This window comes from Bos javanicus, chromosome 14 (genome assembly GCF_032452875.1).
Source record: "Bos javanicus breed banteng chromosome 14, ARS-OSU_banteng_1.0, whole genome shotgun sequence".
Lineage (NCBI taxonomy): Eukaryota > Metazoa > Chordata > Mammalia > Artiodactyla > Bovidae > Bos > Bos javanicus.
The window spans coordinates 9,955,102-10,442,688 of NC_083881.1; the positions used below are offsets into that span (position 1 = coordinate 9,955,102).

A 487,587-nucleotide genomic window follows, 5' to 3' on the forward strand; every position below is an offset into this window, starting at 1 on the left:
AAAGGTAAAATCCGTCATTTCACAGCAAAACCAAAACAGAATGTAGTCACTTAATTGACCTCTAGGCTCCGACTTTTGTCCCTGCCCCAAGCACTGCCCCTCTTCAATAACCTCCCCGCAACCTCCCAGGTCTGCCCAGGCTCCTCCCTCTTTGGGGAAAGAGCCTGAGGTAGTCATCAGTTAACCTGGTGTGAGTCCCACACATGCCCACATGCTTGTACAAGTACTAAAACATCTACTGTGCTTCTCTTTTCATTTTTTTTTACCACCCATTGGATTGATCAGACACCATATCCAATCAAACTTAAGCAGAAGAATAGACATTTTCAAACATCTGAGTTGAGTCTATAGATGCACAAGCCCAGTAGCCATTTCTTACATCTCTTTACCATTCTTTCCTGTGAGTTATGAGATACTAAGCCTAAAAAGTCGAAAGAAATGGTTTTGAGTCTCGGACACGTGGCCTTGGACAAAACACTTCCCCTGCCTGTGAGCTTCAGTTCTCTGATCTTTAATCTAGAACCTCATTTAAGATGATTTCAGAGACCCTTCCTTTCCTGACAATCCATTCTCACAACCCCAAAGCCTTCCTCCATCCTCTGCGGAGGAGGATTGGGGCGTGTGGCTGATGAAGACTAAGGGACAGTTGTGGTGACCTTTCCACTTCCCCCACTGGCCTCCTGAGGCCCCTGCCAGAGAGACGTGGGCAGGAAGGAGCATCTCCAGCGTACATCAGTCCCCCAGGGGACCTGCTGGGATTAGCTGAGTCACTGTCTCAGCTGACGAATATTGTCATGAACTGTGAGAACTGCTAGGGAGCTGAGAGCAGAGAAAGATGGTGGTAAACAGCATGAAGCCTCCCTTGGTAGAGGTTTTGGCAATCCTGATCCCAAGCCTTTGGAGCTAGAAATGTAGCCTTGCTGCCTGGCCCCATGGCACCCTAAGGCTCCAGCCCCTACCACCAGCCCAAGTCCTCACCCCACAGGCCTGAGAGTCCGCCAGAAAGGGGGCTGCCTGCAGCCAGGAGAGGGTTTTCTCTACCAGCCCACCTGAACTTCGCTTGGCTGTTATCCTCTTTGAGCTTTTCAGAAGTTTTCACTTCTGAGACAGTGACTCAGCTAATCCCAGCAGGTCCCCTGGGGGACTGATGTACGCTGGAGATGCTCCTTCCTGCCCACGTCTCTCTGACAGGGGCCTCGGGAGGCCAGTGGGGGAAGTGGAAAGGTCACCACAACTGTCCCCTAGTCTTCATCAGCCACACGCCCCAATCCTCCTCAGCAGGGGATGGAGGAAGGCTTTGGGGTTGTGAGAATGGATTGTCAGGAAAGGAAGGGCCTCTGAAATCATCTTAAAAAAGAGATAGGGCCAAGGGGGACTTGGCGGGCTCTGGAACCCTCTGTTTCCTCAGGGGCGTCAAAGGAGGTTCAAGATGACTTTGGGTTTGAAAGTGAAGTGCCAGCTCCAAGCTGGATTCCTGACGAATGTGGCCCAGATGTTTCTGAGCGATTTATTTGTGTTAATGGAAAGTGGCTGAACTAATAACCTCGCAAGGCATTCCTGTAGGGAGAGCTGAGGTCTGCTTTGCTTCTCTGCTCCTTGTATTTCCTTGTGGCTTTCTTTTAGGGAAGAAAAGAAAGAAACTGGATGTAGGACAAAACCCAAGTAACAACTTTGTCCATTTGACAACTAATGCCCAGATTCTAAGCCTAGATTTTTTTGGACCTGATTTCTATCCATTACTGAACTTTCACTGAGGTCCAACCACTTCTCATTTAATCATTATGTCCTTTAATCCTCTAAGGAGAAGACCAAGGCTCAGAGAGTTAATATGTCTGCCTGGAGTCACACAGCCAGTGAAACTGCAGGGCTGAAGAATCAAACCCCAAGTATGAGCCTCTGGATCAAAATCTTTCCACTTGGACTTCCACTTTTCAGTTGGACTTCCCTGGTGGTCCAGTGAGTAAGAATCTGCGGCGAATGCAAGGGACACGGGTTCAATCCCTGGTCTCGGAAGATTCTACCTGCCATGGAGCAGCTACACCTGAGAGCCACAACTACTGAGCCTGCTCGCTGTAGAGCCCATTCTCTGCAACAAGTGAAGTCACTGCAATGAGAAGGCTGCACCCCACAACTAGAGAGTAACCCCAGCTAGCCACAACCAGAGAAAGCCCGAGTACAGCAACGAAGACCCAGCACAGCCAAAAGTAAACAATAAATAAACAAATAAATAGAAATAAAACTCTTCCCACTATAGTACTTTGGGGAAATGACAAGGGCACCCAAGAATTAAAAGGGATCTTGGGTTGGGGGAAGGAAGAAGTTTTCTGATTGATCCATCTGCTTTTTGCAAGGACCCAAATTGTGCCCTAAACTCAGAGGTTCTAGCAAGTTTCCTTTTCCATAAAGGAAAAGCATTGCTCTTTAACATTCTGGCTCCCCAACACCTCCTGGGTAATGAGTAATTGCACTGTAGTTCAACGCCAAACTCATGACAACGTGCAAAGAGCTTTGAAGCAGACAGAACTGGGTCCAAATCTAAGCATCACCCCTGACAATCTGAGGGACTTTGAGCTAGCAAGTTATTTAAGCTCTTACTTCATTGTCAGCCAGGAGACTCTCTCCAGCTCTGTCCCTGTAACTGTAGTCGCAGCCTGTTGAAGGGGTGCTGTGAGGACAGTTTCAGCCCAGCATTTGGCACAGGATCTCAGTGGATGGTGGTTATTATAGTTTAACTATGTAAATGAGTAGCGAATGTACACCCCACCCCTCCCTGCTGCTAAGAGAGACTCGGTGATCACCAAGTTTAAATATGAAGCACATAAGGGACCTCCCTAGTGGCCCAGGGGCTAAGATTCTGAGCTCCCAATGCAGGTTCAATCCCCGGTCAGGGAACTAGGTCCCACGTGCTGCACTGAGACTTTGCATGCTGCAACTCAGACCAGGCACAGTCAAATATGTAAATATTTTTAAAGAAAAGAAAAGGCACAGACATCTCCTCCCTGGTGGGGCCTGTCCCTGGTGTGCTTGTCCTGTGCAAGGGAACTGGGCTCCTTGTACTTGGAGGAATAAGCAAATAACCTGATGGGAATTGGAAAATGGCTTGAGAGGAAGCATGCTTGCCATGACTTTCATATTCTCCTGTTTCCACATGATGAGATCACAGGACTAGCTGGGATCCAGTAAGATCCTCTTGTTTAGAATCTATGTCCAAGGAGAGACCTAAACCATCTCTAATGACCAATTATTACATATCTGCCATGTGCCAGGCCCTGGGCTGAGAGAGAATCTCAAACCCTCAGGATGAGGAAAAGAACATGTGCTTTGGCGTCAGGGGGAGATTGATTGAAATCCTGGGTCAATATTTTCTCTCTGTGTGATCTTGGGCAAGTCGTTCTTCCTCTCAGAATTTCTGTAGCAGGAAAATGACATCCTATGAACTATCTCAATCAGATCAAATACATACAGCACCAAGGACACTCTTTGGCACAGATGAGAGTCACAAGGAGTGTTAATTCTCCTTTTTATTCACTCTGCAAAGCTGTTATCCTCCTACTTTGCAGGTGAGAATGTTGAGAACTCTGAGGACTTGCCCAAAATCACAGAGAGAAGGTGCAGAAACCTTCTCTTCTTGTTAATTCTCAAGAATTAACCCGCTTCTCTTGCATCCAGTCTATTTCTGTTCCAAGGTGCAATAAAGCTTCGGAAAACATCTAGTTCTGCTCTATTGACTATGCCAAAGCCTTTGACTGTGTGAATCATAATAGACTGTGGAAAATTCTGAAAGAGAATGGGAAGACCAGACCACCTGACCTGCCTCTTGAGAAATCTGTATGCAGGTCAGGAAGCAACAGTTAGAACTGGACATGGAACAACAGACTGGTTCCAAATAGGAAAAGGAGTACGTCAAGGCTGTATATTGTCACCCTGCTTATTTAACTTATATGCAGAGTACATCATGAGAAACACTGGGCTGGAAGAAGCACAAGCTGGAATCAAGATTGCAGGGAGAAATATCAATAACCTCAGATATGCAGATGACACCACCCTTATGGCAGAAAGTGAAGAGGAACTAAAAAACCTCTTGATGAAAGTGAAAGAGGAGAGTAAAAAAGTTGGCTTAAAGCTCAACATTCAGAAAACGAAGATCATGGCATCTGGTCCCATCACTTCATGGGAAATAGTTGCGGAAACAGTGGAAACAGTGTCAGACTATTTTGGGGGGCTCCAAAATCACGGCAGATGGTGATTGCAGCCATGAAATTAAAAGACATTTACTCCTTGGAAGGAAAGTTATGACCAACCTAGATAGCATATTGAAAAGCAGAGACATTACTTTGCCAACAAAGGTCCGTCTAGTCAAGGCTACGGTTTTTCCAGTGGTCATGTATGGATGTGAGAGTTGGACTGTGAAGAAAGCTGAGCACCAAAGAATTGATGCTTTTGAACTGTGGTGTTGGAGAAGACTCTTGAGAGTCCCTTGCACTGCAAGGAGATCCAACCAATCCATTCTAAAGGAGATCAGCCCTGGGTGTCTTTTGGAAGGACTGATGCTGAAGCTGAAACTCCAGTACTTTGGCCACCTCATATGACGAGTTGACTCATTGGAAAAGACTCTGATGCTGGGAGGGCTTGGGGGCAGGAGGAGAAGGGGACGACAGAGGATGAGATGGCTGGATGGCATCACCGACTCGATGGACCTGAATTTGAGTGAACTCCGGGAGTTGGTGATGGACAGGGAGGCCTGGCGTGCTGCAGTTCATGGGGTCGCAAAGAGTCGGACATGACTGAGTGACTGAACTGAATTGAAGCACTTAATTGGGGCTTCCCAGGTGGCACTAGTGGTAAAGAACCTGCCTGCCAATGCAAGAGACTTATATTTCACGCAGTAGGGGAGAGGCTGGACACTTCTAGAAGATCCAGGATCCCAAGGAGCTCACGTTTCAGTAGGAGGAACATTTACATGGCAGATATTCATCTACACTGCATTTTTAGAACTATGGTTAGATGGTAGAAATGCAGTGGTGGACCTGAGAAGCATGGCTTTGTCCTCACGGAGCACAGAGTATCGAGGACAGACATGACACATGTAATGAATGGAAGGTGATAAGTGTCTCTGTAAGGTTTCTATCCTGCAGCACAAGGACTCACAAAGGACACAGCACCTCAGTATTGCTGAGGCTTCTGGAATGGAGCAGAGTCGGTCAGGGACTCTGCTCAGGGTCAGTCGGAGCAGGAATTTCCAGGACTGAGCTCAAAGCTAGAGGAGAGAGACCGTGGAGCCTCTGAAGAACTGGAAGAAGTTAACTGTGGATAGAGTAGCAGGTGGAAGGGGGCAGTGGTCTTAGGTAAGACAGGACAATTAGTGCTGGGTCAGAAAGAGTCTTGCAGGACTGGTTGAAGAGTCTGGATGATTTCCTAGGTGGCGCTAATGGTAAAGAATCCACCTGCCAATGCAGGAGATGCAAGAGACGCAGGTTTGATCCCTGGGTTAGGAAGATCCCCTGGAATAGGAAATGGCAACCTACTCCGATACTCTTGCCTGGAAAATTCCACAGACAGAGGAGCCTGGCGGGCTGCAGTCCATGGGGCTACAAAGTGTCAGACATGCCTAAGTGATTAAACCACCACCACCAGTGCAAAAACTTCAAAGTATTTTAAGCAAAGGAGTGAGATTCACATTTCAGAAAGATTACTCGGTTGCAGTTTGGAAAAAGGATTTGGATGAGAGACACAAAAGCAATCACTGGTAAAGTAAGGCAATTGATGTGATTGCCTTGGAGGTGGGAGGCTGTTCAAAATATTTAGCAATAAATATCAAATGGCCATCAACCAAATAGAATGGAAGGTCAGTGAAGAAAGTCATGCCATGTCCAGCACCATCTCTAAGGATCCTAGTAAAGGTCTGGGCTGCTGGGTGTCAAGAAGGGAGCATTCATGGGACAGGCCTTGGTGATGAGGACATTGGCTCCTGACCCATTAACCTAGATTTTTTTCATTATTTCAGCCATTGTGGATGTCGGCTGGGGTGAGGATGACAGCCAAGTGTTTCCAGAACCTGGAAGACTCAACAGGGTCCACACATTTCACCTGTTAGCTGGTAACCAAGGAAAGGACTTTCCCATGCTCCTGATCTGAACATCTTGAATCTGGGAATTCCCAGTGAGAAAAGTATGAGTTTGGAGAAGGAATGTCATATAGAAGAATGGGGACACTGCCACTTTAAGAGATGGGGTCTCATTGAGAACGGATGGCAACCACAGCTGGAGAGCCTGTTCAAAACCACCCGCTGTGGCCAACCAGACTTTGTCTTGGATTCACCTGGACAGCTCCCCTTCATGAGATCTTGGCGTCCTGCCCTTTGTCCTGACCCTAATGAGGTTCTCTGTGAACATGACCATGCTATTAATTTTTTGATTCTTCTTGATTCTTCTGTTCTTGTTTTGTATTCTCTGCAAACACCAGACCTTCCCAGCTCCTTTTCGATCTCTGTTTCTTGTAGCTCCTTCTGCTTAACCATCCAGCTCTGTGCCTACCCGTCAGTCCCCGCTGGTACCCTGGCTTTATGTTGGGAGAAGCCGTGCTCCAAGGAGATACCAGAATTGAGTGTGGTGTTTGCTGCTTTGCAAACTAAGACAGTCACTTCAGCAAAGCAATGCACTTCCTCATTCACTCAACCATTCAAGTTTTCTTACTCTGCCAGGGCAGAGTAAATGCATGTGGGGTTCATCACCTTGTCCATAGCCCCAAGACACTGCCTGGACCTACTGTGCACTTAGGAATGACTGATGAATGGCTGATTGTGTGAATTCCTTGAGCAGCTGCTACATGCCTGTACTGAGCTAAGAGTGCTGAGGATTCAAGAATGAGAGAAATACGGTCCTACTCTCAGTGACTTTTGGAGAAGGCAATGGCACCCCACTCCAGCACTCTTGCCTGGAAAATCCCATGAACGGAGGAGCCTGATGGGCTGCAGTCCATGGGGTCGCTAAGAGTCGGACACGACTAAGCGACTTCACTTCCACTTCTCACTTTCCACTTTCATGCATTGGAAAAGGAAATGGCAACCCACTCCAGTGTTCTTGCCTGGAGAATCCCAGGGACGGGGGAGCCTGGTGGGCTTCCGTCTATGGGGTCGCACAGAGTCGGACATGACTGAAGCGACTTAGCAGCAGCAGCAGCAGCAGCTCAGTTACTTTTAACCTATTAATTCATTTATTAGCAGGCATTTAGGAGCACCCACTTTGCGGAGCAGTTTCTGAATTCAAGCAAATCACGGTTAAAAGGGGGAAATGGCTGGGGGGAACAACTAAGTGAGAGAGGTATCTTTAACTGAAAGACTGTGTCACCCGTGAAAAATGAAGTTGGGAAATAAAACCAAAGTTCCTGATGCTCTTTTGGAATTAAGTATTGACTTTGGCAAGAGGATGGGGAGTGGGTGGTCCTATTTGAATGATGAGGCCCTAAATTGTATGCAAGGGTTTTCCAAATCCACCTCACCTCAAAGATTTAAGTCTAACGGGGGGAAAATGCACTTGGACAGCTCACTGCGAGCTGAGCTCAACTTCATATGTGAGACTCACGCTCCATAAAGGGAGTGGCCAGACCCTTGGTGGTTTACTGCATCAGTGCTCTTCTCTGGAGAAACACAAAACTCCGAACAAGAGAATGTTTTCGCCCAGCACGGTCCTGCCTGAACAAGCAAAAGGATGAAGCATTAGCTCTCAGTAAGCATGAATGAGCATCAAGCCTCTGCATTCCTCTTTCATTCCAGAAATATTTATTAAACACCTGTGAGCACCAAGTGCTGTGTTAGAAGCTTGATGCATGGTCGTGAGATCAGTCCCCGCTGCCACAGACTTCACAGATGGATGGGCATCTCAGAATGTGCCAGGCAGTGTCCTGAACAAATCATTTACAGGTGCATGGAAACTGAGGCCTGCGTGTGTGTGTGCATGCGTGCTCAATTGCTTCAGTCCTGTCTGACTCTTTGTGACCCTATGGACTGTAGCCCACCAGGCTCCTCTGTCCATGGAGTTCTCCAGGCAAGAAAACTGGAATGGGATGCCATGCTGTTCTCCAAGGGATCTTCCCAACCCCAGGATTGAACCCACATCTCCTGTGTCTCCTGCATTGCAGGAGGATTCTTTACTCACTGAGTCACCCGGAAAGCCAAGGAAACTGAGGCACAGACAATTAAATAGCTTGCTGTGAAAAAATAAAGAATAGATACTGGTCTCAGCCCCCTGGTTCCTGGCACAGAGCTCCTTGTCATTTCCTAAGTGATAAGAACGCTGGGAGCATCTTCTGTCCTGATGAGGTGACTCTGGGTGCGATGCAAGCTGGTCATCAGAAAGACCAAGCCTTGATTAGGAGCTTGGAAGTTTCGGCCCCACATCACCCCCATCCTCCAGAGAGGGAAGGGCTGAAGGTGGGGTTAATGACTGATCATGCCTTTGTGAGAACACCTCCATAAAATCCCAAAAGCATTGGGGTTTGGAGAGTTTCCAGAAGGTTGATTACTTCCACATTGGGAGGGTGACGCACCCCAACTCCATGAGGACAGAAGATCCTGTACTCAGGACCCTCCCAGACCACAGCCTACCTACGCTGCTCTTCATCTGGCTGCTCATCTGTATCCTTCATCACATCCTTTAAAGAACTGGTGAATGTGTTTCCCTGAGCACTGTGAGCCTCTCTAGCATATGAATCAGATCCAAGGAATCTGATTGGAATCTCTGATCGATAGTCGGTTGGTCAGAAGCACAGGTGATAACCTGGGCTTGTTAGTGGCATCTGAAGGGGGCCGGGTCCTGTAGGACCGGACCCCTCACCTGTGGGCTCTGACACTAGCTCTGGGTAGATTGCTGAGCAGAACTGTAGAACAGACAGCTGGTGAATTGCTTGGTGTGGGGGAAAGCCTCCACACACCTGTTGACATGAAGGGTCAGAAGTCAAGGGTTTTGAGTGAGCCGAAGAGGAGACACAGCGGGAGGAAAGAGAGACCCAAGGTGGCGAACGGTGTTTCCTTTATGCTGGCTCAGCGGGGCATTATCAGGAAAGGAAGAGCTAGGACTTGAGAGCGCACGTGCGACAAGAGAGCAGAGGAGTCTTCACCAGGTGCCAAGAGCCACAGGCGAACAAAACTGGGAGGATGACCGTGGCGGGACAGCAAGGAAGAGGAACGCTGAGAGCGGCCGGGCAGCCGGCTCCAGAAGGGAAACGGGGTCTGGGGTAGGCAGTCAGCCACACTCCGAGCTGAGGGAGTGCTCCCTCCGCGGAGACGGGAAAGGTGAGGGCGGAGGCTTCGAGGGTGAAAAACGGCATCGGGAACCGAAGGACAGGCGCAGAGCATGGGAGAAGTGATGCGAAAGGGCGCTGTCGATGGAGGCAGGGGCAGGTCCCCAGGGCCTTGGACGTGAAACCAGGAGCCTGGAGTTTGGATGAAGAGAAGACGTTCAAGGCTGACCGGACCTAACTTGTAACTGAGAATACAGCGAAGACACGGACAGGTTGAGGATCAGAAGCACAGAGCCGCCTGTGTTCACACCTGGACTCCCCCCACCGTGAGCACGTGATTTATCCTCCCCAAGTCTCAGTTTCCTCCATGGATGAGAAAAAGACCACAACACCTTCCCCAAAAGACTGAATGGAGGATATAAGGAGAAATTAAACGTGAATTCTTAAAACAGCACCAGCCACCTAGTCAGCAGTCTGTAAGTGTTAGCTTTTATCTCTCGGTCCCCCGCAACCTTCGCTTCCTGCTAAATATGGCTTATGGGGAGAGCCTTCCGGCAGGCCCTGTAATTAAAGGTAATACGTGCTCAGTACAGGGAACTGTAATCAATATCCCGTGACAAGCCATAATGGAAAAGAATGTGTATGTACAACTGAATCACTTTGCCGTACAGCAGGAATTAACATACCACTGTAAATTAACTACACTTCAGGAACATTGTTTTTTTAAGTAATATATGTTCAAAGCAGGAAACTCAGCATAGAAAAGCACAGAAATACAAATATTCATATTTTCACCGCCAGGAGAAAGTCATCGCTTATACTCTGTGGCTTCATCCTGTCGCTTTTTCCACAGAGCCTCACATAAAAGAAGGGAATACTGAGACAGCTTTGGCGGGTGGGGAGGATGTTTATCAAGGATCCGCAGGTGTGGTGGGGGTGCGGGGATAGGAAGCAGAGGAGGGCAAACTTTAATACAGGTGCTAAGTTTATATATATATATACACACACAACATACAAACATGAATGCATATATTAGTAGATGGATATTGACGTAGAACGCAGATGTATAGAGAGAGATTCTAGTAGGAAACATGGAATGTCTGGTTGAGAGAACAGACTGCTTTTTAAAAAAATGGAAGTACAGTGGATTTACAATATTCCGTTAGTTTTAGGTGTACAGCAAAGTGATTCTATTATATATATATTTTTTTTATTCAATTCTTTTCCATTATAGTTTAAGATATCGAGTATAGTTCTCTGTGCTATACAGTGAATCCTTGTGGCTTATTTATTTTATATATAGTCATGTGCATCTATTAGTCCTATACTCCCCATTTATCCCTACCCCTTCTTCCCCTTTGGTAACTATAAGTTTATTTTCTATGTCTATGAACCTGTTTCCGTTTTGTAGATAAATTATTTTGTACTATATTTTAGGTTCCACATATGAGTGATATTGTATGTGTGTCTTTCTCTGTCCGACTTATTTTGCTCAGTATGACATTCTCTGGGTCCATCCATGTTGCTGTAAATGGCATTATTTCATTCTTTTTTTTGCAGCTAAGTAATATTCTATTGTGAGTGTGTGCATATATGTGTGTGTGTGTGTGTGTATCACACTTTATCCATCATCTGTGGATAGGCACTTACATTGCATCCATGTATTAGCTACTGTAAACAGAGCTACTATGAATGTAGGAGTATATGAATCTTTTCAAATTAGAGTTTTTGCTTTTTCCAGATATATGCCCAGGAGTGGGATTGCTGGATCATTCGGCAGCTCTAATTTTAGTATTTTAGGCACTTCCATGCTGTCCTCTGTAGTAGCTGCACCAACTGACATTCCCACCAACAGTGTAGGTTCTCTTTTCTCTATACCCTTGCCAGCATTTATTACTTGTAGAATTTCTGATGACACTCATTCTGACTGGTAAGAGGTGGTCCCTCACTGTAGTTTGATTGGCGTTTCTCTAACAATCAGCGGTGAAGAGCATCCTCTTACGGGCCTGAGAAAGACTGCTTTACAGTCACAGAGCGTATTAGCACCAGTTTCCCACACCCAGTCCCCACAGGACAGAGCAGTGAGGGCCAGACGTTACTCAGTGCATTCATCAGGACGGAACCATAGGTTGCGACTCCAAAATTATGAAACTAGAGCTTATATAGGGTGGCCAGCCCATCTGCCCATCCTCTCCTCTGGAGAAAAGGAGATCTTTACTCTAGAATATAAATATATATTACGGCAGGAGAAAGGAAAGCATCTCTAAGCTTTTTACCCTAGAATGTAAGAACATGGCTTTAGGAAGCTCAAACTCTAGATCACATTGGAGCAACACACTATCTCTAACTTGCAGGGCACGTTAGCAATTCTTGGTTAAAAGTCATCTTTAACCAATTTTGCCAGCACTCTTTGCTGAAAAATCTTAGACTAAGCAGAAAATATGAAAATATTTATGGAGAATTATTTCCCAACAGCAGGTTTCCCTGGTAGTGCAGTGATGAAGAATCCCCCTGCCAAAGCAGGAGAGGCAGGTTTGACCCCTGGGTCAGGAAGATCCCCTGGAGGAGGAAATGGCAACCCACTCCACTTTCTTGCCTGAAAAATCCCATGGACAGAGGAGCCTGGTAGGCTAAAGTCCATGGGGTCACAGAGAGTCAGACACAACTGAGCCACCAAGTGTGTATGCATCTCCTAACAGCAGCCTTGACACAACCGGGGCCAACCTCATGGGGGGCTCTGGAGCATAAATGGGGTACCATGATGTTCTGTGCTGGGTGGAAATGGGGTTTATACCCCTGCTCCAAACAGTCACTGGAGGTGGGCCAGCTGAGAAGGATGTGTCTTTGGCTCTCCAAAGGAGACACATACCCTGAAGGAGCTAACGTGGGAGCAAGCCCTTTTTGGACTCTTGGACCTAAGGATTCCGTCTCCCTGTGCGCCATAGCAACACACTGGGAATGTTCCCTCCCATCAGTGATTCCCAACAGTTACAAGGATTTCATCATTTTGATTTATAAATACCCCATGGTTGAACACTGGATTGTTATGAACTTTCTTCTCTTCTAAATCATGTTGTTGTGAATTGTTGTTGCTAAGTCTTGTCCTACTCTTTTGTGACCCCATGGACTGTAGCCCGCCAGACTTCTCAGCCCACAGGATTTCCCAGGCAAGAATACTGGAGTGGGTTGCCATTTATTTCCTCCTCCAGGGGATCTTCCTGACCCAGGGATCAAACCCGAATCTCCTCCATTGGCAGGCAGATTCTTTACCACTGAGCCACCTGGGAAGCTCTTATGCCCTGGTATACATCTTTGACTTCCTCCCTGACTTTTCTCTTCTTAGGATAAATTCTTTAAAGTGGAGTCCCAGGGCAAGGTATTTGGATATTTTTCAGACTTTTTATACATACTACTAATCTGGCCTCCGTTAAGTCTGTCCTGATTAATACTCCACTGCATTGGCTGAGCCTGTGTGCTTCTCCTGAGGCCTCCTGACACTATCTATCACTGGTCCTTTAAATCACTGTTAATCTGGTAGGTGCAAAAAAAGTATTCCACTTTTATTTTTATTTGCATTTTTTAAATACTGTGGGTAAACATTTTTTCACATGCTCTCTGACCATTTTGATTTCTTATTTTCTTAACTTCCTGTTTACATTCATTCTTCATCTTTTGAGTGGAGCATTTTTCTTCTCCTTAACGATTTGAAAGATCTCTTAAACATATCAACTCGCTTCCACGATCATATATGTTGTCATTATTTTTCCCAGTTTACTGTGTGCCTTTTCATCTTGTTTATAGTGTTTTTGGCATCACGTGTTTTATAGTTTGTTGGAGCCAATTAGTTAATCTTTTCCATCTTAGATTCTGTCTTTGTCACTGTGTTTGCAAAAACTTGATTCTTTTTATAATCTAGATGCAGGACCCTGATTTTTCCTATTAAATTTGACCCAGTTAATTTCAATTCATTGTTCCTTCCTGCCTAGATCTTTCAGAATCTTGATTATGTCACCCAGCATTTCACCTCGCTCTCCCAGCTTCAAGTGAGAGGCAAATTTGATCAGCGCTCTTTCTGTGACTTCATCCAAGTCGCCCATCACCCCTTTTACATTTCTCTAATGATGTTCATTCAACTTGTCTGAAAGGGAGCCAAATGGAGCTTTCTCTGTCACCAACACGCAGCCAACTGGCACCAGGCACTGACGTGGGAGAGGAGACAGTTTCTGCCAACTGGACGCCTGGCCTGGTCCAAGATGGGTGTTTGCATCAGTGTTCTCCCAGCACCTGTCACCCTTAGAACCATCACTTCAGGGTCACAGTCATTTATTTATATTTTCTCCTCCCTTCAGCATATCTTTTTCTTTGTGGGATGACAAGGGACATAAACATATGGAAAATCATCATCAAGTGTTAGATGAACATGATGAGGCATGGTTGGCAGTGCAAACTGTCCAGGGTCACATCAGAAGTTCAATTCATGTCCTTGGAATCTTGGAAAAGACATTAAAGACTATCTGGTTCCCATCTTCTCACCTGAACCCACCTGATGCTAAGATCCTTTATGTATCATTAGGGTTAATTAGAGCCATCATTTATAAAAAACATGTTTTTGTTTTTTTGGTTTTTATTGGCCACACCTCACAGCATGTGGGATCTTGGTTCCCTGACCAGGGATTGAACCTGCCCCCTTGCAGTGGAAGCAGGGACTGTTAACCACTGGACTTCCAGGGAAGTTCCTATAAAATCTATCTTGAAATACTCGGTTTCATTACATGGTCTCTAATTCTAAAAACAAAACAAAAAAAAACTTGCAATACAGATGTTCTCTCTTTTAAAACAGGAGGAAATAGACACTCAAAGAACTCAAGACATTAGTCCAAAATCACAGTTTGTAAATGTTGCAGATGAACTTATCCACCAAACAGAAAAAGATTCACAGGCATAGAAAAGAGACTTGTGATTGTCAAGGGGAGTGGGGGCAGGGGAAAGTTGGATTGAGAGTTTGGGACTAGCAGATGCAAAATATTGTATATAAAGAATGGATAAACAACAAGGTCCTACTGTTGTTTAGCACAGGGAACCATATTCAGCACCCTGTAATAAGCCATAATAAGTCATATTAAACCACAATGGAATAGAATACAAAAAAGAATATGTTTGTGCTTAGATATGTGTGCTTATGTCCTTAGTTGCTCAGTCACATCCAACTCTTTGCAACACACTGGGCTGTAGCCCACCAGGCTCTTCTGTACTTGGGTTTTTCAAGCAAGCAGACTGGAGTGGCTTGCCATTTCCTCCTCCAGGAGTTTTTTCCCAACCCAGTGATCAAACTCCTGTCTCCTATGTCTCTTGCATTTCAGGTGGATTCTTTGCCCATTGACCCATTGGGAAAGCCCTATATATATATATGCATAACTGAGTCACTTTGCTGTACACCAGAAACTAACACAACATTGTAAATCAACTATACTTCAGTTTTTAAAAAGAAAGGAAATGCTGCAGCCTGGATGTGAACTTGTATTGATGTGGATACAAACCAGTTGCCTCCGAAGCTGATGTTGATCATCCCTCATTCTCTGAACACCATCAGATCAGTTGCTCAGTCGTGTCCGACTCTTTGCAACCCCATGAACTGCAGCACGCCAGGCCTCCCTGTCCATCACCAACTCCCGGAGTTCACTCAGACTCATGTCCATCGAGTCAGCGATGCCATCCAGCCATCTCATCCTCTGTCATCCCCTCCTCCTCCTGCCCCAATCCCTCCCAGCATCAGAGTCTTTTCCAATGAGTCAACTCTTCACATGAGGTGGCCAAAGTACTGGAGTTTCAGCTTTAGCATCATTCCTTCCAAAGAAATCCCAGGGCTGATCTCCTTCAGAATGGACTGGTTGGATCTCCTTGCAGTCCAAGGGACTCTCAAGAGTCTTCTCCAACACCACAGTTCAAAAGCATCAATTCTTCGGCACTCAGCCTTCTTCACAGTCCAACTCTCACATCCATACATGAGCACAGAAAAACCATAGCCTTGACTAGACGAACCTTTGTTGGCAAAGTAATGTCTCTGCTTTTGAATATGCTATCTAGGTTGGTCATAACTTTCCTTCCAAGGAGTAAGCATCTTTTAATTTCATGGCTGCAGTCACCATCTGTAGTGATTTTGGAGCCCAGAAAAATAAAGTCTGACACTGTTTCCACTGTTTCCCCATCTATTTCCCATGAAGTGGTGGGACCCGATGCCATGATCTTCATTTTCTGTATGTTGAGCTTTAAGCCAACTTTCTCACTCTCCACTTTCACTTTCATCAAGAGGCTTTTGAGTTCCTCTTCACTTTCTGCCATAAGGGTGGTGTCATCTGCATATCTGAGGTTATTGATATTTCTCCCGGCAATCTTGATTCCAGTTTGTGTTTCTTCCAGTCCAGCGTTTCTCATGATGTACTCTGCATATAAGTTAAATAAACAGGGTGACACCCCACTCTAGTACTCTTGCTTGGAAAATCCCATGGATGGAGGAGCCTGGTCGGCTGCAGTCCATGGGATCACTAAGACTCAGACACGACTGAGCGACTTCACTTTCACTTTTCACTTCCATGCATTGGAGAAGGAAATGGCAACCCACTCCAGTGTTCTTGCCTGGAGAATCCCAGGGACAGGGGAGCCTGGTGGGCTGCCGTCTATGGGGTCGCACAGAGTCGGACACAACTGAAGCAACTTAGCAGCAGCAGCAGCAGGAGGAGAAGATACAGAAAGGGAAATTTCAGTCAGTAGCCCTCAGAGCATTCCCGGTATCATCTTTGGGAGGGAGTTACCATCCCCTATGGTGTTCAGCCTTGGTGTTCAGTTCGTCAAGGCTGAACACCATAGAGGGTGTTCAGTTTGTCCAGGCAAGAGTACTGGAGTGGGGTGCCATTGCCTTCTCCGTCTTCTCCTAGAAGACACAAAAAACTGATCTTCTCACTGTTCCTCAAGACAGGTCTTCTTAAGGTCCTATTCTCCATCTCCTCTCTCTCCTCAGATCTGTCCCCAGCCCCTCAAATGACAGAGCTGGGAGACCCTTCATCTGACCCTGCCCCAGGGTGGCCCCATCACCCATGTTGCACAACTGACCTCCATGCTCCAGATGGGCTCTGATGACAGCAGGACTTGACTCCCTGTGGGCCCACTGGGTTCATTCCTCCCCCTTCCAGGAAGCCAGGGAAAGAGGAAAGGCCTTTTTCTCCCACTGCTTACTCGCTACTTTCTTCAACTCCATTCCCAAGCGGGGAGGTTGGGAGCCGACGTCTGCCTCTTCTGTTCATGCTGGCCTGGCCACTGAACCCCCTTTCCCACTGGCTGACTTTTGAATCATCCCTGCTTTTGAATCGAGCCCCTGCCCTTCCCTGACCACTCTCTCCCCTTTAGTATTTACTTATCTGGCTGCACTATGTCTTAGCTGCAGCCACATAGGATCTTCATTGCTCCATGTGGGATCCTTCAGTTTCGGCATGTGGGATCTATTCTAGTTCCCAGTCCAGGGATCGAACCCAGGCCCCCTGCAAGTGGAAGCGTGGAGTCTTAACCACTGGACCACCAGGGGAGTCACTCCCTAATCATTCTTTTCTCACCTTCTACTCTTAGCTTTGTCATTCCTTCCGGCTTTCCTTGAACTTTTACTTATGGAGATGCAGTCTCTGGCCTTTGGAGCCTCAAAGGATACAGGGAGAGACAAGTGAGCAGAAGAGGGAAGCCCACTTCCCGATCAGGGCTCCAAAGGTGAGGAGTCATTCAGCATAGAACCAAGAAGAGCTCTTTGAAGAGTGGCCGACCTCTTTTCTATTGGTGCATAGTGGATGGAGTCAGGATAGTGAGGTTGGGAAGGTGACACCCAAAAAAGGTAGTAGGAGTAGGGAAAGGCTCTTCAGAGTCCTTCCATGGTTCTGTCTCAGCACCTCACCACTGAATTACATCTTCTTTTTGTGTTCTGAGCCCCACAGGCTTATATTCCTCATTCCTAACATGAGGATAATAATATTACCCTCCTCATGGGCTTGCTGTGAGAATTAAGTGATAATAACTGTAAAGTGCTTACAATAATGTATCCTACAAATGGTGGCTATGATTATTTTTAGCCTAGTCCTAGATTTAATTATCTTAATTAACAGAGAACCAGACAGCATGAGAGAATAACATCCTCACTTCGTCACCTCTTGACTTTGTTGCTGTTCAGTAGCTCAGTCCTGTTTGACTCTCTGTGACCCCATGGACTACAACACACCAGGCTTCCCTGTCCTTCACCATCTCCCAGAGCTTGCTCAAACTCATGTCTATCGAGTCGGTGATGCCATCTAACCATCTTGTCCTCTGTCAGCTCCTTCTTCTCCTGCCTTCAATCTTTTCCAGCATCAGGGTCTTTTCCAATGAGTCAGCTCTTCACATCAGGTGGCCAAAGTATTGGAGCTTCAGTTTCAGCATCAGTTCTTCTAATGAATATTCAGGATTGAGTTATTTTAGGATTGACTGGTTTGATCTCCAGTCCAAGGGACTCTCAAGAGTCTCCAACACCACAATTCAGAAGTGTTGATTCTTCAGTACTCAGCCTTCTTTGGAGAAGGCAGTGGCACCCCACTCCAGTACTCTTGCCTGGAAAATCCCATGGACGGAGGAGCCTGGTAGGCTGCAGTCCATGGGGTCGCTGAGGGTCGGACACGACTGAGTGACTTCACTTTCACTTTTCACTTTCATGCATTGGAGAATGAAATGGCAACCCACTCCATTGATCTTGCCTGGAGAATCCCAGGGATGGGGGAGCCTGGTGGGCTGCCGTCTATGGGGTCGCACAGAGTTGAACACTACTGAAGCGACTTAGCAGCAGCAGCAGCAGCCTTCTTTATGGTCCAACTCTCACATCTGTACATGACTATGGGAAAAACCATAGCTTTGACTATAAGACCTCTTGACTTTAGCCCTTTATCATATATCGAATCCTCTGACCCTTGCTGTAGCCCTGAACAAGCGTGCACAATAGGCCTTTACTGATCTTCGCGTAGTGAGGATGCAGTGAAGACTAGCTGAGTAGAGAAACAGTACCACAGTTTATCTGTCACTCTGCATCACCATATTTCCCCCACCGTACTGTTTTGGTTTTAATATAGGTTGTTAACCAGCAATAAGAACTGACCGAATTGAGTCTTTAACTTTTGTCTGGCAGCCCCTACCTCCATTTTATTCTTCCTTTGTTTCCTTAGGGCTTCCCTGGTGGCTCAGTTGGTAAAGAATCTGCTTGTAATGCAGAAGATGTGAGTTCAATCCCTGGGTCAGGAAGATCTCCTGGAGAAGGGAATGGCAACCCACTCCAGTATTTTTGCCTGGAGAATCCCGTAGATGGAGGAGCCTTGCAGGCTACAGTCCATGTGGTCGCAAAGAGTCAGACAGGACTGAGTGACTAACATGCACGTTTGTCTCCCTCTGGCCCTTATAGCAGGACTCAGCAATGACCACTAGTTTGAAGCTGAAGTTTATCCCAGTGCCTGTATGCTAAGGAAAATGGCAGGAAGTTACTCAGCCCTGAAGGTTGTGTCATTGTTTTGACCTTCACTAGAAATTCTCACAGAGAAGGCAGTGGTAACCCACTCTAGTACTCTCGCCTGGAAAATCCCATGGATGGAGGAGTCTGGTGGGCTGCAGTCCATGGGGTCGCTAAGAGTTGGACATGACTGAGCGACTTCACTCTCACTTTTCACTTTCTTGCATTGGAAAAGGAAATGGCAACCCACTCCAGTGTTCTTGCCTGGAGAATCTCAGGGACGGGGGAGCCTGGTGGGTGGGCTGCCGTCTATGGGGTCACACAGAGTCAGACATGACTGAAGTGATTTAGCAGCAGCAGCAACAGCAGCAGCAATTCTGAATTCAGCCCAGCCCTCAGCTCTGGACTCCCACCTTGCAATAAGAACTGTGCAAGGTCTACAGACATCGGAAACAGACTTGTGGTTACCAAGGTGGCGGGGTGGCGGATAGCATTCAGGAAGGATGTATTGGGAGTTCGGGATTAGCAAATGCAAACTATTATATGTAGAATGGATGAACAAGATTCTACTGTACAGCTTCCCTGGTGGCTCAGCAGTTAGGAATCCACCTCACAATGCAAGGGACACCAGTTCTATCTGTGGTCTGGGAAGATCCCACATGCCATGGAACAATTAAACCCGTGTGCTACAACTACTGAGCCTGACAATAGAGCCCAAGAGCTGCAACTACTTAAGCCTGAACATTTAGAGTCCATGCTCCACAACAAGAGAAACCACTGCAATGAGAAGCCCACACACCACAATGAAGAGTAGCCCCCACTCACTGCAACTAGAGAAAGTCAGCATGCAGCAACAAAGACCTACCACAGCCAAAAAATAAAATAAAATAAATCTTAAAAAAAAAAACAAAGCTAGCTGATTCTCTTATATATATACAAGAGAATATATATATTCTCTTGCATAGCACAGGGAACTACATTCAATATCCTTTGATAAGTGAAAATAGAAAAGAATATGAAAAAGAATGTGTATATATATATATATATATATATATGTATGTGTGACTGAATCACTTTGCTGTACAACAGAAATTAAATCAACATTATAAATCAACTATACTTCAATAAAATAAAAAAAAAATAACTGTGAGGGGTCTGGAATTTTAACATACTTGAAATCTAATGAGTTACCCTACCAAAATTCATGGATGTTGGCAGAAGACAGAAAACTCCGGGTCAGAGACCAAAGACAGCTTATAACTCATAGTAGCCACAATATGATCACTGGTACTGACTCCGATGCCCAGTTCCCACCAGACAATGCAGGGAAGGGCAGGCAACTCTTGCAAACATAGTGGGTTGTGTTACAGGAGAGGAATCATGACCTGAAGAAAGTCAAATCTTTTAAAGAGGCTATAAGCAAACCTGCCTAATATTGGCCCTGGAGACAGACATGAAATGTCAGCAAACAAACCTGTTTTCTGCTCCAGAGACAGACACCAGCTCTGTGCCCCAGGGCTATTTGCTTTACCAACATCTTTGGAAATACAACTGCAAAATGAGCCCTCTGTGACTCTGTTCACAAGATGTGCAGAAATTTGAAAGACTCTTGGGTAATTGATTCCCAAGACCTTCTTTCCCTATTCTGTGGTCTGTCCAGTTATTCGGCTCATGGGTTCTGGGACACTGTTAACAGCCATGACCTTCCTGGGCCCATCAAATCAAAGTGATGCTGTAATGTCAAAAGCCAGGAGATTTTCAGAACCTTAATGTTCTTTGTGCTACATGCTGGCATCTTGGATACATCTTGAGGAAAGATGAAGTTTGATCCAGGGTTTCAAAACCAGTGTGGATATGAGTATGAAATCAGATAAATGAGGGGAGACTCTGATATGAATCTATAACGAAGTCATCACCCCTTTCTCTAATGATGAAGGTAATTAACTGCTTGTGATTATTTAACCAACATGGATTCTCTTGATGGTTGTGGTTTTCACTTGAAGTTTATTAAGACAGGTGAACAAACACAGAGCTGGCTCAAATCCAGAGAAGTTCACACCAGTTGAGCTGACCTCTGGCTTCTGTGGCTCATCTAAACATTCTTTCATCCTTTTATCCCTTAGACAAAGATTTATTGTAGTGCTGCCCGTGGGCTGGGTTTTGAAGCTTACACACTGGATGCCAAGGTGTGGACTGTACAACACTGTTAGTCTGGCTGCTCTGAAATTACCTGGCATGAAGTTTCTATTTGTCTGCCAAAGCTTTGCAAACATGTACACCCTTTTCTCTATCAATTTCATGTCTAGGGATTTATCCTAAAGAGAGAATCAGAGATTAACAAACTGGCTTTTCTGAGGGTTAAATAACAAAATGCTAAGAACAGTATCTTGTTCAATATACTCCATGCTCAGTTTTACTTAACAGCGAATAGAATTTGTGTGTTAGTTGCTCAGTCGAGTCTAACTCTTTGCAACCCCATAGACTGTAGCCTGCCAAGCTCCTCCATCCATGGAATTCTCCAGGCAAGAATACTGGAGTGGGTAGCCATTCCTTCTCTAAATAACCAAAATTCCCAACAGTAAGAGATTCTTTAAGTAAATTATAAAGTCACCTACAACGAATTGCATAGCATGTTAAAACAATATTGCATTTGGGTTCTGCTTATATTTAGGATGTAGAAGTTAATGAAAAATGAGTGTACTAGTTATAACAATAAGAAAACACTGATAAACTAAAAAATATGACGAATATCTAGAAATAAATTAATAACAGATGTGAAGGCTGCTAAACTGAAAACTATGAAACATTGCTAAGATAAATGAAAGAAGGTAACAAAGAGATTTTAAAAAGAAAGACATACTGTATTAAAAGACCCAAGTATTTAATTTTGTTAAATTAATTATAGATCCCCAAATCGATCCATAGATTATATGACATTCCAGTCAAAATCTTGAAAGACTTTCTCTGTAAATATTAGTAAACTGACCTAAGATATATACGGAAATGGAAATAACCTAGAATAGCTAAAATAATTTTAAGAAGAACAAAGCTGGAGGATGTTCATTAACATATTTCAAACTTTACTATAAAGCTGTAGTAATTAAATAATGGTTAATTACAAGTAGACAAAGAAATCAATGGAAATGAATGGAGTCTAGAAATGGGTATATATACACATATATATATATATATCACCATACATATATACATCATATATATGTATATATATGATGATGTGTGTTTTGACAAAGATACCAGTACAAGTCAAAGGGGAAAAGAAAGCCTTTTTAGTAAATGGTGGTAGAATAACTGAATATACACATGTAAAAAATAAACCTTGATCTCTGTCTTATACCATAAAAAAACATCAATTAAAAATGAATCATAGACCTAGATGTGAAACCTACACTGTAAATCTTCTTAACGAAAACATAAGAAAATATCTTAGACTTGTGGAAGGCAGGTGTGTACACACACACACACACACACACACACAGGAATATTATTCAGCCTTCAAAAAGGGAATTCTGCCATTTGCATCAACATGGTACTATCTTAAGTGAAATAAGCCAGGCAGAGAAAGACAAATAATGCATGCTATCACTTACATGTGGATTTTTTTTAAGTCAAATTTTTAGAAACAGAGCAGGAAAAAAAAAGGTTTACTAGGGTTGGAAGGTAGGGGAAATAGAGGTTGGTGAAAGGGTACAAACTTTCAGCTATGGAATGAATAAGGTCTGAGGATCTAATGTAAAGCATGGTGACTATAGATGGTAACACTGTATCATATAATTGAAATTTGCTAAGAGAGTAGAAAGTGTATTCTCACACATACACAAAAAAAAGGTTAATGTGTGAGATGATGTGCCTATTAACTAAGTGGATGGTGGGAACATTTCCACCCTCTATTCATATATCAAGTCATTACCTTGTACACTTAATATGTTATAATTTTATTTGCCAGTTATATCTCAATAAAGCTAAAAAATAACATAAATGAAGTGAGCAAGTCACTTCAAGAAAAACAACATTTGTTGTCGATTATAAAATTCAGTTTTCAAAGTGAAAATTAGAATTTCAAACAACTTCCTAATGCTGGGAATAATCATGAATGTGATGCTTTGATATTATATTATAAAAAATGTCAATAATTGGGAGATCTGTATAACTCATGGAGACAGTATTTTTCAAATGACCAGTGTGTGTTGTTTAAAACCACAGATGGCTAAAAGATCTATTCGAGGTGCAAGACTGACCCAAAGATTTAAAGGGAAGAGAATACAAAAAAACTTAACAGTGAGGTAGCTGAGTTTTCTATGTTTTGACCACCGGTGAGAATCTGACTTTAAATCGTTAAATCCTGGCAGTGCTAAATTAACTGTCCCAAATTTTATACTTTGTTCAAGACCAAGATAGCAATTTTGGAGGGGCTAAATTTGGATTCATGCAACTTGTTCAAACTCAAGTCATGCTCTGTGATGTGGCCCCAAGTTGAATCCAGACTGTTTAAATACATATGAGGGATAAACCATTACTGAGTTTCTTGGGCCGAAGTAACTCTACATCAAGATTCCACTGAAACAGTCACTGGGGAGAAGGACCCGATGGTCAGCTGGTTCTTATCGGGATGGCATACTGGTTGTTTATGGTGAGCATCTGTTCCAGTTGGTTTAAGAATCACACAAGTTAGTTACTCAGTCATGTCCGACTCATTGCAATCCCGTGGACTATATAGTCCATGGAATTCTCTAGGCCAGAATACTGGAGTGGGTAGCGGTTTCCTTCTCCAGGGGATCTTCCCAACCCAGGGATCAAACCCAGGCCTCCCATGTTGCAGTGGATTCTTTACCAGCTGAGCCACAAGGGAAACCCATTTCATTCATTCAACAAACATTTATTGAGCTTCCTACCAGTTGCCAGGCAAGGGCAGATTTACTATGAACTAATCAAGCAAACCTTCAGGATCTATGTGTATATGTGTATGTGTGTGCTCAGTCATGTCCAACTCTTTGTGACACCACAGACTATAGCCTGACAGGCTCCTCTGCTCAGGGAATTTTCCAAGTAAGAATGCTGGAGTGGGGTGCCATTTCCTACTTCAGGGGATCTTCCTAACCTAGAATCAAACCCATATTTCTTGTGTCTCCTGCAGTGGCAGGCATATTCTTTACCACTAGCACCACCTGGGAAGCCCAAGGATCTATATAGTCATGGGCTTCTATGAAGTGTACCAAGTAAGATGTTTTACCCATAATTGATTGGGGCCACTGTCTGACACCACCCTTATCGCAGAAAGTGAAGAGGAACTAAAAAGCCTCTTGATGAAAGTGAAAGTAGAGAGTGAAAATGTTGGCTTAAAGCTCAACATTCAGAAAACGAAGATCATGGCATCTGGTCCCATCATTTCATGGGAAATAGATGGGGAAACAGTGTCAGACTTTATTTTTGGGGGCTCCAAAATCACTACAGATGGTGACTGCAGCCATGAAATTAAAAGATGCTTACTCCTTGGAAGGAAAGTTATGACCAACCTAGATAGCATATTCAAAAGCAGAGACATTACTTTGCCAACAAAGGTCTGTCTAGTCAAGGCTATGGTTTTTCCAGTGGTCATGTATGGATGTAAGAGTTGGACTGTGAAGAAGGCTGAGCGCCGAAGAATTGATGCTTTTGAACTGTGGTGTTGGAGAAGACTCTTGAGAGTTCCTTGGACTGCAAGGAGATCCAATCAGTCCATCCTGAAGGAGATCAGCCCTGGGATTTCTTTGGAAGGAATGATGCTAAAGCTGAAACTCCAGTACTTTGGCCACCTCATGTGAAGAGTTGACTCATTGGGAAAAGACTTTGATGCTGGGAGGGATTGGGGGCAGGAGGGAAAGGGGACGACAGAGGATGAGATGGCTGGATGGCATCACTGACCCAATGGATGTGAGTCTGAGTGAACTCCAGGAGTTGGTGATGGACAGGGAGGCCTGGCGTGCTGCGATTCATGGGGTTGGAAAGAGTCGGACATGACTGAGTGACTGAACTGAACTGAACTGTCTGTTTATACTCTAGCCTTCTCTCTGTCATACTTTCCTTCATGTTGATTGACGTGTGAGTAGTTGCATCATTTGGGGAATTCAACTTAAGAAGTAGATTTATTAGATGGAGAAATATACCATGTTCATGGATCGGAAGAATCAATATAGTGAAAATGAGTATACTACCCAAAGCAATCTATAGATTCAATGCAGTCCCTATCAAGCTACCAACGGTATTTTTCACAGAGCTAGAACAAATGAGTTCACAATTTGTATGGAAACACAAAAAAACCTCGAATAGCCAAAGCAATCTTGAGAAAGAAGAATGGCACTGGAGGAATCAACCTGCCTGACTTTAGATTATACTACAAAGCTACAGTCATCAAGACAGTATGGTACTGGCACAAAGACAGAAAAATAGATCAATGGAACAAAATAGAAAGCCCAGAGATAAATCCTTGCACCTATGGACAACTTATCTTTGACAAAGGAGGCAAGAATATACAATGGATAAAAGACAATCTCTTTAACAAGTGGTGCTGGGAAAACTGGTCAACTGCTTGTAAAAGAATGAAACTGGAACACCTTCTAACACCATACACAAAAATAAACTCAAAATGGATTAAAGATCTAAATGTAAGACCAGAAACTATAAAACTCCTAGGGGAGAATATAGGCAAAACACTCTCTGACATAAATCACAGCAGAATCCTCTATGACCCACCTCCCAGAGTAATGGAAATAAAAGAAAAAATTTAAAAAATGGGACCTAATTAAACTTAAAAGCTTTTGCACAACAAAGGAAACTATAATCAAGGTGAAAAGACAGCCTTCAGAATGGGATAAAATAATAGCAGATGAAGCAACTGACAAAGACTTAACCTCAAAAATATACAAGCAGCTCCTGCAGCTCAATTCCAGAAAACTAAATGACCCAATCAAAAAATGGGCCAAAGAACTAAATAGACATTTCTCCAAAGAAGACATACAGATGGCTAACAAACATATGAAAAGATGCTCAGCATCACTCATTATCAGAGAAATGCAAATCAAAACCACAATGAGGTACCATCTCATGCCGGTCAGAATGGCTGCTATCAAAAAGTCTACAAACAATAAATGCTAGAGAGGGTACAGAGAAAAGGGAACCCTCTTATACTGTTGGTTGGAATTCCAACTAGTACAGCCACTATGGAGAACAGTGTGGAGATTCCTTAAAAAACTGGAAATAGAACTGCCATACAACCCAGCAATCCCACTGCTGGGCATACACACTGAGGAAACCAGAATTGAAAGAGACACATGTACCCCAATATTCATCGCAGCACTGTCTACAATAGCCAGGACATGAAAGCAACCTAGATGTCCATCAGCAGATGAATGGATAAGAAAGCTGTGGTACATATACACAATGGAATATTACTCAGCTATTGAAAAGAATGCATTTGAATCAGTTCTAATGAGGTGGATGAAACTGGAACCTATTATACAAAGTGAAGTAAGTCAGAAAGAAAAACACCAATACAGTATATTAACACATATATATGGAATTTAGGAAGATGGTAACAATGACCCTATATGCAAGTTAGCAAAAGAGACACAGATGTAAAGAATAGACTTTTGGACTCTGGGAGAAGGCGAGGGTGGGATGATTTGAAAAAATAGCATTGAAACATGTATATTGTCATATGTGAAATAGATCACCAGTCCAGGGTTGATGCATGAGACAGGGTGCTCAGGGATGGTGCACTGGGATGACCCTCAGGGATGGGATGGGGAGGGAGGTGGGAGGGGGTTCAGGATAGGGAACACATGTACACCCATGGCTGATTCATGTCAATGTATGGCAAAAACCATTACAATGTTGTAAAGTAATTAGCCTTCAATTAAAATAAATAATTTTTTTTTAAAAAGAGGTAGATTTATCCAGTGTAAGTTTAGTGGGATATGTTTGTGTGGCTCTAATCACTTCCATGTACAGTGACATTATTGTTAGCTCAGGCAGAAAGGAACGACTTACAGAAATACTCTTCCTGCCTACTATGGCAACCCACCTAGAGTCAGGATGCAAATAATACCCAGGGTCAGCCATTGCTTATCAAGATATGACTGGTTTCCATAGAGTCTGGCAAAAAAATACAGGGTAGTGGAGAAAAAATGAGGTGCAAAAGCAAGTCTGTGGAAATCCTTCCTAATTTTATAACTCATACATGAAAGAAGTTTGATAGAGATCTTCCCAACTCTGACATTACCAAGAGTGGGCTGCAAAGTTGAAAGAAATCTTCCTGAAATATCATCAGTTAAAAAATCAAATTTCAATCAACCACATTAGAGAAAAGACTGAGTTGTCTTCATATTCTCTCTACAGAAAATATTATAATTTTTCTATTTATTATTAGTTACTGAGAAATATGTTGAAGTCTCTCACTCTGGCAGCAAATTCATGTATTTTTCCTTGCAGGTCCATCAAATTTAACTTTTTATTTATTTGAGACTATCTTATTAAGCATACAGAAATTTAGAACTGTTATATCTTCCTGGCAAAAGGAACCTATTTTTATTGCAAAGTGTCCTTTTTTGTATCTTGTGATTCTTGGCCCTTAAGCTTGTTTGGTGTGATATATATATATATATATATATATATATATATATATATATATATATGACATACCACCTTTCTTCTCATTTACCATTCTTTTGTTATAATTGTTTTTCTGTCTTATGTTTTAGGTGTGACTCATATGCCAGAATTTTTGAAAATCCATTCTAACAATCTATGTTTTTTACAGGACATTTATTCTATTAACATTTAATGTGATTACTGATGCTTTGGGTTTTAATTACCATCTTACTAAGTACATTCTATTCATTTACCTATTTTATTCTTTTTATTTCTCTCTTGACTTCATCAAGATTGATAGAATTTTTTTTATTATCTCATATCCTTCATATCTTCATGTATTTGCATGGACATTATATACCGTTTTATAGGTATTTCAGTAGTTATTCTAGTGATCACAATATGCACCCTTGATTTATCTAACTCTAATATTACCCATTTCCTAGCCAATGCAAAATCCTTAGAACACTGTAACATCTTCCTAACTTATGAGTCATTGCTACTGTGTATTTGATTTTATTATTTATTTATGGCTGTGCTGGGTCTCTGCTGTGGCACATGGACTTTCTCAGGTTGCAGTGACCAGAGTTACTGTCTAGTTGCGATGTTCAGGGTTCTCTGTGCAGTGGCTTCTCTTACTGTGGAACACGGGCTCAAGAGCATAGGCTTAGTAGTTGCGGTGAATGGGCTTAGCTGACATGCATCATGTGGGATCTTAGTCCCTCTGAGCTGGCAGACAGACTCTCAACCAATGGACCACCAGGGAAGTCCCTGTTATTGTTTATTTTAAATATGTATGTGTGTGTGTATAATTTTAATTAATCATAGTAGGGGTAATTTTCCTTCTATCTGAAGAATACTCTTTCATATTTTAGTATGAGTATTACATTCTCTCAATTTTTCTGAAAATGTCTCTATTTTGCCTCCATCATTACAAGCTATTTTCCACGGGTATAGTACTTTGGTTGGAAGATTGATTTTTATATTTTCAGCACTTTAAAACTATTGTTCCTTAGTGTCTAGCATCCAGTGTTTCTGTTTTGTCTAGCTTCCTTTGATTTAATCTTTGATTTTATTGTTATCAGCATTAATACAAGATATCTAGGTATATTTTTCTTTATAGCTATCCTCTTTACATTTTGTAGGGTTTCTTGATTTTGTGGTTTGATGTCTCATAAATTTTGAAATATCTGTCATTTTTTCTTCAAATATCACTCCCCATTCTTTGGTTCTATTTAGGCTGTAATTTATTATAAATGAAGCCTTCACACAGTTTGATGTATAGCTCTTAATCTTAATCTTTTCATCCTTTGCTTCCCCTTGTTTCATTCAATATTTTATTCTGAGGTACCTTCAAGTTTACTATTTCTCTTACTGTCTGAGCTACCAGGGAAGCCCCAAAATACTGGAGTGGGTAGCCTATCTCTTCCCCAGGGGAACTTTCTGACCCAGGAATCAAACCAGGGTCTCCTGCATTGTAGGCAGATTCTTTACCAGCTGACCTACCAGGGAAGCATTTCTTTGTCTCTTTAGTTGTCCAAATTCCTTCCATGTAGTTCTTAATTTTATTTGTTGAATTTTTCAGTTTTGGAATTTTCAGTTTGGTTCCTTCTTGATCTCTGCGTTTCATAATTATCTTTGTATCAGCAACACAGGACTAAGCCTAGTACCCAAGTGCCAATGAATATATGCTACATGACTGTCTGAACGATGCCTGACACAAAAATGTTAAATCCTTTCCTTGCTCTTATAAAAGTTGTTTTTTTATCCTAATGGCTTGTTTAATCACCATAATCTCCCCAGCCTTAAGCAATCCCTGCTCCATAAAAGATGACATCCGGTGAAGTTGGGAATCCCTGAGGAAATGTCCATGTTCCCTTTGGGTTTCCTAGATAGCTCAATTATGAAGATGTTAGTAATTAAGTTAAGGAGGATTTGTGGGGTGGGGGTTGTTTGGGGTTTTTTTGGTTTTGGCCTTTTTCCTTCCTTTTGTTACAATGTCTCCATAAGAATTTACAGGGGTCCTCTGTAGGCATTCCCAGACTTGAAGCTGTAATTATAGTTTTAGAAGGAAAACTCTCACACCAAAAAACGGAACTGATGAAAGCTGCAACTAGAAAATATTTCTTAAGTAAGAAAGTTACTTTCTCAAAATGGGGGGTTGATTAGTGCCACTAACGCTCACAGGGCTATGCAGTCGTTGGTATATAGAGTTGGAGAGCGGAAGAGGACAGCCTTCAACCCTGATCTGCTTGCTCCAGGTTCATGGAATGAAACACCATAACTTAATGCATCTATGTGGTTCTACCTAACTTGGCCTTTAATCACCAAGTACCTTGTGCTTTTGCGGATGGTAAGCTGGCATGGGCAGATGTGCCAGGACTGACATTGCTTTTGCGTCCGTTGCTACTAACTAGCACAGCGCTGCCATCTATCAATGTGTCCCTTCCTCTATGTCCATCTATCCATCCAGTTCATCCATCAGTTGCTTTAACCTGCCACTCTATTTAATTAATCATTTCAGTGACATCTACTATTTGTTAAGCATTGAAGATAGAATATTGAAAAAGATTTGGGAAGCTCTTAGTAGAGCATTTTATTTTGTGTGTGTGCTCAGTCATGTGTGACTCTTTGTGACTCCATGGACTATAGACCACCAGGCTCCTCTGCCCATGGGGTTCCCCAGGCAAGAATACTGGAGTGGGTTGCCATTTCCTGCTCCAGGGAATCTTACCAACCCAGGGATTAAACCCAGTCTCTTGAGTCTCCTGCATTGGCAAGTAGATTCTTTACCCTGTGAGCCATCTGGGAATCCCTTAGTAGGGCACAGCAGACTCCAAATTTTCTTGTTTGCATACAGGAAAAAATATGTATGTTTGAACAGGCAGCTTCAATACATGTATTTTTATTTCTATTATATATAAGTATATAAGCTATGAATAAGTTAGCTTTACTTCTTATTAGGGCTTCCCTGGTGGCTCGGGAAGATTCCCTGGAAAAGGAAATGGGGCTGCCATTTCCAGTATTCTTGCCCGGAGAACCCCATGGACAGAGAAACCTAGTAGGCTACAGTCCACAGGGTCGCAAAGTTTTGGACACGACTGAGCAACTTCACTTTCACTTCTTATTAATGATACAAAGATTTCAATCTCACCAAAATAAGGAATAATAATAATGATGCATTTTTAGTTAGAGGAATGTGATTGAACATACTTTCTTGCTTTTAAAATGCTGCTTCCGTTTTGTAGCGTGGCACATATTGGTTTTAAGTTCAAAGATTTCAATACTTGGTTTCAATAACCCTTACAGCTAACCAAGATAGCTCCTGAAGACTCATTAGTCCAATTAACGGACTACAATGTTTTCTATGCTGGCTACATTATGATATTCGTTTTCAATTCTGCCTCCCATTTTGCAAAGATTTTTGAGCTAGTAAAATTTGACTAGTAAAATTTCATCTTTCTTGATCAACCAGTGGTTCCTGCAGCAAACTAACTAGAAGATGTTCTATTAATATCATCATTTTATATTTGAGGGCAAAAATTGATTTAAAAGTCCATGTGGCTCAGCAGTAAAGAATCCACCTGCAGTGCAGGAGACCTGGGTTAGATCCCTGGGTTGGGAAGATCCTTTTCTAGAGAAGGAAATGGCACCCCACTTTAGTATTCTTGCCTTGGAAATCCTATGGATAGAGGAGCCTGGCAGGCTACAGTCCATGGGGTTGCAAAGAGTCGTACACAACTTAGTGACTAAATCAACACCACCACCAAACCTCTTTATATTTAAGATTATTAAACAGATTATGAAATATTGTTTCTAAGCGTAAGTACATAGATAAAGGGTTTTTAAAAATAAGTATCACACTTTATACACAGTGACCAAAAATATCAAGTACTGATGGCATTGTCTCTAAATACCATTTTCAAAATATTTCCCCCCAGAGCATGAGTTCTTTTGAAAATGGGAGTTATTTTCTCAATCATTGTTAACTCTTCCCCCCTTTTATTTAATAAAGTTTTATTTTTCAAAATGTACAGCTGGTGGGACCTGTTCATGCATCTCCACCCTTGGTGTGTCTGGTGTAAATTACTTAAGCTCCGTGCTTTGAAACTAGTTAATAAATCCTTTACTAAGGAGTTCCTGAAGGGCTGCCCTAGCCAGGGAACCATGGATCTCCAGTCTCTCAGAGATGAAAGCTGGAGGTATAAGCTTATAGTTGGGAACCTCTTTACAGAGTTTGTAATATGTTGCTTTGTTAAGCAACACTAGATTATGGAGTTTGTCCCGAACTCTGCCTTTGGACCACTTCTTCATTTTGGCCTTGCCCCCAGATTTGCTTACTGGATATTTGTCTTTCTTGGCTGACTTTCCAGCATCTTTCTTCTTGTCATTCTTGGGCGGCATAGCGAAGCTAGGATAAGATCTGCAACCAATGCCACCTCACTAAGATGCTGGACAAAAAGGCAAATTTCCCCCTTTTAATCAAAGGGTAGACTGAACAGCTTTTGGTTTTTGTTTTTTAATATTGGATGAGCAGTATGTTGCTGACAGACATGTTATCCCAGGAACATCAGTAAACACAGAACACTTGCTTTTCATAAAGGAAAAACACAAAATTCTTCTTTGCTTTTGACTGTTCATGATTTCCCATCAGATGACTGGTGAACCACCATGTCACTGTCACACTATGAAACATTGGAGAGATTCTCATTCTAGTTTAATATAATCTATAGAGCCAGTTAAGGAAACCAAACCAGTCAATCCTAAAGGAAATCAATCCTGAATATTCATTGGAAGGACTGATTCTGAAGCTGGAGCTCCAATACTTTGGCCACCAGATGCAAAGAGCCTACTCATTGGAAAAGACCCTGATGTGGGGGAATATTTAAGGCAAAAGGAAAAGAGGGTGACATAGGATGAGATGGCTGGATGGCATCACCCATTCAATGGACATGAACTTGGGCAAACTCTAGGAGACGGTGAGGGACAAAGAGGCCTATTGTGCTGCAGTTCACAGGGTCACAAAGAGTTAGACACAACTAGAGTTATTTACCTGGGCACATATTCATAGCAAAAGGTCCCAGGATGCTAAAAGTGAAAAAGCACCAATCTACTTTGGCAACTCCCATTCTCCAGATATAAACATATAAATAGAAGTTCTAATTTATCCTTTGGTCTCCAGTAGGTTACTGTGTACATTACCTGAGGTACATACCTTCTACTTGGGGAAACCTTAGTCTAGTGGGTAAAGCAATTCAGGATCAATACCCATGGAGACAGTGATGACAACACATGGGACAAAAGGCCAATGTTGTTTCCAGAGTTCTCAGCCAACCTCATGGGGAAATCTGCAGTCAGGAAAGACCATGAGAGCTACCCCAAGTGGAGGCCATGGAGCCAGGCCTCTATGCTCCTACTTTACAACACTTGCAACGACCAGTCACTGGGAATGAGTTGCCCCACCCCAGGGAGGGGGAATAGGTTTGAGCAGCTCTCTTCAGCTGAGGGTAATGCGGGGGGAGGAACCCAGCTGTGAGCCATCAGCAGACAATATCAGCACCCCCTGGAGCAATGAATGCATTGGTCCCAAAGGGAGATGAGGCAACACCCCAGAATACCCACCATATACACTCAACCTCCAATTCAAGTTGCACTGTAAACACCAGCAGGTATTTCTACACTTTGGTGAAAGGAGGAATTCCATAAATGCAGCCCTTTAAGAAAGTAAATAGGTTACGTTGGTGGGACTCTTTTTCCGCCCCGCCCCCTGAGGTATCAAAGAATACGACATTAATACTTGATGGGTGACTTCCCTGCTGGCTCAGTGGGTAAAAACCTGCCTAACTATGTAAAACACGCCATTTTGATCCTTGGTCCGAGAAAATTCCACATGACACAGAGCAACCAAGCCGGTGTACCACAAACACTGAGCCCGAGCTCCAGAGCCCACAGGCCACAACTACGAAGCCTGCATGCTACATCTACTGAAGCCCGCACGCCCAAAGCCATGCTCCACTTCAAGAGAAGCCACCATAACGAGAAGCCCGCACGCTGCAAAAAGGAGCAGCCCCCACTCACTGCAACTAGAGGAGGACCCAGCGCAGCCAAAAATAAATAAATTATTAAAAAAAAATACTTGATGGGAGATTTCTCCTAAATGGGTTTTAGCTAAAAGTCACAGACCCTGGGCAGCTTACACGGACTGACAAGCATGCGCATTATCTTGACACTCAGGCTTTCTAGAGTCCCTGTTATCCTCTTTGTCAATTAACTACTGGGATAAAATTTATCCTGGATTTAAAAAAAATTGCAGGGTAAACAGACAGATACTCACAAGAGAGATATGTGATAGTTGGATCTGCTTCCTATAACCAAAACCTAAAAATATGTTGAATCAGGAAAGGGTATCGCCATTTTGGTTCTGAGCATCTTTGAGCTGGAAGGCATCTCGGAGGTTCTGGAACTCACCCTCCTCATTTTCACAAATGAGGAAACTGAAGTCAATTCACTCGTGTAGTCAACTTACTTTCCCAGGGTCACAGACACGTTCTGCGGCTCTGGTAGCGCCAGATTCAGAAGTTTGCTCTTTTGACTCATAATTCATCGCATGACTCCAGCCCTGCATTTATTTGGCAGGCATCTGTGGCTGGCAGGATATTATGCAAAAGTCATATAATCTATATTTATGATGTCTTAAATAATTCTGAAAAAGTACTCTCAAGAGTCTCTTAGTTGTCAAGACTTTCACATATACATTTTCCATTAGCATAATTGATTAAACTATAAATGTCTCTATAAAATTATACATACTCTTTTGTTATCCAAGTGTATTTAAGCCCCTGACAACAGAGAGATCAGAAATTTATGCAACCCAACATTTGTTCACTTCCAAGGAAGATAACTAGTTCTAATAAAAGCTTCATCTGGGTAATCCATTTATGTTCATTAATACATCATAATCTCATAGCTACAGCTTCTGAACATTATCTCATTTAATCTTCCCAGAAAGTGTGACATGTCAGTTCAGTCGCTCAGTTGTGTCCGACTCTTTCCAACCTGGACTGCAGCATGCCAGGCCTCCCTGTCCATCACCAACTCCCAGAGCCTACTCAAACTCATGTCCCTCACCTCAGTGATGCCATCCAACCATCTCATCAGCTGTCATCCCCTTCTCCTCCCACCTTCAATCTTTCCCAGCATCAGGGTCTTTTCACATGAGTCAGTTCTTCACATCAGGTGGCCAAAGTATTGGAGTTTCAGCTTCAATGTCAGTCCTTCCAATGAACACCCAGGACTGATCTTCTTTAGGATGGACTGGTTGGATCTCCTTGCAGTCCAAGGGACTCTCAAGAGTCTTCTCCCACACCACAGTTCAAAAGCATCACCTTTCTTTATAGTCCAACTCTCACATCCATACATGACTACTGGAAAACCATAGCTTTGACCAGACAGACCTTTGTTGGCAAGGTAATGTCCCTGCTTTTTAATATGCTGTCTAGGTTGGTCATAGCTTTTCTTCCAAGGAGCAAGCATCTTTTAATTTCATGGCTGCAATCGCCATCTACAGTGATTTTGGAGCCCAGAAAAATAAAATCTCTCACTGTTTCCATTGTTTCCCCATCTATTTGCCATGAAGTGATGGAACTGGATGCCATGATCTTAGTTTTCTGAATGTTGAGTTTTAAGCCAACTTTTTCACTCTCCTCTTTCATTTTCATCAAGAGGCTCTTTAGTTCTTCACTTTCTGCCATAACGGCGGTGTCATCTGCATATCTGAGGTTATTGATATTTCTCCCAGCATTCTTGATTCAAGCTTGTGCTTCATCCAGCCCAGCATTTCTCATGATGCACTCTGCATGTAAGTTAAATAAGCAGGGTGACAATATACAGCCTTGATGTACTCCTTTCCCGATTTGGAACCAGTCTGTTGTTCCATGTCCAGTTCTAACTGTTGCTTCCTGACCTGCATACAGATTTCTCAGGAGGCAGGTCAGGTGGGCTGGTATTCCCATCTCTTTCAGAATTTTCCACAGCTTGTTGACAGTTTGTCACGGTTTGTCACAGTTTGTTGACAGTGTGACATGAGCAGGGAGCAAATGATTAGCTCCAATTCAAAGATGAAATGAAATATCAAGCAAAGTGAAATGGCTCACTGAAAGATACACATCCAGTAAACCATGGAGTCATAGAGAAATTCAGGTTTGTTGTTGTTCAGTTGCTCAGTCGTGTCCAACTGTTTGCAACCCCATGAACGGCAGCATGCCCCACTTCCTGTCCTTCACTATCTCCCAGAGTTTGCTTAAACTCATGCCCATTGAATCAGTGATGCCATCCAACCATCTGATCCTCTGTCGCCCCCTTCTCCTCCTGCCATCAATCTTTCCTGGCATCAGGGTCTTTTCCAATGAGCCAGCTCTTTATCATCTCATAACCCAGTATGGTAAATATGCCCTAAGGTGACAATCCCCTCCCCCTTGAGTTCTTGTACAATCTCCTCCCTTATGACTTGCTTAAAACATGGCAAAGAGGATGAGAGGTGATGATCTTTTATTTATTTTTGGCTGCACTGGGTCTTCCTTGTGGCACACGGGCTCTTCATTGCTGTGTGGGCTTTCTCTAGTTGTGGCAAGCAGGGGCTACTCTCAAATGGCGATGCACAGGCTTCTCATCAGAGCACAGGCTCTAGAGTGTGGGCTCAGTAAATGTGACCCATGGGCTTAGTTGCTCCGAGGCATGTGGGATCTCAGTTCCTGGACCAGGGATCAAACCCATGTCACCCTGCACTGGCAGGCAGATTCTTAACCACTGGGCCACCAGGGAAGTCCCATAACTATCTTTATTTAAATTTTACTTTATTGAAATACAGTTGATCTACCACATTGTGTTAATTTCTGCTGTGAGCATTCACTTGTGAGCCAGTTCCTTATTCAGAAGTCCTTCATGTACATCATCTCCTGGCTGGAGGCCTGGGTTGGTATTGAGTCCAGTGTGGTCTTGGCAGCTCACGCTCAGGATGAAAAGGAATTGGAATAGACATGTGTCTTGGACAAAGACAGTAATACGTCCTCCAAGGGTTGGAGCCATCACAAGCTGTCCCCTGATGGTGTCATCTGGTTTGCAGCCCCATAGTCCTTTGAATTGTAGCCCTCATAATCATCCTGACACTTGGAAGGGCCCCAGGCCGCTTGAGGCCTGTTTCGTTGTTGCAGTTGACTTCACCTACTAATAGAGATGTGGAACAGAGCAAGCTGCCGAGATTCTTGCTTGTGACCTTCTTTATAAATGTTAGTATCATTTCTTCTTCTTTTTTTGGCTGCACCGCACAGCATATGAGATCTTAGTCCCCCAGTGTTTGAACCCATATCCTCAACTGTGAGAGCACAGAGTCCTAGCTACTAAATCACCAGGGAATCTCCATAAGTGTTAATATATCATTTCTTCCATAACTTCAGCAGGAGAGCAATCAGTTAGCCCACATTCTTGGGGGGATCACTGTGTGTGTGTGTGTGTGTGTGTGTGTGTTAGTCGCTCATCTGTGTCCAACTTCATGACCCCATGGATTGTAGCCCACCAGGCTCCTCTGTCCATGGAATTTTCCAGGCAAGAATGCTGGAGTGGGTTGCCATTCCCTTCTCCAGAGGATCACCCTGACCCAGGGACTGAACCCATGTCTCCTGCATTGCAGGCAGATTCTTTACCATCTGAGTCACCATTACCTAATTCTTTTACTACAAAAGTATGAGGCTCCACTATAGTAGATAACCTCCCCAATGTACAGATGTCTTTCTTCCTACAGACTAAGATTTTTTTTAATCAGTGATTGTTTTGATCTGAATATTTGTGTACCCCCCAAATCCATAAGCTGAATGCCTAATGCCCAACGTGACAGGGCAGGCCAGTGTATTAGGAGGCAGACCTTTGGGAGATGATTAGGTCATGAGGGCAAGTCCCTGATGGCTGGGATTAGTGCTCTTATTAAGAGAAGCCGGAGGACTCCCTCACCCCTTCCACCATGTAAAGATATAACAAGAAGTCTGCAACCCTCACCCAACAATGCTGGAACCCTGATCTTGGACTTCCAACCACTAGAACTGTACGAAATAAACATCTGTTGTTTAAAAGTGACTCAGAGGGACTGCCCTGGCTGTCCAGTGGTTGAGACTTCGCCTTCCAATGCAGGGGTTGTGGGTTCAATCCCATTTGGTGAGCTCAGATCCCATGTGCCTTGTGGCCAAAAACCAAAATGTAGAACAGAATTTGTTACAATACTGTAACAAATTCAACAGACTTTAGAAATGGTCCACATCAAAAAAACCTTTTTAAAAAAGTGACCCAGATATTTTTTTATGGCTGCCCAAATGATAGCCTAAGAAATGTAATTTCTAAAACTTTGAGATTGGATGGAATTTTTCATTCTTTTGTATTCTTAGGAATATAACTCTTAGAAGATACTTGATATTACACTCAATTGAGTTTTTGATGTTTTATGTGGATTCATAAAACTTGTACCCTCAATGCACAGAGTCCTTCTTATATATATCTTGTGCCAAACAAAAAATGCTTTCAAATCCATGATTTCCACATCCAGGTACATCATAAACTGCCCAAAGAAAAGTCTTGAAAAATGACAGCCAGAGAAAAATGACACATTACTTATATGTCTGTTTTTCTCTTCTTAGGTTCTTTAAAATATGTATGATAGTTAAAAGCAAAAATGATAAAATTGTCTGGCAGGATTTTCAGACTGTGTACTTGAAATACATACAACAACTACAAAATAAAGTTGTTGTTGTTCAGTCATCAGGGTAAAAGACAACGTTCCAGCTCGGCTCTGCCCAGGCCCCCAAATCCACCCTCTTCGGACAGTCTAAGCTTCAAAAGTCTCACCACACCTCCAAGAAGTCATAAGCCACTGGCCTCAGCATGAAAGGCAATGTACCCTTAATCAGAAGGCAGGGGCAGAAACCAGATTGCCAACAGACTTACTGCTCCCAACACCCAAACCCCTGGGCTTCTGTACCCTAGCTCACAGCCCAGTTCTTAAATGGGAAGAAAAACACCCCTAAAGGCTAGCCTTTGGAAGGGAGAGAGGGCAGACTCAGTCCAAGAAGCATGTTGTAGATAGAGCAGCCCCTAAAAGTCTCAGGCCAGAGCCAAAACGCCATCAGCTCAGCAGCTGAGCCGCCTGGCAGTTCGAATGCTTGTCATCAAGGTTTGTCTGCAAGGTCTCAATAGAACTTCACAGACATGGTGTTTTCCAAGTACAAAGGTTTCTTTTAAACACTCTCACTCCATCCCTTGCAACTCCAAATGCTGTCCTGGGCGGTCTTTGCATCCCTTTGAGCTTCCAGAAGAAAAGATCCCCAAGCTCCTGCATAAGGGTTTCTGCAGAGCACCATGCTGTGCTTTGCCCAAAAGAAGCGAGCTGCCCCAAGAATGTTCCTAACCTTTAAAGGGCTCCCTTTCAACGCTCTGCCTCTCCTAGGTGGCACATCAGTATAAAGAACCCACCTGCCAATGCAGGAGACTCAGGAGACATGGCTTCAATCATGGGTCGTGAAGATCCCCTGGAGTAGGAAGTCAACCCACTCCAGTATTCTTGCTGGGATAACCCCATGAACAGAGGAGCCTGGTGGGCTACAGTCTGTGGGGTTGCAAAGAGCTGGACATGGCTGAGCAACTGAGCAGACATGCACAATTTCAATGCTCTCCCAGGCTGAGTCCAACCAGAACTGTCCACTTTAATGTCTCCCAGCAGAAAACCCAAGAAAGAACCTTCCCAGCAACAGCTCCCGCTTCCCTGAATCCTCAGAGAGCAGCTTCTAGCCAACCCCTCCCAGAGTCATCAGAATAAAACCACAAGCATTCCTTCATCATAATAGTAATATTAATACAGCTTCCATCTGTCAAGCATCTCATTGCCAATCAAGGCAGTTTTTACTATCCTCGTGGTAATGCTAATAATGGCTGCTGCTGCTAAGTTGCTTCAGTCGTGTCCGACTCTGTGCGACCCCACAGACGGCAGGCCACCAGGCTCCCCCATCCCTGGGATTCTCCAGGCAAGAACACCGGACTGGGTTGCCATTTCCTTCTCCAATGCATGAAAGTGAAAAGTGAAAGTGAAGTCGCTCAGCCGTGTCCGACTCTTCACGACCCCATGGACTGCAGCCTACCAGGCTCCACTGCCCATGGGATTTTCCAGGCAAGAGTACTGGAGTGGGGTGCCATTAATAATGGCTAACATTTAGAAAATACTTATTTTGTGCCAGGTCTTACACTAAGTCCTTTTATTACATTATTTCATTCTCTCCTCAAATTAAGCCTGTGAGCAGAAAATATTATTCCCATTTCCCAGAACTTGAGACTCAAAGAGGATCATCATTACAGTCAGGATGGAGAGTAGCCTGCACTGGAAACTATTTCTGTCTCACTCCAAAGATCAACATTCTTCTAGGGATAAAAATTTAAAAGAGCAATAATATGTTGTAAAAATTTCTTCAGTATTTAAAAAAAATTGAGGGGGGGAGGGCCATGCCACACAGCATGTTGGGTCTTAGCTCCCCAACCAGGGGTGGATTCCTAACCACTGCTGACCACCAGGGAAGTCTTGTAATGTTTAACATTAGTAAATAACATTGTAACATTGTCGCTGGGATCTCCCTGTAAAGTCCGGTTATAAGGAGGACCAACCACGGTGAGGAAATTCTATCTTCTAGTAATACAGATATTCAAAAGCAGAGACATTACTTTGCCAACAAAGGTTCGTCTAGTCAAGGCTATGGTTTTTCCTGTGGTCATGTACGGATGTGAGAGTTGGACTGTGAAGAAGGCTGAGTGCCGAAGAATTGATGCTTTTGAACTGTGGTGTTGGAGAAGACTCTTGAGAGTCCCTTGGACTGCAAGGAGATCCAACCGGTCCATTCTGAAGGAGATCAGCCCTGGGATTTCTTTGGAGGGAACGATGCTGAAGCTGAAACTCCAGTACTTTGACCACCTCGTGAGAAGAGTTGACTCATTGGAAAAGACTCTGATGCTGGGAGGGATTGGGGGCAGGAGGAGAAGGAGACGACAGAGGATGAGATGGCTGGATGGCATCACTGACTCGATGGACGTGAGTCTGAGTGAACTCCAGGAGTTGGTGACGGACAGGGAGGCCTGGCATGCTGTGATTCATGGGGTCGCGAAGAGTCGGACACGACTGAGCGACTGAACTGAACTGAGTAATACGGATATCCTAGTCAAGTTACATCATCTGCAGTCATTAGGATACTGTGTTGGACACAGTTTTCATTTTCCACTCCTGTATTAAGCAAGCATCTATTGTCTCAGGTATTAGTAACTAGCACAATGAGTAAAACAAGTTCCACACCCTTGCAATCTAGTGGCAGAAACAAATAAAGGGATAATAACTTAAGAGCTGAGGATGATAATTAATGAGATAAAGGATGTATACACCTGAGACAGACCTGGAGGGTGTGGGAGAGAGGATTTCCTAGAATGAGCAATGCCTAGGTCAAGATCTAAGATTTGCTGAAAAGCCCGACAGATGTCAAGAAGAACAGTCTCAGCAAAGAGGAAAGCACATGGGATGGCCCAGCAGCAAGAGAGAACGTGGTACTTTTGAGAAACAAAGAGGAGTTCGCAGAGCACAGCGTCTGGTGGGTAGAGCAGTGAGAAATGAGGGGAACAGGGACCAGCTTGTGGAGGGCTTTGTTAAGGATTCTGGCCTCCATCCTGTGAGCAGTGGGGAGCCATCAAAGGCATTTGGTATGACCTTTCAACTCTGCCCCTTATCAGCTCTGTGGCTGTGATCATGTCAGGCGTCACAGCGGGGCTAGATCTGTTCAGGGGCAGAGCCAAGATGGAGATGTATCACCTTTGTCAGGACTTTGGCTCCAGGATGGAGATGTGGGGAGCAAGGCAAGGTCGCCAGGACCCGGTAGACGGGGCAAGAACAAAATAAGGGACAGACCCAGATGGCAGATCTTGAGCACGTCAGCCAACCCTGCAAGTCTGGGCAGAGGAGACTGTCGGCACAGGAGTCTGAGAACCCCAGGGGCACAGAAAGACAGAGATAAGAGGCTCGACACAAGGAAGTGAAAGTGTTTAGCCACTCAGTTGTGTCCGACTCTTTGCGACCCCACGGACTGTAGCCCACCAGGCTCTTCTGTCCATGGGATTTCTCGGGCAAGAATACTGGAGCAGGCTGTCAGTTCCTCCTCCAGGGGATCTTCCCAGCCCAGGGATCAAACCCAGGTCTCCTGCATTGCTGGCAGATTCTTTACCATCTGAGCCACCAGGAAGCCCAGAGCTAAGGAGGAGCCTGTGAAAACAGGAAGGAAGGCAGAACAGCGTTAGAGGCCGACCTGTTACAAGGTTTGAGGAACTAAATATGGACAGCCTGGGGAAAGGTGGTTAATCCAAAAACGGCTCCAAGGCACAAGAACTTTCTGCGGCCAAGCCACCAACACCTCTCTCTTGCATTCTGTATTTTTATAACACCTTTATTGAGACACGATTCACATACCATACAGTTCACCCACTTAAGAGTATACAACTCAATATGTTTGGTATATTCACAGAGTTGCGTAATAACCATTACAGTAAATGGAGGAATATTTTTTCAACTCCCCAAAATAAAGGCCATACCTCAAGCCCCCATCTCACCCAGTCCCAGGCAACTACTAATCTACCCTCTGTGTCTGTGGAAGACTCACCTGTTGTGGACATCTCATATAAACGGAATCACAGTACGCGGCCATGTGCGACTGGCTTCTTTCACTCAGCATGTTTTCAAGGTTCACCCATGTCGTAACATGGACCAGTAAGCCCTTTCTTTTTACTGACAAATAATATTCCCACCTGCCAATGCAGGAGGTGAAGGGGACACAGGTTCTATCCCTGGATGGGGAAGAGTCCCTGGACAAGGAAATGGCAACCCACTCCAGTATTCCTGCCTGGAAAATCCCGAGGGCAGAGGAGCCTGGTGGGCCACAGTCCATGGGGTCGCAAAGAGTCAGACACGCGGAGCAACTGAGCACACACGTACATGTACACGTTCATGGACAGGTCACATCTTGTCAGGCAGCCTAAGCTTTCCAAGAAAACAGAAGCAACTGAAGAGCAACCAAATATTCCAAATATCTCTGAGGGTGTCTCTAGGGCTTTCAGACACAGCCACAGACAGTCACGACATGGACCCTGGTGGTGGCTCTAGTGGCGGGCACCTGGGCTCCTCAAGACTGGGACGAGCCAGCCCCAAACATGCCTGGTCGCCACGTACCCAGGGAAGCTGCCGCCCACGCATCCTTTGTCTTTTTCCGTCCTCAGCTTGGGCCCTCGGACCGCATTCACTCTCCAGTTTGAGGGGCTGGCACACAAGCCAAAAGGGATGGCAGGCAGGCCAGCCTCTGAGCTGCTCCCCAGAACCCAGAAGAACCAAAGTCCCTCCTCCCGACCTCAGGTCTGTTCCGTGTTCCTGCTGGTAGCACAAGGGCAAAGCAGGGGCCTGGGTGTGTAAGACAGATACAGTCAGGCAAAGGCTAATAATGGTAAGAGGGGAGGCTCATAGCAGAGGTGGGGGCGGGCAGGCGGGCAGGGAGCATGCAGTGGGAGGAACCAGAAGGCTTTTCTCCTGACTTAACCTGGATTTCTGGAAAGCAGATTTTAATATCTCATTGGATTCAAATCCAGATTGCATGACTTCACCTGACCAAGTCTGGGTTTCCTTATGCGTAATGTGAGGACAAGGGCTCCTCCCTTGCTGGATTGCTGGGAGAACTAAATTAGGTATTGTAGATAGGGTGCTTGACAGAGCAGCAGGCACGTAGTAACCTACCAAAGCACAGTAGCTATTATTGGTTATTGTTGCCTGTTTTTTGCGAGTGTGTGCCAGCAGAGATAATTACAATGATCTTCCATATTGGAGTAGTATTTTATAATTTCCATCCCAGGTCATACACATTTTCTCCCTAAGTTCTGAGCCCTCTGAGGGAGATTTTATTGCTATTACTGTTTCCACTTTATTAAAGAAAAAACTGAGAGGAGAGACAGGCAGGGGTGAGAAAAGGGATGGGATGAAATGGCTAATTGGTTGTTAGCTCCTCAGGGATGGGCCAGGGAGAGTGAACCACATCCTCAAAGCATTCAGGCTGTGGGTGCCGACGTCTGTCTTATCATAGGATAAACAAGCCAGAAAAACATACCCAGAGAGGGTAGGCTGTGAAAAAGGAATAACAGACACTGGAATCAGAAGCTCTAGACTCACATACCAGTTTTGCTTCTTTTTCTTCAGACCTCAGTTTTCTCATCTGCAAAATGGGAAGAATATTCATACCTAACAGATAGTAGTTTTCTGAAGATCAAATGGGACACTAGAGGTGAAAGGACCTTGTATGTATTTTTATTATTATTGAAACTTCTTTCCAGCTTCTATTCCCATCTTGCAAATACCCAGATCACGGATTTCTCTGTTCTTATAATTTCCACAGTATTCCATACTTCTAACAAACAGCTGAACACATTGCACTATTATTATCTATTTACATAACAGCTTTAATCCCCAGATTGGAAAGATCTCCTAGAGAAGGAAATGGCAACCCACTCCAGTATTCTTGCCTGGAGAATCCCATGGACAGAGGAGACTGGTGGGTTACAGTCCTCGGGGTCACAAATAGTCAGACATGACTAAGCACTAACACTTTCACTTCAGGGGTCCTAATTGCTTAATGCAAACTCTGAATTGCCAGCAGGATAATATTCCACAGTTTCCAAAATTATTTGACCATGAAAGCCTTTCCATGGGGATTGACACAGGACTAGAGTTCATCCAAGAGTTTTGAAGATATGCAGAACCGGGCTGGAGGCCCCACCCCATCCTAGCTAGGAGACTAGGGCAAGCTCCTTTCATCTGCAAGAAATGGGGGAAACAAGAATTCTCAGTGGCGTGGAGCAGGTTACATGAGACCACACCAGGCGCCTTCTTCATTTTTCCCTTTCTCCTCTCTCTGATCACCCTCTCTTTCCCTCCCTCCTTTCCTCCAACACTCCCATCTTCTCCCTTGCTGCAGCCAGCTTCCAAAATGAGCCCCAGTTAGGACTCTGTGGAGAGAACAAATGAGCAGGCCAGCCCGCCTGAAAGCAATTAGCTTTGCGGAACTCTGTGGCCTTTTCTTTCCTCCTGAAACCGGTTCTGTCTGGGCCCAGCACCTGGGTGACAAGTTGGGTTTGATTTTAAGAAGCCAAAAGAAAAGGAAAAAAAGAAACAAGAAAGAAGTGGAAAGCAACTAGCTTGAAGAAAATGATAAGCTCTTGCTCTGATCTTAAGAAGGTAGGCGACGTGGCAGGAGCACGCGCCTCTCCCTGACGCTGTTTCCCTCTCTGGGGCAAAAAGCGTCTCTCTCTTGGTTGAACTTAGATTCAGCTGGAGGGATTTGGGTCAGACTAAGCAGGTGGCTCAGATTAGTTGGAAAACCCCCAACCAATTTGAAATGAATTTAAAGTGAGTCAGACCCAGAGGAGCCCGTGCATTCTGAGAGGTGGTGGCATAGTTGGAGAAGGGAGGGTGGGCATGAGTCCACTGTGATTTCTGATCATTTTATGGCCCCGCCTGCAAGCTCAGGCTCCAAGGCCAGGGATTTCCCATGTGCGGATGAGAAATCACTGGTTGGTCCCTTGGCAGCAGGACAAACGGAAAAGGAACAAATTCACCCAAGGGGCCAGGAAGAGCAGTTTTCATGACGAAGGACGATTCCATCAGCCCTCCCACAAGCTATTCCTCACAATGGTAATTATAAGTATAATAATGGATAATAATGCTAATAGCAAGTAATAATGGTAATAATAAATAATAATGGTAGAAACAAGGGCGACCATCTGCTGGTGCCTTCTGTATGTCGGACACTGCTCTGAGAACTACTGTGTACTGATATATACTTATTATATTGTCCCATTTTAATCCACATAACAACCATGCAAAAAAAAATTCATTTACTTAACAAGTATTTAACCTATCAAATGCACTCTGTGTACCACAAACTGTGCTATAAGTGCTGGCAATATAATAATGAATTTATAACTGTGGAGGAGTTTCTGCCCCATTCTATAGATCAGGAAACTGAGGCTTAGAGAGGTAAAGTAAGTATGCTCCCATAAACAGTGGCAGTTACTGAGGGCACAGCACAGATCCCCTCCCCACACCTTAAGGCCACCTACTGAAAAGTGGAAACGTTCAATAGCAAACAGACTGCAAATCTGAGCCTTTACAGGAAGTTCTCTTCTTTCAGCAAGAAATTCAATGTCTTTTCTATCTTCAGGATATGTTCTCTTGTTAAACAAACAACGATGTGTCTTGTTACCTCATGAGTAAGCTGGTCTGCAGGTTTTTTGAGCAAGAGTTTTATAGAGCAAATGCAAGCAGTCCACCTCAGCACCGAGGGGAAGCCCAGCAGATGTGGGAAGAAAAGACAAGCAGAGGCACAAACGCATTAAGTAATTATCCTCTTTGATCAGAATCACGTCTAGGATTTCATCCATCCAGAATCACAAAGTGTTAGAACCAGAAAGGGAACCATACACCCCTAAAGTGCACCGTACGGGTGCCTCGCCCGCATTCACTGCTTCTTTTGTTAAGAAACCTCTTGAGACTTTCCTGGGGGTCCAGTGGTTAAGACTGTGCTCCTGATGCAGGGGGCATGGGTTCAAGCCCTGGTCAGAGAACTAGATCCCACATGCTGCAACTAAAGATCCCATATGCCACACCTAAGACCTGGCACAGCCAAATAAATAAATAATTTTTTTTCATTTTATAGAAATCTCTGCTTTCAAATGGATGGCCACTCCTCCCTCTCACAGCCCCTTTACTACAGAAAAGCTGCTGCTGTGCCAGCTCCAATCAGGCATTCCATTCCCTGGCCCCAGGTACCAGTGCAGAGATGGGATGTTGTTGATGGACCAGTGCTGTTCAATGAGGGGCAGGCAGAGATTCCTTGAGCTTCTGGGAAAAAAGCATCTTCACTCTTCAGCGACAGCATCTGCCCTCTGCTTTGAAGCTGAAGCTCTGCAGAAGGTAAAGCAGATAGCCTGGAAGAAACTGAGTCTCAGGCCCATCCCTGAGCCACTGAGTCACACCAACCTGGAAGTCTACACTGACTTTGGATTTTCCAATAAATCTGCCCACTCTGTTATGAATTAATTCTACGTGAGTGAGGCTAACGCCACAGAGGAACAGTGGCCAATAGGAAGCAAAACGTGTCCTCTCACAGGTAGAGAAACTGAAGCCCAGAGAGGTCCAATGATATGCTCAAGGTCACACTTCCAGGGGAAAGAAGGGGTCAAACTCTTTCTGGAAGTCTCCAGAAGAAAGACTAAGAAGATTCCAGTTTGGAATTCCTAGTTTGAAAATGGACTTCAATCCCTGATTTTCTACAGGGAATGAAGTTCCCCGATAGAAGCTACTAAAGTTACTAAAGTGTTAGTCGCTCAGTCGTGTCTGACTCTTTGTGACCCCATGGACTACAGCCTGCCACGCTCCTCTGTCCATGGGATTTCCCCGACAAGAACACTGGAGTGGGTTGCCATTTCCTTCTCCAGGGGATCTTCCCACTGAAGCTATCCAGTAACAAAATAGAGTGCCTGCGAGGAAGCTGGGCTCCCTATCAGGAAGTATTCAAGCAGAAAGACACAAAGATTCAGTGGCAGATTGCAGAGACTGGGTCTCCTGGATGGTGGATCTAGACATCCCCAGCTGCACAGCTGGAAGAGCCACCGTGTTAGTGCCTAAGAGTCTTTTCATTCTGGAGACTTTTCAGAATGAGGATCCGAACCCTCAAACTGGTCCAGAGCTCTGCCTACCACGTCACCCTCATTCCCCTGAGGAAGCCTGGTGTAGGGGTGCCAAGGTAACGGGAGGCAGCCTGGTATCACGGCTAAGAGAACCGGCATGGGAAAAGGGATTGAACCTTAAACACATGAAAAGATGCTCAATCTCAGGCATAAGAAGAAAAATGCATATTGAAACTGCAGTTAGATACCACTTAAAAAAATCTATCAGATAAGGAAAACCCTGAAGTTGACAAGCTGTTCAGCTGATGAGGCTGAGTAGAAAGAGACACTCTAAAGCTTGCTGGTGGAATGTCTTATTGGTATAAGCCTCGTGGAAGATGGTTCAACAGCATCTGTCAAAATTACAACCGCATATAGCCTATAATTTAGCAATCCCGCTTTATCCTACAGATGTACTTGCATGTGTATAAAATGAGGTATATACAAATATAATCAATGTATTGGAGTAACAAAAGATACAACAATTCTCAATATCCACAATAGAGGACTGGGAAAATCATCAATATGATGGAATACTATGCAAACATGAGGGGAAAAAATGAGGACACTCTATGAATAACTCTGGAGAGAATTTATGTCGTTAAGGTGAGAAATTCCTGGAGAAGAGAAAAATGCATAATAGCATGTAACATATATTAGCTTTCAGTATTAAAAAATAAGGTACAAAAGAACTTATCTACAAAACAAAAATAGTTTCCACAGATTTAGAAAACGAACTTATGGTTACCAAGGCTAAGGGCAAGGGGAGGGATACATGGGGAGATTGGACTGATATATACACTACTGTACATAAAGTGGGCTTCCCGGGTGGCTCAGTGGTAAAGACCCACCTGCCAATGCAGGAGCCACAGGCACGATCCCTGGGTCCGGAAGATCCCCTGGACAAGGAAATGGCAACCCTCCCCCCCTCCAGTATTCTTGCCTGAGAAATCCCATGGACAGAGGAGCCTGGCGGGGCTACAGTGCATAGGGTCACAAAAGAGTCAGACGTGACTGAACGACTAAATCAACAATATATAAAGTAGATACATAATAAGGACCTATGGTATAGCACAGGGAACTCTACTCAGTACTCTGTAATGGCCTATATGGGAAAAGAATCTAAAAAAGAGTGGATATATGGATAAGTATAATCGAGTCACATTGCTATACAGAAGAAATTAACACAACATTATAAATCAACTATACTTCAATAAACACTTTAATAAATATATTAATTAAACATATTAGCTTTTAGTAAAAGGGAAGAAAATATTATACATTAATAATTCTTATATTTGCATAAACTTTAAAAGGAAACCAATAAAAATGATGATGGCTGTTCAGAGATGGGCCTGCTGGGTGGCTAGGGGATGGGGTGGGTGGGCATAAAATTTTACACTATTTACTCTTTCATATTGTTTGAAAATAAATTCAAAAAGGAAAATCTGTAGTGCTTGAAGTCTGAAGGACCTAGATTTAAGTTCTAACAACACAAACTGTTACATGTAAGGTTCAGTTCAGTTCAGTTCAGTCGCTCAGTTGTTTTCGACTCTTTATGACCCCATGAATCTCAGCACGCCAGGCCTCCCTGTCCATCACCAACTCTTGGAGTTTACCCAAACTCATGTCCATCGAGTCAGTGATGCAATCCAGCCATCTCATCCTCTGTCATCCCCTTCTGCTCCTGCCCCCAATTCCTCCCAGCATCAGAGTCTTTTCCAATGAGTCAACTCTTCGAATGAGGTGGCCAAAGTATTGGAGTTTCAGCTTCAGCATCAGTCCTTCCAATGAACACCCAGGACTGATCTCCTTTAGAACAGACTGGTTGGATCTCCTTGCAGTCCAAGGGACTCTCAAGAGTCTTCTCCAACACCACAGTTCAAAAGCATCAATTCTTCGGTGCTCAGCTTTCTTCACACTCCAACTCTCACATCCATACATGACCACTGGAAAAACCATAACCTTGACTAGATGGACCTTTGTTGGCAAAGTAATGTCTCTGCTTTTGAATATGCTATCTAGGTTGGACATAACTTTCCTTCCAAAGAGTAAGCGTCTTTTAATTTCATGGCTGCAGTCACCATCTGCAGTGATTTTGGAGCCCAAAAAAATAAAGTCTGACACTGTTACCACTGTTTCCCCATCTATTTGCCATGAAGTGATGGGACCAGATGCCATGATCTTCGTTTTCTGTATGTTGAGCTTTAAGCCAACTTTTTCACTCTCCTCTTTCATTCTCATCAAGAGGCTTTTTACTTCCTCTTCACTTTCTGCCATAAGGGTGGTGTCATCTGCATATCTGAGGTTATTGATATTTCTCCTGGCAATCTTGATTTCAGTTTGTGCTTCTTCCAGTCCAGCGTTTCTCATGTTGTACTCTGCATATAAGTTAAATAAGCAGGGTGATAATATACAGCCTTGACGTACTCCTTTTCCTATTTGGAACCAGTCTGTTGTTCCATGTCCAGTTCTAACTGTTGTTTCCTGACCTGCATACAGGTTTCTCAAGAGGCAGGTCAGGTGGTCTGGTATTCCCATCTCTTTCAGAATTTTCCACAGTTTATTGTGATTCACATAGTCAAAGGCTTTGGCATAGTCAATAAAGCAGAAATAGATGTTTTTCTGGAACTCTCTTGCTTTTTCCATGATCCATCGGATGTTGGCAATTTGACCTCTGGCCTTTTCTAAAACCAGTTTGAACATCTGGAAGTTCACGGTTCACGTACTACTGAAAGCCTGGCTTGGAGAATTTTGAGCATTACTTTACTAGCATGTGAGATGATTGCAATTGTGTGGTAATTTGAGCATTCTTTGGCATTGCCTTTCTTTGGGATTGGAATGAAAACTGACCTTTTCCAGTCCTGTGGCCACTGCTGAGTTTTCCAAATTTGCTGGCATATTGAGTGCAGCACTTTCACAGCATCATCTTTCAGGATTTGAAGTAGCTCAACTGGAATTCCATCACCTCCACTAGCTTTGTTCGTACTGATGCTTTCTAAGGCCCACTTGACTTCACATTCCAGGATGTCTGGCTCTAGGTGAGTGATCACACCATCATGATTCCCTGGGTTGTGAAGATCTTTTTGTACAGTTCTTCTGTATATTCTGGCTACCTTTTCTTATTATCTTCTGCTTCTGTTAGGTCCATACCATTTCTGTCCTTTATCGAGCCCATCATTGCATGAAATGTCCCCTTGGTATCTCTAATTTTCTTGAAGAGATCTCTAGTCTTCCCCATTCTGTTGTTTTCCTCTATTTCTTTGCATTGATCACTGAGGAAGTCTTTCTTCTCTCTCCTTGCTATTCTTTTGGAACTCTGCATTCAGATGCTTATATCTTTCCTTTTCTCCTTTGCTTTTCGCTTCTCTTCTTTTCACAGCTATTTGTAAGGCCTCCCCAGACAGCCATTTTGCTTTTTTGCATTTCTTTTCCATGGGGATGGTCTTGATCCCTGTCTCCTGTACAATGTCACAAACCTCAGTCTATAGTTCATCAGGCACTCTATCTATCAGCTCTAGTTCCTTAAATCTATTTCTCACTTCCACTGTATAATCATAAGGGATTTGATTTAGGTCATACCTGAATGGTCTAGAGGTTTTCCCTACTTTCTTCAATTTAAGTCTGAATTTGGCAATGAGGAGTTCATAATCTGAGCCATAGTCAGCTCCTGGTCTTGTTTTTGCTGACTGTATAAGACTTCTCCACCTTTGGCTGCAAAGAATATAATCAATCTGATTTCAGTGTTGACCATCTGGTGATGTCCATGTGTAGAGTCTTCTCTTGTGTTGTTGGAAGAGGGTGTTTGCTATGACCAGTGCATTTTCTTGGCAAAACTATATTAGCCTTTGCCCTGCTTCATTCTGTACTCCAAGGCCAAATTTGCCTGTTACTCCAGGTGTTTCCGGACTTCCTACTTTTGCATTCCAGTCCCCTATAATGAAAAGGACATCTTTTTTGGGTGTTAGTTCTAAAAGGTCTTATAGGTCTTCATAGAACCATTCAACTTCAGCTTCTTCAGTGTTACTGGTTGGGGCATAGGCTTGGATTACTGTGATATTGAATGGTTTGCCTTGCAAATGAACAGAGATCATTCTGTCATTTTTGAGATTGCATCCAAGTACTGCATTTCGGACTCTTTTGTTGACCACGATGGCTACTCCATTTCTTCTAAGGGATTCCTGCCCACAGTAGTAGATATAATGGTCATCTGAGTTAAATTCACCCATTCCAGTCCATTTTAGTTTGCTGATTCCTAGAATGTCGACGTTCACTCTTGCCATCTCCTGTTTGACCACTTCCAATTTGCCTTGATTCATGGACCTAACATTCCAGGTTCCTATGCAATATTGCTCTTTACAGCATCAGACCTTGCTTCCATCATCAGTCACATCCACAGCTGGGTATTGTTTTTGCTTTGACTCCATCCCTTCATTCTTTCTGGAGTTACTTCTCTGCTGATCTCAAGTAGCATATTGGGCACTTACCAACTGGGGAGTTCCTCTTTCAGTATCCTATCATTTTGCCTTTTCATACTGTTCATGGGGTTCTCAAGGCAAGAGTACTGAAGTGGTTTGCCATTCCCTTCTCCAGTGGACCACATTCTGTCAGACCTCTCCACCATGACCTGTCTGTTTTGGGTGGCCCCACAGGGCATGGCTTGGTTTCATTGAGTTAGACAAGGCTGTGGTCCATGTGATCAGATTGGCTAGTTTTCTGTGATCATGGTTTCAGTGTGTCTGCCCTCTGATGCCCTCTCGCAACACCTATTGTCTTACTTGGGTTTCTCTTACCTTGGACGTGGGGCATGTAATGCTTGTTTCATATATTTTCCCTAAATTATGAATAAAAGTTTTCATTTTAAAAGGTCACATATAAACCATATGAGGGTCACCAAGATTTTTTTTTAATGTAGTGGCAAAAATAGAGGTGAATCTTGGCTCGACTTATTCCTCTAAATGTCAGTTTTCTTAAAGGAACATAATGAGACCATTTGGAAGATGTTGGGAAAGTTAAGTGAGGTAATGCTGAAAGCACTTAGCACAGGACCTGGTGCATATAAACAGTTAATAAATGCAGATTTTAATACTCCTAAAATAGACAACTTTTAAACAAATCCATAGAGGAAAGCATTTTGAGACTAAATAATAATGGCACTGTATCTGCCTCCATCTGTCAGGTATACCCAATGGCACAAGCAAACCACACAGGAAGAAGGAACAGCTTACTAAGGTAAGAAATATCATTAATGATATTCTCCTCCTTACATGAGTAGATCAGGAAGGATGGACTAACAAAGACCCAGTGCAACCAAAAATAAAAAATAAATGAATAAAATTATATATGTATAAGACATGATTTTTGCCTGCTCATCACTTCCTTGGGAAACTACTTCCCCCAGCCTTCAGTCCCTGGATCCAGGGAGACATCTGATCTACACCTGTCTATCAGATAATTTTAATTCCCTGGCCAAAGGGATTATTCAGGGTGGGTATAAGACCCAAACATGGACAGTTCAGTTCAGTTCAGTCGCTCAGTCATGTCTGACTCTTTGTGACCCCATGAATCACAGTACGCCAGGCCTCCCTGTCCATCACCAACTCCCGGAGTTCACTCAAACTCACGTCCATCGAGTCGGTGATGCCATCCAGCCATCTCATCCTCTGTCGTCCCCTTCTCCTCCTGCCCCCAATCCCTCCCAGCATCAGAGTCTTTTCCAATGAGTCAACTCTTCACATGAGGTGGCCAAAGTACTGGAGTTTCAGCTTTAGTATCATTCCTTCCAAAGAACACCCAGGGCTGATCTCCTTTAGAAGGGACTGGTTGGACAAGAAGAGGCAATTCTGGGATCCAGGCCCAAGTTACCAGAAAGTCAACAATCTATTCCCAATGAGTTTATCTCACTGGAAACTATAAGTTTGGAATGGCTAGTAGTCATCACCACCACTTTGTGGGGAAGGCTGTGCTGGATGGTTTCATGAGGGCTCTGCTGCAGCCCAAAGCATTGGTCCCCAGAGCTTCTCTGATGCGAATAAACACCAATGGGAACCTTCTCATCAAACTTGCACAACAGCTCAGAATGCCAAGGAGGCAACACTCCCAGGTGCAGCCTCAACCTGGGGGCTAAAGCCAGGGATAAATGTCAATACTTCTGGGGTAAATTCTCAGCAGACAAATGTGAGAGGCTTTCTGATGATGAGCCAGAGTTGCCTACAGCAGTGACTTCAACAGCATGCCTGTATTAGTCAGGGTTCCCTAGAGAAACAGAACCAACAGAATATATACAAAAGGAGGTTTCACTTAAGGAATTGGCTCCTGCAGTTGTAGGGGCTGGCAAGTCCAAAATCTAAAGAGCAAGCCAGCAGGGTAGAGATTGCGATAAGAGCTGACGTTGCAGTCTTGAGTCTGAAATTCACAGACTGAAACCCAGCCAGGGGTTCTGTGTTGCATTCTGGAGGCAGAGTTGCTCCTGCTTTGGAAAACTTCAGTCTTTATTCTTAAGACCTTATTCTTAAGGTCTTCAACTGATTGCATGAGGCCCACTCACATGGAGGGTAATCTGTTTTACTGATTTAAATGATAATCACATCTAAAGAATACTTTTACAGCAACATCTAGACTGGTGTTTGAACAAGCAATTGGGCATTGTAGCCTAGCCAAGTTGATTAGTAAAACTAACCATCACAATGCTCTTAAATCAGCTTTTCCTCCTTCATTCTCCATACTCCCTCACTCCTACTCTGTGAAAGTGAAGTTGCTCCGTCGTGTCCGACTCTTCACGACCCCATGGACTGTAGCTTACAAGGCTCCTCCGTCCATGGGATTTTCCAGGCAAGAATACTGGAATGGGTTGCCATTTCCTTCTCCAGGGGATCTTTCCCACCCAGGGATTGAAACCAGGTCTCCGGCATTGTAGGCAGACGCATTTACTGTCTAAGCCACCAGGGGAGTCCACTGGTGAAACCACTTCCCAAATAAACAAGCTGCCTTTTAGCAGGCTCTGCTTTCAGGGGAGCCCAGCATCCACCCTGTAGAACATAAGCAGTCATTTCCCCCATCCCCAACTCCTCATAGATCTCACTATTTTAATCATTTCGTATCTCTTTCCAATGGCTTTCAAAAGCATTTTGGTTATATACATGTAGCATAACTATTTGTAATATACAATACAAGTTAGTATTAAATGAGTGCTACATTTAATAGTCAATGTACTTTGTACACGGAGAAGGCGATGGCACCCCACTCCAGTACTCTTGCCTGGAAATCCCATGGATGGAGGAGCCTGGTTGGCTGCAGTCCATGGGGTCGTGAAGAGTCGGACATGACTGAGTGACTGCACTTTCACTTTTCACTTTCATGCACTGGAGAAGGAAATGGCAACCCACTCCAGTGTTCTTGCCTGGAGAATCCCAGGGACGGGGGAGCCTGGTGGGCTGCCATCAATGGGGTTACACAGAGTCGGACACGACTGAAGTGACTTAGCAGCAGCAGCAGCAGTACTATGTACATAGTCAAAATACTATGACTGTTTCAAGAAGAGGATGGTCGGAAAAGGTTTTAATAAGAAGAGAAATTTCCATCTGGGACTTATAAGACGTGGACAACTCAGGCAGGTAGAGAAGAGAAGGCACATGCTTCCAGGAGGAGAGGGGCCACATAGCTGACATTTAGTGAACACCTACTACATACCAACCATTCTTCTAAACCCTGTATGTGGATTAACTCATTTAATACAACAACTTTGTGAAATATGTATATTATATATACTTTACAGACAAGGAAACAGACATAGAGAAGTTTAAGGAACTTGGCCAAGCTTCCATGGAGCTGGCATTAAATCTCAGCAATGCAACACCAGGTCCCAGGTAAGCACTCCACTCCACCCGTCTCCCTAAGCTAGGGTGTGTCTCTTTTGAGCTGCTGAGATCAGAAGCCAGGGTTTTGATTGGCTGGTTGGGTTTTGCTTTGGGTTTGGTTTTTTTTGGGGGGGGAGTGGTGGGGGTTGCCGCACATGCAACATGTGGCATCTTAGTTCCCCAACCAGGGAGTGAGACCTCACCCCCTTCAGTGGAAGCACAGAGTCTTAACCACTGGACTGCCAAGGAAGTCCCTTCTTTCCTTCATAAGGCTGAATGATATTATGTTGTACACATACACTACAATTTATTTATCCTTCATCAGCCAATGGACATTTGAATTGCTTCCACCTTTTGACTATTGTTAATAACCCTGCAATGAATATGGTTGTGCAAATATCTCTTCAAGACCCTCTTTCAACTCTTGTGGATGTATGCCCAGATGTGGAATTGCTGCATCATATGGTAACTCTATTTTTAATTCTTTGAGGAACTGTCACATTCTTTGCCATAGCTAAGCTAAGCTAAGCTAAGTCACTTCAGTCATGTCCGACTCTGTGCGACCCCATAGACGGCAGCCCACCAGGCTCCCCCGTCCCTGGGATTCTCCAGGCAAAAAACCCCACTAGAGTGGGTTGCCATTTCCCTCTCCAATGCATGGAAGTGAAAAGTGAAAGTGAAGTCACTCAGTCGTGTCTGACCCTGAGCGACCCCATGGACTGCAGCCTACCAGGCTCCTCCGTCCATGGGATTTTCCAGGCAAGAGTACTGGAGTGGGGTGCCATTGCCTTCTCCCACTCTTTGCCATAGTAGCTGCAATATTCTACATTTCCATCAAAAACACACCAGTGTTACCATTTCTCTACATCCTCAAAGGAGCTTACCTTTCTGAATTTGATGTGAAGTTGGGACATTGAGTGGAACGCTCCAAGAAACAGTCAAAGATACTGACCAGGACTCAGGTGACAGGATAGTATTACAAACAGATTTGGAATTTATCCAACAAAAAATGGGAGAAGCCATGAAAGATAAATGCATTTGCTGATGACAGAGCAGGAGGAGAAAAGGAGGTAAGGACTAAGCCTGGGGGAATAGCGCAGTTGGGTGGCACATTAATTCACAAATGGCAGCTGCTAACTGTTTTTCAAAAGCTCATTCTCTGAGTTAAATATTCCCCTGCAGTCCCTACATTTGCTTAGCAAACCCTTTTGCATATTAAAATAAATACTAACTTCTCTCTGATGGAGTTACCCCAAATCAAAATTAGAGACGGCAGTGATGGTTAACATCTGGAGAGGTTTCTAGTTTTCACATATGTAATCCTTAACACAACCCTGCAGGGTCAACTTGTCATTCTACTATAGCCTTATAATGAGGAGGCCAAGCAATGAATGGCCCTGAGACAAGAACAAACTCTCCTGACCTTACTTTGCATTCTCACCCAGGGTGGGAGGCTTAAAAGCAAAAAGTCAGATTTCCAGCATCCAAAACAATGCATTTGCTAGTTGGCAGGGATGTTGTACACTTAAAAGTGTACGCATGGGACTGTGCTGGTGGTCGAGTGGTTAAGAATCTGCCTGCCAGTGCAAAGGATGCGGGTGTGATCCCTGGTTCAGGAAGATCCCACATGCCTTGGAGCACCTAAGCCCCCTGCACCACAACCACTGAGCCCTTGCTCCAGAGCCCGTGCTCTGCAACAGGAGAACCCATCACAATGAGGTGCCCTTGCACCTCCACTGGAAAGTAGCCCCCATTTGCTGTAGCTACCAAAAGCCCTCACACAGCAATGAAGACCCAGTGCAACCAAAAATAAATAAATAAATAAATTTGTTCAAAGTGTATGCACAAAGATCAGAGATTGTCAGGGGTTTGCAGGAGAGATGGGGATGAACAGGTGGAGAATCGGTGGTTTTTAGGGCAGAGTAATTATTCTGTGTGATACTGTGTTGGTCAATACAAGTCATTACACATTTGTCAAAACCCACAGAACACACAACACAAAAAGTCAACGCTCATGTAAACAATTCATTTTAGCTAGTAAGTAATAACTAACTCCAGAGAAGGCAATGGCACCCCACTCCAGTACTCTTGCCTGGAAAATCTCATGGATGGAGGAGCCTGGTGGGCTGCAGTCCATGGGGTCGCTAAGAGTCAGACACGACTGAGCGACTTCACTTTCACCTTTCACTTTCATGCATTGGAGAAGGAAATGGCAACCCACTCCAGTGTTCTTGCTTAGAGAATCCCAGGGATGGCGGAGCCTGGCAGGCTGCCATCTATGGGGTCGCACAGAGTCGGACACAACTGAAGCGACTTTAGCAGCAGTAGCAGCAGCAGCAGCAATAACTAACTCACACTTCTAAGTAGTGGAGCCTGGACCCAAACTCAGATTTTCTGATGCTAGTCTGTATTCCTTCTATTACTCTACCCCACTTCTCTAGAAGAATAAGGTTTTCTTTGATATTTAAATGTTTTTCTACCATCTATGGGCTTCCCTGGTAGCGCTAGTGGTAAAGAACTCACCTGCCAATGCAGGACACATAAGAGACACGGGTTCGATCCGTGGGTTGGGAAGATCCTCTGGAGAAGGAAATGGCAACCCGCTCCAGTATTCTTGCCTGAAGAACTCCATGGACAGAGGAGCCTGGTGGGATATACAGTCCATGGGGTTGCAAAGAGTCGGACACGACTGAGCCTCTAACACTTTCACTAGCTTCTAAAGCTTCTAGATCTCTCACCGTTACACAGAAGTTGATTACAATGCACACAGCACAGGCACCTGCATGCGTGATAACATCTGAGTTTCCTTCATCCAGATTCTGTGACTTTTCAGCTCCTCAGGTCATTTTTTCAAGGTGGGGAAGGACCCTCTGCCTAGGGCGAGCCCTACCCAGAATCATCCCAAGAAACATACCCAGAAAATCAAGGCAAGGATGAGGACAGGGATATTAAATCACAAAGGGATACCAGGGCTTTATATCCTTCCAGAGAATGATCTTTTTGTTTGTGGAGGAAAAATAAGATGGATTCAGTCATTCAATGAACATTTACTGGAGCCTTGGGAAACACAGATGAGAAAGAAACAGTTTTTGCCCTCAAAGAGATCATTGTCACAGGGGTGGGGTGAGTAAGGGGAGTTAGCATATAATTACATGCAGGGGTAATATTCAAAATATTTTATACCTGGAAGAGCTTGGAGCCAACGAATCAGAATTGATGCTCAACTATTCGGAACACACCCCAAGTTATTAATAAGCCACCTGGACATACCCATGTGTATTAGTCAGCTCTGGCTGCCATAACAAAATACCATAGATTGAGTGGCTTAAACAACAGCAATTCAGAGAGAGAACCGGGTAGGAGATACAGATTATGAGAAAATAGAGAACTTAATCGTAAGAACAGGAGCTCTGTAGACTGACTGCCTGACTTTAAATCCCAGCTCCCACCTGCTTCTTATAAAGAGTTTAAGAGGTTTTTTCAGTTGAAGTATATTTGATATACGATTTTATGTAACTTACAGGTGTACAATATGGTGATTGACAATATTTAAAGATTATGCTCATTTACAGTTATAAAATATTGGCTAGGTTCCTTCTGTTGTACAATATATCCTTGTAGCTTATTTTATTTTTTTCTCTTTCTTATTTTTTTAAATTATGAAAGTATGATAACACATTTACGGACTTGGAAAATACAGAGCAAAGTTACCTATAGTTCTACTATATATTAAAATTATTTTTTAAGTAGATAAATTAATATATTTAGTTGGAGTTTCAATACCAAACTCTCAAAAATTAATAGAATGAATATACAGAAAAGTGAAGGATAGAGTAGACCTGAAAAGCACCATGAACCAATGCAACATAATTAAGATTTATACAATTTTCACACAACTCCGTAGCTTATTTGATACATCATAGTTTGCACCTCTTACTCGCCTACCTCTATATCGCCCCCTCACTCCTTCCCTTTCCCCACTGGTAATGACATAATGACCATTATGTCCTCTGTATCTGTGAATCTGCTTCTTTTCTGTTATGTTCACTAGTTCATTGTATTTTTCAGATTCCTCGTGTGCTATCATACAGTATTTGTCTTTCTATGTCTGATTTATTTCATCTAGCATAATGCCCTCCAAGTTCAATCATGTTGCTGCAAATGACAAAATTTCGTTCTTTTTTTATGGCTGAGTAGTACTCCGTTTTGGAGAAGGCAATGGCACCCCACTCCAGTACTCTTGCCTGGTAAATCCCATGGACGGAGGAGCCTGGAAGGCTGCAGTCCATGGGGTCACTGAGGGCCGGACACAACTGAGCGACTTCACTTTCACTTTTCACTTTCATGCATTGGAGAAGGAAATGGCAACCCACTCCAGTGTTCTTGCCTGGAGAATCCCAGGGATGGAGGAGCCTGGTGGGCTGCCGTCTATGGGGTCGTACAGAGTCGGACACAACTGAAGCGACTTAGCAGCAGCAGTACTCCGTTTTATATATAGGGGGTGCACATATCTTTTCAAATTATAGTGAGTTTGGTTTTTTTTTTTCAGATATATACCCAACAGTGAAATTGCTGGGTCATACGGTAGCTCTACTTTTAGTTTTTTGAGAAACCTCCATACTGTTTTCCATAGTGACTGCACTAATTTATATTCCGACCAACAGAGTATGAGCGTTCCCTTTACTCCACACCCTTTCCAGCATTTGTTATTTGTCTTCTTTTTGATGATGGCCATTCTGACAAGTGTGAGGCAATATCTCATTGTTGTTTTGATTTGCATTTGCCTGATGATTAGTGATGCTGAGCATCTTTACATGTGCCTGTTGGTCATCTGCATTTCTTTGGAAAAGATGTCTGTTCCAGGCTTCTGGCCATTTTTAAAATCAGGGGGTTTTTTGACATTGAGTTGTATGTCCTGGCTCCTACTTTCAAGCTATGTGACTCGGAGCAAGAGACCTAATCAAGCTGTGCCTCAGTTTCCTCGTATGTAAAAGAGGGTAATGGAAGTGGAAGTATTAGTCACTCAGTCGTGTCTGACTCTTCACAACCCCATGGACTGTAGCCTAGCAGGCTCCTCTGCCCACTGGGTTTTCCAGACAAGAATATTGGAGTGGGTTGCTACTCCCTTCTCCAGGGGATCTTCCTGACCCAGGAGAGAACACACATCTCTTGTATCTCCTGCATTGGCAGGTGGATTCTTTACTGTCTGAGCTACCGGGGAAGCCCAAAAGAGGGTAATAATGATACCAAATTCATTGGAAAAAACAGGATGAAAAGACAAAGAGGCAGAAGCCAAAAAGAAACAGACAAAATCACATTTCATTATTCTATCTAGAGCAATGATTTCTACCACTATGTCTTCCAGCTCACTTATTCGTTCCTCTATCTCATTTACTTTGGCTTAAAGCTCAACATTTATTTTGGGGGGGCTCCAAAATCATGGCAGATGGTGACTGCAGCCATGAAATTAAAAGACGCTTACTCCTTGGAAGAAAAGTTATGACCAACCTAGATAGCATATTCAAAAGCAGAGACATTACTTTTCCAACAAAGGTCCGTCTAGTCAAGGCTATGGTTTTTCCAGTGGTCATGTATGGATGTGAGAGTTGGACTGTGAAGAAAGCTGAGTGCCGAAGAATGATGCTTTTGAACTGTAGTGTTGGAGAAGACTCTTGAGAGTCCCTTGGACTGCAAGGAGATCCAACCAGTCCATTCTGAAGGAGATCAGCCCTGGGATTTCTTTGGAGGGAATGATGCCAAAGCTGAAACTCCAGTACTTTGGCCACCTCATGCGAAGAGTTGACTCATTGGAAAAGACTCTGATGCTGGGAGGGATTGGGGGCAGGAGGAGAAGGGGACAACAGAGGATGAGATGGCTGGATGGCATCACTGACTCGATGGACGTGAGTCTGAGTGAACTCCGGGAGTTGGTGATGGACAGGGAGGTCTGGCGTGCTGCGATTCATGGGGTCGCAGAGTCGGACACGACTGAGCGACTGAACTGAACTCATTTTTCACTTCAATTATTGTATTGTTCATCTCTCTATGTTCATTCTTTAAGTCTTCCAGTTCTTTGTTAAATATTCCTTGTATCTTCTCCACCTGTGCCTCCATTCTTTTTCCAAGATCTTGTATCCTCTTTATCAAAATTACTCTGAGTTCTTTTTCAGGCAGATTGCCTGTCTCCGCTTCACCTAGGTGTTCTTCTGGGAGTTTATCTTGTTCCTTCGTCTGGAACACATTTCTCTGCTGTCTCGTCTTGTCTAACTTTCCGTGTTTGTGGTCTCTGTTTGTCAGGCTGCAGGTGTGCAGTCGCTCTTGCTTCTAGTGTCTGTGCCCTGGTGGGTGAGGTTGGTCCAGGGTTTGTGCAGACTTCCTGGTGGAGAGACTGGTGCCTGCCCACTGGTGGGTGGAGCTGAGTCTTACCCCAGTGGTGGGCAGAGCCATGTCATGGGGTACGTTTAGAGGCGGCTATGCACTCAGGACAACTTTAGGCAGCTGTTCTGCTGATGGGTAGGCCTGTGTTCCCACCCTGCTGGCTGTCTGGTCTGAGGCATTCCAGCGCTGGAGGCTGCAGACTATTGGGTGAGACCAGGTCTGAATGCTAAGATGGCAACCTCTGGAAGAGCTCACACCAATGAATATTCTCTGGGGCCTCCACCAGCAATGTCCTTGCCCCCACAGTGAGCCACAACTGATCCCCACCTCCCCAGAAGACCCTCCAAGGTCTGCAGGTATGTCTGGCCCAGGTCCTATGGAGTCACTAGGTCCCAGCGCACACAAAACCTTGTGTGTGCATCCAAGAGTGGAGTCTCTGTTTCCTCTGTAGCTCCTGCACTCAAGCCGTTCTGGCCTTCAAAATTAAATGCTCTGGGGCTCCTCCTCCCAATGCCAAACCCTCAGGCTGAAGAGCCTGATGTGGGGCTCAGAACTCTGACTCCTGTGGGAGAACTTCTGCAATAAAATTATTTTCTAGTTTGTGGGTCACGTACCTGGTGGGTATGGGATTTGATTATATCGCAGAAGCACCCCTCCTACTGTTTCACTGTGGCTTCTATGTCTTTGGATGTGGAGTATCTTTTTCAGCAGGTTCCAGTCTATTTAGTCAATGGTTGCTCAGAAGTTAGTTGTGATTTTTGCTGTATTCAGGAGAGGATGTGAACTCAAGTCCTTCTACTCCACCACCTTGTCTCTAAGGGCAAGAAACCACATTTCAAAAGAAGGCAGTGCTCAGAGATATCTATGCACCCATGTCCATAGTAGCGGCATTCACAATAGCCAAAAAGAGGAAGCAACCCAAGCATAATCCATCAATGGACAGAGGGATAAACAAAATCCAATGTATACACACATAGGAATAATATTTAGTGTTACAAAGGAAGGAAATTCTGACACAGGCTGCTACATAGATGATCCTTGAGGATATTATGCTCAGTGAAATAAGCCAGTCACAAAAAGATGACCATTACATGATTCCACTTATATGAGGTTGCTAGAGTAGCAGTCAAATTCTAGAGAGATCAAAAGCAGAATGATGGCTGCCTGGGCTGGTGGAGGATGAGAACGAGGAGTTGTTTCATGGGTATAGAGTTTCAGTTTTGGAAGATGAAGAAAGCTCTGGAGACTCGTTAACCAACAATGCGAATATATGTGACACTACTGAATTATACACTTGTAAATGGTTAATATGGTATATTTTGTTATGTGTATTTTACCACAATTAATTTTGCTTTGATTTTAATAATGGATAGTCAACAGTAGTGAATTCTGCTAAGTCGAGAAACCAGGACCAGAAAAGGGGCTCTGGGTCTAATCAAAAGGAAGTCGCTGGTAAGGCTTCAAGAGCAGCGATGGGGCTGAGAAACACAAGGGTGGTGGGTTTTGGAGGAAGTGGGGGATGAGGAAGAGAAAGACTCCCAAGAAGCTTGCCTGTAAAGGGACCCAAGACATGTGTCCACAGCCACATTTCAATTCAAATTCCTCTTTAAAAACTGCAACTTTAAGGCACGCTCACCAAAACCACTCACACAGCACATCGACCCACAGAGAGTCTGTGCTAACTCCGGTTAGAACTGCACTGAACTTGAGGGCACCCGGCTGGCGTCAGAGAATTGCTGGGGGTGGAAAACCCACACATCTGGTGTCAAAAGTGTCGTGAGCGTGAGAGTAATGGAGAAACATAGAGGTGGTTTTTCCTCTTCATCATGCTTCCTCTCTCGCTGGGAGTAGATGACTTAGTAGTTAAAAAAGTGCTTAAAATAGTACCTGGCAGAGGAAGCACTTTATAAATGTTAGCCATGGTTACTGCGGAGGTCAAGCTCTTAACCATCAGCTGCTGGGCCTCAGTTTTCACTTCCCATCCTGATGATGCAAACTAGCAGCACCCTCTCTTCCTTTGTTCAACCAAACTGAGAAAGCAGTGGGGTCCAATGGCAATGGACTCTGTAGCCATCAGAGGTTATTAAAAATAGTAATAATAATAATAAACATTGATATCTATAAGTTAGAAAAATCACCATATGGCAATTAATTAGAAAAAAAGGTCATATGTTATATATGCCTCAGCATACATGTGCATTGAAACGGAATGATGAAAGATGGGCCCCAAATGATGACTCTGCTTGGTAGGCCTGTGATGGCACAAAGGGTAATACTTGATTTCTTTTCTTCTTTGAGTTTTTTTTTTTAAGTTCTCCATAATGAGACTGGATTCATTTCCTAACCATAAAAGTTACTTTTTAAAGTGATATCTGGGCATAGGATCTGTAAAGCCCAAAGGAAACGGGAATGCACCTAGGTCCCTTCCTTTCGCTTTCATCTCAGGATGCGCCCCAAAACAAGAAAAGACACCAACTGTTCACTATTGTCCCAAGGTGAGATCACAGACGATGACTCAGAACCGGCTTCTGACATCGGGCTGCTCTGCTCCTGAGCGGGAAAGAACAAGAGAGTGGGCAGCAGCCAGCCAGCTCCACAGAGACTCCTCACTCTCTGAAGGAACTGGGTATGCGGGGCAGCAGGGTCACTGACAGCTTGTTTTCACCCTAAACCATACAAGGCCAGACTTGCTTAATTAATTGTGTGAATTGCAAAGAGGGAGTTTTAAGCACACAGGCAGACCCCAAACACTGTAGGATTAAAGAATATCCAAGTCCAGAAAACCCCAGGCTGGCTCCCTCCACCTGCAATAAAAACCAAAAACTCTCAGCATCAAGGCTTGTTTTGATTCAGCTCCCCATGCAGCCTTGCACTAGACCAAGACCAAGTGCTGTGCTCTGGTTATTTTAATCAGTGTCTCTTGTTTTCCCTACCCAACACCTATGGCTCCTTTTCCTGGTAAAATGTTTCCATTTGAGGAAATGTCCCTACCTCTCCCCACCTTGGTGGACCTGTCAATCAAGGAGATCTTCCTCACCCAGCCCAGGAGGTGGCCACTGAGCCCAAGCCGAGCCAGTCAGAAGCTCTCTTCCATGAATAGAGGCGGAGTGGATTCCTGCAACAAGCCTTTTGCGGTTTGCCATTCCCTTCTCCAGGGGTTCTTCCCAACCCAGGGATCGAACCCCTGTCTCCTGCATTGCAAGCAGATTCTTTACAGTCTGAGCCATCAGGGAAGCTCTGTTTCATGGTCCCAACTGTTACTCAAATCCCTGGAGCTGAGATAGTCTGTATCCTTTGAGAGACTGGTTCTGCAGCTTTTCACCACTTCTGAGAACTCCTCAGTATCCTTGCCATAAAACACTTTACTTGTGACATTAGTATGATTCTTCTATAACTTTTCATTGATGTTAAGAGGGCAAACATTCAACCCTGAAGATGATCTACTGTACATCTCTTTACAATCATTAGGAAATGCATAAAATTCCTGAGTGCTTTATAGTAAAATGTACTTACCTTTAAACTTGCTTTTGTAAATGGGAGTATTTCTCTTTCTTAATATCTAATGAGTGTACTTTCCAACCCTGGAGACAGACACCATTGTGAATGTCAGAAGTAAAGAGAACATGTTTCTTAAAAAAAAAAAAAAAATTAATTATAATAAAAAAAAAAAACACTTTTTAAATAAAGGAAGCCAGAGTTCTGTTTCTGTTGCTTGCACCCAAAGAACCCAAACTCTGCCATTCAGCATCAAGAAGAAACTAAGATAAAAAACAATAAAAATAACTAGCAGTGATCTGCTTACTATTAACAAATTATTTGCACACCCATTGTCTCTTTGGGACTCAAAGCAACCGGTAGCTCAGAGAGGGTTAATGTCTTCTTCTAGGCCACACAGCTGGCAAGTGACCGAAATATAGCCTCAGCCCAGCTCGTTAGCTTCCTGGACCAGGAGCACTGCGGCCTGGATGGGAACCTCTGTTGCATCACCCCTCCCACCCGAGTCAGTCCCCCTCTAGCTTTGAATTTTTCTCTACTTGCATGTTGCTTGTGTGTAGCTAGTTTACAAGTTCCTTCCATGGGATGGGAAGAAGCTCTTTCTCCTGTTCCTCCTTTTCAGGGCCAGGCCTCCACAAGGAATCTAAGTGTCCAGGCCCCAGGCACGTTTTCCATCCCAGGACCTCCAATGAAAAATGGGGTCAGCAAATGAGCAAACCTCAGACCTTGGCAGTGTTCATGCAAGAAATATCTATTCTAAGTCCTCAGGGCACAGTGGTGCAGAACGCGGAACAAAAGCTTCTATTCTAGTGAAAAAGATATTCAATGGAGGAAGAAACAATATAATAATTACTATAACTATATAAATACATATGTATTTATATATCCAGTTGACCCTCAAACAACATGGGCTTGAACTGCACAGGGCACTTATACACGGATTTTTTCTCAATAAATAAAGTTGGCCTTCTGTATCTGCTGATGCCAAATCTACCAATTCAGAGGGCGAACGATGGGACTTCAGAATCTTGTGGATTTCAGTGTCTGCAACTTATCCTGGAATCCATCCCCAATGATACCTAAAATCGATGGTAACATAATACCAGGTTGTGATAGATGCTCTGAAGAGATAAAGCAGAATAAAGAACTGGAGGGAGAGTTTTATAATACATGGTAGGTGGGGACATGCATTTTAGTAGAAATTGGAGCAGGGGAATATCTGGGGAAGAGTGTAAACCAAGCAAGCACGAAGGTGCAGAAGGGGCTTCTGGTGTGCACAAGGAGCTTCCCAGAGGCCAGTGCTGCCCTGATGGGGGCGGCAGGGATCGGGAGGGGGGCAGGCAGGGGGAGGCAAGCAGAGGCCAGATGTGGATTTGGTCACAAGTATGATCAGGAGCTGTGGGGAGCTGAGAAGACAATAACATCCTCTGATAAGTCATTCTGGCTGTGGCAACCACCCAAATGTCCATCACAGCATGATGGAGAAACAAAATGGCATATCCATGCAATGGAGCGCTGTTTGTCCGTAAACAGGCAAGAAGTACTGATACACGCATGACACACACCAAAAAACACACAGTGAGTGATTTCATTTGTAGGAAAGACCTTGAACAGGCAAGTCCATAGAGACAGGAACCAGGTTAGTGGTTGCCAGGGGAGTGGGGAGCGGGAGTGACTGGGGATTCAGGGCTTCCTTTTAGGCTGATGGAAGTATTCTGGGACTCTAGAGTGAAGATGGTCGCATAACACTGTGAATGGACTAAATGCCCCTAAATGAGACACTTTCAAATTAGTATGGGGGAGAGGTGGGTGGGAGGGAGGCTCAAGAGGGAGGGGATATATATATATTTACACATTCACAGCTAATTTGTATAGTTGTACAGCAGAAACCAACACAATACTGTAAAGCAATTATTCTCCAGTTAAAATCTTTTTTAAAATAAAATTATTAAAATGAAGGCTTTCACATTCTATCCATTTAAACAATTTAAGCAATCTAAAAATCATTTAAAGGGACTTCTCTGGTGGTCCAGTGGTGAAGATTTCATGCTCCCAATGCAGGGGGCCTGGGTTCAATCGTTGGTCAGGGAATGAGATCCCACATATCACAACTATGAGTTCACATGCCGCAACAAAAACCCGGTGAAGCCAAATAAATGAATGTTATTTAAAAATAAAAATCTCCTTCTCACTCATGTATGCAGAGAAGGGATGGGGAAAGAAGGAAACAGACCAGTAGGAAAGTTCACCCAGCTCGGCCCCAGGCTTCAGCACATTTCTTCCCTTCTACAAGCCTCAAATCCTCCATCCATGAAAATGGAAATGCTCACAGGCCCCAACTCTTGGGTTTACTGAAAAGACTAGAATACTTTTGAAGGGACCCAGGGTGCAGCCCATGGATCTTTCCTCTTTCTGACTCAGACTCACACCCTGGAGATCTATCTCACCAAGGCTCATGGCTTTGAATTCTGTCTCCCAACTTAACTCCAGCCAGATATCTCATGTATACTCCCACTCAGTATCTCTACCTGAGTTTCTAACAGGCATCTCCAAACTTACTGCATCCAAAACAGACTGTTGAGCTCTGCCTCTCCCCTAATGTTCAACCAGGCTCCCTATCTCTGTGCATAAAAACTCCATCCTTAGGTGGAGGGTAAATATCTTGGAGTCCTGGACTTACCTCTCTCATTTCTATCCAATCAGTAAACGCACCCAACTCTGCCTTCAAAATACATCCAGAATCCAGCCCCTTCTGGTCCAAGCCACCATCACTTCTAGCCTGGATTAGTGCAACAGCTTGTGCTGTTGGCCCCTTCAATCCATCCCCAATGTGGCAGCTCTGAGATCCTGTTCAAGTACAAATGACATCAAGTCAATCCTCTGCTCAACCAAAAATGTTCACACTGAAGACCCTTGCATTTGTCCCTTCCACCTGCTCTCCCAGATACCCATGTGACTCACACCCTCACCTCCCCCAGGTCTACATTCAAAGAGACCTTCTCAGTGAAGTCTCTGCTGGCCACCTATTTAGACACACCCAGTTAAACGTGCATCTCAGATAAACAAGGAATAACTTGTTAGTAAAAGAATGCCTCTGCAACATTTGGGACATTTTTGCCAGGGCAGACTTACACTTTAAAATGTTCTGTTGCTAGATGAACAGATAAAGAAGATGTGGTAGGGACTTCCCTGGTGGTCCAGTGGTTAAGATTCTGCCTTCCAAGGCAGGGGTCATGGGTTCGATCCCTGGTGGGAGAGCTAAGATCCCCTCTACTGCAGAGTATGGCCAAAAAATTAAGTAAAACTTGTTTTTAAAAAAAGATGTGGTGTGTGTGTGTGTGTGTGTGTGTGTAATGGAATATCACTCAGCCATAAAAAAGAATGTTATTTTGCCATTTACAACAACATGGATGAGTCTGGAGGGTATTTACACTTAGCGAAGTAAGTCAGATAGAGAAGGACAAATACTATATGTTATCACTTACATGTGGAATCTAAAGAAATAAAACTAGTGAGTATAAAAAACAGAAACAAACTCAGATACAGAGAACAAACTAGTGGCTACCAGTGAGGACACGAGAGGGGGAGAAGCAATATAGGAGTAGGGAATTAAAAAGGTATGAACCACCATGTATAAAATAAATAAGCTACAAGGACGTATTGTAAAGCATGGGGAATAGAGCCATTACTTTATAATACTTTACTTTAAATGGATTATAATTTATAAAAATATTGAATCAATATGTTGTACACCTGAAAATAATATAATAGTTTAAATCAACTATACTTCAATTAAAAATAATAATAAAATATTATCTGAAATGCTAATCTAATCATATGTCCTGTATTTTTATTTGCTAAGTCTGACAACCCTAACTAAAGATGGTAACCATCACTCCAATACTAGTAATCACCCTTCCCAGAATTTATTTTTCTCCCTAGCACTTATCACTAAATCATGTGTTACTCATTTATTTTGTTTATTGCCTGTCTATATAGTAGCCACATGTAGCCACTGAGCATTTAAAATGAGGTTAGTACTACTGAGGATCTGAATATTTTATTTCAGTCAACTTCAATTTAGAAATGGAAACTTGATTTAGTTATTGGAAAACTTTGTGTATTTAGAAAAACTTGCGTAAGGGAAATACTTTTCAACTATAAATTTTATGAAACCAAAATACAGATCATGGATTTCCAGTGAAACTTTAGCATTCAAATTGAAATGTACCATAAGTGTAAATTACACATGGAATTTTAAAGATTTACTACAGAAAAAAAGAATGCACAGTATCTCATTAATAAATATAATTTTTATATTGTTACATATTGAAATGTATTGCTAGTATATTGGATTAAATATAATAGGCTATTAGAATCAACTTCACCTAGTTCTCTTTACCTTTACTGATGTGGCCACTAGAAGTGTTTTGATTATGCATGTGGCTCACATTGTATTTCTTTTGGACAGCACTGCCCTAGAATGTAGGCTCCTTCAGGGCTTGGTTCCCCCAAAAGCAGAGCTAAGATCAGGGTGGCAAGCCTTTTTTTTTTTTCTAGAACGTGATACCAGGAAGCAAAAGCAAGGGGCTGGGGATAAGCATAAAGAAAAATAAGTCAATATAAGCATGCATTATAGAGGTGGCTTGGTAGCAAAGACTCTACTTCACAGGGACTTCCTGAAAAATTACAAGAAGGCCTCCCAGAACCACCTCCTGAGAAACAGGAAGCTACAGATTTTATCCACCAGCTTCCACCTCACTGTTGAGGGCAGCTCCCATGGGTGTTAATACTTTTGGCTGCTTTTGTTCATGGGGACAAAGAAGCTCCCACAGCATTGGAAAAAAACAAAACAAAACAGAAAACCCCACAGTTGGAGCCATAGGAAAGACACTGGCAGTCTGAGGCAAGCCTAAACTTGCAAGAGACTGTCCACCACACATACAGCTGAAATTAGAGGTGGACCAAGGGGATGTGACGGTGCAGTTCTTCATCACATTCAGCTTTTCATCCCCAAAACCTAGAACAGTGCCTGTAACATAGATGTTCAATAAATAATTCTGAAGAAGAAAAAAAAAAAGAAAATACCTGCACTCAAAAAACACACTCAATAGCTACTATGGGCTCAGTTTACAAATGTTCAATTAAATAACAGAATCCCTGCCCTCAAATTTCACTGGTTTTCCTGATCAGAAATTGTTCTACTTAATAAACAATTGTATCAAGCACCTTCTCTTGCATGTCATGGAGACAGGTCTTTTCCAAACCTACCCGCCCCCCCCCCCCACCCCGCCCCCCGGCCACAAGACCTAAGATGGCCAACAGGGTTGAGAATGTGGAATATGGGTCTGGCAAGCAAGAAACCTGGTCTTCTCCTTCAGTCTATGGTCCTCAATGGGAGCAAGACAGCTTGGGGTGTTTATTCACAGCCCATAAAAGGCACTCCGGTAAATGTAGTTTTCTCTTTCATCCTATTTCATTGTGCACACAGCAAGGGCTAATAAATGCTTGACCAGCACGTTCCAAGCTCCATGGAAAGGCTCCAGGACTGTCCAGCGCCACCGCAGCACCCATGAAGGACCAGCCCCTGGGAAAATGCTTCCGCTGCCACGTTCCCTGAAACACCAATGCGACTGCACTTGCTTAGAGGCATAAAAAGGGTAATCTGCTACTTGTATACACAAGGTTTCCTTAATTTATCTCTCTGAGGCAATAGGTGTCCACCCATAATCAAGACCCTTAATTATCCACCCCTTACGACAGTTCACAGCATTCGTCTCTGCAAGACTGTGGTCTAGCTGTAATTTCAAAAAAGCAATTCCTTTGGTTGCATCGGGAGGCAGAACCTTTCATCTCCTGGACTTCTCAGCCCTCCAGTCTCACATCCGGGGAAACCCAAAGGTAAAGTGATTCTGACTTTCCAAACCAGAAGCAGGGGTGTAGGGAGAAGGAAAGAGGAAGGAACACGATTAAAAAAGAAAAGCAAAAACCAAGTGTGAAAAGCAAGTTCACAATGGTGACTTATAAAAGCAGAATTACCTCAGAAAATAAGGCTTGAACGCCTGGAGGCTGTGGCCGAGCCAAAGCCAAACACCCTCCCAATCCTAGCTCCTTTTCCACTTCCAAGACACGGAACTGTGGAAAGACTACAGTTCCCAGCAGCCTTTGCGGTTTAAGCGGCTGCCCGTGTGACCAGCTCAGGCCAATGGGCTGTGAGTAGAAATGATAGCTGCATCTTGCTCTCCTCCCACCCTACCCTGCGCCCCTACCGCCCCCCCTACCTACCCCCTGCCCGCATTGGAAAGCGTGGGTTGAGATGGTGGCACGCCTGGGTGGGGCAGCCTGGATCAGAGCATCACTGCAGAATGGCTGCTCTGGAGAGTGGCCAGACATGGTATGAGACCCAGACTGAGATACTGGGTCAGCAGCATAAGCCTGGCCCATCCTGAACAAAACACAGACTTTCAGTCACTTCCCCACCCATATATAAAGGGTGTCAGAAAATGTTTGACTGAGACATTTAAAAATTATATAGCCCAGGACGTCCCTGGTGCCACAGGGACCTGGATAAGAATCCGTCTGCCAATGCAGGGGACACAGGTGCAATCGCTGGTATCCCTGAGCAACAAACCCTGTGGGCCACAGCTGCTGAGTCCCTGTGTTGCAGCTACTGAAGCCTGGGGACCCTAGAGCCTGTGCACTGCGACTGGAGAGTAGACGCCCCCCCCCCCCCCCACAACTAGAGAAACCCAGGCGTGCATCAGGAAGATCCAGCATAGCCAAAATTAAATGAAGCAGTGTGTACGTGTCCAAAAAAAATCTATTAAAAAATTATATAGCCCAAATAAATGAGGAAAAGGAGATACTGAACTGGGAGCTGACTTTATTCATTTACATGCTTGAGCTAAAACCTCAGTTTTATCCTGTTAGATGGGAATAAAAATAACACGTGCTTTAGGGAATTGCCATGAGGTTTTTAAACAATAACTCATTTATACAACATTGTAAATCAACTATACATCAATTAAAAATGATAATAATAGGACTCCCTTGGCAGGCCAGTGGTTAAGACTCCACCCTTTCTACGCAGGGAGCCTGGGTTTGATCCTGAGTTCCTTGGTTGAGGAACTCAGATCCCACCTGCCGTGTAGTTTGGTCAGGAAAAAAAGAAAAATTTTTAATGATAATAAATTTTTAAAATAAAATTAAAAATAGCTTAGCAAACACATGTAATACTTGTTAAGGCCAGGCACTGTGCTAAGTCCTTTATCAATGTTAATATATTCAATTCTTGAACTGGTTTCTGAGGGTTCTATAACAAATTACCACAACTCAGGTACTTAGGACCTGAGTCTCAAGTTTCTATTCTTAAGCCAATAGAAAGGAGGGTTCAGGATGGGGAACACATGTATACCTGTGGCAGATTCATTTTGATATATGGCAAAACCAATACAATATTGTAAAGTTAAATAAAATAAAATTTAGTAAAAAAAAAAAAAAAGAAAAAAAAGAAAAATTCCAATCATAACTAAAAAAAAAAAAAGAAAGAAAGAAATTTATTCTTTCACAGTTCTATAGGCTAAAAGTCTGAAATCAAAGTGTCACCAGGGCCAGGCTCCCTCCAAAGACTCTTTAAGGAAGAATGTTGGGATTAATAAATAAGGATCTGGGCTAGGAAGGAGACTTTTTTTTCCTTGAATCCCTCTGTGCTATTTTAATTTTTTTACAAGGAACACGTATTAATTTTTTTTTAAAGCAACACTAGTTTAAAAAATAAACAAATAGTGAAAAGATAGACTATGTTTCAGGGAAAGGGAAGTTCAGGAATTAGTGAGTAGTTGGGTGGGTGTATTTATTTACTTTGCTTTCATTTAATTGAGGGAGAGGAAGCGACCAAGGCTTCCTCGCCCCTGAGTTATTACCACCTACCCAGAAGGTCATCCCAGCAAAGTCTGTCTAACTGGATGGACATCAATGGGCATTTTCTTTCTCTTCTTTTTTCTGTTTCTTTATTGTTATTGTGTTTTTACAGATTTCTATAGCCCACCAGGTTCCTCCATCCATGGGATTCTCTAGGCAAGAATACTGGAGTGGGTGGCCATTTCCTTCTCCAGGGGATCTTCTGGACCCAGGGATCAAACCCAGGTCTCCCACATTGCAGGCAGATGCTTTTAACCTCTGAGCCACCAGGGCAGACCGCATGATACATAATTAGAGATTGCTAATTATTTGTCTCCTAATCATCCCCTCTTCCTACTGTCCAGGTAGCTCACTGGCCACAAAAGACCCATGTGCTGTCACTCCTTACCCACCCATGTCAAGTTTTGTCTCCATAAAGTGCTTTGATGCATTCAAAGCAATGGCAGTGTCCTCTTGAATTGTCACTCTCCATAGTGCCTTAGGAGAAGCAAGGCCCGTCACTAAGGCAACAACTGGCCCAGTGTTTCTCTTTTCAATATGGCTCCCTGGCTGGGGAGTAGGGTGGATAAAGTGGGAGATTGGGATTGACATTTATGCACTACTACATAAAGTTCAGTTCAGTTCAATCACTCAGTCGTGTCCGACTCTTTGCAACCCCATGAACCACAGCACGCCAGGCCTCCCTGTCCATCACCAACTCCCAGAGTCCACCCAAACCCATGTCCACTGTGTCAGTGATGCCATCCAACCATCTCATCCTCTTTCGTCCCCTTCTCCTCTGTTGTCCCCTTCTCCTCCTGCCCTCAATCTTTCCCATCATCAGGGTCTTTTCAAATGAGTCAGCTCTCTGAATCAGGTGGCCAAAGCATTGGAGTTTCAGCTTCAACATGAGTCCTTCCAATGAACACCCAGGACTGATCTCCTTTAGGATGGACTGGTTGGATCTCCTTGCAGTCCAAGGGACTCTCAAGAGTCTTCTCCAACACCACAGTTCAAAAGCATCAATTCTTCGGTGCTCAGCTTTCTTCACAGTCCAACTCTCACATCCATACATGACCACTGGAAAAACCATAGCCTTGACTAGACAGACCTTTGTTGGCAAAGTAATGCCTCTGCTTTTGAATATGCTGTCTAAGTTGGTCATAACTTTCCTTCCAAGGAGCAAGTGCCTTTTAATTTCATGGCTGCAATCACCATCCACAGTGATTTTGAAGCCCAGAAAAATAAAGTCAGCCACTGTTTACACTGTTTCCCCATCTATTTGCCATGAAGTGATGGGACCAGATGCCATGATCTTCATTTTCTGAATGTTGAGCTTTAAGCCAACTTTTTCACTCTCCTCTTTCACTTTCATCAAGAGGCTGTTTAGTTCCTCTTCAGTTTCTATCATAAGGGTGGTGTCATCTGCGTATCTGAGGTTATTGGTATTTCTCCCAGCAATCTTGATTCCAGCTTCTGCTTCCTCCAGCCCAGCGTTTCTCATGATGTACTCTGCATAGAAGTTAAATAAGCAGGGTGACAATATACAGCCTTGACGTACTCCTTTTCCTATTTGGAACCAGTCTGTTGTTCCATGTCCAGTTCTAACGGTTGCTTCCTGACCTGCATACAGGTTTCTCAACAGGCAGGTCAGGTGGTCTGGTATTCCCATCTCTTTCAGAATTTCCCACAGTTTATTGTGATCCACACAGTCAAAGGCTTTGGCATAGTCAATAAAGCAAAAATAGATGTTTTTCTGGAACTCTCTTGCTTTTTCGATGATCCAGCGGATGTTGGCAATTTGATTTCTGGTTCCTCTACCTTTTCTAAAACCAGCTTGAACATCTGGAAGTTCATAGTTCATGTGTGGCTGAAGCCTGGCTTGGAGAATTTTGAGCATTACTTTACTATCATGTGAGATGAGTGCAATTGTGTGGTAGTTTGAGCTACATACAGAATAAATAACAAATAAGGACCTACTATATAGCACAGGGAACTCCACTCAATACTCTATAATGACCTATATAGGAAAAGAATCTAAAAAACAGTGTATATATATGTGTGTGTGTGTATGTGTATGTGTACACTTTGCTGTATAACAGAAACTAACACAACATTGTAAATCAGCTATACTCCAATAACAATTTTTTAATATAAATTTATTTATTTTAATTGGAGGCTAATTACTTTACAATATTGTATTGGTTTTGCCATACATCAACATGAGTCCGCCATGGGTGTACACATGTTTCCCATTCTGAACCCCCCTCCCACCTCAATAACAATTAAAAAAAAAAAAGAACAAACATGCCATTTTATGCCAGTGGCAAAACTGACACTTCGGTTCTGTCCAGTTGATGGTCAATTTCAGCAGAGGCAAAAGCAGAGCAGAAGGATAAGTGTGTGCACAGGGCTAAGAATACATTTCTCAGAGATTGTGGTGATGGTTATTACTGTAACTGCTGATGATGTTGTTTTTAAATTCCAATTAAGAGATTTCCTGAATGAGGGAGAGACCCCTCGTGGGCAGTATAAGGTGGTGAAATGAACAGCACCTGGACCCAAGCAATCCTGGGCCCAGTTCCAGATCAACGACTTGCCAGTGGGGTGACCTTGGGCAAAATTTTTACTAATTCTGAGCTTCAGTTTCCTCATCTGTAAAACAGGCATAATAATCACCAACTCATCCAACTAATTTTTCTTCTTTTTGTGGCCATGCCACATATCTTGCATATGGGGTCTTAGTTCCCCAAACCGATGCCCCCCAGAAGTGAAAGTACAGAATCTTAACAACTGGACCGCCAGGGAAGTCCTTCAGCTAATTTCTGTTACATTTTCTTAGGTGCTAGACATTGTCCTGGGGATTCAAGAACAGAGAAGTTTTATCCTCAACGAAAAAGAGCACCATCTGGAATCCTCTACTCCAGAGAACAGTGGTTGAAAGCATGGACTTTGTAATTAGACAGACCTGGGTTCAAATGTATACTACGAATTCACTAGCTTTGTGATCTTTAGCAAGTGGATCACCATTTCTGATCCTTAGTTGCCCCACCTCAAAACGGATATGGTAATAACAGCACCTACCTCTTGGATGGTTTTGAGGCCTCGGTTAAATCCTGATGTAAAGCCCCGAGTTCACTGCTGGCACCCTGTCGACACTAGCAAGGGTTAGCTGCCGTGGTGAAGAGCATTCAAGTATTGCCAGCACCATGCAGGGAGTTTGTACTGGTTCCAGTGGATAATTACAGAGGGGACCAGGGATGCAGGTGGGAGTGAGGAAAGAATTCAAGGGGACTGTGATGTTGGGACAGAGTTTTGACACGTGAGTAGATGTCTGCCAAGAAGGGAAGGGAGAGCTAAGTAATGCATTCAAGGAGCTACAGGAAGATCAGAATGGCAGGAACACGGGGTCCAAGGCTGGGTTGGTAGGGTTGGGGTTGGGGTGGCAATAGAGAGAAAAGATGGCCAGAGTCAGAGCCCAGAAAGTCTTACATAAATTCCAAGGAGCTCAGGTTTATTCAAAGGGGGCTGGGGGGCCTTGATGACCTCTTTAGAGGGGGAATGATGCTATTAGATTATCATAGAAAGAGCTATGATCTATTAATATATATCCATGGACTACAGAGTGGAGGAGAGCTTGGAGGTGAAGATGACATAGGAGATAGATGGGTTGCAGGTTAGACATTTACAACTAGCCTCCTGTTTCCATTTCCTGAGACAAGAGTTAGGTGGGCTCCAATTAAGATATTTACAGTCAGCCTCATGTTTGCCCTCTGAACTGGAAGTAACAACATAGGGTAAGTAGCCAGTCTTTGTCTCTTATAAACACCTTAAGGTAATAGTCATAGCAAGGACAAAGAGGGGAAAAAAACCTTGTTTGAGTAAAGGATTAAGGACCCCACTCCACCCCGCCATGCTTTTTGGCACTAGGGAGACACTACACATGAGCAGAAAGGCTCCTTGTGGGTCAAAAGTCAGGGGATAATGCCAGGCCATAATGAGCCTTGTTCCTCACAGACACTTTCTCTTTGATATCCATCTTGGCTGAGAGGTGCATGCCTCTCAGGGAGAGGGAGGGTCCCAGGGTAGGTCAGGTGTGGAAAAAGAAACCAGATAATTGGCTAAAGATAAACAAAGACCCAGAAGAACTGACCTATAGAAATGACTTAACTGCCTCTTTCCTCCTCACTAAGGCGGATGCCCACACTTTCTCTCTGGGTGTGAATCTTGCTTCTATCTTAACCAGTTTCTTTGTGTGCTCTCCCATTTGTTGTTAAGCTACTTCTTTAATGATAACTTTGTACCTGCATTTATAGTTTCTGCCTCCGTGATAAATGCATTTTTCACTGGGGGCAAAGATCCAGGAGGCAAAATAGCTTCGAGCCTCCCATCCTTGCCGGTCTGGTGGGCTAGGATTCCTGGTTCTCATCCAGGCTGAAAGTGAAAGAAAGTGTTAACTGTTCAGTCACGTCCTACTCTTTGCAACCCCATGGACTATAGCCTGCCAGGCTCCTCTGTCCATGAAGTTCTCTAGGCAAAAATACTGGATTAGCTTCCCTTCCCTTCTCCAGGGGATCTTCCTGACCCAGGGATTGAACCCGGGTCTCCTGCGTGCAGGCAGATTCTTTATCAGCTGAGTCACCAGGGAATCTCATTAGGCTCAGTTCAATTAAGTCAATCAGTCGTGTCCAACTCTTTGCGACCCCATGAATTGCAGCACGCCAGGCCTCCCTGTCCACCAACAACTCCCGGAGTTTACCCAAACTCATGTCCATTGAGTCGGTGATGCCATCCAGCCATCTCATCCTCTGTCGTCCCCTTCTGCTCCTGCCCCTAATCCCTCCCAGCTTCAGGGTCTTTTCCAATGAGTCAACTCTTTGCATGAGGTGGCCAAAGTATTGGAGTTTCACCTTAAGCATCAGTCTGTCCAATGAACGCCCAGGACTGACCTCCTTTAGAATGGACTGGTTGGATATCCTTGCAGTCCAAGGGACTCTCAAGAGTCTTCTCCAACACCATAGTTCAAAAACATCAATTCTTCCAGGCTCAGCTTTCTTCACAATCCAACTTTCACATCCATACATGACCACTGGAAAAATCATAGCCTTGACTATATGGACCTTCGTTGGCAAAGTAATGTCTTTGCTTTTTAATATGCTATCTAGGTTGGTTATAACCTTCCTCCCAAGGAGTAAGCGTCTTTTAATTTCATGGCTGTAGTCACCATCTGCAGTGATTTTGGAGCCCAGAAAAATAAAGTCTGACACTGTTTCCACTGTTTCCCCATCTATTTCTCATAAAGTGATGGGACCAGATGCCATGATCTTCGTTTTCTGAATGTTGAGCTTTAAGCCAACTTTTTCACTCTCCTCTTTCACTTTCATCAAGAGGCTTTTTAGTTCCTCTTCACTTTCTACCACAAGGGTGGTGTCATCTGCATATCTGAGGTTATTGATATTTCTCCCTGCAATCTTGATTCCAGCTTGTGTTTCTTCCAGACCAGCGTTTCTCATGATGTACTCTGCATAGAAGTTAAATAAGCAGGGTGACAATATACAGCCTTGACGGACTCCTTTTCCTATTTGGAACCAGTCTGTTGTTCCATGTCCAGTTCTAACTGTTGCTTCCTGACCTGCATATAGGTTTCTCAAGAGGCAGGTCAGGTGGTCTGGTATTCCCATCTCTTTCAGAATTTCCCACAGTTTATTGTGATCCACACAGTCAAAGGCTTTGGCATAGTCAATAAAGCAGAAATAGATGTTTTTCTGGAACTCTCTTGCTTTTTTGATGATCCAGCCCCAGGTTCAATTCCTGGGCAGGGAATTAAGATCTCACTTCACTCCATGGCTCACTGCTATGTGAGATCAGGGAGCCGAGTGAGTTGATGTGAGTTGATGTCCCAACATCCCCAGGAGAGGCAAGGAAGGACTTTACCAGGCAACAGCAGAGAGTGGAGAGAAGCCCTTTGGATCACCTGCCCAGTGAGCTCTGCCCCTGGAGGCGCCTGTGCTTCCTGGGTACCAGAGGGCATCGTCATCTTCCTCCCTTCTTGTCCCCTTCCAGCGCCTCCCTTTCTCCCCTCCCACACCTCCTCACCCCTTCCCTCACCACCCTATCCCTGTTTCTTTCTTCTCTCTCTCACTTGGAGCTTCACTTGGGGCAGGGAACTGAAAACCGCAGTTCTGGTTTGATCCTCATGTGCTCCATCTCAGAAAGCTGGAGCAGGAGAAAGGGAAAATAGGGGACCTGAAAATTCACTCCAGTCCCAGTACTTCTAAAATTAAAAACAAACAAACAAACAAACAACAACAACAGAAAAAACCCTTTGGCACCAGGACAAACCTCATGGGAAAGTTTAGCATCCCTCATTTCTATAGCCAAAGAGCTGATAGCTGCTAGGTCTCCATCTTCCAGCATGAGTGATTGAGTGCTAGTTACTCAGTTGTGTCCAACTCTTTGTGACCCCATGGACTGTAGCCAGCCAGGCTCTTCTGTCCCTGGGATTTTTCCCAGGCAAGAATATTGGAGTGGGTGGCCATTTTCTTCTCCAGGGGGGCTCCAGCATTGCAGGCAGATTCTTTTACCTTCTGAGCTACCAGGGAAGCCCTCTCTTCCATCATACTTCTGGCAATAAAACATAATGGTAAGCTTATAGCAGGTCAGGAACTGGGCAGACACTGGGTATAAAGAGCCAAAAATGACACTGTACTCACATGAGCATGCTCATAGCCTGTGCGTAAGCCACGTACAGAAAGAAAGCCAAGACAGTGCAATGAATCTTAGAGCAGAGGTCCATACAAAATCCTGCAGGACCACCCTTATAAAAATTGATTGAATTCTTACTACGTTCCAGGAAAAGGGCTAAGTTCCTTATGTAAATAACTGCATCAAAGCCTCAGATGTTTGCAACTGTGTCCTTGGTACTTAGCACAGCTCTTGGTACACAGAAGTATTCATCTGAGATAAAAACAGCCATGAGACAGGTCTCAGTATTGGCTCCAGAGCACTGATGAGGTGACTGAGGCTCAGAGAACTGAGGCCCTTGGTCCAAGGTCACAGAATAAGTGGCAGAGCTGGGGATTACACCAGGTCTGGCTCAGCCCATGATCTTGACTGCAGTTCCCTGGGGCTGGTCCTAGGAAGGGAAGCAATCAATTGTCTTGGGGCGGGATGCAGTTGAGGAAAGAGATAGGTGGCTCTTGAGCAAGCCCTGGAAGAATGAGCTTACCAGGTGGACCAGCAGAGCAAGAGAGTCTGGAGGGCGAGGTGGGGGATGGGGCGGCAGCTCCGTGGCTGAACATCAGATACATCTGGACGTGAGGGGGCGGGGGGGCGCAGATAAGACTGCAAACGCAGCGGGAGGCCAGATGAAGGGGGAGGGGACGGGTGGAGGGAGGCATTGAGATGTCCATCTTCCCCCTCCGCTTCCCTTCTGTGACTCTGATCTGGGAGTTTCCTCTGAACCATGCAGGCGGTTCTCACGCCTGCTTTTGATTTATTTTATAGCTGGGGTTCCGGAGCTTTTTGTGTTGGCTGCAACCTATAATACGCAATTTCTCTCCCAAGCAATTCTTCTTTGGCAACCCCCTGGAGTGTGATTTTGGCACCTAATATGACGTGGCAGGGGCCCAGCTGGTGCCAGCCTGGAACACCCCATGGTTGCCTTGCCAGCTGCTTGGCCAGAGTTCGGGGGTCCCGCCACAGGGGCCAAGTTCATCATCCTCACTCAGTGATGGGTCCTCTTCATTTCCCCCGTTTAGCTTGTGGTCTCTTCAGTGCAGAGGAGGGAGAGAGCAGTGACAGCCATGTTCCTGTGTCTCTTTTCATCATTCCTGGTGTGGCTTCATCTCCCTTGGGACCTCTACATTGAGGTCACCTATAGGTCACAAGCTTCTGAACCAAAACCCAGCTGGGATTCAGTTCCAGAGCTCACAGACTGTCTTACCGTAGGACCTTGTGGAGGGAAGCATTTTAGTGCCTCCTGAGTATCAAGTGCCTCATCCACAAAATGAAAATGGTAGTGATCCGTACCTCACAGAGACATCACAGGGGTAACAATAGCCTGTGTAAAGCGCCAGCGATAACCCCTGGGCACATAGCAGGTGCTGCAGACTGAATGTCTGTCCCCTCCAAATTCCTCTGTTGAAGCCCTAACCCCCAGTGTGATGGTATTTGGAGGTGGGGCCTTTGAGAGAGGGATTAGGGTTAGATGAGGTCATGAGGGTGGGGCCCCCAGGATAAGATTAGTACCCTTGTTAGTCCAAACACCAGAGAGCTTGCCCACTCTCTCACTCTGCCATGCAAGGACACAACAAAAAGGCAGACTTCTGCAAGTCAGGAGTGCCTTCACCAGAAACGGAATCAGCCGGCACCTTGATCTTGGGCTTCCCAGCCTCCAGAACTGTAAGAAAGGTTTCTGCTGTTTAACCACCCAGTCTGTGCAATTCTGTTACAGCAGCCTGAGCTGCCTGAGACAGTGGTGTAGTGTTAGTCGCTCAGTCTTGTCTGACTCTTTGTGACCCTGTGGACCATAGCCCACCAGGCTCCTTTGTCCACGGAATTCTCCAGGCAAGAACACTGGAATGGGTTGCCATTTCCTTCTCCAGGGCATCAGGTACTCAATAAATACCAGATCATCTTACACATGTCTTACTGTCTTACACAGGCTATCCAAGGTATACTTCACTACCATTTTCATTTTGCAGACGAGCACTTGGTACTAAGAGGTTAAAATGCTGCCCTCCCCAAGGTCTTATCAGTAAGTCAGTGTAAGTCAGGCAGTCCTTGCAGGCAAGGACCCATCTTAAACCTTTTTTGTTTCTCCCATCATGCCAAGCAGAGTGCCTTGTGCAAATTAGATGTCCCATAAATAGTTGAAGAATTAGCCAGTGATAATGTGCAGCTGAGTAAATGCATGAAAAAGTGAGTGAATGAACGAGAAGAAAAGAAGCAGCACATGGAATCCCCTGATGGAAGCAGCAGATTCTCTTTCCTCCATATCTTCTCAGAGCACAAATACGGATCTCCTGGATGGGCTCTCTGTTACAAGCCCCTCCTGGCTCTTAGAAGCCTTGCAGGATGGCCTGGCCTCAGCAGTGCCATGGTTCCTTGCCCTGGCGTCAACCACAAGGCTCTGAAACTGCCAGCCTACAGAGAGGACCCCCACCCCAGATGTGAGTAGAAGTGTATGTACCCCCAGGCTCTCACTAGAAAACAACTACTTAAAGAAAAGCCCAGAGATTTTTAGTTCTTACAAAGGCTCCCAGTTTCCCACCCCACCTCACACCCTGTCATTCAGAACAATGACAACATCAGGTTATTGAAAAGATGCCTTAACTTATAAAAGCCTTTGTTTCCCTGGCCCTAGATAGCACCTCCTTTACCCCGTCTTCCTCACCTCCCCTTCCTTGAGTGTGCACAAAAACACCATTTGGAAGAGCAAGACTCCCAATCCTGGCATGGAGCCAGAAAGTGAAGTAATTGCGCAATTAGAACTTAATTGCTGGATTTAATTTCTTTTTCCCTACCCCCACTTTTGCGTCTCAATTGTTGAAAATGTGCAGGTCCCGCCTTTGAATGGCTGATCAGTTCCCCATGTCTGCCCCAGGAAGGGATGGGGTAGGGGAGGGAGACCCAAAGACCTCTGGGTGGATTTTGAATCTCAAAGAGAATTTACAAATTTAACCTTCCCCGGTGACTGGAGGCTAAGAAGGAGGGAGAGATTTAACTCGGATATTTGGTAGCAAAAGATTTTTTCCTTGAGGACAGATTTTCAGAGACATTCAGCAAAAGCTGTGCCTGAACTTGGGAGTGTGTGACATACTAGTGCATTAACCACCATTCACAGAAACCTGTGATGTGCAAGGCATGTGACATCATCCATCTAAATCCCCTCAACAAGCCTACCGTCAAAGGGTATCTATGGTTTAAAACATTAGGAAACAGAAGCTCAGAGAGGTTCAGCAACTTGCCCAAGGTCACACAGCTAGTTAATGCTCAAGATGGAATGTGAAGGCAGGAGCTAGCTTTTCTCTCCCTCCTCTCAACAGAGGGCCTTGCAAAGTGTCCACTATCCAGGCAGTCACTCCAGAAAAGATGGTGATTTGCATGGATCTGGAAAATGAAAAGAAAGATTCTCTCTTCCTGCTTACCTGCTTAAGAGCAGGAAGACTCTTACCCACACCCTCCACACCCACCCACTCACAAGGCCACACCGCAGGCCTCTCTCATCTACCTAAACGGCACTAGGTCCCGCCTTCCCTCAGCTTCTCAACAGCTGCTGCCACCATCACTCCTTCTAGGTCGTGGGCATGTAAGACTGGGTTCTAGCACCTTCCCAGGCCATCTTCTGAGAACTGATGACATGAAGAGTTGCAGGAAGGGGGACTCCTTCCAGGGTCCGAAAGTGGACTCTTGTCTAACACTCAGAAATTAATTGTCTGAGGAGACACACATGCTGACAAAGCGAGAGACTTTACGGGAAGGGGCGCCTGAGCAGACAGCAGGGGCAGGCTAAGGGACCAGGAGAACTGCTCTGCCAGTTGTCCCGGGATTTATGGTGAAGACGCTGATTTCCGGGCTGTCTCTGGCCAATCATTCTGACCCAAGGTCCTTCTGGAACACACATTGCTCAACCAAGATGGATTCCAGCCAGAAGGATTCTGGGAGGTGGTAGGACATATGGACTGGAGTCTCTTCTCTCCTTTTGACCTTTCCCAAATTCTTCCCCTTGGTGATAGCATGTTAGCTCCATGTTCCTTACCAGGACCTCCTGTTGTAAGATAACTCATCCAAGTGGTTACTGTGGACTCTGGCCAGGGTGGGTGGTTTCAGTCAGCGCTTCTAATAAGGAGGGTGCCCCATTCTTGTCCCAGGTAGAGGCTGCATCGTGCCTTCACCAGGTGCTGCAGGTGGATACTGAGGAGGTACCGGGAACTTGGCTGCTGAGCAAAGCAGCCCCGGAAGGGGTGTTTTTGTCTATACACCTGGCCCAGGGTTGCTGAGGCAGAACTCTTTGTCTTGTCCTTTTCGTGTTTATGGGGCAATCGTGAATGCTAGAACTTCAGGAGATTCACTAGATAGAACGCCTGTCTCAGAAATCATGGTGCTATCTTTGTCCCCTTTTGCTCTCATCACTGTTTGAAATAGAAAGTTTTGAGCTCTGACCTCATTCTCTCATATCCTTAAACGGATCAGCAAACAAGCAGCAGCTGGAGTCTATCCCAGGAATGGGGGTCAGCACATCCAGCCTGCCTCCTGGTTTTGAACAGCCTCCAGACTAAGGGATGGCTTTTGCATTTTTCAAAAATGGAAAGGAGAGGGGGGAGGAAAAGAAAACAGTATTTGTGACATGTGAAAATCATATGAAATTCAAATTTCAGGGTTGATAAAGTTTTATTGAAACACAGCCTCCCTCACTGATTTGAATATTACATGAGGAATAGTTGTAATGGATTATACAAGCCCTGCCAAGCCTGAAATATTTACCATCTGGCACTGAGCAGGAAGAGTTTGTTAATCCCTGGTCTATAACATGTGATTTACCCCTTACAGCAACTGTGTATCCCATTCTACCCTTCTTTCATCATCCACTTCTCCAAACCCTCTGACGGTTAACCACTGCAATGCCAGGGAAGTCCCGGAAATAAGGTCTTTGTACATGTAATCAAGTTTCATAGGAGTTCATACTAGATTAGAGTGGCCCCTCATACAAGGACTGGGGTCCTTCTAAGAAGAAAGAAATCTGGACTCTGGGATGGAGAAGAATGCCACATGACCAAGGGGGCAGAGGCTAGAGTGATGCTGCCCCCAGCCAAGGAACACTGAGGATCGCCAGCAAACAGCTGAAGCTGGGAAGAGAAGAGGAATTCTCCTGCCCAGAGTGCTCAGTGGGAGTGCGACCCTGCTGACACCTTCATTTTCAGACTTTTAGCTTCCAGAGCTAAGAGAATAAGTATCTGTGGTCTTAAGCCACCAAGTTTGTGGTTATTCATTATGACCACCCCAGGGAGCCAGCGCACAGTACAAATGAAATCTTATGGTTAAGCCTCCCGAGCACCCACAGTGGTCACATGCTCATTTGTTCTAATAAGGCCACCTCTTTGCTGGGTTCCCCATCACACGAACCCCCAGACCACACTCTGCCATCTGTATAAGAAGTGTTAGTCACTCAGTCATGTCCAGCTCTTTGTGACCCCGTGGACTGTAGTCCACCAAACCCCTCTGTCCAGGCAAGAATACTGGAGTGGGTTTCCATTCCTTTCTCCAGGGGATCTTGCCAACCCAGAGGTCGGAACCCAGGTCTCCTGCATTGCAGGCAGATTCTTTACCATCTGAGCCACCAGGGAAGTCCCTGCCTCCTGCCCACACAAGTTGTATTTGCCTTCCACTCAGGACTGTGTCTGTCACACCAACAGGTAATCCTGCAGCCCAGGACTCATCACGGATGTGTGCAAGCACACACCAGCCACTCTCCTCTGGACACACGCCCTCTGCTCCATGCCATGCCACCATGTTCTGAGAGGAGTCGTCCATTGGAGGGTCTGCTCAGGAGAGTTTTGCCCTGGGGGTCTCATTCAAAGACGCCAAAAGAAAGAATTAGGAAAACATCTCCTGATGTAATTCCAGTGCCTAGAAGTTGTACATAGCACATGTGTGCAGTGTGTGAGAGCAAGCCAACTGTTCCTGGAACTCAGCACAGGCGGGAGGAACCTGATCCCACACACGGCTGCATGTCAGCACGCATGCAGAAGCGTGCACAAGTAACTCCTTCCAGTGTTGTATGTACGTGTCCCGTGACTCCCACCCAAATCAGTGTGATCCTTAAGGCCTGCAGAGACAGGGGATGTAACAGAGAAGATTGAAAATACACAAGATTTCCAAAGGTGAATCTGCTGGAGAACCAAAAACAGTGTAAAACAGAGCATTAGACTCCTGCTCCTGATCCACTCCCAAAACAAGTGGAACCAGGAAGTGGGTGGAAACCGTGGAGACAGGTTTCAGCTCAATCCGAGGGCAGTGATGGGACATCCAAGGAGGTGACCACACCCAGGATGCCAAAGGCTTCAGGGAGTTCTCACAGTGGAGTTTCAGGATTGAGCAGAGAAACTGGATTCTAGTGAAGTTCTATGATATCAATATGCATATCCCAGATATGTGCTAAGTCGCTCAGTCATGTCCAACTCTTTTGCGACCCTGTGGGCTGTAATCCACCAGGCTTCTCTGTCCATGGGATTGATTCTCCAGGCAAGAATACTGGAGTGGGTTGCCACTTCCTCCTCCAATAATTCAAATATACTCAGCCTTATTATATAAGTTCTATTAGTTCTTCACTTATGATAATAAATTGTTAAATATTAACAGACATCATTCACAAGGAGAATTTCTATGTACTGGGAACCAACATACACCTGTTACATATGTCACCTTGTTTAAAATTTTATCATATTCTGTAGAGTATTTTAGCCTCCTTTTTTAGATGAGACATTGAAACTTAAAGAGAATATCAATGAGAATTTTTTTGATGTAAGGAACAGGACACCCAATTCAAACTTGAAAGAAAGAGGAAATTATTGGGTTTCATAACTGAAAAGACCGGAGGTAAGGGAGAGGAGTTTCAGGCTCTCTGTGATCCAGGAGCTCATAACATGATAACATGTCATGAGGATTCTAGCTCCATTTCTCTCTGCCTTTCCAGGCCCTTCTTTCTGTGTGTTGCCTTTATCTCCAGTTGGCTCTCCTCGGGAGCCAAAATGGCCAAAGAAGTTCTCGATTGTGAATCTTCACTCCTTACTATTTTCTAGAAAACACACACACACAGTATTTTCCATGAGGCACAACAATGATCTGTCTGCATCTCATTGGACCAGACTGTGATTAAGGATCCTGAGATGAGATTTTCCTGGATTATCTGGGTGAGCCCTGCACACTATGACAAGTATTTTCATGAGAGAGAAGCAGAGAGAGATTAGGCTCACCCATAAGAGGGGCAGGCAATGTGACCAGGAGGCAGAGACTGGAGTTAAGCAGCCACAAGCCAAAGAATGCCAGCAACCACTAGCAGCTCAAAGAAGAAACAGATTCTCCCCTCAGTCAGCTCAGTCGCTCAGTCGTGTCCGACTCTTTGCAACCCCATGGACTGCAGCACGCGGTGCTTCCCTGTCCATCACCAACTCCTGGAGTTTACTCATGTCCATCCAGTCGGTAATGCCATCCAATCATCCCATCCTCTGTTGTCCCCTTCTCCTCTCACCTTCAATCTTTCTTAGCATCAGGGTCTTTTCCAATGAATCAGTTCTTCGCATCAGGTGAACAAAGTATTAGTTTCAGGTTCAGCATCAGTCCTTCCAATGAATATTCAGGACTGATCTCCTTTAGGATGGACTGGTTGGATCTCCTTGCAGTCCAAGGGACTCTCAAGAGTCTTCTCCAACACCACAGTTCAAAAGCATCAGTTCCTCGGTGCTCAGCTTTCTTTATAGTCCAACTCTCACATCCATACATGACTACTGGAAAAACCATAGCTTTGACTAGATGGACCTTTGCCAGCAATTCGGATTCTCCCCTAGAGCCTCCAAAAGAAGTTTGACCCTGCTGAGACTTTGACTTTGGCCCAATAATACTGATTTCAAACTTCTTTGCCTCCAAAATAATGAGAGAATACATTTCTGTTTTTTAAGCCACCGATATTGTGGTCCTTCGTTACAGCACCTACAGGAAACCAGGCGAGCATGTAATGCCCGCATACGACGGGGCTGGGCACCTGGGACATGCTCCTGTCACCGCTCAGCCTCTGTTTTGGCTCAGGGATGTAACGAGTCTTCATAAAGTCATGCCTACACTGAGGCATATATTTGGAAGTTACTGTGAACCACATAAATATACCCCAGCAAACAAAATGCATGCCCAGCTCATAGATGCCCAAGTCTTTGTGAGTTTCTCCAGATTCTCCCAGCCACTCCAATATTATCCATCAGGAGGAAAATGCCAGGGAAGGCAATCAAATTGGAAAGAGACAGCAATCTTAGCTAACTACTGTCGAAAGCTTGCTTTTACAGATGTTACAAAAACATACCAAGGGCTTCCCTGGGGTCTCAGTGGTAAAGTATCTGCCTATCAATGCAAGGAACACCAGTTTGATCCCTGGTCCGGAAAGATCCCTCATGCCAAGGGCAACTAAGCATGTGTGCCACAACCACTGAAGCCCACACGCCCTAGAAACTGTGCTCTGCAACAAGGGAAGCCACTGCAATGAGGCCAGTGCACCGCAATTATAATAGCCCTGCTCGCCACAACTAGAGAAAAGCCACATAGCAACAAGGACCCAGCACAGCCTAAATAAATAAGATTAAAAAAAAAAAATACCTAGCATTGAGGATGTTGCTTGGGTCCCTCCCAGAACTCTGCCTTAGGCTGTTGCAAGTGAAGGGGTCCTGAAGCTTAGTTCACAGGTCCAGGGGGGTCACCCCCACCTTATATAGCTCTTAGTGGGTCTCTCTGGCCATGTATTGAGATCAGACTATAGAGAAACAGGGCAGAAACAGGGGACCTTCAAGGACAGCCTTTAACTAACCCTGGTGAGAGGCTATGCAGTGCAGAGGGGAGTGGTCTGGTCGGGTTCTGGATGTATTCTGAAGGTCCAACCGACTAGATTTCCTGACGGATGGGGTGTGGGACGTGAAACCACGACAAAAGCCAATGAGGACCACAGAGTTTTGGTCGGAGCAGCTGGAAGGATGGTGTTGCTATGAACTGAGATGTAGAAGACTTTTTAAAGAACCAATGCCATACACTGTTCTAGCACCTGAACACAAAAAAGCCCTCTAAATTCTGCCGGCATGCTTTCCTCTGCTTCTTGTTTCCCCCAGAAACACCTGTTTCGCCTCACTCCACAAGTGATGCTCTCAACCTCCCACACGATTCCTTGGCTTGGTATCTGTGCAACCTTAAAGAACCCAGTCTTGGCTGCAAAATGTTCCCTTGTCTCCCCCGAGGAACTGCTCAGAGGAACTCGGAGGAGGCTTCCCTCGCGGAGCAGACTATGCTAATCAAGCGGCTTGGTCCCCACCCACAGCCTCGCCCCCCTCCTTCTGTGCCGCTGACAGCTGGCTCCTCCCACAGACTGTGGGGAAAGGGAGCCGAAAGCTTGCCTGAAGCCTGAAATGCCAAAATCTGTATCTCGCTGCTCTGAAGATGAGGAGCTGAAATCCTACAGTCACAGCCAAAATCCCATATGAGTACGGTGTGTGTGTGTGTGTGCGCGCGCGTGTGTGTGTGTATGTGTATGTAAGAGACCAGTGCCTTACCAATTCTAGGGTCTAAACTGTATCCTCCACTGAAAATCACAACATATAATTAACTAATCTGTTTCCCAGACTAGCTGAAAGTATCTGCTTTGCTGAAACTACTCCTGAGCTGAAGAATAATCATATCTTGACAATAATAACCACACTCCCTGCTGTTGGTAGGTATCACTGTCACCATTTTACAGACGGGAAAACTGAGTCTCAGGTTGTCTTCTCCAAGTCACCAGCTGGCTCTTTTCAATCTCTGGTCCTTTGCACTTGGCTGTTTCTTCTGCCTGGAATTGTCCTCCCCAGACTCTTCTGCAGTGAGTCCTCATCCTTCTCATCCTTCACAGCTCGGCACAAATGTCACCTCCTCCAGGAAGCTTTCCCTGACCATCCTCAACAGTAGCTTCCCCATCACTCCCTGAGTCTATCAGACCACTCTATTTTCTTCTCATAATTTGACACATTTGGCACTACTGTTTGCTCATTCATCTCCCTGATTAGAACGTGTCTTTTGCTGCCAGGAAATAAAATCTGTAAAGGCAGGGGTCTCCTCTGTCTTGTTCATTCCCACACCCCTGGGTCTAGATGAGAGCTCAGTAAATGAAGCTCTTGACCAGGTCCTCAATTTTATTCTGCTGCTCTCAGCACTTTCCATCTTCCTCTGCATCCCTGTTGATTGTGTTGGTGTGATTCTCATCTACACGTTAGGCCGTGCTGGGAATATTTGTGTAACCCTTTACTGCCATCGAGCGCCAGGTGCTTGAAGAGCCACAAGTGAGCAAAATGGTCTCTGTAAGATGGATATGAACCAGAAACTGTTAGTCACTCAGTCATGTCCGGCTTTGCGACCCCGCGGACTATAGCCCGCCAGGCTCCTCTGTCCAAGGGATTCTCCAGGCAAGAATACTGGAGTGGGTTGCCATTTCCTTCTCCACGGAATCTTCCTGAACCAGGGACGGAACCTGGGTCTCCTGCACTGCAGGCAGATTCTTTACTGTCTGAGCCACCAGGGAAATCCTATGAACCAGATGCCCCAGATAACAAATGAGACTCTCGGACCCAGTGTGTCTGCAAAGAGAAGCCATTATTTGTAAATTAATACTGTCAAATCATTGCAAAACAAAAAGAGGAAATATGCAACAGAGCAAACGATGTTGAATATAAAAAGTTCAACCTATTAACTCAATTCTCATTTTAATTCTTCAGCAATAATGATTGTTGTAGCCCTGGTACGTGCCACCATTATGTGCTGGGAATGTGTTGTGAGTGACACCAGAAACACAGAGAATCAGAAACAAAGCAAGAAGGAAACAAACACGGTTCACTGGAGGATGAAAGGAGACTGGTGGCCCCAGAGGTGATCAGCAAGGGCTTCCCTGAGGAAGGGACCTGAAGGATGAGTGGAAGTTGGGAGCAAAAGTATCCTTTGAGTGGAGGGGGTGTGGAAAAGTTATGTGGAAATGCGGCACATGCCAAGCAAGGGGGTTGCCAGGATGTGAACCTTTTTATCTTCCCAGGCAGTGACACCCTCTCTCGCCTCTTGCATGTGCCATCTGTGTGTCTGGAACACCCTGCAAAGGCAGGGAGAGGGTCACGAACAGAACTCAGGCATGAGATTAAACAAACACAGTAAACAGTTGCAAAACCAAGACTCCATCCCGTGGAACTTAATGAGGACATCCTTCAAACTGTCACCTTTCTCTGCAGTGGTCTGTAAGGACTAATTAGAGGACTGATTAATACTTTGCAGAGGCCAAATATGAGTGACTTAAACAAGACAAGAGCTTGTTTATTTATCCCTTGACAGGAGGTGTTCAGGGAAGGTGGTTTTCTCTGCTCCACGATCTGATCCAGGTAGATCACCTACCAGGTGTAAAGCTCCGTTGGATAAAACCTTTTCTAAGTCCTGCATTCGGAGAAGGCAATGGCACCCCACTCCAGTACTCTTGCTTGGAAAATCCCATGGACGGAGGAGCCTGGTGGGCTGCAGTCCATGGGGTCTCGAAGAGTCAGACACGACTGAGTGACTTCACTTTCACTTTTCACTTCCATGCATTGGAGAAGGAAATGGCAACCCACTCCAGTGTTCTTGCCTGGAGAATCCCAGGGACAGGGGAGCCTGGTGGGCTGCCGTCTATGGGGTCGCACAGAGTCGGACACGACTGAAGCGACTTAGCAGCAGCAGCAGCAGCAGCATTAAGGGGACACACCTGTTTGGGGACCCTCCATTTCTGCTCACTGCTGGATCTCAGGATCTAGCATATGGCAATCATCCTGGCAAACCCCCACACCTGGGATGTACTGTGTTTTGCACAAGTACAAGACTCAATAAATATTATTTAATTGGTTTAAATATATGCGCCTACAAATATACATGTGTGTATATATGTTGGAACGTCTTTATGTGGCTATTCCTACCAAAACAGCAGATGGGGAACTGTGTAATTTACGTAAGTATGTAAAACAAGGGAAGGGCAATAGAAAACTACTCCATTGTTAGGGTAATGCTACCTCCAATTAAACTTGGAAATTAAACTGTCCTCATCTCAAGATGATGTTAGCAGGATTTCCATTTGCAGTCACTATAGAATAGTTCTCACACTCCCCATTCTCTTCCTAGGTCTCTGATCATCTTTTTTTTTTTTTTTTTAGCCCCACTGAGTGGCTAAATGTAGGGTCTTAGTTCACCGACCAGGGATTGAACACACATTGGAACCGTGGAGTCTTAACCACTGGACCTCCAGAGAAGTCTCCCAGGAGTGTTTGTGAAGCAAACAGGGCTTATTTGCTCTGTGGCATGTGGGATCTTCCCCGACCAGGAATCAAACCCGTGTATCCTGCACTGGCAGGTGGATTCTCTTACCATTGAGCCACCAGGGAAGCTCCTAAAATTTACTCTTATTAAGTGTAAAATTTGATGTGTTTTAACAAATGCATTGTTGTGTAATCGAGTCACAATCAAGAAATATGGCATTTCTACCACCCCAGAAAGGACCCCTGTGTTTCTCTAAATTCAGTCTCTTCTCCCATCATCAGCCCTGCCAACCACTCATTTGCCTTCTGTCATGAGAGTTTTGTTTGTTTCCACATTAAACAGTTCGTGTTTTTATATATAGTTGTAAACATGATGGCAGAAATTTTTTTAATCTGTTTCACTCATTACTGTTCTTTCAATGCCTATTTCAGTGTCTGAAAATGTAGTAGTTAATATTAATAAATATTTGTTAAAAGAAAAATGTATGAACAAACAACCAGTGAATGAAAGAATAAACCAGTTTGTGATGTAAAGTATAGTTCAGGGTTGATCCTTGGGTCAGGAAGATCCCGTGGAGGAGGACTTGGCAACCCACCCCAGTATTTTTGTCTGGAGAATCCCATGGACAGAGGAGTCCGGCGGGCTGCAGTCCATGGGGTCGCAAAGAGTGGGACGTGACTGAGCAGCTAACACTTTCACTTTTCCATACCATTTTAAAGTTGTCACACAGCTTTTAAAGGCTGCAGAGTATTTCACTATAAGAGCACATGGTACTTCTTTAACTGGCCCTCTGTTGATATACGCTGCAGTTATCTCCAGTCCTTTCATACTAATAATATCCTTACACATATGTCACTAAGTGAATGTGTGCATGTCTGTGTAGGATAAGCTCTGGGACGTGATTTTGCTAGGTCAGGACTGAGGGCCTTTTTCATTTAGAGAGAAGTCTCTAAACGGTCCCACAAAGAAGTTATCTATATTATACCACCCCCCCCCACAACGCTGCAAAAACAGAGGGCTTGTTCCTTATCCTTAATGTGTGAGCAAACAATCTTCTTTTTTTTGCCAGATTAATATAATAGGTGTATAGGGTCTCTCATAGGAGTTTTAGTTTACATTTTTTTCCGCAATGAGAGTAAGCCCCTTTCTTGCGATTAAAGGCCACCGTTACCCATTTCTCCGTGAACTTAGCACTTCCTGCACACGTCCTTTGGTTTTCCTTTCGGATTGTTAGTCCTTTCCTTTTTCATCTGTGGGCATTTACACGGGCCTTAAGGAAATGAGCTGTCTGAGTCTCACACGTTGAAAACTTTTTTTTTCCAACCAAATGTGTTGCTTATCTTTTGAGTTCATAGTCATTTTTTGCAAGGCAGAAATTTGTAATTTGGTGATATCATATATGCCAATATTTTTTTCTTATATGGAGTCTGGATTTTGTGTCCTGTTTAAAAAGGCAAAGTCCTTCCCCATTTGGATATTATTTAAATAAAATCTCCATGTTTTCTTTTAATACTTTTATGGTGAGTTGTTTTCCGTTTAAATCTTTGCTCCATCTGGAATTTATTTGGGTATAGGAATCTAAGAAGGGATCTAAACTGTTTTTGATGGCTACCATTTGTCTAAACATGACACCATTTATTGAATAATCTCCTTTTCTCCCACTGATTTAAAATGTCCTTTTAATCATAAACTAAATTTCTATGAATACTTGAATTTATTTCTGTACTTTTCACACTGTTTTATTGGTCTATTCATGCACCATTACCAAACTGCTTAATTTATTTTAGAATTATAATATTAATATCTTTAAATGTCTTTCAGGACTAGACTACCTTTTATTTTTCAGAATTTGATGATTCTCATCTGTTTCTTTTTCCATATAAACTTTAACATGTTTAATTCGAGAAAAAAAAAAAAAAAACGTATTTTTCAACTGGGGTTAATGTTAAATTTAAACATTGATTTACAGACAGTTGCCCAATGTCTATATCCAGCTTCCTTTCTTATGGATGTGTTTTTCCATTTATTCATGTTTATATATATTTCTTAGTAGCATCTTCAAATTTTATTCACTGACATCTTACACGTAACCTAATAACTATTTTCCTGGATATGCAATCTCTTTTTAGCTAAATGGGCTTATTTCTTCCATTATACTTTTCTGTCTGTTTCTTATTTTGGAAGATACCAACTCTGTTACCCAGACATCTTACCAAATTCTATCGCTAGCAGCGTTCTTTAGTAGAATACCCTGGGTGTTGTAAGTATACAGTCACATCAGCCTCCTCTTTAATGTTTCCTGATCTCTTTCTCCTTTCTGGTCGCGTCAGCTGTGCCTTGTGACCGCTGTCTGCTAGTGACAGAGATCATGAACTTGTCGTGTTCTAGCTAGTGGGCCTGCTTCTGAGGTTTGGTGGTTAAGCATGTGATACGTGTGTCCCCACTCCCCCGCGTCGTCCTGTGTCTGCACCATTGTTTTTACAGCTGGGACTCAGGGAAGGGTGGCCCTAGGGAACAGAAGGGGAGCAGGAGAAGGCAATGGCACCCCACTCCAGTACTCTTGCCTGGAAAATCCCATGGACGGAGGAGCCTGGTAGGCTGCAGTCCATGGGGTCACGAACAGTCAGACACTTACTGAGCGACTTCACTTTCACTTTTCACTTTCATGCATTGAAGAAGGAAATGGCAACCCACTCCAGTGTTCTTGCCTGGGGAATCCCAGGGAAGGCGGAGCCTGGTGGGCTGCTGTCTATGGGGTCGCACAGAGTTGGACACGACAGAAGTGACTTAGTAGCAGCAGCAGCAGAAGTGATGCAGAAAATGAGCAAAGTAGGTGGAGTCCGTGTCTCCAGCCTGGGGACCCACAGAGATGCCTCTGTCTCCTCTCTCTCCTCTTCTGAGCTCTCAGATCGCCCCCGTCCCCACGCCCAAAAGGCCCCCCAGGATTTCATACCTCATCACAAAAGCTCAGTGGAACTCAGACTTTAGTCCCAGCCCTGGTGCTGTCCGGCTGAGCCTCTTCCTCATCTGCAAGGTAAACTCCTCCCTACCTATTCGGCCTACTCCCTACGGTGAGCATGAAATCAGCAAGGCAACTGTGAGGAATTTAGGCAGCTGGTAGCCCTCCAGCCGCACAAATCATCCTCATCACAACGACTGCAGCTCTCCGGCCATTGGAACCAGATGGAGTCATATGCATGGAGAGAGACGTTGCAGGACCGTTTCCTTTCAACTCCATCCAGGGCTTACACAACAGATTCCCAGGACCAGAATGAACCTCCAGGTTCTGTAGTCTTGGCTCTCAGCCCCCAAGCACAGCTCTGCCCGTCTCAGGAAAGGATAATAAATGGCAACGGCATTGCTGACTGGCTCACGGGGGTCTCCGAGGGTGAGACTGCTTTCTCCAGGTCAAGCTGATCAAGAAGAGCTTTGACAGCCCTGAGAGAACACTTGCTATGGCCAATGTCAATGTCCCTGCCAGTCAGGTGGCTCCCACACCAGAAATGGGTCTCTGCAGGGTGAGGTCCCAGTCTAGGCAACCACTTCCAACTTCCACAAACGTTTTTCAAAGTGCACTGAGAAACAACAAATTGGAAAGGGGAAAAAAAGAGATGTTGGCCACAACTGTGAGAACATGGTTCTTAAGCAAACTGATGAGAAAATCATTAAGATCATCAGTGGATAAATGGACAATTTCCAGAAGAAACAGCAGGGAAACATATGAGTTGGTTTTTTTTTTTTCCTACCTTCTTTTTCCTTACTCATACTTTCTCGGCCTTTCGTAAAGAGCATTGGTATTCCTTGGGCAATCACAAAATAATTATTTTATTAATCTGGACAGCCATTTCGAAAAAGGCCTAAGGCTTCTCACTGGCTGTCACGTTCTTCAACAAAACGGCATTTAATGTGCACTTGAACGTCAGAAGCTGGCAGATACTTGGCACATGGATGAGGACCCCCGCCCCAGGCATAGAAAGGGAGGCCGGTGAGCGGACGCCCAGAGGGAGACAGACGACCCAGATCTATGAAGGAAAACAGTAGCAGTTATGTCCCTGGGGTCTACTGCCCTAGGTGGACTTACCAGCTTGTTTACTTAGCAGCTTGGTGACCTTGACTGGCATACTGAGGCCCTCTAAGACTCATCACCCTGTCTGTAAACAGGGGGCAGTGGTATGTGCCTTTCGACCTTGTGAGAAGTCACTGAGATGATGTGTGGAAGGGACTTTAGTCCTCATCTATACTACTTAACGTGTGATTTTGGGCAAGTCACATCTCTCCTGGGTCCTGGATGATATCTGAAGCATCTTCCAACCTGGATACCCTGAATCCTGTTCCTAGACCATCCCCATTGGTCTGCCCTGGGCTCAGCGGGGTCACAGCCCACTTTCCTAGTTACTGCCCTCACCTAAATGGGATCCCAGTACCGTGGCATCTGGTGGAGATAAAGTAGTTCATAGTCGAGACTTTGATGGTGGGAATTTGGCCCTCCCTTCCCCAAGGAAGCCGACTTCTTGTTTGGGTCTGGCTGCCATTTCCATGGAGACCAGAGCAGCAGGGTATTGAAAAGTCCTTCCTTTAGGAAAAGGTTCCTCCCCTCCCCTGGGAGCCCGCTTTGCAGTGACGCACTTTCCTGCATCCACTGAAACCAAAAGGGTTTCCCATCTCACAGGCCTCCGTGCTGTTCTGGGCAAGGAGACTGGGCCAGGTGGCCCGCGGGGGTGACGCCCTGGGGAGCCAGTCCAACCCAAAGCAGCTCTGCCTGCATCTGGCGGCTTTCTTGCGATTGGCTATGATCCCTCTGCTCCTGCAGGTACCTGCTTGCCCTTTGGATACAGGAGGAATTTTCCACAATCCCTGCTCTGGGAGCCAAGGCCTCAAGAGCCAGAGGACAAAAACCCCACATAAAAGGCCTAGAACAGATGTCTCTTCTTTTGGCGGAGCTAGACTACTAGGCCTACACACCCACCTGGCAGAGGCAGGACTCACACCTGTGACAGTGTTCCCAAAGCTCCAACCTCAGAAGCAGCGCTCACCTCTTTCAGGAGACCCCCTGCCCAGGTCAGCACCATCAGCTGGTTGATGCCCTTCTCGCTTCTCCTGCCTGCACTGCTGGGCCCTCAGGTGCACAGGGTCACTGTCTTCCCCTCAGTGTGGCAGGGGCACTGGATTCTTGCTTCAAATACTAGTGCTGCCATTTACAACCTAATGGTGCTAGGCAAGTCATTTACTCATTTGAGCCTCTATTTTCTCATCTGTAAAATGGGAATAATAACGACAACATAGAGTTTTATATATGCAACAAGTGCTTCCTAAGGGCTTACTCAAGGGCTAAGCATTAGTCCAGGTGCTGGAGATACAAAAGTGATACAAAAATTACCCAAATTCTTGAGAATTAACGGAGACAACTTCCATACTGTTTTTCATAATGGCTGCACCAGTTTACATTCTCACCAACACTGTAAGAGGGTTCCCTTTTCTCCACACCCTCTCCAGTATTTTTTATTTGTAGACTTTTTAATGATGGCTGTTCTGATTAATATGAGGTGATACCTCATTATTTTGGTTTGCATTTCTCTAGTATTTAGTGATGACGAGCATCTTTTCATGTGCCTATTTGCCATCTGTATGCCTTCTTTGGGCTTCCCTGGTAGCTCAGATGGTAAAGAATCTGCCTGCAATGTGGGAGACCTGGGTTAGATCCCTGGGTTGGAAAGATCCGCTGGAGGAGGGCATGGCAATCCACTCCAGTATTCTTGCCTGGAGAATCCTCATGGACAGAGGAGCCTGGCAGGCTATAGTCCATGGGGTCACAAAGAGTTGAACACGACCGAACAACAAAGCATATGCCTTCTTTGGAGAAATATCTACTTAGATCTTCTGCCCATTTTTCAACTGGGTTGTCTGTTTTCTTATTGAATTCTGGGAGCTGCTTGTACATTTTGGAAATTAGCTGCTTGTCAGTCACATAATTTGCAAATATTTTCTTCCAGTCTATAGGTTGTCTTTTAGTTTTGTCTATGGTTTCCCCTCATCCAAGGTAAGGAGCAGCAGCTGTGCTTTGCTGGAGCAGCCGTGAAGAGATACCCCACGTCCAAGGTAAGAGAAACCTAAATAAGATGGTAGGTGTTGCAAGAGGGCATCAGAGGGCAGACACACTGAAACCATAATCACAGAAAACTAGTCAGTCTAATCACACTAGGACCACAGCCTTGTCTAACTCAAAGAACTAAGCCATGCCCGTGGGGCAACCCAAGATGGGCGGGACATGGTGGAGAGGTCTGACAGAATGTGGTCCACTGGAGAAGGGAATGGCAAACCACTTCAGTATTCTTGCCTTGAGAACCCCATGAACAGTATGAAAAGGCAAAATGATAGGATACTGAAAGAGGAACTCCCCAGGTCAGTAGGGGCCCAAAATGCTGCTGGAGATCAGTGGAGAAATAACTCCAGAAAGAATGAAGGGATGGAGTCAAAGCAAAAACAATACCCAGTTGCGGATGTGACTGGTGATAGAAGCAAGGTCCAATGGTGTAAAGAGCAATATTGCATAGGAACCTGGAATGTTAGGTCCATGAATCAAGGCAAATTGGAAGTGGTCAAACAGGAGATGGCAAGAGTGAATGTCAACATTCTAGGAATCAGCGAACTAAAATGGACTAGAATGGGTGAATTTAACTCAGATGACCATTATATCTACTACTGTGGGCAGGAATCCCTTAGAAGAAATGGAGTAGCCATCATGGTCAACAAAAGAGTCCGAAATGCAGTACTTGGATGCAATCTCAAAAACGACAGAATGATCTCTGTTCATTTCCAAGGCAAACCATTCAATATCACAGTAATCCAAGTCTATGCCCCAACCAGTAACACTGAAGAAGCTGAAGTTGAATGGTTCTATGAAGACCTACAAGACCTTTTAGAACTAACACCCAAAAAAGATGTCCTTTTCATTATAGGGGACTGGAATGCAAAAGTAGAAAGTCAAGAAACACCTGGAGTAACAGGCAAATTTGGACTTGGAATACGGAATGAAGCAGGGCAAAGACTAATAGAGTTTTGCCAAGAGAACACACTGGTCATAACAAACACCCTCTTCCAACAACACAAGAGAAGACTCTACACATGGACATCACCAGATGGTCAACAATGAAATCAGATTGATTATATTCTTTGCAGCCAAAGATGGAGAAGCTCTATACAGTCCACAAAAACAAGACCAGGAGCTGACTGTGGCTCAGATCATGAACTCCTCATTGCCAAATTCAGACTTAAATTGAAGAAAGTAGGGAAAACCTCTAGACCATTCAGGTATGACCTAAATCAAATCCATTATGATTATACAGTGGAAGTGAGAAGTAGATTTAAGGGACTAGATCTGATAGATAGAGTGCCTGATGAACTATGGACGGAGGTTTGTGACATTGTACAGGAGACAGGGATCAAGACCATCCCCGTGGAAAAGAAATGCAAAAAAGCAAAATGGCTGTCTGGGGAGGCCTTACAAATAGCTGTGAAAAGAAGAGAAGTGAAAAGCAAAGGAGAAAAGGAAAGATATAAGCATCTGAACGCAGAGTTCCAAAGAATAGCAAGGAGAGATAAGAAAGCCTTCCTCAGTGATCAATGCAAAGAAATAGAGGAAAACAACAGAATGGGAAAGACTAGAGATCTCTTCAAGAAAATTAGAGATACTAAGGGAACATTTCATGCAAAGATGGGCTCAATAAAGGACAGAAATGGTATGGATCTAACAGAAGCAGAAGGTATTAAAAAGAGGTAGCAAGAATACACAGAAGAACTGTACAAAAAGATCTTCATGACCCAGATAATCACAATGGTGTGATCACTGACCTAGAGCCAGACATCCTGGAATGTGAAGTCAAGTGGGCCTTAGAAAGCATCAGTACGAACAAAGCTAGTGGAGGTGATGGAATTCCAGTTGAGCTATTTCAAATCCTGAAAGATGATGCTGTTAAAGTGTTGCATGCAATATGCCAACAAACTTGAAAAACTCAGCATTGGCCACAGGACTGGAAAAGGTCAGTTTTCATTCCAATTCCAAAGAAAGGCAATGCCAAAGAATGCTCAAACTACCGCACAATTGCACTCATCTAACACGCTAGTAAAGTAATGCTCAAAATTCTCTAAGCCAGGCTTCAGCAATACGTGAACCGTGAAGTTCCTGATGTTCAAGCTGGTTTTAGAAAAGGCAGAGGAACCAGAGATCAAATTGCCAACATCTGCTGGATCATGGAAAAAGCAAGAGAGTTCCAGAAAAACATCTATTTCTGCTTTATTGACTATGCCAAAGCCTTTGACTGTGTGGATCACAATAAACTGTGGAAAATCCTGAAAGAGATGGAAATACCAGACCACCTGACCTGCTTCTTGAGAAATCTGTATGCACATCAGGAAGCAATAGTTAGAACTGGACATGGAACAACAGACTGGTTCCAAATAGGAAAAGGAGTCCGTCAAGGCTGTATATTGTCACCCTGCTTATTTAACTTATATGCAGAATACATCATGAGAAACACTGGGCTGGAAGAAGCACAAGCTGGAATCAAGACTGCTGGGAGAAATCTCAATCACTTCAGATATGCAGATGACACCACCCTTATGGCAGAAAGTGAAGAGGAACTAAAAAGCCTCTTGATGAAAGTGAAAGTGGAGAGTGAAAAAGTTGTCTTAAAGCTCAACATTCAGAAAACGAAGATCATGGCATCTGGTCCCATCACTTCATGGGAAATAGATGGGGAAATAGTGGAAACAGTGTCAGACTTTATTTTTGGGGGCTCCAAAATCACGGTAGATGGTGATTGCAGCCATGAAATTAAAAGACGCTTACTCCATGGAAGGAAAGTTATGACCAACCTAGATAGCATATTGAAAAGCAGAGATATTACTTTGCCAACAAAGGTTCGTCTAGTCAAGGCTATGGTTTTTCCAGTGGTCATGTATGGATGTGAGAGTTGGAATGTGAAGAAAGCTGAGCACCAAAGAATTGATGCTTTTGAACTGTGGTGTTGGAGAAAACTCTTGAGAGTCCCTTGGACTGCAAGGAGATCCAACCAGTCCATTCTAAAGGAGATCAGCCCTGGGATTTCTTTGGAAGGAATAATGCTAAAGCTGAAACTCTAATACTTTGGCCACCTCATGCAAAGAGTTGACTCACTGGAAAAGACTGATGCTGGAAAGGATTGGGGGCAGGAGGAAAAGGGGACAACAGAGGATGAGATGGCTGGATGGCATCACTGACTCGATAGACGTGAGTTTGAGTGAACGCCTCAAGTTGGTGATGGACAGGGAGGCCTGGCGTGCTGCAATTCATGGGGTCGGAAAGAGTCGGACACGACTGAGCAACTGAACTGAACTGAACTGATGGTTTCCTTTGCTATGCAAAAGCTTTTAAGTTTGATTATATCCCATTTGTTTATTTTCGCTTTTACTTCTATTGCCATAGGATTCTGACCACAGCAAACATTGGTACAATTTATGTCAGAAAATGTTTTGCCAATGTTTTCTTCTAGAAGTTTTATGGTGTCTTTTCTTTTTATATTTAAGTCTTTAAGCTATTTTGAGTTTATTTTTGTGTATGCTGTGAGGCTGTATTCTAGCTTCATTGATTTACACCTGTCTGTCCAACTTTTCCAGCACCATTTGCTTAAGAGACTGTCTTCCCCATTGTGTGTTCTTGCCCCTTTTGTCAAAGATTAATTGTAAGCATCTGCTGATTTTTAAGCCCGGTGGATCTGACAGACTCAGTATAACACAGCCGATGAGTTTTCACCAGGGTCATGGCACTTGGGAGGCAAAAAAATTGCAGTGCAGGGCGACCAAGGTAAACAGGGTTTGAGGAGCTAGTACTCTGGAGGAACAATAACTGCAGAGAGGTGGCCCCCGTATTCCAGACAACTTTTCCTTGAAGACATGTTCCAATTCCAGTTCCCTCCAACCCAGGCCACGTGCCTCTTGCCTCCTCTCTGACCCTGTTAGATCTGTGTGTGGATCCACTCACTCGGGGTTCCTATCCACAGGGGCACCACACTGGAGTACGGTGGAGTTAGTGCCCCCTCGGGTGAAACTTCAGCCAATGCAAGATTAAGCCCCTGGTTAAAGTATGGGGAGTGTGGCTCAAGAATGTCACTTCCCTGGTAGTCCAGTGGTTAAGAGTCCGCCTTGCAATACATGGGACTCAGGTTGGTTCCCTGGTCAGGAAACTGAGACCCAACATACCCTGGGGTAACTAAGCCTGGACACCACCACTACTGAGCCCTTCAACTCTGGAGCCCGTGCTCCACAGCTAGGAGAGTCCATGCGCGGCACAGAAGAGATCACAGGACTCAGCAAAGACTCCACGTGCTGCAGCTAAGACCCCAACAGAGCCAAATAAATAAATTTAAAAAAGAATAGCGTCTCCTGCCATATCAGTAAACAAAGGATGCTGTCTGTTTGTTGATGACTGTTGCAAGTCATCAAGTCATCAGCCACTGCAGCCACTCGACTGCGCACCCTGAGGGGACTCAGGATGGAGAAAAAGAGCGTTCTGGCCCAAGATCGCTAAGATGCACATCAAAGGAATGATTTCAATGAACCCTGACTCTTCCATCTTCCCATACATACAAAGTGCTAAAATCATTACATTGAGACGTCTGGTTTTCTTTAATTAACAGTAATCTTTCAATGTTCTGACCACCTAGTTTTTGTTGCAAAAACTCCTATCTATCCTGGCTCCTCCCTTACCTCCAGGTAGTCCCTCAGCTATCTGAGAGTCTGTGTCCCAGGATCAAGTCTGGATGAAAAATAACTCTCAACTCTTAGGTTGTGCATCTTTGTCCTGCAATACAGCCTGCATGGTTTCTTTGGGGGCGTTGTCCTGAATTGAGCAAATAGCTTTACTTTGCAGTGGCGAGTGCGGTATTGCCTTTTGTGTTCTGTCCATAATGCTAGCTGGTTTCTGGTGTGTTTCATGAAAAAGTGGAAGTTTTCCTCTATCACCATCAAAATTTGCCTATTTCTTGTAATAATAATAGCAAATATTTACTGACTGCTTCGTCTGTTCTAATGAATGTTCTTAGTGCTTTGCACATTTTAATCCATGGAATTTGCACAATAATTCCATAAGGTAGGCACAAGTATAAGCCCCATTTACAAATAAAGCTAAGGCACAAAGAAATTTAAGAATTCACCCAAGGGTCTTCCCCAATGGACCATCTTCCCCACTCTGGTCTAGGTCAAGAACCTGCCTTGCAGTGCAGGGGACATGGGTTCAAGCCTGACACAGGATCTGCAGAATCTAAAAAACCGATTCCTTTACGGTTCTATTTCTCAGGACCAAAGGCCAAACCGCAGTCATTCAAGAGTCTCCTTGATCTGGCTCCCAGTGTTTCTCTAAAATGGCCTCTTCACAGTTCCCAATTGTGATTGTCCCCCCGCCTAGAGGGCTTTCCAAGTAGTTCAAACAGTAAAAAATCTTCCTACAATGCGGGAGACTGGGGCTCGATCCCTGGGTTGGGAAGATCCACTAAAGGGCATGGCAACCCATTCCAGTATTCTTGCCCGGAGAATTCCATGGACACAGGAGCCTGGTGGGCTACAGTCCACGGGGTTGCAAAGAGCTGGACATGACTAAATGACTACCACATACACCCTGCCTAGAAAGAGATCCCTCTCATCTTCACAAAACTAAGCGGCCCATCCCCTGACTAAGCCCTTCCCCAGTTTCCCATCGCACTTGCAGTAAAACCCACATTCCTACTGGTAGTCAGCTTGCCTCTCCAACCTCATCTCCGCCCATCTACCTTCTCTGCCCTCCAGTCATACCCAGCACTCATCCCTGCCTCGGGGCCTTTGCACTTACAGTTTCCTCGGTAGCAACCTCTGTTCCTCCAAATCCTTGCAACGTTGACTCTTTCTGAACCTTCAGGCCTGTCCTGATCACACAATATAAAGTGGCCCCATCTGTTACAAGCATGATCTAGTGTATCCATCTGTTTGACTTTCTTTGTAGCACTCATTTTATTCAAATTTTCCTCATTCACTACTGATAGGTTGAGTTGTCTTTTTATCTGTCCCCCTTCACACTAGTAGAATGGGCTTCCCAGGTGACTCAGTAGTAAAGAAGCCGTCTGCAATGAAGAAGATGCAGGTTCAATCCTTGGGTCAGAAAGATCCCCTGGAGAAAGAAATGGCAAGCCACTTCAGTATTCTTGTCAGGAAAAATCCCATGGACAGAGGAGCCTGGCAAGCTACAGTTCACAGAGTCCCAAAGGAGTTGGACATGACTGAGCATGCATGCACACACATACCCACTACTGTAACACAAGCAACCAGGGCAGCCTTATTTCCTTATCCAGCATTAAGTGTCTCTGGCACCTGGCAGTATTCACATCCCCAGAGCAAGCACACGTTTGCTGAGTAAATGACCAACCGAGAGGCTCCGGGTAGCTGGAACCCTCCAGAAGCCTCTGATGATTCCCTGAACTGGAAACAATCTTCTTCCTCTGAACAGCAAAACCACCTTCCCTGCCTCTCTTAAGGTCCTGGGCACCATCTGCCTGTGCTGCCATGATTTATAGTTTCTCCCTCCCTTTCCAGACTTTAGGCTTCTTGATCTGACCCTGTACTTAATTCATCTTGGTGTCTCCTGCCTGCTCCCAGCCCTCAGCAAAGATCCTTGTATATTGCCGGTGCTCCGTCAGTTCCCCACCTGCACTGAGTGATGTTGACGGTCATCACCGATACATAAGAAAACTTGGAATTCCGTGTCCCTGCACGCCAAGCACCATGCTTATCACTCTGTCCTAGATGACCATGAGTGTATGAGAACATGAGTTCCAAAGATGAGTGTTGCTGGGGAGAGAGAATTGAGGAAACACAGGGCTATGCTGGCAGGTGGTTCTGGGGGTTATTTTCTCCCCTATATTCAGCATAATTGAATGGCTGCAGCCACGTTGTTTTGCACCAACCCTCTTCAAAGGAGAGTGATTAAGAGCAGAGAAACTGAAGTCACTCAGTCGTGTCTGACTCTTTGTGACCCCAGGTTCCTCCATCCATGGGATTTTCAAGGCAACAGTACTGGAGTGAGAAGGTGAAAACAAAATGCAACCATCTTATTAGGGGAATGGAAAAATGACAGATGTTGTCGCGGGGTGTCTGTAAGAAATCTATGCAGAGAGGTGATTTTTTTCAGGGCTGAAGGGAACTTGAGTTTAAGGGGCTTTAAGGACTGTGACTTTGTTTCCAGGTTTCCACCACCAGCCTCCAGGTTGTCTTAGCTGGTCTGTATTTTGCTGGAGTGTTCCACGATGCTTCCATAGGAACACAGAGGTCTCACCCGTTTTTACCTAGTGGTGGATGGGTTTGGGAGATGTTTGGGTTTTACCAGATGTTGCAAACAAATCTCCTGCTGGCAACCACTCTGAAGTCTCACTTTCCACTCTTCTGACCCTCACAGTTCCCCAAACTTTCATCTTGCTTTGCAACCGTGTGTACACGTGGCTTCTTCTGCCTGGACATGCCCTCCGCACACCACCACTTCCCTCATTTATCCACCAGGAGACTTCACCAGTAAACTCCAACCACCCCAGCTCAGCGAGAACTTTCCTGAGTGATCAATCAGTCCCTCCTGTGTGGTTCCTCTAGATCTTGTTCTTGCCTTCATCACAGCAATTTGTCACATGGAGTTGTCTGTGTTTGTCTGCCTCCTCCTTCAGACTCTGAGTTCCCAGAGGTAGGCTCTGAGCCTCAGTTATCTGAATAGTCCTTGTGCCAAGCTCAGTGCCTGGAACACAGGAGATGCTCAATAAATGTCAGTAGAACACAGGATATAGCCAATGTGTATGCATGCCCCTTTGCTTAGTCATGTCTGATTCTTTGTGACTCCATGGATTGTAGCCCACCAGGCTTCTCTGCCCATGGGATTTCCCAGGCAAGAACACTGGAGCAGGTTGCCGTTTCCTCCTCCAGGGGATCTTCCTGACTCAGGGACTGAATCCACATCTCTTGTGTCTCCTGCATTGGCAGGCAGATTCTTTTACCACTGAGCCATCTGGGAAGCCCCACAGGATATAGGACACCGGTTAAGTTTCAATTGCCGCCTGGGGGTGCAGAGTCGTTCAGTGCATGGACTCTTTCTCCAGACTTCCTGGGTTCAGATACTGGATCTTGACTTGCTAGATGTGCAACCTTGACCAAGTCCTTTCCTCCTCTGTAAATTAGAGACGGTGACAGAGATAGGTCCCTGCCTCATAGGGAGGAGATGTTAACACACCACGTGGTGCTCAGGCAGTTCCTGATCCACGGTGCCCACTGCTGTTACTGATCATAAGTCATTTGCCCAGTCTCAGTTGTTTCTACTCATCTCCTCAGTAACAAACTCACATTTGCTGAGAGGCTCCAAACAGATGGTATGTGTGACGTTGCTGGTAAGAAGGAAAATATTATACAAGTACAGCAAATCCCCACGTCCCAATAAATCACACCTGTGCTTCTCCCCATCTTCCTGCTCTCCTGCTCACCTTTATTTGTAAACTGATGTGACTAGGTTATTCTCCCCAAGTAAATAAGAGAACATGGAAACATGAGCTTATTTGAGTGAAAAATAAAATGATCATTTCTAAAGTAGACCAAGTACAACAGGAATAATTATTCATCTAATCCCTTGATATAAGGCTGGAACGATCTGCCTTTGGTACCCAGTGGTGCTATTGCTAATACTGTGCTCCATTCTCGTCCCTTTTGAACCGTCTCTCCAGGCACTGTCTTTATCACAGCAGCAAAGGAGGAGGGACTGGGGGTGTGTTCCTTCAACCTTTGAGTCAATGAACACCTGCGCAGTTGTGGCCAGATCTGCTCAAGGTTTTTCCTTTACACTGACTCACTTTTAAAATTTAAATAAATATATTGGAAAAGAGAACTTGATCCCCAAAATGGAAAGTGTTTTCCATAAATAAAAAGTAGCTCCAAAAAGGACTGTAGTGAAGACAAAACACATTGTTATCGAATTTCAGCTAAATATCATTGCCCAATCAGAGCTCTTTGCCTAATATTCTCTTAATGTGTTATTCAAGAGAAAGATTAGGGAAAATCCTAAAGGAGTTTTAACTACTAACCCTGAACTGAATCTTTCTCCATCTTATTACAAGAAGGAATGCCGTGCCGGTGGGGGAGGGGGTGGGGCGGAGGTGGGAATTATATCTTTCTCACCTTGTGTTTTAAGGTCATTTAATTCCACGTAGGTGACCATCTAAAATCAGCCTCTAAAGCACTTTAAAAGCGTGTTTTATTGATAGAATCCAGGCAGTCCTGCAGAAACACTGTCCATCTCCTGGGAAGCCATTCTCATGGACTAAATGGCAGGGAACACTGACGACAGCACAGTCCAACCTCAGCACAGACTAGACCCCAACTTCTGCACTGCTCTGCACTCATCCACATCAGGTCCTATGGAGTCCTCCCCCACCCCACATCTCTTGAATCCTCTCTCGTCTCCATCAGCACCACTATCTTCTTGGTTCAGGTCCTCATCAGCTCCCCCTGGGTTCATGCAATATCCTCCTCTACATCTCTCTTCCTCTCTGGGTCCATCCACCATGGGCCTGCCTCATAAGTGTCCTCTGAATGAATGAACCTGTATCTTTAAAGACCTCAATAATACATCATCATGCTAGGCATGGCTGGCATTTCTCAGAGCCAAGTTGGAGTGAGGTTGAGGTCTGAAAGTCCAGAGAAAGGGAGAAACGCACTGATCAGTGAGGTGAATCTGGGAGGTCTGTGGAGCTCTGTAGTTTCTAGGAAAAGGGTGGAATATTCCCTCCCAACCAGAGGAAGCCGGCCTGTCTCCTTGGCCTCCATGGTCACCCAAGGGGTCCTACCCCAGTGTCCTTGTGTGCGTTATGTTCTTCCTGGCTTTGAAGTGTATCTGTGCCTTCCCCCCACCAGACTGTAAGCTCCTTATTTTAAAAGCATTTAAAAAATTATTTTAGGGGCTTCCCTGGTGGCTCAGTAGTAAAGAATCTGTCTGCCACTGCAGGAGACATGGTTCAGTCCCGGGTCGGGAAGATCCCACATGCTGCGGAGCAGCTAAGCCCATGCGCCACAACCATTGAGCCTGTGCTCTAGAGCTGGGGGGCTGAAATTACTGAGCCCACGAGCCCTAGAGCCTGTGCTCTGCAACAAGAGAAGCCACTGCGATGAGGCCACACACCGCAACTAGAGAGAAGCCCCCACTTGCCAAACTACAGAAAAGCCCTTGCAACGACAAAGACACAGCACAGCTAAAAGAAAAATAAATTATTATTCTTATTGTGATTTTATTTTTTTATTTTTTGGCTGCACTGTGCCACATGTGGGATCTTAGCTCCCCAACCAGGGATTGAACCTGCGCCCCCTGCGTAGAAGCACGGAGTTCTAACCACTGGACCGCCAGGGAAGTCCCCATCGACTGTGAGCTCCCTGGGAGCAGGGACCATGTCATCGTCAGTCTCTACATGCCCAGTGCTTAGCGCATTGCAGAGATGCCAAGAGAAGGCTGGCTGAGCTGAATTGCTGAAGTCAGATGCCTCATAATTGCACCTCACCTGTCCCCAATCAGGGCCTTCTCTGCCAAAGCCAACAGTATCCTTGTCACACATCCAAGGCTTGAACATATCCCTGGATGGGTTGCAAGCAGAACAATTTGTTTCTTGTTGGGAGATCTTGTCAGCCTTTTTCCATGGAAGCACAGTTTGGAAAAAAAAAAAAAATCTTGGCAGTAAACAAATCCAACAGGAAAGCAACTTGTAGGAAGGTTAAGCAGGAATGTTAAAGGGATCTCTTTCCAAAATCTCTTACCTCTGTCTTGAAGAATTCAGTGTAACAATGACTGCAGGTCACTACCATCTTCTCCTGCCAACCGTAAAATTAAATCACCTTTGTCAGTGATTGCTGTCCCCTGGGGGCCTTGTCGAGGGAAAGCCTTTATTTAAAAGTAAGTTCAGCACAGGGCTTGTCTTCTGTTGCCTCCCAAGCATTTTTCACTACTATATCATGAGTACTCTGTGCCAAGGCCACAAAGTGGATGCTATAGTAATCCTCATTTTGCAGCTGCACGACTGAGGCTCAGAGAAGTCAAATAACTTGCCCAAGGTCACACAGCAATCAGTACAGCATACAAAACCAGGGTCCCTAACCGTTACACACAGTGCCCACGGTCCACCCTAGCCACCAGCCCTTTCCAGCCCCCATCCCCTTCTTCCCTGTAAGAGGTCAATATGACAACTCTCAGGCCATGGTCTTCAGAGGGAGGGGTGTTCTAACGTGTGATAGTAAAACATTTCCCAAGTCCATGAACATGTAACAGAGCAGATGCAAAGTTTTCCGATCAGACACTTCCCACAAATAATAAAAACAGGGAGGGATAATAAAAACAGGGAGCATTTATTGAATCAGGCTCTATTCTATTACCATCAATAATTCAGTGAGGCATTTTACAGATGAGGAAACTGGGACACAGAGAGGTTAAGAAGTCCCTGAAGTAATGAGTGGAGGAGCTGGGACTTCATTAATTGAGTAAACCTACACTGAGGATCTTTAATGTGCAGAGCTGTTCTGGGAGCTAGGGAGGCAGCTACAAACAAGCTAGTCAGAACCTCCTCCATCCATGTGTTTTATCTTATCTTCATCCTTTCATTTTATCCCAATGCCTGGAATGATGACAGCTATGACTTACTACTATTTACTGAGTACCTGCTATGTGCCAGCCTTCAGTCTGCTCAACTATAAAATGGAGCTACTATTGCCTACCTAATGACAGAGAGTAGCAGCATACTGTCTCATTAAATCCTTCGGAGAGGGCAATGGCACCCCACTCCAGTACTCCTGCCTGGAAAATCCCATGAACGGAGGAGCCTGGTAGGCTGCAGTCCATGGGGTCGCTAAGAGTCAGACATGTCTGAGCAACTTCACTTTCACTTTTCACTTTCATGCATTGGAGAAGGAAATGGCAACCCACTCCAATGTTCTTGCCTGGAGAATCCCAAGGGACGGGGGAGCCTGGAGGGCTGCCGTCTATGGGGTCACACAGAGTCGAACACGACTGAAGCGACTTAGCAGCAGTAGCAGCAGTCTCATTAAATCCTTAGGCAAAATTGGTAAAATATTAATAATATAACAATGCCCATTTTATAGTAGACCAAAGCGAGGCTAAGTCAAGTCCCTTACCCCTCCCTAGCCCATGAATCCAAATGCTCCCTGGTCACAGGGCCCAACTCAAATCACATTTCAGCTAAGAAGTCCTTCTTAGCCTCCCCAGCCTGGCCATCTTCGGCTTCTCTGGACTCTGACAATGACAGTTGTCTGAACAATCAGGAGATAGGCATCTGAAACTAGAGAAACACAGAAATGTATTGGGCAATTCTTAGAAATGCTGGCACAAGGTCTGGGCCAAAGCTGCGGCTCCTTATCACAGACCTTCTCACCCCCACCAACTGGAAGAAGCTTTAGGGTTTCAGACCTGCCATTGCCCTAAACTTTGGGGCCTTCATTCTTTGAAAGACAATCCTTTATCTGGGCGGGTGTGCAGAGTCTAACTCAGATAGTACTGTGTGCTGTTGTTTAATCGCTCACTTGTGTCTGATTATTTTGTGACCCCATAGTTTGTAGCCCACCAGGCTCCTCTGTCCATGGGATTCTCCAGGCAAGAGTACTGGAGTGGGTTGCCATGCCCTCCTGCAGGGGATCTTCCCAACCCAGGGACTGAAGCCTCATCTTTCATGTCTCCTACACTGGCAAACAGGTTCTTTACCACTAGCGCCACCTGGAAAGCCCACTATTCTCTAAGCATGAGCTATATGCCGGGCACAGTGCTATACCCCTTACAATACACGGTCTCATTTAGTTCTTTGAACAGCCCTGTGAGACAGACATCACAGATATCACAGACTGAAACTTCAGAGAGATTAAGTAACTTGTCCAGATCACGTAGGGTCAGAGCCAGAGTGAAGATTCAGATAGGCCCGTGGGATCCACACTGCCGTGTTCTTGGCCACAAAGATCAACAGTGTCCATCACCCAAGATTCCCAGGGCCTCTCAGACTCGTCTCCAGGTTGCTGTGAACCAGGGCGATCTTTCTGGCCCATGTTTTGCTCCCTTCTCCACCCATTGTCATCACCAGTTCCTCTACTCTCAAACACACACACACACACACACACACACACACACACACACACACACCTGGTAACGGCAGTGAGAGGGAGGTAGCTGGTGGTAAAGAACAGATGATCCACCAGCTAGTAATTAAGAAGCCACAGAGGAAAATAATTTTAAAAATTAAATAAGTGTTTTTAAATAAAGAAGCCACAGAGGGACTTATCTGGCAGTCCACTGCAGGGGACACAGCTTCGGTCTCTTAAGTTCCCACAAGCCATGCAGCATGGCCAAAAAACAATAATAATACATTTTTTTTTTAATGCAGGAAGATAGATGTGGTCTAATAGCCTCAGCACCCTGAATAGCTCCTTCCCACCCCTGGGACATCTCCGGAGCCCTGTAACCTCTGTGCCCCCAGAGCTCCAGAGTCTGGGGGCATCTCCAGCCTCCCACCCTGCCCCCACCCCTCCATTCCGAACTGGCCTGCTCTGCTCTGGTGACGTCTGCATTCTCTCCCCCCAGTTTCCACTAGCCTCTGGGCTAACGCGGCTTCTTCCACACAGCCTGCATTGGCTGTTGCTTTTGAATGCTGCCTTTCAGGCAGAGATGGATAGAAACAAGAGGGGGCCTGAGGCAGGCAAACCACTTCATGCCCCTTCCACAGATATTCATTCAGCATTTATTTAAAGGAAAGGGGCGGGATGGTTAAGAAAGCTTGCTGGTGGCCACCCCAGCCTGTCCTCTGTGATCACAGCAATCTGACAGGCAGGTCCAGCTTTGCAAACCAGAACACCTCCCCTCCACTAACCCAGGCAGAGCTCCTCGGAGGGAAGTTAGCAATCTGAGCAGCTTTTGGGAGCTCATCCCGCATGCCTGGCTGGTGGATCCCTCCTACATTAGATCTCTCGGGTCTGAACTGGGCCCCTAAGCTAACCCTGCTCCCTCTAGGCTGAGGACAGACTTTCAGACTCTCCACCCAGCTGTAGGGGATCCTGGGTTTAGCAGAAAGGGAGTTCAAACAGCCTTATTTTCCAAATGTTAATGTTTCCATAATGCATCTAATAATCGATGTGACCATTTAATGTTGCAGTACTTCAGATTGTGTACCCAAAGCTGTCATTAAATTAGAGACAATCAGTGGTGTCTTGGGAACATTCATAGCCTTAATTCACAGACACCACCCCATAACACACATACCCAAACAGAATCATTTTGTCTTTGCCATTTTCCTACAGCAATTTCTGTCTGCCTCTTTGATAACCCTTGTCATGTCCTGCAGTGGTTCGTTTCTAGTGTCTCACCCACCTAGAGGTGGCATGTCTCTCTCCATGTGTGTGCAAGCTCAGCCGCTGAATCGTGTCTGACTCTCTGTGGCCCCATGGACTGTAGCCCGCTAGGCTCCCCTGTGGATGGGATTTCCCAGGCAAGAATATTGCAGTGGGCAACCTGTTTGTTTTAATAATCATGATAATCATCAATGTGCACACCTCTTCAAAGACCCTGTCTCCAAATACAGTCACATTCTGAGGTTCTGTGGCTTAGGGCTTCAACCTGTGAATGTAGGAGGTACACAGTTCAGCCCATAAAATCATTATTATTCAGATGAAGAAACTGATCTTACAGAGGCAGGAGGAGAAGGGACGGCAGAGGATGAGATGGATGGCATCACCGACTCAATGGACACGAGTTTGGGTAAACTCCGGGAGTTGGTGATGGACAGGGAGGCCTGGCATGCTGCGGTTCATGGAGTTGCAAAGAGTTGTACACAACTGAGCGACTGAACTGAACTGAACTGAGGCAATGTAGCTTGCCAAAGCTTTGCCAAAACAGAAGCATGTCCCCATTCCAGCGATCAGGATCTCTTCTCCTTCAGCAAGCCAGGGTCTTACAGAGGCCTACAAGACCCTGTACAACCGGGTCTTTTCCCAAATGTCACTTTTTCTCTAAGGCTTTCCCTAACCTTCCTGTTTTAACAATAATGCTTCTCAACATGTCTTATCCTCACTTCCTTGATTTATCTTTCTTCATAGTTGCCACCCAGGATAATAGGTAGTTTGCTTTTGGGGGTTGTTTATTACCTTCTTCTCCCTTTTCTCCACATCTAAAGAGAGCTGAGTTTCAAAGAGCTGCACCCACAGATTAGTTTATTTGAAAATAGAACACTTTAAACACAAAAGTGGCAAATCACTGATCTACGTGAAACATGGTAAGTGTGTGGACCAAACGTGTTAGTCGCTCAGTCATGTCTGACTCTTTGCAACCTCATGGACGGCGCCCACCAGAATCCTCTGTCTGTGGAATTCTCCAGGCAAGAATACTGGAGTGGGTTGCCATTCCCTTTTTCAGGGGGTCTTCCCCACCCAGGAATCCAACTTTCATCTCCTGCTTTGCAGGAGGATTCTTTACTGTCTGAGCCACCAGGGAAGCCCACATGAAACATGACGAGACTAAATGAGATGGAGGAGGAGAAAGAGGAAGGGGAGGAGGAGAGAGATAAGGGAGACTGGGGGCTGGGGGGGAGGAGGGAGAGGAACCGCCCACAGGAAGGCAATCAACCTGTCATTGCAAGTTTCACCTGGAACGCATCTGCCTCCAAGCTCATACAGGAGCCTGTTGACAGGATTCAATTCCCTGGAGGCTGTTGAGATGAGTGTCTCATCTCCTTGCTGGTCACTGAAGGAAGCTTGCCTCAGTTTCTTGTTCCATGGGCCTCTCCATAATATGGCAGTTGGCTTCACTGGAGCAATCCAGAGAGAGAGAGAGAGAGAGAGAAGTCACAATTTGCAATTTAACCATGGCAGGGACATCCCATGACTTCTGTTCCTCGGAAGCCAGTCACTAAGTCCAGCCCACACTCAACATAAGGGGATAAAACAGAGGTGTGACTAACAAGAGGCCATGTCTTTGAGCTAAATCATCCAATTGTAGTGACAAAGCTTCAGTCTGAGTTTCTGACATGGAAGCTAGTTGGTCCTGAAGCCAAAGGCTCTTCCCATATAATTCCAGCAATTCTGTGAGCAGTGCCCACAGTGAACTGCAGATGCGACCACTCAGGAACCTCCCGGTTCAAGGGCCACCATGGGACAGAAGCCCTCTAGGAAACCCAGACCTCAGGAAGCATGAGCAGATACGGAGAACTGGAATCTCGAGTTCATGTCCCAAACGAAGAGGAGGAAGTGTTTGCAAGCATCAGGCTATCAACTAATCACCAATGGTCTGAAGATGAAACCCCAATGTCAGGGTCTCATTAAATCTCTCATTGAGAAATACCAGGGAGAGAGGCTTTGTTTGCTGTTTGAATAATTTACTGTATTTCATGTTTAAACTGAAATATCTAATTATAGAATTGTGAATCATCCTGATTCAAATAAAGTTCACCAAAATTATTTCCTTACATAACATTATCTTCCAAATACCTGCTCTCTTCATTTCATTATGTGCTTTGATTCTGCCAGAGTCTACAGATCTAACTGTATTTTTTATGTATAAATTAATTTATTTATTTTTGGCTGTGCTGGGTCTTTCATTGCTCATGGGCTTTCTCTAGATATGGCAAGCAGAGACTGCTCTCTAGACTTGGTGCACGGGCTTCTCATTGCCGTGGCTTCTCTTGTTGCAGAGCGCAGGCTACAGGGCACCTGGGCTTCAGTAGCTGCAGCACCCAGGCTCAGGAGTGTGGCTCCCAGACTCTAGAGGACAGTCTCAATAGATGTGGCGTACAGGCTTAGTTGCTCCAAGGCATGTGGGATCTTCCCGGATCAGGGATCAAACCCATGTCTCCTGCATTGGCAGGCAGATTCTTTACCACTGAGCCACCAGGGAAGCCCCCTAATTGTATTTTTAAGTGTCCCATTAAACGAAAACAACAATTGGGCTACAATAACCATCATGAGCTAGTGCGTCTTGGCTGGTATTATGTTCTGAAATGTCATGCTTTTTTTAATGGTTGTTTTCCCAGGAGAGTTTATAGCTTTTGCAATTAGGCAGCCTTGTAAAGCATGGTTTTAAATGATTCTCAGATTTCAAACTAACTGAGCATTTCAGAAACCAATTTCCTTTGCTTTAAAAAAAAATAATAATAGTAATGTCTTTCCTGTAACTTGGCGCCTTACAATTGACAAAATACAATCCTATTTAGCATTTTATTGGTTCCTCTTTTCCAGACCCAGGTTACATGCTAGGAAAGGACTCAGGCTGCCAACAAAGTGAAAGACTCGGGCTAACATGAAGGCAAAAGGCTTTATTGGCAGGAGAGCAGACTGTTCTAGGAGACACAGGCAGGCGAGGGAACCTGGCCAGAGGCAGGGACCAAGGGAGGCTGGGCAGCTGAGAACACAGCCAAGAGCCTGTCACGGCCGTCACCTAATTAGAGTGAATCTGCCAGCACTGCCAACCCTGGATGCTCCTTGGGCTACTGCAGTTTCTTTTCTTTTTAACTGAAATACAACTTAGAGTTAAAGGCACAATTTTAAAAAATTTATTTATGGTGGGGGTGGGGGATGTGGTGTGCCACATGGCATGTGGGATCTTAGTTCTCCAACCCGGGATTGAATTCCTGTGCCCCCTGTAGTGGAAGCACAAAGTCTTAACCACTGGACCACCAGGGAAGTCCCTAAATGCAAAATTTTTAAAATTTTTTTTCCTCATATATGCTTTTTAAAAATTGGAGTGCCAGTTGCTTTACAATGCTGTGATAATTTCTGCTGTACAGCAAAGTGTATCAGCTATATGTATACATGAAAAGAGAAAGTGAAAGTTGCTCAGTCACGTCCTACTCTTTGCAACCCCATGGAGTATACAGTCCATGGAATTCTCCAGGCCAGAATACTGGAGTGGGTAGCCTTTCCCTTTTCCAGAGGATCTTCCCAATCCAGGGATGGAACCCAGGTCTCCCACGTTGCAAGTGGATTCTTTACCGACTGAGCCACAAGGGAAGCCCAAGAATACTGGAGTGGGTAGCCTATCCCTTCTCCAGCAGATCTTTCCAACCCACAAATCAAACCGGGGTCTCCTGTATTGCAGGTGGATTCTTTACCAACTGAGCTATCAGGGAAGCCCATATGCATACATATACCCCCTCTTTTGTGGATTTCCTTCCCATTGAGGTCACTGCAGAGCACTGAGTTCCCTGTGCTATATAGTATGCTCTCATCAGTTATATATTTTATACACAGCAGTGTGTATATGTCAATCCCAACCTCCCCATTCATCCCCCCTTCCCTTCTTGGTATACATATGTTTGTTCTCTAATCTGTGTCTGTATTTCTGCCTTGCAAATAAGTTCATCTACACTATTTTTCTAGATTCCCCATATGCCCAAATGCACAATCTTTAACATGTATGTCCCTTGTATGTCTACACCATGTAATCACCATCTTGTTAAACACACAGAATGTTTCTAACAACTCAGAAGGCTTCCTCGTGTGCCCTTCCAACTCACCCATCGTTCCATCTAAAAGGAAATCACTTTCGTGACTTCTACAATATTACTGTAGATTAGTTGTGCCTGTTTTAGAGCTTCTCACGGGTGGAAACATGCAGTATCTACTTCTTTGTGTTTGAGGTTTTTTTTGTTTTTGTTTTTGTTTTTTGCTCCATCTCTTTATCTCAGATGTCTCCATGTGGTTTCTTGCAGTAATAGTTCTTGGGAGGTTTTTTTTTTTTTTTTGGTTTGGTTTGTTTTTTATAGTAAACACTCTGTTGAATGATTTTTCTATGTTGTTTCATCTATTCTGCTTGGTAGGTACATTTGGGTTATTTCTAGTTTGGGGCTATGATGAATGATGCCTAGATCTGTCTTTTCATGGATGCATGCACTGACTTGTTTTGGGTGTTCTGAATTGTCATGAAGTTGGTATAGACTTCACCATAGTAGATATTCACTGATGGATTTTGTGTGTGTTTCAAAGCACATCACCAGATACATGATCTGCTGGCACTTTTTTTCTTTAATTTATTTTTTATTGAAGGATAATTGCTTTATAGAATTTTGTTGTTTTCTGTCAAACATCAACATGAATCAGCCATAGGTATACATATATCCCCTCCCTTTTGAACCTCCCTCCCATCTCCCTCCCCATCCCACCTGTCTAGGTTGATACAGAGCCCCTGTTTGAGTTTCCTGAGCCATAGAGCAAATTCCCACTGACTATCTATTTCACATATGGTAATGTAAGTTTCCATGTGACTCTTTCCATACATCTCACCCTCTCCTCCCCTCTACCCATGTCCATAAGTCTATTCTCCATGTCTCTTTCTCCACTGCTGCCCTGTAAATAAGTTCCTTAGTACCATTCTTCTAGATTCCATATGTATGTGTTAGAATATGATATTTATCTTTCTCTTTCTGGCTCACTTCACTCTGTATAGTAGGTTATAGGTTCAACCACCTCATCAGAACTCACTCAAATGCATTCCTTTTTATGGCTGAATAATATTCCATTGTGTATATGTACCAAAACTTCCTTATCCATTCATCTGTCAATGGATATTTGGTTGCTTCCATGTTCTAGCTATTGTAAATAGTGCTGCATCGAACAATGGGATATATGTGTCTTTTTCAATTTTGGTTTCCTCAGGAAACCACTCCTATGCCTAGGAGTGGGATTTCTGGGTCATATGGTGGTTTTATCCCTAGTGTTTTAAGGAATCCCCATACCATCTTCGATAGTGGAGGTATCAATTTACATCCCCACCAACAGGGCAAGAGTGTTCCCTTTTCTCCACACCCTCTCTAGCATTTATTGCTTGTAGACTTTCTGATGATGGCCATTCTGACTGGTGTGAGGTGATATCTCATTGTAGTTTTGATTTGCATTTCTCTAATAATGAGCGATGTTGAGCATCTTTTCATGTGTTTGTTAGCCATCTGTATGTCTTCTTTGGAGAAATGTTTGTTTAGGTCTTTTTCCCACTTTTTGATTGGGTTATTTGTTTGTCTGGCATTGAGTTGTATGAACTTCTTGTATATTTTGGAAATTAATCCTTTGTCAATTGTTTCATTTGCTATTATTTTCTCCCATCTAAGGGTTGTCTTTTCACTTTGCTTATAGTTTCCTTTGCTGTGCAAAAGCTTTTAAGCTTAATCAGGTCCCACTTGCTTATTTTTGTTTTTATTTCCATTACTCCAGGAGGTGGGTCATAGAGGATCTTGCTTTGATTTATGTCATCAAGTGTGCTGCCTATGTTTCCCTCTAAGAGTTTTATAGTTTCTGGTCCTACATTTAGGTCTTTAATCCATTCTGAGTTTATCTTTGTGTATGGTGTAGGAAGTGTTCTCATTTCATTCTTTTACATGTAGCTGTCCAGTTTTCCCAGAACCATTTATTGAAGAAGTTGTCTTTGCCCCATTGTATATTCTTGCCTCCTTTGTCAAAAATAAGGTAATCATAGGTGCATAAGTTTATTTCCAGGCTTTCTATCTTGTTCCATTGGTCTACAGTTCTGTTTTTGTGCCAGTACCATACTGTCTTGATGACTGTAGCTTTGTAGTATAATATGAAGTCAGAAAGGTTGATTCCTCCAGGTCCATTCTTCTTTCTCAAGACTGCTTTGGGCTATTCTGGGTCTTTTGTGTTTCCATATGAGTTGTAAAATTTTTTATTCTAGTTCTGTGAAAAATGTCATTGGTGATTTGATAGGGATCTCATTGAAATTGTAGATTGCATTTGGTAGTATAGCCATTTTCACAATATTGATTCTTTCTACCCAGGAACATGGAACATCTCTCCATCTGTTTATGTCATCTTTAATTTCTCTGATTAGTGTCTAATAATTTTCTGTGTACAGTTCTTTTGTCTCCTTAGGTAAGTTTATTCCTAGATATTTAATTCTTTTTGTTGCAATGGTGAATGGGATCAACTTGTTAATTTCTCTTTCTGATTTTTCATTGTTAGTATATAGAAACACAAGTGATTTCTGTGTATTGATTTTGTATCCTGCAATTTTACTAAGTTCACTGATTAGCTCTAGTAATTTTCTGATACTATCTTTAGGGTTTTCTATATACAGTATCATGTCATCTCCAAACAGTGAGAGCTTTACTTCTTCTTTCCTGATCTGGATTCCTTTAATTTCTTTTTCTTCTCTGATTGCTGTAGCTAGGACTTCTGGAACTATCTTGAATAATAGTGGAGAAAGTGGAAACCCTTGTCTTGTTCCTGATTTTAGGGGGAATGCTTTCAGTTTTTCACCATTGAAAATAATGTTTGCTATAGGCTTATCATATATCACCTGTACTATATTGAGATTTCTTCTATGCCCATTTTTTGAAGAGTTTTAATCATAAATGGGTGCTGAATTTTGTCAAAGGCTTTTTCTGCATCTATTGAGATTATCATATGACTTTTATCTTTCAATTTGTTAGTATGATGTATCACATTGATTTGTGTATATTGAAGAATCCTTTCATTCCTGGAATAAACCCAACTTGATCATGATGTATGAGCTTTTTGATGTGTTGCTGAATTCTGTTTGCAAAATTTTGTTGAGGATTTTTGCGTCTATGTTCATCTGTGATATTGGCTTTTACGTCATCTTTGAAAACAAGATATTTTTCTTTTTTTTGTGCTGTCTTTGTCTGGTTTTGGTATCAGGGTGATGGTGGCCTCAGAGAATGAATTTGGAAGTGTTCCTTCCTCTGCAATTTTTTGAAACAGTTTTAGAAGGATAGGCATTAGCTGTTCTTTAAATGTTTGATAGAATTCTCCTGCGAAGCCATCTGATCCTGGGCTTTCGTTTTTTGGGAGATTTTAAATCACAGCTTCAATTTCAGTGCTTGTATTTGGGTTGTTCATAATTTCTATTTCTTCCTGATTCAGTCTTGGAAGATTAAACTTCCATAAGAATCTGTCCATTTCTTCCAGGTTATCCATTTTATTGCCATATAGTTGTTCATAATAGTCTCTTATAATCCTTTGTATTTCTACATCATCTGTTGTAACCTCTCCGTTTTCATTTCTAATTTTCTTGATTTGATTCTTCTCTTTTTTTTTTTCTAGATGAGTCTGGCTAAAGGTTTGTCAATTTTGTTTATCTTCTCAAAGAACCAGCTTTTAGTTTTATTAATCTTTACTAATGTTTCTTTCATTTCTTTTTCATTTATTTCTGCTTGGATCTTTATTATTTCTTTCCTTCTACTAATTTTGGGGGTTTTTTTGTTCTTCTTTTTCCAATCATTTTAGGTGTCGTTAGGTTGTCTATTCAATGTTTTTATTGTTTCTTGAGGTAGGATTGTATTGCTATAAACTTCCCTCTTAGAACTGCTTTTCCTGCATAACACAGGTTTTGAGTTGTTGGGTTTTCATTGTCATTTGTTTCAAGAAATTTTTTGATTTCCCTTTTGATTTCTTCAGTAACCTGTTGGTTATTTAGAAATGTGTTGTTTAATCTCCATGTTTTTGTGGTTCTTATGGCTTTTTCCTTGTAATTGATATCTAGTCTCATAGCATTGTGGTCAGACAAGATGCTTGATACAATTTCAATTTTCTTAAATTTACTGAGGTTTGATTTGTGACCCAAGACGTGGTCTATCCTGGAGAATGTTCCACATGCAGTTGAGAAAAAGGTATATTCTTCTGCAATTGGATGGAATGTCCTGAAGATATCAATGAAATACATCTCATCTAATGTATCATTTAAGACTTGTGTTTCCTTATTAATTTTCTGTTTTGATGATCTGTCCATTGGCATGAACAAGGTGTTAAAGTCTCCTACTATTATTGTTTTACTGTCAATTTCTCCTTTTACGTCTGTTAGTGTTTGTCTTATGTATTGAGGTGCTCCTATGTTAGGTGCATAGATATTTACAATTGTTACATCTTCCTCTTGGATTGATCCCTTGATCATTATGTAGTGTCCTTCCTTACCTCTTGTAATCTTTAAGGTCTATTTTGTCTGAATACGAAGATTGCTACTCCAGCTTTCTTTTGCTTCCCATTTGTATGGAATATATTTTTCCATGCTCTCACTTTCAGTCTGTATGTGTCTTGAGGTCTGAAGTGGGTTTCTTGTAGACAGCATATATATGGGTCTTGTTGTTTTTGTATCCATTCAGCCAGTCTGTGTCTTTTGGTTGGAGCATTCAATCCATTTATGTTTAAAGTAATTATTGGTATATATGTTCCTATTGCCATTTTCTTAGATGTTTGGGGTTGATTTTATAGATCTTTTTTTTTTCCCCTTGTATTTCTTGACTATGGACTTCCCTGGTGGCTCAGAAGGTAAAGCATCTGTCTACAATGTGAGAGACCTGGGTTCAATCCCTGGTTTGGGAAGATTCCCTGGAGAAGGAAATGGCAACCCACTCTAGTACTCTTGCCTTGAAAATCCCATGGACGGAGGAGCTTGGTGCAGGCTACTGTCCATGGGGTCGCAAAGAGTTGGGCACGACTGAGCAACTTCACTTTCTTCTTTTCTTTCTTTTCTTTTCTTGACTATATACATCCTTTTAACATGGTTTGGTGGTATTGAATTCTCTTAACTTTTGCTTGTCTGAAAAGATTTTTATTTCTCCATCAATTTTGAATGAGATCCTTGCTAGCTACAGTAAACTTGGTTGTAGATTTTTCCCTTTCAGTACTTTAAATATATCCTGCCATTCCCTTCTGGCCTGCAGAGTTTCTGCTGAAAGATCAGCTGCTAAGCATATGGGGATTGCCTTGTATGTTACTTGTTGCTTCTCCCTTGCTGCTTTTAATATTCTTTCTTTGTGTTTAGTCTTTGTTAGTTTGATTAGTATGTGACTTGGTGTGTTTCTTCTTGGGTTTATCCTGTATGGGACTTTTGTGTCTCTTGGACTTGATTGACTATTTCCTTTTCCATGTTGGGGGAATTTTCAACTATAATCTCTTCAAAAATTTTCTCATATCCTATCTTTTTCTCTTCTTCTGGGATCCCTATAATTCAAATGTTGGTGTGTTTTATATTGTCCCAGAGGTCTCTGAGACTATCCTCACTTTTTTTATCAAAAAAAAAAATAAATTCTTTTTATTTTATTCTGCTCTTCAGAAGTTATCTCCACCATTTTATCTTCCATCTCATTGATTCATTCTGCTTCAAATATTCTGCTACTGATTCCTTCTGAGTGAAGTTGCTCAGTCATGTTCGACTCTTTGCGACCCCATGGACACCAGGCTCCTCTGTCCATAGGATTTTCTAGGCAAGAGTACTGGAGTAGGTTGCCTTTTCCTTCTCCAGGGAACTTCCCGACCCAGGGATCAAACCCACGTCTCCCACATTGTAGACAGACACTTTACCTTCTGAGCCACCAGGGAAGTCTAGAGTATTTTTAATTTCAGTAATTGTGTTGTTTGTCTCAGTATGTTTATTCTTTAATTCTTTTAGGTCTTTGTTAATTGATTCTTGCATTTTCTCCATTTTGTTGTCAAGGTTTTTGATCATCTTTACTATCATTATTCTGAATTCTTTTTCAGGTAGCTTGCCTACTTCCTCTTCATTTACTTGGACTTCTGTGTTTCTAGTTTGTTCCTTCATTTGTGTAGTATTTCTCTGCCTTTTCATTACTTTTTAAAATGTATTGTGTTTGAGGTCTCCTTTTCTCAGGTTTCAAGGTTGAATTCTTTCTTCCTTTTGGTTTCTGCCAAATTAAAAGACGTCTTCTGATGTTTCTTCTGAAATTAAAAGATGCTTACTCCTTGGAAGAAAAGTTATGACCAACCTAGATAGCATATTCAAAAGCAAAGACGTTACTTTGCCAACAAAGGTCCTTCTAGTCAAGGCTATGGTTTTTCCTGTGGTCATGTATGGATGTGAGAGTTGGACTGTGAAGAAAGGTGAGCCTGGAAGAATTGATGCTTTTGAACTGTGGTGTTGGAGAAGACTCTTGAGAGTCCCTTGGACTGCAAGGAGATCCAACCAGTCCATTCTAAAGGAGATCAGCCCTGGGTGTTCTTCAGAAGGAATGATGCTAAAGCTGAAACTCCAGTACTTTAGCCACCTCATGTGAAAAGTGGACTCATTGGAAAAGACTCTGATGCTGGGAAGGACTGGGGGCAGGAGGAGAAGGGGACGACAGAGGATGAGATGAGTCGGCAGCACCAACTCAATGGATGTGAGTTTGAGTGAACTCCGGGAGATGGTGATGGACAGGGAGGCCTGGCATGCTGCGATTCATGGGGTCACAAAGAGTCAGACACGACTGAGCGACTGAACTGAACTGAACTGAGGGTTAGTTCTCTGGTAGTCTAGGGTCTTGGTGTCAGTGCTCCCCCTCCAAAGGCTCAGGGCTTGATTACTGGTCAGGAACAAAGATTCCACACATGGTTTTTTATGGCATTAAGTGAGATTAAAACAAATATCCAAAACCAAGAAACCAAAGGTGAACCCCAGACAAATGGCAGATGCAAAATCAGGCAAATAATAATTAAAATAATTGAATATACACACATACATATACACCCATGAGCAAAGTCAAAATAGCCCAACAAAAATAAAGTACAGTAGATTGACCTGGTGAACAAAAGAAAACAAAAATTAATATTTATCAGTTAAGGACAAAATTAACTAAAGCACAAACTGGAAAACAAAACTAAAGCAAGGTGCCACATGGGTAATAAAGCAATGAAAAAAAAACTAACAAATATGTTGAGAGGAAAGGAAAGAAAGAATACATATGCAAAGTTAAATAGAGATAGATGAAGATTCATATACATTAAAGATTAACTACAAATGGAAAAGAACAGTAGAAAAGGCAAACAAAGGAATAAATGTAGAAAAAATATAATAGGTTTAAAAAATTAAGAATTAAAATCATAAAAACAAGAAAAGGAAAAAAAATGGAAGAAGAAAGAAAAAGGAAAAAAAGAGGAAAACTCCACAGAACTGCAAAAGCCCAATGTAGAGGCAGAGGTTTATAACAAGAATTAAAAGGGTATTGAATTTACACATATACATATACACCCATAATCAAAATCAAAACAGTCCAACAAAAATAAAGTACAATAGATTGACCGAGGGAACGAAGGAAACCAAAAATTGTATCTACCAGAAGAAAACTAACTAAAGCACAAATTGGAAAACAAAACTAAAGCAAGGTGCCATGTGGAGAATAAAGCAATGAAAATAAAACTAACAAATATGTTAAGAGGAAAGGAAAGAAAGAAAAAAAGAAAAAAGAATAGATATGCAAAATTAAATAGAGGCAGATGAAGAAGACTTATATACATTAAAGATTAACTGCAAGGGGAAAAGAACAGTGGTAAAAGCAAACAAAAGAATAAATGTAGAAATAATAATAATAGGTTTTTAAAATTAAAATTAAAAAAAGAAGAAAGAAAAAAAGGAAAACTCCACAGAACTGCAAAAGCCCAATGTAAAGGCAGAGGTTTATAACAACAACAAAAACTGTGACTGAGAAAAAAAAAAACCTCAAAAGCTTAATTGGATTTCATAGTGCCGATAAAATCAGCAACTACAACGGGGGGTGGTGGGGGGAGGGAAAAAAATCCGAAAGAATCTACAGAACAAGTCAAAACATAAATATAGTAAATGTTTTTCTTGAGTCACTGCTGTCAGAGTCCTTTCCCCTGCTGGGAGTCACTGTCCACCTCCCTAGGATGCCCTCCAACACTGTGCTGATCTCTGGACCTGCTGTGGGAGCAGTTCAGATTCTAATCCGGTCCTGCTCCTATGTGTTCCTGCCTCCAATATACACAGCTATCAAAACTAGTGCATTTTCTTTTGTGGGAGCTCTCAATGGCCTTTTATATATTCCACTGACAAAGAGTCTGCCTAGTTGATTGTGTGAATTTAATCTGCAGTTTGTACAGCTGGTGGGAAGGTTTTGAATCTTCTTTCTTAGCCACACTGCCCCTGGGTTTCAATTGTGGTTTTATTTCCACCTCTGATTGTCCACTGGGGTTTGCTCCTGAGGCTGCCCTGGAGGACTTGGGTTTGCCCCTGTGAGGGCCAGGTGTCTCAGAGGTGGTGCTGCTGCTTAGGTCGCAGGGGTTCTGGTAGCACCAGGTACTCAGGGGAGTTGGCAGCTAGGGCAGCCGGAAATATAGTGCTCTAGAAGGGTATGGCAACTAGTATTGGCCAATACACTCCAATATTCTTGTCTGGAGACCACCCCCTCCCTGACAGAGAAGCCTGGCAGGCCACAGTCTACAGGGTCGCAGAGTCAGACACTACTGAAATGACCCTGTGTGCATAGACATAAGACTTTTTGCCTGTGGCAGCTCTGCCCCAGTGAGAGTTGAGCATGAAGGTGGTGCAGCTGCTTGGCTTGTGGGGACCCTGGTGGTGCCAACTGTGCAGGGACATGAACTGTCTCCACTGCACGAGTTATGGCCCTATCAGAGTCTTTTTCTGAACCTCTTGTAGCTGGCGATCAGAAGGCTTCTTTGGCCAGTCTTTCTCCAAAGCTCCTCCTGTTCACGCACTTAGAGGGCTCCCTTGCCTGGGGCCCTTCTCTCTTGTTCAGCGTGTCAGGCACATACAAGGACCACCCTGGCTGGGGTCCTACTCTGTAGATCAGCACATCAGGCACTTAAAGGGGCACCCTGGGTGGGGTCCTGCTCTGTAGTTTAGTGCGACAGGCGTTTGATAGGCCAGCCTCTCTATTGTTCAGCTGTGGATGCTGGCAGTGTGGGGAGAGACCTATGCTCATGGCTCCACCCACTAAGGGTGATTCAGCAGTATCGCCTTGCTTCTATGGCTGCCCAGCTTTCTTCTACAAGCATTTCCCACCACAGTCTCCTCCCTCACATCCCCTTGATCTGTCTCTCTGCAGTCAACAGCAGTCCTCACCCTGGGATTGCTCCACAATCCCTAAACTCCACCTCTTGCACCTTCCCAGGGACCTGAGTCCCCGTCTGGGGTATGTATGGCTGCGGCAAGGTCTGATTCTCATTCCACTTAGGCTGCCACAGATCAGCTGTTACACTCTCAGCCTTAAATGTTTCTCCTCTGATTCAGACAATTGCTCTGATGTGGGGATCAGACCCCTGCTTCAGTTCCCCCACCCACCGAGGGCAGGTCCAGTCCTACTAACACTCCTGTTTCCCCCTGAGTTCCTTCCTCCTACCAAGATTTGTGTGGGTCTCTATATTCTTTTCCTCTGGTCAGGCACTCCTGTCGACTCTCAGCTGGTGTTCTGCATGCACTTCTGTGTCTAAAGGTGTATTCCTGATGTATCCGTGGAGAGAGATGTACTCCACGTCCACCTACTCCTCCTCCATCTTGTTCCCTCCTCTGCTGGCACTTTAAAAAAATAATTTTAAATATTTTTTTTGGCCGCACCACACAGTATGCAGGATCTTAGCTCCCCTAACCAGGGATCGAACCTGTGCCCCCTGCAGAGGAAGCTCGGGCTGAAGGGCAGAGGCAGGCTTGGAGCCCTGAAAAGTTACCCTTCTCCCTTGCCCTTCCCACTGTGGTTCCAAAGCCACCTTATCAGAATGCAGGAAAGGCCTTTTGTAAAGGAATTTCCATTGTCATAAAGGAAGACACATATGTTTTGGAACAGGCAGCCCTCTGGCCTGGAGCAAGTAGCTTCACCTCTGAGCTTCTGTTTTCTGAATAATGAAATGTACTTATTATGAGGATACGAATGAGATCATTAAAGTACCCAGCACAATGCCCAGCCTGTCTTAGGCAAGAGGGGAAATGTTTCTTCTCTTCCATTTCTGGACTCCGGTTTGGTTAACCATCAGTTTGATGAAGCATATGTGGATAATCAGAAGCAAGGTGAGGACTTTCCTGGTGGTCCAGTGGTTAAGACTGTGCTCTCAACGTAGGGGACACAGGTTCGATCCCTGGTTGGAGAAGATTGTGCACGCTGCTTGGAGGAAAAAAACAAAAATGAGGTGGGCAGTACCAGGGAAGAAGAAGCAAGAGAAGCCTTTATCTATTCCCCATTCATGACTGAGACCAGCTGCTGAGATCTTAGGGAGTCAGGAAATAATAACCTCTTTCTTCTCTGTGGAATATAGAACCAGTAGAGAAATGAGGTACACAGAGAGAGGTAAATAAGAATATCATCTTGATGACTGATAAAACAGATGGCAGATCAGGGCTTTAGACTTCTGACCATAAAGATCTGCTAACACTATTTGCCCTTTAGACCTAAGGACAGTCCAGCCCAGGGACGGTTTGGGGTGGACTGCCAGCCAGGCACATGCTCTATGAAGCTCAACCTGACTACTCTTATTTGAAATGGCAGCATCCCACAGAATGGGAGAAAATATTTGCAAAAAACATATTTGATAAGGGATTAATTGATAATATACAAAAATCTCCTAAAACTTGTCACCACCACCAAAAACAATAGAAGCCCAATTCAAAAATGGGCAAAGGACTTGGCAAACATTCCTCCAAAGAAGTGACACTTTTAAAGAAGATCTATAGATGGCCACAGTTAGAACTGGACTTGGAACAACAGACTGGTTCCAAATAGGAAAAGGAGTACGTCAAGGCTGTATAGTGTAACCCTGCTTATTTAACTTATATGCAGAATACATCATGAGAAACGCTGGGCTGGAAGAAGCACAAGCTGGAATCAAGATTGCTGGGAGAAATATCAATAACCTCAGATATGCAGATGACACCACCCTTATGGCAGACAGTGAAGAGGAACTAAAAAGCCTCTTGATGAAAGTGAACGTGGAGAGTGAAAAAGTTGGCTTAAAGCTCAACATTCAGAAGATGAAGATCATGGCATCCGGTCCCATCACTTCATGGGAAATAGATGGGGAAACAGTGGAAACAGTGTCAGACTTTAGTTTGGGGGGGCTCCAAAATCACTGCAGATGGTGACTGCAGCCATGAAATTAAAAGACACTTACTCCTTGGAAGGAAAGTTATGTCTAACCTAGATAGCATATTCAAAAGCAGAGACATTACTTTGCCAACAAAGGTCCGTCTAGTCAAGGCTATGGTTTTTCCTGTGGTCATGTATGGATGTGAGAGTTGGACTGTGAAGAAGGCTGAGTGCCGAAGAATTGATGCTTTTGAACTGTGGTGTTGGAGAAGACTCTTGAGAGTCCCTTGGACTGCAAGGAGATCCAACCAGTCCATTCTGAAGGAGATCAGCCCTGGGATTTCTTTGGAGGGAATGATGCTAAAACTGAAACTCCAGTACTTTGGCCACCTCATGCGAAGAGTTGACTCACTGGAAAAGACTCTGATGCTGGGAGGGATTGGGGGCAGAAGGAGAAGGGGATGACAGAGGATGAGATGGCTGGATGGCATCACTGACTCGATGGATGTGAGTCTCAGTGAACTCCGGGAGTTGGTGATGGACAGGGAGGCCTGGCGTGCTGCGATTCATGGGGTTGCAAAGAGTCGGACACGACTGAGCGACTGAACTGAACTGAACTGATAGATGGCCAACATCCACGTGAGAATATAAAATCAACACACAGAAATCCCTTGCATTCCTATACACTAATAATGAGAAAATAGAAAGAGAAATTAAAGAAACAATTCCATTCACCATTGCAATGAAAAGAATAAAATGCTTAGGAATATATCTACCTAAAGAAATTAAAGACCTATATATAGAAAATTATAAAACACTGGTGAAAGAAATCAAAAGAGGACACTAATAGATGGAGAAATATACCATGTTCATGGATTGGAAGAATCCATATAGTGAAAATAAGTATACTACCCAAAGCAATCTATAGATTCAATGCAATCCCTATCAAGTTACCAACGGTATTTTTCACAGAGCTAGAACAAATAATTTCACAATTTGTATGGAAATACAAAAAACCTTGAATAGCCAAAGCAATCTTGAGAAAGAAGAATGGAACTGGAGGAATCAACCTGCCTGACTTCAGGCTCTACTACAAAGCCACAGTCATTAAGACAGTATGGTACTGGCACAAAGACAGAAATACAGATCAATGAAACAAAATAGAAAGCCTAAAGATAAATCCACACACCTATGGACAACTTATCTTTGACAAAGGAGGCAAGAATTTACAATGGAGAAAAGACAATCTCCTTAACAAGTGGTGCTGGGAAAACTGGTCAACCACTTGTAAAAGAATGAAACTAGAACACTTTGTAACACCATACACGAAAATAAACTCAAAATGGATTAAAGACCTAAATGTAAGACCAGAAACTATCAAACTCCTAGAGGAGAACATAGGCAAAACACTCTCCGACATAAATCACAGCAGGATCCTCTATGACCCACCTCCCAGAATACTGGAAATGAAAGCAAAAATAAACAAATGGGTCCTAATTAAAATTAAAAGCTTCTGCACAACAAAGGAAACTATAAGCAAGGTGAAAAGATAGCCTTCAGAATGGGAGAAAATAATAGCAAATGAAGCAACTGACAAACAACTATTATCAAAAATATACAAGCAATTCCTGCAGCTCAATTCCAGAAAAATAAGCGACCCAGTCAAAAAATGGGCCAAAGAACTAAATAGACATTTCTCCAAAGAAGACATACAGATGGCTAACAAACACATGAAAAGATGCTCAACATCACTCATTATCAGAGAAATGCAAATCAAAACCACAATGAGGTACCATTTGACGCCAGTCAGAATGGCTGTGATCCAAAAGTCTATAAGCAGTAAATGCTGGAGAGGGTGTGGAGAAAAGGGAACCGTCTTACACTGTTGGTGGGAATGCAAACTAGTACAGCCACAATGGAGAACAGTGTGGAGATTCCTTAAAAAACTGGAAATAGAACTGCCTTATGACCCAGCAATCCCACTGCTGGGCATACACACCAAGGAAACCAGAATTGAAAGAACCATGTGTATCCCAATGTTCATCGCAGCACTGTTTATAATAGCCAGGACATGGAAGCAACCTAGATGTCCATCAGCAGATGAATGGATAAGAAAGCTGTGGTACATATACACAATGGAGTATTACTCAGCAATTAAAAAGAATACATTTGAATCAGTTCTAATGAGGTAGATGAAACTGGAGCTATTATACAGTGTGAAGTAAGCCAGAAAGAAAAACACCAATACAGTATACTAACGCATATATATGGAATTTAGAAAGACGGTAACAATAGCCCTGTATGCGAGAGAGCAAAAGAGACACAGACGTATAGAACAGTCTTTTGGACTCTGTGGGAGAGGGAGAGGGTGGGATGATTTGGGAGAATGGCATTGAAACATGTATAATATCATGTAAGAAACGAATCACCCGTCCAGTTTTGATGCAGGATACAGGAAGCTTGGGGCTGGTGCACTGGGATGACCCAGAGGGATGGTACAGGGAGGGAGGTGGGAGAGGGATTCAGGATGGGGAACACGTGTACACCCATGGCGGATCCATGTTGATGTATGGCAAAACAAATACAATATTGTAAAGTAAAATAATAATAATAATGATAAATGGTTAAAAAAAAAGAAAATATGCTCATCATCTATAAACATTAGGGAAGTACAAATCATAGCCTCAATATCACTTCACACCCATTAGGATAGCTATTATAAACAACAAAACAGAAAACAGTAAGTCATGGTGAGAATATGGATAAATTGGAATCTGGTGCACTGCTGATGGGAATATAAAAAGGTGCAGTTGCTGTGGAAAAGAGTATGGTTCGTCCTCAAAAGATTAAATGTATAATTACCATATGATCCAGCAATTCCATTTCTGGGTATATACACAAAAGAATTGACAACAGGGACTCACCCAGATATTTGTACCCGTGTTCATAGCAGCATGACTCACAATAACCAAAGGTGGAAACAGTCCAAACGTCCGCTGACAGATGAATGGATAAACAAAATGTGGCATATGCACACAATGGAGTATTATTCAGCTTTAAAAAGAAATGAAATTTTGACACATGCTACAGTATGGATGAACTTTAAAGACATTTTGCTAAGTGAAATAAGTCAGTCACAAAGGAACAATTTCCATGTGATTCCACTTATATTAGTCACTAGGAGTAAATTTTAGAGATAGAAAATAGAATGGTGGTTCTCAGGGGCTGAAGATGGTGAGAAAATGGGGAGTTTTATGGCCTTCCCTAGAGGCTCAGACAGGAAAGAATCCACCTGCAATGCAGGTGGATCCCAGGTTCGATCCCAGGGTCAGGAAGATCCCTTGGAGGGGGGAATGGCTACCCACTCCAGTATTCTTGCCTGGAGAATTCCATGGACAGAGGAGCCTGGCAGGCTACAGTCCATGGAGTCACAAAGAGTTGGACATGATTGAGCAACTAACACTTTCACTTTTCAGTTTTTAATGGGTATAGAGTTCCAGTTTGTTGGGATGGAAAGTTCTGGAGATGGATGATGGTGATGGCTGCACAACAATATGAATATACTTAAATTCCAGTGAATGTACACTTAAAAATTACTAAAATGGTACATTTTGTTGTGTATGCATGCGTGCCTGCTAAGTTGCTTCAGTCATGTTCGATTGTGCAACCCTGTGGACTACAGCCTGCTAGGCTCCTCTGTCCATTTGTTGTCTATATTTTATACACACACACACACACACACACACAGATGTCAGCCTTGGTTCCACCCCATGCCACTCCTTCTGATCTCCCTTCCTCTGGCTTGTTGGTTTTTTATTTTTTATTTTTTTGCTCCATGGACCTCATTACCTATAATATATTATGTAATTTACTAATTTTCTACACTTATTTTTCCCTTTGTAAGCTTCACAAGGACAGAGACTTTTGTCTCTTCTGTTTATTTCTTTGGTTCACTGAGATAGTCTAAGCACCAAGAACAGTGCCTGCATATAGCTGGTTGCTTAGTAAACATTTGTTGAATGAATGAATCTCAATAAGTCCTTGATGAATACATGAATCAACAGAGGGTGGGAGAGACAGATGGGACAATGCTGTCACCTGACTTCCTGGTACCATTTTCCACGCAGAGGTCATTAGAGGTACCACAGAAGCCCATTCTACACTTGAGTTCAGTTAGGCACAGATGACAGCAATGACTTTTCCAGTCTAAGGAGAAGCCTGGCTCAGAGCCACAGTCAGAGAAAATAGCAAATCCGACAGGAGAGGAACCTTAGCTCACTATCTCAGAAAAATGTGAGATTCACCTGCTTTATCTTTTTTTAGTATTTGCCCTCAAGGAAAAACTTGTTCAACTTACAGTTTTAAAAAAGAAAGTCTTTGTGTTTTCTAGCAATATCACTCCTGGATTTCATCAATCTTTTCCCAACTGATACCTAGTTGTATCCAATGGGAAACAACAGTAAAATATTGAGGTGAAGAGAGGGCCATGGATTGAACGACCTATTGGATTTAACACAAAACATACCTTCTGAATCACATTTAAAGAAATATCTTGAAAATTCCAGATAAATATCATGGAGGTACTTAACTTTGTTGGGAAATTTTTTTGGATGGGGAGAGTATGATTTCCTGAGGTGGGGAAGTCTTGGGGGATCAGGATTTATTCCTAGCTTTAGCATTTTAACACTGTCTCTCTGCTAAAATAACCTTCCCTGTCAGATCTCAATTTTATCATCTGAACAGAAAGGGGACTGGGGACCCAGGAAAAGTGTTAGACTGTCTCTAGGGTTTCAGAGCTGTGTTTGCACAGTGATCACACTGTTTTTGCTTAGTGTGTGGGTTGGAGACCAGAATGGCAAAGAATTCTAAAGATGCTTCTATTTGCAGTTTACATCCTGTGTTTGGGGTTTGGATTTGGGGTGACTGATGGAAAGTGAGGGGACAGGAGTTCCCTCATAGGCACTCCTTGTGGACACCCCTGCAGAGGGGACCTTGCGAAAGCCATGCGGAGATGAAGGTGGCTCAAGTTTGCAGCACTGGGGCCTCTGGGAGATATCAGTCTGGGTGCCTGTTTTGTGCCAAGTGGGAGGGCTTCAAGGGCAGAAGACAACCACAGAGAGCTTGGAGGAGATGAAGCTGAGAGGTCTGTTCAGAGCCTGCGTGAGACCCCCTTGAAAATCCCCCAAAAATAACTGCATCAGATTCTGAGGAGAAAGAGGTGAGATTTGCTTGGACAAGTGAAGACAACCAGCCTGTGAAATCTGAGAGCTGACTGTAAATGTAAATGGGGTGAGGGCTAGAGAATTCATTTCTGGGTGCAAATTGATGAACTTTTAAACCAAACACACGAAATAATATTACAACTGTTGAAATAGCTCAATGGCCGCTCCATGTGTAGTGCATGTAGACATGTCAGGCAATAATTTGATTGAGGTTTGGGCCACGTAGGAAGTGTGTGGTTAAACAGGCTGACTTTGGGTTTATAGCTGAGTTAAAAAACATAATGGATATTTGGATTCATTTCAGGATTCTCCAAATTTGGGTCCACATCCTAGAAATAATAATCCTGTTCTCTTCTGCACTGGTCAGGTGCCACCTGGATAATTTATGTACTTCTAAGAGCCCTATTTTAAAAGGATGTGAATAAACAGCCATGGGGTCAGACAAAAGCAAAGGAGTGGAGGGAACGATCTAGAAATCTGTTATTTGTAGACTTTCCTAATGGTCCAGTGGTTAAGACTCCATGCTTCCAATGCAGGGGGTGCTGGGTTTTGTCCCTGGTTGGGGAACTAAGATCCCACATGCCCCAAGGTACAGCCAAAAAAAAGAAATCTGTTGTTCGAGAAATTGGGAATATTTGGGGATACTATGTTTGAGTGTTTAAAGAGCTGTTGGATTGTGAAAAGAGTCGGGCTTGTCCTGTATTGTTCCAGAAGGTAGAATCGAATCACAGGAAGAAAAGCTCTAAGGACGGAGACCTTGGCTGTATTTAAGGAAGAACTTTTGATCTGATTCCTTCTTCCAAGGAGGCTGGCCTGATTTGGGAGTGGAGTCCTTCAGGTCCATCTGGGGCGGGGTCTGTTAGCTGTGGGAGCTGGGGACAGAGACAGCCACAGGGGCAGAGACACCCCGATTCCAAGTCTGTGAGAGAGAGCAGTACCCAGACCACAGGCAGGAATGGAGAAGAAAAATGGGAGCGGGGCCAAGCCTCAGGAGCCAGGCGGAGATAGACGGGGAGCTAGCAGGGTTGGCGGCGCCTCAGCTGGCCGTCACCCATCAGTGGCTTTATGGAATATGTGCAGAACCATTATCTTAAAGACTCCAAGTTATAATAGAGGCCATGAGCTGGTCTCTGGCAAAGTCATCATGTCAGGAAATGCTCTGATTCCACAAGCATTCAACAGATGCCTGGTGACCGTCCATACTTTCATTGGTTCAACTCTTTTAATTTTTAATCATGGTATGAATAAAATATACATGACACACGATTTACCATCTTAAATACGGTGCCATATTAAAGTGTACATTTCAGTGGTATTAAGTGTATTCACTTTGTTGTACAATCCCCATCCATCTCAACATCATCCATCTCCAGAACTCTTTCTGTCTTGTACACTGGAGACTCTGGGCCCATTAAACAATAATTCCCCATTACCCGCTCTCCCAGTCCCTGGCAACCCCCATTTGACTTTCTGTCTCTGTGAACTTGGCTCCTCTAGGTACTTCTGTAAGTGGAATTATACAGCATTTGTTTTCACGTCACGTCTTATTTCACTTAGAATGTCCAAGGTTCTTCCATGTTGTGTAGCATATGTTAGAATTTCCTTTCTTTTTACACCTGAACAATATATGTACAAGGGCTTTCCTGGTGACTCAGATGGTAAAGAACCAGCCTGCAATGCAGGAGACCTGGGTTTGATCCCTGTCAGGAAGATCCCCTGGAGAAGGAAATGGCAACCCACTCCAATATTCTTGCCTGGAGAATCCCATCGACAGAGGAGCTTGGCGGGCTACAGTCCATGGTGTTGCAAAGAGTCAGACACGACTGAGTGACTAAGCACACATGATATATGTACCAACCATGTTTCATTTATTCATTCAGCCATCAATGTACACTTGGATCAACTGGATTGGATCAATTGATCCCAAATTGGATCGATTTTGTACCAGGCCCTCTGGTAGGCACTGAAGTTAGTTAATACAATGATGATGACTTTCAGGGACCTCACAGGATCCATGGGAGTTGGGGGGAAAGGCTGGGGAGGGGGAAAGTTGGCAGATATGTTAACCAATTTTAATTACAGTTTTTGAATAATAGTAGTATGATACATCTGAGCCACAAGGGAAGCCCAAGAATACTGGAGTGGGTAGCTGATCCCTTCTTCAGCAGATCTTCCCGAGCTAGGAATCGAAGTAGGGTCTTCCTGCATTGCAGGCAATACAAAGCCTGTATCAGATATCATGGGCACACCATGAAGGAAGACATTGGTTCCAGGGATTATGGGAAGGGAAGGGAGAAAATGTTTTTTAAAGAAGGCAGTGTCTGAGCTGATGAGATCAATATGGCTAAAGAAGCTTTGAATCTGGACAACCTTGTAGCCAGCGGCTCCTGAAAGCTGGACTGGTTGCATTTAACTCCTTGGGATAGCTTTTAAAAAATAGTGATCCTAGGTTCCAAGCCCCAGAATTCTGATTCAGGGAATCTAGAGTGGAGGGTATGAGTCTCTTTTGAACAGCCCCTCCTGGTGATTTTAATGTACCAATCATGTTGGCAGGCACTGGGCAAACACTGAGGTTATAAATTCAAGTTTACATTTTAGCTAAAACCCTCTGACCTCACTGTGGAGGGGGCAGGAACAAGAAGGTAAAAAAAAAAAAAAAAAAAAAAACCCAAGGCAGAGAAACTAGTTCCAGACCATGAGTACAATATTCCAAGGACTAGAGATGCTGATGATGATCATATTGTGTTCATCCCTCCATTCATTCAAATGATTTTTGGTACACAGCTACTTTTTGTTACCTGCCCTGGACTCTCTTTCCATTTCTAAGATCCTATATCCTATTAATCATATTTGAAGATCCTTTGGCCAATAGAATGTGGCAGAAATAAGGTTGTGTGAATTCTGAACCTAGGCCATAAGAGTTCTTGAAGCTTCTTGCAGAACCCTGCTACTCTGTTAACAAACCTGGCCTCACCTGCTAGAGAAGGAACAACTATATAAAATAGAGATGAGCCATTCATTGACCTGGAAGTTGACCACAAGGAATGAGTGAACCCAACCGAGATCAGAGGAAAACAGCCTACCTGATTCTAGCCATGTTGCCAACCCACAGAATTATTTAGCTCATTATGAGCTAAATGATGGTTTTTAAGCCACTAAGCTTCGGGGGTGTTTTATAATGCAGCAGAAGCTAACTGATACACTCTCCTGGGCCCTGGGGCCTTTATACATGCTGTTCCCTCTGTTTAGAACACACTTTCCTCTTTCTTGTCTCATTGACTCCTACCCACAACAGCTTGGCAAAATCTACCCTCATCTTGATTAGGTTAAATATCTTCATTTTAAGCTCACATTGTACTTTTTGCCTCTCTGGTAGCACGGCAATCACTCTAACTTTACATATATCTGTTTATAATATTTGATCATGGTCTTTCTTCCCTATTAGACTATAAGCTTCATGAGTCCAGGGACAATGTCCGTTTTGTTCATCATTACATTTCAGCACCTAGCATAGTTCCTAGCATAGTAAGTGCTCACTAAATATTTGTGGAATGAAACAGTGTGCTATTGGCGGGGTGGGGGGGGTCTTCTTTAAAATAACCCTCATAGCAGTCTTCTCCTCCCACTATCCCAGGAATTAAAAACTAGGCAAGTCACTGAATAAGAATGTGTCTTGTAATTTTTAAAGGACTGTACAAATGTTAGTTCTTAATTGTTAGTGTTATTATTCTGGGCTGGCAACAACTGGCTTTGGGGGAATCCTCTAGCTTTCTCATTCCCCTAAAGTGGCCCCAGGCAGTTCCCCAGCAGCTACAATTGTGGCTGGATGAGCAATTTACATGCTGAAAGTCTCGCCTAGAGTTATAACACAGATATGTAAATATCTCTGTAGCAGCAACCTAGCAAAGCATCTCCAGGCTGTTTAATTACAGAACTTGGTGGTAATGATACCAATGCTGAGTTCAATTAAGGACTATTTACAAAACCAATGAGGGAGGATTTTTCTGCCTTTTCTAAAACAGTAGGAACTGACTAGAGGGACCTGTTATTTTATAGCATAAATCTGCAGCTCAGATACACCATAAACTCCATAGATTTGGAGTCTGCAAACTCCATGCCCTATTTTGATCTGGTGGAGCTCAAAGAGCACAAGTCTAAGTAGAGAGCAGAGCAGTCAGAGCAGAGAGCACAAGTCTAATTAGTGAATCATTCCAAAGACAGATCCTCTCTGTGCAACTTCTCCAAGTCTCGGTTTCTCAGCCTTATACTGCCTGTTTATTTTGAGACTGAGATAATCATTGGAAAGCACCATTAGAATCATGAGAACAGTGCCAGGCATCCAGTAATCATTCAATATATTTTAACTATTATTGGTTATTATCATCACCATTAATCATCATTGGAAAAAACCCTGATGCTGGGAAAGATTCAGGACAGGAAGAGAAGGGGGCAATAGAAGATGAAGTGGTTGGATGGCATTATCAACTCAATGGACATGAGTTGGAGCAAATTCCAGGAGATAGTGAAGAACAGGGAATCCTGGAGTGCTGCAGTCCATGGGGGTTGCAAAGAGTCAGACACAACTGAGTGACTGAACAACAAAAAAATCACAGTTACTACTATTAACACACATAGCTGCTTCAACCTGGACAATGTATTCTACCAGCTTGAGAAGCCTGCTGGGAAATCTTCTTGACTGATTTTACTTACTTAGGAAGTGAGTGGGTTTTCTCACATAGCTGATAAGCGGCAATGTTTCGTAGAGTATTCAAGCAGTCATTCATGAGACATGGGTTGAGCACACACTATGGATGGTGTTGGGAGTGTAGAGGCGAGTAAGAGCACCCCTGGCCTAGGTCTACAGGGGAGCGGTGAGGTTCACTGCAGTAAACTCTCCTTCAACATTGATCTCCATATGCTGTGGGCATACAGAGAGAAGTCAACCCCACCCCAAAAGGTCAAGGAAGGTTTGCTCTGGGGCACCTGGGATTCTCAGGTGGAGGAGAGGGTGAAGCCCATATTGTTGTTGCTTATTCGCTAAGTCAAGTCTAACTCTTTGCAAAACAATGGACTTCCTGCAGCCCGCCAGGCTCCTCTGTCCATGGGATCATCCTGGCAAGAATAGGAGAGTGGGTTGCCATTTCCTCCTCCAGGGGATCTTCCCAACCCAGGGATCAAACCCAATTCTCCTGCATTGGCAGGAGGATTCTATACCACTGAACCACCCTGAAGCTCTGAAGCCCTTATTACCTTCACTCAAAACAGAAGAGAACATTCCTTCCTTCCTTAAGAGATTGTGGCAATGACCTATTTGTCTGAAACTTTTGTCATAAAGCTCCATTATAACTGGAAATGAAGATTTCAAAATTAATCATCTAAGGACAGAAAGCATTTCCCCCTATGTTCAGCATCTCCGGAGGGAGTGCCCTCAGGTGTTCATCTTACCAGACCCTTTCAGGTTCCGCTTCGGCAAAGAGGAGTTTTGTTAGCTGTGTAATGAAGAAGACCTCTTCACATCTCACATTCTTGTGACCCTGGAATCAAGGGGCGGCTCCAGGACTGACAAAGACTAGATACAGTACAGGGGACAGGTTTTCAGAAGAAATAGCTCCCTGGGCATCAGGAAACCTGGATTCTATCTCTGATGCTGCTGGCCGGACATATGCAACTGTGCTCCAGCCATTAACCTTTCTGCAAATTGGTGAGTCCAACTCGAGAAGATTTAACAGCTATTCCCAGCTCGGGGAGGGGACTTACTGCTCACCACATGCTTCTGTCTGTTCCTCTCTTCTGCTCTCTGCAAGAGCTCTCCCAGCTGGAAAAACAAAGAAATGAACAAAAATCCTCCCTGGAGTCCCTCTAAGCTTCATGTTAATATTCTGTCTCATTCCTTCATTACTCTGGAGCTTGAAAAATAATAATTTTTAAGACACTGATATCACAATATTAAAAAAGGAAAAAACACTGAATATTTATCATGTGCAAGAATTTGGTGTGGTTTAATCCATTTAATCTTCTTAATAACTTTATGATATGGGTACTTTTATTATCCCCATTTTATAGCCAGGAAACTGAGGCTTAACACTTGAAGCAAGTAGCAAAATCACTCTGATAGTAGGTGAGCCAGAATTTAAACCCAGGCTACTGACTGCAGTGCAGTTCTTTAAAAAAAAATTTTTTTTTTAATTATTTAAACTGTTTATTTGGGGAGTTTTTTGGTTGAGCTGAGCAGCATGTGGGATGTTAGTTCCCCTAACAGGGACTGAACCCAAGCCCTCTGCATTGGAAGTGCAGAGCCTTAACCACTGGACCTGGGAAGTCCCTGCAATGCAGTTCTTGGGCTGTATGTTCAATCGCTTCCTTCGTGTCTGACTCTTTGTGACCCTATGAATTGTAGACCGCCAGGCTCCTCTGTCCATGGGATTCTCCAGGCAATAATACTGGTGTAGGTTGCTGTGTCCTCCTCCAGGGGATCTTCCCGACCCAGGGATCGAACCCATGTCTCTTATGTCTCCTGCATTGGCAGGCGGTTCCTTACCACTAGTGCCACCTGGGAAGCCCCAGTGCAGTTCTTAAGCACTTGATTCAGCATGTCCTGAATTCCATTCTTTCCTTACCTCCTCTCTGCACATCCCCACACCCTAGAATGTTTTCTTCTCACACCAAGGATCTCCAGCTTGCCCAAAAGGGAACCTCTTGTAAGGGATATTTGTTAGATTTGGTGCATAGTGTCCATTTCCTCTTCCAAAAAGCATTTAGTTTCCTGTAGAATGACCTCCTCCCCATTGGCTGAAATCAAGACTCTTGCTTCCTCCTGCCTCAGAAACAGGGGAGTGACACAGGTTGGAATTTGACTTGTAAGCAGCAAGGTCAAGGAGCCTGGAAGACTCTGGCACTCTGTTCAGTCCATCTGGACAGGTGCCAACAAATTCAGTAATCAAGATAAAAAATATTTTAATGCAATCCTTTTTTTTTTTGTTTTTTGCAATCCTTTAAAAAAAATTAATGTAAAAATTCCAAGATGAACAACATTTCAAAATGTTACATAAAGACAAGGTCAGTAATGGCTGATTTTTTTTTCCCTTTTGCCTTGGGCTCCAGTGTGGCTGGACATGGCAGCGCTGACCATTCACCATCGTGAGGGCCCCCTGTGTCTTGCCCTCCAGCCCGTTGCACCTGCCTCACACTCAGTTTCCTGACACTGATGGATGCACGGGGTTCGTGGAGCTCTGCTTTGGCTCCCGTGGTTTTCTGCACTTGAGAGGCCCTTTCTCCTCCCCTCCTACCTTTCTGATAAATTCACCTTCCTTCACCTCCTTCTCTATATGTCAGTTTCTTCAACTAGAAAATGGGGATAATAAGTGGTACCTGTGAGCATTGTTGTTGTTCAGTTACTAAGTTGTGTCCAACTCTTTGCAACCCCATGGACTACAGCATGCCAGGCTTCCCTGTCCTTCACTATCTTCCAGAGTTTGCTCAAACTCATCTTCATTGAGTTGGTGATGTCATCCAAGCATCTCGTCCTCTGTCATCCCCTTCTCCTCCTGCCTTCAACCTTTCCCAGCATCAGAGTTTTTTCTAGTTGAGTCGGCTCTTCACTTCACATGGCCAAAGTCTTGGAGCTTCAGCTTCAGCAGCAGTCCTTCCAATGAAGGACTGAGAGCTTCAAGGGCTGAGAGCACTAAATGAGCCTTAATATCTGCATAGCACCTGACATATGAGCACTCAATGGGCACATCAACATCACTGCCATCCTCCCCAAGTACAGTAATCAGCTGTCATGCCTCTCATCACCCAAAGTTCAGGGCAGTTGCTTAACGCCGGCTGGCTGAAAAACTCACACCTCTTCCCTGTCTACATTTCTGACCACCCAAATGTGAAATACAGATGCCTTATCCTCCAGCTGCTCAGTCGGGGTTTTGGCTTTCCACTCCCTTCTTCTTCCTATCAGTCTCTCCAGGCCATTTGATAGCTGTCCATGGCTTCAAGACTGACCTCTTATCTGTGATATGGGGTTGGTCAAAAAGTGTGTGTGGGTATTTCCCTAACATGTTATGAAAAAACCCGAATGAACTTTTGGGCCAACCCAATCCATCTGTGACGTCCATTTCTCCAAGCCCAGATTTCCAAATGCTCAGTAGAGGTCTCCCCGTGCCTACACCCCACTGCGAGCATTACTAATAATAGCATGTGACCGAGTAAGCCAAGTGCTTTACCTGGATTATTTCCTTTCAATCTCTCAAAAAACTCATTCTACAGAGGAAAAATAAAATAAAACATTAAACAACAACAACAATGAAACCAGTGGGGTCTTGAGACCAGGATTTGAACCCAGACAATCTGACTTTGCAGCTGGGAATAGTGGCTTCTGCTGAAAAAGATAATCCAAAGTTGCAACTTTTTAAAGAATGAGTTTTAAGTTAACTGAGGACAAGAGCAGCGGTTCTCAATGAGGGGCAATGTTGTCCACCCTCCAGGGACATCTTGCAATGTCTGGAGGCATTTTTGGTCGTCAGAGCTGAAAGGATGCTATGCATTTGGTGGGTGCTGCTAAACACCCTATAATGCACGAGAAGCTCCCGCAGCAAAGAACTGTTGGGTCCAATGTGTTGATAGCACCAAGGATGAGAAACCCTGCTTTATGAGTAGGAAGCAAGACTGGGAGAAGCTCATAAAGAGGGTTAACTTTTTAGGAGCTTCCTCCCCAACTCACCAACTGTGCAGCGCCCTCCTCCTCCTCCTCGCTTCCCACCACTGTCAAGCCCACCCGCCTACCCACCACCTCCCAGCCCAGCAGAGCCAAACTCTGAGCACCACCCACTCAGCCTTCCCAGCACCAAGCACAAACAGGAACTCATTATCTTCCTCCTCAAAACCTTCCCTCCCCTGCTCTTTATCACGGTTAAAAATACCACCCTCCTCCTCACAGGTGAGCATCATTGTCCCCACCTTGCCGTTCTCACCACTGCCCCCCTGCCCCCCCCTCCACCATCCAACCATCAGTCACCAAGCTGTGTCTCTTCCGGCTCTCCAAAGCTCCTCCCGCGCTCCATCTCCTTTCCATCCTCACTAACCTACTTTGGGCCAAAATAGCTTCTTATGCTATTTCTTTTCCAGTTATGAGACTGAAGTCACTTTTTATTCATCTACATGGAGATGCATTCATTTCGCCCAGAGCAGGAATGTCATGTGGAATTACCTGTGTGAGCCCACCCAAGTCCTAGCCTGGGAATCCAGGAGAAGTTCCTGATGGAATCTGAGCAATCTGTTCCCTTCCCTCTGGCCGTCTACTCCAGTGGGCGAGGTGGTCCCTGGGGTCCAGGGCTCATCCCCTCCCACCTCCCACCTCCCACCCGCTTACCCTCAGGACCTGTTCCATGAGGGACCCTGCCCTTCCCCTTCAACCTCTCCCTCCTTGCTGGGACCTTCCCACCAAGCACAGATGCTCACTCACCCACTCTCCTTAAAGAATCCTCCACCCTTGCCTCCCACGAGCTAGACTGCCATGTTTCTGAAAAGAATCGTCTATACTTGCTGTCTCCCACTCACTCTTCAACCCACTGCAATCTGGCTTCCAATCCCTCTACTCCATTGAGGCAGTTCTGGCAAAAGATACCAGCCTTCTAACTGTCAAATGAAATAGGCACTTGCTTTTCTTCTTTGGATGGCATCACTGACTCGATGGACGTGAGTCTGAGTGAACTCCGGGAGTTGGTGATGGACAGGGAGGCCTGGCGTGCTGCGATTCATGGGGTCACAAAGAGTTGGACACAACTGAGCGACTGATCTGATCTGATCTGTGATATTTGAGAGGGTTGGCCATTGCTTTCTTTTAGAAGCAATTTCTTCCCTTGACCTCAGGTATTCCTTCCATTTCTGTTCCTGGACCACTCCTTCCCTCCCAGCCTCAGTCTGCTTTGTGGGTCTCCCGTCCTCTGCAGCCCATGGTGTCCGTCAGGGCTCAATCTTGATCCCAGTGCCTTCTCACTCTACATATTCCCCATGGGTGAATTCATCTGCAGCTTGCACCCATAGTTCTAACCACCAGGCAAGAAAGTAGAGGATGGTAGTTAAAGCCTGGACTCCAAAAGTCCTCTGTAAACCAAGTGTTTGACCTTGGGCCAGCTAGTCAACATTTCTGTGCCTCAGTTTCCTCAACGGTAAAATGGTGCAAAGCTTTCAAGTCTCATTGCTTTCCATGACCAAACATGCACAGTTCCCTCAGACCATGCAGAACCTTGTAGAGCTACCAGATGTATTACATGCTCCCACTCAGGCTCAGTCTTTGCTCAGACACAGACAGAAATCTTGAGATGAGGAACTGGGTGCAGCTAGCTCCAACACTGTGGCCACCTGATGCGAAGAGCTGACTCATTGGAAAAGACCCTGATGTTGGGAAAGATTGAGGGCAGGAGGAGAAGGGGATGGCAGAGGATGAGAGGGCTGGAAGGCATCATCGACTCAATGGACATGAGTTTGAGCAAACTCCGGGAGACAGTAAAGGACTGGGAAGCCTGGTGTGCTGTGGTCCACGGGGTCAGTGGCAAAGAGTTGGACACAACTTAGTGACTGAACAACAAGTTTATTTGGAAGGTGATTTATTCCCAGCAGAACAAATGAGGGAGTGAGAGAGTAAGGCTGCTGCTAAGTCGCTTCAGTCACGTCCGACTCTGTGGGACCCCATAGACGGCAGCCCACCAGGGTCCCCCGTCCCTGGGATTCTCCAGGCAAGAACACTGGAGTGGGTTGCCATTTCCTTCTCCAGTGCATGAAAGTGAAAAGTGAAAGTGAAGTCGCTCAGTCATGTCCGACTCTTAGCGACCTCATGGCCTGCAGCCCACCAGGCTCCTCCGTCCATGGGATTTTCCAGGCAAGAGCACTGGAGTGGGGTGCCATTGTCTTCTCCAAGAGTAAGGCTGGGAAGAGACAAAAGGCATAGTGAATTGATGAAAGTTATGCCTGGGGGCAGTGGGACTCAACTCTACTGGGAGTCCTCTGTTGAAAGCACTTGAGGACTGTCCCCCTTAGAGATAGAAGATGGGGACATTTATCCACTGATTGGTTGGAGGCTGCCCCAGGGCTGTTAGGCACTTCTGGTCTGGGCAAGATTCTGCAGCCTTGGAGAAAAGCCCAGGCAGAGAGGGGGAGAGAGGCAACAAAATGCAGTTGCGGGTGAACTTACAGTGGAGTCCAAGGGACTGAGAACTGAGCATCACCAGCTCTGTGCTTTTTGCTCTGGCTCCCAGGCCTGTGTTCCCTTATCTACCTAGATTAGTTCCACCTCTTCCTAGAAAGTTAGTTTACGAGAACCCACTTCTTGGAAGTGGTTTCTAACCCCCTCCAAAATTCATATGTTGAGAAACCCTAACCACCAATGTGATGCTATTTGGAGGTGGGGCCTTTAGGGAATGATTAGGTCATGAGAGCAGGTGGGGTTCTCATGAATGGGATTAGTGACCTTATAATAGAAATAGCAGAGAGACCCCTTGCCCCAGTAAGAAGATGGTCATCTGTGAACCAGGATGAGGGGTCTCACCAGACACAGAATCTGTCAGCATCAGACTTCTCAACCTCTAGAACTGTGAGAAATAAAGGTGGGCTTATAAGTCACTGAGTTTATGATATTCTGTTATAGAAGCCTGAACTAAGATACCCACTCCCTACTGATTTAGGAAGACTCCCCTGTGACACCCTGAGCATATCTCTATAAGAATAATCATTTCTCTGCTTTCTAAATAGAACTTACTTGGAGGGCAAGAACAGTGCATCTTTGCAAATCTATTGCCCAGAAGATTTTTGAGCACTTAACTGGTGATTTTTTTTTTTTTTTAAGTTGGCTGTGCTGCATGGGCTTTTTTCTCTAGTTTTCAGCGAGCTGAGGCTAGTCTCTAGCTGTGGTGCGTGGGCTTCTCATTGCGGTAGCTTCTCTTGTTTTGGCAGCAAGGGCTTTAGGGCATGCGGGCTCAGTAGCCCCGCTTAGTTACTCTGAGGCATGTGGAATCTTCCTAGATCAAACCCGTGGCTCCGGTATTGGCAGGCAGATTCTTTACCACTGAGCCACAGGGGAAGCCCTTAACTAGTGATGACTTTAATGAATTCAAATTCACCTTGCCCAGGGTCCTGCCCAAAGTATGTGGTCAATAAATGCAGGCTCCTTTCCTTTCCCTACAACTCAGAGTTTGCCTTCTAACTTGGGAGGCGACTCACTGAGCAAGTGTAGAAAGTGATACATTCTTTAAATGAATGGAAGTGCTACAGGAGCACAAAGGAGGGTGCAGTTAACTAGGACTGCCGTCTATGGGGTCACACAGAGTCGGACACGACTGAAGTGACTTAGCAGCAGCAGCAGCAGCATCAATGAGATTGCAGTTAACTTGTCCGACAGTCTTAATTACTTAGAGTTTTAACTTTCCTGAACCATTAATAGAGGTGTCTGACACTTCTTCCATTACACTGGGCTTTCCCATTTGAAAGTCTCCTGGTAGCTCAGAGGGTAAGGAATCTGCCTGCAATGCAGGAGATCTGGGTTAGATCCCTGGGTTGGGAAGGTCACCTGGAGAAGGGAATGGCTACCCACTCCAATGTTCACACCTGGAGAACTCCATGGACTGAGAAGCCTGGTGGGCTATGGTACATGAGGTTGCAAAAAGTTATACATGACTGAGCGACTAGCACGTTCACTTTTTCAAGGGCTATAAAGCAACGAAACAGGGCATGTGATGTGCAGGAGAGGTAGCGGTGGGAGAGGTGATTGTCAAAGTCAAGTAGATCCAATGGTTGGGGAAAGCTCCCTTTGAGGACTTGACTTCTGAACTATGAGCTGAGTGCCACGAACAGAGATTCTTCCAGGCAGAAGAAAAAGAAAAAGCAGGTGCAAAGGGCCAGGGGCAGGACCCTGAACTCCCAGGGCCAAACCAGGAGCTTGTCCCACTGCTTCTGGCCACTGATAAAGGAGTTGCAGAAAAGAGACAAAATGGGTCTAAAACTGATGTCTGGTCCTTACCAGGGTTCAGGAACTGATATCCAACTTCCAGTCCCTGGCAGACTCATTTCAAGTTTGGTTTTCACTCACGGGTATGTTGTTCCCTCTTCAAAGTCAGATTGGGTTTCAAAGGAATTTGAAACAGTTACAGCAAAACCACCAAGTTGCATCCTCCAGGTGGAAAAACCCCAAATGTGGCATTTCCGTGGGAAACCACAATGAATCACTCCCACTGGCCCACCTAGTCCAGGCCCGACTGCATGGAGATTTACTTTGGTTTTCTCAAACTTCCTAATACCTCTCCAGACTTTTTAACAAACCCCCACAGTGTCCTGAGTCTCAGGTTAAGAGCAAAATACCAAATTCTGTAGCGTTTACGGAGTTTCAGATTTCACCAGAAGGGATTCTGCCATAGCTGCTAACCTTTTCCTCTGCAGACAGCAGTTTCTGAAATGCTGCAAAGAAAAAAAATCACTAGGTGATAAGGATGGAAATAAAGTTTGGAGGCTTTTTAAGTAGGTATAGATAACACACAGCACACACTCCATCAATTAAAACCCTCCCCTCTCTGATGTCTCTTGTTGTAGTAAAGACAATCATGGTTATCATTTATTCAAGCATTTACAATGTGTCAGCCCGGTCTAAACATTTGGTTTCCAAATCAAACCTATGAGGGCAGTATGACCACCTCACTTCACATTTCAGTAATCGGAGGCTCAGTGAAGTTAAGTGACTTACCTGAGGTAACCCAGTTAGAAAAAAGGCAAAGGGTGGATTCCAACCAGGGTCAGAGTCCAAAGTTCATACTATGACTGTCCATACCATTGGTATACTATCCTGACCTGGAAAGGTCCTGTCCTCCTGGCACTGGGCCAAACATGAGGAAATTAGCAACGCGGAAGCAGTGAAAGGGGTGGGAGGGTGGTAGTCAGGTAAAGTCATTTATTTTATGAAAAATAGGGGAACCGGCCAGGAGATTTCAAGTTCATTCTCTGCAGGATGGGAGAGGGGCCAAGGTCCTTTCCTGGTGTTGGGGGACTTAGAAAGGCACCTCCCAAGGCCAAGGTTTTATCAGGACAAATCCGATCCCTTCTACATCTGAGCAGGGAGGAGGCAGGCCAGCGCGAGTGTGGGGCCGAAGAGGCAGGAGGCCCGACACTGGCCCTGCTCGCACGCCGGAGGCGGGGGGTCGGAGACCCCGCTGGTCCGCCGCCGGGTATCCAGCCGCGGCGCTCCGGGTAGCCACCGGCCCCCTGACTTCCCTCCTGCGTGCCGGCGGGCCAAGGGTTAAGCGAGGCGGGAGCCCCCGGCGCGGGGCGGCCCCGGGACCGGGAATGCTTAGTCAGGATTCCGATTTCCTGTCGAAGTGTTTGGATTTCCTGGAGCCCGCGCCCTCCGCCGCCGAGCGGGATCGTCCGAGCCGCGCGCGTCGCTGCGGCCTCCTCCCCTCGGCACATGGTCGCCCGCCCCTTCCTGCGCCGCGCTCGGCTCCCGCGCCTCGCTGCCGTCGCCGCCGCCGCGGGCGGGCTCTCTGCGCTCGGGCAGCCCCCGGCCCGCGCCTCCCGCCCCGCCGGCTGCTCCCGCCGCCGCCGCCGCCGCCGCCTCCCGCTTTCCGCTGCGAGAGCCGCTATCGGCCGGCCGAGGGGAGCCGGGGCGCGGGCGTCTGCGCCGCCGCCAGGGAGCCGCCGCCGAACCCGCGATGGAATAATGCCCAGCGGCCCGCCCGGTCCCGGTGAGTTGCGGGGCCCTCGGGCGGGCTCGGCGGGGCCGCACGGGGGTCTCGTCGGCGCCTCCTTGCTCGGCTCCCGCGCAGAGAGGCGCCGGCACGGGGACGCCGGGCGGCTCCCGTCTCCATTCGCGCTGGGGTACTGGCCGTGGGCTTCGCAGGGCCGGGCTCGGCCGTCTGGGGGGCTGAGGGTCTGCGCCCCCCGAGGCGCGGGGGTGGGGAGGGTGGGACCACCCGTGGGGGTTTGGCGCGCCCTCCCGGAGAGGGGTCCAGGCCCCGCCGATCGGGCGCCCTCCCGGCCGACCGCGGCATTGTCTCGGGCGCGGCGGAGGAAAGTTCCCCGCCGTTTCTGGAGCCACCGGCCCGGCCCCCGGCCGGGACTCGGCGCTGCCAGGCAGGCCCTAGACCACTTGGCTTACAGCGAACGAAACTAAAGAGAAAAATTAAAAAAAATCCATTCGGGGCTTGGGGTTTGTTCCCGGGAAGCCAGGAAAGTGGCTTGTGTTTTTCTCCTTGTACCATTTGGAGACCTGCTGCATTTTCTGAGAGCGACGTGAAGTTTCAAACAAACACACAAAAAAAACTCTCTGGCGTCTGGTATTCTGCGGTTTCATACATCCCGAGTGTTCTTCCCGGGCATTCCTAAAGCGGTTTCCTTCAATAATTAATTTTTCCACTAGCGCAGGCGGATGGAGGGCCAACTTCAGACCATCCTCAGCGTGACCTCAGCTTTACCCGCACTAATCAGAGAGAGCAAGAACTTTCTCCCGCTTTTTCCGCATAGACTCGGTCAGGTTGTCTTGGCACATTGGATCCTGGAATGACAGCCGGGCACGGATTGCTGAGTAATGTTCGGGATTGTAAAACATAGTTCAGTGTTGAGGCCAGTTTTGTCTCTCCATCAGAGTGCAGCCCAGGGCTTTCCCGTTTTGCAGTTGGAGATTCACCTTATAACAGATAGATCTTAGATGCAGATCTTCTGGAAGCGGCAAATCTCAACAGTTTAGGAAGAAACAGGACGTTTGAGAGCAGTTGTTGCTGCCCCTTCTAATTATTCCTGCAGCCAGAAGAGGTGACTGGGACCTATGGAAAGTCCAATGGCCAGGGCTCAGACTCCCTGACCAGTGCTCCTTACACCGTCAGTTTCTGGCCTATGTCAGCCATGAAACATGTCTTCTTGGCATTGTAACTTTCATCATTTTTAGTGCCTTCTCTTGTTTTGTCTTATCTGTTATTGCTGCTATTTCTGAGATATGCAGTTACCTCAAACTGCTTATTTTGAGATAAGAGTAAAAGAAGAAATTCCCTAACCCGTACTATTCAGTCACTAAATGGATTTGGAGCTTCAGTCACCAAATGGATTTTTTTTTTTCCCCCAGAAATTGGGTTTGAAATATAAAATGGGTGGCTTCTTCTATGGGGGATGACTTTTCTCTATTTTGTTCTTTTGTATGAAGTAGAAACTCCCAGGTCCAGAAAAGGGCAGTGTCTTAGCACATAATATACTCTGTGATGTTCTCTAGGATTGACTTCCAGCCCCCCTGTATCTTGTGAGCTCGGCAGCCCATCTATTTTTCTCCCTATGAGAGCTCCAAAGGGCTGGTTTTTCATTTTTAGTAGGCGATGATGTTGGAGAGAAAGGACTTTTTCGAAAGCTTGCCATTTGGTGAAGGAAATTGAAATTCTCTCCACCTCCCCACTCCTCACCAGCCACAGTGAGCCAGATTTTGCAAACGCAGTCACCGTCTTGCAGGCCCCCATGTGAATGTGTACATTCAAATAGGACCCTCCCTCGCCCTTCTTGAGGATGCACCTCCCTGCGGCGGGCCTCTCCACACTGCGCCCAGGAGGCTAAAGTCTAGAGCAGCTGTGTTTGTACCTTCCCAGGCCATGTACCTGTCCGTAGCCTGTTAGAAGCCAGGCCCCACAGCAGGAGGTGAGTTTCAGGGTAGAGGTTTTACACCTGTGTTAACAGCTGCTCGGCCTTGCTCGCATGACCACCTGAGTTCTGCCTGTCAGATCAGTAGCAACGTTAGATTCTCATAGGACCCCAGACCATCCGTATTGTGCTTGAATCATTCTGAACTCCACCCCCCGCTCTGATCCATGGAAAGATTATCTTCCATAAAACCAGTCCCTGGTGCCAAAAGGGTTGGGGACCGCAGGTCTAGAGGAAAGGCAGGAGCCTGTGTTACCTGGAAGCTCATTGTTACTGTATTTTCCCTCCAAGTTCTCAGTGTCTTGGACTGGATCCCATGTCCCCGTTCTCGTTTTTCCCTCCTGTGTATTTCCTTCCCGCTTCTCTCCCAGCCACTCTGTCCGCGTGGGCTGGAGAGCAAGTCTTTTCTGTGGGCTGTGTGACTGAGGCCCCATGTCAGCGATGGTGACAGTGTCTCTAGCATTTATTGAGCCTTTGCACTGTGTCCTGGGTCTGCCCCCTCCTAAGAAGTCCCAAGGAGGAGACGGAGTTGCTTCTTTGGGAACCTTGCCCAGAAAGGACATCACTTTTCAGATTCATCTGGAACCTGAGTCATTCTTTCATTCATTTTGTGCACATTTGCTAAGTGGCTCCCCTGTGGGAGGTGCCAGGAGCGCAGAGATGGATAGGATCCTGTGTTCAAGGCCTTCTATTTCCAGCCTCATCTCTCAGGGTCAGCCTTGTGCTTTCTCTTTTAATTAGTCCATTCAGCAAGGCTGTACTGAGTGCTTCATGCTAAGCACTGGGTGAAGTCCTGACAATACAGTGATGAATAAGATAGACCTAGCCTCGCCCTCCTGGGGCTCACATTCCAGAACAAAGGAGAAGGTAATTTCTAATGAATGAAAGATGCTAGCGCTTGTTATTAAAGAAACACCAGGGATCAAAATGATGACTGAAGTGAAGAGGGATGGGGAGTAGGGATGGCCCTAGTTTTGCCAGGGAAAGACCTCTCAGAGTCTGAAGAATCGAGAAGAAACTGGCCTGGGTGGAGAGGTTGCTGGAGAGGGGGCATTCCACACAGGGAGCTCAGAGTATGCAGGGTTCTCTGCACGAAAGAGCTCAATGTGATCCCAGAAGTGAGGAAAGTGGGGCGATGAACAGGACAGAGTGTAAGGGAGCGACAGGGAGGATGCTTGGGGGTGAGGGTGAGGTTTCAGAGGGAGGCAGGGGCATCATGCTGGGGATAATCACCCCTACCAAGTACAAAGAGGAACTGATGAATATAGGCTCAGGAGTGGGGTCTGATTGACATTTTAAGGAGATTACTTTTATAAGAGTGGATCACAGGGGGCGAAGAGCAGAAGCAGAGAGATAGGCATGTAAATAAAATTGCAGGCAGATTCTTCACCATCTGAGCCACCAGAGAAGCCCATGTTAGTGTATGCGTGTGTATGTGTTATATAATGATAAATAGTGTATTAGTTTCTTCTTGCTGCCATAACAAATTGCCACAAACTTGGTGGCTTAAAACACCACCAGTTTGTTCTCCTTTAGTGCTGGAGTTCAGAAGCCTGAAATGGGTCTGATGTCAAGGTGTGGGCAGAACTCTTTTTTTTCTGGAGGCTCTAGAGAATGATCCGTTCCCTCGTCTTTTCCAGTTTCTAGAGGCTTCCTGCATCCCTTGGCTCCTGACCCTTTCCTCCAGCTTCAAAGCCAGCAATGTTGGTCCTAGTCCTTCTCATGCTGCCATCTCTGGTTCTCTCTTCTTTTCCACTTTTGAGGACCCTTTTGATTACAGCAGCCCTCCTGTATAATCTAGAATGAAAGTGTTAGTCGCTTAGTTGCGTCTGACTCTTTGCAACCCCGAGGACTGAAGCCTACCATGCTCCTCTGTCCATAGAATTCTCCAAGCAAGAATACTGGAATGGGTTGCCATTTCCTCCTCCAGGGGATTTTCCCCACCCAGGGGTCAAACCCAGGTCTCCTGCATTGCAGGCAGATTCTTTACCCCTGAGCCACCTGAGAAGCCCTAGAATAATCTCCCTATTTTAAGGTCACCTGATTAGTGACCTTATTTCCATCTTCAGCCTTAGTTCCCTGTTGCCGGGTGACCTGTGTAGCCTAACACATTCACAATTCCTGGGGATTTGGACATGGACATCTTCGCAGGCTGGTAGGGGAAGATGTTATGGGGGCTGTGGGGCAAGGCCCCTAACCAGTGAGGGAGGGGAAGCCAGGGACATCTTCCTTGAGATAGTGGTACCTGTATGGAAGTCAGTCTCTACTTGTATCCTCACCGCCCTTCCAAGTGTTTCACTGTCTTGCTGAGATTTATTCATTCCTCCATTCAAGGTCTTGTCGATGCCCGGCTTTACGTGGGGAGTCAGAGTTGAGGATTCATTTCGCTGCACATCCTTCAGGCTGCAGGCCAGATTGTTCACTTGCAACTCAGGACACTCACTTTTTTTTTATCCCACCTCATGAATCAGTTAAACTGACCAACCTATGAACACCCTCCCCCAGCCACCCTACCCCGCATCCACGAAGGAGTGGAGACTGAGGGGGCTTGGTCCTCTCTTTAAAATTGCCTGGGGTTGATCTCCTGGGACGGCAGGAACCCCAACATGGTTGCCTTTTGTACAGATAAAACCTCGGTTCCTGAGCTATGGTTACTGTCCCCAGCCTCAGCCATTCCTGTTCCCAAAGCAGGCCATTGGCTTTAAGAGAAGTCAGGAGAGGGCGTGTGGTTTGATCAGGACAAATATATCTGAACTGAAAGGGGGAAAAGCATCCCAAGGCCTGGCCTCCTCGTGGCTTGTGGCAGGCGACCGCATCTTCCGAGAGTAAAGGAAACGCACCATGATGGGACGTGTAGCCACGTTGCTGCGAGGGGCTGATTAAGACCAGATTGCGAACATCTTCCCCGTTATTTGGAAGGGAATGGGCTCTTGTTCCAGCTACTCCCCAGAAACAGTGTCCAGAGACCTTCGTGCCAGGGGAGCCCCATCAGCTCTGCCGGCCAGTGCCATGCCAAGTGCAGGGAGACTGAGGTCCCTCACTGCCTGCTCTTCCCCTGCCGACCCCCATCCCTTTGGAAGTGCCACCAACTAGCTGGTCTTGTAGTATTTTTGGCATTTCCCCTTCCTTTACCGGTCTAAGTCAGGAAATGCAAAAAGTGCACAGCGTTAGAAAAACAGAAATGAGCAAGCAGTGTCTCTCCAACGGAGGGATACCAGGTGGAAGTCTGGTTAGACTTGGAGTAAAGAAGCGTGACTGTCAGTGCGTCCCCCAGATGTCTCGAGGCTTCCCGAGAACCAGGCCCACGCCAGGCATCCGTGGGCAGGACAAGAAGGAGAGGGTCCAGCCTGTTTGTGGTTTCTGGGGAATGGCTCGTCTTTCCCTCATCAAGACTCATCATGTGTTTTTCCAGCAAGACATCTGCCTTTATAAAACTCTTGCCTATGGGATGATACTGGGTGCCTGTTTCATTGTAGTTTTGTAATGAAATAATTATCCTTTCAAGTGGGAGGGATATCTAAACGAGAGGGAAACCTAAAAGGGAGGGGATATATATTTATAAGTGTGGCTGATTCATTTTCTTATGCAGTAGAATCTTAACATTTTAAAGCAACTGTACTGCAATAAAAATTAATAAAACAGAATAAACCATTTGTCCCTCTTACAGCTACAGTCTTCTTTTAATTGTTAAAAAGTTAAAATACAAATCATTTTTCTTATTGAAATACAGTTGCTTTAAAACGTTATGTTAATTTCTGACTCAGTTATACATATATATATATCTTTTTCATATTCTTTTCCATTTTGGTTTATCACAGGATATTAAATATCATTCCCTGTGCTATACAGTAGGACTTTATTGTTTATGCATTCTGTGTCGACCAGTTTTCATCTGCTAATTCCAACCGCCTAGTCCATCAGAAATGCAGAAAGGCACCCCAGTAAAAGACCATTATATAGGCAACTTGCCCTCAAATGGTTCAGAAAATAATTATATGTATTTTCTGAATACATAAAAATTACATCAGAGGGGAAAAAAAAGGGAAAAAAAGTAAGGGGAGTAAAATATTAACCACCAATGAAGGTAGGTAAAGGGCATGTGTGTTCTTGTACTATTCGTATTGACATTTCCAAATAGGATTTTTGCAGACTGAAGGGGGGAAATAGAACAGGGCTCAACACGAATCCCAGGGATGGGGGAGCCTGGTGGGCTGCTGTTTATGGGGTCGCACAGAGTTGGACACTACTGAAGCGACTTAGCAGCAGCAGCAGCAACATTCCATGGTGATTGTGACCTTGATTCAGGATGGCCCAGAGGAAGCCAGAAGATGCTGGGGTCTGCTACGGACCCCACCTTCCCGGCGTCCTCACACTTTTCTGTACTGAACCGAAATCATGGAGGAAAAGCATCCCGCACGAGGCATGCAGAAATGCAAGCATCATCACAGCCGTCCCGTATGGAAATGCACTTGCTGGTGTGGTTGCCTCCCCTTCAGACTGAGCATCTGGAGGGGCGCGGGTGGGGGCTCTGGCTCACTCCTCTTGCCCCCTCGTGCTGGGCACAGGCCAAGGGCAGGCACTGGGCAGGGAGGCGGAATCGAGTGCCTTGGCTTCTGCGTCGCCATGTTTCTTCCATTTTCTCATCATTGAGTTTCTATTTGACGACTCTCCATTTTACTTCTGGAAATTCCCTCTGGTTCTCTTTCCAATCCATTGGCTTTGAATCCTTGGGTCTTATTCTTCCATGAGAATTCTTCATTCTTATTTCATATCTTTACTTTAAAACGTACTGATATTCTTTTTCAGACTGCCCTGTTGTTTAATTCTGGAGGAGCCTATTTTCCCATTTCCTGCATCTTCCAATTTGAAGGGCATGGTGGTTCATACCCTGCCTTTTCTGGGTAGCAGAAGAGGATTTACAGAGCTGGTTTTGTGTTTCAGCCGAGGCTCTGAGGGTTTCCTAGGTCCTGGAAATGCTGCTGTGGTAACTGCTGAGCCCGAGACTTTTAACCCCAGTCCGTGTTTTTAACCCCAGTATCTTTGAGCTCTGCGTTCATACTTAAGGCTTCAGAGTTTGCACAGAAGCCTTTTTCTCCCCCATCCAGATCCAGAGGCAGAATGCGCTTTCTTGTCATTTCTCTGCACTGGAGAGAGGAATCGTTTTGGTCCACTTTCAAAGAAGGCTGGGATCTCTGTGGGGTTGTGGCCTTATGGAGGATTCTCAGCTGTCCTGTCCTGCAGGCACCAAGCAGAGACCAGCCAGCTTAATACACTGAGTCTTCTTTTGCAAATGAGGAAAAGAAAGAACACTTACAAAAATGTAAAAACTGCCATTTCCAGAAAAGAAAACCAGAATCCTTATCAGACCAGTAGCAAAGATGTGATTCAGAGCAGCAAGCACTTTGAACACTTTCTGCATGTTCACCCTGCAGAGGAGTGGTTTGGGGAGGCAGGAATGAGCTGGGCCTTAAAATGTCTTGTTCATCTTTGTAACTCCCAGTGCAGAGAAGACAACAGGTATTTAAGGAGAGAGGGAAAGAGAAAGGAATTGTATGTATCGAAAAAGACAAATAACTGATGTGGGCGACAGACTAATGGAAAGGAGCAATGAATTGAGGCTCAGAAGTCCAGAGTTCTAGTCTGGAAATTGACTAGATATTGACTGTGATGTGACTGTTACAAGCAGTCACTTACCTTCTTGGAAGCGCCCTTCCTTACCCCTGTCAAAAGGTGGTAATAATTCTGTCCTGACCCCGACTCCTTGCCGGATTGCATGAGGTCACGAATGTGGGAGGAGGGAGCCTCAGAGGGTATGGGGGCTTTCTTGTCCTCAAGGTGGAAGGGCCCTGTGTCCTCCAGCTGCACCTTCTTTTGAAGACTCCCCTCCCCACCTGCCTCCACCTTGTCTCCTCACCACCGTGCGCACTGGGTTTTCCAGGGAAGAGCTGCAGGCATTTCGGGTCCTCAAAGCTTGTGAGACTAAGGGGCTATTCCCTGGTGTATGGGCAGTAGTTGGGCACTGGGGTGGCTGAATGGCTCCTGTCTCTTTCCCCTGGGAGGTCCCCCCCAGATCCCATAAATGAGGGCTGAGCTGCAGCTGGGAGCCCTTGCCGGGTGGAATTTGTACATTGTGTTGCCTTCGTGCTGTTTTCTGAGATAGTCCTCTGGATAATGGAGCTCAAGATCTCTGTGGGGGTCTGTCCTTTGGTCAGGTCACTCTCATGCCTGGGTTGCTTTGGTAGATGTAAGTAGTAGCATTTGTCATGATACAATGGGAAAACCACTGGACTTGGAATCAATAACAACAGCTAATATTTACCCTATGGACTGTAGCCCGCCAGGCACCTCTGTCCATGGGGTTTCCCAGGCAAGAATACTGGAGTCGGTTGCCATTTCCTCCTCCAAGGGATCTTCCCAACCCAGGGATCAAACCCTTGTCTCTTATGTCTCCTGCATTGGCAGGCAGATTCTTTATCACTAGCGCCATCTGGAAAGCCCTTATCGTACATTAATACACATCAAACATTGCTTTAAGCAGCTTTCCTATGAGTTCGTTTAATGCTTGTAATAACCCTGTGAAACAGGTACTCTTTTTCTCCTCATTTTATGTGGGAGGAAACAGACACACAGGGACTAATTTCCCCAAGGTCATACACCTCACAAGTGGCAAGATTTTAAGCGAGGCTGTCCGTGTTCACTGCCCACACTCGACCATTGCCTCTGAAGACTTGAACTTGAATTCCATGCCCTAATTCCTCATGTGGCCTTGGGAGAGTCTGCCTTTCACTTTTCTCTTAGCTTTTCTGACCGTCAGTGTCCTCTTCTGTAAATTTTGAAAAAGCTTGCAGGTTTTTTAAAAAAAGGTGTTAAACCAAGCCATATATTAATATACATGAAGTGGTGCCAGACACATAATCGGTTCTAAACAAAAGTGAGTGGGTTCCATTTGCAGGATCAGCAGGGGAAGGAAAAATGAGTTCTCATTTGCAAGATCAACAAGGGAAGGAATAAAGTAAGGACCAATTCAGTTTAGAGATTCTTCCCTGCACACACTTTTACTGCATATCCCGCTGTGTGCTAGGCATCTGGGAGACAAAGGTGAAAACTCAGGGTCCATGGTCTAGAGCATCTTATAGCTGATTAGAAGAGAAAGATGTAGAACTGTTTGCAGTTTTGAACTGATGTTCGTCCTCACCACAGCAAAGCTACATAGGCATGGATGGCCATGAGTGTGCAGGGAAGGGAGAGTGCCCCAGTGGGGCAGAAAGGGGAACCTTTGGGGAAAACATGCTCTAAGAATTTATGAGCCAGGGTGGGTGGGCTCTTAGTGTGTGGAGGGAGTGAGGAAGGGTCTCCAAGGCTGAGAGTAGCTGGATCACAGTCCTTCTGATAGGAATGTGCTGGGTATTTTTAATTAATCAATTACTTTTTATTTATTTCTTTTTGGCTGTTCTGGGTCTTCATTGCTGTGTCGGCTTTTCCATAGCGGCAAGCAGGGGGCAACTCTCTAGCTGCGGCTCGTGGGCTTCTCTTTGCAGTGGCTCCTCTTGTCGCTGAGCACAGGCTCTAGGTGTGAGGGCGTCAGTAGTTGCCCCACGTGGGCTCAGTAGTTGTGGCACACGGGTTTAGTTGCTCCACAGCATGTGGGACCTTCCTGGACCAGGGATCAAACCCGTGACTCCTGCATTGGCAGGTGGATTCTTTACCACTGAGCCACGAGGGAAGCCTCTGTGCTGGTTATATTTTTTATTGTTGAGGCCTGTTGCTCAGTCACGCAATCGTGTCTGACTCTTTGCGACCCCATGGACTGCAGCATGCCAGGCCTCTTTGTCCCTAAGGAAAGAGAGGCCTAAGGAAAATATTTGTTCAAATATTTGTTCAAGGAGACAGGCAAAACTCTCAGGTAAAATACCACAGCATCCGGGGTCTCTATCTGGAACGCAGGCATCCCTGCTATTTCCTACCCCGACTGTCACAGAACTCTGCATCCAGAAGAGCAGACTGCAGTGTTTATAGAGCTTCCCGTCATAGCTCTGAGCCAGTTTCCTCTCCTAGGACAGTTACTTCCTCAGACCTAAAATAGAACCGCTGAAGGGTGGAGGTGCCGGATGTTTGCAGGTTGCACTCGGTTTAATGGTGTACTTCGGGGGCAGGCAGGTAAGAAGTTATAGAAGACGCTGTTGGCTATTTATCCATCTTTGCCCTTTTGCTTTGCTGACAGAACACTGATCTTCAGGAGCCCAACCTTCCAGGGACATTGAGAGAGATCAGTCCCAGCCCCAGTGGTGAACCTCTGTGGGCTTGTCCCCCTTGGCAGTGATTGGTTTAGGCATGGGCACATGACACAACTCTGGCTGTGAAATATACAGGCGAATTTTCGGGGGGGATGGAGAAAGGTTTTTCCCATCTTAAACGGAGGCATTTAGAAACAGCCTGTCTTCTGCTATTGTTGTTCAGTTGCTGAGTCATGTCCAACTCTGTGATTGCATGGACTGCAGCAGGCCAGGCTTCCCTGTCTTTCACTGTCTCCCGGAGTTTACACAAACTCATGTCCATGAGTCAGTGATACCATCCAACCATCTCATCCTCTGTCGCCCGCTTTTCCTTCTGCCCTCAATATTTCCCAGCATCAAGGTCTTCTCCAATTTTTGAATCAAGTGGCTGAAGTATTGGAGCTTCAGCTTCAGCATCAGTCCTCCCAATGAATATTCAGGGTTGATTTCCTTTAGGACCGACTGGTTTGATCTCCTTGCAGTCTAAGGGACTCTCAAGAGTCTTCTCTAGCACCACAGTTCAAAAGCATCAATTCTTTGGTGCTCGGTTTTCTTTATGGTCCAACTCTCACATCCATACATGACCACGGGAAAAACTATGGCTTTGACTACACCATGGGACCTTTGCTATGGGATGTAGTAGGGCTGACCTGTGATACTTGGCACTATGGCAGCCATCTTGGGGCCATGAGGGGGCCTTGCTTAGGGAGAACATGTTGAGTGTGTCTGAACAGAAAGATGGGAGGAACAAGACGCTGAACACCTTCCCTTGAGACTGTTTTTGAGCTGAGTTTTCTGTTAGCCCCTACACCCAATCTTAACACAAGGGTCTGGCCATGTCACATATCATTTGAGTGACTCTGGGTCTGCTATACCCTCCTCTAATAACCCTGTGCTTAGCCCAGCACCCTATTTGAAATCACCACCAACTTGTACATGTTTATACCTTGGCAGTCTTGCTATTTTTTCACCTACCAAATATACAGCTCTTTAAAGAATGGCTCAAGTGTCCCTTCTCTGTGAAGCCTTTCCTGATCCTTCCTGTTGTGATTCATCATTTTAGTCGTTGAGCACCCATAAGATTTGTTGCCCCTCCCATTGTCCCTGCCTATCCCCACTCTCATTCTTCAGTAGGTGCCTACTGTGTGCCAGCTGTGGTGGTGTACAGTGGCATTGTCCTTCATGACTGGGGGCAGACATGTGCAGTAATGTGAGCCAGCGTGGTTTGTGTGGTCCCAGGGGAAATAAGGTATCACTGAGTAGGCAATGGCACCCCACTCCAGTACTCCTGCCTGGAAAATCCCATGGACGGAGGAGCCTGGAAGGCTGCAGTCCATGGGGTCCCTGAGGGTCAGACACGACTGAGCGACTTCACTTTCTCTTTTCACTTTCATGCATTGGAGAAGGAAATGGCAACCCACTCCAGTACTCTTGCCTGGAGAATCCCAGGGATGGGGGAGCCTGGTGGGCTGCCGTCTCTGGGGTCTCACAGAGTCGGACACGACTGAAGCGACTTGGCAGCAGCAGCAGAGTACTTACGAAGGGGACGCCTGACCCCACCCTGCACAGAGGGTCAAGAAGACTTGGCTCCAGGGTGGAATCCTTGAGCTGAATCTTAAATAATGAACAAAAATTAGCCAGAAAAAGAGGGACGGGAAGAGAAGGAAGTTCCAGGCATAGGGAGCCACTTCAGAGAGGGGTGGATGGTGCAAACAGCATGGTTTGTGCTGGGAACCGAGTGACTCGGCCTTGGTGAATCCGCTGTGGCGGAGGGATGCCCTGAGCCTGCAGGGGCCAGGAGCCGCATCCAAAAGCTGGGGCTTTATCTTGGAGGCTGTTGAGGAGCCATTGAAAGCTTACGGCGGGGCAGTGAGGTGACCCTTGCTCTTTTGGGAAGCTGACTCTGGGTACCTTGGACCGAATGGACCGGGTGGGTGAGGCCCAGGACTGGAGGCGGGCAGGCCATTCAGGATGCTCTTGTAGGAGTGTGGCAGTGAGTGGCCTGGGAGGTGGAGAGGAAAGATACTAGGCAGTCGCACCGGCTGGCTTGGGGATGGATTCGGGGAGGGCAGAGGGAGAGCCATTGAGGACACCGAGCCTTCTGGCTTGTTCACCAGGCCGAGTCATGTTTGTCTCTCTCAAGACCACAGCCTCGCCGGACTCCTGGTCCTTCTGGTCTCTGCATCCCTGGATGCTCAGTGCTGGGCTTCAGTGGCGCACGGGTAAGAAAGAAGCAAGTCTGCGCCTCTCTTCTGCCTTCTTTCCCCTCCCACAACTTCAGCTCTTCGGTTTTCATTTATGTGGAAGGGGAAGGGGAGCTGTGATGTGGTTTCCTGGTGTCCCGGCTTCCCTAGATCTGAGCCTTGAGAAGAGGGAAGCGGCTCTTACTGCCCATGGCTCACTCCCTTTCCTTCTTACGCCTCCTCCAAGCCAAACAGATTCTGCAGAAGTCTGTCCCCACATCTCCAGTCCAGCCCTTCCGTGTGTCCCCACAGTTTCTGCCTCAGGCCAGGTTTCTGCGGCACCTTCACTGAGCCATCCAGCCCTTTCCCAACTCTGCCCTTCGCTTCATCTGTCTTCCAAGCTGCTGCCAGGGGAGTCTCCTCAAGACTTCACGTCGGGGTCACCTCCTGCTTAGTAGGAGATGACCTACTCCTACTAAGTAGGTCAACAGCTCCAGTCCCTGGCTCCGTTGCCTGAGCAGTCAGATGAAGAAGCAGGCAGCCTGGTCTTTTCAGCTGCTTTGACCTGGGGGGGTCAGCCCTCATTCTCACCTTATCTTATCCTCAGGGATGTTGCTGGTTTGGTTCCAGGCCACTGCCATAGGTGGTAAAGAATCCACCTGCAATGCAGGAGACCCCAGTTGGATTTCTGGGTTGTGAAGATCCCCTGGAAAAGGGATAGGCTACCTACTCCAGTATTCTGGCCTACAGAATTCCATGGACTGTATAGTCCATGGGATCACAAAGAGCTGAACATGACTGAGTAACTTTGATTCACTACCATAGAGTGAATATTGCTGTAAATCAAGTCATGCAATTTGTTTGGTTTCCCAGTTCAAATATAATGTATGTTTACACTATAGTCTATTAAGGGTGCAATGGCGTTATGTCTAAAAGAAGCCAATGTAGATACCTTAACTAAAAAATACATTATTGCTAAAAAGCTCTAACCATCATCTGAGCCTTCAGTAAGTCATAATCTTTTGCCATAGTAACATCAGAGATCACTGATCTTAGTGATGCCAGGGTTCTTGGCTTTCTTAATCAATAGAAATTGATAAGAGACCAGACAAGAAATTCAGGCAAGGCTTTATTTAGTATTTATTTATTATTATTTCTTTATTTATTCTGGCCTGGAGAATTCCATGAATTGTATATAGTCCATGGGGTCGTTAAGAGTTGACTGAGAGACTTTCACCTTCACTGCAGCGGCGGGGAGCTAGAACAGGCAATAATTTCCCCTCCTCACTTGCTCATGGTGGAGTGAGCTGGTTCCTTATATGTGGTGAGGGTAGGGTAAGTGGAATTGTACAATATGTGACCCTTTGTGTCTGGCTTTTTTCCCTTAGCATAATGTGTCTAAATTTTTATCTTCCAAAAAAAAATAAATAAATAAATTTTTATCTTCAGTTCAGTTCAGTTGCTTAGTCATGTCTGACTCTTTGCGACCCCATGGACTGCAGCATGCCAGGCTTCCCTGTCCATTGCCAATTCCCAGTGCTTGCTCAAACTCATGTCCATTGAGTCAGTGATGCCATCCAACCATCTCATCTTCTGTCATCCCTTTCTCCTCCTGCCTTCATTCTTTGCCAGCATCAGGGTCTTTTTCATAAGTCACTTCTTCGCATCAGGTGGCCAAAGTATTGGAGCTTCACCTTCCATATCAGTCCTTCCAATGAATATTCAGGACTGATTTCCTTCAGAATGGACTGGTTGGATCTCCTTGCAGTCCAAGGGACTCTCAAGAGTCTTCTCCAACACCACAATTCAAATGCATCAATTCTTCAGTGCTCAGCTTTCTTTGTGGTCCAACTGTCACATCCATATGTGACTAGTGGAAAAACCATAGCTTTGACTATACAGACCTTTGTCAGCAAAGTAATGTTTCTGCTTTTTTTTCTTAGCATAATGATTTTGAAGTTCATCCATGGCAAAGCATGTATCAGTACTTCATTCCTTTTTATGACTGAACAATATTCCAGTGTATGAACCAGCCACATTTTATTTGTCTATTCATCAGTTGATAGACATTTGGGTTATTTAAAATTTACGACTATTGTGAGTAGTGCCTCTCTGAACATTCACCTGTAAATGTTTGTTTGAAAACCTTGTTTCAACTCTGGGGAATATACCTAGAATGGGATTGATGAGGCATCTGTTAACTCTGTATTTAAATTTATTGAGGACCTGCCAAGCTTTTCCAAAGTGGCTGAATCATTTTACATCCTCCTAGCAATGTAAGAGGGTTCCATTTCTCCACATCCTTGCCAAGACTTGTTATTTATGTTTTTTGGTATGATAGCTGATCTACTGGGTATCACATGGTGTGTCACTGTGGTTTGATTTGCATTTTCTTTCTTTTTTTTTTTTTTTTAAGAAAATGTTTTATTATTTATTTACTTAGCTGCATCGGGTCTTAGTTGTGACACGCAGGACCTTCACTGCTGTCTGTGGGCTTCTCTCTAGTTGTGGCTTGTGGGTGCTGTTGCCCCATGGCATGGTATGTGGGATCCTAGTTCACCGATCAGGGATTGAGCTTGTGTCCCCTGCATTGGAAGGCAGATTCTCACCCACTGGACCACCAGAAGTCCCTGATTTGCATTTTGTAATGACTGATGCCTTTGAGCATCTTTGCTGTGCTTGTGGGTCAAGTGAAGGGATCTTTAGGAAGGTGTGAGCAGGTGCAGGGAAGCTCCAGGAATAGTGTGGTGCCCAGGTCATGTGGCCCTGGGGCTCCTGTGTCATGCCCAGTTTGAGGGGTGGGGAGGGAACAGATGCTGGGACCTGAAGACAGGGAGGGCATGAGGAGGGTTTCTGACCAGAGCTCAGACTTGGGTTGAAGGTGGCAGCCAGTTCACAGTGGCCCCCAGAGAGGGAGCAGTGGTGGGTCCAGAGAGGGGCAGAAGGGGGAGTGGATTCCTCACTCTCCCTTCCCTCCTGTCTCCTGCTGAGGGCTCCCTGTTGGCCAAAACCATCCTGCAGCAGAGGGAAGAGGGCCTTGCATTATTAGTCCCTAAAGGCCAATCTGGGACTTGGGAAAGGGGATGGTGGAGCATGAGGGATATGTAGCACAGAATTAGTGTCTGTTCCAGGAGGCCCCACTTCGTTTTCCTGTAGGTCTTCAGATCCATCCTTCATCTTGCATTGACTTCTCCTTGAGGCTGGTAATGAGACGGGCTGCCTCCACCTCGAACATCTTTATTATAACATCCAGAAGAAGGGAGGAAACACCATTTCCAAAACCTCTTCTAGGAGATGGAGAAAGAGCCTCCGACTCTAGGTCTCCTTGATCCAAGTTGGGTCACGTGCCCTTTAGAATACTCACTGGCAAAGTACTGGGAAGGTGTTCTTTTTAAGGTTTTATAGAGTCCACATTTTGTTTTATTTTTGTTTGAAAGGTGTTATTTTTCTTTAATTAATTTTTATTGCAGCAAAGTCATTTTACAGTGACCAGGAAAGTTTTGAACCAGCAGAGCCCGCTCCTGGGAGCTGCAGGAACACGCATCTCCTGGGAGAAGGGGGATCCCGAATGAAGTCAGGAATGAGGAAGGGTGCTGGGTGGAGCCCCATGGTGCCCTTACCTGGGGATTCTTTGGAACATCTGATAAGCTGGAGCCCACGATTTTCCCACTCCACCCCATACCGTGCCAGGGGCGAGACCAGAAGCTTGGACCAGGCTTCCGGGAGGGTTTACGCCCTGGCTGCTGAGTCATCTCCAGTCATACCAACCACCTCAGGCTTCAGGGTCTCCCAGGCCCGGTCATCCCTCCTCTGGTCCACATCCTTAACAGTGATTCCAGGGAGTAAGTCCAGACTCAGTTCAACTAGGAGTCCAGGAAATGGATTTTTTTTTGCAGATTTTAGGACAAAAGACAGAATTCTTAAAATCCACCCACTGGGCTTCCCTGGTGCTCAGTGGTAAAGAAACCACCTGCCAATGCCAGAGACATGGGTTCCATCCCTGGTCCAGGAACATCCCACTTGCCCTGGGGCAACTAAGCTCAGGTACCACAACTGTTGAGCCTGTGCTCTAGAGCCTGGGAGCTGCAACTGTTGAGCCCACCTGCAGCAGCTGCTGAAGCCCATGCGTGTCCTCGAGCCTGCGCTCAGCAATAAGAGAGGGCACTGCAATGAGGAGCCCGCACACTGCAACTAGGGAGCTGCTCCCACTCATTGCAACTAGCGGAAAAACTCGAGCAGCAATGAGGACCTATCACAGCCAATAAGTAAATGAAAGTATTAAAGCAAAAAGCCAAACCCCCCCCCCCTCCACCACCACCTTTTGTATGATTCTGTGTATATGAAATAGCCAGAATAGGCAAATCTATAGAAACAGATAGTTACACTGTTCTTTTGCCAGGAGTGGGTGGAGGTGGAATTGGAGGGGAGTAACTGCTGATGAGTGAGGTTTCTTTTGGGGGCAACAGAAATATTCTAAAATCGACTAGGGTGATGGTCCCACAACTCTGTGAGTTATGTTTCAGACCGTGGAAGAGTGTCCTTTAAATCGCTGTATTGTATGGTATGTGAATTATATCTCATCAAAGCTATTACAGAAGACAAGACACAAAAGCTCGGTCGGCTGCTATTCTTCTTGTTTTATTTAAAGCTGAGGTTGATTGCTGTTTTATTCCTTAATAATAGAAATTATTTGTGGCTTATACCATGTTTGTTTGTTTTTTTTTTTTTTTACATTTCATTTATTTATTTTTGGCTACTCTGGGTCTTTTTTGTCTCATGGGCTTTTCTCTAGTTTTGGCCAGCGGGGCCCACTCTCTAGTTTTGGTGTGTGGACTTCTCTTGCTGCGGAGCACGGGCTCTGGAGCACTCGGGCTTCGGTAGTTGCAGCAAGTGGGCTCAGTAGTTGAGGCTCCCGGACCGTAGAGCGCAGGCTCAGTAGTTGTGGTGCACAGGCTTGGTTGGCCCACAGCGTCTGGGGTCTTAGTTCCCTGACCAGGGATCGAACCCGTGTGCCCTGCATTGGCTCTGCCACTGAGCCACCTGTTTTCTTTATCCTCCCTCTTTCCTTCTTTATCTTTCTCTCTCTCTCCCCTACTTTCCTTCAGGTGAGTACCTACGTCCCCTTAGTCTATGTGGGTCCTGTGGACATGACCCAGCCCTTCACCTGTATGGACCTGTGAGCAACACCCAGCCCATGGAGTCTTCCAGCCCCTAGCCACAGGGCCGAGTTCAGGTCTGCATACACAGTCAGAGTCAACCCTGAGACTTTTATTAGAACCATGGGGAAAGAGATCTGGCCTTCCGCAGGGGTTGCTCAGCTCTGACTGCACATAGACCTGAAGGCCAGTGGCCCCCTGGGGGCAGAGCTGCCTGAAATACCCCCCATCACCCTTCCAGGAAGGCAGAACCAGCAGATGGAGACCAGCCTTGCCCTGACCACACGTGAGCCCCTGGATCTAGCCATGCCTGAAGTTACAGCCATTCCTGGACTTCTCAGTTTGGTCAGCCCAGCATCTCCCACTTCCCCTTTTTTTTTTTAAAGCCAGTAGGTGTTGAGTTTTCTGTCTCAAGAAATCAGTCTAGGTGTGGCTTCTGCACACGTGGGCCCTCCAGGCTTACATGATTCAGAGGCCTGCTTTCCACAACAATCCCAGAGTTGTGAGGGGGAACTGATCCTTCCGCCCATCTCTTGTATCAGAGTGGGCCAGGAGGACCGCTTCCACAGAGGAAACAGGCTGCTGCTGGAACGTCCTGTGGCCCAGCACACCGAGTCCTTTGTGAGGCCCCGGATGGTATCTGGGTCCGCCCTGCGGCCTGTTGTGCCCGAACAGGTCAGCCTGCACGCATTCCTCGGTTACAGGCCAGCGTGTGTGTGTGTGTGTGTGTGTGTCTGTGTGTGTGTGTGTGTGTCTGTGTGTGTGTCTGTGTGTGTGTGTGTGCGTGTGTGCAGCTGGGCATGGATGTGTCCTGGAGTATGGCCTTCATTCATGGCCTGTCGTCCCTTTTCTTCTCTCTCTCCTTGTTGGTTATAACTTTTAAACCATTAGAGTCACACTCACTCAAGATTTTCGGTGTGACAAGGGGGAAGGGTGCCCATGTCCACTCAGCTGCCATGTCGCCAGAGTGAGAAACGTCTGATATTCTTTCTGTTCCGTCTCCCTGGTTCCTGGGAAACACAATTGTTTTGAGACCTGGGCCTTATCCTTCTCATTTTGCTTCTGAGGCTTTGAGGAGCCAATGGACTTTCCATTAGAGGGTTTTATCTCCAAAGCAGGTAGAAGGGCCCAAATCCCCAGCTACTTTGGGCTGCAAATATTCCCGCCTCAGACTCAGGTCCTCATGGTTCTTTGTCATTTAAGGGAGTTGGGGAAGGTGAGGAGCCTTGATTCTAAGAGAAGTTGAGTTCACACAAGGCCCCAGAAGATGATACTTAAGGGTGACCTACGTTTATTGTTGTTTAGTCCCTAAAGTCGTGTCTGACTCTTTTGCGACCCCATGGCCAGTAGCCCCAGCCAGACTCTGCTGTCCATGGGATTTCCCAGGCAAGAATACTGGAGGCAAGAATTGTATTGTTCAGTTGCTAAGTCATTTCTGACTCTTTGCAACTCCATGGATTGTAGCATGTCAGGCTTCCCTGTCCTTCCCTGTCTCCTGGAGTTTGTTCAAATTCATGTCCACTGAGTCAGTGATGCTATCTAACCATCTCATCCTCTGCCACCCCCTTCGCCTATTGCCTTCAATCTTTCCCAGCATCAGGATCTTTTTCAATGAGTTGGCTCTTCACATCAGGTGGACAAAGTATTGAAGCTTCAGCATCAGGCCTTCCTATGAATATTCAGGATTTCCTTTAGGATTGACTAGTTTGATCTTCTTTCAAGAATATTGGAGTGCCTTTTCGTTCTCTAGGGGATCTTCCCCGACCCAGGGATCGAACCCACGTCTTCTGCATCATCAGGCAGAGTCTTTACCACTGAGCCACCAGAGAAGCTGAGTTATGTTTGAGACAGAGACAAAGCAGGAGGCTTGCAGGACTCCATGACACTTTTAGCTGATGTTGACCGGTTGGCAGCTGTACTCTGGTGGGAAATTAGAGTGTGCTTCCAAGTCTTGGTGTGAGGGTGTTTGTTTAGGTGGTCATTCATTCATTCAGTGAACATTGACTAAGCCAGACACTGTGCTAGCCACAGGGTCTCCTGGTTTCCCGGAAGTCTTCTCTGGGAGAGTAATGGTAGAGGTGGGACTCTTTGCTCACAGCTCTGTTGTGCCTGCCTGGGTGATTTTCCCAGGGCCTTCCAGTCTGGCAGGCATCCTGGATTCGGTGACTCCACTGGTGGGGACCTCAGGGGCGCGGGGAGTGGACTCAAGCCTGCCGTGAGTCAGTTGCATCCAGATGCAGCATCCTGCTATGTCACTTGCCATACCTCAGAGGCAAATAGCTATGAAATAGAGAAGACTTACATCCTCAGGAGAAGGAAAGAGTCTTGACTCTGGAGAAACTTCATTTTGAAATGAAGTCTTAGAGACATTGGCTGATCCTTCTAGGTTTACAGGCAGTAAAATTCCTAAGATGGATTTCCAGACAGAAGTTTGAGGATTGGGGTTTTCTTGGTCACGAGGCTTCCTCAGGGTTGGGCTGGGAGGTAGTTTCTTCTCGGGCTTCCTGTTCGACTGGAGGTGGTGGAGTGGCAGGGAAAGCTGGTGTCGGTCACATGAATACTTCCCTGTAGTTTAAGGGAACCCCTAGTTTCTCATTCTGGCAGCTCATACAGAAGTCTTTCTGATGTTTCTCCTGATTATTTCACTCTTATTCTGACCATGTGTTCGGTCAACAGGTGTCACTGAGCACCTATGAAGCATATTGTGTTATCCTGTCTTGACAGCATTACTGAGTCTTAGACACAAATCACATCTGCCTTCAAGAATGAGATGAAATCAATCAGCCAGGCCTCTCTTTGCAGTCACCCCTGCTCATCCTTTTCTCTGCCAGACTGTCCTTTGTCTCTTGCAATGCCATCTCCTTCCTGGAAGCATTCCTTGATTGAATCTGCCCTCTGTCACCATTCAGCAAATACTGCCATATGCCTAGGGGAAGGCAATGGCACCCCACTCCAGTACTCTTGCCTGGAAAATCCCATGGATGGAGGAGCCTGGTAGGCTGCAGTCCATGGTGTTGCTAGAAGTCGGACACAACTGAGCGACTTCACTTTCACTTTTCACTTTCATGCATTGGAGAAAGAAATGGCAACCCACTCCAGTGTTCTTGCCTGGAGAATCCCAGGGATGGAGGAGCCTGGTGGGCTGCCGTCTATAGGGTTGCACAGAGTTGGACATGAAGCGACTTAGCAGCAGCAGCAGCAGCAGCAGCCGCCATATGCCTGCTGCATGTCAGCCCCTGGACAATGGCTTTGGGGGTCAAGATCAGAGATTTAGAGGAGAATTTAAGTCATGGTTCCTGTCCCAGAGGATCTTCTCATATTGAACATAATCATGGGAGCAATGTTAGCCTTTGGATTGGGAGGTTTCCAGTATGTACCTGCAGTATTGTGTTAGGCTTCCCTGGTGGCTCAGTGCTAAAGAATCTGTTTGCCAATACAGGAGACACAAGTTCAATTCCTAATCCGGGAAAATCCCACATGCCACAGAATGTCTCAACCCGTGTACCACAACTACAGAGCCTGTGTTCTGGAGCCCAGGGGTGTAGCCCCCGCTCAATGAAGCTAGAGAAAAGCCTGTGTAGCAGTGAAGATGCAGCACAGCCAGAAGTAAAATAAGTGAATAAATTTTAGAAAAGTATTGTATTATTGAGGGCTTCCCTTGTGGCTCAGATGGTTAAGAATCCACCTGCAATGCAGGAGACTTGGGTTCGATCCCTGGGTCGGGAAGATCCCCTAGAAAGGCTACCCACTCCAGTATTCTGGCCTGGAGGATTCCATGGACTGTATAGTCCATGGGGTGCAAAGAGTCAGCCACGACTGAGCGACTTTAACTTCACTTCACTTCATTGTATTATTGGGACTTCCCTGGGGTCCAGTGGTTAAGATTTCATGCTGCTAATGCAGTGGGTGTGGGTTTGATCCCTGGTCAGGGAACTAAGATGCCACATGCCGTGCGGCACTGCTGAAAGATTTTTTTAAAGGTATTGTGTTATTATGCTATGTGTATTATTCATCTGGTTTTCCGGTGGTGAAGAATTCACCTGCCAATGCAGGAGGCACAGGCTTGATCCCTGGGTCAGGAAGATGCCCTGGAGAAGGAAATGACACCCCACTCCAGTATTCTCACCTGGGAAATCTCATGGACAGAGGAGCCTGGCAGGCTCCAGTCCATGCGGTCACAAGGAGTCGGACATGACTGAGTGACTGAGCACACACGCATATTATTCATTTATTAAAAGTACCACTCATTTACTCTTCAACTGTGTATCTAGTCCTAGAAATTGGAACCCTTGTGCACTGTTGGTGGGTTTGTAAGATGGTGCAGTCTCTGTGGAAAACAGCGTGGCAGTTCTTCAAAAATTAAAACTAGAATTACTGTATGACCCAGCAGATCCACCTCTGGGTGTGTATATATATATCCAAAAGAAGTGAGGTCCCAAAGAGATGCTTGAACATCCATATTCACGGCAGCCTTATTCACCCTTATTCAGCCATCAATAGCTGAATGGATAAACAAAATGTCATATGTACATATAATGGAATATTATCGAACCTTAAAAAGGAAGAAAATTCTGATACATGCTGTGACATGGATGAATCTTGAGGACGTCATGCTAAGTGAAATAAACCAGTCTCAAAAAGACAAATGCTGTATGGTTCCACTCACGTGAGGTATCTACAGTAGTCAGATTCATAGAAATAGAAAGTAGAATGGTGGTTGCCCAGGGCTGGAGGGAGGGGGTATGCAGAGTTATTGATAAATCGTGTAGTTTCATTTTTATAGAATGAGATGGTTCTGGAGATCTGCTGTTATAGCAATGTGAATATACTTAACACTGCTGAACTATGTACTTGAAGATGGCTAAAGTGGTAAATTCTATGTCATGTGTTTTTTTTTTAACCACATAAAATAATAATAAAAAAATGTATCCAGTCTTTTTTCCCTTTCTTGTATGTGCAGTTGTGTCGAACTCTTTGTGATCCTATGGACTGTAGCCCTCCAGCCTTCTCTGCCCATGGGATTTCCCAGGCAAGAATACTGGAGTTGATTGCCTTTTCCACCTCCAGGAGATCTTCCTGACCCAGGGATTGAACCCACGTCTCCTGCATTATGCTAGCTGTTGTTATTATTTTTTCAGTTATTATTTAACCTGTCAAAGCTGTTGTCTCCTTTCGAAGTTGGGGCTCATATCGCAGCTGTGCTTCTCACTGTGGGAAACTGGTGAAGCGTGAGCACAAGCGAAGGTGGAAGAGTGCCTGGTGCCCACGCAAGCCCTTCATGGTGCCCTGTGGGCACTGGGCAGTGGGGGCTTCCTGCAGGGGGATGAATACCTTTCCACGCAAAGTCCTTTCCATCCCAATTCCCTTTTCCTTGGGCAGGACGGAGCCCAGGCCTTGGTCGTGGCCCCCCTGACTGTCCCCTGCAGCAGGATGACCAGTTGCAGGAGCCACATCTACGGCACTGGCCTTGCTGAGAAGCCAGCAAGTCGGGACCCTGGGCTGCTGACGTCCTTTCTACTTGTGGGTTGTCACTGGAGGGGAGTTTATCCATCATACATCTGCTTACATCTTTGTGTGATGGCCACATCTAAAGAGTAGTAGTTCTCTGGCACTTGTCCAGTTGCTCAGTCATGTCTGACTCTTTGTGACCCTGTGGATTGCAGCATGCCGGGCTTCCATGTCCTTCAGCATCTCCTGAAGTTTGCTCAAACTCACGTCCATCGAGTTGGAATTGCCATCCAGCCATCTCATCCTCTGTCGTCCCCTTCTCTTCCTGCCTTCAGTCTTTCCCAGTGTCCAGCTTTTTCTACTGAGAGCACATTCTCCGGCAGGAGGTCCCAGTGCTGCTTGCCGTAGGATGCACTTGGACATTCATGGACTTGTGGGCACCCTCGCAGTGTGTAGGGCACCATCAGTGTCTTCTGCCATCCGCATTTTCCAGAAGAAGAAACAGTCTCACTGAAGTGAAGCTCATGGCCTGGGGTCGCACAGCAGTTAGTGGGGAGAATCAGTGCTGCAATGGAAGCTTTCCTACTCCAAAGACTGTCCTCTTTCCAGCGCTTGGGAAATTCCCCCAGCACAGGGCTGCCTGCTGCTCCTTCTCCTACGCAGCGAGCCCGGGGGGCAGCCACACAGATGGCTCTGCGCTCAGTGTGCTTGCTGATGGTAAACACGCAATTGTTTGCAGGGACCTGCATCATACTGTTTAAACAGTTGGTAGCACAACAGACCCTAGGCACCCGCAGATTTCACATACCGTGCTTGCTGTTCTTCCCAGGGGACCCCAGGAAATGTGTAAATTTTGAGGTGGCACAGACTGAGTTGGACCTGCTTCTGCGTTGTGTGGGGAGCAGGCACTGTGGTGAATGAGGCCTTCTGCACACAGTTCTGAAGCTTACTCAGTGGTTCTCTTCTCAGCTCCCTGAGCTTGTTTCCCTGGCATTCACGTATGTTAAGGTTCACACAGTTCTCAGGATGCAACATTTTAAGATTCTGAGAAGTTATTATTCACCTGCAGTGCATAGGGTCCTATGGCACCCAGCACTTTTTCTCATTGCCCAGGAGGTAGTTTGGTTAAGGTCTGATTCTCTTAACCACGGGCTCTAAGCAGAGCCTGGGTCTATTTTGCTGTGTGTGTGTGTGCGCGTGTGTGTGTGTGTGCGCGCGTGTGTGTGTGTGTGTGTGTGTGTGCACGCGCGTGCTCAGTTGCTCAGTCATGCCCAACTCTTTTGCAACCCCATGGACTTTATAGCCCACTAGGCTCCTCTGTCCATGGACTTTTCCAGGCAAGAATACTGGAGTGGGTTGGCATTTCCTCCTTCAGGAGATCGTCCCGACTTAGGGATCGTACCCTCATCTCTTTTGTCTCCTGCATTGGTAGGCGGATTCTTTACCACTGTGCCACCTTTGCTGACCATTATTACATCCTTGGCACTTAGCTTAACAAACATTTTTTCAGTAATTGAATGGAGGGATTTTCCAACAGATGACTGTCATTTACAGGAAGCTCTTGCCAATGGGACATGGCATGCAATAGGCACTTGCTCATTGTTTGTGAGGCAGGTCCTACATTTTGTTCACACCCAGATTAGGTCACTTGTGAGAGTTTATTCTGTCCTCTGTATCCCTGTCCCCCGGCACCCACTTAACTGCGGTCTTAGACTACCCAACCTGGCCTCCTGACTGTGGCCTAGTGTGCAGCCCACCCAGAAACATGGTCTAAGACATGAACACAGTCATCATGAGTTTATAATCCAGCCAGACAGTGTACTCAGTAGATTTCCCTGTGCTATACCTTCGGTTCTTAGTTATCCGTCTTATTTATAGTCTTGTGTATATGTCCATCCTAATCTCTCAGTTTACCCCTCCCTACCCTGTTAAGCCCTGGTAACCATAAGTTTGTTTTCTACATCTGTGATTCTGTTTCTGTTTTGTGGATAAGTTCATTTTACCCTTTTGTTTTTTTAGATTCCACTACAAGTGATATCATATGATAGTTGCCTTGCTCTGTCTGACTGACTTCTCTCAGTATGACAGTCTCTAGGTCCATCCGTGTTCTGCAGATAGCATTCTTTCTTTCTTTTTTATGGCTGAGTAATATTCCATTGTATATATGTACCACATCTTCTTTATCCATTCCTCTGTTGATGGACATTTAGGCTGCTTCCATGTCCTGGCTATTGTAAACAGTGCTGCTTTGAACATTGGGGGTGCACGTATCTTTTTGAACTATGGTTTTCCCCAGGTATATGCCCAGGAGTGGGAGTGCTGGTTCAGACAGTAGCTCTATTTTTAGTTTTTTAAGGAACCTCCTCAGTGTTCTCCATAGTGACTGTACCAATTTGCATGCCCACCAACAGTGTAGGAGGGTTCCCTTTTCTGGAGAAAGCTGCTTGAAGGAGAAGGCATTTTGAGTGGGGATAGACAAGCTAGGCTTCCAGTAGATAAGAGGAAGATTGGTAGAAATATGTACTCAGGCTATTTCCTTTCTGTTCCTGGTTTTCTAACTATGATTTCTACAAAACAGGAAAGAGTCTCATCAGTAAATAGGAAAAGTGTTTGCTGGATGTTATGGGAACAAAGAAAACTGTCCAAACTGTAGTCAGCTGCAGGCGACTCCAGTTCACAACATCCTCCGTGAAAGGATATGAATCTCCTCATCGGTGAAGTCACTTCTGTTGAATAAAACTCAACACCTATTTGGAGATTGGCAGTAAAGAAGGGCTGAGGTGCCCAATGACTTATGTCCCTGTTTCTGCCTGGCGTGCAGTAATCGCTGTCTGGAATGACATACTGTGGGACACAAAATAGAATTTCAATGGAAAAAGCAGAAATGTGGGTGGATAAAAATTAAGATGCTTGATGGTAATGAATTCTGGTTCACTCTGGCAGGTACTTGCTCTAAATCTTTCTTCACTGGTGGCAGGGGGAAATGAGAGGTTATGGAGAAGAGCAAGGGGGTTGATAACACACGTTCATTCACTTCTCTGGTGCGTATGTATCGAGCATCTACTTACCGATGCTGTGTGTTCCCAGCCTGTGTCCTTGAGCGCACCCTGGAAGGTCTTGCAGACAGTGCCTGTTCCATGGAACGGCTTCCATCTCTCTCTGAGGCCATTCCCTGGCTGTACTCGGCCAGGGAGGCATGGAGTTTATGCATAAATATCTCAGCTTCCTTACCCCTGGGAGGCAATTTTGAGGTGTGTTCTCATCTCTCATGGGGTCCCCAGTGGACTTGGGCTCCAGGTGCGGAAGTAGTAAGTGCCTGACCTCATGTAAAGTTCCTTAACCTGTGAGTTTCAGATTCTTGTAGGATGGTTGTGTGAATTAAACAAGATGATACTATTACTACCGCTACTACCAGTTACTGTTTGGCTTGGTGCTTGAACTTCAATTATCCCAGTTTTAAAGATGAAGAAACTGAAGTATGAAAGAATAAATAACAGAGGCACAATCTGAGTTCTAATCCAGATGCGCTTGTTCTAAGGGGCCAACTTTTAGTTATAAACCAAACTGTTAGAGTACAAGGTCTAGCAAGGAAATTGCCATTATTATTATTACTAGCAAGTGCCCAGCATATAGTTGGTGCTCCATTTATTTGTGGAGTTAAAAAAAAAAAAGAATGTCAATAAAAAAAGAAAAGGAAAAAAAGTGAGCACCAGTCTTTGAATGGAGTCAGAATTCTGGATCAAAAAGTATTTGTGAAAAAAAAAAAAAAAGTATTTGTGATTAGATGAAAAATAAAAGAGGGGGTAGGGATTCTCCAGCAGGTCAGGGATTAGGACTCAGCACTTTCCCTGCCATGGCCCAAGTTCAGTCCCTGGTTATGGAACTAAGATCTTGCAAGCTGTTCATTGTGGCCAAAAAAAAAAAAAATGAATGAATGTTAGTTCCTTGAGATTATGAATTTTTTTATTTTTGGCTTTGTCTTCCCTGCCAAAGAGTGGTAGGTCCAAAACAAATATTCCTTGAATGAATGAATATGGATTTTTTTTTTTAAGTTGCTGATATTTCCCTAGTTATTTGACTTACAAAAACCAGTCCCAGAAAGGAAACAGCCTTAAAAATATTCTTTCTCTCTAGGTGTTGGGATACTGAAATATTTTATTTTCATGCCTTATTATTTTTCATGATGGACTTGGATTACTTTATAACTGGAAAGAAATAATCTCTGTTTGAAGAAACAATCAGTCTCAAAGCATAAATGGTTTCAGAGCAGCGTGAGTGTGACACTGACCTATATGTAGATGCTAACCTAATTCGAGTGAGCTCAGAGTCGAGGAAGCAGGATGGGACCTGACTTTGGTGTCAAAGCAGTTTCACACACCATCTCTCTGGGGGTTCATGCCAGTCTAGTGACGTAGGTCAGGCCAGGATGCATGTGAGTGCTAAGGCGCTTCAGTCGTGTCTGACTCTTTGCGACCCTATGGACTGTAGCCCACCAGGCTCCTCTGTCCAGGGCATTCTGCAGGCAAGAATACTGGAGTATGCTGTCCTCCAGGGGATCTTCCTGACCCAGGTATCAAACCCACATCTCTTGTGTCTCCTTCTGCATTGCAGGTGGATTCTTTACTGCTGAACCAGGCTAGGAGAGTGACCTCATTTCACAAACAAGGGACCCGACAGCCAAAGAAGCTCACTGACCAGGACAAGGCTCTGTTTTGGGGCCTAGCTGGCTTGGGACTCAAGGCATTTAAGTTTAATTCCAGTGACCCTTCACTCTGTCCCTGCAGCCCTTTGTGAAGACACATTCAAGAAAGTGGGACAAGGACAGAGGTGGATTGGTGGACCAGCGACTCATGTGACAGTGGTCTCTGAGCATCTTTGAGTTCTTTTAAGGAGAAAAAGTCTGATTAGACTTTGTGAGTCAGACAACAACCTGGGTTGGAATCCCAGTTCTGCCAACACACTGTCCTGGACATACTGTTGCATATCTCTGAGCCTCTGTGTTTCCGTCTGTAAAGCTGGTCTGATGTCTGCCCAGCAGGATTGTTGTCAGGGTCAAATTGGCACCAAGCAGGTGTGTTTTCTTCAAGAGGTGGCTTTGCTGATTGTTATCACACCTGTGCTGTCTGTGTGCAAGGCTGTCTTTTTTTTTCCAGTCATATTGATATTCACTGGTGTCCATGAATTAGTGTTCCCATGTGTATCAGTCAGGTTTTGCTGAGTAACAAAAACCTCAGAATTGCAGTGACTTGCTTGACAGCCAGTGTTTATTTTCACACTCGTGGGTCTGTGGGTCGGTTGTGATCTGGCTGATCTAGGCTGGGCTTGGCTAGCTCAGGCTGGACTTCAGATTGGGTTCCCTGCAGGGTCAAGACTGAAAGGCAGCAGTTGAAAAGGACTAGTGAAACCACCTCCCCTCGTGGCGCATCACAGAGGGAAGGGATAGACTTGGGAGCAGTACATTGTCGCTTCCGTCCGAATTCTGTTATAAATGAGTCATCAGTGGGCCAGTCTAGAATCCAGTGAGAAAGAACATCAAGAACCACCAACCACCACGGTGGGAAGGACTGCAGAGTCACATGCTGAAGGGCAGGGATGTATAATTGAAATTCAGATTGAGAGTGAAGAATAGGAGAAATGATCCAGCCTAGACACTGCCTTAATTGTTTGCTTGAGTGGAGCAAGGAAAGCAAAGGAAAGGTAAGACAAGAGGTGGACTGGGAGAGGCTCTGATCATTTATGCCAGTACAGGGTCTTGTTTTTCATGTACATATAGCATGTTAAGTTGTGGTTGGGAGGTGAATGTTATGGAAGATCATGCCCTGTGATTCTGGAGGGCAGTATATGTTTATGCTATGCCTGTACCTCACTGCCTTAATTATTCCCGCTTTGCCGTTTTGTAGTAGGTTTTATTTAATTCCTTATTTTGGACTGTGCTAGGTCTTTGTTGATGCACATGGACTTTTTCTAGTTTCATAGCGGGGTCCACTCTCTGTTTTGGTGCTTGGGCTTCTCATTGCGGTGGATTCTCTTGTTGCAGAATACAGACTCTTGTGAGCTCAGTAGTTGTGGCTCACGGGCTTATTTGCCCTACAGCACGTGTAATCTTCCTGGACCAGGGATCGAACCCATGTCCCCTGCGTTGGCAGGGGGATTCTTAACCACTGGACCACCAGGGGAGTCCTGTAGGACACTTTGAAATTGGGAAATGTGAGTCCTCCAGATGGTTTTGGCTTTCCTGAGTTTGTTGCTTTTCCATATCAATTTTAGGATAAGACTATCAATTCCCATCCAATTTAAATGTATGACTCAAAGTTCAGGAAGTCAATCACCGTTGGCATCTAGAGTTGAAGAACGTGGTTTGATCATTTATCCAACAAATATTTATTAATACTGTGCTGGACACCACTGTGTGGTCTGGCGATACAACCAGAAAATCCAAACATTATCTTTGTGTACTCACATGACTTGCTATCAAAGCAGATGTTAATCAGTTCTCATGTGAATAACGTAGAGTTAATAACTGAGATAAATTCTGTGATCTAATCTAGAGGAGTAGGAAGAGTTTGCCTGAGGAAGTAAGATTTAAAGAAGTACAGGAGTTAACTAGGCATAGTCAATGAGGAAGCCTTACAGGCAGAGGGAACAGCAGGCACAAAAGACCTGAGGTTGGAGGACTGTGGCAAGTTGTAGGATTTGAAAGAAGGTTGGGTGGTTACAGCAGTGCGCCAGCTGCCTGGGTGGACAAGATGAGGTCAGGGAGGAGGTGGGTAGAAGTCTGAGTATGTTAAATGATATATATATATTTTTAAAATTATTTTAGGGAGCTCTTTTTGCTTTTATTTATTTTAAAACAATTTTGGCTGTACCACATGTCATGTGGGATCTTAGTTTCCCAACCAGGTATAGAACCCATGCTCCCTGCAGTAGAAGTACAGATTCTTAACCACTGGACCACCAGGGGAGTTCCTGTCGATTGATTTTTATCTGGAAGCACTGAGAAGCCACTGAAGAATGTTAAGCTGTAGATGAAGAGATGACATGATCAGATTTGTGTTTTAAATTATTTTGAATATCGTGTTAAGTTGCTTCAGTCGTGTCCAACTCTTTGCGAGCCTATGGACTGTAGCCCACCAGGCTCCTCTGCCCGTGGGATTCTCCAGGCAAGAATAATGCAGTGGGTTGCCATGCCCTCCTCCAGGGGATCTTCCCTACCCAGGGATCAAATCTGCTTCTCCAGAGTCTCCTGCATTAGCAAGGAGGTTCTTTACCACTAGCGCTCCTGGTATTAGCCAGTTGTATTCGGATCTGGGATTTTTTGCTGTTGTTGTTAAAAAACATTTTAAACATTTATGAGACTATTGGGTGGTATCAAGGAATTATCATCTTTTTAGGTGTGGTAAAGGTATTGCTGTTATATTTTTGTAAAAGACCTTATATAGCAAACATGCTGTAATGTTAATGACTGAAATAAGATGTCTAGAGCTTGCTTCTAAATAACAGTGTGGAGAACGGAGGGGTTAGAGTGTGGATGGAGTAGGATTGATTATACGTCGATGGTGATTGGGGCTGGGCAGTGGGGATCTCTACTGTTGTGTCTGTATAAAATTCTGCACAGTAAAACATAAAAAGGAAAAGATTGTCCTGGCTTTAGTGTAGGGGATCAGATTTCAGAAGGAGAAATGGTGACGAGGGGAGACCAGTTGGAGGTAGTTGTAGGTGTAGTCACCCAGGTTGAGAATGATGGAGTCTGGTCCAGGGCTGTGCGGGTGGAGACGGAGAGGCACAGGCCGAGAATATACCTAGGAAGAGACACGTGACTTAGGGCTGGGTTGGATATAGGAGTAATGGAGATGCTGCTTCCAGTGTGTCCCTGGGTTTCTGGCCCCAGATGAAGTTACCACTCTGAACTAGGGATCACTGGAGAAGAATCAAGCAGGTCCTTTGACTTCTCTTGTTTTCACACCCCCCACCTCTGTTTCCCCTCCATTCCAAAAATATTGAAGCTGTTCCCTTATGTAACACTTTTAATCCCAGACTTCCTGTGCTCTGTGCACTCAGCAATTAATTAAGCTTTGGTATGCATGAATTAATTAAAATCCTGTCTCCGGTTCAGAGGGGTTGTCCTGAAATATAGAGATTCGTGTATATATCTACCTTCTTCTTGGGGTTGATTGCCTTGGCTGGGGGAACTTTTCTACTTCCCCATGGGCACACAGCTGTGGCTGTCTGTCTGTCTGTCTGCTGTACCTGTCAGCACAATTTAATTTCATGTTTCAGAGCCCAGGTCTGGAGATGTTAATGACTTGTAAATTGCTCTCCAACGTAGAGCTAGAAATAGAATGCAAGAAGGATTCCAGAGCACTTGCGCACATTTACTGATGGAGATGTCAGCCCCAAAGTGGATTGCTGAAACAGTGGTTTCCCAGCTGTCTTCCTTCCCATTCCTGGATGGCCACTGTGGAGTGGGAATATTCCTAACAAGGGTGCTGGCCTCCAGATGAAATCACGTGTTGGTCTGAGACAGTGTCTTCTGTCTAAGCCCTGCTGTATGACTCTTGTCTCCTTTTTTCTCGTCCCCCCCATCCAGGTAATTTTCTGATGTGACGGCTGAGACATGAGATCTTCAGCCTCCAGGCTCTCCAGTTTTTCATCAAGAGATTCGCTATGGAATCGGTGAGTGGTCCAAAGAGCCCAGCCTGGGAAATGTGGAGGGATGCTTTTGGGAGGTTGAAATGCAGAATTTGACCAGACTCAAGCCCTGGAAGCTGCAAGAGACACCACGAGCGTGGATGTTAGTGGCGACCAGATCTTTGGCATTTGTAGAACTGCAGGCTTTTTGATGTGTCTCCTGTGTGCAGTGGGAAAGGTGGTGTGGCACCTGAATGAAGTCAGGAATGGTAACAGAACAGCACTGTCAACAGTAATAAGTGCTGGTGTAGCCGAGTGGCTCTTTAAAGATACTATTTCATTCAGTCCACCTGATAATCCTACCAGGAAGGGTTTACCACATTCATTTCACAGAGAGACAACTTGCCTGACTGGATTTTTCTTTTTTAATTGGAGTATAATTGCTTTACAATGTTGTGTTAGTTTCTGTTGTACAACCAAGTGAATCACTTCTATGTATACGTGTATCCCCTCCCTCTCGGCACTCCCTCCAACCCTGCTAGGTCATCGCGGAGCACTGAGCTGAGCTCTCGGTGCCATGCAGAGGTCCCACTAGCTCTCTGTTTTGCATATGGTAACGCATATCTGCCAGTGCTGCTCTCAGTTTGTCCCCCGCTCCTCGCCCTGCCTCCGACCCCCCACTCCCTCCTTTCCGTGTCCACATGTCTCTTCTCTACCCCTGCCTCTCTATTCCTGTCCCGGAAATAAGTCCATTTTTCTAGATTCCACATATATGTGTTAATATATGATATTTTTCCTCTTTCTGATTGACTTTACTCTGTATGACAGACTCTAGGTCCATTGACATCTCAGCTGATGACTCAGTTTCGTTCCTTTTTATGGCCAAGGCTCAGAGGTTAAAGCGTCTGCCTGGAATGCGGGAGACCTGGGTTCGATCCCTGGGTCCAATCCCTGGGTCGGGAAGATCCCCTAGAGAAGGAAAATGGCACCCCACTCCAGTATTCTTGCCTAGAGAATCTCATGGAGGGAGGAGCCTGGTGGGCTACAGTCCATGGGGTTGCAAAGAGTCAGACACGACTGAGCGACTTCACTTTCTTTCTTTCTTTCTTTCTTTCTAATGACTCATTGGAAAAGACTCTGATGCTGGGAGGGATTGGGGGCAGGAGGAGAAGGGGACGACAGAGGATGAGATGGCTGGATGGCATCACCGACTCGATGGACCTGAGTTTGAGTGAGCTCTGGGAGTTGGTGATGGACAGGGAGGCCTGGCGTGCTGCAGTTCATGGGGTCTCAAAGAGTCGGACATGACCGAGCGACTGAACTGAACTGAATATTCCATTGTGTATATATACCATATCCTTTCTGGTTGGATTTGAAACCAATTTTCCTGATTCCAAGTCTCTTGTCTTTTTCCTTTTGCAGTGTGCCTCTTGTAGAGGTATGATTTGCCCTGTTTTGCAGCTGGGTCTACTGGGACCTGGCATAGAGGCACATGGTAGAATCTTAAGGCGTCTGACTTCAGTGGGTGGAGGTTTGTGTTGGTGGATGATAAAAAAAATTGGACTAGACAGTCTGTGAAGAGCCATGAAGAATAAGCAGAGAAAACTGAAAGAGTCCAAGAATCTTCAGGTTGCCAGGGTGGATCAACATGGGGTCTACCTGCTATGATTGGCATATCCCAGAAATCAGCCTAGTGGTGGAAAGACTTGTGTTGGACAGGTGGTTGAATCCTTGCTCTGCCCCCATCTTGCTGTGATCTTAGGCAAGTCACGAACTTTCTCTGTTCTTTTTTCTTATCTATGAAATCTGGGTAATAATATGTATGTTTCGGGTTTTTGTGAGATTAGGAAAAAAGGTCTACAAGAAAGTATATCATATAACGTAAGGGCATAGAGCATTGTAATTATTCCAGTTTTTAAGATGGAAGTCATATTTAAGGGTAATTAGACAAGAGTGCCCTGAGTGTGGAGGAGAAGTTAGAGGCTGGAGGCAGGGAGGCCAACTTAAGAGGCTTTCATGTGACCCAGACACGAAGTAATGGGGACTGCTGTTACCATCTAGGATAAATGAGACTTTGCCTGCTGATTTTCATAGTTTGACTATTATAGAATGATGTTTTATTCTGTTTTGTTTTATAAATCAAGAATCCAACACGAAAGTGACATTAGTTTTGTAGGTATCTGTTTAGGTGATTTAATTACCAAATCAAACCTGAGTCTGCTCACCCAACACACGGCAAAGTTAAGCTGTTGACACCAGGTTGTGGCGAAGGGAAGTCCAGCTTTTATTGCAGGGCACCAAGCAAGGAGAATGGGCTTGAGATCTGAACTCGTGAGGGAGAGGGTCACGGGGTGTGTGATCAGTTTGTGCGTGGTTCTCTGATTGGCTGCTGGTGAGGTAACAGGGTGGTGTTTTGGGAATCTCATCTATTAACCTTTTGCTTCCAGCCCCAGTCTGGGGTACACATGTTAGTGGTCAGCATGCAGTTAACGTCTTCCACCTGGTGAGGGTTTCAGTATCTGCAAAACAACTCAAAGGTGTGGCTCAGGATGTTACCTGTAGCCCTTGAGGAGGAACTAAAGATCTTGACTTTGTCTTATGGCTAGATTATTATTATTTTGTCTTACTTCACTGCTTTCTTTGTGCATATTCCCATTTTCCTGATTAAATTTGCTCTTTGAATCTTGGGGAAGGCCTTGGAAGCTAAAGCCTTTATAGAAACAAGTGGTAGGGAACATGGTTGTGTGTGTGTGTGTGTGTGTCTGTCCCTGGTAACATCCTGCAGAGTCTTCTTCAGTTTCAGTATTAATTATAATTGTTATAAGAGTGCGTTATTTAAGATTAGGTTTTGTTATGAATGACGTAAAATCTAAAAGAACATTGGCTTAAATAGAAAATAGAAGTATATTTATTTCTTACCTAAAAGCTCAGTTACAGGGCTGCTACAGCAACCTGTGAAAGACCCAGACTTTTCCTTTCTTGTTTTTCTGCCACCATTGGGGGGCCTCCATTCCCCCCAAGGTCACCTCATGGCCCATTTTGACTGCTTCTGTGCCAGCCACAACATCTACCAACAGGAAGAAGGGAAGGAGAAAGGCAGGCCTTTTTTTTTTTTTAATCACAAATAATGCTTTTTAATTATTTAGCTTCTTAGAGTACTCACATAACAGAAACTGACAAACCCATGTTGGTGTTTAGTCTCTAAGTCATGTCTTGCGACCCCATGGATTGCAGCCTGCCAGACTCCTCTGTCCATGGGATTTCCCAGGTAAGAATACTGAAGTGGGCAGGCAGGCCTCTTCTTTTAAGGATGCTTCTGGGTATCACACCTACTGCTTCTACTTATATTCTGTTGGCCAGAATTTAGTCCTTCAGCTATACTTAACTGAAAGGAAGGCTGGGAAATGTGATCTTTCTTCTGCAAGACTACCTGCTTACCAAAATTGAAGATTATTATGAGACCAAAGGAAGAGAACAGATATTAGAGGACAGATCTTTCTTTGCTATGCAAGTATTTATTAAAAAGAGTGCTATTGAGAAGATAGACTCTGTGGCCAGACTGCTGGTATTAAAATCCTGGATTTAGGACATTCTCTGAGACCTTGGGAAAGCTCCTTAACTGCTGTGCTTTTATCTGTATTTATCTTCTGTGCCTCTAAGTTCAGTTTCTTTATCTGTAAAATCGTATTTTATCTGTGTTTATAAGGATTGCTTTGAGCAGTAGATGAGTTAAGGTATAGCACTTGGACCAGTATCTAGAACATCATGTGTTGTACGAGTGTTGGCTGTTACTATTACTGCTGCTTCTACTCTTAATAATACTACCTCTGTTACCACTATTACTATGTCTGTTGTTACCATTGCTGCTGCTTCTATTCTTGCAACTACGGCTTCTCCTATCACATCTGCTGTCACTGGTCCTGTTACTACTACTATTACTACTATTAAAACAGTGACTGTTGCTGCCAAGTATTGCACATACATATATGAAATGTTATACTCATGGCATGGTAAGTATTACTCACATTCCCAGTGTGAAGATAAGAGTCAGGGAGGATAATACCATGGCAGATGCATGCATCTTGCAGGATAGGGTTCACCTTTGAGGGGGTCGGTGAAGAGTGAGTGACCTGTAGGGAGCATGAGGCAGCTTCTGAGATTCTGCGAGTGCTCTGGGTGCTGGTTACATGGGTGTCAAAATTCTTCGACTGGTACTTTTATGACATAGACCATTTTATGCATTTGTTGTATATTTCAATCAACATCTCATGGAGCAGATAAGTGATAGACCGTGAGTGAAGCAATACCCCACCTGATTCCAAACCACCGCTCTTTTTTAACAATAACATAAAGCTCAACACCGTTACTTTTTTCATTTATTTGTTTGTTGGCTCCTTCATATAATATATATAGATTCTTATTACTTAGGTGCCAGGAACTGTGCTCAGTGTAAGCAGCAGTATAACTCAGCCCTATGCTCATGGGGCTTTCTGTCTAGAGGAAAAGGAAAGATGAACATTACACAGATTGGAACTTCCCTGGTGGTCCGGTAGCTAAGACTCCGTGCTCCCAGTGCAGGGGCCCAGGTTCCATCCCTAGTCCGGGAGCTAGATCCTGCGTGCCACAGCTAAGCACTGGCGCAGCCTAAATAAATAAATATTTTTTAAAAATCATTCAGATGGACAGCCACTGGCTTAGGCTCAGCGTGGGATGCCTTGGGGCCACAGGAAGGTCACATAAACTAATCCAACCACACAGTCCTGTGTCTGATAAAATAACAGTGATCTCCATCTCAACTGACTGCTTTGATAGGGTGGAAAGTCCCCATGTCTGTGCTTAAGCTGACCAAGTCGGGGCTACATCAAAACACATGAAGCAGTTCTTTGCCTTTCCTGCTAACTGGCTCTGAGAAGGGGTCAGCCTTTCTTTTCCTTGTTTGTCACTGTGACAGTCGTTGACCTACACATGGCGTCTCATGGAGCAGACAAGTGCTGGAGCTGTGGAGTTCAGTATACAGAGGGAAAATGCCCAGGAGCAGAGATTCTCTATGGGCTTCCCCAGTGACTCAGTGGTAAAAAAAAAATCTACCTGCAGTGCAGGAGCTGTAGGTTCGATCTCTGGGTCGGAAAAATCCCCTATAGGAGGGCACGGCTACCAACTCCAGTATTCTTACCTGGAGAATCCCGTGGACAGAGGAGCCTGGTGGCCTACAGCCCACGGGGTCACAAAGATGATTCATTCAGAGATGACTGAAGCGACTTAGCATGCACACATGCAGAGTTTCTCTATATGTACTGGGACATGAGTCCAAGGGCCTCTTATATATTATGAATATTCATATAGAATAAAAAATAAATGAAGTGAAACTTCCCTGGGGATCCAGTGACTAAAACTGCGCACTTCCAATACAGGGGGTCTGGGGTCCATCCCTGGTCAGGAAACTACATCCTACTGGCCGCAGCTGAGACCCAGTGTACCCAAATACATAAATAATTTAAAAAAAATAAATGAAGGAATGAATGAATAAAATCATGCTCCACATCTGAGCAGTTGTCATCCCTGGGAAAAGTCAAGTCCAGAGGAATAAAGAACAAGACGTTCCTGTTTTTCACCCCAAATAGCACCAGGAGGGCGGAGTAGCAAATGACCGTGTAATTGAATTCTGAGCCGGCAGTGGGAATCACTTGGCCTTATTTTCAGGACTTTTCTCCACGTGTAGAAATGAACTGACCTAACGTTAGACCCTTCCAAGCCAAGCCCAGGAGAAACCTCTGTGTCTCTCCCTCCCCGCCTTTGCCTTTGCAGAGGTCGAGGCAGACACCCTGTCCTCCTCAGGCCGCGGGCTGTCAGCCGGAATTGAATTTCCCTGAGCCCAGCTGATGTCCCTTTTTGGCCGCAGGGCAGGGGTCAGGCTGAATCCAGCACAGAGACGGGAAATGTGTCCTCAGAGCTGAACGCAGAAGCGCTGACCTCTCAACTCAGAGGTGCATTTCTGACATTGTTGGAAGGGTTGGGAAGCCTTATGATTTCTGGATGTGAAAGAAAAGGAAGCGCGTTTCAGAAAAACAATGTTCAAGTTTATGTGAGAGACAAAGCAATGTGTTTTAGAATAACAATATTCAAGTGTTTAGAAAAATATATTCAAGGAGGGGGAGGTGAATTATATTCAAAGGACTGTGAAAGCCCTTTCTATATAATTGAAGCTGTTTAAAATCCAACTGCTTATTTCATGACCTTGGCCATTCCTCAGTTAGATGCATGCAGGAAGGAAATTCCTACCTGGACCCAGAGTTGGGAAATTATGATCCTGGTCTGCTTTCCTTTGCTCCCATCGTTCTCTCCATTTTTTTTCTTTCCTTCCCTCCAAAATTTATTAAGGAGCTGCTGTGTTCCACACTCTATGCCGAGTCCTGGGGAAATAGAGTAGGACTCATTGCTGAGCCTTCCTGGGCTTATCATTTATTTATTTAAAGACACTTATTCATTCTTCAAACATTTATTGAGTACCTCATTTGCTTTGATGTGTTCGTAGAGATAAAAGACTTAGTTCCTCCTCCTTCTGAGTTTATACTTTATTAATTTTTTCTCTTGCTCCCTCAACAAACACTTTCTGAGTACCTTCTACTAGCTGGGGACTGTTTCCATGTTTGGGGTTCCAAGATGAACAAAGTATAGCTTTTTTAAAAAAAGATTCTTTGATGTCGACCATCAAAAAGACTTTAAAAAGTCTTTATTGACTTTGTCATGGTATTGCTTGTTTCGTGCTTTTGGTTTTTTGGCCATGAGGCACGTGGGATCTTAACTCCCTGACCAGGGATTGAACCCACACCCTCTGCTTTGGAAGGTGACGTCTTTATTTTTAAAAAGTAACTTTGTGTATTAATTTTCATTTTGGGCTCTGCTAGGTCTTTGTTGCTGCGAGAGTTTTTCTCCAGTTGCGGTGCGCGGGCTTCTCACTGTAGTGGCCTCTCGTTATGGAGCTCGGGCCCTGGGACATAAGGCTTCCGTGGTTGCAGCTCCCCAGCTCTAGAGCACGGATTCAGTAGCTGTTGCCCGTGGGCTTAGTTGCTCAGGTCCCGTGCACTGGCAGGTGGATTCTTTACCACTGAGCCACCAGGGAAGCCCTGGACGGTGAAATCTTAACTGCTGGACTGCCAGAGAAGTCCCTAGTTTCTGTCTTGATGGAGTTAACAGACCAGGCAAATTGTGTTCATTGGACTTCCATGGTGGTCCAGTGGATAAGAATCTGCCTGCCAATGCAGGGGACACCGATTCGGTCCCTGGTCTGGGAAGATCCCACATGGCACAGGGCAACTGAGCCTGTGAGCCATAACTACTGAGCCTGCGCGCCCTAGAGCCTGTGCTCCGCAAAGAGAAGAGCCACCTCAACGAGAACTGCAACTAGAGTAGTCCTGCTCACCATGAGTAGAGAAAGCCCATGTGCAGCAGGGAAGACCCAGTGCAGCCATAAATAAATGAATAAATTTAAAAAAATATTGTATTTATCTCCTAGGGCTGCCATAACAAAAGTCCCACAGACTTGGTGGCTCAAAAATAGTAGAAATGTATTATTGTCTCACACTTCCGGAGGCCAGAAGTCCAAAACCAAGGTATTGGCAGGGTATTGAAGCCTATGGGGGAGACTTCTTCCTTGCCTCTTTCTCGCTTCTGGGCTCGGCTGGCAGTCTTTGGTGTTCGTTGTCTTGCAGCTGCTTTGCTTCCGTCTCTGCCTGGGTTGTTCCATGCGCCTCTCCCTCTGTGTCTCTCTTCCTCTCTCTTACAAGGACACCAGTCGTATGGGAATAAGAGCCCGCTGTACTCTAGTATGACTTCATCTTTAATTTATTAATACATCTTAGTTACATCTCCAAAGATCCTATTTCCAAATAAACCCACATCCATTGGTTCACTGGTCTGGGACATTAGCAAATATCAATCCATAACACACACATATATATATATATAACAATGCGGCAGTCCCCAACATTTTTGGGACCAGGGACAGGTTTTGTAGGTGACAGTTTTTCCACGTGGCAGGGGTGGGGGATGGTTTGGGGATGATTCAAGCACATTACATTTAGTGTACACTTTTATTACTGTTATTATATCAGCTCCACCTGAGAGCATCAGGCTGGGGATCCCTGAATTGTAAAGCAGCTACAAGGGTTCCGAGTGGGTCCTGGACCAGGTAATTGGCCTCTTTTTTTCTACTTTCTCTCTGCATCTGAAGGGTCTACACCTTTAGGGCAGGAACCCTGTGTTGCTCTGAGTGACTGAGTGTGGATTTTTGGCCTGGGAGGTGAGACGTCTCCTGTGTGGTCGAGTTGACGGACAGGGCTCATTCCCGTCACTCTTGTTAGTTGTAGTTTCTCGGGTGGTCGTTGAGCACCTGCCTTGCCTGCGAGGCCCAGCCTGGGGGTAGGAGCTGTGGATTCCTGTCCTGGCTTTGCTTTGGCTGGTCCTGTGAGCCTGGATTCATTTCTTGGCATTTCTCTGCCTCAGGCGTTTCACTGTACCTCCCTCCAGGGTCTTGTGAGGACCAGGTGGATGAGATCTGTAAAGCGTTCACAAGCCCCTGGCCCGCAGTAAGTGTTTGGTGTGAGCTGGTAGGAGTTAGGTCAGGCATGTAACACGTCTCCGGAGAGGAGGGCCTTGACCCAGCTCATTCAGCACAATCGCCTTAATAAAGACTTTTGTTCAGTGTTTAATGCCATTTACCGTCAGAACATTCTTTCCATAATCTTTCCTAAGGAAAGTTTTGTGAAATATAGAAAATACCTTCAGCACAAAAATATCCACTGCAGTATAGTTTAAAATGTCTGACTCTTTCATGACCCCATGGACTGTAGCCCGCCAGGCTCCTCTGTCCATGGGATTCCCCCGGCAAGAGTACTGGAGTAGGTTGCCGTTTCCTTCTCCAGGAGATCTTTCCAACCCAGAGATCAAACCCGCATCTCCTGCACTGGCAATTGGATTCTTTACCACTGAGCCGTCAGGGAAGCCATTAAAATGGTAAACAGTGGCAAACAAGACAAAGACCTGCCTTACAGTGAGAAATGAGTTAATTAGGGCAAAATGATTAAGAAAAAAATAATAGGGTAAAACAATGAAAAACAGTGATATAGCCATTAAGAAGACGATACTGATCACTTTTTAAAGGTTATGAGAATGCTCATGGTGTAAATGCCATGTAAATAAAAGAAAATTTTATTTTTGAGGAAGTGGCTGAATTTCCCTGTGCCTCAGTTTCCTCATGTGTAAAATGGAGATAATAACAGTACCTTCTTCAGACATAAGATTGAGAATTAAATGGGATAATAATACCTGGGAAACAAACGAATGGCACCTGGCATATATGAGGTGCTAATTGTTATTATTGATCATGTGATCTAAATTATGTAAAAAATAGCCACAGAAAAATATTTAGAATAAGTAACAAGTAAAACACTGCAGATTTTCCCTTTTGAATGTCTTATGCAAAGGACTTGATTCTGTGAGTCACTCAGCAAAAACTGAGCCTCTCTCTGAAGCACTGTTAGCCACAGAGCAGGAGGTGTCAATGTAGAAGAATGCATCAGAGTCCGTTCTGAGAGCTTTTGGAAAATCACAAGATGTCTGGAGATGCTGATTTAATTGATGTGTGGTAGGTCCCAGGCATCCATAGTCTGGAAAAAAAAAAAAAAAATTCCACAAGTGATTTAGATTCTCACGGTAGATGTAAGGCACAGTCACTCCACTTAAGAAGTTTGCAAACCAGATGAGAAGATGGGAACAGCAGCATAATATAAGATGAATCCTACAGGAAATCAACCCTGAATATTCACTGAAAGGACTGATGCTGAAGCTGAAGCTCCAATACTTTGGCTGCTGATGTGAAGAGCTGACTTACTAGAAAAGACCCTGATGCTGGGAAAGATTGAGGGCAGGAGGAGAATGGGGTGACAGAGGACAAGATGGCTGGATGGCATCACCGACTCAATGAATGTGAGTTTGAGCAAACTCTGGGAGATAGTGAAGGACAGGGGAGCCTGGCGTGCTGCAGTCCATGGGGTTGGAAAGAGTTGGACACGACTTAGTGACTGAACAACAAGTGCTTTAGCTTGGGGCTCCTGAGTCTGGGTCCTGTTCAGAACTCTGTAATATTAAAGATCCCCTTGACTCCACCCCCGGATGTATAGACTCAGACCCTCAAGGAGGTTCTTTTTTTTTTTTTTTGACTGCACCACACATCTTGTGGGATATGGGATCTTAGTTCCCCAACCAGGGATTGAACCTATGCCCCCTACTCTGGAAGCGTGGAGTCTTAACCACTGGACTTCCAGGAAAGTCCCCCTCCAGGAGGCTCTGATGATCACCTAGATGGAGTTTCTGCAGCTCCTTCCTCCTGCCCCCGGCTGCCTTCTACTCAGTTTGCAACAGCATAGATGGAGAACCAGAGTTTTTCCAAAGCCATGAGGCTGATATATTTCCTCTGGTTGGTACCCATGAATGCTTTTTAAAACATTGTTTGTGTATTTAAAATGTTTTTAATTGTGCTGAAATACACATAAACATAAAACTTACCGTCTTAATGATTATTAAGTATATCATTCAGTGGTATTAAGTATTCTTATTGTTGTGCAGCGGTCACCACCATCCGTCTCCAGAACTCTTTTCATCTTGCAAAACAGAAACCGTACCCAGTAAACAGCAGCTCCCCCCGCCCCACCGTCCCCTGACACACACACCATTTATATTCTTCCTCCAGCCCCTGGCACCCAGCATTCTACTTTCTGTTTCTGTGACTTTGACTCTAGGTATCCCACTGAAGTAAGTCATACAGTGTTTATCATTTTGTGACTAGCTTCTTTCACTTGGTGTGATGTCCTCAAGCTTCATCTGTTTTGTACCATGTGTCAGAATTCCCTTCCTTTTAAAGGCTGCATGTATTCCATTGTATTTAACATGTGTGTAAACCCCATGTTGCTTATCCAGTCGTCCATTGCTGGGTGCTTAGACTGCTTCCGTCTTTTGACTGTTAGGAAGAATGCTGCTGTGGATGTGGCTGCACAGATGTCTTGAGACCCTGCTTGGTGTCTTTTGGTTGATGAAATTCCACCCGAAGGTGGATTTGCTGGGTCCTGTGGTGATTCTATATGTAAGTTTTCTTGAGGAGCCACCAAACCGTTTCCCACAGCAACTGTCCCATTTTATTTTTGCATCAAGAGTGCACAGGGGTTTCTGGTTCTCCATGTCTTTGCCAACACTTATGACTGATTCTCCCCAGCCTCTCAATGGTGCATTCTTGCTCCAGCCAGCCTCAGAGCGTTCGTGAAGACCATCTGTATGCTGACTGCTTCCAAATTATGCCTCCAGCTGAGCCTGTCCTCTGTCTTCCAGACTTGAGTATCCCAGATGCCGAACTTAAGTCTCCATTTGAAGATCTAGCAGGCATCTCAAACCTGGGATGTCCAACGTGGCTTATTCTCCACACACCTCCCAGATGAGAACTTACTATGCCCCTGCTTAAAACCCATCTGTGCGGCTTCCCTGGTTGCTCAGTGGTAAGGAATCCACCTGCCAATGCAGGAGTCACGGGTTTGATCCTTGATCCGGAAAGATCCCAAATACCAAGGAGCAACTCAGCCGGTGAGCCACAACTACCGCAGGCCGTGTGCCCTAGAGCCTGTGTGCCCTAGAGCCTGCGCTCTGCAGCAAGAGAAGCCACGGCACTGAGAAGCCCGTGCACCGCAACTAGAGAACAGCCCCACCCACTGCAACTACAGAGAAGCCCTGGCAGCAACGAAGACGCAACACAGCCAAAAATAAATAAATAAATAAAATTATTATAAAAAGAAAAACGCATCTGTGGTCCCACTGCGCCCCCCCCTCCCCACCCCTGTTATTTTGAATGAAATCTAGGTTCCTTACCATGGCCTGTAATGGCCAGCCTGATCCAGCCCCTGCCTAGCCTATGCGTTTCGTCTGCCCTCACCCCATCCCCTCAGCAGGCTTCAGCTGCTGACCTCTTTCTGTTCTTACACCCAGCAAGTGCTGTCCAGTCTCAGGACTCAGACTCATGCTCTCTGTCTGCCAGCAGGACCCCTCTCCCTGCACCTCCAAGCCCTCAGCTCCTCCTTCTCCAAGGGGTGACGACTTCTCATCCTGCAGTCTCAGCCCAGATGCTACTTCCTTGGACAGATCTTTCCTCACCACCCTACTCTTCTGGTTACACCTTGTAGCTTTTCTCCCCAGCACTGTAACGCTCTGGGACTATTTGTTCACTTCTGCGTGTCTGCAGTCCCCACTGGACCACAAGGCACGATGCTGATGGCTGCTTATCCACAAGTGTTACCCCAGTGCCTGGCATAAAGCCTGGTACATAGTAGATGCTCAGTAAATACATACGATTGTTTAAAAACACACTTAAAAAAATGTTTTTAAGTTTAATTTATTTAAAATTTTTGGCCGTTCTGGGTTTTAGTTGCTGCACATCAGTTTTCTCTAGTTGGGGTGAGCAGGGGCTACTCTTCGTTGCAGTGTGCAGGCTTCTCAGTGCGGTGGCTTCTCTCGTTGCAGAGCACGGGCTCTAGAATACAGGCTCAGTAGTTGTGGCTCACAGGCTTAGTTGCCTCTCGGCATGTGGGATCTTCCCAGACCAGGAATTGAACCCATGACCCCTTGGATTGGCAAGCGGATTCTCATCTAGTGTACCACCAGGGAAGTCCTGAATATATATGATTGTTGAAATCAAACCACTGGTCCCTGTTGAGCCGATCGTGAGAGACTTCCCTGGTGGTCCAGTGGTTGGGACTCCGTGCTCCCAGTGCACGGCCTAGAGGTTCAGTCCCTGCTTGGGGAGCTATTAATAGGATCCCATGTGCTGCATGGTGTGGCCAAAAGAAAAAAAACCTGATTGTGAACATAAAATACCAGTTCCAGGCCTGTTATTTGCAGAATCCTTTCACAGGCGAAGCGGTACTTGAATGTGTATACAGGTGATTGAAAGTTGGATGGGACCTGGGCTTTTCTGATGGATCTCAGTCTCTGTTTTCATGTTTCTCCTTGCTGGGCCATCCAAAATGTTAGGACTTACAAATATAATCTTTGGGGAAACAGCAGCCTCAGATACCCAGTCCATATTAAAGTTGATTTGATTTGGGTTTAAAATGGAAACTATGAGCTAATGCATTTTACAGATTTGAGTAGAGAACAATTCTCTCTGTTTAAAAAAAAAAAAAAAAGAAGTCTGAGATGTAGAACATTTTGTGTGGGTTATCGTAGTGCCAAAAGCTCCTGAGAGGGGTTCTCTGCAAATATTTGGGGTTTGATGCTCATAAACAACTACACAGGTTTTCCTCAGAATCGATAACCACGGCAACAACAGCATAGCTTCCAAAGTAAAAATGTGCTTGCCAAGCGACTGTTTCTGACTGAGCCACGAAAGTAAAGGTTTACAGAGCGACGGCAGACAGGTCATTAACAAGACTGGCTGCGGGCTACTTGCCCTGCTCTCCCTTGCCGCTGCCTCTTCATCAGCAGAAAGATAATTGACTGTTAGATTCCTGAGCCACAGACCAGGTTCTCACATTGCAGCTTTCAGAAGCACCTGACAACTACCAGTCTATCTGAGATCCGAAGCTTGTCTTCCGAGAAATGCTAGCAAAATCCCTGGCTTGGTGTCCATTGGTTCAACCTGGGTCCCTTGCCCCAATCACTGTGGACAAGGTGTTGGGATATTCGGACCATACAGGCCTGTGTCACGTGACCACCCACAAACCTGGAGAGGGGTCATCACCATGGAAACCAAAGGACAGCGCTGGATACTGGGAGGCTAGAATGCAAGGGCCACCCCACTAACCAGGTCACTGGAGGTGGGGACAGCCAGTAGCTTAAGCTCAAACCATCTCTCTTAGCAGGTGTTCTAGAGTCTTTGTTCTGCTTTGGCTTTTTAACGTGAACCTCAGGCACACTCCCAGCAGCCAGCTACATCCCGATTTGCTTCTAGGATGACTCCAGGCCATATTCATCAGCTATGTATGTGTGTGTGCACATGTGTGCTCAGTCGCTCAATAGTGTTCAACTCTTTGTAAACCTATGAACTGTAACCCACCAGGCCCCTCTGTCCGTGGGAGTCTCCAGGCCAGAATACTGAAGTGAGTTGCCATTTCCTCCTCCAGTGGATCTTTCTGGCTCAGGGATCGGACCCACATCTCTTATGTCTCATACCTTGGCAGGCGGGTTCTTTACCACTAGCCTCACTTGGGAAGCCCATAAGGGGCTCAGATTTTAGTCTCAATGCCTTGGCAAGCCATCGTTGCAACTCGTAGTCCAGCCTGGAGTTGGTGCTTTTCATTTTTGCTTCAAACACTGTGATGTCCAGTACGGTGGCCACTAGTCGTGTACTACTAGTCCAGGCTACTAAGTACTGGAAATGTGGCTGGTCTGAATTGAGATGTCCCGAAGTATGAAATATACCAGTTTTCAAAGACTTTGTAGAAAAAAAAAAAAAAGGATGCCAACTACATCATTAATAATTTCTATTGTTTACATGTTGCGGTGATATTTTGGATATATTAGGCTAAGTAACATTATTAAAATGAATTTCAAATACCCTCTTCCAACAACACAAGAGAAGACTCTATACATGGACATCACCAGATGGTCAACATCGAAATCAGACTGATTATATTCTTTGCAGCCAAAGATGGAGAAGCTCTATACAGTCAGCAAAAACAAGACCAGGAGCTGACTGTGGCTCAGATCATGAACTCCTTATTGCCAAATTCAGACTTAAATTGAAGAAAGTAGGGAAAACCACTAGACCATTCAGGTATGACCTAAATCAAATCTCTTATGATTATACAGTGGAAGTGAGAAATAGATTTAAGGGCCTAGATCTGATAGATAGAGTGCCTGATGAACTATGGAATGAGGTTCGTGACATTGTACAGGAGACAGGGATCAAGACCATCCCCGTGGAAAAGAAATGCAAAAAAGCAAAATGGCTGTCTGGGGAGGCCTTACAAATAGCTGTGAAAAGAAGAGAAGTGAAAAGCAAAGGAGAAAAGGAAAGATATAAGCATTTGAATGCAGAGTTCCAAAGAAGAGCAAGAAGAGATAAGAAAGCCTTCCTCAGCAATCAATGCAAAGAAATAGAGGAAAACAACAGAATGGGAAAGACTAGGGATCTCTTCAAGAAAATCAGAGATACCAAGGGAACATTTCATGCAAAGATGGGCTCAATAAAGGACAGAAATGGTATGGACCTAACAGAAACAGAAGATATTAAGAAGAGATGGCAAGAATACACAGAAGAACTGTACAAAAAGATCTTCAAGACCCAGATAATCACGATGGTGTGATCACTCACCTAGAGCCAGACATCCTGGAATGTGAACTCAAGTGGGCCTTAGAAAGCATCCCTATGAACAAAGCTAGTGGAGGTGATGGAATTCCAGTTGAGCTATTCCAAATCCTGAAAGATGATGCTGTGAAAGTGCTGCACTCAATATGCCAGCAAATTTGGAAAACTCAGCATTGGCCACAGGACTGGAAAAGGTCAGTTTTCATTCCAATCCCAAAGAAAGGCAATGCCAAAGAATGCTCAAACTACCGCCCAATTGCACTCATCTCACACACTAGTAAAGTAATGCTCAAAATTCTCCAAGCCAGGCTTCAGCAATACGTGAACCGTGAACTTCCTGATGTTCAAGCTGGTTTTAGAAAGGGCAGAGGAACCAGAGACCAAATTGCCAACATCCTCTGGATCATGGAAAAAGCAAGAGAGTTCCAGAAAAGCATCTATTTCTGCTTTATTGACTATGCCAAAGCCTTTGACTGTGTGGATCACAATAAACTGTGGAAAATCCTGAAAGAGATGGGAATACCAGACCACCTGACCTGCCTCTTGAGAAATTAGTATGCAGGTCAGGAAGCGACAGTTAGAACTGGACATGGAACAACAGACTGGTTCCAAATAGGAAAAGGAGTACGTCAAGGCTGTATATTGTCATCTGTTTATTTAACTTATATGCAGAGTACATCATGAGAAACGCTGGATTGGAAGAAACACAAGCTGGAATCAAGATTGCCGGGAGAAATATCAATAACCTCAGATATGCAGATGACACCACCCTTATGGCAGAAAGTGAAGAGGAACTAAAAAGCCTCTTGATGAAAGTGAACGTGGAGAGTGAAAAAGTTGGCTTAAAGCTCAACATTCAGAAAATGAAGATCATGGCATCTGGTCCTATCACTTCATGGGAAATAGATGGGGAAACAGTGGAAACAGTGTCAGACTTTATTTTGGGGGGCTCCAAAATCACGGCAGATGGTGATTGCAGCCATGAAATTAAAAGACGCTTACTCCTTGGAAGGAAAGTTATGACCAACCTAGATAGCATATTCAAAAGCAGAGACATTACTGTGCCAACAAAGGTCCGTCTAGTCAAGGCTATGGTTTTTCCTGTGGTCATGTATGGATGTGAGAGTTGGACTGTGAAGAAAGCTGAGCGCCGAAGAATTGATGCTTTTGAACTGTGGTGTTGGAGAAGACTCTTGAGAGTCCCTTGGACTGCAAGGAGATCCAACCAGTCTATTCTGAAGGAGATCATCCCTGGGATTTCTTTGGAAGGAATGATGCTAAAGCTGAAATTCCGGTACTTTGGCCACCTCATGGGAAGAGTTGACTCATTGGAAAAGACTCTGATGCTGGGAGGGATTGGGGGCAAGAGGAGAAGGGGACAACAGGATGAGATGGCTGGATGGCATCACTGACTCGATGGACGTGAGTCTCAGTGAACTCCGGGAGTTGGTGATGGACAGGGAGGCCTGGCGTGCTGCGATTCATGGGGTCGCAAAGAGTCGGACACGACTGAGCGACTGAACTGAACTGAACTGAATCTAAAATTTAAAACTTTTTTTTTTTTTGGTTGTGACATTTGACTTTCAGGATCTTAGTTCCCTGACCAGGGATGGAACTTGGGCCCCCTGTGGTAGAAGCACAGAGTCCTAACCACTGGACTGCCAGCGAAGTCCCCTAAAATTTAAAACTACATGCAGTCCTGTTGCATTCCATTATATCTCTGTTGGTCAGCGCTGCTCTAGAAGCAACTTCAGCCCTTGCTTTTACCTGCCTGGGTTGTGACTACCTCTGGCCTTGCATGCGTCCCTACTTGAGGACTGACCTCCTCTAGTTGGTGGTCTCCTCCCCCGGGCAGAGGGTACTGGAGTGGTGTTGGTGCACCTGTCCCCTGACCCCCTGGCACATACAGGTTCCCAGGGTGCTCCAGGACCTGAGGTTTCTCTGCCGGCCCAGGCTGTGTGTGGGTCAGGCCAGCAAAGCTGGGAGTTAACTTCACAGGAGCAATCCAAGTGTCAGTCGCTCAGTCATATCCGACTCTTTGCGACCCCATCGACTGTCACCTGCCACGCTCCTCTGTCCATGGGATTCTCCAGGCAAGAATACTGGAGTGGGTGGCCATGCCCTTCTCCAGGGGATCTTCCCAAACCAGGGATCGAACCCGGGTCTCCCACAGGAGAAGCCCCCTGCCAAGTAAGGAAAAGAGTTTGGGAATAATTGCCTCAGCCCCCTGGCTACGGGCGCACCATCTGAGGTGTGTTCCAGCCTCTCCCCGGCATCCCTACTGGAGCTGGAGCCCCATTGCCCTCGGCTGGAGGCTGCTCTTCCATGCACCTCTGTTGGCTTCCTTTCCATTTGTGTCCTGGTTCCCTGGGATCATTTCTTTAAATCCTTGTTTCAGGCTCTGCTTCTGAGGGAACCCAGCCTGAGATGTGGGGTGCCCAGCACACAGGAGCTCAGTGGAAGGAAGAAGGGGGCCATCTGCCTGGCACCCCACTGGGTGCAGCAGGGGGGGCGGGGTGCAGATGGCAGGGGTACAGGCTTCCTGGCCAGTCTTCTCCAGCCCTTGGACTTCCTTCTATTAAAAGAATATATTTATTTGGTTGCATCGGGTCTTAGTTGCGGCATGTGAAATCTTTAGTTGCAACATGTGAACTCTTAGTTGCGGCATGTGGGATCTAGTTCCCTGACCAGGGATCGAACCCGGGCCCTCTGCTCAGAGTCTTAGCCACTGGACCTCCAGGGAAGTCCCTCCAGCCCCTGGACTTCTGAGCCAGAGGGCTAAGAGTGAGGACATGGGGCCAGGCATGGGGCGTGCTATCTGGCTGGTCCTGAGCGCCTCCATCGGCCACACCCAGAGGGACAGTTGAGTCAGCAGGTGAGTCAGTGACAACGGAGCTGCCCAGATGAGGGCTGACTGTGGTCAGTCTGGCTGTGGGATCCGGGCGTGGCTCCCAGCCGAAAGGGCATCGGGAAGTGTCCCGTGCATGCCACAAAGAAAGAGAGTCGATGGGAGTGGTGTCTATTTTCCTAGCACAACTTCTGACTGAAGGCAGCTTTCCAGTTCTCCATCATCCACTGGCGTGTCCAACAATTCAGTTCAGTTCTGGCACTATATACCTGGAATTAGCAGAGACCCCACAGGACAGCCCTCACTTCAGATGCCAGTCACAAGTCCCAGGGGCTACTTATTTATTTTATTTTTTAATTTATTTTTGTCTCTGCTGGGTCTTCACTGCTGTGAGAGCTTTTCTCTAGCTGTGGCGAGTGGGGGCTACTCTTTGCTGCAGGGCGCAGGCTTCTCATTGCCGTGGTTTCTTTGTCCTGGAGCACGGGCTCTAGGCACGTGGGCTTCGGTAGTTACGGCACATGGACCTAGTCGCTCCACGTGTGTGCTCTTCTCTGACCAGGGATGGAACCCGTGTCCCCTGCACTGGCCGGCGGATTCTTGATTGAGCCGCTGTACATCCCGAGGTTTCCATGAGCCCTCCTCAAGTTCTGTAATTCCATGAAATGACTCACTGAACTCAGGAAAGCACTTTACTCACTGTTACCAGCTTATTATACAGGCTGTAACTCAGAAAGCGTCGAATGGAAGAGATGCAGGGGGCGAGGTGTGGGGGACAGCTTCCTTGCCTCCCCCAGATTCGCCCGGCACACTGATGTGCCCACCTACCTGGAAGCCCCCAGTCTGGAAGTTGTTTCATTGCACAGGCATGATTGATTTAATCATCATTGGCCGTTGGTGACTGAACCCTGTCCCCAGCCCCTGTCCCTTCCATGGAGGTCTTTCTGGTGACTGTCGTGACGCCGTTTTGCCCCACCTGTTAGTCATCTCATTAGTATACAAAAGACACTCTTAGGGACTTCCCTACTGGCACAGTGGATAAGAATCCACCTGCCAATGCAGGGGACATGGGTCCAGTCCCTGGTCTGGGAAGATTCCACGTGCTTCGGAGCAACTAAGCTCTTGCGCCACAACTACTGAAGCCCAAGCACCCAAAACCCCGTGCTCCTCAACAAGAGAATCCACCGCAATGAGAAGCCCACTCACTGCAATGAAGAGTAGCCCTCGCTTGCTGCAACTGGAGAAAGCCCACATGCAGCAATGAAGACCCAGCACAGCCAAAAATAAATAAATCTTAGCCCTCTGGATATCCCAAGGGCCTTCAGAGCTCTGTGCCAGGAACCAGGGGCAAAGATCAAATATATCTTTCATCCTGCCACAGTGGAGCCAGTGAGATCCCTGGGAGGACCCGTGGCTGGCGATTTGCCTGGAGTGTGTTGCATATGTATTGGAAGGAGGAGGGAGGTTCCAGATCTTGCCTTACACAACTGCTGCTATGTATCCATTCTTCAAGCATGCAGATCACCTACTGTGTGCTCCTGCCATGCCCAGGGCAGGGCCAATGGTGTCGCCAGATTGAACCTTCTCAGCTTCCAACCCGTTGTCCACTGCCAGCTTAGAAACTCTGACTTGCTTTGAGGACAAAAACCGACTCCTTGGCATGACATCCAGAGTCTTCTCCGGTGACCCCCGCCTAACTGCTCTTACTCTGCCTGCACGTGTCCTTCATGGTTGCTGCACTCAGCTGTTCGCACCACCCCTCATCTGATTCTGTGTCAGGCCCCCACATACTTGTGTCTGCTGTTCCATCTGCCTGCCATCCTACTAGCTGACTGTTTACTTCTCTGCATCACCTCCTCCAGGCAGTCCTTCCAGATTCCCTCCTTACCACTGATTGCCCTGTTGCTTCTTGATGTTTCCCGTATCTGTTTATCCTGGAACTTCAGCTGTTTAGTGGTTACATATTGGGCAGTTACTGTGTTGACGGGACTCTGCAGTTAACTCTGAGAATCCCTGCTGTATCTGTCGGCAGTGATGAAGAGCGGGACAGTGAGCTCCTCTCTCTACTTGTACTGTCTCGTTCGATCCTCACTGCCACCCTATGAAGTCGGTAGGTGCTAGTGTTAACCCCATTTTTCAGAGGTGGACGCTGAGGATGAAACAGGTTTAACAGAGATAGGAAGTGGGGGAACCAGGATGCGCCTCAGACCCCAGAGCACTTGTCCTTCTCCAAAGATAGTATTGTCTTCCGGGTGCTGCGTTCCACCGCAGTCCTCTGTTTACGCTGCCTCCCTGGGTCCGTCCAGGTTCCCAGCAGGAAGCAGATGGTAAACCCAAAATAGGATAATTCTAGCAGAGTTTAATAGAATGCTTGTTTGAAAAGTGTGGGCAAGGGGCAGAGAAACCATAAAGGCTGGTGGGGCCTCCAGGCTCCCCTGAAGGTCTGAAGAGGGGAGCGAGGATTATCTCTGGGCCACGGAGCTGGAGAGGCTGTGTGCCCCCTGGCCCCCGCTCAGACGGCAGCCGGAAGGGCAGGAGCCTGGAGGGTAGGGACACTCACTTCCCCACGCCTTCTCCTTCTTCTGTCCCAGCGGCTGAACCCAGCTGGAAGCCAGAGGGCCAAGGACCCCGAGTTGTGTTCAGAGCATATCAGGCCCCAGGGGTCCAGGGCATGGGTAATGAGTGGGCCTGGAGGGCCTCCCTCATCCCCAGGTTAACTGTAGGCTTCTTGATCCATCAAGAAGGGCTTCCTGGCTCCTCCTTACACCTAGGGCACCTCACGCTGAAGCCAGCAGGCTGCTGGCACTTCACGTGTGTGTGTGTGTCTGATGAATGATCTTTAGTTAAAAAAGGTCCCTTCCGCCATTGTGTAACACTGGAACTCTGCTCAGTGTTATGTGGCAGCCTGGATGGGAGTTTGGGGGAGAATGCGCACACGTGTATGTATGGCTGAGTCCCTTTGCTATTCTCCTGAAACCATCACAACGTTGTTAGTCGACTGTATCCCAATACAAAATAAGAAGTTCAAAAAAAGAAAAACCATGACTCCTTGCACAGTGCCTGCTTGTTGATTATGAGCGCGTGAGTGTGTTTGTGTGTCTGTGTATCTGTGTTACCTCTGAGGTTTGCAGTGAGGAAGAGGATGGTAACAATTCTGAAACTTGATTTTTTTAAGTCTTTTTTAAATTGAAGTAGGGTTGATTTACCATATTGTGTTTCAGGTATACAGCACTGATTTTGTTATATATGTGACTTAGATTCTTTTTCATTGTGGATTACTATAAGATATTGAATATAGTTCCCTGTGCTACACAGTAAACTTTTGTTGTTTATTTTGTGGTGTGGTGTGTATCTGTTAATCCCACACTCCTAATTTATCCCTTCCCCACCCGCTTTCCCCTTTGGTAACCAAGTTTGTTTTCTATGTCTATGATTCTGTTTTATAAATAAGTTCACTCATATTGTCTTTTAGATTCTACATATAAGTGATATCATATGACATTTGTTTTTCTCTGACTTCCTTCACTTAATACAATAATTTCTAGGTGCATCTATGTTGCTGTAAGTGACAGGATTTCATTTACTCTTTTTTATGGCTGAGTAATATTCCATTGTATATACAGCTGTCCATCTATTTATCCATCTACCTATCCATCACATCTTCTTTGTCCATTTCTCTGTCAATGGACACTGAGATTACTTCCATGTCTTGCCTATTGTGAATTATGGTGCTATGAATTGGGGTGCACATATCTTTTTGAATTAGTTTTCATCTTTTCTAGATATATGTCCAGGAGTGGAATTGCAGGATCATATGGTAGCTCTATTTTTAGTTTTTAAGGAGCCTCCATACTGTTTTCCATCAGAGAAGGCAATGGCACTCCACTCCAGTACTCCTGCCTGGAAAATCTCATGGATGGAGGAGCCTGGTAGGCTGCAGTCCACGGGGTCGCTGAGGGTCAGACACGACTGAGCGACTTCACTTTCACTTTTCACTTTCATGCATTGGAGAAGGAAATGGCAACCCACTCCAGTGTTCTTGCCTGGAGAATCCCAGGGACGGGGAGCCTGGTGGGCTGCCGTCTGTGGGGTCGCACAGAGTCGGACATGACTGAAGTGACTTAGCAGCATACTGTTTTCCATAGTAGCTGCAGCAATTTACCTTCCAACTAACAGTGTAGGAGGGTTCCTTTTTCTCAACACCTTCTCCAGCATTTATTATGTGTAGTTTTTAATGATGGCCATTCTGACTGGTGTGAGGTGATACTTCGTTGTAGTTTTGACTTGTGTTCTGACTTGATTCTTTTCAGTGCTTCTCAGAAGACTTTTCATGTCTCTTGCCCTGTTTGAACTTGGATATGAAGGTGGAAGACAAGACCTTTTTCAAAAATTTAATAAACAAGTAAATGCCACACTGATCTCACACTACAGAGAGGCAGAGGTAGGGGGCAGGTTATTTACCCTCTCCAAGGACATTGGATGAAGTGAAAATTTCTGTCTTCCCCATTTATTTATTTGTTTCTCAGCTTATGTCAGCAAGGGTGAAGCTGTAGGCAGCCTATGTTTAAAAAAAAAAAAGCAAACAAAAACACTGGCTTTGAAGTCACACAGACCTGCGTTTAGAACCTGGGCCAAGTATTCAACTTCTCTGTGCCTCCATCTCCTTATCTGTGAAATGGGTATCACGTGTCACGGGGTTGTGGAAAAATTAAGGGACATACAAGGGGGGCATAGCTCTGAGGGTGGTAGGTAGGCAGTAACGGGTGTTCCCTTCCTTTTCTCTCCACCTTTTGCTGGCAGCACTCTACTTGCCTGCTCTTCCAATTACACCTTTCAGAATCTTCTCCAGTGAAACCAGAGGGAAGAGACCTCATTTCTTTCCTTTTTTTTTCAATTGCATCGTCTGTTTTCTTCCTTCTCTGTTCCCCCTGCTCCCACCCCCAGCTGTAGTCAGAACCTCCTGGGGCCATTCTTCCCAGTTAATCCTCCAGGGCTTCCCTGTCTGTGGTCCTTCCTATAGGGGCCAACAGAATGTTAACCAGGGAAGGTACAGTACAGCCTGAGGACCACAGAATGCAAGGGATGAGAGCCCTGAGACTGGATTCTAGTCAGTAATCAGAAAGCCTCCCTGACATTGGCCCCCGTCTCTTCTACCTGTGGACCCTAAGTGCCCACCAGAGAAGGCCTGTAGCTGAAACCAGTAATTTGGAGCTTATTTAAATTTGCAGCCACCTCAGATGTTGCTGTCTTTAACCCCATTGTAGGGATGAGGAAGTTTGAGTCTTCTGCACAGTGTCCTACAAGCTTGTATACAACAGTGCCAGGATTTGATCTCACGTCTTTTGACTCCTAATCTGTGTTCACATTGGCTGTGATACTTCCCTTGAGGAACTGGCATTTTCTGCAAAGCCTTTGAGCACCGAATACGTTTTGTTTTATGTCATTTTTGCTGGTCTGATTGAAAACCCTCCTAAAAGACCCGCACCTGGCATGCTGCCTAGACTATAGCATCATGTCTCAAACCTCTTGATTGCAAAGGTTCATCATTTTGAATATCACCTCTTATTGAGGTTGGCGTCGATTGAGCGGAATGGTGTGCCCTCATTAGCAAGCACATGTCTTTAGAATTTCTTTCTGGTGGGGGTGAATGCTGGCAAATTTCTACAGTTTTTTTTTTTTTTTTTCTTCTTTGTAGTCCCTTCTCACTTTTTCCAGCATAATTGCTGCCTTCAGTTTGCTGAGGGCTTAGGAACCAGCTCACCAAACCTGTAGGAATTGAGTGTAAAGTGAGAGACACAGGGTGAAGTGAGAGCTGTGGAATGGGGGTAGGGGTATTCCTGTGATGAAAAAGCATGAATTTTGGTTCATGGACTTTGTGGAAATGAATTTGGCTCTCTGGGGAATCTGTGTACTTTATTTCATGATGCCTGTGTTCTAGAAGAGATGGTGTGTGTGTGTTCACATGCATACATGTACACTCTTATTTTTTTTTTTTTTTTGGCTGCACTACTCAGCTTAAAGGATCTTAGTTCCCCTCAGTTCAGTTCAGTTCAGTCGCTCAGTCATGTCCGACTCTTTGCGACCCCATGAATCGCAGCACGCCAGGCCTCCCTGTCCATCACCAACTCCCGGAGTTCACTCAAACTCATGTCCATCGAGTCGGTGATGCCATCCAGCCATCTCATCCTCTGTCATCCCCTTCTCCTCCTGCCCCCAATCCCTCCCAGCATCAGAGTCTTTTCCAATGAGTCAACTCTTCCCATGAGGTGGCCAAAGTATTGGAGTTTCAGCTTTAGTATCAGTCCTTCCAAAGAACACCCAGGACTGATCTCCTTTAGGATGGACTGGTTGGATCTCCTTGCAGTCCAAGGGACTCTCAAGAGTCTTCTCCAACACCACAGTTCAAAAGCATCAATTCTTCAGCGCTCAGCCTTCTTCACAGTCCAACTCTCACATCCATACATGACCACAGGAAAAACCATAGCCTTGACTAGACGGACCTTTGTTGGCAAAGTAATGTCTCTGCTTTTGAATATGCTATCTAGGTTGGTCATAACTTTCCTTTCAAGGAGTAAGCGTCTTTTAATTTCATGGCTGCAGTCACCATCTGCAGTGATTTTGGAGCCCCCCAAAATAAAGTCTGACACTGTTTCCACTGTTTCCCTGTCTATTTCCCATGAAGTGATGGGACCGGGTGCCATGATCTTTGTTTTCTGAATGTTGAGCTTTAAGCCAACTTTTTCACTCTCCTCTTTCATTTTCATCAAGAGGCTTTTTAGTTCCTCTTCACTTTCTGCCATAAGAGTGGTGTCGTCTACATATCTGAGGTTATTGATATTTCTCTCGGCAATCTTAATTCCAGCTTGTGTTTCTTTCAGTCCAGCGTTTCTCATGATGTACTCTGCATTTAAGTTAAATAAGCAGGGTGATAATATACAGCCTTGATGTACTTCTTTTCCTATTTGGAACCAGTCTGGTGTTCCATGTCCAGTTCTAACTGTTGCTTCCTGACCTGCATACAGATTTCTCAAGAGGCAGGTCAGGTGGTCTGGTATTCCCATCTCTTGAAGAACTTTCCACAGTTTATTGTGATCCACACAGTCAAAGGCTTTGGCATAGTCAATAAAGCAGAAATAGATGCTTTTCTGGAACTCTCTTGCTTTTTCCATGATCCAGCAGATGTTGGCAATTTGATCTCTGGTTCCTCTGCCTTTTCTAAAACCAGCTTGAACATCAGGAAGTTCATGGTTCACGTATTGCTGAAGCCAGGGATCAAACCTGAAACCCGGAAGTGGAAGCTCAGAGCCCTAAACCCCTGGACCTCCAGGGAATCCCTACATGTATACTCATAGAAGAGGAAAAAGGGTAAAAAAAAAAATCCCACCCAATCTGGAGAAAGGATTGCAATAAATTTTAATCTGAATTCTGTCTCTTCTTACTTGCACACATAGACACATAGCCTATGATACAAAATAACAAAATAAAATCAAAACTTTTTACCCTCATCAAGAGTATGTGGGTTACCAGCTCTAGCTGGTAGGGTGTAAAAAAAATCAGATATATTAAGCTACAGAAAAAAAACAGTGTGGAAAAATCTTTCCTTCCTCCAAATGTTTTATCTGCACTTGCGTCATTGTGGTTTGAATTCTTAAGAACCCTAATGAGAAGGAAGGAGAATCAAATAAAACCCATTCTTGACCCAAAAATACTGTACCAACCTGCTGTTGGGTTACAAATAATACATTGACTGGTACAAAACACATCTGTGTTTTGTAAACAAATAAACAGCAAAACTGTGATTCTTTGTCAACTGTGAAAGACCACTACCATTTGTCTTCCTGGCAGGGAAAATAATTTTAGAATTTTAAATGAATGCTCTGGAAAGACTGGGCAGAACATTGATTTTAAAGCAAAGAAGTCTTTGATCTTTATCATCTTATTTCCTGTTTAGAATCTGTTCTGTCTCTTCTCTCTTAACTAAATTGTGCAAAGGTTGTGTAAATAAATTTGCTTCTTCAGAAATCCAGTCTGTGGAAGCCTGTTGGCTCCTCTGTGGCTGTGTTTCTAAAGCAATTCCTGAGATGAATTTAAGTACTTGTAATATGTAATGCCTGTACTTGGTAAATTGAGACTGGTCTCTTCACTGATTCTATAATTCCACAAAATAGGCCTTGGTGCCTGTCTTCAGAATAATTCAATAGAATCTCTATGCCTCTGAATATAGAGTTTAATATACAGGACAAAATGACTCTGGTAGATTGTTTCAAATTTGACCACTTCTGAGCTTAGCTGTTTTTGTACATTCTTAGTTGGTTAAGTGTGTTCACAGGTTCAGTATATAAGCTCAGATTATATTTCAGCTGCATGTGAATAAAAATACAAATAATATTAGCAATTAGGGTCCCCCCACCTCTTTCTCCGAGACAAAAGAAGCCTGGAGATAGTCCAAAGACAGATGGTGCCTCCATGATTATCAGGCACCCAACCTGATTCTGTCTCACTGGTTTAACCATCCCTAGCATATTATCTCATGATTCAGAATGGCTGCTGGAGTGTCAGTCATCACATCTGCATTCCAGGCAGCAGTATGGAAAAAGAGGGGTAGGATAGCAGGGGTCCTCCTCTAGCAGAAGTAACTCCTTTCAAAGCATTTCCTCAAAGGCCTACATAGTACTTCAGCTTACATCTTACTGGTTAGATTTAGGCACACAGCCAACCATACCAGCTATAGTGGAGGCTGAAAGATGAGTCTTTTGGCTGAATATATTTCTCCCCTGAATCAAGTGGGGCTCTGTTACTGTAGAAAGGGAGACTGGATAAGGTGACAAAACTGGTAGTCCCTGCCGCATCCAGCAGGGTACTGTCTGTATAAAGAACGCAGTGGAAAGAGCTTGAACTTGGAATTCGCACAGACTTGTGTTTGAACCTTAGTTCCTCTACTTACTGGCTGCAGCACCACTTCTTTGAGTTTCCTACCCATGAAACACGTGGAGAGTAATAGCTACTTTTTAGAGTTGTCATTAGATTTAAACAAAACCATTGCATAAATCGCCTTGTACATGTGTGTGGGTGTATGCTCAGTCATGTCCGACTCTTTGCAATCCCATGAACTGTAGGCTGCCAGGCTCCTCTGTCCATGGAATTTTCCAGGCTAGGATTCTGGAGTAGGTTGCCATTTCCTCCTCCAGGAGATATTCCTGACCCAGGGGTTGAACTCGCATCTCTTGTATCTCCTGCATTGGCAAGTGGATTCTTTACCATCTGTGCCACCTGGGAAGCCCTGTACATAGTAGGTACTGAATGGTTATAGTTGTTATTATTATAAGTGAGTAAGTTGTGCCTTCTTCCTGCATCAACATAGTATCTTAAAAATTGCCATAGCATAAAATTTACCCTTTTAAAATGTCCAATTCAGTGGGTTTAGTGTATTCACAAAGTTATATAACCCTCACCATGATCTAACTCCAAAACATTTTCATCACTCCCCCAGTCTTATATCCACTGAGTTACTCCTTCTTCCCTTCCCCTAGACCCTGGCAACCATTAGTAAGCTTTCTATTTCTATGGATTTGCCTGTTCTGAACATTTTGTGTAAATGGAATCATATTGTGAATATAAATCAATATTATGATCCTTTCTGTCTTTCACTTAGCATAATGTATTTTCATGTTTAATCCATGTGGTAGGATGAGTATTAGTACTTTCTTCCCTTTTTGTGGCTGAGTAATATCCCATTGCATGAATGTACCACAATTTGTTTACCCAGTTATCTGTTGGAAATTTAGGTTGTTTCCACTATTTGACTATTATGACTGATGCTGCTGTGACAGATGTAAGTCTTTGCATGAACGTGCATTTTCATTCCTCTTTGATATATACTGAAGATTGGGACTGGCTGGTCATACGGTGGTGGTGGTGGTCACACTATGTTTAACCTTTCGAGGAACTGCCAGGTTGTTCCCCAAAGATATTTTACGTTCCCACTAACAATGTATGTCGAACTCAGGTCTCCCGCACTGCAAGCAGATTCTTCACGGTCTCAGCCACCTTTTAATGGCTGACAGTGTATGAGGGTTCCAATTTCTCCACGTCCTCTCCAACTCTTGTTACCTTCCAGCTTTTTTTTTTTTTAAGAGCCACACCTAGTGGCTGTGAAATGGTATCTCATTGTGGTTTTGATTTGCATTTCCCCAATGACGAGAGATACTGAGCATCTTTTTCATGTGTATATTATCCATTTTTATATCTTTTTTGGAGAAATGTTCATTTGAGTCCTTTGCCCATTTAAAAATTAGTTATCTGTCTTTTCACTGTTGAACTTTAAGAGTGTATATATTTGGGGGAACTTCCCTGGTGTTTCAGTGGTTAAGAATCTGTCTTCCAGTGCAGGGGATGCAGGTTCGACCCTGGTGGGGGATCTAAGATGCCACATGGTGTGGGGCAACTAAGCCCATGTGCTGCAAATAAAGAAAGCCCTTGCAACGCAATAAAGACTCAGTGCAGCCAAAATTTTTTTTAGACTTTATATATTTTGGATACTAGACTCTTATCAGATATATGATTTGCAAGTATTTTCTCCCATTCTGTTATGTAAGTAAGTAAGAGCTAGTCACTCAGTCGTGTCCAGCTCTTTGCGATCCCATGGATGGTAGCCTGCAAGGCTCCAAGAATACTGAAGTGGATAGTCTTTCCTTTCTCCAAGGGATCTTCCCGTCTAAGGGATTGAACTGAGTCTCCTGCATTGCAGGCAGATTCATGTGTATTACCTAATTTGTTCTTTTTAATAGTCTTTTGAAGTGGATATCAGTATCCCCATTTTACAGATGAGGAAGCTGAGGCTCTGAGGCAGTGAAGAGCTTCCCCAGGGTAACACATCTACTAACTGTGAAGGTGGTACTGGAAACCAGGAAAAGACTACCAGAGCTCTTTTGGTTTTATTGGTAGAAACCCATCTCAGACCAACTTAGGCTGAAAAAAAGAAGTATCAGTTCAGGTCAGTTCAGTTTCTCAGTCATGTCTGACTCTTTGTGACCCCATGAACTGCAGCACACCAGGCCTCCCTGTCCATCACCAACTCCTGGAGTCCACCCAAACACATGTCCATCGAGTCAATGATGCCATTCTCTCATCTCATCCTCTGTTTTCCCCTTCTCCTCCCACCTTCAATCTTTCCCAGAATCAGGGTCTTTTCAAATGAGTCAGTTCTTCGCATCAAGTGGCCAAAGTATTGGAGTTTCAGCTTCAGCATCGGTCCTCCCAATGAATATTCAGGACTGATTTCCTTTAGGATGGACTGGTTGGATCTCCTTGCAGTCCAAGGGACTCTCAAGTCTTCTCCATCACCACAGTTCAAAAGTATCAATTCTTTGGGGCTCAGCTTTCTTTCTAGTCCAACTCTCACAGCCATACATAACTACTGGAAAAACTGTAGCTGCTCACATACCTGGAAAGTCCAGGACTGGCAGCAGGCATAGGAGAGATTCTGGGGTCCACTGATTCAAGTGATCTCACCAGGCTCTTCTCTCTCCCCCTCCTCCTTCCTTCCATCTCTTGCCATCTTTGGTTAGCATCATTCTTAGGCAAGCTCTCTTATGTGTGCAAAGGTGCATGTGTGTTAAGTCACTTCAGCTGCGTTTGACTCTTTGCTCCTCTATGAACTGTAGCCTGCCAGGCTCCTCTGTCCATGGGATTCTCCAGGCAAGAATACTGGAGGGGGTTGCCATGCCCTCCTCCAGGGGATCTTCCCGACCCAGGGATCTAACCTGCGTCTCTTGTCTCCTGCATTAGCAGGTGGATTCTTTACAACTAGCGCCACCTGGGAAGCCCTGGCAAAGATAGTCATCAGTAACTAAAGGCTTCCTAAATCCTTTGAGCTAGACCTGGAGAAAAGGCACATTTTTCTTGCCTCTAGCTTCCATATCAGACTTTCATATGCTCCCTGACTGACCCTGCTTGAGCGTAATGCCTATCAGAATACACATCGATGCTATGCTCAGAACTCTGAGATATTCTGGACAGCTTGGTCCAGCCCTTTGGTTGGGAATATGGCAACACAAGCATGCCAGTGTCTGGAGAATCATGCGGAGTTATGAGGATGTGCAGGGCAGACAAAAATTATAGGCAGTGTTCCTCAAGGTCTGTATGGAACTGCAGAGTTCAAGATGCATAAATTTCTTGGGGTTAAATGAAGGTTAATTCCCAAATCCAAAGAACAGGGAAAAAGTCAGTTGACTCACAAAAGATAATTGAAAATAATCATCTCCACATCTAATCAACAGTGAATTCTCTGCTGTCCACTTACACATAGCAATTTTATAAATTAGTTTGTATAATACCTCTAAGTCTCTAAGACCTGAGCAAAGAGACTAATTTTTCAAAAACAATACACAAAATACAGGTAACAGAAGCTAGATGTTTGTGTCAGAAGCTTAGCCAGCAATTGTAGAGTTTTTTGGATTTTTTTTTTTTTTTAAATTAGAGCCCCTAGTGTGATTTGGAATGTTCACATTTGAGAAAGACGTTAACCAAATAGCATGTGCTAGGAAGAAAACTCTGCAGTGGGTGGGCAATTTTCTTTTTTCAAATAGAGCGATGCCCTACATTTGACAAAATTACAGGAAAATTCTGTTATAATACAGCTCATTGTTATGTGGGTTCAAATACATTGCAGGTGAAATCATATTTTTGAAAAGCAACAACTGAGTACTGTGATAGATTCATATAATATAGGGTGCTCATAACAGAGGCCCCCAACCAGAAGTAATGACCTCCAGACTGTTCTTGGCTTACAAGTAGATCTTGAGGCAGAGCTGGTGTTTGGGGTTGGTTACAACACTGATATAAGAAAAGAATTCATCAAATTATAGGATGTTATTGCCCTAGGACCTCAGAGAGCGTCTGCCCTGGGTTCCTGGGAAGTGAGACCAAAGGAGATGAGCTGATTTGGCTGAGGAAGGGAGGCTGGCCTCTCTGGCAATGCCATGTTCTCTCTCAGTGCTACAGTTGCAAACAGCTGTCATTTATCAAATGCTTCTTCTTGAGTAGTGTTTCAGATGACAGGCAGCTTTGAAAAGCCGCTCCTAACAGTGGTTCTAACCGGGTTTTGGGCAAATCAGAGAAACATGAAAGGACCTTTTTTTGGACTCCACATGCACAGGTCACATAGCTGAAAGACACATGTATTTCCTGTTTGAGTTCTTTGAGCATTTTGGCAGTTGTGCTGCAGACCTGTATCTCTGCCTACGTGTGAGCACAGGGGCTATATCTTATGTGTCCTTTTGGCCCCTCAAGAGTCTAGCATAGGACCTGTTTCAAAGACAAATATCATTTACTGTGTACCAATACATCTTACATAGATTATCTCATTTATATCTCACAACAGCCTTAGAAGAGAGAGAGAGATCACCTTTTAAAGGACATCTTCCTTTGAAACCACATTAAGTAGCTGATATTAGGTAGCCCTATGGTTAACCATCCCTATTAAGTGGCAGGGCTGGGATTTGAACCCAGGCAATCTGAATCCAATTCACACATTCTTAACCTCTGGAAGGATTATTAGTGCTGCTCAGTAACTGCAAATGGAATTGAACCAATGGGTTCCAACCTAAATACTTCTGCATCCTTTGAGGAATGTCCTCGGGGACTCAGGGACAATGGTCTTATCTCTGAAAATGTCCCACAAGGAATGAGTCAGTCGCAGAGAGTAAAGTGGGTTTGGGAGGAGAAACCTCACTTACCCTGGGATCATCCTATAGGGCTGCCCTGGGTTGGGCAAGGGGAACGTTGTTTACTAAAACAACACTGACTCCCAGTGTTCTGGTCACTGAAACATCTCCTTATCTCTTGTGACTTCTAACCTTTTAAAAAGGGTCGATTAAGAAAGGAAATCGTAACTCACTCCAGCATTGTTGCCTGGAGAATCCCATGGACAGAGGAGCCTGGTGGGTTACAGTCCACAGGGTCGCAAAGAGTCAGACACAACTCAGCGACTAGGGCACAGGGGTGGGAGGGGCGGACTTAGAAGGTTCTTGATTGCTGTCAAGTTTCTAGCTTAGTTTTTGGAGAGCAAGAAAGAAGAGAAAGAAGCAAGACAGTGATGAAAGGGGGTGGGTATCACTCCAGTCTTCGACTGTACTCACAGCCTCCTTGCTCAAAATTAGGAGTGTTAGTTAAGTAATCTTATGCCAAATTTTATGTAGTTAGAATTTTAGAAGTTTTAAATGGTAGGCAAATGTCTACAGCTTGTGTTTCTTCCAGTCCAGCGTTTCTCATGATGTACTCTGCATAGAAGTTAAATAAACAGAGTGACAATATACAGCCTTGATGAACTCCTTTTCCTATTTGGAACCAGTCTGTTGTTCCATGTCCAGTTCTAACTGTTGCTTCCTGACCTGCATACAGGTTTCTCAAGAGGCAGGTCAGGTGGTCTGGTATTCCCATCTCTTGAAGAACTTTCCACAGTTTATTGTGATCCACACAGTCAAAGGCTTTGGCATAGTCAATAAAGCAGAAATAGACGCTTTTCTGGAACTCTCTTGCTTTTTCCATGATCCAGAGGATGTTGCAATTTGATCTCTGGTTCCTCTGCCTTTTCTAAAACCAGCTTGAACATCAGGAAGTTCACGGTTCACATATTGCTGAAGCCTGGCTTGGAGAATTTTGAGCATTATTTTACTGGAGTGTGAGATGAGTGCAATTGTGCGGTAGTTTGAGCATTCTTTGGCATTGCCTTTCTTTGGGATTGGAATGAAAACTGACCTTTTCCAGTCCTTTGGCCACTGCTGAGTTTTCCAAATTTGCTGGCATACTGAGTGCAGCACTTTCTATCAATAACCTCAGATATACAGATGACACCATCCTTATGGCAGAAAGTGAAGAGGAACTAAAAAGCCTCTTGATGAAAGTGAAAGTGGAGAGTGAAAAAGTTGGCTTAAAGCTCAACATTCAGAAAATGAAGATCATGGCATTTGGTCCCATTACTTCATGGGAAATAGATGGGGAAACAGTGGAAACAGTGTCAGACTTTATTTTTCTGGGCTCCAAAATCACTGCAGATGGTGACTGCAGCCATGAAATTAAAAGATGCTTACTTCTTGGAAGGAAAGTTATGACCAACCTAGATAGCATATTCAAAAGCAGAGACATTACTATGCCAACAAAGGTCCATCTAGTCAAGGCTATGGTTTTTCCTATGATCATGTATGGATGTGAGAGTTGGACTGTGAAGAAGGCTGAGTGCCGAAGAATTGATGCTTTTGAACTGTGGTGTTGGAGAAGACTCTTGAGAGTCCCTTGGACTGCAAGGAGATCCAACCAGTCCATTCTGAAGGAGATCAGCCCTGGGATTTCTTTGGAAGGAATGATGCTAAAGCTGAAATTCCAGTACTTTGGCCACCTCATGTGAAGAGTTGACTCATTGGAAAAGACTCTGATGCTAGGAGGGATTGGGGGCAGGAGGAGAAGGGGACGACAGAGGATGAGATGGCTGGATGGCATTACCAACTCGACGGACGTGAGTCTGAGTGAACTCCAGGAGTTGGTGATGGACAGGGAGGCCTGGCGTGCCTCGATTCATGGGGTCGAAAAGAGTCGGACACGACTGAGCGACTGATCTGATCTCATCTGAAATGTCTACAGGCATTCCTTGACACTGACGCAAAGACCATCATAATCCATTCTTAAATGGCAGTTTCACATATTTTTTCTTAAGGCAAGGTCTTTTAAACCCTTCCTTGAAATGTAAGGTGGAAGAGTGGAGCAACCCTTGGGAACCAGGATACCTGGGATCTCAGAATTCCCCACAATTCTGCCAGGAGATACTGAGCAAATTCATTTAACCACTGAAGAATCTGTTTCCTCATCTGAAAAATGAAAGGGTTGGTAACTATATTATGCCTGAAATTCTTTCCAACTCTGGTAGCTTTATGATGATGTCAGAAACTTTTTTTTTGTATCCACTCTTTTTATTTATTTTAATTGTAGGCTAATTACTTTACAATATTGTAGTGGTTTTCGCCATACATTAACATGAATCCACCATGGGTGTACATGTGTCCCCCATCCTGAACCCCCCTCCCACCTCCCTCCCCACCCCATCCCTCAGGATCATCCCAGTGCACCGGCCCTGAGCACCCTGTCTCATGCATCGAACCTGGACTGGCCATCTATTTCACATATGATAATATACATGGAGAAACTCTTAAGAACCAGGATTCCTCATTCCAGTTGCTGCTCTCCCAATTCCTCTCACACCCCTCCCCCATCGTAAATATTCATCCATTCATTCTTCCTTCCATCTGTTCAAGAAGCATCTCTTGAGCACCTGGGTCACTGAGACTGTAACAGCAAATGGAAAACCCTCGAGTCTCAAGGACCTCACAGTCTTGTTGGAGAAATAGAAATATTTGGAAAACGGTGCTGTGAAAAAGGATCATAAAAAAAAAGACATGTTGTCAGCCTTGAGATAGCACAGAAGTGGGCATGAGTAAGTGTGAGCCACCTAACTGAACTAACACAAATGCATCAGAAAAAAAAAGACAAGAGACCTGAAGGTTTTCTAAGTGTTTCTCTTTTTTCAGGTGATGATTTCTTTTTCAGAAACAAACTAAGGTTTAAAATCCCTCGCTCCTATAGGTGGCAAGTTTTTAGGAACCCCATATAACACCACCATTTTTCTTCACTGAATGTTGTTTTACTTATATTAGGAAACATGTAGCTCATAAAAACGGAGAAGGCAGTGGCACCCCACTCCAGTACTCTTGCCTGGAAAATCCCATGGACGGAGGAGCCTGGAAGGCTGTAGTCCATGGGGTCGCTGAGGTCGGACACGACTGAGCAACTTCATTTTCACTTTTCACTTTCATGCATTGGGGAAGGAAATGGCAACCCACTCCAGTGTTCTTGCCTGGAGAATCCCAGGGACGGGGAGCCTGGTGGGCTGCTGTCTATGGGGTCGCACAGAGTCGGACACGACTGAAGCAACTTAGCAGCAGCAGCTCATAAAAAAAAGCCAGCTCAATCCAAAACGTGTTTATCGGGGGCCCACAGGGAACGTGTACGAGGCAGCGCCTTCTGTGGGGAAGAAAAAGCCTGCAGGGTTTGGATTCAGACCAGCTGTGAATAGCGATTCGCTGTTTATTAACTGTAGTCCTTAAGGAGATTGTGCACGTATCTGAGTTCTCAACAGATAGCATGGCCCCTCACTAGGCCATTGAGGGAGATTTCAGGAGATGGTGCTTATAAAATGCCAAGCCTGGGGCTCTAGGAATCTCTTGTCCCTCCCATAGGTCTTCAGGGACATGGGTAATACCAAGAAGGATACCATGTACCGCCCCCCTTCCTCCAAGGGATGGAGAGTCTGGGAGTTCTGCCATGCAGGAAACTCATTCAGTTCAGTTCAGTTCAGTCGCTCAGTCATGTCTGACTCTTTGCGACCGCATGAATCACAGCACGCCATGCCTCCCTGTCCATCACCATCTCCCAGAGTTCACTCAAACTCACGTCCATCGAGTCAGTGATGCCATCCAGCCGTCTCATCCTCTGTCGTCCCCTTCTCCTCCTGCCCCTAATCCCTCTCAGCATCAGAGTCTTTTCCAATGAGTCAACTCTTCCCATGAGGTGGCCAAAGTACTGGAATTTCAGCTTTAGCATCATTCCTTCCAAAAAAATCCCAGGGCTGATCTCCTTCAGAATGGACTGGTTGGATCTCCTTGCAGTCCAAGGGACTCTCAAGAGTCTTCTCCAACACCACAGTTCAAAAGCATCAATTCTTCGGCACTCAGCCTTCTTCACAGTCCAACTCTCACATCCATACATGACCACAGGAAAAACCATAGCCTTGACTAGATGGACCTTTGTTGGCACAGTAATGTCTCTGCTTTTGAATATGCTATCCAGGTTGGACATAACTTTCCTTCCAAGGAGTAAGCGTCTTTTAATTTCATGGCTGCAGATTAGGAAGACCAAATTCTGAGCTGCGCCCTGCCACTAGCAGAGCTGTTTGTCACTGGGGAAGTTCTCATCTCTCCACATGAAGGGAGTACTTAGGTCCTTCCCAATGGTGCTGACAGTCTTCATACAAAGTAAGAGAGAGGCTGTATTGTGGAATTCCCTAGTGGCTCAGTGGATAAGAATCTGCCTGCCAGTGCAGGGGTCATGGGTTCGATCCCCAGTCTGGGAAGATCCCACGTGCCTCAGAGCAACTAAACCTGTATGCCACAAGTAGAGAGTAGCCTCTGCAACTAGAGAAAGCCTGTGTGTAGCAACAAAGACCCAGCACAGCCAAAGATAAATAGAATTATATATATATGAATAAAATTATATGTGCTGCTGCTGCTAAGTCACTTTAGTCGTGTCTGACTCTGTGCGACCCCATAGACGGCAGCCCACCAGGCTCCCCCGTCCCTGGGATTCTCCAGGCAAGAACACTGGAGTGGGTTGCCATTTCCTTCTCCAGTGCATGAAAGTGAAAAGTGAAAGTGAAGTTGCTCAGTCATGTCCAACCCTCAGCGACCCCATGGACTGCAGCCTTCCAGGCTCCTCCTTCCATGGGATTTTCCAGGCAAGAGTACTGGAGTGGGGTGCCATTGCCTTCTTTGAAAATTATATGTATATATAGGTAAATAAAGGGAGGCTGTATTGTAAATATCCCTGTGAAGATTAATTCCAACTGCAGTAATGGAGCAATGGGAGTGCTCTCCACTTGGAAATCAGCCCTGAATATTCATTGGAATATTCATTCATGCTGAAACTGCAATACTTTGGCCACCTGATGCGAAGAGCTGACTCATTGGAAAAGACCCTGATGCTGGGAAAATTTGAGGGCAGGAGGGGAAGGGGGTGACAGAGGATGAGATGGTTGGATGGCATCACCGACTCAATGGACATGAGTTTGAGAAAACTCTGGGAGATAGTGAAGGACAGGGAAGCCTGGCATGCTGCAGTCCATGGGGGTCTCAAAGAGCCTGACACGATTCATCGACTGAACAACAACTCCACTCCAGCCATTACTTTGCCTTTGAGTTGGGCTTGTAACAAGTTCCCCTGGAGGAAAAAAGATGACACACAGGCTCTAACAGAAGAGCACCCAAGGGCTGTGGACCCATCGTCAGGAGACTAATCACACAGGCTGTGAAATCAGACCAATCAGTCTCCTCTACTTGTCAAGGTGACCTCTAAGCTCCAGGTTCCTCCCAGGTAAATGCGGATAATACCAGTGCCTGCTCTATGTGGTGGCTGTTGAGTATGAAATGAGGGTATGCCTGCAGCAGTGCAGAATCGTGCAGGGCATATAACAAGCCCAGTATTTACTAGTTGATGTTATTAGTATTCCTTTACAGGACAGAACAGAAATACATTCCTGAGTCCTTTCAGTTGATATATCCACCAGGATTTTGAGTCTTCTGGGTCCCCAGCACTCTACCTGACTCTTCTTCCTACCCTTGACCAAAAAAATAGCCAGGGAAGCGGGGTTGGGGGTAGAATAGAGAGTAGTTGATTGTCTTCAAACAATCCATGTTCTCCTCCTTACTCACTGGGAACACTCTAGTGGTTTTTACTTGGAGTATTTACATTAAGTTCACTGGAGACTAGAATAGGCTTTTTTTGGTTTGTTTCTTACTTGAGAAAATATAAGTGTACTTGGGAAGCACTCATACAAGGCACGTGAGTGAAGCAGTCTGCTGCTGAGGTCGAATATGGCAACGTGAGCCCGATGGTAAAAACACGTGGAATCCAGCGCATCTTTCCCTCTTCCTGTTCCCCCAGCCCCATCCCCCGCCCACCGCTTTCCTTTCTTCTAGCACTTTGTTAAGATGATAGAAAACAAATACGTAAGTTATCAGGTGAAATAAGGAACAAACAATACTTATTTTGATTGATGAGAAGGACATCTAATGGAGCAGTACTCTGTGAATTATTGTTGAGAACTTGATTTTTGCAGGCAGTAGAAAAAGCCCAGGATTTCATCTCCTGGGCGCTGGGACATGAACTTGCAGTGAGATCTCATTGTGTTTTGGTTTCCATTAATGGGTCTTTTTTTTTTTTTTTTTTCCCGGCCACGCCCTATGGCATGTGGGATCTTAGTTCCCCCAACCAGGGATCAAATCCAAGTTTGATGCATTGGAAGCACGGAGTCTTAACCACTGGACCGCCAGGGAAGTCCCTTGGTTTCCATTATTGTAATACTCCCACATCAGAACTGTTACGTGGATGAATCAGAACTGTTATGTGGATGAATTCAGACACTGCCTATATAACCAGGGCAGTGCCTGGCTCAGAACAAAAGCTCAGAAAGTACTCTTGCACACCTCACTAGCCTCGGGTTTCTCTCCAGTAAGTTTAAGATAATCATACTTGGGACTTCCCTGGAAGTCCAATGGTTAAGACTTAACTCTCCAATGCAGGTTCGATTCCTGGTGGGGGAGGAAAAGGGGAAAAAGAGGGGCTGCGATCTTACATGCCTCAAGGCCAAAAACCAAAGCATAAATAAGCAGTATTGTAAGAAATTCAATAAAGACTTTAAAAATTATCCATATTAAAAAATCTTTATTAAAAAAAAAAAGATAATCATACCTACCTTTTGAAGTTGTCAGGAAGTTTAAAGAAGGATATTTGTGTCCAAAATGCAATACTTGGCAAGGCGTCAGGTACATTGTAGGTTTCAGTAAATTTTAGGGGGGAAGGAATATCCGAATTTTTATCTCCAGATCAAGCTTTCAATATTCCCATAATACCTGAGAAGTATCTACTTACGATCCCTCAGACCCTGCTAAGCACCTTATATGCCATAGCTTATGACATCCTCAGAGAACTAAGACATAGTTACTAACATTGCCCCCAATTTGCAGATGTGAAAACTGAGACTCAGAGAAGTGAATTACTTCAACGAGATCTAATAGCTGCTACATGGTAGAGATGTGAGGCCAAATCTTTCTCATGAGAATCATCCTATAACTCATGCTCTTATGAAACAAATGCCTATTCTATCCTCTAGAAGTTGCCTTGGTTAGAATATCCTTCTTTACCGTCTAGTCAAGGCTATGGTTTTTTCCAGTGGTCATGTATGGATGTGAGAGTTGGACTGTGAAGAAGGCTGAGCGCCGAAAAATTGATGCTTTTGAACTGTGGTGTTGGAGAAGACTCTTGAGAGTCCCTTGGACTGCAAGGAGATCCAACCAGTCCATTCTAAAGGAGATCAGCCCTGGGTATTCTTTGGAAGGAATGATGCTAAAGCTGAAATTCCAGTACTTTGGCCACCTCATGGGAAGAGTTGACTCATTGGAAAAGACTCTGATGCTGGGAGGGATTGGGGGCAGGAGGAGAAGGGGACGACAGAGGATGAGACGGCTGGATGGCATCATCGACTCGATGGACGTGAGTTTGAGTGAACTCCGGGAGATGGTGATGGACAGGGAGGCCTGGTGTGCTGCAATTTAGTTGCAAAGACACGACTGAGCAACTGAACTGAACAGGAACTGTGTTTCATGAAAACCAGGCTTTTATGGCCTTAGCTCTCTTCTGATCCCCATTAGTATTCATTCTGTTTGACTCTAGATACTGTTTCTTTACTTCCAAAATCCATCGTTGATGGATCTGACCTCACAAGGGATACTTACAAGAATAAGCAAAGTTCTAAAGACGATCCCCGAATCTGAGATCCCAGACTTTGGGAATTACTGTGCAGCTTCCCCTTCCTTCTCTTCTTTCCTCCACCAGGTGACTAATTTAGGGAGAGGTCTGAGTCCTGGAAAGAAAAGAGATGTATTCATGGTCATACTTGACATAAAAATGGAATTCAAAGGGAATTGACATTGGTTGATAATTCGCTATGCATCAACTGCTTTATCCACAGCTTCTCAATTTATTTCACTTAACAACCTGTAACATAGTCATTTTATTACTATACTAATTTCACAGATGAGACAACAATGCATTATTATAAGTGACAAAGTGGAGATTCAAACCCAGATCCAAGTAACACAAAGCATATTCTCTTCCCACACTATCCCATGGCCCTGCCCCATGAAGGCGCTGGGAGCCTTTGATGAATGCTCTAATTCCATCCTGTCAGCCTGGGCCACTTTCTAGGCATGTGAATCAGAGCACCGATAGCTCTTCTTGGTTTCTTTTTTCCCCCTTCTATTTTTTTGGCTGTGTGCAGCATGTGGGATCTTAGTTCCCTGACCAGGGATCAAACCCGTGTCCCCAGCAATGGAAGCTCTGTGTCTTAATAACTGCACCACCAGGAAAGTTCCTGGTTTCTTGTGCCCAGAAAGGACCTCACACTTCCTCCGCACTCTCCCACCCTTGGTACATTGTCAGCTATCTTGCAAATGCACCACCTTGGTTGTTAGGCAGATAGATGAGTGAAGCCTGCAACTGGGAATCTAATTCAGCCAATTCCCTGATGCCTGTGGGTCACTAGTGCCCTTGCTGACCGGGAGAATAAGCCACCACTATTTTTATCCCCATTTTTCAAGGGGAAGAAAAGCATTCTGTAAGGACCATTCTTATCTTGTCAGCAGTACTCAGAGTAACAAACAGGCTTGAGGAGTGCAGGGGTGCAGAACAGCATCGGATGGGGGTGATGTTGATGACCAAAGAGATGATGCATGCTTTAGACAAAACTGGTGTGCACGAGTAAGTGTGTGTGTTTTTCCTGGCTCCAGAAAGGATGATGTGTATTTCTGAGCGGGCTTCCCTGGTGGCTCAGTGGTAAAGAATCTGCCTGCCAATGCAGGAGACATGAGTTCAATCCCTGGGTTGGGAAGATCCCCTGGAGAAAGAATTGGCAACCCATTCCAGTATTCTTGCCTGGCAAATCCCATGGACAGAGGAGCCTAGTGGGCTACAGTCCATGGGGTTTTAAAAGAGTTGGACACGACTTAGTAATTAAATAACAAATATTTCTGAGCAGCTCTGCACAAAGAAATCTAGTGTTTAAGTTTTGCTTGCATCAGACTCTATACGTAGAAGATAGCCAGGAATGGTTTTCAGGGTGTTTTGGGAAAATGAGAGGTGCAGATGGTTTGCACTGGGGCATGGTTTCAAATTTTAAAAGGATTATGGCTCATGAACCCTAGGAATGGTGGATGGAGGTGTGAACCTTTGAAATTCTAATTGCATACCAGTCTAAGGAGGTATATACTTACCTGGGCACAATATCTCATTGTTCACATATTCCTTTCTTGGCTAGGGGAGACGGGGAGGAGGAGCAGATATATAACATAATCTTCAAATGAAACTGAAACAACAATTGGTGGCAGCAGTTTGGACTCTGGTGAAATCCATCAAGAAAGCAATCCCCGTTGTTTACCATAGCAGTTAGCTTAGCTTGTTGTAATAATCTTTATTCCTTGCATCTGTAGAGCTGAGGGCAGTCACAGACTCAGCTCCAGCTGGGAAGTATCTCTGTGGTCATTTTGACATACGCATCCCTTTATTTTATCCAAGTGAGGGCACTAAGGCCCAAGCTGACAGCATCAGTTATTAGGAGAGAAAGCTCTGGAATCCAGGCCTCCTGGAATTGAGGCAATTATTCACTGACTCCAGGCTTTTTAATAACAGCTCATATTTATCAAGTGTTTGCTCTAAGCCATACATATGGGATAGAAGGAGCTACCAGCCCAGCAGGGATGACAGGTATTCGATGACAACTTGGAAGAGAGAGAAAAGTGGAAATAATGCAAAATCAGAGTCTCAATTGATTTCCAGCCTAGAGGATGGCCTTCTTGGAGTGGTTGGAAGGCTAAGTGCTGGGTGTTAGAGTCTCAGCTGCTGCATGGGGATAAACATGGGGTTTCTTGAGGCTCTTGGAGCCTCACACTAATGAACACAAGCTAGTGTGGCCATATTTGCTCCATGCAGAATGACCCAGTTAGTATAAGGGAAAAGAGGTAGGGTTTTTTCTGGTATCTCATATTCTGTCAGTAACAGCATGTGAACAAGTGCCCTCTGGGTGCGGGTCTTAAATGCCATCTGGCAGTTTCCCCAAAACCTCAACTTTGGTGTGTCCCAATACAGACTTTTAATGTAGAAGGAGGAGAAAGTATGTACCTGTTTGTTTCTTTGTTTTTTAGGATGCCTCTCAAAGCTGATGTCTCAACACTTTGCCAGAGCAGAGTCTTTATTCCTGTATGCTGCCTTACCAAGGCCTTCCTCTTCGTTAGCTGCAGTGCTTGCCTTTCTGACATTAATGAGCGCTTCCCCAGAGACACAGTGCAGGTTCAGGACAGCCAGCACAGGCAGACAAAACACCTTGAACTTGTACAATGGCTCTCGGGTGAACAGAGCACCTTCTCATCTGTTATCATTTACCATGGGGCTGGCGCCCTCTTCTTTCATCTTCATGGGAGGCAACTGAAGGCCAAGATCCCATAGCCACCAGGATACCTGCAGAGGCAGCCCCTCATTCTCTTTTCTTCTTTTTATTATTTGGCTGCATCAGATCTTAGTTACAGCACACAGGACCTTTGATCTTTGTTGCCACTGCAACATCTTTTTAGCTGTGTCCCAGGAACTCTTTTGTTTGCGCCATACGGATCTAGTTCCCTGACCTGGTATGAAACCCAGGTCCCCTGCACTGGAGCGGGGATGTCTTGGTCCTCCAGGGAAGTCCCTTCATTCTCTCTTCTGCTCTAGATGTCACTTTGTCAAGGAGGTTTTCTCTGCTCATTCCTCAAACCATAGCTCCTGCATCACTTGCTTTACTCTGTATGTACTTCACTTTATATTACATGTATATTGCTTGTCTGTTTCCCTTACTACTGTTGATGGAAGAGTAGAGGCATTGTCTGTTTACGAATCTCCAGCGGCAGGAGCAGGGCGTTAGTAGTCAGCGGTGAGCGAGAAGATGCAGTTCTCCTTTGACAATCACTCCCGGGTCCAATATCCCTCCCTGCCAGTGGGCATTCTGTTGTGGTTTAGGGAAGGACCAGAGGACAGATAACCGTACAAGATCGCAGAACTCAATCCCAGAGGAGGCCCGGGGGCTAGCCTTCTGCCCAGGTTGGTGAATTTGGGACTTTATGAGCCGGCTCCAGTTGGCTCCAATTATAGGAGCCAATCGTCAGGCGCTTCCTAAGGGCCTAGTTTGTTTTTTTTTAAACCAATTTGATCCGCAATCAATGGTGAGAAATTAAATGGATTCTTTGGGCTAAGTAGATTGAGCAAAATAGCCATCTGCCAGGGCCGAGGAATGAGCAATCTGTTGGTAATTTTTCCGCTGAAATTTGGCATCTACTTAGCATTGTACACCATTTGCACCTCGGGAAATGCCTTTTACACCCCTTCCCCTCCTCTGTCCGGGTTAAAAACAACAACAAAAACCAGTGTAAATGAAAGATTAGAAAATTGTGGGGGGGGGGGGCGGAGAAAACCCTTTCAATATCTTCACTTAGCACTTGAGCGGCTTCAGCAAACGGCACAAAACCTTTCGGGGGCTCGTGAGAGCCCTGCTAAGGGAGTGAGGAGCCGGAGCCAGCGGGCGGGCAAGCTACAAGCCGGGCCCCGGAGGCCGCCGCCGCGCTCCCCTCTCGCCGGGCCCGCGGCCCGCGCAGCCGGAGGCGGCTCTCCGGCTTCGCTTCCTGCTCCCACACGGGGCTAAAAAAGAACGCGCACAACTTTTTATTTTTTTAGCCCCCCTTCTTGCGAAACGCTCGCGTAACGAGCTCGCCCAAGTAACCGCTCCGGGGGCGGCCCGGGGGACGCGGGCACCCGCCGCCCCGAGAACCGCGCGGCCGGGGCTGCCTGTCGGGGGTACCCAGTCAGAGCGCCGCGCGCGGGGCTTGGGGGGATCTGGCCGGGGATGGCGGGGGCGGCGAGTGGGTGGGGGAGGTCCGGGGCGGGGCTGGGGGCCGGCGTGGGTGGGGCCGGTGGCGTGGGCGGGGCGGGGCGGCGTGGGCGGGGCCGGGCCCCGCGGGGAGGGGGTCGACGGCGCGTGCGCAGAGCACTTCCTTGTTTGTCCCCGTGACCGTCGCGGCAGCGCCGCCCGCCCGCCCGCGGGAGCGTGTGCTCAGTCAGTCGGTGTCCGCGCTGCCGCCTGTCAGAGCGTGTGAGCAGGCAGCGCCGGCCCGCCGCGACTTGCCCGGCCCCGGGCGCCCCCCCGTCCCCTGCGAAGCGCCGCGCCGGGTCCCCTCCCCCGTGGCCGGGCATGAGCAGAGGGAGGCGGGTCGCCGAGAGCCCCCAGCCTCGCGCGCCGCTCGGAGTTTGAAGGGCCCCTTGCCGATCGCTGATCGGGGCCGCCGCCGCCTCCTTTCTCGCCCGCCAGAGCTTTCTCCCGCTGCCGCCGGGATCGCAGCCGCGCCAAGCCGGGCGGCGGGTGGCGGGCTGCGCGCGGGGGGCGTTCATGAGCCGCCGGCCGGCCCGCGGCCCCGGGAGCCTGCGCCGTGACTCACCCCCCGCCCTCGCTTGTGTCTCGCCCCCTTCCCCGGCAGGATGCCGGACCAGATCTCCGTCTCCGAGTTCATCGCCGAGACCACCGAGGACTACAACTCGCCCACCACGTCCAGCTTCACTACGCGGCTGCACAACTGCAGGAACACCGTCACGCTGCTGGAGGAGGTAGGTCGGGGCCGGTGACCTCCGCGCGCAGCCCTTCGGGGACCCCGGCCCGCTCGCCGGGACGCCTCGCTGCCTCCGCTCGCGGCCGCTGCCTCGCCGTTGGATTGCGTCGATTTCCGAACCGGGGAGGAAGGGGATGTATGGGGCCTGGGGGAGCCACACCCCCCTGCGGGACCCCCTCCAGCCCACCCCGCGGCCAGGTGATGGACGGGGGACATCGGATGTGCAGCCCCCAGCTCCGTTTCTCCCCCCCACCCCCAGCTCCCCGCCCCGAGGCTGGAGGTGGGGAGAGGATTGAACAGGCTGTGGACAGCCCTAAGAAGAGGGAAGTCCTCTCCCTGGCTTGAGCCCTTCTGGGCGCTTTCCACATCACCCTGACCCTCTCGTAACCCGCCAAGTAGGTGGTGTCAGGCCTCTGAGGGCAGAGGGAGGCAAAGCAACGTGGCCAAGGTCACCAGCAAGGGACTGGGAGATGGTCAGTTAATGCACCTCTCCATGGCCCGGCTTGGCCAGGCAGGCTGAGCTGCATCGGCTAGGACTGGTGGAAAAACCCCAGAGGAATGAGAGGGAACTCTGGCCGGGACTGCCTCCACCCCGGGATTTCTCCTCCTCTCTCGTCCTCAAGCCCTGGGTGGAAAGAGCTATCTCTGCAGACTGGTCCCCACCCGGCTCCCCTGGGCGGCTGGTTTGGTAGAGTCAGGCTGCTGCGCCAGCAGGACCTGCCCGCAGGGCACTCATAAGCTGTGAATGGAGCCCCGAGGCCGATGCTGCCCCAAGGACCTGGCCAGACAGGAAGAAGGGAGGCCTGAGATGCAGAAAGAATCGCTCCTCTTATCTAGGTCTCCAGGGAAAGCTTGTGGGTGCCTCCGACAGCGTCAAAAGCTTAGCAATTTCCTTTAAAATTTTAGGTGCATTAGTGATAGGGCCGAGTGGGTACATAAGGAGGAATCTGCAAGCCTGGGAGCTGGGAAGCCTCTGAACCTCCTCAAAAACGGGATATTTGCCCTGGAACTCTGCCCCATATGTAAGTGCCATAAAGTGCCACTCCCTTCTCAACCCAAAAAAAGATAGCACTGGAGGAAGTTAGGAAGGCAGATCGTTTTCCCTGGGTGGATTCTTCTGTGGTTGGTTTATTTGAGGTTTGGGGAGCTCTTTCTAATCTAAGCTCCCCCCTCGGCTCCTCCTCTGTAATACTAAGAAGCTTGGGCTTCTGTGAGCAGACTACTCTTGATGCAGGCTGTGATGCTTGTTTCTGGGCCAGGTTACACGCAGAACTATCCGTGTATTCAAAAGCACTGGGGTCCTACATTTTAGGAGGGGAGAGCTTTCTGCTAGTGCTGGGTCCTGTTTTGCCAACCTGATGCTGCAAATGAGTCTGAATATTTTATGCCAGTTGAGCTTGCTTCTGGATTCTCTCTGAAGTTAATGTTGGGTTATTGAACTGAATTTTGAAATTCAGTTGGAGAAGCACTATCTAACTAGGTTTGTTTGAAAGCCAGAGGTAAATGACTCTTTTCTTTGTTGTGGTTTTGTTTCTGTGGTCTTGTCTGTTGAACCAGCCCGATGCTTGGTGTCTGGGATTAAGTGGACTTGCCAGGCATTCAACCCTATGACCAGTCTGTCCTTCACTTAATTGTGATGAATTGAAACATGCTGATATGGCAGCACTTTGCATCCTTTTTCTGTACCTACTGTATATGCTTCTAAAGGATGTGACATTGCTTAGATGGAGGGGCTATTTTCCTTCTAGATAAGTCCTTCAGGGCCTGCTGATGGAGCTGTCAATTATGTTCACTTTTCCTTTCTGCACATGCAGATAATGTTACTGTATTCTGTTTGTGTGGGGTGTGATAAGGGTAAGTATATAGTTGGTGTTGCTGTTTGTGGGGGTATGTGTCCATACTATGTGGCCACACTGGTGGCCACACAGTGTTTGTAAATTATATGCAGCTGCTCTGGATCTTTGTTTGAGATTACTAAATTTAAAAGCAAATGCAGCTGATGTATTTTTTGGTGGGTCATGCTGTTTTGCAAGGTTGGGTAAAAAAACAGACCCAGTCCTATTACCAACCTGGTCACCTATGAACTTGAGAAGGAATTGGAACCAGGCTAGAAGTTCAAAAGTGTCATGTTAAAGTACGTTGGTAATACTCAGGTTCTCAAAAATTCAGTAGTGATTGTTTCATCAAGAGTGGCACAATAATTTTGTAACTTTTTTCTGACTTTAGTACAATCTTAGCCAAGAAGTCGTTGTCCCCAGTCTCCATCGTTTAACTCTTTAAAAAAAATTTTTTTAATTTATTTTATTATTATTTATTTTTGGCTGTGAACAGGCTTTCTTACTTACAGCGAATGAAGGCTACTCTATTGTGTGGCTTCTCTTGTTGTGGAGCACGGGCTCTAGAGTGCTCAGGCTTCGGCAGTTGTGACACTCGGGCTTAGTTGCTCCATGGCATGTGGGCTCCTCATGGACCAGGGATTGAACCTGTGTTCCCTGTGTTGGCAGGCGGATTCTTAACCACTGGACCACCAGGGAAGTCCATCTTTTAACTCTCGAACTGAATTCCATGAGGTTGGATTCAGAGTGATTGCCTTTAGCCTAAATGTGCAATATGCCCTTTAGTTTCTTAATTCATAGATAACTACCACGGTTGAACTTTTAATTCCACCCCTCTAAAGCTTATATGTATGAAGGAGGTACATTTATAAATATCTTACGTGGATCAGCATTCAGTTCTCAAAAAAGTATGGGGCTTAAGGTTATTACCCTCAAAATATAAGGAAAAGTTTTGGGGCAAACCACAAATTCTTGTTGGCATAGGCTTCACAAGTGAAATAGGTGGAAACTTGAAGACTGCTGTTTGGGTTATCTTGTGGTTATTCTTAGGAAGAGAAATTTTGGGTACTTTTTTGGTGATGTGGAAACTCAGGAATAGGAATTAATTTGGGCAGCTTGGAATTTTTTAAAAAATATTTTTCTAGTTCTAGCAATTGTCTCCCTATTTATTTATGGACTGTTTTGCTCTTTGAATTCCAAAGTAGCATGCCTAAATGTCACGTAAAAAATTGTGTTAGATCTCCTAATTTGGAACCCCAAATTAACCCACACTCTCCCTTTTGGTTTGTCCTCTTGGCAAAGAGTTCTGTGCTTTGCAGATGTTGCTGCTTTTATTTTAACCTATCACTGATGAGCACTTTAGGAACTGGGTCAGACATATGTGGTTAAAAAAAAGAAAAGAATTTACTTCCAGGCTTCAACTTTGGGGGCAAAGGGTCCCCCATGATTCTGGAAGTCATGGTGGGGCTGGCACAGAATGAGTGGCTGCTTTTGAGAGGCAAGAGTGGATGGACTGCCAAGGTTTCATGCTGGTGTGTGAGTGTTTTCCAAGCAAAAAGCCAGTGTTTTGCTTATTCAGCAACCAAAGCACACTGACGTGTGCCATTTTACTCGTGACCGTTTGGAAATTATGAGTAAATGAGTAGGAGAAGGCTGAGCTTTCCCAGGAAGGGAGCAAGCACCATCGAGGGAGACAAAAGAAGAGGCTCTTCATTTAGAGGCTTAGATTGGTGCATACATAGTGTTGGCTGAAAGGGAGAGTCCAGTATGATATGTGAAGGTCAGCTCGGTTATTGATTCAGTAGTGTTGGCCCAGCACTTTTATCTTTGGTGATGATGGAGGAGGCAAGCTCTGCCCATTCATTAAGCAGCTAGCTGCTTGGTACCAGGACTTCGAAGGCACACGGCATGCCTGAGGACACTCCACCCTTACACAGGCTTTATGGAGGAGGAACAATTGTTAGCCCCATTTTACAGGGAAGAAAACTGAGGCCTAGCGAGATGAAGTGATTTGTCTCCAAGATCAGATGGCTAGTAAGTAAGTGGTGTTAACGATGAACTCTACTGCAGCTCAGTTGCTTCAGTCATGTCTGAATCTTTTCAACACTATGGACTCCTCTGTCAGGCTCCCGTCAGGCTCCTCTGTCCGTGGGGTTCTCCAGGCAAGAATACTGGAGTGGACTGCCACGCCCTCCTCCAGGGAATTTTCCCAGTCCAGGGATCGAACCTGCCTCTCCTGCATTGGCAGGCGGGTTCTTCACCACTGGTGCCCCCTGGGTAGCCCCTAAGTGGAGTTAGGAAGCCCTTAAATAGTTAAGACTTAAAATAGATATTCTAAATGTCTACAGACATACTTCAGTAGTTAGTGTTTTGTAGAAGTGTAGGAGGCTTCACTCTTATTGTCCTCATTTTGGTACCATGAATCAGGTGCGTAAGTTCCTAGGTGGTTTGGTTTATCTTCACATTCAGGTTCCAAGGAGTTCTTCATGTGGTTGCTGTTGTTCAGTCGCTAAGTCATGCCTGACTCTTTGCAACCCTGTGGACTGCAGCACAGCAGGCTCCCCTGTTCTTCACTGTCTCCTGGAGTTTGCTCACATTCATGTCTGTTGAGTCAGTGATGCAATCTAACCATCTCATCCTCTGCTGTCCTCTTCTTCTCCTGCCCTCAATCATATCCAGCATCAAGGTCTTTTCCAGTGAGTCAGCTCTTCACATCAGGTGGCCAGAGTATTGGAGCTTTAGCTTCAACATCAGCCCCTCCAGTGAATGTTCAGGATTGATTTCCTTTAGGACTGACTGGTTTGATCTCCTTGCTGTCCAGGGGACTTTGTAGAGTCTTCTCCAGCACAAAACATCAACTCTTTAGCACTCAGCCTTCTTTTTGGTCCAACTTTCACATCCATACATGACTACTGGAAAATAATCATAGCTTTGACTAGACAGACCGTCATCAGCAAAGTGATGTCTCTGCTTTTTAATATGCTGTTTAGGTTTGTCATAGCTTTCCTTCCAAGGAGCAAGCATCTTTTAATTTCATAGCTGCAGTCACTGTCTGCAGTGATTTTGGTGTCCAAGAAAATAACCCTCACTTCCACTTTCCCCCCTTCTATTTGCCATGTAGTAATGGGACTGGATGCCATGATCTTGCTTAGTTTTTATTAATGTTGAGTTTCACGTCAGCTTTTTCACTCTCCTCTTTCACCCTCATCAAGAGGCTGTTTAGCTCCTCTTCAGTTTCAACCATTAGAATGGTATCATTTGCATGCTGCTGCTAAGTCGCTTCAGTCGTGTCCAACTCTGTGCGACCCCATAGACGGCAGCCCACCAGGCTCCCCTGGCCCTGGGATTCTCCAGGCAAGAACACTGGAGTGGGTTGCCATTTCCTTCTCCAGTGCATGAAAGTGAAAAGTGAAAGTGAAGTTGCTCAGTCATGTCCGACTCTTAGCGACCCCATGGACTGCAGCCTATCACACTCCTCCATCCATGGGATTTTCCAGGCAAGAGTACTGGAGTGGGGTGCCATATCTGAGGTTATTGATACTTCTCCTGGCAATCTTGATTTCAACTTGTGCTTCATCCAACCCGTCGTTTCTCATGATGTACTCTGCATAGAAGTTAAACCAGCGGGGTGATAATGTACAGCCTTGATGTACTCCTTTCCCAATATGGAACCAGTGTGTTGTTCCATGTCTGGTTCTTACTGTTGCTTCTTGACCTGCATACAGGTTTCTCAGGAGGCAGATAAGATCAGTTGTGATCTTAAAGAAAAATAAGTCTCAGGAAAGGTTTAGATAAAACCAAGACTGGTCCTGTGCATTGCTTAAGTTCAAGAAAATGTGCTTTCTTTGTCCCTGAACTCTTGAAGATGAAATAACGAAAGGTGAGCAAGTCTCCTGAAGCCACTGTCCCGTGCAGAATTCTGGGCTCTGTGGCTCCACCCTCAGTGCAGAGGTACCTGGGGTGAGTTTTCTCTGGACTTAACCAGATAAGGCCAGTGAATGAAGAATACGTTTGCCTGCAGAAGCAAAGAGAGAAGGTTACTTCCTTTCTGTAACAGAACTGACGCTCTTTCTAAAACAGTGCTCAAACCTGTTAGTGAACTAGTCTAAGCTAATGCTGTTTGCCTTTTTAATACATATATGAAGAAACATTTTTACCATCTAATAAAACCCCTGTCTGATAGCATTTTTATTGTTCTTTTACATATGAATAAACCTCAGTGCAGGCTTCCCAGATGGCTCAGCTGTAAAGAATACGCCTGCCAATGCAGGAGGCACAAGAGGCACGGCTTAGATCCCTGGGTTGGGAAGATCCCCTGGAGAAGGAAAGGGGAACCCACTCCAGTATTCTTGCCTGGAAAATTCTGTGGACAGAAGGTCCTGGCAGGCTACAGCACATGGGGTTGCAAAGAGTCGGACACGACTTAGCAGCTAAACAACAAACCACTGCTCAGAGAGGTAAAATGCCTTATCCAAAGTTGCACAGTAGTGAATGCTCTGAATGTAAGATCTCAGTATCTGAAAGCCTTTGTGTTTCACCTGTAGTTCACTCTTTTGTGTTTCCTGTCTGCTGTGGGTTTGTTGTTGTTATTGTTCTGTCTCGTAGAAATCTACGGATTATTTTTCTTATCTTCACTTGATATCTAGTGCCAGGGAGGAGACAGTTTTGGGTAGAGAAGAAAAGGGGGAGCTCTGTGTCTCTCTTCTGAGACCTCTTGGACGTCTCCCGAAGTCTCTGCCTTTGGTCCTCAGAGATGGCGCCAGCCACCCTGCCTGGGCTGAGCGGAAGTGGACAAGGCCCTGTGGTTTCCAGCTCCACCCTGGCAGACTTACAGGACTGTCGCCCAACCTGTCCTTGCCCGTGAGCTGCCCTGGTTGAAGAACCTGCAGCTCTGGGTGGAGTTGCTGCAGGGCTCCGTGGCCGGCTGCCTTCTGGCTTCCTGCCCATCCCAGCCCTGCCTTTGGGCCGGCTGCTGGCAACTCTGGACATCAGAGCTGACGGCCTGGGAGAGAATGGAGGCTGGTGCTCGCCAGCCCAGGAACCTGGTCTCTGAGGGGCCCGTGAAAGTCACGATGTGGGTCCAGTAGCCAGTGGCCCAGAAGAATGAATGAACACCACCTCTCACAGTGTGGTTCAGCATCTTTCTCATGCCAGTCATCTTTGATTTTGGCCAAAATAGGTCAACTCGGTGGTGTCACACTGCTATCTCCTGCTGATCAGATACTTGGATCGCCAGTTATAGATTCCTAAAATTGGAAAGCAAAAGGTTCTCTCATTCTCATGATTGGTTTGCTTGCAGAACCTTCGAGTTCTGTATTCCTGTGGGAGAAAGCTCATGAAGGAAAAGGACCCACACAGATCTGGTTCAGTCCTGCTGTTTTCAGAGGTGAGGACCGAGGCCTAAAGATGGGAAGGAAATGGGGTGAGGATTTGGGTTCCCGTCTCCAGACTCCCAGTCCAGGCTCTCTGCACTCTGCTCTCCCAGAAGTCTATGGAGGCTGTTTATTCACGGGGTGGTGGGGTAGGGGTAGTGAGCCTAGGGCTCGTCCAGTGCCCTTCCCTAGAACGTGATTAAGGCAGGAGGTGGAAAGTGAGCCTGAGTTAAGGAGCCTCGATCTTGCTGGCCGGTCTGCTGGTAAGTCCAGGTCTCACATCACGTGCGCAGTGAGGCCACGGCGGCCCTCCTTGATGTGGGGCTCGGAAGCTCTCATTAGCTGCCTTTGTGGTGTTGGATGTTCAGACGCTACGCAGACCTTTGCGTTTGTGTCTGGGCGTCAAAAGGAGCCTCAGGTGGTTTCCATTTATGTAACCTAGTCATTTGAGGACTGGAGGCAGACCTTGGCCTCGGCCTTTCCCGCATGTATTATCTAAACATGAGTAAGCGATGGGCTCGATGGGGATCACTTGGCAGCTCAGCCTCGGTCTCGTTTGATGAATAAAAGAAGTATTAAAGGGGAGAATGCACGTGCGACACCCATCCGGTGACTCCGCTCCTGGTAAAATGTGCGCGCCAGGGGCTGCCCTGCCACCTTAGTCAGCCTTCCTCCAGTGGGGCGGGGCTCAAGGAGGTGAGAGGCATTCCTTGGTGGGGAGCGGGGCAGAGTTCTCGCCACTGTGGACCGGCAGGTGACATTGGCTCAACAGGAGGACAAAGTTCCCTTGCCAGGATTAATTGCAGCCCTGTTATCTTCTCGTGTGTGTCGGGCGAGTCCCTGAACCTTCTTGCATCTTCGTGTGCTGCCTTTTAACCTGTTGGTGTATGTGAAGCGCTCGGAGCCCTGCCTGGTGTGGCGAGTACTCTGTGAATGATAGTTCTCACTGTCTCACCATCCTCGCTGTTTAGTATTATTGGGTTGGACCCTTGAACCTGTAGGAGGAGAGGACAAGACCCCTTTCGGCAGAGGATGGGTGAGGTCAGTGACAGGGCCGGCTGTGTGCTTCGGAGGACCCTGATGGTGAGGTGCAGGCGGCCACTGGGCGGTCATGGTCAGAGCCAGCTTGATCTGAAATACAGTGCCCGTTCAGTTTTACTATGTCCACAGCCTTTGGCGGCACTGCTCTGAAGTAAGGGGACCGGTGACCAGCGCTGCCTCCTCGGACCCAGGCCAGCCTCACGGGCTCTGCGGGCACCGCCTCGCTGTCCGGGCTTCCTTGGGTCACTGCTTCTTTATTTCCTTCTCCCAACCTCCTCCTGCCACGTGCCCTCCATCAGTGCATCAAAGCTGGGGCACTTGTCCCTTCTGATTTTCACTGGGTCTTTGGAGTAACGAGTCGCTTTCTCTGTTCCATAATAAATGCAGGTATTGGGTTTGGGTTGTTTGTGGGGAGGCACTGGGGGAAGCATTTCTGCCTTGGCCCCAGGAGGACAGAGCGTGGCAGCTCAGTTGTTTGCTTTCCTGATTACAGCTTGAAGCACTGAGACCACAAGGAATTCTATTTTGGTTTGGAGGCAGGCGCCTTCAAAGGAAAGGATCTGTCCTTGAATTTGCATTTCTGGGTGCCTCATAACCTCTTTTCAGCCTCAGTAAGATGCATTTTCATGATCTCTGGGGCAGGGCTTAGGTCAGACCTGGACGTCCTTGACCCTGCCTGGTCTTAACAGAATAACAGTTCACGGTGGGCTCTGCCCACCCAGAGCTCGTTCTGAGCAGCCCAGGGTCTCGTTGCGCTTAGAGTTCACTTATGTAAGAACTGAATTTTAATGCTAAGGCCATGGTATAATCTTCCCCCAAGAACTGGAATATGTGTGCCTCTGTTAAGACAGCACCCAGTTTAGCCACCCAGAAGCTAGGAAAACAAAGTCAGAGCCACCTGTCCCGGGGAGGTTAAGCCCTAAAGATGATTGCATTGCATGTAGCAACTATTCCAAAAAGCAGAGTTGGCCAAGTCCAGGCAGACCATCTCTTTCCCCTCCAGATGTGATTTGGATGGATAAAAATACAGGTTCTTCCAAGCTCGTTCTGTTATCAGTAGAGCCTGGGTACCTTGCCTTTGTATAGCATTGTGCTCAGGGACTTGGGGGAGGACAGCCGTGTCCCCCCAGTGTCCTGTATTACTATGTCACACCTTTGACAGACCTGGTAAAGTTCTTGGAGACCATCTATTCAGCTCCTGCTTTCCATGGATGAAGAAGTGGAGGCCTGGAAAAACCCAGGCATGTTAGGCTCTTTTGTTGGAAGTAACAGGCTCCGCCTTCCCCCTACAAAACAGAATACAGCATGTCCAGGCAAAGTGAGGGTTGATTGTAAGGACTCACAGGGGTATTTTATAGAACATGAGGGTCCAGAATGGTGGGAAATGAGAATATTCTCCTGAGCAAATGATAGAGAGGGGACATCCCTGGCTCCAGTGCCCTCACCAGCTAAGTCTCTGTGCCTGGTAGGGACACCTGGGGTCGGGGTGGATCAGATTGGCGCAGCGGGGGTCAGGAGACCCCCGCTAGTGCAGTCAGCTTTGTTGGGAGGGTGGGGCTACCTGACGGAGTGCAGGGGTGATGGTCGTCCTCAGAGCAGGGTTAGGGACTAGGGAAGCATCTTCTCCATACCGGATCACACAGGGGGATGGGACTGGGATCCCGTCTTCTGGTCCCATCACCCTCCACTGGAATGAGAGCCGGTTGGAGACGTCGGGACCTCGCAGGGTGGTCCGGGGAACCGGTGTGGGAAGTGAGGCAGCCACGTGCCTTGCACCGCGCCCTGGGGATGTTAGTTTCTCTGCTCTTCCTTCTGCAAGTCTCGCCTCCCCATGACCCCTCCGCTCAGTATTCAGTTGGGACACTCTGCAGGGCTGTGGTCAGGGCACCGCGCTGCCTAGTTGTAGCTTTCCTGATGTGGTCAAGAAAGACCAACATTCCACACAGGGTGTGGGCAGAGTAGGAACACCCCACCACCGTTTCAACCCGCAGCGATGACATGGTGCTCAGAAGTCACCTCCCGTGCATACCCAGGACCTTTGGGAGTCGCTGGGCTGCTGGGGAGTGTCCCGGTCTGACTACTTCCTCCCAGTGTCGGATAACAAACCACTTAAAGGTCTGACGAGGACCACAGCTTTCCTTCCATCCAGTGGCTTCACTGACCAGTTTACATACCAACTAAAATTCGAGTGTCTTTGCTGTTTTGAAATGTCGGGAGTCTTCCTTTATGTTTCATTAATCACTTTTTTATAAAAAAAAAAAAAAGCAACCCATTTCCTTTTCCCTGTGATGCTTATTCACATTAATAGTGCTTAACATAAAATTAGATACTCCTTATTTCCAGGAGGTGCAAATCAAAATAAGCGTTTACGGCTGGCCCAGCAGCTGCTGCTGCTTTAATAATAGTAATATTTTTCATAGCAATGCAAGTGAAGGCGCTGCCTCCCAGTAAATAAATTGATGCCAATGCAAAGAGTGCTGTCACTGTCCCAAGGCTTGCGTGTTTTGAGTGAAAGAGTTTGAACAAATCCCGAATCTGCCAACACTACAATTAAGCACCTGCTCTATGCTGGGCTCTGTGCTGGCTGCCTTACACACATCATGTCACTTAATCCCTCCAACAGCTCTGTGGGCTGGGTGCTGCTGCCCCAATTTACAGATGATGAGCTCGGCTGAGAAAGGATTCAGGTCAGTCCATGCTCTTCTCCCTCAGACTTATCCTCAAGACAAAATGCTTTATATTGTGAATGGGATGCTAATAAAATAGAACCATCAGGAAATAAGCTTCAGCTGAAGCATGTGATATTTAGGTTAGAGTTGAATAATAACTCCCTGGGCTTTCCTGGTGGCTCAGTGGTAAAGAATCCCCTTGTCAATGCAGGAGACACGGGTTTGATCCCGGGTCTGGGAAGATCCCACATGCAACCAAGTCCATGTGCCACAACTGTTGAGCCTGTGCTCTCGAACCTGGAAACCTCAACCACTGAAGCAAGCCTGTGGGCCCTAGAGCCCGTGCTCCATCACAAGAGAGGCCACTACAGTGAGAAGCCCGTGCGCTACAGCGAAGAGTAGCCCTAGAGCAGCAGGAAGACCCAGCACAGCCAGAAATAAGTAAATAAAATTACATGTGTATAAACACGAAGAGCTTCCTGACAAGGTTACATATCAACTGCATGGCTCCAGAAGTCACATTTTCATCCTCCAGTTGGCTAATTGAATTATATACTTACTCATGGTCACACATGTATTCCCTTTTAGTAGATTATAAGTACCTTGAGGCCAGGGATACCCTTCTATTCCTCCCCCCCACCTTTTTTTTTTCCACTTACTAGGCAGTCAAAAATTAGATGAAATAATGAAGGATATAATGAAATTACATTTAATTTTTAATTGTTGAGGGCTGATCTGGTAAGTTTTCTAAGTACTTTTGTTCGTCTGTCTGGACTTCAGTTGTATGCCTACCAGCTGCATAGAGCAATTGGGAAAAACCCTCAATTGCTAAATTTCCTGGAGGTCTTGCCACAGATACATGGCCGACCTGGATGCCACGCTGAATTTTTGGTCTGGCCTCTTGGTGTCTGCAACCTGCAGTCTTTCAGTAGGTTAGCAATTTCATGAACAGTGATAACGCTGACTCTTTGAGTCCCAGCTCTGTACTCAGTACAGAAACAACTGTAGGTGCAATTTCTAAGCCTCACACCACCCAGCTAATAAAAAATGGAGCCTGGAATCACACCCAGGTCTGCGGGGCTGCGTAGCCCACACCATCCCCACCTCCAGCCAGCCTTACTTTGTGGTGATTTAGCTGCGCAGTGCCAGGAAACAGAAGAGAGGTTAGTGCTGGAAACAAACACAAACAAGACCTGCATCCTCCACTGGAAAAGAAAGCTTTTCCTGACTCTGGGTTTGTTTCCTTAAGTAGAATGGGAGGCATTTAAATTTAGGTAATTTACATCCATTTTCCAGGGCAGTTTGTGGTGTGGTATCCGAGGGATTGCCGAGAGGATTGGTATTTTCAAAAAGAGTTGACCTCTCTGATTTTCCTTTACAAACGGTGAAGAGTGAGTCCTGATTTGAGGCAGGTGGCTGTACGTTTACTCACCAGCGTTCTGTGCCCCGTTACGACCGCTCACACCGTGCTTTCACATTCATTATCTCGTTTCATCCACAGTACTTGGTAAGGCAACAAGCCACCGTTTCCTCTTTGGCAGTTGAGGAAACGGGGGCTCAGAAAGTTGAAGTGACTCGTCAGAGGCCGCAGGACTGAAGAGGTAGTGCACTGAAGCTCAAGGTCAGTTCTGCCTTCTAGTCTCATGTTGTGTTCCCCGCCCGCCGCGCCCCCCAAATAGCTCACCATCTTAAACAGATCAACCTATGGGATGTTTGTCAAGTGATTTTTAACGTAAATAATACCCTTTGACTTTAAGCACAGTTTTATTGGACAGTTTCATAATACTTTGCATTATTAGATTCCTCCCTCTATGCACATACAAATGGCGTTTGTAGTCTCTTTTTTCCTTAGTAGCTCCGTCCTTCAAATGGCTTTTGACTTTGGGCATGTTTCTGTTTTAGGTTTTGGGTTTGTGACTTTTACACAAATGCACAAGTAGGCAGGCCAGTAGGAGCCTCCACGTACCTGTCACCCAGATTCAGCAGACCTGCTTTGGCCAACCTTGTTTTTATCTCTATCTCCTGCCCCCTTGATTTTTTTTTTTAAGCAGTCCCAGATATTCTTTCATTTCTTCCATAAATATTTTAGTATGTGTCTTGAAAAGATATGGACAAACAGCAACAGCTTCAGTGAACCACAGTAAATATAAGGATCGTATCAAAAAATGAACATTTTCTCGATATAGCATTAAATGGTGTTCTGATTCCCCCAGCTGTCTGTTTTCGTTTCTGTTAATGATTTGTTCAAATCAGGATCCAAATGCAATCCATATGTTCAATCTGACTGACATATATTTAAAATGTCTTTGTGGGTAGTCCCTCTTTTTTCCCCCTGTAATTTATCTGTGGGAGAAATGAGTTGTTCGTCCCATTGAGTTTCCCAGAGTCTGGATAGTTGGTTACATCTATCTCTCTGGTGTCATTTAACATGTACTACAATCTGTTCTTAACATATTTTGTTCCCAGTAGTTTTTGCAAATAAAAGAAATTAAACTCCCCTTGTAGAGAACTATTAGGGAGAGCACAAAAGAATTGAAAAGTCACCCATAACCCCAGAAGTTATGGAATCGCCTCTGTTGTCCCTTCAGGCTTTTCTTTAGATACACCTGCATCCTGCTTATCTTCATTTGACACATTGAGAGCCTTTCCCCATATCGTCAAGAGGTCTTCAGTAACAGTTTATGAGGTGCATCATTATATTAATGACCTTTCCCTCCTCCCCTTAAGTTACCCCCCGCAACTGAGGTCTTTGTGTTTTTAAATAGTCGGCTCAGCAGTTGCCCAAGAGGACTAGTCAACCCTCTGAGGCAACTGCTTGGACTCCAAGGAGATCAAACGAAGTCAGCTCTAAAGGAAATTAACCCTGAATACTCATTGGAAGGACTGATGCTGAAGCTGAAGCTTTGGCCACCTCATGTGAAGAACCGACTTGTTGGAAAAGATTGGGAAAGGTTGAGGACGGGGAGAAGGGGGCAACAGAGGATGAGATGGTTAGATGGCATCACTGACTCAATGGGCAAGAGTTTGAGTGAACTTCAGGAGATAGTAAAGGACAGGGGAGCCTGGCGTGCTGCAGTCCATGGGGTCACACAGAGTCAGACACAACTTAGCAACAGCAACAGCTGGTCAGAGACAGAGCGGTGAACGTGTGACTGCGTCTGTCGCTGTCTGCACTAGTGCTCATAGAGTCCTAGGAGGAAAGCGATGAGGTCCAAGGCTGGGTGTGCTCATCAGTTCCTGATATGGTTGTCATGGAGCCAGACCCTCCTCCCACCCCCCCCCCCCCACACCAGAAGCATGGCCCCTGTCGCACAACCCCGGAGCCCCGGGCAGCCTGTGAACGAGCTTGTCTCCTCGCAGAGACAAGCCTCGAGTCAGGCCTTTACTTAAAATTTTCTGCAGAGGGAAAGGTTAGACTTTGGGTGTGCTGTCGTCTGCCCTGTGTGCTGATGCTCCAGAAGGGGCCTGTGAGTCTGAAGAGGAGAAGAAGCGAGCGAGGGTGTTTCCAGGCCGTCTGCAGAGCTGAGTGGACGGTGAGCCGAGAGCCTGTGTCCTAGGGGTCACAGGAAATGGCAGCTCTTCCCGGTCAGCCCTCGGTGACTTCTTTGCCTTCTGGAACCTTCCTGCCCAAGTCCCCACTTACCCTGGAGGCATGTTCGCGGAGGCCTGTGCCTCATGCCTCCAGGAATCAGGAAATCGCTTTCACTATGAAGAGGGCGGACGTGTAGAAGACAGACACGGAGTCCGTCGGACTCCTCGCCAGCCCTGGTGGTCCTCCTTCCTGCCTTGTTGCCTGGACGGTCGCACTTCCCCTGTTAGCGTCACAGGCTGTTCTCCAGCTGAGAAACGCCTTTGGATCAGTGAGTATCTTTTGCACACCTAAGTACTGCCACACATGGTTGTACTTCATAGTATGCATGGTTGTGAATTTGCTAGTTGGATTGTTTCCAACTCACCAAGAGGTAGCTTGCAGGGGCAGGAGGGGAGGGTGTTTTGGAGAGAGGGACCTCTTCTCAAAGTCACGTGGGCCTCATGGGGCACCTGGGCCTTTGGATAACCCGAGGGGAAGAAGGTGCCGAAAATAACTCAGTTGTTCCCTCTGAGAGTTGGCACATGGTTTTTTATTTTCAGAAGCTTAGTTGTATTTTAGACGTCCTTGAGTTGTCTCTGGGCTGGGAGCCCCATAACGTTGTCACGTGAATTGTTACACGACGGGTCCATAAGGTTTTCCAGGTTGACCTGGAAACCCAACCACGACTGTCCCTGGGCTGTTCCCAGCGCCAGAGGTTTCAGAGAGGCCCCTTCTTGTCTGAGCGAGCCTCTGGATGTGTCGGGACCCCATTTCCCCAGGGAATCTAGGCAGTGGCTTTCTGGAGCATGTTTTTGCAGTGGGACTTTCGCTTAGTGGAGACTACTTCAAGTCAGGGTTGACTCTGGGTGCGGCCTTCTGGGTTCCATGCTGGTGCTTCACTGGTGGTGTCTTCCAGGGTCCTCAGAGCATCTGGAACCTGAGAGGTAGTAACTTCATTTTACAGATGAGAAGACTGAGCACAGAGAATTGCAGGGGCTTGGCCCCGGCGTGCAGGCAGCAGGGGAAGCTGGTGTTTGTAGTCCCTTCTCTATCCTTCTTGTTTCCCCTCGGGGTCCCAGGACGTCCCCCTCCCCACCCCGCACCATCCCTGCCCTGGCTCAGGACCTGGGTCTTCTGTACCAAAGTCTGCTGGACCAAAGTCCAACTCTCCTGGAAGCCAGTCTCGCTGAGGATCCCTTTCAGTGTTAAAAGCCTGACGAGGCAGCTGCCGGCCTTTCCTGGAGCTGTGTGCGCCCCCGCAGTGTGTGACACCCTAACCTGGCATCACCAGGAGGTGGCTGAGAGGCAGCTTTAGGTGTCGGGCACGGGGATACCCTCGCACTGTACCGTGTAGCTGCCTGTCTCTTCCTATATGTCAGTTCAGTGAACCCTGAGGAAAAAATGCCAAGTTGGCTCAGTTTCTTAAATGGTTTCTCGCTGCCCCCTTTTCTCCTATTTGTTAATAAATGATTACATGCATGCGTGTGTGCTCAGTCACTCAGTCCTGTCTGACTCTTTGCAACCCCATGGACTGTATAGCCCTCCAGGCTCCTCTGTCTTTGGGATTCTCCAGGCAGGAATACTGGACTGGGTTGCCATGCCCATCCCTCTCCAGGGGATCTTCCTAATCCAAGAATCGAACCTGCGCTGCATTGGTAGGTGGGTTCTTTACCACTAGTGTCACCTGGGAAGCCCAGATTATTACATAAATAAATGCTATTCCTGTTTCCCTTTCTGTCTCCCAAGAATCTCCTAAAGCCTGTTGATGAACCCTTGGTGCCTCAAGCCTGGTTACCAGGTATATGTCCAGTATTGGACTGGGCAGTCAGGTTAAACGTGTTGCATGATTTAATCTTTGCATCAACCTCAGAACATGGATTCTCGGCTCCCCCATGTTACAGATCGTGGAACCATCGGCTCAGAGAGGTGGCAGGCTCTTAACGTGTATTTTATCATTTGATTCTTACAACAAATCCATGATGAAGTTAATTCTTGGATATTCCAATGAGGAGCCTGAGGCTGGGCAGTGGGCAGTTCCCTGGCTCAGGTTATACTGCTGAAGGGAAAGAGCCAGGTTCAGACCGAGGTCTGTCTAGCCCCCAGGTCTCTGCCTTTCCCCTCTGTGTGCTGCAGTTCTTACCCAGGATCCCACGACTGCCACCTGGTTACACCTCCTCTTGGCTCAGACACTGGGTGCTTCCCCACACTTACTCTCTCAAGCGTGAGTAATGGAGACAGGAGCTCGACATGGTGACCCAGAGTCATGCATCCATCTGGGGTGTCCTGCACATTCCCGGGCACCCTGTGGTTGGTGGGCATGCTATACTCTGGAGCCTAGGGTTGGGGGGTTAGTGTTGCTTCCCGCAATGGTGCGTTGTGTCACATGACTTACTGACTTAATTTGATCTGTTAACACCCCCACAGACATGTGGCATCACTGCACTAAATACTGGTTAAAGCAAAACAAAACACCCACTCCATAACACCCCCATCTTAAAAAACTAGGAATTTACTAGGTAACCTCCTGAAGGTGTTTCCGCATCCCGTAGCCATGACGTAAGCAGCCTTTGGGAGTCGCTGTAATCTTACAACAGCCACCATTTATTAAGCTTTTCTTTGGGCCTAGTACTGTGCTAAGTTCTTCACAGGTTTCTGATCCTTAAGACAGCTCTGCATGAGTTTCTGCACTTGATAGGAAAGAAAGAGATGCTAAGAGAAGATCAATAAATTCTCAGGTTACACAGCTGGTTTATGACAGAACTGCACTTCAGAGCAGGTCTGTTCAGCTTCTCAGTGTCACACCACTTTACAGCTTGTTAAAAAAATAGATGTGGAATGAAAATTTGTAAATTTGTAGTTTAAATATATGTTATGTAATGCATGTATATAATATATATTTTCTACATTGAGAAGGAGAATATGAATACGGCAGATATCGTTCATCAGATACTCAATTTCTGCTCATGCGTTTCCCCTAGAAAGGTTATAGGAAGAAGGGAGCTGGAGGGATTTTCGCCACATCAGCATAAATGGTTCCCTGGGGAGAGATAATTTGTGCTTATTTCAGAAGCAGCAGCGGATGCTCCCTGAGGGCCCAGCCCTGTTTGACTCTCTTGCAGAATAAATTGCTCTGTCAGTGTGTCTCCTACTTTTCATTCCCTGGGAAGTTCCCCCTTTGCGTTGCAGCCACTCTCATCTCGTGACCCTGTGGGATGCTCAGAAAAGAGGGAATTATTTGGGGTCATTCCCTTCTCCGTCCGCTCAGCTCAGCCTTTTCTCCTCGTGTTACTGTTTCGAGGACAGGACGTGGTCTTCTTGACTTCCTAACCTCCAAAGCCTGGGAACCAGGAGGATGAACGCTAGCTGAAAATGAACAGATGACCGCACGCACATGTCTACGCGTTGAGGGGCCTTGAGGAATTTAGGCAAAGGTGACCCTTGCTCTGTGGCAGGCAGAGACGGGGGCAGGGTACCGTGTATAGGATTGACCAGACAATGAGGAGGAGGTTTTGGACTCGTAAGAGGTCAAGGGACATCACGAAATCTTGGCATTTTTGAGGCGGAAGGAGCCTTAGAGATCCCAGAGATCAACCACGACGTTTTCCGGGTCATTGAGATCTCTCACCAGCCCTAAGTTTGCAGCCACTGCCCACTTCAGGGCCCAGAACCGGACAGATCTCTTTAAATTAGTGCTTTTATTGATTTCAGCACTTAACTGTTCATCGTGTTGTGTTTTATGTTTGAAGTAATTGATTTTGTTTTGTGTTGGAGCCCTGAGGTGGTTTGGGTAGGAAGGAAAAACAACTCTAAAAATTCTAGAAACTAATCAGATAGCACACTGCCTTCAGGTGAGACAGAACTGGATCTTATGCAGCCCCGCCGGCCACCTCTGCCCCGGCCTCTTTCCCACCCCCTGACTCTTGTTGCATTGCCAAGGCCCCCCTGCTCTGTTTGAGAGGACCTGTGCATTTGCTGATTCTTAAAACTTGCTCTCTATCAGGACCTAGATTATCTGTCCCCATCTGTTCCACAGCACCATCCTTTAACCACCAGGAAGGTTCCCGGCGTCTTATATTTGTGTAGCACTTGACAGTTTACAAAGAATTTCGGTGTCTGTTGTCTTACTGTGAGGGGTACTGATAGGAGAGCAAGTAGGTTTTCCACCACAGCTCTTTGCAGGCTTTTAATAGCAGGAACGAAGAAGTTCCGCGCCCTTGTGCATGGCCAGGTTGAGTCGGCAGAGACACTGCAGGTTAGCCGGGGCAGCTGTGGACTCCACAGCTGTTTGGGGTAATGTTCTTGGAGGAGAGCCCCTCTTTATCCACCTGACATCCATCTCCAGTTGCTGTTGCTGGCTCCTCTTTGGGAATACTTCCCATATGAGGGTGCTTTCACTGTAGCCGCTTGTTTTTATTAAGTGCTTGCTGTGTTAGATACGACTGACTGCGTCCGTTCATCAAAACCCCACAGCAACCATTAAGGTAGGCACTGTTCATTGCTCCTTCCTAACTATGCTGTTTTGGGCAAGTGACTTGACTTCTCTGTGCCCTGGCACAAACTCCCTGAATCACTGGGGTATTAATGCTGCCTTATGGCATGAGGCTGTCATGGGGTGAGTGAGTGGCTGCAAGTGAAGCGTCATAAACTCCCTGGAGAGTCTTATCCCTCAGTGCCTTGCCCCTCTTTTTTCACCCGTTAAATGTGCACAGTAGGTTTTGAGAGAGTTGCTATGAGGCTGGATGAGATAATGGCTATTAGGCACCTCATGGTCTGCTTTGGTACGTAGTAAGTGCTAGATGCAAATGGTAGTTATAAACGCCATTCCCGTGGGGAGCTGTTTCTCACCCTCTTATGTGCAGAGAAGATTACAGGATCAGAGGGTCTTGTTAGCAAGGCTGGCCCTGGCTACTCTCTGTAGAAGACAGAATGTCTTGGTGCAAGGAGCGATGTCAGGTTGAGGGTAGGAGAAAGTTCAAAGACTGTTACAAAACCAAAGCAAATGCGAGAAAACAGCTCCGTGAGAAGCCAGAAGATTCCGCCAGCCTTTAGTACTTTTAATTTTCACGAGATGGAAGGAAAGCTCTCCACTACCACCTCCCTGCCCACCCAGCTCTCATTTCCTGAGAGGATTATATTAATATATCTTAGTTCAGGCTGCTAAAACAAATTACCCTAGACACGTTGCCTTATCAACAACAGAAGCTTGTTTCTCACAGTTATGGAGCCTGGAAATCTGAGGTCAGGTGTCATCATGGTCGGCTTCTGGTGAGAACCCTCTTCTCGGTTGCGGACAACTGTCTTTCTGCTGTGTCCTCGTGGAGACGGGGTGAGGGGTCTCTTTTGTAAAGGCACTTGACCCACTGTGAGGGCTCCACCCAGTAAAGGCTCCACCCCCTAATACTGTCTCATTAGAAGGCTAGGCGTTCGTCATCTGAATTTTGAGAGCATGCAAACACTCAGTCCATTGCAATAATATTTATTTTCTGTTAATTATCATGGACATGTTAGGACTTGATTGTTTGGGAAGGACCAGCATGCTTAATTAGTATTCAGAACTTAGCATTTCTAACAGGGGATCTCTTGGGAGTGGATTCATTTTTATTGCCCTTGGAGACCTAACTTCTGAAAAGCCAGGGTGCTGTATAGGTTATCAGTGGGGAATCAGAGGCAAGTGGTTGGTGGGACAGATCTGGAGAACCACCGCCCTCCATAGCAGGTTATGGCATGGGTTGCTGGCCAGCAAGTGGAAGAACCTCAGAGGGAGGTGTGTGCCCCGGTCTGAGGGGGCCCGCGCTGGGGTCTTTTCTTGCCTCGAGGGGACACTGGACGTGACTTGTGTGTCCAGTACAGACCGCCAAGCCTGCTTCCTTTCCTTTGCCCCAGGGACCCTGTGTTTCTGTAAATGCGGTGGTTTCAGCTTTTCTCTTCTGAGTCACAGCGTCCCTTTTGCGATCCATGGAATTTCAACGAACACGTGAAGAATGTGAGAACAAAAGGGCACAGGTGCAGTGGAGCTGGGGCCCTTCTGGCAGCCGCCGTGTGACGGTGGCTTTCAGAATGGAAGTAAACGAGGAATTGTGGAGTTAGCGCTTTCCTCCAGAAACTCAGCGCCACAGCCCTGAGGCGTCGGGCACTGCAGTTTTTCTGGCTATTTTCATCTCAGAACTTCAGAATCCTTGGGAAGAATTCTGTGCGGCTCTCGCCTCGTCTGCGGGGTAGGATGTAAATGGAACTGGTGGCTCTTTCAGAGCCTTCCTCCTTCCTCTCGGTGGTTTGCTGTGAGACTGTCCCCCTACTTTTTCCCTGGCCCAAAGTTCTCCTTCCTCTGGCAGGTGTTGGAGGTGTGGACCACGGAGGAGGGCAGCGTTAGGGAAAGGCCTCCATCTGATAAGAGATGCGTCAGCATCTGTCTCTGCAGTGCGCCCAAGCCCATGCCCAAGGCAGACATCAAGGGCCCAGCACCCTCCATTTTTGTTACTGATTGACACGCCTGTCTGTGTCTAGGCTAGAACTAGACTGAAAATCTACATAATGACTGTCTTGCTTCTTTAAATTTATACTGAGTGCTCAGTGCCTGTTTGTTTTTTATTTATTCTGAGGTCTTTCAGCAGATTTTTCTTTTTAATTGAAGTATAGTTGATTTACAACGTTTCTGCTGGACAGCAAAGTGGTTCAGTTATACACGTATGTATATATACACACACACATCCTTTTTAAAAATATTCTTTCTCACTATGGTTTATCACAGGCTCTAGGGCGCTTGGGCTTCAGTAGTTGTGGCGCATGGACTCAGTAATTGCAGCTCCCAGGCTGTAGGACACAGGCTCAGTAGTTGTGGTGCACAGGCCCAGCTGCTCCATAGCACGTGGGATCTTCCCAGATCAGGAGTCGAACCTGTGTCTTTGCACCGGCGGACGGATTCTTTGCCACTGAACCACCAGGGAAACCCTGTCATTGTCACTTGATGAGTAAATTTTAGGCCCTGCGCAGTCAGATAGCTTTAGTGTAAGTGGTAGAGCTGGAACTTATTAAACTCTCTTCTCCTGACTCCGAACTTCGTTTTCCTTCCATTACCCCTGGACAAGGCAGCCAGAAGGGCGAGCAGACAGCCGTGGCGCCCCCTGACCTCCCAGTGCAAGGAGTCCCTCTTGAGGGGAGGGGCAGCTCTCTGGCCACTGAACCGTTTCCCAGGAGCTGGCCTTGTCAGTTACAGTTTGCTGCCAGTATGTTTAGTTGCTGGTGGCTTCTGTGTGGGTGATTCCCAACCACCCCTCCCCTGCTGCCCCAGAAGAATATAACTGTTTTTGTTTGTTTTTAAGAGCCAGTGGTTTCTTATTAGAAACTTTGTAGACTTTTTCCTGTCCTGGTGCCAAATTGTGGACTTTGATAAACACAAAAGCTGTGTATCTTGTGTCTGCATCAGCTGCTTAAAAATACTAGCATCTTTGGTAACATTTTTCAAGCTCCCCACTGGGCTTTTGTCAAGCCCCTTACAGTAAGAGGGAAGCTCCCCATAATAGCCCATTTATTGCATTATTAATTTTGGTCGAGTGCTGTTTAATTATTGATGTTGCACTGAAGGTTGGTTTGGCCAACACAAGTAAGCAGCTTGACTGGGGAGAGATCCTTCTGTCCCCATGGCTGAACTAGAATCCTCAGTGCCCGGCATCCTGCAGGCTCTGCCGCCAGCCCCGAGAGTCACTTGTCGGCTCGGGGCTTGCTGAAGCCCTCCAGCTGTTTGCTTATTGGGAGATGGGAGGAGCTGCTTGCCTCTACCCGGAGCTGTTAGATGGAGCAATGGTTCCTCTCAAATTGTCCTCGCCTTAACATTGTTCCGGCTGTTCTCCTGTGTCTGATGTCTGTTTCTGGTGCAGAATAAAATTTCCCTTTCTGCCTCTCTACCTCTGTAGCATGGCTAACTCAGGATACACATAGGTTCTTTTTTTGGTTTAGTAACTAATTGAAATGAGGACTGTCCAAAAATGGTTGTTTCCCCTTGATTGGCTTTACCATGCGCCTCTCAAAATCTAAAGAGTTTGCAGCTTTTCTGAATCCTTCTGTCACGTCACATGATGAGTGTGGACACCGTTCATCCAGCCTCACTCTTTGCTGTTTGGTACATAGGAGGCAGGGGCTGCATTAGTGGCTCAAGCGGTTAAGAATCCACTTGCAATGCAAGAGACACAGGAGACAGGGATTCAGTCCTTGTGTCAGGAAGATCCCCTGGAGGAGGGGGTGGCAGCCCACTCCAGTATTCCTACCTGGAGAATCCCATAGACAGAGGAACCTGTTGGTCTACAGTCCATGGGGTCGAGAAGAGTCAGACAGGACTAAAGTGACTGAAACACCTTGGAGGCATTCTTTTAGTTTATTGCCTTGTCTTTATACATTTTGCTTTGAATGTGTTTCCTAGATGTAGGCCAGTGTCTCTCAAAGTTTCCTGTGCATACAGGTTACCTGGGAAGTTTGTTAAAATGCTGATTTTCATTTAGTTGGTGTTGGGAAAGGCCCAGTATTTTGCATTTCTAACAAGCTGTCAAGTGATGCTGCCGTGGCTGGTCTAGAGGCCACACCGTGAGTAGCAAGGAGGAAAACCACTGATCCACACACACACACACACGTACATGAAAACACATACACGTACACCTGTGCACACACCTTTGTTTACCTTTACCTTCTTGTCCACTGCTGTGATTAAGTGTGAGGCAAGAATCTTTTCCTTGGAGCGACTAATCATTCATCCTTTCAGTAAACATTAATCTTGGGTCACAGGAGTGGGAGACCTGCCTGTTTGGAAAGGGCTGTTTCTGAGGCTTCTTTTTGTCATGTGTGCATCCCAGGGGCCCACCCCTGCCAGGCAGTGACTCAGCAGCGCGTGGTGGTCTCTGAGGCATGTAGCCTGCCCCCACCCTGGGCCTCCATTCCCCTATCTCACGTGGAAACCTCGTATCCTAGTAATCAGACTTCTGAATCATGCAGGTGCCTGCAGTTGGCTTTTTTTTTTTAACATCCTGAAAATTTATTGCAAATCACGGGACTGACTCAGCGGTGTTATAAAACAAGTTGCCATAACAGGCTTACTGATCTCTTGTTGAGGCTCACATGTACAGTGCTCACTTCTGACTTGCTGGCGGGGCTTTCCCAGGAGCCCCATTTCCCAGATGACCTCTGACGTCTCTCACTGACCAGAGAGCCCCGGGTGTCACCAGGAGGAGGGGGTGGGCAGCACAGCCTCGGCCGAAGGGCTCTATACCCTTAATCACCACAAGAGGCAGAGTCAAGCCCAGAATCTGACTTCCAGCTCTTTCCATCTCTTTCTCCACTTGGATGACTCTGTACTCTCCAGGCACTGTTGGTTCCTGGCTGTGGGTCACAATCCCTCCATATTCCAATGTACACGGATAGGGCAGTTCACCCTGTCGGTTCTCAGCAGGAGTGAGTGTGACCATGCAGGTGTGCGTCTGGCGGACATGGGTTTGGACCCTGGCTGTGTCACTCACTGTTGTCAGTTTATCAGTATCGTACCCCTCTCTGCCTCAGTTGCTTTGGACCTTAGTTTCTTCATCTGTGGAAACAGAACTCATGCACTGACATTGCTGAACGATAGTGAAAATGAAGTGAGTTAGTCTCTTTCAGTGCCTGGTGGAGGAGGGTCTGCTCCATGATAGGTGTCCAATCAGTGGTCATTCTGGTGATGAAGATGGTCAGGGCCTTCAAATGAGAGGAAAGGGAGTAAGGGTACTCTCTCAGTACCCAGGCTGAGAGTATTAATAGTTTGGAGGAGATGATGCTCACGGTGGAATAGGAAGTAAGGGCAGGAAGCCTCCTTTAGTTCACTCTGCAGGGAGGAGGGAATAAATCAGGCATCTTGAGGCTTCTTGTGTCAGTGACAGAACAGTGCAATCAGAGAATTTGGGGAATGAGCACGGCCCCGGGAAGGTAGCAATGAAATGAAGAGAGACTTAATGTGCTGCCAGGTCTGAGGTGTGAAGGTCTGGGGATGTATTTGTATCATCTAAAGGGAAGGTCTGTTTATGATAAAAGTACTTTGTTAATGAGATGACTTTTCTCAATCCCCCTGCTATTTTATCTTGGTAAATGGTGAGCTGTTGCCATGTGAGAGGATGCCCACTTTTTCCCCAAGTCTGAAAGAAGATCTGTGTTGCTGTCATAGTATAAAAAGCACTCTGTGATACGGTACAGGGCTGCCCAAAGAGAGAAAAGAACAGGAAGTCGCCATGCACAAAACAGAACAGGGCTTTCATTCATTTTGTGTTTTGTTTCTCCCCCAAGCTGTTAAATAAAAGTTTATTTTGGTCACATTCTACAACTGGAAGTAATTTGTAAGCTGTCAGAGTGATTTTTGAGGAACTGTGGAATAATCTCAAGATAACTGTCTTTGCTTTATGGCATGCACTGTTGGTTGAACTTGGTTCCCCATCTTCTAGTTTAAAAGTGAAAGAGCCCATGTACCTGGTCTCCTGAACTCTAGCTGGTTTTGAGTGAAGAGCAGGTGGGGCTCTTGGGAGCAGAGGCTTCTAGGAGACTTCAGTAATTACTAGATGAATGAAGGGCTGCAGTTTCATGATAGCATTTCATCACATGCTTTTCTTTTTCCATTACCTGAGAAGTGTACTTGATACACCAGATTTTTGTTACCTGGAAATGCAGGGGTAACTCCTTGCATGTGGGGCCTCGGTAGCTCCCCATGGCTTCCGGGACAACGTTCACGCTCTTTGGCCACCAGGCCTAGAGTCCGGTGCCCCTCTGCCCTCCTTCTGTGTTGCTGAGCCTCCTTGGCTTCTCCCTGACTCTCTTTCCCTTGGACCAGATATCACCTTTCCCAGCTGTTGTTCCCTGACCTTGTCCTTGTTCCCACCTGGCCTGGCACCTGTGGGCTTCCTAGGACTACTGGTAGTGGTGGATGCCTTTTGTGGGACAGTATAATATTGTTGTTGTTCAGTCGCTAAGTCCTGTCTGGCTCTTTGTGATCCCATGGACTGTAGCACACCAGGCTCCTCTGTCCTCCACTGTTCTCTTGGAGTTTGCCCAGACTCATGTCTGTTGAGTTGATGATGCCATCTAGCCATCTCATCCTCTGCTGCTCACTTCTCCTTTTGCTTTCAGTCTTTCCCAGCATCAGGGTCGTTTCCAATGAGTCGGCTCTTTGCATCAGGTGGCCAAAGAATTGGAGCTTCAGCATCATTCCTTCCAGTGAATATTTAAGGTTGATTTCCTTTAGTTTGATTTGACTTTGGTTTGACCTCCTTGCAGTCTAAAGGACTCTTCAAGAGTCCTCACCAGCACCACAGTTTGAAACTATCAATTCTTCCTTGCCCAGTCTTCTTTTGGTCCAACTTTCACATCCATACATGACTACTGGAAAAACCATGGCTCTGACTATACAGACCTTTGTCGGCAAAGTGACGTCTCTGTCTTTTTACTGTGCTGTCTGGGTTTGTCATACTTTTCCTTCAAGAAGCAAGCCTCTGTTAAAATACATCTAATAGTCTGTGACAGAGTTTATTTATTTATTAGTTTTTAGTTTTTATTTTGACTGTGCAGACTTTTCATTCACGTGGGCAGGCTTTCTCTAGCTGTAGTGCAGAGGCTTCGTTGCTCCGTGGCACAGGGGAGTCTTGGTTCCCCAACCAGGGATCGAACTCGCATCCCCCTGTGTTGGAAGGCCAATTCTTAACCACCGAACCACCAGGAAGTTGCAGTGGGGCTTCATTTTATCAAGACAATCAGAAAAAATATGATTTTTTGATTTTTGTGACCATTTGATATAAACTGTTCTGCTTCAGCATGGGGAATGTCCTGCCGTATCTTTACTGTTGTTAGAGCCATGCCTATTTATTGTAGAAAGAAAGGAGAATGTGAAAGTTGCCTGTAATTCCATCACCTGAAGATGATCAAAGTTAGTATTTGGGGTTATAATTCTTTTTTAAATCACCTTTTAAGTGATCCAGTGGGTTTGGATGGGGGAGAGCTTTTAGGACATGAGGGGTAGATAGAAAGAGAGTCTGTAGATGTATAGTTGTAATTTCCCCATGATATTTGAGAGCACGATCTGGTTAGAGCTCCTAACAAAAGTTATCATAAAAGGTTGAATGGTTTTATGCTCACAGCATCTTTGCATATGTTTTTATTTTTAGTTCATTCTGTAATGTGAAGACACTTTCACTTTATTTTCCCTTTTTAAGAGATATTTCTCTCTAGCCACTATAAATTTGTTGGGTTTTTATTTTTAAGAAATATTTTCTGAAATATATAATTTTTTTTTTTAATGAAAATTTTGTCTTCACATTAAGGGCAGCCACTGGCCAGTTGGTGGGCTTATCCTTCCTGGTGAGGGAGTGAGTAAAGATCACCCTTTGACTTTGAAAGAAGTGATAAGGAAAGTAGAAAGTAAGTTGACATGAAATTAACTAGAGAGGGAAGCTTTTTTTTCTATTCTCAGCTATTTAAGAGAAAGAAAAACTTTTTTTTTTTGATATGAGAAAGAAAAGTCCTTTTGCATTCTGGAATACTTTCAAAAGCATTGCTATTGGTGTTAAATTCCATTTGGATTTGGAATTATGAAATTTTTAAAGTGTTGAAGTAAAATTAGTTCTCTGTGTTATTTTTTGACGGTGTACAAACAACAGCAACTTAAGCTAAGCTACCATTACATCATCACAGAAACCAGTATAAAAGTGGTTATTTAATTTGAAATGGAATTGAGTATTCAAAGGTGCAAATGGGGTGGATGGGTTTATGGGCAAATGGGGTTTCCTTTCTCAGCAAGACACGAGGGAGTGAGAGTGTTTCCATTGGAGTCACTGGCTGCGGTGATGGGTGTGGAGACCGGGATGGCCCAGGCAGTGTCGTCAGCGAAAGCATCATAAAAGCACAGAGCAGAAGCAAGAAGTTTCACTGGGAACTCCAATAAATCAGATCATTTGATCAAGAGTTGCACGAAAAATTCCAGATAGAGGTCCTGAAATAATATGACCCAATCAAAAATATGACCCCCCAAACCAAACCAAACAAACAGTAAGTTGGGTTCAACATATTCTTCATGGCTTCATGTTTAATTTTCTATTTGAGTCAGTTTATAGGCTCAAGAAGGGCGGTATATAAAGATAGGCTGGATTCTCACATGATAAAAAATACACTGTTAGATTTATTGGTTAGAATCCTGTAATCTTTCCCACCTCACATACAGGCATAAATACTCATTTAATATGGGGATGGAGACAGAGATCCATTGTAAAGCTTACCCAGAAGACAGATTCCTTATGGCTGTAAAAAATCTCAACTGCTGGGGAAGGCCTCCCATCAGACTGTGTGCGTGCTCAGTTGGGTCCAACTCTTTGCAACCTCATGAACTATATATAGCCCACCAGGCTCCTCTGTCCATGGGATTATCCTGGGAAGAATACTGGAGTGGGTTGTCATTTCCTGCTCCAGGGCATCTTCCTGATCAAACCCTCATTCTCCTGCAGTGGCAGGTAGATTCCTTACCACTGAGCAACCTGGGAAGCTGCATTCCCCACCCCCCCAACATCAGACTAAGTTTAATTTGCTTCTCACATTGTTTGAGCACCTGCTGTGTGCCCATTCTGTGTTGGATGCTGAGGGGGGGTGGGTAACAGAATGAATTAGACATATGATTTCTGCCCCAAAGGTGTTTGCAGGCGAATGGGGACTAGGGAGAGGGTGCAGAGTTAAGTGTAGTGGACAGTGCTGTGAAGCTGGGTCTCATGGCTCGGGGAGTGCAACCAGAGCCACAACTGGTTCCAGCTGGAGACAGCTTTGCAGCATCCCTTCTGACCTGGACCACGAAGGACAGATGAGTACAGCATTCCAGGCAGAGGACACCCTTTGAGCAAAGGCCCAGGGTGGAATGGACTTCGGTGAGGCAGGCAGCACACCCATAGTGATGGTATTGGCTTTATTTCATGGCTGTTCCATTTGATTAGATGAAGCCATCAATCTCCCGCTCTGTCTTTCTCCGTCTTTTTGTTTTATGTTGTGTTGGGGGTCTGTGTGTGGAAGGGATTCATTTCCAGCTGGGTCTAGCTGCAGTGAAAATGTCCTGCTTGACAAATTGGAAATTAGATTACAACCATCTCTCATTGCAAGCTGGGGCAGTAGCTGAGGCATCAGACACCCCTCACTGTGGGGGCAGGACAGGAGGGAAGTGTTGATTTAGGGCTGCTGGGTGTGTTGACTTAAAAATTGTTTGAGAAACTAGGGCTGTGTGGTCCCAGTTGATTAATAAATATGGCTGCTCACCCTGCCCTGGGGGTTTTCTCCGGGGAAAACTCGGGATGGCGCTATCAGAGGCTGCCTCAGCAGAGAGGTACACATATCGTAGGTGGGTGGACGTTTTTTTATTGAAAGAATTAGTGCATTTATATGCTTAACTATTTAGTTCCTGTTTCAGAGCTCTTCTTAAAATGTAAAAGATGCTCAATTTTGAAATTTTGGAAACACCTGGAGTTTTTGGTCCCCATTTAATGAGGCAGGAATGTGTTTGCACAGGGGTCCAAAACTGAGGCCCAGTGTCACTGGGGCCCTGCGCCAGTTTCGCAGCCACCCGCCCCAGCTGCTTTCTATGTCTGTAAGGTGGTGTCTTTGGACACAGGCGCCCCTCAGAAGAGGGAGGAAGGAGCCCCAGGTCCTGGATCCTAGCTCTGCACTAGACAGGGTAGCGGCCGTGCAAGGAGGAAGTAAGTGTGGGGAGCTCGGGGGTGTCCTCCATGGGGGGACTCCCGGCCACGTCTGCACCGCAGCTGGGGGCCACATCTTGAGAAGAATGATGGAAGCCAAGTAGGGACGGAGCTGGAAGTCTTTCCAGAAGTGACTCGGGGAACGATTGTGGTGTGACCCAGAGAAGGGGCAACGTGGGGGGGAGTGGGGGCAGTGCCAGCCCAGAGAGCTCTCCTGCCCTCGATCCTGAGCTTGGGGTGAGGAAAGACGTACCACCCTGAATTGAAACCGGGGGCCTCAGAGAGCCCCAGGGTCCTCAAGGGGACGGTTTAAGCAGACGCCGTTTTCCAACTAGGAGAAATCTGGTCAGGGAACCTAGTGCCCTGAATTCCCAGCTAGTGTAGGAGGCCTCCCCTCTTGCAACTGTTAGTGGTCTATACTGAGCCTTAACTGATTACTAGTGTTTTTACAGCTTTTTGTATTAACACTGCACATCTCCCTCTTGAAAATAATTTGCTATGATATTGTCTGGTCAAGGTGCTATTTGTGCCCATGGCCTATTATAGACAGTAGGTGCATAGAACCTCTTACTTATTTGGGAGGGGTGGGTGTCACACCGTGTGGCATGCAGGACCTTAATTTCTTGACCAGGGATTGAACCCACACCTCCTGCATTGGGAGTGAGGAGTCTTAATCACTGAACTGCCAGGGAAGTCCAGGAACCCCTTGCTTTTTTGTTGTCAAAATTACATCTATTTCTTGTCTTTCCTTAGTCTGAAAATTAATGTGGAATTTTCATAACAGGAATAATATCAAGGTTAAGTCACCTGTGCTTTCACTACTCTGAAGACTGTTGGCCACTGTATAGTTGGGCACAGAGGTCGAGAACATCCAGTCTTTGGTCTGATGTTCCTGGCGTTGGATCTCCTCTGTACCACCACCTACCAACTGCATGAACTTGGTCAAAGTCTTTTGTGTCCATACATCATGACCATTTCCTCATCTACCACAGAACCAATCTCACCCGGCTGTCGTGACGATAGGTGAGAAATGCATGGAAAATAACTTATCAGTGGTGGGTGCATGGTTTGCACACTCATTAAATGTTAGGCAGTTTCAGTAGTGATGGCAGAAGTAGAGTTAGTAGACGGCAGTAAGCCTGTGAATGTGTGTGTGTGTTGTTTTAAAGTTTTTGCAAAAGCGGGATCTTATTAAATAATCTACTTTAAAACCTACCTTTTCCCCTTAACATTATATTGAGCATTTCTCTACGTTGTTAGTTTCCCAAACCATAATTTTTTTATGACAGCTTCATTGAGATGAAGTTCACATACCATAGTGCTTCCATTGAAAATAAACAGTTCAATATTTTTTTTAACGTTTTCAGAGTTGTACAATCAATTTTAGAACATCTGTATCACTGCCCCACCCCACCCCATCACTTGTGCCCAGAGTAGGAAATGGCAACCCACTCCGTTGCTCTTGCCTGCAAATTCCATGGACAGAGGAGCCTGGCAGGCTAGAGCCCATGGGGTCACAAAGAGTCAGACACAACTGAACACATCACACCATTCCCCACAAAAGCCCTGAACCCCATTAACAGTCACTCCCCATTTTCCTCCAAAGCCCGCTAGTCCCTCAACTAATATGTTTTCTCTCTTCATGGATTTGCTTATTCTGGACATTTCCCAGCTATTTAAAGGCTGCACAGTTTTCTGTTATGTGGATGTCCTTGATTGAGCAACCATCCCTCTGCTGGTGGGCATTTAAATTACTTTCATTATTGTAGGTAACTTCCACAGTGGGCCTCTTTACCATCTCAGTAGAGTCACCTGGGAGTCATGTAATTAAGGTGATGTCTTCAGCTGTGTGGGCCACACCCCTGTGCTGGGAGATGCCCCTGGAGCCACTGAGGAAGACCCCAGCCCGAGCCATGAGGTCCCTGGCGTTGTTCAGGGGGTAGCAGCCTGCCAGGGGCAGGGGGGACGATTGACTTTCTGAGCAAAGCTGTTAGAAGACAGACCAAGCACAGGGCCATAGTCATCACCAACTCTTTGAATAGTGCTATGGTTTCAAGTCCAAGGACAAATCCTGGTGGAACCAGAGCACAGGGAGAATTACTCATTACATCTGAGCAGAGATAGCTACTCAGGGCTGCCTGCCGGGCATCCGTCCACGTCTTCCCAGCGAATGGTGCTTCCCGTTGGTGGTGCAGAGACCAATGGGGTCGGGGAGAATCAGCCACAGTGCCTCTCATGGGCCTCCATCTAAAAGGCTCAAGTTCAGGTGCCTCGGGAAGGAAAGAGATCGTGAAGAAACAGACTACTCTTCTGCTCTGAATCTCTCCCTCGGGATCGTGTTCCAAGTCCCAGGGCTGGATAACGTGCTGTAGGGAGGTGCATTCAGCTCACGCCCTGCTTTGAGATATAGGGATTACCATGGGAGGATCGGCTTCTGCATGTTTGCCGTCTGGCTGTTGTGAGCGTGTTCAGGTTTGGAACATTTACATTCATTGGGTGTTTTCTCCACCCTCTGCCGGGCCCCCAGGTGAACACCACTGATGCAGTTTGATTAGGGCCAGTAGGCTGGCCCAGCCTCTTTCGGGGGAGACAGCCACAGGAGCTCAGCAGGGTCGCGCTGACCACCATTCAGGCATGCCAGTCCATTCGTGCATGCCAGTCCATTCGTGCTCTGCATCAAACCTGTGTTAATTTGGGGTGGGAAGTGGCTGCAGGCGTTCCAGCTTCTTTGTGCTTAAATAGGGGACCCTGGTGCAGTTGACTGTTTTACAAAATGAAAGAATGGAAGGAAAGAAGCATGGCCCTTGCAGGCAGCCGAGGTCTCCGATTTTGCAGGCGGGCCCGGATTCCTCCTGTCACGATGGCAGACCTGTAAAAGCAAGCCCCTTGCGTTTTCCATCATGCATGGGCGTGCCATGGCTCTGTTCATTCCTCAGTCCCCAGCAGGAAGGGATGGGCCCCGGGAGGTAGGCAGGGAGCCACGGCATCGGCGTCACATGCCACCTCCTCCCCGGGCCTTCTGATACCGCAGAGGGCCCCACCTCATTGACGTGGGGGTAGCAGTGACAGGTACTTGCTATCGAGTCAGAAAGCCCTAGGCTCCTAACCCAGCTTTGCTGGGGCTCCTTAAAGAAATTCTGTGCATTCCTCATTGGTGAATTGGTGTCAGTGATACTACTTAGAGGGTTGTTGTGAGGTTGGAATGAGAAAATTCCATGTGAGCTGTGTTCATGTAGCACAGTTTTCCACATTTTTAGTGCCCTGTAACAGCCATGGTTACTGTTACTAATTGTCTCAAATTTTTATTTTATTTATTTCAAAAATTTAAATTTTTTTTTTTGGCCATGCCAGCAAATGTGGGATCTTAGTTCCCAGAACAGGACTCGAACCCTTGCCCCCTTAATTGGAAGTGCAGAGTCTTAACCCACTGGACCTCCAGCGTAAGCAGGGAAGTCCCTGTTACCAATTCTGATTTGGAGTCAAATGTCTCTGAGCCTCAGTTGTGTCACCTACAATATGAGAACAGAAATATCGATGTCAACAGCAGTTTTGTAAGGAGTGGGTGAGACGGTGCTGGAAAAGCGTTGGCGTAGCTGCTGGCACTTGTCCTGGCTCTTGGTGTATGAGGATGCGGTAGTTAGTGCAGTTATAACAGTTCGATTTGCTCTGTGGTCTGTAGTTGTTTATGAATTTCACCCCCCCGCAGCATGAACCTGTAAGCAGAGACTATGCTTTCATCTTTGCCCCCAAATACTCAGCCCAGTAGTTAGTCAACGAATGGTCATTCAGACAAGGTGTGCTTGAGCTTACAGAGCATTGAGGCCAAGAACAGGTGCCTCTCACTGTGCTTACGTTGTTGTTTAGTAGTTGTCACATAGTTGTCATGTCCGACTCTTTGCGACCACATGGACAGTGTAGCCCACCAGGCTCCTCTGTCCATGGGATTCCCCAGGCAAGAATACTGGAGTAGGTTGCTGTTTCCTACTCCAGGGGATCTTCCCAACCCAGGACCGAACCCGCGTCTCTTGTGTCTCCTGCATCAGCAGGCCGTTCTTTGCCCCCGAACCACCAGGGAAGCCACCTGCATCTGCGCGAGGGGGGTGTCGTGCCTCGCCGGCCTTTCCTCGCCGTGTGCCGTGTGAAGGTGTCCTCAGCACTGGACACCTGTGTTCCCTGAGTCAGTGTCTAGGCATTTCCGCTTGCCTTCAGATACTTTGAAAGAAAAGAATTCTCTCGTGTGTCAAATTCTCCTCGCGGTTAGAAAGAAGCCACCAGTTGTGGCCCCCCAGAAAGAGCCAGCTGGAAGCTTGTCTGAGTTTTTGGAGAAGCAAGTGTTGAAAGCCCGCACGTTCATCACTGCGCTGCTGGTCTCCCCCTCCCTCCCCATTCCCAGCGTGTCGGGAATTCTGGTCCCTAAGATGCTGGGAAGGCCTGGGTGAGGAAAAGACGCCCTCACCTCTGAAGGGCCTGAGAGCGGGGCCACCAGTGACGCTCAGGCTTTTGGAGGTTTGTGGTCTCAGCTGCTAACCTGTGTTTTGCAAGGTTTCGGTCGCCTTTGCTTGGCTTTTGCAGAACTCAGGGTTACCTAGCCGACTGTCCTGGAGGCTGTTCATGCTTCTTGCTTAGGTGCCCACGTTCTCCTGCCACCAGTCAAAGAAGCGAGTTGCCACTAGCCAGGGGCTTTATGTTTTTTCAAAAGGATATTGAGCAGTTAAGATGTTAGCCGTGCGAACATTTGTTCCGTGAGTCTTTGTGCATCTGGATAAAACTGATAAAGTTGTAAGTTCCATTTCATAGCCCTGTTTGGGTATCCATAAAATCTGAGGCCTGTGTTTTAACTGATTCTATGAATTATGCTTCCTAAATTGATGTAGAGTCAAATAGGATGTAATTAACTCTCCTTGAACACCCCGGAGTCACTGGGTGCACGCACAGGTGCCCCTGGTTATCTGAGGTCCGTGTTCCAGCCAAGCGACTCCCCAGGTCACATCTCACCCTGACTCCGTTTCCTCTTCCTCAGACAGAGGGGTCAGACTTAGGTTAATCTTTAAAGACCTTCAGCTTTTTATTTTGTAAGATGATTTTTTTTGGTTTTGATGTGGACTTGTTTTTAAAGTCTTTCCTGAATTTGTTACTGTATTGCTTCTGTTTTCTGTTGTGATATTTTGGGGGATGTGAGGTATGTGGGGTCTTAGCTCCCTGGCCCAGGATCGAACCAGCACCCCCAGCATTGGAAGGCGAAGTCTTAACCACTGGACCACCAGGGAAGTCTTTCCTTTAGCTTTTTAAAAATCACTTTTCTGCAGATGGAGCCAGCTCTCCAGTTGGGTATGGACTTCGTCCTTTCATCCTTCATCCTGCTTGTTTCTGCGACAGCCCGAAATCTTGCTAGTCTCTGATGCTTACCTTCCATTCTGGAAAAAGGAAAGCCAGCCTGACGTTTCTGGAAGCACAGAAGTTGACAGACAGCTGGAGGAGAAGTGGGACTGAGTCATGATCTCTGCAGAACCGGGAGGGCCCCGCCCTCATAGGCCAGTCTTCCTGATTAAGAGCTCCCAGCTCTTTACACAAAGCTGGATTCTACTTCTGCTGAGATGGAGCCAGAGCGTTTTGTTAGTTTGCATCCAAAAGAGCTGGCTTGCAGGGCAGGAGGGGGATTGCCACTGGGGGAATGGGGGTCCAGTCTTATAAGGAAACCACGGGCAGCCCTAAGCAAGAAGGGAGAAGCTCTCCTGCATCCGATCCCCTGTGTTTCTGGGGTTTTATCCAGGTGAGTCATCTTCATGCCTGGTAGTTTGTTAGGCTCTGGGGTATAAAGGCAAGAGCATGCCCTTAAGGGGCCTCAGAGGCTAGAGGGGAGACACCTACTGCCCATTATCACACATCTGCTGTGTTTCCCTGTGGATGACCACATAATTCTCTCTCTTTTTTTTTTTAAGAATTATATATGTATATATATGTGTGTGTTAGTCGCCCAGTCATGTCTGACTCTTTGTGACCCCATGGACTGTAGCCTGCCAGGCTTCTCTGTCTGTGGAATTCTCCAGGCAAGAATACTGGAGTGGGTGGCCATTCCCTTCTCCAGGGGATCTTCCCCACTCAGGGATTGAACCTGGGTCTCTGGCACTGCAGGCAGGTTCTTGACTATCTGAGTCACCAGGGAAGCTTATCTATATGTGAGGGATCTTAGTTCCCCAAGCAGGGATCAAACCTGCACCCCCTGCAGTGGAAGCACAGAGTCTTAGCCACTGGCCCACTAGGAAAGTCCCTGTCCACATATTTCTGATACAGAGATGAAGTTCATAGGTGGTGTCTGCAAATGGCTGAGGGCACATGGAGGAGAGAGGCAATTCCTGGCTGGAGCTGGGGAGTCAGAAAGGGGTCATGGATGGCAGAGGGAAGGAGGAGAGGTTGAACATGGCATTTGCAACGAGGCAGGAATCTCAGATCTGCTACACAAGGCATTGGAATGTGTTCACTTTCTTACCCAGTAGTACAGGGACTAGTAAGTAGGAATCTCTGCCTTGAGAAGGCATATATTTATCTGCAAGAGCAAGGACAAGTGAGTACTGCCTTTCCCCATGTCTTGTAGGTTAGTTATAGCTTCTAAAGGCTTATTAGTTGGTTTCTGGAAAGTGGAACAAGAGAAGTATGTTACTCTTGATTCTCCTGACCAGTATTTAAAAACCCCAAGCGTCTCCACCCCTCTTTCTCAACCCACATCCCTGAATGAAGTGTCTAAAGGGTGGTATTCATGCTTCTGTTTGCTTCAGCCTTGGGAGGCCTGCCCTCCAAGCACACGAGCCAGAAGAACATCTGGTCTTACCAGGCCCTCGCTAGGGGTAGTTGACTCTGGTGCTTCAGGAGACACCGGCTCCTGTATCTCTGTGCAGTACTCATCTTTAATGACCGGGGTGCTCTCTTCTTTGCAGCAGATGCATTGATACTTTCTTTGCGTTGCTCATTCTGCTCTGAGTCTTTCTCATCCAGCTGGACCCCACAAACGCCCACAGTAACACAAAGTCTGGGTGGAACTGGTCCTATGGGTGTGTGCTGTGTCCTCCCTGAAACTTTCTCAGTCTCCCTGGCCTGGAAATGATCTTTCCCTACACACTGGTCTTTGTATCGCTCTTCTTGCCCGATGACATCCTGCCCTTCATTAGTTACTTATATGTGTGTCCTATCTCTCCTCGCAGGTTGTAAACTCACCTTGGCAAGGACTGTGTGTTCTGTGCATTCTTCACAGTCCCTAATGTAAGGCTTTGACCATAATAAGCACTCAATAAATATTTATTGAACTGAATCCAGATAGCATTATTTATTTTGAGCTGAGTCCTCATCAAGTACAAAAGGAATTGTTTTTAGAAAGGTCAATATTTACTTTCTCCTGTCCAATCCCTTGCCCCCAGATCTATATTAGTTAGTTATTTAAGACAGGTATGTCATCTATAGCCTGAAGGGTATGGCAGACTCAAGATGAGAATGCAAGGTTGAAAGAAGGCAGTTTGGGAGAAGATTCACTAGAAAACTTCTGTGGGAGGCAGCAGACTCCTGAGTTCAGCAGATTGTAGTAACTCCATAATCATTTGCATCTAAGACAAAGAAGGAATCGTGGCTAGATACAGCATTTTCTTTTTTTTTTTTTTTAACCACAGATGGCACAACCTTCATCTGCAGAAAGACTTCTTGGTGCTAAACTTGAGTAGGAATTTTTAATCTCTCAGGTCCTAAGCAACTTGTCACTGCACATACCTACCTAGTAAGTTGTCCTTTGTCAGTTGTCTTATTGAATTTTTGTTATTGTTGTTTTTCTGTTTCACTTGCTGCTTCTCTTGTCTTCTCCACGGCTCATTTTTCTCAACAAGAAACTCTAGACATACGAAGAACCGTGTCAGCAGCAGCGTCCTCAGTACAACTTATGACTTGGGTCTCCCGGGTGAGGACATTCGGCTGCATGTTTTCAAGCAGGTTTAGTTTGATAAAGCAGTCAGATCCGTCAGGTTCAGATGTAGCTGCTGTCTTTTGACCGTCTCTTGTGAACTCGGCACTTGCACATACATCATTGCATCTTATCGTGGAAAACTATAACAGGAAGGAAAATCTGTGATTATTAAGAACCTTGCATCTCATACTAGGAAATGTGTTCTCTGGGGATTTATGTGATGGCCTGGGAGGAGAGGGGTGAGGTTACAGGACACCCGTGGTATAGCTTCTGGGAGCATCAGCTTTACTCAAAGACCAGGTTGTGGTAGGTAATGCGTGAACTCAGGCCATTTAAGTGACCGATGGTCATTTTATATTTAAACCATCATATTTAAATTAGAGGTATATGGAAATATGGAGGAGATGTACAGGAGAGTGCAAAACATACATGAGTCTTGGTGATAAAATAGAGACTTTATTAGGATTATGTGCTTAGAGTAAGTGCTTTAGGACATGCCCTGTCTCTGCTCAGGGGTACCTTGTGGAAGAGTTGGAGAGAAACAGCCCCTCCCCCCCACCTACTGGGTTCATCGCTCTTTGTCTTGTAGACACTGGAGTCCCAGAGTTTCCGTCCCAGTTGGCTGATGTGGGGCTTGAACTTCCGGTTCATTGATTGTCTTTTCTGTCACATTGCCTCTCGCAGTTGTCTATCTCTGTGGCTCGTGAGTCCTCACTCCCTTCCACTCTGAGGCTCATACACTTTCACAGGAAAGCGACTGCCCTTTGGAAAATTTGGAGCTTCCCTGGTGGCTCAGCTGGTAAAGAATCTGCCTGCAGTGCAGGAGACGTGGGTTCGATCCCTGGGTTGGGAAGATCCCCTGGAGAAGGGAACAGCTCCCCACTCCAGTATTCTGTCCTGGAGAGTTCCATGGGGTCGCGAAGAGTCGGACACGACTGAGCGACTTTCACTTTCACTCACTCTCTTAAGACCATACTCTGGGAGTGCCAGGGATCTTTCTCAACATACTTTTCCTTCCTTCCTTCCTTCTTTTTTTTTTTTTTTTAGGACAGAAATGGTTCTCTTAAAATTAGCAGCAACTGCGGGCTGCTTCTGGCTACGTGATCCCACACGACAGTGACTTAGACAAGCAAACAGCTCTCTTTCTGGCTGCAGGGCTTCCTTGGCGGAGCCTAGGCATCCTTCACTAGGGTCCTGGGCTCCTGTGCCGTTGCTTCTTCAAGCAACCATGGCAGTTGCTACAGAGGAAATGAAATCGTAAAACCACTTCGGAAGACTGACAGCCAAGCTGATTGTAGGAGTGACTGCTCTTAAGTCCTAATAAATTGTGTTCATTTTCTTAGAATTTCCATTCAGATACATCGGAAGGCTCAGCTTTTTATTCCCCTTTTAGGTTTGAGAATGGCTTGGTGTGTTTCCTTCCCGATTCCCCGGCCTATGTTGCCCCAGAGAGACCAGGAAACTCGGGTGGCCCCCCTGTTCTGACCTGCTCATCTGTTCTTTTTTCTATTAACCTTTCTCCCTCTAGTTGGTTTGACTTAATGTCTTATTTCCACGATGGAGAGAAAAGGTTTCTTTTTTTCGTGTTTGGTCCTTGTTTGAAGTTTAACAAACATGGGCTGAACCTCAACTCTCACCAGTTTTGTTTTGTTTTTTTAATTGAAGGTATATAACTTGTGGCCTTATATTGGTCTCAGGTATACAGCATACTGATTCAAGACTGTGTGCATTGCAGAATGATCACCACAGTAAGGTTTGCTAACATTATCCCCCTTACATAATTACCAAAAAAAAAATTTTCCCCCTTGTGATCACGTGTCAGTTTTAAGACCTTGGGAGACCACTTGCCGTGTCTGTAAGAGGAGATGACAGCCCCCCTTTGCCAGGCTGTTGGGAGGATTAACCTAGATGGATGTCATGGTCAGAGGGAACGCTGAACGTTTTCCTGTCCTGTCAGCGACCCTCAGCTGGGCTCCCGGTGTTGCTGTGAGGATGGAAGGGGCGGTGTGGGAGATGCTCGCCCTGGTATCCACACACTTCTCCTGAAAGCATCCTAACCGCCCATCCCCACCTCCCGTCTCCGCAGGTGCTCCCTGTTCCACAATCCCATCGGGCCCCTCAGCGCTCTCCCTTTCCGTCCTGTCAGAGGGTGCTTTCTGCACACGCATTTGCAAACCGTTTCCTGTTCCTGATTTTTAGCCGCTTCTGTAAAAGTAATAGTGCAGCAACTGTTTCTTCACCAGCCCTTCCTGGGTTCTCCCCTCCACCCCGCCCCCCATCCCACGCGTGTCTCTTGGCCTCTGTGACCCGAGTCGGCAGCTTCCGTGGGAGACGCAGGGGCGATGTGTGCAGGATAGGGGGCTAGGGTTTCAGGAGCAGGCGACAGCTCCCTGCTGGCTCACCGAGTCACTTTACTTTTATCCATTATCGGTGACCGTTTGTTGAACTTGGGCCGCGCTCCTGGCACTCTCAGCTCCGGTAACACAAACAGGCTGGGCCACACAGCCCCAGGCCTCAGAGCTCACAGTGAGGTTAGCCGGTGTCCACAGAGCCCCAGGCCTCAGAGCTCACAGGGAGGTTAGCTGGCGTCCGGGTAAAGTGCTGGAAACTGGCGGTGTCAGGCTAGGACTCCGGCGGGTTCTGGTGGAGGCTCGGGTGATGGACTTTTCCGTTTGGGGAGGAGACTGAAAAGCCTTCAGGTAGAGTGGGGGTGTTCTGGTTCACAGAATCTGTCCAAGCCCTTCACTCCTTCCTCTGAATTACTCCCTGGTGGAATCCCAGAAACTCGGGAGCAGAAAACCGGAGTTGAGCCCTTTTCCTACAGTAGCTGAAACCCTCAGTTCAGTTCAGTTCAGTTGCTGAGTCGTGCCCGACTCTTGGCTGAAGCTGAGGGTCCATTATGGCTTTTGGGTTTATCATGGAGATATTTTCTCTTCCCTGGTGGCTCAGATGGTAAAGAATCTGCCTACAAGGCAGGAGACCCAGGTTCGATTCCTGGGTCGGGAAGATCCCCTGGAGAAGGAAATGGCAATCCACTCCAGTATTCTTGCCTGGAGAAGCCCATGAACAGAGGAGCCTGTTCATGGGGTCGCAAAGAGCTGGACACAACTGAGCGACTAACACTTTCATTTTCTTTTTCTTTGGAGATATTTTTCCCCCTGCTAGGGTCATCCCCTCTTGCCAGATTTTCGCTGAGAAGTGGGGTTTATCAGGACCATTTTGACTATATGGTGGTGGTTGTTCAGTCACTAAGTTGTGTCTGACTCTTCGACACCATGGACTGCAGCACACCAAGCTTCCCTGTCCTTCACCATCTCCCGGAGTTTGCTCAAGCTCATGTCCATTGATTCAGTGATGCCATCCAGCCGTCTTATCCTCTGACATCCCCTTCTCCTCCTGCCCTCAATCTTTCCCAGCATCAGGGTCTTTTCCAATGAGTCGGCTCTTCACATCAGGTGGCCAAAGTATTGGAGCTTCAGCTTCAGCTTCAGCATCAATCCTTCCAATGAACAGTCAGGGTTTGTTTCCTTTAGAGTTGACTGGTTTGATCTCCTTGATGTCCAAGAGACCCTCAAGAGTCTTCTTAAGCCTGTAATGATGTGGTATGAGTGAAGAATAAAACAAACTCTTATTTGTTATTCTTTTGAAAAAAATTTTTTTGAGATTTATTTTTTTCTTTTTAACATGTTTGTGATGCTTTCTAAAAAGGTTATATTATAGACAAAATGAATGAAGTCTGAAGGTGTAGTATAACGTAGCACATGATAGTGGGGACAGGAGCGTTCAGTAGGGCATCCTATACTGATAAAAAGCCTAGGAAACATTGACCTTCACTTTCTCTGGACCCCTCTTCATTTTGGAGACCCTGTCCCCAGCTAGTTCATTGTTTGCCATTATTTGATCATTGGCTTGTAATAGTAAGGAGTTGGTTGAGCTGTATGTAATAGGAAAAAAGCAAAAACAAGAGAGGCTTAAGTATGGTAGTTTCCCTCCCACCTGTAAGGAGTCTGGACGTGAGCCTGGAGTGCCAGGCCCATGGTGCCGTCTCCTTTTCTCTGCCTCACCTTTTTCCATCCTTAAGTCCACCTCCTGGCTCGCGATAGATGCTGGCGCTCCAGCTCTCCTTTCTGAGATGTGATGCTAAAGAAGAAAGGAAAAGTTGCCCCTCCACCCCACGGAGTCATTTCTCTTCCAGAACCCACATACCAGTACAGCTTAATGGGCTGCAGCCGGCTGCAAGAAAGACTGGGAAATGGAAGTCTTTTATTCCCAATGGCAAAATACCTGCTGAAAACTGGGTTTCTGGTGCTAAGGCGAAGAGGAGAATGGGAGTCAGCCATGTCTGTCCCACAGCCAGGATTTGGGGTGAAGGGGAGATGAAGCTGAGTGTAGCATTGCAGGGAAGAAGTCAGGGTTGAGCGTCACGTTCATGGGTCTTGACATGGCTAAGAGTGACGTTGGGGTGTTGTTACTAAAGTGTTAGTGTCCTGGAGCTCAGGCGAGTGAGATGGTGGGCATGAACCTCCAAAGAGGAGATCATGGGGTGGCGCTGGTGTGACACTGGCCACAGGTGGACTTGTGGATGGGAACATGGTTGTAAAAGGACTGGTGTGCCTGAAGAATAGATCTTAAGGAAGGGAAGTGAAAAGGCAGAAGTGCCTTCTCTCCAGCCGTGGAAAAGATGTAGAATTGATGCTCAGCAAGGAAGAGACCCCAGGGACACTTGGAATCGATTGATTAAAGCCAGTGGGGAGGTGAGGTGTTAAACCAGATAAGAATGAAAAGGAGGGACCACGTGAGGGGGGTTTATGTCTTGGGCTCGGATGGTAGCTGAATTGCCAAGAAAGGGAAGCTGGCAGGTGGACATTAGGGAGAATGAGAATGGTGGCTAGGCAGAAGGTGAAAGTGAAAGTCACTCAGCTGTGTCTGACTCTTTGCAACCCCATGGACTGTACAGTCCATGGAATTCTCCAGGCCAGAATACTGGAGTGGGTAGCCTTTTCCTTCTCCAGGGGATCTTCCCAACCCAGGGATCGAACCCAAGTCTCCCACATTGCAGGTGGATTCTTTACCAGCTGAGCCACTAGGGAAGCCTGGATAGGCAAAAGTGTGAGTGAAATCATTGTGGTCTCTGTATTGCATTTCTGAGGTTTTTGAGTGTCCACATGCAGTAACAGGCGGTCCACTGAAAGTTCCAGTTAGGTAGGCCACCTGCTGGTGGGAGGCACGTTCGTCCCATTGAACTTGGGAGGTGGAGGTGGGTGCCCTGCTAAAGAAGGTGTTGCGCTGCGGGCTGCCCATGCACAGGGAAACCCGTTTTCTTGGCTCGCCTTGACTGTGAGGGCCTTCATCTCCCATAAGAGAGGAAGAAGAGCTTCTACTTCATCCTCTGCTCACCTATAGGACTTCTTCCTTCCCCTTGTTTGCAGCTCTGTCTTCATCATAGACAGGATTTGTGGGGAGTCCTGGCTTGAGACTTGGCCCTGCCATGGCCTGCAGCTCCCAGCTCTTGCCTCATGGGACCCAGCTTCACCTTTCTGTTCCCAGGTCTCAGCTCTGATCCGGAACGGAGCCTGAGACTGACTTCACACGATCTCTCTTGCTTGTGTGCCAAAGGAGTAGCCATTCTGTGGAGTGGGCCCATTTTTTGGTTTTGTTTCTTGTTTTTTATCCCAAAGACAAGCATGACCGCTGTCATTAGCATCATTAGGGACTGCCCAGTACCTTCCTGGTGAAAGTCTTACCCGCCCAGCTGGTACGTCACATTAATCCTTTCCATTTCTGTACTACTTTGTGGTTTACAAAGTTCCTTAACACAGTTTCTCCTCTGATCCTCATAATAAAGAAAGCTGTGATGGAGCAGATATGACTTGTCAGTTGTTTACTATCAGAAAACCTAGGCTCTGAGGTCACCCAATTATGACACTTGTGGAAGACCTGAGGTTGGAAGCCAGGTCATCCACCTTCCTTTTCAAGCATTCAGCTTCAGAGGAAGCAAGCGAATGCTAATTCTCAGCCTGAGCAGCATCTAGTTAGTCGATCTGCTGTGGCTGAAACAGTTGTCTGCACATCCCGACCGCATCTAAACGCGTCTCCGACTGGTAAAGTTTGGTATCTTCTGTGGCTCAGCCCCTTCCTTGCACACTGGTGGGGGCAGGTTGACGACCTAGCAGCTCCATCCTGGCTGGGCCATGCAGGTTTAGGCAGGTCCCAGGCTCACAGGTGCCTGTGGGCGGCAGCTTGCTGTCGTGCAGAGAGCTGGCCCAGGCGTCGGGACCGGGCAGGCCTGTGTGTGTGTGGTTCCCGGCGTGGGTACCAGCTCTGCATCCTGGGCTCACCACTTCCTATCTCTGAGCCTCGACCTTGCCATTGTATGGTTAAGGTCAAAACATACTGTTCTGAAATGCTTTTGTTACCTGTGCAGAGTTTCTTGCTCTCATCTGTGAAATGGCGCCAGTGTAGCGCGTGGCCACACCAGGAACTCAGCACCAGGACCGGCGACGCAGCTGGCGCCCAGCACGCATTCTGCCTTCTTCTCCTTGCTCTTCATCTTTTCAGAGTGTTGTGAGAGCCTCCTAAAAGGTGATGATAAATAAAAGCTAACTGGCACTGATGAACCTATTTGCAGGGCAGGAATAGAGACAGACATAAAGAACCAGACTTGTGGACCCAGCGTGGGGAGAAGAGGGTGGGGCGAATTGAGAGTAGCTTTCGGCGTATGTATGTTATCATGTGCCAAATCGATAGCTAATGGGAAGCTGCTGTGTAGCACAGGGAGCACCCCGGGTGCTCTGTGACAACCTCGAGGGGTAGGATGGGGTGAGAGGGAGGGGACACGTGAATACTTAAAGCCGACTCACGTTGTTGTATGGCAGAAGGCGACACAACATCGTAAAGCGGTTATTCTCCAACTAAAAATAAAGGCAAGTATGTCGCGGCCTGGCTGCCCTGCCCACTCGGTAGAGTGGGTCTATGGTGTGTTGAGTGTGGGGAGCAAACCCAGCTTTCTGACCAGGGTGAAAGAGCCTTGCCCACGACTCTTCTCTGAACAGTGACCTTTTCTACCCAGAGCATTCACTGCAGATGGGGGTGGCTCCACATGCGAAGGTTCCCGTCCTTCCCTTTGCAAATTCTACAGCCGATAGCATCGAGCCGCAAGTGTTCAGTCTACTCAGTGTGAGGACATTGTTCAAGATAAAAATTCATGAGCCTGAAGATTCTGGGGTTGGTAGTTTTAAGCAGTGATTTTTTTTTTTTTTTCTTTAACTGAAACCTCAGGTCTTCTGTGAGGATATTGATTTTGCCATCTGCCACCTAAGCAGAGTTTCCCATTTTCGAACTGCAGCTCCACCATTGGGCAGTTTGGCTGTCACTGGAGAATACCACCACTCCAGTGTTCTTGCCTGGAAAATCCTATGGATGGAGGAGCCTGGCAGGCTACAGTCCATGGGGTTGCAAAGAGTCAGACATGACTGAGTGACTAACACTAATAAGAAGTGTAACTCTGCAGTTAACCTACAGCCAGTTTGCTTGAAGGCAGGGCTTCCCTGGTGGCTCAGATGGTAAGGAATCAACCTCCAAAGCAGGAGACCCAGCTTCGATCCCTGGGTTGGGAAGATCCCCTGGAGAAGGGAATGGCAACCTACTCCAGTATTCTTGCCATGGACAGAGGAGCCTGGTGGGCTACAGTCCATGGGGTCGCAGAGAGTCAGACACAACAGAGTGACTAACACTTTCACTTTTCACTGCTTTAAAACGGCCTTCTTCTCTGATCAATAATTACAAAGCAAAACAGCAGTTGCCTTTCTAAAAGGATGAGATTTGGAAAGAGGGTTAAGTTTACATGTGATCTCATTGAGACTGAGGGTCCCAAAAGTGACAATAGGAAGTAGACCTTTACAGTTTTTTAAGTTTTTTATTTTGATGAAGGTGGTAGTGGATGGGTATAGAGGCTATATTTTATTTGGGACCCACCAGAATTACTTAAGCATGCCCTGTAGGCTCTAGGGTTTTTTTACTGATTGGTCATCAGCTTGGCACTTAAGTGGTTGGTACTCAGCCCTCCTCTTCCCCTCGTTGTCTGGTTTGTTACTCTGATGTCGGGTCAGACTTGACTGTTCATCAGAATCGCCTAGAAGACTTGTTGGGACACCTTGTGGGCCTCACCCCCCAGAGTTCGTGCATCTCAGGAGGTCTGAAATAGGGCCTGGGAACTTGTATTTCTAACCAGGTGCTACCGAGGCTCCAGGCACCACTCTCTGAAATCAGCAAAGCGGAACTTACAGGGAGCTTATTTAGCGTTGAAACAGTCGCTTCACGGGGCTCAGCAGACCATTTAGAAGGATTGAGTCCTAAAGTCCTGAAACAGCAAACAGCTGAATGTTTAAAAAAAAGAGAAAGGATGGGGTTAGGGAGACTTACTGATGGCCTGTGACTTTCATTTCCTTTGTAATTTTGACGGAACTTGCATATCTGCACCTATGTCTATCATTTTTTTTTCTTAAACTTTTTATTCTGGAAAATGTCAGGAAACCCAGAAAAGGCAGAGGGGATAATGAGTTCCCTTGTACTCAACATCCAGCTTCAACAAGGATCAGCTTATGGCCTCTCGTTTCATTGCTGCCTTCCTGCCGTGGCCTCCCCCAACCATGGCCTTTTGTTGTTAGCAGTTCAGTACACTCTTAAAAAATAATAATAAAAATAATAACTACAATACTATTATCTCACTGAAAAAATTAACCGTAGGGAATTAGCTGGCGGTTCGGTGGTTAGGACTCGGCGTTTTTCACCGCCTTGGCCCGGGTTCAGTCCCTGGTTGGGGAACTAAGATCCTACATGCCAAGTGGCAAAACAAACAAGCAAGCACAGTAGTGCCTCAGTATCAGTAGGGCTTCAGTCGGTGTTTACATTTTCCTCAGAGGTCTCAATGGAGAAGGCAACAGCAACCCACTCCAGTATTCTTGCTTGGAAAATCCCATGGGCGAAGGAGCCTGGCGGGCTGCAGTCCATGGGGTCGCTAGCAGTCGGGCACGACTGAGGGATTTCATTTTCACTTTTCACTTTCATGCATTGGAGAAGGAAATGGCAACCCACTCCAGTGTTCTTGCCTGGAGAATCCCAGGGACGGGGAGCCTGGTGGGCTGCCGTCTATGGGGTCGCACAGAGTCAGACACGACTGAAGCGACTTAGCAGCAGCAGCAGAGGTCTCAAATGTTGGTTTGTTTAAATCTGCATTCAAATAAGAGCCAGTCGTTTTGGTTGGGCTCCCCCACCCACCTTTTTTCCCTTAATAATTAATTTGTTAAAGCAATTGTTTATTTGTCCTATAGAACTCGCCACATTCTTTGCTGGGGTTTTGCTGATTGTAATCCCCGTGGTGTTTAATGTATTCCACTGATCTAGCAGGCTAATGAGATTCAATTTTGATTTTTTTTTTTCCCCCTTTTTTGGGGGAGTGGAGTGGGATCAGAGTCCTCTGGAGTGATGCTGTGGACTTGCATCAAGAGGCGTGTAATGCCTGCCCTGTTCTTTCTCCGTGTCTCTGTCTCGCATATGCTAAGACCAACCAGCTGGCTCAGGTGTCGTCAGTTTTTTAATCTAATGTGTCTTTTGGTTTAGCAGCTCTCAGGAGGAACAGAGTGCAGGCGAGTGTGAGGCGCCTCCATGCTGGCTGTTCTCAGGCACCATTCTCACCCCGGGGTGTTAGCTTTGCCGCCTGGGCTATTTTGTTTCGTTAACCAAGGCTTTATTCTTTCTTTTGGTTCACATTAGTATTCCAGCCTTGTGAGAGCTGCTGTCTTTGAGTGAAATAAACTTTCTTGGAGTTTATTTCAGGTGCATTGGTCCAGAACCGCCGACTATTTATCTCCATGATATGTATGTCTAACAGTGCTTTGGGGAGGCAGTGGGAGGTAGCAGAAATAGGGCATCTACAGATCGAGTTACTGGCTAATCACACACGCAGACACATGCACAGTTGAGGCAATATTCAGCTATGTGGCTGTCTAAGACCAAACTCATTTAGTATCTTTATATTTTCTGAAATAAAGGTAAAAACAGACCTGTTCAATCTAAGCCAGAAGCAGAAGACAAGGGCGTGTTTCCGTGCAGAATTCAAGTTAGATACTGGTGTATGAAGGTCACATTGTACCCCAGTTCCTGTCCTTGCTTTCACAATATAAAAAAGCATTTTCATTTCAGAAAGGAGCTTTAACGATCATCTAATTGAGGGCCTCAGAGAGGGAGGGTCTTCCTCAAGCTCACACGTTGAACTATTGTGCCCTGCTATGCAGTGGCAACTCCGGAGTGACCCCGAGGGTGCCTCCAGTAATTAACACCTGTTTATCCTTGGCAAGGAAAAGGCCACCCCCTTTCTCACAGGGACCAAAAAGGCCCTGGTACTTCCTCGGAGCCCCAGAGGTCTAGCAGCAGAGGGTAGCCTCCTTTAATCATCTGAACTTGATGCCTGCCATTGGTGGGGTGAGCCATTTGGCAAGTGAGCTCCAGGGTTGTTGGCCTCCCAGAGCGTCTAAAGACAGACTAACTCTCTCTTCTAGTCCCTGAAAGTCTAGGAAGATACATCAGGGCGGTTGGCAAGATGAGGTGCTGTGTCACTGTGTCCGCTTCTCAAGCAAGACAGAACTAGAAAGATGGAGTGATGTGCTGACTCAGGAACCCACAGTCTGCACTTCCTGCTGTGCTGTCCACTTTGCTGGGCCTTGGTCTCTTCATCCATAAAACTGGTGGGTCGAACAGACTGTGGTTTAAGCTTTTCTGTTTTGACAAAAGCTCTGTGAAACCCTGGTGGCTCAGACAGTAAAGAATCCGCCAACCGTGCAGGAGACCCAGGTTCCATCCCTGGGTCAGGAAGATCTCTGGAGAAGGGAGGGAATGGCTACCCACTCCGGTATTCTTGCCTGGAGAATTCCATGGTCAGAGGAGCCTGGTGGCCCACAGTCCATGGTACTGAGCGATTGACACTTTTCACTGTGACCTCTGATACATTAATGTTTCTGAAACAGTTTTCTCATGTGTTGAGTTGGGGAACTAGACTGGCTGATTCTGAGCTAACGTTCTGGAGCTCTGTTTATTTCATACACATACACACACACACATATATATATATACATACACACACACACACATACACACATACATGCACACACACCTACATACACTCATATTCACACACATACACACATGGACCAAGATATAAGGGAAAAGTATTTTATATACTGAATGTTTGTACCTCATGCTGCTCCTTAATCCATTCTCCATCTTTGGCCCCAGACTTCCTTATAACTGATACTCAGTTTAGAGATTAAAAATTAAAACTGCCAACATGGCTGTCAGCTAGAGTATTTGTTTTTATTCTGATTTTCCAGAATGAGTGTGAGCAATAATCTTGTGAACTACGAGGAAGGGATGACACATTTGTTGAGACAGGAGGAGGCCCAGTAAGTGGGTTCTCTCCTACAAAAATTTTGGGCTAAATTGTTAATAAAATGAATGGGGGCCAAACAGACCATCTTTATAGCTGGCAAGGCTTGTGTTCGGTGACCCGGCTTCTCTTGTGGGCATGGAGACTTCCTGACACAGCTTGGGGATGGATGCATCTTCCCAGCAGTGCTGGAGGAGCAGAGCAGAAGGAGGGTGGTTCCTCACCACGCCTGCACCTTCAGCTTCACCTCCCCTTGGAGCGGGAGAAGGGCGGAGGTGTCAGATCAGTGGGGTGCCCTCATGTGCATGGTGACGTCTGGCTGGAAAAAGCATCACCCCCGGCAGCATGTGTGCCGAAAGCTGTGGCCGCCGGTCTCTCACACGGGTGTTCCTTGGTAGCTCGGCAGATGACTGTGGTTTCTCTCCATCCTATTAGCGAACCTGTGTTTCCTAGCATACTTGCATGCTCAGTCATGTCCAACTCTTTGCAATCTCACGGACTGTAGTCCACCAGGCTCCTCCAGGGGATCTTCCCTACCCAGGGATCCAATTCGAATCTCTTACATCTCCTGCACTGGCAGGCTTTTCTAGCACATGGCTGTAAATTCCTAGGGAACAAGGTTAGTTAAGGAGGCTGCCTGTGCTGGAGCAATGCCTCACTTCTTGGGGGGCACTGTTTTCATGCCTGCCCCTGTGCAAAGCGTTTTGGACTTGTGTGTGTTTTCATTGAGCAGTGTAGTGTTAGTCGCTAGCTGTGTCTGACTCTTTGCAACCTCACGGACTGTAACAGGGTCCTCTGTCCATGGAATTCTCCAGGCAAGAATACTGGAGTGGGTTGCCATTCCCTTTTCCAGCGGATCTTCCTGACCTAGGGATCAAACCTGGGTCTCCTGTGTTGCAGGCAGTTTCTTTACCGTCTGAGCTACAAGGAAGTCCTAAAGTGAGTACATACGTGTCGTTTATGCCCATTTTGTAGATGAGGAAACTGAGGCTTAGTGAAGTTAAACAGATGCCCAAGGATCACTAGTGTAAAGTAAGAAATGACAAGTAGTCATTGTATTCCGTCCTGAGTGTATACTGCACGCTGGTGATGTTTTGCTGTCTCAATCTGGTGTTGAGTGGCTCCAGGTTGGTAGCTGGAATCGCAGCATGGTTAAGCGAAACCTTCAGCACCACGGCTGAGAAGAAGCAATCAGAAGAGATGGTCTGACATGATCACTAGTATCAACCTCACGTGAGCAACTGACAGTCATTTTAGAAAATGCTGGGTTCGTCTATAAGATACAGGTTGAGGTACAGATCGATACATCAATACCTGCTTCCACTTACTGGTGGCGTTGCTGGGTGCCAGGACTTGGGCCAGGTGTTTTATGGGTGCTGGTCTCTTTGAAATATTAACATGTGAAAAGAACTGGTGAGAGCCCACTGGTCCTTTTATAAGCCATTTTACCTGCCCTTCAGGCCTCTAAGCGTGTATACACGGGACCTCCTGGACTAAAACAGTGTTCAGTGTGATCAACCAGGACAAATGTCTCTATGCAGAGGATGTTCTTGGACAGGAGAGCCCCTGGGAATTGGTGCAGACGGCGGTGTTTCTTTTTAAGCCAGAATCCCAGGTGTGTTCCTCTGCCTCCTCCTTTTAACCATGTCGTATTCTGTTCGGGTGTGTGAGATGAAGTTTAGTTCTGGTCTGGGTCATGTTCAAGCTCCTTTTCAAAGGCGCCATCAAGTCCAATGTGAGGGGCTGAGCTGCAGGGACCTATAGACACGTCCCTTCCATCTCTAACAGTGGGTGGCAGTCATTTAAAATTTTATGAGGTCAATAAGCAAGAATGTACTTGCTCATACATATTCCAGGCTGAGTTCAGATCTCCTCTTATAGAGGGAAGGAGTACACGTAGTAAGGGCTTCCCAGGTGGCTCAGCTGTAAAGAATCCGCCTGCCAATGCAGGAGATGCGGAAGATGTGGGTTCCATCCCTGGGTCGGGAAGATCCCCTGGAGAAGGAAATGTAGCCCACTCCAGTATTCTTGCCCAGGAAATCCCATGGAGAGAGGAGCCTGGCGGGCTACAGTCTGTGGAGTCAGAAAGAGTCGGACACAACTGAGCATGCATGCCTTTAGTTTTGTTTTGTTTTTAGTATAATTAACAGCAATTTTTAATTAGTCATGTAAATTACCGAAGAGTTGACTCATTGGAAAAGACTCTGATGCTGGGAGGGATTGGGGGCAGGAGGAGAAGGGGACGACAGAGGATGAGGTGGCTGGATGGCATCACCGACTCGATGGACGTGAGTTTGAGTGAACTCCAGGAGTTGGTGATGGACAGGGAGGCCTGGCGTGCTGTGATTCATGGGGTCTCAAAGAGTCAGACATGACTGAGAGACTGAACTGACTGAACTGACTGAAATTACTATGGTTTCAAAATATTGCCATTGTTAGCTGGAGTATTTGTTTCTTTGAATGTTTCTAATAGAATTTTAACTGTCTAACATGGTTTATGATCATCTGGCCTAACAATTGTGCTTTTTGTGTTTATTTTTATTGATGTGTAGTTGACTTACAATGTTCTGTTAGTTTGCTTTCTGTAATTATAAGTAACATATAATATATATATATATTTATTTATTTTGCCCTCCCTTTAAAAATAATGGTGTAACACATGAAAAAAATAAAGCATATTCATTGAAAGACTAGAGAGACATATAAAGCAGATGGATGGTGGAATTGGCCATTGCTGTTTTAGTCTTACTTTTTCTGTATTTTGCAAAATCTCCATCTAAGTGGCTATTTCTTGTTAATTTTACAAAATATGGCCATTGGTAAAACTTGAAAATAGAGCAAAATAAGGGGAACAGAATTTAAACATCCTCCCACCGCCTCCACCACTCAGATCACTCACTGCAGCTGGCATTTCAGCAAATCGCACTTGTCACTTGTCTGAACAGTTGAAGAGGCTGCATTTCCCAGGCTTGCAGTTCGCTCCCCTCATACAGTTTCTGACAGTCTGCCCTAGACAGTATTTTCACAGAATGACTGTCCTCCCCACAATAGGAGCATCTACTGAGTCTAGCAAAACTGCCTCCTTCACGATGGACTTTAGCAGCAACCTGTTCAAGGAAACAGGAGCCCGCTGAGTTTGGTGTCAGCCCCAAACTAGTACGGTGTGTTCCCCCGGAGAGCATAATCTCCACACTCTGCTGGCACTGTGTGAAGCCTGTTTATTTACAGTTTAAACAAATCATTGCCTTATTTCCTTCAGTAGGTATGGAGCTGCCCTGTTTAACATACCTATTCAAGAGAGTTTTCAGAGGCTGTTTTTGTTTTTGTTTTTTGAGGATATATGATTTGGTTATGGAATCTATAAATAAAGTGACCCATTTTTAGCTAGATTGCTGGTGTGCTTTTCAGTAGGACTTTGTGGTTTAGCTAATGAAATCTTTCAGAGATGCTCCTCTGAACCTCTGTCTGGTTGTATCACTGCTTTCCTGACTTAATTGGCTTTGTGGTTTAATTCTGTTCGTGACACATCCATCACTGTGAAGTTTACACTGTTCACCCCTGTCTGGCCTAGAATTTGTTTGATGACTCCTGGGGTCAAGGAGAGGTTGAGAGGTGGTTTTATGCTATTAAAAATAAGTGGTTCCTTTGTATGGGCTAATCTGTCTTTTTTAATTAAAACAGTCCTCTTCATTTTAATTAATACATTGAAGCTTCGTCTCCCTTTTGATAATTTTATGTTCTGTAATACTGTCAGCTGAGCCTGCAATAAGTTATTTCTTTCATTTGTGGAGAACTAGATTTTATAAGGTCCTTTCATATTTATTCTATCATTTAATCATTCCCACATTCCCTTCTAGAAAACCCCACAATGGCAGATGACATCACCCTCATTCTGCAGATGAGGAATCTGAGGCAAAGAACTTAAAGGGTCATTATAGCCAGTAGGTGGTGTAGAATTGGGACCCTCCACCATGGAAACTGGGCAGTTGAGGTTGGTTACATCTTCCATTTTTGTGGACTTGGCCATGCATCCATGGGGTGCTTCAGATTCACTGGCCTTAAAAGAAACCTAAATCTGTTCTTATGGGGTCTTTGCAAGTGGTGCACTGGTAAAGAATCCACCTGCCAGTGTAGGAGACACAACAGACGTGGGTTTGATCCGTGGGTTGTGCAGATCCCCGGAGAAGGAAATGGCAACCCACTCCAGTATTCTTGCCTGAAAAATCCCATGGACAGAGGAGCCGGGCGGATTACAGTCCATAGGGTTGCAAAGAGTCAGACACGACTGAGCAACTGAGCACAAATCTGTTCTTAAAGAGTCGACACGACTGAGCGACTTCACTTTCTCTTTTTCTTTCATTTAGCGCCAAAGTCGGTTTGGCTTGAGTTTTCCCACCTTTCTCCAAGTCATCGGCGAGGTGTCTGGTATTGCCACAAGCACCCAGTGTCTGTCTTGCTGACCTTGGCCCTGTCCACGTAGAGTGGCCCCTCGGGGCTCACTGGTGAGAGCGCAGCCCTCAGGCCCTCCTGGCTGAGCCCTGTCCCCTCATCCCCAGCAGCCGGTACACACACACCTGTGCTTCGCCGGGGCGTGCTCATTCCTGCCAGCCCTCTCACGCTGTGCTCCCGATCAGGTCTCCTGACTAAGAGGGGCCAGGCCGAGCGGCGACCCCTCACGCTTCGCTGGCCGCCCCCACGCCCCTTGGACTGGGCTGGGCTGACACTGCCGTCTCACTCCGAGCGCCCCCTGCACTTGTGGATCAGGGTGTATCCTGCTGAAATGATACTTGTCTCTCTCTACCCGCCACTCTACCCCCTCAAGACTGAACTTCTTCACAGTAAGGACCGTACCCCAAAGAAGCCCTGTGTTTATTAAACAGCGGGCGCTCCTCGACTGGATAATCCCAGAGCTTTAGCACACCGTCAAAAAACAGTGCATGTTGAAAAAACTAAACCTGTTGCTGAAAAGATTCCAAAAAGGACTTCTGAATTATCCATGTTTGGGGTTTTCTTCCTCCTGATGCTAATGTTCACAAATAAACTTGACTGTGGAGCTTTGTTTTATTAAAAGATCTTGCACTCAGTGAATTTTTGATTAATGTCCTACAATAATTTTTAAAAGAATATTTGTATCTTACACTGAAGGGTGGAATTAGTTTTGTACGTAGACACATACAGCGTCATAAATGTACAGCTTGATTTTAGCCTGTTTGATTTACATTTTTTTATTGGATAGTTCATTTCATGCTTTGGGTTTGCCTATATTCACACTTCTCGTTTTGATCATAACATGGATTATTTTTGAGTTCAGAATGGACTTGAGAATCTATTTTTCATAATCCAGTTGGAGAATACACTCTAATATCTTACATTTTGAATTAGGCAACTGGGAAAATCTTAGCTTGGGAATATATTTTAAGTTTGCAGTAGAATTTTGAAGCTATGACTTATAAAACTTATCATTAAGATGGGTAGTTTTATACACATATAAAATCCAGGTATTTTATATGTGTATAAAATATTTCTGTAATTATTAATGGAACTTGTGGTAGTGTTATATAAATTCAAGACTGTATTGCCAGGAGCAAATTGAGTTACAGATTTAAAATGTGAACATTTCCTAAATTAATTCTGTGTCAGGAAATGGAGACAGCTTTTGAGAGAGGAAGCTACTCACTGAAGCTGTGCAAATGTTATTTCTCTCAAGTGTATTTGAATATTGATGTTAAAAAATCCACTTTATGTATTTGGAATGGCAGCTTACTGTAGTAGAAAGGAGTGAGCATTTTAGAGCCAGAAACACTAGGTTTCATGTCCATCTTCCTCACTCCTTTGTGCCTTTGGGCTAGTGCAGCCAGTTAATTAACTTTTAAAAAAAGATTAAAAATGAGAGGGAAACATTTAAGTTGTCGAACACTATACACATATGTATGTGTGCATGCGTGCTAAGTCGCTTCAGTTGTATCCAACTCTTTGGGAGCCTATGGACTGTAGCCCTCCAGGCTTCTTTGTCCCTGGGATTCTCCAGGCAACAATACTGGAGTGGGTTGCCATTCCATCCTCCAGGAGATCTTCCTGACCCAGGGATCGAACTCTCATCTCTTATGTCTTCTGCCCTGGTGCCACCTGGAAGCCCACACATGTGTGTATGTATTTCTTTCTCATGGAGAGAAAGTTGGGTACTGGGAAGAAAAAGGAAGTAAGAGAAAAGCCAGAGGCAGGTGACAGATAAGACTTGTATGAGTTTGCACAGGACTTCTAGGCCCCTTTGAACCACTGAAGGCAGGAGCAGACATCCCTGGTCTGTTTGGCGTGGCTTATACCTAAGTGTGCTGGGCCATTGCTGTGGGTTGTACATGGCATTGGTCAACAGCCCCCATTTGGGGACTGTCTACTTTTTGTCAAGGGATCAGATAAAATTTGTGACCTTCAATTAGTTAAATACTTTTTCTTGAGAATATTCACTATATTTGTTTATTCAAGGGATATTCAATGGCACCCCACTCCAGTACTCTTGCCTGGAAAATCCCATGGACAGAGGAGCCTGGTAGGCTGTAGTCCATGGGATCGCTAAGAGTCAGACATGACTGAGCAACTTCCCTTTCACTTTCACTTTCATGCATTGGAGAAGGAAATGGCGACTTCCCTTTCACTTTTCACTTTCATGCATTGGAGAAGGAAATGGCAACCCACTCCAGTGTTCTTGCCTGGAGAATCCCAGGGACGGGGGAGCCTGGTGGGCTGCCATCTATGGGGTCGCACAGAGTCAGACACGACTGAAGCAACTTAGCAGCAGCAGCAGCAGCAGGTAAGCGTTAGCTGTTCAGTTGTCTCCAACTGTGACTGTAGTCCACCAGGCTCCTCTGTCCATGGGGTTTCCCAGGCAAGAATTCTGGAGTGGGTAGCCATTTCCTTCTTTAGAGGCTCTTCCCAACAAAAGGATTGCACCCCAGTCTCCCGCATGGCAGGCAGATTCTTTACCGTCTGAGCCACCAGGGAAGCGGGCAAGCAGTTACTGCTATGTGATAGTAACTGTCCTAGGTGCAGGGGACTAGAGCAGTGGAAAAACACAAGCAAAAGCCCTGTCTTCTCAGAGTATGTTTTGTAGGCAGGCAGACAAAGCAAACAGATAGAAAGATAAGTTCAGGTAGTGATCACAGCCTTAAAGAAAGCAAGTCAGGTGACTTTGATAGAGAGCAGGTGTGGGAGGGCTTAGTAAGATCACTCAGGGATGCTGCGAGGAAATGACGTTTGAGCTGCAACCCTGGTGTGAGAAGTAGTCAACCTGAAAAGAGCTGGCCGGACCTCAGAGGCCAAGGCCGTGGGAGCAGCTCAGGCAGAGGCTCTGGACAAGGGAGGCTGGATGTAGCGAATTCCATGTTTCTCTTGTTGTTTGGCTCAGTGGTCTCTGCCCTGAAAGAATTACATTTTTAATTGGAGGAGAATAACTACTGTAGAGGTAAAACAGAGGTGAAAAATAGAACTAAGTCTTACTCTGAATGGTTGGTGCGTTGTGAGTGCCATCAGATTTACTTCGAGAGCGTACCCTAAATATAAGGATGAACTAGCTTCCCAGCCTCTTCCCTTCATTCTTACATCTCCTAGTTTAATCTTGTGCCAAGAGCTGGGTTTGCTCCTCCTCATACCCTGAGGTTACCCCTGGCCGCCACCCCCTGGTCTCACATGGCAAAAAGAGGAGATGTAGGACCAGCTCAGCTCAGACCTTTGACCAGTTGATCACATGACTCCTTGGGGATTTTGTGCTAATGACAATGGATATGGTTTTCTCTTTGCTTCAGAATTGATTTTGTGGCTGGGGGAAAAAAAAAAAAAAGATTTATCAAAAGCTAAAGGGATTGTCAATGTGGGGAGAGGGCATTAAAAAAAAAAAGCCATTAACCAAATGACTGGTCGAAAGGAGTTGCTTAGGATTTATAGTGACTTGAATTAGTAGAAGTCAACAGATCTCTGAGTGAATTACTTGCTAAATAATACTTACAATAAAAGCTTAAAGGAAAAAGAGAAAGTTAACACACAGGAAGTGATTGCTGCTTGCTGGACTCCCTGCAGTTTCTATACCTAATTCTGAGTCCTCCCAAAGTCCCCATAAGGTTGGTGTTATCATTGCTGTTCCTCAGGTGAGACACCTCAGGCTTAACCAGGCTAACCTTGTTGGAGTTCTCATAGTCCGTCGGTGGCCGAATGGATCTTGGCACCAGGTTTTTCTGACCTCAGAGTCCTGCTTAAAATCATGACAAGTCACAGCTTCCCCTGGCAGTGTTACTGCTGTAGGCATAGGGTCTTGCAGAAACGTCATCTGGGAAGAAATGATGAATAGATGGAGGAGACTCATGTAAGTATGAGGACCTCAAATAGCCAGTAAAATGCTTTGGAATAGCTATGGAGGGGAGCGACTGGATAGAGTTCTTGGCACTTGACCCCCACGTTTCCTCTCTTACGGTGACGTGGGGACCTCTGAAACAGGTCACAGTGAAGTTCGTTTGCACGATGGAGTCTTGATGTCACTCGAGGCTCACTTGCTAATTGTGACTTAAAGCTAGTGTAATTTGTCTGGTCTTTAGTTTCTCACTTATACAGTGGGAATGGTTAATTATTGGGTTCATTATAAGAATGAGTGACTGACTCCGTTGTGAAGTGCCTACAATGTGGTAGGAGTATCACTGGATAAAACAAGGAAAAACAGGCCAACAGTGTGCTCGATGAGCTTACCTCCTCCTCTCTCTCTCTTTTAATGTATTTTATTGAAATACAGTTGATTTGCAACCAGCATACGTGTTTAGTTTTGCTTTAGCCCGTACTTTGAGAATCTCAGGCCTACAGCAACCCCAGGAGCCAGATGTGCTGTAAAACCAGTAAGAGACGTTAGTGCCTCTGGTCATCCTGCCAGTGAGTGAGCTGAAGCCGGGATTCTGACCCGCAGCTTCTAACTCAGTCGGAGTCTGACTCTGGCACCAGCGTGTTAGGTATCTTTGGGATCTTCCTTCTGCATTATGTATGGCTTCTTCTATTTTTAACCCAAATACTCTTCCTTTGTTTCCTTGTGACTTAAGTTTCTTGTCACCTTTTCACTTCAATTCAGTGGAAGTCTTCTAAGTGCATACTTGGTTTCTCAGTGGACTTCTCTGGTGGGTCAGATGGTAGAGAATCTGCCTGGGATACAGGAGACCCAGGCTGCATCCCTGGATGAAGATCCCCTGGAGAAGGGAATGGCTACCCACTCCAGTATTCTTGCCTGGAGAATTCCATGGACACTTTTATTAGTTTTTTTTTTTTTTTTCTTTTTGGCTTCCCTGGTAGCTCAGACAGTAAAGAATCTGCCTACAATGCAGGAGACCTGGGTTCAATCCCTGGGTCAGGAAGATTCCAGGGAGAAGGGAATGGCAACCCACTCTAGTATTCTTGCCTGGAGAATCCCATAGACAGAGGAGCCTGGTGGTTTACAGTGCATGAAGTCATGAAGAGTTGGACACGACTGAGCAACTTAACACTTTCACTTCACTCAGCGTTGTAGAAGCAACAAAGGTGAAGTCGCCGTGGCCTCCGGCCTCCGAGAAGTTTCTATGCAGTTGTGTCTGGCCCTTTCTTTCTTCCTGGTTTTCTCCCCTTTGATGTGGTTGCCCCAGAAGATAAAGGCGCAGTGATGGTGTCCTCCAGTGACTCAGCGCTTCCTAGTCCCGGGACCCAAGCCCTGTCTTCTCCCGAGAACCATCGCTGAATAAAGAGATGAGGCATTAGACCCCCGCCCCCACCTCCCAGGTGGCGTCTGTCTCCGGGCTTGGCTGCCGTCTCCTGGCTTCTTCCTGTGGCCGCGGGTCTGGTCCCTGTGGCAGATGGCAGCGGATCTGGATAAAGAAGTTGGTTGTTCTTTTCAGTGCCCGGTAGAGGCCTGCCCTCCCGATCTGCTCTTCCTGTTTGCGTGAAGAACAGCTGGCAGTGTTGGTCTTAAAGCCAGCGTTTTCGTTTGTTTGGGATTGCTGTCTGTTCATTTTTCAGCATTTCTCTTTCAGCCTGGGAGATGGCCATTCCTAGTGGTACATGTCCTGTGTCTGGGGAAAGTGAGCCCTCTCCTGCCCACCCCCAACACACAGAGACGCATCCCACCCCACCCCCTCTCTAAACTATACATTTCTAGCAGCCCTCGTTGTTTTCCATCATTTAGAGAATTTTCCTCCAAAATTGAGAGAATTTTCTTAAATAAGGTTGGTATAACTGATTAACGTGAAAAGGTATACGTGGCTTTTCACGTCTTTGGTGCCTGTGTCAGTTTGTGCGTGCATGCGCGTTGTACGTCACCTTAGACCGCCATGGCCGGCTTGTTTCGTGCATGCGCGTTGTACGTCACCTTAGACCGCCATGGCCGGCTTGTTTATATGCCTTTCTTCTCCTTTTGGAATGTCAACTCCTGGAGCTTGGCGAGTAATCAGTCAGTATTTGAATACTTACTGAGAAGCAGACTCTGGGTGTTGGGTAACCTCTGCCTTCATGGATGTCTTCGTGCAACTCTGACCCAGACATCCTACTTGGTAAATTTTATCCTATATGCAGGCTTTGTTTAGAATGGCAAAAACAGAGACTTGTACATGTCAGTTTAGTGAAGCCTGTCAATGGAATGAGCTCCCCAAGGTGGCGCAAGTGGCAAAGAGTCCGCCTGCTAGTGCAGGAGACATGAGAGACGCAGGTTTGATCCCTTGGTTGGGAAGATCCCCTGGAGAAGGAAGTGGCAACCCACTCCAGTATCTCTTGCCTGGAAAATTCCATGGACAAAGGATCCTGGTGAGCTACAGTCCATGGAGTGACGAAGAGTCAGACACAACTGAGCACGCACGCACACACAACAACATCAACAGAATACAATAAACAGCAGTACATATGCATACCTATTGGTATGGGAAAATAGTCATGCTATGTGAAGTGGAAAATAGCAGGTTATAAAACAACACAGGGAGGAGCAATCTTTTCATTTTATCTAAAAAGAAAACTTTGGAAAGATGCACTACAAGTTGCATGTTAGTTATCTCTGGATGCTGGAGTTTAAAGATGATTTTTTCATAATGGACATGTAATATCGATTTAATCAAATAAAGAGGGAAACAGAGCAAGAAAAAACACTTTAAGCTGCTCCTGCCCTGGAGTTGCGGGGCAGGAGGGGTGACTCACATCAATCTCAGTGACCACTCAGTATAGCAAATGCTTTTTCCTTCATCCAGCAACTCTCTATCGAGTGCCAACTATGCTCTGGGCACTTTTATAGGAACTCAGGCTATAGCAGTGAACACAATAGAAAGAAGTCCTTGGTTTCTTAGAGAATCAATTCTAAAACACAGTTCATCATTCATTTCTATTTAATAATGGAAATGTGTATACAGTGCTACTTAGATAACAGGGAAGGAGCAGCAAGGTATGTGGCTTAAAGTCACACTGGAATTGCCATGGTTGTGCAGAACACAGTATTTTGTTTGTGGGTGGAATAAAGGAAGGCGCCATGCTTGGTATACGTATTGAAAGACTGGGATCTTCTCCAAGAGCCGGCATTGGTACATGTCACTCCGTAGTTATTATAGGAGGTGGAGTAAGGTAGCTTCGTTAATTACTCGAGCCACTTACCATTAGGAGGGTCTGGGTAAGATGTAAATGGTTCTTTCTTGTCATGTCCTGTGTTTATGCTGGTTCTCTCATCTGGTCCCCTCATCTGAACTAATGGGCTTTTTGGCATCATCTCCTCAGATGCATCACAGGGAATGAATTTCTCCACTTAGAAGCCCCGTTATAGATTTGTCAGACAGGGTTTTGATTTAGCGATAGCACGACGTGCTTTCCAGACATAGGAGGCAAGGAGGGAGGGCCCCTGCCAGACCTTAAGTGCAGGCGGCCCCCTTCTTAGAGGTGGAACATCACTTTCTGAGAGATGCTCTCCTGCTGAAACCTGGACCAGATGGGGCATAAAGGACTGGACGTTGTCTCCTCGTCCCTTTCGTGGCCAAAGGAGCTGATCCAGTGGTGGCCTTTGATTTTAGGAAACCAGTTGTTGAGAAAGGGGATAGTAAAACAGGAAAAGACGTTTTCTTTTTAGGAATTAAGAGACTTTCTGATAGAATAGTCGAGTTTGAATTCCTTCTACTTGATTATCTGTTCCAGAAATTGAGAACTTGCCATGTGAATCTGGGAAATACTATGACTGTGGTTCTCATGTAATAGTGCTGGGAACTATTAAACATCCCAGGCCACACCCTGGACCAGTTAAATCCGAACCTCCAGGGGAAGGTGCTAGGTGGCAGGAGTTTAAAGCTCCCAGGTGATGCTAAGGTGCTGCTAAAACTGAGCACTTCTGCAGTGTTTTCATATCACCTACTTCTAAAAACTGGACCAAAAGTAATTATGAAGATTAGGGAATAATGTGAAAGTTGTATCCTTTCCTTTAAAAGGAGGAACATACAATGGGATGAATTTACTTAGATGTCCTAAGTTGGCTTGATTTTCAGTTCCCACAATTAATTAAGGCCAAAGCCACATCTGTTGTTTGCCTATTTGCAGGATCTGATCACAGATTTTTCTGGGAATCTGTAGCCCTTCTGTATTGACATGCGTGTGTGTGTGTGTGATGTGCATGTGTGTGTGTGTGTGAATTGTTTAGAACTTGTAGCCATTATGTATTGACACGTGGCTGTGTGTGTGTGTGTGTGTGAATTCTCTCTTTATTTTGCCAAGATACTGTATGTGCTTGTCTGTTTTTCATTTTTTGTTTTGGTTACATTGTTTTTCAAGGGACTGCCTGACTCCTCCTTTAATTAACTTCTACCTCCTGCTTATGTGGCCCATTTCCCAATCCACCCTGTCTTTTGGTGGTTTTCTGTTCCACCAACAAAGATTTGTATGAAAGCTCTTTCTCCTGTTTATTTCTTTGAAGTGCATCATTTCTGGTCTTGAAATGTAATGTTTCTAAATGTGTTTTTAAAATAGGAGCTTGTTTTCCTTTGAACTCCGTCGTTGCTGCTGCAATTGTTCCTGCCCATCTGAGCTTCTTCAGCTCAGCTCTGGGAAGTTCCCCCAGTTTCCAGCTTCTTGATTACTATCTCTTTAAAACCTGAGTCATTTTGCATTTGCCCTTCGCTCGTGAAGTGCCACATTCAGTCTGCCTTTCTATCTTGTCACAATTTCTGAGGAGTGCCCGCAGTGTCTGTTTAAATAGTATAGTAGCCAAACCCCATCCATCAGTTGTTTTCTAGCCATGTCCTGTCTGGATCGGCATCTTCTAAAAAGGAGAGGGAGGGGGGCAGTCATGCCAGACAGAGCTGGCGCACAGCAGAGAGGGCAGCAGACACGTTTGCTCCTGCCGTCGGTGACTAGCATGGCTGAGTTTACTCGTGACCCACTCTTACATCCTCAGTCCTCCACGCAGACATGCAGCCCTGAAACAATGTTCTCACTGCCGGCACGTCCGAACGCTGGAAACACAACCGACAGCGTCCCTGGGCTCCGCAGAGTGCAGCCTGGGCACATCTGCCAGAGCGCAGTGCGCGACCGCCGCTGCCCTCACTCACAACCTCCCCTAGCCTCTGGGCAGACGTGCAGAGGCACAGATGTCTCCTCCTGGGCTCCCAGCTGGCCCTACCCCGCTTTCAGGCTCTCCTCTCCATTTAGCCTGCCCTTGTTCTCCACCTTCCACAGCGCACCATTACAAGACCCTTCATTTCACCAGCAGATTTCTGTGTGTTTGTTTCTAAAGTTTGCTGTGTGTGCCAGGCACTCTGCTAGGTGCTGATTGCAAGACAGATGTGGTTTCTGCCCCCTTAACACCGATAGTCTGGTGGGGGCGGGGTGCGAACGAGTAAACAGGAATTCACAGTGAAATGTTGTCAGTGCCGTGATGGGGAGCAGGCAGGTGGTCTGGAGTCCAGAGCAGGACCCACCTGGTCCACAGAGGGTCACGGGAGGTTTTCCAGAGGAGTGACCCCTCAGCTGGGACCTGAAGCGTAGAGGTGGAAGGCAGTGGCTTTTGAGAAATCATGCCCGTTACAGCTGGAGCTTGATGGGAGACAGGGTGGTAATGAGCATGGGAAGCCAGCGGGGCTTGTCCTGAGAGCGGCAGAAAGGCTCTAGGCTGGCAGCAGGGCATTGGCGTGCTCTCTCTGCCTTTTACAGGGACCACTCCTACCAGAGTGTGGGCAGTGGATTGGAGAAGGCAGGGCTAGACAAAGGGCCATCATCACGTCCACTCAGTCGTGTTCAACTCTTTGTGACCCTTTGGACTCTAGTCCTCCAGGCTCCTCCGTCCATGGGATTGTTCAGGCAAGAAATACTGGAATGGGTTGCCATTTCCTCCTCCAGGAGATCTTCCCAACTCAGGGGTCAAACCCCCATCTCTTGCCTCTCCTGCATTGTAGGAAGATCCTTTACTTCCCGCTGAGCCACTGGGGAAAAGAAGATGAAGGGTAACAAGTGTTTATAGACTGCTAGCGGTGACCCAACAAGAGCTGTTGGTGGTCTGACCAGGAACGTGAAATGGGATGGTCAGGGCTGGAGAGACAGAGCCCCAAGCAATATCTAATCCGTGACTTCCTTCTGGGAACAAAAATGATGTCCGGTCCTGAACAGGGGGCTTGTTCTGCCTGCCTGTTACCATGTGATTTCATCAGGGTTCTACATGTCGAAAGATGCTCATAAGCTTCCTACTGATGGAAGCATCTTCATGGATGCAGCCTGTTTACAGATTCCCTGCCCTTCTCTTGGTCTCTCGATCCTTGAGCTAAAGTGTCGGGTTGCCTAGGCAGTAGAGATACTCATCAACCAGGTCTTTGTCACTTATTTAGAATCTCAGAGTCCAAGAATGTTAGAGTGGAATGAATCCTTGAAGTCCAGTGCATCCCACCCTCACCCATCCCACCCCCCTGTTTACCTGTGAATATGTGGCACCCAGAGAAGAAAAATGACTTGCTTAAACTCCCAGATAGAACTGGGACTAAAACCCAGCTGTCTTAGCTCCCAGTCAGGTGATTTGGGGGGCTGACAGCTGTCCCCCCAGTTTAACTGCAGAAATGTGTCTCTTTGACAGTGTTCCTCTCACTCACTCTCAGCTGAGTGGACTGCAGTGTGTGACAGGTGGATAAATCAAGGCTGGTCTTGGGTGTCACCTTCTTTGAAGACCACAAGCTCTTCTGTAAAGAACAATGTGAATGTTATCCTCCAGCCCTGCTTTTCTTTTTCATTTTCACTCTGTGATGTCTTCATTTCTGACAGCAGTGAACTTAGATCTTGGGTTCCCCTTTCTGAAGCCACTTGATGAGCAGCAAAGAGTGGCAGGCCCCTGGGCTTCTCTTGGGCTTTGTTGTGCTGAGAGGTGGTCCCACTGCGTTTCTGTCACACATAGCCCAGGTTTGGGAGTCAGACTGGCTAGAATCCCACCTCTGCCACTTGTCCGCTAGGCAGCTTTTTCTTGGGTGAAATAGGGACAGTGATATTTAATTAATTGGGCTTCCCCGATGGTACTAGTGGTAAAGAGTGCAGGAGACACTGGAGTCATGGGGTTCGATCCCTGGGTCAGGAAGATCCCCTGGAGAAGGGCATGGCAACCCACTCCGGTATTCTTGCCTGGGGAATCCCATGGACAGAGGAGCCTGGCAGGCTGCATTCGAGGGGGTTGCAAAGAGTCGGACTGATCATGCACTAAAGCTAATGAGAACACAGACTCTAAAATACAATAGATGTGAAGAAAGCCAGCACCGTGCCTGCGACATAGATGATGTTCAGTAAGTGGTGACTCTGTTGACACTGGATTATTGCTGTCCTGTCTTCACTGCATTTGCCCAAACTGTAATCCAGCCAGCACACGCCTATTTACCACCAGCTGCCCTCGAGTCATTACCCTGATGGACTCCTGTTTCCACCCTTCCAGAAGGTCGATCTGAGCTCTGTCTTCTCCCTGAGGAGGGTGTCTGTCTCACCCTCCCTGAACCGTGTCACTTAACCTTCAAAGCTGTGTGACTGTGGAGATTAAATAAGACCCCTGGCCTGGGAGGGGGCTCCAGCCTTAGTCACAAGGGCCCGAAGCAGAGGAGCAGATAGAGCATATGTGGGAGCAAGTTGTTGCTGCTTTGGAAGCTAACTCAATGTTTTTTTTTTTTTAAGTATTTGTATGCTCAGAAGAGACACATGACTGATTACAATGAAAGGTTAAAAAGGAAGAAGAAGGAGGACTGGACTTGGTGGTACAGAGCCTTGAATCCTTCCTAGATGCGGGATCCTAGAATGGCAGGTGGTTAATATTCGAGGCCAGGACAAGGAAATGTAGTGCAGGATGTGATCAGCCTAGCTTCTGCTCAGCTAGAGTGACAAAGACTTGGCAGAAGGAAAAAAGAGGAAAGTGAGGGTGGAAATACCAAGTTTAAATAATACAGAGGATTCATGCTAGAATTTCGCCCTGGAGGAAGCGTGAGAATGACACAGTGTTGAGTGAGGTGTTCCCAGAGCTGAGGGTGCCTCTCGGGAACCAAGACACCTGGTTTTTAAGCAGAGGAGCATCCAGGTGCAAAACCTTTTATATCTGGCATCCCTGGGTTGTGAAGATCCTTCTGAGGAGAGAGGAGGGCCCCTGCACCACCGGAACTCCTCTGGGCTGGGGTTGCGAGGTCAGCAGGGGGCCCTGTTGCTCATTCCAGGAGAATCCAGCAGTATCTTTTTAAAAATAATAATTATTATTTATTTGTTTTTGGTTGTGCTGGGTCTCCGTTGCTGTGTGGGCTTTTCCCTAGTTGCAGGGAGTAGGAGCTCGTCTCCAGTTGCGGTGTTCCGGCTTCTCGCTGCGGTGTCTTCTCTTGTTTCAGAGCCCAGGCTCAGTTGTCCTGGTGCACAGGCTTAGTTGCTCCATGGCATGTGCGATCTTCCCAGATCCGGAATCGAACTCGAGTCTCCTGCACTGGCAGGCGGATTCTTCCCCACTGAGCCCCCACCAGGGAAGCCCCCAGCAGGGCCTTTGGTTGGTGGTGTTTGGGGAACTAAGAGGAAGGGCTTTGGGAGGTGAAAGTGGGACAGGAGGGGGAAGAAAGTCTTTTTGTTTTTTTTTTTTTTTGATAGGGCCTAGCTTTTAAACTTCGGAGAAGGCAGTGGCACCCCACTCCAGTACTCTTGCCTGGAAAATCCCATGGATGGAGGAGTCTGGTGGGCTGCAGTCCGTGGGGTCACGAAGAGTCGGACATGACTGAGCGACTTCACTTTCACTTTTCATTTCCATGCATTGGAGAAGGAAATGGCAACCCACTCCAGTGTTCTTGCCTGGAGAATCCCAGGGACGGAGGAGCCTGGTGGGCTGCCATCTATGGGGTCGCACAGAGTTGGATATGATTGAAGCGACTTAGCAGCAGCAGCAGCAGCTCTTAAACTTAATATATTTAACTTTGAAGTGTAGCACAGCTGGGAATTGGTCCAAAATGTTCCTGAAATCTCCATGACACCTAGTTAAGGGCTGATTTAAAATTAAAAAAAAAAATTCTTCTTGGGTCACAGCTTCAGGATATTTTTAGGAACCTTCTGAAACCAGTGGCAGCACAAATGATAGCCCAGCATCACGCACACCTCATGTATGCCTGCCAGTTTACGGTTTGTTAGGAAAGCCTTTCTGCTCCCAGGGATCAGTCACAGTAACTAGTTACTCGGTCGTGTCCGGCTCCTTTGTGACCACATGGACGCCCAGGCTCCTCTGTCCATGGGATTTCCCAGACAAGAATATTAGAATGGGTTGCCGTTTGCTACTCTTGAGGGATAGAACTTGCATCTCCTGCATTGGCAGGTGGATTCTTTACCACTGAGCCACCTGGGAAGCCCTTTGTAGACTTTATCTCACTTTAATTTCTCAGTGACTACAGGGCATATATTGTTATTTTGTTTATTTATTTATTTTAGCTGAGGGAGGTGACGCTAAGGATTTTTGTGTAGCTTGTCCAGGGTCACAAGTCTAGTATGTCCCAAAACATAATCAGACAGAATTCTGTCTGATTTGGGAACCACTGCTTTTTCCACAGTCCTTCTTGGGTAATCATTGTGATACAGTATTTGCAGCAACAACAAAAAAAGTTACCTTCAGGACTTTAAATCCATCTGGGAGAAAATTTAGGACATTTTTAATATTCCCCTGTCTGTTATATGCTACGCCCTGTCCACATGCCTTTAAATTGGATTTGATCATCTTTTTGACTTCCAAATATGTTAGTTTTACAAAGAAGGCATCTCATCATCTTTTTAAAGGCTTCCATTCTCCTCCAAGATAAACCAGAGAGTCACTTGTAATTTGCCTCGGTAATTGGACTGTGACTTTCAATGGCAGCTGGAGTTGGCCTTTTGCTGACTTGAGTCGTGTTCAAGTAATTCTCTGTTCTCATTAGCCAAGTAGGACATGGAACTCTTAACACTGTTCCCCTAGAAGCAGCAAGAAGGCGGCCCTCATACGGGAGAAGAGACGTTGGCTTTGTGGACGTCCACAGTGCCTTTAAATACATTCAGCTCACTTTAAACACACTGTCTCGTGTCTTCCTTTCAACTTTGCAGGAAGCTGCAGTTGCTACCCGCCTGGTGGAGGTGCAGAAAGGGTTAGCAGCACCACCCAGCTGACATGTGGTGTGGGCTTGGGATGCAAACCCAGCTCTGTCCAGCTCTTGCATGTTTCTCTCTGTGTGAGGGATGCCCAGGTGGGTCAAGGAAATGACAGAGGCCCCAGGAGGAACGGCGCTGCCTTTCTGGGCACTAGTTCCAGGTCACAGAACTCTTGCAGTGGGCAGTAGGCTGTTGGGTTTTGGTCGTTGGATGGAGATATTCTCTGTAATTGGGGGCTTCCCAGGTGGTGCTTGTGGTTAAAGAATCTGCCTGCCAATGCAGGATGCAGGAGACTTAAGACACTCAGGTTCAATCTCTGGGTTGGGAAGATCGCCTGGAGGAGGGCATGGCAACCCACTCCAGTGTTCTTGCCTGGAGAATCCCATGGACAGAGGAGCCTGGTGGGCTCCAGTGCACGGGGTTGCAAAGCGCTGACCCTGAGCATGCACACACACTCTATGGATGAGGGAAGAACAGACGGCCTAGCAGCAGCGTTTCTTTGTGTGCACTGCATCTTGTGCTGTGCTGCTCCTGTGTCCTCACCTGCAGCATGTGGGTGTTCATGCGTGCTTCGTGTGGTTACCATGAGGATCGAGATGTGAGATGGTGACGGGCAGCGTGATCAGAGGGCACCTGGCACTTCCTCGGGGGTTCCAGTCTCAGGGGTGGGTGGGCGAAGCTGTCTCCTGTGCCCTCCTCAGCCCCTGGGCCACTCAAGGCACAGATGTGGTGCGTGTCCACTAAATGCTGGACATTCCCGCTTCACTCACTGCACAGCTCTGTGCCAGGTGAGGGACACTCCCGCTTCACTCACTGCACAGCTCTGTGCCAGGTGAGGGAAGACGTGGGGCATTTATCATCCCGGGGCAGTTTATAGTCTCAGGAGATACGTGCTCCTCTACCAAGAAAAAAAATCAGAGAAAGTGACCCAGTGGTGAGTGGTGGTCAGGTGGTGACCATTGCGGAGCGGAGTGCAGAGCTGACTTGGAAAGCCTCCCAGCTCCGTGGCCTTACCACTACAGGCTCTGCTGTCAGAATTGGACCTCGTGCTGCTGCAGAATCTGACGTCTTGTCACCACTCTGTGACTGGAGGGTGATTTACTGTGTCATGAGGCTGTTTGGTTTCAGGAAGTGATGGTTTACTGGAGCGTAGGAATTGGTACTTTGGCCACCTGACGCCAAGAGCCAACTCACTGGAAAAGAGCCTGACCCTGGGAAAGATTGAAGGCAACGGGAGAAAGGGAGACAGAGGATGAGATGGTTGGGTGGCATCACCGACTCAATGGACATGACTTTGAGCCACTCCAGGAGGTTATGAAGGACAGGGAAGCCTGGCATGCTGCAGCCCAGCACGGTCTTGCAGAGAGTCAGATGCAACTTAGCAACTGAACGACAACAGGAATGGGTGTTCACGGTTGGGAAAGAGCTAGCAATTAAAGAGCTACTTCAGCTGGGTGACTGAATCCACTCTTAGCCAGTGGGGCAGCCACACATTGATTTTTAAAGCACCTGGGGGCCAGCAGCGTCAACGTCACCGGGGAGCTTCTTAGAAATGCTGAACCCGAGTCTCCACTCTAGACCTAGTGAATCAGAGTTTGGAGTTTAATAAAATCTCCAGGTGTTTGTGTGCAGTCTGGGGACCAAACTTTGGGAAAGACGGAGCAATTCTATAGACCGCAAGCCTAGGAACGAGAGTGTTGTTCGTTGAATGACCCAGGGGTTGAACCTGGGTCTCCTGAATTGCAAATAGCTTCTTTACCACCTGAGCCAGCCACAGGACTGCCAGTCAGGGCCACCTTTCTCACTTTTTAGTACTTGCCAAGTATTTTAAGCAACAGAATTCCAGACTGAGCTGCATAAATATGGATTACTGATGAAAACAATAGTATCTAGCATTAAAAACCCATTTATATCCATCCTCTTCTCTGATCACATAGCCTTCTTGTGAGATAGTCAGATCTCTGCTTTGTAGATAATAAAACCAAAAGCACAGAGAGGTTATGTGACATACCCAGAGTCACACAGTAAAATCAGTAGCAGTATTTGAACTGTGGTCTTAAAACAACCGGTTCAGACCTTGCTTTTTTTTAAAATCATATAATGTTTTAATAGTGAGATACAAGAAATCCTCCATCAGGGCCATGGCTTTGTGTAAGTGCACTTACGCAGAAGGAATGTGAAAAAGTTCTAAGTGGGAAACAATCTGGGCCAGGGACGGAATTCTGTAGGAATCGACTTCTAGAAAGTTTCGTGACTATCCTGGCTTAGAGCCGGGAACAGTAAGACACTTTCCCTCTCCCCTTGGCTTACCATTCACCTCCAACTCTTCAGTGAAGCCCAGCTCAGGGGGGTCTTGCTCTGTAGAACCTTCCCTCCGGGGAGGGATGGATTGCTGGTTCCTCCATTAGCGTTCTGGGCTTCCCTCATAGTTCAGTTGGTAAAGAATCTGCCTGCAATGCGGGTAAACCTGGGTTCAATCCCTGGGTTGGGAAGATCCCCTGGAGAAGGAAATGGCCACCCACTCCACTATTCTTGCCTGGAGAATCCCATGGATGGAGGAGCCTGGCAGAGTACAGTCCATGGGTTTACATGAATTGGACATGACTTAGCAGCTAAACCACCACCACCATTCATGTTTCATTTGTGCTTCTGTTACAAAAAGGATCACTGCATCTTAACTACTTGTCGTATTACCCATCTACCCAGATAGCCTGTATAAGCTCCTTAGGAACCAAGAGAGTCCCAATTCACCATTATAGCCCCAGAACCTGGTTTATTTTGGCCCTCCATGCATCCGTGGTGGCTCAGGTGGTAAAGAAGCTATTTGCAATTCAGGAGACCCAGGTTCAACCCCTGGGTCAAGAAAATCCCCTGAAGGAGGGCATGGCTGTCCACTCTAGTATTCTTACCTAGGAAATCCTGTGATCCTGGAAGCCTGGCAGGCCATAATCCACAGAGTTGCAAAGAGGCAGACACGGCTGAGCAACTAACATTATAGTTTTCACATGTTGAATGTATGAATGCGTGCATGCATGATCTAGATGCGGTTTTCACCCACCCCACCCCACCCCCATTTTCTGCTTTTTAAGGATTTTTAAGAGCATCTGGCATGTTGGGGGCAGGAAGTGTATGGGTGGGAGATAAAACTCAAATTTTTAGTTTGGCTTCTCTTCAGCGGCTTTTGGGAAAGCATTTTAAGGAAGAGAGGGGGATTCACTTGGGCTTGAGGGTGATCTGGTCCATTACAGTGAATAAACAGGCATGGACTTGAGCTGCACTTACGTGAAATGCTTGCACATTGTCTTCTCAGGGTCCTCTTGTAAGCAGTGGAATGTAACAAGTGATTCTGGGAAGTTCAGGATTTACCAGGCTTTTCCACCGTTTGGGGGACTCTGACTATAGTGCCTTGGGATCTAATGAATTAACTCATGTCTGAAGATACAAGTCGGGGTGAATTTTACCTCCTAATAACTAAATGGCGGGAGGAGGCTCTGACTGCTTTTTCAGAGTGTATGCAACATACTCATTTGTTCACGCCACTGATTCACAGCATTTATTTATTTATTCCTTCACTGTCTATGTCTCATTTGTCAGCCTTACCTCCCCTTTCTCCCCTCTTTCTGCTCCCTCCTCCCCTCATCTCTGTAATCTCTGGGAGCCTGAGGGCAACTGGAAGCTAATCAGCATTTTTGCCCTGTGGGCATTACCATCTCACATCTTCCATTTTTCTTTCTCGAGGACATCGAGGGGAAGTGGCAGAAGGTGACTGTCTGCAGCCCTTTTCTCTTAATGAGGATAGTCAGCCCCTCAGTGGGGATGGGCGCAGGCACGAGGGAGCCAACGAACCAGAAACTGTTGGCTGAGGTCTTAGGAAATTATTTTTTCTGAAATTCATCCACTTGGAATATATACACTAGCAATTGTCTATTTCTGCCTCCAGAATTTGTCTTTGAGTGTCAATCCTGGTTTCATCTCTTGAGTTTTTTCAATAGGAGAATTTGATATTCACATTCTAAGAGCACTCTGTAATGTTTCCACTTACATACCAGTCTGCCTCGTTTTTTTGGCTGGAAGGGTATGTGAATATATCCAAGAACCCGAGGTTCATTTTTAGTTGCGGCAGAAGCCAGCCCCATGGGAAAAGTCAGGATAACTGGATTCCTGAAATGGTAGCTTGGCAACTCTTCTTTTCTCTTCCTCAGCCTGCAAAGCGTTCACTGGTTTTAGAAGATAAGTGGCTCCTACTTGTGAAGGTCTTCTGTAGAAGGATGCCTTGAATGTGTCAGGAGCCCTTGTAGTCTTCCCTTTACCCCAGGCCAGATGTCACCAGCCTAGAAGCGCATCACAGCAAAGGAAGAATAGTGTATTTCATGTGTGTGCGCGCACCCGCTTTATCATATCCAGCTCTTTAGCGGCCCCATGGACTATAGACTACGAGGTTCCTCTGTCGGTGGGATTTTCCAGGCAGGAATACTGGAGAGGGTTGCCATTTCTGCCTTTGGGGGATCTTCCCGACCTAGGGATCAAACCCATGTCTCTTGTGTCTCCTGTATTGGCAGGCGGATTCTTTACCACTGAGCCACCTGGGAAGCTCTGTGTATTTGATTCCACTAAAATTGATCATGTCTTCCTGGTACAAGGAAAGGAAGAAGTAACGTCCTGTGTGTGCATATGAAAGTTTTGTGGTTCAAAGCATCTGCAAGGAAATTGTCCCAAGGCACAGACCAGCAAGGGGTTTGGGATTGAAAAGTCTTGTAGCCTGGGAGAAAGGACCACCATTGGAATGAGGAATGTCTGGAAAGAGTTAGGGGGTTCTTTATGAAATCAGGCACACACCCTGTAGAGGATGAGGCTATACAAGGGCCTCCCCTAGCCCAGACTCAGGCAAACTCCTGTTTCCAGCAAGGCTTCCGCAGCTGTCCCATGAAATCCTAAAAAACCTGGGTTGAAAGGGCAACCTGGGATCTCTAGATGAAGGTGGTTAATGCATATCTGTTTGTTTGACGCACAGAGCAGACTTCAGAACGTCAGGGTGCCCAGTTTGTAAGAGCCGGCTGAGCTGGTAAGTATAGGGCTACAGGAGACTGCAGCTGCAGGCAAAGTGTTTCCTGTTAAGCATGGGCAGGGAGGTCAGACCTGGCAGAGGGGCTCTGTGTCCTCTTAAAAACATCCCCTTTTATTTAATTATTTAATATTATTTATTTATTATTTATGTATTATATATTTCATTATTGTTTATTATTATAAAATAATAAAATAATAAATGAGGGGTGCTTTTCTACAGCAGCTGTTGCAAAAGAAGGGCATTATTTCTGAGGAGTCAGTTCTGGGGAACCAAGGTAAGGAATGGTGCTCTTGAGGTCAGATACTACAACCAGAAAGATTAAAAATAGATGAAAAGTCCCAGTTTAATCAGAAAAAAAGCCACTGATAAAATGTCTCAAACAGTTTCCAGCTTGGTTGAGGAGGTAAATTTACTATATTTGCAGTAATTAGCAGGAGAGCCGTTTAGCGTCAATGGAGCCATCTGGATGGTGAGATTTGCCCACAGATCTGGGCTTCCAGTCTCTGGTCCTCAGAGTTTATATCTCCATCAAACTGTTTCCCCTGGGGTGGGAGAATTAGCCCAGCGAGCCCTCCCCGCCAAATCATTTGGCCTCCCTTCTCAAAGACAGATATGCAGACGGATGGGTGGACGGATAGATTAGATAAGATTCATCAAAGGGTATGCCCGAATGAGTGGGTTTATGTCACCCTCTCCACTGGCACTCATTCTGTCTGTTCAAGCTCCTGCTCATTGGAAGTGCCCTCACCAGCCCCATATTGTCGATTATTCCCCAGCATCCTTCAACTGGTCGTTCCATCCCTCTATACTTTCATCCACCAGCCAGTATTTCCCTGCCAAGCACTAGGCCTCAGGCAAGAAATAGACAAGGAAAGATCTATGGGTCAGTCCCTGACCTCTGAGTGCCTATGCAATCGAGCTTTGTTCAGTTGGAATCAAATAATTCTGCTCATCAGCCTCTGATGTTCCTCAGGCTGCACTCGTCTCTGTTTCTGTCGGGTTCCTTGGGGTCCCCTCACCAGGAACACACTCGCGGCCCTTCTCCGAGCAGCGCCCTTCAGGGGCTCCCTCCAGGCTCACGCTGCACCCTCTCCCCGCCCCACTTCCCACAGCCCTTCCTCCTCTGTCGCCCACGCCTTCAGCTTGAAGGCCCACGCTCTCCTGAGCTGTGTCTTCCCTCTGTCAGTCTCTCATCTTGCTCCTTCGTTGGTGCCAGGGTTAACGTTCCCCAAGGGCACAGACTTTTGCTTCCCTGTTGTTTCATGACAGTGAGGACACAGCCATTAAGGCTGTCTGCTCATTTGTGCATTTGCTTAGATAGCTCTCAGCAGGTTTTCAAGCTCAGGAAGTCTGATGCTGTCAATGCGATCACCTGCTCAGTCCACGTGTAAATAGGAGCCTGAAGGTGCCGGAAGCTGACCTGTGCACATACTTACTGTGTATCAAGCAAGCCTTCTTCATGCTCTGCGGGCTTTGACTGAAGTCTGCACAGCAAGCTTCATTTTCCTGAGGAAGGAAACGCAGCATGCAGCGATAAGTGTCTTGTTCAAGCAGGATTAAAACCTCAGGAATTCTGGCCTCCAGACACCATCAGTACATGAAAGAGTTGCCTGCCGTGACTCCCAGATTTTGTGAACGCTACTTTTTTTTTTTTAATATGAAACAAAAGTGATGGGCTTGGCCTGTGACCAGAAATAGAATCTCACACACACGGTGAGATAGACATCAGAGAAATGAAACCTCAGCCAGCTTTGTTTTTAGTTAATTGAGAATAGCTTTGTCAACCGCTTTGTAGTAACTTTTGATTACTGTCCCATTTTCACTCAACTGTACCTCAGTTTACAGAAAAAAAAGAACAAAACCATTTTCACAAAAGCTCACGGTTAGTGTCCTAGGACAGGTAGGGTGCTGTACCTTGGGTGTCCAGGTTTCAGGAGCTTGCTCTGCCCTTTGATACGTGAGACCTGTGCTTCTCTGAGTTTATTTTTCTCCTCTGGAAAATCAAGATGGTAATTGACCCGGCAGATTTCTCATGAGCATTCAGAGAGGTAACACACGTCGCCTGCCAGGTCCGTGCTTGGCACACAGTAGGTCCTCAGAAATGGTGGCTACAAAGAGCAGAATTTTCAGAATCCTGTCATTAGCAAGCAGTTATCTTCTGATTTCCAGTAGTTATTGAGTTCATTATTACATCTGTGCCTCTAAGGCCTTGACTGCCTGTTTTGTTTTTGTTTATTTCTAATCAATATATGGATCACTGTACGGCTGAAAAACATCATAAAGTTACAGCAGAGACTAAAGGAAGCAAGCCTTCCACTGTGATCCACATAAACATTGCATGTTTTTAAAGAAAGTCTGGCTATTGCCTATGGAACACAAAAACTGCTATCAGCTTTATTCCAACTGTATTTGAATGCCAGAGTGACACTAATCATGGACCCCTTCCCAGAACTTTCAGAAAAACAAAGCCAACCTGTTGTGTCTGTTTAGTTGGCCACGGATGTCAGGGTTGCGATTGGCTGGGTATTTTTGCTGCTACACACACGATGACTGTTTCTGATTCAGCAACTAAAACAAAAATTTTTTTTTAGAAGATGACTCTCGAATAGGCAGATATGATTATAATTACATTTTCCTTCATCTTATTTAGACCACCAGACATGATTCTAATGATAAGATCATTTTGTTTGGGCCAGCGTACATAAAATTCTCTTTATTCATGAAAGTCTGTCCTGGCTAGTGGTGGCACTGAAACAGGATTTTGTTTTGTTTTGTTTTTTAAGACTTAATGGTTCAAAACTGTGAGTATTCTGTCTCCTTGTGTGTGTTTCTGAAAGTTGCATGAGGAGGGTAGGCTATTCAGTGTCGTTAATGGTATGTCCTAGTTTTTATTCTGCTAATCCTTTCCCATCTTGCTTCCTGTCGGAAAGTGAGTATGGATTGCCAAACCCTCCTTTTCTTTTCGATCTCGTGTTCCCTGAAGTAACCCCCTCCAAATCTTATAGTCAAGGATGGCTCAGCTGTTAAGGAACCACTAGGACCATCACTGTTAGAGACTGGTCTGTACTTTGATGGGTCATGAGTAGAGTGTGGGATGGGAGGTTTTCCCATTCCTCTTTCACAGGCATTAGGACCAGTCTTCGTGGGCAGCCCCCTGCACAGGACAGGTGGGTAAAGGGAGGAGAAAGGATTGATCAGTTTCAATACCTTCTAGGAGGTAACATCTTCTGTATCAGGGGAGGGGACACCAGGAACGATGCCTTATCCCTTGCAGAGCGGTCATGCACGGCCAGTGGTTGCTGAGATACATAAACTACATTGCTCCATTATCCCTTCCTCCCTCCCTACTTCCCTCCCAGGACCACAACTTAACTCTCAGTCTTCATGGGGTCGCCATGGTTCATTGTCACTGGTTCCCAGACATAACCAAAGGAAGTCGTTCATCTTGTCTAGAGGTGACGCTTATCTTCATAGATCCTAGCTACACCTTGGCTCGTCCCCTCCAGTTTATTGCTGTTCTTAAAATACATAAGATAACTTTAGCCACCTGCTGCGAAAGGCTGACTCATTGGAAAAGACCCTGATCCTGTGAAAGATTGAAGGCAAAAGGAGAAGGGGATGACAGAGGATGAGATGATTAGACAGCATCACCGACTCAGTGGACTTGAATTTTTAAGCAAACTCCAGGAGATAGTGAATGACAGAAGAGACTGATCTGCTGCAGCCCATAGGGTTGCAAAGAGTCAGACACGATTTAGCGACTGAACAACAACAATAATATAAAATACAGGTCATCTTACCTAACATCTTTCTTGGGCTCCCCATCACCTTTACTGAAAATCTGGCTCCCGTTTCTGTCTTTCTGGCCTTCAGTTGAGCCTCATGCCCGGTGGACTGAATTACTGTATGATCAGTTGAATCCAATATAGATACAGTTTTGGGGGGTCTGGCTATTTTGGGATGCTTATTTGCCCAATTTTCCTTCGTCTACTCTCACTGCTCCAGTGTTTTGAGATCTTGGATTATGATCACTACAGTTCTGAAGGGAAAAAAAAAAAAACATTTTTTTTTAAAGACATTCTTTAGGGCCCCCAAACTCTTAAGAACTCTTAAGAAACACTGCACATACAACTGGCCACTACAGTCCTTTTCTGGGGAGGGATCCTGTCCATGAGACCCTCTGCCTTCCATGTCAGTGAACTGGGAATTAGGGAGGATGTGATGGAGGTGGGTCTAACAGAGCCATCCTGGTCACACTCGATCCTCCACGAGGTTGCTGTCGATACAGCCAGTGAAATAGTCATCCCTCGGGGCTGTCCAGACCAGTGCTCTGCGGTTTCTGGGGACTTCCTACATCATTCGAGTCTCTGATTGCCTAACCTGAAGCTCCTAACACTAATGTGTTCGTGAAAACTTTTGCTTTTTGTCCAAACATGGGTTTCTCCTGAGACGTGACACCATTTTTTTAAGGCCTTTTGTCTTTGTGGGAGTTTAATCACGCTCTTCTGTTGAGGCAGCTACTGACAGTAATTCTGCTTGGCCCACCAGAGTAGGTCTGAATTCCTCGGCCTGGTTTTAAGGGCCTTGCCGTCCGACTGTTCCTCCTGTGCCCGGTCGCCCCCAGGACTGTCTGTCCTTAGCAGGCCAGTGTCCTCAAGCACTGTCCCTACACCTCCTTGCCTTGACGCGGCCTCTCAACTCCTCTCCAGCGTCTGCATCTTTTAAAGTTAATCCCAGGCCCCACGTTCTCCGCACAGAGGTCTCTACGATCCAGCCTGCCTGGGTGTGGTCGTCTTCTCACCGACTGTAGTTACCGCAGAGCTCATGAACTGGTGGCCCTCTTGCCGCGTCCAGCCCACAGATGTTTTGTGTTTCCACCAAATTTGACTTAGTTGCTAACTTTTAAGTGTCGGGAAATTTCACGTAAGTATTGGATTTCTGGCTTGTTTTGAAAAACCAGAGAATCCTATAATACTGAACTCTCTCATATGGGCAAAAGCCAGCTAAAGCTGCTTAATTAGTGGCTGCTTTTTTTTTTTTTTTAATGGCAAATGTTACTGGTTTGCCATAGTCATGCCCTCTCCCTGTAAAACTAACCAAACTTGCTTCTCTTATTAACATTATTACCTTGGCTCTGGTAAGCATTTGTCTTTGTGGTCCTTTGGTTTCTAGCCTGTATCATCGTTACCCCTCTCCTCTTTGTTTCTTCAAATTGTTATTTGTGTGATTTTCATGAGAGTAGGATGCATGGGCTTTTTTCCCACCAAATCTAATTTCCCCAAGAGGGTCCATACTCTGATGGGTAACTCTTCTACCAGATCAGTAATTGGTTTCGATATTTTAGCTTGAATGCCATGGTTGATGTACACAGGGCAGAATATTTTTTTCTTATTTAATCTACCCTACCTGGCTTTTGCAGCATCTCAAATCCTCGATACACTAATGCGATCCTACACAGGTTCCATGCAATACATCTCAGCACCTCTGGGACAAGGCAGAGCAAAGAGCCATGGAGGGTGAGCCCTAGTTAGAGACAAAGAGGGGAAGGGATGTGTCTTTTTTCTAGCCTTTAAGCATTGGTTGTGGCATCAGCTTCCACAGCAAATTCCCTGGTCCAATTTAGATGTATCTCTGTTGGATTTATTGAGCACTTCCTTTTCTGTCTGTGGACTTCTTGAGGTCAGGGAGTGTGCTTACTTATTTTTTCTATTCTTAGCACCTAAAACAAGACAGACAACTAAGGAAATAATTGGTAAAGGGAGCATATGTGAATGTGTTTCATTTTTTCCCAACTTGTTTATAGGTCTTTTTTGCCTCTTTCTGTAAGTTCTCATGTGGTCCCTTTTGGGAGTAGGCTTTTTTCTCTTTGATAACCATTTGTATTACAGAAAATGGAAAGACATTTGAAGTATTTAGCCTTTCAATTTGCCAAATAGGGATCTTATTAAGTGTTCCTATAATTACATTCACAAGTCAGGATTGATAATGGATATCCATGAAGCGTGCCTAAGACACCAGTTTCATTGCACTGGATAGACCTTAAGCAGTTTCCGATGGGATTTTTTAAAGATTTTAATTCCGTTGTTTTTGCAAATAGAGTGAAAATAAGCCTTTTTTTTTTTTTTTCAAAAAGGAAGGATTAATATACAAATACAAATGAGGTGTGTAGTTTTGACTAAGATACCTGAAAATTACGGAGTCACAATACCCTTTTGTTTGTGTTTCTCCTTTTTCCCCTATTTGGTGAATTAAGTAAAGAAATGATTATTTGTCAGATACATTATTGAATCCCTGGAACACCGTAATTGCAGGGTCTCAGATACTTTGACGGCGTGATCAAATCAGATTGGATTGTAGTTAAGCTCTACTGCAAAATGTGGAACACACACATGTGATGCAGAATGAGTTGATGTTTGCCAGGACTGTGTATCTTGATTGCTGGGTTCCCTACATGTCATCATACAGTTGTGTCTCAGAACAGAATAAATCAAGTTGCTTAAAAAAAAAAAACAACTCTATTTTTAAACTTATGCTACATCTTCCAGCCTGAAAAACTAAACCAGTACATTGGTTGTAGATCCATAGTCTCCACCCCGAGATAGAAGCCCCTCTTCTCAGAAGGGTCTGGCATAATTAAGAAATCAAGAACCAGACAAGCCCCCAACCCTGCTGTAAATTTTTTAATTCAGTTAATAAGCATATATTTGTCTTTCTATTGGGGGGGTGGGGGGGCGGGAACCAACCCATAAACAGTAATGGGATTGACCATAAAGAGATTTGTAAAAAGTTAAAGCAGAGAGAAAAGCCATAATTAGTAGAGAAATGTTGTTTCTGTTGACTTGTAGATCCCTAAGACTGGTCGCTTCCTTTTATTGAGTGGTGGGCTTGCTTATGTGACCTCTTGAGGTACATATCATTTCTGGTTTTACAAATGAGATCATTGAGTCCATCAAGATGCATTAACGTAGACAAAATCTTACAGACCCAGACTGTCTGACCCTAAGCCTCTGTTCTCTTCTACTGACCAACACTGCCACCAAAAATGAGGTATTTTCATGTATATATATATATATATATATATACACAGAGACATAGTCTAAACCTTTTTGTTATTTAAAAAAGTAATGTGTTGTTTTATGTTGGGAAGATCCCCTGGGCAAGGAAATGGCAACCCACTCCTGTATTCTTGCCTGGGAAATGCCATAGACAAAGAAGCCTGTTGGGCTACAGTCCATGGGGTCGCAGGAGTCGGACATGACTTAGCAGCTAAACCTCCACCACCATATGTTACTTGGAAAAAGTGATTCTCTAAATGCAAGTATTCATTCGCTCATTCTTAGACACACCAGCGGCTGTTAGAGCACATGTATACTGGGTGACTTTAAATGGAACGATGCTATTAACACCCAGCAGCAGGGGACTGACCAACAAACCTGCATTTCCTCGTTTCTTTTTAAATTTCAGTGGAAATTGAAAAGTCGTTGGATTCTAATGTAGAAAGTTAAATACACTTTTGGTACTCTTCCCAGCTCTGAATAAATAACCCTTCTGAATTTTAAGTAACTGAATCATTTCTGTTATTTTATTCAAGCAGAATCTCTGATGAGTATTTATATACCTCTTCTCTCGCTTTTTTGCTGCCTTTTATTGGCTTGGATAAATATCTCTGGCCCAAAGCTGGATGAGTTTATTAGTGTGACACAATTACATTGCATGGATCATGCTCTGAGAAGAGTTTCAGTCCAGATACTGAAAGTGCTGGCATGATTGATTCCCGTCTATCATGGTTGACTGGATGCCCAAAACTCCTTCCAGGAGCAGTGCTGACTTATGAAGACTTAGTTGTCAAAAGAAGCCAGTACCACTATCTCAGTTAGACTATTTGCACACAATGCCCACAGTTCGGGGCGGGTGGAGTACAATCACAATTGATTATACAGCATACCACTTTCCTAATCTTGTTCTCTGGGCCGGAGGTCAGTTACCAGTTCTGTGCTGGATTCTTCTGACACCCATAGATGAGTACAGAAGGTAGAAAGGGAACACTAAGGAGAATTCGAGAGGGCACGGATGAGATCATTGCTTTTTCCAAGTCTGTCTGTGCTACTCACTGGCCTGATGATTTTTTTTTAAGGCCCCTCAATCCCTTTGACTCTTGGTTTCCTCCTGAGCAAAACAAAGGCAAGAGCATCAGCTCTGTGTCTCTCTCTCTTTTTTTTCTTTTAATGTGGACCATTTTAAAAGCTGTTGAATTTGTTACAATATTGTTTCTGTTTTATGTTGTTTTGGGAGGGGCGAGGAATGTAGGATCTTAGTTCCAGGACCAGGGATTGAACCTGCATGGCTTGCCTTAGGCGGCGAAGTCCTAACCCCTGGACTTCCAGGCAAGTCCCTGTATGTCTTTTCAATGACCAAGGCACACACAAGTACCGTTTTTTAACGGTGGAAAGTTACTGAACTGAGACACAAATTCAGGTTTCTAAATCTGGTACATAGTTGATGTTCACTGATAAGTTATTTCCCATCTCCTCTTCTTCAGCCTTGGATTTTATGTTGGTTATTGGTTCACGGGGGCATTGGATTCCACACAAAGTAGGATCCCTCTTAGGGGAGGAGGCCCCAGACAGCTCAGGGGATCAGCTCCCCACTTCCCACCATACACTCTTTTTTCTCTGCTCTCACTTCTGTTTTTTTCCTTTCTCTCTCTCCTACTTCATATCTTCCTCCATCTGATCTCTCTTACAGAAATGATAGAATATTTTTAGAGTTGAGCACCATCTAGGAGGGCTTCCCTGGTGGTTAAGAGGTTAAAGCATCTGCCTGCAATGCGGGAGACCCAGGTTGGATCCCTGGGTTGGGAAGATCCCCTGGAGAAGGAAATGGCAACCCACTCCAATATTCTTGCCTGGAGAATCCCATGGGGGGAAGAGCCTGGTAGGCTATAGTCCACGGGGTTGCAAAGAGTCAGACACGACTGAGCTACTTCACTTTTCACCATCTAGGAATCATCCGGTCAAATCTATTTGTTTTACAGATGAGGGAGCTAAAATCAAGAGGTCAGTTCCCTGCCCAAGAGCACACAACTGGCAAGCAGCCAGGCTGGAGAAGCCCATAGGTGCAGTTGCAAAAGCAGCTCTGTTTTCACCACACCATGCTGCTTTGAAAATTTGTTCCCATGGAAGGGGCTCCCCAGCCCCCACTTAAAAACATGGTTAAATATTTCCGCAGAAGTGGATTTCTGACACCTGCCGTTAACATTCTGTGCAGTGTCAGCCAGGTTCTCACATCCCCAGTTGTGTCCATGGCTCCGAGAAGTGGCTTGTGGCAGAAGGTGTGGGTAACTTCAAAACCCCTAACACTGGGTGTATGATTCAGACCTTACATGAGAAAAGAATAATTTCCTCTGCCTCCCCCATGTATTTCTGAGCTAAAAATGCAACCACAGAGTTCAGAGGAAGGTGTAGGATTTATGCTCTTCTGTTAACTTTTTCTCTCTCAGTCTCACTGGGGATCAAGTGCTGCAGTTTTGGGGGTTTTGTTTTTACTTGACAAGCAGGTAGACTGAGTCAGAAACCTGTATCTGTTCCACTCCTTAAGAGCTGGGTGACCTTCTAGAACTCCTCTCACTTCAGCTGTCTCATCTGTGAGAAGGGTTTGCAGGTTCCTGTCTTGTATGTCTCAGAGGGTTGTTTTGAATCAACTAATGGAGGAGGAAGGGCTTTTGTAAACATGCCAAAAGCCGATTGTGGGGGCTTTTATGAAGAGACTTTATGAGATAAAAGAGCCTGATGAAAAGAGCCGACCCGTTGGAAAAGACTCTGACGCTGGGAAAGACTGAGGGCAAGAGGAGAAGGGGGCAACAGAGGATGAGATGGTTGGATGGCATCACTGACTCAAAGGACATGAGTTTGGGCAAGGTCCAGGAGATAGTGAAGGACAGGGAAGCCTGGTGTGCTGCAGTCCACGGGGTTGCGAAGAGTTGGACACAACTTAGTGACTAAACAACAACAATAAAAAACATGGGTTTGAGTTCTGGTTCTGACCCAGCTTGGGACTGAGCTAAGTGAGAGGATGCTGGCGGACTCAGAAGCAATGGCTGACTCTCCTGCGTTCCCATCCTGTGTGGTTTAACACAGATATTTGATACATATGGATCAAATATCCTAGGAATTGTTGGGGATATTTTTGTCCTTTATCACTCATCTCTTCTGTCATGTGTCTTGATCTGATAAGTGTGCTCCCTAGCTACAAGACCCGATGGTATGTATTCAAGAAAAGAAAAAGAAAGAAAAAACAAAAGAAGGAAAAAGAAACATTGATTTGCATGGAAGACTTGCAAAGAAAGGAATATTTTCTCATTGGCAGATACTGTCTTTATGTGTTTCTAATGAAACAGAAGCCAACGAGTCTCTGGTTTATTTCTTTGTTTCTCCCCTGACACTGTTGATGTCAGCAAAAAAATTCAGTTTGTTTTTTTGGCGAGGGCCCTGTTTTCCTTTTCCATTTAGCACAGGAATGGTGGCTTCTATCTGCCACACCACCTAAAATAATAAAATATGTCTAGAATGTGGGATGTGACTACAGCTCTCTGTGGTTAGATCCGTCCTAAAGACCTGGGCTGAGAAAATACTCTTGGAGATGCCTGTGTGAGCGCAGCGCCCGACATGCGTCCCTCTGCCTAGTAATTACTTAACGGTGCTTGTTCCCTCAGGACCCTCTCCTTCAAAGCCTGTGGAGGACGTCAGGAACCCGTGCACAGTCTTAGGACGTCGGTGCTGATGTACACGTGTTAACACGGCCCTTTTAATTGTGTGTGGGGGGATGGGTTTCCCACACACTCACGCGTTCTCTTCTCTTGGCACCTCTCCGAGAAGCAGTCTGCTCAAGGTTTCTCGCTCTTGTTGCGAAGAGCGCGGTTCCTCGCCTTTCTGAGCTCCGCCCTGCGGGGCGGGCTTCCCACCTGTCCTTCCCTCTCTCTGCCTGTTGGTTCCGGGCAGTCTGGGTACCGCCCTGCTCGACAGGCCCACTCGTTGTCTCAGGCAGCAGACACATGCAGAAACTCCTGTCAGAAATCATTCCCAAAGTGGGGCTAATGGCTGCCTGTTTGCCATGTTCGCTGAAGCATTTACTCTTCAGATACAGATGCAGAACCGTTTCTGTATCTGTCCTTCCTTTATGCTCACCCTCCAGACTCTCTATCTTGGCTAGTGGATTCTGAGCGCTGTGACCCTCATCTCAGACATCTGTCATGAGAACACCGAGTGTCATGCTGCTTACTTTCTGTTTGCATCTTTTTTTTAATTTTTGTTGGACTAACAAGATGGGGTTGTCCAAACATTTTTTTTCCCTGTGGCAAACATGGAATTGATATTTTGAACTTGTTTTTGTTGCATTGTAATGAGTTTTCTGGTTCTTTCACTTCAACTCAACTGTAGCTGTTGGATCTTTTTTGTTTTAAACTCATTGGACATGGAGAGTTGGCGTGGCTTAGGGTCATTGGTGGGTTATTGTTTTTATTTGGGGGCGTTTTTTTGCGGGGAGGGGCAGTGAGGAGCCACGCCAGGGAGCCTGAGCCTGTGGGATCTTAGTTCCCTGATCAAGGGTCGAGCCCGCACCCTGGCAGTGAAAGCATCATGTCCTAACCACTGGACCGCCAAGGAATCCCCTGGTGTTTTTCTGTTGCCTCTGGAAGTCGTCTCGCTCATTTCTTACATCCTTGTGGCAAAGTGGTTATCGCAGGGGAGTACTGTGGAGGTGAACGGCCAGACCAGGTGAGACAGAAGTTCAGGCCCTCCTGCCTTCAACCCTGTTTCACCCCTGCTTTCTCCTCCTCAGCCTTTTTTTTTTCCGGCTGTGCTGGGTCTTCATTGCTGAGTGGGCTTTTTCTCCAGTTGCGGTACACAGGCCTGTTACTGCAGTGGCCTTTCCCGTTGCCGGCGCTGGCTGTAGGGCAGGGGCTTCCGGGCTGTAGGGCACAGGCTCAATGGTTGTGGCACTCCGGGCTCAGCTGCTCCTGGGCCTCTGGAATCTTCTCGGACCAGGGATTCCACCTGTGTGTCCTGCATTGGCAAGTGGATTCTTTACCACCGAGCCCCCAGAGAAGGCCCCTCCTCAGTCTTATTCCAGACACTGGCCTGTGTGGAGGGCTTCCCTGCTAGCTCAGCTGGTAAAGAATCTGCCTGCAATGCAGGAGACCCCGGTTCAATTCTTGGGTCAGGAAGATCCCCTGGGGAAGGGATAGCTACCCACTCCAGTATTCTTGGGCTTCCCTTGTGGCTCAGCTGGTGAAGAGTCTGCCCGCAATGCAGGAGACATGGGTTTGATCCCTGGGTTGGGAAGATCTCGGGGAGAAGGGAACAGCTACGCACTCCAGTGTTCTGGCCTGGAGAATTCCCTGGACTGTATAATCCATGGGGTCGCAAAGAGTCGGACACGACTGAGCAACTTTCACTTTCATGGCCTGTGGCCCTCTGCTGGAGCACCTGTTGTTCCCTCTCAGATTCTGGAAGGTCTGACCCAGGGCCCAGGTGTGTGTGGTTAAAAGCACTCACAGGTGATGCGCATGTGGGCAGGGCCGGGCCTAGGATGCAGGGCAGGGTCTCCCAGAGAGAGCCGAGGTGCCCTTGCAGAAACTGGGAGGGTGCGCCTCCGCCTGGCACTCGCCTCCCCTGGCAGCAGGCAGGGCCCGCGGGCCCTCAGGTTCCCTCCCTGCCACGGATACTGCCAGCATTGTCGGAGAACCGCCCTCCGCATTCTCTGCTCCAGCCAGTGCCTCCGCTCCACTGGTCTGCCTCCTGCAGCCGCAGAGCTTCTTTGTGAGTGCGTGTGTTTCCTATTTCAGGTCACATGATTGGGTGCAGTATTCTTTATTTTTCTCAGTTTAGGCTGAGCCTGCAATTCATAGCTCTCCCTGTTTGGTGAGAATTTAGGTCAGATGTTCACAGCAGAGATTCAGAGCCGCGGCCGGGCTCCTGTTCACGGAGGACGCACCTGGGCACTCCTGCGGCTCCTTCTTCCTCAGGGGACCTGCTGGTTACTCAGACCGTGGGTGTCCTAGCAGACTTGCCTTTGTAAGGCACGATTGGGTGTAAGACAAAAAAAAAAAAAAAAAACAGTGGAATTTGAATCAAGAGTTATGAGTTCCAGCCCCAGCCCAGCCACCCGTCAGCAGTATGATTGGGGATGAGTCATTGAACCTTACTAGGCTCCCCTTCCTCCTTTATAAAACGGGCTAGTAAAGTGGAATGTACACGGAATCACTTTATAAACTGACACAAATATTGTTAAAACGGAGCACTAATGTGCCACACACACCCCTCTTGTCTATGACTTTTTTGTCCTCCGCTTTATTGAGATGGAATTGACTTATAACATTATTTAAGTTTAGGTGGATAGCATAGTGATTTTGTGTATGTATGTATTGCAAGGGGCTTACCTCAGTAAGGTTAGTTAGTACATTCACCATCTCACAGAATTATAGTTGTGTGGTGAGAACCTTTGAAGTCTGCTCTCTTAGAAACTTTCAAATAGACAGTACAGTGTTATCAACTGTAGACACCTTGCTGGACCTTAAATCCCCAGAACTTATCTTAAAACTGGATGTTGGTACCCTTTCATCCTCTCTCTCCCGTTGTTTTTTCTTTTTTAAATTTAAACAAATGAGGAGCTGGCTCTAGAGGTTTGTTATGCCTGGGGGCACCATACCTTTTTAATCTCAGCAACACCAGACTTGGAAGCCAGGCCCTCGGGGTTCTTTCTATATCTTTTTTTCAGTGCAGAGCATCCATTGGTTCATGGAAGGTTCTGGGTCTGAGTCTTCCTCATTTGCTTTCCTTCAGAGAAGCTCGCCTCTCTTCCCTTGGTCACTCTCTTAGCATCTCGTATCCTTGGCGGCTCTGCTGAGGTCCAGACATTGTCAGGACATTTACTTCTGCAGTGAGGCTTTTGTTACTTCCGGCTTGTTGGTTAGTTGGTTGTCCTTTTTCAGGTCTGCTGTTCTAGTCTTCGTGAGGAATATAAACCATGTCCAGGGGCCCTTTCCGTTGCAAAGTTAGAACAAAAAGAGCAAACAAAATAAGTCCCTTTGGTCTCTGATAAGGCTGCTTTAGTAAGCCTTTTACTTCTCAGAGCAAGCTCTTAGCTCTGTGCGTTCCCCTGTTTGGAAGTGCTCTTCAGCTCCTGTGCTGGCCAGGAGGAGAGCTTTTGCACGCTCACAGGCCAGGAGGTTCTCAGGGGGCTGTAACTGAGAGAGCAGTATTGACTCTGCGGTCATCAGTCTGAATGTGCCTAAGTGGATAGCCGCCCAAAGCAATTACTGCTGCCTTCCAGGAATCTTTGATAAGTGAGTTAGTGGGTTTTCTGCAGCTCTGGATGACCTGCAGAAAGCCTTCCACGGCCCTGCATTGTTCACCCATTTATTTCCTTCTGCTGGAGCCAGGAAGATAACCCCGTCCTTGGAAACCACCTGGCGGTGGGTTTCAGAGCTCTTGGGAAAGAGGGAGCTGCCATCCGTTGCCTGTCTTCTGAGTGCTCTGTGTGCCCTCTGATTTCGCTCTCTAAAGCCTCAAGGTGATAAGGATAGATGTCCCTTCCTGCTTCACAGACCCGGGTAGGGGAGGCGGACAGAGTCTGAAACCTGCCTCACCCACCGGCTCCACAGTCACAGGCAGGGCTGTGAGGTGAAGCTGTGCGTAGTCTTATGAGGCTGTGCTCCCTCACCCAGCGGTCTCTGTCCCAAGTTGTGGGTAGTGAGCCAGAGTCATTCTTCAGTCCCACCTGCAAGTGTGGGTGGAGGGGGTTAGTCTGACAGGAGTGGTAGCTCCAACCAGTCAGGCCCTGTGCTGGCAGCACTGAAGAAGCTTGAGGAAGCACGTGGCTCCTCCAGTCACATCAGTGCACGTGTCTGCTCTGTGCCCCGTACTCTGCTGCGGAAAGGAGGTGCAGTTGCCCCTCAGTACTCGGCACGGGGGTGGTGGTTCCCAGACCCCCCACCCCGCGAGGATCCCCAAACCCACAGATGCTCGAGTAGCACTCTCGGACCCCTGTGTCCTTGGATGTGGAGCCTGCAGATACCGAGACCCAGCTATACCTTGCCATTCACTCCTCTTATTCCCGAGGAGATGGGCTTTTATTGATCAGACTTGAATGAAATCATATCTCATCAGGTGTTAATGCCTAAGGTACATCCCTGACAATGAATGCTAGAAAGTAGAATAAAGAGACGTTGCCCTGTCAAATTATACTCTTGGGCACAGGTTGGGGGATTAAGCGTCCCTTTCTCTCTTTTCCATTTAGGATATTTGGGTAAGTGACGGTCCAGGATAGATTGAGTGATGGATGCGGTTCAAGGGTTCAGACCAGAAACCTCGGCTCCCTGACTCTTCAGCCTGGTTCTCTATCAGCCAGCTATTATCTTCTCTCTAGCAATGAAAAGAATATAACCTCTCCATTTTTGCATGACTGCCCCCCAGAGTAAAATGCTCCCATGTATAAGTGAAGACTTGACCTCTCTGGAAGTACTCAGAAGATACCAGCCAGGCCCCTCTTCCCTGCCTTGGTCACCCTCCTCCTGGTAACACAGTCTGTCATCCTGTGATCATCTCGAGCCCTGCCGTTTGGTGTGGTTCTTCCTGCAGGGGAAGCGGTACAAACAGGCAGGCACTCATTAGCGTGAGAAGAAAAAAAAGTTGATCATGCTTACAGTATTGCCAATTACAGAATTTTGTACCCTCAAGGAATCTTACTGCAAACATTTCCTCTTTTACAGATGGGGAAACTGAGGACCAAAATAGATCAAAGCCTGTGATGAGGATATTAAGTGGGTTTGATACAGTAGTGGTCCTGTAAGAAACACTCGGAGAGCTCAAAGCCAGTTAGTGGCTAAGTGAGCTAAGATTAGAACTCAGAGCTCTTCACTCTAAGGCCTAGGCTCTGGGGGGCGTCCCCCGACTCCTTCATCCTCTGCAGGGTTCTGGGGATTTTGAGCAAGTCTTGGGGGTGAGAATAATGAGCTTTGTGGTCACAGCAGGCGGGATCAATAGGTTTCATCCACACGCCTCCTGCTCAACCCAGGCTGGGTACTGGAATCACGTGGGGACCTTTAACAGCACACCTGAGGACCACCACAGCCCAGTGAAAACCACTCTCTCGTCCTCCTGAGATTGCTGTCTCAGGTGTGACTGCAGGGTTTTCTCCAGGTGCGGTCGTGGACAGCCTCCATCAGGGTTCCCAGGGTGCTGGCGAGGAAGCACACTCCCAGGTCCTGTCTGCTCCTCCTTGGTCCAGGCGCCTGGTGTCAAGAGCCGGGCTTCCCGTTTGCAGTCGGTTTCCCCAGGTGATGCGGCTGCTAAACCAGTGTTCTGGACATGGGCAGTCCTCCCCCTGAAGTCCCCTGCCCTCTTCTCCCCCACTCTGCCCCTGCTTCTTCTGGGGTGCCAAACCTGGAGAGGCAGGTGCCTTTGAATTTCAAGGTTTTTAAATCGCTTTTGATGTTTCCCCTCTTCTTCAAAAAGGAAAGAGATTTAAAATATAGACCTCTGTATTAATTTTGAATAGATGCATGAAGGTTACAGCAGTAAAGTGAACTTCCCTCTTTTCAAGAAACTAGATACTGATCCTGCTGGTGAGTCAGTGGTAGGATTGTATCTTTCTCCTTTAGCCCATCTTTGTTTTGAGCTTAATTTTGGAAGTGACTCTTTGCATGCTTGTCGCTCGGCACCAGCACTGAGCTCAGCATATTAAAAAAAAAGCGTTTCTCACTTTCCACTTAATATGCAGGGATCCAGCAAAACAAAGATCCTAGAAAAAACATGCCATCAGTTACTTACAATATTCTAAAAAAGAGAAATGATAGTGTTTCTCCTTTCTGAGTTTTTTTTCACTTCTAGCACATTTTAAAACTTCACTGTAATGAGTTTTTCTTTCTGGCCCTAGGATTTTGTATCCTGGTTTTTACAAAAGAAACAAAACTGGGTCCGCTCTAGCTGTGTGTGATAATATTCCTCAGGTAGAAAACAATTTAAAGGAACAGACCAAACACATGCCTCGGGAACATGCAGTAAATGCATTTTCATCTGATATCTCTCAAAACTTGAAAATTTCACATTTTCAAAGAAAAAGCTGCTCAGTTCCCCCTCTTCTAATTTATCCTTTTGGAGTATGGGGGTTCCTTTAGCGTTTGTGCAAATCTCTTTTGCTTACTTACTGTTTTTTGCCTTGACATCATTCATTTTGTGTAAGGTAGTAAGATCTGAGATGTGCTAAAACGTTTCAGTTTGGAGAACCAATTTTTAGAACTCTGGCCTAGGAAGGTTTTCTTCCCTTCCTGACCCTGCCACCCTGTGTACATGATTTTAAGTAACGGCATGATGTAGTACCATTATTTCAGTTTTGTCTTTACATCCCTCTGGTATGGTGTAAAGGTTTCACGATGCGCCTTCTAAAATGTGTGCATTGTTGAAGCACAAGCAGATTTGTTATAGAAGTGGGCACCATAATTTAGTTGCAGTTTCTGAATGCTGGAGACAGAAGAAAAAAATAAACAGGCCAAGAAAACAAGTGGAAAAGTGACATTTAAATTTAAGATGACTTTTACCACATTAATTTTTCTAATTCCATTTCTTTACTGTATAACAAATTGAGCATGAATACTTCATAGGAAGGACTATTTAGGGATTGAATGTTCATGTAGAGCGCTTGTCATAGGATTGAGGGTAAGAAGAGGGTGGTGAGTTTAACAGATCTTGGCTGAATATGAATCCCTGTCTGGAATCAACTCTAAGGCTAACACGGATCATTGTATGACCAAAGGTCTGAATCTGTGCCTTGGGAGGAGAAGTCTTTGTTTTTATTGTTGTCTTTTTCTGAAATGAATCAAGTAGTTGCATAATAAACTTAATGAGAATACGGCCATTCCAAAACCCCCAAGCATGTACCTACTGCGAGCCAATCAAAACAAGCCATGGACGACAACAGAAAGAATGAAAAGTTAGACCTCAAATAATTGGATAATTAAGGATCAACTCATCTGCTGCTGCTAAGCTGCTTCAGTCGTGTCTGAGTCTTTGTGACCCCATAGACCCACCAGGCTCCTCTGTCTATGAGATTTTCCAGGCAAGAATACTAGAGTGGGTTGCCGTGCCCTCCTCCAGGGGTCTTCCTGACCCAGGAATTGAACCCACATCTCCTGAGTCTCCTGCATTGGCAGGTGGGTTCTTTATCCCTAGTGCCACCTGGGAAGCCCCTTACTCCTCTGACGTATTAGTAACTTAGTAATTCTTAACTTTTTCCCCTTCTTCCTATCTAAAGACATGCAGTGTTTATTCCTACAAAGGTTTTATGCATTTATAAATAAGAAAGTGGGAAAAGCCCAGAACTCAGAAGTAGCACAGATTTGTAAACAGGAGGCAGGAGAATGATAACCTTAATTTAGTAATTCAGGAGTGGATATAATCACGTGAAAATGTGACCCTGGGGGCTCATTCCCTAAGAACATAAAATCTTGATAATGAGCAGGTTTAGCTCAACGAGTGATCAACCTAATAGTGTATAGCTTGTTTAGTTCCATTTTTAAAACTTATCATATTTATGAAGGATTCAGAAGGGGACGAGCAAGAAATACGCAGATGTGGGTTGGTAGGTTGGTTGGAAGCTAAAATCTGGAGTTGGTGGATAACATCTGAGCTCTGCACACAGCAGAGGAAGGCATGTTACTAGTTTGGGTTCCCTTTACTTCTCCTTGAGGTGGTTAAGTATTCTTTTGACCAAAACGCTGCGGGGTAAAATTTCCTGGCAAAGAAGAACAAATACCTTGGAGTTCTGTGCCATACAAGAGAACAGTGTCTTCCAGGCACATTGTGATAACTTTTATTTATTTATTTTTTTTTTAAAAAGAGCAGAGTGAGTCTGAAGTTGCATCCCGGGTGAATTGCCCCCCTTAGCACTGGGTATGCTGGCCGTGGATCCTCCTGAATAAGTCTTCAGAGCAGCCCCACCCTGACCGGACAAACGAGAAGCCGGGGAATGAGGGAGATTTGTTACTCACACAGGGCAAGGATGAGCTGCCCACAGCCGTCTTTGCTGACCGGCGAGGGTGCCGCTGGGACTAGGAAGAGCAGGTCCTCCTGGCGGTCAGTGTGATTCCCAAACCGCTGCCCAGGGGATGGGTGTCTATGGAGGAGACAGCGATTTGTTTGACCAGGCACATTGTTGAGCACTCGCTTTCTGTGCTGGTGACTCATCTGAAACCATGAGATAAATGACTCCTAGGTAAAGATTATAGGAGAAGCTAATCTGAGCAGACCAGGAAAATGGATTTTAAAGGTTAGAGACACTGGAGAAAAGCCTGTAGCCCCTCTTTAAGCGTTGTTTTCTTCCCTAGCAAGTAGGACAAAAATTACCTTCCTAAGGTACCTCTATGTTTTGAAAAGTGGTTGTTTTGTGTTTTTTTTCCCACCAAATTCAGATTGTTAGGTTAGGACCAAATTGTCTTCTCCCAAAACAATATGAGGGTGAAGATCTGGCCAGTCTGTTTAATTTTTATGTCATCATCTGTGTTTGAGTTGAAAGAATATTTTTACCCACATTAAGCAAACGTTCATCAAAATGAAAAGCTCCAAGTGTATAAGAACTTTGTACAATGAGTTACCCAGTTACCGTTTTTAACAAGAGAATTTATTTCCTTCCTTTTTACATACAGGGCCGATTCTGTGTTAGAGACCAAAGATGGGACAGAGTGAATGTGTGAATCAGGCCCATCGAAAATGCAAGGGACTTTATAGAAATATGCTAGTCAAACTGCAGAACAGAATGTATTTGTGGGTTATGAAATGAATTTAGTTTGATCCTTAGATTTGGGGGGAAAAAGAAGTTTGTTATTGGAGGGGAAACGTAGGTCCAAATAGCGGAGTGACTTAATTTAGGCCTTTTGTTCTAGATGTCTGATAGCTTCTTTTACTTTGCAGTAATGCCTGCCAAATATGGTGATTCTTAGGTACTTGAAACTCACACTTGGCCTACTTACCTAATCTGGAGACCAGATGGCGGTAGCAATTAAAACTAGCCCTTCCCCGACATGGATGCAGAGGTCTTATAGCCAGCAGCCCCTACCTCTAGTATCAAGACAGTTGACCTAGCTGATGGTGCCCCTGAGGCTGCCACACACCCTCTGGGTGGAGACCTGGCTTCAGTGAGGAAGTCGGTTTCCCTGGTGCCCGAGGAGGAGAGAGCCAGTCATGCACAGTTGTCAAAAACTTATATATTCTACACGAAGCCAACATCTTGCCGTAATAGGGGATGGCACGTATTACCTAAGCTGCAGTGTGGCGTGTCTGACATTCTCTCTTTCCTGCTGTTGACCCTCCGAGCACGTGTAAACAGCCTGTGGAACTTGTCACTACCTGTATTCCCAGGACATCCTGGTAACAGTTTGTTGTCCACTTCCTTGCAGCTGGGGTACACTCGGGTCACACAATGGCTGGTTTATTTGGGAGCCATATTACAGAAATCTGCACCGAGCTTTCTAACTCCTGCTGTGTGGGTAATTCTGCAAACTTCGGATCTTACTTTCAAATCATCCACAGCTAAACCCAACTCAGCCTCTTTCCCGAGTCTGAAGAATGCATCCCAGACAAAAGGCCGAGTCCAGCTGACCCTAATTCTCCCTCTGCGGCATTCCTTTAGTTCTGTGTGTTTGAAATTCAAGGCCTGTTCTGGTTTCAAGTACACTTTTTAAAAAGTCTGAAACAGAAATGTATTATTGGACCGATAATGCCTCACGGAGGCCAATAATGGTGTTATGTGTGAGCCACAGTGCTTTTTTTGTTAGTGGTTTGAGCGCCTCTGACCGTTCCTCCTCCCTGCTGTCCCCCTCCCTCAGGCTTCTTGAATCGTACGCACTAATCCGATATTGCTCTTGTCCTGTGTAACGGAAGCTAACAAGACCGTGGGGAGTAGGGGTGCCTCAGTGGAAAATCTTTAGTTTAATGAACGGTAGTATAATTTTGTGGAGAGTGCAAAGGGTTATTGAACTGGAACATTATCAAGACACCTGAATGCCTCCCCAAAACAGTACACGTTGGAACAATGGCACATTTAAAAAATATTTGGAGAGTAACGATCACCCACCATTCCACCACCCTAACCTAACGGTTTTTGGTTATTGCTATTCAGTCTTTGTTGCTTCATACATTGCTTTAAGGGCTTTCCAGGTGGCTCAGCGGTAACAGTATCTGCCTGCAATGCAGGAGATCTGGGTTCGATCCCTGGGTTGGGAAGATCCCATGGAGAAGGGAATGGCAACCCACTCCAGTGTTCTTGCCTGGAAAATCCCGTGGACAGAGGAGCCTGGCGGGCTACAGTCCATGGGGTCACAAGAGTCGGACATGACTTAGTGACTAAACACCCACCACTTGGCTTTAAACAGTTGCTGCTTTGAATCTTGCTGTTTTACTTATGAAACTATAATGGCACATATACTGTTCTGGAGTGTTGCCATCTCTGTAATTTTAAGGGCCCCATAATAATACCGTCATATTTGTTGTCATTGTTCAGTCGCTCAGTTGTGTCCGACTCTTTGCGGGCCCCATGGACTTCCTGACCTCTGGGTGTCCCTGTCCTTCACCATCTCCCAGAGTTTGCTCAAACTCATGTCCATTGAGTCAGTGATGCCATCCAACCATCTCGTCCTGTCTTTCATCGATGGCATCATATAGATGTTCCTTAATTTACTAAAATTTCTGTGCTGTTGAGTCTCCAGAGGTTGCCTGCCTTTGGGCAGAGACTGTGTACACAGTGATCCACTTGAGTCGTTAGCCACTTTTCCCATTGAGTGAGCTCCTTGGGAAGCCTTCCCAGAAGTGAGATCCTTGGGCAGAAGGAATGGGCACCGTCTTTGGGATCTTGCGCTGCCATGTTGCTTTGTCAAACTGTCATGTAGCCACAAAGATGCGTCGTGGTTTTTGGAAGCAAGATTCCATCAGCTTCTTCCCGAGTTTCTCCCTAGAGAGAAGGCCTCTCCCACCCTCCCCTCTAGCTGACCCTTTAGGAGGAGGCTTTCCCAAGGAAAAAATGTATCGGTCGCAGCTAATATCACTGCTCTTATGAAGGAAATGTGTCCTATCCAAAGGGCATAGGAGGTTCTACCCTGACCTCACTGTTTTTGTAAGGGTGGGGTAGGTGAGTGCCTTCAACATATTATTCATTTAATAATTGCAGATTAGATTTTTATCAAGGGAGAGGGGGTTCTGCCTAGGCGTGAGAATAGTTCATCACCCAACTCTGTAATTAGACGGTCTGGGTTTTACCTCCAGCTCCCCTTTAGCTGCTGTGTGTCTCTGGGGAGGGCGCTCAGCCTTGCTCATCTGTAAACTGTATTAATCTAATTATCCCCATCCCGGTGGGTTATTGTGGGAGTTTAATCTGGTCCTCCATCGAAAGTGCTCAGCACAGTGTTTTTTATAGACTAAGTACTCAGTAAGTCTTAGCTGTTAGTATCATGTAACATACCTTTTATTTCCCAATTCTTCAAGGTCCATGAATTACGTCAGCACTGTTGCTCTTATTAACTCTCTTTCTCATTGAATTCCAGTAGCCCTAGGAGCTGATACTAGGGTTAATGTAGGCATTGGTTTAGCAACAGGTTCGGTGCTCTCCACTGGCTTAACAAGGGCTTACTTAGTCAAACAGAATATGTGCAAGCGGCTGGCTGTACTTGTTTTGTGCCCTAATACTGGCTCCCCTCTTCCTTGGTACCTGCGGGATGTGCTTAAGCAATGGTTGGTAAGAGATGTCGTTTCGGAAAGCTAACAACCATAGTTCTTTGAGCTTTTCAGAATATAACGTTGATCTCTCCACTCTTTCCCACTGTTCTCTCCTACTAGAGCTTTATTAGATTAGCATTGGGCCTTCCCATTCTGTCTTCCATGTCTCTTAATATCCTACTAATACATTGTCTTTTTTTAAATTAATATCCTATTAATACTTTTTTGTGTGCTACCTTCTTAGGATAATTTCATCAGCTCTGTATCTTCCAGTTCACTAATTCTCTTTACCAGTATATGTTTAATCATTCCCTTGTTAAATTTTTCTTTTTTAATTTTTGGAGGATCTGTTTAGTACTTTTTCACATCTGTCTATAGTTGATAACACCTTTTTTTTTTTCTCATTTTTACTATAGGCTGTCAAAAGGCCGCCTTTGCTTTCCTATTTTGCGTTGGGGAGAGTCAGGGGATCTCCCTCCCAAATTCGGATGCCTTACTTGATCGTTCACTTCCAGAAATGTTTAGGGATGTCTCCTGTCAGTCACCCGGTGCTGGGTGCTCTGGGGTGCCCTGAAGAAAACAAGACTCGACCCCGTCACAGATCGTACTGAAAACCGCCTGTGGCTTTATGTGGCCTTGAGAAAGGGCCAGCTCCTTGGCCCCAATCACAATATTCCTTGAAGTGTGTTAGTCACTCAGTTGTGTCTGACTCTTTGGGACCCTATGGACTATTGCTCACCAGGCTCCTCTGTCCATGGACTCCTCCAAGCAAGAATACCAGACTGGGTTGCCATTCCCTTCTCCAGGAAATCTTCCCGACCCTGGGATTGAACCCGGGTCCTCCTGCATTGCAAGTGGATTCTTTACCGTCTGAGGCACCAGAGAAGCCGTCATATTCTTTGAAAGAGCCCCTCGTCTTTTAATACTCCCCTTGCACATCAGGGATTCTGGTCCATGTCACTTCTCCTTGCCTCTGCTCGCCCTCCTTGTTAAAACATCTTTCCCCTGATGCCTGGAGAACACTGACTCTTCAAAGCCCGGAGACACTGCCCTGTCCGGGACCTCCCTCCCGACCTCCCTCCAGAGCTTCCAGAGCCCTTTGAGCTCAGGGTCCACCTCATGTCGCTTACGGCTCACTCCTGCTGCTCCGGCATTGTCACCACCCGGCGTGTTTCTATCCTTTCTCTCTTTTTAAAAGGAAAAAAAAATTTTTTTTTTTCCAATGGAATATTTCCTTTCGTATGCATTTCTGTCAAAGTCTAGTTGGTGCACAGTACTACATAAGCTTCAGACAAACAACAGGGATTTTCCCTCTCATTTGTACTCACATGGAGGCCCAAGCACATGGCTTAGCACATACATGGCTTAGCACATACTAAGCACTTAATCAGTTCCTACGTGAAGGGAAATACTGGTGTGCATGAATAGCTGAATAGCAATTCAGGAATACAGTTATTATAGTTCTTTTTTAAAGTGGTTTAGATAACCATTGTTTGCCTGCTCTGCAAAGAGAGACACTGGGGACTTCACTGGCGATCCAGGGGTTTGGACTTCATGCTCCTATGCAGGGGGCACAGGTTTGATCCCTGGTCGAGGAACTAAAATCCCACATGCCCTGGCCAAAAAAAGAATAGTGAGCCACTGCAAAGGCAGGGAGATCAAAGGGGGTTTTCTGCCCATTTCACCGCGTCTTGTTGGTCTTTCACCAGCCAGTGCAGGGGGCCCCAGGCAGCCTTGCTTTGCCCACTGAGGAGCTGAGAGGGCCTGGCTGGCTTGAGAACTGTGTCTCCCTGGCAGGGCACTGGTGATCACGAGTTTGGTAGACCCTGCAGCGTCTTCTGCCAGGTGAAAGGTAGAAGGAGCCAGCCTATGAGATGAAGCATCAGCAGTTTGGCTCTCACAGTTTAGTAAGAGCTTCTGTCGTTTAATCATGCAGCTTGGCCAGCATCCCTGATTCGATTTGCCTTGAGGTTCAGCGCAGCCCGGTTGCCCTCCTGTCTCATCGTCTCCTCTCCCCACGGCTGGGGGAGCCCTTGAGCGTGTTTGTCCATCTGTTCACCTTTACACCTGTCACGTCATGACTAAGAGCCCTCTGCTTTTTGCAGTCTGGGCTGGTTTTCCTCTTCTCACCAGTTTTAACAAGGCCCAGAATCTCCCAGTTGTCAGTGTCTGCAACACGAGTGGGATCACGGGACTGCTCTTTCTGGCCTGTGTGACTGCAAACGAGGTGCTTGGCCTCTCTGAATCTCAGCTTCCTCACCTGTGAGATCATGACGAATGCCTGTTTTCCTAGGCTGTTTAAAAAAAAAAAAAAGATTGATGATTTTTACCTAGTGTCTCTACGTGCCTGGTTCCTAGCACTCAAAATGGGTAATTATTCTTCCAGGATGCCTAGAGCTTGGGGAATACACTCAAGGATCTGGAGCAAAACACTGCTGAACTTGATTCTCTGATCTTGCAGTTTAACAACTTCGTGGCCTACAGAGGTTAATACTTCTCACTTGGTGGGGTTGTTCTGAGAGAAAGAACAAAGAGCTTCATTTCCGTTGGGCTCTCGAAAGAGCAGAGGCTCATTGAAACTTACTCAGAAGTAGTGATGGGGGGCAGCGTTCGTTCCAGACCACCTCTTGATCTCTCTGTGATGTCTCCTTTATTGCGTCTGTGTTTTCCTTCTGCTCCTGGTCTGGACTTGCTCCTGCTTTTTGTGTCTTTGTATCTCTGTTACCTGCTGCTTAGTTGGAGTCTGTGTTTCTTCATTAAGATACCTGTGCCCGGTCCATCGTGGCTTCTCCTCTGTCACCTTTTCCCTTTTGCAAGTTCCTTAGGGGGTCAGCTCTGACTAGTCCAGCTCCTCTGTCTTCTCTCCAGCCACATCATCAGTTCCTGGGAAGCCCTTGGTCAAGCTACCTTCGCTGGCCTAGTTAGTGCTGGCTAGAAGAAAAGTGTGGTCCCTTGCCATGGAACCTGGCTGTGTCTTTCCTGATCTTTGAGCTGGGGCTCTTTGAAGGTAGTTGTTGTGATCACCACATGTAATCAGACACTATATACCAAGTCAGTGCCATGTTAATAAACGTGTTAAGTATTTTTGAGAATCATTTTCTGTGTTTCCGTATTACACAAAAACGGAAATATTCTCAAGGCAAAGGTTAACGATAACTTTTGGTTTCAGGAGCTATTTCTTCCCTCTTGACACAAGACAGGCCTTTGGTTGGAATGTAACAGACTCTGTACAATGAGTCAAGACTCCCACTGGTTTGCATTTTTCATTAACGTGTCATTCAAGGAAATCCTGGCTTTTTGGGTCATGGAACAGGCCTCTCTGTTTATCATTCTGCAGAAGTTAAAAATGTGAAGTATTTAATAATACATCTGAAGATAGACTTGTATTTTGAGGTCTGTTCTCCTAGAGCCATTTGGGGGAATTGCAATGGAGCCTTTTGTATAAATATTTTCAAAATTTTGTGATTGTCTTTATCTCAACAAGGATCATGGGAAAAGAGGCATTCTTACAGTCTAAATATCAGTTGAAAGGATTTAAGAAGCTCAGAATTCCAACTCACATTCAAAGACTACTTTCTTCATATTTAATAAAGTATTAATTTTCATCCCAAATGTTTACTGAAGTGGACAGTGAATAAACCTTCTGTACCCTATCTATGATCCTACATGGACTTTTTTCTTTTAAAGCAACACTGGGAACATGACAGTCTATGACACGCATTTTGTTTTAATCACATGGTGATTGTTAGTTAATGAAAAAGTATGCAAAGTTTATATTGTCCATATCTAACAGTTACTTTTATTTTTGGAGTACACAGTCTTTTATGTTTTTGCGGTAACTGTCAGATGCGTTTGTCTTTTCCTGCTATGCCTGGTAACCATATTTATTTATTCATTCTGCAGTTGTTGGCTGTGTGCACACAATAGTGAGAATTGTGATAGTTGCTGGGAGTCAACTATGAGTAGTCCTGGAACTAAGAAAGAATGGAAAAATATGAAAGGGGAAGAGAAGGCGATGCCCTGACTATAATCATGCCCACTCCAGCGTCTCCCCACCCGAGGTCCCCTGGCCACCTCCACATAACACCGTTTAGGTGAACCTCTGAGGTTTTATTGTGTATCAGAGAGTCTTACTCCACATCAACTATAATATATGGGCACCTTAGGTACGTCTGCCTGAGGACTTACCAGCCTCTGATTCAGACCAAAGTATAGGTTTTCTTGGCAGTTTTTCCCCACACAATCAGTTAAGGATTCCACACATCCAGGATCCTCCAAACCTACTCCAGCCCCCACTGCTGGCATAGAACCCATCCCAGGATTTCTCAGGCATCTCGCCCGTCTACGCCCCTTTCTCCTGGTCCTTCTCAAGCTTACCTCCTGGAAGAAGGGTTGAATTTTATGCTGGTTTATCATTATCTAGGAGAAAGAGGCATAAAGGGAGGAATACCCTTGAGAATTTCTTAGGAGGATTCTGTTTGTGGCCAGCACATCGACGGTCACACATTTTCCTTTCAGTATACTCCGTTCATTCGAGCACCAGATAAAGCGGTTGCCTTACATTTATGGGCTATGATGTCATGAGCACACTTATGCCTATACACACACACAGAGATTTTATAAATGCCAGACTCTGTTGTGAGCTGCTGAGATCTTGGAATAAGCAAGGGTGCAGGATCTGAGGGATTAGCAGATTCTTTAATGTCTTCCTTGGTTTCCATGGCCCGGCCTCCTCACAGTGGGTTGATGAGGGTAGAAGCACGCACACTTTTTTTGGGGGGGGCCATGCCACGTGGTGTGTGGCATCTTAGTTCCCTGACCAGCAAGCAAACCTGTGCCCCATGCAGTGGAAGCACAGAGTGCTCCCCACTGTAGCGCCAGGGAAGTCATGACACTCTGATACTTCTAACTAGTAATTCCGCTGCTACTCCTACACTTTCTGAATGCATGTAATTGAGTCATTGTGGAGTATGTTTCTGCTGAGGTTCCTTGAGGAGTGGGAGACCCTGCAAGATCTGGACATTTCCTGGAAGTGCTGTGTTTTATCTTGACGGGGAAAAAGCAAATTTGCCTTCGTGCTCCACGATATAGTTTGTCTTAATGTAAAAGTCAGTTCCCCCCCAACAAATCTTCAGTGCCTTGGAGAGAGACTCCGTGTTCGTCCAGTTTGGGGTGGGGAGTTGCCCCGGCATACCTCTACTTACGGTCCAGTGCACTGGCTGGAGGAGACAGCGGGGTTTAGCGCACAGAGACCCAGGGGAACCCCTCAGAGGCCTATTTGGCCCATGTTCCCTACAACCATGGGGTCATCCCAGTGACTGCTCTCACACCACCAGGTTTCCCAGCTGAGGACCACGAGTCCCATCCTAGGGCCAGTCTGGAACTCCAGTTGCATCTTGGTAGAGGGAAAAGCCCCAGGAGTAGGAGACAGACGTGGGCTTATTCCTGGTACTAAACTGTCCTCTGTGAACTTGGGCAAGCCGTTTAACGTCTCAGGATTACAGGGTTTGCCTTTGTTTTAAAATAAAATGTGGCGGTGCTGTGCTTAGTTGCTCCGTCTTCTCTGACTCTTTGCGACCCCATGGACTGTAGCCCACCGGCTCCTCTGTGCATGGGATTCTCCAGGCAAAAATACTAGAGTGGGTTTGGGGATAAATTAAGAGTTTGGGACAAACATACCCACACTACTCTAGATAAAATAGGTGAACAACCAGAACCTACTGAATAGCACAGGGAATTATACTCCCTATCATATAATAACCTATTATGGAAAAGCATCTGAAAAAAGAATATATGTACATATACATGTACAGCTGAATCACTTTGCTATACTCTTGTAACTAACACAACACTGTAAATTAACTATCCTTCAATTTAAAAAATAAAACTTTGGCAGTACAGAAAATATGTAATCTCTTAAGTCCCAGCTCTACAGTTCTGTGAAATGGGGTGAGCTTTTTTGACTGTTAGAAATAGAGAAAAATGGCGGAAACATTTCTAGCACAGAGTTTAGCTGAACCTCAAGGCCTCCCTGAGGTTCAGGCCCTGAATCCTCCCTTAGGATTCAGATGGTAAAGAATCCACCTGCAATGCAGGAGAACCGGTTCCATCCCTGGGTCACAAAGATCCCTGGAGAAGGAATTGGCAGCTGTCTCCAGTATTCTTGCCTGGAGAATTCCTTGGATAGAGGAGTCTGGCGGGCTACAGTCCATGGGATCGCAGAGTGACTAACACACCGAGATGAACTGCCGCGAAGGCACAGGAAGCAGACTAACGCCTGCTCCCCCAGCGCCCCTGCCCTAGTAGCCTAGCGAGAGGGACAGCCCGTTTGGAACAAAGAGTGGTCAGTGAATTGGCAGGAAGAGACTGTTACTACGGGATCTGTTCCTGTGGCAGAGGGCACACACTCTCCGATTTTACTGATGTAATTAAGTCATCATTACACTTGAGTGTAAAGACCTTTTAGTGTCACAGAAATAACAAGAAACATTCGGAACACCTGCTGACTGAAAAGGAAAATATGGATTCTTGGGTTTTTTCCTATAACTGGACAACATATAAATGAACGATGTTGGTTGGCCTTTTTTCTTCCCTTTCAAAAAAAAAAGGGAATTGTAACATATCCATTATTTATTATCCCAAAAATGTTTTGAGAAGAGCAGAATCACTAGTTAAGGTGTTTTTTATAGTAGAGCCGATGGCTAAGAGATAAATGAAATTAATTTGAAAGCCTTGATATTTCTTAAGCCTCACCCAAGAAGTAGCCGAATACATGCAATTCACTTGTCTTGGAACTCTTGCCCTGTGTGACGTCTGCTGCATTCATCTCTAATCCAGCCTTCCATCATATGTTTCTCAGGAGAAGACGTGGTAATGCAGATATGTCCCACCCCGCCTCCCTGTCCCTGTCCATTGTAAGAAACTAAATGTGATGTGAGGCAATGTGGCATCGCTAATTAGCAAGCGAGCATGACAAGATAATGATGGTTCGTTAGGTTCGACTTTAAAAACAGCACTTCTAATTTATGCTGATTTTGCTTGAAAATTTTTGTATAGTCATAGCCAGCCCAAAAGAGGCACTTTCTGGATCTGAGCCCTGCTCTCTTTCGTTTTGTTTTGTCCCATCTACTTCTTGAATATTAGTGTCAGACTCGGAGAGAAAAGTCCAGAGGGCAGGGGAGGCCTTGCATCCAGGGCAGTCCCCGTGTTGTCTCACAAAAGAGGTCTGGCAAGGGTTGAAAGTGAATTTTAAACATTGAAGCGTCCACTGTGAGATTTTCTTTCTATGGTGAGAATGCATGAGAAATGGCTTCAGTTATTAGCTGGATTGAAAGGAGACAAATTTAAAAGGAGTGGAAAACAGGAGAATGTTTGAAGCTCTTTGGGAACAAATAAAGACTTGGGGGAAAAATCCCCAGGGAAAGTTCTCTGATATTTAGTAATCCCAAGGCATAGAGGAGAAAAAAAAAAAAAAAGCCAGTTCATCTTAGTGCATGAGTCATCACTTCATTTCTCTAAATTACAGGCAGATTGTTAGTTCTTAAATCAACTCAGGACATGAATTTTGTGAACCGTACTCTGTGGGGAGAATTTTTTTCTTTCTTCTTCTTCCTCCTAGCATTCAAAACATTTTTTAAAAAAAATTTTCCATAAGTAAATGGACAGATGCCCTTCTGGAATTTATTTTTGAAATTGATGGGGACAAGTAAGTAAAATGTTCCCATATCAGTTAACCCCAACTTGGCAAAATTAAAGAAACATGAGAATTGACACAATGGCAGTTCTTGATGCTTTTTTTTTTTTGAGGAAGAAATCAGATCAGTCAGCAATCATATATTGTGTATAGTATCTACCATGAGAACCCAAAACCATTGGATTTGAATGACATAATTCCAGGGAGTTATATTCTCAGAACTAAAAGTACTAGTTATTGAACCCCTGCTGTTTATCACGCACTTGCTGCATCCCTGATCTTCCCGTGAAATCTGAAATAGGGTGATGCGGGTCTTAATCAAGAGGCATTAGAGGACTTGTCTATACGCAACAAAGCCATTCAGCGGCAGAGCCTTGGAATCAGACCCAACTCACCTGGGCTCTGATGTCTATCTGATTTCTGTAAGGCTCACGTGAAGCAATTGGGAAATACTGAAGGGAAGACTCAAGCGGTAAAATGCATCCATGGGACTTGAGGAGGTGGAGGTGAGTGTCTGGGAGGACTTCACAGCTCCGTTGGCTGTGTACTGTATCCAGAATGAGACGAGGGTGAGGGTGGTTCTGTTACTTGTTATGCCAAGGCAGTGGGTATAAACAGGCATCGTCCTCGGCAAACCTTCGTAAGGGAGGTGGACTGGCGGGATGGGCAGGTCAGCAGTAACCTTCTCTTCCTGCATCCCAAGCATGCCCTGATGCCTTCATCATGGAGCCATTGCCCAGAACACGGGTAGGATTCATAGGACCCCTTGTGAAACCGGGGCCAGGCCTGTGTGACTGGCACAGACCTGGTGATTCAGTGGCAGCTGGAGACCATAGACTGGCCCTCCTCCTGATGGGCATTCCTGGAGAAAGGTGCCTTCAGCTCCACAAAGGCATTTTATAGGGAAGGTTGGACTTTGGAATTTTTATCTTAGATCTCCCAGGTTTTAAAACCGATTCTATGGCATCACCGGCTTGATGTACATGAGTTTGAGCTCCAGGAATTGGTGATGGACAGGGAAGCCTGGGGTGCTACAGTCCGTGGGGTCACAAAGAGTCGGACATGACTGAGCGACTGAACTTTTAAAAATGTGTGGAAGCTATATTCAAAAGTTTACAAATGATATTTTGCAAGTTGAATTTAGACTCTGAGCTACCTATTTGCTTTCTCTGATATAAATTAGAACAGATTTTTTTTTTTCTTGAAATATTACGGTCCAAGAGTGTGTAGCCCAAAGTGTATCATGTGGAGAACTAGTTCTGAAAGGATGGAGGAAGTAAGTGTGTTTTTGTGAGGCCAATGAGTTTGGGGAATACTGTATTAACCAAAGTTAAAGAAACAGGAACCTCATGAACATTTAATAGATCCACGCTCTGTGGATCTTCAGAAGAAGGAATAGTGTGGAGCATTTCCCAGACCTGCTGGCTGTTGTTGTTGTGTCTCGAAGTCATGCCCAACTCTGTGACCCCATGAATATAGCCCATCAGGCTCCTCTGTCCTCCACTATCTCTCGGAGTTTGCTCAAATTCATGTCCATCACATTGGTGATACTACCTAACCATCTCATCCTCTGCCGCCCCCTTCTCCTTTTGCCTTCAAATCTTCCCCAGCATCAGGGTCTTTTCCCAGTGAGTCGGCTCTTTGCATCAGGTGGCCAAAGTATTGGAGCTTCAGCATCAGTCCTTCCAATAAATATTCCAGGTTGATTTCCATTAGGATTGATTGGTTTGAGCTCCTTGCAGTCCAAGGGACTCTGAAGAGTCTTCTCCAACACCACAGCTTGAAAGCATCAATTCTTTGACACTCAGCCATCTTTATGGTCCAATTCTCACATCTGCACATGACTACTGGAAAAAAACCGTAATTTTGATAGACCTTTTCTCAGCAGTGATGTCTTTGCTTTTTAATGTACTGTCTAGGTTTGTCATAGCTGTCCTTCCAAGGAGCAAGTGTCTTTTAATTTCATGGCTGCAGTCACTGTCTGCAGTGATTTTGGATTCTAAAAAAATAACATCTGTCACTGTTTCCATTGTTTCCATCTGCTTGCCATGAAATGATGGGGCTGGATGCCATGATGTTAGTTTTTTGAACATTGAGCTTCAAGCCGGTTTTATCACTCTCCTCTTTCACCCTCATCAAGAGGTGCTTTAGTTCCTCTTCACTTTCTGCAATTAGAGTGGTATCATAGAGGTTTTTTATATTTCTCCCAGCAGTCTTGATTCCAGCTTGTGATTCATCCAGCCCGGCATTTTGCATGATGTATTCTGCATATAAGTTAAGTAAGCAGGATGGCAATATATAGGCTTGACATACTCCTTTCCCAGTTTTGAACCAGTCTCCCCCTTTCTCAAAGCATTGATTGGACTAGTCAGGCATGACTTTCGGGAAATGCTGATCTAAGTGAGTAGTTCGCTGATTTAAGCATATTCTAACTACGTGAAAGCTCTAAAACCATGCGTTTCTCCACACGTCTACCCATCAAATGAAAGCTCATGGAATGAAATAAATATTCATCCTGAAGTGCCATTCCCCCAAAGCTGGGCTGTGTGAGACGCCAGCTGAGCTGTTCGTCAGTGTTGTGGTGTGAGGGGGCCTGGGCTGGACCAGTCGTGAGTTGATGGCACGCCTCATCGTTGGATCAGAAGGACACTGTTTGTTGGGTTTCGAGAAGTGAAGTCATTTGGAGGATCTCTAGAGCACCTAGAGAGTAAAACGCCACTCTGCGCTGTACTAAGGGTCACGATCGCAGCCAGAATGTATTTAAAAGGGATGGGGGGGCTTTCCTTGAGGGGGCCTATTATAGTTACTGCCCTGGGATCACTCAGGCTCCCCAAGAAGTGGCCTTTGAACATGTTGCATTCCCAAACAATCAGCACAGACATTTGGAAAACATCTTCGTTTTTATGAAATTACTGATAAGCTGATGCTTTCTTAGAGCCTTAGCACTCCAGTTTCTTGTGTGTGTGTTTTTTTTTTAGTGTTGGTATTTGAAATGGAAACCACTTCTTAAATCATTAGTATCCCTTTAAGTTTATTCCCAGCAGCATATTAAAGAATCATTCAAGGGAAATTTGTCCTCTCCCTTTACAAGATAACTCAGTCCACAAAATGTGATTTAATAAAAGCTTCAATATGTATTTATCAAGGAGAGTGAATGTTTTTTTTCATTCCTGGCTTCAAGCTATATTTTTTCCTTAAACATTTTCTAAAATTTACTACATACTTCCCTTCTGGGTAAATACATTTTTGTGGTGGCATGCTTATCCCCAAATGTTATATTATAGGGAAGCATTCATGGTTCAAAACATTTTACATCCAGCTACCTAATAAACATGATTGGAGTAATCCTTCACGATCCCTGAGGTCAGGGACCGTCTCTGTATTCCCCAACTCTGGGATATTGTTCCCACCAGATGTTTGTCAAACTAATGCATTCATAGCCTGGAGATTGAAGTTGTTTTCCAAGTGTTCTGTAGATGCTTCTTCATTTCAGATAAGCTGGTTGTGCGTGTGGGAGGGTGTCATTTCCATTACAAAAGGACTCTCCGATAAAGGTAACAACAAGACTGGAGGCCTGTTGAGAAAAGGGTCTCTGAAATGTTAATGTGTACATCTTTGAGGGAATAAGGTTTAATATCAAAGGTTTGATTTATAGAAAACTTCAACTCCCGTAAACAGAAAGATTTACTTTTATGGAAACAGCTGCCAGTGGAGCATAATATTCGTTTATAGTTCAGAGCAAATTATGTTACCTCAGCCCTGTTTTCCTCAAGGAATATTGAATCAGAGGGTCCTGGGATCTGTGCACATTCTCCTTATAATAAGACTTCCATCCGAACTGGCCATTCAGAGGGAGCTTTATTTGAAAGGGTGACTTAAACCCTTTCAAATAAAGGGTTTATTTGGCGGGAGGGGTGGTTAGAATGGGGAGCATTCCACATTAGCCACTGCCCCCTTTTAAGAGGCCTGTGCTTTTTGAGTTAACCACTATCCTAAATTGCACTCATTTGTAATTTGCAAGAGGATTAGTTAGATCTTTATGACATTTCTGGTATGTGACAGCTTTTTAGAAGTCAGAAACTTAAAGACCTTTTTTGAGTGTTGTGCCTTGGGGGCATGAGAATTATTCAGATACTAAAAGATATCATTAGTGCCTGCTAGTACTTCATGAGCATGTTTAAAACATACACAACTTAAAATTATCCTTATTAAAAACAACTTGATTATTTGACAGCCATGCTGGAACGTTGAGTCTTAAATACCTTTATTTACAAAAAGTGAAAAAGCCAGCCAGTAAGTTGGCTTTCAACAAGAGCACTGTGTAGATGATATGCGATATGTAGATGTATGTGAGAATGATGGAATGCCGAAGTAGTAATGGCTGTGCTCGTGCAGGAAAAAGCAGTATTTGCAGTATAGTATTAAGTGAAAAAAGCAGAATACAGGTTGTATGGAATGTCGATGAGTTACATAGAAATCATAAATCATGAATAACGATCACAAGTCAAGAAAAAAGAAAATAGTGTTTTACAGTTGCACAATTAAAGTTTTGAATTTGTATTTCCAATTTACTCAGTATTACATTAAAAATAAAAGCAGATTTTTCTGATTTTTTTTTTTTTTTGGCCACTAAACCTTTTTCCTGAGTGCCTTGTGGTAGGAAGCAGAAGACCAGGAAGAAGCATCCACTTTCACGCACTTGTAAATATACAGAACACTTGTGAACAGAATCATTTTTTAACAGTGTATTCTGATTTGGGAGACTTGAGTTTTAAGACTCCTTTTATTACCCAGATGAGTTTAGAAAAATTCCCCTAGTCTGTCTAGGCTGTCCCTGAGCCTTCATTCATTCCCTTAGGAAAGATTGTGATAATATTTGGGCAGCTGGAGAAATCAGATGCAAGACAGTAAAAGTGACAAGAAATTGGATAAAAGGGTATTCTTTTATTTTGAAATCAAACTAGTACCCATTGCTGCCCCTCCAAGTTCTAAGCTATTAGATTGGTTGACCCTACTTGTGAGAAACGCATTGGCATTTCTGGCAACGTCCTTTTAAGCATTGAACAGTGCTGTCTTCTCTCCATGTGCAGACAGCAGACAGCCCTGGGCCACACGGTTCCTACTTAAGAGAAGTAAAATCTTCATGTCCATTAACAGAGCAGCGGGTTCCAAACTTCTGTCCATCTCATTTGTAAAACCTTTTAATGCGTGCATGCCATATGCATGTATGTGTATATACATCTATACATACTCTTTTGTACTAATACTGTATAATTATCTACCATAAAATAGTACAAGAGTTCTGTTTTTCCCCCCATACCAAAGTGGACACTTGTGTGTGTGTTGTAGGGAGGTCACCGATCTAAAGAAATGGCCTGAGTGGAAGGTTTTACATCAGCCTCTCTCTTTTCTTTTCCTCCTTTTCCTTTTTTTAATAAAATTTATTTTTGGCTGTGCTGGATCTTCGTTGCTGCTCGGGCTTTTCTCAAGTGGCAGCAAGCAGTTGCAGAACACGGGCTTCTCAATGCGGTGGTTTCTCTTGTTGCAGCTCCCTGGCTCTAGAGCACAGGCTCGGTAGTGTGGTACACGAGCTTAGTCGATCCTTGGCATGTGGGATCTTCCTGGATCAGGGATTGTAACCATATCTCCTGCATCGACAGGAAGATTCTTTACCACTGCACCACCAGGGAAGTTTCTGTAGTAGTACCACCAGCAGTGTAAAAATTACTCTTGCTAACTGCATAACTCTTAGGAACCTTAGAAAAAATAAACCCAAGTATCCACACTTGCAAATTCTAGCTAACATTTGTTGATATTGCTTCTGCTCCAAGCACCATTCTGAACACTTCATCTACATGGTTACTCAATCCACGTAACTCTGCAAGGTGGATCACTGGTGGGGAAACTGAGGCACACCTGGATTGAGTAACTGGCCTAGATCATATAGTCAGTAAGTAATAGAGCTAGAATTTGACTCCAGGCCATATGGCTTGAAATTCTGTCCTCTTAACCACCATGTTTCCCAGCACTTAGTCGGCAGTCTCCACTTTAAATAAAATTATGTGATTAAGCCTAAAAGACCCTGATGCTGGGGAAGATTGAAGGCAGGAGGAGAAGGGGACAACAGAGGCTGAAATGGTTGGATGGCATCACCGACTCAATGGACATGAGTTTGAGCAAGCTCTGGGAGATAGTGAAGGACAGGGAATCCTGGGGTGCTGCAGTCCATGGGGTTGCAAAGAGTCAGACACGACTGAGCGACTGAACAACAACAAAGTCTAAATGACTAAATCAGCACCAGCGTGTCTTGAATCATTGGATCAAGACCCAAGCCCATGGTTTAGTAGGTCATTATAGAACCTCAGAACTGGTAGGAATTTAAAAGGTTCTTAATCTGTTCACCAGTGAAAACTCGTGTTCTTTTATGAGGTAGGTTCCTGATAAATTCTCAGGATCCTGAAAAGACATGACTCAGGAAACTCCTTTGCAGTCTAAGTTTTAATTCTTTTAATGAACTCTCATTATGTTATAACATGGAAAATGGTGTTTTCGTGACTTTTTTTTTTTTTTTTTTGGTCTTTAAATACCTTGTTGTACCTATAATTATTATTTTCCTAAGAATGGAACTGAAATTGCTTCAAGATGAAAGAGCCATGGTGCTTGTGGGTGGGTATGCTCCTCCGAACTTTAGAACTACAACAGAAATTAGAGGTTCACAAGGTAATTGCTATGATTACAGTTTTCTTTTCGGCCCCAGACAGGAGCTCTTGAAACACAATATTCTACTAATTTTTTAAATGTACAGTTTTCAAGGCAACAAGGAAATTACTGAGAGTGTGTACTATTTCTCCCTCGTTTTCGATCAAAGTTAGCATCTTGTTGGGTCTCTTGCAATTGCTGACGGAAAAGCAGACACTGAATGTATTATAAGACTGTTAAAAGGCTTAGGAGAATTTGAAGTACTGCATCAGCCTTATGATACTGCACAACTAAAGTTATTTTAAAAGAAAGCTCCTAATCATAGCAGTCCAAGGTAACAAAAGCTTTTAAACCTCTCTATGAACCTTTCTAAACTTTATATTTCTAGATAATTCACTTCTTTATAATATCTGCAATTTTACATTGTAAATAATGGAATTACACATCTCACACAATAGACATCAATAAATGGTAGACCTTATCCTTTATTCTTTCTAATTGTCACAGACATACTTTTCAGTGACCATATAAGCCCTTCTCTTTGTTTCATATTTTACTTTGTCGTTTCCCAGTTGTTAGACTTAGGTTATTTCTAGTTTCTAAACCTGGTGATGAGTTTTATACTATCTTCTTTTCATTCGTTCTTGAGGGGATGGTGGTCGTTTTGATAGGAATTGTTAGGAATGGAGTTGCTATGTCAAGTGTAAGAGCAGTTTTGTGACTTGGAATAATACACTTTGTCCTGGTTATCAACTGGGACTGTTTCTCTGAAGGCTATCCTTTCATTGTTTCTATTATTGTTTCTTTTTTTTTTTTAACATCTTTATAAGGATAGAAAAACCCTTCACTTTTACTTGGAATTTAAGTTATCAGTGTGATTGAAGTCCTTTGCACAGGTTTACTGTTTTTAGTTTCTTATGTTAATGTCTTTTGTCCTCAGACTTCTGCATCACAATAGCAGCAAAATAAGAATTCCATATAGTAATTATGTCCTGCGGACGTCAATGGTTTTTCCTCTTCTTGTTGTTGAGATTGTTTTTCCTTCTTAGTTCTTTTATCATGGTTTTCTGTTTCAGTCTGGTTTTAATCTTGGTTTTTTTTTCCTTGGCTTTTCCCTAATAGCATCAGTCTGTTTTTAGACCTCTTACTCCATATACATAGTGTATTTTTTGAGGCTTAACTTTTGTTAGTTTTTTTTGTTGTTGTTTAATATGGAGTTTTCTGTATTGACGTCCCAATAAGTATACTCTGTTAAGTGTGCACAAAAATTTCTGATTTTAATTAAGTTATTTTCATGGAGAGTTGCTGGGTTATAAAGTTAACCATTTTCCTTAAAGTGTCCCAGTCTTCCACTCCAGGGTTGACCTGGCAAGTCCCGAAAGGTGTGTCTTCAACTCAGTTTCAGTCCAGTGTGGCCATCAGCTACACCTGTGGCGTGTTGGTGAGTAGACTGCTGCGTGGCTCAAAGCACTGCGTTGTGTGCTACGTTTCTAATAAGGACAGTGTTCTACTGGACTTAATCATTAGAGCTCTACTCTATCCCAGGATGCTTTTCTCCACACAGTTTTGTGGTGTTGTATAATTATCATTGTTAATAATTTCAAATTTTGAAGTGAATTTTTATAATAAAATGGGTTTACTAATAAGACCCACACAAAAAAATATCCCAGCTTTTGATATTCTTGTGTGCCTTGGGTATCCAAAAGAAAGGTATAGTTAATTAGCACATGGTAATTAGCACACAGTGTTTTCCAGATTTGCGGCCTCTTTTTTTCCCCCAGGATACTTACCAGCATCTCAGAAATAGTTTTCTACGGACCTCAGTCTGGGAAATGCCACTCGAATCCATGTCATTGTTTGTTCACAAGAAGTGGTCCTTCATTTGCAGTGTCATCTTTGTGCAGACGTGGAGTTGGGGTTTCTTGATCTCCACTGTCAAATCAGGCCAGTCTTTCTTTGTAAAAACCATTCTTTAGCAATGGCCGGATCTACGGTCAGCAGCTCTGAGGTTTCTTTGGGAGAGGACACAAGAGTTCTAAACTCAGCTAAGCTGGGAACGTCACCAGTGGCTTAGAGCTTGTCTCCCCTTAGAACTTCTTTTCTCAGAAGCTGGGCCCCTGAGCCACCTATAGAAAGGTTAGTGTGCGATATACCCGAGCATGATAAGAAGCAGCATAAAACATGTCTTTTAACTGGAGAGGCAGTCTGATGTGGCAGAAAGAACACAGACATTGGGGGTTAGACTTTCCAGGGTGAAAAGCCTGGTTTTGCCATTTCCCAGACTTTTGGCCCTGGACACTTGCTCTGAATCAGTTCCTTCATCTTTAAAAAGTCATAAGAGAAGCCACCGCAAGGAGAAGCCTGTTCACCCCAACGAGAGAGAAGTCCCCACAGCAACAAAGACCCAGCACAGCCAATAAATAAGTAAATTATTTTTTAAATAGGCACTAAGTATGTTTATTTTATATGATCGATAGAGTCTTTGAATACAGAATTCAAAATGAACTTTTCTAAACATTTCTTGGAGGACAGAGAATATAAAAAAGTGACACAGAAATGACTGGAATTAGAATCTGAGACCAAAGCCACGGTTGGTCTTTTTAATCGCATAGAGGCCTTAAATGTAAGGTCCTTCCTAGGGTCGCTCCCTTTTAAAAAGTTAAGGTGTTAAAAAAAATTAAGGTATTTTTCCTTTAAAACAAAACCTAATATGCTAAGAGAGTTGAAGCAGTATGGTCCCTAGGACTTGAAAATGGTTTGTTTTCAGAAAATTAGAGCCTTCCAGGTTTACAGGTCAGGAAGCAGGGAGCCCGAGAGGTCTGAGAGTGGGGTCAGAGTGAGCTGCCAGGTAACCCTAGCTGGATCTGGGTGGGGTCCCATCTGTGCACTGTGAACACCTTGGTCTCCAGGTCCCGTGCATTCCTAGGGCAGGAAGCTGCCTCTGCAGTGGGGAAAGGCAGTGAGTATGTGTGTAGCGTCTTGAAAGATTCATAGCTCCATTTGTTGGAGATGGAAATGTAAGGAAGAAGTCCTTATGATAAGTGTTCTCACAGCACTGCAGAGAGATTCGTTCTCAGCAGGAAGGGACAGGTTTCAAAGAAGAGATGATAAAACTCAAGCATAAAGGTTGAGCCTGTGTTTGTAGCATGTTAAGATGGAGAAGAAAAGGCAAAAGTATTATTGAGGACAAGAGCTGTAGCTAGTGGAGTTGGCATCTCCAGAGTCAAACAGAGGCCAGACAAGTGCTACGTATGACTGAGCACCATGGACCTGGACTGCCAGGAACGTCAGGTGAGAGATCGGAGAGAGCAGGTCATCGTGCTGCAGAAGGGAGCCTGCGGAAGCCCTTGGAGTAAGGCAAAGAGGGATTTCAAAGTCATTGAAAGACTCAGCATGCTCATTATTCTAAGTTTTAAAGCAAGAATGCCATGATCGGATTCAGTTTATAATAACTCCTCCCTCTGCCCCGGACATGATGCAGTCCTGAAGTCAGGCTGGCGCCAAGGGGATGGGGTTTAAGGACTGCTGCAGAGGTGGGCCTGGCCGGGTTTTGTGGTCTCCTGAGTCCAACTGGGCATCTCGATGCCCTCCACCGAGGTCGTGAGTGGGTGTGGAGTGGGGCGGAGGAAAAGAGGAAGCCTTAAATGCAAGTTCCTAAGTGGGTGTCAGTGGGGGAAGGCTACTTCTGGAGGAAGCTTTAAATATGAAGTGTGATCCTAGAGGAGGAAGTGGATCCAGCCACACGAGAAATACTTAAAAGTTCTGTCTGTGTGAGACCCAGCTGATCGGCTCTTTCCTTTCCAGTCTTGCTCCGGTCCCTCCCATTCCCAGCACATCATCCAGAGTCATTTTTCCAAAGTTCAGGAGTAATTGCCACCTTCTTTCTTGTAAAACCCCAGCAGCCCCACTCTTGACTTACCTTTGCCGTCAGAATAAAACTGAACTCTTTCCATGGCCTCTCCTCCCCGCGTGATCTGGCCCCCGTCCATCTCTTTATCCTCCACGTGTCCACGTGGTCCGGCCACCTGGCCTCCTTGGCGCTTCTAGACCCCAGCATCTCTCCTCTGAGGAACGTTGGTTTGCACCTTGCTGTTCCCTTTCTCTCCCTCTTTGAAGAAGAGCACTGTCTGGTCTTTGCCTGGTGTTCCCACGTCGAGTGTGGATGTTGGCTGTTGAGAGGGGTAGGTGTTTGTGGATTGCCGCGCCTGATCTCTGGATAGTCCTCTCTGTCCCTCTCACACTGTTCAGCAGGGACTAAAGTGACCTCTCCGCAGACCAGAGGCAGATTAGAAGTACCAGGTGGAGAAACTCCCTCTTCTTAAGCTCCTGATTCCTTCACTGACCCCAAGGATAAGCACACCAATTCTTTTCGAGGGTTTTTCTGCCAGTCACTCTTAGTAATGTTTTTCAGTCTCGGATATTTTAAGGTGAACCTGGAAGCTTTCACAAGCCTGTGCATCTCCATGTGCTGTTGTGATTAGTTATTGCTCTTTAACCTGTTTTCCTCCTTGGGGGCACACATGTCAGTGTTCAGTTTTAGTGCAAGTCATGCCCAGTATCCAGCATGGCTCTCAGTGAAGTCCACGAAGGCTGCACTGCAGTCCCCCAGGTGCCCCTGAAGCCACGAGGAAACCGTCTCTGTGGCTGACTCATCACCACCACACCCAGCACAGTGCTTGGTTAGCAGGTGGGCCCACGTGAAGTGGCGGGTGGGTGTGGGGACAGCCAGGTGACGATCGAGCTGCAGGCTGACCTCCTCCCGCTTTGCTTTTGTCCCCTCCCCCCTGTAAAGAGAGACTTCAGGTTGTCAAGCTAAACGTTGATCTCAATTCCTCTTTGGCTTCTCCCAAGAGCGTCCCTCACGTGGGAAGGAGAAGGTTTCGAAAGTTGTTTGTCTTGTGGGCTGCTTACCGAATCCTTGGCTGATCTTGTCTTTTAAAGTTTCCTCTGGACCCAGTTTGTCAGGCTGGCAGCTTGGAGAACACGAAGCTCACGAATATGGGCTTGCAGGTCGGGAAAACCCGGGCTCAAACCTTGACTGCGTCTCTGACTTGATCCTGCGCTTTAGTCTCCTCGGTAAAATGTGGGCGACAGAGACGTCCTGATCCGTTACTGTGAGGATTAAATAAGAACACGTTCCTATTTTTTTTATCAACCTCATCCTCAGTGTTGGGAGAAGGAAGGTGAGACTGGGCCGATCTAAGCCTCTAAGGAAGACTTCCCTGGTGACTCAGTGGTTAAGAATCCACCTGCCTACTCAGGGATCACAGGTTTGATCCTTGGTCTGGGAAGATCCCACACACCGAGCAGCAACTAAGCCCGTGCACCACAACTACTGAGTGTGTGGTCTGGAGCCTGCTTGCCTCAACTACTGAAGCCCGAGCACCCTAGAGCCCATGCTCCCCAGCAAGAGGCGCCACCGCAGCGAGAAGCCCACGCACCGCCCTGGAGAACGGCCTCCGCTCACTGGAACTAGAGAAAGCCCATGCACAGCAACAAAGACACCACACAGCCAGAAATAAATAAGTAATTTTGTAAAAAAAAAAAAAAAAAAAGGTCTCTAAGGACTGTTAGAGGCCAAGGAGGCAAGAAGGAAACACTCCCTGTGGTGGCAGCGTGGGAGGAGGGCAGGGGCACTTCAGGACAACTTGCTTGAGCAGGTCCCAACGGAGCCAGCAGAAGTCATCAAGGGCTGGGCCCTCCAAGCTCTTCACCACAGCATCCGTTTCTCGATGGCTCTGCAGCCAGGCCCTGTTTCTTCCAGGGCCCAGATAACGCACCAGAGGCAAAGACTGCACTCACCAACAAGGGCTTGAATGCTGGAATGTTGGTGACCCTGTGGAACTGGGGGCCCCGTGGTAACAGTGCCGCATGGTGTGGGACCAGTGGGAATTGAGCCATTAGGTGTAGAGACCCAGCCTCACGGGGCAAAGCAAGACTGGGCTTAGTGCTTCGAGTCAGGTAGGGTCTTATTATATGGCTTTAAGGGTCTTAAAGGGGTCGTTCACTCCGCTGGTCCCCACAGCAGTGCAAGAGTCGGTTTAGTGGTTCAGCAAAGAGAATCTTGACTAGGACAGTGCAAGGTTGTATGAAACACTTAGCTTTTTAAAATAAACAGCGCTTGAGAAAAGTAGCATTCTGTGAGTTCCAGTGCTGTTCTGTATGCCTTTACTTTTAGATGCTTTCAGGATAGAGGCAGATTCAGCTGACTCATATTTATTGAGCCCCCGCTCTGGACCTTGCATAGTCTCCTTCCTCAAGATGTGTACACAGGAAAGGGGACTTTGGTGAGCCACAGTTTTATGCAGTGTCTTTTCTTTGGCCTGGAAAGTTGATAGGTTGCTGCTGTTTTCCTGCATGGCATAAATCCTTAGAATCCATCAGGAGGTATTGCTGAAGGTATATGGCATCACCAACTCAACAGACATGAGTTACAGCAAACTCCAGGAGATAGAGGAGGTCAGAGGAGCCTGGCAGGCTGCAGTCCATGGGGTCGCAAAGAGTTGGACACGACTTAGTGACTGAACAACAACTTGCTTTTAAGGTGGTACATTGATCTTTGCTGCATATCTGAGCTGTGAAGTGGGGTCCAAACCCTTAGTCCTCAGCACCCGCAATTCTCTGCTGCCTGTGAGTCTGATTCCCTTTGGTGCAGCCATTCAGCTACAGGTAGAGTAGAGGACAGAAGTTTCTGATTGAAATCTGTATAAACAAAGGAGAATCTGAATCTTAAAGACACTTTTATAGTCTAAAATAGAGCAAAGAGCTTAAAACCTTTGGGGATGACCTGTCAGCTTTCCCTTTTTGAGATGTATTATGCAAATCACGTTTTATTTTAGGTTGATCGTTTCCCCTTGTGTAGCAGCCTCATTCAACTCATGTTAATCTTGAAACTAAGAAATGATAACATCTCTCCCTTTTCCTTTCATGTGAGCTGCTCTTGGCCTTCTGCGCTGATGTGTAGCTGAACCACAGGGTGCCTCTCAGCGCCCCCATAACTTCCACTCCTCAGGTTAGTAGGGGCTGTGCTTCCAGCATTTGAGGTGAATGCACAAGAAAAAAGGAGAGAGCGAACAGGCCACACCCCTTTACATCCGGGGAAGAGTTTGGAGAAAAGGATCTCAGCAGAGATGTTAGCAGTTGCAGAAGCTCTTGGGTGGATTCAAGCTTACGGGTTCCGAAAGACTGCGGATGTGACTTAGACACAAGTGGAGAGTGTGGGAACAGTCAGAGGCCACCAGCCCTGGACCTCACAGGGCCTGGCTGACAGTGATGAGGACTTCGGTTTTACTCTTGGTTCAGTTCAGTTCAGTCACTCGGTTGTGTCTGACTCTTTGTGACCCCATGGACTGCAGCATGCCAGGCCTCCCTGTCCATCACCAACTCCCGGAGCTTGCTCAAACTCATGTCTTTTGAGTCAGTGATGCCATCCATCCGTCTCATCCTCTCTCATCCCCTTCTCCTCCTGCCATCAATCTTGCCCTGCATCAGGGTCATTTCCAGTGAGTCAGTTCTTCGCATCAGGCGGCCGAAGTATTGGACCAGTAGATTCATCCTTTCTTCCTTCCGTGTGTATTTTCCTTTCATTCAACGGAGCGAGTTCTTACTCATCGCCTTCTGTGCAAAGAAAGAAACAAATACAAGTAGTATTATTGGAGCACTTTCAGTTGACAAGTAGAGGAAGAGACAGAGGTACTAAACCCCTAAAATTCAAGGTAAAGGATAGTATAATTTGGAAAGTGTAGCCAACATCCCAGGATAGGGAGGATTCCTACTTTATGAATAACTTCCTTCATGTCTTGTCTAACACAGTCCCAAGCGTCCCACCTGTCCTAGTGAAGGCTTTTATTGTTGTTCTGCTGTACCAGGTAGAAGAGGGGGGACGTGCAGCGGGGGAAGCAGAGGCAGAGGCAGTGCCTGGCCCAGAGGAGGGACCACTCTGAGCCAGCCACAGCTAATGGATGAACAAGTGAGCCAGTGACATAAAAACCCAGGATTGATCCTCAGAACAGAGACTCAGTTGCATTAACCTGAGACTGTCAACCAGAGGCCTAGATGAACCCTCACCTGAAGAGCTTAGGGAGGAGAGGTCCAGGCAGACAGATCAGCAGGTACAAATGCCCTGAGTGGTGGAATGGGCATGGCTGGATTCCTGTGCATCTCTGAGAGCATCTTTTGTTGGCATTCCACTGTGACCCAGGGATGCCCCTCGGCCCAGAGGGGTACAAAAGTTTCTGTGTCCTACTCCAAGTGGCCTCTTGCTTCTTAAAGAAATTTTTTTTTTTTTTTTTCCCGTTCTCATGTGCAGTTTGAATAATCTTTCCGAACCCTCGGGTTCCCGGCTTCTGTCGGTGTGGTCTCTGCAGCAGGCTGTCTCTCATTTGCCACAGCCCTTGCCTCCTCTTTGTGCTCAGATGCCCCAGCCCTTTGATGGGGAAATGGCATGGTCCTCTCCCTTCATCGTCACGCTAGCTCACTTTCTGGGCCCACGCCTGGTCCACACTACAGCTACACATGTGCATTCTAGGCTGTGGGGTCTTGTGATGGATAACGAATGTATCGACTTGGCTAGGAGGCCGCACGCGAGCCTCCATCACCATTTCATTCTCAGAAAGTTGATGAGAATTAATTAGGCATCTCCCTCCTCCCAGAAAGGCAGTGGGGTTGCTCAGCAAGGTGAAGGATGAAGCATCTGGGCTTTGAACCAAAATCGGGCCAGCATCGTCTCCCTTTGATTTCCCTCTTAAGCCAGGTGCACAGAAGAAGAGCTTTTACCTTGTGGTGATCATGGGACAAATGCATCTGTTGAAATGCATTTCTGAAATTACCTCCCTGAATAGGACTATTAAAATAATAAAACGGAAGCACTCCTTTTTTTCCCCCAACTGAGTAAAAATTCTTTTCATTGAAGAAACCACTTTGCTAGTGGGAGTGCTTGTTTCAGAACCGCTGTGCTGTCGCCGCTCCAAGTGTTTCAGAAATTTCTCTCTTGGAAGCACCTCCAGAGGTGAGGGTAATGATGCTAGCAGCTTTTGAGCACCTGCTCCGTGCAAGGCTTTGTGCCAGCCACATCCAGGTACTTTAATCTATTTAACGTTCAGCATCCCTAGAGGGTGGGAGGTGTGATTGATATCTTCCCAGGCATGTCTGTAAGAATTCTATGCAGTTGTTACCCACTGTTTGCTTTCTCTGTAAGTATACGCATAAGACTTAGCACCAAAGACTTGTGCTTTATTTTCAAAAATCACATCTACCTAAAATAAGACACATTTTTTCCCACTTGAGTATATTGAAAAGAAGGTGCCCTGGACTTAAAAAGTAATTCTGAAAGAGAAAAATCTTAATGAGTATTAGCAGTCGTATTGGCATTGCTCATTTAACGTAGGTGTACTGTATTCCAATAAAATGTTTTTAACAGTTGCCAGAATAACTATCTTGAGATACAAACTAACTGAAAATGTGTAAGCTCTGTCTGTCGTTTTAAACCGCTACTCGAGGTACGGTGTGGTCATACTCCTTATACATGTACGTGTGACACACACATATACACACACACAAACACATATATACACTCACACATTTAACACATATGTACTTTTAGACGTCAGCTGTTCAAAACCATCGGGAGGAATTGCAGAGGGCAGTGTTTTCTCAGTTCAAAATTCTATTCAGCCATTTTCAAGGCAAGCCTTGCATTGCGTATGTTGCTATTTGGGGAGCTGAGAATAATGAGGGGTTCATTGATTCATATTTGTAACTTCGTTTCATAAGGGTTTTTGAGCTTCTGCTCAGCTGGACGCCAGATCTGGGAATTCAGCCGTGAAGAGGTTCCATAGGGCCCACGTCCATAGGGCTTTCCTTCTCCCGGTGGAGGGAGAAAAGTTCCATACAGGTCACGACCAGTATCATTTCAGGGGTGTGTAGCACTGTTGAGTATCCAGTGTGAAGTGTGTGAGAGTGAATGGTGGCGGAGAGCAGATACGCTGCTTTAGGTGGATCATAGAAGGTCTCCCGGAGGAGGAGCTTTTTTTTTTTTTTTTTTTTTAAATTTGGCTGTGCCAGGTCTTAGTTGGGGCATGTGACATCTAGTTCCCTGACCAGGGATGGAACCCAGTCCCCTGCATAGAGAGCATGCAGTCTTAGCCACTGGACCACTAGGGAGGTTGCAGGAGGGGCTGTTAACCTGAGGCCTAGGTAAACAGAACCCTCACCTGAAGAGCTCAGGGAGGAACATTCCAGACAGACAGATCAGCTGGTACAAATGCCCTAAATGGAGGGGAACAGGCATGGCTGGATTCCTGTGCATCTTCAAGAGCATCTGTTGTTTGCACTGTTGTGACCCAGGGATGCGGCTTGGCCCAGAGGGGTACGAAAGGCTCCATGTTCTACCCCAAATAACCCCTTGATTCTTAAAGAATTCTTTTTCATTCTCATATCCAGTTTGTAGACTCCTTCTGAACCCTCAGGTTGCTAGCTTCTGTGGTATGGTTTCTCCAGCAGCTTCTCGCTAGTTTGCAACAGCCTTTACCTTCTCTGTGTGTTCAGATGCCCACATTTGTTAGGACTGTGCATGAAATAAGATGTCTCCATATAAAGATGAGAGTACTTTTTGAGGTTAATGCCCCTGCTCTTTAGTAATGCAGAGAAGGCGGAGTTGCTGTCTTGCGGAATTCTTAAATGGGGAAGGTGTTATTGCATTATTAGAGATCAGCCTGTTCTCCTGGATTCCTGCCTTGGTTCATTCATCCTTCTCCCCGCTCCCTCTCTCCTTCTCTCACAAACACATACACTTTTTCTAGTTGTTCACCTTCAGATACATACTTGGAACGCAGGCACGTATTTTAACATACTTTTAATGGGTTGAGAGAGAGGACAGTTGTGAAGCCCCATTCATCTGCCACTTTTCTCTCCGCTTTATTTAGTTTTACACACAGGACATTTTAAAAGATGTCACTGCTGAGTGTTGCTCATCTGGTGGCCGAGGGGATGGTACTCTCTAGCACATTTAGACATGTGTTATTTCTGGAGGGAGCCTTGTTTGATTGAAGGACAGCGTTCCCGGCTGTCTTCAACACGGAGCTCTTAAAAGTGCATTTTACTTGGCTGCCTTTTGCTGGTGGCCAAATAGGAGAGTGTAAAAAGAGAAGTGTCACCTAGATGCAATGGTGGCTGTGGATATCATTAATAACCTTTAAAAGTAAGTATGTGAACTTTACATCCTATTAGTTTATAGACAAGTTGGTAAGAATCCAACATAAATTTCTGAGACTTTCCCTCCTGCAGAAAGGAAGCAGATAACTGGCCTCATAAAATGTTACGGCTGAAGTCTTCCCCAGCCCTTTGCTTATTGGGAGTCATTAACTCTGTGTGTGGACATTAAAGTCCACTCATTAATTTCTCCATGAGTAGAATCATTCTTCAGTGGTTATCACTCCCCAGAGCTAAGCCAATAGTGTATTTTCTTCCAGAAGGAGATCTTTTGTTCTTTCTCTAAAGTTATTAGAAAATCAGGAGAAACATGAGCATGCCATCCACAGTGGATTTTTAGGTGGCTTGTTTGAAAAAGCATAAGCTGTGTTTTCTCTTACCTGATATGTGACACCTGGCAAGCTGTTTGACTTCTCCAAAATAAAGCAGGAGTTTTCATCAGGGAAAAAAGATGGCAGTAATAATGGATATAAGGACTTCCCTGGTGGCTCAGCAGTAAAGAATCTGCCTGCAATGCAGGAGCCAAAGGAGACTCAGGTTCTATCCTTGGGTTAGGAAGATCCCCTGGAGGACAGCTTGGCATTCCAGTCCAATATTCTTGCCTGAAAAATCCCATGGTTGGAGGAACCTGGTGGGCTACAGTCCTGAGGGTTGCAAAGAGTCAGACACGACTGAAGCAGCCTAGCACGCATGCTCAATATATATATTAAAAAAATAAATGATGGCTGTTATTAGAATTATTTTTTAAAATATCCTCACCACAAAAGCAGTTCATCAAAGGATAAACCCTTTGGATCCCATCTCTTAAAATGAGTTCTTACTTGCACTTATTTTCATTAATGTCTTCCCTTCCCACTCTTACCAGCAACCTAACTATCTTAACTCAGATTTGCCTCTGCAAACTGGTGGACATTCCCTGCTCAAGATGAGACTGCTTTCAGTTTCAGTTCCTCAAGGATATCACTGGAACACAGAACTGGTTAGTGATTAGGGGGTGGTGTTTTACCGTGAAGACCTGGATTCAAATCCCTACTCTGCCACCTGGGCAAGTTCCACTTTCTAAGCCTCTATTTACTCATCTATAAAATGAATCCAGTACTAGCACTTACCTCAGAGCGTTCTTGTAAGAATTGAGAGGAATAATCTGTGTAAACCTCAGCCCCCTGTGTGACTACACATTTATTAAAATGTTAGTTATCTTCCCTTTTTAAAGTACAAATCTCAGATCTTTGAAATAACTCAGGCTTCGTCTCTTCTCTGCAACTAAGTCATAAAACACGGTTTCCTAAGTGTGATGTGTGGTGTCCCTGGTGTTAGATGAGATGATTCGAGGTAGTAAATAGGTGAGCATTTTGTGTAGTTAGAGGTACTACATCATTTTTAGGGTATCTTCTGTTAATGGTGAGTGATCTAGCTCTTTACAATGTCCATTTTTTTTTTAAAGATGTGAATGGGGAAAAAAGGGGAGGGGGAATGGACCTAAAGAAAAACATTGATTTAAAAAGAATACAAAAAAAGGGAGTACAGGTGGGATGTGGTTGTGACAAAGTTGTGGAGGTGGGAAGTAAGTGATGGGTGTGGCAGAAATAGCCTTTGACCTGCAGCCTGATTTTTATCCCAGTATCCCATTAGATTTGGGGTTCAAGAGCCATTCGTGTGAAATGTGACCTTTAGCACTTTCTGACTCTGTGACTTTGGGCAAGTTAATATTTTCCTCCCTTCTTACAAATGTTTAGTGATGGCCTATCGCATTTCCTTACCTGAAAAATACAGATGCTGGTTTTTTGTTGTTGAAGATGGACTCAGAGAGTCTTACGTGCTGGGTGTGTCTTCTCCACCAGGCTTACAGCAGGTGTAGGAAGTGCTCGGTGAACTTCAGGTCTTGTGTTGTTTAGGACGCGTGGCTGCAAGTGACAGTCTCAGCTTCAGCTGGCTGAGGACTGAAGGGAGTTTACTGTCTCCTGTCCTCAGTCCTCAGGAAGGTTAGCGGCGCACACCCTTGAGGACAGCTGCATGCAAGGACTGCCTCCTCCACCTCTTGTTTCTGGTGCTTGTCTCTGTTAGCATCATCCTGTCTGGCCAGATTCTACCACCACAAAAGCCGTGGCATCCCCCAGGCATGCATCATCAGAAAGGGGCTGAATGTTACGATCCCTGTTCCCAAGCCCAGAAATCCTAGGCGGGACTGAGGCCGGCATTCACCATGTTCACCCAGAGAGCAGGAGCCGGAGGAAGGCAGCAGGGCCCCTTGAACCCCACGTTCAGAGCGGCAGGAAAACCCGTCTTGCAGAAGCGGAATAGTAGGTGCCCGCTGCCATCACCTGGCGCCTTCCTGCAGTGAGGAAGGTCCTATCCTCTGTGGGCCTCAGTTCACTCATCTGGTGTCTTAAGGCTTAGCTGATGTAATAGGCATGAGTGCACATGTAATGTTCTTAAACTTTATACAAATGTGTTTATGATGATGGCTGCTGTTGCTCCTGCCCTTCACATCTTCACATAACCATCCAGGGGTTCCTAGCCTGTGAATGGATCCTAGACCCTTGGGAGAGCAGAGAGGGGCTTGAAGTTGTTCTAATAACTTTAAGTCAGCATGCTGTGAGTGTTATCTTATACTGACTTGCTTTTGAAGTGTATATGCACATAGGAAAGTGTGCACATCCTACGTGCACAGTGTGATGAGTTTTCAAGTGAAACACAATTGTGTATCCAGCACTTGGGTTAAGAATCAGGAGTGACGGTCCCCCAGCATACCCCACCCCCAACCCCCTCCGTAATACAGGTAGATGGCTGGAGATGTGTTGATTCATCACCTAAGAAATCATGTGTAAGCATTACCAGCATCATGGTAACATTTTCCATGTTGTGATTTTTAATAAGTGGAATTTTTGAAATAACAGCATTATGTCATCAAAAAAATTTTTAACACTGAAAATAATCCTCAAGTTAAAAGTTTGAGAAGCGCTTCGGGGCCACTCTTATTTATTACACCCCCTTAAATGTTTTCTTTCTGGCTGAAGTTACCATTTGACGACGTGCTTTATCCTCTGGGAACATGTCACGTGTTTGCCTCTCTGACTTCCCAAGTTATAAGCTTTCCAAGTGAAGGAATCAAATCTCAAGATTTATTGGTGTCTTCTGTTTTCTTTCCTGTGCATAACTTAGCACAGTTAGCAACTGACTACCAAGTTATCCACCTCACCCAGTGTTGAGGCTGATGGAATAACTGCCCTTATCTCAAAACTGCTCGAATCCTGGGCAAATCATGGCTCTGAAACGTTTGCCATTAGATAAATGTGCAGGTTTGCTGTTGCTGCAGTGCTTAGCACAACAAATGCGGTTATGAATGAGTTTTTCTTCTTCTTTTCTTTTTTAAACTTACCAAGTTTTCCAACATTTTCTCTCCCCGTTTTTCTCTTTTAGGCTCTAGACCAAGATAGAACAGCCTTACAGAAAGTTAAGAAGTCTGTAAAAGCAATATACAATTCCGGTCAAGGTAAGTACTTACCAACACGGGCAGCACCAATTCTATATATTTATAGATATAGTCTTGGACTTCCCTGATGGCTCAGATGGTAAAGGATCCACCTGCAATGCAGAAGACCCAAGTTTTTCTGCTATTTGTTAGGTGCTAAGTTTATGAAAGACTTTCTACAAATGAAAAACCAAGTAAGTCAAAGAAATTCAGTTCTTCTGTCAGTCCAAGCCTGTTACTGCTTCCCGAGAAAAAAGAAGAAAAAACATTAATTGCAATGCTAAGTTGCTTCAGTCATGTCCAACTCTTTGCAACCCTATGCACTGTAGCCCACCAGGCTCCTCTGTCCAGGGAATTCTCCAGGCAGGGATACTGCAGTGGGTTGCCATGCCCTCCTCCAGGGATCCTCCTGATCCAGGAATAGAACCCATGTCTCTTATGTCTCCTGCATTGGCAGTCGGGTTCTTTACCACTAGCGCCACCTGGGAAGCCCATTAATTGCAGTAGGTTTTATTATACATTGAAAAACTTAGTAACGTTATAGGTAATATTGCCACAAGCGACATATAAAATCTCTTTGTGTGGTTGGTCAGGCTGTAATTCAGTTAAACGAGGATCTTTCCATCTGAAGCGTACTTGTACACATTTGAAAATCAATATTGGTGACAGGCTTCCCAGGTGGCTCAGTGGTAAAGAATCTGTCTGCAATGCAGGAGATTCGGGTTCAACCCCTGGGTTGGGAAGATCCCCTGGAAAGGGAAATGGCAGCCCCCTCCAGTATTCTTGCCTGGGAAATCCCATGGGCAGAGGAGCCTGGTGGGCTACACAATCCATGGGGTCACAAAGAGTTAGACATGAATTAGTGACTGAACACCACCACCACTACCAATTGGTGACACACATGGGGTGAGAGTTAGAGGGGATGTGGGGTACAAGGCTAAGTGGACACCTGGGCACAGCCTGCCACAACCTGCTTTGCTTGTGGCTCAGGGCAGACCAGGTAACCTGTGTCAGCAAATGGGCTTCCCTTGTGGCTCAGCTGCTGAAGAATCTGCCTGCAGTGCAGGAGAACTGGGTTTGATCCCTGGGTTCAGAAGATTCCCTGGAGAAAGGAAAGGCTACCCACTCTAGTATCCTTGCCTGTAAAATCTCATGGACAGGGGAGCCCGGTGGGCTGCAGTCCATGGGGTTGCAAAGACTCGGGCACAACTGAGCAACTAACACTTACTTACTTTACTTACTTGGTCAGAGACTTTGTCATCTTGTAGAGAAAAGTATGTTGTCAGTGGATAAGAAAGAACAAACTGAATGAAGATAAACAGTCGGTGTCCACATGAAACAGTAGGTTCCAGCGGGGGAGAGAGGCTTGGAGACGTGAAAGGAGTTTCTAGGTCTGTGACTCCCATCTTTTGTTATTGTTACTTCAGTCATCAGCTGGCTTTCCCGGAGGTCATGTCTCTAAGAAGTCAGTTGTCTGTAACAGAAGAGAACACCTGGGAGGGGAAGGCAGCTGGGTGTTTGGACTGGGCAGGGCTCTGAGGTCCAGTGGAGGTGGGTTTGCATCCTTGCTCTAACCCTGACTGGCCTCGTGACCTCCAGGTCACTTTGTGAACCTCCGTCATCTTCTCTATAAAGCAGGGATGGTGCTATTACAGGATCGTTGAAGGGATTTAAGTAGTTCACATCTGTAAAAGGTCTGCCACTTCTTGGGAGTTTAGTTAAGTATGACACATTTATATTTTATTCGTTTTATATTTTATTTAAATTTATGCTCCTTATTTCGGTAAAATCATGGGACTGAAAGGAACGTGGAACCAGGCAGAGCTCAGCCCTCAGATACTCCCTGGTCCTCCTCACCTTATCAGAGCCGAGGATCAGTCACTTGTCGCCCTTAAAGCCCCAAGCCTAGGGCACTCTATAATCCTAATTAACAGATTTTGTACCCTGGTTCTTTGAGACCTGTCTCTAATTTCTTTATGTTCAATAAAACGCTAACTTCTAATTAAAGTAAATAAGTGGTATTTGTCCAATTATCTAGTGACCAAGTGGTACTTTAAGTCTTGGCCTAGATTATACACATAATTTGTAATTTCTCTCTTAGCTTGCATCTGATGGACTCCCATGAGGTGGTAGGCCCTTTACAGATATTAGCTCTGTGGTGGAGGATGGGATAAATAACTAGCAGGTTGCCCAGGGGGCTTCTGAGGTGCTGGCATTGTTCTGTTTCTTGATTTGGAGTGTATTCTTGGGTTGGCCAATAAGGTCATTTGGGTTTTTCTGTACGAAACTATGGATTGGTCGATCAAATCCATAGTTAAATCTACTTTTTGATAATTCATGAAATGCTCACTTAGGATATATGTACTTTTCTACATGTATGTGTGTGTATTATGCTTTATATACAAGTAGGTTCATTGAAGCATTGACTATGATTTGATAAAACAGAAAATAAATGGAGGTTTGTTGGACAGTCTCATATCTGTTGAGTATATAATAGAATATGAGACAAACTTTATAAAAAAAACAATCTTAGGTGTAACGTAGATCTAAGTTTCAATTGTAGCTTTACTCCTGCTTGTCAAAGTCAAGTAAATTACTTAACTTCCATGAGTTTTAAATTACCTCACCATAAAATGAGAAAATAACATCTAATTTACAGAGTCTTGTACGGGCAAAATGAGGGAATATTTAAGGTCCCTAACATACTGCCTGCCGTGTAGTGCCTGGCTAACACACAATAGGTGAGGAAAAATGACAGGTAGGTCAATAGCATGGATGCCTTCTCTGTATTAATTCGGCCTTTCTACCAGTAATGTGGAACCAGTCTGATTTTATAACGAATGTAATAAGCCATTGTCTGCCTCAGGAATGCATGTCAGTTCTCCGTAATGTTAACGGCTTATGCTGTGACTCATAAAGGGAGACTTCTGATTTACATCTCTAAGGTGCTGCCATGTCGTTTCTTTGCTGGGGGCTCCTTGCAACTCTTGCCTCTCCAAGAGTCCTTACTTAAGACACATCGCCTTGTTTTGCACAATGACCACGCCATTCCGCAGCTCACACAGCAGCTCTTGAGCTTGGTCCCAGCAGTCTCGGGCATGGCAGTAGGAGAGATTGTCCTGCGTGTGTGGAAGGTGTGGGGTTGCAGGGTGAGTGCAGAGTCTGGTCTCCACTTCCGCTTACCAGTGATGCTGTCCTGTGGGTGGGACCACAGCTCACTGAGCTTTGAGTCCTGTCACCTGGATTCCGCGCTGTCATATGTCTTCTGCCCTGGCTAATAGAAGAGCTCCAGGTCACACATAACTTTTTCAATTTAAATTAAAATAAAATTCAGTTCAGGCCCTCAATGTCAGTGGCCACATTGAGTCCTCAGTAGTCACGTGTGACAAGCAGCTACAATATTAGATGATGCAGAGACAAGACACCTCCATCATCCCCGGGAGAACATACCTCACACTGTATGGTAACTGTCAGTCAGTCTTTCAAGCATTAGACCAATGAGTGTCAATCCTTCCTTTTCATTAAAATCATCTGAAGAAGGGTTTCCCCCTAGTGGCTCAGTGGTAAAGAGTCCGCCTGCCAATACAGGAGACATGGGTTCCATCCCTGGTCTGGGAAGATCCCACATGCCGCAGAGCAGCTAAGCCCGTGCACCACAACTCCTGAGTCCACATGCTATGACTTATGTCCTAGAAGCCATGCTCTGCAATGAGAGAAGCCACCTCAATGAGAAGCTGGCACATTGCAACTGGGGAGTAGCCCCCGCTCGCCAAGACTGGAGAAAGCCCTTGTGCAGCATCAAAGACCCAGCCCAGCCAAAAATAAATAATTTTTTTAAAAGATCACCTGAACAACTCTTTTAAAACACAACAACAGAGATTCCCGTAGGTCCACCCTCCAAGAGTCGTTCCACAGTAGGGGCCAAGTATTGGGCTTACAGCAGTATGACTCCCCAGATGATTCTAAATGCAACCAGAATTGAGAACTGCATCGGTGGCCTAGGAACTCCTTGTTGGCGGGCCAGTATTGTTTCTTTCATGTTTGTATTTTGCGAATTTGCCAACATAGTTTATTAGCTTATCAAATATTTGTTGGGCCCCTATTATATGCTGCTTGGGACGTTGGGTATATTGAATAAATCAGACAGAATGTCTGCCTTGATGATAATTTGACAGTCCGGTGGGGGAGAGAGAGATGTTAATATCAGATCCTCAAGCTGGAAAGTACTTAGAAACTGGCAAGTACTAAAGGAAAGCTTGCAGGATACAAAAAGGAAACCTCATGTCATTCGAAGAGGGTGCTTGGGGAATACCTCTGGAGGACTTGGCATATACTGGGTGCTCATGCCATACTAAGTGAAGCCCATCAAGCCTTTGAGGTAGGTCTCCTATTATCTCCATTTTATAAATGATGCAAAGTGTGAAGGGCTATGCCGTCTTGTCCAGGAGGTCACAACTGGCAAGGACTGGGAAGGGAGCCTGGCTGACTCCAGCTTGGCTGTTTGCAGCTACTGTATGTGTGTCGTCGACCTGACACTTGGCAGGGGCTCAACAAGCACGGGATGAATTGCTGCTTATCAGCCGGATGGGTCCCCAGGAAATGCTCTGTCGGTGGCCATTAAATATTCACTGATCGTGAATATTCATGAATGAATCCATCAAATTTAACCTCACAGCAGTGTAACCCATGGGGTGACTTTGGTGCCTCTCAGATAGGGGCCACAATAGCAGTTATCATCATCCCTGTGGCCTGGAAATGTGGGGATAAACTCAGATCTCACCCACTGCAGGGGCCTGATAGGGTTTCTGCAGTCACCAATGATTACAGCATATTTAGGATTTTTTTTGTCAGCTTGTGTGGGCAGCCCTGTGACATTTAATTCTTAAAAAACAGCGAGATGAGTAAAACAGTGATGTTGCACATCTTCCCATGAGCCATACTCAGTGGAATCCAGGCCGTTCCTGTCCAAGGGCTTCTGGTCTCTTCCAGAGAAGCCACAAGAGGCTGAGCCCTCGTGTCTGTTTCCCAGTGTGTTTTCATAATTTTCTTGGTTTCTCACAGAGCTTAAGTGACACAAAACCCATCTGATGTTCTTTGGAACTTTTAAGAAGCATTTCTGTATTTCTGGTTTGAGAATACTTAACCACCCACCTCCCCAAAATGATTTGAAAGATGGTTGAGAATGGTGAGAGGACTTACGCTAAGAGGTATCTATTATTTTTTGCATGTAAGCTTTATCAGTATTATAAATTAATAAGAGACCTTTAAATGGAAAAACAAATCATCTCCCTGTAAGCAGTTTAGTTTGAAATGGCTTTAGGAATTTGTCTCTCTCTCTCTTTCTTACTTGTCCCTGCTGTGTATGAGGAGATTTTAAAAAACAAAAAACTGAATTCTGCAAACTACTTGGATCAAGGGGAAAATTTCCAAGCCGTTCAATTCTTCTTTGTTGGTTCTAAGTTTTGAAGTCTTAACAGTGTTGAACTGTGAAATACATTGTCATTTAGAAAGTTTTACCTGGTGAATGTGTTCTTTCCCTGTCTCTCCCACTAATACATGTTTAAAATAGCAAGTATTTTCTTGAACATCGTAGAGGTTTTGAAGGATGTTGCAGTTCTTTGGGGTTTTTTTCTTTCAAAATATAGAGTCTGATTCTCTTTGCCTTGAACATATGCCAGACTTAGAACTCTCCTCTATTGAAGAGAGTGTAATAGAAGTGATGCCATGTGATTTCCAAGGCCAGTTCATGAAAGAGATGGCTTCCACCTAGGTCCCCCACCTCTTCTTTTGTTTTGGAGGAAACCAGCCACCATGCTGTGAGGACACTCAAGCAGGCCTGAGGCTTTTTTTTTTTTCCCCACCAAAAAGCACCACTGAAGCACATTTGCTAGCCCCGAACCTTCAGGTGACCGAAGCTCTGACTGACTCCTGCTTTTGGTCTTTGAGTGCCCCCTGAGGTCAGAAGAGTTGCGGTGGGGCTGATGTCGCAGGATTTCTGCCCCTGCGAGCACCAGCGTGTGTGTGCACGTGGTGGGTCCAGTGTAAGTCAGTGTGTGTCTCTAGAGAAGGAAGCGCGTACTACATCTCAGGCTGCTGGAGATGAAAGTGGTGCACATTGTTCTTGTATAAAGTGGAAGAGTCATGTGGTCACTGTGAGCGTGGGTGTACCAAATTTGTTTTTCTATCACATGACTTAGTTGAGTTGAATTGGTTCATTTTTTTTTTTTTTAACAGATGTGTTATTTAAACACAGGCACATGTACGCTTCTCCTTGGCAGGAAAAACCCAGGATATTCCTGCTACTAGGTCTTTTTCTGTGATTAAAAAATAATGAATCACAAATCAAAATGTGTGTTTTATTGTTATATGGTGGCTTCCTTAAAATTCATGCCAAGATATATTTGGAGTACATTTTAGCTTATTGGTAACACATGGTATCCACTAGAAGTCTCTGTGACGTCGTTAGTCTGAAAATTCGGCTTCTCAAATCCTTTTATTTGAGTGAATAAAAAAGTGACAGTGGTATGTCATTTGATTACAAGCATATGATAGGGAAGTATTATTTCTGAAATACAGCTGGATGGTCATGAGTAGTTCCCAGCTTTTTTCAGTCAGGAAAGGAAACACTTTGCTTTCTTATTGCTTCCTCTTTTATTCCCCCTTTCATTTTCAGTTACAGTTGCATAGTGAGTGGTTTTACAAGAACACTTGTATTTTTTAAAGCAAAATTAAAATGTGATGTTCACCCCAGATTTTCATTTTGATAATTTATCTGTTTTAAGAAATAGCTGGTCATATATGAGGAAATCTAAGATTTTAAAGGTAAAGTGCTAAATTCATCAGTGGATAGGAAGTAAATCTTTATATCCAAGTAATTTCCAACTTCATTTCAGCTATTTTTTTTTAGTTAACATTTTCTCAAATTTAAAGGGATAGTGTGAAGTTAATTGTAAGTAGAGTCGATAATTAAGTTTAGAATCTTAATTGTAATGATATTTTTAATCCTGTGGTTTTCTGTGGGGAGAAAGTTTTCTTAAGAATAGATAGAGATAAAAATAGATTAGAATTTTAATGGAAAGAATGTCAAGAGGTATACAGCGAACATCGTCTGTGTTTAGAATATTTTCTCCTTTTTGCCGTTTTCCAAATTGGTGGCTGATAATCTGATTAAAGAAATTTTTTGAATGAAAGTAAACCTATAAATAAACAAAACTAGGCCCTCAGGAATAGAAGGCCCTAGACAGAAAAACCGCAAATAGCTCTTGGTGGTAGTTGCAGTGATTTGAGCAAAGTTTAAACAAATTACTTTGGGCCTTCAAGGCATTTTGAATTCTTGTGAGTCCATCATTACTTCTTCTTCTTTTAAAACAATATTTTATTGTCATTTATTTATTTGGCTGCACGGGGGATCTTTTAATCACGGCGTGTGAGCTCTAGTTCCCTGACCAGGGATCGAACCCGGGCCCCCTACTTCGGAGTGTGGTGTCTTACCAGGGAGGTCCCCCCATCATTACTCCTTAAAAAATGAAAGCAAAATAACGGATTCCTTCAGAATGATCAAGGAAGCAGGCTTTTCTAAAAGGGAGTACAATTATCTGGGAGAGGGTATTATTGCTCAAATTATGTAGGGATAAAACCAGAGGAGTTTTTTTAAGCTGCCTTTAGAAAATTGAAGTCTCTTTCCAAAATAACCTTACAGCTCAAGGCTCTTTGGGGACTGACGGTTTTTGTATTCAAGCCATTGGCTCAAACACTCTTGTTACTTGAAATCAGAAGGTATCTGGGGTATGTGTGTATATGTGTATGCACTTCCTCCATTTTGCTGATCTGGAATGAATGGTCTCAACTTTAAAATGAGTTAATATTTTATAATGTTTGCTTACAACTTATGGGAGCATGCTTCATGAGAAATTAACTCATGTTAAATGAAATTGGGAACACTTACTCCATAACCTGTAGTTCGGGTTTTTTGAAAAAGCCTTGAGATGAACAAGAAAAACACTCCGTTAAAGGTGACTATTAAAAAAAAAAAAAAGTTTCTGTACCTTCGTGGTCCAAGTTTGATAGAAGTGATAAATTACAACTGCCATTTATTGAGTGCCTGCTACAGGCCAGGTGCCTGTTGCCGCTTGATCGTCTCAACGGTCCTGCATGAAAGACACTGTCATCCCCGATTTAGGGGTGAAGGGACCTGGTTTAAATTACTGGCACAGCTAGTAAGTTTAAATTTAAACCTGGCTTAAATTACTCGCACAGCTTGTCAGTAGCTACGAGTCTGAAACTTATTTCTTTATCATCCCGGAGCTGCCGAGGCAGAATCGCCAAGACTGTTAGCTGTCAGAGGTGAATGACTGCCGACCCAGGATAGCACACTGAGGATTCATTCAGTGGGGTGCAGAACTCATGGGCACGCCATCCTGGGGTGCCTCACCTGTGGAGACAGGCAGACAAGAAAAAGAAGCAGTAATCCTGTAACTTGGAAGTGCTAGATGGGTCACTTAAAAAGGAGAGCAGTTTTATTCCTTCAGACTAGAGCTGGAATTGAGGGTTACCCACGAAGTATTCCCCAATTTCACTCCTATTACTACTGTGTCCTTTGTAATTAGCCTAACTGGTGTATGAACAACAGGGCACTTAGACCAGTATATTCATATATTCTCTTACATAGATTAAACGTGCCTCCTGCACACCATCATTAATGTATGGTGGGTTAGTTCAGACAGGTTTGGGATCAAATACTGATTTAGCCTCTGATTGGTGGTGAGAAACCTGTGCACAGAGAACACCTTAAGCAATTGGGTCTTCATTTCTGTAAAAGGGAATAATATTTCTGCCTCACTGGACTGTCGTAAAGAATAACACATATGATTCAGAACCAGTGGTGATGGTGTTGATTGCCTTCATCCTTATCAACTCGAGGCTTTCTGAAATAGCCGAGGGAAAGTCTGGACAAACCTAGTTTGTCATTTTAGATCTGCGACCGTGGCGATGTGTGCAAGACCCTTCACCTCGCCCTCCACCCCATTTCAGTCCTCAGTTTTCTTATTCTGAAAATGGGGCAGCAATGCCTATTTTGTGAAAATTGGGAAATAATATATATAAACTACTTAGTCTTGATGCTAGGACATGGTGTGTGTTAGCTGCTCAGTCAAATCCAACTCTTTGACCCCATGGACTGTAGCAGCCTCCTAGGAGTCCTGCCAGGCTCCTCTGTCCATAGGATTTTCCAGACAAGAATACTGGAGTGGGTTGCCATTCTCCAGGGGATCTTCCCGACCCAGGGATTGAACCCAGGTCTCCTGCTTTGCAGGCAGATTCTTTACCCTGTGAGCCACCAGGGAAGCCCAGGACATAATAATCAGTGATAATTATTATAATTGCAGTTAATTGCCAAAAAAAAACTAATCAAAGCTAGAAAACTTTTAGCCTGTATTTCTTCAAATTGTTTGTTTATTCTTATATTCTTTTATCTTTCTGAGACTCCAGTTACTTTTATGTTAGATATCGTCCCCACAGGTCAGCTTGTTCAGACTGACTCAGCTTGTTCAGTTTTAGTCTTTATACTTTTTGTGCTTCAGTTTGGATAATGTCTACTTACCTGTCTTCAAGTTGACTGCTTCTGTCTTCTGCAGCATCTGGTCTGCTATTAGTCTCACCCAATGAATTTTTTTATTTGAGTATTGTAATTTTTAGTTCTTGAATTTCCATTTAGTCCTTCTTTAGAATTTTTATCTCCTCTGTAATTCTTCATCTTTTCACCCATTTTATCCAACGTTTCCTATACATTCTTGAGTGTATTTGTAATATTTATTTATTTTTGGTTGTGCTGGGTCTTCATTGCTACGTCTGGGCTTCCTGTAGTGGCAGTGAGTGGCGGTTAACCTTTGTTGCAGCGCACGGGCGTCTGCATGTGGCGACTTCTCTTGTTGCGGAGCACAGGCTGTGTGCGCGGGCTTCAGCAGTTGGGCACGCAGGCTCAGTCGTTGTGGTGCACAGCATCTGGAGCACAGACTCAGTCGTTGTGGTGCACAGGCTTAGTTGCTCTATGGCATGTACAGTCTTCCTTGACCAGGGGTCGAACCTGTGTCCCCTGCATTGGCTGGTGGATTTTTATCCACTGTACCAGCAGGGAGGTCCTGTACTATTTATTTTTGAAATTATTTCGTACTAAATCCAACATCTAGGTTGTCTGTGGTTCTGCTCCTCTTGACTTTTTCTCTGTTGACTTTAGCTGCGTAGCTTCTGTTTCTTTGCATGTCCAGTAGTTTCTGTTTGCAAAGTAGACATAGTGAAGTACATGTTGTAGAGACTCTGGATAGTTACCTTTCTAAGAAGTGTGTTTATTTTAGTACACAGTTGAATTGCTGGTGATCACCATCACCTTGACTCAACAGGCATGAGTTTGAGCAAACTCTTTGAGATAGTGAAAGACAGGGAACCCTGGTGTGCTACAGTCTGTGGGGTCACAAAAACTCAGACATGACTCAGCAGCTGAACAACAGCCATCACCTTGACCCTGTGAAAAGCTTTTTCAGGGTGAGTTTGTTTTAGTTTTGCTCACGGTCCTAGGATGCAGCTCTTCGTCCTGCTACATGGTCCGTACTCCAAAGGTACAGTCCTCTGGGCCTTCACCCACAGTGCTGACCATGCCCTGCTGACTTTGTGGGACCTGAATTCCATGCCTTACTCAATCTAGGGAAGTCTCTGAAACCTGCTCAGCTCTCAGATGTTGTCCTCCACAGGGCTCCTTGAAGTATCAGTCATACATGTGCAGTGCAGGGTCAGCCAAGGATTTGAAGGGAGGGTGTACACAGACATGCGGGCTCTCCTTTCTCTGACTTCCTCCTTTCTAAGATCCCCCCCACCCCCGCCACTCAATTTCCAGCTGCTGACGCAATCCTGAACTCTGACCTCTGACACCGTATCTCAGTAAAATGCACTTTCTGCAGAAGTTCTGTTCTCCTTGCCCAGCATAGACTGAGGTCTGTCCTCAGGAGAAAAGCCAGAAACAGATGGTCTTTCCCAGAGCATTTCCCTTCCTCAAAGGGTGGCATCCCTGCCTCTTTCTTCATGCCTTTGTGTACTTTCCAGTGACTTCAAACAGTTGTTATTTTTATATTTTGTCCATTGTTGTTATTTTTATATATTGTCCACCGGGTATCATTGTTAATGAAAGGAGCATTCGCCTGGCAGAAGTTACTCTGTCAAGTTAGCAACTGCAGGCCTTTAATTATTAGAATCATTCATGAGAAGGTTTCCCTGCTGGCCCAGTGGTGGAGAGTCTGCCTGCCAGTGCAGGAGACACACATTCAGTCCCGGTCCAGGAGGATCCCACATGCCGTGGAACCACTAAGCATGTGCGCTACGGCTATTGAGCCTGTGGCTCTAGAGCCCAGGAGCTGCAGCGGCTGAAGCCCATGAGCCTAGAGCCTGTGCTCCACAGCAAGAGAGGCCTCCATGAGAGGCCTGCGCACTGCGCCACAGCCAGAGAAAAGCCCCACCAGCAGCAGCAGAGATACAGCGTAGCCAAAAAAATTTTTTTAATATATATGACTAATTCATTTATTATTGTATATGACTAATTAATTTATTATCATATATGACTAATTCATTTATTAAGACCTTATTGAACTTAGAGCTGGAAAGAATTGCCAGAACACTCTTGGCTCACAGGCAGTTACTATGTTTTAAGACTGCTGCTACTGCTAAGTCGCTTCAGTCGTGTCCAACTCTGTGCGACCCATAGACGGCAGCTCACCAGGCTTCCCGTCCCTGGGATTCTCCAGGCAAGAACACTGGAGTGGGTTGCCATCCCCTTCTCCAATGCATGAAAGTGAAAAGTGAAAATGAAGTCGCTCAGTCATGTCCAACTCCAGCGACCCCATTGGATTGCAGCCTACCAGGCTCCTCCGTCCATGGGATTTTCTAGGCAAAAGTACTGGAGTGGGGTGCCATTGCCTTCTCCATGTTTTAAGGCAATTCAACTTAAATCAATAAATAATAAATACATGCCAGTGTATGACAAGTGATTTGAGAGGTATACCTTCAACTGAGGTTAGTGGAGTTGAAAGTTGGCATTTCATTTGTTCAGTCAGAACTATTAAGTACCAGCGAGATGAGTGAGTAATAGGATGAACAGGATAAGTAGCGATGTCTGCTCTCTTAAACTTAGTTTATTGTGAAGTAAAATATATTTATCTACAGTCACACTTGACTTGAGGTTAGATTTTAAAGTCTGCCTGGGACACCTTATCTTTGACAAAGGAGGCAAGAATATACAATGGATTAAAGACAATCTCTTTAACAAGTGGTGCTGGGAAATCTGGTCAACCACTTGTAAAAGAATGAAACTAGACCACTTTCTAACACCATACACAAAAATAAACTCAAAATGGATTAAAGATCTAAACGTAAGACCAGAAACTATAAAACTCCTAGAGGAGAACATAGGCAAAACACTCTCTGACATACATCACAGCAGGATCCTCTATGACCCACCTCCCAGAATATTGGAAATAAAAGCAAAAATAAACAAATGGGACCTAATTAACCTTAAAAGCTTCTGCACATCAAAGGAAACTATTAGCAAGGTGAAAAGACAGCCTTCAGAATGGGAGAAAATAATAGCAAATGAAGCAACCGACAAACAACTAATCTCAAAAATATACAAGCAACTCCTACAGCTCAACTCCAGAAAAATAAACGACCCAATCAAAAAATGGGCCAAAGAACTAAACAGACATTTCTCCAAAGAAGACATACAGATGGCTTACAAACACATGAAAAGATGCTCAACATCACTCCTTATCAGAGAAATGCAAATCAAAACCACTATGAGGTACCATTCCACACCAGTCAGAATGGCTGTGATCCAAAAGTCTACAAATAATAAATGCTGGAGAGGGTGTGGAGAAAAGGGAACCCTCTTACACTGTTGGTGGGAATGCAAACTAGTGCAGCCACTATGGAGAACAGTGTGGAGATTCCTTAAAAAACTGGAAATAGAACTGCCTTATGATCCAGCAATCCCACTGCTGGGCATACACACTGAGGAAACCAGAAGGGAAAGAGACACGTGTACCCCAATGTTCATCGCAGCACTGTTTATAATAGCCAGGACATGGAAGCAACCTAGATGTCCATCAGCAGATGAATGGATAAGAAAGCAGTGGTACATATACACAATGGAGTATTACTCAGCCATTAAAAAGAATACATTTGAATCAGTTCTAATGAAGTGGATGAAACTGGAGCCTATTATACAGAGTGAAGTAAACCAGAAGGAAAAACATAAATACAGTATACTAACGCATATATATGGAATTTAGAAAGATGGTAACAATAACCCTGTATACGAGACAGCAAAAGAGACACTGATGTATAGAACAGTCTTATGGACTCTGTGGGAGAGGGAGAGGGTGGGAAGATTTGGGAGAATAGCATTGAAACATGTAAAATATCATGTAAGAAACGAGTTACCAGTCCAGGTTCGATGCACGATACTGGATGCTTGGGGCTGGTGCACTGGGACGACTCAGAGGGATGGTATGGGGAGGGAGGAGGGAGGAGGGTTCAGGATGGGGAACACATGTATACCTGTGGCGGATTCATTTTGATATTTGGCAAAACTAATACAATTATGTAAAGTTTAAAAATAAAATTAGGAAAAAAAAATAAAGTCTGCCTGGATGGAAAGTAACCCGTGGAGTCAAAGCAAGCCTTGAATATGCTTGGATGGTCTATAAAGTACACTTAAAATAGAACTCCTGTGTTTTTACGTGGCGTTGGCAGTCCTTTAGGAGCCCTGGTATTTAAAGACACATGGTCTTTAAGCCAGTCACCCTTAGCCCAGGGAGACAGGCCGTCTGCCAGCAGGTGGAGAGCAGGTTGACATGTCTTCCTGCCCCAGGGACATGCGCTCATTGAGTAGAATGGGGGCTCGCTCGCTCTATCTCTGTCTCTCTCTCTCTTCTTTCACATCTGCTAAATTAAATCCTATCAGTTAAAGTTACAGATATATAACCCCATTTGTGATGTTCTGTCCTTTTCACTGACCCTTCTCACTGTTTAAATATTCAGGTCAGTAGCTATCTGTAGATTTTTTTTTTAACTTTTTGTTTTATATTGGAATATAGCCGGTTAACAGTGTTGTGATAGTTTCAGGTGGACAGCAAAAGGACTCAGCCATACACATACATGCGTCCATTCCCCCCCAACTCCCCTCCCATCCAGGTCACCACATAACACTGAGCAGAGCTCCCTGTGCTCTGCCGCAGGTCCTTGTTGATCATCCAGTTTAAATAGAGCTGTGCATACATGTGGATCCCAAACTCCCTGACTATCCCCTCGCCCTATTCTCCCCCACCTCTCACCCTTACCCAGTAACCCTAAGTTCATTCTCTGTGATTCTGTTTCTGTTTTGTGAATAAGTTTATTAGTATCATTTCCGCATGTAAGGGATGTCACATGGTATCTCTCCTTCTCTGTCTGACTGACTTCACTTAGCAGGACCATCTCTAGGTCTGTAGTTCTTTTTTCAGGACCACCTTTCTCCTTTGAACAACCCTCGCTGACCACTGCAGTTAAGATTCTGTAGCCTGCCTGTACCTTACTGCTTGTTTCAAACTGCATTCGATCATGCTCTTGGATGGTTTATATCTCATCAAATTCGGATTGTTTTTTCTGTATGAAGATGTTTCACTTCTCTGGAGGAAAGCCAGGGTCTCTGGTTTTGTTTCTGTGTATGGTACTTTCCCCTGGTGTGCTTACACTCTCTCTTTTTTCACCCATGCTCTCCCGACCACCTGGCATATCACATGTGAAGCAGCTCTATCACGGTTCTTCATGATATACACCATCGTAAGGCAGCCATGCTCTGCGATAACCTCCAGAAAGCAGTCGGCCGTGTGTTGAGTGCCGTATGTGGTTTGGGAGCAGACAAGAATCCTAAAGTGTCTGTTGCCAGGACTGGAGGGACTTTCCAGTTGAGTCTTTAGCCCGGAAAGATAACTCCGCATTGATTTTTCTGATTCTCTGTTTGAGTATGGAAATCAAGCAAGTTGCTATTGATCCTGAAGTGTCTTTCATTGATAACCAGTCCCATGAGAAACCACATTGATTTTTCTGATCCTCTGTTTGGGTATGGAAATCAAGCAAGTTGCTATTGATCCTGAAGTGTCTTTCATTGATAATCAGTCCCATGAGACAGAACGTTCAGGCGCTGTCAGAGGATGACTTTGTGAGGATGATATCGCTTGCGTTCACCGATGGCAGAATGGTATTCTTCCACGTCTTAGATAATTCATCTAACATACACGTTCTCTGCGTGGAGAATTGCAGGGGGCTGCTTCTTTGGAATGCCTGGGGCTGACTTTTTTTCTTGAGTGACATTTTCTATTTGATTTTTTCCCCCCATATGGAAGTGTAATGCGGATTAACACGTTTGCAGTAGGAAATTCAGATTAACTAACAGAAGAAAGTACTGCTCAGCCGTGTTTCTTGTCACACCCCATTTTACTTTGTGTATTCTCAGTCCCAGACAGCACAGTTAGGTGGTACCTGCTGCAGTTCAACAGCCCTCTTCCTGCTTGTCTGCCCTCAGGGTGATGTCTGTTCTAGGAGTTCTGAGATGGAGAGACCTGTTTTGCTGTGTTGCTGCTGGGCTGCAGGCACAGTGACTAGTGAAAACGGTGACCCCAGTGCAGAAGAGCTGGGATGTGCCTGGGCTAGCCGTAGCTGCACATTTCTTAGCAAATCCCTTCATTTCTCAGGACCTCATTTTATTATCTATGAAACAGAGAAGATGATCCCTACCATGTCTGTTTATGAGTTGAAAGTGAAAGTGTTAGTCACTCAGTTGTGTCCAACTCCTTGCAATCCCATGGACTGTAGCCTGCCAGGCTCCTCTGCCCATGGGATTCTCGAGGCAAGAATACTGGAGTGGGTTGCCATGCCCTTCTTTAGGCGGTCTTCCCAACCCAGGGATCAAACCTGGGTCTCTTACATTGAAGGCGGATTCTTTACCAACTGAACCACCAGGGAAGTGGTTATAAAGTGAGATGAAGATTCTTTTGCCACCTAGAATGCGCAGTACCTACCCTAAGGGGAGCCATGAGGGCCAGAAAGGAATGCCTTTCCCCAGTGACCAAAACCAGAGTCCAGGCTTCCCTGGTGGCTCACTGGTAAAGAATTTGCCTGCCAGTGCAGGAGACACGGGTTTGATCCCTGAGAAGATCCTGTATGCCTTGGAGCAGCTGAACCCGTGTGCCACAACTACTGAGCCTCTGCTCTAGAGCCTGGGAGCTGCAGCTGCTGAAGCCCACACGCCCTAGAGCCCATGCCCTCAACAAAAGAAGCCAGCGCAGGGAGAAGCCTGCACACGGCAACTGGAAAGTAGCCCTGGCTCGCCACAGCTAGAGAAAAGCCTGCACCACAACAAAGACCCGGCACAGCCAAAAAGTAAACTAAGTAACAATCAAGGAATCCAGCCTAGCCCTCCTGACCACTTTCGTGTGTGTGCTGACGTCCTCCCCTGAATGCACTGGACTCTGTCCTTGTTGAGGGCAAGAAGATTTGTCTTTAGATTCTGCTAACATTTCCATAGAATGGGAAAGACTGGAGGTCTCGTCAAGAAAATTAGAGATACCAAGGGAACATTTCATGCAAAGATGGGCTCAATAAAGGATAGAAATGATATGGACCTAACAGAAGCAGAGGATATTAAGAAGAGGTGGTAAGAATACACAGAAGAACTGTACAAAAAAAGATCTTCACGACCCAGATAATCACGACGGTGTGATCACTCACCTAGAGCCAGACATCCTGGAATGTGAAGTCAAGTGGGCCTTAGGAAGCATCATGACAAACAAAGCTAGTGGAGGTGATGGAATTCCAGTTGAGCTATTTCAACTCCTAAAAGATGATGCTGTGAAAGTTGCTATACTCAATATATCAGCAAATTTGGAAAACTCAGCAGTGGCCACAGGGCTGGAAAAGGTGAGTTTTCATTCCAATCCCAAAGAAAGGCAATGCCAAAGAATGCTCAAACTACCACACAATTGCACTCATCTCACATGCTAGTCAAGTAATGCTCAAAATTCTCGAAGCCAGGCTTCAGCAATACGTGAACCATGAAATTCCAGATGTTCAAGCTGGTTTTGGAAAAGGCAGAGGAACCAGAGATCAAATTGCCAACATCCGCTGGATCATGGAAAAAGCAAGAGAGTTCCAGAAAAGCATCTATTTCTGCTTTATTGACTATGCCAAAGCCTTTGACTGTGTGGATCACAATAAACTGTGGAGAATTCTTCAAGAGATGGGAATACCAGACCACCTGACCTGCCTCTTGAGAAATCTGTATGCAGGTCAGGAAGCAACAGTTAGAACTGGAAATGGAACAAAAGACTGGTTCCAAATAGAAAAAGGAGTACGTCAAGGCTGTATATTGTCAACTTAATATAAGCTTATTTAACTTATATGCAGAGTACATCATGAGAAATGCTATATGAAGCACAAGCTGGAATCAAGATTGCTGGGAGAAATATCAATAACCTCAGATATGCAGATGACACCACCCTTATGGCAGAAAGTGAAGAGGAACTCAAAAGCCTCTTGATGAAAGTGAAAGTGGAGAGTGAAAAAGTTGGCTTAAAGCTCAACATTCAGAAAACGAAGATCATGGCATCCGGTCCCACTACTTCATGGGAAATAGATGGGGAAACAGTGGAAACAGTGTCAGGCTTTATTTTTCTGGGCTCCAAAATCACTGCAGATGGTGACTGTAGCCATGAAATTAAAAGACGCTTACTCCTTGGAAGGAAAGTTATGACCAACCTAGATAGCATATTGAAAAGCAGAGACATTACTTTGCCAACAAAGGTTCGTCTAGTCAAGGCTATGGTTTTTCCTGTGGTCATGTATGGATGTGAGAGTTGGACTGTGAGGAAGGCTGAGCGCCGAAGAATTGATGCTTTTGAACTGTGGTGTTGGAGAAGACTCTTGAGAGTCCCTTGGACTGCAAGGAGATCCAACCAGTCCATTCTGAAGGAGATCAGCCCTGGGATTTCTTTGGAGGGAATGATGCTAAAGCTGAAACTCCAGTACTTTGGCCACTTGATACGAAGAGTTGACTTATTGGCAAAGACTCTGATGCTGGGAGGGATTGGGGGCAAGAGGAGAAGGGGACGATAGAGGATGAGATGGCTGGATGGCATCACTGATTTGATGGACGTGAGTCTCAGTGAACTCCGGGAGATGGTGATGGACAGGGAGGCCTGGCGTGCTGCAGTCCATGAGGTCTCAAAGAGACGGACATGACTGAGCGACTGAACTGAACTGAATATTTCCTCTGTGCTTCTGAAGTCATAGATCCCTTTATAATCTGACAAAAATGGGTCTTCTGAATTTCTAAAAACTTTTAAAATTTTTATTTATTTATTTTAATTGGAGTATAATTTCTTAACAATGATGTTTTAGTCTCTGCTGTACAACAGCCTGAATCAACTCTTAAGTATACATATATCCCCTCCCTGAGGAGCTTCCATCTCACCCCCCTCCCATCCCATCCCTCTTGGTCATCACAGAGCAGAAATTCCACATAATTTATTAACCAGGAAGCTAAAGCTAGGAACCGCTAAGGCCACAAGATGCACCCGAGGCACAGACATAATGACCTAAATAATGTTTGTATCTCAGTGTGGGTGCTTGATGGACGTTTTTAGTGAAATATGAAACCATATATATTTTTTTAAGCCATTTTTTTAAAGTACATCTTTTTATGAGAAAACTTGGCTCTGCTGGGTGATGGGCACTCCTGCTGTGGGAGACTTGAGTAGGAGAGGAATTTGCTCGTCTCCTTTCTAGGTTTTTCAGGGGCCAGATCTAAAATTACCTCAGGAGCCATCAGCAAACCAGGGAGAGATGTGTATTTGATCTGGCAGTTAGCAAGCCTGAATAATGGAGCCAGAAGACAGAACATTTCTGCTTCTGCTATAATGGAGTGATGCTCAAGTGCCATTTAAATGCTGAGTAATAGCCCTGTGGAAGTCTGCGGGCATCTTTTCTCGGGGCTCCGTGAGTTAATGGGTTTGTCAGCGCTCTGGAAACGGGAGTCTGCACGCTGCGTTTCCAGATAACACCCCCGGGGCTCGGGCAGATTCCTGCAGAAGCTCAGCTAGAACGAGGAAAGAACAGATCCAAATTCAAAATGACCTTGAAAAGGCAGCGGGTGACTCACCCAAAGTGGTATGGAGAAAGGCAATTTACCAAAAAAACAAAACGTACACAGGGCTTTTCTGTCTCCAAGAATGGTGCCTTTCCTCGTAACCAGTGCAGGGGCTGGGAACAGATGGGGAAACGGAGGCCCAGGGATGTGAAATAACTGCTCAGAATCAAGTGGATGTTGTGTCTCAGAAAATACAGACTCTTAAGTCCAGAACTCATCCCCCAGTCACATGCTGTCTTCTGAAATTAAAACAGGTTGTTTTCGGGGTCACAGGGTAGGTTTGCTGGCTTCATGGATTGGTATGGCAAAAGAGATCTGAGCCCGCGTGATAATGAATGGGAGTGGAAGGCAGTGCTTTTAAATTTAGCATGCCTGGTTCTAGACCAGAGACAGGAGCTCTAGAGAGACCCAAGGCCCCCTGTTAGTCTCTTTTAACCCCTGGGTACTTGATGGTGCCTTGGCAGTAGGCTGTTATCTCTTACCTGAAGTGTACTTTACCCTAAATCAGTTTGTTAACTATATATTCTTTAGGTTGCTGCTCAGGTACCATCTCTTACGAAGCCTGATCTGCTCCATTCAAGTTCTGCCATGTGTTCATTTATCAGATATTGAATGGGTATCTACAACCGGCTATGTTAAATAGTAATATATTTTCATACAACAAAAAGGAAATAAAATTAGAACTCTTGCATGTGCCATATGAATGCATCCATTGATGATGACTGTTTAAATATTAAAAAGAAAACTAAATTAAATACTAGAAGGTTTAGGACATAATTTAAATAATGTTAGAACCCTTCTTCCTGCTGAATGAACAAATAACATTGCACTGGATTAAAGACTTAGATGTTTAGAAAAAGTGCTGAACATTAGAAGGGTTACGGAGTAGAAGCAACGCAGGAAACTCTAAAGTCTTTTGAGTAAAGACTGATATGTTTGGGACTTCCCTGGTGGCCCAGAGGCTAAGACTGTGCTCCCCACGCAGGGTTCCCAGATCAGGAACTGGATCCCACGTGCTGCAACTAAGAGTTAGCATGTCTCAGCTAAAGATCCCACATGCCGCAATGAAGACCCGGTGCAACGAAATAAATAAATATTTTTTAGAAACGAGTGTATTTGACTACATGAAATTTCAAAAGTTCACGGCCACGGGCACCACTGAAAAGTGAAAAGACAAATGGGAAAAAAAATATCCATGGCAAGTATTACAAAAAATTGCCACCCCTTAGGCAAAACAGTCTTTTCATAATAGATATGAATTATGATAGGGTTTATTATAGATTATCACAATTAAAATAATTAGATTTAATTGTATTGAATTTCTCAATCTTTATTCAGTAGGGAAAAAGCAAGCCATGGAGTCTTATGTAATACCACATTTTTTTTTTTTAAGTGAATTAAGAAAGAGGAGAAAATCTATATGTGTGTGTATACTTTTATGTGTAAAAAAAAGTTTACAGATTATTAACTTGGCTTGTTTCAAGGAGAAGATTGAAGAAGAGGAAAGAAATAATAATTTTTTATCTTCGTACATCTCTATAGTACGGATTATTTTTAATAACAAATGGAATTTTAAAAACAAATGGAATTAATTTTGTGCAAGTATGATTTGTGCTACCAGGTATGTGTAGTATAGTATAAAAAAATTTATTGCTTCCCCCTCTATGCCAGCACTATAATTTATGACATGTATTACATAGCTTTTTTTTTTATTGTAGTTATAGTTCATTGTTTTTTCACCCCTGGCACATGGCCCATGCTGAGTCTTCTTTTGAAGGAAGAAGGAAGACTTGTTCCAGGAGAATTCATTATAGACACTGAGCACTAACTTGTATGTCAGTCTCAGCACTGGGAACTGGTTGCATAACAACAGATTATACAAGGCTAGGAGCCTGGGTGTTGCAAGAGATTGAGAAGGAATGACAAGCTTGCTTAGGAGGTCACAGTTGCATTTGATCTTGAAAGAGGCAGGCCAGGCCTGGAACTGTGATGAAGTTTGGTGGACTGGGAACTTGGGCTAGGTTGTATAACTATAGTACAATAATACCTCTACTTAAACTGTCCTCCTGAAGAGTTTTTCTAATATCATAAGGATGAACTGACAAGCACACGTTGCTGTGGACTCTTGGCATGGAAGATAACGTGCATAAAGATCTTGGAAGAGAAGCTAGGCTCCCAGGAAAGAGAATACAGCAAACTGAGGAAGTGAGTCTTGCTTTGAAGGGAGGAAGGGGCAAACTGCAGGAGATGGTGACGGACAGGGAAGCCTGGCATGCTGCAGTCCGTGCAAAGAGTCGGATGCGACTCAGTAACTGAACAGCAGCATCAGGGGCTCCAACACTTAGCCAAGCCTATTAATTAGGCTCTCACCAGTTAGAGCCTGTTAAGGGCACAGGCTCGGGGGACTTCCCTGGGGTCTAGTAGTTAGGACTCCGTGCTCTCACTGCTGTGACCCTGGGTTTGATCCCTAGTTGGGGGAACTAAGATCTCCATGTTTCATAAACAGCCAGTGTAAACCAGGCAGAGAGAGGCCCATTATAGACTCTTTTCATCCATTGTACATAATAACTCTGTTAGGTAGGTATTACTGCAGTTAAGCAGAGTCATCAGAGATGGTGCAGAGATTGCCCCAGATCTGCAGCTGGTAAAGTGGAAGACTTGGGCTTGGGTCCTCGGTTGTCTTACCTTTGTTGTCGTGTCAGTCACTCAGGCGTGTCCGACTCTTAGCGACCCCACGAACTGTAGCCCGCCAGGCTCCTCTGTCCATGGGATTCTCCAGGCAAGAATACTGGAGTGGGTTGCCATTCCCTTCTCCAGGGGATCTTCCCGACTCAGGGATCAAACCCCGGTCTCCTGCATTGCAGGTGGCTTCTTTACCGTGTGAGCCACCAGGAGAGCCTCTTACGTACCTTTGAGCCCTCCAAAAAAAAAAAAAAGCCATAATATTTGGATTCTCTTTGAACGTCCATCACATCAGAACTTCAGCCCTCAATCCCAGGGTGAATAGAAGTAGTAAAAGTAAAGATATTTTTATGGAGAGTTGCTATGTACTTTCTGGATATCATCCACCACAGTTCACATACGAAGTCAAGACCCAGAAATCTTTGGTGCCTTTTCCCGGATCACACACGGCCAGGCAGGACCAGAGGGAGGTTCACACCCAGGTCACCGCACCACCCAGAACTGTGTCCCTCCGCCAGGTGTGATGCTTCTGTGAGCATTAGATTGCGGCGGTCCAGGTTGGGGCTGCTCTTCAGGAGGGGTTTATGATGAGTGCCTTCCAGACCTGATACTCGTTAAACAGAAATAATCCTCTGTGGTTGTCTAATGTCCTCTGTTGTTGTTACTGTTGCCATTGTTTTCGCCCAAAGAGCTTTCACATTAATGATGACATCTTTTACCTCTTGGTAGGCAGCCCCCAGGAGTAGGCTGGGTAGGTTTCATTAGACCTGTTTTCTAGATGAAATTAAAGCCCCCAAGAGCCTTAGTCACCTGACCAGGGTTGTAGATAGGTCGCACTAAGACCTTGATTTTCCAGTCCCTCCATCACTTGACATCTGGCTCAAATTAGAAAGTAACTAGGGGTTCCAACTGCCAACTCATTGGAAAAGACCCTGATGCTGGGAAGGATTGAAGGCAATCTGAGATGAGATGGTCGGATGGCATCACCATGGACATGAACTTGGGCAAACTCCAGGAGATAGTGAAGGACAGGGAAGCCTGGTACTCTGTAGTCCCTGCAGTTGCAAAGAGTCGGACACGACTCAGTAACTGAACAACAACATCAGGGGCTCCCCAACACTCAGCCAAGCCTGTCAGTTAAGAACAAGGCTAGGGGGACTTCCCTGGGGTCTAGTGGTTTGCATTCAGTGCTCTTACTGCCATGACCCTGGGTTTGGTCCCTAGTTGGAGAACTAAGATCTTGTAAGCTGCCCAGTCAGTCAAAAATAACTCAGGCTCTGCAGTCAGCACGTGTCATCACCACTTACTAGCTGTGTCACCTGATGTGACTTGTTTAACCTCCCTAAGCCAACTTCTGCATATATGAAAGGGGGGTAATATTAGCATGTTCTTGTGAGCATTAAATTCTCAGGAAAAATATCTAGCACAGTTCCTGGTATAGTGAGTCATTAAAAAATTTAGCTACAAGGGGACTTCCCTGGTGGTCTAGTAGTTAAGAATCCGCCTGCCAGTGCAAGGGACACGGATTCGATTGCATGTAGGGAAGGTCCTACATGCTGTGGAGCAACTGAACCCGTGCTCCACAACAAGAAAGCCACTGCGATGGACTTCTCACATGCAGCAATGAAGACCCAGCACAGCCAAAACTAATAAATAAACCTTTTTAAAAATTAGCTATCATTCATTGTTACAATTATTATTGTTATTATAATAATTATATTATTGTCATGGGCCAGGAGGTCCATCTTTTTCCCCCTTTCTTCTTGGTATTCATCATCCAGTCTTTCACATAATAGATTCCACGTAATTATTTGTGACTCGTATCCCCAGAGCCGTAACCATCCTTCCTGAGCCAGTTGGTGGAAAAGGATGGGGTCTGGAATCCGACAAAGCTGGCTCCTCACCTGGCTTCACCACTGAGTTTCCCTTTTCTTATCTGTAAAACAACTGCCATAGGTTTTAGAATATTCTCTGTGTCGTTATTAAATGACAGTGACAGAATCAGAGGTAGGCTTGGTGGGCCAGTCAGGGAGGGTTTCCCAGGTGGGTAAAGTCTAACAGGGTGACAGTCAGACAGACACCCTGCCGTGAAAGGCCTGTTTAATCATTGCTGTGCTTCTGAAAATTCTAGGGAAGGCCTCCTTGGAGAAATACAAGGTATTTTAAAGAATACTGTATTTAATGTATTCCCAAGGCACCTGTCACTGCCAGCCACTAGGAGTGTAAACTCATGAGTGCAGACGTCAGTTTCCGAATATTGTTGGAAGCCCCTGCCCCCAGCCTAGGCCAGGCAGCCTGCTGTTTGTCCCCATGACTGTTGTTGCCCTTGTCGTGGTAGAAATGTATCGAGTCTGCTGTATACCACTCAGTATCTTACTCCATCTCTGCAGTGCTCCTGTGAGGTTGGTACTGTCGTCATCACTTCCACTGCATAGCATGGGAATGGGGTTTAGAGAAAATGAAGTTGCTGGGTCAGTGCATCACGAAGTGTCAGTAATAGACCTGAAAATTGAACCTGAGTGTCTCTCACAGCTCTGAGAGTAAAAAGCCCTAATTTAAGTTCCCTTATGCATTGTGTGGTGTTGGAGAAGACTCTTGAGAGTCCCTTGGACTGCAGGGAGATCCAACCAGTCCATTCTGAAGGAGATCAGCCCTGGGATTTCTTTGGAAGGAATGATGCTAAAGCTGAAACTCCAGTACTTTGGCCACCTCATGTGAAGAGTTGACTCATTGGAAAAGACTCTGATACTGGGAGAGATTGGGGGCAAGAGGAGAAGGGGACGACAGAGGATGAGATGGCTGGATGGCATCACTGACTCGATGGACGTGAGTCTCAGTGGGCTCCAGGAGTTGGTGATGGACAAGGAGGCCTGGCGTGCTGCGATTCATGGGGTCACAAAGAGTCAGACACAACTGAGCGACTGATCTGATCTGATGCGTTGTGTGGCCTTGGCCTTTTTTTTTTCCCAGTATCTTCCCAATGAGGATGATAACAGCACGTATCTCATAGGCTTGTTAATAAGCATGATTGAAGGAATGTATGTAAAGTGCTCAGTGCAGTGACCGGCATGCTCAGCAATGCTCAGTACAGAACACTCAGCACACCAGCAGCTATCACTGTTATAACTGGAATAAGAAATCACTGCCTGGATACTGCGGTGGTGCTTAAATGTGTGTGTGTGCACCGTGCTCAGTCGTGTCCAGCCCTTTGCATTCCATGGACTGTAGCTCATGGGCTGTAGCTCACGACTCTTCTGTCCATGGGATTTTTCAGACAAGAGTACTGGAGTGAGTTGGTATTTCCTCCTCCAGGGGATCTTCCCGACCCAGGGATCAAACCCTCGCCTCCTGTGTCTCCTGCATTGGCAGGCTGGTTCTTTACCTGCTGAGCCAACGAGTAAATATACAAAGGTGATTTCAAGCTGTGTGGAACATATCAGGGGATTAGTGTATCTTCGTCATCTCTCCAAAGTAATGCCAGCAGTTGAAATCCTAACTAAGTGTCCCTTTCTGGTTCAGTTGTTAAAACTGTATTATTTTGCTCTTTCGTCAGAACTGAAAGAAGTAACATAGCGCTTGCTGTTTATATTCTGCAACTATACCCTGAATGGCAGAAATCCCCTATAAATATTAGAAAAACATGGGTCTCCATAAGAGATGGATCAGATTTCTTGCTCACCTTGTTTTTTTTTTTCTTTCCTTTTATTCTATCTCTGTTTTCACCTGCTTCTCCCAGCCTCTACTTTTAATATTTATTTGTTTGACTGGGCCGGGTCTGAGTTGTAGCATGTGGGATCTAGTTCCCCGACTGGGGATTGAACCTGAGTCCGGTGCATCAGGAACCCGGGAGTCTTAGCCACTGGACCACCAGGGAAGCTCCACCCCACCCCTACTTTACCAGCTTCCAAAAGTCATCAGGGACTTGAGTAAAGTTCTCAAAACAGACCATCCGGCTCTCTGAGACATCCTGAACCAATTCTCTGCATCCCAAGTCCCACCCATGCCTACAAGATGCTCCCCTAGCCCAAGGCCTTCATTTCCCTCTCCTTCCCTAAGCCCCTGAGTTTACATTCCTTTCAAATTGCTTACTCTACTCTGTAATCTGTCCCTCCCTTCTGCCTCCACCAGGACCCTGCCTCCTTGCCCTCTGTGCCTGTTGAAAGCCTGCTTGGTAAACCAAGGCTTTAATTTTGTACAAAGGGACGTGTGTGGTTATATAATCTTTCGGGTGAATTGTCGCTGTTGGCTTTATAATGCAGTATATTAAAAAAATACTTGAAACATGGGAGACATACATTCCTATGTTATTTGATATGAAACACATCTCGATATTGTAATTAATCATGGGTATAGAGGTAGTAGTGGCTGATAATTTAGGGGCATGTGCCACCTGCCAGGCACTGTTCTGAGCGCCTTTTATTTAACTCCTATCACTTAAACCCTCAGTAGAATTAGTAGTAGTATTCTAAGATTTAGCTCACTAAATTAGCTGTTCTGTTTTCAGATGTGTAAAATTTCATATACACATGTATAGATTATAAATGTGGGACATAAACCAGGTGGCGCTGCTGGTAAAGAACCTGCCTGCCAACGCAGAAGACGTGAGAGACAGGTTCGATCCCTGGGTCAATCCCCTGGGAATATCCCCTGGAGGAGGGCAGGCAATCTATTCCAGTATTCTTGCCTAGAGAATCCCATGGACAGAGGAGCCTGGCGGGCTGTGGTCCATAGAGTCACAAAGAGTTGGACACTGAAGCAACTTAGCACGCATGCACATATAAATGTGGTTATTATATATACACAAACACTCTTGTGGGTGTCTATGTATAGATACAGATAGATAGATAGATATACGGTTAATCATTTATGGCCTTACCGACTCAATGGACATGAGTTTGAGCAAGCTCCGGGAGCTGGTAATGGACAGGGAAGCCTGGCATGCTGCAGTCCATGGGATCACAAAAATCATACACGACTGAGCAACTGAAGTCATTCATTTGTGGGTTAAATATACAGGACCCATGATCTTGCCTAAACTTATCCAGTCTTACCTTCTGCCTCTCATCACATTTTTTATTTCACCTACCTGATAAGCATAATTCTTCCCAGAGTTCTGGTGTGGGTTAAATACAATATTGTGAAAAGCATTTGGGTCAGAGAACGTTCTCAGCCAACTTCCTGTGACCTCGCTCTCTGCCTTGTCCAAGTCCATCTTATTTTTTGGTGAATCTGTCATCCCTCATAAACTGAGAGCTTCTCATACAACTTCCTAAACCCTCCCTGAAGTCCAAATTCAGGATAATGGCTGTGGCGAGGAAGGGGAGGAAGAGGTTGGAACTGGGTAGCATGTGAGGGAGAGAAGAAGCATCCTGAAATAGTTTATGTCTTAACTGGTTGGTAGATACCTGCGTATCCTATAATCTAAAGATTTCGATGTATTCTTTGAAATCTGTTCTAATTTCAAGTGGACACAAAGCCTGCCATGTAAAGCTTGTCCCTTAGGTTTTAATTCTGAGACCCTTTCTTTGAAAGCGGTTGAACAGGTATCTGAACCCCTTTTTTGCTGACCTCCAGAGCAGGAAAGGACGTCAGACAGAGTGGGCTTCTCGGGGGCGAAATGAGGCCCTTGGCCTCAGACAGACGGTACTGGGGTAGCTCCAGCTTGCGAAGGAGGCCAGGCGTGTGCGTCTTGTCTGCAGCTGATGTAGCCTTTCTTTTGTGTTTCTCAGAGCAGCTTTGCAGGAGGTAACTAGAGCTGCATTTTATCTTTTTTAATATCTCAACCTGAAATACTGACATCCACCCTAGGCATCATGCATTTCTAATGTGGTGACAATTAGAAGGCTGCTCGGGCCTCGTTTCATTTCACTGGATGCTGTGATGCTTGTTACCTTGGTCGTATTTTGACTTCTTTCTGGGGCATCCACCATTCCAGGCTGACACACACTGTTGCTCCCAGGCAGTTATTGAGAGTGTGAGAGTGAAATATTTTTAAATTATTTAGTGTTCAATTATTGAACAACCCAGGAGACTTAAGGAGTGAGTGCTTCTTAAATTCCCGAAAGGGTAATCGACGAATCCGAGTCAACACCCCTCTACTGAGCCCTAGCTTCGTAAGCTGAGCTCCCTGACACATGAGTGGTATGTGTTGGGTGCCAATGCAGAGGTGAGCCACTGGGAAGCCCTGCCTCTCATGGTCTGGGGGCAGGGAAAGAGCAGTAGTTACACGAATATGATGTGACGTGGTGGAAAACACTGCAGTAGCGGTACAGAGCATTATGGGCAAGGAAAAATCATTGCCAAGGAAGGGGAGGCTTAAAAGAGAAAGAGCTGTCATTTGAATTAAGCCTTTGAAGGTATGGTTTTGATAGATAGTTTTGTGTTCATTTATTCTTTTTATAAATACCATGCATCTGCTGTGGACCTCCATATAAATTCATGCTTCCCTGCACTCCAGCACAAGGAAAGAGATGTGCAGAGCTGAGCACAGGGAACTGAAACGCTGCCACGTGAGGCTGGCACCACCTGCGCTCACACGTCCCCGGTCGGTGCCGGGTTACTTCAGGGTATGGGGATGTGCAGTACCCCTTTCTGTAAGCCTGAAAGGACTCAGAACATGGGGAGAGACAGTGTCTGCCATGAGACTCACGGGATCAGATGCACAACTCCCCAGGATCACACTGGGTGCCACGCTGGGAACAGACCAGAGGCTGCAACAAGGAGCTTTTGCAGGAAGGGTTGTAGTGATGGAGGCAAGAGATGATGGATGGTGTTGGATAAGGTTTATAGTCATGGGAGCGGTGAGATGTTGTCAGATTTTTGTTATATTTCTAAAGGTAGAGGCCAGGGGACTGCATCTGGGGTATGAGAAAGAAAAATCAGGTCTGACTTGTTTCCTGACGATCATAGTTTCTTAATTGCTTGAAAATGGGGTGGTAATTTGACCCCTTAACCTATGGTGCATCTCTGGATTAATTGGGGGTATAAATGAACTCAATGCTCTGATACAAAAGAGGGAAAACTGCCTTTGATAGAGTGAGAACACTCAGCGCTCTGCCAGCTACCTTCTAGATATGTTCAGTAAAGAATGGATCCAGTTTCTTTGCTTTCTTTTTGCGAGTGTCTGGTGATCAGCCGGTGTTCAGAGTAACTTGTCATTGTGGCACATAACAGCTCAGACTCCTCTTTCTTCTTCTTTTCAGACCATGTACAAAATGAAGAAAACTATGCACAAGTTCTTGATAAGTTTGGGAGTAATTTTTTAAGTCGAGACAACCCAGATCTTGGCACCGCTTTTGTCAAGTTTTCTACGCTTACAAAGGAACTGTCCACACTGCTGAAAAATCTGGTAAGCCATTTCACAAGTAACGTTTAAAAATTGCAGCCCGATCAAAAGTAAGATCATAAAGTGAACAAAGTGATAATCCTCTCCCCAACCCTTGATCCTGGGGTCGAAAAAAGAAAACTAAAAATAAAAAGCTTTTTTAGTCCTTGATATGGAGCCACATTTAAGGAAAATGCCTTTGGGAAACGCCTAGAATTTGTACCACTGGCCCCACTTACAGAACGTAGAGAAACTGGTTAACCTCAACTCTCTTCCCCATTCCCCTGTTGTTTGCTTTTGTGTTTGTTTAGACAAGCGTTAGTGACTTTGGCCTTTTAATTTGTTGAAAGAATGGTGATTATTTCTGTGTCAAACATACATGTCACCCTTCACTTGTGTGAAGACCATCACGCATTTCAGCCCTTGATTTACAAATAATTAACTTCTCCCAACTCCCCATATCCTTTTAACATCCTCCCAAGAAAAAAGATTTTAAGGTTTAGGGAATCTGTGGTTTCAGAAGTAGATGATGACAAGAAGAACCCCTAAAACTCTAAGATACTGGAGCTGCTGACCTGGGAACAGACATGAGTATGAGGTTTGTTGTTTAGTCACCAAGTCATGTCCCACTCTTGCAACCCCATGGACTGACTATAGCTGGCCAGGCTCCTCTGTCCATGGGGTTTCCCCGGGCAAGAACACTGGAATAGGTTGCCATTTCCTTTTCCATCGGATCTTCTGGACCCCAGGTATCAAACCTGTGTCTCCTATGTTGCAGGCAGACTCTTTACTGAGCCGTCAGGGAAGCCCAGAGTGTGAGGGTGGGAGGCCCCCAGGCAGTGCTGTCTGGCTGGCCCCAAACTGTGCACACCACCCTCCTTCACGCTCACACTGCGTTCATACCGAGAAAGGTTCATTCTGTCTAGCATGACCACCTCAGCTGTGTATGAGTTAATGTAATCAAGCTTCTATTCCTAAGTCCCAAGAGGTGGGACAGTGGGAGGTTGAAAGATGCCAAAGGAAAACTATATCATAATTTTGTTGGCTCCTTCCTGAAACAGAGGAGCTGTTTCCTCCTCTTCATCTTCCCAGGCTCTCAGCATTGCATCTTTGCCTCCTTTAAAGACCCAGAACTCAAGCTTAAAATGCCTTGATCCTGAGTTACTCATATCAAACAGACCTCTGTGGTCTTACATGAGACTCTTGTCACAAATCAACTTGGTACAAATGGCTACCTTACAGATGATTACACTTTACTGTAAAATAAAGACAACCTTTCTATAGTAAATTAACTGGATAATTTGACCAATCAAATTCTTCTTTTTCCTGTCCCACTAGATGAATATATGTATGTGTCTGTCATCCTGACAACTTAATTTTAATTGATAGTTTCATGCCACTGAATTAGTCTTACACAGTGACAACTAATCATAAAGAAAATAAAGGTTGAAACTAGAAATACGTCTTCAGAAACTGGAGAAAGGATAATTTTGACTATAAGGCCTTTGTGTTCCTAAACTTCAGAGTTTATTTGACAAACCCATGATATTTCTGTAATTCCTATATATCATTTAAATCTCTCATTCAAATAGGGCCTCCCATTTCTTCTTCCTTGCCTGCCATTTTGTAGGTGGTGGTGCCCAGAGGTGCTGTGGTGGGAAGAAAGGAAGTGAAACGAGACTCTGACATTTCCCTTTGGTCATAGCTGGTAAAAGGCTCCAGGCTCGGGAGGAAGTTCTGTTTTCCCTGAGATGGGCGTTTCCCCAGGAATATCTTGCTAACCTTTCGTTTCCAGGAGACGAAATATGTTTAGTTTAAGTCAGTAGCCATCACGTCCACGTTTCCTGGGCCGGTTCATCTCCACACTTCCCTGTCCTGTAGGTTCCTTCAGCGAAGAGATTCCTATGTGGATTTAATGCCATCAGTTGCCATTCAGTCATTGTCTTCGTTTGCTTACCTCTGTGCAGAGACAACTGATTTACATGTGTATATATGTATGTATGTTTAAGATCTGTGCATTTTCTGTATTGGCCGCAGTAGGTCTTCATTGCTGCTTATGGGCTTCAGTAATCGCGACTTGCTGGCTCAGTAGCTGTGGCATGCAGGCTTAGCTGCCCTGCAGCGAGTGGGATCTTCCCAAACCAGGGATCAAACCCATGACCCCTGCATTGGCAGGCAGTTTCTGAACAACTACACCACGGGAGAAGTCCCGCCACTGATACTTTTTGAGCACTCTGAGGCGCCTAGCAGTGTGCTTCATGTGGATTTCGCACATAACAGTGTACGACATAGTGGTGGTGGCTATACCTTGAATCCAGTGAGGAAACTGAGGCGCATTATGTCAGTGCCTTTAGCAGACATGAACCCTGCACGCTGGCCCTGCATTCATCGTCCTTCCCAGCCTTTCCCCACCACCTGGCACCTCCTGCTCTGGGCATCATCTTTCCCTAAACATACCCCACGCTGCAGGCCTCCTCCTTCCAGAAGTCTAAGAAACAAATCAAAAGAAATTTCTGGAAGGTTTCATTCAGTTCGTTTAAAACAAAACAAAGTCATTTCCCCAAAAAAGGTGGTGGTGGCAGGGAGCTAGCTCCTTGGTAGCTTGAAGGAAAAGTGAAAGTTGCTCAGTCGTGTCTGACTCTTTGTGACCCCATGGACTATATAGTCCGTGGAATTCTTCAGGCCAGAATACTGGAGTGGGTAGCCTCTCCCTTCTCCAGGGGATCTTTCCAACCCTGGGATTGAACCCAGGTCTCCCACATGGCAGGCAGATTCTTTACCAACTGAGCCACAAGGGAAGCCCCCCTGGTAGCTTAGTGATTAAGATTCTGGGCTTTCTGTGCCATGGCCTGGTTCAATGCCTGGTTGGGGAACTGAGATCCTTCACGCCTTGCCATGCTGCCAAATAAAAAAAATATGGAGAAGGTGGTGGCATTTCCACTGAGGGAGCAGATAGAAGGATCAGTGTGTGCCATAGCCGGTTACTAGGGAAACACTGTTCTGGTTGAATAAAGTCAGTCCCGGGAGTTTGTACAGCCTGACAAGAGCCAGCAGCTTCTGCTTTCCTTTTTCTGTCTTAAAGGAAAGGGAAGATGGATGGGGCCACGCCCCAGAGCAGGGGGAGCAGGGGAAGCCAAGCCCCTCGGGGAGGGAGGGGTTGGTTGCAGCACCTTCAGTCCCCTCATGAGTTTGGAGGGAGCACCCTGGAACCAGTTTTTCTCAGGAGATTGCTGAAAATCCTACTCACTTAGGCTAGTTAGTGAAGGCGGGAAAACTTAAGCAATAAAAGTAGAAAGTAAGATGAAAGAAGATACTTTGGCATTTTTTAGACTTCCTAAATTTATCCTCAGTTCAGCCAGCAAATACCCAAATGTCTGTTGTGCTGAGGTCTATGGTCAGCCCTGGGAAATGTTATTTTCTAATTAAGAGATTGCTTTTAATGAGTATTTCCATAATTTATATTTAAATAGTTACTTTTATGGGGGGAAAAAGGGTAGATTTTAGGGCCAGGTCTAGCATTCTGCTTTTAACAAACACTAGATCTAGACAGAATTTCCATTAGTTGTGCTAATGCCTTTTAAGCAGCATGTATGACAAGCATATTGTGTTTGGGAGTTTCTGTGTAGGGTTGGTTCTGAAAAACATCAGCTCACTAAGGGCTGGTGACTCTCTGAGTCACCATTTAAATTTTTGTTTCTCCATACTTGCAGCGATTGTGGAGGTAGGGTGATCAAGTGAAATGTTATTGTGAAAATCTCAGGAGCTGCACAGATGTTGGTGTCAGCATCACATGAGCTGAGGCTGGCTTTTATTAGCCAGACTAGCAGAAGTCTGAGGACTGCAGAGTAGATGGCAGTTGCAGCTGATGGTCCTGTGACGGATCACGCCCCAAGCCAGGTTTAAGTAGCTTGCTTTTCTTATGGCTCTTGCCCTCCAGGTAAGAGCTTTTTTTGTTTGTTTGTTTTGTGTTTCACTGTACCACATGGCTTTCAGGATCTCAGTTTGCCAACCAGAGATTAAACAGCAGTGAAAGCACCAATGAGTCCCAACCCCTGGACTGCCAAGGAATTCTTGAAAAGGGTTTTTATAAGAAGATCTCTTACCTCTGATTATAGGATGGGAGAGGCTGTGCAGTTAAGCAGTGGGAAGAACGTAGGTTTTGGTCACAATCAGACCTGGAGTCCCAGAGCCCAGCTTTCTAGCCTAAGGCAAATCATTTAACTTTTCTCCAATGCTAGTTTCCTTATCTGTAAAAAGAAATGATGGTATCTAATTGTTTATTGATAGAAATGAGACTTCATTAAGATCCTGGAGGCAAATTACCAAGCACAGTACCTGACAGATGGAATTCACTTAACACATACAAGCTTTTATTATTATTGTTTACCTCTTCTCTCTTGAGCTTCCCTTGTAGCTCAGTTGGTAAAGAATCTGCCTGCAATGCAGGAGACCCGGGTTCTATTCCCAGGCTGGGTAGACCCCCTGGAGAAGGAAATGGTTACCCACTCCAGTATTCTTGCCTGGAGAATCCCATGGACAGAGGAGCCTGGCGGGCTATGGTCCTTAGGGTTGCAAGAGTCAGACATGACTGACTACACCACCACTTGATCTTCATGGGAGCTCCCAGTGTAATGGCAATTGTGAGTGGTCATATCCCACTTTACAGTTAAGTGCATCAAATCTTCAGAAAATAATATGCCAGGGAAGTAGTGGAATTAGGGTTTAAGCTTAAGTTCCCTGACTGAGGATCCCGTGCCCGTGATCCAACAGTGCTGCCTCCGTGACTTATCACAGTTGTAGCGCTGCCTCTATAGACTGCGGGCCTGGAGGAGGAAACGGCAGTGTTCTTGCCTGGAGAACCCCCCGGACAGAGGAGCCCGGTGGGCTGCAGCCCGTGGGGTTGCAGAGACTAGGACGCGACTGACTGAGCATGAGCACAGTAGACTGCATGCGAACGGCCCATCTGACGCCATGGCGGGGCCCTGTGCCAGCTGCCATCCAGCTCCTGTTTCTCTTCAGCTTGCCAAGTATCGATACTTTCTTCTCTACCTTCTCCCTCTGGTTTCCCTCATTGTGCTTGTGCTTAGTCGCTCAGTCGTGTCCAACTCTGTGCGACCCCATGGACAGTAGCCCCCCAGGCTCCTCTGTCCATGGGATTCTCCAGGCAAAAATACTGGAGTGGGTAGCCTTTCCCTTCTCCAGGGGATCTTCCCAACCCAGGGATTGAACCCAGGTCTCCCGCATTGCAGGCGATTCTTTATCATCTGAGCCACCAGGGAAGGCCTTCCCTTATTAGTGGATTATATATATATATTATATTGGAAGAGTCTTAGCTAGCAGTTCTAAAACTTTTGGGTGTTAGGGTCCTAATGTTAAAAATGATTGAGGCCACCCAAGAGTTTGTGTTTATGTGGAATATTCCTATCCCTGTTTATTATCTTAGAATTTAAAACTGAGGCATTTTTTTAAAATGTATTAATTCCTTTTGTTGTGATATGTTTTTTAGTTGGAGTAGACAAAATTACAGAGAAAAGTATTTTAAGACCCTTTGAAAGTAATTACCAATATTTTTCCTTGATACTATGTCAAAACAAGGAGAAGGCGATGGTACCCCCAGCACTCTTGCCTGGAAAATCCCATGGACGGAGGAGCCTGGTGGGCTGCAGTCCACAGAGTCGCTAAGAGTCAGACACGACTGAGCGACTTCACTTTCACTTTTCCCTTTCATGCATTGGAGAAGGAAATGGCAACCCACTCCAGTGTTCTTGCCTGGAGAATCCCAGGGACGGGGGAGCCTGGTGGGCTGCCGTCTATGGGGTGACCCAGAGTCGGACACCACTGAAGTGACTTAGCAGCAGCAGCAGCAGCAGCAGCAGCAAAACAAGATTATGATTCCTTAAGAAGGTTAGTAGCAGTATGAATTTGAAACCATATAACTTTAAGGATCTGGAAACTGTCAAGTCCGTGGTGGCAGAGTTTTTCCAAAATTCTAACTTTTCTCTGCAAGTTCCAGTTTTAGCATTAGCAACAAATGCTGCCGCTTATTTCCCTGATAGTGATGGGTAATTCATTTTAAAAAATGTTTGCCAAATACCCAGGTTTCAGTACCTCAGTTCATTGGTCACTCTTTTATGGGAAAAAAGTGGTATTCCACTGGAAACCTGACAAAACCAGCTAGTTCAACTAGCAACGTGAAAAACTGCATTTCTCAAGATCGCCATCATATTTTGGCGCACCTTGGCAGTGCTTTACATCCTATGCTTCCTGTTTCATCAAACAGAATGTTAAAAAGATATACTCAAAGTTTGTTGGTGTGTAATAAAAAATCAAGCATTTCTACTGTTTCATCATGGACTTTCTTAAAGGAAAATGGCCTTTTTGCAACTTCTTGTGAGTCTATAATTTTTCTTCAATTTAATAAGATTAATTAAAATGTACATGAACAGATGTTAGGGAGAGAAAGTTGGGGAAAGTCTTTAATAATACAGCTATTCTTGGAGAGAATCTTCGATAATATAGCTCTCATTATATAACTTTAATTTCAGAATAAAACAAATGCACAGACCAAAAACCAAACTCTAGCCTCTCTGCTGTTCCTATAGACCACTTCCTACTTCCTTCTGACTCTTATAAATTGTCTAAACCAGTTTCTGTGTCTTCCGAGCTTTTCCTCTAGTCAAAGACCTCTAGATGGTCCCTGCTCTCACAAGGTGAAGGGATTAGCTACGTCCTCCCGGAAGTGAATCCCTTCATCATGGTTGACTGTGTCTCGGGAGTGCTGCCTCCTGGTGGTCAGAGGCCAGAGAACCATGGACATAATCTGTTTTGTTGACGTTTTTAATACCTTTGCGGTGAGGTTTTAAGTGCGTGAGCTTTCCTGCGAAGTGTCTTTTGTAGGTTTGGTTCATAGTCTGCTTTGTAGATAGTACCAGTTTTTAGAAATTATTGGAAATATTCAAAGAGTTCAGTCTCTCTGAACTCATCCTTCCGGTGCCTTCCAGAAAGGCGTACTTATGGTTGATTCATGTTGATGTATGGCAGAAGCCAACACAACATTGTAAAGCAAGCATCCTCAAGTTAAAAATAACTTTTTTTAAAGAAGAAAATGTAGAGGAAGTGACAAAAAAAGGAAAAAAACCAAAACTTTCCTAATCTAAGTCAGCTCCGGATACAGCAAATTATTTTGCTGTTACTGGAACTTTGGCTGTTCTTTGCTTCTGTGTCTTTACATATTCGATTCCTTCTACTTCAAATGCCCTTGAGCTAATGTATTAATAACTAACGCTTGCTTGTAAGGAAAAAAAGAAGAAGAAAAACTGGGTGCTCTTGAGCTTTTAGCTGTTCCTCGGTTTTATTTTTCATTTGATTAAATATACAGTGCCAGAATTAGGTTCAGACTTTTTGTGTGCCTTTTTCTTTTTTTCTGTAAAGTCATCACTTGCTAAACCGTGCTGGACGTGCTTATACCCAGCGTCAGGCCATCATCCTGTGATCCTGACAAAGAAGTGAAGGAGTCAACAGAGCCCTGCATCCATTTAATTACCAAACCACAAAAATGGGACAGGAAAGGAGTAATTGGTGGATTGAAATAGATTCTCAGTGGGCAGAGGCAAACCATTTAAACCGTATCCCAAGAGCCCCGATGTAGCAGCAGTTATAGAAATAAACGGAGAAGCTCTTTTGAAATTGTCGGAGGTGCCCAGGAGGATTCCAGTCCAGCCAGGACTGTCTGTGCCTCCTGGACAATTCTGGAGCTTGCATAAGAGCCCAAGCCTCTTTTATCAGTTAGAGGGCAGTTATTGCTTCAGAGCTACTGAAGCAAAGCAGAGGTTTCTCCAGCTGCATAGCATTTCCTGTTTGCAATCTCTGACTGCAGGGCATTGTGGTTTGGGTTAAGGATTTTTTTTAATTTTTAATTTTCCTTTTATTCTCCTTCAAATGAGAATAGTTGGAAATGTGCAGATTGCATCTAGACTCAAAGCAAATGGATTATTTCTCAAGTTTTTTAAAACGTGGAAAAGCACTGAAAGCCTGGGTATCCTCAGTGTAATTGGTAGCCTCTGGGTGCTCTGAATTATATGTTTTAAAATTGTTATTTTATTTTGTTTTTGGCCATGCCATACAGCGTATGGAATCTTAGTTCCCGACCAGGGATCCAACCCATGCCCCCTGCGTTGGAAGCACGGAGTCTTAACCACTGGACTGCCAGGGAAGTCCCAGGATAATACATTTTTGAAACCTCATCATTTGGGGAATTGCCTTGCGGTTCAGTGGTTTGAACTCCCCCCTTCCACTGCAAGTGCCACAGGTTTGATCCCTGGTTGTGGAACTAAGATCCCACATGCTATGTGGTGTGGCCAAAAAAAAAAAAAAAAATCATTTGCAAAAATCATTTTGCAAAATGGTAATCCATAATTGGAAGACTTAAGCTTTTGATCTGCCAGACTTCCCCTCACGTCCTGACATGCCTCACCACTGACTAGTATTGTAGGACATTTCATGACAGGACAGGACATTTGGGGGAGGGTGAGTGAAAGGGGAGAGGTTTTCTTTTTGCTTTCTATTATAAAAGTGTATGTGCTTACTATAAAAATGAGGGAAGTACAGGAAATTCTAAATAAGAAGATAAAATCATTACATAATTCTAACTTCTGGGAATACTAATATTATAGTCTGTCCTTTGAAAGTGTTTCACAGATTTATACACAGAGATACTGATAATTTATACACACATTTGTGTGTGTGTGTGAGAGAGAGAGATAGAGCTCCATGGGCTCTTATCCAGAACTCTTGGGGCTAGATGTTTTTCCAGATTCAGACTTCTACAGATTCCAGGAGAGTTGGCAGGGTGCGTTTGCTATATGCAGTGTTGTGTAACGCCCCCTGGTGACTCCTCAGGGGAACAGTTACATGAAGTAGGATAAATGAGAATTCCCACCTCCATTCAAGTCCAGACTAACTACCACGTGCATTCAGGTCCGGTCAGGTTTTGTGCCAGATATTGGGTTGGCCAGAAAGTTTGTTCAGATAAAGTGTTAGGGAAAAACTCAAATGAACTTTCTGGCCAACCGAGTAAGTTTCGGCTTTTTAAACCTTGTGTTACGCATACATTTTGCATACTTTCTTTTAAAGCTTGTTAGCTCTCCATGACCAGACAAATAAAATGGCAGAATCCACTTCCACAGGCTCCATAGTACTTCGCTGTATAACTAAACCATCATTCTGTGTATGCTGCTGCTGCTAAGTCACTTCAATCGTGTCCGACTCTGTGCGACCCCATAGACGGCAGCCCACCAGGCTCCCCCATCCCTGGGATTCTCCAGGCAAGAACACTGGAGTGGGTTGCCATTTCCTTCTCCAATGCAGGAAAGTGAAAAGTGAAAGGGAAGTCTCTCAGTCGTGTCTGACTCTTAGCGACCCCATGGACTGCAGCCTACCAGGCTCCTCCGTTCATGGGATTTTCTAGGCAAGAGTACTGGAGTGGGGTGCCATTGCCTTCTCCCATTCTGTGTATAGGATTTGAATTATACATTCAGTACAGGTGTACCTTGTCTTAAATATATCCAATATATAGAGATCCTGATATCCTCTGGCCCAATTTAACATGTTTTTCTTTTTTTTTTTTCAAGATTTACATTAAAAATGTTTTAGATAAGAATTTCAAAGAATGCATTTGAAACAGTGTTGGTTTCCATCTTGTGAATGCTACGTGCAGTGAATAACACTTTTCATTTAGAATGTGTGTGTTTGTGGTTATGTGGCTGTCAAGTGTTAACTTGAAAGAGATTCACAGAACAGCATTCTGATGCCGCAAAAGACACGTTTTTAGAGCTGGGGGTCTACGAGAGAAGGAAGGAAAAGGGGGAAAAGAAGAAGAAGGATGGAGATGGGTGGAATTGGCATTTGTTGAGAGGGGGTTCATTTGCCAGAGCAGAGGGCTGAGCGTGGAGCAGGGAGTCTCTGCTTGTGCCCCATGCTTTACGATGTCCCTGACATTTTGCTTCTGATCATCTCTTTTAAATAAAAATGAATCTGATCTTATCCTCCAAGCTTTCAGGCAGGCAAAGTTTTCATTTTTTTTATGGTTAACTTTTTGTCTCTACAAATAGTAGTGACAACCAGGGTTTTATAGAGTGGGCACTACATGCCAGGCACCGTTTTTTAGTCACTTTGCATGGTATCAGCTAGGGTAGGCAAGGATGTGCTGCGGTAATAAACTTAGCTCCCACATGTGCACCGCTTAACACAGCAAAGCGGCGTTATTTCCCCCTCCTATCCCATGTCTCCCGAGGGTTCAGCGCTACAATAACAGCAGTGCAGAGACCAGGGCGGAGAGAGGCTGCTCTGTCTCCTCTGTGCAGAGGAGGAGAGAACCTGGAGACTCACATGGAGCCGTGTCTCAGCTTTCCCTGATGGATTAGTCCTTCGCTTTAAACTGTGCTCCTGGCCCCATTTACAGGGGATCAGGGAGCAGAAAGAGCAAACGAAGGATATGGTGAGCAGTACTGTTCAGATGTGGTGAGAGTGTTGTGCCTCATCTAGAGCCCACTTCGCTCCTCACATGGACCCCACCAGGTAGCAGCCATAATCATCCTTACTGAACGGCTGAGAAACTCGAGTCACAGAGCGCCGAGTGGATAGTGGAGTCCGCATGCAAACCCAGGCAGTCTGCTCCCCACTCTGTGCTTTTAAGCAGTTCCCAGGACTGCCTGCCTCTCAGGATACGGACATAACTTAAAGTTTACTTTTAACTTATTTAAGTAAAGGCTTCCCTGGTGGCTCAGTAGTAAAAGAATCTGCCTGCAGTGCAGGAGACCCCAGGTTTGATCCCTGGGTCAGGAAAGAACCTCTGGAAAAGGGAATGCAACCCACTCCAGTATTCTTGCCTGGAGAATCCCATGAACAGAGGAGCCTGACCTCCATGGGGTCGCAAAGGGTTGGACACAACTGAGCGACTAACATTTGCACTTCTATTTAAGTAAAAAGTATGGATTTAAAGAATAGCAAATGAAATAGTGGCACGGATGTTGCAAGAGTAAGGCAAACACTGTCTTTGAGATAATCAACAGCCCTCTGGCTGCATGGTGTTAGTCCCAGAAGCCTGCAGACCGCCTTCTCTAGCCCCAGTCTGTAGCTGCTTGGTGAAAAGCAAATGCAGATAACTTTCCTTGCTCAGAGAATTCTGCCAGTCTCTGCCTTGCACCTGCTTCTTTGCCTCTCTGCCTTCTCCCTGGATTCCCATTGCCATCCCAGGCTTGGCCTCCTATCTACATTCTTCTTGCTTCACATTAAATGTTCTGTCTTGAACTGGTATGGACTCCTGCTGAATGGTGCCTCCATTCACCCCTCACCTCCACTTTCTGTGGCCCTCGGATGAGACCACCCCGTCCAGCCCAGACCTGTGGGCAGAGGTGCTGCACAGCCCCACCAGTCTTCTCCCTGATGGATGGGTGAGGGGAGCATGGCTGGGATTTAGGCTCCATGGTACCTGCCAAGTGGGTGCTTTGAGGTGTGTACACCCCGTAAGCCCTTGTGCTCAGTGGCCAGGCTGGGCCCGGTGCTTCTGCTTCTGTCTTACCTGGAAATGGGCATATCAGAATGTGAAACACCTTTCCCTAAGTTTTCCTTGAAACACGAATCCTATGCCTTGAGTTCTGGATTGAGAAGCACCACATAATTAATATCCTTTCAGATTTACTGGGCACATGTATACATCAAAGGCTAGAGACATCGTGCAATGAAAGAGACCGGTCCAGTGCTTTCCTAACTTACTTGACCACTGACTTTCTTGTCCTGTAGAAGCATTAGCTTCTTCCCATGGACCCGCCCCAGAGAAGGCAATGGCAACCCACTCCAGTGTTTTTGCCTGGAGAATCCCATGGACGGGGGAGCCTGGTGGGCTGCCATCTCTGGGGTCGCACAGAGTTGGACATGACTAAAGCGACTTAGCAGCAGCAGCAGCATGGACCCGCCCTGAGAAATGCTGCCTGAGATGTTAGGATCAGGCAGGTCCCCAGGCCCCCTGCTGGATCAGTGGGTCCATTTCATCTGTCCTGTTTCTTGGTTTTCGTTTTCTTTTCCATTTCACATCTACTCTTCGAGAATTTCTTTCTTACTTCCATTTCAGTGAATGGTTTTCGAGTATTTTAAGCCTCTTTTGTTTATGCGTTGTCTGTTTATCTTAGAGGATTCCCCTGCCTGTGGTACCTTGAGGTTTAAACAGGAAGAAGCAAGCCTCCTGATTTCGTCTGGAACTAGTAGCTGACTCTGTCTTCCACTCAGAGTGAATGGCCCTTTTATTGACTTATTGCCCAGCTGGGTTGAGAAATTGGAAGTTCAGAGAGCTGGCAGGCGTAGCACGACTTTGAAGTCAGTTACAACTGAGTTCAGATCTCTGCTCTGCTGTTTCCTAAGCTAGGTCACCAGAGGCAGATTCCTTTATTCACTCACTCCCTCCCTCACCCATTCATCCAGAAAGCACGGAGACCCAGAAAGCCTTCCCAGAAGAGAGACCCTTGACCTGAGCCACAAATAATTAATAAATATTTTGTGAAACTACTCTCAGGCTTGTAGAGGTGCTTTTCTTTAAATAGAAACATCACACAACACTAAGCATCGGTTGATACACCTGATATTTTGAGAGATTTAGAAAATACCAATACTTCAGTATCTTTAAAAAGAAAGGAAATAAAAGACTCTTTCTAAAAGCATGGCCTCCACTCAGCCAGCGTTTACTAAGTGTCCGCTCTGTTCCAGCCTCTGTGCTAAGCTTGACTGTCACCTTCTGTTTAAGAGATTGCTTATACAGGATCTTTTAGTAGTTTATACTAAAGCGCTGCTTCATTCTATAGGGAAAGGTGGATATGGGTTTAGGACCAGATTTTTAAAACTTCCTGTTTTTTGCTTCCCACAAGTAGATAAAACTTTTATTTGGTTTCTTAGCAGCGCTTAACATCACAGGCATGTGTAGGAAGGTTCTTTTTCTTCAGGGTGGCCTCGAAATACGTCAGCCGGGCTGACCTGAGAGAAGGCGGAGCTCAGGTGGTAATATGAGCAGGGGGAGCAGCTGTAAACACAGATGAAGCTTCACCTGCTAGCCTGTGGCTCTCCTCTTGCTGTGCGGCCTGGTGCCAGTCCATGGCCCAGGGTTTGGGGGACCCTTGAGTTAGAGAAATTCTTTGAATTCTAAAATACTCTTTGAAGATCAAATGAAGTGAGTCTTAAAACGTATGAGATGTGGACCAAGCCAAGAGAGCATGGTGGTCTAGGCAAAGAGAGCAGCAGATGCCTGTTTTCTGACCAGGTAAATGAAGACAGAACCTGTCTGCTGAGTGGCATCGCCTTGTCCTCCCAGTACGTGGTGAGCCCTGTCTTAAATTGCCTTGACAAGGTTCTTCCTAAGTAAAAGTTTGTTGTAAAACATGTCCCGTAATGTGTGATAAAGATGTTCAAGGAAGGCAAGGAAAATGTGATTCGATGTCAGTTTCATTATGGTTTTGTTCTAGTTTAAACGTAGCAGGTTATAGGTGGCATGCATGGAAATGAAATTAAAGGTCTGAAGGGTGACCACGAACTAACTGATTAATCATCTCAAGCAACTAACTGATTAATCATCTCAAGCACAATAAAGAAGCCCTTAGGGTCGGCCTGACTCTTTGAAACCAAGGCGTACCTATACAGGCTTTTTTCTTTTGCTTTCTCATGTATCTCGATCTTATAAATCTTAGCTGCCCTCCCCTCCCTTTTCTTGTTATTATCCTCAGATGAAATCACATAATGCAAAGGAAAGGGGCCACACGTACAAAGGAAAATCGTGCTTTCAGTTTCACTGTTGATGTAGGAAATGGTGTTAAATCTAACCCGTCATATACTTAAATTGAATTAGACAAAATATAATTGCATTATTTTACGTTAAGGTGTTCTCTTATTCCCTGACACTCCTACACATACCCAGTTTTCTCTGCACAAATTTCAGTAAAACTGTACTTTCCGCTTAAATTCAGACTTGCTCGTTCCCAGTCCCTTTAGCTTAAAGTGGGAATTTGGTTCTCCTCACCTCTCACTCACCTCTGTTCTTTCTTCATAGGAATTATGCCTCAGGCCTTAGGCGAGTGCTTCCCACTCTCTGGCTGTAGGGCTTTCTTCTCTAACAGAACTTTGGTTTTCCTTCTACTCTGAACAGCTAAGGCCGCGGGGCCCAAACTTGCCCTTGCGTTGATCTTCCCAAGAAAGCTTGCTTAAAAGCGGGTCGTTGGTCCCCTCTTGCCCCCGAGTCTGATTAATAAGATTGGAGATTTTGTTTCTAACAGGTTCCCACTTGGTCTGACACTGTTGGTCCAAGGACTGCACGTTGGGAACCACTAGGAAAAATTGCTGTCCTGGGCAGAGAGCCCGGGTTCCCTAGTGTTATGTTGTTGTCACTGTTTAGTGCTAAGTCATGTTCAGCTCTTTGCAACCCCATGGACTGTAACCTGTGGGATTTCCCAGGCAAGAATACTGGAGTGGGTTGCCATTTCTTTCTCCAGGGGATCTTTGCGACCCATTGTAGGCAGATTCTTTACCAGTGACCCATCAGGGAAGCCCTCCCTAGTGTTATAGAGAAGATGCAACATTTTCCATTCAAATCCACTGTCTTATTAATTATTTTTACTTTTATACACACCACCTGCTTTCTATCTTATAATAATAAGTAAGGTAAATGAGAAATACGCTTCTGGGTGATTATATCACCCTCTTGTGGTTCTGTGTCAAATTTCTTTTTAATAACAGCCTATGTAAAAGTAATAGCCAGTTCATTGTTGATAACCTGGAAAATGCAGGGGGAAAAAGAGTAAAATAAAAATGACCAATTACTTTACAGTCTACCGTTAAGGAGTTGGGAACTAGCTAGCAAGCTAGCTTCTGACATTTTTTTCTGTCTGTACATACGTCTTGTTTTCCTGTGACTAGTTCTTATCATACAATTGTTGTTGTTCATTTGCTAGAGTCGTGTCCACCTCTTTGCAACCTCATGAATTGCAGCATTCCAGGCTCCCCTGTCCTTCGCTACTGGAATTTGCTCAGATTCATGTCGGTTGAGTCAGCGGCTATCTAATCATCTCATCCTCTGCCGTCCCCTTCTTCTTTTGCCTTTTACATATCATACAATACTTAAACAATACTGGGCTCATACTGTCAGATCAGTCCTCAGTCGTGTCTGACTCTTTGAGACCCCATGAATCGCAGGACGCCAGGCCTCCCTGTCCATCACCATCTCCTGGAGTTCACTGAGACTCACGTCCATCAAATCAGTGATGCCATCCAGCCATCTCATCCTCTATTGTCCCCTTCTCCTCCTGCCCCCAATCCCTCCCAGCATCAGAGTCTTTTCCAATGAGTCAACTCTTCGCATGAGGTGGCCAAAGTACTGGAATTTCAGCTTTAGCATCATTCCTTCCAAAGAAATCCCAGGGCTGATCTCCTTCAGAATGGACTGGTTGGATCTCCCTGCAGTCCAAGGGACTCTCTAGAAGAGAGTACCTCTCAAGAGTCTTCTCCAACACCACAGTTCAAAAGCATCAATTCTTTGGCGCTCAGCCTTCCTCACAGTCCAACTCTCACATCCATACATGACCACAGGAAAAACCATAGCCTTGACTAGACGAACCTTTGTTGGCAAAGTAATGTCTCTGCTTTTCAATATGCTATCTAGGTTGGTCATAACTTTCCTTCCAAGGAGTAAGCGTCTTTTAATTTCATGGCTACAGTCACCATCTGCAGTGATTTTGGAGCCCAGAAAAATAAAGTCTGACACTGTTTCCACTGTTTCCCCATCTATTTCCCATGAAGTGATGGGACTGGATGCCATGATCTTCGTTTTCTGAATGTTGAGCTTTAAGCCAACTTTTTCACTCTCCACTTTCACTTTCATCAAGAGGCTTTTGAGTTCCTCTTCACTTTCTGCCATAAGGGTGGTGTCATCTGCATATCTGAGGTTATTGAGATTTCTCCCTGCAATCTTGATTCCAGCTTGAGTTTCTTCCAGTCCAGCGTTTCTCATGATGTACTCTGTGTATAAGTAAAATAAACAGGGTGACAACATACAGCCTTGACGAACTCCTTTTCCTATTTGGAACCAGTCTGTTGTTCCATGTCCAGTTCTAACTGTCGCTTCCTGACCTGCATACAAATTTCTCAAGAGGCAGATCAGGTGGTCTGGTATTCCCATCTCTTTCAGAATTTTCCACAGTTTGTTGTGATCCACACAGTCAAAGGCTTTGGCATAGTCAATAAAGCAAAAATAGATGTTTTCCTGGAACTCTCTTGCTTTTTCCATGATCCAGCAGATGTTGGCAATTTGATCTCTGGTTCCTCTGCCTTTTCTAAAACCAGCTTGAACATCAGGAAGTTAACAGTTCACATATTGCTGAAGCCTGGCTTGGAGAATTTTGAGCATTACTTGACTAGCGTGTGAGATGAGTGCAATTGTGCAGTAGTTTGAGCATTCTTTGGCATTGCCTTTCTTTGGGATTGGAATGAAAACTGACCTTTTCCAGTCCTCTGGCCACTGCTGAGTTTTCCAAATTTGCTGGCATACCGAGTGCAGCACTTTCACAGCATCATCTTTCAGGATTTGAAATAGCTCAACTGGAATTCTATCACCTCCACTAGCTTTGTTCATAGTGATGCTTTCTAAGGCCCACTTGACTTCATATTCCAGGATATCTGGCTCTAGGTCAGTGATCACACCATCATGATTATCTGGGTCGTGAAGATCTTTTTTGTACAGTTCTTCTGTGTATTCTTGCCACCTCTTCTTAATATCTTCTGCTTCTGTTAGGTCCATACCATTTCTGTCATACTGTAGTGCTGTTTTATAACTCCATTCTTCATTTATTTATATACTTTGAAAATGTTTTCCTGTTTTGTAAAATATGGTAGCCTAAGAACCTTTGTTTCATAAGAAGCCTACAGCTCCCTAAAGCAGAGCTGCCCAGGGACTTCCCTGGTGGCCCAGTGGCTAAGACTCCATGCTCCCAATGCAGGGAGCCTGGGTTCAAACTCATTTTTTCATCCGTTTACTCAGTCAACAAGCATTTTACTTGGCATATATATATTGTGTCTGTGCTGAGGACTTGATGTAACACAGTGGTCGACAAAACAGTCAGAGCCCCTTGTCCTCAAGAAGCTTTGCTCCAGAAAGTGAAAAAACACAAACAACCGACTCTAAAATGCAGACTCTCCTGAAAGAGAACCTGTTCTGCTGGTTGAGAGTAATGGGAGATTAGGGAGAAGCGATCAGTCTAGAACTAGACCGGTCAGGACCTCCCTGAGGAAGTGGCCTGGACATTGGAAGCCCGCTTCGCCAGCAGCCAGAGGGAAGAGTGGTCCCGACAGAAGGCCCAGCAGGTGCCCGGAGGAGAGAACGTGATGGGTCAAGAAACGGAGGAGGCCTGGAGTGGTCGAAGGCTTGTGGGACCTGGTGGGGGAGCCTAGGACATGTGTGGGGGCCAGACCTGCACTGGGAGGGGGCACGTGAAGCCAGCTCACTGGGAAGAGGTTGATGTGGTCTGATAAGCACTTTAAAATCTGTCTGACAGCGTGGCAGAGCACAAGGGAACAGCCTTTGGAGTCAGTGAGAACCTTCATTAATATGCTGACCGACCCCTTTACTTACCATTTGACCTTGGGCAGGTGGCTTAACCTCTCTCAGCCTGTTTCCTCATTAATTGGGTGAGACCAAGACTCATCTTAAGAGAGTTGTCTCAAGCAATAACTCCAGGCTCCTCTGTCCATGGAATTCTCCAGGCAAGAATACTGGAGTGGGTTGCCATTTCCTCCTCCAGGGGATCTTCCGACCCAGGGATTGAACCTGGGTCTCTTGTGTCACCTGCATTGGCAGGCAGGTTCTTTACCACTGCACCACCTGGGCAAGCCCCAGTAATTTTAGATAACGTCTGTTAAACACAATGCCATCTGTCATTTTAATAACTATTTCAGGCTGCCTAGGTTAGAGCAGGGTATAACGGGGTACATTATCCTGCAGTTTTATAGGAGGATGAAGCAGGGGAATCACTCTGAAACTTACCAAAGGAAAGAGTGGTATAATCCGAAGGACACTTGGGAGTCTCCCCTCCACTCCTCGAGCCTCAGAAGACCTATTTCAGGATCTGAAATGCTATCATTAGATTTTTTTCCACCATTACTGCTGAGCTTTTCATGTGTAAGGAATTCTAAGAAAATAAACTGGGTTACATTTTAATATTAAGAGTCTGTGTTGTGCCAGACATTTTGCATGCATTGCAGGCAGTGTCTGCATGTCACGCCCCCTTGGCAGCATGTGGAGTGGCCTTGAATGCCTTGCCCGAGTGCAGCCTGGCCGAGTGCACGTCCCCCGGTTGACTGTGTGCGCACAGGGCACTCTGGTGGCTGTGAGGGTTGCACTTGCAAAGCCCTGAGCAGTGGATGAAGAAGCATCATTACCTCTCACCCCTTGACCTCTGAGCAGAATCTGTTTCCCCTTAATGCATATGTAACCAAATAAAATAAAGCTTCAGTTCAGTTCAGTCACTCAGTCATGTTCGACTCTTTGCAACCCCATGAATCGCAGCACGCCAGGCCTGCCTGTCCATCACCAACTCCCGGAGTTCATTAAGACTCACGTCAATCGAGTCAGTGATGCCATCCAGCCATCTCATCCTCTGTCGTCCCCTTCTCCTCCTGCCCCCAATCCCTCCCAGCATCAGTCTTTTCCAGTGAGTCAACTCTTCGCATGAGGTGGCCAAAGTACTGGAGTTTCAGCTTTAGCATCATTCCCTCCAAAGAAATCCCAGGGCTGATTCCCTCAGAATGGACTGGGTGGATCTCCTTGCAGTCCAAGGGACTCTCAAGAGTCTTCTCCAACACCACAGTTCAAAAGCATCAATTCTTTGGCGCTCAGCCTTCTTCACAGTCCAACTCTCACATCCATACATGACCACAGGAAAAACCATAGCCTTGACTAGACGGACCTTTGTTGGCAAAGTAATGTCTCTGCTTTTCAATATGCTTTTGTTGTTGTTCAGTCGCCAAGTTGTGTCCAACTCTTCACCACCCCATGGACAGCAGCATGCCAGGCTTCCCTGTCCCTCACCATCTCCCAGAGTTTGCCCAAGTTCATGGCATCGGTAATGCCATCCAGCCCTGTCCTCTTCTTTCATCCTTCTCTCCTTCTGCCCTCAATCGTTCCCTTAGCTTAATAGGTTAGTAATAGCTGATAACAACTGTTCATTCACATATATAGTATACCATAGTTTTCAAAGCATTCTGATACCTCTAAGAAGACAGTGAGGTAAGCAGTTCATTACCTTTAGTGCCAGACCTGGTTTGTGGTTTGATGCCTCCACTTAATAGAGTGTTTGAACACACCTTGCATGGTTCTCAGGAGCCGCCAATGAAGCAGGCAACCCTGTGTGTCTGCAGTGAAGCAAGAATTTCGTTGGCGTCAGGCCCTGGTCCCCGCACACTGGCTTGGGCTCGTAGAGGAAGGCGCCAGGAATCCCATTTTCAAATCAGGGAGCCAAGTCAGCAAGTCAGGCGGTCTCCCAAAGCCACAGGCCAGGAGTGATGCATGGCTTCATGCCTTGCGGCTCCTGCCAAGAATTCTTTCCTCCGGATCTTAAATGCCCTGGAAGACGGCCTGATGCCCGGGCACCAGGGTAAAACAGCTTCACGGTGGTGAGTCACTCTGCGGGGCAGGAAGGAGTTAACACACGAGCCAGAAGACCTAATTTATACCAGGGAACCTCGGCAGACCGGCTGGGAGCTGGCTCATTACTTTAATTGGATTTTCCAATGTGCTGAGCAAGTCAGCAGATTCGCATTAGCCTTACTTTCAGAGGAACTGTTTCTATCTGCAGAGGGGAAAGAGAAAGAGAAACCAGTGGGCAGTGAAGAGGGGTTGTCAGAAGTAATGCAGGATGACAAAGCAAGTGGATTACGTCCTCGTTAGTTGACAGAGTCGCATGTGCAGGTCGGTGCTGTAGGTGTGCTGTAGGTGTCCTGGGGGTACCGTCTGCAGAGCTGTGCTGCTGAGTCACTGCCCCACCCCATCGCCAGGCCCACACCAGCCAGCCAGCAGCTGCCTTGGAGCCTGAAGACCTACAGCTGCCGCTCGGCTCCTGTGTTGGGATCTGATCAGTTAGTGAACAAAACAGAGGAGCCGCCTCCCCTTAGGAAGCATACCTTCTAGAAAAGATAGGCAGTAATCAGCAAACAGATAACAAGATCATTTCCTAGCAAAGCTCTACAGGGATAAAGAAAAACTAAGGGCATGGAGGTGTGTGTGTTTTTATACCCAGGAAAACCGTTCATGAAGCCTTTTCTAGTGGCTGGACTTACAAGGGCAGTTTGTATAACGTCTGGCAGCATTTAAGCAGTTGCAGGCAAAATGTTTTTCTCAAAGCCAATATTAATCAGAGTTTATGTGCTTAAACAAATTACTTTTGCATCATTGTGCAGAATGGTAGCCCTCAGCCACTCCCTGTCTGATTTACCCCGGATTCCTTGGTGGGCTCGATATGTGTGCTCACAGGGGAAATTGCCCTTTTGTAAGGAAGGAAACAAACAACAGTTTGTTTGGAAAGCACAAGTATTTACCACAACTGAACATCACTCCTGAAAGGGGCTTTAGTGTGTTATGCGCTTAATAAAATGGAAAAGATGTACTTTTAAAAACATGCCCTTCTACCTTGTGTAATCTTGAATCACAAAGAGCTTATGTTAGTTCAACTTTATTGATAAAGGAAATGGGTTGGGAGTAAATGGGAGTGGAGTAATCAATAGGACCTCAGTAAAATAAATAGGAAGTGATTATATGATGGATTTGAAAGGCTTCTTTTAAAACCCTGAGGCTTACGAAGGTGATACCAGAAGTCTGTCCACCATATTATTACTGTGTCACGTTGACTGCGTTGCCCATGGGGTGCTTTTGTTATATATCCGTTTGCAATGAAAAGTTTGCCAAGGCCGTGAAAAGGATTCCTGAAAGAGCTGGGAAATTAGCAAAAAAAAAAAAAAAAAGGAAAATGACAGAATCCTACAACTGTGAAGCGACCTGATCCATCTCTGTCACAGAAGCAACGCCTTAAAATATCTGAGAGCAGGTGTTCTTGTTTGAGATGGCCAAGGAAGGAAATTGTTCTTTTTAAATTTCTGTCATGAACGTATTTATTTATTTTATTTTATTTTTATTTTTTTTTTTGCTGCAGCAGGTGGCAAGTGGGATCTTAGTTTCCCTTCCAGGGATCGAACCCACGCCCACTTGCAGTGGAAATTCAGAGTCTTAACCATTGGACCACCAGGGAAATCCCAGGAAGGAAGTTTAGTTTTGCCCAAATATGTCCTAAAAGTTTCCTTCTCTTGAGATTGCTCTGCTCTCTCTTTGACTTCTCTCCCTATCTTTATAAAAATAAATAGTTACTATTCACACAATCTCCTTTGCCAGTTTCTGTAAATGAACCAACTTTTTCCCAGGAAATAAGAAGAGTTTGTGTACGTTTAAATTTTTTTTTTCCTATGGCCTTTTCGTAGGCTCATCACTGGAAAGATTCTGAATTCACAATATGTGGTATTTTTGCCTTCTTGGTTTCTTATCAGCCCCCAAGAGTACGTGTGCAGATAACCACAGAGAAATTCTTCAGCCTTGGGGTTTCCATCACTGCAAACTACAGTCCACCGCACTTGCCCGTGCCTCAGCACGATGACGGGCCGAAGCGTGGGGCTGGCGTTCGTTGTGTGGTCAGTACCTGGCTTCTGAGGGACTTTTCCTTCCAAACAGCCCTCAAATTCAGTACAAACCACGGAGTTTCATGACTCTCATTGTTATTTTGTAACACAGCCTTCAGGCCAAAGCGGCAAGGACATTTGCATATTTTTTGTTTTTTCCTGCTTTTATTTCCCGAAGGACAAGAGGCCTTGGTGAAAGCCTTGATGTGGGACTCATGGTTCAAAATGGTTGATAATCACTGTCTCTCCATGTTCTGTTTTAGAATTTTTGCCTTTTTTGGATCAATAGCACCATCCAGGTTATCCCTCTCCTCACCTCCCCCAGACGCAGAAGGTGCACAGTAAAGGCTTCTCTTCCAACCCGTGTCCACCCCCTGGAAGGGACCGTCAGCAGTGTAGTCTGTGTCCTCTCTGACATGATTTGAGCGTAGCTGTATTTTCTTCCCTCTTTTTGTACAAATCCTCATACACCACGAATACTGTTTTTAACTTTGCTTTTATCACAAAACAGTTTATCTTGGAGGCATTTCCAAAGTCAGACATAAAAAAAACTTTCTCATCTTTATGGCTATTGTATAGAACTTCCCATAATTTATTAACTGGTCCTCTACTGATAAATACTAAGTGAAGTGAGTGAAGTCGCTCATTCACGTCTGACTCTTTGCAACCCCATGGACTGAGGCCTACCAGGTTCCTCCATCCATGGGATTTCCCAGGCAAGAATACTGGAGTGGGGTGCCATTGCCTTCTCCAGGAGATCCTCCCAACCCAGGGATTGAACCCGGGTCTCCCGCATTGTAGGTAGATGCTTCACCATCTGAGCCACCAGGGAATTCCAATAAATACTAAACTTGCCATCAGTCTGAACATTCCTGTAGAGAAGAACCTTGTACACAAGTGACTTTGTGATTCCTTCATTCTGAAAATATTTGGTGAGTAGCTGCTGGGTGCCAGGCAGTGTTCTAAATTCTGGAAACATAGCAGTGAACACGCAGACCACACTCTCAGAGTTTGCATTCAAATGGTGCTTAGTCGCTCAGTCATGTCTGACTCTTTGTGACCCCATGGACTATACCCCGCCAGGCTCCTCTGTTCATGGGAATTCTCCAGGTAAGGATACTGGAGCGGGTTGCCATGCCCTCCTGCAGGGGAGCTTCCCAACCTAGGGATCAAACCCAGGTCTTCCACATTGCAGGCGGATTCTTTACCGTCTGAGCAACCAGGGAAGCCCACATTCAAGTTGGGAACACAGCAAAACACATAAGGAAACAGATACGCGTATAAATGGTTAGGGTGGTAAAGGCTGAGAAGAAAGTAATGCAAGGACCTTCACAAACGGGATAGGTAGGTTCTGCCTTGATCAATGGAGGTCCCTACCTCACTTAGCACCGTCCACACAAGGTGGACGTGACCCCAAGTGCCAAGACCACAGGGTAGCGGGATGCAGGGCGCTTGTGGCCCAGGAATGAGATTGTTGAGGACTCAGGACAAAATATTATTCTAGCTATCTGTCCAGGACAGAGAGTGAATCCTCTTAATCTTTATTTTTCCCCGTCTCAGATCTAAGGCCAGTGTTTTTCACCTTTCTTTTTTTTTTTTTTTCATTATTACCTGCAAGCCTCCATCCCAGGGAGCATTTTATTATTATTTTTTTTTTAATAATGTTACTTACTTATTCTTGTCTGTGCTGGGTCTTTGTTGCTGTATGGGCTTTTCTCTAGTTATGAAGAGTGCCCGGGGCGGGCTGCTCTCTAGTTGCGGTGTGCCAGCTTCTCACCGCAGCGTCGAGCCCAGGCTCTAGGGATTGTGGCCTTCAGTAGTTGCAGCGTGTTGGGCTCAGTAGTTAACAGCACAAGGGGTTGGTTCTCTGCAGTATGTGGAATCCTCCTGGACCAGGGATCAAACCGTGTATCCTGCATTGGCAGCGGGTTCTTATAGACTGTACCACCAGGGAAGCTTGCTTCTTTCCTAATAGCTTCCCCCATGAAATTCGAATACTGTCATTCTGTTTCAGTTTACCTACTGTGACCCTTTGGAAAGCCATAAACCGTTATAATATCTGAGGTCGTTTTCACCCCACGCCCTGAGATCCAGCACCCCAGATCCCCCCCGGACTGTGCATCTGGCCTGCCAGCCCAGCTGTTCCTCTGCATGGTTGATGGTGAGATGGTCTTGGTAGGAATCTCTTTGTCTTTGAAATAAAAAAGAGAGTTGGTTGTTTCTGGTCCAAGCCCTCTAGTGATGGGAAACTCCTCGTGTGTCACACTGGTGGTCAGAGAGGGCAGGACGCGGAGTGACTTATTGCTGCAGGAAACCTTGGATGAGAACTTCAGGCCAAAGCTAGGGAGGTGTTCAGGCAGGAGAGAAGACCTCTCCGCCCTGCCCTTCCGCCTCTGCTCCCACATTGCCTTCAGTTCAGTTCAGTTCAGTGGCTCAGTCATTTCTTTGCAACCCCATGTACTGCAGCACACCAGGCCTCCCTGTCCATCACCAACTCCCGGAGCTTGCTCAAACTCATGTCCATCAAGTCGGTGATGCCATCCAACCATCTCATCCTCTGTCGTCCCCTTCTCCTCCTGCCTTTAGTCTTTCCCAGCATTAGGGTCTTTTCCAATGAGTCAGTTCTTTGCACAAGTGGCCAAAGGATTGACGTTTCAGCTTCAGCACCACATTACCCTCATTTGTATTTAACATCCTATAGGATTTCCAAAGTAAACACATCTTCAGCTTTTCCCAAGTATCAGGGAACACACTAGCACTTTCCCCGTGGGTGAACTCACTGCATTGTCACAGCAGCCACCCGCAACAGCTTGTAACATCCTCGCTTTAGAGATGTGGTTAAGAGGGTCCCACACAGAGCCTGTAATCGTCAGCCTTGCTCCTTCACACACCGGTTTCTCCCTCCGCTGCTGGTGAACACGTGGCCTCATCCTCTGGTAAGGCTGGCTGCTGCTGACTGTGCCTGCCCCCCAGGTGTGAGCTCTCTACAGGCAGGCGGCATTTTAGACATCACGGCACCCCTGTCTCAGCCCCAGCACCGCAGGTATCATGGAATAGGTACTTGGTCAATGATTGATGGAAGGGTGGGTGGGCGACCTGACAAGTGAGTACACTTGAACGTGAACCAAATGACCTCTCAAATGAGGGAAGCCATGGCCTCCACACGTGAAACCAGGGCTGTGGGTCCCTGGCGTCTTGGTTGCACGCTGCTGAAACTGGCTTCCCCGAGATGCCTGGGTCTCCTTGAAGACAGACTGTATCATAAACTCTCGTCAGCCCTGGCTCTCCTGACTGGGTGCACACTAGACCGTCCTCCCCTTGGTTTCCCACCCCCTGCTCCCCAGCTTGTTACAGTCCTCCCCCTCTCTCCTCACTGGACTTCTCTCTGCTCCACCCTAAAATCAAGGAGACCCAGGCCACTGCCCCAGAACACTGAAAACCCCTCCTCCAGCTGTAGGTTGCACTCGCTAAGTAGTTTTCTTTTTTGTTTGCTTTTTTTTTTTTAATTTATTTATTTTTGGTTATGCTGGGTCTTCATGGCAGCACACGGGCTTTCTCCAGTTGCGGCGAGGAGGGGCTACTCTGCAGTTGAGGTGTGCGGGCTTATTGCGGTGGCTTCTCTTGCTGTGGAGCCTAGGCTCCAGGTGCAGGGGTTTAATTAAGTTGTTGCAGCCCGTGGGCTCAGTAGTGGGGCTGGTGGGCTCTCGAGCACAGGCTCAATAGCTGTGTTGCCTGGGCTTAGTGGCTCTGTGGCATATGTGGGAATCTTTCTGGGCCAAGGATCCAACCTGTGTCCCCTGCATCAGCAGGTGGATTATTAAAAAGTAGTAAATTAGGGCTTCCCTTGTGACTCAGCCAGTAAAGAATTCGCCTGCAATGCGGGGGACCTGTGTTCAATCCTTGGGTTGGGAAGATCCCCAGAGAAGGGAGAGGCTCCCCACTCCAGTATTCTGGCCTGGAGAATTCCATGGACTATACATGGGGTCACAAAGAGTCGGACACAACTGAGCAACTTTTACATCACTTCAGTAAATTAGATGGCTAGGAGACTACATTATTTCTTTAAAATTGGGATTAAATTTACCTACCGTTAAACGCACAGATCTGTTTATTTTTTGGCTGTGGTGGGTCTTTGCTGCTGCACGTGGGCTTTCTCTAGCTGCACTGAGCAGGAGCTACTCTTCATCGTGCTGTGCGGGCCTCTCGTTGCAGTGACTTCTCTTTTCTGGCGCAGAGGCTTAGGCTGTTGCAGCCCGTGGGCTCAGTGGTGTGGCTCGTGCACTCTAGAGCACGGGCTCGGTAGTTGCAGCGAGCAGGCTTAGCTGCTCTGCAAGTGTGGGAATCTTCCCAGACCAGGCATCAAACCGGTGTCCTGTATTCCAAGACAGATTCTTCCCACTGCGCCACCAAGGAACCCCTGAACAGCTTTCTTTTTCTACAGAACCTGGGTGCTGACACTGAGGATGCAGTTGCGAGCAGGGCGATCAAGGTCTCTGCCCTCATTTCATCGCGTCTGTACCTGAGTGGGGGCGACGGCGCTCACCGAGCGTCAGCTGGCTTTGCGGTTCCCTGTGCGCTCCCGTCTTTAATCATCTCCCGTCTTTGCTTTTCAGCTCCAGGGCCTGAGCCACAATGTGATCTTCACCTTGGATTCCTTGTTGAAAGGAGACCTGAAGGGAGTCAAAGGCGTGAGTGTTCCGAAATTCAATTTTCACTTCAGCTTCAAAGGATCAATCTGGTTTGTCTTTGAAGATCCTAGTGGCACTGGTGTCTGAAAGGCACTCTGAACTTTTCAGCATGAAAAGTGTTGTTGGAAGGCGGTCATTAGAAGAAACACACCGACTCACATAGTTTATCAACCGAGAAACAATATGAGATGCTGTAGGGAAGATTGGCGGGCGGGGGGTGGTCTGTGCTGAGTCTGGGCTCCACCCCAGTGGACCCACCTCTCAGAACCACCAGGTACTGCCTCGTGGTTTTGACTGGGAACACTCGCGCTACAACTTTCTTAGCTTTCTTGGCTGTAATAAGTCACGTGGTGGGCCTGAAAGCATCCTGTGTAAAGTTTCCAGTGTCCTGTAACGGAAATTGTTTCTGCTAAGATGTGATTCGAAAATTATTCACCTCGAAGCAAAAGCACGTTTAATCTCAATTTTATTTTCTCTTTTCTAAGGATCTCAAGAAACCATTTGACAAAGCTTGGAAAGATTATGAGACGAAGTTGTAAGTGTGTTTTTTTTAACTGTTTCTTTTGTTGTTGTTGTTACTGTTTTAAGTGTTCTAAGAAAAAGAATAACTAAAATAAGGACAGAGTCTTGAACTAATTCCTTCAGGAGAAAAACCCTGCCAGGTCAATCCTTGTAAGGGCCGTGAGGCTGAGTATGCTGACCTGATTAGAAGTGGTTTCACCTCCCATGCTGGTCGTCTAGAGTGAGATGTACTTTCATTCTTGATTATTTTGGCGTCCGTGGCTGGTAGTTTTTTTTTCATTATAGTTAGTGCATAACTGTAGCCCACTCCGGTGTTCTTGCCTGGAGAATCCCAGGGACGGGGGAGCCTGGTGGGCTGCCATCTGTGGGGTCGCACAGAGTCGGACACGACTGAAGCGCCTTAGCAGCAGCAGCAGCATAGACCATTTACCCATTTCTGGATAACATGGCAACTCAGAAATAAAAAAACAGCTACTGTTTGTGTTGTGGCTCCATGGTGAAGAATCCTGCCTGCCAATGTAGGGGACATGGGTTCTTTCCCTGGGTCAAGAAGATCTGGAGAAGGAAATGGCAACCCACTCCAGTATTCTTGCCTGGAGAATCCCATGGACAGAGGAGCCTGGTGGGCTACAGTCCACAGGGTTGCAAAGAGTCAGACACGACTTGGCAACAAAACAACTGTAACGTCCGTCTGTTCACCAGGGCCTGAGCAAAATGCTTTGCATGCATGACCTCCTCACAGCACCCCTCTCAGTGTGCATTGGACTGCCTGTTTGTGGATCAGGAAACTGAAGCTTAGAAAGGCTAAGGGGTTTCGGAAGGTCCTAAGGCCAGTAAGTGTGGCTTCCTCTCTAGTCTCTGTGACCCCTGAATAGCATAGCATGGCTGCAGCCAGAGGCCTGCATGCTGGGGTGATCACATGGGACCAGGGAGACGCTGCCTGTCAGACCTCAGTGTGGACCTGGCTCATCCTCATACTATATGGGTCGTTCTTCCACATCCCTTTCTTATTATTTGTTGTTCAGTCGCTCAGTCGTGTCCAACTCTTTGTGACCCCATGGACAGCAACACGCCAGGCTTCCTTGTCCTTCACTGTGTCCCTGAGTTTGCTCAAATTCATGTCCATCAAGTTGGTGATGCCATCCAGCCCTCTCCTCCTCTGTTGCCCCTTCTCCTTCTGCCCTCAGTCTTTCCCAACATCAGGGTCTTTTCCAATGAGTCAGTTCTTCGCATCAGGTGGCCAAAGTATTAAGCTTCAGCATCAGTCTTTCCAATGAATATTCAGGGTTGATTTCCTTTAGGATCGACTGGTTTGATCTCCTTGCTGTCCAAGGGACTCTCAAGAGTCTTCTTCAGTACCACATTTCGAAAGCATCAGTTCTTCAGTGCTCAGCTTTCTTTATGGTCCAACTCTCACATCTGGACATGACTACTGGAGACACTATAGCTTTGACTTGATGGACCTTTCTTGGCAATGATGTCTCTGTCTTTAATACACTGTCTAAGTTGGTCATAGCTTTTCTTCCAAGGAGCAATTGTCTTTTAATTTCAAGGCTGCAGTCACCATCCGTAGTGATTCTTATTAGTACTCTGAGATATTTATAACACCAGGCCGTGGGGTGGGGTGGGGTGGGAGGAGAAATGTATTTAAAAGCATTTAATAAACGTCTTGGCTATAAACTTAGATAACTATAAACATGAGAGAATAAAAGCATTTCTGTAGGCAGCAATAACAGTAAAGTGAAAACACAAGCCAAAGAAAAACAAATTCAGGATTAAAATGTTTTCCCCGAAACCACTTCTGTAACTGCTTATATAATACGCACATCATTGAGGATTTGCTGCCTAAGGAATGCTTCTGATGTGCTGTGACAGTGACAAATGGTGCTGAGAACTGAAGGGTTCCTGAAATGGCCAGCCAGGGTAAGTGAAGGCCGTGGGCCATGGCATCGGGCCCGCGTGTCTTGCCCTGTGCAAGTGGGTCTTGAGTGCTCACAGGACTGCCAGGCCCAAGGGCGTCTGCACACAGCAGAAAGGAATTAGAACTGAGTCCTTACAAGGAGGGCAGGCCTCCTGAGTTCTCCCCACACCCCTCAGGCTTCTCTTGCTGTTCGTTCTTGGGTCATCTGTATTGTGTTGCCATGATAGGTGAGGATTTCTCACCCTTGTACAACCATCCCCATCACTCTTCCACCCCACCCCCTCCTAATTCATACAATAAGATAAATACAGTGATTTGTGTTTTAAGCCAGTTGTCAGTGATTACATTTTCATGAGTATAAATATGCATTGTTGAACATGTATATGTGCTCAGGCTGTCCATGGGATTCTCCAGGCAAGAATACTGGAGTGAGTTGTCATTTCCTTCTCCAGTGGAACCCTCATCTCCTGCGTCTCCTGCATCAACAGCCCAGTTCTTTACCTCTAGCGCCACCTGGGAAGCCCTGAACATTCATGCATTGGTCTTTTTGTGGATACGTTTGTCCAAATGTGGATTCGTTTGTCTTAGATAAATATCTAGTGAGGGAATTGTTGAGTTACTGGGTAAATGAATGTTTAATTTCATTTTTAAAACTCCCAAATAGGTTTCCAAAGTGGTCGCCCCATTTTTACTACACCATCGTTGTATGGAAGTTCTCATTGTTCCGCATCTTCAGTAGTATTTGAGATTGTCCATCTTAATTGTGTTTTTATTTTTCATCTCTGTGATCACCAGTGAATCACCTCTTTGTTTGCTGACTGGCCATTTATTGATATGTCTTACAGAGGGCTCAGGTATTAAATAAATATGTATTGTCAGTCTGAAGGTATGCTATGATTGAATTCCCACTCTCTTTTTTTTGCTTTTTCTTAATGAAGCAATTGCCTCATTTATTCATGTACTTAGTTGTACATGAATCTATTGTGAATTCTTATTGTCCCAGCAGATGTCCAATACCTATTAATGTTGCTGCTGAGCAAATGCATGATGTATATTATTATGGCGATGATATATCAATTATCATTAAATTCTCTGTCAGTTCCTTTGCCCTCCTGGAGACATCCTTCCAGGGCCCCCTATGTCAGCAGAGGGGCTTCCTTCATAGCTCAGTTGGTAAAGAATTTGCCTGCAATGCAGGAGACATGAGTTCGATTCCTGGATCGGGAAGATCCCCTGGCGAAGAAAATGGCAACCCACTCCAGTACTCTTGCCTGGAATCCCATGGGCAAAGGACCCTGGTGGGCTACAGTCCATGGGGTCACAAGAGTCGGACACAACTGAGTGACTAAAGAGATGTCAGCAGAGCGGCTCTCACCCTGGGGCTCCCCCTAGTGGGTAGACCTATTTCCTTGCCATGGTAGGCCCAGTATTTTGTAAGCACACCACCTCTTCCCTGATGGCTTTCCTGATAGCTCGATTGGTAAAGAATCAGCCTGCAATGCATGAGACCCTGGTTTGATTCCTGGGTCGGGAAGATCCGCTGGAGAAGGGATAGGCTACCCACTCCAGTGTTCTTGGGCTTCCCTTGTGGCTCAGCTGGTGAAGAATCTGCCTGCGATGCAGGAGACTGGGGTTCTAACCCTGGGTTGGGAAGATCCCCTGGAGAGGTGCATGATGGAAGAGTTGCTTAGGTATGCCAGACCCTGGGGTATTACAGTGAATCTCAGCCCAGTTTGTAAGTTTTTCATTGAGTTGATGGCTCAGTTTTTCTACTGTGTTGTATGTTGGCAAAGATATTGGCTTTCTTGGGGTTTGATTTCCCACCACCGCAATTTAAAAGAAAACTCAAAGGCTAGGTCAGTCTTTGCTTTCACAACTGTAAATGATAGGCTCTCTTTAGTGAGAACTTTAATGTCGCTTGTGAGTGAATGTGGGGAAAAAATTTTTGGTGAGAGATAATACTGGTGAATATTAAGTTTTACCGGTTGAGGTATATAGCATTTTTTTTTTTTTTAAACCGTGTGTCCAGTTGAATGAATCCTGCAATGCAGGAGGCCCAGGTTTGATTCCTGAATCGGGAAGATTCCCTAGAGAAGGAAATGGCAACCCACTCCAGTATTTTTGCCTGGAGAATCCCAGGGACAGAGGAGCCTGGCAGGCTACAATCCATTGGGTCACAAGAGTCAGACATGACTTAGCGACTAAACCACCACCAGTTGAATGAAAACTGAAATGAAGCAGTCATTAAGAAAGTCTGAGTTAGAAAAAAAAAATTAGAAGTCGGCTTTCAGATTAAATGGATTTTTGGAAAAAGAGCTGTGGCCATTGGTATCGATACCAAAATATTATCTGCTGTAGCCAAGCATCCCCCTCAGGTACTCTTGGTTTAATGTGCTTTCTCTGTGCTTATTTCCTTGGCTCCCTCCTGGCCCTCTCCCAACTGAAGAACATTTTCACAGCATTCCAAAGAAGAGATTTGGATTTCTCCTAAATCTTGACTGTGTACAATCCATTGACAGGTGGTTAAATAACTAAAACATCATTAGAGAGTGAAAAACAACCTATGTTTAGAGAAGTATTGAATATTACCTTTGGCTAACTTTTGTGCATGCCTCCAAAGACCCATTATATACTCTTGAAATAACTCTCAAGTCTTATAGTCTATTAATAATCAAGATATGCCTGAGGCCTCCAACCTCCTGATTTCTTTTGCATCATGTAAAGTGCTTTACTGCAGAAAAAGTAGACTGTCACAGTGACTTGCTGCCAACCAGCATGGAAGAGAACTTACATGAACCCTCTCAAGGGTGAGATCAAAGTTAAAATGTAGGCAGTGTCCTCGGAAATCCATACAATGTGTTGACTCTTCTTTGAACTTAAGATTTTCAACTTTTGATCGATGCTGTCCGTTTAAGAGTCCCTGCCTCTTCTAGTAATGAAGAAAGAGTCAGTGGCTGTCCTTAAGGACAGGAGTGTGGGTTTCTGGTTTTTAAATGCTGGCGTCTGCTTCGGTTACAGTACCAAAATTGAGAAGGAGAAGAGGGAGCACGCCAAGCAGCACGGGATGATCCGCACGGAGATCACCGGCGCCGAGATCGCGGAGGAAATGGAGAAGGAGCGGCGCCTCTTCCAGCTCCAGATGTGCGAGGTAAGGACGGCCGAGCGCGCCCTGCACCTCGGGTGCGGTTCCCGCTCGCCTTTCCTGCTGGTCAGCCGTCCTTATGCTTAAGCGCGGGCTGTGGTTTGATGATCACAGGAGGGGACTGTTTCTCAAGGACTCTCTAATCTCCACTTTTCTCCAAGCCTTTTGGGATCCGCCGTCTCACTGTTGTCTCATATTTTGAGCCCGGGTCCTAGGGGGCTCTTTAAGCCAAAACGGGATTCTTTGGTGAGAACTTTAATATTGCTTGTGAGTGAGTGTGGAAAAAAAAAAAAAAACGGGGTGAGAGGTAACACTGGTGAATATTAAGTTTAACTAGTACAGGTTGTACAGCATGGTTTTTTGTTTTGTTTTGTTTTTAACCCTGTGTCCAGTTTGAATGGAAACTGAAATGAAGTAGTCTTAGGAAAGTCTGAATTCATGGGGGGGAAATGCAATGAAAAGCATGTTACCGTAGATGTAGAGCAGTGGTTCTCAAACTGGGTTCCCATTGAACACTGGCATTCCTTGACCTAGAGACCAACTCATTCTGATACTGAGTAATGGAATTTTTTTTTTTTTTTTTTTTTGGCAGTTTTCAGAAAATATTAAAGTAGATAGAATTTTCTCAGTTTCAAGTTTTTCTTCCTTAATTTTTTTTTTTTTTTAATTTCTGTTCTGACCCCCCTCATCAGCCTTCAGCTCCTTCTGGGAGCTTATCTGTTCATGAGCACTTTCACACCATAAACAAGTGAGCAAGAAGCAAACAACATCAACAGAAAATCTTGGCCAGTTGTGAAAATCAGAGCCAGTCATGTTTAGCGCATAGATGGCAACCCACTCCTGTGTTCTTGCCTGGAGAATCCCATGGACACAGGAGTCTGGCGGGCCGTCATGGTCCATGGGGCCGCAGAGAGTCAGACACGACTGAAGCGACTCAGCAACCAAGGGCATTATTATTTTTTTTTCCTTTCCCTTTTTAGTACCTAAAGTACTTTCCAATTTACCTCTTTGGTCTGAATGTTTGAGTATCTTACAGCAGTTTCCTTAAGGAGAATGCCGTTTGTCCTTCAGTCCGTCTTTCAGGTTTTGTCCACGTGAACAATGAGTTTGAGATCCACTAACCGGGGTGGGGGGTGGGATAATCCATTATTCCAGAATGTTTTGCTGTGTTTGGTTTCCGCCTGTCTAGTAAACTAATCTTAAGCATTTATAAAATGCTAACACGCTAATCAGTTTGTGTTGCACACTTGTGACTGTTGGATCAGCATTCTCTAAGTCAGCTCACACTGTCTGGCTGCAGCCTCGCCTCCTGCAGACTCACAATCAGTGATCTGGCAACCAAACCCATGCCAGAGAGCCTTCTCTGTAATGACCAATGTCCAATTCTGTTTTATTTCCACAGTATCTCATTAAAGTTAATGAAATCAAGACCAAAAAGGGTGTGGATCTGCTGCAGAACCTGATAAAGTATTATCATGCACAGTGCAAGTAAGTGGACTCTTGCAGCCGTAATCATCAGCCCACATAAGGCTCCGTCGCGTGGTCAGCTTGGTTCTTCTTTCTTTTCTGGCCTTCATTTTTCCCTGTGCATAGTTGTTATCGTGACCTTCTATGGCCAGATGCTGAGAAATGGTTTTGTCTTCCGCCTTCCGTGTTTTCTGTAAATCAGTCACTCGAATTAAGGGCAATTGTTCGGCCTCTCTAAATGCCGTCTTACAGATTCTGGCATTGGCCTTGACAGCCCGTGGAGCTGTCGTGACAAATGCACGGTGGCTGTGTCACTTTGTCACTAAAGAGGCCTTTCTAGTAACCTCCCTCCCCCACTTAACTTGGCATCTTACCTGTTACTGGGTCATTTGTACAACATATTCCTACGTGGGACTGTTTTTGTTTCATTTTTTACATCATCCAATCTAAGGGCTTCCCTAGTGGCTCAGACAGTAAAGCATCTGCCTGCAATGCAGGAGACCCGGGTTTGATCCCGGGGTCGGGGAAATCCCCTGGAGAAGGAAATAGCAACCCACTCCAGTATTCTTGCCTGGAAAATTCCACGGACGGACGAGCCTGGTGGGCTACAGTCCATGGGGTCGCAAAGAGTCGGACACGACTGAGCGACTTCATTTTTAAATTAAGTGAAACTGAATACGCTGGTCGCTGGCGGTACTTGGTGTTCATACTTGAGTTCCTGTGTAGCTGCTGCTGTGTTTTGGGGAGACACAGTTGTCCACACGGGCCCCGCTGTGGCCTGTGGTGTGGGGCCACCCTTGTATTATGCTTGTGGTACCACGTTGGCTTCATCATGTCTCCTTTACTTTCTGGGTTAGCTTTCTTGGGTTTTATGGTAGAATTTCTGTCTGAAAATGTACCGATTACTATTCAAGTCTGTACTAAATCCGTGGAATTTAGAGAGAAATAGTGCGTGGACATTCCAAAATGGCCCAGGCAGCTCTCATACTTATTTATATGTAGACTACATATAAACAGTAGTCTATAATTGGACTAAAAGTCATTAGTATTATACTAGATGAGATGCTGACTCTCCAAGAAGTTAAATTTTGTAATTTCCTTTGGTCATCTCTTGTATTCTTTTTTATAATATCATACCTAGGAAAACCTTTGTGTTCAATGGAAACATTCAAGGGAGGCAGCATTAACATGATGGGAAAAGCATCAGGCTTGAGTGGGGCAGATAGGGGACTTCAGATCCAGGCTCTGGTAACCATGTGATCCTTGTCAGGCACTTCCCTAAACCGCAGTATCCTCATCAGGTCAGGTGGGGTTAAGGTTTGCAGTAGACCCACCTCGGATCTTGGGAAGATGAGAGAATTAAGTGAGAAAATACATATGCCTGCTACACTGTGCCTGTTTGCTGCTCAGGTGATTCTAAGTGGAATTAAGAATCATTTTTATTATGCAGGATTGTTTCTGTTCAGGAAGATTTGTTATCAACTTGTTATTTACATAAATTCAATTTTACTCTTTTCCTCCTTTCAAAGTAAATTCTACCTTCTATGAAAGTTTCAGATATAAGAATAATACAGTGAAATGGAAACAGTTCCATGTTTGTAAGATAATTTGACCTGCAGAAGCCTCATGTTGAAGACCCAGACTAACCCTTGCCTTCTTACCACAGCAGGGTGCTTAAGAAACTTTGAAATGTGTAGTGGTGCTCCCTGATTTTAGTTTAGGGGGAGTCTTTCATCTTTCATCAGTTTTAGTTTTCCTCAACACAGATCTTCCTTTGAAACTTGTGCAGAAATCAGTGAATCTCTCTGTCTTCTCAGTCACAATATTTGAGATGCTCCCTGGTAGTCCAGTGGTTAGGCTTTGGCGCTGTCTCTCAATTACAGCAATTGAGCAGCAAGTCTGATTTCACCTGATTTTAGAAATCTCTTTCGATCTCAAAAATCTGTAAGTCATGTAGAAGGATTTAACTTAAACAAACATGAGTTTTCCAAAAATAAGATGTTTTGTAAACTACAGATATATTAGCCTTTGTTGGTAAAGGTGAAAAGGAGAGCATCTTCCCTTGATTCTTGTATTTTTTTCCTTCCACAAATATTTATCAGTCTCCTAGCAGAAGCCAGGGACTTTGCTAGGTTATAGGATGCAGCGACGTAACAAGGCTTCCACCGTTGGGAGTTCATTGTGTGATGCAGGAAGTAAGTCAGGTCCATGAAGAATCATCACATGGCTGGAAAGTGACTGATAACACAGAGAATCAAGAGGAGGACAGACTTCTGGCTACAGAGACTGCTGAGGGCTCCTTGAAGGTGGTGGGGGGACTTGGACTTGGAGGAAGGCTGGCGTTTGGACACTGGAGCCTGGTGGAAGTGTCTACCCCAGGGCGGAGAAAGATCAGCGGGAGGAAACCCTACACACTGAACACCTCCCTGCAGGGAGAGCGATTCAAAGCCATCCAGCAGTAGAACTGGGCTATGTTGTAATCCGACCCTGGCCACCCCAGGGGGAGCCTCACCGATGCCATTACAGTGAGAGACCAGTGGAGCTTTCTTTCAAGGACTCTTCTTCCTCCTTCCTGATTCAATCTCCCCAAACCCTTAACAGATGTAGAGTGGACCTGTAAAGCATTCTACTTAGACCTAAAAAGAGAAATTGCATATTCTGAGAACCTGATTCCAGTTCTCAAAATGATTTTTTTAACATAAAGTCAGGTGGAGCTCCAAAATGAATTTGCTCTGATAATCTCTCGTCGTAGTGCTTGTACCTGGCAGGCATGCAGCTGCTGCCGTGGAAAAATAAAGGGAGCAGAAAAGAACTCATGTCCCTCATTTCAGCTCACCCACACCGATTACTCCTCACTTGCCAGCATGAACATTGTCAGTAACATGCTGTTTCCAAGACAAATGTATTATTCTACTGCTTAGCCACCCCTTAGCAGTGGCAAGTATCATTATGGTCTGCAGACTCAAGAGCACTTACGCACATTACTTTATCATCTTTCATCTTACAGATAATAACAGCTAGAATTTATCAAAAGCAATCAGGAAATTGTAGTTCAGAAAAGATCAGTAACTTGCCCAAAGGCACAGTCATTTATTTAATAGATGCTCAATTAATATGTGTCAAAACAGAAAAAAAGCACATGGACCCTCAGGAAAAAAATGGATTTTGAAGTTAAAAACTTGTGAGTGAAAGGATACTGTTAAGAAAGTGAGAAGACAACCCACAGAAGGGGAGAAAATATTTGCAAATTGTTTATCAGATAAGTGTCTAGTGTCCAGAATGTATAAAGAACTGTTACAACTCAATGACAAACAGAAAGCGCAGTTTAAAAATAGACCAAGAATTCAGATATCCAGTTCTCCAAAAAAGATACACAAATGGCCAGAAAGCCCATGATTAAATGCTCACTATCATTAGTCATTTGAGAAGAGCAAATCAGAACCCCAGTGTGATGCCTCACCACACTCAGTGGCCAGGACCATAATTAAAAGCAGCAGTGGCAAAGGGGTGTGGCCGCCAGTGCAACGGAGTAAGCCAGGGAGACGGGCTGCAGGACAGCACGTTCCAGAGATGACGTCCAAGCCAGACGTAAAAGGGCAGCCTCACTGAGCCACCAGGAGGGTCATCTGTGCCCAAGGGGCTTTCAGCAGCAAGTAGTCTCAGCTGAGACACCGAGAGAGGCTGCAGTGTTACTGGAACACCCAGCTAGCTGATTGCAAGAGATGACAGGCTATATTAGCCCAGCTCCTTTTAGCCTGGGTTTGTTTTCATACTGGTTCAGATTACTGAAAGAGGAAGAGTTGAGACATACAAGATTGACTTCTCAGCTTCCACTATGGCACTGTTCACTTGTGATGTGTTCTGTTAGACAGTTAGACACAAGTTCAGCCCAGGTTTAAGAAGTAGGGTGCAAACTCTATCATGTCTTTTTTTTTTTTTCTATCATGTCATTTAAGGAACTCAGAGTAGATCTGAAAAAGATTTTGTATGTATAACTGCATTACTTTGCTGTATGCATGGAAGTAGCAATATTGCAAATCAACTGTACTTCAATTTTCTTAAAAAATTGTTACTTTAAGTGAAAGAAGCCAGATGCAAAAGATTACATATGATGTGATTGCATTTAAGTGAAATGTCCAGACAAGGCAAGTCCTTTGAGGCAGAAGGCAGATTGTTGTTTGTTAGGGGATAGAGGAAGATAGAAATTGGGGGTCACTTTTCACGGATACAGTGTTGTTTTTGGAGTGATGGAAATGTTCTGGAGTTAGGTAGTGGTTGCACAACAGTAACTATACACTTTAAAATGATTGTATCATTTTATGTTACATGAATTTTATCTTACTTTTTTTAAATGGGAAAAAAAACCCCAACAAAACAGAAACAAAGATTCTTGAAACTTAACAGTTGGAAGATGGCAGAGCCAACTCTTGAACCTAGGCCTCTCACTCAGAGCGCATGCTTTCAGTGTGCAGAAGTTCTGATTTGTAAGCCTGGAATTGGACGTCTGTATTTTTAAGAATCTCCGTGTGCAAATCCAGTCTACCACTCTCCACCGTCGCTTTGATCTGAACTGTCAAGATGTGTTTGCAGTTAATTAGTACTTACACTGCCCCTGTGCCTTCAAGTTTCTTAAATACCACAGGACACACAGAATAAATCTGGGAGAAAATGTCCCCATTACCTAGACAGCTGGGAATCAATACCTGACTTAAGCCAAACCTGAAGCCTGGAAATCAGGCTTTCCTAAGGGACTGGTGGTTGGATTGTGAGAGGGTGGTTTTTGAAAATTTTTGCTTTATAGTTTGTTTTATAGAACCGTACTATCTGCTATTCCAGGGAGTCCTAACTTAGGAAAATAATGCTCTGTGAATCTTTCAGCTTTTGGCCAAGCAATACCTCTTCCTAAGCCAAGCAATACATGTGATAAAGGAGTATCAGGGAGACCTTCTGCTCTCTCTTTCTTTTAAATTAAAAGGAAGAACAAAATATTTTCCTTCCCGGTCACTGCTTAGAGTGACTTAAGACAGAAGCAAAGTACATGGCGACACTCAGGATCAAGAAGGTTCCGAGCTGTTCTAAGGAGGATGTGTCTTGCCTGATGGATGGGTGATGGTGTTGGGCACTTCTGTGCTTTCTCCCAGCCTCTGGAGGTGTGTCTTAGCTCCTCAGTGTAAATGCAGGGGTCATTCCACCCATCAGTTGGCAGCTTACCTTTTTCTCACACCCAGTATCTTTAAAATGTGGTCATATTGCTTTCAAGCTACTTATTTAAAAAAATGAACCAGTCCTGCTGTGTCCCTAAGGTCAGAAAAATGAAGAAGCCCATTTTGCTGGCCTGTGGCCATCATGCATTGAGCTGTTTCTCTGTACCTGGCAGTTTATCTTGGTGCTCATGAGGACTCTCCAGGGTCTATGCCATTCTGTTCATTTCCTGTATAAGGACATCAAGGCGCAGGACTCTGGAGATTATGCTGTTATTCAGTGGGAGAGCGAAGATTTGGGCCCAGAGCAGCCTTGTGCTTTAATCACCTATGCTCCAGAGATGGGAAAACGGATACTCAAATCCAAACTCGGCACTTAATGACTCGATGACCCTAGACAACCCAGTTGACCTCTCTGAGCCTGTTTCTTTATCTGTCTCACAGGTTAATGATAATAATTACCTATTTTGTTAGATTGTAAAGAGACCTTTAAAAAGGGATATTTCATGAATTATGCATAATGGTGAGTGACTGGCACTGAGTACCCAATTACACATTAGCTGCCATTATTATTACATCATCACCTATTTTCCAAATTATTTCAGTAACTTACAGAGAAATTGGCCAAGGGACAAGTGGGATGTCACTCAGTAATTTCCGCTTCTGTAGGGAAAGCATCCACGTTCAGGGTGAGTGATGGGTCATCAGAGCTGACACTCGTGTTTCCCCCTCCAGCCAGCAGAACGCTCATCGGTGTGGCTCATCCCATGCCCTTTGAAGTTCAGAAAGCGTCCACAGGTGGAGCTAAGCATGCTCGTGGTCAGCCAAGGGCAGTAACCCGCCCCAGGTTATTATACATGCGGTGAGGTTTGGAGCAAAATACCATACGCTTTTTACTCCTAAGGCCAGGCGTTTCCGCTGAAAGGGAACCAGGTCAGAGAGAGGGAAGAGGGGCACCGGGAGGCGGGGCCTCGGTGGAGGTTGCGGCTGTGAGCCCCAGCCGGCAGGCGGCCCCGTGGATCGTGGATGGGCGGGGGCTCAGGGGGCTCTGATGACCGCAGTGCTGGCCACCCGGTGTCACGAGGACTGTCGGGGGCTGCATTTGCGTTGTTCCCCTGTGGCCTCCACCCCCCGCCCCCAGCAGCTCCCCTACCCCCACCCGCACCCCCACTTCCCACCAAAAACCAGAAGTTGGCCCTAAAAGTAATCATCTGAGAGGGACTCAGCTCAGCCTCGTCCTCCTAGGCTGTGTTGATTCTTTGATTTTATTTTGCCCAAGTAATGTATGATCTTAAGAAAATATTTAGAAAATGGAGCTATTGGGGAAAAAATTGGGGCAGGGGAAGGGGACTCGTAATCTCCTTACTCAGAAATTTACTGGATTTACGTATGTGATTTGTTTGGTTTACAAACATTGGATCGTACTGTAGATTAAAATCATTCCTCCTTGTGTGGACTTTTCTTAGTCTAGTCATGTTCAGAAGAATTTAACTGTAGGCACATAAACCGCCTGGGTCTGTCTTCAGCCTTTTGACTGGTAGGGATTATCCCTCCTTCCAGCCCACCTTCACTGCTGGTAAAGAACTTCACATTTTTATCAGTACCATCTCAAACTGAAACCATCCCTCTTTCTCCATAAAAAATGTATGTTTTATAACATTCCTTGCAGGCTGTTCAGATCTCAGTTTGCTTCTTCTTCACCTGGAGCAGCACTGTCCAGTAGAACTTTCTTTAAATTTATTTTTAATTGAAAGATAATTGCTTTACGATATTATGTTGGTTTCTGCCATACTGAAGTGATGGAAGTGCTGATATTCTTTCCTGTCTCACCTGGTATACACCAGCCACATGTGATGACTGAGCACTTGAAATGTGGCTGGTGAGTCTTCATGAACTGAAAGCTTTCCGAATTCATTGGTACCACTGATTCGACAGCCTTTGTTTCAAAAATGTTGGGACACAGAGATCTTGGGAAACAGAACCCTTGCTGACTGTCCTCTGCCCTTTACTACTGTCCTTAATGTCCAGTTCAGCTTCATTTACTCCACTGGTTTATGTGTCTGTCTCTTTTGAATTCAAATTTGGCACAACCATGAAGAAATGTACTTCGTATGAATGAGAGTGTTGGGACTATAGCTGTTGCTTGCAGTATCCATGTGACAGCTGCTAGCATAGGTCAAATGGTGCCTGTAACTTGGGCTCCCCTCGTAGCTCAGCCAGTAAAGAATCTTCCTGCCTATAATTTGTCAGTACCTCTTTATAAAATACTGAAATTAGTTTTGTAAGTGTTTTGTATAGATATATGGGTAGAGTAAATGTGTACCTATGGAAATTCAGATTTTTCAGGTAACTATGGTTCATATTGTTTTTTTTAAACTGCTGGTAAATCTCTGTTTTCCATTGTAGTTTCTTTCAAGATGGTTTGAAAACAGCTGATAAATTGAAACAGTACATTGAAAAGCTGGCTGCTGATTTGTATAATGTAAGTTCTTTATAAAATGCATACACTTTAACTTTGCTTTTGTGGGTAAATAACAGTAAATTTGTAATCTGTATTCTAAGAGTGCTAAAGAAAAGAAGACAGGGTGAAGTGATGTGTCAGCATAAACCTAAGGCCGATAAACTTGTTTTTCCCCTCCAGTTTAACTCAGAGACATCATCCCTGGTCAGATATTCCAGAGTATGTTTCTGGGACATAGGAAGAGCAGGGTAGGGCAGGGAGCAGGGGGATGGCCATTGGTTCTGAGTGGCTATCATCACACGAGTGCCCTTTCGTCAGCAGTTGCAGAAAGACAAAAAGAAATTTTTATCCTGGGACGAAAGCAGCTAAGTGACTGTCTCTGAATATGCAGATATTTATGATTTTTTTTCTTGCTTGCTTGTTTTATATTTCCTCCCCTTTCTTTCCCCCTACTGTCTATGTTTTGCCTTTATAAGAAGAAAATCAAGAGGAAAACTTTTTTGAGAAAAAAACTAAATGCTTATGTAGAAATCTCAAATTTGTTCTTCATGAACCAGTTGGCAATGAATAATATTAAAAGTATATACGAGGACCTAATGTACAGCACATGGAACTCTACCCAGTGTTATGCGGCAGCCTGGATGGGAGGGGATTTTGGGGGAGAATGGATACTGGCATACGTATGGCTGAGTCCCTTTGCTGTTCACCTGAAATTACCGCAGCATTGTGAATCAGCTGTACCCCAATACGAAATAAAAAGGAGAAAGTTTGGGGAGGGAAATGAACATTCACTTTCAAATTTAAAAAAGAAAGTATGTGTTTAGGAGTGTAACTGCATGTATTCAAATAAGGTTTTAGTGTTACAAATGATATTCTGATAGAACTTCAAAAATACACAGCTGTGAATTTTTTCTGATTTTTCTTGAATAAGCTAACATGGCTCAGGTTGCAGTTAAAATTCCAAGTAATTAGGAAAAGCAGCACCAAAGAAAAAGAAAAGAAGAAAGGAAAACAGCACCAGTCCCTTGCCCTCGTGTAAACTTTGTAAACTTTCGTCCATGCGTTAGCTCTGGGATTCCGGTCATTCTGAGGGTTGTCTTCTGGCCCATTCAGTCACATCATGGTATTTCCACTACCACCCTTTGAAAAACTCAAATGACTCAGTGTTACTTCTTACCTTTGTTTAAAATAGTCCTTCTGAGTTAATTGTCTAGCCTAGACATACTACGTAATAAGGAAGCATGTTGCATTATTCACTAATTTCCAACCTCACTGGTAGTTTAAGAAGAAGAGAAAATCATGCCTGTCAAAAATGAGACCATGCGAAGGACTTTAATAAGGAAATCAACTGTATAATTGTTTGATGAGTGGTATCTATTTGGATGAGTTAAACTCTGCTCATAAATGTATGAGAGATGGGTGATAGAAGAAATGTTTTTCTCTCATAGATCAAACAGACCCAGGACGAAGAAAAGAAACAGCTGACCGCACTCCGAGACCTAATAAAGTCCTCGCTCCAACTCGATCAGAAAGAAGTAGGTGGTCTCTGTGTTTCCAGCAGGGCTAACCTCTGAGTGGCGCCTTGTATCCTGATCTGCAGAACAAGCATAGGGAGGGCTTCCTGCCAGGGTGGTTATGGTGGTGGTGGGGATAGATGAGACCCAAGATACAGCTGTCATCTAAAACACAGTAGAAACAGCCTCTAAGTTCCCATTCCCTCCTTGTAAAAAAAAACAAAAAACGATGTGCCCAGTTCCATGACCAGGTTCGCCATCCTGCTTCAGAAGAGCATCCCCCCAGGCTTTAAAGAGTAAGCACTGATGATCACACCCCCATTCCAGGCAGCTAAGAGGAACCTGTCTCATTCTACCAGAAAAATAGAGAACTTATTTTGATGCAGAGCTTTTGTCCCCACAGTTAGAAAAATTAATGTGAGGTTGTCCTTGTGGGCTGAAACAGAGTATACAGTGAATGGTTAAGTGTTAAATGAATGCAATACACATCCTTAATTACTAGTCTCATCTGTTCATTTGTTTGGTCAAGCATTTAATGAATACTTACCGTGTGCCAACAACTGTTCTAGGCACTGAACTTGGGTCCCTTCCATCAAGGAGCTCATTGCCTAGTAGGTAGTAGTCAGCCGTGTGGACCAGCGATCAGACCTACAGCAGTATGGAGGCTGTAAGAGATTGGGAGGGGCCGTGCCAGAAAAGAGAAGAAGCCAGAGACTCAGGCGGAGTCCGCAGCCCACCTACAGCTTGGGGCAGGGTGGGTGGAGGAGTGAGACATGCTGCTTCTGAGGCAAAAACCCAGACGTGGTTGTGGAGGACCTGGGGTGCACCTGAAGGGAAGGGACTTCATGTGAAGGGCACATGGAGTAGTGAGCACCATTCACCGCATGGGAGAACGTAGTGCTTATGTTATAAAATTACTATGGATTCAGTTTAAGTGCAATACTTAATCAAAATCACACAAAATACAGCACTTTTTTATAGTTTCAGTTCCTCTCTGTATTATCTCACAATTGCAAGCTGATTTTTGTTTGTTTAATTTTTGGCTGCACCGTGCATCATGTGGGAATCTTAGTTCCCCAACCAAGGACTGGACCCACCCTTCCTGCAGAGAAAGGCAGTCTTAACCACTGGACCACTGGGGGAAGTGTCCGTCCCCCACCCCCGGTTTTTTTTTTAAATGTTGCAAACTAACCCTCTGTAAATTCCTAAAGTTTCCAAAAGGGGTTCAAGGAGTCCAAAACAGGAACAGAGCAACCCCCCTCAAGCATGCACCAGCACCATTAATCTTAAAGCAACCTTGAAGGTTCCCTTGACTGAATGACTGTCACCCTCTACCCTCCTGCCTCCTCAAATCCAGTTTTTATATAAATCCTGGGTGTTCACGCAGCGAGTGGAGCCTGTAGCCCTGCTCTGAGAACCTGCTGATCCCTGGGAGGAGGCACCAAGGGGCTGGGAGGCGTGTGGGCTCATACCCAGCTCATCCAGTCTCTGCAGCGTCTGCACCTGTGCTCTGAGGCCTCAGACCACGCTTATTGCTGGCCCTGGGAGAAGCTGTCTCCTGTAGCTTCTTCTTACTTTTCAGCCTAAGAGCCCTAGAAATACCCAACTGGAGAGGTAAGAGCTAGGTCTCTGGGGAGAAAACGACACGGTTTTCAGCTGGCAGTTGTATACTTAAGCACTTCCTACCTTTGTTTTGTCACACGGATTACCTCTTTCCTGTGCTTGGAAGCTTTCTTGGGAGAAAAAAGAAAAAAAGACTATTACAGTCCCTTTTTGTTTTGCATAAAGACTATTCTGCTCACACTAGTTAAACAGCATAGTTGCATCTAAGCCTCTCATACGCATAAGGAAATCCACATGGTTTATTTCAGTTCCACTCCAAATTAATAAATAAGTTTTCATTAACACCATGTCCAGAGTATTTTACAAGTAAAGTTGACTTTTCGTAACATGGCTATCCCATTCTTATGGTGTTTATCATCTCCTATCACAATATATGTTTAGAAAGTAATGATTTTTAATGACTTGGTAAAAGACTGTCCACCAGAGAGTTCTTGCACTCCAGTTTGGGAAGAGTGGAAGGTAATCTAAAATAAGGACTTGAGAATTAAAGTCACCCATCAAATCATTCAGCCTTCTCACCCCCACCGGCTTCAGCCTGACTCCATTAAAGGAAGCTTCAAGAATTTGAACTCTAAATAGGATCTGTGGATTTTTGGTACACTCATTTTTTCCTTGTCACAATTCTTTATTGACTTTTGGCAAATGTTTCAGGAAATTAGTTAGGTTTTTATAATAGCCTAACTTTGTAAAGCTGAGCGCCGAAGAATTGATGCTTTTGAACTGTGGTGTTGGAGAAGACTCTTGAGAGTCCCTTGGACTGCAAGGAGATCCAACCAGTCCATTCTAAAGGAGATCAGCCCTGGGTGTTCATTGGAAGGAATGATGCTAAAGCTGAAACTCCAGTACTTTGGCCACCTCATGTGAAGATTTGACTCATTGGAAAAGACTCTGATACTGGGAGGGATTCGGGGCAGGAGGAGAAGGGGACGACAGAGGATGAAATGGCCGGATGGCATCACCAACTCGATGGACATGAGTTTGAGTGAACTCTGGGAGATGGTGACGGACAGGGAGGCCTGGCGTGCTGCGATTCATGGGGTCGCAAAGAGTCGGACACGACTGAGCATTGGACTGAACTGAACTGAACTTTGTAAAAGGACTGTTTGCCTTAATACTATTTTCAGGGTTGAAATATTTGATTTTTAATGATGCTATTCATAAATTGTTGCCCAAACTCCACCTTTTTCTTTGAGTCTGTCTCAGTAACCCATCTTACTTTGCAAACCATGTATTTTGCTCATCTCTCCTTTCACAGTATCTGGTACGTTGCCTGGCACCCCAAAACAACTAGTAAATATTTAGTAAGATGAAACAAAAGAACTCCTCTGCCCACTCCATTCATACCTTACATTAGAAATTTGAAGCTTTTCTAAATAGAGGTTTAGTTTTAAATTGGATGCCAGAAACAATTATAAGCCATTAAGTCAATGAGGGTGTAATTGCTCGCAGTTTTAGAGGATGTAAGATTCTGCTCCTTAGTAATGCATCTTATATGTTAATAAGGTTTTCTAATAAGAAAGTAAGCTAATTTGTACTGCTAATAGAGAATGGGAAATTGAACTAAAAAAGTACCACCATAGTTTCTCATTCTATAGTTTATATCTCTTCAGTCACATCATGGAATTTCTCCAAGGTTTTCTTTTTAAGTTTAGTTTTAAATTGCTTGCCTGAATGAGTTTCTCATTTGCATCTCTCTTTCCTCTGCACATATTGGTTCCCGTTCTGCTGTTAGAAGATTCAGAGCCTATTTCATGCCTTCAGTTGTGCTTTGTTTAGTTACTGTGTGTGTGAGACTCACTCAGTTGTGTCCGATTCTTTACAACCCCATGAACTGCAGCCTGCCAGGCTCCTGTGTCCATGAATTCTTCAGGCCAGAATACTGGAGTGGGTGGCCTTTCCTTTTTCCAGATTGTTTTGTTATTAAGTGTTAACAATTCTCCAAGATTTACTTTCTCGAAAGATAGAATCCTCTCTTTAGGATTCTAAAAAATTCTAAACAGGATTCAGAATCCTGGTTATCTGGAGTGCTATGCTGAACCATCATTTCTCAATATCATAATCATTTGTGTGACTTTCTTAGGTCATAAAACTCAGTAGTTAGTTTAGGATTGTTGATGCTACTTCTGACTCATCACTTCCTTCCTGCTTGGTTTAATGAAACAGACTTCTGAGGTCAAAGCCTAGGCTTCAGCCACTTTATTCACCTTTAAAACCATGTTTGTCTGATACAAAGCAAAGAATACTCAATCTGCTTGTTATTCAGAATTTAATTTAGGCTAGTAGAAATATATGTAAGGAATGTCTTAGTAGTCAGTTTACAGAATACAATAGTTTTCATCAATTATCACCATCTGAATCCTTATTTTTTTTAAAAAAGTACTTTTACTTTTTTAAACTTGGACCTTTATCTTAAATGTTAGCAGGCTAATTAAGGTGAAAGAGGAATAGTTTTTAAAGCATTCAGACAGACTAGGAATTATGTGAGCAGATAAAGGAAGTTCATTGAAAAGGGGTCCAAGGAAGATAGTTATTCTTTTAATAAGAATCTATATCAAGGAGATGTTAGAGTTTGTTTTTAATGTTGTGGGGAGGTGTAGATGTGGCAAAGATACCTGTTAAGTAATGTTCCGTAGTTACGTGATTTCCCTGGGATTTCACTGGGTTAAGGCAGGAATTCTGTGGGTTTCATTTATCCCAGCCTGTGAATTTTGTCTCAGTAGCTCAAGTCTCTACCATCTGATCTGATCTTCTGTCCTCGTATTTCTTGACTGGTATTGTGGACACACTGCTGCCTCCTTGAAAAAAAACCCCAGGTGTCCCCCTCGTTGCATTGGGGGTGTCCCCACCGTTGCATTGGGGTGTCCCTGGAGGCACTGGAGGAGGCAGACTCTTGCCTGTTTGGTATGAGGTTCGGCCCCTTGGTCACAGCTCCTGAGTCCAAGGCTGTAGACCCTGGTTGAAAGTAAACCTGGAGGGGAATTTTTCAACATTCCTAGGCTCCACCCTTCCCCAGATGATTAAAACTGTCCAATGATACATTTCAGCTGGAGGGAATCTGGCCAGTTAAAGAAATGACTCAGATTAAGAAAACAAGCAAGGACTTCCCTGGTGGTCCAGTGGTTAAGACTCTGAGCTCCCAATGGAGGGGGCATAGGTTCGATCCCTGGTTGGGGAACTAAACTCCACAAGCTGCATGTCCAATAAAAAAATAAAATAAACAAACCAAGCAGAGTTTGTAACCTCTTTAGTCTAAGCCCAGTAAAGCGTGCAGTCAGCTCTCAGTTACCCACACTAGAGAGCAGGACAGCGGGGGCCAAGGGTGAGCATCCAATTCCAGGACAGGCTGTATCCCAGCCAGCGTCATCAGCACGTTTGCGGCACCTGGATTTTAGGGAGCATCTGGGGCATGCTTTTGAACAGTGAACTCATGGTGTGTATGCAATAGCCCTACAGATTTCCCTGCAGCTGTTACTGACATTCACCAAGCACTCGCCAAGCACACGCTGTTGGTCCAGGGGATCTTGAAGGCCAGGGAGAGGCCGTGGGCGATCATCAGTAAATGTGCCTCAGCCTCCTGCTTCTTCTCCATCACATTTCAGGGCTTGCTTCTGAGCTGTTTATTGTTATTTTTATTAAATTCTCTTCACTTCACATAAATTGTAGGAAAACAAAGGGTCTTCCTACCACTTGCTGTTTTCTTTAGACTTTGTAAGTAAAGAACTGGGTTTTTTTACACATAAACATGTTGAGGTTTGTCAGCCCTTCAATCTTGGTGAAGCGTGTACTTCCTCTTCCATCCAGCTTTCTTTTCCCTCTGTTCTCAAGTGACCTGAAATGAAACTTGATGAAGATGTTTTATTATCCCGCCACGCAAAGTTTATCATGACTCTGAAGTGTGAGAGATACCCGATGTTAATTACCTTTGCAGTGATGTTGTCTCTCTGTGTTGTGAAAACTGCTTAGCCTATAAACAATAAGACTATCAATGAAATTAACTGTATTTTCAAATGTTCTGCCTTTTTTTCCCTCTTGCTTTTGCCCTTCCTGATCGAAGTCTAGGAGAGTAAGTCAATGCTTTTTGTCAGACCGTACTGTCTGTGTCTAACGCCCCGTGTCCCCATCTACCATTCAGCGTTGTGGGTTCTTTTCTTACCTTTCCACAGTGCAGTCTTTAGAAACGAGGGGGACGCACTCGTGGATGTTAAACCGAGCTTGTCTGCATCTGTGTTGTCCTGTCACTATGTCATACGCTTTTCCCTGCCACCGAGTCATCCTTTTAAATGCAAAGCGTGGGTATAGGTGTATTCTTACAGAGGACTCGTTAGTTGCAAAACAAGAGTTTTATTGCAGTTCTTCGTCCCTCGCTGAGAAGGGGTGCTTTTTGTTGGGGATGTTTTAGCAGAAAAGGTGAAGGAGGGGCAGCGTGCCCAGAGGAGGAACTCTCGGGGTGTATGAGCTTTGCTGGGTGCCCACCTCGCTTCCCCTAGCCCTCTCTGCACTCGCCTCTGCTGCCAGCGTAGACTGGTTTGAGTCCTAGAACAGCTTGCCGCTGCAGTGTCTCTGAGGTAGAGCTGGCTTCCGGACTAGAAATAGGAGACCCGGACCCCAGCCCTCAGCTCAGGCTTGTCTGGCAATTGCTCACCTGCCCAGTTTCCTCCGCTAGTATATGATCAAGGACCTGGCAGCTCTCAAAAGTCCACAATTCTCTTAGCTCCATACCAACAGACCAAGGCTCCGTGGCAGACTAGAGTCAAGGAGTGGAGAATTGTCTCCAGCATGAGTCTAATCCATGACGTCTCCTCTCTAGGATTCCCAGAGCCGGCAGGGAGGCTACAGCATGCACCAGCTGCAGGGCAACAAGGAATACGGCAGCGAGAAGAAGGGCTACCTGCTGAAGAAGAGTGACGGGTACGTCCACAGCCAGCCCGGGGTCCCCTGTGTGCTCAGCATCCTCCCAGGGGCTAGTAACCTAGGGACCTGCCCCCGCCTCTCAGGCAGGGAGACGCACTTACAGTCTCCCGTGCACCAGCTTCGAACGATGCTTCCCTCAGGCAAGTCTGAGAGTTAACCTGCTGTCTTTAGAAGTAGTGTTAACTGGTCTATGTCCACAGATGGCACCTGTGACTTGTAATGTGTGGTTTGAGGAAGGCAGGGACTGTCCCCGTGAGTTCAGCAGATACCTTCTGGGAGTCCTACATGCCAGGCCCTGTTGTGGACACTGGGGATATAGCTCTGAACCAAAGAAAGTCCTTATCGTTACAGAGCTTACATGCTCACCAGGGAGACAGACAATAAAGAAGGAAATACGTTTATACATATATGTATAGAAAATGTAGAATGCTGTTTTATAGGTCTGAAATTTTAACTATTCTAGATGATACCCAAAGTATCTTAAAACAGCTTGCTTTTTCAACCAACAGTATGCTTCAGAAATCTGCGTAGGTCCGCACATATTGTAGTTGTGTTATTCTTTTTAAATGCCTGTAATCATTTATCCGTTCTCCTGCTATCAGATTTCTGTTGCCGTCTCCCGTTTTCACTATCAACAGCAGTGCTGTGGGCTTCCCTGGCGGCCAGTGGTTAAGACTCTGTGCTTCCACTGCAGGGGACACAGGTTCAGTCCCTGCTCAGGGAAGTTCCACATGCTGTGAGGTGCAGCCAGAGCGGGAAGAAACCAGTGCTCTGGTGCCTCCCTGTGTGCCTGCTAGTCTGCGTTCCCCTCCCCCTGGGGTAATAAACGGCAGCCCAGACCCTGGCTTGTGTGGGGTTTGGTGGGGGGTTTTTGTGATGATGGTCAAGCATGACACCGCACAGCTGCATGAAGCGGGTGCTGTATCAGGTCGTGATTGGCTCCATCCTCAGGATCCGGAAAGTGTGGCAGAGAAGGAAGTGCTCCGTCAAGAACGGGATCCTGACCATCTCCCACGCCACGGTAAGTGTATCTGCTCGTTCACCACCCTTGTGTCTGTGATGCCTTCTGGCCACGTGGCCCGGAAAGCAAGCGCATGTTGTAACCAGCCTGAAATTCTGCCCCCGTGTGTTTAACATGTGGGGTTCAGTCAGAGGGTTTAGGAGATTCCTTCATGAAGGAAGTCTGTCCTTCTTCGTCCTGCCTGGTTCTCCTGCTCCACCAGAACTTTGCCTTCTGCTCCCTCGAAACCGAATCGGGTGTTCCTTACTTTTTTCATCTCATCTCTGGGAAAATATTATTGGCTGTTCTGAAGTTTGAACACATCTAGATGCTACCCAAATTATCTCAACAGCTGGCTCTTTTTTCAGAAATCTGTGTAACTTCACACATATTTGGAAAACCTAAAGTTTTCTGAATGCCAGGTTCACCATTTGCCTGGAGAAAAGCAGTTAACTGCCAGAGGTGCTGGTGCTATTGAATGAGGCACCATGCTGTGTGTGGGCCACAGGTAATAGCAGTTGGTATTTGTGTTACCAACTAGTACCAAAGAGAAGTTGCTATTTGTGCCGCCACCTCCTTGGACATCCCTGTAGGTACTGAAATCTGTTGACAGGCAGCCTGCCCTGCTGCAAACATTGGAAAGAGTGAGTCTACCTCTCCTGCCCCCAGAGCAGCCCAGGGGAAGTGGGTCCTCTCCACCTAACCTCTGACCACCTCCCACTGGTTTATGTTAACCTGGTCCCTACTTTTCACGGGCTTCAGGCCACACTTTTTTTACTGCCAGTTACATCGCTTTGTAATCACATAACCTGCCCCCACAGAAAGATCTCTGTGGCCAGTTTTAGCTGGCTTCTCCAGACTTTGCAAACACCTCTGATTCCTTAGAAACAGGTTGAAAATCAGGGCCAGCAGTTTCCTGAGAAAACATGCGGAATTCAGTGACCTTTTGAAAAGTGGATAAAACAGCTTTTTTCGGTCAGGAAATACAGGGTCTTTGTTTGGGACCCCTTAATTAAGACAGGGGAATTCCTCATGCTGGAAAGGCCCAGTCACTTTGGCAGGTTCTTCTTACCAGGTTGACTTGGGAGAGGGTCAAGTATGTGTTTAGATTGGCGAGCCATGGCCTGTTGGCTTGACCACACACTCGCGTTCTGCTCCAGGGACCGTTCGTCTCTCCAGCTGACTGTTTTGGAAAAAATCCATTTTCTGTATACCTGCACACATCCCGAGATTTCTTCTACAATTTCACTGCTTCGCACATACCTGTTCAAAGACAATTTTTTTTTTAGTTTACTATTCAAAGTAATGCAGCACTTGGGGAATCAAATTCAGTGAAAACCTCTGAATCAGCTGTCACAGTAATATTGATCGTGTCTAGTATCTGTTCAGTGCAGCATGAGATGTTTTCATTTCAAAACGCTAATTCTGACAAATCTATGGCAAACGTTAGCATAAAGCTTAAGGATAAAACTGTTTATGTTAAGCCGCTAGACTATTATAAATAAATTTCTGTATCTTTGTATTGTTTGCTTTTACTTTAGTTTTTTAGCATAAGCATTGCATTATCAGTATATAATACAATAGAACAAGCTATCCAAGAAAGAAAATATAAGGATTATATGTGAAGTACCCCTTGACCATAATAATCCTGAGAAATTAATTTCAAAAGTATAAGAAGCTAGTGTCCTGTTCGCCTCTGAGTTCCCAGTGCCTGTGCTCTTTCTACTACATAATAGTCCTTTCCTCTGATGCCAGCTTTTGTTAAGATACTTTACTCCTCACTTGTCAACTGGGATGTTAACAGTACCTGCCTTTCAGTGTCAAGAGAGTTAGATGATTCATTTAAAGCTTTATAGAACCTGGACCACGGTAAGTGTCACTCAGTCGTGTCTGACTCTCTGCGATTCCATGGACTGTAGCCTGTCAGGCTATGTCTCTGGGATTCTCCAGGCAGGAATACTGGAATGGGTTGCCATTCCCTTCTTCAGGGGATCTTCCCAATCCTGGAATTGAACCCACATCTCCCACATTTCAGGCAGATTTATATTTACCATGTGAGTCACCAGGGAAGCCAAATGTCTGGTAAACTTAAATGATTACTCATCTTTGCTGGTGGTTAAGGCTCCAAGCTTCCAATGCAGGGTGCATGGGTTCCCTGGTCAGGGAACTAACATCCCACATGCCACGTGGTGTAACCAAAAAAAAAAAAAGTTTTAAAAAATCTGATTGGGGTGACGTCACCCATCACTGTGGGCCCAGACTGCCATGATTTGAGTCAAAATAACACTAAATTCCTCATAGTAGTGCCCAATTCATAGGTATATGTAAAGATTAAGTGAGTTCATTGATTCCAAGTAATTAGAACACAATGGGAGTTGGAAGTAGCCCTCAATAAATGTCAGCTATCATTATTGCTATTACGATCATCTTCTTCCCTCATGTGTTAACATCTCGTGTTTAATCTCACTTACTGGAATTCCTTTGTACTGCTGTTTCTTCCTGGAAGGACTTGATGAAGCTCATCTGAGGCACCTGTCCTCTCATAGGAATTTCATTTCTTCCTGTTAGAAGTGGACAACGCTTCTGGCACCTCCAGGCATCACACTAGAGCAAGAATTTGATTCTCTGTCCCTATCCTTGGGCTCTTTAGACCCACAGACATTTTCCAGGGAATCTTGTTCTCCATCTTGTCCAGAGCCCGGAAGATAACATTCAGCTTCAGGACTTCAACAGAGGCTCTGAAAGCCCGCTCACAACAGGTTGCTCCCCACCTTGCAGAGTGTTCAATAACCTGGTTTGTGTGATTGGCCTCTGTGGAGGCCAGCCTGGACCCTGCCCACTTCCACATCTTTGTCCCTGTTGTCACTGCAGGAAGAGACCATTTTCCTCTCCCCACGAGATCAGACGCAGCACTGTGAATTATAAAAGGGCAAATCCTGGAGCTGATTAGACCTGGGCTCCAACTCCTGAAGGACTAATGCTGAAGCTGAAACTCCAGTACTTTGGCCACCTCATTCGAAGAGTTGACTCACTGGAAAAGACTCTAATGCTGGGAGGGACTGGGGGCAGGAGAAGGGGACGACAGAGGGTGAGATGGCTGGATGGCATCACTGACTCGATGGACGTGAGTCTGAGTGAACTCCGGGAGTTGGTGATGGACAGGGAGGCCTGGCGTGCTGCGATTCATGGGGTCGCAAAGAGTCCGACACGACTGAGCGACTGAACTGAACTGAACCAACTCCTGAAACAAGCTGTAGGACCTTGGATAAGTTACTCAAGGCTTTAGAGCCTCTGTTTTCTCTGATGTCAAATTTGTATAATTCGCTTATTAAGATATCTTATTCCCTTCTAACTTCCCAAGTGACTCAGTGGTAAAGAATCCACCTGCAAATGCAGGAGATAAGGTTTAGGTGCTCAATAAATGAAAACCGCTACCTTGCCCCCCAAAAAACCAAAATACTTTGCAAAAGCCAGAAGTTTTAATGTACTAAATTTTTGGAGTTAAGATCTCTCTTCAGTGGTAGGTGTTCAGTGCATGCCTAGCTTCTTATCCAGGATTTGTGTGGTTGTTGATGGTGTACCAAACATATGTGTCCCTCTAAGGCATGGTAGGTGTCTAAATAAATATTGAACAAAAATTGAAATGAGTGTAAAGATCTAAACAGCTGTGTTAGCAAGCATTCGCCTAGGAAATGAAGAGAGCTCTATTATTTTATTTTTACCTCTTTCTACCCAGCAGCCTGAGCCTGGCTGGGTCAGCCTTATTTTCCAACTAATTAATACTTGTTCACTTGTTTGTGCAGCGAGCAATCCAGCTGAATGATGGGGGGAAATAATTTCATTTCTGGATACTAATTCCAGTAGCAGTTGTTTTCTGCTAACAGAAATACGCCTGCGCTAACAACTTCACACTTCCAGCAAAAACTCTTCACCGCAGTGCATGCCGAGCTGTGATGGACAAATGTGTGGTGTTTGTTTTCTTTCAGGAGATGCAGATTCATTCTGTTTCTGCACACATTTGTGATGACTTTCCTAGCTGAAGGGCATCTTCTGTTTAGAGTGGCAGAGCGTTTATGTCAGAGGGGTGATGTCTTCATCACTTCTGTGCAGGGAACGTGTCAAGAGCTTACCGAGTGGAAACATGTTCAGAATCCTGCGAGCAGCTTTGCCACGTGTGTGTGTGTGCACATATGCAAAAATGAACACTTATGTGAATAATGTTAACTGGAAAAAGCAGTTTGCAAAACAATATATACAGATGGAACCAACCCATGTTTTTCTAAAAACAGACTTTTCACACACACGCATATCTTGTTAAACTCAGGTATTAGCCATGAGTGTCCCTGGGTGTAAGTAGGGTTAACAAGTAATGTTCAGTTTCTGCTTTGTACTATCTCTGTCTCCCAGTGTTTCTTCCAGAAATATGCGTTCTTTTAAGGAACAGTAAAAGCTGTAAAAGGACAAGCCTCAAAGTTTTTCAGGGAACAGAGCTGGAACAGTCTTCATTTTTGAAAGACATCGTAACGATGTTGGGGTGGGGGCACTTGGAGCTTTTTAAATTTGCTGTTCAGCAGAGCCTACAGGGGCGTAGACCCCCCCCTCCACCCATCGTTCAAATGCGGGGCCTGGGAGAGCCACCTGCTACATAGAGGGATCTTTGGGAATAATGAAAAGTCTCTTTTCAGCAGTAACTTGAGTCCCCAGCCATCAGCACCAAGACCATCACTTTGATTCAGGCCCTGTCATCGCTCTCCAGTCTTACTCTCTCGACTCCTCCCCCAGCCATCTCCCTAGATGTCGGTGGGCTGGTCGGTTCTGCCAGGGGGTCCCATCAGTGTAACTGCCGCGCTCCCGGGAACGTGCGCAAGTCCTCCGCTCCAGCCGCAGTGCCCTCCGTGTTAACTTCCTTATCACCTTTAGCCTTGTCCCTCTCACTCCCAGGGGCCTGCACCCGCGCCTCTCCCCCTCGGTCCTCGCCCAGGGACCAGGCCGCCCCTGGAACCTTGCAGAAGTCCCAGTGCCCTCCTGAGCTCAGGCTCTGGGCGCTGGGCATGTCCTCGGTCCTTGGTTGGGTCTGTTTCCCGTATCTGCTGGGTGGCACAGACCGCCTGCCCTTTGTATGTGCTTAGATGGGCTTGAGGCTTCTGCAGTATTTTGTCAAATGCATTAAGTGAAGAGGTGTTTCAAATAGGGTTCTAAAATTTCTCTTTGCATCAATTATAAAAGCTAAATGACCTGAGAAGATACCAGAATAGAAGTTCATATTTGGCGCCTTTGCTCTGTTTATTTCTAGTCCTTACTCTTCTCAGAGGAGGTGTTCTCGTGGACTGTGGCTTCGGGCTGCCGCCGGGGCAGGACTGGGGGGCACGTGGCTGGTTCCCTGGTGCTCCTTCCCGTGGAAGCGGAAGGGATGAACGCCAGGCTCTGTGCTGCTCGTTTACTAGGAGATTTTAGGGACGCCAGTTAAGCTCTCTGTGCCTGTTTCTTCACCTTAGTTAGTAAAAGAAACTAAAAATAGTCCCCTCGCAGGTGGGTACATGAGATAGGTACGCGTAAGGCTGAGAAATGCGTTCATTCATTTGGTAAATATTTATTGAGTGCCTGCTGCATGCCAGACATTTTAGTGAACAAATCAGAAAGATGTGTGCTCTTTGTGGGAAGAAAGACAAGCAGTAAAGGGGAGTGAGAAGAGCCCAGAAGGCAGTACAGTGGAGTGTGAAGGAGTAGGAAGTCCAGGGAGGGAGGTCAGGAAAGGACCACCCCTCCCTCCGGGGACTTGCTGGACTTGCTGGTGGGAGGAGCTGAAGGGAGTCGGCCCAGAGGTGTAGGGGGGAGGCCAGTGCTGCTCGCTGCCAGCAGGGGGAGCCGCAGGCCAAGTGGCAGGATCCGAAATCTGAAGGAGTCTGAAGGTGGCCCACGGGGGTCCTAACCCAGACTGGGGCTTTTATTCCAAGCGTGGTAGGAGTCATCAACGGTGAGGACTCAATAAATATACATTTCCTTTGTGTCCTTTCCGTTTTGGGCTTTTTTTGGGCTTTTTTTTTGCTTTCCTGTAACATAAACAGTATGAAAGCATTTCCTAAACTGTTCATCAACGTTGTAGCCCAGGGCAGGTCATTTAGTCTGTGATTTTAGTCTGCTGAACTGGCAGGAGAGATTATATCTTCCCTAATCAGTATAGCTGTCAGTTCAGTTCAGTCGCTCAGTCGTGTCCGACTCTTTGCGATCCCATGAATCGCAGCACGCCAGGCATCCCTGTCCATCACCAACTCCCGGAGTTTACCCAAACTCATGTCCATTGAGTTGGTGATGCCATCCAGCCATCTCATCCTCTGTCGTCCTTTACTCCTCCTGCCCCTAATCCCTCCCAGTATCAGGGTCTTTTCCAATGAGTCAACCCTTCGCATGAGGTGGCCAAAGTATTGAAGTTTCAGCTTTAGCATCAGTCCTTCCAAAGAACACCCAGGGCTGATCTCCTTTAGAATGGACTGGTTGGATCTCCTTGCAGTCCAAGGGACTCTCAAGAGTCTTCTCCAACACCACAGTTCAAAAGCATCAATTCTTCGGCGCTCAGCTTTCTTCACAGTCCAACTCTCACATCCATACATGACCACAGGAAAAACCATAGCCTTGACTAGACAGACCTTTGTTGGCAAAGTAATGTCTCTGCTTTTTAATATGTTGTCTAGGTTGGTTATAACTTTCCTTCCAACCTGTACATTAGTGCTAAAGGTCTAGAAAGGACTTTGAAATTTGAGGAAGTTACACAAACCTGGCGTTCCAGTGATGACTGTCATGATTCCAAGCCTTCTGGTCCCTTGGTCCGTAGACTCTGGTTCAGCGTCTCACTCCACTTCCTGGTGTTCCTGGGCTCGTGACTGGTCACGTCTCAAAAACTGTGTTCTCTGCTCTCCAGATTCGCCCTTGGAGTGGTAGGTCACTTGTCCCACTAGCATTTAGAGGAAGAACACTGCAGGCATGACCTGTCTGTCAAGTGAAGTTCATGTCGACATGGCAGTTGTCAGTTCAGCAGACTGGACAGGCTAACACGGGAATGAGGATCACGTGTCATCTTGTCTTTGAAGTTGTGGGTCAGTCATGGAATGACGTACACTGCACAAAGCCCTCGTCCTCAGAAGCTTCCAGATAACATACTTTGAGGTAGCCCATGCTTTGAAATGAAAGCATGGTGCTATTTAATTTTCCAGAATCAGTTGACACTTAACTGAGTATGTTTTCCTTTTTAAAAATTTTGTCTGTGTTGCTTGGTTGTGTCTGCTGGTGAGGTGGTTCATAAACAGTAGAGTCACGAAGATTTGGGAAGGAAAAAGAAATCCAGTTAACCCTCTGCCACATTCAAATATGAATGGTGTCTCAAAAATTCTTAATGTCTTTGAAGAGCTTTCTCTATTTAGGTTAAGAAACTTGCAACCCCTTATTACACATAATCATGTAAGCCTGGGAAGTTCTTCCTCGTGTCTGGCTCAGACCTTCTACAATTGGAGGGCCTTTCTCCTCCGTCTGTACAAATGGAAAACAGCTGCCCAACCTTCCCCAGTGACAACCCTTCACGTCCCGGCAGACGGTTAAGTCACGCCCCAGCCTCTTTGCTCCAACCAAATGATGCCTTTAAACCCGCTTCAAAGTCCCCATTTTCCACTCCTTTAATCATCCCTTGATCTTCCCTAAGCTTTTCTGTATCCTCCTTCAGAATGTGGCTGCCACATTGGAACGTGGTAGTCTGCAGTCTCACCATTAACTGGGCTCACTATCTTTTCAGCCTGTCAGATGTCTTTGTCATTCATACGGGAAATCCAGCAATTTTACCAACACGCAAAAGGATGAGGACTAGCAATTCCTTTTACGGTGGACCCAGCCAAAGTTTGTGGTTGTAGCTGCCGGTTTTGGAGACTTGAGGCCTTTAGCAACCCAAACCCCAGATCTGTTCTAAGAAAAATTTGCAGACCCACAACCTCCTTGCCTCCCTATTCTGGGTTTGGCAGTCAGTCTGTAGTACAGGGCACTGTTTCTTCTTAGGCAAAACCGCCCTGTACAGGACTTGACTTCTGGTTTCTATGCCTAAGTCACATGTGCCCACAAAGAACATGAAATCCCTGGATTGTCTTCTCACTTCCTACCCACAGAGAGCTTGCTTTGGAACGGATAAACTCAGGACATAGGGTATCTAATATCCTTTCTGTGTCTGATATCCTTGAAACCACAGAGGAAGATCTCAGAAGTTGTTGAAACGGAAATTAAGTGTCTGGTAGCCATTATTGAGAATGAGAGGCACAGTATGCATCTGAAGTATTCTTGATCATAATACGCCACTGAGGGGCCCCCTTTCTACTTCCTCTCCCTCTTTTCCCTAAAGACTCAAGTTGGTTGGGTGGTCATGCTCCTGGCGTGGAGGTTGTCAGCATGATGACCTTCAGCTGGGGTGGGCTTGCAGACCTGACTTTTGCAGGCTTCTACTGAAGCACAGCCAGGCCCGGGCACTCAGGCCCTTCACCCCTTGGTCTGCTCCTTCCAGAAACTGGCATTCATCATTGACCAGAGTGTGACCACGGACAGATGCGGGCAGGAGGGCTGGAAGGAGCTCTGAGCAGAGTGATCATGTGGCAAGACTCTTTTAAGGCAAAGCCTACATTAGCATGACTGTCTAGACGCTCCAGAGTCTGTGTGAATTATTAATATATGCGTGACCAAGAGACTGGCCGGGAAGTGATAGGAAATCTTCATTATATTTTCCTCCAGATTTTGGGGTTGGTTAAGCAAAGTCTCATGGGTGGTAACTGTCCTTGTACTTTTGGGGAGAAGTAAAATGAATTTTGTGTGGCAACTAAAATTTGTGGCTACCTGGGACATGGGATTTGCAGTGACTGGTGACTGGGGTCATTGTGAGTGGATAAAGAAACTACACTCAGCTGTGTTTCACAGTAAGTGATTCAAGTGTCAACTCTGCGCTCGTGTACGTGCAGATTCCAGAAAGTCACAGTTCCTTGGGTTATACCCACTGGTCATTGAAAGAGAGATGAATTATCTTGGTTCCATCCTCATTAACCACTGGGACACTTACGCACAGTTAAAAGCCATTGAGTAGGCCGCCTAACTTTTTTTTTTCCTTCTTGTTTAATGAGATTAAGTGTTCCAGTAGGGTGAATTAGACCTTATCGAAGGTATGATGAACTCCTGACCTGGCCCACGGGCACGGGGCCAGCGGGGGTGGCGGGCTGTGTTGCGTTTAACTTCTCTGTTTTCTGTCATGTCCAGTCCAACAGACAGCCAGCCAAGCTGAACCTTCTCACTTGCCAGGTGAAGCCGAATGCCGAGGACAAGAAGTCTTTTGACCTGATATCACGTGAGTCCTTTTTCTCCCGGGTCAGTTACTGTGGATCCTGCCACCTGCCCGTTCCCGTTCTTTGGGTCGGAAGTCATGTGTTTCCCAAGCAGGGCTCCTTGAGAGGAGGTGTATGCTGGGCACACTGCTCTGGGAGGAGCCTGGGTCTCTCTACACAGAACTCACCTGGGGTAGGAAGGCATAAGCGACCTGCAGTGGAGGAGAATCTAGATATGTCCAGTAAACCAGGCCAGTTCTTGACCATGAGCTTTATCCCCTGGGAGGGATTTCCCTGAGCACGTTCCCCTTGTTCTCCTATGTGTGCTGAATCGGTCTTTAATGTGATGCCCAGACATAGGTCTCTCTTAAAAAGTCGCGGGATGACTCTGATGGAAGCGCAGACGGGAGACTTCCCTGGTGGTCCAGTGGTTAAGACTTTGCACTTCCAAATCACGGGGTGCAGGTTCATTTCCTAGTCGGGGAACTAAGATCCCACATGCTATGCAATGTGGTCAAAAAATAAAATTTCAGTTAAAAAATAAGAAAACAGAAGCACGGACATGGACTTGACAGTGAGGCGTGCTGCTATGTCTGCCCAGCTCCAGAGTTTTACCCCTGCAGAATCTCTCTGAAAGGAGAAGTCATTTCCCTGCTGCCAAGAACTGCCTTCTGACGTCCTAAATCAATGACCCTGTGCTCTGTCCTCCATGGGTCGGAACATGCTTTTGGCCCATCCACCCCCTCAACTGATAGCCTGTGTCCTCATAGTCTTTGGAGGGAAAGGAGATTGTTTTCCTCTAGGCTGGCTCCCTGTGCTTTCATGGGTGCCCCTGGTACTTTAGTACTTTGGCCACCTGATGCAAAGAGCTGATGCTGGGAAAGGCCGAGGGCAGGAGAAGGGGGCAACAGAGGATGCGATGGTTGGATGACATCACCGACTCAATGGACATGAGTTTGCGTAAACTCCGGGAAATAATGACGGACAGGGAAGCCTGGCGTGCTGCAGTCCACAGGGTAGCAAAGAGTCAGACACAACTGAGTGACTCTAGCCACAATATGTGCTGGGTGCTTTATGTCCATGATGGGTAATCCTCTGAAAAACCTTGTCATTTTCCTGTTTCACAGAAGAAAAAACTGAGACTCAGGAAGGTCCAGCGACTTAACATAAAGCCTCAGTAGTAAAGCTGGGGTTCACCCGGGGCGCTTGGGTTCCAGCACCTGTGTGGTGTACTTGGGCACACGCACCGCCTCTTTCGCAGGAGGTGGGGGCGCCTAGCCTGGAGCAGTCACTGAGTGAGTGACTGCCTAGAAAGTGAAGCGGATAAGACAGTGGTAGTTGGACCTCAGTATATGGAAGCATCCGAGTAAATCCCATATTCTAAGGAAGAGTTTCCTTCATGCACACCTGCCCACACTGCCCAGGTCCAGCTGCCCCCTCCTTACGTGGGTCACACCTTGGAGGATGACCCTCCAGCAGGGCTTGAACCCTCCCTTCCTGAAGCCTGATTTAACCAGAGAGCAACCTCGGGCAGGACTTGTCTGAACATCAGGGCTGCCCTGTGAGTTATGAATTCTTACAAAAAGAAATTCTTTAAAAAGAAAAACCAGTGAAAGGCAAATTGGAAAAGGAAAGTGAAATACTAATACTATGGCAGCTAGCACTCTCCGATTTTTTAAGATCTACTTGAGGGACTTCCCCAGAAGTCCAGTGGTTAAGACTCCAGACTTCCAATGCAGGGGGCGCGGGTTTGATCCCAGGTAGGGGAACTAAGATCCCACATGCCGGGTGGCGTGGTGAAAAAGAACAAATTATCTGCGTGACCAGGTGGGACCCATCCCCCTTCCCACTTGTTTTTCAAAAGCAATGCTTAGGCATTGGGTGGTGTTTGCAGTTACCTTCTGTATTCCTGTTTCTCTTCAGAAAAGCAGTATTGACAGAGTGAATCGTGTAACTGCTGAAACAAAAAGGTGCAAAAAGAATACCAGAATCCTGCTTTCAGTGTGTTCTCCTCAGGAACTTTTAAAATCTGTATTAATACCTGAAGCATGCTGCTTTCTAAGATTTTGCTTTTTTTTTTCTCTTTTTTTGTATTTCAGATAACAGGACCTATCACTTTCAGGCCGAAGATGAGCAGGATTATGTAGCGTAAGTAGTTTTGAAATCACAGCACAAGACCTTAAACTGAAAAAAGCACCTTTATCTCTTCTGTATAGTATACTTAAAAGTGTTCTTTTTATTACTAAGAACCAGTCCTGGTGGGTTTCCCCTGCTTAGCTGTCAGCCCTGGGCTTTCCCATGGGTCTCTTCTTTTAGTCTGGGGTGCTCAGTCAACTCAGGTGTCCCCTTCAAGGTTCTGCTCAAGCCTCACTGCCCGAGAGGTTTTGCTCCCTCCCCGCAGGCCTCTTCACACCCCTCTGGGTCCCCTGGCTCAGTCTCAGCCCTCTGGAGACCTGGAGCTCCTGAGGACAAGGACTGCGCCTTCTGCATTTCTAATCCCACCATCTGCACTTGGAGGGCTTTACTCAGCGCTGGAGTAATTCATGTTTGGGGGAGTGGCTCCATTTGGGATTCTCTCTGGGTTCCAGTAGTTGTGGTGGCAGACTTGATTTTGATGGAGGAGATTCTGGCATCCTTCAAGTCACACATTTTTCTCCAAGTTACACAGAGGAAGTTCCACTGCCTCACTGAGCTGTTGTCTCATGTGAAAGCATCCAGTGAACTGAGCAGAGAAATCCTTTATCGGCCCACCAAGGAAGGAGGCAGGTCCAGCTGAAGAGCAGCTGAATGTTTGAGGTCAGGCAGACTTGATTTCTAGTCCACAGTCTGCCTGTTAGTGGCTTTTGGATCTTGGTAAGGTCATCCCACCCCGGCTTTCTTGTCCCTGAGAGGGTTACAGGCCTCGCTTGCAGAATTTTGAGACTTGAGATGAAATGTGTGGTGGTGGTGGTGGTTTGGTCGCTGAGTTGTGTCCGACTCATTGCGACCCCATGAACTGTAGCCCACTAGGCTCCTCTGTCCATGGGATTTCCCAGGCAAGATTACCAGAGTGGGTTGCCGTTTCCTAAATCCTCATACAGTGCCAATTTTTTTTTTTTTTACTCCTATAAACTCAAAGTGGCTTTTAAAGTATTAAAACACAATTATGCACTATTTTACTTTTTAATAATTTTTTATGTGCCGGTTACTTTAAAACAATTTTAAAGGTTTTTGAAGAATTTTCAGAAATAGTTGCTTTGATTCTCAACCCTTTTGAAATGAAGCTATTCTGCCACATTTGCTTTATTCTTCCAGAAAATGAATTGTCCTTTAAATGTATATTTTTGGATCATCATGACAAACTTTTTTATTTATTTAATTTGTCATGAGTTCTCAAGTAAAGAGGCAAATGTGGCATAACAGGAGGAACTCTGAAAAAAGGGGGTCAGCAGAGCTGTTTTCTCATCCCAGTCTGACGTCAGTCCCACTATAGGGCTCTGGGCAAGTCACTGAATCTCTCTAGGCCTCTGTCTCTTTAAAGCATTGTAAACCCTAACTCAGAGGCTTATTGGAGGATTATATTTCAAAAATTGTAAGTACTTGGCACATAGTAGATACTGGTAATATCGGATAGCCAAAATACCAAAATGCCTAAGGAAAGCAGTATAGAGACTCCAGCATTATCAATACTACTGCTAATAAAATGCACAGGGACCTGCCCTATGGAACCCAGATCCTTACATTGTTTTTAACAGAATAATTTCTAGTTTCTAACTTGAGACTACATGATAGAAAAAGTATTTTTTAACTTACAAGGTAGTAATTGCCTACCCCGTCCCTGGACTGTTGGTTTTGTCTGAACAGTTGGGTTTTCTGCATCACAGAGGAAAAGCTGAGCTACACAATCCTGTTTCTCAGGACATGGTGAGGTGATAACCACCTAGAGTCAAAGCTGTGACACCTACACCAGGCGCTGTGGTTTTTAACTCTCACTGCTGGCTCTGTCACTCCTTCCAAACCTCTTGTAGACAGACTTTGCTTCAAGTGCACACATCCTTCAAGACACAGTTCTGGATCACTGTGTTCTTTATTGAGAGTGGTATTAATTTGGCTTTTTTCCCCCTCTCATTCCTGAAAGAAATATAACTCCTTACAGATTTGGACAATTACTGAAAAGTACAGAGTGAAGGCATTCCATCTGGTTCTTTTTCCTACAGAAAAATCACTCAAGAGACATCCAGTATTCACATTTTGGTGAATTTTTTTTCTAGCCTTTTCCCCACAAAATATACAATTCACGAATACATTTAAATTTGAGGTTATATAACTTTTTCCTGTTTATTTCACAAAGCATTATATTGCGAGCATTTCCCCAGTGTCATCCAAAAATTAGTTGGAAACTTAAATTTTAGTATTTGAGTAACTAGTCCACTTTGTGGTTATTTCATACTCTGCTAATCAACCCTGTTGTTGTGTATTTAGGCTGTTTTATGCATAGACTGGTAGTGAAGAGTTATTTTGTTGGGTCCATATTATGGTCATGCTGTATGTATATTTTAATAGCTTGCACTTTTCATTTCATATAACAAACATCAGCATGTTTCTATGTCAGTGTACCTTTTTTGTAAGCATGAATTTTCATGGAAAATGAAATATTCCTTCATTTTCACTTTTAAGTGCCCCTGCTCATATGGACTTCCAAAAACAATGCCTTTTGCTAAGCCCTCTTTCCTGCCTCCTGTTCCTTTCTCACCTGTGCTTTCTCATCCTTTCACTGGGTTGAGCCCATGCTGAGTCCTCTTCCTCCCTTTATTCTGGCTGCATGTAAATACAGGTATCATGGGTTTCCCAGGTGGTATTAGTGGTGAAGAATCTGCCTGCCAACACAGGAGGTACAAGAGATGCGTCTTCAATCCCTGGGTCAGGAAGATCCCCTGGAGAAGGAAGTGGCAACACACAGTATTCGTGCCTGGAAAATCCCATGGACAGAGGAGCCTGGCAGGCTACAGTCCATGGGGTCGCAGAGAGCCGGACATGACTGAGCACACAGCACGTGTGTTCACACAAGCCTCTGGTCACTGATGTTCACCATCTCATCTCACCTTGCACGCTTTTCTCCTGTCTGTTGTTTTCCAATCTCTGACTCTTTCTTCCAGGTTTAATTTCTTTCATTTTCCCTCCTGTTACTGCTTGAGTTCTAGATGAAGATCCGAGTTGTTTGCAGGGGAAGGAGAACGCAGCGGCCAGCCAGGCACTCACGTCTCCTTCCTCCTGTTCTGGCGGCAGGTGGATCTCGGTGCTGACGAACAGCAAAGAGGAGGCCCTCACCATGGCCTTCCGGGGGGAACAGAGTGCTGGGGAGAGCAGCCTGGAGGAGCTGACGAAGGCCATCATCGAGGACGTGCAGCGGCTCCCGGGCAACGACGTCTGCTGCGACTGCGGCTCGGCAGGTATTCTGGCTAGGGCTGTAAGTGAGCGCGTCGTTCGCACGCCCAGCACATACTCCCAACCTGAATGGTTCCCACCTCCGAGTGCGGTCACCCGTGCTGTCCACTCCATCTGGGACATACCCCCCAGCACCGCCTTGTTCTCCCTAAACAGCACCTGCCAAAATGCCCCCTGTCCTGGAAGGTCCAGTTAGATCAGCATTATGGACGTGGAGTCCGTCACCCTGGGTTCGAATCACCAGCCCACTCCTCACAGTCTGGACCACCTCATGCCCGGTCCCCAGCTAGTCTCATCTTCAGTTTCGTCGTCTGAAAAGTAGGATGACGAACGAAGTTCAGCTGCCGCGAGGAAGCAGTGGAATGGTGTCTCCAAAACTGGCTGGCACACGGTGCCTCTCTGTCCTTCCTTTCTGTTCTGTAAAACTTCCCCAACCTCTGTATCACACGGGTGTTCTCAGATGGCATCTGTGTTGTTTCCATACTGACACTGTGTGCGTGCTTAGTCGCTCAGTCGTGTCCCACTCCGCGACCCTATGAACTATAGCCCACCAGGCTCCTTGTCCATGGGATTCTCCAAGGAAGAATACTGGAGTGGGTTGCCATGCCCTCCTCCAGGGGATCTTCTTGACCCAGAGATCAAACTCACATCTCTTAGGTCTCCTGCATTGGTAGGTGGGTTCTTTAACACTAGCACCACCTGGAAAGCATATTAACATTAGCTAACATGTATCCAGTGCTTATATTATAGTAAGGATTGTGCCAGTTGTTTTGCTGGTCTTTTCTTACTCAGTCCTCACAGAAGGTCTCCGGGTAGGATAACTGATCTTATCCCCATTTCACAGATGACAAATCTGAGGGACTGGAGAACTTGAGTGACTCAACCTGAGGTCACACATCTGGTAGGGCTCAGAACATCCGCCTGCAAACCCGTTCTTAAGCATTATGGCCGACTTTTTAAATCGTTTATTAGTTCAAATGGACTCTTCTATACAACAGGCCATAAGCCCCTCAGAGGCAAGCCTCGGATTTTCTACTTTTGTGCACGTGTGTGACGCTGCCTCACACAGTGTCAGGATGGCAGAGGAGCAGTAAATAGAAGCTTGCCGCAGACAGAGAACCCTCAAGATTTGGGTAACAGAAGTATTCGTTCCGTTGTTCTAGGGCACTTGGGGGCTGTAGAAGCTGTCTTACACCAAGAGGTGCTTGCGAAGAAGCCATACCCAGGATAACAGGTCAAGGCGAGTTAACCAAGTGTGCGGGTTAACGATGGCCGCAGAACCCAGTCCCTTGTGAGCTGTACTGAGAAGTCCTTTATCAGGGTGTTTCATAGGCCTCACATTTTCACAAAAACCAGGCACTGAATTTTGTTTTCAGCTCAGTATTGAAGAGTTATTTTTCAAATTTGTCTTAAAGAAAATTTGCTCTCTGACAAGCTGTTAGTTTTAAAAATAGCTGCTACCTTCCATCTAAATCTTTCCCTTATATATTTTAAAAATTTTACTACTGTTGGAGCTTCCTCTGTAATTGGCACTCTAAATTAGATATCATGTCTTCAAAATCCTCTCCACAGAACCCACCTGGCTGTCCACCAACTTGGGTATCTTGACCTGTATAGAATGTTCTGGCATCCATAGAGAAATGGGGGTTCATATTTCTCGCATCCAGTCTTTGGAACTAGACAAATTAGGAACTTCTGAACTCTTGGTAAGTAGCGACCTGTCATGAATACATTTAATATATTGCATTGGGTGTTTTGGTTTCTGCTGAGTACAAAGAATTTAATTCTGAGTTCAGTGAGTTTGCATAGATATTTAAAATGTAAATTTTGAGGTATGTAACACTGTTTCTGTTTCCTGAAGAACTGGCAAATCATGCATTTCTATAATTAGCTTGCAAAAATTAGCTCTTTGCTTCTGGGATAGCCTGTTTCAAAGTTGCTTTTTTTTTTTTCTTTTAGAATTAGTATTTATATGATTCACTGTCATAACAGTAAAGGGAGTTAGATGTCAGACTCACGTGTTCACTTTATCTAGTGGCTTACATTATTAAAAATAATGGCTAAAGAGTTTTCTGTTTTTTTCTGTTTGTAAAAGTGCATATGAATTAGGAATGGCCTATTAGCCACTGTCATAAACCAACCACTCCTTAACCCATAACTTCTTCAGGTGGAGGGAAAAAATTGTGTGCAGTTGTGGTGCTTAGCTTTATGGTACAGAAAGGACACCCTCATCAAGTCCAAATTAAATTGGTCCCACAGTTCACCAAATAATAGGGGGAAAAGGCCCATTCAGAGTCTCCTATAATGCCTTATGGTCATCAGCACCATCTTGCCTATTTGGAACCTGGTGCCTATGAGAGAATCTTTAGAGGGTTTGAAGTGAAACAGGGCTTCTTCTCAGACAGGAAAGACTCTTGAGCAGAACCTGAGGGAGCCTGGGGCCCGGAAAACCTGAAGTCTAAGCATTCATTAAGCAACAATGGTCTGTCTTGTGTTGCATGAGCCCCTTGATTTAGAAAATATGGTTCTTATACACGGCTCCCTATTCACTTCAGCATTGTAGAGAAGAGACTCAGACGTAATGCCTGCAGCATCCTTTAATGTGAAAGTGGTGCCAGTCCCTCTCCTTGACTTGGGTGAATGAAACCCAGTTTGACAACTCAAAATAGGAAGAGTCCAAATCCTAGACACTTAAATACAGTAAACCCCAGAGACCTGATTGCCTGGATGTTTCTTCACATCTATCCCCAGGTTATCCGAGTGACCAAATGACCAAATTTGTCCTGAAGAACACATTTTCTTGGAAGCGTCGTGAAAAGTTAAAGTGTTAGTTGCTCAGTCGTGTCCGCCTCTTTGTGATACCATGGACTTTAGCCCACCAGACTCCTCTGTCCATGGAGGTTCTCCAGGCAAGAATACTGGAGTGGTAGCCATTCCCGTCTCCAGGGGATCTTCCTGACCCAGGGATCAAACCTGGGTATCTTGCATTGCAGGCAGATTCTTTACCCTCTGAGCCACCAGGGAAGCCCAAGAGACTGATCACATGAATGTTTCTTCGCATTGATCCCTAAATTGTCTGAATGACCAAAAGCCCTTCAGGAAAAATTTTCTTGGAATGTTCTTGAACCTAGAAGCAAAATTTTTCCTGAGGCCTCTTCATTAATTACCTGTAGCATCTTAATTTGTACCCCAAATATAAAGGAATCTTACACTCTTCTCTGGCTAATAAGAGTAAATCTGCTTTCTCTAAAAATGAGTCATGATGGTAATTGAAAAGTTTTTGCTTTAGGCAATAGCATTTAACCTCCTTCATATGAGATTCAAATATGGAACCTGCTGTTTAATCTCAGACTGTGTGTGTGTGTGTGTGTGTGTGTGTCTCTGTGTCTGTGTGTGGGACCACATCGTATTCTAGTTAAACATTTATCACATTGTGTTTGTGAAAATCATTAGTTTTCTTATCCATGGTTCCACCAGTCCATTATCTCCCATGAGAGGGAACACTCTATATTCCAGAACTGCACTCAGAAGTTCACTATCTGGCACGTAGTATATGCCCAGTAAATTATCTCTTGACCAGGTGGATGAATGGTCTGTATTCTGAATCAATTGAGGGAAAATACTATATTCAGAAATCTCCAAAGCAAGTAATAGTAAACTCCTAAACTAGTAGTAATGCGTTTACTCTGCTGCGTTTTGTTTATGTTACAGCTGGCCAAGAATGTAGGAAACAATAGTTTTAATGATATTATGGAAGCAAATTTACCCAGTCCCTCACCAAAACCCACCCCTTCAAGTGATATGTAAGTATTTCTAATATACTGAATTCTTTACTGTTCTATAGTTGTTCTTCTACCCTTCCCCAAACTTCTTCGTGGCTATGGCATTCTTCCCCACCAGAGGAAAACTCATTATGAGGAAAAAACAGAGCACAGTACTTCTGAAATTGTTGTTCAGTGGCTTCAATCGTGTCCGACTCTTTGTGACCCCATGGACTGTAGCCCGCCAGGCTCCTTTGTCCCTGGGATTCTCCAGGCAAGAATACTGGAGTGGGTTGCCATTTCCTCCTCCAGGGGAATCTTCGCAATCCAGGATTGAACCCAGGTCTCCTGCATTGGCAGGCGGGTTCTTCACCACTGAGCCACCTGGGAAGCCCATTTCTGGAATGCACCAACTATTTTTGCCATCACCTTTCCCTAAGTAATTGTAGCTGCTCTGTGGAGGATAAATCTTCATAAGGACAGTTAATGCTTAATCATCACATATTGTGGTAAATAAGAGACAAACTAAAGCAATGCGAGATTCCTATCAGATTGGCAACAATCCAGGTGCTTAACAGCCCGCTCATCCAGACTGTGGGAAAACAGGCATCTCTGCTCTTGTGTTGTTGGTGGGAGTACAAACGGAACACCAGCCACAAGAGGCAAATTAGACATGTTTATCATAATTATAGATTTATTTACCCTGACTCAGCACCTGCCCTTCTGGGAGGTTGTTCCCGTTCTGTATTAGAGAAAGATTAGGAACAAAGCAGATGTCTACCTAAGAATCCCTTGGACTGCAGGAAGATCAAATCAGTCCATCCTAAAGGAAATCAGCCCTGAATATTCATTGGAAGGACTGACGCTGAAGCCGGAGCTCCAATACTGTGGCCACCTGATGGGAAGAGCTGACTCACTGGAAAAGACCCTGATGCTGGGAAGACTGAGGGCAGGAGAACGGGGCAACAGAGAATGAGATGGTTGGATGGCATCACCGACGCAATGGTCATGAGTTTGAGTAAGCTCCAGGAAATAGTGAAGGACAGGGAAGCCTGGTGTGCTGCAGTCCGTGGGGTCGCAAACAGCCGGATATGACTGAACAACACACAGGCATAGTCTGTAGTGTGGCCACACAGCGGAACACCTTATAAATGTAAAAAGGAATACAGGAGCCTCTCCTGCCCTGGTCGGGGATCATCTCCAGAATGACTGTCAAGTGAAACCATCGGTACAGAGCAGCCTTCAGAGCATGCTGCCTTTGGAGCAGGGAGGGGTAAGGGCATGGGAGGAAGTGCATATAGGCACACCTTAAACCCCAACCCAGAATCCCTCTCCAAACTCAGGAACCGAACTGGGGGCACATCTCCTGATTAATCCCTCAGTTTTGAACTCTCGCTATTCTGTCTGGACTCCAAATTGATTTGGACAATGAAGGACGCACATAAACATATACATTTATTTTCACTTGGGTCTGCTTAAAGAAACACTGGCAAATACCCAGGAAACTAATAAAAGTCCTTCCTCTGGGGTGGGCGTGGACACGAGACCCCCTGAGTCATGAGACCCCCTAACTCATTATTGAGTCATGTGACTCTTGAAACCTATTCAAAAGGCTTTACGTTGACTTTAAACTTTAAAATTCTAAATCCTGTGGATAAATAGGAGAAAAGAGGTTTAATTCCCACTCAAGGGATCAGAGACACAGACACCATCCTCAATGTTTTGCCAGCCCTTCCCGGGTGGTTGGTTATTCAGGCACCAAATTTGCAAAGCACTAAAGTTACCGTGGTGCACATTCGATGAACGTGCTTTTTCAGTCTGAAATTATGAAATGCAATCTTCCAGAAGGCCTTTTGGCAGTTGTCTTTTCTTTGAATTCAACAAACGCATACTGTATGTTTAGTCTGCGCCTCGTATTATGTTAGATGCTGGGGATCTGGAAAAGCACAAAACTAGGTATAAATCCTGTCCTTGGGACACCTGGGTACTAACCAGACAATTAAACAATAGCTTGTTTACTCATAGTTGTGGTTTAAGTGTCAGAGAAGAGAAGTCAAGGATGCTGGGGACATGTATAATACCCTAAGCTAATCTGAGGGGCGTGTGGTTTAACCGACCGTCATCCTACCACAAAAACTGCTTGCATGTCTTTTTTCCACACTAATGAGCTCCAATTGCACTGAGAAACAGGGCTTTCAGAAGCTAGTTTGATTACAAGACAACCACAACCAAATACAGTCTGGGATTACTTCACGAATGTGGTAACAGTAAATGCTCAGCTTGTACATGGCCCAGTCTTGCTCACACCAGCATTTTTTAAGTGTTTACATGACCCAAACCTTGAAGGTGTTACTTTAGGATAAATTTTGTAAGAGCATGGATTTTTGTTTCCTACTGCTCACATGAGAGGCAGCATTGGCCCTGCCTTCCCCTTCTGAGAGCTCGTGGTTCTCTGAATCTCTCATGTAGACTCAGGAGCCAGACTCCATGAATTAGAGCCCTCTTGGAAAGTGGAAAGCACCTATTAGGTACTGTATGTTCTTTAATTCAAAATACACTGGTGAATTACTATCCTCATTTTCAGATGAAATAAACAAAAACTGAAGATTAAGTAGTTTGACCAAAGTTACGTAGCTGATATGCTGTAGGACTAAGATTGGAACTCCAGATCCATTCTTTGTGTTTTACTTTATGGGCTCATGTAATAGGGAAACTCAAAGGGTGAGTTCAGGCACGTCTGTATCCAGGATGTCAGACAGCATCACCTGGACCCTAGCTCACTCTCCTGACTCTTGTCTGACCTTTCCTCTGAGCCAATGTCAACATCACCCTTTCCCCAAAGGTGGCCATTTGGGCACTTAGGTCATAGACTCACTCCTGCAGCTAGGGAGGCAGGCTCAGAACCATTTGAACTGAAGCAGAGGAGGGATAGGTCCGATGAGAAGGAGAAATGCTGCGCCAGGCCCACCTAGGCTCTGGGCATGTTGTCCACAGCAGGAAGGACCACCATCTGTCCCCCTGGAACTCCGCACTTGGCCTGTGGGAGGGGCTTCAGTGACAGCCACGCGGAGCTTCAGTTTCCTATCAGTTTCTTCATTCTGTCTCTGCCGCAGTCAACTTCATTTAAACCTAGTCAGCTGGAATGTTGAAGAGAAGTGTGTCTTAACTAAAATAACTCTTCGCAGAACTGTTTGTCAGAAAAAATTTAAATCTTTTCTTAGCTCTTGAAAAATAAAAAAATCTCAGTTCATTTTGTTTTGGTCTATTTTAGGACCGTACGGAAGGAATATATCACTGCAAAGTATGTAGATCATAGGTTTTCACGGAAGACCTGTTCATCTTCATCAGCTAAACTGAATGAATTGCTTGAGGCCATCAAATCCAGGGATTTACTTGCACTAATTCAAGTCTATGCAGAGGGGGTGGAGCTAATGGAACCGCTGCTGGAACCCGGACAGGTAACAGCCTCCCCAAAATCAGGATGAGGAGGGATGTGGAAAGCCAGTTTAAAAGAGGACGTCATAACAACACAGAGTGAGGTGACACATTAAGTGACCATGTTTAAATCAGGACAATTTGAGACTGAAAGGGGCTGCTGTTAATAACTACTTTTGGGCAACTGGACATAAACGAAGCCTGTCTAGGCAAACCAGGACATCTCATCACCCTATTTATATTTGTTCTTTCCCTTTAGGAGCTTGGGGAGACAGCCCTTCATCTTGCAGTCCGAACCGCAGACCAGACATCTCTCCATTTGGTGGACTTCCTTGTACAAAACTGGTACAGTTTTAGTTTTCTCTGAATGTGCATTGTGAGTTGACATAAACAGCCCTCTTGGTGGCCTGGATCAGGACTCGGCAATTTTTTTCTGTAAAGAGCCAGATACTCTTATAGGCTTTGCAGGCCATGAGGTATCTGTCACAGCCATTCAGTGTTGCCATCATAGTGTGAAAACTGCCATGATCAGTATGTAAACAAGTGAGCATGGCCATGTTCTAATAAAACTTTATTTACAAAAACAAGCAGAGGGCCAGATATGGCCCATGGCCTATAGTTGGCCAACCCTTGGCCTAGATAACTGTAAAATCCTTTCTCTGTGTCCAAAACCTGCTACTTAAGGGAGGCTGAAAGAGCAGAGACTTAACAGCACAAGTAAAACAGCTCTGTGAGTTTTTATTGTTTGTAACTTCAGTATGTGTGGCTGACTCAATTGCTAATTCAAATTTAGGACATACTAAGGAGAACAATCAGAGAAGGTAATGGCACCCCACTCCAGTACTCTTGCCTGGAAAATCCCATGGATAGAGGAGCCTGGTAGGCTGTAGTCCATGGGGTCGCTAAGAGTCGGGCATGACTGAGCGACTTCACTTTCACTTTTCACTTTCATGCATTGGAGAAGGAAATGGCAACCCACTCCAGTATTCTTGCCTGGAGAATCCCAGGGATGGAGGAGCCTGGAGGGCTGCCATCTATGGGGTCGCACAGAGTCGGACACAACTGAAGCAACTTAGCAGCAGCAGCAAGGAGAACAATATTGAGCGCAGGAGGTTTGGGTTTGTTGAATTCTTTTTTGGGTAGTTCTGTAATCCACACATTAGGAAGAGGAACTGGAGCTCATTCAAAGGAAAGTAATCAAAATAGGGGATTTGAACCCACATTCAAAGAATGGTGTCTTTGTTCTTCAAGGCAGATTGTAACAACCAGCCTCTTCCATAGAGGTGGTTCAGTGTAGTGGTTCATACCATTGGCTCCAGAAACACTGCCTATGTTCAGATCCCTACTCCATCATCTGTGTCTTGGTAATCTCGAGGACTTTATCCTCTGTAACTGTTTTTGTCTGAAAAATAAAGTTGATAATATACCCACCCCATAAGATGGTTGTGAAGATTAAGTGAGCTGATAGGTGTAAGAGACGTGTGTCTGTCCTAAACACAGTAGGCGCTCCAAAAGTGCTGGCTGTTGTTGTCATTACGCTGCTTATAAATTCAGGTGTCATGCTAGAAACAACATCATCTTCCCTGCCTCTAAGAAGAAGGTCTCAAATTTGACTCAGTCGTTAGCATGGGTAAAAGTGGTTCATCTGTAGTTCTAAGTTACAGAGCAAGTCATTTGTTTTCCGAATGCTTTCATTTTTCAGTGGGAACCTAGATAAGCAGACGGCCCTGGGGAACACGGCCCTGCACTACTGTAGTATGTACAGTAAACCAGAGTGTTTGAAGCTGCTGCTTAGGAGCAAGCCCACTGTGGATGTCGGTAAGTATGGCCAAGTGCCTCTTCACAGCCACGGCGAGGGGCTTCACTGGAGGTGCAGCGGTTAAAACTCCATGCTTCCAATGCAGGGGGCGAAGTTTCCATCCTTGGTTGGGAATTAAGATCCCACATGCTACGCAGTGCAGCCAAAAAATAAAATACATTTTTTTAAAAAGGGAGAAAGAATAACCACTGTAAGAGCATTCAGTCTGCTGCAACTGAGACATGCCCATTCCGTTGTACTCTGAGTCTTGTTCTTTGCCTTTTCAAGATGCATCTTAGATAATCATGCAAATGTATTCCCCCTGTTTCAGTTAATCAGGCTGGAGAGACCGCCCTGGACATAGCAAAGAGACTGAAAGCCACTCAGTGTGAAGACCTGGTAAGCAGAGTGGGAAACGGGTTAGACCCTCTGCCTTAAAAGGGCGTTCTCAGAAACCGAGACTGGGAATTAGAGAAGCATATTTTTTGAGGAGGAGGTGAGGTGGGGGACATAGGCTAAAGAAATTCAGGCCAGCACTAAGGCTAGATTTTAAAACTCAGTGAAGTGATCGATTCTTCATCCACATCTTTTCCGTGCAGTTACAGTGTAGCAGCTAAAAGGCATCTGAGAGGTCTTGTTACCAGCCAGAGGTGTGGATTGAGGTGCTGGGGATATTTTTGTTGTTTGGAGGTTTTTGGGGTGACCTACAAGTTGTCCCAAAGTGCTGCTTTTTCTTCTTTGCCAGGCCATTAGTCTTTCTCTGTAGCTTAATACTAAGTAATTATTTGAGGACTTCCCTAGCAGTCCAGCGGTCAAGACGCCACACTTCCACTGCAGGGGGCCCGGGTGCAGTCCCCGGTTGGGGAACTAAGATTATGCAGGCTGTCCCCAAAAATAAAATGAAATAATAGGGCAAGTAAAGCTCAAAGTGTAATGATCCCCAGCGTGTTCAGTGCCCTGCCCTGCCCATTCTATGTACACACTCACCCCCAGCCCCACTGGTTCTTGCTTAGACCTCTGGGCCTTTACATAGAGCTTGAGTCCCTTACCCACAGAAAAGGGTACGACAGGAAGGTAAGTGATGCTCCCTGGAGTTTCTGCCAAATGTCCAGGCCCTGCAGTTGTCCTTCTTTATTTTTTGTAAGAATCCTTTGAGGAAGTTGAGTCACCCCTGCCCTATTTTATGACTGAGAAAGTGTACCCTGCGTGGAACTGGGGCCATCTGACCTTAGAGGCAGACCTTTCAAACTTTTCTAACTCCAATTTTGCCCTCCAGCCAAGAATTTACAGTTGTAAATTCTTGAGACGCATGTTCATGATGTTAAGAAAACTTTTCATTTTGAAGAGAAGTCATCCAGATTAGAAAGGCTCTGCTTGTAATTCTTGGCAATCCCTCTCAGGTCTGTCCTGTGGCAGTCTGTCCCATTTGTATAATCAGAGTCTTGCCTACATCGCAGCTACTGGTGATTAATCTGAAACCAGGAATGAGGTGGAAGCTACTTGACGTTTATATAATGTCAGGGTGCCTCGCCTTTAAATTAAAACTGCTGTCATTTTCAGCTTTCCCAAGCTAAATCTGGAAAGTTCAATCCACACGTCCACGTGGAATATGAGTGGAATCTTCGACAGGAGGAGATGGATGAGAGCGATGATGACCTGGATGACAAAGTGAGTGGAAATGATGCCCCGGGGTTCCTAGGCGCTGCTCCCGGGTTCTGTCCCCGTGCAGATAAGAGCCATTCTTTGTGAGGCTGATTTTGGCCTCGTAACCTGATTTACCCGTGCGGGACCAGGTGACTCTGCAGCACTGAGGTTCTAAATCTGGAGGTTGCATGGCTGCTGTTGCTGTTACCGGGGGTTGGAAGTGTCTGGAATCGGAGAGGTTGGGCTTAGGCGTGCAGGCCTCAGTCATCAACATTTGTCATTCAGTTGCTCGGTTGTATCCAGCTCTTTGTGACCCCATGGACTGCACCATGCCAGGCTTCCCTGTCCTTCACCATCTCCTGGAGCTTGCTCAAACTCATGCCCACCAAGTCAGTGATGCCATCCAACCATCTCATCCTCTGTCACCCCCTTCTCTTCCTGCCTTCAATCTTTCCCAGCATCAGAGTCTTTTCTAATGAGTTGGCTCTTCGCATCAGGTGGCCAAAGTATTGGAGCTTCAGCATCAGTCCTTCCAATGAATATTCAGGATTGATCTCCTTTAGGATGGACTGGTTGGATCTCCTTGCAGTCCAAGGGACTCTCAAGAGTCTTCTCCAGCACCACAGTTCAAAAGCATTAATTTTTTAAGTTGATGTTAATGAGTCATCAACATTAGCTGGCAGTTACGGCCACAGGCATGAGTGAGGTTCCCTCCCAAGAGGATGCAGAAGGAAAGGGCGGAGGGTAGTGGACAGCTTGGACATCAAACTGCTGAGTGGGAACGAACAGTTAGCGTAGATTACAGACGGGGCCTCACCATCCAAACGCTGGGGAACGTGTCCTGCACAGGGGCAGTATCTGTGGATAAGGTTAAATCTGTGAGATTTCGCGAATTTATGGTTGTTAACAGAAAGGAGGGATGGGGGAAGGGACAGTTAGGGAGTTTGGAATGGACATGTACACGCTGCTGTATTTAAAATTGATTACCAACAAGGACCTACTGTAGAGCACAGGGAACTCTGCTCAGTGTTATGTGACAGCCTGGATGGGAGGGAGTTTAAGGGAGAATGGATACATGTATATATGTGAGTCCCTCTGCTCTTTTCTCAAAACTATCACAAGGTTGTTAATCGAGTATACCCCCACTACAAAATTAAAAGTTGCTTCTGAATACTGTGACCCCTCAAAGGCATGTCCCTAGGGGGACCCCGGTGATGACAGGAGTCAGACGTGAACTTTCTAGATGTTTTGCTTGTGCTGTGTCACGACTCTTTAAGTTTTCGTGTGGCTGACTCCAGATGCGCAGAACACGGGAACCCCACCTGCTCCTGAGCCTGCCCTGCCCGCGTCCCCCCACCCCCTCCCGAGCCTGCCCTGCCCGCGTCCCCCCACCCCCTCCCGAGCCTGCCCTGCCCACATCCCCCGGGCACCCTGATTACCGGCTGACCCCCGCCTGCACTGTTGTTTCGCTTGCCAGCCGAGCCCCATCAAGAAGGAGCGCTCCCCCCGACCGCAGAGCTTCTGCCACTCCTCCAGCATCTCCCCCCAGGACAAGCTCTCACTGCCAGGCTTCAGCACGCCAAGGGACAAGCAACGACTCTCCTACGGCGCCTTCACCAACCAGATCTTCGTCTCCACAAGCACAGACTCACCCACGTCACCGATCGCAGAGGCGCCCCCGCTGCCTCCCAGAAACGCCACGAAAGGTACGAGCCTTGGGAAGGGCCGTGTGACTCCATCCTCAGAGCTGGGAACCTACCCAGCTTTGAGGTCAGAATCGCGGGGTAAGCGTGAGCAGCAGGGCTGTGACGTCAGCACAGCTTGAAATAGGGACCCTGCCCTCTGCTGCATTACAGCCGAGAAATAGTGTTACAGGCATGCCTCATGCCTCGTCTTGTGTGAACCTCACAGCCTCCCATGAGGTCCGTGCTTTTGTGCCCATTGTACAGGAAACAGAGCTAGAGTGACTCACCCAAGGTTGTGCAGCTGGTAAGTGGCGGAGTGGAGGTTGCATCCAGGGTCACAAAACCAGTGCTCTTTCCTGTGTAGTGCGGGGTGGGATTTCCGTTCTTCTTTGAGAAGTTTCTTTCCTACTGACACTAAAATGTAATAACAGTGATAGTTAATACTTACGAAGCTCTTGCTTTATGAGTGGCCCTAAACCCAGAACTTCTTTTTCCACACTCACAGAATGAGGTGCAAAGGACAGTTGGTGGCAATAGGCAGACAGGGGTCTGTGGTTCAAGGAGGCTGAGTCATTGCTCTGAGGTTCTTGGTGATTGGGATCCTCACCCAGGTGCTGTGTGACCCCAACCCACATTCCCGTGCTCTCTGATGAGGAGTGGTTTTTCCGTGAGATGCCAACCGGGGCAGGACTTTACCAGAGGAGGGTTATTGTGCTGGGAGTGACAGTCCACAGACCCCCCTCCTGTTTCTCTAATCCATAGAACACCCTGCCCAGAAAGTCCATGTATTCCCACCTACATGGGGACAAGTTGAGAAGCAGAAATGGTCACATTAAGGAGTCACCCTGCCCAGGGCCGGGGAGCTTCCCAGGTGGCTCAGTAGTAAAAGAATCCACCCGCCAGTGCAGGAGACCCAGATTCGATCCCTGGGTCGGGAAGATCCACTGGAGAAGGAACAGCAACGCACCCCAGTATTCTTGCCTGGGACATCCCGTGGACGGAGGAGCCTGGCAGGCCACAGTCCATGGAATCACAAGGAGTTGGATGCGACTAAGCACCACCCGGGGGAAATCCGAGAGGTACCCAGAGCTGGAGCTTCGGGTCTGGCCTCAGCCAGCAAATCCCAGTGCAGGATTCGCGCTATGTGCTTGGCTTGTGCTCACGCAGGTTCAGGGGCTCCCCGGGCACAATGGCACGCCTGTTGAAGTCACACTGGGGCTATTTTCTAGGGAATGTGAGCTTTATTCAAAACAGTGTTTTTTCAGAGCTTATTCTCCATTGAAATAGTGTTATAAATGGGAGCAGTGTTCTTAGACCCCAAATGGCCTCCGAGATTATAAAATAGCGGAGGAAGTTAAAATAAGACTTGGGCATGAACGGTACCCATCAGAGATAACCCGTGACCAGAGCAGCAACAGCACATGGAAGCCAGAGGCTTATTAACCCGCTGGCGTGGTTCTTAGTCCCACGCATTATGCTGGAACGCACCTTTTACATCACTAGCCGGTCAGGGCACAGGTGTTCTATAAGAAGGCTGTGTTGCCGCTCACTTCTGGGTGACGGTGTTTCCCATCGGGGTAGCAGTCTGCTCAGAGCAGCATTCCTCTCTTCATGCTAAAGAGGACCTAATTGTGCTTATGAAAGAAAAAGTGATCATAACCTCTCAGATCCTCCAGGTCATTGAGAATCTTGGAGAGATCTACAGGAGGAAATGACACCAGAGTCCTAGGAGCCAGGAGGCCCCCTTCACCTCCCTGTACCCCTTTCTGTAATTTTATCTCAAGGGGATGCAGAAACCCATAAAATACACTGACTGAATACCAGAGTATGTATCTGTTGCCACCTTGAATAAATTTCTCATTAGCTCTTCACCAAAGGCCCAGAAGACAAAGACCAGACTTACTTAGTGATCCAGCTGCTGAAACAAGTGCTGAGAGACAGGCACGGCAGCCAGGCTCAGCTGAGGATAGACTGCTCACCCCCCTGCCCCCCGAAAATCCAATATTCGAACGTAGACATCCCTCCCTGCTAAAATCAGGAGTGTTCTTCCAGGCCGTTCACAGCAGGACATCAGATTCCGAGCTGGTGAGACACAAGAAGCCCAGCCCACCCATGACTTGCAGAAGGGATTTGAAACAGGAGATGCTTCCTGTGGTCAGCTTGGCTCACATGCCCTTACATGTAGGAAGGAAAGCGATCGTGTTTGCATGGCGTTCTCAAGTGCTAACCCTGTCCCACCCTGTTCCTTCTGACATTCAGCTCACCTTGCCGAGATTCAGGCTCTTCATCTGAAAAATCAGGATTGGGCTTCTGGCGGGGTCCTTGCTTAGAGCGTGAAGTCATGTTTGCAAAGTGACTGGCACGGCGTGGGCATTGAGTACGTAGCATGGCAGCCTATTTGGTCCTGCTGCAGGTGTTCGGTTCTGCAAGTGTCCTGGGTCCTGGGAAGGGAGCAAAGGGTGGAGCTCGGGCTCCAGTGGACGAGAAGGGTGAGCTGGCCGTCGGGGCAGCTGTGGGTGCCGCTGCAGGTTTGAAGAAAGGCTGAAAGAAGTCTCCCTTCCACTCTCCCCTCCGCTCCTGCAGGGATGCCGTGAGTGAGCCATCCCTGCGTCCCCCGCACAGGTGTGCTCCGTCAGCGCTTGTTGCATGAATAAACAACAGCGGAATCAATGAGAGCACATCCCAGAAGTATGTGGCCAGAGCAAGGAGGGGATACTCAGAAAACTAACCCAGATGTCCTGGGGCCGTGATAGACAGTTGACCTGCTGAATGTGATAGATAGTTGGCCTGCAGAATGTTTATGCCCACAATCAGTTGTGTAAGCCTTTTATACATCATTTCTCTGACTCTCTTTTGAGGTCTGTGGCAACAGAGAGGGGTGGCCAGGGAGGAGACCTGTCCTCCCCGGGGTCTGAAGGTGGCCGACCACCCTCAGAGTGTGAGTCAGGGAGCCTAGGAGATGTCCCCCATCCCACCCCCGCCCCGCCCCAGAGGGACATGATTCATATGCTGATGACTCTTAAGTTTCCTGGGATTTTTTTTTTTTTTTAATCTCATTGGAAGATAGCAACTTGAATGGCTTGATTTTAATACTTCCCAGGGACCATTGTCCTTCATTCCAGTTGAATTTTCTAGGTTTTGGTTGCGGGTGGGCATTGTGAGATGGGAGATTTGGGGGCCTGTTTTTTTTTTTTTTTTCAGTCTCTCTCACTCTTCTTTAAAGCATCACATGTGTCACCTTGCGCTGGCCAAGAACACTTCTGTCACTTCCGCCCTTGGCCGTGGTCACTGGCGCAGGCTGTCCAGCCAGCCTCCTGACTGCCAGGGCATGGAAAGAAGTCCTTGCTGTGTGTCTTGCACAGAAGTATGTATGAGTAAGCGTTCAGGAGCCAACCCTGAGCCCCTTGAGTTTGGCTCTTTTCTCTTAATATTCCCAGAAGGAGGTTGAAGGACACGTGAACAGCTCTCATGTGTTCTGTGATGCTGGGTCCTTCACAGCGTCACTCCGCCGTGTTGGGACCCCACCGGCTCCATGGCTGACCCACCATGGTTTCTCCACACGCTCCCTCCACCACACTCTGCCTCTGTTTCCCCTTCTGAGCGAGGAGGTGTCTGTAGCTTCTTCCTTGTACACACACAGTTCTTCTCTAAGTAAAGTTACTACATCTTTACCTATGTTTTGAGTGATGTAATCTCTCCTCTCTCTCAGGCTCTGTACTGTGAAAACTGTTCAGTTCATTCGCTCAGTCATGTCCGACTCTTTGCATCCCTGTGAACCGCAGCACACCAGGCCTCCCCGTCCATCACCAACTCCCTGAGTTTACCCAAACTCATGTCCATTGAGTCGGTGATGCCATCCAACCATCTCATCCTCTGTCGTCCCCTTCTCTTCCTGCCCTCAATCTTTCCCAGCATCAGGGTCTTTTCAAATGAGTCAGCTCTTTGCATCAGGTGGCCAAAGTATTGGAGTTTCAGCTTAAACATCAGTCCTTCCAATGAACGCTCAGGACTGATCTCCTTTAGGATGGACTGGTTGGATCTCCTTGCAGTCCAAGGGACTCTCAAGAGTCTTCTCTAACATCACAGTTCAAATGCATCAATTCTTCCACACTCAGCTTTCTTTATAGTTCAGTTCTCACATCCATACGTGACTACTGGAAAAACCATAGCCTTGACTAGATGGACCTTTGTTGGCAAAGTAATGTCTCTGCTTTTTAATATGCTGTCTAGGTTGGTCATAGCTTTCCTTCCAAGGAGTAAGCATCTTTTAATTTCATGGCTGCAATCACCATCTGCCGTGATTTTGGAGCCCCAAAATATAAAGTCTGTCACTGTTTCCACTGTTTCCCCATCTATTTGCCATGAAGTGATGGGACCAGATGCCATGATCTTCGTTTTCTGAATGTTGAGCTTTAAGCCAACTTTTTCACTCTCCTCTTTCACTTTCATCAAGAGGCTTTTTAGTTCTTCTTCACTTTGTCCCATAAGGGTGGTGTCATCTACATATCTGAGGTTATTGATATTTCTCCCGGCAATCCTGATTCCAGCTTGTGCTGCTTCCAGCCCAGCGTTTCTCATGATGTACTCTGCATAATAAGTTAAATAAGCAGGTTGACAATATACAGCCTTGACGTACTCCTTTTCCTATTTGGAACCAGTCTGTGGTTCCATGTCCAGTGAAAACCATTAGACAATGCTAAATTTAAAAAGAAGAAAATGCTAAATTTTTCATTCATGTTGTCCAGAGTTGTCTGTATAACTCTGGCATTAGCTCCTGTCATTAACACTTAATATGGCATGTTAGAATATATATATTATACTTCTACAGACAGTTTTCTGCCCCAAACTGTCAGGTTAATTTTTAAAGTAATCTTCTGGGTTTTTCTTTAAATTGAAATCAGAGGTGTACCTTTGGTTTCCCAGCATGGGAGGCCTCTGGGTCCTCTGTTTTATTAAGAACCAAAGGTACAAGGGCTTCCCTGATAGCTCAGTTGGTAAAGAATCCGCCTGTCATGGAGGAGCAACCCCAGCTTGATTCCTGGATCGGGAAGATCCCCTGGAGAAGGGATAGGCTACTCATTCCAGTATCCTTGGGCTTCCCTTGTGGCTCAGCTGGTAAAGAATCCACCTGCAATGCAGGAGACCTGGGTTCGATCCCTGGGTAGGGAAGATCCCTCAGAGAAAGGAAGGGCTACCCACTCCAGTATTCTGGCCTAGAGAATTCCATGGACTGTATAGTCCATGGGTTCACGAAGAGTCGGACACGACTGAGCGACTTTCACTTTCCTTTCAAAGATGCAAGGACACTGAAGAAGGATCCTCCCGACTTATACCGTGAATTATGTCCATAGGCTGTGCCCAGAACGTGCCAGGTGCTAAGAGAGAGAAGGACAGCGTGGCCCTTGCCCTGAAGACGTTTCCAGCCTAGGAATGCGGAGACAGTGCGGGTCTGATGCTGGGTAGAGAGTGTGCAGCACCAGTCAGCCTGTGTGTGCAGAAATATTCATAGCCACAGTTGCTCCAGGGCAAAGGAGGGTTAGAGCAGGCTTCTGGATAAGATTACACTGGAGATGAGCCTTGATAGATGCTGAGGTGGAGGGATCATAGCTTCTGAGATGTACAGCATCGTCAGGCTCGTGAGCTTCCCAAGCTTTGGCCACGTGTCGCACTCTGTGAGGGGCCTCCCCAAGCTGATGACCAGGAGATGCTCTCAGCAGCACAGTTCAAGGGGTGTCCAGTGAGGCTGCTCGAGTTGAAGGCATGGGAAGAGTGTCCAACAGATGAGTGACCCAAGAGGCTGTTAGCAATGCAGGACCACAGCCCAGCCACGCGAACCCCCAGTAAGAGCTGCGGTACACCCTGCCTCCTCGTAGAAAGACTTTCTAATAATGTAACCTCAGTGTTATTTATAGCACCTTTTTAAGCCTAGACCCATATTTTTAAGAAAAGTGTTGGTGGATAATTTGACATAATAGCCGATATTAGTGGGCACTGTGGTTTAGGGTGTTTTCTGCCTATTCCCACAGGCCCCGGCAGAGTTCAGGGGAGGAACTTGGCTGCCCAAGTCCCTCCCCTCCCCACCTGTTAATCGTGCCTCCCTTTTGAATATGTTTGATGCTGTGTCTACTCTTTCCTATTCTCTTTTGTTTTAGCTTTCTTTCTTTTTTAATATATATTTTATTTATTTATTTGGCTGCACTGGGTCTTAATTGTGGCGTGTGGGATCTAGTTCCCTGACCAGGGATCGAACCCAGGCCTCCTGCACTGGGAGTGTGGAGTCTTAGCCACTGGACCACCAGGGGAAGTCCCTGTTTTAGCTTTCTTTACCCAGCAAGAATTGCTTCTTTCCTGACTGAGCCAGTCCTCAGGTTTATTTCACTTGAAACATCATTTTCAGTGCCTAAAGACAAGTTACTCATTTCGGACATCTTTTGAGCTCTTTTAAAACTTAAAAAAATTGTGTCTGCTTCCGTGGGGTCTGATACAATGTTTTTCGCCTTTCTTTAACTCATGACCTACCAGTCAGAAGATTCAGTGGCACCTTCCTTTCTGTGGCTTCTGTTCCAGAACGGTAGGTGGGTCTGGGTGTGTGTAAAATTTTTTGTGAAGGTAGATTACAGTACTGAATGTTTCTCTTTGAACTTCTCTCACTAGGTCCCCTCTCCCCCTGGTTTCTGCTCTGTCTCCCTAAGGGAGACATTCTATCTTCCTTAAGGATCACTAGCCTTAAAACAAGAGAAGTAGCAGTTTATTCATCCATTTATTCGACACTGCATTATTAAATTCAGCTTACCAGGCCAAAGAAAAGCCTAACCTCGATAGAACCTGCAGCGTGGTGGGGAGGGAGGCCGTGACAAGTAAGCAGAAAAGGAATAATTAGAGACTGCGGCAGCTGACGCGAAGAAAGTGAGGCAAGGCTGTGTTGACGTGATGAAGGGAACACGAACCCCTACATTTTTAACATGATGATTCAGAAACCTTGACTTTGCTTGGTTTGTGGTTGGTTGCAGGACTGCTCTGGTTTGCTGTCTGCTAAAATCACGTTTACAGACCGCTCTGCCCAGAGACATCGCCCCATTGGCCGTCTGTGTTTCCAGGCAGGATTTGGAACCCATTGAATGGCCTTTCAGATGCGGTACATCGAGCAGTCCCAAGGTGGCGCTAAAGACGAACCTGCCGGAGAATCTCACCATTGTCTATTATCTATTCTCCTATTTCCAAGAGGAAAGTTACACTTCTTAGTACCGAGCTTTGTTGTTGCCGTTTGCATCAACGTGTGCCAAGCCCAGAAAATGCTGGCCTGGCTTTTAGGACAGGGCGAGCCCTCGCCAGCCCCAGAGACCTGCATCATGGTCCAGCCCAGCTCCTCTCGGCTACCTAACCTTTATCACACCATTCCCAGCTCCACTTTCCTGGCTGCAAAATGGGGCCAGGAATACCTGACCCCAGGCTTCCCAGGTGGCTCAGTGGTAAAGAATCCACTTGTCAGTGCAGGAAACGCGAGTTCAATCCCGGGATTGGGAAGATCCCCTGGAGAAGGAAATGGCGACACCAGTATTCTTGCCTGGAGAGTCCCAAGGACAGAGGAGCCTGGTGGGCTACAGTCCATGGGGTCGCAAAAGAGTCAGATACAACTTAGCAACAAGAACAATACCTGACCCACATGCCTCACAGAGTTGTTATGAAAATTGAGGGGAACACCATGTAGGAACATATTTCAAAAACTAAGAAGCCCTATGCAAACACAAGGCTAAAGTAACAATGCCTTTATTGTTGCAAAAATAAAATCGTTTCTGAAAGGGCAGTGACTGGTGTCATAATTAGGCATTGCTCTGGGGTAACAGGCTTCCATCACATATCTGTCAGTAGGACTGAGAATGAATGCTACAGCCAGGGCCATCTCATCCTAAAGCAAATGACTGTCTTCCTGAGCTGAGCAGTATTTACTTCAAGACAAGACTATCTCTTAGAAACAGGGGTTTAAGTCTGTGTTGGTACTGACCATAATTGATCATGGGATACAGCAGAGCTTGTTTTCCAAGGAAGGAGGCCAGCAGTAATTAAGCTTCTCTTTTAATACACAGAATGTAGAAGGCTCTTTTGGAGCCTTTCTGGGGCACCAGGTACCCACCCTCCTGCCTTAAACATTTGGGGTGGCAGTGTCCCTAGCTTTTTTCATTTCTTCCTTTTCTTCTTCTTTCAATGTTTGCGGAAACTGTTGTCTAGTTAAATCATATATCTGTTAATAATCATGACGAGAGGTTTGTCAAGGTGCCCAGCGTCACCCAGGTCCCCAGGCACACACCAGCCACTTCAGTGTCACTTGAAATAAGTTTAACAGCATATATACTTAAAACTCCCTTTTTTTTTTCTAAAAACATTAGAAATGGTAGTAATGGTTTGTGTGTGTGTGTGTGTGTGTAATATTAGTATCATTATTGCTATCCTGTCATTACCTCTAGAGAAAATAGAATCTTTTAAAAAACTTATTGACTCAAGAGGGAGGGGATATATGCATACATATAGGTGATTCATATTGTTGTACAGCAGAAACTAACACAACATTGTGAAACAATTATACTCCAATTTAAAAAATAAAATTAGGGTGTTTAAAAAAATTTTTTTAAACCTTTAGAAATTAATGAAGCTTATATAATGCATTCAGGCTTCCAGTATAATAGATGGTTTATGATTTCTGGGTCTTCCCTGGTGGCTCAGATGATAAAGAATCTGCCTGCAGTGAAGGAGACCTGAGTTCAATCCCTGGGTCAGGAAGATCCCTTGGAGAAAGAAATGGCAACCCACTCCAGTATTCTTGCCTGGAGAATCCCATGGACAGAGGAGCCTTGGCGGGCTACAGTCCACAGAGTTGCAGAGGACACAACTGAGTGAATAACACTTTCACCTTTGTGATTTCTAGAACAGGTCAGAATTGGAGGGGGAAAAAATGTTTTTGAACTTCCCTTCTTTCTAAGTAACCCTTTACATTAGAGCCTTTATTTATAAAAGTCATCAGAAAAGAGAAAAAAAACTTCTGGCAAAGTTTGCTGACTAGAGGAAAGAGTTGCAGTGCCGAGAAAACCCTGGTCTGAGGCCGCTTGGAGGTTGCGTCTGCTCTTTGCTCTCCTCTCCGTTGAGGCTCCTGGCAGTGCTGGGTGTCTTCCCCAGCACAGGTTTCGCAGTGGTTCCAGGGCACTTATTGGTGTGAAATGTGTGTTTTTCCCATTGCACCCAAATGAGGTTGTCAACCCAGGAGCATTCCATGTTGACTGACATTTTGTTTCTTAACAGCACGCATTCTCCTTTTTAATTTTTTTTACCAGCAATTTTTTAAAACCCTTTTTGTGGGTTACCGGGTGGATGGACTGGGCCGTCCCCAGCCTCCTGCTTCCGTCTCCCTGTGTCATAACCCATTCTGTGCTCGGGAGTAACCGCATATGGGCTGTTCTGTCTGCGAGACCGGGATTAACCTTCCTGCCCCGTTCGATTCCTTTCCAGGTCCACCTGGCCCACCTTCAACACTCCCTCTAAGCACCCAGACCTCTAGTGGCAGCTCCACCCTGTCCAAGAAGCGGCCTCCTCCCCCACCACCCGGACACAAGAGAACCCTGTCTGACCCTCCCAGCCCACTACCTCACGGGCCCCCAAACAAAGGCGCAGTTCCTTGGGGTAAGTCATCCTCAAGTCAGGGCCCACGCTGCCCGGGGTCGGGCCGCACACGGGGCTCGGGGGGCAGTGGGCACTTGGCATGCTCAGCAGACGGAGGAGACCACACCCATGCTGGGCCAGGGCTTAGACACGCGTTATTGCGCAGCCTCTGATGACCAAGAAACGTTTGGGAAAATATTTCTATCACCACTTAGAAAGCTTAATAATGATAAGGTGCTGAGCGTTTCTTGAGCACCAGACACCCACCAGGGCCTCTGTGGTCAGGCTCGTGTCTCTCCCAGCCCCCTTTCCCCTGCTCTCAGCCTCACTGATCTGCTTTCACTTCTGGGTCCTCCAGGCTCTTTGCCTCCTGGGGCCGCCTCCTCCCTGCAGCTCTGTTGTGGGCTTGAAAGCCTGGCTCCCTTTCGTCTGTCTGTTCTAAGGGAGCCCCCATCCCCCTGTTTCCCTCCAGGCCCCGGATCTCCGCTGACACAAGAATGTTTTGTTTGTGTTTGGTGTTTTGGTCTCCATGAGAGCAGGGCCCTTGTCTGTCTTGTTCTCTTCTGTGTTCACGGAGCCTAGAATCGAGCCAGGATGCAGTAGGTGCTCAGTAATCGCTGGAGAATAAAGAAACCCACCCAGAGTCCGTCAGCAGTTTACCATCTCTGTGACAGCTGGTGGCGGATAGCACATTTCCATCCACGAGGAGCGCTGTTTCCAGCTCCATCTGCCTTTTTAGTATGTCAGCCTGCCACCAACTTGGGTCAAGAGCCAGGGGTCCCCTGGGGCCCTGGCTCTGCTGGTTTACAGGTCCCCCCTTCCCCTCCCAGCGTGCCGCCTTGTGGCTTGTTTTTTGTTTGTCATTGCAACCGATAGGGAACTCAGCTGAATGCTTTTAAAGGCATTGGTGATTTGGGAGTTAGTCTCCAAGTTGTGTTCAACTCTTTGTGACCCCATGGGCTGTAGCCCACCAGGCTCCTCTGTCCATGGAATTTTCCAGGCAAGAATACTGGAGTGGGTTGCCATTTCCTCCTCAGGGGATCTTTCCAACCCAGGGATCAAACCCAGGTCTCCCGCATTACAGGTGGTCTCGTTACCTACTGAACCCCCAGGAAAGGCCATCATTAAAGGCATTAGGTGTTCGAACTTGGGGAGCTTTGGGGAACAGCCATGCTGCCATCTGCAGACTGGCACACGCTTGAGCCACATGTGGCTTGGAGTGCCGCAGCGCGGGTGGGCTGTCTGCTCAGCCTTCCACTCTGCTCGCTTCATGCCTGGGTTTGGGCCTCTGCACACACGCGCTCCAGGTTGGAGATGAGTGGGAAAGCGTGTGCAGTGTGCCCTTCACCACCATGCTGCCCTGTGAGCAAATGCTGTGGAAATGCTGGACCGGGGCGTCCAGCTGCATGGGGAGGCTTCTCGGGGACTTCGCAGCGAGTGTTGAGTAATCAGTTCTCAGTGAGACGAGCCGGGGGAGCCTTGGAGGGCACAGCCCAGGCACCCATCAGCTCCACACAGGTCCCTGAGGCTGACCGAGACCCCACCCAAGGCCTTCGGGAGTCCCCAGGGTTCGTGCAAAAGGACTTTGCCCCAGACAGCGTCCCACTGATGGTCACAAGTTTCCTGCAAGTGTTCCTACCACGAATCTCTGATTAACCTTCTTTGCGAATCTCATTAAGCTTCGATCCTGTTGTTCCTTCAGGTTTTCTTTTATTTCTCCGTGAAGTTTATCATGCCTTGCTCCATTGGTCTGCAGCTCAAATTTACCACATTTCTGTTTTCTAGCTGAAGAATCATCTCTTTCTTAGGTTCCTTCCACCTGACTGAGCAGCGGGACTCGCAGCTGCCGTTCATCTTGTTTGGTTTTGGTGGTTTTGTTGGGGACGAGGGTCATTTTTCACTAGGAAGCAAGGTTCCCCCTTTATGAGACAGAGTCAGTGTCCTGGACGGTCAGCGGGAGCCTTTGAGCTTTGAACACTTTGGGCCACGAGCAGTCGTCTGCCCTCCCCACCCACCACCACCAGCCAGAGCCACTCGCCTACCACCCACCTCCAGGCACAAAGGCAGAACCTGTCCGTGCAAAAGTGACGACTGTCCACGTCGCAGACAACCCCAGGTGGTCATTCCGTGACTGTCGGGCTGGCTCTTTGAGGTGGTTGGTGTGCACGTAGGGGAGACCTTCTTGCAGACACATGTGGGCTCAGGTCAGTGACAGGCCTCTCGCCACGCACGCTGAAGCGACTTTTAACTCTAGCCCACCACATGCTTTATGTTGTCGTCCCCACAGGTTTTCTCTCTGCCTGTCTCCCGCTGACGCCGTGGTCTAGAAGCTGAAGGCAGGGGCCAGACTCTTGTTAATAAAGCACATGGGGTGTCAGATTCCCAGTGCCCGCAGTCTCCCCCCAGGAACCCATCTTTCAGTGCTCTTTGTTGTTGTTGTAATTCAGTCGTGTCTGACTCAGTGACCCCATGGACTGCAGCACGCCAGGCTTCCCTGTCCTTCCCTATCTCCCGGAGTTCACTCAAACTCATGTCCATTGAGTCGGTGATGCCCCAACCATCTCACAGTTGGAAAGCATCAATAACCAGCGTGCTTATGTTCCCCTAAAGTCCCCTTCTCCTCCCAGCCCCCGAGGGTGAGGGCTTCTGGGCTGTCCGAGGGCTAGGGGCTGGTGGGCATGAGGAGTGGGTAGCACAGCCCCTGAGCCCTCGCCAGGCCCCACCTGCCCACCCTCTGCCCCTTCTGGCGTAGGGATTATTACAGAGTGGTTCTGTTTACTGCTCTGCCTTTCTTAGCACGGTATGAACGCTTTATGAAGGCACGAGCTTTTTCTGTCTCTGGAGCTCCAGTGTGGACCTGTGTCACACTGCCTGTGTTCTGATCCGTCTCTACCACCTGTAGCCCTGTGGCTTTCAGCAGTTATATTTGGTTCATTTCCTACCTCAGTTTCTCCAGCTGTAAATCGGGGCTAGTTAATAGCCCTCATTGGATTCTTTGCCACAGTTTCACAGAGTAGGCCATGGGGAGCTTGACTGTAAGGACACAGATTCAGAAAGGTTCAGTGCGCGGCCCAGGCCCTCTCAGCTGGTAAGAGGGGATCCCCTGTGGCTGGGAGAGCCCGTGGCCCTCACCCCCTCGGTACTCTGCTAAGTTCTGCTCGTAACGGCTCGATGATCCCTGTGGCCATTCTCCTGTCTCAGCAGTTGTTCCTTTACCTGTGAATGGAGTTAGGGAGAAGGTGCCCTAGCAGGTGGGCACCTTCCACCAGGCTGTTCCGCCCCGTCCCTGCAGCATGGAGCCCTGATCTTTGGGGAGGTGCCCTGGGCTCTCTCCCCACTAGATCCACAGCATCCAGAGTACCCAGGTAGCCCAGACGTCACGTGACTGCAGTCCCGCCACAGTGATGAGTTCAGCCATCACCGGGGAGATGGTGAAGGCAGGATTTTGATCAGAAGACAGCCACGCCTGTGGGCAGAATCAGGTTTTTGCAGGGACTGTTGATTTCTAAGGTGGCTTGTCGTTAAACTCACCTTCGGAGATAAAATAAGTTGCTTATAACCTACTCTCTAAAAGACCAACGCATTTTAACACAAAAATTAGTAAGGAAATGAGGACAAAGGGAAAATAAAGGTAGCAAAGTAAAATGACGTCCAGGAGTGTGGTGTCTTCACTAAAGGCATATAGCACAGGGTCACATGCAGAAGCTGAAAATAGACCAAGGATTTGACACTGAGGTTCTTACAGGCGAGACCACAGAAGACAGCGCAGCCAGTTATCCAGTTGATGGTGGCCATAATATTAAACCTCTTCTTGAACTTGAGATCCTTGTAATTGCTACCTGCGATCAGCCTCCCCTGGGACCGCTGTCCAGTATTCACAGAAGTGTTTACAGGGCCACAACCCGGGGAACCGTAACGTGAACTGAGTGAACTTGCCAGAAGCCCGAGTTCTGATCCTCCAGTTCTTGCCTAAGTGACCTCTGGGAATTACTTTAATTAATTCCTTGTCTTTGTCTTCCAGGACTTAAAAAGTTCTATACACTTGCTTTTTTGTCCCCTACTTCCCAGGCCCCCATCCTCCCCAAGCTTCCTTTTTTTTTTAATGGAGAATAGATAATGGATAGATAATGAATGAAAAGCTATACCAAAAATTGATTCACTTCTCCTATCTCAAGGCCAGAACTTCCAGGTGATAGAGTCAGTATTTGAAATGCCTGATCTGAGGCGCCCACATCTACTTATTGGAAGTAGCATTGACTTGTAAAAGAGCCTTTGGGCAGATACGTCCTGATTCTTTCTTTTTCTTAGATTTCCCAATATCGTCTCAAGTCAGCTGCCCCTGCCACCCAACCCCATTTTACATGCAGTTCTAGAAATAATAATGGCTACTACCATGTATAATTATTTGCCAGGTATCAGGTCCTGTACATTTGTTCATACATTATTGTATTAAGTCATCGTTTGTTGTTCATTCACTCAGTTGTGTCCGACTCCTTGCGACCCCATAAATAGCAGCATACCGGGCTTCCCTGTCCTTCACTATCTCCAGGAGTTTGCTCAAACTCATGTCCATTGAGTCAGTGACGCCATCCAACCATCTCATCCTCTGTTACCCTCTTCTCCTCCTGCCTTCAATCTTTTCTAATCTTTTCCAGTGAGTCGGCTCTTTGCCTCAGGTGGCCAAAGTCCTTCCAATGAATATTCAGGATTAATTTCCTTTAGGATTTACTGGAGAGTCCCTTGGACAGCAAGGAGATCAAACCAGTCAATCCTAATTAAGGCATGATAACTGTCCTATAAAATAGGGCCTGTCATTGTCCTGGGTTAACTGATGAGATCGAAGCACAGTCTAGTGACTTGCCTAAGATCACAGGTCCAGTAACTTCAGAGCTGGGATCGGAACCAATTTCTGACTCCGAGGCTCATACAAGTGTCCACTCTTCCAGAAGACTCCTGGAGCCCGTGTGCCAGGCCCTGCTGGGCAGCGCCTCCTCTCATTCCACACTCTTGGCCCACAGCTGCCGAGCCATACCAAGGGACCTCGAGTCTCGGCCACAGAATTTGTTGTTGCTTGTTTGTTTACTTCTGGCTGTGCTGTGTGAGCTTTATCTCGTTGCGGTGAGTGGGGGCTGCTCTCTAGTTGTGGTGTGCAGTCTCCTCGTTGCAGTGGCTTCTCTCGTCACAGAGCACAGGCTGTGGGGCGCAAGGGCTTCAGTAGTTGCGGTTCGAAAGCTTAGTTGCCCAGAGGCATGTGGGATCTTCCCGGCCCAGGGGTAGAACCCATTGTCCCCTGCATTAACAGGCAGATTCTCACCACTGAACCAGCAGGGACATCCTTGGCCACAGCTTCTTAAATTGTCTGCCCCTCGTCTTGTCTGCCACCGTCCCTTCCTGCACATCTGTGTGTGCAGCACAGTCCTTCCCAGATGGCACAGAGAGAGGAAAAGGATTGAGCTGCTTCCACGCTCATGCTCCTCCCCCTCCCTCCAACCTTGCTCTCCTGTTTTTGGAAATTTTGCTAAGCCACATTTCTTTTCCCAGGCATGGCAGGTGGCCTTTGCCTGGCTCTGAGAAAGGCAGGATTCCTGTCTGCCCAACCTCAGATGCCTTGCCCAGGCCCACCCTCACCCCCAAGGAGTGGGAGAAGCCAGACTGGGGGCAGGGAAGTGGTGGCAGCGGCTCTGTGGGCTGCAGTTTCCTTCAGCAGCACCCGGAGGCGGCTCTGGGCAGACACCGGGCTGGAGAGCAGGACCACGGAGCCGGACAAGGCAGAGCCCCTGTCAGCAAAGCGCTCACCTGTTGAAGAAGTAAATCATCACCATTTTCATTACATCGCATCAGAGAGCTCGGAACAGCGATCCCCCTTCGTGTCTCGCCCCTGTGATGTGCACCACCCTCCATGGTTTCTCCCCCGTGATGCTCACGCCGTCTAGTAGAGTAGTAACTGTTATCCCTCTTTCGTACAGGCGGGAACTGAGACTCGGTAGGAAAAGCAGTGTCATCAGAACTCATGCCCGCTGGGCAGGGGCTACACCTGGACTCCAGAGCCAGGCTTGTCTGGCTCTAGAATCTGCACCCTGACCGTCCTCTGTGATTAACGGTTGTAGGCTCGCCCGGGAGATGAAGGGACTGAGTCCGACTTTCGAGAGACTCCTTTCTAAGGTGGCAGAGGAATTTACCACAAGTGGGAGGGGACAGGTGTTGCAGAGAGTGGGAACACAGGCGCCAAGGTCACAGAGGCGTAAAAACACGTAGCATCTTTGGAAGGTGGCCGGAGGAGAGGGTGAAGTGAGGATGCCGGCCGTTTGAGCTGCGGTGTCACGCCCCAGCCCCTGATGTGTTGGCTTGTCTGTGAGACAGCGGAGTGGGTGGCCCCGAGCAGAGCGGGGGCTCCTGCAGCCCTGGTGGTCTCGTGCTCATGCATAATAGGGTGAGAACCACTGGTTTGGGGTGTTTTCTACCTGCAGCAGGAATGAGCAGATGCAGCAGCATATTCCCCTTGTCTAGAACTTTCTTTGACATTTTGATTGTTACGACCCATTTAAGTCTGAAAGTGTGAGATGTGAGCACCACACTGAAAAGAAACGCTTGCCTTAAAGGAGGTCTCAGCTCTGAGGATGCCATGAGAGGCTGCTTAGGAAGACCTTCAGGGTTAAGCTGCAGACTCGTGGAAATAGACTGGTGGTTAGAAGGAGTGTCTCATTAAACCAGATCTGTATTTGGAAGCCTGGCCCTATTCTTCATGCGTCGATGTCCTGGTGTTACAGCCCCATCCAGGAGGTTCCATCTGAGCACTTAACCAGCCTCTCCTTCTGTAGGTTATGGGGCTGGGAGGGGCAGGGGTAGGGGTTCATTGCAGACCCTGGAGGAGGGCTGCCTGGCTTCGCATCCCAGCTCTGACCCTTACCAGCTGCTTGACCCTGGCCTCTGCTTTACTTCTTTGTTTCTTATGTAAACCGGAAGGCAAATGCTATGTCTGGGCTTCCCCACTGACTCAGGGGGTAAAGAATCCACCTGCAGTGCAGGAGACACGAGTTCAGTCCCTGGGAACATCCCCTGGAGGAGGAATGGCAACCCACTCCAGTATTCTTGCCAGAAAAATCCCATGGACAGAGGAGCCTGGTGGGCTACAGTCCATGGGGTTGCAGAGAGTTGAACATGACTGAGCACACCCACACAATAATATGTATCTCATAGATGTAATGACTGTGAGGTACTTAACACAGTACCTCACTGGTAGTCAGTGCTGAGTACACAGCAGTTGCTATTATTAACGTGGCTCTCAGGGCATCTCCAAGGAGTAATGAAACTTGAGTGCGTTTGTGTGTGGGACCTCTTGCAGCCCTGTGACCTGCAGCTGTTCGTCCATTTAATCCTGTCTTCCCCTAGGTAACGACGTGGGTCCGTCATCGTCCAGTAAGACCACGAACAAGTTCGAGGGCCTGTCCCAGCAGTCGAGGTGAGCCATCTCTGCGTGGACTCCCCTGAGGGGCCGCTTAGGGTCGCCGTGGACAGTTATACAAGTGGGCTTTGGGGGCCGTCTGCTTAAGGCCATCTGCCCACCAGCTGATGCTGACCGTGATGGGAACCGGAAAGCCTCCATCTCTTTGCATGGCCCCCCTCGGCACACAGTTCTAGGGCCCGGACAGGGTCTGCGGATGGTGTTTCAGGGGATCAGCACCTCCATCTCCAGATTCCAGGCGGGAATGGACCTCACTTTTCTGAGGATTGCACAGTCTGTGCTGGAATGAGTTCTTATTTTCAATTTTTTAATGAAGTCATTTTGTTTTGTTACTTTCTCTTTTAGCTCCATCCTGCAGACCTGAGAGTAAAAAGATAATTCTCGGGGAGATCCAATAATAGCCTAGAGATTTTCAAACATAAAAATAGGACTCTTTCCAAGTCTCCTGTTTGTAAGATTTCTTTAAGCTAGGCTAACAGAGGGGCGTCCCTTTCTCCTCTCCTCTCACCGAAATGAGATGCTTCGGAAGAGTTTCTTTGGACAGTGTATACCCGGTCCCAGCACAGAGGGTTTTCCCCGGAGACTGGATCCCAGATGACACAGGGAGCCGCTTCCCAACCCAAAAGCTCAGGCAGGAGGAGTCAGCTGGTGCTTGGGGGTTGCCTTCCAGAGTTTGTCGAGGCCGCCGCCCTGTTTTTGTCTCTACGAGCCCATGAGGCAGCCCAGCTGCTGCTGCCCTCAGGTTTGCAGATGAGGACGCGGGGCCCCGGGACTCAATCCGGGGGGTTCTCAGGCGCCACAGTGAACACTGCCTGCCCCTCGCGCTCAGCGCCCCCCACACGCACTGCCTGGGGGTCTCTCAACCCCAGGTCCAAGGCGGGTCTTCCAGGGGAGGGAGTCTGACGTGGAGGAAGTGCCCACTAATGGTTTTTACAGGGAATCAAGCCCCCACACGTACACGCACGCTTACATACATGTGCACACGCCACCCCCCGCAGCACACGAAGAAGCCCAGATCCACACACAGCATCCAGCCCAGGTCTCCCGTGTGAGATGCTTCCAAGCATCTGGCCTCAGTACCCAGGCTGGGAAAGCATCGAGCTCACGTCTGTGATGAGCAGACATGCATCCCTGCGAAGATGCTGAGGCCAAAACACGCACCAGACGTGTTCAAGGCAAAACCCTTCTAGTTCATTGGTGGCTTGATCTCACCAGCCTTAGCCTCGAGTAGCCCAGAAGCCTTAGAATTTCGAGGGAGCCAGGGAAAGAGCCACTCAGACCAGGAGTGATTTGTGGGCCAGCATGAAAGACACGTGCATTTCATCTTCTTTATTGGGCTCTTTGTTTTCTTTTTGGCTGGTTTGGCTTTTCCTGTCCTTTTAAATGCAATTAGGATAGACGAGTGGTGGAGTCAGTTCTTAGGCCATCAGAGGACAGCAGAGGATAAACGAGGTAATAAAAGGGGCTCTTGGCAGATACGAGTTTGGCACTGGGATGCTGTGCTGTTTGGGTCCTCAGGGCCCCTGGGGTTCCCTGAGCACAGTCACAGCCTCTTGTTAAAGAGAAAGAGCAGGTTCCCACTGAGAGTTGTCTCCTGCAGTGCTGGCATCTCGGTGGTGGCAGGGGCGTTGGGGAGTCCCTGATACCAGATGACATGGGGCAGCTTCTGTGCCTGGGGCCTGCTTTCCGGGGCTCTTCTCCTCTGCTCATTTACAAATGGTTCAAGAAGAGGAACAACTCAGGGAAAGCCTGGAGGCCTGAGACCCAAGCTGTTAGCTCTGGTGCAAGGAAAAAGTAAGGGCTCTGGAGTCCAATGGAGCTGGGCCTGCATGTCCAGCTCTGCCACTGACGAGCCTTGGGAGCGTCCACAGGTCACTGGAGGTGCACAGGCTCTGGTTTCCTGTGCTGCAGGTGGAGGAGACACGCATAACACGTGGGGTCGCATGAGAAGAGCTGCCTCGGAGCAGCGCGCTTGGCCCAGGACCTGCAGGGTGCCCAGCGCTTTCATCAGCGCTGTTCCTTCAGGGAAAGGTGTCAAGAAGGAGAGGGATCAGGCTTTTTCACTCAGAGGGTTGGTGGTGGTTTTGTTACTTTCCCTCTTGACTCCATTCTGCAGACTTGGGAATAAAAAGATAATCCTCAGGGAAATGCAGGCAAGCTTCAAATCTGGGAAAGTGGACTATAATCTTTTGTTAGGGAAATGTTGAAAGCAATTTTAGATAGATAAACCTGTGAATTTCTATGATTTCCTTGTATACTATTTCACTATTGATTTTATAGTGCTCTGAGATCATAAACGATTCTTATTTATTCATTAGCACCGGTTCTGCAAAGACTGCACTTGGCCCAAGAGTTCTTCCTAAACTACCTCAGAAAGGTAAGATTTCTCTTTTTCATCCTGTTTGTTCTCTGACTCTTTCCGACGCCAGAGACAGCAGCTCACCAGGCTTCCCTGTCCTTCACTGGCTATCTACCAGAGTTTGCTCAAACTCATGTCCATTTAGTCGGTGATGCTATCTAACCGTCTCATCCTCGCTTTCATATTTACATGTAATTATACTGTCACTGTACCCTCCAAGGGATCGGGGGTGTCTGTCTCTTTTGGCCCCTGCTTTATCTCAGATGGCCTTGAGCAGCAGCTGACATGTGAGAGATGTATAATTAATATTTGTTCAGTGAATAAAAATATTTATAAGCTCAAGTTTTGTAATTAACAAACACCAAACTTTTGCTTAAAAAAAGCAATGCTTTTTCAGAAGATTCATCATTAGTATCCCCAGATACCATTTCTTCTCTTGCAAACAATATGAGAGAGACCTCAGAACCGGTACTGGCTCTCCTGCTTACTAGCTGTGAGGCCCGGGCAGGGGACTCAGAAGCTTCGCTGAGCCTGAGATTCCTCACCCATCAGCGGGGCCAGGACACCTGCTCCACCAGGTTTCGAGAGGACGAGGTGAGACCGTACTTAGCAAAGGCTGGATTCTGCTGATCGGCGCCCCGTGTGGTCGTTTAACACGTTCCTCTGTCCTCGAATATTTCCTGTCAACTGGAAGTTGGATCAGGAGACCCGATCAGATGCTCCTAGTTCAGGCTTTGGCAAAACTCCTTCCCAGGCAGCAGTGTGCTTTTCTGTCAAGAGGGACACGCCATCTGACTGCCTCTCTCTCTGTCAGGTTCGCAGCTACCAGTTCTCCACGCCGAGATCCATTCATGTGTCTCTGTTAAAACCCCTCCACGAGGCCGTCAGCGGTGATCAGGCTCGGCCTGTCTGTAGCCTTTGGCCCAGCTGGTTACTGTCTCCGCACTTGGCCTGTGGACACCATCCTGTTCTTACGGCACTGACAGTCCCTCCCCCCGTGTGCAGGCCCCTCGTGTGCAGGCCCCTCGTGTCCGCAGCCTCCAGAGATTGGCTCATTCGCAGTCACTTCTCTTCTGAATCTGCCCTCATTCCCTGGGGTACCCAGCTCGGCACCTCTGTGCCATGTACGCAGTCCAAGTGACCCTCCATAATCTAAACTCCCACACACCTGCCACTGTCGTGTCTCTGCTCAGATGTCTGACAGCTTCTCAACTTAAGATTTTGAAGACCCTTCACTCACACACACACACCCCCGCCAGCCAAACCTGTTCCTTGCACAGCGTCCCTGTCTGTTACAGGCAATATTGTCCAGGTCCAGGGGATTGGATCTTAAACCTAGGAGAGAAGCCCAGCTCCTCCCTTCCTCCCATGCCCCTCGTCCATCCACACACACTGTTGGTTCTCCGTTGGTTGTATCTTCCCGTGTCTCCACTCTCACCGTGGTCTCCCAGACCATCCTCTCCTGTCTCGACTCTGCAGCCTCCTCCCTGGTCTGCCTTCTCCCACCCCGGCCCTGCAGTCTTTCCCCAGCAGAAGAGCTAGGGTGCTCCGTGTTATATCAGTGGCTCCTGCGCCATCCATCCAGTGTGTCCTTGTCTCGCCCAGAAAACAAGCAGAGTCCGGGTGTATTTCTGAGCCTCCTCAGCCAGAGGCAGAGGGCGTCTGTGATGCTGAGAGGGACAGGGCGCAGCTCCTTCTCCTGCCCGTCCGTCCTCCCCAGCACCTGCCGGCACTTCCCCATGGACTGACCACACCTCACTGATTTTCCTTCCCAAACATCACTTATTTTTAAATTCTTTGAAAGTGTTAGTTGCTTAGTCGTGTCAGGCTCTTTGCAACCCCATGGACTGTAGCCCTCCAGGCTCCTCTGTCCGTGGGATTCTCCAGGCAAGAATACTGGAGTGAGTTGCCATTCCCTTCTCCAGGGGATCTGCCCGACCCAGGGATCGAACCCAGATCTCCTGCTTTGCAGGTGGATTCTTTACCATCTGAGCCACCAGGGAATTCTTTGGGCTTCTTTTAAAGGGCTTAGTGAAAACCTTCTCAGCTGGGATTGACTGCTGCATGGAGCCATTTGTTTAATGAGTTTCAAAGGGCAGGAGTAGAGAAACTTCAGGGGGCTCTCCAGCCTGAACAGAGTCACCGTAGTGTTGGGCTGTGACGCAGCCCTTGGTCCCTTACATTCTTCCCGAGCTGTCATCACAGTGCAAGTCCAGTCCTGCATCCTGGGTTTTTCCACTTAGGATTCTGTCATCAAGCAGCTGCCATTCTCTGCTTGGCGCCCCCTTTTGTTGGAAACATGAGCCAAGAGCATGTGGACTCTTTCTTCATCTTCCTCCTCCTTCTCAGTTTTGTCCTTAGAGCCTCTTCTCAGGAACAGAATGGTCAAAGCCCGGGGCAGAGTGTTCAGCACCTAAGCTCTGTACCACACGGCTGTTCAAAGGGCTGAATCTGTGTGTTTCCAACCAACCTTGCCTGCATGCACCATAACCCCCCAGGTCTTTTTCTTATTTTTCAACTGTGCCCTGCAGCGTGCGGGATTCTAGTTCCCCAACCAGGGATCGAACCCGCATTCCCTGCAGTGGAAGTGTGGATTCTTAACCAGTGGACCGCCAAGGAAGTCCCAGGGATGGGGTGGAATTCCCACTCCTTTCTTGCTCTTGATGTCCTCATTCGAGCAGAGTACTCTTTGTCGTCCAACTTTGGGGGGAAATTTGCTTGTCTGTCCATCAGAGTTAAGAATGCAGCTCAGGCACTTCGCTAGTAGTCCAGTGGCTAATGCTTCACACTCCTAACGCAGGGCGCCCAAGATCGATCTTTGGTCAGGGAAAATCTTAAATGCCACACCTAAGATCAGATCACGAAACTTAAGATGTGGTACAGCCAAATAAATAAATAATTTTTTTTTTTTTAAGAATGAAGCTCACAAAGGACTTTGAATTAGAGAGGGGAAAACACAAAATCATCTTGGAAATAAAATAGTCAGAGGAGAGACTTCTTTAGAGGGGAGACCGTCTCTTTTCATATTTCTTTGTAGTATAAAATTAACCTATATTCATTCTAGATTTTAAAAATGCAAAGAAGTATAAAGAAAATACAAACCACCCAAAGTCTCGCCACCCAGGATAAATCAATTTAGTCGGCCCTCTCAGTCTTTTTCCTATGATTTTTTTATGTCACTATTTAAGCTGACTGAGCGGCTGATCTGATCTGATCTGAAGCTGGTTTTTGTCATGCAGTGAATCAAGAGCCCTTTCCATGAGATTAATTGTACTCCTACTGGCTGCGTAGTGCTCCGGTATCTGATACGTAGCTGTGTTAAGTAGTCTGTCCTCTTCCACATTCACCCGGTTCACAGTTTTTTTCTTTTCACTATAAACAGTGTCATGCTGAACACCCTGGCACAGGCATGTGCCCTGGCTTTGATCCCTTTTCTGGATAAATTCCTAGAACCGGAGGTGCCTGTTTGGGCGGCCCAGCACTTCCTCACGGTTTCTGTTCCCCCGTAAGTGTGGCTCAGAGCTAGGCTTTTCAGCCCCGCTGCCTCAGGGGATTCCCCCGGCTGTTCCCCCATCGCCACCTGCCTCAGGCTTTGTTTACCCCAATATCTTGACTTCCAAGAGAGGAATCTGATGGGGCTGTTGTCACTCTCTGAACTGTGCCACGTTGGCTGAAGCTCACCGGCCGGCCCGTGAGCAGGGTGCCCTTGAAATTTGAGTTCCTTAGGAAGGGATGTGGCCCAGCAGGCCCTGAGCAGGAGCAGCTGCAGGGAAGCCGTGACCTTCCAACACTGGGGTTTGTCTTTTCTTTTTTAAAAAACAAAACATTTAAAAAGTCTCTCTCTGAGCGTTGTGTCTTTAGAATACAGTTCTTAGTTTGGCTCCTCCGTGTGCTTCAGTCAGCTGTGTCCTCACTGAGCACCCACTGTGTGCTTGGTGAATCCTGGCCTCAAGGAACCTTGCCTCAGCAGCGGTGCTAATGCTCCGTAATATTCTGATACCACACCCAGAGTCTACCTCGTCCTGTTGGCATATGCGTTATGTCAGCTCGTGGTTTAGAGATGAGGAGGGTGAGGGGGTTTGTAACCTGCTCAGGGTCACACAGCTGGTAACCAAGTAGTGGAGCCCAATTTGGAGATATGTCTTAAGTTCCACTGGTTAGAGCTGTGCGAAGGTTCAGACCGCAGACTCTCCAAGCGATGGAGTACTACACAACCTTTAAAGAGAAGGAGGAGGAAGTGACTTATTAATAGAAATTCTCCCAAGCATTTTAAATGCAGAAAAACCAAAGTTGTAGACAATGTATGTCGTGCGTGTGTGTATGTGAGTGAGTGAGTGTGAGTCGTTCAGTCACATCCGACTCTGCGACCCCATGGACTGTAGCAAGCAAGAATACTTGAGTGGCTTGCCGTTTCCTTCTCAGTGTATGTATTGTAGTCCCATGTTAATAGACATTCTCCCAAGTATATTAAATGGGAAGCAAAGTTGCAGGCAGCGTAGGTGTTGTAGTCCCATTGAATGTATTTGTTGTAGTCCCTGACTTTTAAAGATAATTCATATATACACGGATGGGCATCACTAAAAAGGAACGGAGGTGACCTTAAAGGGGTGGTAGGTGGGAGTGGTAAGAGGAGAAACTTTTTCCCTCTTACACAGTGTGTACATCATATAAAACGTGAGAAATTAGAATGATACCGCTATAGAACGGAATAGGATGCAGCATGAAAAGTATATGCTTAGTACTAATGAACAATGTTTATAAACGTGGTGAATATTCTTGCTAAATCAGTATATAGATAAGAGTAGATGTTTTATCTATGAAAGATACATAGAGAAGTCCAGAAGGAAATTATACCAAAATATTTTAAATGGCTAATTTACGCAGTAGACTTACAGAAAACTTCTTTTAACTCTGCACCTTTCAGTTTTCTATAATCTGTATTATGTGTATGAAAAAGTGAGTGTTTGTCACTCAATCACGTCTAACTCTTTGCGGCCCCATGGACTGTAGCCCACCAGGATCCTCTGTCCATGGAATTTTCGAGGCAAGAATACTGAAGTAGGTTGCCATTCCCTTCTCCAGAGGATCTATTATGTGTATAGTTGTGGGGTTTTGTTTTTGTTTTTTTCACTTCTGAGTGAGTTTGGATGTCCTGTTCTTACATAACTGAGGCATAAGATCATCCATTGTAAGGTGGATGCCTCCAGGCTTCCAACTTTCACCTTTTTTAAAAGCAGGCCAATTCATGTGGGGTCTGGGCCTGCGACCGCCTGGGGCGCTTGCTCAGGGTCAGTCCTGCCCGTGACCCCTCTCTGTGGTTGCCTCCCGCAGTGGCACTAAGGAAAACAGAGACCAGCCATCATCTCTCCCTCGACAAAGCCAACATCCCACCTGAGATCTTCCAGAAGTCGTCCCAGTTGACAGAGTTACCGCAGAAGCCGCCACCCGGGGACCTGCCCCCGAAGCCCACGGAACTGGCTCCCAAACCCCCCATTGGAGACTTACCACCTAAGCCAGGCGAGCTGCCCCCGAAGCCACAGCTGGGCGACCTGCCCCCCAAGCCCCAGCTCGCAGACTTGCCCCCCAAGCCCCAGGTGAAAGACCTGCCTCCCAAGCCACAACTGGGGGAGCTGCTGGCAAAACCCCAGACGGGAGACGCCTCGCCCAAGGCCCAGCCACCCCTGGAGCTCACCCCCAAGTCACACCCGGCGGACCTGTCCCCGAACGTCCCCAAGCAGGCGTCTGAGGACACCAACGACCTCACGCCCACCCTGCCAGAGACACCCGTGCCGCTGCCCAGGAAGATCAACACGGTGAGTGGTGCTCAGAAACCCAGGCACGTGCTCACCCAGCCAGCCTGGAGTCGGGTGTCAGGTGTCGTGGGGGGCGCAAGGCCTTGGGGTTGGGGCTGGGCTGTGGACCCCAGCAGATAGGCATCAGGACCTGCCTGCCCTGTGACCACGGGGCCGTGGCCACCTCCTCATGGCCCTGAACCTCTGTCTCCTCCTTCACAGAAAGGGGCTAGAACACTGCCTGGCTTCATGGGCAATGAAATGCAGGGAAGTGTGAGCAGCGCCCAGCACGTGGTTGCCCTTGTCTGTGGTCCTTGAGCAGGAGACCTGACCTTTCCCAGGGTCCCGGGAAAGTGGCCTCACACCTCAGCTTTTCTCCGCACCTTTCTGGAGGAATTGGACACAAAGCCCAAAGAGACTTGTACCAACCAACATAGAGTTTGGTTTGAAGTCTCCCAGCCCTTCATTTTCACAAAATGCCTTCTACTCTATAATATGTCCTTTTTGCTTTAAACATGCCTTTCCCTCCCCACCCCCACCCCCCCAAAAAAATCTTTTTTTTTGGAAAAATGAAGCTCTGGGAAGATGCACATGTGCTGTCTGTCCTGCCCACGCTGCACCCTGACAGGGGTGGGAGCACCCCGGGTTAAGGAGCACAGTTAGCAGGGGGACCAAAAGCCTTGCTCACATCTTCCCATGAGAAAACATTGTGATGGAAGTGTGTCCCTTCAACACTAAAGGAAAGGTGAGAATAGTGGAACAGATCCTCTCCCGGGTGGGGGGCCACAAGCATGTTCATGGGTGGATGCTTGCTCTTCACGGGCTCTCCAGAAGCCTGAGCACCACCCTTGGCCTTGATGTACACAATTCCAGTCTGTGCTGCTGCACACTTCACCGTTTTATTATCTCATTTAACCCTCCCTGTTATAAATGGTCGCACATAGGTCTTCCAGTTTGCTCACAGAGTCAGAGCTGAAAAGACTTCAGATCTCGACTGGCTGTAGCCCTCAGCTTCTCAGACCCCACCAGCTCTGGCTTAGCCCGGGGAGGGGAATTGTAGAAGCAAGTGGGTCATCGGGGAGAGTGAGGGAGAAACCAACGGACCAAGACGAAAAGCACTTGACCCTAGACTTGGAGCGTAACAGCTTGCTTTTTTTTAATTCCTAATTATTTAATAAGCCAGGCGCCAGAAGCATCCTTTGGAAGGTCAGTTCTCTATTTCCATCTTCCTGTTTGCAGAGAACTGGAAATCTAACAACCAAAAGCTCCATTAAACATGGGTCAGAAACTAAAACATTTTGGGGAACTGCCTGGAGTCCCCCGCCCCCGCCCCGGGCTCCCCTGCTCTGTTTCAGCAGCGTGTGCTGACACGGCGCTTTGCATGAGGGGCTGAGAAATGTGTTTATGCTGCATGTGTTTGGTCTGCTTTACATCATGTTTCCCCAAACCATTTTTAGAATCTGCTGTCATCTTTGCAGGCTGCCACGGGGCGGGGCGGGGTCGGGCACATCGCTTGTTTCTGGTGAAGCTGGATTTTGATCCCTTCCCCGTGATGTTTGCTCTCAGATGGAAGTCATCTATGGTTACCCGCCCCCTGCCCCCCGCACTCTCAGTGGGCTCCCCTGCTGCCTTGGGCGGAGGGGCCCTTCTATCTGGAGAGCACCCAGGGCTGGGGGCGCTCCCCCCTTTCATCAAGGAGAAACTGAGGCTCGGCGAGGTGAAGCCACTTGCCCGGGGTCATCGTGTCCTCCTTTCCCTTCAGTCTAAAACCTCAAGTCCCTTGAGCTAAAACCCCGCTGCTCTCTTGAAGGGGAAGAGCAAGGTGAGGCGAGTGAAGACCATCTACGACTGCCAGGCAGACAACGATGACGAGCTGACTTTCATGGAGGGCGAGGTGATCGTGGTCACCGGGGAGGAGGACCAGGAGTGGTGGGTACGTACCAGCTGCGTGGCGCTGTCCATGGTCAGCCTGCACACGCCCCCCGAGGACACAGTGCCTGGCCTGCCTCTTAGCCTGGAGCTTCGAAACCAGCTCAGGAGAGTACCCTTATCACACCGCAGCCTGTGGGCCTCAGGTACTCTCTGGCAGATGCAAAACTGAAACTCATTCAACACTGGCCCAGCCAGCTCTGCTCAGGCCTCGCCCTTCAACACCACCGCCACCACCACCACCACCACCGCCGCCACCACCACCACCACACACACACACACACACACACACACACACAATGTTCTCAGGCTCCATCACCACACATACACGTACACATTGATATTGACATTGAAGTTGCTCAGTCGTGTCCGACTCTTTGCGACCCCATGGACTGTAGCCTACCAGGCCCCTCCGTCCATGGTATTTTCCAGGCAACAATACTGAAGTGGGTTGCCATTTCCTTCTCCAGGAAATACACGTACACACACATGTACATACTTGTGTGCACATACATCCCCGCCACACATCCTCAGGCTCTATCACCCCACCCCTCCACACACACACACACCCACCACACATCCTCAGGCTCCATCTTCGTCCAGCCTGAAGTTCTATCAGGAGGATCCCTGCCTCACATGACTTCAGGGCAGGATTCAAGGAGACCATCTATGACAGCTCCTTTTCCATGAAAACCTGCTGCCCAGGTGTCAGGAAGGAAAGGCATCCCTGTCCCCCCACCACAGCCTGGGAGCTGCCTGGGTCCTGGGTGGCTGCAGGGGACCCAACATGTCCACGGCTGTCCAAGCTGTCGGGGGAGGAAGCCTCCAGCAGGCCCTGCCGGACAGAGGGGCAGCGGGCGGACGCCCCCGAGGCGATCACTCCCCACCCTGGGCGTGGAAATTCTGCTTCCTTGGCAGCTAGAGCCCCATCCTGCCCAGAGGGCCCAGCCCTCTGTGTCGAGAAAGGGACCCATGGTTCACCGCTGAGCCCAGGACCTGCTGATGCCCAGAAACACACACACACGGGCACACTCATGGCCCTTCGCCTTTCCTCCCCTGGGCCCAGACCATGACTCCAGAATCCCGGTCACAGCCGTCAGGATGCTCCTTGGGCCACAGCAGTGGTTCAGCCAGGGCAGTCTCGCTCTCCAGGCATGTGTGGCAACATCTGGAAACATTCTGATCGTCAGGGCCTGGCCAGGGTGGGTGCTGCTGGCCTCTGCTGAACATCCCGTGATGTTTGGGGGAGCCCCCACCACAAAGAACCCCCTGCCCCAAATGTCAGGAGCACTGAGGCTGACAAACCAGAGGCCTGCCCCCTCCCTCCCTCTCTCTGTCTGTCGTGAAGTTTGGTGGGTTAGATCCCTGACAAGGAGACGGGCGCTGAAATCCCGGCGTGACTCACCCTCTGGCCCTGGGTGCAGCCTCCTGTGAGCCTCAGTTTCCCCCTCTGAAAAGGGAGGCACGAGTCACCCTCCCTCACAGGAATGTCTGAGGACTCCCGTGTGTGATGCCAACTAAGACCCAGTGACATGGGTCATCCCAGCCTTGTTATTAACCCCTCTGTCCAGATGGAAACCGGTGCACAGAGGCCCACCCAAGGCCCCAGGCCCGGGGAGCAAAGGAGGCCGCCCATCTTTCTCCGTGATGGTCATCCGAAGCCAGCGTGCGTGTCGCTGGTCTTTTTTCTGATAGGGTTCTCTTCGATGCAGTTAATCCTCATGTAACTGAGGTTATTAGGAGCCTTGGCAGGTAATGATGGCTGACAGGTTTAGGCAGCAGACAAGAAAACAGCTGTAAAATCTGCCCTCATCGCTCTCAGGCTTTCATAGCATCCTCTTCACCACCACAACCAGAAAGCAAGTTCTTGGTGCATTGCAGCCCTTTTCATGTATAGAATCGTTGGTTTAGTTTCCCCACAGGCTGAGAAGCAGGGGTTTTTCAGCCCTGTTTTACAGACAGGGAGGCTTAGCACGCTTTGCGAGGTCGCCCAGCGGGACAGGCAGCCGAGAGGCCTGGTTGAGCGTGTGGTTGAGGCTGCAGCCTGGGAGAGACCGTGGCGGGCCCACCCCCCCCCTCGGGGGCCCTGTCCCTTCGAGTAGAAAGTGAGGGCCCCGGGACCGTCCGCCTCCCGGGGCTGCCTGCCGGTGAAGCGACCGCTGTGAAGGCGGCTCCGCCGTGCCTGGCGCCTTTGTCGTGTCTCCCCGGGGCCTGCATCAGCATCAGCCTCCTGCCTGATGCCTCTCCTTTCTCCCTGCAGATTGGGCACATCGAGGGGCAGCCCGAGAGGAAGGGCGTCTTCCCAGTGTCCTTTGTCCACATCCTGTCCGACTAGCAAAAAAGCAGAGCCTTCAGACTGTCCGCACCCGTCATGCCAGACCGCTGCCTCCCTGGGACCCCGTGCGCACCGTGTAAATAGCTGCTGTTGCCGAGTGGAAGCTCCCGGAGGGGCCGCCTCAGGAGGGGAACGGAGCACGTGTTGTAAATACCCTATGGTCTCTGCCTTCGCCAGTATTAGGGTAGCCTTGGGACCCGGTGCGCCTTACTGGTTTGCCAAAGCCATCCTTGGCATCTAGCACTTACATCTCTCTCTATGCTGTTTTCCAAGCAAACAAACAAGCAGGAATATAGGAACTGCTGGCTTTGCAAATAGAAATGGTGTCCGGCAACCGTTGAAGGGCACAGCATTGCCTCTCTGTTCCTAACCTGACAGTATTCTCCATTGTGTTACTGAAAAATGCAACATTAGCAAAGAGGTGGGTACTGTCTTCCAGGTGAATCTTTCCGCTCCGTGACAGACCAGCCTGTCGTTATCCGTGTACACAGTTTACAGCTACAAAAACCGACTTTGGTATTTATTACAGAAAAGCGCTCAGTTCGGTGTAAGTGTTATTCCTTCAGCAAAGTATCCACTGACCCAGAACGTTGGGTGGCATTTTACAGTGCCCACAGCCTCACGCAGGTTTAGACACGTGGGTTTATGCTGTCTTAAGAAGATGAGTGCCCGCCCCTGATATTACCTCATTATGCAAAAATAACATATCCTTCATGACTATTTTCACAGAAGTTTAAGACACATCTGATGAAGTTCAACTTTCAAGAACCAAGGACTGCCAGAAAATATTAGCCTCTACATTATGCATGCATTTAGAAGCTTACCTGAAATCTGCCTTTTATAAAGGAATAGTATGGATAAGTTGAACTGTACATTTTTTTTTAAACTTGATTGCCATTAAAGCAGAAATTATAAGGTTGCAACAAATATTTGTTTCCAGTCAGTCATTTGGCTTCCTCAAGAGTATGAATGCACATATCACATTATGAATTAGCATCCTTCAACTATGTTAACACCTCTAACATGTCCGTTTTAAATTCTTTTCTTAGTTTTCGTTCTGGATAAATTTAAACTTTCAAAAGAGTGTTCAAGAAGATGACTAATTCAGAAATCAGTTCTGCCCACCGTTTTCCCCCGCCCACCCCCGCTGTAGAATTCAGGTGCTGAAACCAGCCTTCTTTTTTTTTTTTCTTCATTTCCTTTAGTAAACTCCAATCATAGATAAGTTTCCCAGCTCTGTTGAACAGACACTTCATCTTCAAGTCGATTCATAACCAAGTTTCTGAACGCTGCTATGAATTGCACTGTGAAACATGCTTTTCTGCCAGGGGTCCCTGCCCCTCCCAGTTTTTTTTCTCATCCCAGCCGCTTTCATCAGACCATCAAGACCATCCTCAGTTTTTCAGGCTTTTACATCAGCCTGAATGTGGGGAGAGAATACCGCTCCGCTCCCCAGTCAGTGGGACTGCTCTCGGATTCCGAGGCCCGCGTGTCGTCCTTGCAGTGCGCTTGCTTAACCGGCTACGTTGGCAGCAGCGCAGGAAGCTAATATTTTTAAGCAGATCATCCTGGCAACGAGTGAGAAATGTTCATTTCACAGAAGCACAGCTCCCAACCAGACCCTTAGGGGAGCCCTCTGTAATCGAGTCGCAGTGCTCGGCGAGCATTACCTTAGCTCTGCTCACGTGATCACTGAACCAATAAACCTTGCATGACAAACCTGCAGCAGATCTCACCAGCTATTATTGGAAAGTGATTTTAAGCAGCTGCTTCCTCAGCATCGCGGCACACGTGAACTCCACACAGATACGAGGAACCAGCCGACGTGCTGGTGTGCGTGGCCCCCAGTGTCGGCAGCCTCGGTAGTTTAGCAGCCGGGTGTCAGGACAGGAAGTCACCTCCCGAAGTCATTTACTGTACCAATTCATTCACTTACGCTTAAGTTACATTCAAGCACCGTTCATTTTTGTGGCCTACGGTATTTTCAGCTGATCTCAAAATAAACTGGCTTTTTAAAAAAAGAACACGAAAGCACGATGTCTAAAATCACATGGAATTAATTCCTTTTCTTTTTTCCTCTTTTAGAGCAACTTTTACACAGATGCTTTTTTTTTTTTTTTTAACACTTGTTTGTTTTTTTCCTGGTTTTGTTTTTGTTTTCCATCAGGAATCTGAGTTTTCTCTAACCCAGCTTACTGTGGGACATAGGAAAAATAGATATAAATAAATATCTTTGGCGACCTTGGTTGAGTTTGAATCTGGTATTGTTCTTAAACTCAGTGAGCCGCTATCTGCAATTTTGTACATGATAGAGAGTATTTTGAAGGTATGGAACCTTACGGGAAAAATAGCTAATTCTTCTTTGCCCCCCCGCAGCGGGGAACGTTATGTTCTGCAAATAGTGTGTGTCTTATTTTACTGTTGAACAGCAATTGCTATTTATTTTTTTATTGCCTAGAACTTCAACATGTTGTATAGGGATCCCACAGCGCCACAAGTTAAATTCTGAATTCCCATCTGGATGTTATGCTCAGACATCAGTACACTCGTCATTTCACATGTATTTAATGTGACTGTTTTCCAGTACTGTATGTGTTCATTTCTACTTTTTTTAATATTTAAAATTGCTTTTAAATAAACATATTCTCAGTTGATCCCAAACATCTGACATCAGGCCGTTTTGTGAGTTGTTCACGACTCTTCTGACTGGAGGAAATCAGAACTTGACTTGGCAATGTTTTGTGGGGGGTTGCGGGGGGAGTGGGTACAGATAACACAAGTCTCGCAACTTCTACATTCAGATTCACTTCAGATAAAGAATGTGCATCACTTTCCTCGGCTTAACAAACCATGGACCTTTAGCATTTCAGTTCTTTATCCTCCCCAACCCCGCTACCCCCAACCCACTCCCACCTACAGACACCCAGCCTGCACATCTTGGAACATCATGAATGTTACATTTTTTATCATAACTTAAATACATATTTCTGTACTTATTTGGCTGCGCCAGGCCTTATTTGCAGCACATGGGATCTGTGATCTTCGTTGTGGCAGGCAGGATCTGTAGTTGTGGCTTGTGGGATCCAGTTCCCTGACCGAGGCTCGAACCTGAGCCCTCTGCATTTGGAGTGCAGAGTCTTAGCCACTGGACCACCAGGGAAGTCCCCAAAGGTTACATGTGGATACACTGAAGGTTCTTGGTCCCTACTCAGACCAAGGGCTATGTGTGCGCTTCTGTTGTGTAGCTGTCAGCACTGATAATGCTGGGCTGTGAGCAGACCCCAGTCTAAGCACTGAACCTGTGTCATCTCATCTCGCCCTCAAGAAGCCAGGGGAAGCTGCAAGCCCACCAGGAAGCTCAGGGAGGTGCAGGCCCCTGCAGCAGCCATCATGGTTACTCACCGACCACTTCAGGGTCCAGGTGAGCAGTCCTGGCTC

The 487,587-nt window shown here is 45.8% G+C and overlaps 1 protein-coding gene, 1 non-coding gene and 1 pseudogene across 5 annotated transcripts; 1 reads left to right on the forward strand and 2 right to left on the reverse strand.

Moving 5' to 3' along the window:
- Window positions 1-31,352: 31,352 nt before the first annotated feature.
- Window positions 31,353-31,786, reverse strand: LOC133260204 (small ribosomal subunit protein eS25-like; annotated as a pseudogene).
- A 115,787-nt stretch (window positions 31,787-147,573) lies between these two features.
- ASAP1 (ArfGAP with SH3 domain, ankyrin repeat and PH domain 1) lies at window positions 147,574-486,810 on the forward strand. 4 transcript variants are annotated; one of them, XM_061438581.1, is made up of 30 exons: window positions 147,574-147,660; window positions 179,241-179,326; window positions 223,905-224,031; window positions 348,066-348,138; window positions 377,224-377,369; window positions 403,703-403,777; window positions 404,263-404,312; window positions 409,239-409,368; window positions 410,765-410,850; window positions 418,437-418,512; window positions 419,940-420,026; window positions 426,436-426,536; window positions 427,491-427,560; window positions 436,813-436,900; window positions 438,977-439,025; window positions 442,143-442,306; window positions 443,874-444,007; window positions 446,013-446,104; window positions 449,334-449,520; window positions 449,757-449,842; window positions 451,200-451,315; window positions 451,627-451,694; window positions 452,856-452,963; window positions 454,417-454,645; window positions 464,123-464,293; window positions 471,662-471,731; window positions 474,053-474,111; window positions 479,425-479,906; window positions 481,696-481,818; window positions 484,075-486,810. In XM_061438581.1, exons 2-30 carry the CDS (start codon window positions 179,268-179,270, stop codon window positions 484,147-484,149), a joined length of 3,381 nt encoding a protein of 1,126 aa, XP_061294565.1. In that variant the 5' UTR covers window positions 147,574-147,660; window positions 179,241-179,267; the 3' UTR covers window positions 484,150-486,810. The 4 variants fall into 4 exon arrangements, with proteins under 4 accessions (XP_061294565.1, XP_061294567.1, XP_061294568.1 ...); XM_061438583.1 differs by lacking the exon at window positions 464,123-464,293; XM_061438582.1 differs by lacking the exons at window positions 147,574-147,660; window positions 179,241-179,326 and adding an exon at window positions 223,460-223,522.
- Window positions 486,811-487,236: 426 nt separating this feature from the next.
- Window positions 487,237-487,309, reverse strand: TRNAW-CCA (transfer RNA tryptophan (anticodon CCA)). Its single transcript has one exon. It is a non-coding gene; the product is annotated as a tRNA-Trp (tRNA).
- Window positions 487,310-487,587: the final 278 nt, after the last annotated feature.

Coding starts and splice junctions, on each gene's coding strand:
- ASAP1 (XM_061438581.1), top strand. CDS start 179,268: ATGAGATCTTCAGCCTCCAGGCTCTCCAGTTTTTCATCAAGAGATTCG. Junction 377,370..403,702: donor CCACACTGCTGAAAAATCTG/GTAAGCCATTTC, acceptor TTTGCTTTTCAG/CTCCAGGGCCTGAGCCACAA. Junction 410,851..418,436: donor TATTATCATGCACAGTGCAA/GTAAGTGGACTC, acceptor TTTCCATTGTAG/TTTCTTTCAAGATGGTTTGA.